General features: G+C 33.4%; 4 protein-coding genes across 10 annotated transcripts; 2 read left to right on the top strand and 2 right to left on the bottom strand.

Annotated features, from left to right (window-relative positions):
- Positions 1–2,042: 2,042 nt before the first annotated feature.
- Positions 2,043–12,318, bottom strand: Nop10 (Nop10 ribonucleoprotein). 2 transcript variants are annotated; one of them, XM_085816392.1, is made up of 4 exons: positions 12,141–12,318; positions 9,784–9,857; positions 2,617–2,659; positions 2,218–2,285 (listed from the first exon to the last, which is right to left on the bottom strand). In XM_085816392.1, exons 1-4 carry the CDS (start codon positions 12,192–12,194, stop codon positions 2,241–2,243), a joined length of 216 nt encoding a protein of 71 aa, XP_085672518.1. In that variant the 5' UTR covers positions 12,195–12,318; the 3' UTR covers positions 2,218–2,240. The 2 variants fall into 2 exon arrangements, with proteins under 2 accessions (XP_085672520.1, XP_085672518.1); XM_085816394.1 differs by lacking the exon at positions 9,784–9,857 and having other exon boundaries at positions 2,043–2,285; positions 12,141–12,298.
- A 225-nt stretch (positions 12,319–12,543) lies between these two features.
- Positions 12,544–94,137, top strand: mRpL37 (mitochondrial ribosomal protein L37). Of its 3 annotated transcripts, none has more exons than XM_085816388.1 (8): positions 12,544–12,653; positions 22,077–22,262; positions 23,034–23,143; positions 27,082–27,316; positions 34,956–35,071; positions 49,683–49,868; positions 51,061–51,203; positions 93,819–94,137. In XM_085816388.1, the coding sequence occupies exons 2-8, from the start codon at positions 22,096–22,098 to the stop codon at positions 94,077–94,079; spliced, it is 1,218 nt and encodes a 405-aa protein (XP_085672514.1). In that variant the 5' UTR covers positions 12,544–12,653; positions 22,077–22,095; the 3' UTR covers positions 94,080–94,137. The 3 variants fall into 3 exon arrangements, with proteins under 3 accessions (XP_085672514.1, XP_085672508.1, XP_085672510.1); XM_085816382.1 differs by having other exon boundaries at positions 12,563–12,709; XM_085816384.1 differs by having other exon boundaries at positions 12,581–12,721.
- Positions 94,138–124,003: 29,866 nt separating this feature from the next.
- LOC118194771 (uncharacterized) lies at positions 124,004–472,091 on the top strand. Of its 4 annotated transcripts, none has more exons than XM_085816399.1 (8): positions 124,004–124,160; positions 264,301–264,512; positions 279,192–279,327; positions 325,241–325,363; positions 368,695–368,828; positions 457,037–457,268; positions 464,393–464,443; positions 469,803–472,091. In XM_085816399.1, exons 1-8 carry the CDS (start codon positions 124,118–124,120, stop codon positions 469,889–469,891), a joined length of 1,020 nt encoding a protein of 339 aa, XP_085672525.1. In that variant the 5' UTR covers positions 124,004–124,117; the 3' UTR covers positions 469,892–472,091. The 4 variants fall into 4 exon arrangements, with proteins under 4 accessions (XP_085672525.1, XP_035221865.1, XP_035221864.1 ...); XM_035365973.2 differs by lacking the exon at positions 124,004–124,160 and adding an exon at positions 244,248–244,602; XM_035365974.2 differs by lacking the exons at positions 124,004–124,160; positions 464,393–464,443 and adding an exon at positions 244,239–244,602.
- Positions 472,092–538,873: 66,782 nt separating this feature from the next.
- Positions 538,874–572,607, bottom strand: ND-PDSW (NADH dehydrogenase (ubiquinone) PDSW subunit). The gene is made up of 5 exons (XM_035361679.2): positions 572,416–572,607; positions 571,865–571,951; positions 563,312–563,447; positions 551,578–551,717; positions 538,874–539,098 (listed from the first exon to the last, which is right to left on the bottom strand). Exons 2-5 carry the CDS (start codon positions 571,947–571,949, stop codon positions 538,986–538,988), a joined length of 474 nt encoding a protein of 157 aa, XP_035217570.1. The 5' UTR covers positions 571,950–571,951; positions 572,416–572,607; the 3' UTR covers positions 538,874–538,985.
- Positions 572,608–576,716: the final 4,109 nt, after the last annotated feature.

Genomic DNA, 576,716 nt, shown 5'->3' on the forward strand with positions numbered 1-576,716 from the left:
TATTCTGTGAAGTAGCAGAAATTATGCTTACGTCAGCTCCGCTATCAATAAGAAAGTGCAAATTTGATCTTTGGTCACGAACGAATAAACGAAATTTGCGACAATCGTTCATATTTTCTGCAGACGCGTTTGCCGCTGAACCTACTGAAGATTCGAGTTTTCCTGGATTTTGGAATTGTTTACCCAAGCATACGGAGGCCGGCATTTCTCTGGAATACATTTTGCTCCAAATCGAAAGTGATAGAAACAAAATTTGCCAGTAGGGTCATATTGTTTAAGTGATCGGCTTGGAGATCGTGAACGTGAATTACGTAAATCCGAGTCCCTGCGTCTTGAGCGAATGGTTATTTTATCAATTTTTTGTCCAAGAGAGGTAATTCTTTGCAACAAACCCTTTACAGGAATGGAAGGAGCATTAGCACTAAATACTTCTGGTTTCCGATTCATATCACTAATTTTATCTGCCATAGACGCTAACTTGGTTACACCTTCATCACTAACTAATAATATATTTTTTATTCAGGTAGCTTCTCCTGCAATAAAGTTTTGATTAGATTTTCAGACACATCTGTAGTAGCAACAGATCTCAACTTCTGCAAAAATTAGCTTGGTTTCATGTCTCCAAGCTCGATACCAGTAATCAAACGTTTAATCCGTACATTTTCACTATCTTTGAATAAATGTAATAACCTAATTTTAGCATCCGAATATTTTGTAGCACTGTCGTTCGTTACAATGTCCCAAATATTTTTGACGAACTTAGGTTTGAGCTGTGAAAATTTTGAAACCAAAACCCAGCAATCATGAATCAGAACTATTTGCCATTCAGCATAAAAGAAATATAAATATGAATATTAACAAAATATTAGTTAATATATAAGTTAATTTTATAAAATAATTAAACACATGAACAAACATATGAAATAAAAAATAATTATTTCTAATAACTAGGCCACTACAGTATCACAAGTACAAGAAATAAAGGGACAGAAATTACCAGAACTATTCCTTGCTCATAAAAATCATATATGCTGCAGTAGATGATACCATTTCAAAATGTTCCAAAAGACATTAGTTTCCACCTTTACAGCAACAGACCATGAACTGACTGGAACAGTAAAAAACACATGGGTTTGCTTAGATATCTGAAATAGCACAGATGATTCTCACAACCAGATCAATTTTTTAGACACGACAGATATTTCATTTACAACAGTTTTAAGTGCTCCCCAAAGAAAATAATCAAAGTTGCTCAAATTTGGAGAGCGTGGAGGATAGGCAACCTGTCCAACCAATTGTTGACAAATGACACACTCAAATGTCTCTGAATACAACTTCCCCATGATATTGCATTTCACATTTTATGACACTGGAAGAACCTTTTCCAAAAAGATAAGATAATTTGCTGATGACATAGGTAATAGTAACAGGTTAGGTCTGATTTAGCAGTGCCTGACCGAGATGAATAAGGAAATGAATAATGAAAGAAATAAGGAAAAATGATAAACATAAGTGATATACAATTTCTATTACCAAAGATTAATTCATTTCATATTTACTGTTTCACTTTTGCATGTTAGAAAGTAAATTCCTTTATCTAATTATAATCCAACCAAAATTTAAGTAATAATATACCCCTTTACTGAAAAATAATTCCACCATTCTTAATTTAAGTAACATAATCTTTGATTTTCTTACGTCATCTGATGTCCAGTTAACGTGTTGCTCACAATCTTTTCCTGCCAACTATTAAAATCTTTTAGATAATTGAAATGCATATTTGAAACTTATACAGCAAATGCAACTATGCAAATTTACTATATACACATATTACATATCAGAAATTTGAATTATCAATGTAGCACAAAATGCTGTGATATCAAATTGAAGACACATACACACAAAATTAAATCAAAATTCTGACTGTAATTTGAAGTAATCCTTAACATTCCATTTTAATTTGGCTACATGTGTGTATAAGTGTAAATATTAGTCAAGATGTAATACGATGCAGTAGATTTTCCAGTGAAAAGAGTCATGGATTTTTAATTTTTTAAGTATTTTTAATATACATAAAAAGCACACACATATAAAACTGCAAGTGTACAGTATCTTAAAAAAACAAAAATTGCATTTTTAAAAAATTTTTTACATTACATAACATATTGTATTACTGACAAGTTTTCTTTAACATGCAGGCTTCAACTGCTGTGTTGGCAACAATTTAAATCTCTTTTTTATTATAATTCTGTATTTACTATATCCATCTGCTGGAGAAAAACGAGCTGAAAAGAAATAATTAGATACATAAAAAAGTGAGAAGACTTCTTGAAAATTTATCAAATGAAATATTTTCTCCCCCTAGGGGGTGAGCTATACAGACAACTAAATATTTCACAAGGGGGAGTGGGCTTGGCATAATTATGCCATAGAAGTAGGGGGAAAAATCACAGATAATTTGAAGATATTTGCAAACTTTCAATGTATACATACTTACACATATGGATTACTTAACAGTTATTTATTTCCAAATAATAGAACTTAAAGCAAAGGAAAAACTTAAATTATTTGTATTTCCAGTAGACAATACTAATAGATTGTACAAATAAAAATTACCAGGATGCGCAGAAAATGTAGGTTTTCCATTTGGATCAAATTTCTGAAAAGAAAAAAATGTTCTCATAAATTAGAATTAATAAAAGTTACAAAAATCTTAATATTAACCAAACATATAAATGAATTAAATTATATAGAAGATTTACATTGCAAGTATACTTGAATGATTAGACTTTAGAATAAAAGCCTGAACTATTTGGCAATTAACTAAATGAAATATTTTGTAAATTCCCCCCTCCCCCCACAAACGAGTAAGCAAATAAGGGCCTTGTAAAGCCATTACAAAGCACATATAGAACACAATCAACAAGCAGTTGATTTAAAGTCCGAGATCCGCAATGATCTAAAATCCGGACCTCAAAGCCACCCAACAATTTTTCTTTAGGAAGTATTTCTTTATGCTTTACGCATGCACATTTGATTCCCTCCCCATAATAAAACATGCGGAGAATCCCGATTTTTAATTTCACTTCAGCACTAAATAAAGTACCTTGTTATTGAAGAAACAATCATTTTAGCATATATTTGTATGATCAATAATTTGACACCGTAGCTGCGTGTCTGCTTGCCGTACGTTTCAAACCAAAACATTCTACATAGAAACATTGTTGATTTTACATCAACTAATATTTTATATCCTTGATGCCAACCTGGTGAATCATTATTTATTATATTTGGCTTTCATCACAGCATGTTTATCAGCTAATGACAACTTGTGTAATGGCTCATTCAATAATACCTAAACATTTTTTTTTTTTTTAATATTAGTAACTGGTAATTGAATAACAAAGAGCATGGTAAACTTTTCTGTTGACATTACATTTGGCTGTGATTATAGATTTAAGTTAAATACGCTAAGATATGCTGATGAGGAAAAGTTTAACAAAACTTTCTTTGGACAGGCTAAAAATAAATTTTGTTAATGATATTCACAGGCCAAAAGAGATTACATTTAGTGCTATTTGAATTAAGAATTACTAATTTGTTATTCACATAAACACAGAATGGTGCCAGAGCTTGAATGGCCGCAACAGGCAGTAGAAATTAACGGATGACAAACGAGCTAAAGTGCAAATATAAAATAGCATTTTTAAAGTCCATGTTAATTTTTAATTGTAATGGCAAGACTATTCAAAAATTTTTGAAACATTTTACCATAAAATCTGCTGCAAAGAGCATCGGAAGATCGTGGGGGGATGTGTCTCGAGATACTTTAAAAAATGCTTGGCATAATTTAAGGCCAGCTACCATATTCCATGGTGAGGATGATGAAGATGATAGCCGTGAATTTGGAGGCTTTCGGACATACGAAACCAGAGGTAAAATTTTCCAATTAATGGATTTTGTAAAGAAATGTGGAGAAGCGGTAATAAACAATGATATAACATAATTTTTTCATTTCGATGACAATGCTCTAATAAATAATCAATTAATGGACAAACTGTGCTCCAATCTTATCATTCGTTTATCCTCCTTCTTCTGACTTGCTGCTGAGAACCACTTGTTGTGGCTGTAGAAAATGTACTCTAGAAAAAATCCAAAATCAGTATTGTTTCTGGAGCCATGAAGACCACCCTGATTGACGACATGCTTATGTTAACTGGTGATAAATCTTTAAGAACCATAATTCAAGACATGGGCTTAATTCTCTGAGAAAATATCATTAGAGTTCCTGGATGTCTTTCACTCTGGAATGAAGTCAATCAAAATCTGACTAGAAATCTGAAGACTCAGATGGGCTTTCTACAGAGAGTTTTTCAGTTAAAAAATTCACTTGGTTTAATGAACGAAAAAGAATTACTTTTTCCACTAAAAAATTCAATAAATTTGAAATCTTTCTAGATAAATCTTAACTGAGTCAAAAAGTAACGAAATGTAATACGGATCCGTCTATTTTGAGAGCCCTCGCTTTCAAAGTATTAAATATTTTTTACCCTGAGCCAGAGTGGCTTCGGATCTTCACTGATGAATCCCTCCTGTCCGATGGCCCTAATGCAGGTGCTGGAGTTTTCTCCGAAATTTTCTCTTTCTACATGCCTGTGGGCCAAGGTTCTGTGTTTGACGGTGAAATTGCTGTGATTCGGACAGCTCTGTACCAGCTATCATGCCACTTGAAAAATTCTCAAGAGCTGTTATATCAGTGATTCATGAGCTGCTCTGTTGGTTATCGTTTCAGATAAAAATCCCATATCACAGGACATATTGGATTGTCGACATTATCTACAAAACCTGGATTCACTTGAGAAAACTATAGTCCTCCAGTGGGTTCCTGCCCACTGTGGGATTCCAGGTAACGAGAAAGCCAACTTCTTGGCAAAAAAGGGTGCTTTAATCAAGCAGAATATTTCTTGTCCTTTGCCTTTCCATACTATTAGGGTATGCCCACCAGCGGCCGAGCGGTAAAGTTGCTGAACACTGGTAGTTCGGTCCGAGGTTCGAATCCCGCGAACGGGCTGGCTGCATGGGTGTTTTCGTGGTTTTCCCCATGTGTAACGTGCATACGAGCCAGTTTCCCTTAGAAAGTCCTCCCTCTCCTTAGGCAGATAGCCCTCGTGTGCTTTGCCATAATTAAATACACCACACACCATACTGTTAGGGATCTTATTGAAAGATCTTTCAAAGTACGTGCTCAGGAAGATCTCTATCATCACATTTCTCATAAGTCCTGGAAGAATGCTATCTCGAATTAGTGTAATTGCTCAAGGCGTAGAGCAGTCGTTCAATTCTGCCTTGCCACCAAACATGATTGCCTACAATATCCAATATCATCTTCATAGATTCAAAATTGTTCCTTCTCCAAAAATTCGATATGCACTCTGTGCAGCTCTGGAGAGGTGATGGATGCCGCACATCTAACCTACTGTTTTGCTCTGAGCAAAACTTTTCTCGCCGAGCGTTACTGGGAGGCAAGAGATATGTTAGATTAATGGAATCTGTTACCGCTGGTTTTTTTCCATTAAATTGCTGTATTCTATGTTCTTGTTTTCTTTGGCTGTAATTGTTTATAATCTGCCATTGGAAATAAAAAAAAAAATAATAATCAATCAACGGATGGTGAAATCTGTGGTATGGTTCTAGATACAGAAAATACCTCTATCAATAGTGAGGAAAGAAAAAACAAAGAGGTTATTGAAAATTAAAAAATTTCAATTGACAAATTAGTCAGAATTCTTGACACAGTAACTACAAGATTTGAACAATGGAACTTTGTAACTGGACAAGAAATTATACTTGTTTATAGAATTAAAGAGAAAGTACAAAGTCTGTAATCCAGACGTCCATTATCCGGAATGATCTATAATCCGGACCTCAAAGCCACAAACTGTTTTTTTTTTTTTTTTTTTTTGTATGCTTTATGCATGCATGTTTAATATTACACATGTGCGTTTAGCCCAAAAAACAAAGCAACTTAAACAACTTACATTGAAAGAAATGTTTAATAAAGTAAACAAATAAATATTAAGCTTTTTTGTAAATACTGATACTGTTTAGATCATAAATGACAATTTTATATTTTTAATTTTATAATTTCTACATGCCATCTTAGCAGATTAAAAATGATGATCTAATATCCAGAATAATTCCAAATTGCAAAAGTCCCGATCTTGGACATTGTACTGTAATAGATAAGTAGTGATGTCACAGCACAATTACAACCTTTGTTTTATGGAAACCTGATTAATTCATAAGACGTTTGAATTTTTTTTAAAGAAGGATGTAACTTAATTGCCCTTTATTTGTTTTTTCCTTGCATTTTGCATGCAGAAGAGTATTCTCAAAGTTGCAGGATTCTGGTATTAAGAAAACTGTGTGCTAATGGGCAAGAAATCTGACTTTATTTTAAAAACAGATAAATAATGGTGTTGCAAGATGAAAAATTAAGCAATTTAATTGTTTTATATAATATCATATTTACCACCTTTCCCTACTAATTTTACCGCTTCAAATTTAGGAGGAGACAAATATGTTGCAATCCTATTTCTAAAATAGACTGTTTAAAATACAGCACAATAAAAACTCACTAATATTATTATATTATGTATTTCAAAGATCTTGTATATTTTACATTGTTATCATACATGAAAAGTTTCTAAATATGCTGAGATGAAAAAAAAATCTAGGACAAAAAATATAATCTAGTTTACGAGGTTTTCATTAAACCGCATATTTTTTATAGGATTTAGTTTAAAAAGTGAGCAATTTTGTGAAATGCATGGCGACATCATTTACTAAATTACAAAAATGAAAGAACACCTAGATAATTTTTCTTTCATATATTATACTCCCATTAATGATGGGCACTACCTGAAAAGAAAGTAGGATGAACCATACGTGACATGAAATTAGTCTGCGGAAAGACAATAGTTATATACATATTAATATTACCTGATCAATAAATAAGTGACATTACTACAGGATCACATAGCACATTGTTTATTATAAACCAACATCAACTGGAGATTACTTCACTTCAGTTCAACCAGCAACTAGTGTTGCCACATATATGTAACATCTCCCCTCTTTGGTACAGTCATAGGAATCACGGCATTACATAATTATCATATTCGATATACATTATGACCACTTATTTTTTTATATATACAATCACAATTAATATTATTGCTATTATCTTGAAGGTGTCATTTACAGTTGGTTTCAATTCTGTTTGTGTAATTGGTAACCGTGTTCTTAAATTCTTACTTTATAGCATTTGACTTGTTGATAAATTTATACCTGAAACTGGAGTATTTCTATATTCCAGTAAAGCTTCATTTAATTTCTCCAATCCTGCTTTTCTAAATAAACTATACCTGCCAACTTTTCTGCAAATATTTAGGATATCAAAGACTGCTAGTGATTATTTCAAATCCTCAATCCCTTGTGAAACTCTTCATTTTCCAACTATTAAATGGCACATCATAACAAATTAAAGTTTGAGGTATTCCATTTCTTGCAAATATTGATTTCAATTTACTAGTAACTTCCACTGCACTTTTATTTTTTAGAGGAATTATGTCTACCCATTTAGTTAAGTAACAGCCTATTACTACAGTACAAAGTCCGAAATCCGGACTCGCTTCGGCAATTCCGGATTTGGAATTTTTCTGGATAATAGATCATCAATTTAAATCTGACATGATGGCATGCAGAAGTTATACAATTAAAAATATGAAATCGTAATTTATGAAATACTGAACATTAATGATCTAAAAAGTATCAAAATTTACCCCAAAATGCTTAATATTTATTTGTTTGCTTTAGTAAACATTTCTTTCAATGTAAGTTATTTAAGTTGCTTCCATAAAAAATTCTAAAAGTTCCTTTTTCTTATGTCATATACAGTTGGCTTTCCAATGCCATACTTCTCGCATAATTTTGAGACGGATAGGCTTTTATCCATTTTTTGCAGCAATTCCACTTTTTGTTTCATGGACATCGAAACATACTTTCACTTTGTAGATCCTTTCGGAGCTCGAGCATCGGAAAGTCTGTTTGACATAATCGAAAGTTCAAGCTTACTTTTATAAAATTGCTCATTTCTAATCTGCAAAAAATAATAAGCAGGATCCAATTCAAAGATTAAAGAACAACACAATCTGCAACATTAACTGAAATAGATAATTAGATAATATTAGCTTATACCGTCCGTAATACATTAAATGTGCATGCGTAAATGTATTATGCGCATGCGCACACGCGCAGCCATAAAGGTCTTACGCGCATGCGTCAACGCGTCGCATGTGCAGAAAGTTTGTAGCTTTGAGGTCTGGATTAACGACTTTTGACTGTACTTGTTGAGCCATAGTTTTTGATTTTTCAACCCCACAGTGAGCTTAATGCAATAATGTTAACATACACTTCCTTAATGCAACAGGTACTACAATTCAATTATTGATAAAGACTAATTCTTGTTCAACACTCAACTCATTTTTAAATTTAAAATTAGATCTTGCTTCTTTAAAAACTTTATCAACACTCAAAGGCAATCCCTTTTGCCAATATTCTTTCACTAACATTAACCCTTCATCTTCTAATGTAGCTTTCTGAAATTCCCTTTCCTTACTCTCAGACATTTAAAGTTGTTTTGTTAGTGTATGAACAATCTCTGCCATATCCATGTATGGCCAAATATTGCGAAGGGGCACCCATAAATATATTTTTACCCACTTTATATTTTAGGTACTATTCTGTTAAAGTGGCATTAGTTAAAAATGCGGCACTTTTTTTTGCTACCAGTTGTTGCCAAGTGTAAAATTATGCAATAATAATAATAGAATTCAAAAGACTAAAAAAATCAGTTCCATAAAAAGTAAACTTTTTAAAATTTCTCAATAATTAAAGAAAGTAAATTTTTCGGCTAATCTTTGGAATATGGTAACAGCTAGTTTGGCGAAATTTTGGTAAGGCGATAAAGGTTACTAGCTAGGACTTTAGCAGTGTACATGGATAAAGTCAAGAGTGTGCACAATGCCATTTTTGTGCAATTCTGGGATGTTTTTTTAAGTGAAAATAGGTCGGCGTGTACATGGATACCGTGTATCATGTGTTACATGCAATTCGTAGATTTTTTTTAAAGTTTAAACAGGATGCTGTGTACATGGTATTCTTTGAAATTTATTGTTGTTATGTTAATTTATTAAAGCGAGGTGTACGTAGTTCGTAGATTCGTTCGTTGCCTAAACTGTGTAATTCGTAGATTTTTTTTTTTTTTAAAGTTAAAACATGTCGCTGTGTACATGGATTCTTGTCAAATATTTTTGGTTAGAAACTTTACGTTTTTGCTATCTAAATTTTTTGTTTTTGTTTCAGATTTTTAGCTTAAATCGTGTGTTCAAAACCGCGTTTTTGGAAACATTTTAGGCTTAAAGTTCGAAATATAGACAAAAAATTTAGATAGTAATATGGCAGCGTGAAGTTTCTCGCCAAAGAAATTTGGCGACTTGAGGGCTCATATCAGAGTAGTTCCCAATTTTTCTTTTAAATTTTGTAATCTACAATATTCTACACGTAAATAAAAAATAATAATACAAAATGAAATTCAGTCTAAACAGGTGGCATAAAATTATAAATATTCAATATTGCAGAAAAAATTTAAGTTTTTGAATATAACTGACGTCACATAAATTCTATCAAATATTACTTTAAATGGTTGTGAATAGTGCTCACCTGACATTTATTTCTCTATTTAGCACTGCCTTCACATTCACTCCATAGTTTGGGTATGACATCTGTTTCGGGGCCTGCAAAATTATAACTGCAATTTACAGTAAAATGCTCATACCCAGCATTTCTTAATTATTTTTTCTTATATCCTTTCTAGAAGTCAGAAACTATAATTCTGCTATCTGTAATGTTTTCCTAAATAGCAGTCATCAATGTTGTAGCACGATTGAAAACAGCGACCAGAAAAAAATTGTTTGCTTTCCTGGTATAAACTCCCGAATACTCACTGTCCCTTAACATGTCCACAGTTGTTTTATTCTTTATGTGAAAAAGAAAAACACCTTAAAGTAGCTATTTTAATCTACTGTTGAATTATGGCCGATTTCTAACTGAAGTTAGAAAATTCAATCAACATCAATTCAATTCTTTTTTTTTTTTTCACAGCAAGAACACATGTGAAAACGCCATATAGGAACTTTGTTTCAGTTAACTTTATCGGAGGATTGTGAGAACAAAACCTATTGCTATGAATTATTCCTTTGCCCTGAAAAAATTTCATGAGAACCTTTTTGTCATTATGTAATTGCCAAATTGTGTAATCCATCATACTAAAATAAATTGCGAAATATGGCAAAAACATAACGAGTGATGATATTTAAAGGTTAAATTCTCGAGCCATATTTGGCATGTGGTTGTAACGGTTTTCTTCATTTTAAACTGATGTTGCTCTAACAGAATAGTACCACATTTAAAATTACAGTGCCTAAAATTTTACCAACAGAACTGTTTTAAATTAAAAAAATTCTATATTCTCTGTGTCTAATCAGTAGAATAAAATTCTGGTGTTTAAGCATGTGTCGGATTAATTTTCTTTTGTGAATGTAACTACAGGCAAAATTATAACAATGATTTTTTTATTTATTTATTATAAATCACCATTTTAAAGAGAGAGGAGAAATAAAAAGTGACATTTATTAACAAATATGTGGCAAGCATTTTGTTTATTTTTAGTCTCTTTTCTGAATGTTTACAGTTACGCTAACTGCCATACTGAATGTCTACAGTTACGCTAATTGCCATACTGAATGTTTACAGTTACGCTAATTGCCATAAACAAGTTCATCTGATTTTGGTTTGTAAACCTTAAAAACTGTGTTCTTTCTAAAGTTTTGGGTAACAATTCATTGCATTAGGCCAGTTTTTAATAAAATCTTCAAGAGAACATAGCACTCCTATTAAATTTTAAGGAAAGCGATTAAAATTTACTCCGCTAGAATTATAACGATGTATATTATAATGCGATTATAGTTCAATTTTATTATTAATTTGAATATCTACAATTTTTCAAAACTATTAATTTGAATATCTCAAATTGGTACAGCTTGAGTATAGGACCCCATTGGCAACTTTTGGCTTGGTGCACTTTTTGGACTGTTGTTTTTCTGGTAACCCAGCAAATTCTAGAATACTCCACTTCAGCAACCCTGTCGCATTCCCGCGTGTTTTAGACTGGAAAGTGACTTTTTCTTCAAAGGAGCAAAATATTGTTGTATTGAACAAATTTCTCGAAATTGTAAGGGACATAAACTGGGCAGAGTATAGGATTTCTTTGTAAATTTACCATGATTTTGTAAACTTTACTAACTTTCCAGCATTTCTTTTATTTTTAATTTAAACATGTATTCTGAACTCCTGTTTTCAGTTTTATAACTTAAAACTTGCATTTTCAATATTGCTGCTTAAAATATGCCTCCATGTACTTGTGTATTTTCAAACTTTTCTTTACTTTTAATTTAAACATGCACTCTTAACTCCTATTTTTAATTTCATATTTTTAATTTAAACATGTATTCTGAGCTCCTATTTTCAATTTTACAGCTTGTAATTTGTATTTTCAGTATGACTGCTAAAAATTTGCCGTTATTTATTTATTTTCAGTTTCACTGTTTAAATATATATTCTAAATTTGTATTTAAAATTTTTCTTGTTAAAATGTACATTCTAACACCTATTTTCAATATTACTACTTAAAATGTGCCCCTACTTACTTATGTACCTTCAAATTTGCTGTTTAAACATATATTCTAAAATTTTTTCTGGTTAAAACGTGCTTTCTAACTTGTGTTTTCAATTTTAACGGCTTTTCCATGGCTTGGCGACCAAGCCAAAAAATGGCCAATGGGGTCCTATACTCAGGCTGTTCCCTAAAATTTCTCACATACGTTAAAAAAAGTAAAACATATCGTTTTTATTTATTTATTTTTTAAACATGTGGCAAATTTTAAAGCAATTTTTCACATTAGTTATCTATACCTACCCTCCAAAAAATAAATAAATAAGCGATCTATATTAATACTTACATTTAGTGTATATACACGTTCACCCTTTTCGTTTAAATAATACATTAACAACATCTTTTTTTTTTACAGAATTTACAGAATAGCCAGAATGAAACTTGAAAACAGTATAAACACACGTGAAATGCAAAGGTATTTTGTTTTGCATCTGCTAAATCCTTTCGCCCGATTTGCCGGTTTAAGTAATGGCAATATAAAATCAATATAAAATATCAAGTTATGTAAAATATTTGTAAGTTATTTTATTAGCGAACTTGATGAAAGATAACTTACTGAAACAAGATATTATTATTAAGATGATTAATATATCATTTGAAGACTACGTGTAAGATAACATTCAGACATATCACATCTAATAACAAACTTCTCAATGCGTAAAAATTCAAAGGCTCAGTTAAGGAGGTAGGCTCCTTGGGGCAGAAAGACTTAGCGGGTGCAAAACAAGACATCTGTCTATTCTGTCAGTCTGTCTAATATGATTTAATGTTTACTGCAATTAAAAATTTGTTATTTTGCGTATGTGATTTCTTGTATTGTTTTTATTCTATTGATTTGGAGGGATATTTCCTTTTGTACGTTTAGTGGTAACTCCAAGATTGTTTTCCCTTAATCAGTTTATATAACTTTTGTAATTTTTTACATTTTTATCGCAAATATTTCTTCATTTAATCTGATCAGTTTTATATATGTAAATTTTATATAATTTATGCGAACATTTTACCAGTTTATTTATAAGTCAAATTTATGTACGTATAAAGGCTTTAGTGTGGAATTGGGTGCCCCTTCGATTGGCGACATTTTTTAAAAAATTTGGCGATGAAACCTCACTTCTGGTTACCACGATAGTTTTAACTTTGTTTTAGCTTCCCGATTTTATTTAAATGAAAATAGATTGATGTGTACATGGACGTATTTAAGGCAGTGCGCAATGCCTAGTTTGTGCAATTCTAGGATGTTTTTTTAAGTAAAAATAGATCGATGTGTACATGGACACAGTTCTTATGCAATTCTTCGACTTCTTATTTTGGTTTTGTGTAGCGGTCATCTTGAAATTGTGTCTTCCTGGCGCCGATCTTAGCGTCAAAAAAGAATCGCCAATAAACAAGGGGCACCCAATTGTAAACTTTTACACAAATGCATTTGCGATAGGACACTATTAATTAATTTGATTGACTGAGCGTAGGGTAGATTTGGTTAATTGAATCTCTTAAAGTACCAATGTTTCAAGAAAAGCTTTTTTTTCTTGAAAACTGTAGTACTTACTTGAGCATTAAAAGAATTGATTCTGAAGAATTTATTATTTTATTTCAACAGAACTCTACTAAAGAAGTCCTTTTAGCGAAATTTTATAGATTATAAAGGAACATACATACATATTGTTGAAAATGTGAATTATTAAAATTTATGTAGATTTAATAGCTCTAGTGTAGAATTGGGTGCCTGTTCGATTAGCGATAATTTTTTGTAAAATTTTGGAGATGAAATCTCTTTTCTGGTTGCCATGATAGTTTAACTCCTGATTTTTTTAAAATAAAAATAGATTGATGTGTACATGGACAGGTTTAAAGCAATGCACAATGCCTAGTTGTGCAGTTCTGGGATGTTTTTTTAAGTGAAAACAGATCGATGTGTACATGGACACAGAGTTTATGCAATTCTTTGAATTCTTATTTTGGTTTTGTGTAGCGACCATCGTGAAATTGTGTCTTCCTGACATCGATCTTGGCGTCAAAAAAAGAATTGCCAAAAAACAAGGGGCACCCAATTGTAAACTTTTACTGATTTAATTTTTAAATTTTCTCCGTAAATTTCCCCTGTATTTTATATACTTTTTTCATACTCTGACGTTATCTTCATCTTGACATGGCAGTACATCAGTATGCAAATATGCAGTGTTTGTAAATTTGAACTGAATTTGTTAATTCATATAATTTAATAGCCTCTTTAAGAATTTTGATTTACCATGGATAATTTAAAAGTGTACAATTGGGTGCCCCTTGTTTTCTTTTGCGGTGCTTTTTTGATGCCAAGATCGGCTCCAGAAAGGCACAATTTCAAGATGCGTGCTACACAAAACCAAAATAAGAAGCAAAGAATTGCACAAACTTGGGGTCCATGTACACATCAATCTATTTTCACTTAAGAAACACCAGAGAATTGCACAAATTAGGCATAGCGCACTGCCTTTATCCATTTACACATAAATTTATTTTCACTTAAAAAAAATTAGGAAGCTAAAACAAAGTTAAAACTATTGTGGTAACCAGAAATGGGGTTTCATCGCCAAAATTGAACAAAATTTGTCATTAATTGAAGGGGGCAGCCAATTCTACACTAGAGCCTTTGTCTCATGTATTTTTGTTCTTCTACTGGCACCTTTTCAATCATTACATCTAAAATAATATAATCTGATAAAATCCTAACATTCTTTTTATAGCCACTTTTTAATGTTTTGTAAAATTTCAGTAAGTTATCTTTCACTGGGAAGTATTTTAGCAATGCTTGATTCTGTTAGCTCTTTATCAACAAAATCTTACTTTTAAATGATATTAGGAAATAAGGATTGCTAACTTCAGTACAAGTATTAGCAATAAATATTCACTGCATAAAAAAAAAAAAAAAAAAAAAAAAAAAAAAAAAAAAATGACTTAGACTCTTGAAGTTGTAGAAGAATATTTAACATTTTTTGGTTGATGCATTGATAATATATTCCAAATTAATTTGGGTTTTTCTGTATATTAACTATTCATTAATGATGTTATTCAGAAAAACTTTATGACTTGTATAATCTTTTTAGAATTCTTACATTTTAACATGACTTTTTCTATACAGTTGATGCATATTGCCTAAAGTTAAAAAAGATCTAAAATCTTTAATTTGATATCTTATCAGTCTCTGGAGTAGTAGTAATGTAAAGTATTGGCACATAAGTTGCCTTTGCATATATAGTGGGGAAAATTAAGGATATTTCATTTAATGTTAATTTATGAACAGTAAATAATGTTTTAACATATCATGTCATTTGTGCTTTATTTAGAGTTTAAATTTTTAAAATTTGTCAAATATTTGAAAGACTAGCTTAGAAGTCCAAATCTATATTTGTATATGAACAATATTCATATTTATGTGCTCTGAAAACATGTATGAGCTTCAGTTACTTATATTTCGGAAACAAAAAATTCTTGATAAATCACACTGAAATTTCTACACAAATAAAGTTTTTATTATTCTTCCCCAAAACAGATTCCTTTAACTTGATTCTTTATTTTATTTACTTTTATTATTGTGATGTTAACATAACTTTCTTCACATTTCTTTCTTTGTATAAGAGGAAGTTGGATATATCTTCAAAGTATAAAGTGTAGATCCTAAATCCCATTTATAAAATTCTTAAGTACAAAGTAATTTGCATTTATGTAGCATCCTGGGCTATTTAAAGATTTTTTGCAATCATCTGTAAATCTCATTTATAAAGTTCTTAAGTCCAAAGTAATTTGCATTTATGTAGCATCCTGGGCTATTTAAAGATTTTTTACAATCATCTGTTCACTTGTTGTTGTGAATGTATATGTAATCTAATATTTTAATTTGAATAAAGTAAAATTGAATTATTTCACATTTTGTATTTTTGCCCTCTCTTTTAAAATATTTAATGTGTTTTCTTCAAAGAATCAAATACGATGACTTAAATATGATATAAAATATTTTCGCATTCCTTTTTTTGGATTAATGTTTTTCATTGATATATTTTTTGTTTTGGAAAAGTGAAAAAAAAAAAAAAAAAAAAAACACGTTTAGGTAAATACAGTCAAAAGTCGTTAATCCGGACTCGTCGGGACTTCGGCGATTCTGGATTATCGATTTTTCCGGATTATAGATCATCAGTTTAAATCTGGTAAGATGGCATGCAGAAATTATAAAATCAAAAATATGAAACCGTAATTTATGAAATAAAGAACAATTATGATCTAAAGGATATCAAAATTAAAAAAAAAAGCGTAATATTTATTTGTTTACTTTATTAAACATTTCTTTCAATGCAAGTTGTTTAAGTTGCTTTGTTTTTTTATGTGATAATACTTTCTCTTTAATTCTATAAACAGAAATAATTTCTTTTTCAGTTTCGCTGTTCAAGTCCTATAATTGCTGCGTCGAGAATACCGACTAATTTGTCAATCGAAATTTTTTCGTTTTCAATAACCTCTGTGTCACTTTCTTCACTATCGGAAATGAATTATAGTGACGAGGAATTTGATTTAAATCATATCAAAGACGGAGTACATCAAGATGAAATACTACATTTAGTAAGGAATTATAAGCCAAATAAAGTAAAAATATCTGCCCTGAAGATAAAGATAGTGCTGACAGATCAACTTCCAATTCATTGCGTGCCACGGCATCCCCCCTCCCCTTGCAGAGCAGCGTGAAATTGATAAACAGATTTCGGAATGGTTAGATAAACAAAGGATATGCCTTTATTCATTTTTTGCAGCAATTCCACTTTTTGTTTAATGGACTTCGAAACATACTTTCGCTTTGTAGATCCTTTACATATTAGTAAATATATATCGGAAATTCTATTTGACATACCGTATATACCTGTGTATAAGTCAAGATATTTTGGACAAAAAATAGACTTCAAAGTGGGGGGGGGGTCGACTTAAACGCGGGGCCATAAAAAATTAAAAGAATCGGAAGTTCAAAAATTTCTTTATATAATGCAGTTGTTTTCTTTATATAATGCAATCCGGCACTCAAATTGGACAACTTATCAAATAAGTCACTTACTCGAAGTAATTTCATGACTTAAATTATGTGACGAACTAATCACAGAGTTTCATATTTTAACTAGAGTAAGTTTCGATTAAACTAAAGAATTTTCGGATAGATAGTTTTTACGTACGTATAAGTTTGTATAATATTTATTGTTCATTCGTGAAATACTTTTGTTAATAGGGAATATGGATGAAATCCCCATGTGTTTCGATCTACCAGAAAATAAAACAATTGACTGCAAGGGGGAAAAAGCATTAAATTAATTGCTCAGTGGGTTAAAGATGCTTGGAACGAAATACCCTCTGAAATGATTATAAAATGTTGTATTAAAAAAATGTTGTATTAGCAACGAACTAGACGGTACGGAAGATGATGCTGTTTTTGAAAGTGAAAATGATGACGAAGGCTCTAGTAGTGATTGTAACAATACAGAGTCCGAGACTGAAAATATGTACGATGACGACAGAAGATTTCTATGAAGTGTTTGGCGAATCTGACCATGAATCGGACGTTGAATGATTTTGATTTTGTTTATTTACCAAGGTATTTTTTTATCGTATATTTACTTTTTTTCTCAGATGATTTTGAATAAATGTAGTATTTAAAAAAAAAATTTCGAAGTTTCTCGATCGATTTCGGAAGTGGGGGGTCGACTTATACGCGGGTTTCTTATTTTCTACGAATTTTTTATGTCGAAGGGGGGGCGGGGTGGACTTATACGCGGGTATATACGGTAATTGAAAGTTCAAGCTTACTTTTATAAAATTGCTATAAGTCTGCAAAAAATAATAAGCCGAATCCAATTTGAAGACTAAGGAACAATGCAATCTGCAACATTAACTGAATTAGATAATTTTAACTTAGCTTATACCGTCCGTTATACATTAAAGGCGCATGTGTAAAAGTATGATGCGCATGCACACACGGATATTTGCAGACGTAAAGGTCTTACGCGCATGCGTCAAAGTGACGCATGCGCAGAAAGTTGGTAGCTTTGAGGTCCGGATTATAGATCATTCCGGATTATGGGTGTGTAAATTAACGACTTTTGACTGTATATATTTAAGTTGCCTCTTGGCAAAAATTCGCGATTTTTGGCGATTGGGCAGCAAGGCACAATTTTAAGATGGCCACTACACAAAACCAAAATAACAATTCAAAGAATTGCACAAACTTGGTGTCCATGTACACATCGATCTATGTATCGATTAGAGAATTCCACCGACTCGGGACTGTGCACTCCTTTGACTTTGCCTATGCACACATTGATCTGTTTTCACTTAAAATCAGGAAAATGATGATGTCATATAATGTTAAAAAAAATTACTTGTGACCAGAATTGTACAAAATTTATAGCCAATTGCAGCTCAAAAAACTGCATTTTAAATCACGCAATAAACTAGCATAAAAGAGGAAAAACAAATTATAGCATATACGCACTACAAAAAGGAAATATCGACTTACCATATTTAGAAATTTCTGTGGCACTTAAAATTCCTTTTCTAAAAATATCTGAATTAGAATATGCATACTGCTGTCACCACATAAATTAAAAAAAAAAATAAGAGCAAAAAATATCCTCCCTAACAATGCTATTTTAAGCTCATTTTGGGTTGTGGGCGCAGAAGGTCTACGGGCCCCTTTGCCACTGGTGGATTCAAGGAGGAGCTCTTGAGTCCGCTAACAAATGATACAAAATTTTAATTGTTATTGTATAAATATATATAAGAATAAAAAACAAAACAGTATTCTTATAAAAATATTAAAAATAAAAACAACATTCTAAAATATAACAAAAAAATAAAAATAACATTTTAAGATATAACATATAACATAAAAAAATTATAACATTTTTTCGTGACTTAATATTGGCAAACTGATGTATGATAGTATCACTATTAAGTTTCTCCTGTGTGTTATATTCAATATATAATAGTAACAATGCATCAAGGTTTTCTTGATTCAAATTAGACCTAAGTATGTTTTTATTCTTTTTAGGGTTGAAAGGGACCATTTGCTCAGTGCATTAGAAATGTTTATCATTAAATAAATTTGCAGTAGAGTTAGAATATTCGGAAAAGTTGCTTTCGCCATGTGGACAACCTCAAATTTTTCATAAATTATGTTTTTGTTTAAATTTTTCCACAATTCTTGTATTCAATAATTTTTCTTCTGTATTATTGCATAATTAAAAAATATGTAATTAAAAATATTTTTATTGCCTTGTGGTTTTTATACAAAGTGTTTACTGCTTCAAATCGGGCAGATCATCTAGTTTCAACCAATCATTTTACAGAACATTTACAGTTTTGCAGTAAGTTCCATCTTTGAGGGAAAACTAAAAAGAATGCATAAATACTTTGAACAGTTATAAAAGCGAAACGACATTACCATTCTGTCTTAAGAGAAGACAGTTCCCAATTATACCAGCATTTGCCATAGCCATACATAAAGCACAAGGGCAATCATATGAAAGTGTAGATATATACTTACCTTGAACCTTTGTTCACGCATAGTCAGCTATATGTTGCATTAAGTAGAGTAAGGAGTAGAGATAATGTAAAAAAATTGTATTGCCCATGGATTCAAAAGGATATATTACAAATGTAGTTTGTAAGGAGTTACTGTAACCAGATTAAAGGAAGCAATACTTCTATTAAATATATATAATTAAAAAAAAGATAGAAAAAGCTTTTTAAGACGAATACTATAAAATTCCGTTCTCAGAACAGGTAGCTCTGCTAGTACTACTAATACAGTCAAAAGTCATTAATTCGGACACCCATAATCTGGACCTCAAAGCTACAAACTTTCTGTGCATGCGTCGCGTTGACGGCTGTAAGACCTTTACGGCTGCGAATATGTGTGTGCGCAAAATACGTTTACGAATGCGTGTTTAATGTATAACGAACGGTATAAGCTAAGCTCAAATTATCTAATTCAGTTAATGTTGCAGATTGCGTTGTTCCTTAATCTTCAAATTGGATTCGGCTTATTATTTTTTGCAGACTGTTAGAGCAATTTTATAAAAGTAAGCTTGAACTTTCGATTATGTCAAATAGAATTTCTGATATATATTTACGAATATGTGAAGGATCTACAAAGCGAAAGTATGTTTCGAAGTCCATTAAACAAAAAGTGGAATTGCTGCAAAAAATAGATAAGGGCATATCCTTTGTTTATCTTTAACGCCATGGCGCGCAATGAATTGGAAGTTGATCTGTCAGCACTATCCTTATCTTCAGGGTAGATGTTTTTATTTTATTTGGCTTATAATTCCTTACTAAATGTAGTATTTCATCTCGATGTACTCCATCTTTGATATGATTTAAATCAAATTCCTCGTCATTATAATTCGCTTCCAATAGCAAAGAAAGTGACAGAGGTTATTGAAAATGAAAAAATTTCGATTGGCAAATTAGTCGGTATTCTGGACACAGCAATTGACTTGAACAGCGGAACTTTGTAACTGAACAAGAAATTATGTCTGTTTTTAGAATTAAAGAGAATGTATTATCACATAAAAAAACAAAGCAACTTAAACAACTTGCATTGAAAGAAATGTTTAATAAAGTAAACAAATAAATATTACGCTTTTTTTTTTAATTTTGATACCCTTTAGATCATAATTGTTCTTTATTTCATAAATTACGGTTTCATATTTTTGATTTTATAATTTCTGCATGCCATCTTACCAGATTTAAACTGATGATCTATAATCCAGTATCACCGAAGTCCCGACGAGTCCGGATTAACGACTTTTGACTGTAATAATTTACCTTATTCCCTGCTATCTACTATCCTGCAACCAGTACAATAAATCTATCATTTTATTTGTCCAGCAGTCCACACTCCATTATTTATATATAACGTTTGCGTCATGTTACAGATTTGGTAAGGTACTGTCTGTAGTCTAATTTATCTGCCTGATTCTTGATGTAATATATATCGATATAGTTTTCAATCCCACTTTTACCACCCGACGCCATACCAGCCTTAGATATCAACGAACAGTACAGACATGGATGTGCAGATGAGAAGTGTGGATTATTTTTGCAAAATCATTTTTTATTTTTCTAAAAAGTTTTTATCATCAGCTGTCGAAATTTATAAACCAGAAATTCTGATTGGGTCCAGGTTATTGGCCCTAGGGCCCCTGGGTGCCCAATGTATAAACCTGCACTTCTCCGTAGTGCCGGTCAATAGCATTTCTTGTGACAAACCCATTCAAAGCCATCCGAACGATCTTTATGTTCAACTATGCATATTTCCTCCATACAGACAAGATACTTATAATGACTACTAAGTAAGTCTTCATTTACATACCAGTCAATTAATGCTTTTTTCCCCTTTCATTCCAAACTTCAGACTAATCTCATCGCATACAGACATTTTATGGTGTACAGCACAAAATAAGCAACATACTTCCTAACTGACATCTAACACAGAAATAAGCCCTTACAAATATTTTCCCATCAGTCCAATTTGCCGCAACCACTCACGTCATAATAAGGTTTCCATAACATTTAACTAATTAGGTTACAATAAATGAAACAACAACTTGGTGATAATCCAAGGGGCACCCTAAAATATAGAGGAACCAATGATTATTAAATGCAAAGAAAGTGTCTATCACTTAGGTGAACATATGCATAATTTACCATCAAGACAGATAATTTCATTATTACAAGTAAAATATATAATAAATTTGAAAACAAGCATATAAAGGATATAATTTATGTAATGTAAATGCACTATTAAAAAGTTTGATTTCTTGATTTAAATTTTTCTTCTGTATCAAAATATATTTAAAGTGTATGTATCTACCTAAAATTCTAGCTATTTTGCTCACAATTCTCTAAAATGGTCACTGACTAGAAATTTCAGTTATTTAAAAAAATTTTTTTGCTGTGTTCAATTGAATTTTTTTTTTTTTTTTTTTTTTTTTTTTTTTGGTTTGTTCAGTTTTGATTTACCAATTGATTGCATATAAACTGTTTTAGAATTTTTTTTCAATTTATTTTTAATCAAATTCTGATTATTATAATTTTTAAGCTGTTTATATTGGTGATTGATGATTTTACAATTATCTAACCAATTATGGAACATTGTATGTTTTTGTGTATAGCATTGCATTATAAAAAATTACTTCCTTTTTTAAAGTTTCCAGAAAGACTAGAAAATGCGACTCACAAATATTTTATATCAAGTAAATTATCATAGACATTTTCAAAGAATATGGAAAAGGCAAGGGAAATTGCAAGTTCTGGATGTGGTTATTCCCCCTGAACTTGAAAAAATGGGAGTGGAAATAAAGGATGCCAAGGATTTCTTCTTGGAAACACAAAGGTTTTCTTTCTTTCTTTCTTTTCTTTTTTTTTTTCTTTTTTGCTGCCTTTATTTATTTAGTTTCATATACATGGGTATATATCCATTTAATGGGAGAAATAACTATTATGCTTTTGTTAAAGAAATGAGCAAACATTTTCTTAGAAATGGCAAATTGTAATTCTTTAAAATAAGATTGTTTTACTTTAAATATTAACCCAATTAATTTAAATACAACTGAATTTATTTGAGAAATTTTGTGTTAATTAATTTTCTAATTTTTTAAATATCTATAATCATTTTTAAATGTTATTCAATATGCGGGCAAAGTTAAATACAGTACAAAGTCCGTAATCTGGACTCGTTGGGACTTCAGCGATTCTGGATTACCGGTTTTTTCAAATTATAGATCATTTATTTAAATCTGGTAAGATGGCATGTAAAAATTATACAGTTAAAAATATGAAACCATAATTTATAAAATAAAGAGCAATTATGATCTAAAGGGTATCAAAATTTACAAAAAAAAAAAAAAAAAAAAAAAAAAAACTTAATATTTATTTGTTTACTTTATTAAAACATTTCTTTCAACACGCATGCGTAAAGCATAATGTATGCACATGCATAAAGTTTGTGGTTTTCAGGTCCAGATTACGGACTTTGCACTGTATTAGCATTTTAGGAACATTCTTTAGAGAGATAGATATTTTGTATCTAATTTCATAACTTTTTTGATCAAAAGGCCATTTTTTCCTAATGTGCAAGAAATAATTTTTTATACACATTTTTCAGGTATATAGCTCCAAAAGAAAAGAAACTGGGGCCTAAATTTACACCACCAAGTGTTCTATCTCAAAATAAATATTTGTACTTAATGCATGAAAAAACAAAAGTGTCAGAAAGTGAGTAAAATTTGTATAGCTATTTATTGTATTAAGTTTTGCTAGTTGAAAGTTACTTTATTACCTGCAATACTTTGCTTGTAAAATTATACAGTAGTGCTTTCATATTAATATATGATAATTCCATGTTAAAGCAGATCCTACATATAAGTTGTTTTTGATTTTCCTATTTTTAAAATTAAATAATAAGAAAATTGAACTTATGCTAGTGCTGTTTCTGATTGAGCTGAATTCTCTTGTTTTAGAGCTTAATGCATCCAATTAGAATCTTCTTTAAAAGGTAAAGGACATGCAGATGCATTGTTGTAAATTTTACTGTTAATGGTAGCACTTACATTTTCAAGTTAAGCAGATTTGAATAGTAGTTGATGCTCCATGTCTTCTGTACTGGGTGTAATGTATTTTTACTTTTACTGATATTCAGAGACTGTCTGTAATAAAATATACCTGAATATTTAAAATTAGAGCAAATTTGAACAGAAAGGGCTGCTGAAAACAGTCACAGCATAAAGCAAAATGAAATTTTGTTTTTGCTGTAGATGTTCATGAAAATGCAATTCACAAATTAAAACATGCATCAAGTGAAATACTGTCTGGCAGTGGACGAGAGTGTAGGTGAAATTGTATGTTCACATATTATGGGGGGGGACCTGCAAATGTAGCTTTCATGAATGCCAGGAATGCAGTAATGGACTATACTAATTTACTTTGAGCTTTATCCTATTCACGAAATTTATCCTAGCTAAAAAAATTATTTATAATATGTAGTTAAAGATCTACAATTTAAAATTTTGTTTTGCATAAAATTTCACCAATTCATCTGCAACAAAGTGCATAATAAAATTTGTCATTTAAGTTAGTAAATACTCTCAACTGATTATGAATGCAGTAATGAGTTTAAAAGTAATTAAGGTATTAATTTCCTAAAATTATTTGATTTGATTTTTGATGGTTTGTAAATCAATTCTAGCACTGAAATTCTGCTGCCTTCCAAGATAAAATTTCTTGTGGGAACCTCTATTCATAATATCACATTGGTTAAACCTCTCATTTGATGACAGAGGATTAAATGTAGTTTAATGTTTAATTTTTTAAAAAATGTCATGATCTTTTGTTGGTATGTATGAAAAGTAGCAGGATTTATGTCCTTTTTTTGTCATTGTCACAGTATTGATATTTGATGGTGAGATGGAGTGAGATGATGATAAAGACATTTGAAGGTGATTGATCTTTTGATAAAATGAGTAGTCATTATGTGTGAAAATTCTTGAGAGCAGCATAAAAACATGAAGTTGTTTCTTTTAATTTTGCGAAAAATATGACTTCAGCTGCTTCACTGCAAATTATCATCATTTGATGTAATTTTTAAGATTTCTTAATTATACATTTTTATTAATATCCAATATTTATGTTCTGAACTAAGGTATCAGGATTTAACAAAAATTTCTTGCCACTGCAAATATTATCTGCACAAACAGTTCATTTTGGTGTGTTTAATCATATTTTGTCAAATGATTTTTGACATTTGATAGAAAGAGATTTGCTTTAGAACACCGTGTTGTGAAATTTGTAAAAAAAGCATCATTATCATTAAGTACAAGGTGCCTGAAATGGAAAATCACGCTACCAGATTAGAACCATTATTTACTTCCAATTCTGTTGCAAAAAGTCAGCTACAGAATGTCACCAAATCCTGTGTACAGATTTATGTACTAATGTTGTATTATATCTCAAAAGTTCAAAACAAGGACTATGTCATTCAAGAAGCAGCACACTCTGGCTGGCTTACTGATGTTGATGAGGCCTGCCTGCAGGAACTTGTGGAAGAAGATCAGTATGCAACCTTTCGAGAGCTTGCTAGGGAGTTAGATGTTAGTGCCATTTCCATTAGTTGAGCTATGCATCACATAAACTTGAAGTTCATGTGATGCATTTCAGTCACTGGTTGCTGCATGAGCTGAATCAAGATAAGGACAGGTGTCTTCAGACCTGCACTGATCTGCTCGAAATCAATGCAAGGACAAAGTTCGGGACTGGATTGTCACTTGTAATGAAAAGTGAATTTACTTCAACAACACAGGCTGAAAAGAGGGTTGGTATGCACTCGGCGAGTCCGTTGGTGGCATCACAAAACACAATTTGAGTAACAAAAAGATCATGCTTTGTATCTGGTGGGACTGCCATGTTATTATTCACAAAGAGTCTGGAAAAAGGTGAAACCCTTGACAGTAAGTTGTACAGTGAAGTGTTAGTCCATGTTGATGCTGCTATCAAGGAAAAACCTCAAACTGAGTCCCGCATCAAGATAATGCAAGACAACATGTGTCTGCATTCATTGGCTTGGCTTTGTACAGACTGAAATGGGATCTTTTGCCACACCCACCATATAGCTCCGAAATCGCTCCTTCGGACTTTTACCTTTTTTCACACTTGCAGCTACATCTTCCTTGTGCTATCTTTCATTCTGCACGGGATGTCTGAAAAGAGTTGATCTGTTTTTTGGACTCGCGACCACCAAGTTTCTGGGCCAAAGGCTTTGGAAAACTACCAAAAAATGTTGGCGGAAAATCATAGATTTGGGTGGTGATTACTACCCACACTAAAGGTACTGCTTTCGTGTTTTTTTTATAACTTTATTAAGAACATTTTTTAGTGTTAAACTTTCATTACAACCAGATATTTGAAAACTAAGAAATTGATTAATTTAAAATTGATCTTCCCTTTACATCTGGTTTTTATTTTAAGAAATCTGTTAAGATTAAAATAGATAATCTTAAAAAATTTGAGATAAGATTTTTTTTTTTCCAAATTTAGTTATTAATATGAAAAATTTCAGCCTCTTATTTTTTAATAAGTTATTGTATATCTTGCCTTACTATATTTAAGATCTTGCTTATGTTATGGTAATTTGACTAGCATGCAATTTATCTGAGAGAAATTTTTTTGAATTAAATGCATAAAGTGTGAATATTTTAATATATCATGCATGATAGTGATAATTACAATTAGTGAAATTTTATAAACAAAGGTCCTCATTTTCTCTATTGTTGTAAATTTTGGGTTTATGGAAATCTTTTCAAATGATCCAGAAGAAATTGACAAATTATTGACAAAGTGACAGTATATAGCAAAAGTAACAACTGTAAATTACTCAAAGATAGTGCAGAAATAAGGCAAACCCTCCTAAAGACACAAGAAATATTGCAGATTACCAATATAACTCACAAAGTAAACCCTAAAACACAAGTCATTTACCTCTTTAAATAGCACATTGACTAACTCAGAACTAAACTAATCTTATAGCTCAAACATGGCTGCATATGTAGGTTTGTCCTACCCTCTGGAAACTTCAAGAAAAATCATCAAGCATTCAAAATTTCTAGAAAGTTACCAAGTTGGTGAGAAATTTCTAAATGTTGCCAGCTCCAGCTTGGCAATGAAAAATTGTTGTCAGCACCTTCAAGAGAGTTTTTCCCTCTATCTGGGACTATTGAGCTATTTTTGCAATTTAAATGTAATTGTATCAACAGTCACAAGCTATACAATTCCATACAAGAAATAAGTACTTTTGTACCTAACCATAAATTTTAATTAAGCAAAAGTACTGCCTAAAATATAGCATAAATAAATAAAATATACATATTTTAATAATACACACATACAACAATAACTAAAAAGAAAGAAAGGAAATACACTAAAATGAATTCAAATAGTTTCATCAATTTAATAATAGTATGCTTAATTTTATATTTAACAGGAATTTTATGCATAATTTGTTGCTAATTATTTTTCATATATTTTAGAAATTTGTTGCTAATTATTTTTCATATATTTTAGAAATTTGTTGCTAATTATTTTTAATGTATTTTTAGAAAGTAACTGAACTTAAGGCTGACTTTTTACATTATTGAAAATTCTTGTTGTCTACTTTTACACAGATGAAAATCAAACTTTAGCACTTACAAAAACTGTACCATATCAAGGTTTGCCAAAAGAACTTACTTCTTTGATTGGAATTGATGTTTTACCTAATCAAGATGAATTAGTAAAAACTAGTTTGCTACAGGCTCAAGTGTGGGATGCCATACAACACAAATTACCTAAAAAGCTTGACATTTCAAGACCACAGTTCATATTTAGAAGAGAATTTGGAATTCGTTATAAAAGGAAAGTGTAAGTAAGAATATAATATTACTACTGTCGATTTTTTTGAGACATACAAGTAAATGTGTAATGAGTTAGTAATGTTTTTTGAAACATACAAGTAATATAAATGAATAATTTCAACTTTCAAATTTAATATGTTTAAAGATTTTCTTTTCAATTGAGAATGATATAAAATGCCAGATAAATTGCTTTCTTGGCATTAAAAGCATTGATTTATGTGTAATGATCTTAAGTTCACATCAACTCTATTCTTAATAAAGATTATTCCCAAAACCAATGAGACAGGTTCTTTAAAACCTTAATTAAAGAAATCTTAGCTTTTAATGTATAAATGGAAAAAAATTTAGAAATTTATACTTTCTAGTGGCATTCTCTTTTCATATTGCTGCTATTCATTAATGCAATATAAATTTCAAATTTAATAATATGTAATTTTAAACTTGCATTAGTAAATAACTTTCTTATAGTCTTCATACAAAGGTGTCACCTGGCAAAATTTCACCAATTGTTGATCCTAAACAAGTATTTTCAGCTGTAAAATTTCTCAAAATAACTTCTAGAGTAATAGCGTTTTAAACTGAGTGTCATATAATTTAATTCAGTTTGAGTCTAAAAATAACCATGAGGTGACAGAAAATTCCTATAAAGCTAATCAAATTCATGAGGGCTTTTTTAGCACAAATATTTTTCTATTCATTGTAGAGAATTTTATGAAATTAATTTCAATACTCTGAATTTGAGGGATTTGTTGATACAAAACCCATAATTATAATATTGTTTTTGCAGATTGGTAAATTTGTACAGTGAATTGCTCATTATGGTTTCATGAATTAAGTTTAATGCACTGAAAAATTTAATTCAAAACATTTTGTCAAAATCAAAATTAGTGAAGATATCTGACAAGGAACTGAATAACTTAGCTTGCTTTCAGTATTTATTTTTAATCAATTTTGACAGATTTTTCACACATTTAAGTAGAAACTCAAAATATTTATATTAATTTATTAAATTAAACTTTTCATATATGATGTATTAAGATATAATAAAATATTTTTTGTGTGAGGTTTTTGCTTTGTGGAGATCATATAAAAATTAGATTATGTATTTACAGACCTAGTGTTCCCATAAAGCTCTTTATCATATTTTCAGAAATTATACGCTTGAAAAAAGTATATATTTTGGACCAAAATTTAAGAAAATAGTGTCTTCAGTTACTGTAGTACTAATGCATTAATAATTAATACATTAATGCATAAAAATAATTATGCAATATTAAGTATCTGGAGCTTTCTAAATGGTATCCAGGTAAGATAACTATGTAGCAAAACATCTGTCATAGGAAGAATCAGAATCACTATTCACCCAGATTAGATATAAGGCTACCCTTTTCCTCCTTAAAATGTCCTTTTGAAAAACTGTTTTGTACATAGCCTGATATACCTATAATATATTGCATATTCATGTACTTTTACAGTAAAGAAAACATATTTGCAATAATTCCTTGTCTCTGAAAGTAATGCATTTCTAGATCTGCCATGTTGGCTTTTTTTCTAAAGCTCATAATCATTGTATAATGATGATATGAACAAGTGATATCAAACATCATTTATAATGTAGTCATGATAAGTACATAAATATATTAGAGTTTTATTAGTAAAGTATTAACTGTAATTAATGCATTACCAATGTTATATGCTGCATGTTACATTTCCAGTTTATTTCTCTCTTTCATTCTGTCTTTGTATAAAAGGGGATTCTGATGTTCCAATGCTGCATGTTACATTTCCAGTTTATTTCTCTCTTTCATTCTGTCTTTGTATAAAAGGGGATTCTGATGTTCCAGTATAATTCTCAAGCAATGATAAAGCAGTGAAAAATAATGTTCCTGTGCTGTATCATATGCACACTGAAAGACATTAGAAGACAAAGATCGTAGCAATGGATTATCTGTCTGAACTGTGCATGTGTACTTTTGCTGATGGTTGGTTTTATCACTGATAAATTGCATTGGAAAAATTCATATTAATGCATGTACTTTGTAAAGACCCATTCTAGTTTAGAATGCATTTAGTAGTCTATAAACCAATCATTTTTTTTTAATTAAAAAAGGATCCACTATAAATTACTGGTAGCTGATGTCATGTATATTGAATCAATGATACAATTTACAATTTTATTTCAAGTTCACATATTTCAACAATTTAATTATTTTCTTATAAAACACTTTGGTATTTAAGTATTAGTGTAACCACTTTGGTACAGTTTAATGATTTGTTTTACTGGAGGAAAGGAAAGATTATTGATAAATGAAAAAATAAAATAAACTAAAATGTGCTACATGCATATGTTACTGTAAAAGCCTGGTACTGTACTGTCTGGTAAATGTTAGGTTTTACCAGTTAAACCAAGCTTTTACCAAAGTGGCTTGATAAAAGACCAAAGTATGCTTTAATATGATTCCATTTTGGGCATTTACCAAGCCTTTGGGGTAAATCCCAGAAGTTACCAGCAACTCCTGGTAAAGGCCCAAAATGAAGGATTACTTATGGTAGGATTTTCCATTGGTAGGTGTAGTAGTGTATTGCGTATTGCATACCTTCCATTGGTAGTGAATCCCTAAAAGGTTAAAACACACTTTAATTTTTTAATGAATAATATAAATTGTAAAATTGATCAAAATAAGGTATGATTTAAAATTATGTCGATGGAACTGTCTTACAATTATTTTTCAAAGAGTTACAAGAAATAAAAATAATAATAATAAAAATACAATATTTGTGCCATTTCACATGTAAGATCCCATGTGAAAAAGTTGAACTAATGCCCAATTCTTTCAATAAATTATTGAAGAGATTTCAGTAGTTTTAAAAAATAATTTTGGCAATAGTTAAAAAAATTAAATTGATAGATCAGAAAAAAAAAAAAAAAAAACATGAAATTTAAAAAATAAGAAAATGTAGTGCATTTTTCTTTGATACTTTTTACTACCTGTTACAGCAAGGTTGACTGTTATGCCATTTTGAATTACAAAGTAGATCAGCTGATTTACACAAACACATCTTCGTAGTACACTTCCTTAAACAGCTGCATTTTCTGATCCCTTGTCCCCCAACTAACGAAAGTCTTTTTACTACTTCGTGTACACTTATTTCTTCTGTACCAACTTCTTTGATGTTTAAAAAATGTTCTTTGTAAAAGGTAAACTGGTTTCTTGTGTGCAGCAATTTTAATTTACCAAACTTAGTACCAAGAACATGAAACTTATCATATTTAATGTCTATAATAACGGCTATTACTGATTTTGGATCCATTTTCAATCTTCAATATCAGGTACTTTTATTTTAACATTTTGTCTGAGAGTGGTGTTTGGTGTATTTAATTATGGCAAAGCACACTAGGGCTATCTGTCTAAGGGAAGGGATGTCTTTGTGGGGGACTTTCTAAGGGGAACTGGCTCGTATACACGTTACACATGGGGAAAACCACGAAAATGCCCATGCAGCCAGCCCGTTTGCGGGATTCGAACCTCGGACCGAACTACCAGTGTTCAGCGGCTTTACCACTCGGCCGCTGGTGGGCCTTGTCTGAGAGTGGGTTTGGGAAAGTTTTTAGTAGACACAGTCTTGATCTTCTTTTCGTGCTTCTCAAGTTCTTCCTTATCTGTCTCTCGAAAGACTTTCATGCTTTGAACTTTGTTGATAATCGCACCCGTTGTGCCAAAGCATATATCTGGTTCTTTTATTTTTTCTGTTTGAACTTCTATTTACTTCCATCGTCATGCATGATTCTTTTTCACATGTGTTATTATTATCTTGCAATTTTGAATCAACTGTTAATTCGAGATTAGCACCTTCATCTTCTGTATCAACCATGCATTCATTATTAATATATATAATATTTTCAGAGTCCTCTTCAGTGGCCATGTTACTAATCAAATTACATGGCAAAATCGAGGTAGCAAGTCCTAGCTTCATAAGACAACCAAACATAGCTTCATTAGGTGAACATTTGACTTTCTCGTGATATGCTTTGTTTTTCATTGTGTGAAGGAATTTTAATCTTTCTCACTACTTTTCTGTTTTATTTGTTTTCATCCATGTTGCTAACGTGTTTTGAACGTCCTGGTTCACCTGTTGGACAGAACTTTGTGATTGATTGTGTCTTGGTTTGCCATGAACTATTTTTATATCACTCCACATTTCACATAAACTGTTTATGATTTGGTTGCAAAGTTCCCTACCATTGTCGGAATGGAGAATGTTCGGAGCTCCAAAAGTTGTGAAAATATCCTTAAGGTGATATGCTACTTCATCAGCTCTTTTATTATGTAAACTTCAGAGTAGGATGAATTATGTAAGATGATCTTAATGCACTAAAATGAATTGCATATCATGATCAGGATTGGACTGTATATCTGTTAGGTTAACTTGGCATCAAGAATTTATTTCGCTATGCACAACTGGTTTGATTGCAATCCTCTTTTTCACAGTTTTCTGTTTTTTTCTGCCATGGTTCACATAGTCTCAAATACGTGATGATCAATTCTACTGTTACATTCTTGTAGTAGCGATTCAGTTCCTTAATCATACAAGTTCTTCCACCATGATCAACTCCAATATGAGTGTCATGTATGACATTGAAGACATCATCAATTGTAGCATGATACAGGATTTCTGCTTTTTCTGCAGACAGTGGTGCTATAAGTTTGTCCTCTCCTCCAATATTTAGAATATCATAGCATTTCAACCTTCTGTAATGAACTGTTTGTTTTTCCTTCATAGATTTTGCTTCCTTCACTTCATTTATCAATGAAATATATTTCTCATTTTATTAAATAAAAGCTGTTATTCCTGCTTATTTATTACAGATTCAGAAAAAATGTCGTAAACCTTTTTTCGCATAACATCACTCATTTCCTCTCAGCAAAATTAAAAATGTGAACTATGTTAAAATGGAAACAAACTGCTTTTATTGTAGACAGTTGCTTATACTTGTTTGAATTTGCTCAAAGCTAGACTGCAAAAGGCTTGAATAAGGAAGGGCAGGAACAGAAAAATGTTGCCATGGAAATTGCGTGCACAGGCTTATTTAAGGTCGATTTAAATCCCTCGTTTTGGGTTTGTACCAGAAGGCATTGGTAATGCCTAGGATTTACTGCAAAAGCTTGGTATAAGCCCAAAATGGAGTCATATTAAAGCCTATGTTGACTTTTACCAAGTCACTTTGGTAAAAGCTAGGTTTTACCAGACTTCAGGCTTTTACAGTAACATATACATTTGTCTTGAAATATGTTCAAGAAACTAAGACAGTTTGATATTATAATAAAGAAAAAGCCTCATTCTAATTGCAGTTTTGGGACATTCTGGGTATCCCCCCTGGTAGAACTTTTGTGGCAATCTCTTTAAGAATATATTCAAAGCAATTGTTCCCTTAGCGATTTTATGGAAAAATAGTGTATTTCTGCAAAAGTTTTACTACAGTTTCTTCTACAGTAGGGACATCTCACAAGCACATGCTTTAAAATTGAATTTAAATTTTAAAAAATCACAATTTGCAAGTGATAAACTGTTGGTATTTGGAATACAGAAGAAAGAACATGCATGAAAATGTTAATGTTGCTTATTAAAACTGATCACTTATTATGCGCAAGCTTGCCAGAATTTAGCACATCTTGAAAATTTGGTGTCTTTTACTATGAGACTATCTGATATTCAGGCTAATACAGTGTGTATGATATATATATGTTATGGTGAAATGCCGAAATCTGGAGGATGTTGACTTTCACCGTTGGTGTATGTCCAAAATATTTTCCAAATACTCTTATTTTTGACTTACACTGGTAAATGTCGACATTCACCATGTACTATTACCATGTACATTCACCATGAATGTTGAACATATAACAATATTATATTTTCTTCTCCGTAATTCAGTCCCGAAAAAATTCACTTGAGACTTAAAATAAGAACTTAAAACACACAGTACATTTAAAATGAGGAAGGAAAATGATAGAAGTTAAAAACTTACTTAATTATACAGTATGTTCTAAATGTGAAAATAAAATAATAAAAAACTTACTAAATTATGTGATTCAAATCTTATTTATTGCAACAACTTAAACTATTATGACACTTTGAATTGCACAAGAGGCCCTTGCTTTTACAACTGCATTATTTGTGGAACACTTTCTTTTGCAATGACAGCGTGTATAGCCTTGCCCACCGCTTCTCGGATTAGCTGCAGCTGCTTCTCTCAGCAACATTTCTTGAAAATAAATCTCATCTGTGGAAAGTAACTTTTCTTTACAAATTATAAACTGATTACATGCGTAAAGCTGCTTGAGGGTGCCATTTTCATTTGCAAGTTTATAGAAGCCGGAATCTTCTGTTCCAACAACAACCGCTAACACATTTTGTTTATCTGTACAACCACGGTCAACATCAGGGACTTGTATTTGTACAGTATCACCAATTTGAATTGTTTTTGTGAGGTTCGTAACATTTTTGTTGCTTGCAGTTGAAGATTCTTTTTCACAGCCACTCTTTTTATAGGAATTAACTCATGTTTTTCAGTCAGAACTTGATGTGAAGACATGGTAGATTGCAAGTCCTCTTCAATATTTTTCTTTGGAATATTGTTTTTGGTATGACTACCGCTCAGATTCTTTTCAGAAGTATTACTAGTTTGTTCAAGCTGTTTTTTGGTTTCGAAAGTATTGGCAATTTCTTCGAGTTGTTTTTCCGTTTGATATTTGCTAGGCAAAAGAGACGATGCTATGCCTCTTTTTGCTTTAATGCCAAACATGGCTTCATAAAGACTTTGGCATATTCCTTCGTGGTATGTAGTGTTCTTGGCAAATTGAATAAAGGGTAAACCTTCTGTCCATTTATTTGTATTGTTATCATTCATCCATGCAGTTAGCATATTTTGTATATCCTGGTTGTGTTTGAGCCTTGTGTTTGACTGTGACGAGGCTTTCCATGAACTATCTTAACATCTTTCCACATAGCACATATTTCGAATATGACTTGATTACTGAATTCTCTACTATTATCTGATTGAAATATTGCTGAAGCATCAAATGTTAAAAATATTGCAAGAACATGATATGCAGATTCTTCAGCTCGCTTAGTTTTCAAAGGTCATAGCTGTACAAACTTAGTTAAATGATCTTGATACAGCATTATGAACTTATATTCGCCATCTCTGTTTGACTGCAGATCTATCAGATCAACTGACATCTGAGTTTAACTCAGAACTGATCATTGGTTTCACAACAATACCTTTCTTAGATGCACTTGGTTTCAGAAGGAGAAATTCGGAAATTTCGGAAGGAGAATTAAGGAAACGTTGCTTGCACCATCAAACCTTGCATAAGACTGACTCCCACCAGAACAAAGGATTTGGCGGGAAACAGCCAATCGCCTCTTTGTCTACTCCTCTCTTTACGACCTACACCAGAGCATATCTATGATTGTCGACATACACCGGTGAGGGTCCGAATGTACAAGAATGTAATGCAATATTCGATCTTTCACCGACGAATTTGGTGAATGTTGACATTCTCTAATTTCAGTCTTTCCCGGTAACATATATATACATATAATTATTTTAAATATTATTTCCAATTTTATTTTGTTTTTAGGTCAAGTCTGCTTGAAAAACTGACATACTTGTGTGATTGTGCAACTGGGAAATATGCTGCTTCATTACAACGGACTAAAATATTAGATACTCTTGGTGAGATAGCTGTAGAAAGAGGTTTGTCTGAATTTTGAATATTAAAATTGTACATCTATAGTGCAGCATTTTAAAAATATTGTAGGAATAATTTAGCATTGCAATTTAAATTTAAAAAAGCTATTTGTATTGTCATCTTTATCATGTTCACTTTTATTTCAATAATTTTTTTTTGGAATACAAGCTAAAGGGTTGGAAAGAGGCTTTTATGCTTGCAAGACTGGTTCAATAATTAACATAACTGGAAATTACAGATAAAATCACTTATTTATAGTTGCTACTGCATCTGTAGTATTTTAACAAAAGCTGCTATTGAATCAGATATTTAGAACATTCCTCTCTTAAAGGTTAATTGTTATAAATGTTGAACTACCTTATTTCACAATGTATGATTTTAAATGTGAAAATATTATCATCATTTATCATTGATATACTCCCTTTTGAAATATGAATTTATTTTGACATTAGATTGTTGCTGGTTTAATAAAAAAAAATTGTGCATTTTGAGGACAATGAGGAAAAGGTCTTACTTTCTGAGAAGAATGCTGAAGATGATGAAAAATTACAGATGCATATATTTTTATTTTGAAAATGGTAGTCACCACTGGTTCATTAGTTTTTGTCTTTCCAATATGCAGTTGAAAAAATTAGTGTAGAATATTTATTCAAATAATCAGTTGTCATTTATTCTGTAGAAGAGCATAAAATACAAGCAGGGCTGTTAATCAGTTCAAATCAATGAAAAATAAGCCTGTAATCTGCCAAAAGGCTGAATTTGTCAACAGCAGCATATATTGGGAAACTCAGGATCACAGGATTCATACTAAGAATTTTCCTAGTCTTTCTGCTGCACATTTTCAGTTACTTCATTTAAGTTAAATTCATTAAGAGCTTCAGAGCATTGAAGCTAATGCTGTTATTAAACTTCCACATGTCCATGACTTGTTCATGGCAAGAAAGTCTGTCTTTTCTTTACCATTGATTCCTTAATATGAGGGAACATATTGAAAAGTGTCCCATATTTCCTTTAAATCCCGTAATGCATAGACATTTGACCTTGTTTTTCACAATGTGTGGAAAGCAGAGTTTTAATCCAAAAATTTTTCTTTCTTTAGAAAAGCAGCATAATACAGAGTAAGTTGGAGTTTCATAAATGTAAAGTTGACCACAGTATTGAATGGTGAAATTTCCAACGGAAAAGTAAAACATTTCATAAGAAATAACACCATCAATTCTCTGTAATAATGATACAATAAGAAACATGGGGGAAAGTGATGATATATCTGGTAACAGATTTTTCACGTTGACCCGTATTATCAAGCCTACATTCACAGGAAGTCCAAGTAATCAAGAGAATACATACACTGGTGAAATAAATTAAGAGAATTTGCATATTTTATCTAATTTTATGAAAAGAACTGAACTGAAGGAAAACCACCGCTTCTAGATAAAAATTCAAATCTTGTACGGCAAATACGTAAGCGTACACATGTGTGTAGACGGAGCCAGCAGAAAAACAGGCTTTATAAGCTTGTGGAGGGTAAGATGAATTGCGTTAGCTATCACACATCATCGAATTTCTTGGTGTTATCTTGCAGCAATCGGTTAAATTCACATCGAAACAGTAAAAATGAGTAACCACCAACGTTTAGATGATGGAACGAGGTGGCGAATTGTGGGGAGGATAGAAGCAGGCCAATCGCAAGTCCAAATATGCAGAGAGTTTAATTTAACGCCCAGGCCCACCAGCGGCCGAGTGGTAAAGTCGCTAAACACTGGTAGTTCGGTCCGAGGTTCGAATCCCGCGAACGGGCTGGCTGCATGGGCGTTTTCGTGGTTTTTCCCATGTGTAACGTGTATACGAGCCAGTTTCCCTTAGAAAGTTCTCCACGAAGGCATTCCTCCCCTTAGGCAGATAGCCCTCGAGGCTTTGCCGTATTGTGTGTAATGTATGGAAACAGTTCCAGGATACTGGATTCATCGAGAGAAGCCTAGGCAAGGTCGACGGCCAGAGAAAATCGCTATTTGTCCATTTTAGCGAGGTGTAATAGAGAGACTACAGCTTCTAAGCTCTCTCAGAACCTGTATGTAGCCACAGGAACCCGTGTAACAAGGGTGACTATTTCCAAAAGACTGAATGAGAGAGGGTTGTTTGCCAGAAGACTGGCTGTTTGTGTCCCGTTCACGTCTACAGACAGGAGAGTCTGATTAGCATGGTACAGGCAGCATAGTGATTGGACTATGGAGCAATGGGCGACCGTTCTGTTTATCGACGAGTCCCATTTTGCTTTCATATGGAGAGAGTCAGCAACCCGCTATCTACCCTCCATTGTCCTCGAAATCAACAATTATGGCGATGGCAATATAATGGTCTGGGCAGACATCATATTGGATGGCCGCACACCTCTGCACATTTTTGACAGAGGCTCTGTGACTGGTGTGAGGTATAAAGGATGAGTTCTTGGAGCCTTATGTTCGCTTTTCCGAGATGCAGTGTGCCCCGAGTTCATCGTACAGGACGATAACGCGAGGCCACATAGAGCACTTTTGATCAACGAATTTCTCGAGAGTGAGGATTTTTGCCGGATGGATTGGTCAGTCAGGTCTCCAGACCTCAACCCTATAGAGCATATCTGGGATGCTCTGGGGAGGGCAATTGCAACTCGCAACCCCCTCCTAGAACCACCCAGGAACTGAAAACAGCATTGCTGAATGAGTGGGGCCAATTGCCGCAGGAACTGATAAACTGCCTTATTTCTACTATGACATCACGCTGCGAGGTCTGTATGGCTGTAAGAGGGGACCATACCCCCTATTAACCCGTTTCTTATGTGTCTTCTGTAACCGCTGTTTCAGACCTTTCGACTCCCATGAGTGTTACACACGAACATGTGTGTCTATTATAACTGTTGAATGTTTATTTTGTTTGTATTATATCAGCCTATGGTCACACCAAATTTTATTAGAAAATCTGTCCAGTAGTTCTGGAGATCGTAGATCAAATATGAAAATTCTCTTAATTTCTTACACTTGTGTATATTAATATCCTATTTCTACATCCTTTTTAAATGTCACATATATTTGGCAATGCATTTGTTTTGTACATATAAAGTACATTTTATATAAATTTAGATTAAAAATCAGTTTGTGCTTATTTCATTTGCACACCACGTTACTTTCAATAAGCACAAGATGGCAAAGCTTTCCTCCATCTTCAAATTTGTCACTGAGCAAATCTGATTCTTTGAAGTGATATGGCTTTCAATATTGTATATTTAAAAGTGCCCAGTTAGCATTTTTGTTTACTTTAGTTTGTTGACTTAATGGAAGTAGATACCTTTTGGATATTTTACTGCTTAATTCTTTGTTTGAAAGCTTGGAATTTTCTTCTTGCTCTACAGCTCGCAACTCTTCACATAATTTTGAATTGCATCCTTTGTCAGAAAATTTCCAGGAAAATTTTGTTTATTTCATAGTTTGCAGTACTAAAAAGGAACAAATGTTATTTTTATGTTACCTGGTATGTATTCTTACTTGGCATAATCTTGACGATGTTTCTGCACAAGCTTACTAGGCTTTTCTGCGCAAACTTACTTAGGTGGCAAGGCTGTGCTTACCAACACACTGTTTGGATTGTTGTTGCATTCGTTAAAGTGACACAATGAATGCAGATTGTGAGCAAAGGGTGAACACTAAGTTCTGCGTTAAACTCGCTATTGCCCGTAGTGAAGCATGAAACATAATTAATTAAGCATACACAGGCAAGGCACTTTCAAGAAGTCGTGTTTCTGAGTGGCACAAAAGGTTTCATGAAAGCAGAGATTCAGTGCAATATGATCCCAGAGCTGATACTGATGCAAAGGTGGAGTGTGTAAGGCAGTTATTGCAAGAAGACCATTGTGTAACTGTGTGTATGATATCACAAGAACTGAATTTCAATTGTGATGTGTGTCATAAGATTTTATGCGACGATTTAGGGAAACAGAAACTTAATGCAAGAATAATCCCTCACTCACTAAGAAATGAACAGAAAAGGAAAGATGAAAGTTTCTCCTGAACTATTGGATAGGTAAAGGTAAAGGTAAAAGTATGGGGGACACCAGCGATGTACCATAGGTCAACTGGTAATGCCTTCCCATACTAACTCTTTGAGAAAAAAAAAAGGGGGGGGCAATTGCAAGTTTTATAAGAATTTGCATAGACTGAAGCTTTTTAAAAGGTCTAAAGTTTGCCTATTATGGTACGTCGTGCAATTCCACAGTATGCCCCGCATCCAGTATTTATTAAAAATAATGGTGTAGGGCATAAGTAGATTACAAAATAGTAGGAATACAATTTGAGATTCACAAGATAAATTGAACATCTGATTTGGTGCAACAAAAATAGGAGATAAACATAATTAATAAACAAATAAACGTAATGAGATAATTATAATTAGTACTGGCAACACGATGTTGAATGAATTGTTATAATAATGCTAAAGAGGTACAGTGGATGGACAAAAATACGGAAACACCTTGTGAAATGCATGTTTGAAAAGAAAGATTGATTTTAATGAAATATGTAGGTGGCGCTGGCGTTTTTGACTACTGACGCCACCTATACAACTTTGTAAATGTGCTAAACAGTTCAGTTGTTGTCGGAGTACTGTTATGTGAGGTTGTCATTGCATTATGTCAGAGTTAACAGACTTCGAACGTGGGCAAATTGTTGGAGCACGTATGGTAGGTGCTTCCGTAAGCAAGGTAGCCGAGGTGTTTAGTGTTTCAAGAGGTACTGTATCGAAGATTTATTCCGCATATTTGAAAAGCGGAAAAACATCATCTGCTAAATCACAGCGCGGACGAAAGTGTGTCCTGAGTGATCGTGACAGACGATCATTAAGGGCAATTGTGATGAAGACCACAGCTGCAAAAGTTACTGCTGAAATGAACGTTGTGTTACCAAACCCTGTGAGTACCAAAACAATTAGAAGGGAGCTTCATAAACAGGGAATTGCTGGCCGTGCTGCAATTGAGAAGCCACTCATCAGTGATGCTAATGCCCGTAACAGGAAAAGGTGGTGTTTAAGTCATAAAGCCTGGACTATAGAGCAGTGGAAGCGAGTAATATGGTCTGACGAGTCTTCTTTCACATTGTTTCCCACTTCTGGCTGAGTTTACGTCTGGAGAACGCCATCTCAAGCCTATAATACAGACTGCTTGTTGCCAAGAGTGAAACATGGCAGGGGTTCTGTTATGGTTTGGGCAGCCATATTGTGGTTCTCTGCTAGCCCCATGATAACTGTGTCAGGGCACATGACTGCCAAGACTTATGTGAACATTTTGGCCGATCAAGTTCATCCCATGGTACAAACTTTGTTCCCCGATGGTGATGGTGTCTTCCAAGATGACAAAGCCCCTGTTCACACAGCTCACATTGTCCAGGACTGGTTTTCTGAGCACGAGGATAAGTTGTCCCATCTACCCTGGCCACCTCAGTCACCAGACCTGAATATTATCGAACCTTTGTGGTCTACATTGGAACGGAAAGTGCGTTCTCGTTATCCACCGCCAACATCGTTATCTGAACTTGCCACCGTTTTGCAGGAAGAATGGTATAATAATCCCTTGGAAAACATACAGGAACTGTATTTATCCATTCCGAGAAGACTGCAAGCTGTTTTGAATGCCAACGGGTTTCCTACACCATATTAAGCAAAGAAACAAGTTTTTTTTAAAGGTGTTTCCATATTTTTGTCCAACCCCTGTAGGTGTCCATGGGTTATTTCAGATCTATTGGTTTATTGCAGTTTATAAAGTTCAGTTCACGAGCGGATCCATTTTGTCCATAATTACAGCATGTAAAAGTTCACTAAGTTTAAACTGTATGTGGACTTACACTTGACAGAGATCTAGGCCGTAGGAAGAGAGTCGTTGCATAATTTTCTGAAACTTTGGATATTGATGTTTATCTTTAATTAAAAATCTTTGGAATGCCAGGAGGTCAGTTCTCGGGAATTTTATGTGAATATCCTCAGTTAAGGGGCATGAGAAAACGTAGTGATCAGGAGTTCCCTGTTCCCCACATATGCAGACGTCAGAATTTGCCAAATTTCTTGCGTAGAAATATGTGGGGAAGGGTCCATGTCCTGTTATAAAGTAATTTAGGGAAGGATTCGAGTTCAGAGATGCTAAACTTACATTGGGCATCAAATTATATGTGCATCTTCCCTGTGGAGCATTGTTCCACAAATTTTGCCAAGATTTTGAAGCAAGTTGTTTTAGTTGGTACTTGAAATTCGAGCGAGGCCACGGAATGATGATTTCAGTACCATCTTGATTAATAGCTGCTTCTTTGGCTAGTTCATCTGCCTGATCATTACCAAAATGGCCACTATGTCCTTTGATCCGTGAAATTTGAATTTTGTAGTTTGGGATTTTTCCAAGAAGAGAATTTATGTCGGATATCAATGGAGAGGAAGGTAAGAGATTTTTAATAGCTAGAATAGCTGCTTGGGAGTCAGATTTTATGCTAAATTCGTTGAGATTTTTGAGAATGGCTATTTCAATCGCTGCTTTTATAGCTGACGATTCCGCTTGGAAAACACTATTATTATTATGGAGATGGCTTTTCCATTTGATGATATTTGAGGGGGTAATTTGAAAAAAGACTGCGGAACCAACTTTTCCTTCAATTTTTGATCCATCAGTATAAGCAATTGGAGATGAACTTGAATTTTCTTCAGATGTGGGGAATATTATTTTGCTGAAGCGAAGTGCTAGATGGATAAGATTGGGGTTAATTTTCTTCTCATAGTTGGATGGCCAAAAGGTTTGGTTGTTGAATTCTGCGGCTTGGTTAAGTTGGAGAACTTTCGTATAGGTGCATTCCATTTCTGCACTGATTGATAACGGAAGAGTACCAGCTAGAGTATCAAGTGCTATATTGGAAGTTGTGCGATACGCCTGAGTAATGCAAAGAGTAAAAGGCCTTTGAATTGAATTTAAACATTTCATTTTTCTTACTGTCATTGGTTGTGCCCAAATTCCGGCTCCATAATTTACCATTTTTGAGATGACTGTTTTTAGAAGAATATGTGTTATATGAGGATTTAAGCCCCAGTTATATCCATGCATACGTCCATGCATGCAGTTAGCTATTGATGTTGTACGAAGTTTAATGTTTTGTAGATGAGGAATCCAGGAGAATTTCTTGTCGATTGTTAAACCGAGGTACTTGATTGTGTTCACAGATTTGATCTTTTGATTGTCAATTTTTAGAGCTAAAGCTTTAGTTATATTTGTCCTGGTTTATGGATCACTAAGACTTGGGACTTACTATGTGAAATTTGTAGTTTTTGAATTTTACAAAGTTGGTTAAATAACTGGAGCGTTTCGTTGCAATTATTCTGTAAAATGTCTCTGGTACAGCCACTTGTAATAAAAGCTACATCATCTGCAAAAGCTACAATTTTTGAGTTGATCTGGCCATGGATAGGCAATGATGTTGTTGAAGCTGATATTCCAGAGATCTGCACTCATGCAAGACCCCTGAGGACATCCTCGGACTTGATTACACACAATTTCAGTGTTGTTGTAAAGAATCATACTTTTTCTGTTTCTGAAGTAATCTTGAATAATTAGAAATAAATTTTGAGGGCACTTAAAGGAACACAGCGCTTGTAAAACTGCTTGTAAAACTGCTTATTTCAGAATGAAGTTGGTTGATTTTATTGTTTCTGACTTGTTCAAGAGCTGCATTAATTGCATGACTTGTTGAAAGTAGGCTTCGAAATCCAAACTGGTTATTGCTTATTAAGTTTTTGTTGTAAACATGAAATTTTAGATGACCAATAAGACATCTTTCCAAAACTTTTCCTAGGGCTGGGAGAAGTTTTATCGGATGATAAGATTTAGGTTCATCGGAGCTTTTATTCTTCTTATTGAAGAGTATTATATTACCAATTTTCAGGCAATCAGGAAAGGTAGAGAGTTCTATACATCGATTGCAAAAACTACAGATTATGTCAGGATGGGCTTGATTGATTAATTTTATAATGTGGTTATCGATGCCATCTGGGCCTTGTGCCTTTTTTAAAGTTAGGTTTTTAATTATTTGCTTTATTTCTTGTTTTGAGAACGGAATATCATTGTCTGTTTGTGGAATGTCATCGCAGTTACGGATTCTGGTTTGAGTAGGCGAATCTTCAGCTGGATCATCTTTTAGAAAGACAGAGTCAAGAATCTCATTTAGGGTTGAGAGAGTGGCATCCTGAATTTCAGCAGAACTTGAAAGCAAATTTGAGGGAAGTTGGATTTGTGATGGTTTAAATATTTTACTACTGGCGATCTTGTATAAGGTGCCATAAATTTCTTTATTGTTTGAACAATATTTGTGCCAGGTCTTTAATTTAGATTCGAGAATCATCTTTTTGTAATTTGCATTTTCTTTTTTGAATTTGAGCCAGGCTTGGTGTCTTAATTCATCGTCAGTAATCGATTTCATTTTCCATTTCATTGCTCTCGCCTTATGCTTTTGAGCGCGTAACTCTTTAGTCCACCAATTTATATGAAAGTAAGGTTTTGCAGATCGAACTATTGGATAGAACCAGATGTGATCCCACATTTGTGTAAAAGATTATTGTCATTTTTTCTTGTTTCCGTAAGTGAAAAAGGTGACTGAAAGGAAAGCTTCATCAAGATTATTGCAAACATCCACAGGCTGTGACAAATGAGCTTACAAGCATCACAGTTGAAGATTTCCCTGCTTGCTTCTAAGACTTCCAGAAACGTTGGGGGTTGTGTATAGACAGCTAAGGGCATGTTGTGTATAGACTCTGATAGCAGTCAGGATCGTTACTTGATAAATGCAATTTTCTATTTTTTACAATTTTTGTCCTGTGAACTTTTCTACAAAGGATGTATATTTTGAGAGTGAGAAATCGTTTATGTAAATTGCCTTTTGTGTTATTCTCATACTGAATTTCATTCTTTTAAAAAAACTTTCCTAATTGGTGTAAAAATCAAAATATTATGAAATAAAATGAGGTAATAATCAAAGAAAATTGGCAAACATTTAGTCCATCTTGTACTTTATAAACTTAATAGTTCTTAAGTTTTAAAACAAATTCACTCAGTAAATTCACTCAGTATATACATATTTTTATATGGTCTGGATCACAAATTTTATATGTGAAGTTATTAGATCTTGGATATGAAAACTTGCTTAATAAAGGAATTTTTCAACTATGCTGTTTTTTACAACCTTTGTCCTGGAACTTTTCTAACAAAGGATGTAAATCCTGAGAGTGAGAAATCATTTCTGTAAATTGCCTTTTGTATCATTCTCATACTGAATTACTCGCATTTCATTCTTTTAAAAGGCTTTCCTAATTGGTGTAAAATTCAAAATGTTATGAAATAAAATGAGGTAATAATAGAAAACAAAATTGGCAAACATTTAGTCCATCTTGTACTTTATAAACGTTATATGAGGGCTATCCAGAAAGTAGATTAAGTTTTGGAATAAAAAAATAAACAAAGTATAGGAAACAAATTTTATTATATACAGATGAAAGCCACACTCAAATACTACTTTTCTACATAGTCACCATACAAATTAAGGCATTTATCGTAGCGATGTATGAGCTTGGAAATTCCTTCGTCGAAAAATTCGGCCGCCTGCGCCTTCAACCACTTCGTTACCTCTTCTTGCAGCTGTGCGTCGTCATCAAAACGCTGCATAGCCAGCCACTTCTTCATTGCTGGGAATAGGTGGAAGTCGCTCGGTGCCAGGTCGGGACTGTACGGCGGATGAGGAAACAACTCCCACTTAAAAGATTCAAGAACTTTACGAGTGACATTTGCCGTGTGGGGCCGGGCGTTGTCGTGAATCAACAAGATCTTAGAGCTCAACATTCCTCTGCACTTGTTTTGAATTGCTCTTCTGAGTTTTTGGAGAGTTTGGCAATACCTTTGAGAGTTTATTGTAGTGCCTCTTTCCAGGAAGTCCACCAAAATTACACCTTTTCTGTCCCAAAAAACAGTCGCCATCATCTTCCTTGCCGACATTGTTTGCATGCATTTCTTGGGTTTTTGGGGAGAACTTGTGTGCCCCCACTGCATTGATTGCAATTTCGTTTCACAGTTCACATGTTTCAGCCATGTTTCGTCACCAGTAACGATGCGATCGAGTAAAGAGTCACCATCCTTATGGTAAGCGTCCAAAAAGTTCAACGCTGCAGCCATTCGCTGATTTTTGTGGTCCTCTGTCAAGATTTTTGGAATCCATCTTGCACAAAACTTGTGGTAACCAAGCTTTTCGCTGATGATTTCGTGCAACAAACTTCGCGAAATTTGTGGAAAACTCAAAGAAAGTTCCGTTATTGTGAAATTTCGATTTTCACGGACTTTAGCATCGACTTTTTCGAGAAGTTCGGCGGTCACTATGCTGGGTCTCCCACTTCGATCTTCGTCGTGAACATTGGTTCGGCCATTTTGAAATCTTATGACCCACTGACGCACTCCACCTTCAGTGATAATGTTGTCCCCATACACTTCACGAAGCTGCCGATAGATTTCTATCGGTTTACAGTTTTTTGCAGTCAGAAACCTTATTACTGAGCGCACCTCGCAGCTCACGGGATTTTCAATTAACGCAGACATTTCAAACCATCACAGTATCTGAACGGAGCACAGCACGAACCTCTCACTAGCACGGCTAGATGCAGACTGAGCTGCGCAACGCTCTGACCCCAAGATGGCCGCGCTAGCCCCGCCCCTAGCGGACACAGACGGAAACGTAATCTACTTCCTGGATGGCCCTCGTAGTTCTTAAGTTTAAAAAAAAAATTCACTCAGTATATATATATTTTTATATGGTCTGGATCATAAATTTTATATGTAAAGTTATTGGATCTTGAATATGAAAGCTTGCGTGGTAAAGGAATTTTTTAAAATGTGTAAATATTGAATTAGATGAAAAAATTGTGAGCCTCTTTATATATATAAGCGGCTTAAGTGTGTGTCGCCAATAGTTTATTGTGGCCACTTGGAAAAATGAGTGCGGAAATGAAGGTTTCTGCAGTTTCTAATTAATATCTCGGCCAATTAAAGTCGTATGAAGATGAGAACGGTATCGATAGATTCGGAGAATTTTTTGGAATCCGAGGATACACGTCTCGAATTTCAACTCAACTCGGCGTCGTTCCGTAGAAATTCGAGAAAAAAGAATTTGGCATGTAGCCAAATCCCTCTAATAGGGAAAACCCAAGAAAGAAAGTGAAATGTAGGGAAAACATATAATAAAATTAGTTTTTAATTATTATCTCGGCTAATTAAAGTCCCATAAAGACGCGAATAGTCAAAATGATGTGCCACGGACCTGTAGAATACAACGGTGTGCTTCGCTAAGCCTGGGAGCCAGCCGGAGGAGATGATGTTACTTCATCTCACACACATATATATATGCGGCTTAAGTGTCTGTTTGTCGGCGATAGTTTATTGGTTACTTGCGTAACTGTACTACCCAATGGGGTGAAGTTGCAACGGCACAGGGTTGCTGTTTCAATTGAGACGTAGACAATTTCCTGTAAAACTTGCCTTTGCTGACCATCCATAAGTCTCAGGGCCAAACACTTATGCGTTTTGGCATTTTTTTACCTGAACCTGCATTTGGACATGGTCAACTTTATGTTGCCTGTTCAAGATTTCATGAAAGAATGGACGTAAAATTAAAAATAATTGATGGTCCTTTGCAAGGCAATCTTAAAAATGAGATCTACACAAGAAATGTTACGTACAAAGAGATCTTTGACATGTGAATTAACATTTTATTATTTAAGTCACTTTATTTATTGAGTTAGTGGTGGTTCTTAAGAAATGTACTGCCAGTGGTTTCCTTCATTGCACTCTACTTTAAGCAATTAATCAAGTAGAACTGGGAAGCCCCGTGGGGCAGTAAGCAAATTGGCATCCTCGCCAATAATAACATTAAACTTTCCAACAGTTTCCATTTGATTGCCAGACAGAGTCTGGAGGGTAATGCAGGACGGAATCCAGATGAGTTTATTCTTCAATTGTTGAGCTAAATATTTCTGGACGATGGTAACATTGGCTCCAGTATCAATGATTATGTTGTAAAGAACTCCATTGATATGTCTCATAATGCAAAGTTCATTACTGCCGCCACTGACTGCAGAATTCTGAAGTGCTTTAGAATGGGGCTTCTCATTAGCTGGCAACCTTCGCTCCGTGAAATGGCCATTAAGTTGTTTCCTGCGTCTTTGCTGGGGAGTGGTCTTATTTTCTGTGCCTCAGTATGTTCTGCAATTCTTTCGTATGCAATCTACACCACTGCAGTTTCAGCACTTTAGGGTCGGTTTTTTGCCACTCCTGTTCCATCTCAAGGCATTGATTTGTCTGGTTAAATTGTCTGTCTAATTTTCCATGTCCAGGAATGTTCTGCAGTTTCTTTGTACATGGCCTTCGTCTGTCTAATTTTCCATGTCCTGGAATGTTCTGCAGTTTCTTTGTACATGGCCTTCAACACCACAGTTCCAACATCTCAGAGTCAATTTTTTTGCTCAAGGAACAGGACTGGCAACAAATGGACTGTAAGGTTGCATTGACTTACTTGTTTAAACCGTCTAGACGAGCAGTCAGCTGATCCACTGGCTCCTGGACTTTAGCAGCTCTAAGTAAGTATCTGTCTCTGCGAGTTGCTTGCTAAACTGCTATGAATTTCATGGTGCACACTAGAGCGCACATTTAAACCATTGACATGCACCATTTGCAGAGCTTTCTGTATTTCAGTATCCTGTATGCCATCGATGAAGTACTGCAGGGACAATATTTCTGTTGTTTCTGATGGACAATTTGAAAAGATGAGATGAGACAGCCTCTCAACATGTGTGGCAAGCTCTTGGAGTATTTCCATGGGCTTCGATTGGCAAGATTTTATCTGAAGCCTGGTATAATCTTTTAAACACTTCTCTAAAGTGCAGCTCCAGTTTTGCAGATAGAGCTTCAAAGTCTAACCTCTGGTTTTGGGGCAGAGTTTGAAGGATATCCACGGTGTCTGCTCTCAGAGAAGTGACGAGATGGTAGGTCTTAGCTTGGGATTCTCATTTATTCACGTCCACAACTATAGAAAATTTTGTCTTTAATGCTTCAAAGTTGCTCTTAACTAATAGCTCACAACAATAACAACTGAAGGCAGATGCTGTCTCCAGCCTTATATAGTTTTCACATGGCCGCTGATATATTTCTTGTACTTTCTGCTTCTCAAAATTACTGGAAGGGCCTAATACAGTTACACATGAAATTAATTATAGTTATTCAATCACAATACTTATTACAGTGATACAGGGATCAGACCAAAATGTCCCCAAGTGATCACCAAGTTTGATCATGTTCAACTTTTGGCAAGATAGCCATTTACTCAATGTTAAATAGATTTGCCCCTGTGTTCGTATTTTTCAGGCAGAGCTTTCTCCCTCTATATTATGTTACATTATACAGAAAAATACTATAATTTTACTAAAATTATCTGTATATGTACAAAATTCGTAACAATATAAACTCACAACAAAGATGAGATTATTTTTTTAATGATATATTCATGATTACATTTGTTACATTTGTTTTTAATGAATTACATTTACATTAATGAATTAGAAATTACATTTGTTTTTAATGAATAATTTTGGACTTGTTGATGTAAACTCACTATCAGTTTATGAATAAACTTAAATGAGGCATTTGATAACTGTCAAATTTATAAATAAATAAAAACAAACTGCCAAATTAAAATTTGGACAATTAATATTTCATATTTAATTAATAATTATTTTTAGTAAGTTTCAAGTATGAAGCACATATCACACACACATATGTGTAAGTATCAAAATATAAAGAAAAATTTATTACCAAATTAAACTTAATTAGAATGGTCCTTTAAATTCTTAAAAAATACAGACATATATATGTAACATATCAAAATATGAAGAAAAATTTATTCCTTTCAGTAACCACAGTGTGAAGTATTTTGCCCAGTCAATGCTGAGGATTAAGACTTTCCGAACTTAACAAATATTGCTGCAGTCAATATGCATCACTCTTTTGCTGCTTGCTCTACCAAGAAAAATCAGGTCTCTTCACTAAGCTTCTTTTTATGTTATCTAAAATATAAACTGCACATATAGAAATTGTGGGGTGTATTAAGCAGTTCTAGTGTTGTACCAGTTCGAGCAAAAATGTGTTTCTGAATAATGGTTCCTGTTCAAAATAAAAGTGATGTTATATCAGGCCAGTTGTGATTTTCGTTCTAGTCAGTACACAGCAATTTTTCTCAGCCATGGCTAAAAACTGAATTGGTTTTATCTTCTGCAAAAGCTACATCACGCGCACACACACATATATAGTTTTAATATATACTTTCAAGATTATATTTTTATCAGTTTTTTTGAACCATGCTTTTGTAATTAATAAAAAACAATAATTTTGTAACAGGCAGATTAAATGTTTTAAAAAGCATTTTCTAATCCAATTAAATGTTTAAAAATTTAAAAAGCAGTCTTTAATGCAGTAATGGGTAGATGATGCTGTTATTTACTGTAACTTATAATTTGACAAACAGCTTTTTTCCTTAGGAGGAGATGAAATAATATACCGGATGCCCTGTGATATTTTACTAACTTCTGAAGAACCTCTGAAACCATTTGCATCTGCTGAACAAGTAGCTGCAACAGAAAAGGAAGTAGTTCCAAATATCTATCCTATCAAACCTACTTTAGATCTTGACAAATATACAGAAAGTCCATTCACACTGCAACCTAGTAAGTTTTGTGGGTGAGATGATAAAATCTGAACTGTTTTGTAATTACTCTTCCTTGTTCATCTTACACATTTCAATTAATTCATTTTTATTTTTATTATTTTGTATTTTCATTTTATGTATGTTGCCATATTTTTCAATTAAATCATTCTTTTCATTGATAATAATTTGTTGAAAATGAATATATGTAAATGGAAATTGGAAAGAAAAAAAAAAATATCAGTGAGTGAGCTTATTTTAATAACAGTAGCATTTGTAGGGATTTATAATGCAGTACAATGTTATTGTTAATGATAATTTTTTTAAAAAATCTGCATTGATATATATGATTAAAAATTTATAATTTATGTGTTAGTTGTGAACAAAATTAATTTCTAAATGTTTAGGTAATCATAACTTCCTTATCTTTTTTGGAGGCTGCAGTTTTTAAACACTTTTGGTATATAGAACTGTATAGGAAGAGTGTTTTCCGGATTCCAATCTCCTTACCTATGAATTTGATTTTCCTCTGTGTAAAACATCACTATTAAAATTTTCAATTGATTTTTGTCTTTATGTTAGAGTTTAGAAATTTTCCTTAAATATTCTAGATGTTCTGCAAAATGTTGAGAAAAAAATGAGTGGTTAAAGTAATTTAAAATAAATTGATTTAATGTTTTTATAGAATTTTCCTAAGCACAATTAGGAAACAGAATTGCCATTGTTACTTTTGTATTTTTATAAGATTTGAGAGTCCCTCTCTCCCAGTTTGAAAAATTCTGTATCTTAGCAAAATAGAAAATATTTCCACTCCAAGAAAACATTCATTTCATACCTTTTACAGATTTTAGCATTGTGTAGCGTTATTCAAAATAATAAAACAGAAGTATTTAATTTTTGAAAGCTTTTAAAGTTATTGATAACTTTTGTATTCAACATGAGTATTTTGCCTTCCTTTTTGTTAACATTATATTCACAGGTACCAGTGAAATTTTTTTTTTCCGGTTTTGAAAGTGAATAATTAAAAAAAATAATAAGTGTGCTACAAGTTCCATAATGAAGTACTTTTCTCCTAAAATATAATATTTACTTTTTAATTAGTTTTATTTTGAACAGTATTGGTGCACAAGCAGATGCTGAGCAGAATATTAAAAATTAAGTTTCTTAATTTTACGGGTAATATATAAATGATTCAAAATATTTTGCTTTCACAGCTGTTAGTTTGGGAAATGAAAATGTCCATACACTGTTCATTGCTCAAAAGTCAATTGGATTTTGGTTTCCAAAGCAGTTGTTGGCCAGAGCTATAGCAACATGCTTTGCATTTACTGCCTCAGAAGCACAAAGAAAATATGGTGTAAGTAATATTTTGTTCTTAAAAATCATTACACACAATTAATATATCTTTTCTTATATGTGGTTATTTGTAGATTTACAAGAGGTACTGATCTGATAATATATATGCATTGATCATTTTTTTAAAGGTAATTATGTTAGCTGCTATTACCACTTTTATCTATAACAAGTTTTTTGGTTCTATTCTGTTATTGAGACTGGGTTCAGCAATGTATGTATGTATGCATGTATATATGGATTATGTGTTAATGTATGCACGTATATGTGTATATATCAGGGCTGTGGAGTCTGTAGGGAAAATGACCAGCTCCGACTCTGACTCCTGGAATTTTAAAGACTTCGACTCCCTGATATGTATGTGAACATAACACATGAGTTACAGCTTATTTTTTTTAATTGATGCTACAGAAAAAAAAAATGATGGCATAACAAATAATTTATGGTAATTAGCATTTATTATGAAATGGAAAATCTGGCATTAGTAATTTCAAAGGAACAGTATAGCTTTGGCAAGATCGTCTTTGTTAGAGGACCATAGATCCGATTTGATAAACTTCAGAGCTGAGAAGAGGCTTTTCACACTGACTTGAGTAAGAGGAAGAGCTGTCACTGTTAGGGCTACTTCTTTTAACTTTTCAGGATAGATTTTTGTAAGTTCTAAAGGAGTTGTCTTGCAAGTGCAATAATATTTCTATATTTCTTCAAAGACCGTGTAGTAAACTTGTTTGTAATTTTAAATTTTTATAATATAAAGGCTCTTGGGTCCTCATTTTCATCTGCTTTGCCTTTTCAATATTATTCAAATATTTCTCAAAATCTTATTCATCACTGGAAGAGGATGGTAGAGGGTCAGTTGCAATGTCAGCAGTTTGACTGTCCTGATTTGAATACTCCAAATGTTCTGAGAATAATTTCATTCTTAATAAATTCACAGATGGCTTTCTTTGCCTTTTTAATTTGTTTAGTTAACTAGTTTCTCATTCAGAAAGAAACATCACATTCTTCCATTTTCACCTCCCGTTAATTCTTCAGATTGTAACTTTTTTGTGGCTATATATGGTGTAGAAAGAAGATTTTGCAATTCTGCAATATCTTTCTACAGTCTTTCTATTAGTGAAACAATAGGGTTATCTACATCTTCTAAAAAAGTTCTTAATTCTAACAACCTCTATATCATCTTCTGAATTAGTATTTGTTCGGTGTGTTATTGTGTCTTAATTATGTACACTGCTAAAAAAAAAAAAATGGGACAGTCCTATATCTCCCGATCTACTGGGCCGATTGACAAAATTCAAATTGCATTCTTCATGTCTCGAAAGCGCGACTTAGGATATATATTAGAGTTATATATAGCACTATTCTAACATAGGTATTTTGACACAAAATCGGACCTTTTCTGAAATAACATACCAATTTTTTTACATATTTCGATTCTACGACCCAAATTACGCCTAAATATGAAATTTTGTAAAATTTGGAGCGAAATTTACGGAGAAATTCACAAATTTATGTTGGCACTTTTTTGTCAGTTTGCGCCAAGAATACTTTACTTGGCGAACTTCTTAATATATGGCAACCTAGTTTCCTTTCCTGTGAGAGGAAAAAAAGTCACCATCGTTCCTTTTTTCCAAATAATATTCTTTATATTATATTTTTAATTATAACTTATTATTTTAAGTAATTTTTTCTTTTTCGAATTTCATTTTAATTGTTTAAGTTGCACTTTTTTTTTTTTTTTTTTTCTTTCGAATAACTGTTTTAAAAATTTCTATTTACCTATTGGAACTGCGTAAATAAAGTTGCAGCGTTTATTTTTTTTTTTTTTCAAATAGTTTTCTTTATATATATTTTTCGTCATAGTTATTATTTTAGGTCATTTTAAAATTTTTATACTTTTATTTTAATTGTTTGTGTTGCATTGTCTCTTCAGATAATTGTTTTAAAATTTTCTATTTATTCCTTCGAACTGAGCATTTTAAATACATTTATTAATATCAATTTTCCAGAATTTGATTTTATTTATTTGAACTGTGTTTCTTTCGGAAGAATACTTCGTAACCCAGACTACGATGTGTTTGAAAACTGCATACTATATTAAAAGCGAAAATACAGTAAAGCACAGTTTTACACGCCTTTCAATGTTCCGTTCAGAAAAAATATATATAAATAAGAGAGATGTATAACCGATATTTTAACTTAGGATGACTTGCATACACTGCTTTAAACAGTTTTATCATTGTGCCCATTGCTTTACACAATTTTTAAATAATATAATTAAAATGATTTCAAATTTGGTTTCTTAAAATGTTATTCATATTTTAGTCAAACATTTTATTTTTGAAATCGCAAGAATAAAATATCATAAGATTGAAAAGTTTTAAATTAAAAAAATTACGAATACTAAATTTTACGAAAAAATTTATTTTTCTTCTCTTTTTCTTTAAGCATTCTGAAAGTATATTGAAAAGTTTCCAACTTTTCGAAACATTTTGGTATTTCTGACACTCATTTTAAATAAAGTTATCGCCTTCCATTTCATAAAGGCCCACAAACGGCCGAGCGGTAAAGTCGCTGAACACTGGTAGTTCACTCCGGGGTTCTAACCCCGGTTAACGGGCTGGTTGCATGAGCGTTTTCATGGATTTTCTCATGTGTACCGCGTATGACAGCTGGTTTCCCTTAGAAAGTTCTTCACAAAGTATTTCGTCAGAGCCTTTATCAGTCTTTAGAGGCTAAACATTTTGAAGGTATGAGATGAAAGGAAAGACTGGTTTCATCAAAAGGTTTTGGTTTATTTTATTATGACAAAGCACACTACGGCTATCTGCCTAAGGGGAGGGATGCCTTCCTGGAGGACTTTCTAAGGGAAACTGGCTCGCATACACGTTACACATGGAGAAAACCACGAAAACGCCCATGCAGCCAGCCCGTTCGCGGGATTCGAACCTCGAACCGAACTACCAGTGTTCAGCGACTTTACCGCTCGGCCGCTGTTTCATCAGGAAGGGAAAAAAACATCTTTAAGTAACATCCACATACATCACTGGATAAACTCCTGAATCTTCAAATAATTCGACTGAGGAAATCATGGGATTCACCATTTATGATACGATATGATGTTCTATAACGTAATTTACACAACCATATAGTTTAAAACCAGTCGCTCTTCACTTTAATCTGTTAAATTTAATTATTAATCTGTTAAACTTAAATTTAATTTTGTCTTTTCTGTTAGCACAAGCTCAATTGATGGTATTTGCTGGTGTACACGTTCAAGTGTTTTCTCTTTGAACACCTAAATTCTTTGAAGTATCCTGAAAGTATATTCGAAAGCGTCCAACTTTTTGAACATCTTGGTACGTCTGACAGCCAAATTTCCCTGCAAATTTTTGCTTCTTTTCTCCCTAATTTTCTTCTTTCCTTCTACAGTTATTTTCAGTGCTCACACAAGAAAATTAAGATTTTTCAACTGCTAGACTTCCATACATTTTGCATTCTTGTCAATTTTTTAAAATATCAATTACATGAATTGCGTTTCAGCTAAAGACAGCTTTTCATTTTCTAGTCATTTTAGCTATAAATAAAGTTTAAAGCAAAGTCCAAAGGATAAATATTTTAATTAAAAGATTTTTGCTAAATGACAAAGAAATAAAACAGTCCAGCAGGGTTTATTCTGTACCACAGAGTAACCCGATTCTTATATCGGCTGAAACAATCTAAATCATATTAAAGATCATGTTTTTTTATACAATCTATAACACGAGAGAAAAATTAGCTTCTTAAAACATGCTTTCTAAGAGAATTAATATAAAAATTTATATTTATATATATATTTTTTAAAGTTGGGACTTGAACCAAACTATCAGACTTTTAAAGCTTATTTTACATGGTGGTTATTATTAAAGTTCCACTTTGAAATGGTCATAAAAGGAAAACTACCGGACCAAATGTTATCAAACTTGGGAATCGTGTAAAGGAGGTTATGGGAATTTATTTTCGGCGGAAAAAAAAAAGAGTTCAAAAACTCACCATCAGGGGAAAAATGGCGCTGTATACAATATTGTTAAATGAAATAAGACACGAAAACATCTGTTTAAAATGTGTTTAATATTTTCCGAAACATGTTACAAAGCATGTTCAATGTAGCGTCTAGCATTTTCCGAAAGCAAGTTAAATCATGTTACTGCATTCTCAATAGCAGCTCTTAGCATATCAGGTTTGGTTTTGGTTTGGTTTATTAGATTACGGCAAAGCACTCGAGGGCTATCTGCCTTAAGGGAGGGATGCCTTCGTGGAGGACTTTTTAAGGGAAACTGGCTCGTATACACGTTACACATAGCATATCAGGAGGAATGTTATCAGTGTATCACATTTTTCATTTCTGCCAAATTGTTTAGATTATCACCATAAACAGTGCTTTTGAGATAACCTCATAGACAAAAGTCACAGAGGTTGAGGTCTGGTGGGAAGAGGGGAAGTGTTGGCTTATAAGACGTTCATTCGTGAAATGTTGCCTAAGTAACTATGCGACACTCTTGAGGTGGTGCCCAGCCCTGCATAAAAATTGTAGTATCTAAAATGCCACGTTACTGCAGTTCATGTATCACGAAACATTTTAATATTGGCTCTAAGTGAGTTGCAATCGCAGTGGTCCAGCTGTCGACTGCTCTTCAGAAAAAAATGGTTCAGTTATAAAACTAGCTGTCATTCAACAGTAAACGGTGTGAAATGACTGGTATGCAATCGAATGCAGTAGGAAAATGCAATGGAACTAGATAGATAACATGAAAGATTTCTTTGGCCTAAATTGATTAAAAGCGTTTTGAATCAGTATCTTCATGTTTTAGTGCCGAATTCAGGCTTAAAAAATTACAAATTAGCGATCTGTAAGAAAACGATTTCCAGATTCTATGCACTTATGAGAGTGATTTGCGATCTCACATTTTCTAATCGCTAATTCGTGGTTTCCACGGACGAAATTCTCACTTATAGGGATGGCGCACTCGACATTCATCGAATTTAACGTCTTTAAATGGTAATTTGCTTACTTCAAAGTTTCTCAAGGGTATACAACATATTAAACCCGTTTAACAAAAGGTTAAGTTAGATTCCGACCCATATTTCGTTTAACAATATTGCATACAGTGCCATTTCCCCCCCTGGTGGTGAGGTTTCGAACTTTCTTTTTTTCGTGGAAAATAAATTCCCATGACCTCCTTTACACGATTTCCAAGTTTGATAACATTTGATCCAGTAGTTTTCCTTTTATGACCGTTTCAATGTGGAACTTCACTTATAACCACTCTGTAAATTATTAAATTTTAATTTGAAGCTATGCGTTATATGTATACCATGCGTAAAATTTTCGCTTTTATGGAAAAATAAAAAATCGAAGCAAATATACTTAGTATAATGGACCAAAACTGAAAACATTTCCCCTCCCTCCGAAAAAAAAATATTGAAATTTCGAACTTGAATTTATTGGGTTATCGAAATATTTAATTTGACTTATCTTCTAAGTCCTAGTTCCGACAACAATTCCGTCAAAAATTCCGAATTACTTAAGCTAAAGTAAAAGATTTAGTATATATTCACTGTATGTTAATAAAGTAATCAGAGTGTAATAAAAATAGATTATAGAATTTATGCTGATGTAACTTTTTGTCTGACTGCACAACATGTAATGGAAGAGAAGGTTTGTAGAGATCTGTTTTTGACATGCCTCTAAAAGTAGATGTCATATTAATTTTGTCTCTTCAATGTCAAAAAACTTTCCTTTGAGAGGCAACTTTAGTTTTTGAGAAAGAAAAAAAATCACAAGAAGACAAATTTGAAGAACATGCAGGACGATTGAGTACACATACTTATTTTCGGAACACAAGCGGTTCTCCGACTGGCTATTGAATAATGAAAAGATGCATTGTCATGCAATACAAAACATTTCTGGCTGAATAACGTAAGATTAAAAGTCATCTGCTTAATTCATATCCATTTACAAGTCAACTACTCGGGCAATTGCAGAATCGTTTTGATCCTGAGCTTGTAAGACAAACCTAATATCACTGGATTTAAACACTTCTTTAATCTTCCGAGAACGTTCCTTCTTTAGCTCATATTCCAAGAATATTAAGTGAATACAATTATTGCCAAAGAAATTGAATATTCATTTGCACTACGGCTTGGTAGTTTACTAACGAGTTAACAAAACTTAAATTCTGCTTTTTGTGTCTAAGAATACAACAATATTTTAAATATTTAAAAATAAAATATTAAATTGGAGATTTAATTGGAGCTTCATCAGTTGCCTAGCATTTGAAAAAGAAAAGATTGTTAAATACTAATTGTTTGCTGCTCAGTCTAACCCAGGCTGCATGCTTGGTTTTCGTAGTTTTTTAGGTTCTCTTTACAAAGATTCTCTATGAAAGCATCTTAATCAAATAGCTCCCATGTTCTTTCTATGTTCAAATAACCAACAAACCTAGTTTAAGCGCGATTTCCAAGTGAAGTTACTAGTAAAATCCGAATACTCATTAAAAATCATGTAACTAGCCAATCGGGAGTAACATGAAAGATATGGCGCCAATAATTGAAATGTTGTTACGGTACACTGTTTCTTAACTTAGATGGTCATTCCTTAATTAAATAGCCCACCAACGGCCGAGCGGTAAAGACGCTGAACACTGGTAGTTCAGTCCGAGGTTCGAATCCCGCGAACGGGCTGGTCGCTTGGGCGGTTTCGTGGTTTTCCCCATGTGTAACGTGTATACGAGCCAGTTTCCCTTAGAAAGTCCTCCACGAAGGCATCCCTCCCTTTAGGCAGATAGCCCTCGTGCGCTTTGCCATAATTAAATAATCCAATCCAATCCTTAATTAAATATAATTGATTTGTAAATTCTAATAGAACTGATGGTAAGAATTGAAGTGGAAATAAGTAATATGGTGTGCAATCTTGATTAATATAAAATTAAAAATATTTGCATAGAAAAATGTTTGCATTCAGACAGAAAGTTTTTTGAAATAGTTGCAATTACTTTATAAGAAGGATTTATTAATAACCGTAATAATTACTTATTATATTACTGATGATCAGGATTCAGTTCTTGACAATTACATTCTAAATTAGAATTTTAAGGATATAATGAAAATACGCTATGCTCAAAAATACATTTTAGGAAAAAATGAGTTGATTTTTTATGTTTTAAAACTTCTTAAATTCATTTAGTAAACATCGTATCCTCGTTGTTTATTGAATCCAGAATGTTGGTGTCGTTTATATAATTATTCTTACTTGTCCACAGAATCTGCTGACTTATCCAGCCATTAAGTAGCTGCAGATCATTTCTACATAACCATTGAACTTCCATTAATTCAGTCTCTAGAGAGTTGTATGTTTATATCATAATTTGACTTTTATTAAAAATGATTATTCTAAATATTATGTTTCTATAAAAATATATTGTGCTTTAAATATATGGATAATAGTATCAGCCGCTCTTTCAGTCACTTCAAAAGCAACAGTTTGTTTAGAAATAAATTATGCAGTTAATGTCATAAAATTCAAATAAATATCAAACGAAAATTCTCAGTTTTAGACAATTCGATTTAAACGAAGTAAAGTAGCAGACGATAAAACGTTGAAGGTAAAAATTTTTTCTTACAAAAACTTACTCTTAAATTTTTTTAAAAAAGAAAAGATACGAGAGAAATTAAAAACAAAATAGTTAAAAATTTGAATAATATCTATAATTTAAAAAATAGCCTTTCATATAGTATTAATAAATATTTATTACGCATCATTGAGGGAAAAAATGTCATATAATTAATTCTCCATAAAATTTTACTTGAAGTTTAAGGTTAAAAATAGCTGTGGCAATTCAGTGTAACAAAAATCCATAGACCACATTTGGCGTTATTATCGCTCAAAAAAAGGTGCCAAATTTCAAAACGCGAAATTATGTAAATTCGTGTATATCTTAGAAAATTTTGAATAAAAAAGTCTAATTTTTTGCAGATATGCTTAAAAATACACCTACTTTAAGATGATGGTAAAAATTTTATAGGTTATAATTCAAAATTTTTTTCGAAAAATCTATAGAAATTATTTAAAAATAGAAATTTAAAAAATAAAATGCAAAAAATGGGTAAATTTTATTTGGAATGAACCAAAATTTCGAAATGTGAGAGAAAAAATCAAAAAAGTTTAATAAAAAAAGAGATATTAATAAATATTTGCCAAATTCAATTAACATTGAGGAGCTAAAATTTTGAGAGCTAATATTTTAAAAACTATTCGTACGAATTTTACGAAACTTGGTATTCTGGCATAATTTGAGTCATAGAATCGAAATATGTAAAAAAATTAGTATGTTATTTCAGAAAAAGTCCGATTTTGTGTCAAAATACCTATGTTAGAATAGTGCTATATATAAATCTAATATATATCCTAAGTCGCGCTTTCGAGACATGAAAAACGTGGTTTGAATTTTGTCAATCGGCCCAGTAGAACGGGAGATATAGCACTGTCCCATTTTTTTTTTTTTTTTTTTTTTTTTGAGCAGTGTACTTCCTCATCACATTGCTTGATCAATAATTGCTCCTGTTCCTGATCGCTTCCTAAGAATGGCATCAATTTTGGGAGTTCTTGCTGCTATTACTACTTACCTAAATTTACCAATCAGATTTGTAACTAAATGAATCAGTTTAATCAATAATGGCCAATATCACATCCATCCTCCTCCTTTATATTTATTTATTAATATGTCAATGGAATAGAAAATAACTATTTGTTAATGTATATAGTCCGTAAATAAAAATAATAACTCAGTTTATCATTAATTTTTTTTTCCAATTCACTTTAATTCCATTTCAAATTCAAACTGTCCAACAAAAATTGAAGTAAGAGTCGATGTGTTTTTAGCGACTCCAGCTCTGACTCCTTTTAGCCAAAAATCTGCCTAACTCTGATTCCGATTCCGCAGCCTTGGTATGTACATATGTATCTGTGTGTGTACACATACATACATAAACATGTGCATATATAGGTACACTTCTGAACCTGGTCCTGATAACTGGAGAATATTTAAGTTATTTAATATGTATTGAGAATAGAATGTGTTCTGTTAGACATAAAAAGCAAAATGTTCTGAGATGAGGAAAATGTATTAAATTAATAATAATTCAAACATATTGTATGTGAGTAATAATATGCTATATATGTGCCACATGCTTTAAGAGTTTTTAAAAGAATACTACTGGGGTATCCAGTTCAGGGTTTAGTATGGAATTTGACTTCCTTTGCAGAAGATGCAGGCTGTCATTTTGTGTAGTTCTGAAACACACAGGGCACAAGTAGTTTCATTCTTTTCTGCTAAGGGATCAGAAACGTTTTGGGTAAATTGCTGGTATTGGAGCAATTAACATCCCATCCTGTCCCACATGACAATTCTAGCAATTTCGCCAGTATATACTATCTTTAATTTTCTAGAGTATGTCACGTCACTGCTAAGGTGTTAGAACTTGTGGTGTTGAAAATGTGACAATGTGGTGTTGAAAATGTGTTTTGGATGGAAAAACACTTATCACTAAATCGTGCACTTTTAAGAAAATGGAACATATCTTCTCATCCAACTCAGGGAAAAATAAAATAGCAGAGAGATGTGAGTGATGCTCTATCATACGAGGATGAGATGTGTGAGGCTGAAAGGCCCCACACACTCGGTTGAAATGTCGTCAGCAGAAAAAAAAAACCGAAAAACCAGTCTGTCTAGTTTTTATGCATGCGGCGCACGTGGCAGTCCAGCGATTACAATTACAGTAGCGATGAAGATAAGCTGAACAGCGTGAGAATTTTATGTTCTCACAGAACTGTATTGTCATGCTATAAAATCGCATTCAACTGCCTATCCTGTAATGTAGACTAACAACAAATTTTGAATGTTTCTTTGCTTATGTTAAACTGAAATTTTGAGAAATGTTTTAGGATTTGATATTTTACAAGTTTGAAAATGAATTAAGTGGGTGTGCAAGTAAAAATGTATCGTAGTTCAGCTGTTGTTCACAAAAACGTAAAAAAAAAGGAGGGGAAGAGGGGGGAAATGTATTCAAAAAATACTATAGTTTTTTTTGAAAATTTTATGTTGGAAAGATTCTCAGTGGTATGAATGGATGTGTAGAAGTATTTTGGTGGCATTGGTTCAGAAGGCTACAGATGCAAACCTATTTGAATCCGAAATTCTTTTATGAGTTTGTGCTCTTAACAATTATAAATTAGTGAACTTTTAAGTCTTTTTCAGATAAATGCATTTTATTTTATATTCTACAACTTTTAAATTATATCAGTAATAGTGTAGTACTTGCTTTACAGTTGATGAAAAACTTAATCAATGGAAACACAACAATGACTTTATTGAATATATAAATTTACAACATAAAAGATACACCCAAAACAAGAAAATGGTGACATGGGCTGCTACAGTCTGTTATCTCCCATCACAGTCTCTCTTCCAACTGTCTGTTAATGACTTTAACCCCTTTCTGGTCTCTTTAAGGCTCTTAAAGCTGACCCTCCTCTGGTTGACTTTGACCAGCAAGAAAGAAATTTTGAAAGTCTGTGCGAGGTTGTTAGGAACACCTCAATAGGAAAACAAAGTATCCGAGATGTTTTAACTATGTGCTGTTACGACCTCTACCCCCAATGGAGATACTTTTTCCAAAGAGAAAAATTCTGTAAAATTCGAAAGTTCATGGACTGAAATTTTTCTTTTACTCTAGGAGAAGGCAAATTCTGTCACTAGTTTCCAAACTCCAGGCAAAAATTTTAAACATGTATTTTTACACCACATTTAAATACGAGGATAATGGATAATGTTCAAATTACATCACTTCAGCATACATTAAATGATAAAACGGAATATGATATAAACTTAAGCTAAGAGACACTGCATTACTTAATTTGCTTAGAAAATCTGATTTTTTGTGCAAGGATCCCTTGCAATGAATGACTTTAAAATTATATAATTATAAGTGAGTGCCCAGCACATCAATCTAGAATTACTTTTGACATTAGATTTTAGCCACACCAAAGGTTCACCAGCCAAAGATCAGGTTGAATCAAAAACTTTTGCTGACCATCAAGATAAAAATGGAACTTTTTTATAGCATAGGTGATGGCCTCATTCTTCTTCTCTGTAGTACGATAATTCTTTTCAAATTTAATGCATTTATATATATATATATTGCTTATATACAAGCTAGGATGCTGATTTTGATCATCTTCTAATTGGGATAATATTATGCCTATGCTATTGTTGGAGGCATTGGTTTGTATAATAAATTTTTCATTAAAGTTGGGAGCATAAAGTTTTTTTTTTTTTTTTTTTTTTTTTTTGCATAGAAACTTTTTTTTAAAAATCTTGATCACATTTTTCAGACCATTGTATATTTCCTTTTTTTGTAACCTCTATCAGAGTGTTAATAAGGGGTGAAGCAATTTCAGAAAATCTCAGTACGTATTGCCGATAATACCCTACTGTTCCTAAATAAGCACATACTAATGTATAGGGTAATCCTTTACAGCCAAGATTTTTACTTCATCTGGAGTTTGTCGTCCGTTTCCCACAATATGGCCTAGGTATCTCTTTTGATGTGGTGCAAATTTACATTTTGATGGTTATAATTGTAAATTTGCTCTTTTTATTCTGTCTAGAGCAGAAGTTAAGTTTTTAAGGTGTCTTCCCAGTTTTCTGAGAAAATAGCAGTGTCATCCAAATATGGGACAGCGAATCTGTCACATCAAGCTAGAACTTTAGTCATAACTATGCTAAAGAAATATGAGGCATTCTTAAATATGAAGGGTAATCATAGAGGTCTGAAGCTTCCAAAGCTAGTTACAAATGTTGTGTATCTTTGGACTCTTTCAGTTAATGGAATTTGCCAGTAGCCTCTAGATAAGTCTAATAGCATTATATATTTCACTTTTGTCACTGTTTCGATGCATTTTTCCATATTAGGCAAAAGGTAGTATTCAGTTCTAGTAACAGTATTTAGTTTGTGATAGTTGATACAAAGTCAAAGATCCTCTGATGAAGTTTCTTATCAGAATCATGGGAGATGTATAGTTCCATTCCCCTGGCTCTATAATTTTTAGATCTAGCATTTTCTGAATCTCTTTTTCAGAATTTCAGTTCACAGTTTGTATGGCTTTATTTGTATTGGTTCATTTTTTAATAGTGGCTGACTAAATTGCTAGTCCTGGATTATATGAAAAACAACCATAATCTTTCCATAAAATCTTTCGTAAATCTTATATTTGCTCGGCTAGCAATCTTTTCTTCAGCTCATTCTCCTCTGTGATATCCAAGAAATGTAATATACTTGGATTGGAAGGCAAATGAGGTATGCCCATTTTTAAGTCTCCTTCCACTTCGTTTATCATATCAAGTCATTTCTGGTCTTTTGTAATATGGTTTAAGCATGTTACTGTGATATACTTTATTTGGCTGATTTTGTCCCTCGAAACTTACAACATAATTGGTTTCTGAAACCTGCTCTATTTTCCCAGGACTCTTCTATTGCACCTGTGGTTTATTTTGATGATTTGTAATTAAAATTAGATTTTAATCTTCTCTAGCAAATTTTCTTTTCACTACGTTCCAATCGTACCATGTTTTTCTTCGCTGTTGAGTTTCTTTGATGCTTTCCATGGCCAGGTCTTGGCATTTTTTATTCAGTTATAAGTTTGAAAGTGTAATTGACAACATTATTTCTTTTATCGGTCAGTTCTAGCTAAAGTAAAGTGATTGGCATTCACAGGTTTTTGCTATGAGCCAGTTCTGCTGGTGTGAAACCAGTATTTTTGTGACCATGCTGAAAGCAAAAAGAGAAGCTGGTAGATATTTCTCCCACTTAGAAGTCGCTCTTATACACACAACTCTTAATATCCTTTTTAGCTTTCTGTGGACTTGTTTAATGGGGTTACTCTGTGGATAATACCCAGAGCTTCTTACATATTTAATGCTGAATTGCTCCAAAAATTCCACTGTCAAAGTGCTGACAAAAGAGGTCCTCTTATCTGTTTGGATGACTTTTATAAAACCCATGTGAGTGAAGATCTGTAAGAGTGCATTAATCACAAATGGCGAAGATACATCTGCCACTGTAACAGCTTCTGGATGTTACTGTTGGATGGAAGACATACATAGAAGTGTAATAATAATTTTTTTGCCAGTCTTTGAAGAAGGCAGCAGACCAATAGCATCAACATTTGTTTTAGTAAACATCTCAGAAATGACTACTACTGATGTCATTGGAGTTTTTTTTTTTTTTTTTTTTTTTTTTTTTTTTTTTCCATTTCCCTTCTCAGTCACTGACAAGCATCACAGGTTTTTACTAAAGCTTCACTTTTTTTTTTTTTTTTTGTTTTGTTTTTGTAACACCTCATGTAATAAAAATATCTGGACACCCTGTCTTTAGTCTTTTCTGACCCCCAAATAAACAGAAGTTCTTTCATCGCACATTTTTATAATTGACGACTTGACTTTTTTAGGCATAATTAAAAACTGTCACATAGCTTGTTTTATCTGTCATTTTTTAACTAAAAGGCTTTTTTCTGTCAGGCTGTAATTCTCATTTTTGTATGTATCTTTCTGAACTTTTTGGATGATTTTAGACAGTTTCTTATTAGTATTTTGAAGTCATGAAAATTCTTTTGAATCAGTACTTGTGGATTTTGTGAGTGCTTCATCTTTCTTATTTAATCTTGGTAATTTAACTTCACCTTCAGGGGCATTTCCTAATGCTTCATTTTCTTATTTCATTCATTTCAAACTCTTCTTTTCTTCACATTTAGCTATTTCTCATTTCTTTTGAGCTCTAGTAGTGACAGCATTAATCTGATCAGGATGACTATCCTTATTCATTCTATAGCACAACAGTTTGGTTACCTAATGAATACCTCCCTTACTCAAGCTGCTTTCTAATAATGTCAGCCTTGGTGGTTCTTACTCAATGGAGACTGCAGTTTTGTTTGATCTCAGCCAATGGTAAACAGGTTGGATTCAAATCTAATGGTTGTTGCGCTCACACATTTTCATCTGTCAGCATTTCTGGAGTGATGCATATGTGGCAAACTGTATCAATACTAGCACTTGAATTCCATAATGTAGAATTTTATAACCTTTATAAGGTAATAGAAATTCATCCTATGGTTTTGATCTAATTCTGTTTAGATTAGCAGGAGATTCAGAACTATTTTTACGTTCTGCACTTTGAGGTCTTAAATGCTGATAGGATCCACATTGATAACATTGTGGCATCCTTTGTTTTTCATATTTATTATCTGAACATGGACTTCTAGGCTGATGGAACCTGCTTTGTAAATTAAACCCTGGTGACCATTTTTATTATCTGAATTCCATTTACTGTGAGTTATCACATTGTATTTTTCTTTCTGCTAAACAGCTACAGACTTTTTTTTAAAGTTTCCACAGGCTTTTCGTAAGCATCAAGTTTTTTAGCTAATCTCTTGGATGAAATCATCTCTACCCACTGATCAAGAAAATGACTTTTAATTTCAGAAGGGACTCCATGCTTGTTGGTCAATCACCATCAAATCTATCAACTGTTCAAAAGTCTGAGCTCCTAAGCTAGTCGCCCATTCTTTGCAATAATTTTCTGATTCATAGCTGAAATCCATCCATGTGGATTCAGTATTCCTTCACTGTTTTATGGACTCCTGCCTAAACTTTCCAAGGGCTTAGCTTAACCGCTTTAACAATAAATTCTTCACAAGTTAATAGTCTTTAGCTTTATCGAAGGGTTCTCTAGCTGTTTCCTGTGTGATTTCATAAGAAAGTAGTCCTAATAAGTGAGATAAAATTCATCTTTATCAATTTTATCCCATTCTGCTTGCCTTTCAAGCAGTAACAAACATAGATTGATATATCCTTCCTTGTCATCAAATTTCTGCGTAAGGTGACACAGCTGTATTTTTGGCTGGACCTATCTGGTAGCATGAGACCTTGTTTGTGCTTAATCTCTCTAAATCATATTATTCTTTCTTCCTGTGCTCTTTCCTCCTTCCTAAATTCTTCCCCCCTTTCCATTCCTCTGTTATCATGTCTAAGACCCCTTTGATGGATACTTGGTTGTAATCTCTGGTGTCAATAATTTTCTGTTTCAAATCAACTACAGGGTGTTTATAAAGTCCCAGACTCATTTTGATGTTTAATAACTCATAAAATAATAAAGATAGATTAAAATTAATAACATAAATGGTTAGATAGACTCATAAAGTTTCATAACCCTTGTCAATGAATTTCCGCATGTGTCCCCTTCGTCGCACGGAGAATATCAAGTCGATATTCAATTTCACCCCAGGTACCGGCAAGCATGTAAGCATCCACAGAGGCTATTGCGGTTGTAATTCTGGCTTTTAGGTCATCAATGTTCGACACTCTCCTCCTGTAAACTTTGTCCTTTACAAATCCGCAAAGGAGAAGGTCCATAACATTGCAATAGTTGCCAAAAACAAAAGAGAGAAAAATGCAATTATTAAGCAGACGATATTTAGAAAAGTACAGATATTTAGACTGGAAAATGAAATTATCTGAAATTAACCACACGCGCAGACGATATTTACAAAAGTAAAGATATTCAAACCTGAAAAGGAAAATATATAAGTTATTCCATCAATAAATGCCATAAGTTTGTTTATATCTTCATTATTTTATGAGTTATTAAACATCAAAATGGGTCCGGGACTTTATAAAGACACTGTATTTTCAAATCTGCAGTCACATGAACTCCCACTTACTTGCAAAATTTTGCAAATCCTCCACGAGCTTTTCCTAAATAAGACATTTTTTCTATTTTTAAAATTTATGAAACCCCGTTCTTTCTGCTTTATCAAAATAACTCAATTTAATTGCTTTAACTAATTAACCCTCTGAGCGGCTAGGGTTTTCTCTAAGAAAGTACAAATTTCCCAAAACTACTATGAGAGCAAATAATTTTTTTGATTTTAATGTAAAAACTCTCCTGTTATTTCATACCTGGATTTGTTTTCTTTTGATATTATTGCCTTAATTTCTTTGACATATTTTAATATGCACATATATATACGTTCTTACGGATATCACAAAAAATATCCCTCTAAGCCTCTAAGCGGCAAGGCCGTATATATACGGCCTTGCCGCTTAGAGGGTTAATGCATTCAATAATGGAAGTGAATGCACTCTTTCAAATATGCAAACCTCAAACATGAGATACCTAATTTATATGAAATTTATACACTATACCATCTTAAATGTGACTAAAATAAAAATAACAACATAGAGCAATGGATGTACTGTACATACATCTAACTATTGGATAACTAAAATTTTAAACATAATATCCGATATGCTAATGTATTAAGATGGTACACCTTCACACGATGTAATAATCTGATATCACTAATAATACATTCATTGAAGAACTATTAAAAAAAACATTGAATAATAGTGCTAACAGTCTAATGCCATTCGCAATAAATCATGAATTGATAACAATGGATATCGCTATAGTTATATTCAATGAAGGACTACTGAAATAAATATTGAATAATAGTACCAACAGTCTAATACTGTACTCAATAAATTTTAAGCAAATAGCAGTATATATTGGTATGTTTACATTCATTGATGAATTATTAAAATATGTACTGACATATTGTATGCTATAATCCGTAAGGCCATAAAACATAATCATGGAATGACCAGTCTCCTCAATGATGAACAAATAATGCAATAATATAAAAATATGATATTCTTTCAAAGATCAAGCAAGTAACTCAATGTTGTCCATTGACATATAATTTACAGCATTTAATATCCACTGCTGGATTAAGCTAAGAGTTAAAGATTCGACCCTAATATAAAATTTTTCAATGATGAAACTCAGTTATATTCCATATAATAATGCAATAGTCATAAGTTTAATTCATACTACTTAGTGATGGATGAAAACACTGCAAACATAATACAGTACAAAGTCTTTAATCCGGACTCATCGGGACTTCAGCAATTCCAGATTAGGGTTTTTTACAGATTATAGATCATCAATTTTAAATCTGGTAAGATGGCATGCAGAAATTATAAAATTAAAAATATGAAACCACAACTTATGAAATAAAGAGCAATTATGATCTAAAGGATATCAAAATTTACAAAAAAAAAAAAAGCTTAATATTTATTTGTTTACTTTATTAAACATTTCTTTCAACGAACGCATGCGTAAAGCATACATTACACATAGTCGAAATTAGAAAATTGCAACTAGAAAACTATTTGATGTGTATTCGTGATATTTATAATGACGAGGAATTTGATTTAAATCATATCAAAGATGGAGTACATCGAGATGAAATACTACATTTAGTAAGGAATTATAAGCTGAATAAAATAAAAATATCTGCCCTGAAGATGAGGATAGTGCTGACAGATCAACTTCCAGTTCATTGCATGCCGCGACGTTCCCCCCCCCCCTGCAGAGCAGCTGGAAATTTATAAACAGATTTCGGAATGGTTAGAGAAGCAAAGGATATGCCTTTATCCATTTTTTGCAGCAATTCCACTTTTTGTTTGATGGACATCGAAACATACTTTCGCTTTGTAGATCCTTTGGCAGCTCCAGAATGGGAAACTCTTTCTGACGTAATCGAAATTTCAAGCTTACTTTTTATAAAATTGCTCTAACAGTCTGCAAAAAATAATATTCCAATTAGAAGATTAAGGAACAATGCAATCTGCAACATTAACTGAAATAGATAATTAGATAATTTTAGCCTAGCTTATACTGTCCGTTATACATTAAACGCGCATGCGTAAACGTATTATGCGCATGCGCAGAAAGTTTTTAGCTTTGAGGTCCAGATTAAAGACTTTGTACTGTATTCTACTACTTTCAGGCATTTATTTACATTTAAAGAGCAAATATTTTATACAAAATTAGAGATTTGGGAAAGTGTATTTTCCTTAAAAATTTTATAACATACTCATTCTAGAATAATATAATTTTTCTCTTATCCCACAAATAAATATATATGGAAAAATATGCACACAATCGCAGATTTTATTTGACACAACACATAATTAAAATTAAAAAATATTAAAACTGTCTCATAAAAATTAAACGTGCAGACAACAAAAAGGAAGCAATATTAAAAAAAAAAAAAAAAAAAAAAGACAGTGTATGATATTCTTTGAAACATGGGAATATGCAAAGTCCAACATAGCATATATCACAGGAATAGAATATCTGCTGCTAGTTTACTCAGCAAATTTGACTCAATTACCATTTGTGTATGTTCTGCTACGTTTAGATAGTGCTTTCGTTTTGCCATTAAAAAAAAAAAAAAAAATTCACTAAGCGCTACAAAATATTCGTCTCAATGCCTGCCGGAAAACTGAAAGAATAATAAAAAAGTATTTAATGATAGAACGTCTACTCCACTATAACAGGATAAAAAATAAAATAAAAATAAGAAAAGTTAATAAATTAAATTCAAAAGTATTCCAAAGCATTGAGAACATGTTCATTTGTTTATATCAAATGACACAGTTAAAGAGACATTATGTTGCTCAACACCCACCCACGAATCTCGCTCTCATTCTGAAATAAAATACCATTGCGTAGGAATGAAGGTAAACATACTTAAAACTTTCAATATATTTTACCATAACAGACATACAGCTACATCTAGCGGCAATAAAAAATATTAATGTTCTATCTAAAAAGTCAAATGTGGTATGCCCAGCCGTAGAGTGAATTAAATGGCGAGTCAAATATGACACACCCAGCCGTGAGATAATGTTTGCTGCTGATGCATATATGACACGCCCGTACTGAACGAGTTAAGGAAATTACAGAGCAAGAGTCTGATACAACCTATCAGGTTCATCACTTGGCTTTTACTGAAATATTTCTCTGACTACTCACCAGGGGGCACCCTCGTCGATGTCCCCTGGTGCACTGGCTCCGTCGATGTCCTGGCATGGAGACAGAACTGCAAGATTTGGGAACTCTTGTAATATTGTCTCTAGTCTCAGGTTTTTTAGTTTCCTGGGCAAGGGGACCTCTCTTTGAAGCACTGTCCGGAATCACAAGTTGTTGATTAGTTCGGGAATGCAAAGTAACTTTTGGTGGTCGACCTCTCTTCCTGAGCGGAAGAATTGGAGAGGTGCATATGTCTTTGGTGAGTGCAGTTAGTGCAGATGTATGGTATGTCCCTAAGGGTTCTGATGGTTTATGAAGGTTTGAAATGAAGTAGGTTTTAGGTGATTTCTATGTCATTACCAAGTTATTTTTATGAACGAAACATAGCTCCTTCTGAGCAATGTATATGTGGGGAAAGGGGCGACCCCCAACCATTACATCTTCAAATGTCCATTAACAAAAAACTATCACTTGATACTTTCTGAGACTAACATATATCAGTGCTTGCAAATAGCTTTAAAAATCAAACAACAAAGAAGAAAAAGAGAACTCTCAGTTATATACCTCACTAGTAGAGGAGAAGAATTGTGCAATACAAGATAAGCAAAAAAGAACGCACTGGAACTTAAAAAAAATTTAAATTAGAATTGACAAAACTACCTACTTAACAAAACATTGAAGGACAAAATTGACAAAAGTACAGACTAAAATTAGCAAAAAGACTAAAGTATCATACAGCACCTCTTTGCATCCAATAAAAAAGAAAAGTCTAAAATATTCTGAAAAAAAATTCATATACAAAATAATTTCTGCCTGACTTAGTATATACTCTTTTACATATACAGGAAAAAAGTGCTCTTTGCATTTATGTATATAATCATGCTATTATATGTTCATAAATGTATTGTTCATAAATATATGTATGTCATTATGTACCAATATGTTATATATTTACCTTTATGTTCTGTATTTATCATTATGTTTATGAAAGGCACCATATGTCACAGCTATATTGTAATCATATGTAAAAAATGTAAATATGTCAAAATTCTTCAAAAAAATTATAATGTTCAAATAAAGAGATAGTGTAGTTTGACAATACCCACATTACCAATGGTTAAACAATGGTTGTCTGCTGCACTACAACCTGAACCTGTCATTACCAAGTATGGACTGTCACGCTTTGGTATGAACTTTGAAGTTTTTTTTTTTTTTTTTTTTTTTTTCCAGTACTAATGGGATGTAAATTGACCCACACTTTATCCCCTTATGAATAAAACACTTGTCTTCCTTTATCATATTGCTTTTTACGTTGATCTTGCTTCATTTTGATACATTCTTGTATGTCCTTTGCAACAGTTGCGAATCATTTCAGATAAGGGGTGATTTTGGGAACAAAGTTATCATTTTCGACCACAGCTTTGAAATCATGGACAACATCGTTGACAGTCGTCAGCTCTTTTCCAAACATTAGAAATGCTGGTGTATGGCCTGTAGTGTCACAGATGGCCGTATTCATAGCAAAGCGAATAACTGATAGTTTTGAATGCCAGTTGTCATGCCAGGGTTGCCACGCTACCTGGAAAACCGTAAAAAGTCAGGGAATTCGGAAATTGACCAAAAACTTCAGGGAAAAGTCAGGGAATTTAAGTGTTTTAGTCAAAATCTGGAAAAGTCAGGGAATTTAATACAACGATCCTGCCAAAAAAGGCGAGTTTTGCGCCGACGTCGGAAAAGATCACTTTTTTGGTGAATTGTGTATCACGTGAGTGTCATTCAGGCAGCTGGCATTGAGCCAATTTTCGCAGCTCCAATTTGATTGTCTTTTAGAAAGGCAAATCAAGTTTCCCGCAACTTTTGGTTTCCAGTAACCTCGAGAATAGCATGTGCAGTGCATGAACTAAAGAAAGTACCTGTTCTCGTATAAAACAAAATGGGTTTAATCCTAGTATACGGTATCATGAAGGTTAGAATCAAAAAGTATGTATTGTAAAGAAAGAAAACCTCTCTGCAACAGACGTAGCTCCGTTCCATCATAGAGGGAAACAGCTGTGCATGTGCGATATATCTGTCGCCAAAACTCGAAACCAGTGGCGAAGTTCGAAGGTCACGTTATCAAGAGTTCATAAAATGAATATCGTTTAAAATTTCTTTAAACTCTAAAGGAAAAAAAAATATTTTTGGCGCAAGAAAATTAATTCATGGATTAGTTATTTTGAGGGGGGAAAAAACTACAAAAATCTGTTTTTAAAATTATTCCGAAAAATCCAAGAAAAAACGTTCTTTGATAAAACGTTTCTTTTTGGATTTTTCGCAATAATTTAAAAAAGGATTTTCGTAGTTTTCTTTTTTGTCAAAGAACGTTTCTTCTTACCACGTGTTTTTCAATTTCCTGTACATATCGCAGAGAAGGAAATTCCGGCCGCCAGGTTCCGTCGGCAAATTTTACCTCCGCTTTCTAGCCGCGTAATAGCATTTACGTGTATGGAACCTTTTCTTCTTTACATAGATGTTCTTTGGTTAGAATAATCTCCATGTATGGTACAGCGGTATTTGGCAACATGATGATGAGCAGTAAACGAGTCATTTTGTTCTTGGCGACAATTTTCAAAATCCTGCGAAGGCCGTATCGTATACTAGGATTTTACCGCAAAATCTTTTTTTTTTTTTCTTTTCTTTTTAATAAATACCTTGTCATTTTGCATTAAAATAAAAAAAATAGTAATCAGTCATCTATGCTAACCGTGTAATATAACTATATTCGCTAAAATATCGTTGATTATTTTAATTAAATTTTTAAGTAATTATCTTTATTTTTATGTTATTCATATCATTTAATGTTGCTTCTTCCCTCTAAATTTATTTATCATTAGTAAATAATCTTTCCAAATTTCAGGAAATTTTCTCTGGCATAATCCTGAAATTAATTCTAGCAGTATGATGACATCACGAAATTTAATGCACATATTTTTTCCTTATGTATGCTGCGAAATAAATATAAAATACCTCAATTTAGTAAAAAAATATCATTAAATAGATTTCTTTCTTTCATTTAGCTGCAGAATGTCTGCAAAAAAAGCCGTATTTTATTCCAGATTGGGGAGATTCTAATCTCAATCTTCAGTGGAGAAAACAACTCCTATTATAATTATATTTGTGTTTTCAAGTGTTAAGGTGCCTTTTAAGAAGACACCTCACACAAATTAAATTTACCGAAAATCTAACCTAACTTTTAGCATTGCGTTGTGATTTATAAGAACCGGATTAGCCTCATGTTGAACTGGTGATGATCATGAGTAATAATTAAATAAAACGTACAATTGTGATCCAATGTATATATCTTAAATTTTATTAAGTTTCTTAAGTGGAAAAGTAAACAAAATTATCAAACAAAGTGTACCAAGAATAATTAAGAATAAATGTCCTCTGGGATTTATTGAATAATTGAGTGAATTTGCTACACAGTACAAGTAATACCATAATTAATTTACCTCTTAGCACAGCCAACGTACATTACGCGGATAGACTGGAATTTTCTCGAAACATACCTGGAAAACCTGGAAAAGTCAGGGAATTTCATTCTCCTGTTTGAGTGGCAACCCTGCATGTGCATCTCCTCAAGGTTTAAAGTCTTTATTTTTCATTCCGCATGATTTGATCGAGGAAAGTAAACTGGTATTAAGTTTTGATTGACATTTAACAACTTGCAAGTGCCGTCATGCAACAAGTTTGCTACTTGTTGCATGACGACACTGATAAACTGGGTTCGATTATCGTTGATGATTTTTCGTGGTATACCATGCTGCATGAATACTTCTTTGATGAAGGTTATGTCACAATTGCATGCTGTAGCTTGAGCAAGAGGAAATAATTCAACCCATCATGTAACACAGTTTTCGACAATGAAGATCCGTTGTTTTCCAGTGTCAGTTTCTGGCAGTGGTCCAAACAAATCAATAGAGATAATCTCAAAATGTTAGGAATAGACAGGGGTTCTTAGCAGTCCAACTGGCTTTTGTTTGGTAGCCTTGTAGTGGTTGCATTCAAGATAGCTTTTCACATAGTCGGATATGGACATTTTCATACCAGTCCAATAAAACGTCTGGCAATTCTTTGGAATATTCTTTCCTCCCTACAATGTCCAGCCATTGGGCCATATGGTGCTTTTGCATGATGGATTCATGCTCGTCATTTGGAAATACTAATTGGGCCTCTTTTGAATCAGAGTCAGGGACATATTGGTAGACAACACCTTGATTCATTAAGAATCCCATTCAATCCAGTTGGCACATTCTTCAGTTTTCTGAGTGGATTCGAAACTTTCTATAATCTTTTTTAAATTTTCATCTTTAAGTTGGAATTCACACCTGTCTTTTGGACTTCTTATGAGCATGTCCCCTACAGATATATTTAAAATCTCGCAAAGTGAAACTTCATGTTCGAATCTTGGATGGGACAACATGTCAGCGATGATGTTTGCCTTTCCAGGGATGTATTGTACTTTCAGGTTGAAAGACTGAATTTCAAGTGCTCGTCTAGCAAATCGTCCGGTTGGAGACTTGAGCTTCAATTGATCCTTCGACGTAACCATGGAATTTCTTCAGGGCCCAGACTACAGTGATGCTTATCATTCAGTCGTTGAATAGTTTCGCTCTGCCAGAGAAAGCAATTGGCTGGCATATTCTATAGGGTTCTCTTTTGACCATTCCCCTCAAAGTAAAACGACTCCAAGAGCATAATTGCTTGCATCAGTTCAAAAAGTATAACGTTGGGTTCCATTTGCTTGCTTCAATACAGGAAGTGCTATGAGGCAGTTTTTTTTTTTTTTTTTTAAAGTTTCAAATGCTTTTTGCCGGTTGAAACCCCAATCTCATTGGACTTTCTTCTTTGTTAAATCACTCAGGGGTTGTGATATTTTCACAAAGTTTTGTACATATCGTCTAAACCAAGAACGCGTTTGAAGGAAGGATCAGAGTTCCTTGAGGGTACTTGGAAGGTGGAATTCTCTGGATAGATAAAATTTTTTCTGGATCAACTTCGATCCCTTTTTGTGTGATCCCAAATATTTCGCACAAGAAGAAGCGAAGTGGCACTTCTCTCTGTTTGTGTACAGTTTGAAGAGCAAAAGCCTTTTGAAAATAGCTTTGAGAATGGAAAGGTGTTTCTCGAATGATTCTGAAAAAACGATTATGTTGTCCAGATAAGTGAGAGTTAGGATGTTCTCAAGTTCATTGTGAAAACGATCTATCAATCTCTGGAATGTTGCTGGGGCATTTCGAAGACCAAAGGGCATTCATAAGAAACGATATGTTCCAAAGGGACACACAAATGCTGGCTTGTCTTGATCATTGGTTTGAAAATTCACTTGGTGATAACCTGTATGAAGATCAAGGGTCGACATGAAAGGAGTAGGTTTTGCCTCATGTAACAGGTCATCCATTCTCGGAAGTGGGTAGGAATCTGGAACTATGATTGCGTTCAGTTTCTGGTAATCTATGCAGAGGCATATTGTTCCTTAAGGTTTCAGTATTAAAACAACTGAGGATGCATAAGGTGATTCACATTTTTCAATTATTAAGAGATAATCAATTTCTTGCTTTAAGATTTCCTTCATGACAGGATTAAACCTGTATGGTGGTACCACTACTGGGGAATGGTTTCCAGTTTTAATTTGGTGCTCTATGAAACGTGTTGCTTCTACCTTCTGGTTGAAAGATAGTTGAATATTGACTCAATAATTTATTTAATTGTGATCTTTGATGAGGCAACAGATGTTGTCCTTTATCTTCTCTTAACAGTACAATGTCAACTTCCGATGTACATTCGGTTCGCTCATTGGGTTTAAAATTATCATCAATAAACTTAAACTTCTGTTTCAGATTATTGTGGTAAAACCACTAGTGATTCTAAAACAATTCCAGTGCTTCTAAGAAAATCCAATCCTTAAAGTGTCCTGTTACCCTTTGCTGAGGGGAGCGTAAATGAAGTTATGCAGAGTGATCTTCCTTCAATGTGAATATCTACCTGAATCATGTGGACCTCTTTGTCCCTTTGAATACCATTGGAAAGAGTGACCTTCATAGTAGTTTTCTTAAATTCTCTTTGATGTTCTTTCAAGAGATAATATAATGTTTCTACTCCTATGGTGTGAGTTGTGCTAATGTCAGCACAGGCAGTTCCAGTAAATCCATTGATTTTCACTCTTAAAGGAGTCATGTGAGGTGTCTCTACAGACAGTGTATGTAAGTTTATAGCTTTGAAATTGGCTGATTCTTTACTTTAAAAAAAAGACAGCAGGTTGGACACTTAGCCTTAACAACGCCTGATTTTCCACAATCATAATAGTTGGTCAATCATCTGTCATGCCAGAATTCCTTGTCGCTGAGTTTTTAACAATTTGAGAGTTATTTTTATAATTTTTGGGACCACTATATTGAGCAACTTTTTGAGTATCCTTACTGACATTTCTACTTCTGATGTTTTTAGCTTCTTCGTATAAATCCAATTTATCAGCCAGTTGAAGAAGATCAGTCCACTCGCAACAATGATCCACAAAATATTTTCTATATTCAGAAGGGTCTTTTAATTTGGTCAGATATCATCAAATCCTGTAACTTGTCAAAAGTATTGAGTTTTAATTCACCAATGCAGCCATCAAAGAAATTTCTCAAATCAAAGTTAAAATCTCACCATGCACTATCAGGATTTTTGCGATATTGTGAAAATAACTGTAGGAATTTTTCAGCATTTAATTTAAAACACTTTAAGAGAATTTGTTTGATGTTGTCATAAGCTTGAGCATAACCAGCAGACTCCTTTGCAGTTAATTTTGCAATGTCATTGGGTAAAAAACCTAAGAGATACACTACCCATTTCCCTTGATGTACGTTCAATATTGTTAGTTGCCTTTCAAATAAAATGAGAAAAAGTCTGAGAGTCATCAGTTTCTGGATTAAAGTGAGGAATTAGAGTTTGTAGTTGTAACTGAAGGACATCCATGTAGGTGAGTTTCAAAGCAGGTACCGAATTATGACTAGTGTTCTGTTTCTGGACCGCATCTAAGTGTATACACTGATGCAGAAACAGATAAGTGATCCTGTAACTAACTAAGTATCAAACTGAGAACTAAACGCTTAAGAGTTAGCTAATTTCCACACTTTTTCGTGATCGTTGTGTATTAAGCATCCGGGACCGTGCCATGAGAGGATCGTATAAACAAGATGTAAAATCAATATACATATAAGAAAACACATAAAAGATATAAAGAAAACATAAGAAATAGGTTTCCAGATTAAAATACAAGTTTATTCAAATTCCTCAACAATTAAAATTAAATTTCACATCCTAGGTAATCGATACTCAATTTTCTTATTTTAGTTACACATGTGAATTCTTCAATTTATATCATTTACACATTTAAATCAAGGATTTGCAAATCTACTTTATGACTCATTTAATTTAACTTGAACTACTGCTGTAATTTCTAGGATTTTACAAGAAATACATTATCTGAAATTCAACATCTATTCTAAGGATGATTTCACAAAACAAACTATATTTTTATACCATAATTACTCTTTGTCATTTATGTCTCAGAAAAAGAAAGCAGGAGAAATTGAGACAATTTCCAGCCATTTAGAATTAATTTAAAGATTCAATGTTAGTTTTAAAATTCCAAGGAAGTTTTTGCAACTTTACTTAAAATTCATAGGAATACATCAAACACAGAAAAAGGACTTATCTTAGGTAGACATCTTGAAGTGGAGAACTCGTATCCTAATTCTAGGCTTTCGACGAACGGCACTGCCCCTCGGTTACAAGTTGAAGTTCAGAGGACATCGTCCTGTCCTGGCATAGTTCATTCTCACTTTTTGGTGAAACACGCGGCCGGATAACTGGTTTCCATAGACGAAAAATTTTCACTCTGGAAGGCAAGAGAACCGCTTGCCCCACACAGCTGTCTGCCTAGACTCTCAGCTCCACCAGGAAAATACCGTCCAAAAGTCTTTTAGATCTTTCAGGAAAACTCTCCCACTCTTCAATTTCGCCTTTTTGCCAAAACGCGGCCGGGGAGCATATTTACTGCTCCCCGCCGGAAACACATGTCACGACGAAATTACATCTCCTCCTTTCTATCGCTCAACCCAAGAGCAAGTTCGATGTTCCAAGTCTTAGTCAAAGCGTCAGTCCCAAAAGGGATTCAAACTCGGATTTTCTTCGTCTCCTTCACAAACACGGGTTCCCACAATGGCTTAATTTATCGCCCCCTTAATCTGGACAAAATTTGCGTTTCTTTCCCCGAATGACAGAATTAGGGTGATCACACATGTGCGCCCCTATTCACTTAGCCAACAACGGGACCCCCGATTGCCAAGACCAGAATGACTTACATCGAAAGTTAAGTGGCAACCTCTGACTCTTCTGTCACGTACTTCCTGTCCTAAAGGTCAATTGCACAAAAGAAATTTTTTCTAGAACATTCTAAAGTTCTAAAGGACAAAACAACGCGCGGAATCATGACTTAACAAAATCGCCTCCCTACCCTCCTTCTTTTCACAATGAATCAAAGCTTGGACAAAAATTGCAAATAAAAGGAAAATAAATAATATTCTTTGAAACTAAATAATATTCTTAGAAGCATCTGTTTTTCCCCAAAATTAAAGCATTAAAATAAATAATTCAGAATCAAATAAAATTAAGATTTTCTTAAATCAGAAAAATCATTCACCTAGTTTTTATAACACAATCAGACAATTATCTACACAACACTAGCACCTAAACTAGCTGCTTGTATTTAAAATTTTTCAAGCTTGTGCTTGCATTCTTCTACTTTTTTCTTTTCATCATATTTGCATTCCTGACGCTCTTTTCTTTCCTTTAATTCGTGTTCCTGTATATCTTTTCATTCCACAATTATGCTAAAAAATAGATCATTTGTAAACTCTTCATTATACCCTTACTCATAAAATGGCATCCTTAATATCAACTATTGTCATTTGTTCAGTAACATTCACATCAAGTTCGCTTGCTAGAACACACATATCTTGTTTACATCCTTTAGCAAAAAACTACATGATGACCTTTTTCAGTTAAAATAAATTCATCCATAAAAAAAATTAAAAAAAATAAAAAAAAAAAAAAACTTTATTATGGCGCTAAATAGAAGGTTTTAGTGAGGTCACCTTACCCAGAAAAGATCTGCAGTCATTTTACCACAGACTGTCACTACACTATAGTTAGTTAATATGAAAAAATTAACTAACTATAACACAGGTGTCAAAGTAATATATGAAAAAAAAACACTGTCTGCCTTAAAAGAAACTAACATTTTGCCAGACAGAATCTTATGCTACTTTAAATCATCAAATACTATAATCAATTTTCCAGCTATGTAACGTAAATGCAAGAAAAAATATCAATGAATAAAGTGGCTATGGAGGCAAAGGGTAATAAACATGTCATTGAAATTTCTCAAGTGGTTTGATGCCAGTGAAATCAAAACTAAGTTTATAAAATTGATTAAGTTCAACATGTTATTATACCAATTTCTAATACAGAATTTTACTCCTAAAATGCCTCACTTTTAATATATTACACATATTTATTATTTCGAAACAAAAATGAATATTATGATTCTACAGTTCGCTCGCAGGCATTATATGTAAACAAAATCATATAATTTCTCAATCATTTCAAAATGACATAAATTCATGGTATATATATATACAGTACAAAGTCCGTAATCTGGACTCGTCGGGACTTCGGCGATTCCGGATTAGCGTTTTTTTCCGGATTATAGATCATAAATTTAAATCTGGTAAGATGGCATGCAGAAATTATACAATTAAAAATATGAAACCCGTAATTTATGAAATAAAGAGCAATTATGATCTAAAGGGTATCAAAATTTACAAAAAAAAAAAAAAAACTTAATATTTATTTTTTTACTTTAGTAAACATTTCTTTCAATGTACGTTGTTTAAGTTGTTCTCTTTAATTCTATAAACAGACGTAATTACTTGTTCAGTTACAAATTTCCACTGTTCAAGTCCTGTAATTGCTGTGTCGATAATACCGACTAACTTGTTAATCGAAATTCTCTCTTTTTCAATAACCTCTCTGTCACTTTTTTCACTATCAGAAGCGCACATGTGTAAACGCTTTACTAGCTTTACGCGCATGCGTAGCGGACGCACACATCAAACGTGCATGTGTAAACACATTACTTGCATCCGTAAGTTTGTGGCTTTGAGGTCCGGATTATAGATCATTCCAGATAATGGATGTCCGGATTACGCACTTTGTACTGTATAAAGTAAGAAATTTAGAACTAATATTTCACAAAGACCAGAAATTGAAATTCATAATTAATAAATTTCAAATAAACATATAAATGCAACAATGAATTTAAAAATGTTAAAACCAAAACATTTCAAACAAGCCAAACCCTTCTTCAAAAACCATGAAATTTAAAGAAAAATGAACAAAAACAGAAGAGGAATGCAATCAATCTCAATGTCACTTCATCAGGGGGTAGGAACTAATTGCAATCTCTCTTGTACAAAAATCCTTTCTTTTCTGTATCCAGAATTAGCCAATGAACCATTTCAATGTATTTCAATTATAATTATAATAGTTCACCTGAAAATTCTGGCACTTCTCCAAAGCAAGGAAAAAACAAAGTAAATCTAATTAGAAACATTTGAAAAATCCTCCCTCCCCCCCAAAAAAAACTGATGTATACACCACATGACTTCCTTATACAGAATATTTAATTACATGCATTTTTTCTTGCATATTATTTAAACTTATTAGATTGAATTAAACCTACTTCGCCGACAGCGAAGTTTAACAATAGAATAAATGCATTCTTTAAAATTCACTTTGTTTACCATAGCGACACTCTGGCGCTAGGTTTACTTAACAATATTATATTTCGTTCATATTATAACTCGGAATGCACAAAATTTATATCATTTAAAGAATTATCTAATCGTTGCCACATGTTCTATTCAAATACTATAACACAGCTAGAACGATGTATAAAAGAAATTAAGCAAACAAAACAAAAAAGAAACAGTTTTCCACAGACGATTGAGTATTTCTCATTCAATTAATTCAGTTTTCACTTTGCAACAAGGCAAAAATTCATAAAAACTCAAAATATCTGTATTAAAAATTACGAAGTAAATCTTAAACGCTATTTCCTCGAAAAAATTCCAGAAAGGATTAAGCATGATTTAAATAATAAATGAAGGCGTTATCTTTGTTGTTGCGAAGCTAAATTTCTCTAGATTGGCAACAAATCTGCTATCCTGCTGTTTCAAATGTAAACAAGAGCAATGGCCGCCATCAAAAACATTATTAGGCTAGCGACACTTAAACAATTTTAAAATTGTTGATAATTCTAAAAATATTGCATACAGATTTACTAAAGGCATAAAACAGGGTTCGTACGGTCCTTAAAAGTCCTTAATTTTGGCCGAAATGAATAAACGGTCCTTAATTTTGCTCATTTGACATTTCTTATCATTTCTAATGATTGCCATTCTAAGTGTGAATTATGATTTCTCATGAATATGGAATTAAAATTACACGGCTCTTACCAATCTGTTGGTGGATTTGCGTTGCAAACGATAAAAAAAAAAAAAAAAAAAAGAAAGAAAAAGAAAAGAAAAGAAACAATTAGCTACCCGAACGAAAGTATTGGTGTCTGATTGGCTATTCACCCAATCTTTCCAAACAGGTGTTATCCATAAATTTAGGCAGATTGTGACGAAAGCGTGAAGCCGGCATGGACCTTATAAGAAATAGACTAACCCAGTGGGCGTGGCGGGCGTCACCGACATGTCGGCAAGAAAGAGTAGGGATGATCTGGTTTACTTTAACACTGAAACCTATGGCGTTTGTATCATATAACTCTATTTAATTATTAAATGTGATACGTTGTATAGTGATAAGATTATGAAAGCCACAGTTTTTCCAAATAGGATTTAATGTATCTCATTAAAACACTTTTTACTGCATTTCGCCCATTTTTTTCATGCGTAATTCTTGTACAAACATGTTTACTTTGGTAAAACGGCAAAAATTCTAAGCAAAAAAATTTATGAGCTTAATTTTGTGTAAAAAGAAAAGTAAAATTAAATAGATTGATAGTACGCGATGCTTTGAAATAAATAAGATAAAATTAAACAAGATCTGATAATTTTTTAAAAATTTAATGAACAGTTTCAGGCAGTGATTTTCCAAACTATAATAACATTTCAAAACATTCATATTTATTTGATTATATGATCATTAAATTATTAACATCAAATTGGATTATTTATTTTAATAATTCATAAAATTCGGAGCATAAAATTTTCTGAGCGTAATGAAGGGGGGAAAGATAAAATAAAATCTAGAAGCACACAGATTTTATATTACGCCCAAAAGGAAACTTTTTTAAAGTTTTGTGTATAACCTATATTTATCGAATATCATGTTCTTCGTCCGTAAACCACATACATTTGAAAACAGCATATCTTTAGAATTTCTGCACCGGAGATAAAACTGTTATTTTCCGTACAGTGCTCGCCCTGAACTCGTTGAGTTTGTTAATCAAAAATTCGTTAAAGTTTTACAACATATGAAATAGATTAAAACAAATTCGAAATTCAACCGTTCGGGTGGAGGATTACATTATTCAAAATTTGATGGCTCTAGATGTTGTCGTTTTTGTCATAGTGCGAGAAACATACGTGTATTCATGCAGATTCTTCATTATTTAATTTCTTTTCATATAATACAGGTCGATAATATTTGGTAACAACAATTTGCAAGGAGAAAGGGACATTTATAGTAAAACAGCGCAAAATGCCGCTTTGAAACTAACAGCCTTTCTAGGCTACCCCCCTTTGGGCTAATAAATTAAATTAATAGCAAATAAAAAAAAATCTTATGCAGAACTAACAATAAATTTAAAAATAATCACTATAAAATACAAGCAAAATTAATTATTACGGTTAAATACAATTTTAATATTAGAATTAAATGTATACAAATTTTTAAGAAGTCAAAAGCAGAGCTTAAATTGCGACGGAGCTCACTGGGGCCCGGCTCCGGTACTTCATAGTTTTTGGGATACATTCTAATTCTAGCCGGAGCGCACCAGAGCCCTAAATAAGAAGGCTCCGGCACTTTTTTATGTAACGGAACACTTATTTTAGTAGAAATTTGATCTAGAAAATTTTATTTTTAAAAATAAAATTATATAATAAATCGCTTATTAAATTTTAATTTATCTCTTTACATCTTATTTAATTTTAATTATTTAATTACTTTAATCCCTAATTATTTTAATAAATAATAATAAATCGTGAATTAATTAAACAATAATTAAAAGTTAAATAATAATTAATAAATATTAATTATTAACATCAATTCAATAATTATTAATTAATTTGATACTCATTAACTAATTAATTAATGACTATTAAAACAAAATGACTATTAAAATCATTAATAATTAAAAAATTAATTAATGAGTATCAAATTTTTGTACTCAGTACTCTAGGCTACCCCCCCTTTGGGTACTCAGTACTCTAGGCTAACAGTACTCAAGTACTGTTTTTGAAAAAGAAAGTGAGCAAAAGCCAAGCAAAAATTCTTACAGATAAACATAAATGTTGGGTGTCAGTTATGAGGGGGGTCGTTTTGGATGGGGTCATAAAAGAGTCCTTTATAGTATAACAATAATTTATTAACAGGCTTAAGTTACACACAGACATTACATTTAACTTTAAGAAAATTAAAGAGCTAGAGTCTGATACAATCTATCAGGTTCATCACTTGGCTTTTACAGAGCTAGAGTCTGATACAACGTATCAGGTTCATCACTTGGCTTTTACAGAGCTAGAGTCTGATACAACCTATCAGGTTCATCACTTGGCTTTTACAGAGCTAGAGTCTGATATAACCTATCAGGTTCATCACTTGGCTTTTACTAAAGTATTTCTCTGGCTGCTCACCAGAGGGCACCCTTGTTACTACAGTTCGTCCAATAGTTTATATTAAAGGATTGGTTACACATGCTATTAACAATACTGTCTAAATTATATGAATGTTTGTCCTCTGAATTCAGTTCTGTTTCTGTTACATTGAAATTTAGGATTTAATCTTAATTTAGGATTTTATCTTTACTAGTTTTCTAAATTAGACTTCCCTTCCCCCTAAAAAAGTATTTACTGTCACCAAACAGAACCAGTGGCATAAATAAGGGTATGCAAGGAATGCCATCGCATAGGGGCTTGAAGGTTTAGGGTGCCCTTAAAATGTCCTGCTGAACTACATTTACATGTTTAAACTTAAAAGTATTTTTCCCTTTCGCTTTTTATTTTTATTTTTAGAGTTTGTACTACTATGAATTCTTATTTCAATATAATAGAAATCGTCTTAAGTTTTTAAGGGCCCTCTTCCTATATGGTGCAGTGACGCAGTTCCATATAAGACGCAGAAAAGGGGCCCTTGGAAGCACATGAAACAGTTAAATTAAGTGTTTGCAAAAGTTAATATTCCATCATTTGACTATGAAATAGTAACTTCGTGACCTACCTCAGTTCAGGCATAGGAGTCAGCAGAAAATAGGAAAAGTTCCTTTGTATTTCTTATTTTCTTACCTGAAAATTTTTAAAGGCGATATCCTGAAGGAAATGTTTTTCCCTTTGCAATCCCAATTCAATGGGGGGTGGAAATGGAAATTAATTGTAACTATTTATTATAATGTAATTATTTTGTATATTAATTTATTTCTATATCTTCGTTATTATGATCGAATAATTAATAGACACATTTTCTAAATATAAATAAAGAAGTAACTAAACAGGTTTCTGGTACTTAATTTCGAATGACCTTTGCAAGTTAAGAGGAAACGTGGTATATTATTTGCAATTCGAAATTTTCATAATATGTCATTCCGAAGCTTTTACTTTTGCTCATATATTGAATCTGTTACTAGCATTTCCATTAAACCCAAGTCCAAAAATCGGGACTGATATTAAGCTTGAAATTGAATTTATTAATGTGAACGATTTTTACAATTTAATATAACATGTATTGCGTTGGTTCACTATAAATGGCATATCACTTTTCAAATTGTTGCCACCAAATAATTTCACCCTGTACTATTTTTTAAAAAATTAAATAAGGAAGAATCTGCATAAATGTATGTATGTTTCTCGCACTATGACGAAACAACGTTATCTAGAATGTTTGAATGTATGGTTCTCACAATGTAAGAAACGACGGTGCAGTCGCCCCAGAAGGCAGGGTATAGGGACGGGAAAATTTTGGTTTTAGAAGTATGAAACATTCCAAAATGGCAAAGTTAAAGGCGGATCGATTTTTTTCTCTTTTTTAGACTAATAATCTGGAGGAGGAAATCATTCGTAAGTACCAAATGTTAACTCCAGAATGTATGCTTTCCTTTCTTAAGGACACAAAATCATTGACGTAAGTTGAGCAGTTGTGGCATGAAAGGACTTTGCCCCACCCACATGTCGAAATGATGTCCTTGTCCAGGAAATGCAAAGAATTTATGACACCACATTTAGCAAAGAGAGATTTCCTGTTTCTTATTAGGGATCTTTGAATGAATTCAAGGTCAAAGAAAAAGGGGGCATGTTTTATGAGACAAGCTAACACAAAGTTTCATTCTGTTTGCTTAAAAACATTAAGCGGCAAATATTCCAGTTAATTTTTTCCCTTAAATTTATCAAAATTCATAACTTCTTCTTCACTTATGGCGTGAGGAAATGGAATGGATGAATATTTTTACTTGAAATAATGAGTAAATCAATATTTGTCCTATTTTTCATATCAAAATTTACAAAATATTCTCACATTGCAGATAAAATGCAGTTTAAGAATTCTTTAAAATTCCTAAACGAGCATTAAATCTGAAGGCACAGAACTCATAAATTGATTTGCTTTAGGAAAGAGAATAGCTGTGGTGTTTCTTAGCCTATAAATTACTCATCTACCAAAAATTCACACTAATCTGTAAAAGATAATTCTGAAGATATTAAATTTGTTTTGAAAGAAATATTTTAATTTCCGTTCGTTTGAAAAAATATAATAAATTACAATTCATTTTAACAACGTGAAACATTTAAGCCTAGAATTCAGTAATGTGCAATAATTTTTACGTTATTTAAACGGAACTGAATTGAATTATTATATAATAATAAAACACTCGAGGAATATTTGCCCAATTGGAAGAACGCCTTCGTGGAGTACTTTCTAATCGTTATTTGAAATGAAAAAGTGTGTGTGTGTGATTGTAGCAAAGCCTCAAGGGCTATCTGCCTAAGGGGAGGAATGCCTTCGTGGAGGACTTTCTAAGGGAAACTGGCTCGTATACACATTACACATGGGAAAAACCACGAAAACGCCCATGCAACCAGCCCGTTCACGGGATTCGAACCTCGGACCGAACTACCAGTGTTCAGCGACTTTACGGCTCGGCCGCTAGTGGGCCGTTATTTGAAATGAAACTTTAAAATTTACACTTTTGCTTTTAATTTATTTTAATTTTTATTCTACTTTTACTTTGCACAGCATTCAGTACGTGAAATCATCAATAATAATATAATAATGATAATAAAAATGACATCATACAACTAAAAGTATATACTACTTCGTAAATTCCGATAAATTCATTACTGAAAATATTAAGCATATCAATGGCAGTGTTGGACCTAATAGTTTTAAGTTGCATTTCAACATCTGAAAGAACACGAATTACAATACAATTTTCACTACACAGATGAATGGAAAAGAATTCTCCCACTTTCATTGCAATATTTCAATTATTTTCGCAATTAAAAAAATTTAGTTAAAACGTTTTAGTAGAAAATGATGCGGTTTTCACTCATAAAATCTTCTTTAGCATTATTCTCTTTCATTTTGGCACCACTGCGTAGCTTTTCTAAGACATAAATAGGTTCCGTTAATATATGTTCACCTATATTATATGTATTTTTCATATTTTTGTCATTAATAAATTAATGTTTAAGATAAAAATGATACGGGTTAATTTATAAGCAATGTAAAAATTGGAAATCTGAGGTAATTAATTTCTGAGACAGAAATAGTTGTTTTAAGACGTAAATAAAAAAGATAACAATAATCAAAAATATTAATGCTGCTAAAATATATCGTGATTTTTGCTTTTTGATCCACCTGGGGTTAAAAAAAAATCTATTTTCATTAAATGATGTTTCTCGCATTTCTCTAAGAAGTGCGCAAAACTTGTTTCATACAACTTTAGTTTTAGTAATTATGAAGAAACTTTATACTTGTTTCCCAAACAAGTATTTATTTATGCTAATTTTAGAATCTATGCGACAGAGTACTCATCTTCAAATATACGTCAGTGTCAATAAGTTTAACTACAAATTATTAAACATTTCTGGGAACTTGAAACTTGGAAGGTTTAATTTTAAAATTTCCATTTCACATATTACACAGTCATCTTCAAAGCTCTTTGGATACAGGTCAATAAAATTTGTTTATTATTTCATCCTAAACATGTGGAAGAATTTCCTAAAATTATTCGAATATCCATAATTTTTACGGTTAAATATTTAATAATTATACATTGACTGAAATACATTTATAGTACAGAGGAAATGCTAAAAGATATTGCAGGTCATATATTATGTGTCATTGGAATATGGCAATAATAATAGTAGAATTTGACTGGAAAAAAAAAAAAAAAAAAAAAAAAACAGATGTTTCAGCTTTTTAGAATGGAAAGTGGACATCTTTACAGTAAAATCTTAGAGGAAAGTTTTACTGTGACTCAACTTAGGAAGAGACTGGAAATTTATGGTGGAGGCGGGGTCCCTTTCTTTGCTAAACAGCTGCATTGAAGTGTGAAATGCTATCTTCAGTATACTTGTAATTGGCTGATGACTCAGAACAGTAAACTGAACTTGCGTTTATTCTAATGACATTTCTCTAGTCTACATCGAGAGCGCAAAGAAGTTTTTCTTTAAAATTAAATTTGAAAGGGATCTCAAATATAATTCTTCATTATAAAGGTAAGTTAAAGATTTGTAATATTACATAAACTAAATTCTTATAATTTCAAACTTACTAAAAACTCAATTTAACTAAACTTTTAATCCATTTATCTAAAAATCCAAACTTATCACCATTAACAATGCAAATGTCTTCTAATATTAATAATGTATTGTTATATTAACATGAAATATTTTTATGATAAATATATGTTTCCATACATTAAGAAACATAATGACAGGCCGAAAATAAAAAACAAATTTTTTTTAACTTGTCCTGCGCTATAGCTGCAGGATTGAAGTAAAATAAACTTAAAGCATCTAAAGTTAAAATTAAATTGGAATCAAAAGGAAGGCAATTCCTTGATGCTATAAATAACTGCAACTGTGTATAAGAGGTTTAACACAATATCTAAACAAATTTAAAAAAGAATTCATAGTAGCACAAACTCGAAAAATAAAAATGCGAAAGGGAAAACATACAAAATTATAAAAATTATTCTCCTTTTACTGGAATTCCAATTCAAAACTCATCAGAAGAAAATGAATTAAAGCTTCATAATAGTCGATTAATACGTTTCGAAAACATATTTTGTTGTCCTGGTTCATTTGAGATCTAAAACCGTAAAAAGAATCAGTTAAATTTTCATTTAAGACATTAAAATTCATATAAACCGAAAAATGGAATCTGAAATGTACGAGAATTTTCTCTACACGTTTTCGAAACACTTGGAAAAAAGAATAAAACATAACATTGTGCCAAATTAACTACTCAAAAAAATCATAAAACTTTTCATTATGCAAATTGACCTTTCAAACAAATTCAAAAAAACAAATTGGTTTAAAGCCATTATATGCAAATCCAAAATTCAAAAGCAATTACAAATAAAGAGCAAAGCAAATGTACTTTAAACCAAATTGTCATTTAAACAACACTCAAAAATTGGGTGATCCCCGATTATGCTAAACTAAACTTCTAATACCAAGAAAACGAAAAACTTTTCATAGAGATTTCTATTTTATTTTTCAGATTTTTCTCATTAATAAATTAATTATGAAGATAAAAAGAAAATTAATAGGGCTTAATTTATAATCAAGGTTAAAACAGGAAATCTGAGGTCTTTCATGATAATTCATAGAAACTAAATAGTGTTAAAGTAACTCTTGGCTTGAATAAAGGTATTCTGATAAGGATATGTATGAATTCGAAACAGAAGTTTCACTTTTAAATCACTGAGTTTGTTAATCAAAAATTCGTTAAAGTTTTACACAGTATGAAATAGATAATAAAACAAATTCCAAATTTGGGCTTCCAGATGCCCATATTCGGGTGGAAACGTACGTTATTCAAAATTGAATGGCTCTAGGTACCGTTGTTTTATACTAATGCAAGAAATATAGATACGTTTAGGCAGATTCTTCCTTATTTAATATCATTAAATATAACACAGGGCGGTAATATTGGGTGGCAACAACTTGAAAAGTGAATCGGACATTTATAGTGAACCAACGCAAAATGCCGAAACGAAAATAATAGTCCGACAGAGCAAATTGCACCTTTTTGTGGACTAAAAAATTAATTTATTTTGCTCAATTTTTATTCGTTAAATATTTATACTGGTTGCAATAATCTTTTTCACAAGCATATTACTCTCTCCTGATAGTATAAACAATAAATTGTAAAAATTTTAAATTTGATCAATCTTAGCTACATTTGTGCTAGATTTTTCACTCTAAAAGTTCTAAATTTTTAGCCCAAAAAGGCTATTAATTTCGTTTTGGCATTTTGCGTTGGTTCACTATAAGTATCGTTCCACTTTTCAAATTTTTGCCACTAAATATTACAGCCCTGTGTTATATTTAAAGAAATTAAATAATGAAAAATCTGCATAAACGTATATATATATTTCACATTGGGGTAAAACAACGGTATCTAGAGCCATCCAATTTTGAATCATGTAATCTTGCACCAAATATGAGCATCTGGAAGCCCGGATTTGGAATTTGAAATTTGTTTTATTATCGATTTCATATTTTATAACTCTTTAACGTGTTTTTGATTAAAAAACTCAACGATTTCAAAGCGTGCAATGGAAATTTTGTACGGAAAAAAAAAAAAAAAATTATCGCTAGTGCTAGAGATTGTGTATCGGAAATTCTAAAGATATGCTCATGCGATATTGCTGTTACATTCAATTTAATGGTTTAAGCGGGAAGAACATGATATTTAATAAATAAAAGTAGCACACGAAACTTTAAAAAAATGCCCCATTGGGCGTAACATAAAACCTGAAAGCTTTCAGATTTTTTTTTTAATTTCGTATGAACTAATTTTTCACCTCTAGCCGTTTACTTGCAGTAAGTTTTTCACTGGCTTTACCTTTGTCTCGTTTCTGGCTTGATTATTCATTTTCTTTTCAATATTTATTTATTTCATGGATAACTTATATGGCGCTCCCTCCCCCGAATCAAAACACAGAAGCAGAATATTTTGTCTGTTTGGTTAATTAAGTGGAAATTTTTTAAGTTAATTGCTCTTATTTTTTATTTTCATCTTATTCAGTGTTTTAATGCCAATAAAATAACGTTACAGAAAGAGCTATTTTTTTACAAATTCTGCAAAATTTTTTTAAGGTTTAAACAAAAAGTAAATAAAAATTAACACAAATCATTGTTTACATTTTAATTTTTTTTTTATTTGTGGAGGAAATTTATTCTGTACTATTACAGCTTGCTAAAAATATTTATTCTAGTTTCTTATGGCATTCGGCGTCATCCTTGGCAGACAAAATTTAAAATTTCTCATCTCAGTTGCTATTTGGCATGATTTACTCATTCATGTAAACCACGAGAGTAAATTCTGCAAAGTATAAAGACGAATCTGCAGTCAGCTGTCGGAACTCTGCAGAATGAGAAAACATATTTAGAAAGTTGTAGAAGTGATAATAATAATTTAATAATTTAAATAATAATTGAATAGGTTTCATCTCCGAAGAAAATTAAATGGCAGAAACGTTAGAAATCTACCCTTCCTTTAGCCAGTCCATCATACCCTAAGGCAACGTAGATTGTTTGGGTACGAGGCTTCATATGAAAACATACTAAGTGTTGGAAGAGGAATTTAAAGTAGAACTGTATTTCTACACGTTAGACATTGCTATTCGTTCTGTAGAAGAAAGATTTGAACTTACTCGGGAATACAGAGCATACTACAGTACAGTTTCCTGTACGACATAGGAACCCTCAAACATCTTTCAGAGAACTTTTGAATAGACGCAAAGACTAGAAATTGAAACTCACAAATAAACATTCGAGTAATCTGAATGCTTCGGAACTTTGTGATGAACTGGAAGATCTGTCAAAATACATACATCGTTCCTGGAGCGGAGCCCCTTGTCATTTTAGAATATGTATAAAATCTTGAATGTTTTCCAAATATACTGGAGTGGAACTTCGAATTTTGCTGTCCTTTCCTATAACTGTTGCAAGTGGAGAGAGATATTTTTCAAAATTAAAATACATACAAACTTGTTTAAGATCTTCTATGATGGAGACTAGGCTGACAAATCTTGCTAATTTCTATAGAGCAAGATACACCTAAAGAAATTGATCTTTCTGACTATGTTCGAGAGTTTTCGGAAATGAAGGCAAGGAGCATTTATAAAATTATAGCTAATATTATAAAATAAAAGTTGTTACCCTGGTAAAAAAAATCATTCAAGAATAAATATTTACACATATTTTGGTGCAATTGAAAAATATGACTATTCTTCAGTCTTGTAGATTTCTTTACTTCTGACGAAGAGGGACCTAAACCTGCTTTCCCTAGAAATTGTTTGAGATCTTAATGTATGTAAAACCTCTTGGATTTGATATAAAAATCGTAAAACTAAGCTTTCATACTTTTCTTAATGCTATACTTTACGTGACATGTTCCTTTTTTTTATATAGACTTATTCATTTATTATCAGTATGTATCTCAGTGAAAGGAGAGAAAAGTCTGTCTCTCGCACGCACACAAAAAGTCTTAAATAACTGATTAAAATCATCTGATATCAAATAACCAGACTAAAGCAAATTTCACAGTTGATCAAGGGAAAATATTTTCTTTTTTATTCTTTCTTCATGTTACGTACCTTTCAACTGATTCCCTAAGGATGTGCTTTTATTTTTTAACAAATAATCCAGATGTAATAAAATTCATCATAAAAACACTGGTTCGTGAAATCCTTGATTTTTTTAAACTTTTTAAAAATTTTAATTTTAATTTTTATTTTTAAGCACATTAAATTTATTGAGGGGGGCCCAGGAAATATTTTTGCATAGGGGTCCAAGAGTTCTAGTTACGCCACTGAACAGAACTAAATGTATGAAACTCTTTCATTCTTATTCTCAGTGATATTTTAATGTTACTTAATGTATTTGAGTCTTTGTTGAAGAGCTTGGTAATTTTTATATTAATCCCAACTCCATAGAAAACATATAGCATATTATGTTCAATGAAAAAAAGATGCAAATTCTAGAAATATTTCTGCACTAGTAATTGGTTGATTTAGTTAAAACATAGCACGTGAAAGTTATATGCTAAGAATTTTTTAAAGGAAGTTAGCTCTCATAATATTACATGTAGGAAAAGCCGTCCTTTTCACCACATTGAAATACCACATTTACTTACAGTTTAAAAGTCTGCATTTCTGTATACTACTTTTTACTGATTATTTCTTTAAATGTTATGTAGCTTGTTAATTTTGACCCCCCCAAAAAAACCCTTTTAATTAACAAAATTGTTAATGTGCCTGTCAGAGGTAATATTTCACTATGTGCTTGTGTAAGTTAAATTTTTAAAAAGTCATTTAATGTTACATTTTATTTATAATAATTTTATAAAGTGTTTCTTCCCATTTTAATGTTTATTGTGTATTGCTGCTATTAATCATCACACTAAGAAACACTATTAATTAAAAGCTTAATAGTACAATTTAAAAGTAGTGGCATATATAATATGTTTCCCTTGTACTTGTGAAACTATAATCCATCTATGTTTTTAAGGATTTTGGACTCAAGTTTTATACCAGGAGAAGAGAAATAAATGTTGATTGCTATTAATTGTATCATCTGTTTTTCAATTTTTCTAAAAATGAAAGGAGAAATAAATGTTGCTATTCACCATTACTCACAGTAATGGTGAATGTATCTGTGCACAGTCATCAAAATCTATCAGTTTTAACTAAGGATTTTAACTTTTTGTATATGTTTTATCTCATTATTATCATGCATTTTTTACCCTCCTTATGGATTTTCTCAATAGACAGTGTCACTTCTTCTTCTTCTTCTTCTTCTTTTTTTTTTTTTTTTTTTTTTTTTTTTTTTTTTGTGTGTGTGTGTGTGTGTGTGTATTAAGACATTGCACTTGTGGGTGAAGCATAGAGTACTTGCTCCATGAAAAAGAAAGTAATGTATTAGTTTTTGTTAGAAAGTACAGAGTTGTTTTAAAAATCATTGATCATCAATAAATGAATTTTACATAGTTTTAGATGTTTTTATTGTGTTCTAAATTTATTGTCCTCTTTCTTTTTTAGCATGATGTTGGAAAGCTTCCTGAACCCATTAGTGTGCAGTGTATGTATATGGATGTTAAGTCATTTAATTTTATTGCATATCAGTTGAATACTTTAGAACTGAGTGATAGTGAAGGTGTCAAGAACCAAGTTTGGATTGATGAGTTATCTACATTGTATGATGAAGTATCAGAGAAAGATCTTATTACCAATTATAATCCTGATGTTTTCCCCAAAATGCTTGCTTTTTATGGTAATGGTATTCATCCAATAAGATCATAAATACTGCATTTTTCATATAAGGTAGAAACATGTGTGGAAATAAAGCTATATTGCTCTATCCTGTGTTTGTTCTTTTTACTTTGTCAGGACTTAGTAAATGGAAAATCTAATCCTAACTTAAAATTAATATGCATATGAAGTTATCAATATACATATACAGTTGACTTATAATTTTTGAATTTAACCCTCTGAGAGCCATCACCGGTTTTATTTGGTCATGAGATTTTGTTGTCACTTTGTATATATTAGCTTATAATTTACAATATTTTGCTTTCTTACGTTCTTTAATAATATGAATGTCATCTTAATAAATGTAAGTTTATGAAAATAAAGTCTAAAATAAGTAAATATACAAATTTTATTAATAAAGGATCTTTGAATACATAACTTCATGACAGATCCAAAAACCCGAGCCGCTCAGAGTGTTAGTATCATGGTTTCACATATATATATGCAAATTTTAACATTTTCATTTTAAGATTTATGGTGCAAAATCTATTATTTAAAAAACTTGCATTTGTGGAAATTTAAAAACACATACACCTGCATGGTGTCATTAACAATTAGACAAAGGTGATAATAAGTAAACAAAAAAAAATGAATTAGAATAAGATAAACATATAGTTAAATTGTTCTTGCATAAAATTAATGCAACATTTAATGTCCTTTTGTAATAATTAGAGATGGAAATTTTTTTGAATTTGAAACTTGAAATTTTTTCAAATCCTTTGTGTAAGGACAATAAGAAAAAGTATTCAATTAGAACAAAATCTGCATTAAATGAAAAACAAATTTAGGAATGCAGTTTTTTAGAAATACATCTACATTTATCAAGAAGCTTCAATTTATCATTAAATGAAATATATCTTAGAGGTTCATTTTTTATTTATCCCTCAATAAATTGTTTGAGTAACATTATTTTTTTTTTTTTTTTTACATTTTTCCCATATTTTTAAAATCAAAGCAAATAGGGAGATTATTTCAAAATGTAGCATAAATACTCAAAAAACAGGAAATGCTGAAATGTCTGCTGAAAATTAAGTTTGTAACACATTCATAACACGATTTGGTGATCCAGGCAAAATAAAATTGCAGCAGTTTATTTTTTTAATTTATTTATTTTGTAAGATGAATTCTTCAACTAAATAAAACTAATGTGTTCAGAACTATAAGTAAAAACATTTAATGTTTTTCAGGTTAGGATTTGAAACATTTCAATTATTAAAATAAAAAGACGCATATTTTTAAACTTTGAATATCTTTTGAGAATTAAAGATTAAGATAATCTAATCTGTAATAATAATTTAGTAGCCAACTTCTGCTGTCAGTACTGGATTGAGCTTAGCTAGTGCCTGCCTGAAATACAGTACGACATGTTTGTCTAAAAATCATGACAATCGCTTAAACTGAGCATTGAAGTTAAATGTTATATCCTTTCAATTATTAGTTCGGTGGTTAATATTATTTTCTGTAAGTGGATATTGTAGCTTATGAAACTTAAAATACCGAATACTGCCTTTGAGAAAAATGTTTATTGCAGGCCTTATCTGTGCAAATGATCTAGATAAATAAATGTACAACTGTATCTTAAATAATTAAGTCTTTTTATTTAGTTTCCACATAGCATTAATTATAATGAAATTCAATATCAAATGAAATTTGTTCTGTTATTTGGGTTGCTGTTTTAGTTCATTTTAAGCATAAGATATGATATTCTCTATCTTTAATTTTGAGGAAGTAATTTTTAACTAATAGACAATGTTACAACTGCTTAGGTTAAAATTGTTTCAGCTGTTAAAATGCAGCTACACATCGAGAATGAATAGTAATTTTTCTTTAAATCTTACAGTATTTATGTGTAAATTTAAAAACTTCTTCAAAATTTAATGGTTAAATTTCTTTGACATTGAAGGCTGTCATTTAAAGATTTCAAATTTTTTAAAAGCATCTTTTTTTTTTTTTTTTTTTTTTTTTTGGTTATGTGCTTTTTCTGTTGGGTTATGAGTTGTGCTAAAAACATTAAACACTATAAGGTCCATTTGAAATGCCTCTGTTTATAATGAAATTGTTTCAAAGATTATTGTTTCAAACACACACACACACACACACACACCCAAAAAAAAAAAAAAAAAAAACGCAAAGAACAAATTAAATTGCCTGATTTTTATTTTTGGCTTTTTAACATAAAGTTTTTTAATTAAAAAATTTCTATTTATTGCTTTTGGTATAAACATGAATGCAGTACTTGTATGCCATAAAAATATTGACAGTGGTAATTTAATGTGTAACCTAGGCTAATACAATATAGTCACATCAGTTCCAATTACTTTGTGATAGAATAAACATATTATCATTGCTTTGTTGTCAAGACATAAATTTTTATACCTGCATATAAAAATTACCTCTTCGTTTTTAATTTATAGGGTTAGTAATTTATGCAAAATCTATTGATTTTTATATCCTAGAAAAGAGTATTAAAGTACGTAGATACTGATAGATAATAATTCATCTTATAACAGAAGACCTAAACTCATTTACGGTTACAGCCGAAAACATTGTTGACGAAAGCATTGTGGAGAAAACAACGCAAGGTGAAAACGTTATGGTACCAAACATTGTGGGAGAAAATAAAGCAAAAAGAAAACATCATGGTATATCTAAAATATTGTCATCCAAAATAGAGTGGTTCAAAAACTTCACAGTTTAACTCTTTGAGGGGCAGGAAAAGGCAATTAACTTTTTCGGCAAAACTCTTGTTTACTATATCGGGTGTTACAATGAAATTATTTGTGACAATTACACATATTTTGTCCCAGACACGTGAAAAAAATGACCACTTCTGGTGGTTAGTGTCATTACAATGAAATTATTTGCGACAATTACACACATTTTGTCTAAGACGCACGGAAAAACCACTTCTGATGGTTAGTGTCAGTAACCACAGCCCACAGAACACATCCCTACAAATCAGTCTCTATGGTACTCATGGAAACAGTTTTTCTTTTTCAAGCAGAGTGCAACTTTGCATGTGCTGCATTCCCACACTGTTCTTACAAGCTTTTTCTTGGTGCTGCAGAGTTCATCAAATACATAATTTTGTTATTTCAGATATACGAGATTAGTTTTTTGATACCTGGTGTTTATATTAAGATAAATTATTTTATAGATGAATAAAGAGCTAGAGGAGGCACTTCTTCAGAGTAGGAGTTTGTAAAGGACTGTTTAAACATATGTACTCTGTCCATGTTGAAAAAAGAAAAGAAAAAATGCCAACTTAGAAAGTAAGAAATCAACGCACCAAACTGATTGCAAAAAAAGTAGGTGTTTTTAGAAAAATGCAACTCTAATTATCAAACTCAAATCCTGTCCATTTTACAGCTTAGTGCTCGATGAAAACGTAACAATATGAGCAGTACAGCTAATGTGGCAATTTGTATGTAGAAATATGTAATAATAATAATGATACATAATAGCAGTTGCTATTGGTTTTCTTTTAGGATTTATAATACATATAATTCGATATTTTTTCCTATTACAAATTATTATTCATTTATCACTCATATCATTCAATATTTATTTTTATTACACCATATTTAATGTTAAACAGAAGTCCTTCCTAATTATTTTTATTAATACAGTACAAAGTCTGTAATCCGGATGTCCATAATCCGGAATGATCTATAATCCGAACTTTAAAGCTACAAACTTTATGAGCATGCGTAAACGCATAATGCTTGCTTTTACGCATGCGCGTTTAATGTATAATGGACGGTATAAGCTAGGCTAAAATTATCTAAGGCATTTCAGTTAATGTTGCAGATTCTACTGTTCCTTAATCTTCTAATTGGATCCGGCTTATTATTTTTTGCAGACTGTTAGAACAATTTTGTAAAAATTAAGCTTGAAATTTCGGTTATGTCAAAAAGAGCTTCCAACTCTGGAGCTGCCGAAGGATCTACAAAGCGAAAGCATGTTTCGATGTCCATAAAACAAAAAGTGGAATTACTGCAAAAAATGGATAAAGGCCTATCCATCTCAAAATTATGCGAGAAGTATGGCATTAGAAAGTCCATTATATATGACACAAGAAAAAGGAACTTTTTGAACTTCTTGTGGAAGCATCTTAAACAACTTACATTGAAAGAAATGTTTAATAAAGTAAAAAAATAAATAATAAGCTTTTTTTTTTTTTTGTAAATTTTGATACCCTTTAGATCATAATTGTTCTTTAGTTCATAAATTACGATTTCATATTTTTAATTGTATAATTTCTGCATGCCATCTTACCAGATTTAATTGATGATCTGTAATCCGGAAAAACCCCTAATCCGGAATCGCCGAAATACCGGCGAGTCCAGATTATGGACTTTGTACTGTATTAATCACTTTATCTAATTTCATTGCTTCACACATTTTAGCCTTAGTAACAGTATTTTGCTACTCAGCAGGTCAAATATACTTTTTAATTCAAAATTTTTGTTAGTGTAATGTTACAGATTTTAAAAACTTGTAAAGTATTCATTTATTTTATCTAAACAGCCATTTTATGTTTAGCAACTTTACTGTTATTTTCCCTTTCCATTTTGCTGCCAGAATGCTAATTTTAGTTTGCGCGTATTCATATGAGGTAGAAAAACATAGTATTTAAAAGGAACTTTCAGATTATATAATCAGAGCATGTTCTGCCTGCTGACATGTTGCTTGTTGCAATTCTAAGATGTCTGTCTGCGGCTTTGTTTTATTCTTGCCAATAGTGCTTGTCATGCTGGTATGGGTTTGATCCAACTTGCACGTTAATCAGTTCCGCTTAGCCTTTGGCTAACAACTTAAATTGAATTTCATATTACTTCTTTACTTTTGAGTTACGTCATAAATGCTGGCTAGTTTTGTAAGCACAAGAAGTGCCTTATGTTAAATTAGTGTTGTCACAGTGTATACTTCCAAGAAGATCAAACTCAACAAACTTACCCCTCTTTTTATTTTACCTTTTTTATTTTATACTTTTATTTTATTATATATTTTACAAATCTAATTTTCATTTACTATTTTTTTATACGTTGGATTGTTACTGTTTTACATGTTTTTTTGGACTCGGTCTTAAATTGAAAATCATTATTACTAGATTTTTAAGCTTTTTTTTTTCTTGTTTATGGTTCTGATAGTATAATTTAAATAAAAAATGTAATCCCGCCTGTATTGGTTCCAAAATTTTCATCTGTTTTTATTTTTTCATGCATTGGATTGATATATTTATATGTTTTGTTGTTTGATTTCGATCCATCCAAAATAATATATTTATGCTTTTTTAAAATTATGTTTTTTGATGCTATAATTTTAGAATTTTCACACTATTTATGTCGGCCTGGAGGGGTTGGACTAATAAAGGCATAGATTAACTGGATTGATTTTCTGAGATTGTTTTGTTCTTATCTTTAATTGTCTTTGTTAGTTCAGAAACAGGCTGATTTATTTAGCTCTTTCGTTGCGCCAACTCTTTAAGAAGATGTGGCGAAAGGTGTAAATTTCTTCTTTTTCTTTTTTTTCCATTTTTGGTTTTGGCATGTTTTGGCCCTTTATTTGCAGTTTGCCACTGTGCTTCTGGTTTTTGCATTTTTTTCCCCGCAAATTGAATGTGGGATGAAATTTCAGCACATTATTTTTTTAATTTATTTCGCATTATTCCCACTACTTCTTACTGCTTTCAGTGCACAGTTGGATTACGGTTTGAACTCCTTTTTACTTTGTATTTATTCATTTACATATATGTAATTAAATTGGAATAATATATATATATATATAATTGGAAAATTTTGTAAAAAGTTGATTTTTTTGCCTGCTTAATTCTAATTTATAACTTAATCAATATATATATGTAAGATAAAATTATGCAAATTAAAATTATAATTTAAACTAGCAATAGTCTCCTAATTCCCTCTCTCTATTAAAAAAAATAGCAATGCTTTTTTCGAGATTGCGTCATGTCTAAATTAATCCATTTCGTATGACTTGCGTAACGCTAATGACGTAGTTAATTCGGAATTTGAACTCAAAATTTCGAGAACTGAATCTTTCTCTTAATAAGCAACTTAAACCAAAATCTTCTCTTGATGAGCTTCCATAATGGATAATTGTGCACTTTTTGCTTCAGCTATCTGCCTTTTAAGACGCTATTTCACGTTTAGCCTCTTCTAGCCATTGTCCATCGTTCTAAAAATATAATCTGTATAAAATTGTAAGGTACATAGCGCACCGACAAAAGTGATGTGAAATGTAAAAGAATATGTGTCCTCGGGAATTCATCTAGGAATAAAATTATGTGTAGAATTTACGGCTATGCCTATCTTCGAGTGTCTTATTTCTGACTACGCAGTAAAGCCTATCCAAGTTGTATCACAGAGAAACATCGCCAATTCCAAGTCATCCTATTACGTATATATATATGTAAGATAAAAAAATGAGTTAATATGTAATCCAGCTCACACTTAATTGAAGATGTCATTATTACCTGAAGATTTTGAGCTGTTAAGCAATGACAACTGGGATCGATGGAAAGTCAATATGAAAATGCTGTTACTAGATAGAAATTGTTGGAGCTTTATAGAGAACAAAGAAGAAGAATTAGATAAAAGTGCAACAAGGCGTGAAAAGCAGGAATTCACATTGAGAGAGAATAGAGAGCCTTCACTACATTGCATTATAGAATTAAAACTGAGTTCAGGCCGCTGATACAAGAATGCTCCCCATATCAATTAAAGCACACTTTTACAGTTCAAATTCCATTTCATACTTTCGTTTTCGTTCCTCATATTCTTCTTTTCACCTATGTTCTTCAATTTCTTCTTGACGTTTTCGTTCTTCAATTTCTTCTTTTCTTTTCTATCATTTATTATAATGTTCAACCATTCTTTGGCGCATTCTTCATCGTACTCTTTGCTAGCCAAAATGATCTTTTTCAAATCCCTCATTTTATGACTCTCATTTACATCTTCTGCCAATTCTTCAGCTAATATTCTTAAATCGCATTTCTTTGCCTTATCGAAAATAGACATTTTCTTACTTAATAAAGTGCAAATATATATATGCTATTATTATTAACTTCCTATTAGATAATTTAGTAGAACACAGTTATTGGTATTTTGTAAGTTTGACGTTCTGAATATATTTCAAAATTTAAATAAATAAAAAGAAAATTAAACTCTTTTTCCAAAATAATCGAAAAATAAAATCAAATTTTGTAATAAATATATTACATCAATCAATGCACATACCTTGAAATTCAAATTTTCACATCTTATTTACGTGTAGCAAATTCTAGTAGCTTTGACTTATGACTTACTTTTTTCTGGTCATTAACTACTAAAGAGTTTTCGCCAGTAGATCGCATTAAATTGCACTAGGCAAAGATATTTTCAAATAAATGGTACTAGGGAAGTACCAACACCCGTGGGCGAAGAAAATTCAGCTGCGTGACCAGGCATATCTTAATATTTACGAAAGTAGGCGTTCATCATAAAAATTGTGCAGTGGTAAGCAATGGCATTAAATTGAAGCATGTAGGCAGGTTCAGTGAGTTGTAGGGCAAATGCAGGTGGTGAGTGCAATATAGCTAGTAAGAGTGCAGGATAAGCAATATTGAGACATCATGAAAATGGCGCGAAGACAGTTTGAAGCTGTGAATGGCATAAGAGTTCAAAGTTCTTCAGAAGTATGCGGTAGCTAGATGGCCGTAAAAAGTTCAAAAGTTCGTAGAATCATACGATAAAGTAAAAATTCATACAAAATAATTTAAAAAATGAAATAGTAACATAAAAATATTGAATAAAAATTTTCTTGATTAACATAAGTAAAAGATGCAACACAAATAATAGGATAGAGTCCAATTTCAGTGTTCAAGTAAATTTTAAAATTAAAATTAAAATTTACAAGTTACCACCATGACGAATTGTGATGAATTGTCCTTGGGCGTTTGACAGTGTATTCAATGGTTGGATCATAATCTAACATTTGTTTAATTGCGTTATACTGACTATGCTTCATCTTCTCGAAGAAGTTGTGAGCTGTCATGAGTATAAAGTTATGCACAGATGGAATATCCAGGTCGTTATGAATTATAGAGTTTCTCACGTACCAAGGTGCATTCACAATGCTACGTAGAATTTTATTTTGAAGTATATCCAATTTTTTGCGCTCAGTTTTATTGGCGATTGCCCAGGCCGGCACTGCTTATAGCATGATCGGTCGAATTAGAGATATGTAAAGCATTTTCTTTATTTTTAGACTGAGCTTCGATTTTTTTGCCGATAATAGGATAAATTGCCATGTAGGCTGCATTTGCTTTGTTTAAGATATAAGAAATATGATCTTTGAAGTTGAGAGACTTATCTATGTAAACACCTAAATATTTATAGGAATTAGCTACAGGGATTAGAGTTCTATCTAAGTAGATATCAGTATTGACTCTTAATCTTGTTTTGTATCTCCGATAGAGCACAATACAACATTTAGAGGCGTTGAGCTTAATTTTCCAAGTCTTGCACCAGTAATTGATCATATTGAGATGCATTTGTAAATTACTTAGAGCGAGCTGGGGACTTCTGGATTCAGTCAGTACTACAGTTTCGTCAGCGTATTTGAGTATTTTCGTGTTGAATGGGTGCGGGAAATCATTGATATAAACATTATAGAGCCGGGGGGGGGAAAGAACGGATCCTTGCGGGACCCCGCTATGAATTCTTTTTCTGACAGATAAGACGTCACCGCAGCGAACTTGAAAAGTCCTGTTTTTCAGATAGGAACTAATGAGTTTTACGAAACAGTTTGGAAGCATAAAATTATTCAATTTATGCAGGAGGCCTGCATGCCACACTCTATCAAAGGCCTTTTCGAAGTCGAGATAGCATGCAGTCACCCCGTTTTTCTTAGTAAAGGCTTGCGAAACAAATTCCACCAAATTGAGAATTTGATGAGTCGTGTAGTGTCCACTGCGGAAGCCGAATTGCAGATCATCTATTAAATTTAGTCTTTCGAGATGGTTAGTGAGCCTTGAGCAGAGGATTTTCTCAAATACTTTTCCTAATGAAGGTAAAAGACTGATAGGTCTGTAGGTTTGATTTGGTCTGCTATTTCTTAGAGATTTAGCAATTTTCCATACTGCTTGATCTTGAGGATCCAGGTTTGATAGGAGAAAGTCCCATTTTTTGTTTCTGAATTCCATAATTTCATGCTTGATTTTCCTGTTTAAAAAGTTGATGTGCCTTTTGGCACGAGGGTCTCCGGACCGCTGCCATTCCTTATGTTTTCTATTCTTCTCTGCAATAATATCTTTTATATATTTAGGAAGGGAGAGAAAATTAGTGCTTTTGCAGGAATAAGTCGCATTATTGATTGCATCTTTCATTTTAGTGGTGAATTTATAAATTTCATCTTCGATATCACTGCAATGATTATAATTATTTCTGCAATTATAGTCTTTCATAGTATCAGAGAATTGGGTCCAATTTATCTTAGTTCTGTGTTTCTTTAACGGGGGATAAAAGCCATAAAAGTCGAAGTTCACTGGAAGATGATCAGAATTTAAGTCCGTTATTACTTCTAAGAAATGGGTATGAGGAATATTTTTAAGAAGTACAATGTCCAAAACTTCGCCGTTTTCGTTAGCACCAAATCTTGTTGGAGAAGTGGGAGCAGCAAAATTGAGGTCGTTGCTAATTAAATACTTATGTAAAATGTTTCCATTGCTGTTAGATCCTCTAGAATTCCAGGCATTATGCTTTGCGTTCAAGTCCCCTGCGATGATAGTCGGGAAGTTGGTGGAGGTTAAGATATCCAGGTCATTATTAGTCATCAGATTATTAGGAGGATTTTTTTTTTTTTTTTTTTTTGATTGTAAATAGAAATAAATAGGTAGGCTTCATTTTCAGTATGCTTTAAGTGATTTTTAATGATAATTGCAGTACCACCCCATCTACTTCGGGTTCTGTCTCTCCTTATAATATTGTAGCCGTTAATTTTAAATTTATCTCAAGCTTTAAGGTGAGTTTCACCTATCATCATGACATCAATTTCTTGATATTGTTTTATGACACCATTCGCATTGAAATAGGAAATTTTTAAGAAGCTATTGGTAGCTGAAATCATCGCGTTTATATTGCTATGAGGTCTAAAAGTCATAGTCTAAAGAAGTGAAATATTCAATTGCGGCCATTCCGACCTCGAGTTTACCCATGATGTTTTTTTCCTTTTTTAAATTCTGTAAAGAATTCTTTCGCTTTTAGAAGTTGGGTTTTTATCCACTCAAAAAAGGAAACTTCTTTAGTTTCGCTTTCTTTTTTATTTTTGTTTTCCTTTTAAGTTGTCCAGCTTGGTTGATTTTTAGTATTTTCGTTTTCCGTAGCTCCAGAGATAGTAGGAAAATCTTCTTTATTTAATTGAAATTGTTCCTGTTCATGCTTTCTCTCGTTTTGATTGCTCTTATTGAAGACTCTTTTGGGTAGGTTATCCGGATGGTATTTACATTCCTTCGAGTTGCTCGGGTGGCAATCGCCGCACAGAATGCAGAGCGCTGGTAGTTCGTCCTTGTTCTTGGTGTAAGTTTCGTGCGGTTCGGCGCAGTTAAGACACCTAGGTTTGTAATGACATAGATCTCGAGTGTGTTCGTATCTCTGGCACCTGTTGCATTGCACAGGGCCAGGTCTGGATTTGTAAGCACGGACTATGACGTCTAATCCACGAAGTTGCTTTATTTGGTAGATTTGTTTACCCTTTTCGTTTCTTTTGACCTCGACTAAGAATATAGGTAGTTTAACAATTTTTCCTTCTCGGAATCTTTCGAGCTGACGTATCTTTTCTACAGGAATTCCGTGTTCAGTCAGCTCTTTGTGAATTATTTCCACGTTTGAGTTTCTAGGCAGCTTCTTAATTACTACTTTGGTTTTTCGGAATTAATTTTGTATGTGTGGAATTGCACACCTCGTTCGGCTAGAAACTTCGTGATTGCGCGATAGTCATCTTTATCCCAGACTTTGATGTTGAGTGTATCTCCTGTGAGATTGCCTTTGACTTTTTTTACTCCTAAATTTTCGATTTCCTCCTTTAACGCATCCCAGTTGGCTGTAAAATCTGAGAGAACAATTAGGGAAATATGTCCAGTGTTTCTTTTGGCGAGAGTAAATCCTGCGGACTCTGAGTTCGATTTCTGCTCCATGCGGTCATCGTCCTGTAGGTCATTGAACTTATTTTTCTGTACGGGTAGTTCAGCTTCCGATGAATTTGAATGCGTTCGTTTATGCGTGATACGAGGGGTTTTAAACCCATCGCTGTCAGTAGTAATTTTCTTTTTCTTATTCTTATAGTCGGACGCTCTATATTTTTTGCATCGCTTTTTTGTGTTTTATTAGATGTTTTTGCCTTTAACATAGCATCGCTTTCGTTATTATTTTCCATAATGGAATTGTTTGATTTTTATGCATGACGGCCAGATTTAAGAATGCGTCGTAATCCTGAATGATGCGTTCAAGTTCCGCTATACGTTTCAGATCATCGCTAGTTTTGTTTTCAACTGAGTTGAATTTAAGGAGATCAGCAATAGCTTGCTTTTTTAGGGTTGTGTAAGAGTTAACATTGGGTGGGAGATTAGCTCTCTCTAAGTGTATATTAATTCTACCGAAGGCTTGTTCGGCGGCTGAGATTTCATTATCTAAATTTGAGGATGACTGACACTCACTCATATTTCACCGAGGTAAAGCATAGCGAGGGAATCAAGAAAAGCAAATAATATCCAAATGGATGCGCAGACGATGCGTTGAAAAACCCGATCTGGATGCGATTAAAAAGGCAACCAGCTCAAAGCAAATTCCAACTCAGAATGTCTAGTAGCTTTAGGCTTCGGTTTCAGATTTATCCCTCTTCTGATTTCTATTCGCGTCATCTTGTACTTAAATTAATAACTCATAAGACGTTACCCGTTCTACTGGGCCGATTGACGAAATTCAAATTGCGTTCTTCATATCTCGAAAGCGCGACTTAGGATATATATTAAAGTTATATATAGCTCTATTCTACCCTAGGTATTTTGACACAAAATTGGACTTTTTCTAAAATAACATACCAATTTTTTACATACGACTCAAATTATGCCTAAATATGAAATTTTGTAAAATTTGGTGCGAAATTTACGGAGAAATTCGCAAATTTATGTTGGCGCTTTTTTTCAGTTTGCGCCAAGAAGAGTTCACTTGGCGAACTTCTTAATGTATGGTAATTTATTTTCCTTTCCCTTTTTACATCGTGCGTAAGAGGAAAAAAAAGTAACAATCGTTCCTTTTTTCAAATAATGTTCTTTATATTATATTTTTAATTATAATTGTTATTATTTTAAGTATTTTTTTTCTTTTTCGAATTTTATTATAATTGTTTAAGTTACATGGTTTCTTTCGAAAATCTGTTTTAAAAATTTCTATTTACCCATTCAAATTGCGTAGTTTAAATAAAAGGTGCATCGATTTTTTTTTCAAATAGTTTTCTTTATAATTTAGTTTTTTGTCATAGTTATTATAGGTAATTTTTTAATATTTAGACTTTTATTTTAATTGTTTGTGTTGCATTGTCTCTTCAGATAATTGTTTTAAAATTTTCTATTTATTCATTCGAGCTGAGCATTTTAAATATATTTATTAAAATAAATTTTTCAGAATTTGATTTTGTTTATTTGAATTGCGTTTCTTTCGGAAGAATACTTTATGACCCAGACTACGATGCATTTGAAAACTGCATATATTAAAAAAGAAAATACCGTAAAGCACATTTAACACGCCTTTCAATGTTCCGTTCAGAAAAGATATATAAATAAGAAAGATGTATAACCGTCATTTAACTTAGGATGACTTGCATATATTGCTTTAAACAGCTTTATAATTGTGCTCATTGCTTTACACAATTTTATCATCCTACATTTAGTGTCTTAAAATGTTACTCATATTTTAGTCAAATATTTTATTTTTCAAATTGCAAGAATCATAAGATTAATCAGTTTTAAATTAAAAAAAAATACAATATTGTATGCAAATTTTTTTTTTTCTTCTTAATGGCTTGCTCTGTTTCTTCAGGCATTCGTTGGATACTTTTTAATATACTTGAAATATATTAAAAAGCATCCGACTTTTCGAAACATCTTAGTATTTCTGACATTCATTCTAAATAAAGTTATCGCCTTCCATTTCATAAAGGCCCATAAACGGCCGAGCGGTAAAGTTGCTGAATACTGGTAGTTCGCTCCGAGTTTCGAATCCCAGCGAACGGGATGATTGCATGTGCGTTTTCTTGGTTTTTCTTATTGTCACGTATATGCCAGCTGGTTTCCCTTAAAAAATTGTTCACGAAAGCGTCCCTCCTTTTAGGCAGATAGCTCTGCTTTCCCGTAACTTAATAATCCAAATCAATACATTTCATCAGTATTTGGTCAGAGCCTTTATCAATGTTTAGAGGCTAAGCATTTTGAAGGCATGAGATGAATGGAAAGACTACTTTCATCAAGAGGGAAAACGTCTTTAGGTAACATTCACATACATCACTGGATAAATCCCTGAATCTTCAAATAATTCGACTAAGAAATCATCGGATTCTCCGTTTATAATTATATGATGTTCTATAACGTAATTTAAATTTATACAAATATATAGTCGAAAACCAGCCGCTCTTCTTTCGTCTTTTCCGTTAGCACAAGCTCAATTAATGGTATTGGCTAGTGTACACGTCCAAGTGTTTTCTCTTTGAACACCTAAATTCCTTGTAGTATTCTGAAAGTATATTCAGAAGCATCCAACTCTAACTTTTCGAAACACCTTGGTATTTCTGACAGCCAAATTATACTTCAACTTTTTACTTACTTTTCTCCCTAATTTTCTTCTTTCCTTCTGCATTTATTTTCTGTGCTCAGACAAGAAAATTAAGATTTTTCGATTGTTACACTTCCATAAATTTTGCATTCTTGTCAAATTTTTTAAAATATTAATTACATCATTTGAGTTTCAGCTGAAGACAGCTTTTCATTTTCTAGGCATTTTAACTATAAATAAAGTTTAAAGCAAAGTCCAAAGGATAAATATTTTAATTAATATTTTTTTGCTAAATGACAAAGAAATAAAACAGTTCAGCAGTGTTTATTCTATACCATCGAGAAACCCGATTATTATATTGGCTGAAAACAATCTAAATAATATTAAAGATCATGTTTTTATACAATCTCTATAACACGAGAGAAAATTAGCTACTTAAAATATTCTTTCTAAGAGAATTAATGTAAAAATTTATATTTATATATACATTTTTTAAAGCTGGGACATGATCTAAACTGTCAACGTTCTGTTTGCTTGAAAAAATTGTGAAAATAAACATCAAACGAACTTTCTCAGTTTTAGACAATTCAGTTTAAAAGCAGTTAAAGTAAAGTAGCAGACAATAACACGGCGAAGGTAAAAATTTACTCTTACAAATATTAAAAAAATCAGATGTGTACGCCACATGACTTCCTTCTACGGACTATTAAATTATACGCATTTTTTCTTGCATTTCATTTAAACTTATTGGATTTAATTAAATCTACTTCGTCGACAGCGCATAAACTACAATAGAATAAATGCACTCTTTAAAATTCACCATATTTGTTTACCATAGCGACATTCTGGCTAGGTTCAGTTAACAGTATTATGTTTCGTTCATATTATATAACTATGTCTATGTCATAACACAATTAAGATGCAATCGGCCTAGTGCGGCCTTTACCAATATATTATAAGTAGGGTGTCTTTAATGATGAGTTGAATCCAGGAACGTACTTTTTGCACCTAGTGCAGAGTCTCTAGAAGAGAAGTAAACGTGGCTCCGCGATGTGAGGATCTGCAGCTTGAGGATTTCTGCCGCTCGGCTATGCTTGTCTTGAGAGAAGCTGCGAATTAATCTTGATCTGCAAAGTTCAAAATCATCTCAATGGCTTGAAGAGCTAGGCAAAGTTTCTGCATATTTGATTTAGCTGATTTAATTCTCTGGACTATTGTGGTTATTGATTTCATGAGATAAAGGGTTTTCTGATCTTTGAAAATGTTAATGATTTCTGCTGAATTTTCCTGTGGGTTTTTCTGCTTAACTTTGTCACTGTAAAGGTTTTTAGGCATTTCTTGATTAGTTTGGCCTGAAGCTTGAATGAATTCGGGGAAGTCATCTTTAATGGGAATTTCTTGTGGTTTTTCTATCTTCTCTAAATGATTGAATCTTTTTCTGTATACCTTACAACCGCGATAAGATGAAACGTGATATTCTTGACGGTAAATGCAAGTTGGTTTTTCATCTGGTTTTAATTTACACGTATTGGATCTGTGATTTTGTCGGCATTTACAGCACCTGACCTTTTTAAAGCAGTTATTTTGGAAGTCCCCGAACTTCTGGCAACTGAAACATTGAATTGGGCGTTTTCTGGGCTGATATTTTTCTATTGTGATATTGAATCCGAACATATTGTTTAATTGGTGAATTTTCTCTCCTGCAGAATTTCTTTTTAGTTCAAGGGAAAATATAGGTAAACGGATAATTTGGTCTTCTGCTTTCTTCGTGAATTGCTTAATAATAATAAATAAATAATAATTAAAGTAAATTATAGGGAAGCTTCTGCGTTCTAAGTCTGCGTGAATGTCTGTGTAGGATCTTGCCTAGCTCCAAGTCTGTGTAGGATCTTGGGATATTCTTAAGTTAATTGAAGAGGCTGAGGGAATTTTGGTACGTATGAAAAATAATCTGTGCTTCCTGGAATTTATCAACTGTAGCTTTATAATCGGCTTCGGTGGTAGTGTAAAGGAAAATCTGTCTGGCTTTGAATGTAACTTCAAATTCGTTTTTACATATTTCTCTGAGCATTTTGTCTATTTCAGGCCAATCATCATCGTTTTCTGGAATGAATAATGGGGGAATTTTCGCTTTATTTTCTGCGTTATTCTGTGTTGCAGTCATCTGCGTTTCATCTGTAACTTCCATAGCTTCGTTATTTTCGTTAAGAGTTTCAAATCTGTTATTTTGCAGAATATCTGGTGGTGGGATAGACTGGCAATTTTTCACAGTTTTCTTTGGAGTTTTCCAATCCTTCTGATTTATTGTTTTATCATCTGTTTTAGAATTTGCGAGCTTCGGGGTGTTCTGATTGCTTGCTAAAATGAGCTGATTTTGTTGAATTTCTTCTTGTAATTAAAGAACGCATTTCTATCGCTGGTGGGGAGGTTAATGTCTTCATAGACTCAATACAGTTTAATTTATCGGCGATTTCGTTTTCTAATTTGAGTGAGAGATCTTTTGGGTATTCGGAAGTTGAGTATTAAGATATTTTTGTGAGATAGCTTCTGTTAAATTAGGAAAAACTTTTCTGCGTTTGTTAACTACTGCTTCAAAATTTGAAGGGGAGGGTTTGAATTTCTTTAGTATTATCGGCTATTTTCTTTGGACTTCCTGCGGTTTTCTTTTCTTTTCTCTGGGATTAATTTTCTTTGTAGAAATAAGAGTAGCAATTATACTTTGAAGCGCCGGGTCATCTGAAGCAATTACAGGCATCTGTTTGGATGTAGTCGATTTTCTTGAATAATTCGAATAAATAGAATCATTATCGCTATCATAATCGCTGAAAGTAGCATGCCAAGGAATTTTGCCTCTATCTGGTGGTTCGCTGTATTATATAACTCAGAATGCACAAAATTTATATCATTTAAAAAATTATCTAATCGTTGCCACATGTTCTATTCAAATGCTATAATAAAGCTAGAACGATGTATGAAAGAAATTAAGCAAACAAAACAAAAAAGAAACAGTTTTTCACAGACGATTGAGTATTTCTCAATCAATTAATTCAGTTCTCACTTCGCGGCAAGGCAAAAATACATAAAAACTCAAAATATCTGTATTAAAAATTACGAAGTAAATCTTAAACACTTATTTCCTCGAAAAAATTCCAGAAAGGATTAAGCATGATTTAATTCGCAATAATAAATGAAGGCGTTACCTTTGTTGTCCCGAAGCTAAGTTTCTCTAGATTGGCAACAAATCCACTATCCTGCTGTTTCAAATGTAAACAAGCAATGACCGCCATAAAAAGAAATATTAGGCTTAGCGGCATTTAAACAACTTTAAAAATATTGATAATTCTCAAAATATTGCATACAGATTTACTAAAGGCATAAAAACCTTAACCTGGAGATAAGAACAACATAATTCAATCATTTTAAAGCAAAAAATGTACAATTTACAAACATATAAGAGTAAAGAAACCGAGATCACTAAGCCGGGTAACAGAATGGATATATATATAAATATATTTATATATACGTTTGGTGCGGCCGATTGCAACCAAAATACGAGGTGCACATCTGCATGTTATACCAGTCCTATATACAAAATTCCAACTATCTGAGGCTACTCGTTTTTGAGTTATGCGAGATACGTACGTACGTAATTACGTTCGTACAGATTCCACGAAAAATTCACTTCAGAATTAATTTTAAAGCAGTTTTATAATCTTTTTGGAGGAAACGAGTCTTTTATTCTATCCTTACGTACAGATATCACGCAAAAACATTGTTAAATTGTATTCGATAGCGGTCAAAATGGATATTTTCGTTGAAATATACTGCCTGAAACTTTTCGCGATTACAATACTTCCTTTTTACTTCGTACAAGGAAGTAAAAAGAAAGAAATTAAAAAATAAAAGTTAAAAATTTGAATAATATCATCTATAATTAAAAAAAATAACTTTTCATATAGTATTAATAAATATTTGTTACGCATCATCGAGGGAAAAAATTAATATACTAATTATTTCTTCGTAAAAATTTATTTGAAATTTAAGGTTAAAAACAGCTGTGGCAGTTCACTGTAACAAAAATCCATAAACCACATTTGGCGTTATTATCTCTAAAAAAAAAAAAAAAAAAAAAAAAAAAAAAAAAACATACCAAATTTCAAAACGCGGAAATATGTAAATTTGTGTATATCTTAGAAAATTTTGAATAAAAAACTGTAATTTTTTGCAGGCATGCTTAGAACTATACCTACTTTAAGATGATGGTAAAAATTTTATAGGTTATGATTCAAAATGTTTTTCGAAAAATTAATAAAATTATTTTAAAATAGAAATTTTTAAAATAAACCACAAAAGTTGATGAATTTTATTTGGAATGAACCTAAATTTCAAAATCTGAAAGAAAAAATAAAAAAAGTTTAGTAAAAAAAGAGATATTAATAAATATATGCCAAATTGAATTAACATTGAGGAGCTAAAATTTTGAGAGCTAATGTTTTGAAAAGTACTTGTAGGATTTTTACAAAACTTAGCAGTATGGCATAATTTGAGTCGTAGAATCGAAATATGTAAAAAATTTGGTATGTTTTTTTAAAAAAAATCCGATTTTGTGTCAAAATATCTAAGTTAGAACACTGCTATATATAAATCTAATATATATCCTAAGTCGCGCTTTCGAGACATGAGAAACGCAATTTGAATTTTATCAATCGGCCCACTAGAACGAACGGGAGATATAGGAATTGTCTCTCTCTCTCTCTCTCTTTTTTTTTTTTTTTTTTTTTTTTTTTATCGCAGGGTACATATCATAACAGGCGTTCTTACTGCATCCTACCATTATACATTTCAATCATTCATCACCTGAATATTTAAAAATAAAAAATCTGATGTGTACACCACATGACTTCCTTGCACGGAATATTAAATTATACGCACTTTTTCTTGCATTTCATTTAAAGTTATTGGAATTATATCTAGTACTTCGTCGATAGCGCATAAACCACAATAGAATAAATGCACTCTTTAAAATTCACTGTATATTTGTTTACCATAGCGACACTCTGGCGCCAGTTTCACTTAACATTTGGTCCATATTATAACTATGTTTATGTCTTATCACTTAGTAAGAGACAATCGGCCATTAACGGCTTTTACCAATATATTATACTTGACTTTTAAACGCGTGAAGAATCGAATAAGGTGTATCCAATAATGTGGAAGTACTTGTGCACATGCTGTGCTAGCCATATTGCAACTCAGAATGCATATAAATTTATATCATTTGAAAATTATCTAATCGTTGCCACATGTTGTATTCAAATACTATAATAAATTTAAAACGATGTATAAAGGAAATTAAGCAAACAAAACAAAAAGGAAACAGGAGACGATTCAGCATTTTTCATTGAATTAATTCAATTCTCACTTCCCGACAAGGCAAAAATACATAAAAACTCAAAATATCTATATTAAAAATTACGAAGTAAATCTTAAACACTTATTTCCTCGAATAAATTCCAGAATGGATTAAACATGATAAACAATAATAAAAGAAGGCGTTTTATATCAAAAGCATTTGATATAAAGACATACAGATTAAGAATGAAAGAGTATTAAAAAAATTCACAAGGCGAACTGCTGTTCCAAATGTTAATATTTCTATTAAATATTCTTTTTTCAACTTAAAAAAACTATAATTTTTTTAAAGGAAATTGGAAGAAGAAAGAATTAGGGAACTTAAAATTAGAACTTTTCTTTATACTTTCTTTATATAAGTTTCTTTATAATTTCGTGAATATCTTTTCTGTAACACGTGTTTCTGAAGCTCCATGGTTCAAAATTAATCATGCTCCTCAAAACTAGAAGGTAATGTATAAAATCTTTGATAGATTACTTATAAAATTTGCATTTTATATGGAGAGAGGAAGAGACTCATAAAATTCAGGTGAGGTAATATCGATATTGTAGAGTTTAAATTTGCAAACTATTAGAAATAGTAAAATTTAGGTATCCTGCGAAAGTATATATGGTAGGTTAAAAGGTGTATTACCCCAGGAATTGTATGCATCTAATAATAGCCTTCATAATATTCTAAACTGTTATTATGAATATACCTACTTTTGCATAATATTAATCCCTGCGTTAAATAGTAATTTTAAAAATGGATCATGATAACTTTTAAAAGCTGAATGTTTCATATGTTAGTTCATTTTTTGGAGACGAGGGTTGAAAACTGTTCGTTGACGGGAGCGGCTGTTTATAAACAAATAAATATATTCGCAGTTCATTTGTCAAATTCAGACCACCAGCGGCCGAACGGTAACGTCGCTAAACACTGGTAGTTCGTCCCAGGTTCGAATCCCGCGAACGGGCTGGCTGCATGGGTGTTTTCCCCATGCGTAACGTGTATACGAGCCAGTTTCCCTTAAAAAGTCCTCTACGAAGGCATCCATCCCTTAAGGCAGATACCCCTCGTGTGCTTTGCCATAATATAATAAACCAAATCAAACCATTTGTCAAATTCGCTAAATTTAACGCATTTAGGCTACCTGAGTTTATACACTGAGGAGAACAAAGAATTGTAAAACAACATTTTATGCTTTGCTGTTCTGTTATTTATTTATCACGAAATGCAACTTTTTATAAATACGATAAAAAGATATTTAACACTAAAATTATAAAAGTCTTATTTGGGCGTTTAGAGGAAGAGTTAAAAACGGTCCTGCATCATAGATTTGTAGCGGGCATAGTATGAAAAGAAATATTAATTAAATGTTTATTAACAACCATAGAAAAAGTGATGTTCCCTATAAATTACCAAGAAAAACGTTTGCACGAACTCTTTATAAAAACGTACATACATTAGGAGTAGACATACCTACATGTATTAAAAAGGGATAACTGATTACTATAAATTGATTTATAAATATGAACGGAATCTACTTTGCTAAAAATTTACTTTAAGTGGAAAAATATTCACATGTACTGTAGAAGCATACAGCACGAAAACCCGAAAATTGCTTGGCAGCTAACAAATCGATTGCGATCAAATGATCAGCCGGCAATGAATAAAGTATCACATACTCTAAGCGTTCGCATATGGTTAATTGGACTAATGTCTATTTAATATGATGGATCATTCTATTCAAGGAATATCGTCATTTAATCAAATAATAGTCAGCCACACTGGAATCGATGCTTTGCATATGTAATTCCCAGTCGGAAGTTTTTTGAGAAATGCGCAATAGAATGAGAGATTGTCATGAAATTTTCTTCATTTACGGCTTTACCGAAAGAAGTTCCCTCCTCACTGAGAGTCATAACTTAAAGTATGCATTAATATGTAATTTTCTGTTGCTTAGTTCTGGCTGACTTCCTTTCCAATACAACTCACACTAGAAATATACAGCTTTAATTAATATGAAAGGAGTTCTAACAAGCGTAATAGTTAGCTAATAGTCCTATGGTTTGGTCTGTTTTCTTTGATTACAGCAAAGTACGCAAGGGCTATCTAGCATAAGGGCATGGACGTCTTCGTGGAGAGATTTTTAAAGCGAATTGGTAAGTTAGTGTTTACATACAGCTGGGAAAAACCGCAAAAACGCCCATGCAACCATCAGTCAGTTTGCCTAGAATTGAGCCCATGTGATATTTCTCTGAAGAAGACGTACTGCTGTTTTGTAGCATTTCGAACCTCCATAATTTTCTGCAAGCAGTTAAAAAGAAGATCAGATCTTTTATGAATACATTCGTTTTTTTAATTTCTAGCATGTGGCCATGATTAAAGTTGAAATCCTTTCAAATTAGAACATTCTAATTCATTGATGTTTCTATTGTGACTCCGATGCTTCTATGTAACTCCAAACTGAACCCTGAGTTTAACAAATGTGTATCAAGATAACAACTTGATACCTTGAAACACAATTGTTAAATTAAATTAGACTACCACTAAAAGTGCATGGTATAACTCTACGTAATCCTTTAAGAACCTGGAAGTAAGAATTCCATGAATTTGGATCCCCCAAAACAATTTGAGAGCCAGGATTTGAGGAGTGAAAAATAAGGAAATAACAATAAAAGCATAATTTACATTCATTGGTCGTTGCGGACATAAATAAATCAGCAGACAATAGATTAAACAAGGAGTTGGTATGAGAGTGAGGCCTTTGGTCAGGAACATAGTGTTGCTTTATTTTCTTCCTTCACGTTTGTTAGGGGTTCGTGGATTTGGAGTGAATAATGACGACATTTCTTGAAGTATTGAAACACACTTTATGTAGCCAGCTTCAAAATCACGTTTATGTAGCCAGCTTCAAAATCACGTTCAGGACAGCTTCAAAATCACGTTTTCAGTCGTGGAAGAACTACTATAAATACGCTGACACAATCAGCGACACAGCTTTCATACTATCAGGCTATAACGGTGGAGACAGCTTCACGGCAAAGCACCTGAGTACAGCTCCCGACTCTGCTCGGTCGTTCCCGGAATTCTGCTTACTCTCGAGACTCTCCATGCTACAACTCGCAATGCACTCGACTATACACTAGAGTACAGCTCTCGACTCCTCGGTTCCGTCGTTCGCGGAGCTCAACACACTCTTTCGATGATGCACTAACCGCGATACACTAAGAGACTCTTTCGGTGAGCTCGACGACAAACTCGACACTCACTGACTAACTATCAACTCAATGCACTCCGCACGGACTAACTCGCTAGACGAGATACTAACTAACTGACTCTCCGCGTACCAGCAGGATTTATATAGCTTTTGGCTTGTGTTCGAGAACATTCTGGGCTAAACCAGTAAGAATTCGTTCCAGAAGGTTCTGCATCCGTCTGTGGCATATCGCCAGTTTTGTCGCCAAATGTGGAAACCCTGCCTTTCCGTGCCGTTTTATGGCATCTCTAAAACTGCTTTGCGGGGAAGCCATCTTACCGCGCCTGGACATTTCTTAACAATAGCATACGGTTTGATAGAGAAGTCGTCCTAACAACAGTATCACTAATTATAGGTTTTCTGACTGTTCAATTGATCATACGATGTTTATTTTTCATGAGTTCGGTTTAAAGTTTCTACAAAGTGCGAAGTTTCTCGAGATACACAGTACTCCAGTACTAATCCTCAAAAACGTATTTTGAAGCTCTTGAAGTGGTTGCAGCTGCCTGTCAGAGGCCTTGAAACACAATTGTTAAATACCTTGAAACACAATTGTTAATGTTCAGAGTTAGGGAATAATTGAGCTACTGACAGCTGAGAAAATATGGCGTTTTCTCCCAAGATTCAATTGCGAGTTTTTGTCCAGAATTGGTTTCAAGCTTACTACAAATGCAATTTGTTTTTAGATGTCATGTTATGAATTTTAGTTACAAAACTGAGAACAAGTTACAAACTGAGAAACCAATAAATATTTTAGTTTTACTAATGCATAGTTTGTTATTAGAATCATTATAACTCGTCTTATGCAGTACCAGCCAGAGTAGTTGGACCTTGTCTACTTATGCAGAAAATCAATCAAATAATTCTGGACGAAAGAACTCTAGCACTAAGAAAGAAAGATTCAGATTTCATATAGAATAATAAAACGTAAGTCAAAAGAAAAAATCCTATCCGAAACATCCTATAAAGAGTGTATTGTAAAATTCTAGTGCTAGACAGTGCTTAAATTGCGCCGGAGCCCACTGGAGCCCGCCCGGTTCCGGTACTTCTCAATTTTTAAGATAAATTACAATTCTAACCGGAGCGCACCAGAGCCCTAAATAAGATGAGCTCCCGTACTTCTTTTTATAAAACTGAATCACAAATTTCAAAGAACAAAAAATTAGAATATCGACGACCAACTCGGCATTCACTGACTGATCGTTATGGTTTAACAATAAGCAAACCTTGCAATACTCTATTTCCCTAGAAATATGAACTCATGATAACATGAGAAAGTAAAGTCCCCTCACTCACATGCGAAAACCTTTCCCTTTAAGAAGGGCAATAAATTTAGAGGAGTTTGTTTAGGAACGCGTAAATTTCTCGCCATGCCATCGCATCTAGTGTATTGTTATCGATGTTTATAGTTATCTTCGCAGGAAGGAAAATTTGTGTTCTTAAATGCGCGTTAAGTGACAGCGAGTACAATAAGAGTGAAATACTGAGATAAACTGCTCAAGCACGTCCTATACATCGTCTTCCCACAGTATCCACTAATGGGGGGGAAGCATAACTAGCAACTTTACTTTCATCCTTGGGAGTCAGATTCAGGACTCATTTCACCCCGGACACACATCTGCTTGATGGCTATAAATAAATCAGCAGAGAGCCACGGTCAAACAGAACGTTCTCTCAAGATTCCCCTCATTTTATGTTTCCACCCATTCACACCCTCCCGCCCTCATTCTGTTTCGCCCTGTTTTTAGCATTATTTAAAGTTTCATCAGTTATACTTTAAGTATATTTAATTTTTGTAATGTAAAGAGAACTTTTTCATCCTACGATCAGAGCTAAAATTGGGCCAGAGCGTACCGGTAGCGGCTCCGGTGCTTCTTAGTTTTTGTAATAAATCACAATTCTAGCCGATGTGCACCGAAGCCCTAAATAAGAAGGCCACGGCACTTTTATGTAACTGAACTTTTATGTAACTTTTATGTAACAGATGAACAATTATATCAACTGAAATATACAACTCTATGATTCTTTATTTTCATTTTAATAAATATCGATTCTTTAATATTAGGATAAATGCATGAAAATTCACAAATTCATCATAAATTATTATATACATTTATCGGAAGTCATTTATATTAAGTCGAATAAATTTATTACTTATCACAAGAACTGGTTTTTCACTTGAGATAAATTTTATAAGGATTATATTTATTTAAAAAAAAGAAAATCTGAAAGTTTGCAGACTTTAAATTACGTCCAAAACGGCGGGTTTTTTATTTATTTATTTATTTATTTTTTAAACATTTTGTAAGTTACCTTTATTTATTAAATATCATGTTCTTCGCCCTTAAACCATAAAATTCAGTTCAAGAGCAGTATTGCAAAATAATTTTAAATTGAGCATATCTTTAGAATTTCCGACACACACTCACGCGCTGGAGATAAAAATGTTTTTTCTGTACAATGTTGCCATTGCTTCTTTGAAATCCTTGAGTTTTTAGTCAAAAATTCGTTAAAGTTTTACAAAATATGAAATCGATAATGAAACAAATTCCAAATTTCAAATTTGAGCTTCCAGATACTCATATTCTCAGTAGGATTACGTCATTCAAAATTGGATGGCTCTAGGTACCGTTGTTTTATCACAATACGACAAACATACACGCATTTATGCAGATTCTTCATTATTTAATTTATTCAAATATAATACAGGGCGGTAATATTTGGCGGCAACAGTTTGAAAAGTGAAACGGATATTCAGAGTGATTCGACGCAAAATCGCGAAACGAAAACAATAGTCCCTCAGGGACAAAGCCCCTTTGGACTACTAATTTTTATGCATCAGAAATTTTCAAAAATTTTTAAACGGGACATATAAATGAATTGTAGTATCCATTACTATTTTGCTCAATATTAAGCTATTAATTAATTAGGAAATAATATATTTAAATAAAAAACCCTAGATTAATACAGAATTAGTATTGTGGTTATTAACAGATTATGCAGAGTCAACATTACGTATTAACTTTTCAATATTATTTACAAAATGTGTTGAAAAATAGCATAGGATAATCTACATTTAATCTTGACGCGAACAGATTTGTGAAATGGGGAAAAAAAAGGGAGGGGGGAAGCTTTCAGCATTAAAATGCAGGTACTCTATACAACCTTCGAATATTTTCCCTTCGGGCTGTGAAAGTGAATGGTGCCTGTTTTCCAACTCCTTGTAACATTTTACATTTAGACATCGTAGTTATTTGCGACGGCTATAGCCTAGAGAAAAATATTCAGGAAATGGCAAGAGACGTTTTCTATTTGTTGAAGTTCTTCTAAGTTCTCAGTGGCTATTTGTTGGAACATTTTATATTCTGGATTGGAATTGACTGACTCATAGTATAACGATCGATCTTTACTGCTAAAAATTTACAAGTTATCATTCGCTAAGAGAAATCGGACATGGAAGTGAAATGCTATACAAGGTGTAAAAAATAGCAGAAGAACACTTACAAAAGTTTTAAACTAACGTAACTTTATAATAATATTTTTGGTTTACGTATCAGAAATCAAACGATTTCCTTTTCATGCTCTCTAAATGTCGCTGACTTTAAGTACAGATGCCGTTCATCAGGATATAGCAGTTAGTACTTTGCAGCTGCTGGTCAGCTTGAAGCTGTGTAAGAACAACTCTGGTTCCGTCTGTTCTGCATCAGACCCAACCTTTGTAATTGTTCTTGCAGGATAATTTGAATTAGGAGGGGCATGATAATTTGTCTTACTAATAGTACCTGCGAGTAAGAGAGAGTGTAATGTTGGAATCTGCACTGCTGAAGTCCAAACTGTGTGAAGCATTTTTTTCAGTATAATGGTGCAAACACCGGAGTATTCAGTCTTAGGTCAGCAACCTTCATCGAGAAACAAATACTTTCGATTATGTCTCCATGAAGTAATTCTTAATCATAAAGCAGTTCATGAAGGTAAGAGGAAAATCGTGCAAAATAGATAATGCCACCGAAGAACATTAAATATGTTGCTCAGCTTGCAAATGAACTAGTAGGAAAGAAAATTGCAGACAAAACACAACATACAAGAAAGTACGAATTTCTAGAAGGCAACATAACAAAAAGTTTTGTACTGTAAAAGTAATTATAGGCAAAACACGCAGAAGTATCGAAGCAATAAAAACATAGAACACCAATGGACGACATATTTAACAGATTTTAGAAGATTTTAATACAAGAGAATTTAATAATGTATTTACAAATCTCGGAAAATATTAATACTGCGGGATACTTACAATTTTTAGCCAACTTTTCAGTAATAATTTCTTCCAGAATGTTGACAACTTCAAATAGTTTGTCTATAGATGTTGAGGCATGACGAATTTCATCCATACGGTGTGCTATGGTTCTTATCATTTCAAATATCAAATATTCATTAAAAAAAGCTACATATTTTATTGGTAATTTTTAAGAAATCTCTAAAAGCAGTTGTGCTCCTAGGAGGCTATTTGTAGACCTAGATCTCATATCATTGTCTTTTGGAATTCTTGGGGCCTTGTCATTAGTATTGTTTTTTTGACAGGCTTTTTTTAATATAGTTACGTTATCCGAAACTTTATCATCATTAATTGAGTTTTTTCGTGGTTTAGCAGTCTTGTTAGGCTCTGTGGAATGTCTCTACTATGAAGTAAAGTTTCCTGGTTTCACCCCGGCTCACCTGGTGCGCAGCATTCGAACTTATACTGTTTGGACTATAATCATGATAAATATCGGGTACAATAGATTTTGAGATGTAGAGGCGGATTGACCATTAACTAAAATAAGCAGGTACTTAGGGCATCAGAGGCGGAACACCATAAAATGATCCTTTGAACTCATGGAAAGAAACATTACAAAGAATTCTCACTGCTGGTTTTACCATACAATGCATTGTGAAAATAAACCAAGACTGAGAGAGAAGAAATTGGGTAAAAATAGGTATGATGTTGTTGCTGTATTATGTGGGGGGGCACCAAAATCTTTTAAGTGCTTAGGACCTGTAAATATCTTAATCCGGCCCTGTTGAGATATTTGTTTTTAGTTGCTTTGTTGTTGAGAATAGGATAAGACTTATAAATAGATCTTTTGATTCTATATATGATCTGTAGTATTATTTAGTAAGTTTTGATCATTTAACGTACTGTAACGTACTGCGATCAGCTAGCTTAGTTAACATCTTTCCTACTAGCAGAAAAGACCAGATTCATGAAGGTAAGAAAATCCTTTTGTGCAAACTAAAAGAAAATTGATCAAATTAAATTTGCACAATAACAGCAGTAAAGAAGTAATACAATAGCGGGATTAAAATTACATAGCTAAAATATATGTAACACACTTTTTAACCGAAATTTATATTATTCATCTTTCACGTTTATCGTCCATTTTCTGTCAGTATCTTGAAAGACCTACAAACGGTGCTGTACTGCAATAACAATTATTATTTATAAATCATGCATTGGCGATCATTGCATTGGCGATCTACATGCGTGAGAGCTGAGTTCCAATGTGAAGATGTGTGAATTAAACAACAGGTATAGAAACTTATTCTCTCTGCCCCCCAAAACAAAGCTTTTAAAAATTCACGACTTATTTCATAGTATTAAATTAGTACCAAATTTTTCTTCATTCTCTGCTTTTGTACTTAATTTTGTTCATCAAGTTTCGTTTACTCATCAGAAGTTATATTATGCATATATGTATAAATTAAAAATAACATTAGTAATTAATGTAATTTTAATGTAGAAAAGTTATAATGTATTTCTCCCGCCTTCCTAGCGTGCCTTCGTGGTGTAGTGGTTCTGCACGCTGTGCTGATATTCTAGAGGTCCGTGGTTCGATTCCCGGCGAAGGCATTTGCTTATTTTTCATCTTGCCTGCTTCCAAAAAATATCTAATGTCTCTACAGTGGCGCCGGAACTAAAATAGGGTGTTGGATGATGATTCTCCACACCCAGGGTTTGGCGATTGGGTGCCCTAAAAACCCCAGTCTCCCTTTAAAAGGGTGAGTATATAAAGGTGTTTCTCCCGCCTTCCTAGCGTGTCTTCCTGGTGTAGTGGTTCTGCACTCTGGGCCGGTATTCCAGAGGTCCGTGGTTGGGTTCCCGGCGAAGGCAATTGCTTATTTTTCATCTTGCCTTCTTCCAAAAAATACCTAATGTCTCTACAAAGTTCTTTAACAGAATAAATTAAAAACGTAATTATTTTTCATATTTCTAAAAGAAAGATGAAAAATAATAAAAAATTCTAATGAAATGAATAATTCGCAATAACACTTTTCTAGCACTGTTATTTTTCTATTGATTCCTTTACGCGTATATCGATTCATTTATATTATATTGTTTATATCTAAAACTTAACTTACAATTGCTGAGTGCAGTAAACAAATGGAGGGGGGAGGAAGAGCTAAAACAGATTTTGAAAAACACCAGATAAGCAAAATTTCGAATAAATTATAAAAAAGTTCTCCTTTTATTTCATAACTGAAAAAAGATTAAAAACGTTTTTCTGGGAATATTAACTTTTGAAGATTCAATAAAGAATGAATATTAGTAAGCATTTACGCAAAATATTTAATAGCAGACTTGAATAGATTTTTCATTAACGTTGTAAGGAACTTGAAAAAAAAAATGTAAAAGTTGAGTAAATAAGTATTACCATAATTTATGTAGATAAAAATTCAATTCTGTAAAAAAAATAGTATATGATGCTTAATTTGTAATGCAATTTTTGGATTCAGTGTCCAAAATGACACTTAGAATGTTTAAAATCGAAAAAAAAAAAAAAAAAAAAAAAAAGTTGTTCATCGCAAACTTGTGTTATTAATTTTATATGTATATTTCCTCTAATTTTTATGATTAAAAATTCTTAAAGACAGAGGTGCCTTACAACATCAAAACTGCTCTGCAGTTATCAAATCAGCACAAGCTTAAAAAAATGGCGTAAAGTGTAAAAACTGCTGAATCTTCGAGCCCTTCCAGCGCTCAGTCGGCTCTCTAAATTAGCACTTGTTGCACAAATGAGGATGCACTCTAACTGCGTTTAACTGACGTACAATTCGTTAAGGTATTATCCATTCATAGCTCAGTAAATTTAATGGACAAACGAAGTCATGAAAGCATTTTACAATAATTTTATTGAAGGTTTATAAACTTTTTAACGCCTTTTCTGAAAAAAAAAAAAAAAAAAAAAAAAAAAAACAAAGGAAAGGTGTTAATTGATTATTTGTTTTATCACCGCGAAAGAAAACACAGCTGACGGGAAATGATTACAAATAGGGAGACATAAAAAATAATAAAAGAGATACACAAAAACTCGTTATACATAACTATGCGAGATTGTGCCGCATAGATGATCATACGCACTTCCTTATTGGCTCTGAACAACTCCAAGGACTTCCGATAGATGGCGCGCGCATCAACGTAACGGATGGAACAATCCCGTGCATCTCATGGAGGGAAGCGCAAACAAACGCGTGTAGTCGCATGTATGGGGAGAGTTAAGTTTGTTGTTACACAGGGATGGCCCAGAGGCTCCTAGTTATCGCTTCTTTTCTCATTGCCGGTAAGATTCTTTGATGCATTATCCGCCTTTTCCAAATATTTTTAAACAGAATTTCATTTTTCTGATAGCGATTTCCGAATGCTTTTCATTCTTACACTTCATACTTCATTTGGAAGGCATTTTATACACCTCTTTATTCTATTTGTCTCAAAGTAAATTTGTTCATTATTTAACAGCTTCACTTTCATGTGATGATTAGAATGAATTATGAAAGCTTATTATATTTGCTATAATGATATCCATATTCTTTTAGATTGTTTGTTTGTTTCTTTTCTTCATTCTTTTTCTTCTTTTTATCTATTTATTTTTTATTTTCATAGCCAAAAATAAGATATTCTATTTTTAATTGGAATGCTGAGTGGTAATTCAAAATAACAATAAACAAAGTGCAAAATATTTCTGATTATTTTTGCAAGACTGGGATTACCATATCGAGTATTAACTCCCATTACTTTTATCAGGCTGCTGATATTAAGTTGAAATTATATTACTTTAAGTTCTTTTATCAAATAACATTTGCAGCAACAGTTTACGAGTAGCAATTGCAGTAACAAATACTGCAATTGGATGGATATGGAAAGTGAGAAAAAATATATTTAGTATTATCAATTGCTAACAACTTTAGTATTATCAATTGCTAACAACTTTGGTATTATCAATTGCACATACAGAACTTCGGATTAATTTACGACAGCAATACTGAATCTGGTAGGTCAAAAATTTAGAAAATGTTAAAACTGATTCCTTTGGTAATTTGCCACAGCCAGTAAAAGAAGAACAATTCTTAAATTTTCATTTATTAAAAAACGTAGCCTAATTATGTGTGGTTTTATGTATTGCATACTGAAACATCAAATAATAAATAAAGCACAAAATTATAGTGCAATAATAGTAATAGTAATAAAAAAGCTATTAATTACAACAATAGTTCCGTACTTCGAGTTTTGAAATAGTTTCATGCAATGCATTAATTATATGTGAGAAAAATAAATTATGAAGAATCAAAAAGCAAGAAAAACTAATCGGTGATTTACTGCACACATTATATGTAGGTACAATAATAACTAGGATTTAAAATAATGTCGAAAAAATATCCAATTTTTAAAACGTAAATTTTAAATTCAACTGACAATAATAAAACAAGAACCCCACAGCAACTGGTAGTTTGGACTAGTGGAAAAGTACTTTATAAATTACATTATAACTTATACCACTTTAAATCATCATGCTGTTATATTAGTTGATATATAAATAGCTCAATTTATCACTTCGTATTTATGTTAAAATATATTATGCAATTATTGAGGAAAATGGGATCGAGATTAATAAAAATATAGCTACTCTGTTGACATGGTGGTAAGAAATGGCTGTCATAACTACAACGGATTCAAACCTCGCAGAAGACATGGATGTTTGTAAGTTTTTAGTGCCTTTGCAACATGGTAAACTTAAAAATATTGGGAGTTGAAAGTTCTGTAGAGAAGTTAGGGGTAGGGAAAGAGGGATAGACACCCTCAGATCCGTTCCCTGGGGAATTCTCCTTCAAAACTGGGATGGAACTTAGCATATTCGTATGCTATAAGTAGATCAAGACCTCATCAAACTAACAACAGGCGTACCTTTGCTTTTTGGAAAAGATACAATTCGTGGATCGCATCTGGCTGCAGGCTCAGATCAAGAGGATTAGAAACAACAAAAATACAGTAATAAGTCTCCTGCAAAGGAACATTTCCCATTTATTTGAATGAACAGTTTTTGCATTTAATATGTAATATTAAGTAGTATTTAACATCAAATGTTTATTTATAAAATATATCAACAAATGGAATAGATTTAAAGTAACTCAGTAAGAAGTGAGCTACATAAATAGGTAAAACAACGCATATGAAAATTACCTACTTTAGAATATGCCTTTGTAGATTAACTATCGTGGAAATTTCTTCATGTTTCCTTCTTTCCAGTTTCTGTTTACCCTATTGCCTGAAACATAAACTGAATCAGAATATGAAGAAACTAACTAAGCTATCTAAAACTAATTGAAGAAACTAAATTGGATATTTTTTCGACATTATTTTAAATCCTAATTATTATTGTACCTACATATAATGTGTGCAGTAAATCACCGATTAGGTTTTCTTGCTTTTTGATTCTTCATAATTTATTTTTCTCACATATAATTAATGCATTGCATGAAACTACGATTGCATGAAAAATTATTCTGAAATATATTTTAGCTTAAACTAGTACAATGCTATAAAAGCTACGTATTTCAAAACTCGAAGTACGGAACTATTGTTGTAATTAATAGCTTTTTTATTACTATTACTATTATTGCACTATAATTTTGTGCTTTATTTATTATTTGATGTTTCAGTATGCAATACATAAAACCACACATAATTAGGCTACGTTTTTTTAATAAATGAAAATTTAAGAATTGTTCTTCTTTTACTGGCTGTAAACTTTGTTTGTTAAGACATTGGTGGAAAATTTTTCGAGGGCAGTTAAAAGTGTCAAAGTTATTAGATGTTAAATTTAGATTGGTACGCTAAAGGAACAACCCGCCCACCTAGACAATGGCTTGAAGGGTTGTTATAAATTTACACTCGTACAGGAACGTTCTCACATCAGAACATTTCAAATCTGAAAAACTGAAAATGTGTTCACATATGCAACATTGTCAGACATGGTTTTACTGTTAGGCAAACCACGTTAGGGGCACTTGCTACTTATGCAACAACAAAGATAAAGAGATTTAATTAAATTCTTCCAATTTTTTTATCTTTAGCGATATATTATTAAATTTAATATTCATTAAATGTGTTTTTAATTATGTTATTTTATTTTATTTAAGGTTATAAATAAATCAATAAATACATATGTAATATACAATGTTATTAGCAAACATAGTTTAATTTAATTTTCCTAAAATTTAAAAAATCTAGCACGTAACATTCACATCTGTGTTGTCGTACATAAAACGTTGTTGAAGAGAAGAAATGAAGTGGTAGAAGAGGGAAAAAAAAGGAGAACGTGAACAAGACGAATAGGAACAATGACAGTAACAATTACATAGAGGAGTGAAGACAAGTAAGAGGGTAGAATATTTTCTGATGCCGTTTGAAGCAAAATTAAGTTCTTTATTTCAGAGTAACAATACAATTGTGATGCTTTTTAATTGGTTTCTAGATTCTGCGTTAGCTATGGAAGTCAATCCATTTCCTTGTTTTTACAAACTATATTCCTGCAGTACAAAGTGGGTACAGGTCGTAGCTTGAGATCTGTATAATTATTCGTATTGAAATATGACGATGACGTTTATAATATTATAACTTAATCATCATATTTCATATGAATAATTATATAAATCCATAACTGTTGGTTTAAGTTTCACTTGGAATTTGAATGAGGAGATTTTATTCTTTATTCGGATACCGTTTATTAATAATGCTTTTCTATAAGAATATGCTGCCTGATGTGGGACAGCTTATTGTTGTAGTCACTTATCTCACTTGTCTGATCTAATCAGAACAAGTCTACGAATTTTATCGTGGCAAAAAGCGCAAGTTTATGTCTGTCGTTGACATGGGTCTTGAGCGCCAAGTAGGTGACAGTTTCCCAGCTCCGTGCCAATTTTTGACGGAGTATCCCCGAGAAACGTTCCTAAGGTCTCCCACTCCTCTTTCACTATCACCAAACCACCCGAAAGCTCTTTCGGCTATCCGTGTATTTTCAGTGCCTCATGCCGCCCATACAGTATCCATTTACAAACGTCCATGCCTTCTCCGAGATTCAAATGCGAACCTAAAGAACGATACAGCAGCCACTATGCCAATCAAGACTGCACTTATGAAAAATGGTAAGTGGACTAGGAGAAGGTTTTTTGAGACCCACGTTTGAAAATGCGTATCAATATGTAGCAGTCAAACAGTATTTTACTTAGTCTTAAAAATAAAGAGGGGGGAACCTTGAAGAGGGGAGGAACCTTGGATCGTTTTTATTTTGAACAAGAAAAATTATTCTGAAATATATTTTAGCTTAAACTAGTACAATGCTATAAAAGCTAAACGCGCCCATCAATTTCTGTACACGCAGTTTACACGTTACATGATAGAAAAAAGAAGCTTAGCTAAGAGATGCGACTTTCCTTGGCACAGGAAGCAGCAAGAGTGACGCGAAATAACTACAGTAGTGTTTATAACAGCAGAAAGGTTTTGTTTTAATCGTGAGCAGCGACTGGGCAAACGATTTCACATTGCGGTTACTGCAGGAAAAGCGTGATGCCACGTGGTGCAATAGAATATATATATCTGTCTAAAAAATATTAATTTAAAATACTAATTAAAAAACTGAGTAAAAACTTTTTCTTTTATTAATTCTTCGATTTAGTTGAATTTCTGTTCCTTGGAGATGATACATAAAACGTTTTCTAATTGTAAATTATATATATATAATATATATATATATATATATATATGTATATAAACATATACATATATATATATATATAATATATATATATATATATATATATGTATATAAACGTGTTTGTGTATGCGTGTATATAGTTTCAGGCGACTATTGTTGGTTTTGCACTTTTATTTTACAGAAGCAGTTAGTAAAGAACATAATTTTATAAACTAAAATTATAATGATCCAGACGTTTGGTTCCATATAAAATTTTACAGTTACAGTTAATTACGTAATTGTTAATTGAATATGAATTTGCATGGACTGTTCTAGAAATAGTAAAGATTTTGAGCAACTCATTATATTACACTCAAAAACACATTTAATGGTGAAATAATGTAGCGCATGTGTTTGGCGGATTCAAAATCCATGGAAATTCTGGTTCTGATATTTATTAGTTGAGTTTTAAAAGTTTTCTGATTATTTATAAGGAACTCGGGCACTAAATTCTGTAGAAGTTAAAACTAAATTCTGTAGAAGGTATGGCGAGACGTCCAGTTAAAGAAACTACGAAATCAAAAGAAGGTTTAAATGAACTTTTATTAGAACTTAACTACTCAGCTGGTATATTACAAAATAAAGTCGCTACTGTTTGCGGGATGATAGTTAACACAAAACTAAGTAATTCAACGTATAAAATTCACAAGGCAAAGTCCTTTCGTAGACTTTGGCTCCAACATGCTAACGAAAAGCTAACACCAATACAAGTGATATAGTAGCTGGGCGTAAAGTAGTACTTGAGTGTATGGAGAAAGATCAGCGGCTGCTGCCAAAACCTCTCTCATAACTTCAAGAATTCTATTGTCATAGACGTTAATTAATTTGCATCCTGGGGGAAGCCGACGAAAATAGTGTCAAAAAAGATTTAAAAAAACAAGCAAAAACCTCAGATATGACTTAAGGAACGGCTGTTTTTATTTGCTGTTGTATTGAAGCATCTACAGCCATCAGCATATAGTTACGCTGATTCGCTTATAGAGCACCTGCCCATTTTTATCAGAGTTTGATTGTTATTGCCATTTTTTAGGGTTCCTTGATGATATGTTTTAGTTTCGTTAGTAACCACCTTATAATGTCACACACGTGATTACTGAGAATTTATACCGATGATTAGATACAGAAGGACTTGCATTTTAGGAATTTTAATCCTTTTATTTGAGTATGTTAGATATAATTTCATATGAGATCGGTGGTCATATGAGATTTACACATTTGCTGGTAATTTCCGACCCACCTAGTATAGAACTTTTAACTTACAGATCATAACATCACAATGATTTATCAGAGTAACAATGTGAGGGTTAAAAAATATACTTCTTAGTAATAATTTTACTGGAAATAAATTTGGAATATCAATCTTAATTACAAATAAAATTAAAGTGAAATTTTACTTTTCGCCAAGATGATTTATTTTTTAAATATTTAAGTTAATATAAGCAATAAGAAAAATAATTTATAGCATTACATATCTTAGTTATAAAATGTTTTTTTCTTTTCTGTTTGAGCCTCATTATTTCCATTTAAAAATAAATCGTCATAATAAAAATGATTTTATAGCAATATACGTGTTGTAACCTCATATAATAATATGTTCCTTCTCCCTCCTAAAATTTAATTAGATGCTAAAGAGTTTGATTTACTAGATGACTATAATGGGCAAATTTTTCTTTTAAAAACAGAAGCGATATATTTATATGATGTTTTGATGGTTTGTGTTTCAGTAAAGCTCGCTCTTAAAGTTCAGTATCTTCCCAATTCCTATTTAATTTATATCTTATGCCTATGTATGAATAAATACCATTATAAAAATTTCAATTTTGAGTTTTTGATGAGGTCATATATTTCAAACAGTAGAGATTTTCAACAGACTATTTCTCAAACTGGGATCTGATGGATCAGGTTGTTGTTCTTTTTTTATGATACTTCTAAAGTCACATATTGAAATTTAAAGGTGGTTGGAAGGATATATTATCTTTTTTTTTTTTTTTTTTTTTTTTTTTTTTTTTTTTGTCAAATACTAGTTTTATTGTAAATGTATTATTATAGTTTTTCACCCTTTCTTATCTTCAAAATGTTAAAGTTTCAATTTAGTTAGTAAGTAGAAGGTAATATTAAAAGTAAATAAACACAGTTAATAGCTAATTTTAGCTATCTGTTTGTTTCGAGAGCTTGATCTTAGCAAAAACACTAAACAATGTTAGGTAACTCTAACGTATAAACTACCGCTAAAGTATTTATTGTTTTCTATTAAGAGTGAGGTCACGAAACTGTTAGATAGTACAAAAATTATTAAATGAGTACAGCTAATGGAAAATTTTGGTTCGTGATCTTGAAAAGAGTTGTATATTTTGAGGGAAGGTTGTAGAGACATTAGGTTATTTTTTAAAGCAGGAGAGATTTAAAAAGAGCAATGACCTCGCCGGGATTCGAACCACGGACTTCTCGAATACGCGCCGAATGTGCTGGCCATTACACCACCAAGGCATGTTAAGCAAACGGGAGAAATACCTTATATACTTCCTCTTTTAAAGGACAATTAGGGATTAGACGACACAGTCGCCAAATCCTGGTGGTGGAGAATCATCATCCATCAGCTTTTTTTAATTCGGTCACCACTGTAGAGGTTTTTTTAAAGCAGGAGAGATGAAAAATGAGCAATGCCCTCGCCGGGAGTCGAACGACGGACCTTTCGAATACGCGCCGGTATACACAATGACCATTACGCCACGAAGTCATGCTAAGAAGGCGGGAGAAATACCTTATAAGGTAATATGTCTAAGCGCAGTAAAATATTTAAAAAGTATAAAATCATTAAAAGAACGGAAATACTAATTTTTAAAAACTTATAATATTAATATTTTTACTATGCGTTATCTGTTCACCCGGTAAGAGGCAAAGGCCAGCTATCTAGGTAGTTGTTTGTATAGATTTATCTCTTAAAACAAGAATATCCTTCCTGAAATAAAACTATCGCAGTAAAAATTCTTTAGTATTAAAATCAATGTGCCAGTTTTTAATTATTAAAGCAATTAACTTTCCCAATAATAATTTTTATTTGAAATACACTTAATCGTAGTGCTTTTATGTATTCTTATGCACTATCTAAATATATGCGTAAGAATATGTAGATTTAAGCGAATATACAATTATATTTATTAATTTTTTTAGTATATGCATACATTTATGCTAATACAGTACAATTTATGGACCTAATTTCTAACTTTTTGTGTGCATTCAAGTTACGTTTACATTTTTACAGTAAAAGCTATTAAAAAATGTAACATATCTCTCTATAAAGTAGAAATTTAAAAAGTCTAAGTGAAGGATTTGAGTCTTAAATAAAGAATTATTACAATTTAGTGTACACATGAGTTTCTGACTTCTGAAACAGAAAAATAACTGAGCGACTATTTTTAAAAGAGAAACGACGAATGTTAATTTTAAATGGAAAAGTAAATTTAAGTATAATGTTGAATTATATTGTATGCTTGAGATTACTTGAAATTCTCAAACCACCACGTGATTATCAATTTTATACCATTCAGCCTCTACAGGCTTGAAAAGGACAAGCCGTTTGACTTCCGTGTTGTCTATACAACGGTATTTAATAGTTATCGAAATAGCAACACTGACACTCTTGTAACTGCAAATCGTGCTGCTAGGCGAGCTTAATTTGGGATTTCCCATGGTGTTCTGTCAAGTGGGATCAATTTGTGTGAAGTACGTTGCTCCTGGTGCTGAGTTGTTTGTATTCCGACTAAGGGCTCTGTGATTTTTGTGATGAAATACTAAATAAAGAATGTGCGTGATTTTTTTTCGTTGTTGGAGAATAGCTAAAACCATTTGCTCTGCTTTCGGTAAGTCTTTGAAGATAATGCTTTGACATTCATAAGTAGTTTATTCAAAAATAGTGACATAAAACGGAAACTCTGTCATGACCTGATCGTCTACTGCCGAACAGAAATGAGGGAAACACTGAGAAAGTGCGGTAGGATATAAATGAAAATCGTCAAAAGAACGCTGATCTCAAAGTCAAAAGATCAAGTTTCTGAAAAATCTCTTTATCGTGAAATACCTACTAGAGAATTTTTTCACAAGATTAGTAATAAAATAAACTGTCGCCAAATTATGCCTTGCGTGATCGTAGAAGAGAAAACACTTCAATGCTTGCCATGATTTGAAGCAGAAATTAAATATGATACAAACTACTTTACAAAGATCACGACTAAGAGATGAGTCGTGGTACTATGAATATGACACGAAAACAAAACAAGCGTTAAACAGAAAGAAAATTCATATTCACTTCGATTCAAGAGAACGCGAAGAAATTAAACAAAAAACATGGAAATATTCTTGATCAGCTTCAGTGATACGAATGGGATTGCACACCAATGACCTTGTTCCTCTACAGCTAGACGGTGGACCAACATACCAGCTATCACCTATAATTCTTACTTACAAATGAGATTTGGAAATTCGACTTTGATGAAGTGAATCGAAGGACTTGAGTATTTCTAGGAATGCAAAGCGATCGAGTGCGCTCTTCACATTCCGTTTCATTGGTAATTAAATTCTTTAAGTCATTTATTGGGTTTTAAAATTTACTCCCTTTGATTTAAATTGACTCTTAAGGCCCTGTGTGGTTAAATGGATTTAATATTTTCTATTTGTTTTCCAGGATTTTGAATCTCTCAGGCTGATTTCGTATTTCTTCATATTTCGTAAAATTTCATTTGGCGTTTTCTTATTTCTGTTAGTTTACGGTATTTACTCGAAAATAAGACCTCCTTTACCTGCCATAATTTTTTCTAAGATTTCGTGCGGGTATTATAATAAATGAAACTGCAAAATGAGACGAAGGTGTTTAATTACCATAATATATAGAATAATTATACTGTTTAAATATTAGTAAATAAACTGTACAAGTAATTCTGTAAATGCAAACTGCATAACTACCATTAATTATAACAGCCACGTTTAACTAAGCTATTACTCTTTAGTTCTTTATCCGCTATACTGGTTACTGGAATGCTTTACAGACAAGCAAGTAATAATATATAATTAATTTCAGAATTTTCTTTCTATGTTGCAGTAACATATTGTATTATATTGGGTAACTTAGTTTTCATTATAATCAGAAACAAATGTACTTTAATTAAAACCATGCTTTCATCAATTATTTGCCTGCGTTTTTATTTTTTTAAATTCATCCTAAAATATTCGAGGAGGGTTTTTTTGAAGATATATGACATATTTTTATGATTTTTTTCCAATATAAAATGTAGAATTTGTTTTAAACATTTTCATTTTCCCTTTGTATATGCTAACCTCAAAGTTTTGAATGAATTTTTAAAAAACTCAAGAATCATTTTAAAATTCGTTTTTACGAGCTGCTGTCTACTTTGACATACAAGAAACTTAAAAAAACCACCAGCAGTGCTGATGTTGTATAAAATGAAAGTAGCGCAAATCACATACTACGCTACTGAGTTTTCGATTGACATATGGAGAAAGTGGAACGTTCTTTTTCAGTTCTCGTTCCCGGTAAAAAAAAAAAAAAAAAAAAAAGGAGTACATAGCAATCATAAACCATTTGGAATTGAAGATTGTGTCGGAAATGCACGTTTGGAATATTTCTGATTCCCCTTCCTTCCTTTCCTTAAGCATGATATCTGAAAATAGCAGAAAGAGACGGGACGAAAAAATTTTTCCATAAAAATTTATCTGCGTTGGAATGCAGTGAGCGTCTTTTGGAAACGTTTTAGTCTTTCGAAAAAATTTTCGACTCGCATCTGAAAATGCAGCGATGGACTTTTGTCTGAAGAGTTTGCAATAATTTGTCTATAGTACATGAGGCTCATTATGGTAAACCTAATGAAATCTGCTTCTTTGAAATGCTTTTGTGAAGACTTGTTGAGAGAAAATGGCTTGCATTTGCACTGCACAAGGAGAAAAATCTCCATATTACCATTTTTTGTTCTGCCAAGAATCGAATGCGGATTTCGCATCTATAGCGTAATTTCATATATATAGCTGTTAAAGAAATACTTGCGTGGTAAAATGCAGAAGTTCAGAAACTTAGCATATTGGGTTTTTTACTGGGAAGAATATAAAATACATATGAATAGTCATCTTCAAAATGATTACTTGGTAAGCAAATGCAGTTTTGTCAGTGCTCATATAACTTCTGGAAGCACTGCTGTAAGCCATCTTTTCGTAACTCCCTACAATGCCATCTTCGGTGCTGCTTTTACCTTATAAGTTGAACACCTTCAATGCTGCTTTTGCCTCATAGGTTGACACAATCGGCGTCTTTTCATATCTTATTTCGTTTATTAAAAAGAGATAAAATTTGTGGAAGGATAATTCTGCGAAATAGGTGAGATGTGAAGGTAGTTCAGAATGTTTCTCATGAGTAACGTTGGAATCATTCAAGATAGATTCACAAACGCATTATGGAGAAGGCACAATTGTCCGCTTTGCCACATAGAACATCCTTCACGAAGGCATCCCTCCCCATAGGATGATAGCCCTCTAATGCTTTGACATAATAAAATAAACCAAACCATATAAACCTTATATGAGATTCTCCGAAATGGACTATATAGCTAGCCCATTCGAACTACGCTCGTGTACAATTAGTTCGCGATTAATTGGCGTAACGAGTCCACAGTTGACTCAAAATTTATCTGAGAAAACCTAAAACAATCACAGGAAAAAGGAGTAACCCGTATTTTAATTAACAAGAAAATAATATTAAAATTACCAAATTTTTCAGAAATTACCAAATACCAATATATTTTGAAACAGTTTAATCTAAAGAGTAAGTTTATTTGGTTACGTAAATTAAATCAGTAATTCAAAACAAAGAGAACGCTTTGTCAACATAAGAATTTTATTAGAAATGAAGAAAATAGATTAGAAACGTCATTAAAAATAGTATTCAAAAGAGATTTTGAATAATTTCATTGAGCTGAAACTAGACCAAAATAAGTCGGTTAAAAATAATTTTTTTTTGCAGATATCATATGCTGATTGATTATTTTTTGCAGAAGGAAAGAGTGATTACATATGCATATTAGAATTTACCTTAACAAGAAATATGCCCTATAATTGCAAAAATTATTGCATATGTACATATTATTATATATTATTATTATGACAGTTATAAATTATCCCGAAAATCAATCAATAAATCTACTGTACAAGCGCTTTGCGCTTTTGTTTTTCCCTCCTCTCCTAGTAGAAATTTAATGACAATCCCTTTAAAATAGCCACACAGCAATTGGTTTTCTTTTGAGACATTTTGCTACTATATTCTTGCAGAAATTATGCCGCATATTTATCGAGGCCATTTAAATATCACAAACTATATTTTAAAATTAAGACAATATTTCTATAAAAATGTTCAAATACAACAAAAAGAAGGCATACGAAAATGGCGACATTGCTTGACAAAACTTACGAACTATTACGGTCATTGCTGCCTGAAGAAGTGCTATACACATGATTGCCAAAGTTTGGCATATTCTAAACATTTTGCGACTTCTACTAATGTGTGTGCTCTAATACGTAAGTACACTTTTCCCCCCTGAAAAATATAAAGATTAAATTCTGTTCTTGAATAATATAAAGATGTAATTTTTTAAACCTTATTTTGTCTTGTAGTGATTATTTTGTCTTGTAGGGATATTTGTCTCATATTGGTTTCACCTTATAAGAAGATGATATCAGCATTAAAACCCAAGTTCCATAATAATAGAACGCAGTTATTCGATCTTATCAAAAACGATAAATTTAAGAAATATTTGTCCCGCAACTTACAGGACTTCACACCAGAATTTACCTTATAAAAAACATGGCATATATTTCCGTAAAAGCAGAAAAAAAAAAAAACAGTGTTTGGCAACGCTAGTCTTAATTCAATTTAAGGCCATTGCCTGCTACCCGTCAATCACAACTCATGTTTGGACTTATCCGATTAGAACCCTCTTTATGTAAGGATGCAGCGAAATTTATCATTCCCACTGATAACGCGGATTTGGTTGTCTAGGTAACGAAGATTTATAACTGTTTGTTTTTTCTTATTCAAAAGTATTTTAGGGTAAAATATATTGATTTTTAAAATATTTTATTTTGACTATTTTATTATAGTGTAGCTGCAAATATCTAAGTCTCGAAAATCAAGCCTTTGCTTCTCGTTAGGAACCATCTATAATACAATCAAACTCCGCTATAACGAATTTCGAGGGCTTAAAAATTTTATTCGCTATAGCTGATAAGGAAAAATGTAGATTACTTCGTAAAAAAGGTGTTAAAGTACTGATTAGCATTGTCACGTTTACCAAGGGAAATAGTTTGGGTTTTGGTTTGATAGATTACGACAAAGTACACCAGGGCTATCTGCCCAAGGCAGAGAGCCTTCGAGGAGGACTTTCTAAGGCAAACTGGCTTGCATATACGGTTTATGTGGGGAAAACCATAAAAAGGCCTATGCAAGCCAGCCCATTCGCCTCGAATCGAACCCAGATCGGAATTGCTATTGTTCAGCGATTTTAGCGCTCAGTCGCTGGTAGGACCAACGGAAATGATAAATTACTCTAATTAAAAAGATCATATTAAGGGTTAATTATAGTTACTATTACGTGGGATTATTAAACTTCTTTTTACATTTCACCATGCATTAATGTTACACAAGAAAATTACTTAGTATAAGAGTTTTGGTTCAGGTACTTCTCTTGTTCGACCCTTCTCTCTAAAATACACATTTACAGCTATGCATAATAATGTTTTTTTAACGTACAGTAGATGTAGTTTAATATTATCATTTGGATATTGTTATCCAATTGTCACAGTCCGTTTGTATACGATAACATGGAAAATGCTATATATCTCTTATCATGATCAACAATTAGATGAATATGATCAAAATATTGTAGAATAAATTTTTAAACTGAAATGAAGTCGCGGTAAGGTCATAGTAGATAATCAAAATTGTTAAAAATTTCTAAGCGACAGGGAAATATCACCATGTTGAAAAATTAAGTCACCAAACAGCTTGAATTCAATTTCAGTCAACCAGTTAAAAATAGACAATAAATCAGCCTAACGTAAATTTTGAATAACTCTGCCGAATTTTAGGGCAATTAGACACAGGTCCCTCTTCTTCTGGAGGGGGGAAAACACCTGAAAACGTCTACGCCGAACAAAGTTTTTTTCGTTTGTTTGGTTTTTCTGTCTAATTTTAAATTTTGCATTTGTATGTTCTCTTCCATCGAGGGATACCCTTCGAGTATCAAGATTACTGCATCGGTAAGATAATTTATAAACACGTTTATGAATAGAATAGTTCATATAAATGAATATTTGCATTAAAGACACTATAGATAGTTCATAAACAAACTTTCGCACATTCCTAATTAAAAAGTGAAAAGTGGCTATTTATATGTTTCTAGTTATATTTGTATTAAATTAGTTAAATTCTATTGCTATTTTGAAGGATATTTTTTGTCATCGTTTGTTGTTATCATTCGGTTTATGTTATTAAAATGGCCGTGAGCAAACGTGATCACATCAAACGGCGCTTAGTGTAATATGACATCTTAAAACACCATTATCCTATATCTTGATTTCCTCAGAAATGAGTACCTGCCTGGAATTTCTTTAGGGAAGAAGAAAGGTGGAGAAGATAAGGGAACGGTAACGTAAAGGTGTTTTTAGCTACCTTAAATAGCCTAAATAAGGATGAATTTTAGTGGAGGGTAATTTGAGTCAAAAACTTGCTGACATACAAAAAAAAAAAAAAAAAAAAAAAAAAAATATGAAAATTATTTCGTAAAAAATATGAAAAATACAAAAATTATTTCAGTCAAAGATCTATATAGATCTATATCAAATTTTGATGCATCTAGAAGTTCGCTGTTGCGATATTAATTAACGTTTAATTTATAAGAAATGAGATAGTACTAGACATTTCATTTATTATATCAGAGAGATCGTTATAAACGAAATTCACTATAGTGGCGTTAGATTGTAATTATTTTTTTAAAGAGATTTTTATCGCGTTATTATTGTCATAGAACTTTCATTAGCAATACGTTAAAAATTGCTGTCGTTCTGTTTCGCATTATTAGTATCCACTAATAAATACTTTGATACACTAATAAATACTTTTTTAAAAATTGCGGAAATATATGTGAAATCGAATTTCAAAAACGAAAATTCGACTATCGAATATCTTACGTATATTTGTGCATTCTATAATGCAAGAAAATCAGTTTTATTCTTGAAGACAATTTGCGTCTAAAATAGTTTAAAAAGTGTAATTGGTTCTGAAATTCCAGCAGCTTATTCAAGTTGCACTGCATACGCGAATATGGTCCAGACTGCGCTTAGATAATTTCTTCCTCGAGTATTAAACGGGCATAGTCAAATTGTGCTAACGGAATTCCATCCCTCTTTCTTTTGATGTAATTCTGGAACTAAAATTTTATCTTTTGTAAATTGACTAATAATTCCTTTATGCTTAATTTTGTTTATTAAATAGTTTTATCATTTAGTAATTTACCATTTTTATTATCAATAATTTGCTCCTTATTTACCAATTTTAATTGATTTCAACTTTATTAATTATTAATTTTAGTTGATTTAATATCTATTTAGCATACTTGCAACAAATTATTATACAGTAAATTTTAGCGGACATTTCTCTTATAGGACTATCATACACAGCTAAAGTCATTGTACAGTCATATAAGAGTACTGTAATATGATATCTTAAGATACGATTATTGTGTGTCTTGGTTTCTTAAGAAATGAGTATCTGCTTGGAATATTCTTAAGGAAGAGAGAAAGGGTGAGTTTTGAAGATAAAAGAGCAATAACATAATGGTATTAGCATATAGTTCCCGATTGCACACATAAGCATATTGTCCCAATTATGGAAAAGCAGATTAACCAGACCCTATTTAAAAAAAAACAGAAAGGAAAGTAATATTCCTTTATTTTTAAATGATGGAGAAATTATTATTACAAATCATCAGCATAATGCAAAACTGTCTACTGAAAATAAAATAAAGGGGAAAAAAGGTAGTATATCCTAACAGAAATGATAGTAGATGATGTCATATTAGTAATTGGGAGTTGATTTCGTACATCACAAATATTACATAATTTATTAACAAAAAGTACGGATTATAGGAACATTTTGAAACTATCCTTTAAATGTAAATGATCAATCCTAAAACCAGTACTGTCATTCATCTTCTGTTCTACACTGACATGTCTAGTTCTACATGTCTAGCGAAATGTGAAAGCAATCTAAACAAATATAAACAGCATGGGTGTCCGCCGATAACATCGCGGCAAAAACATCGCGGACGAAAACGTCGCGGAGAAAACAACGCAAGGCGAAAACGTCGTGCTACAAAACATCGTGGGAGAAAATATCGAAAATGGAAAACGTCGCAGTCCTAAAACATCGTGATACAAAACATCGACGTCGAAAATAAAGCAGTTCAAAAACTTCGCAGTTTAAAAACATCGTCGTCGAAAATATCATGATAAAAAATAAAGTATCTACAAATTATCGCATGACGATAATATCGCAGACACGCTTTTTTCAAGTTTTAATAATTTTAAACGGATATTTCCATAATGATTTGTGAGCGCAAGATGTAAAGAAGGATAATTTTTAACTTTCAAATTTTTTTATTAACTAATAAATTTTTGCTGAAAAAGTAAGAAAGCAACTTAAGCATACATAGAAAATTAAATGCAACTTACAGATTATACTTTTCATGAAAAATTATCAGTAAAAACTTTATACAAAATGATTTATTAACGGCCTTTGTTAGTTAACTATGTCGGTTTAAAATTGTATTAAATGATATATAAGTTGCTTTAATTTTCTATGCTCAAGTTTCCTTCTTATTTTCTCAGCAAAAATTTATTAGCTAATAAAAAATATGAAAGTAAAAATTATCCTTCTTTCCATCTTGCGCTCACAAATCATTATGGGAATATCCATTTACAGTTATTAAAGCCTGAAAATATATGTCTGCGATGTTATTGTTATACGATGATTTGTAGATACTTTATTTTTTAACCACGATATTTTCGACGGCGATGTTTTTAAACTGCGAAGTTTTTGAACCGCTTTATTTTCGTCGACGATGTTTTGTACCACGATGTTTTACAACTGCGATGTTTTCACCCACGTTGTTTTGTAGCACGACGTTTTCGCCTTGCGTTGTTTTCTCCGCGACGTTTTCGTCCGCGATGTTTTTGCCACGATGTTTTCGGCTGTAACCACAGCATGCATACCGTTAAATGAAGAAGAAACGCCCATACTGACATAGCGAGAGAATTTTGAATACTGATTTAATTTACATAGCCAAATGAAATTATTGTTCACATTTAGTGCTTAAAAACAAAAGTAATCTTTAACAATAATTGTCTGTTAATTATAAGAGGGTCACTCCTGTTTCCTGTGTTTTTCTTAATTGCCTACTGTTTAATCATGATTTCGAGTCGAAAATGGACGATGGCTTTGGTGTTATTCTGATTACACATCTTGCCATCTAAAAGCGAAGTGCGACTTATATTGTTGACTTCCAGTTATAACTAAGTTATCATAACTAAAATATGGGAAAATTCAAGTCGCAGTTTAAAATTTTGAAGGATTTACACGACTTTTTTTATAATTAAACATGATAGTATTCTTTTCGGAGCGATGCATTACAATCAGCGTGCCTAAGCGGTCGCGTTTGCATACAATTTACAAATTAGCATACAATTTACAATTTACAAATTAGCATACAATTTACAATTTACAAATTAGCATACAATTTACAATTTACAAATTAGCAGTTTTATAAAAATGAAATTTAATACTTCCAGAACTGTTCGTCTATGGGAGATGGTCACCGTGACACTCTTCAGTGCATTTTATTTTGAAATGATAAGCAGTGGAGTACTGCTATTTAACAATAATCTTTTAATATCCGAATGAAACGCTGAAAATATTTAAAATAAAAAATACTAGTTTTGCTCAAAAATCGATTAACAAATCTTAACCTTTCTAACGATCTCATTTTATCTACAGTAAATTATCTAGAATGACAGAATGGCCGAGCTTTCCTCTTACTGTTCTGCTTTAGAATTGTTGCCTTCCCCCTTTTGTGATTGCTATGTACAACAGACTACTAAAAAACTCTTCTTATTTTTCTGGTTATTCATCATTTAATACGATTTGTTCTGTTTGATAATAATGTTTGACCGTAATCTCTCTATTTCTTGAAAGCCATTTACGAAATAAGAGCTTTGAAAAGATCTTTCTATGACGAACATTAAGTATTCTGCATAAGAAACGGGAAATTTAGAACTCATTTCTAGAAAAATTTCGTTTTTTCTAAATTTATTAAAGGACATCATATAATGGCCGATCGTAAAAAAACATTTTGGCGACTCTGGACCATTTGCATGAAGAATAGGGAGAATTGTTTGGTCATTCAAAAGGGAAAAAATGGATTTTCGTGCTTAGGCTTAAAACTCGCGAATTAAAGACTATGAAAATGAGTTCTAAAAATTCGTCAGCCTGGTAGTTTAATGAATTTTTCCTAATTTTATTTCCGCACAGGCAATAGATCTCATTATTTTATGCTGTAAAGAATAACGCTGGACTATACGTCTTAAATGATTTCCAGTATTTTTGTTCGCCATTGGTAACTTTAAACTACCTTGCAGGTAGCGAAGAGAAAAAATATCGAAAATTTGTACTGTGATGAAAGAGTATTGGTGATGATTCATTTAAAATATGCACATGTAAAAAATTGCTTGAATTTTTTTTAGAACTTGGTACAACTTTTCTCGACATCTGGTAATACTCTATTTCATTTCCTTTTATTGTTTACAAAATAAAGTCTTTGAGAACAATATTTTATCAAAAACAAAAGTTTATGAGTGGTATAATGTGTATAAAGAAAGCAGCGAACTCGTCGAAGAGGAACTATGACCTGATACACCATCCGCTTCAGCAATGAGCAGCATGTTGATCGCTTGCTACTTAGTGATCGTCGTTTAACAATTAGAGAGATTATTGAAGAAGTTTTACATAATTTGCATCTTGTCAAAAGTTTTGAATGATTATTTGGATTTATGGCGCGTAGTTTTTCTAACTGTTTTTGAAATATTGAGAATTTTTTTAAAGAATAACAAGTGGCCCAAGAGATGTTTTCTCTAGGTAAGTTTATCACAATACAATTCATTATTACTGCGATAAAAAGAAACACCTACACCTTTAGTAGAGAAACAGCTCAAAACTCAAGTGAAGGACGCTCGAAAGTTGAAGCAAGACCATATAGTGAAGAAATCGGCTCGTGATCATGGTAGTCTGAGTGTGTTTTTCTTCCTATTATCTTGATCACCTATCAGTTAATCATACTGCTAACAAAGAATATTATTTCAGTGTTTTGCCGAGTTTGAGTGAAGAAGTTCATAGAAAGTTAACTGAATTTGGTAAAATAACTCACAGAGTCTTCACCGCGAAAACACACCTACTCACAATGCTTATTGTTTATGAATGTTGAAGTAATAAAATATGGCTTATCAAGCTAGCTCCATACTCATCTGATATGATACCATGTCACTTTATCATCTTTCTGGGATCAGCATAGCCGTGAAATTAACACCGGTTTGGGTCTACTGATTCAATAACAGATACAGGTACAAGTAGGTGGAACACCAGAATTTCAGCTTTGGCTGGTTTGTCCCATAGCACTAATTGTACAGCACCGCCTGTCATCACCTGGGATGATCAGGATCCTGTTATACGGACAACGGGAATTTACACCACTATATCGAAATTATGCATATTTTCTCATTATTCGATATTCCGTATCTTGCTTCATATATTTAGGTAAATTGCGCCTAAGAAATATTGGTTTTTAGAAGTCAAACAACAAAAAATCAGCGTTATATTTTCAAATTTTCACAGGACTAGTTTCGATGGTTTTACCGAACCACCATCGTCAGCTGCAAAAGCGCAAATGAACGAGATAGGATATAATGATCAGATAAGATAAGAAAACCTGGACAGAAAATAAGCTAGTTGCGCCATTTATTGACGAAACCAGAACTAAAATATAATTTCTTTAAAGGTCGAAGGCAAAGATGGATTGGAATTAGGATCGTTAACTAGAACAGAAAGATTTTTTTGAATGTGAAATGCCTCTAGAAAATCCAGTTATCCAATGGAAGATGTTTTTTGAATAATTTTGGCAGCAGAAAAATTGAAAGTGTGATTTTCGGACCAATAATGTTGGGCAACAGAAGACTTCTGTGTTTCCTTTTTTCTAACATATGCCTCATGTTGTTGTTTGACTTCTGAATTAGTATTTGTTCGGCATGTTATTGTGTCTTAAATATTCGGCGCGTAAATGGCTGTAGGTCTTGTTGTCTATGCTCATACGAGATTAAGATAGATATTGTAAAGTTTAAATGTTATTCACGGACGCGGCATTCACCATTTCGTCGATGTCAAGATAATTTGTTAAGCTTTGTAAAATATACAATTTGATTTTGAAATCAGTTTTAAGGTTGTGCGCATGCGCAGAACGAGTTTCCTAGCTCTAACACATTTGCTGGTATAAAGCTCTTTTTTTATCTAATCTAGAGCGAGGAACTGATTTTGAGGTTCGAAATAGTCTTTTGGTACAACTATAAATATCTCACTTTAGGAGGAAAGGAGTAATGGTTAATTTAGTTAATCCCTGTACTTAAACGCGGTTTATTGTAAGGAATGAGAAAATTTAAACAAGAATTAGTAAATCTTACTTTAATATTGCAGCTTTTTTCAGAGGAATGTTGTTATGAATTATTCTAAGTCCATGCTTGCGATTTAGCTTAATATCATGTGACAGCGGCCATCGTGGTTTGGGGCACAATTGCATACGATTCCAGGTCACCTCGAATTCGTACTCAAGACACTATGAGGACCCAATGACACGTGGATGATGTACTGCGGCCGGCGACACTCCCTTATATTCAGAGGAGTGCCCTTTATCCCAGTGCCCTTTATCAGCAGGGCCCTTGACCAGCCTTATCCCAGTGCCCTTTATCAGCCTTATCCCAGTGCCCTTTATCAGCAGGATAACACCTGACCGCACACTGCTCGCATCAGCCAACGTGCTCTGCAAGATGTAAAGATGCTTCCCTGGCCACCATTCTCTCATGATCTCTCACCAATGGAACACATTTGGGATGTGAATGCACACCATTTGCAGACCCTGCCATTGCCGCGTTCAGAAAACGAAGTGTGGCAAATGGTTGACAAGTAATATAGAGTCATTCTTCAGGATACCATCCGTAGTCTCATTGACTATGTACCTAGATGTGTTGATTCGTGTATCGCCGTCCAAGGTCTTACTAGTTCTATAACCTACTGAGCTGACGCTGCTTTTGCTCTGTTGTGAATATCATGTCGAAATAAAGATCACTTATTGTTCATTGCTGTCTCTCTCCTATTTGTCGAGTTCATAACTTTCTGGCCATGACTTCTTGGTGTTGTATTTTCAGTGTCGGGTAGTGAAATTAGGTAGATGGGGTGCAAGAATTTAAGATTATAATGATAATGTTACAAGAGAATTTGTTATAAATATTTAAAAAAGCAGTGTTAGAAATAGAAAGAAGGTTACTGCAATTAATTTAGACATATTAACGTTTTAAAATCATACTAGAAATGTGGTATTTCATTACAATTAATGCAGATTCGCATAAAAATTTCTCTTCTTTTCCTGAGACTTAACGACATCATCATTTTAGATGTAATATATAAAATTTTACATATAATATATCGTTTAAGCACTTGAATACCGCAGGGTTCATAGCACAACTTTTCGACTTTATGTATCTTTTCAGAAAAAAAATATAGGGATATTAGGTCCTGAGATTTATGTGAAGGGTAGCGAACATCATTTGAAGAACATTCATGCTTACCGTTTCGCGTAATATCAACTCAAAGGATGGTTTCAGGAATATTGCTATATTGCATCGCATGATTTGAAACAGTCATCCAGGATTGTATTGATTCCATTGACCACATTTCAGCTTTTTAAGATGTGAATATATTTCAGTAAATTTCATTAAGCTCTCTTCCTGTTCTAACAATGCTCATATATACTTCTATTATTTCGCATGTGACTCTGTTATGAAAATTGTTAGATCCTTAAACATTATCATGTAAAGACTCAGAAACTGACTATTTCAGACTTTGAGCTCAGATTTAAAGAAATAGGCACTATCGAGTAAAATAACGCTGAAGTGATAGTGCCAAAACAACAACAAAATAATAACAAGCCCCCCCCCCGAAAAAAAAAATCTGAAAGGTTTCAGATTTTAAATTACGCCCAAAGGGGCGTCTTTTTTTAACGTTTTGTGTGTTACCTTTATTTATTAAATATCATGTTCTTTGCATTTAAACCATAAAATTCAGTTCAGTAGCAATGTCGCAAAATAATTTTAAAATCAGCATATCTTTAGAATTTCCGATGCACAGTTCCGCGCCCCCTGGAGATAAAAAGGTTTTTTTCCTCTCGTAGAATGTTGACATTGCTCGCTTTTAAATCGTTGAGTTTGTTACCCAAAACTTCGTTAAAGTTTTACAAAATATGAAATCGATAATAAAACAAATTCCAAATTTCAAATTTGGTCTTCCATATGCCCATATTCGTAGGAGGATTACGTCACTCAAAATTCGATGGCTCTATGTACTGTTGTTTTATCACAATGCGAGAAATAGACCTACATTTATGCAAATTTTTCATTATTTAATTTCTTAAAATATAATGCAAGACTCGTTTGGTGGCAATAGTTTGAACAAACATTTGGTGGCAATAGTTTGAAAAGAGAAACGGACATTTATATTGATTCAACGCAAAATCGCAAAACGGAAATAATAGTCGTTCAGGGACAAAGCCCCTTTGAACTAATAATGGCAATAATAATAAAAAGAAGAAGAAGAGATACCATTTACGAAACATTAAGCAGCACACAATGTTTCACATGAAGTTAATTTTAACGAAAAGGGAGTTTTAGTTGTTAATTTTCTTCTCCAAATATAGTTTTTCAATTCTTATTAATTTTAAAAATTGACGGATGTAATGTTTTTGTATATTTTTGATTTCTGCTTCCATTTAATAAGCAATTATCTTTAAAGTCTATTATTGTAAAATAAGTAAGCAAACTTTTGCGTTGCTTATAAAGCATAATTACCGGCTCTGTCAAGCCTCCGCTCACTTCGTGAAAAACGTTAAAAGCAAGCGGGAAAAAGTTGCAGAAGCTAAACAAAGCAATGACTCATTTCTGTGTCTTGTTCCGACGGCGGTGACCGAAAAACATGTACAGTAATTACTGTAATCAATGGCAGCAAGTTTCTGTATACACAAGGGCACGGTTTAAGACATAATGGCACAGGCCGCCCGGTATGTTTATTTCAACCGAAGGAATATGCTATGGAACAACAAATAAGAGTTATTTATACATATTTGTTCATATTTATTTCAAATTATTTTTATAAAAACAGTTTTACATATACAATCAAACAGAGTACATTCATCAGAAAGTCCAAATGCCATTTTGTATATATTTGTAGTAAAACATTCACGGCAGGTCCTCAAAATATTATTCAAATTAATAAGGGCAACGTAGATATTTATGAGAAGCTGCAATCGCACAAAAAACAATTCTTCATTTTATGCTTTCAGAAATAAGCATTGCACTTAACATCCGTGTATTATGCACTTGTGCACTGTACGTTATCAGAAAAATGCATGAAAATGTGTTCGTATTAGAAAAAGGTCCAAGGTCACTAATAATAATGATAACTTATTAATCGTACCATGGGCCACAGAAAAATAGATATCTGGCAACGTTTGTACCCTCAGGTTTTTATCTAATTACTACTACTTCTAATGCAATTCAGGAAGCGCCGTTTTGGTTATTTTAATTTTTGTTTTGATTATGTTGATTTACGCGAAGTGTATACATAAAGGTGTGTTGAAAAGACACTTTTTCTATATCACTGTATTCCGGAAAAGTTGCCTTTTCGCCTATTTAAGCAAAATGAAAAATACAATTCAAATAAAATTATACCTTTCGTCAAATTTTTGAAAAATGGTTACACCAATTTTTATGTTTTTCGTCAAATTTTTATAGTTACTAAATTTACTAATATCGAAACATTTTATCTGTAATTTCAGATTATTTATGGTTTTATGTAAAAAGCTCAAAAAACACAATTTTTTGGAAAAATAGCAGTATTTATTAATTTGATTACAAATCTTTTTAAACGGTAACTATAGTAATTTTCGTATAATATGTAACTATATAGTATAACTTCAAATATTATGTAACTATGTATGTAATAACTAATTCAGACAATTCTTACGTTGTTGACTAAAACAAAATAAGAAGAGGAATAATTCATAATGCCAGAAATAATTTGAGGGAAGAAAAGACGACACGATGTAATTGAAAAAATAATTCAAATTGATTCGAAGAACTGAAAAAGAGAACCATTATTCTCCCAGACAAGCACCAGAATCATAAAATTTCGGTCGTGTTTTCTCCTCTACAAAGCTTGCTAAACATATTAGCTTCTATCATAATTTACGCTTTGACCATACATGAGATTTCTCCTGAAGAACTTGTGATAATTAGCGATGGAACAATAATTAACACGGTTTTAAAAAAGGTTATTAGCTATTTGATAGAAATACACTTTGGGAGGCCAATGCAGTGGGCTATTTGGTCATCTCTTTCATCACTTAGATGGTATTACCACAGAGCCCAAAACCTGCAGTAGACTTACCTGGAAAAAACTCGTTGGCGGTGAAAATTCTGTTGGTTCGCTTTGATCTTGTGTAACTCCCCATTCCTCAAGTTGGAAGAAAGGTGTTGATCAAACATCAGTTTTACTTAATATTTCTGCTGCTATAAAATCAGGTACAATTTTATAAGATTAAGCGATTTATAAACCTGATCTGCTTTCACAATCAAAGGCGACAGCAAATCGAGTTCTTAAACTGTACGTGAGCTAAGTACATACTAATGAAATTAAGCAGTTGCTACAGTTATATTGAACAGTTACATGCTTATCTGCTTCAAAATTATCACCGGCAAATTTTCACAGTTGGTCCAAAGATAGATTTTGAAATCATTAGAACATCACAATATCAAACTCAAAACTTACTGCAAGTCATCAACTCCCCCCCCCCCCAAAAAAAAAGGTTTGTAAGCCAACTTACTAAGAAAATCGAACATTGATATGCTGAAATGAGAAAAGACTGAAAAAAATAGAAAACTGCATACCAACGCATAACACTGCATCGAGAATTCTAAATATATACTGCTATGCTGCTTTTAAAATTTTTGTAATTTTGCTGTTGGATTATGCATGGCGTAAGTACAAAGAAAATCATGCTTAATAATAAAGCTAAAAGACAACAGGAGTTAACTTGTTAGCAGAAGTGAATTTTAACAGCAGATAGTAGACTGCGAGCTCAGCGAGAGTGTAAAAAAAACCTTAATAAACCGTCTTGGGCGACAGTTAAAATCTTAATTTTTTTTAGATTTTTATTTTTTGAGTTTTTTTTCAAGCAATAAATAATTTGAAATTACAGGTTTTAAACTTTCTTTGTGTTCCCGATGCCCCTAAATGCACATTAGGAACTACTTCACTTTAATACTAGTAAGCTTAGTAAATACAAAAAATTAACGAAAAGCAGAAAAGTTCGCTGTTTTTCTAAACTTTGAGTGCGATGCGCGAACAGAAGATATATTTTTGTATTACAGTTTTTTTTTTTTTTTTCATTTTGCTTAGGAGGCGATATGCAACTTTTTTCCTGTGTAGTGATAGAAAATAAAGAAAAAAGCGTTTTTTCGACCCACCCTGGTACGCATAAAATGTTTGATATAGCTAGCTTTTATCTTTTCCCCATCATGTGATATATGGTATGTTTTGGTATTGTAAGATGTGAGAATTTTGCTGTGAAATTACATCTCTTTCTCTTTGACGCTTTCAGAAAAATGATACGAGACTTTTATTTTTAAGAAAACTGCAGTGAGATAAAAATAGGTTTTGGCAATCTAAGCAGCATAATTATATGGATACATAATAATAATAATGTCAGTTTTTTTAAACTAAGTGGTTAGAATTTTCTTTTCTTTGTATTTTCCGTTTCTCAATATTTAGGTGTCACTCAAATTCAAAAGAATCTAATTTAATAAAAAAATAAAAGAATATGTAGAACATTTAGTGTGCGATAGAGTATATATGGTAGCGGTAAACTTGCTTCTACGCTTGTTATGCTGCTGTTTAATGTTCTGAGATATGTTAGTTGCTGAAATTTAACATGAATAATTAACTAACTCTCTTTGTGGTAAGACTTTATTACGTTAGACCTTCATCCTTTCAAACCAAAATATTGTTAGATTGTATGTAGAAACTAATTCATTTTAAATCGTAAATACCTTTTGTCAAATTGTAAACAGAATTAACTATTTAAGTTGTCATTAGTTCTGGCTGTGCAATTATAAGTTATCTAGTTATAAAAAAATACCAGTTGTTTTTATTTATGTTGTAAAAATTATCTCCCACTCCGCGCCTTCTGTTATGGTTAAATAGGGGTCACATTCAGCTATCAATTAAAAGATCCGTTCTTGGAATCCCTGCAACAGCGCAGTTAATATTTCATATTTCTCTCTCTCGATTTTCTAATAATTTTTACAAATTTCATACTCATTTAAGGTGCACCCACCAGCAGCCTACCAGTGTTCAGTGATAAAGTCGCTGACTACTGGTAGTTTGGTCAGAGGTTCGAATCCGGTGAACGGATGGGAGTTTTCGTCCTGCATGGGAGTTTTCGTGGTTTTCCCCATGTGTAACGTTTATACGAGCTAGTTTCCCTTAGAAAATCCTCAACTAAGGCATCCCTTCCTTTAGGCAGATAGCCCTAAAGGCTTTGCCGTAATCACACAAAACCATTAAAAGGTGCACAACAGATTAACCGTAAAGACTATGATTTCTCTAGTTAACACTAAAGCTAGTGAGTAATTTGTGCAGGCTAAGCGTTCTGGCTTAGAACAGTAATACCATCTCAACTGGGTCTGATAAGAAGACTACTACTGTATTGTTTTTAGAAAGAAAAGTAGTGCTCAACGAATTTTACTATATAATCCTTTGCTTACACCAAAAAACACTGAAGTTTTCTCAGTTTCATATGATAAAAGTTATATAAAATAAATTAGTATTTATAAATATAGTAATATTTATAATTAAATTAAAATTAATTTAATATAAATAAAATTATTTTAATAAATTTTCATAAATAATTTTATTTTTATAAAATTATTTTAATAGTTTCAAGTGAACGTTTACATTATAAAGAATTACTGAATTCCTCCCTTTGTTTGCTGTCATGGAATAAGTGGTAATTTGCGTAGCAGTTGGAATATCTATGGTTGAAATCCCGACGAAAGTAGAACTGAATTTTTGTTTCCTGCTCAGAAAAATCCAGTATTTCTATAACGAAATAATATTTGCTACCGCAGTCTTTGCTTTGGAAAATAATACTTTTATAATATACTTTAGGTCTGAGATATATTTCATATCGTGACGGTGAAAATAAATTTAACAAAACAACAATCCAAACAGTATAATATTCTTAACTCACATTTAAAACTCTTCCCCCCCAAAAAAAGATAATAAAATTCAGTTTAACATCATAATCGATAATTTATGATTTATTCCAATAAAAATAATGAAGTCACGTGAAACTGCTCCTCCTTTCGTGGTTAGAACAAGTAATTGCATTCGTGGAAAGTTTAGAAGATATGAAAATTGTAAGATGTAGAGATTGAAACCGTAATTGAATAAAATGCCATACTATACGTCGGAAAAGGAAAAGGAAACAGTGTTTTTTCTTTATATGCAATGGAAATTATGCATTAAATATTTAATGTGAAACCGCGCGTTCTGCCACACGCTTGTCATCTTTGATGGAGTAATATAGAATTATGTAACATGATATTAACCATCACGCGAGAAGTGACGTATGAGAGAAAATATTGTATAAACTGGGAAAGATAATACCTTTTTTTGCGCATTACACTTTAACTTGTTTCTGTTGATTTTGTTTTCACTGAAGAAACTTTATCCAAATTGGTGCAGCATTCTATTTGAATTCTATTTGAATTAAAACTGCATTGTACGTATTCGAAAAATTTAGAAAAATTCAATTCTATCTTCGAGTGTTTTAAAATTCTTTGAAATGGAATAAATCTAATTCTATAAAAGATAAAACGAAGGTTCCATCGCAGCCAAGAGCTAAAGATAAATCAACGGATTCTAATGTGGTTAAATTGTAAGTGATGTAAATATACATTAGTGATGTAAATATATAATCTCGGGGCGCATTTCAGAGGTCCAGGTTCGAGTCCCGGCGAGGGCACTGCACATTTTTCACCTCTTCTGCTTCCAAAAAAATCCTAATGACTCTACAGTAGATATTTTATTGTTTTACGTTTGAAATCATTTCTGTTTTTAACTATAAGTTAGTTGAAAACCCAAAGCATGCGAAGACTATGTGCAATAGAAAATATACCCCAGCTTAAGTTTTTAAGGTCAACTGACTAATTTTTCAATGCATTTTGGGAAAATAATGTATAAGGTATTTCTCCCACTTCCCTAGCGTGTCTTCGTTGTGTAACGGTAGCACGTTGGGCCGGTATTCCAGAGGTCCGTGGTTCGATTCCCGGCGAAGGCGGTTGTTAATTTTTCATCTCTCCAGCTTCCAAAAATGCTAATGTCTCTACAGTGGCGTCCGAACTAAAAGGGTTGTGGATGATGATTCTCCGCACTCAGGATTTGGCGACTAGGTGCCCTAAAACCCTAGTCGCCCTTTAAAGGGGGCTATATAAGGTATTTCTCCCACTTCCCTAGCGTGCCTTGGTGGTGTTACGGCAGCACGCTGGGCCGGTATTCCAGAGGTCCGTGGTTCGATTCTCGGCGAAGGCGGTTGCTAAATTTTTCATCTCTTTGGCTTCCAAAAAAATACCTAATGACTCTACAAGTGGCGCCCAAACTAAAAAAGTGGTGTGGATGATGATTCTTCGCACCCAGGATTTGGCGACTAGGTTCCCTAAAACCCTAGTCGCCCTTAAAAAGGGGAGTATATAAGGTATTTCTTCCACTTCCATAGCGAGCCTTCGTGGTGTAGTGGTTCTGCACACTGAGCCGGTATTTCAGAGGTCCGTGGTTCGATTCCCGGCGAAAGCGGTTGCGTATTTTTCATCTTTTCTGCTTCCAAATAACCCAATGACTCTACAAATGGAAATATAACGCAGCTAGTCACATGCATAGAATTGAACCTGCAAAAAATCTTCTGTTTAGCCGCTTTAGCGATTTAAGGTGGTACCCATTTTTAGTTGGATTTAATAGGATTATGTGATTATAGAAAGGATACTAGGATACTTGTCTTTAGGGGGGCAATGACTTTGCGGAGGATTCTCTAACAGAATTGGCTATATCTATTTATTTGTAATAAAATTGCCTATTGTTTATTTTTTTACAGCCTATTCTAATAGTAAATATTCAAAGGTCTTGATTTACATTTGTAATTAGTATATAAAATGTAGTGTAATATATATTAATGATAAAATTACGACTCTTATAACATTTTAAAAACGCAGTATCCAACCGCAGTCTGGAGAGCTTTACTTCAGTGAAAATGCTTAATACATTTTAAAGATAAATTAAAGCGATCATTCTTTAGCGAGAGAAAGTCATTCTGCAGAGACACTTTACTTCACTCATAATAAATTTAAAAAAATATAGTACTTAGCTATTGAAAAAAACAACAGGAAGGAAAAGGAGCTTTAAAAGCAGTGAGCAGAATTAGTAAAATGAACACAGGTTACCAGTTTTTTTCTGCCTGATTAACCAGGTCACTTGTGTTATTGTTTTCGGCAAGCGTATTAGTAAAAAAATAAATCATTCTTTACCTCCAAAACTAATTTGAATATTTCACTTGCAAGGCTCGGAATGCCCAGGAATATCCCATTTTCATTTTGTATCCTCTTTCAACAGACTCAGAATCTGGAGTATTCCAAGCATATCTCTATGGAACATTTCATGAGTTTCGAGGAATGTTCCTAAACTGTTCCAAGCGTATTCCAGTTTAGAGTATTATTCTAATCTGCTGGATAGAATATACCTAACATATTTCAAGTAGATTTCATGGCAATATTATTTTACACTACAGAAACAATTCTTTTGCGTATTTTTGAAAAGCCTACCTTGAAATGAAGGGAGTTGTGATAGTTGTGATTGCATAGAAATATTCAAGGGAATTTTGATATTAACAAGCTAATATATTTGTTTCTTGTTTATAGCCTAAATCTCTGGAAAGTTCTGAGAATATGTACAGAAAATTTTTTATGTATTTCTGGGAATATTCTTGACGTATGAAAATAAGTGGACATTAGGATGTTTTACATTATATATATGATTTGAAGATTTTGGAGTTTTCTTTGCGTATTCTCATAGTCTCCATGGAATATTTCGGGGACTTTCGTATACTTTGTATTAAAAAAAAATCGTGTATTTTTTTTGAAAGCCTACCAAGCCTTAGAAAAAAGTGAGTTGTGATAGTTTTTTGCACAGAAGTATTCAAAGAACTTTAGATATTAACAAGGTAATATATTTGTTTCCTGTTTATAGCCTAAAATTATGGAGCATTCTCAGAACATGTACAGAATATTCCTTGGATAATTCTGAGAATATTCCTGACGTATAAAAATGAGCTGCTATTGGATGATCTACATATATATATGAATTATTGTGGAATTTTCTTGGCATATTCTCATAGTCTCCGTGTAATATTTAAAGGATATTCGTATGTTGTGTGGGATATTCTCCTATTTAAACTTGAAATTAATGTAACATGTGTAACTAAAAATTACTGTACATGTGTGCAAGAAGTACCTTTCACAGATACAGAAGAACACACTAAGTACATGTCTAGCCCGATATTTGACAACAAGAAATTCCATCCAAATTTCTGTCGGCGAGGAAAGATCGTAATATTGGTCGGAAAAGAGCGACAAAATGATCGTAATACCATTACCATAAGAACGCCTCGAGAAGTACCAGAAGCAATCAGATTATTAGCCATGTATAAGAATATCAACATTCTCCCAGTATAAGGATAGGTAGACACAAGGAGAAATATGTTTTCAGCCAGAGCAAAATTGGGAAAGAAAACAGTATTTTACGACTGAAAGTCAGGAACGAAGAATAAGTCGCATTTGCTCTTCCATCTCACAAATTTTCTTATAAGAAAGAACAATAGAGTTAAACCAGCGTCTTAAAACATTGTATCTAGAAAGTGAAAGACTTCACAAAATCGAGACTGTCCCGGAAAATCAGGACGCCTGGCAAACCTATGTGTAAACATGTTCGGGAAGTACGTATTAAATTTAGTATCCTTAATTTAAATTGACAAGTTGTAGAGTTATTATGTTTTTGTTTGAGCAGGAAATAGGAAACATGAGCAATGAACTCGCCGTAATTCACACCTCTAACCTTCCGACAGCCAGTCATATGTGCTTTCCAGGTATATCATGAAGGCATGTGGTAAGGAGAGAAAAAATACCTTACATTATCTTCCACTTAATAGGTGGTTGGGGAGGAAGGGACTCAGTTGCTAAATCCAGGTAGTGACGACTTATTGTCCGTCATATTTGATTCTGGACGTCACTGTAGAACAGAGGTCTTTAATCTTTCCCGATTTACGAAACCCTTAAAATTATAAGGTTTTCTTCATGGGCATCTCACTTTCAGAAAAATATGTCTGAAAATAATATTTAAAGTAGATCAATATGTTATAGTTACTTAACATCAAGACAATTAAAGAAAAGTATTGCATTTTTTATTAAAAAATTTTAACATAAATTTAATGTAATTTACTCTTCAATGCCAAGCATTAACTCGTGCTCCAGGTGTGACCTACCATAGCTTTATAGTATTTATTGAAAGAGTTGGGCTTGCCTTTTATTACAAATTGTTGAAGTGTAGCTCTATTGTTACTTGCAGTCGCGTTTTATATTCTGCATTAAATTTGTTTTTATATTTTGTTTCTGTTGTCACATATGTCGAGGAAAATTTCACTTAAATACGTTGTTCCGAATGGCATTGAAGTAACTCTGAAGTGAAATTTATAGCATTTTATTGGCATTTATAGTCGTGTCAAAAACGATAAGGTATTTTGCATAAATCTACAACCAAAACGTTAAGAGCTGCTCTTGCTTAAATTTATATTTTAACCTCGAGTCTGTTGATATATCGATATTTTATTTAGGCATGCTTAGTTTTTTCGTCTAGGAAATATTCTGTTGGAGTTTTCTTCAACTGAAAAAAGTATTCCATTGTATAATTTTAACCACTGTTGTTGAAATTCTCCACTCTATTAGAAAACTGTTTAGTTTCATAAAGAATTGCACGTCATTCTTTTTGACATATGATGACTACATATTAAGCTTTAAAACTAATCTGTAACTAAATACATCTTTATATCTTTTAGTTAATAAAACTTGTCAAATAATGCGAGTGCTTTACAATTTTCGTTCCAAATTTTTATTCTGATTCGCGGAACACAGTTTGAACAGAACTGGACTTCTGTCGAAGGAGAAGACATGAAAAATATGCAATGTTTTCAACGGGATTCTAACTTCGGACCTCCCTTTGTTAATCGGAAGTGATTTCAATTACACCACAGACAGAATGGGGGAAGAAACAGTATGGGAGAAAATACCTTACAAGATTTTAATAACCATCAAGGAAATCATATTTATTTGGTGTCATTTTCGTAATTAACAAAAATAAGAGAATGATTGAGAAATCAAATATAGTATTATATCCAATTTTTGTTACAATTTCTTGTTGTAATGGCCTAAAAATTGTGTTCATCAGTGTTTAACTTCAGAAATACACTCTTAGGAAAAAAAAAAAAAAAAGAGTCGCATCAAGAAGGAGTTATCCGAATGGGACGTGATGATCATGTACAGACAAACAAATGATTACAGTTTGAGAAAAATTAGATGGTTTATTGAAGGGATAGAGCTTCACAAAGTGAAAAAGTTAGTAACGCGTTTGTCCACCTCTGGCCATTAGGCAACCAGTTATTCGGCATGGCATCGATTGATAGAGGTTGCGGATGTCCTCCTGAGGGATATCGTGCCAAATTCTGTTCGACTGGCGCGTTAGATTGTCAACATCCCGAACTGGTTGGAGGGCTCTGCCCATAATGCCCCAAACGTGCTCAATAGGAGAGAGATCCGGCGATCTAGCTGGCCAAGGTAATGTTCAGCAAGCACTAAAGCAAGCAGCAGAAACATGTGTACCGTGGGGGTGGTGGGCATTATCTTGCTGAAATGTAAGCCCAAGGTGGCGTGACATGAGGGGCAACACAACGGGCCTTAGAACTTCGTCGACGTACCGCTGTGCTGTAAGGTTGCAACGGATAACAACCAAAGGGGTCCTACTATGAAATGAAATGTCACCCCAGACCATTACTCCTGGTTGTCGGCCTGTTTGCCGGAAGACAGTCAGGTTGGTATCACACCGCTGTCCGGGCCGTGTTCAGACTCTCCTTCTCTGGTCATCCGGGGGCTCAGTTCAAAACGGGACTCATCACTGAAGACTATTCTACTCCATTCAGTGACATTGCAGTGCGAATGATCCCGACACCACTGCAAACGGGCTTGACGTTGTACAGAGGTCAACAGTAGTCGGCGCAAGGGGCGCCGTGACCTGAGCCCCCTTTCTGTGAGCCGTCTATGAATGGTTCTTGCGGTCACTGAAGCACTAGTTCCATGTACAATCGATGATAATAATGCATCTGGGGCTGTGAGTGCCGCTCTGACGATTGCTCGGTCTTCACGTTTTGTCGTTTCTCTAGGCCTATCGCTTCCTTCTTGACGCTGTGTGCGGCCATGGTTCACCCATTCTTGCCAACATCGTCTAATAGTGGCATCGCTCCTGCTCAAATGTCGAGCTATTCGCCGATAAGACCAACCGGCTTCTTTAAGCCCAACTACTCGACCTCTCTCAAATTCTGACATCTGCGCATATCGTTCGCGCACCTGTATGCGAGGTATAGTTACTGTCTACCAAAGTACACGGAATGAAATTCGTGAAGCATTCATGACCCGGAATCGTAATTTCTCCTCTTAAATATCTTGTTAGTTGCGCAAATCAGATGCGCTGTGGTGTCAACCGTTCATTCATTGGCAGCCAAAATGTAAAATTTTGCATTTTCCGTCGAAACCTGTATGCATATCAATTTTCAATTTGTGTCCAATTTGCTTTATATCTTCTCGGTGCGTCGTGGTGCGTCTTTTTTTTTTTTTTTTTGGTTGTTGTTGTTGTTGTGTGTGTGTGTTTAAGAGTGTATTTAAACTTACACCGACTCTATATTAAACCACACTTATAAAGAAGATTGTAAAATCTACAAACGTTCAAACATGTTATAAAGTTATAGAAACTGAGCTAAGAATTTTATTAATCGAAAAGAAAATAACTTCAAAGTTAGATTTACAAATAAAATCGAGTAAGTTTGCAACAAAGTGGCAGAAAAAAAGGAATGATAATAAGGTTATTGTGATTTGGTTGTGCTAAAAGAACAGAAGCTATAAAATCGAGCAAGAATTTTTTAAATAACGTTGTGACAAGAAAAATTATTACTATTTTAAAATTATCAGAGCTCTTAAATAATTGCTTTTTCATTTAAAATAAACACCAAGTATTACTGAATTTTAGTTCTTTTGTTTTCTTCATTTCCTGATATGGTAGTGAGTTCTAAGTACACTTATTCTTTTGACTGGCATTTTCCCTACAGCATTTTTAATATGCATAATTGTTTATATTATTAAGTAAATTAACAGTGCAATATACAACAGATGATAAATGCGAAAAACAAAATATAAAATGCAGAATATTCAATAATTTTGCAAAGAGAGGAAGAAAATCTGTCAAGCTAAAGCTTTTTCTTTTGTTGGATCTTTCGTGGAAGCTTTAGTACAGTGACTCTCAACTTGTTTTGCCCCGATGCCCTTTTACCATTACTAGAAGATCGCTCCCCCCCCCATTTCTAAAACTTACAAAATACATACATATATTAATTGAGATTTAAATTCCAAAGGGGCTTTGTCCCTGAGGCACTATTGCTTTCGTTTTGCGATATTGCGTCGAATCACTCTGAACGTCAGTTTTACTTTTCAGACTGTTGCCACCAAATATTATCGCCCTTATAGAAGAAATTAAATAATGAATAATCTGCATAAATGTTTGTATTTTTTTCTCGCATTGTGATAAAACAACGGTACCTAGACCCATCAAAATTTGAATGACGAAATCCTACTGCGAATTTGAGCATCTGGAAGCCTAAATTTGAAATTTGTTTTATTATCGATTTCATATTTTGTAAAGCTTTAGTGAATTTTTGATTAATAGACGCAAGTATTTCAAAGCGAGCAATGGCAACGTTGCACACACACACACACATTATCTCCAGCCCGTGAGATTGTGTATCAGAAATTCTAAAGATATGCTCAATTTAAAATTATTTCGCGATATTGCTCTTGAACGGAATTTTATGGTTTAAGTGTGAAGAACATGATATTTAATAAATAAAGGTTACACAAATGTTAAAAAAACGCTCCTTTTGACGTAATTTTAAATCTGAAACCTTTCAAATTTTTATTTTAATGTTTTTTAAATTAAACACTAAAAGAGATACAATACGTTGACAAATATCAAACTTAAATAAAATAGGTTTTTTTTGTCATAAACTAAAACTAAAACATTTAACAATTAAATAATACATTGACTAAATTCTTCTCCCCCTCTGAAAGTATAAAATTCCCCGTCTAATCTTCCCGTCCCCCTGGTTGAGAACTCCTGTTTTAGTGTATGCTTTACTTCATTGATTGGCTTTTAGGTTGCAAAGGAAGCACAGAATCAACAATATGTTGTAAAAGACAATGTGCCAAATGCATTCATTTATATTTATAAAAACTTCCCTTCTTATTTTTAAATTATTCTACTGCAATTAAGTGTTTGCATATTCAACCATCCCATCTAACTCTCTAAAACAACAATAATTTAGAATATTTCCAACAACAAGGGTACTTTTGCATGAAAAATGAGGCTAGAAAACTAGAATAAAAATTTCAGTTGCTAAGAAAAATAAATAAATAAAAATATTAACACGGAGCATTTAGTTAAATTTGCATGTGATAGCACTAATCATGTGTGCAGTTCTTTCAGGCAAATATGGAAGCGTTACTACTGCCTACGCCTAAAGAGAGATATTAGAGATTTTCAGCCTCGTGACAAAAGAGAATAAATACTCCAGATTTAGCAATTGCTTCAGTCACTAAAAATACTTCAGTTCTCCCTCCCCGCCTTCGCTGCCTACGTTCGCTCAGAGGAGCGTTTTCTAAGTAAAATAGTTAATCTTCTGTAGTGGTTTTGAACATAATTCATTTTACTGCCGGAATTTCTTGAATATTTTTAAATATTTATGGCCTCAACTATGAGTCTTGAGGATACGTTAGGATACAAAATTGATTTTAATTTAAGATTGGTATGAAATAATGTAATTCATTTCTTTACGAGTAACTGAAAATTTATGTACTCCGACGAGAATGGAGAATTATATCTAGATTGATATGGAAACGTGTTCTCGTTATATTTCATTTATATTTCACTCTCTACAGTGCTCAATTAATGTACCATAAATCATCGTCATGTTTGGTAGGCACCGATCAAAAATTAGCTGAACGTAATTTCTCCTCCACCCCTTCCGTACTTTATTCTCATTACAGATTTGCAAATTTAAATGTAAGCTTTTGGTCACTTCCTGGTGCTTTTGAATACACGTTATCACGTTCGTCTACATGATATTTTAGTTTTTCACATTAATTCACAAGTAATATATAATCATTTTCGCCTATACTTTTGCTGGTAAAAATCCACCTCTACGCTAAAACAAACTGGTTTGCCATTTCTATTTCTCTGACTTTCAAAACAGCTTTGGTTTGCAATAACTGTCTCTTTAAGATGCGCACGTTTAAATCTCGCACTTGTTTTGAACTTCCACAAATGCTTTTACCTCCTGTGATAATCAGCTGCATGATATTAGCATAAAAATATTCGTGATGATTTAAATAATATTCGCAGAGCGAAGTCACATTTCTGAACTGCAGAGCTATGAGAAATATTAAGAGAACATTTGTGCCTGACCTGTAGAATAGCCGAGAATAATCTTAAATTGCAGATGAGTTCTCCAATAAATGTCTCTTCTTCCAACTGTATATTTAGCAATTTCAAAGTTCAATGACGTTCGTCAAAAGCATTTCTGTATAACCTTCATTATTCCATTGTATGCACATTTTCAGCAGCGTACATCCTTTTCGATTAAGTATATGGAAAAATAACTTCTCAACTTCATATGAATATGTATTAGATTAATATTATGCTCTGTATACTACAAGTACTAACTAAATTCCTTACGGATGTTTAGTGGGCAGAGACCTGCTTGTTTATCAGCGTTACAGTGCAGGGGCTTTCTTAAGCAACTGCTTACTTATTTTACTATGTAGTTCATTATTACAAGCAAATAGAATTGAGTTAATAAACTTATGTGCATATCATGGATGGAAAAACGCCAAGTTTAGTAGCGTTTTGTCGATTCTATTTTAATTATCTTTTAAAGGACGGTTTGGGAGAAGGTCAAGATTCGAGCGACATTTGGTTTTTTACTGGATGAACAGCGGAAGCGGTCCACAAAAGAAAAATAATTTCATTATTACTGTATAAATAAATGTGACGATACTGGCGATAAGGAAACACTAGTTAAAAGCGTTAAACAGCTGGATTCTGATGACAATGAACTGAAAGAAAGAAAAAATATCTTTCAACTTGCCAATGACTTTGGTTTTGTTAGAAATCATCCTCTGTTCTAGAATTTAGCGAACAATTTTCGCTAACAGCGTGATTGATGGAATTCAGAAACCGACAGAGTCAGTGAATGAATAGTACAGTTGATTCAATGTGATGATGTTCAAGACAAATAAGTATTTAATTTCGGTTTTGCTTCAAATAACCATATGGATCCGCAAACAAAAAAAAAACAAAACTTTTAAGAAACAGAAAATCTAAATGATAAACACCTACTTTCTGAAGGTGAAATACGTAACTAAAATCGTCGCGATGTGACGTTTACAGTCACTGAGGGAAAAACGTATTCTCGAAGAAAATCTCGTCATTAAATATTTTTCGTTAATATAATCGTTAAAAAAAACTGATAATATGAATGCTTTCAGATTTTATATTACACCTAAGAGGGCGTTTTTTTTAAACATTTTATGTGTTACCTTTATTTATTAAATATCATGTTCTTCCGACTTAAAACACATAAAATTCAATTCAACAGAGATATCTCAAAATATTTTAAAATAGCAAAACAGCATATCTTTAGAATTTCCGATACACAGTCTCGGGCGCTAAAGATAAAATTGCTTTTCTCCGTACAGTGTTGGCATTGCTCGCTCTGAAATTGTTGAGTTTGTTAATGAAAAATTCGTTAAAGTTTTACAAAATTTTAAACATATGATAAAACAATTTCGAAATTCAAAATTCGAGCTTCCTAGTGCCCATATTCGGTTGGAGGACTACGTGATTCAAAATTTGATGGCTCTAGGTACCGTTGTTTCTTCACAATGCGAGAAAAATATATGCATTACATGTACTTTTGAATCCCGATAAAGTCAAGTAGATTTTTCTGTTCAAAAACTCTACTCATATAATCTGTGTATTTTGTTCTCGAAGATATAAAAATAAGAGTATAAAAGTATAAAAATACTGAAAAAGAACATTATCATTTGAACAAACTTTAGACAAGAAATATGTAAAGTGGGTTGTAATCCGTATATTAGAAAATTTTAAGCATAAGCGTTACATTTTATTTTTAATGCAAAAAAAAGTGTATACAAAGTAAAATTAAAAATTTTGGTATCGACATATAATGGGATGTTAGAAACTTATTTTATTTATAAATATTTGTACTATAAAATAACAGTTGTTGAAAAATGGTGCTACGTTCGAATAAATTAATTTTCTTGGCATAGCGCTGTATTCGGCAGTAAACTTCTGTAATATCGAAGGTAAATGTAAGTTCTGATTCAATATCGAACAACGCTAATGCTTAGTTATGTCAGATGCCACTTTGATGAAACTGACAGCGGTAATTATTCCTCTTCAAAGTGTGAAAAATATTGTTTAAAGAGCGGTACTGGTAGTCTATGAAGAATTATCATTAAGGTAGTAGCGTTATCACAGCGTGAATTTTTACGATTATTTTCGCGATATGTGGGGAATTTATGATATTTCTCAGATATCAAATGAATCTAAAAATTTCAGATTTTTCCTCACCTATTTTTTGTTATTTCTGTTAACAGATTATGTTTCATACTCAAATAATTTTAATGCTGTTTTCAATGAGGTATACTCTAAAAACAGATCAATTTCAGAATTCCAAGTAATCCTGTTCCAGAAATCTAAACTTGAATCCTGAATTGTCATTCAAGATTCCATTTTGCATGCAGTCAGCTGAAGAATCTAAGTAAAGTTATCCGGTATAAAAATTAGAACAATTATATCTTTTTAATGCCTTTCAAATTGACTAAATAAATTTCACAAAGGGCAAACAACAGTCTAGTCAAAACATGCTTTTTAAGAAACCTGCCTGGTCAACCATTGTCTCTTCTAATTCTCTAAGAAAGAGCCTTCTGTAAACCGACAGGATTTGAAACCCTGTCCAATCTGAGATGTCCTACATTCTTCTGTTTCATTTGGTACCTTAATGTACAACTTCCACATATTTCGAACATTAATGTACAACTTCCAAAGGCTACTGAAATAAATAAATAAATTTGGGGAAAATTATCTGAGCTGTGAAAAGAAAATGTCGATGGATACTTCAAGAAGAAAATACTTATAACCAAAATTTTATATTGTACGAATGTATAATTGTAATTTTACTAGTAATAATAAGTAAATAGGGACAAATGTAAAACGTTGCATAAATATAAAAGGCGGGTAAAATTAAAAGTGTATAAATGGTTCTTCATTGTTTTCTTTATTTTCTTATTGCTATACTGGACGAGTTTATGATTTTCGATGGCAATTGATCAACTGTGTTAATAGTTAAATTAGCGGAAAAAACAGCTAAAAAACGAAAGAGCTTCTAGATTTTGTTCATTTACTTTGAAAGTAAGGCACAGTAGTAAAAAAAGTGCATCTAAAATATTCAAGCACTACAGCAAAAGAATATTTCACGTGAACGAGAAGTCTGCTATTCTCTTCTCAGTTACAGAACAAAAGTTATTGACGGTGAAGAGGCTAAAGGTTCAAAATATTGTTACGAATTTGGTATTTAAAAAGTTAATATTAGTTCAATTATAAATTAATTGGTTTTATTTCTCGCGCAGTGCAGCGCGTGACGAATATTAAAAGAAAGCTAAGCCGGAAAATTGAAAATACAAGAGCGCGTGCATTAAATAAATAAATATCTCTTTTTGATTTCGAGAAAGTACTGGAAAATTCTAGCGCGTGATTTTAAAATCTTATAAAAGGAGGAAAACATCTCAGTTTGTAGGAGTTGCTTAGTTTGTTGTTGTTTAGAAAACTACTGTTGTTGATTGTAGCGAATTCGCGGATTAGCGTTCTTTAGCTGTTTTGAATTACGTTCTATTGGATATTTGAGTAGTTAAAAGATAACTATTGTGAGGTATTGTAATACTGCATGATAATTTGAGAAAATTTAAGCATTTTTGTTGTAATAATAATAAATTTTTGTTCATTTTTCATCGGACTTGTGCATTCATTTCATAACGAACCCGTACGCACGCAACAATTTTTGGTGTCAGAAGTGGGGTTTGAATGCCAATAACAAGAGCGATGGAAGAGCAATTAAGGCAGTTAATATCAGCCTTTGCCTCATTTAAAGAAGAAATTAAAGAGGAAGTGAAATTGGGCCAGGAATCCGTTAAGGAAGAAATGAAATTGGGCCAGGAATCCGTTAAGGAAGAAATGAAATTGGGCCAGGAATCCGTTAAGGAAGAAATGAAATTGGGCCAGGAATCCGTTAAGGACGAAATGAAAGCCGTTCAAGCTGGTCAAGAAGAAATGAAAAGAGAAATTACTTGCATAATAGAAAATAAATTTGAAGCTATGGAAGGCAGAATTGACGCAGTTGAAAATAAAGTTGGACATATTGAAGAAAAAGTTTCTTCCGTAAAAGATCATATTGAAGAAAGAGTTTCTTCGGTGAAAGAAGAAATAGAAGAAAGAGTTTCTTCTGTAAAAGAACATATAGAAGGGAGAGTTTCTGCTGTGGAGGAACGAATTGAAGGAAGAGTTTGTGCCGTCCAACACCAAATCGAACAACAAATTGATGAGAGAGTTTCTGCAGTTGCCAAAGAAATGGATACTTTAAAGAAATTCGTAACGTCGGCAGGGAGCAGGAGTGATGATTTTAAATTCTTACCAATGCCTGCTCGTTTACCACTGAAGCTATCCACGTATGATGGGAAGACCTCCTGGCAGGTGTATAAGACACAATTTTCTATCGTGGCGGATGCGAATGGATGGGATTCCCAAGCTAAGGCCTGTCATCTCGCCGCTTCTCTAAGAGCCGACGAAGCGGATATCCTTCAGACTCTTCCCGAAAACAAAAGGTTAGATTTCGAAGCTCTGTCCGGCGCCTTGGAGTTGCGCTTTGGGGAGAAGTGTTTAAAAGACTACAGCAGGCTCCAATTAAAATCTCGTCAACAGAAGCCTACCGAAACACTTCAGGAGCTCGCCGCGGATGTTGAAAGGCTGTCCCATCTCGCCTTTTCGGAATGCCCGACAGAAACAAGGGAAATCCTGTCCTTGCAATACTTTATCGACGGCATCCGAGATACTGAAATACAGAAAGCTCTACGAATGGCGGATGTAAAAGATTTAAAAAGTGCTCTAGTGTACGCCATGAAATTTGAGGCAGCCCAGTAAGCCACTCGTCGAGACCGCCACCCAGTCAGAGCTGCTCAAGTCCAGGAGCCAGGGGATCAAGTCACCGCTCGACTTGACGATTTAACTAGACAACTGAACGCCTTGAGACGGAATATTGGTGAGAAGAAACCGACCGTTAAGTGCTGGAACTGCGGTGCTGAAGGACACATACGACGAAACTGCAAAACACCCCAGGGTACTGATGTTAAGACCGCTTTTAACAAGCAGCAGGGAAACTAATTAGTGGCCATCTCGCGGGGCGGAGGTTGCCAGATAATGAAAAGCCCCCGTTTAAAGCGCTTCAGATTTCTGCAGTGAGAGGCGGCAGTAATGGACTTTTCATAATAGGACATATTAATGGAGTTCCGTGCAATATGACTATAGATACAGGAGCCAACGTCACCATCATCCGAAAAGATTTGGCTCAACAACTAGGAAACAAACTTATCTGGACGCCGCCCTGCGTTACCCTCCAGACTGTGTCCGGTGAGAAGATCGACATCGACGGAAAAGTAAATGTTAACATCACGTTTGGAAGTGCCGCTTACCATCACACGGCATATGTAGCAGAGATCACTGATTCTTGCATACTCGGATTGGACTTTCTAAGGAAATACAATTTTTACTTGGATTTTAAAAATAACGAATTGCACTCTACATCTGAGGACATAGCGTTATTTCTCGTTAATGATGAAGAAGTTAAATCTGTCCATAAAATCATAGCACAAGACTATATCACAATACCGGCAAGAACAGAAATTTTACTTCCTGGATCCATAGCCGAAAATAGAAATTTCCGCTACGGCATCATAGAATATCCCAATAACTGTAATATCCCAAAAGGAGTACTAGTAGCCTCAACACTCGTCGACCTATCCAGAACGGTTATCCCGGTGAGAGTCGCCAATGTAACTGAAAAGTCGAGAGTTATTAAGAAAGGTGAAGTGGTTGCAACATGTACTCCAGTAACCAGCGTTGAAAGAAAGAGTAACATCCCAGAATCCGTGTCCTCAGAGAGCATTACATCGGAGTTATTGCAGAATGCACAATTAAACGATAAAGAGAAAAATGCTGCCGATCGCATCATTAAAGATCTTCAAGTTGTTTTCTCCCGCTCGTCTTCTGACGTGGGTCGAACTAGTTTGACACAACATAGAATAGATACTGGCGATCATCCCCCAATCAAGTAACATCCAAGACGTCTACCGTTTGCTAAACAGGAAGAGGTGCGAACACTGTTAAAAGATATGGAAGAAGGCGATGTCATCGAGCCTTCAGCGAGTCCATGGGCATCTCCCATCGTTCTCGTCAGAAAGAAAGACGGCTCAACAAGATTTTGCGTTGACTATCGCCGGTTGAATGAGGTTACGAAGAAAGACAGTTACCCTCTTCCTAGAATTGATGACATTCTAGACACTCTTTCTGGAAGCAAGTGGTTCTCAACACTTGATTTAAAGAGTGGGTATTGGCAGGTAGAAATCCATCCTGAAGACCGAGAAAAGACGGCATTTACTACGGGACAAGGACTTTGGCAGTTCAAAGTGATGCCGTTTGGACTGTGTAATGCGCCGGCAACATTCGAACGTCTTATGGAGACTGTTTTGAAAGGCCTTTCCTACGAAGCCTGTCTGATATACCTGGACGATATCATCATCGTCGGAAAGAGTTTTGAAGAGCATCTAGAAAATCTTAGAAAGGTGCTTCAGAAACTGAAAGAGGCCAATCTGAAGCTGACTCCCGCTAAATGCAAATTGTTTCGAAAGGAAGTGACTTACCTGGGACATGTCATCTCTGCAGAAGGTGTGCGCACGGATCCTGAAAAGGTATCAGCGGTTAAATCCTGGACGCGTCCCGAAAATGTCCATCAGCTGAGAAGCTTCCTAGGGCTTTGCACCTACTATAGGAGATTCGTGAAGAACTTTTCTTCCATCGCAAGACCACTTCACAAGCTGACAGAGAGCAAGCAAAGATTCTTGTGGACAAAGGAATGCGAGCATGCATTTAACAACTTAAAGGAAGCTTTAACATCTGCTCCAATCCTGACGTATCCTCAGCTCGACAGACCATTTATTCTCGACACCGACGCGAGCAATGAAAGTGTCGGTGCTGTTTTGTCCCAAGAAATAGACGGCCAAGAACGTGTAGTAGCTTACTGGAGCAAGTGCCTGTCTAAACCGGAGAGGAATTACTGTGTCACAAGGAAAGAGTTGCTCGCCATAGTCAAAGCTGTAGAACATTTCCATCATTATCTATACGGGAGAAAATTCCTCCTCCGCACGGACCATGCCTCATTGGCCTGGCTTTTAAATTTCAAAAATCCTGAGGGTCAAATAGCCAGGTGGATACAGAGACTCCAAGAATATGACATCACTATCCGTCATCGTAAGGGATCATCACACGGAAACGCCGACGCCCTGTCTAGAAGACCTTGCCAAGAAAGCTGCCGATATTGTTCCAGGGTGGAAGCGAAATACGAGCTGCTGACTCCGGTCGCAAGACAAATTACAACATCAACATCGGCTGATCGAGACCCGTGGAGTGATGATGAAGTCAGGAAAGACCAGCTGGAAGACCGCGACATTAAACCCATACTTGATTTAATAGAGTCATTAAACAGAAAACCTACATGGCAGGACATTTCTATCTGTAGTCCTACAACAAAACAATACTGGGCACTCTGGGATTCACTTCACATTCGAAACGGCGTCTTATACCGGAAATTCGAGTCGGATGATGGGAAGACGTTCCGATGGCAACTGATACTTCCAAGATCCCGGATTCCTGATGTCCTCAAAGAACTACATAACAGCCCTACAGGAGGTCACTTTGGAATTATGAAGACCTTACAGAGAGTTCGTGAGCGCTTTTACTGGAATAATGCAAAGAATGACGTGCAAAAGTGGTGCCGATCTTGCGATGCCTGTGCAGGTCGGAAAGGACCGAGGAAACGCAACCGAGGCAGACTGCAACGTTACAACGTATGTGCGCCTTTTGAACGTATCGCCTTTGACATCCTGGGACCTCTGCCACGAACTGCTGATGGCAACAAATACATACTCGTTGTCATTGATTACTTTACCAAGTGGCCTGAAGCTTATCCTATTCCTGATCAAGAGGCAGTCACAGTATCTGAGGTAATGATACAGCACTGGATTTCCAGGTTCGGAGTGCCTCTTCAGTTACATTCCGATCAGGGAAGTAATTTTGCCTCGGCAGTAATCAAAGAACTATGCAAACTACTTGGCATTGACAAAACTCAAACGACGCCATTGCATCCCCAGTCGGACGGCATGGTAGAGAGGTTCAATCGAACCATCCTTAATAACCTCTCATTAGTGGTTTCCAGAAACCAACAGGACTGGGACAAGAAATTACCACTCTTTTTACTGGCTTATCGCAGTGCTGTCCACGAGACTACCGGCTATTCTCCATCACAGATGCTCTTCGGTCGTGACCTTCGTCTGCCTTGTGATCTATTGTTTGGCCGCCCTCCGGATGCTCCTTCATCGTCTGAGGAATATATTCAAGATCTCCAGGCCCGGTTTGAAGTGATGCACAATTTTGCACGAGAGCGAGTCAACTTGGCGACGGAGAAGATGAAGACCCGATACGACACAAGAGCTACTGAACATCTATTCCACGAAGGAGACAAGGTGTGGTTGTGGAATCCGACTCGACGGAAAGGACTTTGTCCGAAATTACAGTCACCTTGGGATGGGCCGTACACAGTCCTAAACAGGCTGAATGACGTCGTGGTTCGGATTCGTAAGTCTTCGAACTCTAAACCTAAAGTCGTTCATTACGACAGGTTAGCTCATTACTATGGCCATAGTACATAATGTAAATAATTGTAAATAGTATAAGACCATGGTCCTTTTTGTTTATAAATGTGTATTTGATTTGATTTGTATTTAGTATTTGATTTGCATTTAGTATTTGATTTGTGTTTAGTATTTGATTTGTATTTAGTATTTGTTTTGTATTTAGTATTTGATAGCATTTGATTTGTTCAAGTTAGTTATTGCATTTATTGTTTATATTGTTTGATATTGTAATGTAATGTTTATGCCTCAGTTGCATTTATGCCACAGTTGTAAATTTAGCTTCCTGTCCAGGGATTGTACTGCCCGGGACGTGCAGTCCTTGGGAAGGGGGCAGTGTTACGAATTTGGTATTTAAAAAGCTAATATTAGTTCAATTATAAATTAATTGGTTTTATTTCTCGCGCAGTGCAGCGCGTGACGAATATTAAAAGAAAGCTAAGCCGGAAAATTGAAAATACAAGAGCGCGTGCATTAAATAAATAAATATCTCTTTTTGATTTCGAGAAAGTACTGGAAAATTCTAGCGCGTGATTTTAAAATCTTATAAAAGGAGGAAAACATCTCAGTTTGTAGGAGTTGCTTAGTTTGTTGTTGTTTAGAAAACTACTGTTGTTGATTGTAGCGAATTCGCGGATTAGCGTTCTTTAGCTGTTTTGAATTACGTTCTATTGGATATTTGAGTAGTTAAAAGATAACTACTGTGAGGTATTGTAATACTGCATGATAATTTGAGAAAATTTAAGCATTTTTGTTGTAATAATAATAAATTTTTGTTCATTTTTCATCGGACTTGTGCATTCATTTCATAACGAACCCGTACGCACGCAACAATATTATTGTTTAAAAGAGAAACCCTATTCCGTAAAAATATCAGGTACTTGCTGTCTTTCTGGGGTTTTTCTTCGTTTTCTCTTTCTCTTAACTTTGCACGTTTGTTCTTGAAAAGTTCTAAACCTTCGTCGCAATAAAAATTCCTCCACGGTAATTTGTTTCTGTTCGTGTTTTAAAATGCTCCTAAAGCAAGATATGGCGTTGTTCATTGCAAATATTTATGCTGCAGCTTACTATTGCTTTTTCAGGGTGATAATATTCTAAGAACCTTTGCAACTTACCACTTCCTGCACAATTTTTGCGAATCAGTTAACTAGGAACGTCTTCCTTTCTGTGTTTTTCTTCTGATATTTTCTTCAGTGCATTAACTGGAATTTGCAGTATCATTTTCTGTCGGCTTACTAATGTGTATCTCGAGATATCGTTACATAATTCATTACTTAAGATATTTTTCGTTTGAAAAATTTGTTCATAATCCAACTTGTTCGGATGCTTCCTTGGATCATGAACCGATTTGTTTGTGATCCAAGGCTTTCGGGACCCAAGGTTGCACAGTATAAAAGTGTAAGAAAATAACAAAATGAGATTAGCCAAAGCGCAGAAAAAAAAATATCAATATATTTTACTTCACCATCATATTGTAATTCTTTCAGTAACCTGGCTCACGTATTGTAAAGTCAGTTTGAAGTTCTTTTAAAATGAAACCTCTCAGAAATTACCTACTTTCGTGCGAGAAATTCTCGATTTTTCAAGATTAACAGCTATATATGTATATAAAACAATATTATATTTAGCCTTAATCATTTGTTTCACAGTTTTATATCTGGTAGATTTTTTTAGAAATGCAAATGTAAATCCTAGATGCAAAAGTTTCTTCCACTTGTTGGTAAAACTCCTAGGTTGTGAAATTTTGTGATGCTTCCGACTTATCCTGAAATTTTTTGTCCTCTAAATTTACAGCTCTAAAACTTGTTAACCAAACGGTATATATATATTTAAAGCATTATCTGTATTATTTATTGTGAAGAAAGTGACATAGTGTGTACCATAATAATATTTCCCAAACGCAAAATGTAAGTAGACTACTTGTTACTTGTTAAGTAGATGCTTTTTGAACCGCGACGTCTATAATTCCCTGTTACTTATAAATATGAATACGGAAAGAAATTAAATGAAAGTTAGCAGGATGTCAAACCAGAGAAGAAGGCTTCATCTTCTTAGTATAATATGAAAAGTTAATGAACACAAAATACACAGAAAAACTAAAGCAAGTCAAAGGAAATCTATCATAAATATATGTAAGCTATTTAATTTATAAAATGGCGCAGTTATGCATATTACATAATATATATCACTTCCCATATTATTTTTAGCTTTTCAATCTTGGGATGTAAACGGTTTATTGAAAAATTACAGATTTGCTTGTTTTGCAGTGATACGAAATTTATGATTTAAATATCGAAACTCTTTAACACTTTCTTATAGAAGAATCTGCTTTATGTGCTCAAAGTAAATGTTTTGAACGCATGCGTTATTGGCTGCTATTATTATTTTCTCTCGATTATATCATGAAATACCAAAGTGTCTTTAGTCCCTTTTTTCTGCAGCGCATTTATATTAAATGCTTAAGTTTAATTGACAAAGTATCTGCAGAATAATGAATCGATTATTCTGCAGATACTTTGTTATTTTAACGTGATATGCATGTCTGTGTGCTTTTCTGCTCACGTCTACACAAATGTGCATGTATGCAAAATCTGTGAGTTAGTTTGATTGTAGAAGCGTGATTGAAAACAAACAAATAAGAATAAGAACATTTTGCCCCTGCAGATTAAATTATGCTAGGTAACTAAAAACATTCTTACCGTTTTTTAAATCCCATTTCACGAAGCGCTCACAAAGAAGTAATTCGCGCTTCACCAGGCACTGGTTTCACGCGCCAGAAAAGAGATGGAGTGTTAGTGTGACCATTGACCTACATTAATACAGGCAAGTTTCACACAAGTCCAGCTCTTCTAGCATATGGAAGTGTCGGAGATAAATAGGGGGCATCGAAGCAGCTCGTTTTCTGTATAACTGTACGGTAAACCTGTCAACAGCTGATATCAAGTCATCGAATTTTCCAGGCATTTGGGCGAGGATACCGTGAACGAACGCATCGCCAGGCACTGATTCCAGAGTTCAGGTCAGGAGATCTGAGCCTTTGTGATGAACCCCGCAGTGAGCAACCACAGGTGTTGGATGAGGTTCCTGAAGGCAGCCATTGAGAAGGAAAGCAGTAAAACGTGTAGTAAATTTGCCGTGCGTTTCTTGGTTTACGAGAAAATAGGCAAACATCACCTCTACTGCATAGAGAAGGTGTACAAGTTCAGCAGGAGGGCACACCACACATTGTCAGTAGCCAACCAAGGAACAACGAGTGACAGTCTCTTTGCCTTTTCTTTCTCGGCACTGCAAAATACCCATATTTGGTCGAGTGCTCAGGAGTGACTAAAAGTGGATCTTTTATGACACTTCCAAGTGCACCCGAAATTGGTTTCAGGTGACCCGGAGTATTATACCTCATTACTACCTTTGTACCTAGACAAGATCATGCTCTGTGTCTGAAGAAGTAAATGGTGCATTACGTGCTTTAAATGCTTGCGAATGCGGACATTACGCAATTAATATATTCAGTGTACAGTAATATGATGTTGGCTAAAGGCTGTTGGCAGCTAAGGATGGTGGTTCGGTAAAACCATCGAAACTAGTCCCGTGAAATTTTGAAAATATAGCGCTGATTTTTGTTGTTTGACTTCTGAATTATTATTTGTTCGGCGCGTTATTGTGTCTTAATTAAAGCTAAATGTTGTTGTAATTAATAGAAAAAAATGATGTAAACATCGCATTTCCTTGTATGGCCTATTAGATTATACAAATTTTTTTTGATGGATTTCATTTAAACTTATTTCCTCTAATTTCATTAGAAATATATTTCTCATTCAATTAATTCAGTTCTCACTTCACTTAAGTTCTTCAAAAATACACAAAAACTCAAAACATCTTCATTAAAAATTGAAAAATATAGTAAAACATATGACACCGAATGCATTTAAAACAGTTAAAAAAATGTCTAAAATTAAAGTTACAGTTTCTTCGCAAAAAGAAACAATTCGGCCAGCGGATAAGAAGGCAGATTTTTCGGTGCACAAAAACCGAAAGTTTACTTTTGGTCATATTCGGCAAAAAGACACTGAAAGTACAGAAACTGACTTATTGCACTATTCTGTTAAGTTTCAAATGTAAATAATAGTTGCTTCGTTAGGATTAGTTGCACTTAAACAATTTTTAAATTGCTGATAATTCTACAACAATTTCATGCATATTAACTAAAGAAATAAAAAGCTTATTCGGAACATTAGAACAACATAATTCAATCACTCTTAAAGCCTAAATGCACAATTTACCAACATATAAGAATAAAAACCTGAGCTCAACGAGCCCAGTAAATAGTATATATATATATATGATTGTAGTTTGCGTGTGTATATATATTTATGCAGTTTTCGTGAGGCCGATTGCAACCAAAATTGGAGCTACACAACTACATGTTATAACAGTTGTATATACAAAATTTCGATATCCTGTGGCTATTCGTTTTTGAGTTATGCGTTTATTTACTAAATAATATTGATTATATTACCTCCTAAGATTAATTATTATATATAATTTACCTCGATCAAGTAAAGTAGAAAGAACAAACGATAAAAGACCTATGTGGTCAAAAATTTTGCGCATTGTGCTGCAAAATTAAGGAAATTAGAAGATAAATTTTAGTACGCACGCTAAAAAGTTGCTAAAAAACTGTGGCTCCGAGAAAACTTCAACATAAGCAAATTTAGTTGCAATGAATTTTGTTAAAAGAGAAATATACAACATTTGAATATTTACAAGTAAAAATTAACTAAAATAGTAAGCTATATGTTAAACTAATTAAGTATATTTAAAGCATAGTAAAAGTACTAATCAATTGATCGAGGTAAAAATAAAAATAAAATAAAAATTAAGAAGCGGTAAATGGTTGATTAGCCCAATTCGAAGTTCATTTTGTCACGTCAGGGGAAATTTTTTCAATGAATTTTGAACTAAGCTAATTCCATCACGCGTTTCGCCGAAACAGACAATTGAAACTGTACGCGATACATTTTCAATGAATTAAATAAGCTATGTCAAAAACTTTAGTCTCAATTCTCTGTTCCAATTTCCCGACGCGTCCGCTTACATTAACACATTATGGTGTAAAAATTACATTAAGGTGTAAAAATGATAATAAATAAATAATGGAAAGGAAATGCCGATGTACAGAAAAAAATAAATATTTAAAATTATTATTAAAAATAAATATTTATATATATTATTTATTAAAAATAAATATTTATATATATTATTTATTAAAAATAAATAAATATTTTGACTAATAGCGATATAATTAAGACACAATAACACAATAATAGCGATATGCTATTAGTCAAAATATAGAAGATCTTATGGGTAGACCTGCGAGCTTAAAGAGTTAATACTTTGTAAAAGTACCGTAAATTATATTTAAATAAAAACGGAAAAGATAAGACGTCATGAAAAAAAAAACTCTTCTGAATTCATTTTAAATCCATTTTTTAATCCGTTTGGGGAAAGAGAGATCTTTATTCTCTCCGTACGTACAGATATCATTCAGAAGGATTCAAGAGCGGTCAAAATGGATATTTTCTTTGAAATGTGATACTCGGAATTTTTCTTGATTACAGTACTTCTTTCACTTCGAACAAGCAAGTAAAAAAAGAACCAAAAACGAAACAACAGTTAGTTGAAAAAATTGTTATTACTATTTAATAAGTATGTGACATAATTATTTTTTTAAAGGTGGTTATTTTTGCTTGGAGCAATAACTGTCGAAACTCTTTAAAAGTTTCCCGGTAAGGAGAGCAGAGCTTTTAAATGCTTTTTATAAAGTGCCCTCTTCTTTCTTCATTGAGTTCAAGTTCCACTGCAAAATCAGACAGTTCCTGGGCTTTTCCAAACTATTCGTTTAACTTCTTGTAAGTTAAAGACGCTTTATCTACTCTTTCATTACCACTGTTTTATCTGCCAGCAAGAATTTAGTGTTGATGAATGAGTGTTAAACCGCGTATGAATGAAGTTCTATCGTTGGGTAAATTACGTAGGTAAGTTGAAAAATGAGTTTCCCCTGTCGACTGTGGTCAGAGTTGTGTATGAAAGTCAAAAAATAGAATGAGACATTAAAGATATGACGTACCTTTATTTTTCCACATAGATACCAAGTACATTGAGACATTTATCATATCGCTTGATAAGCTTCAAAAAGCCCTCCAGGAAAAAATCAGGGCTTTGCATATGGAAGAAGCGTTGAACGGCTATGGGCGAAAGGCGACACAGCAGGAAAACGCGCAAGTCACCGATACACCATTGGGTAGAGGTCGCTGCAAATCAAGCAGATGGCGTTGTTGCAGTGCCTGCGCAAAGCGGAGACCAGCCTCTCATTTGAGCCCCGGTAGGTATGGAGAGAAGGTGCGTTTTGAATTCGTGGTCAAAGGAGGAAGTGAGAGCGGTTATCCGCTATGAATGGGCACGTGGAGTATCAGGAACAGAAATTCATAACCGCCTCGTGGAAGTCTATGGGCCAGATGTCGAAGCAAATGGTGCGGAGATGGTGTCGGACATTCAGTGATGGGCGTCAGCAAGTGGAGGACATACCGAGAGCTGGACGGACGCGCACGGCCACTACAGATGCAAATGTCAGGAAGGTGGATGACATGATTAGAGCGAACTGGCGTAAGGAACTACGCATGGGGGTCAGCCTGGAACATCTCGTGCGTTACCATGAAGATGGCAATGACTTTCTGTTTCGGATTGTGACGGGGGATGAAACGTGGGTCCACCATTTCACGCCAGAATCGAAGGCCGCATCTATGGAGTGGAAACATCCGTCATCACCTGTCCGAAAGAAGTTCAAGACAACTCCCTCTGCAGGTAAAGTGCTCCTCACAGTTTTCTGGGACGCCCAAGGAGTTTTGTTGCTGAACTTTTTGGAGGTTGGAACCATCAATGCTACGCGGTACTGTTTACACCCTGTCGAAATTGAAAGAGGCGATTCGGAAAAAGTGGCTTGGCCTTCTCACATCTGGCGTTCTGCTGTTGGATGACAATGCCAGACCACATTCGGCGACGGCAACGCAAAACCATATTGCAACTCTTGTTTGGGAGCGCCTACACCATCCGTCATACAGTCCTGATCTCGCACCAAGCGACTTCCATCTGTTTCCGGCTTTGAAGAAAAATCTCGGGGGAAGGCGCTTTGAAAGCAATACTGAAGGGAAACAAGCCGTTCAACGCTTTTTCCATATACAAAGCCCTGATTTTTTCCTGGAGGGCTTTTTGAAGCTTATCAAACGATATGACAAATGTCTCAATGTACTTGGTACCTATGTGGAAAAATAAAGGTATGTCATATCTTTAATGTCTCATTCTATTTTTTGACTTTCATACACAACTCTGACCACAGTCGACAGGGGAAACTTATTTTTCATCTTACCCTCGTAAATAGAAACAATTAAGATAACGTGTATATACGAAATCATTTTCCGCAAATCCACGCTCAGCAAAATTTTACTGTGTCATTAGGCCACACTATCAGTGAGAACCTGCACTTTCAACTCAAATAAATTTGCTAATTAACGTTTAGAAGGTATTATGTTATTATTATTATTATTATTATTGTCATTCAGCGAATCATTTCACGAGCACGGTCCCGGAAAGGAAAAAACACAAAGCGATGTCTGAGTAAAAATTTTAGTAGAGTAGAACTTAGCTTTAAGGTTAACTTAGACTTTGATTTAGCTGAGTTCTTGATTATTTATGTATATTAGAGAAAAACCCTAGGAGATTGAAAATAGTATTTTCTTACTGGTCGGTTTTAACAGTTAGTATTGTGGCGTAAAAAAGCACAATCCAACAATATTTCACGCCTATAATTTCAAAACGATCAGTTTAAAAAGCGTCTTGACGTAATTCTAAGAAATCTTGATTGCATCTCACTCTTATGGTTTTGAAAAATGTCAAGATCCATACTAAAATTCTGTCTTTCGCTCTTTAATTTAATTTACGTAATTTGAATAAATTAACATATATACCTGATGTTAGTCATTGAATTTAGGTTTCCTTCATTGTCTTAACCGAAACTTTCGATAACTGTGCTCTGCTATCTGAATTTTCTAAGACTGCCCTTTCTGCCGTTCCTCTTGTTTTAAATGTAAATGAAAGAAACGGAATCTATAACCGCAGAAGAGTTTTGAAAAACATAATATCTATAATGCCTGATGTAATTTTAAACAATGTAGTGTATTTGTTATTTCGAAATATCTATTCAGCATTATAAACAACCGAAAAATGTCAGTCTGTTCTAAGAAAAATATTCTAGACTCTAAGGAAATACAGAAGGCAGACGATATTGATTTTCAACTTTATTGGAGGAAAGGGGGAATATTCCTGTTTGCCCTTTCGTCATTTATAACGGCTGAAACAAATTCTTTCTTATTGTCCCTGTGAGGCGCCACTAGGTCTGCCACTTGCTGCTGAATCACCTTTTTTGTTTGTTCTCTTATTCCTAGCGGGACTTCATTGCGTTTATCTTGTTAATGTTTTATTTCATCTTTTCAATTTTCTTTCGTCTCATTGCTTGTTGTGTTTTATCACAATTTTCGGAAAGATGTTGTTTTGATTAAGACTAATGAATTGCAGTACCGAACGAAAAATTTTATGATCAGTTTTTCTCAAAGCAGATAAACTTTGATTAGTTTGTTGAGAACCTTTTCCCATTTACAACGATTTATAGCTTGAGTAATTCATGGTGATGGATTCCCTATTTAATTTTAATGATGTATGAAATAACGTGTTATAAAATAAAGTATTTAAAATAAATAAAAAAATATTTGAAAGGTTTCAATGTCTTTTATATCTACGGAAGTATAGACACGATGGTAAATGAGTTTGGGGGAACTCTCTCATATAGAAATAGCAGACACATTAGAAACATCTTTTACGGTGTTAGAAAAATATAATACATGACGCTATTATAATGTTATGATTCTTTAGAAATATGTTTTATTAATTATATTAACTGCATGAATCTTTAAAGAACTCCTATTCTTTATATAAAGTAATTTCTTTTAAAGTTTCTATGGTTTAAATTAGATAATTCAAATCTTTTTAGCTCAGTTACTAAGAAGGCATATATTATTCAGTAACCAATGACATCCCATTAGCCATGTCTTTGATCTTTTATTCGTATAAAGGCGACTCGCAATTTTTTTAATACATTGTTTATAGATATTATGCTGAAAGTCTGAAAAGAATTGATTTGGATATTCGACTATAGCAAAGAGCACTAGGAATATCTACTTAAAGGAGATAAATGCCTTCATAGATGGCTTTCTAAGGAAAGCTGCTTCATATTCGTGTTGCACACAAGGAAAACCATGCAAACTCCCATTCAGTCAGCATTTTTGCCAGCTAAGACCCAATCGAATTATTCGCTTTCAGCTATTTTATTGACTGGTGAACGAACGATTAAAAGGGATTAAATTAAGACTAATTCATATGGATTATTTTCCCCTTCATTATTTAGGTACAGGAATAGAAGTCTAAAAATTGTAAAAATCGTAGAATATTTCGAAATGAATTTCTTGAAGTTTGTTGTTCACCTTGAAGAAAATTTTTCTCATTTGACAGAAATCTATCTAAAGATGAACACATTTCTATATGTAATGAAATAATAATAATAGAAATAAAATGTTTTATGATTATATGGAAAAAAAAACGAACATAGATTTATCTCAAAAGTCATATTAAGTTGAGTGGGTTGTAGTATATTAAGCAAGCACATTTCTAGTTATTTCATATTTTAGTTCTACAGAAATTTTCAACTATTTATTGTAATAAAATTTCAGTAATATACAATTACTTTTTTTCAAGTGATATATGATCGTCTTAGCGATGGGTTAATAACAAAATAACATTATTTGTGACTGGTTGTTATACATGATTCACTAATCTATATACTATATATTTGTTTCTATAAAATACTCTTTTATATCCTAAAAGTCTTCCTATAAGTTTTGCCCTCTAGCTATTTATTTCCTAGATGTTTCAGCATTTTATTTTTCAGCATTCAGCAAGATTATATTACTTTATTATATTCCCATGCATGGGTAAAGCGATAATACCTTACCTTCTTCCTCAGTTCAAAGACGACCGGGACCTAGTGAATTATGAAAGCAGGAATGAACTGTGCCCTCGCTTGGATTCGAACCATGATCTTCCAGTTGGCTTTTTAGATTAGGGTGTGCTCCCACTTGCACCACGAAAGTACGATCGAGAAATACAATAATCTCTTAAACTTAATTCTAATCTGCAAATTAATTAGAACAAAGCGAAGACGAATAAAGACCACACCAAACCTAAAAGTTACAGACTAATAAGTCTCTTACCAAGATTTCGGAAAATTTTCGAGAAAGTCATACTTCGAAGAATGAAATCTTATCTACAATTGCTTCTACCGAAACAGTTTGGATTTCGGCAGCTCTTGACGACCTAGCAACTTTTCAGAATATCTGAGTTTGTAGGGGCTGCCGTGTCTTATGCGTTAAAAGTTCACTTCTCGTGCTACATGTGGCGAAAGCTTCCCACCTCGTCTGCCATGAGGGGTTTATTTACAAAGTGATTGACCTTAACTTCGACAGAGAAATTATCTACTTCTCTCCTTCTTGTCTTGTCGGAGGTTTCAGTTATCGGCCGGTAACTAACTCTCTCATGAAACCACCACTTGCGCGAGCCTTCCCCAAGGATCGATAACTGGACCGATTTTATATCTGTTTTATACATCAGATTTCCAAAATCGAACCCCAGTTTCATGCTAACATGCTGTGCAGATACTGCCTTGGTGGTATCATCTACAAATGTTAATCATGTTATTCGTAAGCTGCAGGACAACATTTCACTTATCGAAGAATGCAGGCAATGTAAAGTCTACATAAATGTACAACAATCTCAGCTGCTGATTGTCAGAAGAATATGAATATGAAATAAATATGGAAATAAGAGTTCCATATTTATTAAATGGAATATGAAAATAAAAGTTCTTGAATAATCAAGAAAATCCTGATTCTATTCGATAAACCAGTGCAGATTGTGAAACATGCAAAATACCTTGAAATTTACTTAAATGACCGCCTCACTTGGACCCAATCACATAAAATATGTGATAAATAAAGCCTTGCTTCTCATTACAGGGGTAGGCTTGATCTTGCCAAACAGTGCTTTATTTACTTCTCAACAATCACATCTATTCTCACTTATGCCTTCCCGGCGTAGGCGGCTGCATCTAAGAATGGTATATATAAATTGCAGACTGCACAGACAAAATTTCTACGGACCATGACAAACGCCCATTTACGTGCACAATGACTTATTGCATGAAGATCTCAAGATTGAGCCTGTTGATAAATACCTGAAAAAGGCAAATGAAAAACTTCTTCAGAAAGGCCAGAGAATGTTCCATCCGTTCCCACTTCAGGATATTTCATTACGAGGCCTTCAATGAAGACAGATATTTCAGCCACTTGCAGCATTTATAATTGAAGATAACTTTCCCACCTGATAAATCGCTGGACTTGCAATTATGTGTCATTTGTACTTATTGTGTATTGGATTTGTATTTCATCATTCAGTTTTCCTTATTGGACTATTTAATGTTCTGTTATGTCCTGCAGAACGAAATTATGAGACGTTGGACTGTACATACTCCAGTACTTAACTATTTTGCCATGCTCACCAATTTATTACTTTATTTTAAGTGTGTGTGTGTGTGTTTTGTGTGATATGTACTTCATTTTAGGACTTTACGAGCCAATCAGATGGCTGGTAGACGTTCACGTGACAAAATTCACTCTTCTTTCCTCCCTTCATCTCATTACCCATTACGGAACTGCAGTTACAGAGTTTATATTGTTATGATAATCGCGGCTGACAAAGGAACACGCAAACATTTTTTCCCTCAGCTGGAAATGATAGAAAAGTTTGTCAGTGATCACTTCTCTGTTAACGTAACGAATATTTCTAGGGACTGTACACACTAGCTCCAGAATTTCGAAAAATGGCAAACTGGGAAAATTTGCAAAGTAAGCTGAACTCATAAAAAGAGTACCTCAGTACTATTTCAGATACATAGAGTTTAGCCATTAAAAAACTCATATTTTCAAAATGCCTTAGAAGCTTTAAGCAAAGTTATCTTAAAAAACAACTGTAATAAATTACCAAGGAGAAATAGAAATAAAATTAAACTTATAGGGTATTTCTCCCTAGAGTGCCTTCGTGGTGTAGGGGTTTTGCACGCTGGGCCGATATTCCAGAGGTCCGTGGTTCGATTCCTGGCGAAGGCGGTTGCTAATTTTTCAATCTCTCTTGCTTCCAAAAAATCCTAATGTCTTTACAGTGGCGCCTGGATTAAAAGGGTTGTGGATGATGACTCTCTACACCCAGGATTTGGCGATTGGGCCCCTAAAAACCCCAGTCGTCCTTCAAAAGGGGGAGTATATAAAGCATTTTCCCCGCTTCCTAATGTGCCTTCGTGGTGTAGCGGTTCTGCACGGGGGGCGGTATTTCAAATGTCCGTGGTTCGATTCCCGGCGAAGGCGTTTGCTAATTTTTCAATCTCTCTTGCTTCCATAAAATTCCAATGTCTCTACAAACTGAAAAACCATACAAGGAAGTAGAGGAAGCACTCACGTTATCCAATGCTGAAAAAAAAAGAGTCAATAATCTAGTAATCTAGTAAGAGAAATCACCGAAGAAATTGCAGACTACTGTTCCTAAAAATAGAACTCCATGCTAAGTAACACGTCTATAGAACGGGATACCTTCTGAAAAATTGCTCGATCATTAAGAAATGAAAGTACAACAAACCAGATTAAGTCCCTAATACGCAAATGGCATCAGATAGCGCAAAAACCAGCAGCAAAAATAGCGTCAGAAGAAATTGCTGAAGTTTTAGAAATGTTTTTTGTAAAGACTTTTCACTCCGAACGCAACTAAATGGTCATAGCGTGATGATGAGATTAAAAATGACATTGCTTTATTCTCAAATCAAGAATCCATATAGCAACAATATCGCACATTACGCCAAACGAAGTCTCCAATATCATCAACCAATTAGACGTCAAGAAAGCCAGAGGCTTTGAAGATATTTCAAATCTATGCTTCCGCCCCGTACAATGATGAACACTGCCGGGAGACAATTTAAAATTCTGTGCCTATATTGAAGAAACAATTGATTAGCCATCCGCTCAGCATATACAGCCATAAAGCTGACAGAATTAACATTGATTAACCGCGCTCCACTGGAAATTTGGTTAACCTTGTCAACGGGACCATTGGTCCTTTGTTAAACGTATAAAGTAATAAAATAATAGAGTAAGCAAGGAAAACGTATACATCATATACATATGGAAAGAAGACTTGATATAATTTTCTCATGATCTTTACAAATGTCCACACGGCATGTTATAATCTTTACTTGTTTTTAAATACAAACTAACTCGCTTAAGTAATACGATTAATTATTTATAATCTCCGTGCCTACGTTTTCAGGAATATATTTCATAATTTGTTGAAGTACAGACACACACTTTGTATTTTGAAGTGTAAATTTCCTTTCCGCATGCTTTCGCAGCTTAATTGGAAGCATACTCGACGCGTATTCGAGAGGTCCAGGGTTCGATTCCCGGCGAGGATACTGCATATTTTTCATGTCTCCTGTTATAAAAAAACCCTAATGACTCTAAAGTGCCCCCCTAACTAAAAGGTGGCGTGGATATTCGAGCAGATTAGTGCAGGTTCGAATACGTCTGTCCTTATCTGCTTGAGTCAGCTCATGCAGCACCCAGCGATTGAACTTGTACATCAAGTATATGTGATGCATAGCACGACTAATGGGCATGACACTAACGTCCAACTCCTTTGCAAGCTCTCGAGTGGTTGTATACTGATCTTCTGCGACAAGTCTCGCAGGTAGGCCTCATCAACATCAGTAGGCTGGAAAGAACTCTCTGCTTCTTGAATGTTATTGTCAATGTTTTAGAACTTTTGGTGCCAGACCTTCACAGTGTCATACGATACAACATGAGCACCGAAAGCTGTACACATGATTTGGTGACATTCTGTAGCTGATTTTTTGCAACAGAACTGGAAGTAAATAATGGTTCTAATCTGATGGCGTGATAGTTCTATTTCAGACACCTTGTACTTAACGATAACGATATTTGTTTTACAGATTTCACAAACAGTGTTCTAAAGCAAATCTTTTTCTTCCAAATGCCAGAAAGTGTTTGCCAAACTATTATTAAACACGACAATGGGAACTGTTTGCGCAGATGATATTTGTGGTGGCGGGAAACATTCGTTAAAACCCGATATATTAATATTTTTAATGTTATTTTAGCAACTTAACAGTTCGGGCTGTAAGAAGCGCAGCATTATAGTTGAAATCGTACTGCACGATGGGAAAATTAATAAGGGCATTATAGAGAAAGTGAAGTGTTCATAATTGTCAGTAAATAGACAGTTTTTAGTCTAAATTATTATTCTAAAATTAACTTAATAGGATTTTAATTGCATAGTATTAATGCAAAGTGCTTTAAATCTTATTCGACTGACAAGAGAATCATCGCTGTCTGAAATATTTAGGCAAAGGTCTTAAAAATGTTTTAAATAACCATTTGTTTTAATTAAATCTTGAAATGAGCGGAAAGCACAACTTGTGTATACAAATTAACTTCAACATTTGCAGATATTTAAAGCAACAAATTTGAAATCTCAAATTTGTTGTAGCTTGCTATCGTAGCCGGAGACTGCACAAATTGGTCTACTTAAGCTAGCTTAAAATTGATGGCGGGTATTGCTTAATATAGCTTAAAAGGTATTGCTTAATACTTAGTATAGCTTAAAATTGATGGCGGCAGCAAAATGGCTAAAGCCGGAAAGTTTCACTGGCGTAGTTGGGTGAGAGGTAAACTTCGAAAATACTCTGTATCTAAAACGTTCTAAACCCTTAACTACATTTCTATATAATTTGCATCCCATTGACTGCTAGGGAAAGGAGAAATTCTAGTAAAGGTTTAATATAAAAATAATAAACAGATAAAATATCTTACAACTGTACATAATAAATGCAAGATTTTCAGTATCTTGCAATTTTAATTTTGCATAAAATATTTTTATAAGTTTTACAAAGTTTCCTTGAATTTTGCCTTTTTAAAGTTTTCGTCAAACTTTGAGTTTCTAAATAATCAGTAATAACTATTTAGTACTTGTTAGGTGATAGTAGAATTTAATCTTGCTTATTTTGTGTCTAATAGCCCAGATAGTGCAGACACGTGAATCTTTGAGTTTCGAAATTATCATGAATAACTATTTATTATTAGTAAGATGATATTTGGTAGAATTTAATTTTGTATTACATGCCTAGGCCCAGATAGTATAGCTATAATTAAGAATAATAAACTTTGTGTTCTGATCAATAATGATTTACTCGTATTATCAGTATAGGGATGTTAAAAAACAATGACTTTAGTTACTAGATGCCTCTGTAATGTATCTGAAGTTTCTATATTGATTAAATAAAAAATATTTTTCATTAAACGTGTCAACGAAAGATGTACCAATAATAACTTGACCGTGTCTGAAATGGAAATAACAGAGTAAAACATTTGCTGTCTGGAAACTTTATTTTATAACTTAAGACCTCCGAGATAAATTACATTAAGAATAATATATATATATATATATATATATATATATATATCTTTTTGATACATTTTACTAAATTTATATTAGAAGATAATATAATCAATATTTCTTTTGGTAATAGAAAATAATAATAAATAGTAAAATAATAATAAATTATTATTATTTTACTTTGCAGCTATTGCGCAAGTATTAGAAAAACTTGTTTTCGAATTCAATGAATTTTAGATTATATATGTCATAATAAAAGCAAGGAAAAGACAGAGCAGTGTTGATGAGTAGTTATGCTATATTTAAGACTAAGTATTCTGATTGCGTCGTAAGTTAATGTGTTGACTTCGTAAATAAAACTTGGCAGTCGAGGCGATTTTAATTCCATTTTTATTTCCAATTCACATTATGTGGCCATAGATCGCTTGGCGTGTTCAAGAACATTTACATTATTGATATGATTGCAATAGGAAGCAGCGTAGCGAAATTGCGTCCAAGCACAGCACAGACAGAAGCTGAAGTGCGTAGTTATGAAAGATGGAAGCACGCGAAGAGAAAAGTTTTGGTTTACAATGGTAGTTTCAGTTCCCAATTATTACGTCATCAGAGTTGCGAAGGCCATAGAATGATTTAGAAATGACGCAATCCAGAGAAGTTATTGCGATTTTAAAATAGAGAGGGAGAATTAATGTTTTACCGTTAGTTTAAATTATAATTTTGATTCCCATATTTTTTATGTTACATATTCCCTCCCTTCAAAGAGAGATAGATTAAATTATAATTTTGATTCACATATTTTTTATGTTACATATTCCCCCCCCCCTTCAAAGAGAGATAAAAGATATGTGAATCAAAATTATAATTTAAACTAACGGTAAAACATTAATTATCCCTCTCTATTTTAAAATCGCAATAACTTCTCTGGATTGCGTCATTTCTATATCACTCTATGGCCTGCGCAGCTCTGATGACGTAATAATTGGGAACTGAAACTACCATAGTAAACCAAAACTTTTCTCTTCGCGTGCTTCCATCTTTCATAACTACGCATTTCAGCTTCTGTCTGTGCTTTGTTTGGACGCAACTTCGCTACGCTGCTTCCTATTGCAATAATATCAATAATGTAAATGTTCTTGAACATGCACGATTAGGGTGCCAAGTGATCTGTGGCCACATAATGTCAATTGGAAATAAAAATTGGAATTAAAATCCCCTCGACTGCCAAGTTTTATTTACGAAGTCAACACATTAGCTTACGACGCAATAATACTTCTTCTTCAGTATAGCATAACTACGCATCAATACTGCTGCGGCTTTTCCTTTTCTTGTGCTTTTATTATGTCATATATATATATATATATATATAACATGTGTGTGTGTGATGAAAAAAGTAGAAAAAGACGTAGGGAATATTGATGGCGTAGATCGTACATAACGCATTGAAGAGGAAGAATTCTGATCGCATAGAATGCTAAAATGTTGAATCCGTAAAGACTAGGAAATTTGGCAGCCGATTAGTATTAGATCTTCATTTTTATTTCAATTGACATTTGTGGCCTAAGTTTACTTGACACTCTAATTGTGCCTATTCAAGTGCATTTACATTTTTTAATACTATTGCTATAGGAAGAAAAGCAGTACGCCGGTGTATGAGCAGCAAGGGAGCTAGAAGCAAAGTACGCAATTATCCAATATGGATGCTCACCAAGAGGAAGGTTTTGGTATAGGTTAAAATGGCTTTAGTTCTCAAAATTTTGAGTTTAGGTTCCGAATTAGTCAAGTTATCAGTGTTACGCAAGCCATGTGACATAGATTAATTTACAAATGGCGCAGTCAGAAAAGTTATTACTACTTTTTTAATACAGAAAGAAAATATCCAAATTAAAAAATGAAGAATTAAGAAGCTATATATAATTTCAAAGATATAGAGAATAATACAATTGTTTCCTTTCTCTTTCTAAATAAAAATATCTACTGTTGGTTATTCATAAAGTTAAATCCTTGCTATAGAGTAAAATTTAAATTAGAAAACGACTTTCTGAGAATTGTAAGTTCCTGCGTTCGATTTTGCATTTCATTTTTTGAACATAAAATGGATAAAATGGATAATACCAAATTGTTAAAAGGTGTATTACTGTTTTAACAAAATATACTATGTAAAGAGACCTATAATCTGGAAAGGATTAGAAAATTTCATTATAGTTAGTAGATTTCATTTTTGATGCAAACGGAGGTATACAGAAGTGGAATTGGAAAAATGTGATATCCCATGTCACGTCAGTCTTGTAATCGAGAAAAAAAAAAAAAAAAAAAAAAAAGTGCCCCTTCAGGCCTTTTTCTTTTCTTTTTCAGCTGTTCGAGATATGAATATAAAAAGCTGAACCATTTCAGCGTTTATATCACATTAAAAAAGAATTCCTTATTTTTTTAACAAATAATTACTCCTCCTTCCCCCAAACAAGAGGCAAAATTTGCTTAAAATTGTATTTAATGTGTACCAGGCTGATTTCCATGATTGTAAATTCAATTTATCCTGCTTATTTAGCATCGGATATTTATAAGCAAGAAAACCCTATTACTATTTATTTTAAAAGCAGAAATAGGAATAGAAGTAAAATTTACATATAATTCTGAAACAAATTATACATGAAAGGAGGAAATTGTAAAAAGTAGGTGAAAGGAAAATGTTTGTTTTTTATTTTAGCATAATAATAATAATAATAATAATAATAATAATAATAATAATAATAATAATAATAATAATAATAATAGTAACAACAACAACAACAATAATAATAATAATAATAATAGTAACAACAACAATAATAATAGTAACAACAACAATAATAATAATAGTAATAATAATAACGGAAACGATAATAATAAATAAAAAGGAGGACACACACCCTCTATTTTATTACCAATACTTTATTTCACAAATGGGTGTAAAAATGCATTTTTCTATATATAACTTAATATTCTGCACGATGAGACACATATATTTAAGGAATTAATAACCAAAATTGATCTATTTATTGAAAGCTTTGAAAGCAGTGTTTCTTCTAATTTTCGTAACAGGTCTATTATATTTTTAAATCATATTTACAAAGTTTTGTTTTTGTTGAAGGTGTAGAATTCTTAGAATAATTTAGTTGCGAATATTCTTGAGAAAGCGCTGTGCTAATATCTCAAGATAATAACAACACTGAACCACGATCAAAAGAATTTTTTCCTACTTTCTGTATTAGATATCACCTACACTGACTACCAATAAGTATTTGGACACCTATGCAAATGGCAATATCTGCGGTCCTAAGGTATGTAACGGACTCCGCCGGTATATATCGTGTAGGAAGCAGCATCGGCTTTAGTCGCATGCAAGATGCCTCGCATTTCGGAGCTCTCTGATTTCGAGAAAGGTATAGTTATTGGGTATCACAAATGTGGCCGATCCTTAAGGGATATATCTGGCGATCTGAAGTACCCAAAATCGACAGTGGCCTATTTGATTAAGAAGTGGAAGGTGAGCGGCGATTGTTGGAATGTGCCCCGAGTCGGCAGACCAACGAAACTGGGAGATAGAGACCGACGAGTGCTGTCCAGAGAAATTCGGAAGAACCGCACCCAACCCTCATCCACGAGGAGTTTCAACAGGCATCCGGGAGTATTGTTTCGATGAATACCATCCGTAAGGAAGCACATCTGTTTGGTTTTCATGGTCGTGCTGCTGCCCATAAGCATTTGATCACAAAGTCCAACCGCGCTGCTCAGTTAATGTGGTGCAAAGCACATCGAAATTGGACCGTGGATCAGTGGAAACGGGTTCTTTGGAGTGACGAATCAAGGTTAACTCTTTACCGTTCGGATGGCAGGGTCTGGGTCTGGCGTCTACCTGGAGAACGTCTCCTGCCAGAATGCATTGTGCCAACAGTCAAGTTCGGCGGAGGTGGAATTATGGTCTGGGGGTGTTTCTCCTGGTATGGGCTGGGACCCTTGGTCCCCATTCATGGTAAGCTCAACTCCGATGCCTACTGCACTATTTTGGATGACAATGTGCTTCTTACGTTGTGGCAGTTTTTCGGGTTTAACCCCTGTTACTTTCAGGGCGACAATGCCAGTTGTCATGTTTCGACGTTAACCAAGGCTTGGTATGGTGCCAATGGAGTTCATCGAATGGACTGGCCTGCCCAGAGTTCAGACCTGAACCCTATCGAGAACCTCTGGGACGAGTTGCATCGCCGAATTCAGGGGTGCACTACCCGTGAAAAATCGGTGAAGGAACTTCTATGTCTTCTCCAAGCCGAGTAAAAGAAAATACCACTAGCTGTCATACAAAGACTTGTGGAAAGTATGCCTCGGAGAGTCCACGCTGTAATTACCTCTCGTGGAGGCTCTACCAACTATTGATTTTGAATAAAGTTAGTTTTTTTTTTCTATCACAGGTGTCCAAATAGTTATTGGTAGTCAGTGTATTACTTGACACTGAACGTGTATACATAATGCCTGAGCACGAAGTGTGAAAGGTGCAGCATCTATGTGATATTATTTAATGCATATTTCATAGTTAGGTGACCTCAGATCAAATTTTTTCAGCGCTAACATTGGATGGAAAGGCTGATATAGAATCTTTTACCTACACCATCGGAAAAGCCTGAAATGGGTCGAGTGTTAAAGTCCGTTTCAGGGAAATCTTGAAATGGGACATGACCGTTAGAAATGTTTCATTTTTGACACTAATATAAAGTAAAAGCTGCTTAAAATTGTTGTTTAAAAGTCCATATAAAAAGAGTTCTTAAAAGACTATCTTAAATTTTCTATATTAAACATGTAAAGCAAGTAGCTAAGTGAAAATTCTTTGATTGGCAACAACGTCTCTGTTAGACGCAATTTCATCGAAAATGGGAACAACAATAACCCTTCGAAGCTTTAAGAAGCTAAACTGCTTTTTTTCATATCAGGAGAAGATGCATACGTGATATTCATAAGAGGAATGCATACGTTATTTTTCTGTATTTGTTTCCTCGCCATTAGTTTACATATAAATTGCTAATTCGCTTATTACTAAATTTTGTAAATACCGTGATTTTCAGATACTTCAGATTCTAAAGATCATTTTTACGCAGAAAAATCATCTAAAATTAAACGCACTTCTGGTCTAAAGGTATGCTGATTGTTTGAATCATGTTTGTAAATATTTTCATATAGTAATTTCCCTCCCTTCCCTTAAATATTGTTTCATGAATTTGGGATATGTTTTGCGCCCTATTCATACTCACTGATTTTCAGCAAAATGTGATTATTTATTCTGCACATTTTTTACTCACATAATATGTATGAATGTGCATTCTTTATTTAAGCAATACGCATTCTGGGTAATTATTTTAATTCAGCATCTGCCATCACTAAAAGTGCAAATTCCATTGTCGAGAAAAAGTAAGCGAAACATTCGCCGAGCTCAAAGAAGTTAATAACACCATCTTTCAAATATTCGTGGCAGCAGACAGGTCATTAGTCAAAAATTTGCAAAAGTGATACACCCTGGAGATGAGTTTGTTGCTATTTTTGAAGCTTTTCGTCAAATCTTTTTATAAATATTCAAACAGTCTCTGTAAAAATTCACGATCATGCTGCTTTAAGGTCGATGAAGTGTGAAGAGAGTAAATTTATTGATCGACTTTTTTCTTGATAAATTGTTAGAATGCGTTGACAAAATAACGTGAAAGAGACCTATATTTTCTGCTTACTTTATTCAACGGCCAGCATGTCGGATGAATAACAAAGAATCCTTAGCATTTTCATTTGTTGATTACTCGAAGAGGGATACAATATTGGTTTTATTATATATTCTTCGAAAAAGAATATAATATTGTTATCTTTTCGAGGAATGCAATTTATGTTAGAGATAAATTGTTCTCCGTTGCACATAAAGATCAGATACGCAAGAGCATGTTGTTACAGTCGACGATTCATAGGACTTTCTATTTATCTTTGGTATTAAAAGTCTGTTGGTCATAGCGTAAAACAAAGGGAAAAATTTTTAATAAGTTTTTTTGCAAGTATTAGTTTTATACCGTAAATGAGCTGATAAAACTGAGTTTCTAATAATATAATATACGCCCTACATTTGGCCTACATTTTTTAAACGTTTTAGTTTATTAAAACTGATAATTTTTGTTTTGATTTACCAAAATTGTAAACTGTTAAAAACTTGTAAAACCATTAAGTTATTTTGAAGCAGGAAACGTGAAAAATGTGCAATGTCTTCGCAGGGACTCGAACCTAGACCTCTCGAATACTCGCCGAGTGTGCCACGGTTACACCATGAGGATGGAGGGAGAAAATACCTTATATACTCCTCCTTTTAAGGGGCGATTAGGATTAACGGAGCCAGTCGCCAAATCCTGGTGGTGATGAATTGTCCTCCACTGCCTTTTAGTCCAGGCTTTGTAGAATCATCAGGTTTTTGACACTGGGAATGTGAAAAATGTGCAATGCCCTCTCCGGGACTCGAACTTGGACCTCCCGAATACGTGCCGAGTGTGCTACCTTTACACCACGAAGACATGCTGGAAGGAAGGAGAAAATAACTTATATACTTCCCCTTTTAAAGGTCGACTGGGGATTAGAAGAGCCAGTCGTCAAACCCTGATGGTGACGAATTATGGTCCATCACCTTTTATTAATACGGTGCAGAGTCTCGTCTTCTTAGGTAACATAAATTGACGAGCTCTTAATGACTGTATGAGGAATTATCCTCAGGTCTTATTGGCGACATTGCCCTCAGGGGGCTCACTTTTGTGAGTATGGGTGTGGCAATCCCGAGGTACCCTAGCCCTTCAGGGGATCATCTTCTTGGTGAGACGGGTGTCACGATCCTGGAGCCCCAGTGATCTATCCTCTTTTCCGTCTCCTCTCCTCTTGGCTGGTACTTTTTCCCGTCCCTTCTCCCTTGTGGTTTCTCTCTACGGAGTTTGGGGCTCGTCACGAGAGGCTGGAACAGACCTTGTTTCTAGTTTTCGAGTGGCGAGAAAACTGCCCACGTGTTTGCCGTGCGTGGAGACCCGTGTCGCTGGAAAGGAGGTTCCTGGTAGTTGAGGGGCGAGGTACTGTCCCCAACACACTGCTTTGGCCTCTGCTTCAGCTAAACGGGAGGCACCTTAGTCGTCCTCACGGGTGTCAATCGGCTGGTCACTAGTCCTTGTGTCAGTGGCTTGGGGTCAAGCTCTCGGGAGTACCTGCTTTCGGGAAAGCCGACTGTGGGGCTTCAGTTTGCGTATAGGTCCGGCTAGCCCTAACACAGGAATCTGTGTTCCCTTGTAGGGCTCCGTGATGGGCGGGGCCGTCGGACCCGAATCTTTTCTTTCCTCATGATGGCTAACCCTCAAATTTTTCTTATAAAGGATTTTGAAGTCACTCCAGTCACTCAACCGAATTCTGAAAAGCTTACTGCTAAAACAGTCACTCAACCTAGTCCTGAAAAGTCTACTGCTAAACCAGTCACTGAACCTACTTCTGAAAAGTCTACTGCAAAAAAATTACGCACAGATACAAATGAAAAAAATCATAACAATAGTCCCCGTTTCCTAGTCAATTTAGTCCTTCTGGCGAGCTGCAGAAGATGTCTCCTTTCATAATAAATAAATATATTCATTCTTGTATTGGTGAGCCGAGAAATATAAAGCGTCTCCGCTCCGGAGACTTGCTTATTGATACAATCTCAGCCACCCAGTCTGCTTCTTTACTTCAAATAACTAAACTTGGGCAAGCGGATGTCACTGTAACAGCACATAAGACGCTGAATTATTGTCGTGGCGTAATATCGGAATTCGACCTTCTGTATGTTCCTGAAGAAGAGATCGCTTCCGAGCTATCCGACCAAAATGTCTGCGGTGCTAGGCGGATCAAGATGCGTAAGGAAGGTAAGTTGATCGATACGAAACACGTGATCCTTACCTTCAACACGCCTGATCTGCCTAAGAATATTAAGGCCGGATATTTAAATTGTCCCGTAAGACCTTATATTCCCAACCCTATGCGATGCTTCCAATGCCAGCGTTTCGGCCATTCTAAGACGTCTTGTCGTGGCAGCCTCACATGCGCCTGATGCCCACAGATTGGCCATGATTCTGAAAATTGTACCGCTGCGCCTCTTTGTATAAATTGCAAGGGTGAGCACCCAGCATTTTCACGCCTCTGCCCAAAATGGAAATTGGAAAAAGAAGTGCAGACTGCAAAGGTTACGAGGAACATCTCATATGCCGAAGCCAGAAGATTAGTCCAAAGCACACAGCTACGACCAAATACATCTTACGCCAATGCTCTTAAAAGATCTCGCACAGTTGCCACCCAAACGTCAGTTAGTATGCAGACTCCACCAAACAAAACTCAACAGACTACAAACAAGAAGAAAGAAAACCCAACCCATACAGTACAAAATAAAGAAATAGTAATTCAAAGCAAACCCAAAACTACCACACGAAAAGAAACAAATAAAAATAGAAGTTCCAGCAATAGCTCTCTTGATGGAATGGTTTCTGAATCTGCGGATTCAGACGGTATGGAAGTAGAAGAGGGTCTGGAAGTTCCCAAGCATCTACTTCCACGAAAAACCAAACAAGAGCACAGAAAGAACAAAAACTATTCATAATGGCCACCCTCGTATCATGGAACTGTCGCGGATTCCACCGAAATCTGCTCGACATGAAAGCTATAATCAATGTTCATCAACCTATATGCTTCGCAATACAGGAAACAAATCTAAAACCGGAACAACAAGCAAAACTTCGGAGGTTTTCTTTCGTCAGGAAGGATAACCTTGCAGGTGAGCGTGCCAGTGGAGGTACAGGTCTCCTCACCTCACTGGACTACCCCTCAAGTTCATTTCCGTTGACGACCCCCCCCCAAGTTGTCGCTACTCAAACAAATCTTGATATTGTTGTAACAGTCATTTCCCTGTATTTGCCTCCAAATGAGCATATTGATCAGCAAGATTTAAATAATCTAATAGAGCAGCTGCCTGAGCCTTTTATCATAATAGGAGATTTTAACGGCCATAATCCACTCTGGGGTAGTAGAGACACAAATTGCCGAGGAAGACAAATTGAGCAGATGATCGAAGATCATAGCCTTTGTCTCCTGAATAATGGGCAGAATACTTACTTCCATGAGCCTTCAAGGTCATTCCACGCTCTCGACCTTGCCATCTGTTCACCATCTCTGTTGCCATTTTGCACTTTTAGTGTCGGAAATGACCTGTACAACAGCGATCATTATCCCATTTTTGTATCTCTTGCACGAAGAGGAGCAAACCCCATGTCGAGACTCCCTCGGTTTATACTGGACAGGGCAGACTGGGAACTCTTCTCTTCCTCCGCAGAGCTCACAGAGGAAATGGTAGAAGATGTGCATATCGATGACGCTGTGGAAGATGTTACTAATATTATTATTCAGGCAGCTATGCTTTCGATTCCTAGAACATCAGGAAAAATGCTTAAATATACGAAACCATGGTGGAATCGCGACTGTCATGAAGCACTGAAAAAACAGAAAAAAGCATGGGGTATTTTTCGTAGATATCCTAGTCTGCGAAATCTCATAGCCTTTAAAAGAGCCAAAGCAAATGCACGAAAAGTAAGAAGGCAGAGCCAGGGGGATTCCTGGATTTCATATGTGTCCTCAATAACATCCTCTACGCCTAGTAAGCGGGTTTGGGAAAGAGTTCGAAAAGCATGCGGAATGTATAAAGACCACTCACTTTCCTTTCTGGAAAAAGATGGCCGAGTGATTAGCTCCATAGAAGAAATTGCAAATACTATTGGTGAGACATTTGCTGCCGTTTCTTCAAGCAGAAACTATTCACCTGCATTTCTCTCTATCAAGCAACACTCTGAAATAAATCCCATCGCATTCAACTCTTCCAAATCTGAGCTTTACAATAGAGACTTTACTATGGTTGAATTAAGGAGAGCTTTGTTGCAGACACATAGGTCTTGTCCTGGTCTAGATGGCGTGTATTATGAAATGCTAAAGCATCTGTCCTATAAGTCACTGAGTGCCCTTCTCACACTTTACAATAGAGTGTGGAAGGAGCGTACATTTCCCAGTGCATGGAGGAGAGCTGTTGTCATTCCTATTTCGAAGCCAGGGAAAGACCCGAGGAATCCCTCGAACTATCGGCCAATTGCCCTTACCAGTTGTGTTTGCAAACTGTTTGAAAAGATGGTAAACAGCCGCCTAGTCTACTTCTTGGAAAAGAATAATATTATATCGCCTTATCAGAGCGGTTTTCGAAAGGGAAGAACAACTGTAGATAACATGCTCCTCTTAGAGACATCTATTCGAAAAGCATTTGTAAAAAGAAGCCACCTTGTCTCGATATTCTTCGACATTGAAAAAGCTTATGATAAGGCATGGAGATACGGTATACTCCGGGATCTTCACGAGAGTGGCTTGCGCGGCAACCTACCAATTTTCATTCAGAATTTCTTGAACAGTAGAACTTTTCAAGTAAGGATTGGCTCTGTTTTTTCGGATGTTTTCCAACAGGAAGAGGGTGTGCCTCAAGGCTGTGTGCTTAGCGTAACGCTGTTCAGTTTAAAAATAAATTCTGTATTAAAAGAACTTCCTCCTACCTTCTTGGGATCACTATATGTAGATGATTTACAGATTAGCTGCCGAGGAGCAGACATGAGATACATAGAGAGGCAATTGCAGATGGCTCTGGATAAGATCCAAGAATGGTCAGACAAACAGGGATTTACATTTTCGAAAGAGAAAACTGTGTGCGTACACTTTTGTAGGAAGCGAGGTCTCCATCCTGAACCTGAGTTATATCTAAATGGTACAATTATTCCAGTTGCGCCCGAAGTGAAATTTTTAGGAGTGACGTTCGACCAGAAATTGACTTTCCTTTCTCATGTTTTAAACCTGAGAAAGAAGTGTCTAAAAACACTAAATATTTTAAAAGTGTTGGCGAACACCTCCTGGGGTGCAGAGCGTTGCTCCATGCTTCGCATTTACAGAGCGCTTATCCGCTCTAGACTGGACTATGGCTCAGTGGTTTATGGATCCGCTCGCTCATCTGTTTTGTTAAAACTGGATCCTGTTCACCATCAAGGTTTGCGGATTTGTTCAGGAGCTTTCAGGACTTCTCCTGTACAGAGCCTATACGTTGACTCTAACGAACCATCACTTTATCTGAGGCGTGAGCAATTGTCCCTTTTATAATATTTTAATATCTTATCCCAACCTGAACATCCCAATAAGCTGTGCTTACTGGATAATGAGTGTAACACTTTATTTAAAACCCGTCCATCCTGTGTTCCTACCTTTCCTTTAAGACTTCGCCCTATCATTGAGGAACATTCCCTCTCTGATATGCGCCCCCAAGCAGTACAGAACTTTGAAATCCCACCTTGGGAAAATTCACGGATTCAGCTTCTTGATGTTTTCAAACATCACGTGAAGGCAAGCACTAACGAGATCGTTTACAGACAACTCTTTGCTGAGCACAGGCAGAAATATAGCAATTATTATCCGATTTACACAGATGGATCAAAGTCAAATGATCATGTCGGGATGGCTTTTGTATTTGAAAATTACATAGAGGACAGATGCCTGCACCATGCTTTCTCAGTCCTAACATCTGAACTAACTGCAATATATTATGGTCTTTTGTACATCTCAAAGCTCTGCCACAAAAAGTTCATAGTTTACACAGACTCGTATAGTGCTCTTAAATCCTTGGAAGCTTTTGCCAACACTCAAAATCCTGTGGTAGTGGATGTTCTCAAAATTCATATAAATTTAACGATTCGAGGTTATGAAGTCCTGTACTGCTGGGTTCCTGGACATGCTGGAATAAAGGGAAATGAGCTTGCAGATATCGCAGCCAAATCTGCTGTTGAACTGTCCAGTCGCCTTATCCCTTTTAGAGATATCTGCAATGTCGTCAAGGGAAAGGTCCGAAAAAAATGGCAGCAATTTTGGGATGTTCAGCATCACAACAAGTTGAAAAACGTCAAGCCTAGAATTGAGCATTGGGATTTTGTTGGAAATCGTAAGGAGGACGTTCTTTTGACTCGCCTCAGAATTGGTCACACTAGAGTCACACATAACTATCTTCTCAAAGCTGAAAATGAGCCTGTCTGTTTTAATTGTAATGTTTGTTTATCTGTTCGTCATATTTTAATTGAGTGTCCATGTTTTAATAGTCTTAGACAGAAATATTTTAATAGCTGTGACTTACCTCTCGACCGTTTAATCGGAAGAGAGGTCAATTCTAATTTATTTTATTATTTAAAAGAGATTGGCTTTTATTACCAAATGTAATTTGTTTTGAAGACTGTGTCTTGAATTTTAATATGTGCTTTTAACTTGTGTTTATATGACTTCATCCTCTGGATTTGGTACATTTATCTACTTGTTTTTATTTATTGAATTTTAATGTCATCAATTGTAATCATCTCATCTTTTGTTTGGCGCTTCATAATCATCTCTGGTTTTTGCGCCATAATCACTCACTCACTCACTCACTTATTGGCGACAAAAATTCAGAAGAAGGATGTAAAGAATCCTTTATTCACTCAAAATAATTTCACAGATGGCCCCATTTGAGAGTACACAAGCTAGCATTTGTGGTTTAATTCAAAACAGGTAACAATGAACTTAAAATAAAATGTAGTAAGTTTAGTTTAAAGGCTCATAGGATAATTTAACGCGCAGAAGTCGGCGAAAACAAGCCAAATGGCCCAGAAGCACTCAACGCCACAGAAATCTAATCGCTAATAATTCAATATAGAAACGTGGCTTTCAAGCAGTAATATCACGCTCTAAAATCACTTTCTCAAGCTTCCCTTAAACAGCACTTCTTTCTACCTCATTTGAATACACGCGAGTCAACTTATTAGGATTTTGGCAAGAAGCGTGGGTGAAAACGAGAATGAAAGTTGCTTTAAAATAAAAATTAATTGTTAGTTAAGTTAATCAAATCTCCAAAAATTAAAATAATTTTTTATAACATATTGGTGTTTTTCTGTTTTTACCATTTTGTGTTTTAAAGAGAAATGCAGAAACAAAGTCTGAAGATTTAATAATTGATGTTCGTTTAACTTTATTCAACAATAAAGTTTTAAGAGTTTGCAACCGTATATATTGTGTTCATGTAGGAAAATAAACTAAATATTTTAATTTTTTTATATTTTAAAATTTTTTTATTACTTTACTAACTTTAAAACTCCAATGATAAGCTCTTCTTTGAAGTATGGGACTGTAATCTGACGTTTTATGTTAGTTAGCTTTATTTAAATTTTGTTTTAAGTTTCCTTTTCTCAACGATACTTAACGGTCTTGAGACTATATTTTGAAGTTCATTCTGTATTATTATATATTTAGAAAATCGTTCTCTATTATGAAATTATCCTTCCTAGAACAAGAACCAAGTTGTGAACAACCAAGTTGTGAGAGGTTTTTCTCTATACAATGGATTTTAAAAAGAGTGCCAAGAAGCTGAATAGTTCCATTATCAGATTTTCAAGTGAATGAGCCAGCAAGTATCCTGTGAAGTTAGGAATTATTATAACCAAACGAAATCAACTAAGACGAATCGGTGTATGCTGTGGATTGCTTTACCCAGCAGAATGGCCTTTTAAGCGCGAATTAGAGTTGCAGTTACTTTCAGAAATGAGCAACAATACGGTCCAGATTCACACATATTTGGGACAGGACTGTAGGACTAAGGACATAGAGGACTAAGCTCATATGTGTAATTAGAAAGATTATCTTTGTCACCTCACAGCAGTTAAGATGGCTTGCAGCAGTATCGTTGGGATACTCACTGTTGATGTTGGCATGACGGGAATCGAAAAGAATTTGACGAGAATGTATATGGTTAAAAGTTTTCTTATTTGGGATGCTATAAACTATGATTCGCAATTAAACTTGGTATTTGATACAGGTACAAGATTACTGTGAACGTGAATAGCAACAGTCAGCCTTTTTCTGCATCAAATAAAGTGCTTAAAGAAGTACAGGAGAAAGAATTACCCATCCTCTCTCTTTTTTTTTTTTCCTTTTTCTTTCTTTCTTTTTTTTTTTTTTTTTTCCCTGCTTTTGTGGCGTAATTGAAAGTACGCACAGCTAGAAGTCGAGAGGTCCGAATTTTGAATCTCAGCGAAGATGTAGCTTATTTATCCTATTGCCTGCTCCCAAATGAATCTAATGATTCCACACGTTTTAAAGACAGTGTATCACAGAAAGAAGAGAAAATCACCCAAATCTATGCCACTAATTTCGTTTTCACACTCGAATAAAAGACTGTAGAGGAATATGTATGCATCACCGTTTTAATTTAAGCATCAACGTCTATCACATCACTTTCGGTTTACTTTTTGTTTTAAAAATTGTATATTATTTTTGCCTTAAACTTTATTTCGGTAAAATTCTATATTTCATCTGGCTTTGAGAAAAAGTTGCATACAGATTGTCAGCCAAAGTACATATTTATTTTTTCGTTTATTTTTTAAAATCTTGTTCAAACGGTAATGTACTTTTTTATTCTGTTTATACCATTTTATATTTAAAAAAATCAATATTTGTATATAGAATGAGATAGAGGGAGAAATAAACGCTTTTATTAAAAAAAATTCAAATTGCGTTTAATTTTATTCAACAGTAAAGATTTAAATCTAAATTGACAATATTCATACTAGACATTTATACATTAGGTTTTAATTGAGAAAAAATTGTCGAACCGTTAGCTCAAGTTTCTACACTTTTTAGATCTTTTTACTTCCTTGTACGAAGTAAAAAGAAAGTACTGTAATCGCGAAAAGTTTCAGGCAGCATATTTTAACGAAAATATCCATTTTGACCGCTATCGAATGCAATTTAACGATGTTTTTGCGTGATATCTGTACGTAAGGACAGAATAAAAGACTCTTTTCCTCCAAAAAAAAACTAAAAAACTGCTTTAAAATGAATTCTGAAGAGAATTTTTCGTGGAATCTGTACGAACGTATGTACGTACGTACGTATCTCGCATAACTCAAAAACGAGTAGCCTCAGAACGTTGAAATTTTGTATATAAGACTACTATAACATGTAGATGTGCACCTCGTATTTTGGTTTCAAGCGGCCGCGCCGAACATATATATTTATAAATATATCCACTCTGTTACCCGGCTCAGTGATCTCAGTTTCTTTACACTTATATGTTTGTAAATTGTACATTTTTTGCTTTAAAAATGATTGACTTATGCTGTTCTTATCTTCCGGTTAAGGTTTTTATGTCTTAGTAAATCTCTATGCAATATTTTTAAAATTATCAACAATTTTAAAGTTGTTTAAATGCCGCTGAGCCTAATAATTTTTTTTATGGCGGCCATTGCTCTTGTTTACATTTGAAACAGCAGGATAGCGGATTTGTTGCCAATCTAAGGAAACTTAGCTTCGCAACAAGAAAGATAACGCCTTCATTTATTATTTAAATCATGCTTAATCCTTTCTGGAATTTTTCGACGAAATAAGCGTTTAAGATTTACTTCGTAATTTTTAGCACAGATATTTTGAGTTTTTATGTATTTTTGCCTTGTCGTGAAGTGAGAACTGAATTAATTGAATGAGAAATACTCAATCGTCTGTGAAAAACTGTTTCTTTTTTATTTTGTTTGCTTAATTTCTTTTATACATCATTTTAGCTTTATTATAGTATTTGAATAGAACATTTGGCAACGATTAGGTAATTCTATTCTTTAAATGATATAAATTTTGTGCATTATGAGTTATAATATGGACGAAATATAATAAGTGAATCTAGCGCCAGAGTGTCGCTATGGTAAACAAATACTAGAGTGAATTTTAAATAATGCATTTATTCTATTGTGGTTTATGCACTGTCGGCGAAGTAGGTTTAATTCAATCTAAGTTTAAATGAAATGCAAGAAAAAATGCGTATAATTTAATATTCCGTACAAGGAAGTCATGTGGTGTACACATCAGATTTTTTTATTTTCAAAATGTGTAATAGCAAACGTTTTTGAGATGTTAGAATGTGATGTAATAATCGCGTTGCTTTTATTTTTCATTGGACAATCTAATAATTGACCCAATAACGGCGAGCAGTAAAGTCGCTGAATACTGGTAGTTCGGTCCGTGGCTCGAATTCCAGCGAACGGGCTGGCTTCATGGACGTTTTCATGGTTTCCCCCCATGTGTAACATATATAAAAGACAGTAATCCTTATAAAGTTCCCCACAAAGGCATCACTTTCGTTAGGCAGATAGCCCTCGAATGCTTTGCCTGAATCAAATAAACCTAAACCAAACCTAATAATTGACATTTTCTCATCATATTTAAGTGAGTTATGCAATCTAATATTATATGAAAAATATTTAGCATTACTACAAAAATCATACGTAATAAAACATTATACAAATATGAATAGTAGCATATTTCAATATTGTAAAAGAATCATTGTTATTATTATAAAAAAGGCATATCATAAAAAAAAAAAAAAAAAAACTTCCGTGGTATATGAGTTAAATTTCAGATATTGTTATTTGAGGGCATGCCCTGGAGATCGTGACGATTTAAATCAATACAGCTCTCACAGTTACGGTGAAAGTGAAAAAAAAAGTCTAAATTTTCAAATGGCAATACCCGCAGTTTTCCTGGGCAAACTGATCAGTGCTTTGAAAAACCATAAATGGCGCTGGAATGATACATTTATGATAAAAATTAGAGTAAAATTTAATCTCTCTCTCTCCCTTTACATGTTATGCTTACTTTTAAGCTAAAATATTTTTTTCTTCATATTATTGGTTAACACAGAGAAAAAAGTTTAACAGGATTGCGTTTAACTTTCCCCTTTACGCGCAATTTCGTCTAACGCTATTTCTACAACAGAAATTCAAAAAATATTTACACTTTTACGAGGCAGAAGAAAAGGAAATGTATTTTCGTTTGCTTTTGCTTTTTGCAATGGTTGAAAGGGTAGGTTTTTCGGATATGGCAAAGCTCGCAAGGCTGTCTGCCTAAGGGAAGGGATCGGAAGACTTGTACGGAACTCGTATTCACGGTACACATGGGGAAACCACGAACACCAATCATGCAGTCAGTCCGTTTGCCTGGAATCGAACCCAAATTGAACTTCCAGCATTTAGCGGTTTTAATCACTCGGTCACTGATGGAGCGCAATTGCTGAAGAAAAGTATATTTATGAAAAGGTTGATAGGTTTAGGGTAACTTTGCAGTATTTTTTGATTTCCTACAGAGAAATATACGATAAAAAATGAATAAGTCTTAGCTGTCAAATATAAGTCTCATTTAAAGCTTTTCACACAGCCAGAGAAGACGGCAAACAGAGGAATAAATAATAGCTGTGATGATATTTTTAGATATAAAGGCTGATTCATTCTTAGTCTTCTTCATCTCTCGATACCATATTTCCAAGAATTTAACTTAACTCATCCTAGTAATTGACGTTATACTCTAAGTGCGTGTTCACACTAAGATTTAAATATCGCTAATGGCATAGGTATGTCTTCTAAGCATCACATGAGATGTTCACACTAGCAGAATTTTGGGGTTTGCAGTATTAGCTGAACCATTCGCGGAAGAGTACCAAGAGCAGCTTTTAACTGCTCATATACCTGCCAAATTATAAATCCCAAAGAATGTACAGAACTACAGTGTTCTAAATTTTCATTTTTCGACTCACTATCTATTTGGAGGGCAGAAATACTCTGCTACTATTAGAAAAGTTATATAGTTTTTTTATTTTATAAACGGTTGCTATTTCTTAAACTTCTGTTTGTTGGCCAGTGTCCGAGGTTTTTTTCCTAACTGCATCTGCCGTGTTCCTCCAGGATAACTTGTAAAGTTGTTATATTATTTATTCTCTATGTCAAAGCTTATCACTGAGGGTGCCAAACAATCAGTAAACCAAAGGAATCGTCAGAAAATATAAAATATGAGGAATGTCACTTAATGCTACTAGAATACTTAGATTCTACTATAATTCAAACATTGCAGTTTATCAGCTTCAGAGTAATAATAATATGAAAGACTGAAGAATGCTACCATATCATTAGGACAGACAGTGGTGGAGTGTTGTTGGAATCTTATTTAAAGAATGAGCGTTAATTATTATAACATCTTGGTGAAATGGGAGTAATCAAAATCGCTTGTCCAAGTCTTATTGATAGGTTGGTGATTAAAAAAGAGAGATATCAAACCTTTAATTCCATTTTCTGAGTTTTTTTGCCCAAACCTGGGATGGAATTAAGCAAACACACATTATCCCTGGTGTTCAAAGTGTGATGACACAGTGCAGACACCAAATATTGCCCATAAGGTCTGACCATGTTATTTGTGTGAACAGCAACAGCAACGAAAGAGAATTAAAAATATTAAGATTTTTAAACTCTCTGATTTCTTTAATTTTTCATTTAATATATTTGAAGTTATCTGATGCTATATAAGTTTCCAGTTCTAGAGACAGCAAGAAAAATAATTAAAATCACATCATATACTTTGAAATACTATTCTATTTGTTTTACATTCAGAAATATTATTGGCTTTATTTAACTTGTCTATATTTATTAGCTTGTATGGGATATTAAATTCATTGCGTTCTCAGCTTTCATTTCAAATTGTTTGATGCTATTTGGAATTTCATTGCAATAAAACCCAAGCGTGAATTCTTCCATGATTGTGCTATTTTCATTAGATAAAAAGAGCTCGAGGCAGGTGCATTTCTTTCTCTTTTCGTTTCGTCTCGGAAACGCAACAGACAGAAAAGAAATACTTATGTTTCTTAAAACTGGCTATCACCAAATTTGTTCTTTTACGAATGAACGACATTACATGTTTCATTCTAAAACGAGTTGTTTTTTGGCGCAGCTCGTTCAACCAATACGAAATCTCGCTCGTAATACGTCACCTGGGCAGGTGTTCTTTTTGGTCTTTTTTCCCTTTACGTCTCGTTTCTGTTTGCCGAACTGGTAACAATGGATCCTGGAAAGAGGATACCCAACGGCATACAGATTGCCATATTATTTACAGCGCTGTCGGCTACATTCGCCTTTCTGCATATATATTATTGCATAGAAACGCAACACACATAGATCCGTCGACTTATTTACACACAGTTGTCGAAGTATCACTCAAAATGGAAGCAATTTCGATTTCCCGCCTTTCACTGCTATCACTCGCGGTTACGGAGAAAACGAAAAATCCTCCCCCACCAGTTCACCCACCTTTTTCTTTCCCATATTTCGTTGCCAGGTGTCGTCGCAAAGGAATGCATCCGGACTGACTGCGAGTATTTATTTGTTCTTGTTATTTGCTCTTCACCAATGAAATAGGTTTATTCAGTTACTGTAAAAGCTATATAGCCGATGCCTCTTTTGACAGTACTCTGCTACTTTGCACCAGACGATTGGAAGTTTAAATCGCGAACTGAATCAATTCGAAATAGATTTTTGAAGTGTTTTTCATGCCTCTCTTGATGGAATGTTTTCATCTGGAGAATGCATCGCGGGCGTTAACATTCGATGCAACGGGAGAGGGCAAATAAATTCAATTTCGCACTCGATTAATGCAGAGTGGATAAATTTGAGGAATAAAAATAAAGGTATACAGTTCCCATACATTTGCTGTTTAAAGACTATTTTATAAATTCAGTTTGGTTGAAAAGACAACTCTTGCTGAAATAAACTTTTTAGTTGTTTTGGCATCAGTAAAGGAATGCATAGCAATGTGCAAGTTTTTATCTTAAATGATACTTAAGAAATGCATCTTCTAATTAAACTTAATGTTGTTTATAATCTGATTTTAATTAATTTCACTTCTTTTGCTGATACAGAATACATAAATTAAATATAAAATGCGATGCTAAATTACGTCTGTATTAAATGTTTTCATTAAAATATAATATTAAAATCGTAACGGTAGTAATCACGTGTCATAAAGTCTCAATGAAAATCAATATCTTAATTTGGTCTAAAATCGTCATGGCTTAGTCTGCGGATGTATACTTTAATGATTTACTTTAACTATTAACCTTGAAATGCATTTGCAGCTTAGTAAAAGTCAGGAGGAGGGAATGACTCTTTTTCCAAGTTGACGAAGTTATATTTATCGAATTTCAAAATAAAAATCATTTTGTATATCCAAGCAAAATAATCTTTTATAATGCTTTATTTCTAAGAAAATTAAACTATTAAATAGTGTTTCTTGCATGCGGTTTCATAATGGATTGAATTCACACAGAACCGATAGAATTTATTTTACCAAAAGAAACACTTTACAATTTTGGAACTTTTACAAAAGTACTCGTACAGCCCTTCTCAGTGTAACAGAGCACAATTAGTAGTTACATTTCAAACCACTATGACCGTTAAACACAATGCAATGAAAAGCGCATGTAAAGAGAGAAGCTCATTTAACTCTGAACTAAAAGCTGCTGTTCTCTCCAATTTTGCATAGTTTTCACCCGGCGGCCGAGAATCCATTTCTCGAAATTACCGGAACGCATATACGGTTAAAGTTACATCTAAGGGTCGGATGCAGTTACAGTTACATATAGGGATTGATTACAGTTACATAGAGATCGGACCAAAATGTTCTCAAATGGTCGCCAATGTTGGCGACTTCTAAGATTTCTCGCCAAATATGGTGACAAAAATTAGTTGCCAAAACCATCGCAAGCTTGGCGATATCTCGCGAATTTAGCGAGATAGACTCCTCAGATTGAGATTTAACCTCAATGTTAAATAGACTTGCTCCTGAACCTTAGTTTTCTGGCAGAGCTTCGCTTTTTCTAGCATTTCATGTTACGTTATACAAAATATACTACAATTTCATATATAATTTCACTAAAATTATTTACATAAAAGCAAAATCGTAACAATATGTGCAAAAGTAATTCTTGTATTCAGCCTGATTTTGGGTGAGAAATGAGATGGTTAAAATGCTATCCGTAAAACGTTTTTATCAGCTACAAATTCAAAGCGAATAATATCAATTCTGGGGAAACTGTTTAGGTGTTTTCTTTCAGAAGATTTAGAAGATTTTACTTCAATTTATTATCAGAAAGTTTTGCATGAAGAACATTTGTTCATAGTTGTCGTAGAGTTCTGCGGCTAAACTTATTTGTACTTGAAATAAAGTTCCCAGGCTAATTAGTCTCTTCGATAGCAGCCTTTAATTATGAGATCGCAAACATCGTAATTAGGAACAGACTCTGTAACAGACTAATGGGTAGAAGTTTAGAAGTTTATAATAATGTCAGTAATGAGCCTACAGGTCAGTCGTGCGTTTTTTTTTTTTTTTTTTTTTTTTTTGTATTGCAGAGTAGTTGTTAAGAATATGTTAGCAATCACGCGGACACATTACCAAATTACTTGCCAAAAGGTTTGGCAGTTTGACTTATATACTAAATTATTAATATTATATTACTTATAGCAGGGACATATTAAAGATAGCCACTTGTATGTTTCAAATGTTATCGATGCGAGATCTAAAGATAAGAATATTTGAAACTTCATCCCTTGAGACGTAACTCAGAAGTAATTTAATTCCTTTTTATAATGTATGAATGAATTTATCATTATTAATGTAGATCAGTGCTCTTTCCATTTTGCCTTGTCAAGGAACTCATTGTTTAATGGACTCAGAAAGCTCGTAATATTGCAGTTCAATTTTGCGAAACTTTCTATCTTCAGAAAAATATATATTAAAAAACAATCACAGTATATCAACATTATGAACATTTTGCATAAAAAAACTTAAAGACCTTAAAAAAGTTTCGAGTTCCCCACGGTATTGTCCATTCAGATTTTAATTTTGATTTTCTTAACCATTAGAGCAGTTACACGGAAGCCCAAGGTTCCGCAGAATACAGTTGGAAGACCATTCAAAAGTAGATCATTGTTATCAAACTATAATACTAGAATAAGACGAAACTATTGAAAGCTGTCAAAAAAGATTCTGCACATTAAATATCAAAAGAAGTCCTCAATAAAAGCATTTTTCTCTAGGCTGAAACTTTTAATCTGTTATGTTATCAGGTTCAATGTTCCTTCTTACCTTCTTCGGGAACATGCAAGGACCTGACTCGGAACAGAGAGCTTACTAAAGCTATGTTCACTAATTGTGGGAAGTAGACAGGATACACAAGAAGGGTATATAAAACCCTTTATTTTCTCTATTTACAATAACTTCCGTACTTCGGAATACACCGACCCGCTACTTGGGGTCTAACGTAAAAATATAAAAATAGAACTAAACTCTAATTTAACTTTAAAATAATAAACGTGGAAGATTGGCCTTATATTAACAGGAAGCGTATGTAGCACAGAGAACTGTGAACACTACAATACTTAAATACTTTAAATTTATCAAGAGGATTAAAACCTCCGGCCTGGAAGGCAACCAGCAACTGCGTAACTTCTAAGGTAAGCGGCCTGCTTCGACTCACTGCTTCCTCTCTCTCGCTTGGCAAAAAGCCACAACTTAAATACTTGGCGTTCGCCAGACAAACTTTGCATAAAAACCTTAACGCTTATAATTCTGGCCGGAAGTAGAAAATAAGAAGTGATAGTAAAGATTTAAAATAAAATAAACGTTAGTAAAACTTAAGATCATTACATACTTCCCGCCAGAGTTAATTAGTTTGAAACTGAGGTCTAAAACGACCTCGTTGAAAACTTTTAGCTCTAGAATCTAACGCGAGGCCAATCTTTTACAAATATTTTTCGCTAGAAACTAGAAATTTAAAAGAAAGAAATTTGTTTTTACAATAGCAGCTCCCAGGACACAATTTTTTCATCTGTACTGCATCTAAACAGGAGCTCTTATTCAAATCTGGTTCCTTCCAGAGATCTGGAAGGAAAACTACTTTAATGAAATGTTGCACAATGAAATGGCAAGTAACATGTATAATTATATTTCTCTTAACATTCTTATTTCATTCATGACTATTTTAATTATCTCTCCCCGTGCTCTCTGACATGTGTTGTAAAAGAACACCAAACACGAATGTGTTTCTGTCTACGTGTTCCACACTTCCTCCTACAATCAAAACACTAACGTGTTAAAATTCAACATAACAAAACCTCGTAACACACCCTAATTTCAACTCTAAACCCTGAGGTACTATTCTAAAAGTGGCTAACTCTAAAGTGTAGCGTCAGAGAGCCTAACTACATCATTCAACTTTTAACACATATTCGCCATGCTTTAGTCTTTTTACAGTCACACGAATAAAAAAAATTTTAACATTCACTTTTACCATATCACGGTATTTCTTAACATTTAAAATAACAGTTCACATTGTATATAAGAACATATCAACATGCCGTTAATTTTACACATTTGAAAACATACATTAGTAGTACATTGTTAACTTCTATTCTTTTCAAAGCAAATGCCAATTCTTTCTACATTGAAATACTACGTTTCAAAAAGTCTTTCAGACTAAAACTTCTCTCTTGCTAGAATGTTTTAAATAAAATTTATACACTAACTTTTTTTCAATATTTAAGTCTTTACACAACGCTATTATACATCAACTTTAGTTTTACGCGCGAGTAATTTAAAAACATAATACGAAAATCGGTAACAACTCATTTCTCGCCCTTTTGGCGATAAAGGTAGACCTCGCATGAGGTAAAACTTCTTGAAATCTGCCACATGCAGTAAGAATGAAAGATTAACTTAAGTTTGCAAAGTAACATAAAATTTTACTTATCTTTCTGATATTCGGACATCCTTTTCTGGGCCCAGTCCTTAAAGGTATTGCAGATAGTTGTTTGATTTATCCTCCTTCTTGTACGGGCTCGCCCTTCAGTGTCTTCCTCTGGAAGCTTCCTTTTTTCACCAGTTCGATCACCCTTGAATACCTTCTTTTTCTCCTCTGCTTGTGGTCTTGGCCGTTTGATGGCAGCTGGTCTTGGCGGAACCGGGAAACTTCTGTCGTGTTTCTGCTTGGACCTCGTTGCTGGCCGTTCAAATTTTCCTTGTAACTTTTCCTCCGCCGCTGATGGCCCTTCCGCAGTTCGGCGACATTTGCTGCGGAGAGTCCTGTCGGATGAGTAGATCTTCCGTTTTAGAACCGGGTTATAGTTGCCGTCATTTCTCCTGGTTCTCTTCACATACGTCGTCCTTCTCCCTTCTTCATTCTGTGGGTGTTCGTGAACTCTCTTTTCTGGACGGTGGAACGGCTTCTTTTTCTTGCTACCTTCAATTTTTCCGCCGGGAAATTTTCTTTTCACTTGCTCCTGCCTCTTAATGGCTTGCCCTTGTACTTGTCGTTTTTCCACCTATGGAGCTTGTGCCTGCGGTGTCTGCCGTGCCGGATCCTGCAAAAGATCTGAAAATATTTGCATTTTATTACGATCGAAGTAGGGTTTGATTTGATCAATGTTTGCGGAGCAGGTTTCACCATTTCTGGCTTTTAACACTACTACAGCGTGAGTTATTTTTTCTATAACATATGGTCCTTCAAATCGTGGAAAAAATTTGGCAGTCTTATCTTCTGGTGCTGAAGAAAGTGAATGCTTAATTTTTAAAACTTCATCCCCTACTTTATAAGTTACTCCCCGTCATTTCAAATCATAATAGAGCTTCTGTTTTCTTTGTGCTACTTCCGTATTCTTTTTTGCTTCTTTTATTAGTTTTTCTATATCACCCATTTTAAATTCTGGGGCTCTTTGTTGCACATAAAATAATTTATCTAACGGCGTTATAATCTTTATGCCTAAAAATAACTCAGCAGGAGTTTTGCCCGTTGTATCATGTTTTGCGGTCCTGAGGGCGAAAGCAAATTCATTGACATAGTTATCCCAGCTTTTATGAAAATTTTTAACATAACTACGGATAATTTTCACTATATTTCAATAGACCCGTTCCGCTATATTTGATTGCGGCCGATACGGGACCATTTTTAAATGACGTATGCCCAGTTTTTGGCACAAGTCTTCAAATATATTACTTACAAATTGAGGACCATTATCCGATATAACTTTTAGGGGCGCCCCGTATTTTAAAATATATTTATTTAAAATAGAATCAGTAACTAATTTCGCGGAGGCTCGTTTTAAGGGAACAATTTCGGTCCATTTACTAAAATGATCAACCATAACAAGGAGATAGCGACTTTTATTTAACTGACTTTTTGGGAAAGGGCCTAATAAATCGATGCCAATTATTTCATTTGGAAATTCGGATTTAATACTATTTAGAAACCCGGCCGGGCGGAAATTAATATAATTAACTGCTTGACATGTTGGGCAGGACTGGACATATGCCCTTGTTAACTTTTGCAGTTCAGGAAAGTAGACTGCCTCGCGTATGCATTGGATAGTTTTTCGAATACCAGCATGAGAAGCTAAAGGGCTGTCATGGAGCTCCTGCAGGATATTTAATCTAAGACTAGCTGGGATAACAGGTCGAAATTCGTTGTTGGAATTCGTAGTTTTTGTATAGAATAATAGACCATCTATTAGTTCGTAATGGGCCGCCCTATTTCTTATCGCCACAATATCTTGGTGGCCAAAATTTTCAGGATCCTTTAAATACTCATAAATGCTTCCAAACTAAGGATCCTTACCCAGTTCGGTTATTACAGTTTCTCGAGAATTTATTGTACATGCTGTAAGCATTTCCACCTTTACGGTATTACCTTGTTCATCTATTTTTAATTTTTGATAGGGCATCTGCTACGATATTTTCCTTTCCGGGGGTATGCTTGATTACCAGATTATATTCTTGCAGCTTGAGTGCCCATCTTATTAACCTTGGGGATAAATTTTTCCCTGAGTACAATCTAGTTACCGCCGCATGATCAGAGTACACTGTTATTGGTGCCTTTTCAAAATAGACTCGGAACTTTTGCACTGCTAACAGAACTGCAAGTGCCTCTCTCTCGGTCGCGGAATAGTTTCTTTGTGTTTGATTTAAAGTTCGGCTAAAAAATGCCACGGGCTGCTGATTTTGCGAAAGTACCGCTCCTACCGCATAATCCGAAGCATCCGCTGAAATTTCTAAATTCTCATCCTTTTCAGGAAATTTCAAACAGGGGCTTGCGTTAATGCTTGTTTTAATTTTTCGAAAGCACTATTGGCTTCGGCCGTCCACGAGAATCTTGCCTTTTTCCTTTTTAATTTTAACAATGGCTCAGCGATAGCTGCAAAATCTTTTATAAAGGACCTATAATATGAACAAAGTCCTAGAAAAGAAGAGAGCTTCTTTGCCGTGTTTGGAGTCGGATACTTTTGTACAGCGATTATTTTTGATTCATCTGTCTCGATCCCTTTTTGAGATATTTTGTAACCTAAATATTTTAATTCAGGGGCTGCAAATTTGCACTTTTCGACATTAACTTTTAGACCGGCCTCATTTAATAAAGAAAACACCTGTCTTAAATCCTGTATATGTTGGTCGAGATTATCACTAGTAATAATGATATCGTCTAAATTAATAAATGTGGACTTTCCAAGAACAGGTCTTAACACAATGTCCATGCATCGCTGAAATGTTGCCGGGGCCCCTGAAAGGCCAAACGGCATACGGAAAAATGCATAAGTGCCATGGTTATAAAAGCAGTCTTAGGCACGTCCTCAGGCCTAACCCCTATTTGAAAATAACCAGTCGTTAAGTCTAAAGTCGTCATAAATTTGGTTGATTTTATGTTCTTTAGAATTTCTTCAATGATCGGTAACGGATATACCGGATATTTAGTTATGGAATTTAATTTACGGTAATCAATAGCGAATCTCCACCTTTTTGGATGCGTCAAAGGATAGTCATTATTTTTCTTACATAAAACCACCGGGCTAGCATAACTACTTGAGATGGGCTTTATGATCGTTTTACGTAGCATATCGGTAATATGCCATTCTATAATTTTTTCCTTATTCTTATCATACCGGTATGGTTTTTTGACGAACTGGCATTGAATCTCCAGTGTCAATACTATGGTTAGTAACCTGAGTAAATCCTGGAATATCACTAAATAACGAAGCAAATTCACTTACCACTTGTCGGATTCTTCCTTGCTCGTCATTAGGCAGGTGGTCAAGTTTTAACATTGGCGGTTGAGTCTTTTCTGCACGAACTGGTTTCATTGTCAGCTTAAGGGACGCTTCATTAAAATCCAGTGTTGCTTGTGCGTCTGAAAGAAAATCTATTCCTAAGATTATATGTGCTTGCAGGTTCTTTACTATAAAAAACATCACCTTTATTTGTTCGTCCTTGATACGGATATACAGAGGTACTTTACCTATGCACTTACATCTTTCTCCTTGCGCAGCTAACACTGTCGTATTAACCGAATTATATATGCGATATTTACGAAAATACTTCCTAAAAAAATCTTCTGCCACACAGGAACACTGCGCGCCTGTATCCAGGAGTGCGGTGGCTGGAATATTATTCACCAACACTTCAATCTTCGGAAGAGTCAGATTTTTCACCATTACTGTATTTAACTTGTAGGAAGAGGGGTTTTCGTGGCCTTCGGATTTCCGCACCCTCCCGTCAGCAGAAATCCGTTTTAGTTTAAATCCTTTTTTGTTTCCATGCTTTCCTTCTTTTTCCACTGGCCTTGAGACTTTTTTCCTGGGTTGCTATTGAACTGTGGACGTTCGCCGGCTGTTTTTGAATGCTCGGGTTTCCTTGCCCACTGATTCGCTTTGCCTCCGTAGCCGTGTGCTTGAGTTTGCTGTAGTCTTGGCGCACCAAATTGGTTTCGCTGTTGATATTGGCGTCTTCTTTCGACGTCCGCCGTTCTTCTACTTTCAAACTGGATTGCTAGCTCAAATAACTTTTCCAGTGTAGTCGGATTTTTTAATTCAATAAAGTCTTGCACTTGGGGTAGTAACCTCGGCAAAATCACTTGAATTATTTCAGGATCCGGACGGTTTCCATACAAGAGTTTGAAGACGTGAATTTTTCTTAAAATAAAGCTTGAGAGATTTTCGATTCTTTGCTGATATATACTGAAAAGTGCCGTTTCTAATTTCGCACGATCCCTTACAACAGGGATGGCTTTTAGTAGGGCAGTCTTGAAATTCTCGTAAGTATAGGTGGGACTTCATGCTTGACCCAAGAGACTTCTGCCTATACATTTGAACCAGTTAAGCGCTTGGCCCCTCAAAGCGCTGGTAGCTAAGGTAACTTTTTGAAACTCGTGCACGGGGTAGAGCATGACGTGGTCATCCAATTTTTCCAAAAAACTGGTTACCGGTGAGTTTCCATTAAATGTTGCTTCTGGTTTCATCGAAGCGTGCATGGTCTGGACGATGTAACCAAATCCTTCCAGGGCGGCAGCTGGCATTTCTGGATTCTGAGCCGTTTCTGCAGGCAGCACAGGTTCTTCTTGAAACTCGGCCATGGTTATTCTTCTTCGTTGGGCGCCACTATCAGGTTCAATGTTCCTTCTTACCTTCTTCGGGAACATGCAAGGACCTGACTCGGAACAGAGAGCTTACTAAAGCTATGTTCACTAATTGTGGGAAGTAGACAGGATACACAAGAAGGGTATATAAAACCCTTGATTTTCTCTATTTACAATAACTTCCGTACTTCGGAATACACCGACCCACTACTTGGGGTCTAACGTAAAAATATAAAAATAGAACTAATTCTAATTTAACTTTAAAATAATAAACGTGGAAGATTGGCCTTATATTAACAGGAAGCGTATGTAGTTGAACTGTGAACACTACAATACGTTTAAATTATCAAGAGGATTAAAACCTCCGGCCTGGAAGGCAACCAGCAACTGCGTAACTTCTAAGGTAAGCGGCCTGCTTCGACTCACTGCTTCCTCTCTCTCGCTTGGCAAAAAGCCACAACTTAAATACTTGGCGTTCGCCAGACAAACTTTGCATAAAAACCTTAACGCTTATAATTCTGGCCGGAAGTAGAAAATAAGAAGTGATAGTAAAGATTTAAAATAAAATAAACGTTAGTAAAACTTAAGATCCTTACAATGTTATTTATTTAAACAGTTATCTTATTATTTTGGCTTTTCTATACTTCACCTTTCGTCAACATCCACCAGAATGCACATTAGTTGAAAATGTAAACAGGCCATGTTTAAAAGTTTATCAAACAGTAATCAGTAGTTTCTGTCGGCTTTGAATTTCTGATATTCGCTTTAGCTTGCCGCCAAAAATTGGCTTGATGTGATTCTTTGCGAGGAATTTGTTAAGGAGTGAACAAATTTCAGTTAGACCTTTGCTAATGCTTTGAAGTATTTTCTCTTGAACTTGAATTTGCACTGAAAATTTGATATTCTATCCACAAACTAACAGAAATTTGTTTCTATTAACTTCAATTTATATAACCATCAAGTATATAGATGTTGTTAATAAATACTTTTATTTCTGGCTTTGATAGTGATACATCTAGCTAGAAAGTCAGATGGAACAAAAAGGCCGTCCGACAGTCTCTTACGGCTACTGTGGTGTGCTGGAAGCTTGCAGCACTGAATTATTTAACACGAGAAGATCTTTTTTCGCTCAGAGCAATCGAGGGTTAAGTGACACAAATCTACTTCTCACTTAAAATCCTATTAATATACTTTTTTAAAATTATTAGCTTACTTTTTAAAAAGGAATACGATTTAGCTTCAGGGAATCTAATGAATTTCATACAGCCAGTCAAAGTAAATAATAGCCAGTATAATTCGTAAAATTTTATATAAAAGCAGCCTTACAAGGTATTTACAATGCCTACTCGTTTTACAATCCGTTGAAGTAAGACAACCCGTTAAATGGATATGATCTGCTGCATTTCGTTCACCGAATTAAAGAAATAAAATTCTGATGTTTTTCATATCTTCATATTTTGAAGTAATACGCATTTGTAAAAAGTTACCTAATAAGGATATTTTATTCATATTTATTTTACTCTAAGAACAGTAGAGTTTTCACTGTACGAGTTAAGAAATAATACATCTTACCTACTCTCTTACTTCTCTCAGCAGAAACAAAAGTCAGCCATTCTGCATAATTATCGATCCATATGTCTGTTAATTGGTTACTTTGAAACACTATAGGGATTCTGTCGAATTAGGAGCTGTTTTCAATTACCGTTTTTCGAAAGCAAAATATTCTTTGGTCACTTATACATATTTATTATCATAGGACATGCTTCCGCTGATGTTAATGATATTAGATTGATGACTCTGATGCTATCACAAAATCTTGAAACAGAGTTCAAAATATCCTTATTGATGCATATAGTTTTTACATATTTATGAGTTGCTTAATTCCCGAGGAACCATAAAGAATCAGTAAGAATTCTGATAGACTTATTCTGGAGAATTTACTGTTGATTTCTTATGAATTTTGGCAACAGCTGTCCATACGAAACAACATAAAACAAAATCCTTTTATTCAGACTCAACCTGCGTGTTCTTAGTTAAAAACACTTGTAATGCTTAATGATTCCTTTAATGTGAATGGTATGCCTTTTGCATGTCAAATTTTTTTATCTAGAATATTTCTTAAATAATTAATACAAAAACAGCAAAGATCTGGTCTTCCATTTACCAAAAATAACAGTTAGCACATCATTTATTTTATATCTATGAAATTTACCGGAATACCTTTTACGCATAATACTTTTACGCTAAAACTTTCAGTATAAATATTTCTAGCAAGAATACTAATAACAATAAGTATTAATGATTTTTGGAGTCGCATATTTTAAATTTATTAGATGTTTAAAATGACAGGCAATACGCAGTAATATGTTCCCTCCAACGCTTACGGAACAGGTTGACAAAATGCGGATGAGATTTTTAACAGGAGCGGAAGCACAAATAGTCGTAAATCGTATGTCTGATATATTATACCCCTGGCTTTGTAACACCTTATGATGCGACGTGTCACAGTTTCCTCACACCTTCATCCCACGCTGCTGTTTTGTTGCTACATCATTTTCATTTAGATCACATCAGTTCTTTTCCCTTAAAGCTTGTCACTTAATCTATTAACTCTTATGCATAACTTTGGCGGATCATCAAATTCTATCTTCCATCGTCTTTGCATTTTGTACACGTCTTGACTTTTCTGAGAACACTTTAAAACTCGCTTATGCTGCTTGAAAGGAAACACGTCTTCACCTCTTCTATTTAGCAGACTCTGATACCTGCCTTCTAGCAAACTGTGTTAAAATTGGAAAAGCAAAATGTCTGCATGCGCTTAAACAGATTCAACACAGAACATTACAGCTTAAAATATAAAACATCCAATCAGGTTATCTTCAGTAATTTATTTATCTATTCTTAATCTATAAATAATGTAAATATCACACTGAGATCTTTAGATAATGATGAGATTTTACGCATTTTTTGCAAGTAATTCAAATAATTATTTTCCTATTGGTACTTAAATGGAACTTGAAATATTATATGCAGGACAAGGACTCACTCGCAATAATGGGATCAAGTATTTCTCTTTGAAATGAAGAAATGTCAGTTTTAAAAATTTAAGTTCGTAGAAATGTTCTTGTTGAGCAGGAGATGAGCTAATTTAATGTAATGTTTGCATTATATCCACAAAATAAGTACATATATACTTAAAAATATAAGAAAGTCATAACTCAGATATGTCCATGTATATTACAGCTAATACAATCAAAATTGTTTTACTATGAAATTATTATCTGACATTATACCTTTTTGTACAAAGTAAGAAAAAATTTGTTAATGAAACCTGAAATTAAGTTCTTTGGTCATAAATGAATTAGTAAGGAATTTACAACACTATGTATTTTAATAAATAGAGCAAGCTAAAGAGTTTTGCAGTTTCACATTTTGAAACTTAAGCAAAAGCAAATTTGTAAAGTGTCCAATATCAATCATTCTTGGGGTCTCTACTATAATTTGAAAAATTCTGTTGCTAAAATTTATCTATGAACTTTTTCAAATTTAGGAATTAATTTTCTTTGAAGTCTTTCTCATTCAAGAGAAAAACCCATTTTTAATTAATGGTTTTATGTAAGTCATCATTATTATCTGAGATTGTTTTCGTGTTTTATCTTCTAACTTTACTTTTGACTTTACTTTTATTTTCTTCTCATATTATGCTCATTAAATAGAGCGGAGCATTTATTATAAGTCTGGCTGAACGGGTGTGCATGCGGAGGATAGTTAGCTCCTGAACAAGGCTAATTGCATGTTTATCTCTTGAAATGCACTGAGACTTTTCTGATGACATCAACGCTCATGAATTTTTTAAATTATTATTTAAAATTTGGGGTGAAGATATTGTATCTACTAAGCAACAGTTTTTGAAGACATTTAAAAACGCATTTTAATCCAAAATCATCATGACAGAATTTAAAAAAGATAATACATGCTGTATATATATTCCTTTAATTTATCTGTGATTTTCAGACGAAACTATGCAAAGTTTCTGCTTTATCAAAGAAAGATTAAAAATGCAAGACTAATTAAATGTTATCATTAAATGTAATAAAGTTAATTAATTAGTTAATGTAATTAATTTAATGTTTTATCTGATTTTTTTTTAAATAAGAATTCTTCATTTTCGTATAATCCACCAAAAAATATCACTGATAAAAAATATGCGAAAAATCGATGTAATGCCTCAAGTTTAGCCCCCCCTCGCTTCCTTATCATCCCTTTCCTTTTCCTTGAGCACGGGTTTTAAGAACAAACTGCGTCTTTTATGTCATAACTTAATATGTATGAGAGACATCTTATTGAAGTCACAAACGTTTACAGAGCTGGCTAAAGTAGACATAGATCACAAGTTACCTGCGATGTGTGATGATGCGGTTATGAAGGACAGGGGATCTAAAAGTGGCAGAATATTATGATCAGCAAATATTTGACTGAAATGGCGCTGTTGATGAACTGAGGGTAATTCTGCAAAGATGAACGCCAATTAAATTAGGGAGCATTTACTTGTCTCTTAGCAGTGTTAGGAAATAATGCAATTTCTTTAACAATTCTTTAGTTATTTACGTTTTTTACTTCCACATTTTCCTTGCATCTTATCAAGTAATGAAATTATTGCTGTTATTTACGGTATCTCGGATACGTTTTGCGATATTCAGTTTCCTATAGTATTTTAGCTTCCTTTACTATAAATGTAATTTAATTGTTCAAAGTGAACATTGAATATATTTTTTCCGAGACAGATTAATGTTAAATGAGTACTCAAGGATGCTAAACTTATTAATTTTATGCTGTTGTCCTCTATTGCAGTTCTAGTATTATTAGAAGTGTCTTTAGCAAAATCTACTAACTATTGCTCTAAATACGTCGTATTATGTTAATGATTCTTGCGGTGTTCCACCGACTGAAATATAAAAATTATTTGCTAATTTAGGTAGCGAGCACATCTTGAGATTTCTCCGCAGTTTAAGTAGGGCTTTAAGGCTTTAACACTGAAAGAAAGTATTCACGTGTTCATATTATAATTTCCGTAAACAATTCGATAATTCAAAAACTAGCGCTCTTCATTATTTTCGGTACTATTCCGTTAGAGCAGCGTCACTTAAAAATGAAGTAAAAGTGAAAAGAATACAACGCTACAACAACATGTCGAATATCATAGCTCAAAGAATTTAACGTTTGAAATATCGTGGGTAGGGATTTATAGTTTTGTTTGAAATATTGACAGTCCTTATTCTGAGTATGTTTTATTTATGTTTGAAATATCGTGGCTCCAGATTTCTAGTTCTCGTTTGAAATATCATCACTTGTTATTTTTTCGCCATATTTCGCTATTTGTTTAATACTTTGGATTACACAATTTCCTAATTACCTAATGACGAAGAGGCTGCCATAATATTCTTTCAGTACAAAAGAATAATTCATAGCAATAGTCTTTGTTCTCAAAATCATCCGATGAAGTTAATTTTTAACTCACACTGCAGTTTCAATGTGCATTGCAGTTATAATTTTATAGAACTGGAACTGTATACCATACTAAGCTGTGCAGCGATTGTGGGGCAGTGATAAATGGAGAAATTAACATCAGCGAAGCACTACTCACACCATTTAGAGTCATATTTGATAGAAATTATCTGGCGTCGGTTATATTTAAAAAGTGAAATTTTTTTTGCAATATTGAATAATATTTGTAACTTTATGCCATCTGTTTAGATTAAATTTCGTTTTTTTTTTGGTTATTTTATATTGTATGAATATTGTTCGTTTTTATGAATACTGTAGATTAAAAAATTAGAAAGAAAAATTCACTTTGTTTAAGAATTAAGAAATTATAAAAAATTTACTAAAGGAAATTTAGTTTTAGATTTTTGAATATTATTATTTCATAATTTTATACTTGACAACAAATGGTGCCCCCCCAAAAAAAGCGGCGCAATCTTAACCACCCTGCTCTAAAGCAATATTACCTTATTTATTTTCAAATTAAAGAATTTTCTGTATTTCATTATTTATAGCAATGCTATGCTAATCTTTTTTAAACTTTACATTCCTAAAAAAATCTAGGAACAGTATGGCCAACGAATTCAAATTTGCTCGCGCCCTGGCAGCTAGTTGAATGGAAACTTGTTACTGGTTACTTAAACTAGCGGTTTCAATGTCTATCTTTGGAGTATTCTTTAACAAGATTCTGTAACTACAGAATATTCCTAAACCCTCTCTTTTAACGTCTATACGCCTCTCATACCCCTTCGGTATTTTCGCAATGTATTTTATTACTGTAATACTTTAATACAATAAAATTGATAAACTGGAATGAAAGCGATCTGAAAAAATAATTTAAAAAGATTGAGTATCTATTTCAAGCAAACATACCGATAATATACATATATTTTAAACAAAAATATAATATTTCTAATACACTGTAAGTATTTAGAAAATCATTTTTTGTAAAACGAAAATGAGAAAATTAGTGAATTGATGAATGTATTAGGTACTGAAGAAGTTCATGCTTATACTAAAAATCCTATGCATTCCTGAAATAGTACTGTGCCATGGTAAAATACTGCACCTGTAATAAGTTTGAAATGAATTAATATATAATTTCGTTCATACCAAAGCAGAAATTAAGATTATATCTACAAGAAAAAGCTAATACAGACACTTAACCCCAAAACGTATAATACAACATCGTATTCTACATCTAAAATTAATAAAACACATTAGTGAGTGAGTGAGTGAGATTTTTGGCGCAAAACGAAAGAAGATTGTAATGCGCCAAACACGAGGTAGGATCATCTAATTTAATGAAATAAAAACAAATTCTCAGTAAATAAAAAAAAGGTGGACAAATGTACCAAATCCAGAGGAAGAAGTCATAAAAGAGCACATTAAAATACCATACACAATGTTTCAAAACACATTATATTAAGTAATAAAAGCCAATCTCTTTTAAATAATAAAATAAATTACAATTGAACTCTCTTCCGCTTGAATGGTCGAGAGGTAAGTCACAGCTATTAAAATATTTCTGACGAAGACTGTTAAAACATAGACACTCAATTAAAATACGACAGACTGATAGACAAACATAACAAATTGAACAAACAGGCTTATTTTCAGCTTTCAAAAGGTAAATAAAACACATTAAACAACAAGCTTAGTAAGGTAGTCTTGAACTGTTAGTAAAGCCCAATTATTAAGTGATCCTTGTGTCTGCTTCATTGAGCTCAGTCTTTTAAAATCAAGATCAAATTTAGAGAGGCTAAGTCTTAAATCAGGAGCAGCATCCAGTTTGTTGCGGCAACAGTTCTTGATATGAGGAGAATTATTGCTCTTTCTTCAAGTTTTTTTCTTTCTAAATGGCAATAAACATTTGAAAGCTTTTTTTACTTGCTTCTTCATGTTTTTAATGAGGGTGCTTGGTTTTCAAGTGGCGCAACAGCAATGAAGGTTTCTTAGTTATGTTTGATAAAACTTCCCCAGACATTAAACACTAAACAGAGAGGATTTTGGTTGTCCTCTTCTCCTGTGAATGATGAAAATTATTTTTTAAACACTTTCAGGATATTATTCACTTTCACGGGAAGAATCACTACTTGGAATTTAATTAGCATTAATTGATCTATCTCTTAATACAGCAATAACATCAATGCCCTCAAATGGTACCTCAAATAGATCTGCCGATTTCTAGGGAGTATATGTCTCAAAATCCAAATTAGAGAAATTACCTTTTATATTTTATATCTTGTACTAATAATACAAGAAACATTTTACATTTAACAGTTCTAAAAGAAAATTAATTAAATTCATAAAAAAACTCCATGCTCAAATTGGTTTGAATGTCATAAAGGAAGAGAATCTTTGATGCTTCAAATAATACTGAAAAATAATTACCAGTCAATCTTTTCAAAACCATACTAAGTGAAAGATCAGAGGGAGGTACTGTGCATAAGGAATCGAGCAAAGTGACTGATACTGGCGGCTTAGTTATGACTAATTACACTGTTTTTGCACCCATTTCAGTCAGCAGCAGTCGCATAGAAAATCCTTGCATCTACTTTCGTTTTTATTCAATAAATATAAACTTCAAAATCGCAAAAACAACCTTGTATTTAGCGTAAGTATATTGAAACACTCAATCGATTTCGAGGCATTTCGAGGCTGATGAAGGTCCCTCCTCATCAGGAGAAATAAATACCTAGAAAGAAGAAAACTGTCATTCATGCAAACTTCATTACTATTAACTTGATTATGAGATTTTTTCAGCTTTATTCTTTAGGCATTTGGAAAGACATTTTTATGATGGAAATGAAAATTTCCTTTATAGAAACAACAAGTAATAAAAATTTCAATAACTGATGTAATCATTAAAATTTAAAAATTTAATTTTTGTAATATCTAAAGCGTATTATTTCTTTTTTATGTTTAAAGCGAAAATAAAATGACTCAAATGAAAATTTAAAACTTTATTTTAAGCATAATGTATTCTAAAAGCAACAGCATTATTAAAAACTATGCGATCAAAACTAAACTTTTTTGCTAGAAAATGAAATATTCCTGATATTAAAAAATAATGTTCTTTTTAAGAGTTTTCAGGCAATGTTGATGGAGTTTTTAAGTAGCTAAATTGAGTTTGAAAGAATATGTTTTTATTCAATCCTAGAAAATCTCTTTTTTTTTCCCCTGTCGTTGTAGGCATGTGTATGCCCTTTTTACTTCCTTGTACGAAGTAAAAAGGAAGTATTGTAATCGCGAAAAGTTTCAGGCAGCATATTTCATCGAAAATATCCATTTTGACCGCTATCGAATGCAATTTAACGATGTTTTTGCGTGATATCTGTAGGTAAGGACAGAATAAAATACTTTTTTCCTTCAAAAAAATTATAAAACTGCTTTAAAATTAATTCTGAAGAGAATTTTTCGTGGCGTCTGTACGTACGTGCGTATCTCGCATAACTCAAAAACGAGTAGCTTAAGAATGTTGAAATTTTGTATATAGGTCTGCTATAACATGTAGATGTGCACCTCATATTTTGGTTGCAATCGGCCGCATCAAACGTATATAAATATATTTATATATATATCCACTCTGTTACCCGGCTCAGTGATCTCAGTTTCTTTACTCTTATATGTTTGTAAATTGTACATTGTTTGCTTTAAAAAGGATTGTATTATGTTGTTTTTATCTTCCGGTTAAGGTTTTTATGCCTTTAGTAAGTCTGTATGCAATATTTTGAGAATTATCAACTATTTTAAAGTTGTCTAAGTGCCGCTAAGCCTTTTTTATATGGCGGCCATTGATGTTTACATTTGAAACAGAGACTAGTGGATTTGTTGCCAATCTAGAGAAACAGCTTCGCAACAACAAAGATAACGCATTCATTTATTATTGCCAATTAAATCATGCTTAATTCTTTCTGGAATTTTTTCGAGGAAATAAGTGTTTAAGATTTACTTCGTAATTTTTAATATAGATATTTTGAGTTTTTATGCTTTTTTGCCTTCTCGCGAAGTGAGAACTGAATTAATTCAATGAGAAATACTCAATCGTGTGTGAAAAACTGTTTCTTTTTTTTTTTTTGTTTGTTTAATTTCTTTTATACATCATTCTAGCTTTATTATAGTATTTGAATAGAACATGTGGCAACGATTAGATAATTCTATTCTTTAAATGATATAAATTTTGTGCATTATGAGTTATAATATGAACGAAATACATAAGTTAACTGTTATATAATTATTGGATTATATAACAGTTCACTTAGTTTCCGTTATATAATTATTATATAAGTTAACTGTCATATAATTATTAATACTATTAAGTGAATCTAGCGCCAGAGTGTCGCTATGGTAAACAAATACTAGAGTGAATTTTAAAGAATGCATTTATTCTAATGTGGTTTATGCCCTGTCGGCGAAGTAGATTTAATTCAATCCAATAAGTTTAAATGAAATGCAAGAAAAAATGCGTATAATTTAATATTCCGTACAAGGAAGTCATGTGGTGTACACATCAGATTTTTTAAAATTAGTTTTGATGGAAATAACTGATTTCTGATTTCAATGATTTAATTTAATTTCACTGCAGTTTGTATAGCTAAAAGTCTGCTAAATATCTAAATGGCATGCAAAATATTCCAAAATATTCATAGGTTTGTTAAGATTAGATTATTTGGATACGGTAAGTTATCTGTCTGAGGACAAGGATACGTTTAGGGAGAACTTTCTTATTGAAAACTGGCTCATATTCATGTTGCACTTCGGAAATAGAGAAAACAATGAAAAAAATCTTATTTTTTATTTGATGTGAACTTTGGTCGAACTATCAGTACTCAGCTCCCTCAGCCACTCGTCCGTTGGGGGGATATTGTTTTTTTAGAAGAGTTAAAAAATGTTATACGGATAGCAAATAAAGGCTTCAGAGCAAAATGAATATTTAAAGAAAAATCTAAAATGCACATTTAAAGCCGAAAACCAAATGCGCCTGAGTTAAGTGATTCGTTACTTGCACCAATGCTTCTCTTGATTTGAGAAAAAATGTTCAGTTTGTGCTAACTCATATACTAATATTTAAAAATGTGTTTACTTTGTGACAACACTTGTAATATTATTAAATTTTGGATCTCTTCATGGATATGAAACGGGAAGACTAAATCTGCATAAGTTGTGGTAAATGTTTTTAGAATTAACCTTAGTTTTAGATAAACTATTAGAAAATATCTTTCTGAAGAAACATTTTGCTTTAAAAATTAATCTGTCGCGCCTTTGATTGTTATTTAAGACAATTCGTGGGTTAATAAAAGGGGTTGTTGGCTATTGTCACTCGATTAAATCGAATTTCGTGCGTATATACTCTAAAACGTTTTCGAACCATTATTCAGAACTTAATTAGCTTTCTGAATTCTTTCAAGAGTTTCCTGTTAGATGATGTTAGACGACAAAATATATTCTGATATAATCCATGGAAATAAGTTTCAGTTCCAACAGTTTTAATGAAATAAATAAATTATTAATTGAAACGAATTCCTGTTCGGAAACACGAATAAGAGATGTTATCATATTATAGAGCAGTAATTTTTCGGCTTATTTTTAATTAATATTCAAAATACAATTATAGCTGAACCAATAACTGCGTAATTAAATTGTTTACTTGTTGGATTTATGTAAGATTTTTCATATGTGAAAGCAAAATATTTTCTGATAATATACTTAGGAAATGCGAATGTTTACTTCCTTGTGCGAAGTAAAGGAAGTATTGTAATCGCGAACAATTTCGAGTATCATTTCAACGAAAATGTCAATTTTGACCGCTCTGGAATCCATCTGAACGCTGCATTTGCGTGATATCTGTATGTACAGCCATGATAAAGGTCTCTTTTTCCCAAAATGAATTTCAAACGGATTCAAAGGAGATTTTTTTCGTGACATCCCCTTTTTCAATTGCCTTGACTGTATTTAGTGTTTTACGTTTTTCTATATTTTTCAATTTTAAATAAAGATGTTTTGAGTGTTTACGTAGTTTTGCCATGCCGCGAAGTGTAAACTGAATCAATCGAATCAGAAATATATCTCTAATGAAATTCGAGGAGATATATTTAAATGAAATGCAGGAAAATGCGTATAATTTAATATTCCATACAAGGAAGTCATATGGTGTCAACATCAGACTTTTTATAAGTGGGAATGAATGCATAAGACTATAGAAATTAAAAATTTTAAAATGATATCAAAGAGTGCGAGAGCTGAGCAGGAAGAGCTTTCTATTCATAGCACAATTGATTTTAATGGATTTAGCCAGCAATTAGTCACGGTTGTTGATGAAATTGTGCCATTGGATGTGAATTAAACTTTAATGAAGCAAGCTCGGAAATGAAGACATATGATGGAGAGTTAAGCGACAGCAATCTTGGCAACATCTAGCAGATGAAATGACCTTGAATTTAATGCGAACATGCAACAGTTTCAGAAAGTAAATTCCTGTCGTTGAAGGACTGAATTCAAAACTTAAAAATGCAACAAAATTTCAGTCGGACATTTTGAAATGTAAAATACTGATTAATTTTGTAAAAACTTTAGCATATCTTATAAAATTAAAACCTATTTTTAACTAGACAGGCTGAGAAATATCTTCAAGAATCGTTAACTGCATACTAAAATCAAGCTTTGTCGTAGATGATGTATAATGCTAGATGTATAATGATGATGTATAATGAATGGCATTCAGTGCTTGCAGAGCATCATTTTAATTATTTGAATTGTGGATACTCGATCAGTTTGATAGTCAGCGAAGTATTGAAATCTTGGTTAAAGCATAGAAATTTAGACACCGTAGCTGTGCAAGTATAATATCAGTTCACAACTTAAGGTAGATTTTCTCTAGCTAGATAGTACACCGTATTATATAGGTTCGGCCATTCTTTGGCACATGTTTAATTAGCATTTCCTGGTCATTGGGTGAAAATGATACACGTTATTTAAAGAAGCATTTATAAAATATAAAATAGAGAACGCGAAGGGAAAAATCGTTTTATGATTAATTTTCTGACTAGCATTCGATCTTTCGCCACTTTTATTTGGCAGTTTTCAATTTAGCCTTCAAAACTTGTCTTTATTATATCTTAATGATTTCTCTGAGAAAAATCTCTTAAATATTGTTAAGTCACGTGAAATTATGGTAAATGGAAACGTGCAGCAGTTTTCTCGAATAGTAATTTAATATTAAATGTCGTTACGTGTTGGAAACATAAAATAATATGTCACAGATTTTTATTGGAATGAAAGCAGAATAATTTTGCAATAGTTCGCGACAAACTAAGGGAGCCATGGTAATAGGGCCTTTTTTTTTCAAGACCACGGCAAAGCATTATGGTAAATATCCCATATAGTTGCTTTTTTACTTACACCTATTGGATCATTGACCAAGCAGACCCGAATTCATCCGATCTCGGCCGAGTATCATCATATCTTTGAATTCTGAATTGGGACACATAGATCTACCGCTGAATCATCTGAAACCTTTATTAATGTCGACTGAAGTTCAATATTAAGGTTACTACAATGAAATATAACACAGAGGTCATAGATTTAAGCATTTTACTTTCACCACCAACTTCTAGTTCTTTTACATTATTTAACACATTTACCAAAACAAAGTCGAACAAGGCCAGCAAAACTTTGAAAATTTAGCTTCTAGTCTTTATCTTCACGAAAATAGTTTTCTTTTGCCTCTATGCACGGGTCGCAATGAATGGAATGCTCCCTGAAAGTTTTTAAATTGTAGTATACCTAGTACTTTTTAAATATCCTTTACGCGATGTCTCACTTTGTAACAGGAAATTTGATGTACGGCCTAGACACTCTAATAGAAAGCAAAGAACTTGAAAATAAAGGACGTCTAGTTTCCAAGACTTAAAAACTAAAAGAGACGTTTCTTATTTTTCTCTTTCATTTCATAACGTCGAAGGCATCCCTTCCCTTAGACAGGTAGCCCTAGCGTGCTTTGAAATAATTAAATACACCACACCAACACCATTTCATAACGAGGCAGCCTTCCATTAGGTTTGGTTAGCATTCTGGAGAATAGGAATTATCGGAACGAATGGTGAAAAGGAATTATCCATTATCGGAACTGTCTTGCAACTGTATGCTTGAGCCATATTCGCTGGACCGGTCCTTGGAATGCAAACCAAATGTTTGTATCTAAAGATAGAAATCTGTCAGCCAGTATATGGTTAATTATGCACCTTCCTTTTCTAGTGCAAGTTCATTTTACAGAGCGCCTTAGGATGTTACTTTGGAGCAGGAGATGTGAAAAGTGAGCAAATCCCTCGCCGGGATTTGAACTCTGGACATTTTGATTGCTAGTCGAATGTACTTTCCAGTTATGTTACAAAGCCAAGCTTTAATGAGGTTGAAAACATCTTACATTTTCCCTTCTTAAAGAGCGACTTTGAGGCTGGGACACAGCCGTCAAATCCTGATGAGTGACGAATTATCATCTTACATCTACTACAGTTCAGCTCCACTACAGAGACTTCTAGGCACTTTATTCTGGGGGAGGAGACATGAAAAATGAGCAATATCCTCGCTGGAACCCGAACTTTAGACCATCCGATTGCTAGCTTTTGGTGCTTTTTAAATTAAACCACGATAGCATGTGGTACAGAAGGAGAGATAACTTACAGTTTATTAAAACTACTATTTATAAGGTCCCATAAAATTTTACTATTAAGATGTCACAAAACGGAGTCTTATTTTTGAGTAAATATAATATTATCGAAAAATTTTTCAGTGTTACTCTGTTTGGAAGAACTGTCCTGAATGTTATTAACTGTATGATCTTAATGAATATGGACTATAATATTTAAACTTAAAGCATATGAGATAAGTGGTAAAAAGCTGTAAATTACTAGCATTTGCCTGCTTAAGAATAATTACAGCATAGTTTCTTATTTTGAAACCTCAACAAAAAAATTAAGAGTGATTCAGAAATTTAATTGCTTCTTTAATATTTTGGTTATTTTGGCGGGCTTTTATGATTACATAATAATTAAACAAGCATCACCTGAGAGCTTCATTGGATTTTGCTCTTAAATAATGTAATATGTATATGTAAATATTGCAGTGATATTAAAGTCTACACAACAATGATTTCAATTTATTTTCTTCTTCTAGAAAACAAAACAAAGGTTATGCAACTTATCTATGGTTTTTCCTTGTGCGAAGTTTAGCTCTAAGAGATTTTTTTTTTATGCTTGTACTCTTTTTTTTTTACTATTTCAGAATATCGCCAACTATTCGAAATTGCAAAAAACATCTGATCGATCTACCAAAGAAAATAAGAAACTAGTTTTTGACATGCCTTCCATTACTGTCGTAGGGTACATGTTCAAAATGATCTACAAGTTTGTAATTTTTTATGTAGTTCAGAAAACCGGTTTCCAATGGAATTCAATAATATGAGGTCAATGGAAGCTTTTATTTAATGTTTCTTATTTTCTAACGCTGGATTATACAAAAAAATCTCAAACGTATGTTTTGAAATATATTTGTAATTATGCACAGACTATGTCCTGAAATTATGAATATCAGTAAAGAATTGAAATGAAATTAATTTGAAGTATGTGCTAAATGTTGAAGTTGAAGTCTTAAATTTTATGGCTTCGGTAAAGAAGACCAACAGTTATGTAAATGTAATATACATTTATTTAATTTAAATCTAAAATACAAAAACATAAAACTGGGAAGAATCAATTCGAGAGCTATAGAAACACATATCTATTCATAAAGTAATGAATCATGTCAAAGAAGAGCTGAAGATACATTGATAAAGAATTGATAAAAATTATTCGAAAAATATGTTCAGTTGTTGATATAACTGTATCTGTAGACATATTTAAATCGAAATTTGTGAAAATTTCATGATTCTAATTCGAGTTTGGCTAGTTTACAATTCTAACTATGGTTTTGACAGTTTGTGAGTCTCGTTCTACTTTTGCCATTCTGAAAACATTCAAAAAACCATACACACGTTTTTTTTTAATTTTTGCTTTTATATTTTTCTAATAGAAGACCTAGTAATAGCTTCTTTGTTTTTATTTTATTTAACGATTAAATTTCGACAAAATGGCATGAAGTTCTTTAGCTCTAAAACAAGTCTGAATTTTTCAGATTTTATATTACGTTCAAAGGGGCATTTTTTTCATTTACACACGCACACACACGTTTCGAGAGCATTTGAGCCAACGCCCCTTTGGGTTAAAAATATTTAGAAACAGCTCATCTTTAGAATTTCTGATAGCCAGTCTTGCGCGCTAGGGATAAAAATGTTTCATTTCTGTGTTATAATACAGGGCGATAATAATTGGTGGCAACAGTTTGAAAAGTGATTCAAGGCTGACTAATAAGCCCTTCTGGGTTTATGACCTTTTGGGCTAATCAAAAAGGAAACTGTTATGAAACGTCTCGACACGCATGTAGCATTTAATACCAATCCAGAATTGAACTTTGGTTAATTTCAAAACTGATGTGAAATTTACTGATATTATTCTTGTGGTATATTTATTATGAAATTTGAACTTTTTCCCCTTCTCATGTTTTCCTTTAAGAACCCGTTTTGACATCTATTTAGAAGAGGCTGCTATGGTATATTTTGTATAAAATGACTTACTGAAAATGGTGTTTAATAGGGGGAAAGAACCGAACGAACTAATCATCTACCATCCCATCGTTGAGAACTTTGCCTGGGTTGCATCATTAAATGCGAAGGTGGGAAAGGGGCTTCTGTAGGAAAAGGGGGAGACACTAACGAAGTGTTTCTTATTGGGGAATTCAAGTCTGAGTTCATCAGTATGATAGTACACACTTGATCTTAGCCATAGAGGTCGAACCCTTCTTCACTAATTCCAATACTAGATGAGGCCCGCCAGCAAGCCGAGCAGTAATGTTGTTAGTAAGCCACAGTCCAGTGTAAAACTGGTAATTCGACCAGTAACATTGGTGTAGTTTGTTTTGGGCTCGAAACCAGGCGAACGAGTTGGCGAAAGGGACAAAGCACTTTTTGTGGTTTTTTCCATGTGTAACGTGGATAAGAGCCAGTTTTCTTTAAAAAGATCCTTCACGAAGGCATCCATCCCCATAGGCAGATAGCCGTGTAGTTGTTGAACAGAAATTTAACTCAATGCCCTTTAGACCTTAGAAGACCGACAATCGAGTTACCGCTGCAGTCTGAATTAAGATCAGAGAAACCCTATGATTATTCTTTTTTATGAACTCTTTAAATTTAACAGATGTCTAAAATCTACCACTCTTGGGCCACATAAACTCTACTAGAGCCTATTAAAGAACCTGGCGACTTCTCTCATAGGCGTGAAATAATACTAGCACAGAAGAAGAGTTAAAATAACCCTTTATTGTTCTCAACTAAGAAGAGAAGGGCACGTACTTCGTGCTTTTTAATAATACCGACAACTTGCGGGGGAACTTAAGAAATCGTAACACAATAAATTCAAGTCTAAAGAGTAATGCTGGACTAGTATTTTAAGTTAAGGCTAACTGGGTTGACTCGACAACCTACCCGGCGTGATATTTATTTAAATGGTCAAAGAGGCGTATCAGCAACTTCGCGTAACAGCAAGGACAGATGGGTAACTTGCGCTCGCTAGCGAAAATACTCGCTGAATAATTTCAAAGATTCATCGGTTTAAATGTTCACTTCATTTAACTTTAAATTAACATCCTGGCGAGGAAATTTGAGGAGTTCAGGAAAGATAACAAAAATTTGAATAATCGGTTAATTGAACTAAGGGAAATCCTACGCCACTCATGCTACAAAATAAAACTCCGCCATTCATGAGTTAGTTAAAATAACATTAGTAAAAGTTTAAATTCAAGTAACGCAATCTAAGACAACTAACATAGTCTACTTAAGCTGGTTCAAGTACTAATTAACGATGCGCTTTTAACGGCGGCTAACAAAATGGCTGAAAGCCAGAATAAACTTTGACAGAGCTGGGGATAGGACGTAAACAGACAGCGAAGTTGCCAAAAGCGATAACTAAAATAATCAAACCCCCGATTTAAATACTTTATAACTAATTTGCATTTTACTGAAGACTATGGAAAGAAGAAGTTACAGTAAATTTTCACATCATAATAATCGGTTAATTAACATAAAATCCTACAACCTAACCCATATTGGACTAGAGCCTGCTGTCTGAAACATAATGATAGTAAAAATCCAAAAATATAGAATTTACGTGAATTAAATTGGATTTAATCACAGCAAAACACATAAGGATTATCTCTTAGTGGAAAGATGTTGTTTCTTGGTAGGAAACTAGTACTTACGGATGTTATACATAGGAAAAAACACAAAAACTCATGTAATCTTCTCTTTCAACATCAGTAATAGAATCTATTGTTATGACTTATCTCACTTGTCTGACAGCATCAGAACAAACCCAGTTCCGCCTCCAGTTTTGATTGAGAGCACCCCAGGGGGACGGGTCCGAGGGTCCCCACCCCTCTTCCCCTCAAGAGGACTTCCGACTGACTGTGTATTTAGAGTTCCCCCATATAGTAACACACTATACGTTTGTAAATATCCATGCCTTCTTCGGGATTCGAACTCGAGCTGTTCGGTATGGCAATCAGAGTAACTAACCACTTTCCCGGTTGGGCGGCAGAAATAGAATCTAAAATTAAAAAGTAGTGATTCTTGATTTGAAAAGCTTTGGTAGAGTTACATTATGTATCAGGTTTTGAACCGTGGAGTTTTCTCTTCGAAGTCCCCTATTTTATCCCAAAGCCGCCGAATGTTTTAAAAACAAGTGAATGAACGAGCTTGTTACCAGTAGTCTTATTATGGATATTGCTTGCATTCGCACAAAGAGAAAACCAATGTTTGGTGAATAATGTTAAAAAGAATATTATGAAAGGATTACATAAAAGAAGAACATGATGAGTAAAATTATTTGTTGTTAAATAATTGTAACTTTTCATTTGCGAATAATGGGGCAAGAGAAACTGATGTTACATTAAGGGTTCAGAGAAAACTTACTCGCCTACTTACGCTATGCAAGATTATTGATCGCTCCTTGAGGTCAGTGGTAATTTTTTGTGAAATTTCAAACATCTGTTTTTTCGATTTTTATTCTAGTTGAAATAACAGCCTTGATACTTCCTCTTGCAACAAAAAAATTCTTCTTGAACAGTCCTTAACACTGCACTATGCAATCCTTTCACATTTTTCATCCATTTGAAGAAAAGTGCCTTCAAAAAAGCAGTCTTTCTCACTGTTTTAAGAATCAGCAACCTATTTTTCCTACATAATTCTTTTCTTTTTTCGAGAAATCTTGTCGGAAGAGAAATCTTCCAAATAATATAAAACATCTCTTGCCTAAACTTTTTTTTATCCAATCATTTATTCTGAAACAAAGAGGAAAGTGTTTTTAGAACCGCAAATCTTCTTATTACATACTTATTCTTCCATTTGCATTTCCTATCTCACTTGAAATTTCAAGAAGGCCTTAAACATTTCTGTATATCAAATCAATTTTGTTCTTGTGATAAAATAATTTAGCTTATTATTACAGTTATTACATTTTTTAATTTAATTTACTGCTAAATGAAAACAACGGTATGTTTCTGGTGCATTTTGTTTTTGCCAAAAGTCTTTTTTTTTTCCCGAAAAAAAAAAAAAAAATGTATTGAAACAAATTCTTTGAGGGAAACGGCCTAAGAGAGATGTTTTTGTAGTTGGCTTTCCAAGAAAAACTAGCTTGATTAGCTCCGAATTTAGCGTTGTAAACTGCAAGCCGTATGAGGAGATTTATGATTTATTTTTTCAACTATACATGGAAACTTCTGTCTCCCTTAAGTAATGGAAACTTGTTTTTTGCGATCTTTCTTGTTACATAGGATAAACACACACATAAAGAAATGTTCCTGTAACCTCTAACAAAGGATATGTAATTTTTTTGTTTCTAAAGCTTTACGTAAATTGAAATGGCAACGGTAAAAAGTATAATATGTTTTTGAATAACGATGTTGTTTTAGAAGATCGATGTCTTAAAAGTAATAAATAATTTTCGTTAAAATATAGTACTGAAAATTTATTCTTAAACATGTAAACACCATTTTTTGTGATGTAGCAACCGCTGCATTCCCTTTTATTATTATTTTAACGATAACTTATTGATATTTAATTATATTACTTAGATAAAAACTGAAAATATAAGACTGGAAGATATTTACATTAAGAATAGTCACATTAATTTCAATTATTTCATTTTAATAATTTTATTTATTATTTGGGTTTTAGAATCAAAATATATTGCATATTAAAATCATTCTTCTTAATCAGTCTGTGCTGTCTTTGGTTCTAACGTTTTATGTCATCACTAGCAGCTTCGCTGCCAGCCTTCGTCTGGCTTTTAAATGTACCAGAAAAATGGCTGAAGGGAACACCAAACGTTAAATTTAAAAACTGCGTAGAATTTTACTTTGCAGAACAACTTCATAAAAGAAAGTTATTACGTATAACATAATTAAAATGAAATAAGAAATATCACTTAATACAAATATTAATTATCCTAATAAATAAATTAACCAACTTCCCTTTGCAAAATCTTAAGAACTCAAATGGTATAAAGGAGGTTAAGAACTTTGTTTCCTAAAAAAATCACTCAAAACGTTTCAATATCTTAAAGACAGTGAAATGAGCAATAAATAGCATAAAAGAATACAAAAAACAAAAAAATTCTTAAAAGCAAAGTATAATTAATGATATTTTATCTTATATTTTCAAGAGAAAAAAAATTAAAATGAAATAAGCTATATTCCTTTATACAAATATTAATTATCCTAATAAAAAAAAAAAAAAAAAAACTTTTCGTTGAAGAAAAAAAATCATGCAAAACTTTTCAATATCTTACAAATAGTGAAATAAGCAAAAAATAAAATGAAAGAAACTCAAAAACAAAACATTCCGCGCAGAAGTTTACTCTGCAGAACAACTTTATCAAATAAATAAATAAATAAATAAATAAAATAAAAATAAAAAACAATAAAAATGTATTATATATATAAAAAATGACAATGAAATATGCCAATCTCTTAAAAACAGTGACATAAGAAATACGATGAAAAATTGTTGCCAAACCCATATTTCTAAAAGAATGAAACTATTCAAAATGATGCGATTTCATCAAAAATCTATCAACAACAATAAGAAAGTAAAATTGTTGCCAAAATCACATTTTTAAAGATGTGAGGATGTCTTGTGTCGCAAGGATGTCGCAAGTTTAACGTGTCCAATAATCAAAGAAAAATAAACATTTTTAAAAATAAACTTTTTTTAGAAAAAATCCCGTTGAAAAGGTGTTAAGCTCACTTTGTTAAATTCGTATTTAATTTATTTATTGAAACACGAAATTTATTTTAAGTTCGTAAAATAGCTAAGTGCCTACGTTTCATGACGTTGTGAAAAGAGTGTGTAGAGTAAAATCTCGCTTTCCTATAGTCTCAAAATGTCTCAAAATGAAGCGATTTCGTCACAAAACATAAAATAAAAAAAATTCTAATTCGAATTTCGAAAAATTCGCTTCGAGGTGCACTGGCTCTTGTCTAGATGCACCTATGTACCAAATTTCGTAGCCGTGGATCTATTAGCTTACGAGCAGCGCAAACGAAAGACACACACACACAGACTCTTTCTTTTATTATATGTAGAGATAATGAAAATAGTTTTTTTTACATCATTTCAGCTCATTAATATCTTTTCGCTTAAAATCAGTATAATGAACGTAAAAACATTCAGAAGCTGCCCAAAGTATTGCTATCTGTATGTACAAGCTAAACGAGGCGGAAGGATAGTTTAGCGAGTACTTGAAACGCTTGATGAAATTGAAAAAGTAATCGAATTATAATGCTGCAGTTAATAGATGCGTCCGGCTGTTGTTTGAAGGTTAATGGAATTGAGAAGTTATCGAATCTAAAAAGCATAGCTAATGTCTGCGTCCGCTGACATTGAATGTTGCAGTTAGCCAATGGTTTCTGAAACTAAACGAAATACGTCAAGCGAGATTTTTATCATTACATTAAATAATCACGAGGTCATTGATACACTCTGAATAGAACATAACGGTAATCCGAAGCATTGAAAACCATATAAAGTTGAAAATTATTTTATGCAGAATAATGGGATGCATTAGCAACGAAATCGAAAAATTACCCTATATAACTGGTGAACATGCTCTATTTGTTAAGGTGATATTAATAAATATAATCTCTTTTTACTTATTGTATGAATAAAGGAAGTATTGTAATCAGGAAGAATTCCAGGTATCATATTTCAACTAAAATATCCATTTTGATTGCTATCGAACGGAATCTAACGATGTTTTTGCGTGACATCTGTACGTAAGGACAGAATAAATGACTCTTTCCCCAAATGAATTATAAAACTGATTTAAAATGGATTCAAAAGAGATGTTTTTCGTGGCGTCTGTACGTACTTACGTATGTATGTATCTCGTATAACTCAAAAATGAGCAGCCACAGAACGTTAAAATTTTATATATATGACTTTCCGCGGTTGTGCACCTCCCTTTTTGGTTGCAATTGGCCGCATCAAAAGTACTAAAAATAAATGTCAATAATATACCCACTCTGTTACTCGGCTCAGTGAGCTTACTTTTTTTTTTATTCTTATATGTTAGTAAACTGCATATTTTTTGCTTTAAAATGATTGAATTATATTGTTCTTATCTTCCTGTTAAGCTTTTTTTTTTTTTTTTTTTTTTTTTTTTTTTTTGCCTTTAGTTAATCTGCATGCAATAGGCGTAAAATTATTAACAACTTAAAAGTTATTTAAGTGTGGCTAAGCCGAATTTTTGTTCCCCATAGCAGCCATATTTGTTTACATCTGAAACTTAACAGCATAGTGAATTCAGTTTCTGCATCTTCAGTGTCTTTTTACCGAGTGGGACCAAAATTAAACTTCCATTTTTGTGCACCGAAATCTCTGCCTTGTTGCTGCCGACCGAATTGCTTGTTTTTGCGTAGAAACTCTAATCTTGATTGTAATTTTTTTTTTTAATTTTTTTATTTGTATTTGGTGTTTTATATTTTTCTATATTTTTCAATTTTTGATAAAGGTATTTTGAGGTTTTACTTATTTTTTCCTTGCCGCGAAGGGAGAACTGAATTAATTGAATGAGAAAGATATCTCTAATGAAATTCGAGGAAATATGTTTTAATGAAATGCAGGAAAAAATACGTATAATTTAATATTCCTTACAAGAAAAACATGTGGTGTACACATCAGATTTTTTTAAAGTTCAAACAGGAGTACTTGAAATATTTTATCAATTCAGGACTTCAAAAGCCCAGGGGTTTGGTTTTGGTTTTCTTTGATTATGGCAAAGTACGCTAAGATTATCTGCCAAGGGGAACGGAGGCTTTTTTGGAGAACTTCTAAGCGACATTGGCTTGTATCCATGTTACGCATAGGGAAATCCACGAATACGTCCATGCAGCTCGCCCGTTCACCTGGAATTGAACCCAGGCCAAACTTGCTACTTAACTGCTCGGCCGCTGATGGACGAAAGGAAAAAGGTTTGGTTTGACTTATGTGATTACTGCAAAGCCTCGAGGGCTATTTGCCTACTGGAAGGGATGCCTTCGTGGAAGACGTTCTAAGGAAAACTGGCTCGCATACATGTTACACATGGGGAAAAACCAGGAAAACGCTCATGCAGCCAGCCCACTTGCGTGATTCGAACCTCAGACCGAACTACCAGTGTTCATTGACTTTACTGCTCGGCCGCTGGTGGGACGACAGAGGAAAGCATACTTAATGAAGAATCTAGATCAAATATTTTTCATGTTCAGTAATTAGTTATAAGTCAGATGTCAACTATATTTTTAAAATCTTTAGATCTTGTGTTTCGTGATAAAATTCATGTTTCTTAGATGCTTAAAAATCGGATTTGTAACATTTTCAGGAGTTTTAAATTTTACCATTTAAGTGCATAATATTTAATTCATATAGGGCTGCACCTTATTTTCACGTTTTTTCGAAGCTGTAAAAATAATTAACGAGCGTCTACGTTACATTTTGAACTAAAAGGTAACTTTTACTTAGCTTAATGAGATTTTGAGCATTAAAAGAAATACATTTGAAAAATCTTACCATAGATTTTATGCTTTGATGTTTCAGTTTATTTGGAAATTATTAATGATGTTCCCATTTACATATAAAATATCAATTAAAGTAGTTGCTGTAAAATTAAAGACTTTTTCTTTTGGGGGATGTGTTGATGCAAATCTATGTTTCAAATGTTCAAAAATATTTGTTTACACATTCATAAATCATTTAATTTAAAAATTTAAATACGCTTAAATACTAGATACATTCCACTTGGTTTTAGTCGAAGAAAAATTATTGCTTCGGATGGTGAAAGAAATTGGAGAAATAACAATGGTTGATATTGCTTGTATTGAGTCATTGTTTACAGTTTAAGTGCCTATCCGCTAGCATGCATGGTGGACAAGTTTTCACAGAAGCCATATTACCACTCACAGAAACATAGGAAAAAATTCTACTTAAATATTTATTCATTCAACTAAATTCTATTCTATTCTAATTTCTATTCAAACTAAATTAAACTGAATTCTATTTATTATTTCTATAAATATATTGAGTCGAAATCATTAAGCTTCTATTAAGCCTCTTCTAAAAAGAGGATCAAGTGATCTAATTTGCTAAACTTCTCTAATTCCCTTTGATGACGAGAAACGCTACGGTCCTAAGTCAAGGAAGAGTCACTACGACGCTGAAGTGCTTATTTTAAAATAACGGTTCATAGTTTACTGTCTACGATGATATGTCAGAAATAATTCATCTTCAGTACCTAAATATAGATACGTAATATAGGATGTGGATATGTAAAAATAATTCATCTTTAGTATGTAAACAATCTCTTAATCTCATTTTTAATTTCGTTTTTTCCCCTTTATGTTCTAAAAATAGTAAAATGCTTATAACAAATCTTTCTGAAGTGCATCAATTCAAAATTAATTCATATCGTATGAATTTTACATAACACATATGCTGTGAAATGTTAAACTAGAAAGCCCGGCGGTCATACGAAATGACCACTGTTCTAGATATTATAAATTGTAATTAAAATGATTTGTGTAAATGTGTGTGCTAATTTAAACTGAATTACCCAGGGCAGACAGCGAGGACGAACCTTTGCTTACTGCCCCACGGGGTTTCCCTCTTCTACTTGCTTAACTGATTAAAGTAGACTGCAATGAAGGAAATCACTGGCGGTACATTTCTTAGGAGCCCATCGCTAGCTCAATGAGTAAAGGTTATTTAAATAATGAAATGTTAATTCACATGTTAAAGATCTCTTTGCACACAACATTTCTTGTGTAGATCTTTCCATTATTTTTAAGCTTGCCTTGCAGAGGGCCATCCAATATTTTTAATTTTACGTCCGTTCTTTCACGAACTCTTGAACTGGCAACATAAAGTTGACCGTGTCCAAATGCAGGCTCAGGTAAAAAAATGCCAACACGCTTAAGCGTTTGGCCCTGAGACTTATGGATGGTCATAGCAAAGGCAAGTTTTACAGGAAATTGTCTACGTCTCAATTGGAACAGCAATTCTGTGTCGAGGCAACTTCACTCCATTGTCTAGTACAGTTACGCAAGCAAACAATAAACTATCAGCTACAAACAGACACTTAAGCCGCATATATATATATATGGGGTGAAGTAACATCGTATCCTCCGAAACGGCTGGCTCCCGGGCTTAGCGAAGCACACCGTTGGATTCTGCAGGTCCGTGGCACGCCAGTTTGACCATTCGCGTCTTCTTGGGACTTTAATTAGCCGAGAAAAAACTAATTTTCCCTTATACGTTTTTCCCTACATTTCCCACTTTCTTTCTTGGGTTTTCCCTATTAGAGGGGCCCACCAGCGGCCGAGCGGTAAAGTCGCTGAACACTGGTAGTTCGGTCCGAGGTTCGAATCCAGCGAACGGGCTGGCTGCATGGGTGTTTTCGTGGTTTTCCCCATGTGTAACGTGTATACGAGCCAGTTTTCCTTAGAAAGTCCCCCACGAAGGCATCCCTCCCCTTAGGCAGATAGCCCTAGTGTGCTTTGCCATGATTAAATACACCACCACCACACCTTGTTAGAGGGATTTGGCTACATGCCAAATTCTTTTTCTCGAATATCTACGGAACGAAGCCGAGTTGAAATTCGAGACGCGTATCCTCGGATTCCAAAACATTCTCCGAATCCATCGAAACCGTTCTCATTTTCGTACGACTTTAATCGGTTGAGATGTTAAAACGTTAATTTCCACGCTCATTTTTCCGAATGGCAACAATAAACTATCGACGACACACACTTTAGACGCTTATATATGTAAAGAAAAGAAGTACGTCTTTAATTATTGGATAAAGAGCTCGCATATAAGGTCAGTTCTTTTACATTTGTTTATTTCAAAAATACTGTATTAAAAATAATAAAAAAAAAAAAAAAAAAAAAAAAAACAGAATGTAACGATGTGACTGGAAAAACCACTTTTATGCACCACTTCCAACACTGCCATTTTCTCTTCTACATCACTACACTAAGTTTATATTATATATATATATATATATATATACTCATCTTCCCTGATCCAAATCATTTCTTGTAATAGACAGCGACGTTTGCATAGATTTTTCCCCTATTTAATCCAATTTCCTTATAATAATATTATCCGTTTTATTTCAGTTGGAAGAATAAATATGAAAAACTGAATGGACTATTTAAGCAATAAAAAGATCATCTGATAAAAATTTTATTATATATTTTATCACATTACATATTATAAAATTTTGTCTTAGTAATCATGATGTCGTTGTCAACTTTCAAACTTTATAAAGAGTCATGCATAAAATCTATTTGTGGTTTGGAATTTTAAAATTACTACAATACCTTTGAATTTTATTTTTGCGCATTAAAAATTAATTTATTTTATTTTTATTTATTGAAAATTAGCAATCTCTTTCAACTTGTTTCAGTTACGTATTCTGCATGTGTATTGCATGGAATGAAACATTTAATATTTATAGCACCGAAATTTACTTATTCCAATGTAAATTTGAACATTTAGATTTTCTTGACCTAATAATGCATATTATTACTATAACGACAAAATAAGACTCAACTGATTATACTTATGTAGTAATATTACCAAATATTGATCAAATAATAATCATGTATTCTTTCGATCAAAATACGTCCGATATTCCGACACGCCAATCCTGGTATTCTTCTATCAGATTGATATAAGAGACATATAGCACGAAACAACTTCATTCACTGAGAAAAGAAGTCAACCTAATCTTATAACTTGAATATTTGGAAAAAAAAAAAATCTTTTCACTTTATTGTGGCACTTCAATTTTTCATCAGAGACATAAGCTTTGGAGGAAAACTGCAAAAATCCTTTGGGGGCTTATGTCTGTGATATCTGTGAAGATAACGACGATGACCATTGTTTTTTAGCGAGTGTTAGCAACTGGCGGAGTGTAGCTGCGGGGACAGTTCCCGCATGAGCCTTCCTCTTGCATCACATCCTTCCTCTGTCATTTGTCAAAACGAATTAAGCGCTAAGTGATAGTCCGCTGTCCTTGAACTGCTATCAGCCACCCGGCCAGCCAGTAGAGGCCGATTGTATCCTAAAAGAGGATTTTTCCAGAACGATGCGTGTGGGGCATGGATGCGTGTGTTCGGATGAGTTGTTCGGTCATCTTCTTGGAGGGACCACATCTTTCGTCTCCTTTATCAATAGACAAATAATGATAGACCTCTATTTCTTCCCGTTTTTTTTTTACCGTGAAGGATGCAAGTAGTAGATATGCGGGTCTTAGCTACGACTGTATATTTAAAGACAATAGTTTCAATGAAAGAATAGCTTCCGAACTCTATATTATTCATAAAGTTTTGAAACTGAGAAGGATAAAAAAGTGCAAAGCGTGGGAGTATAAATCAAAATAACATAATAATTTTTTTCTATAGAAATTTTTTCTTCATTTTTCAGAACTGTTTTTCAAATATTTTTCAGAATATTGTTTCGCGTCAGTAGCTATTTACACATAGCTTATAAAATGTCTTAAGCTTTAAATGATATATACTTGCATTATTTTTAAACAGGTTAATTAATGTGCCCCAGCGAATGTTTTAAATGAAATGCATTTGCAAATCATCTAGTGAATATAATTTTTTAACTAATATTTTTAAACCCATTCGGATATTGTGTAATGTAAGTTAGTGATAATGGTATTAGTGAGTGGTATTAGTGATAATGGTATTAGTAATGAGTGAATTTGATAATAAAGATATTGTCGAAGGTGAAGATGAGGACATTAATAATGACAGCTAAGATCAATAAATGTTTGATATAATAAATAGCAATAACTACATAACCAACTGATATAATTAACTTTGTATATAATAAAGAACTAACTACAGTTACTATATGAATGAAATTCATATTTAAAATCATTCTTTTGAACAAAACATTAAATATATGTTTTTTTGTTACCTGATAGATAATTTTTTTAATTTCTTGATATTGAAACCTCACAAGTTAAAAATAATTCAGTAAAATCTTAGAATAATTACTGGTAATTACTTAATGACAATCCAGAAATTATATTTATGAATGAATTACAGATGAATTTGTGTATTACAAAGGGATTTGAGTTTCGCGTTTCCAAAAGGGATGTATTTCCAAAGTAGCTGGTGCCAGAAAAATTAGTAAGTGGAATTATTTTTATTTCAGTATAACTATATTTTCTTCTAACTAACGGATCATTTTAAAATAGTAAATCTTAACCATGGGTATATTCAGCTTAACTGTAACTGTGTTTAACTTTATTCAGGTGACAAAATTCAAAATTCGTCTAAAATGGAATAGAAGATTCAAATTATGAATATAACTTGATAGTGTTTTAACTAGTTTAATACTAGTAGTTAATAATGACATGTCTTCGGTTTTCGAATTAGGTTATCAAACAGAATCAAAAGTTAATAATTTAAAAATTTGGATACTTGAAGTTATTGGTGAAGAAAACGTAAACTTTAATCAAAATTTTCTCTTTCTTTTTAAATTTCAGTTGATTACATACTTAATAAGAACTATTTCATGGTATTGGACTGCATTTCGGAAAAAAATTTATTATGGAGCTGAAAATCCTTGAACCTTTTAGTAATTGTTTAGATACTTGATTAGTTTGATATAGCATTTGTAGACTCATTTGATTTTTTGGAGCGAGAAACGTGAGAATAAACAACTGTGCCTCGCCGGGATTCGAACTACGGATTTTGCGACAGCTACTGAGCGGGTTGTTCCACATCTCGTGGATCACGAGAGCATGCAGGGTAAATGCAGTAACTGCTTATTCATTTACACTTAAAGAGCAAGCGGACAAAAAGACGAGACCCACTCGACCAAACTCAGGTGTAATTATCATACACCGTATTTAAGTTAGCGCGCCACTACAGTAACTATTGGATCATTTAGAAGGAGATATGGTCAGTTGTACTCTCACCCGGATATGAGCTATAGATCTTTCAGCTGCTGTTTGAATATGCTAACTAAACACTTGCCCCACCAGCGCACGCATTGAGAATGGGATAATTCTTATATATTTATGCCTTTCTATATTTATATCTTTATTTATAACCGCTGAAGAAACACTGTTGCAGCTTTCTGTTTAGAGACTTTACAAGATGAAATTCACTGATTTTTTTTCTGTTTTTCTTCTTCTTTTTTGCTTTTGTTTTTATTGAAAAAAAAGATAATTCTACCACAGAAAAACAAAAGGTTTCTAAATTGTTTTCTTCCTCCTTTCTGCATGCCTTCGTTGTGTAACGGTAGCATAATCGGCGCGTATTCCAAGGGTCCAAGTTCGAGTCCCGGGGATGGCACTGCTTATTTTTCATGCACTTCTGCATCAAAATAACCAAATGATTCTACAGTGGCACCCGAACTAAGATAGATGGTGGATGATGGTTCCTCACCTCCAGGATTTGGCGGTTGGGTCCCCTAATCCCCAATCGCCCTTTAAAAGGGAAAGTATATAAGGTGTTTTCTCTCACATTTCTGCATGCCTTCGTGGTGTACTCAGCGCGTATTCGAGAGATCCGAGCGGGCGAGGGCATCCCACATTTTTCGTCTCCAGCATCAAAATATCCTAATGACGCTACAGGTTTAAACCAATTATTTTATGCTAGTTTAAGGGTTAATGTTATCGTTTAGTTTCTCTTGTGTATACATGCCACTTAATGCAAAGTTTCTTCGTTTCTAATGATGTTTATTCTTTCATTATTTACAATGTGTTTTTATTGTTTTGAATGATTTAATTTTCATAAGAAAATGTATTTAATTCTCCAGATTAATTTGCTTAAACTTCTGGTAAATTGTTAACTGTATATTTTCTGTTAAATATAATATCACTTTCCTATGCTTTAATACTGGCCCTCGGATTAACCATGATTTTGAGTTAACCGGGTAAATCATCTTTGTTATTACTCTACTAACCAAAAAATGATGTAATTAAAAATTTTGTAAATTTTGTAAAAGCAAAGATAATTAATAACTTTAAGTTTTCTTTATATTCATAATTGTTTCAGTTAAAAAAATCTAAAGCAAACAGAATGCTAACGTCCATCATGAAAGCTTTGTTTTTGTTGTTATACATGAACAAAAATACGCAAAAACCTTTTTCTCTGAACAAAATTTTATATTCGTGATAATGGACCATTCATATGATGATTGTTGAAAATGTCTTCATTGCAAACAATTTCTGACAGACCTTACTATTCACAGCAGCAAGAACATGAAATTGCTTTTTGAAGAACATGAAATTGCTTTTAAAGAAATTCACTGAACTTTCAAAGTGGGAAACAAAAAATCCTCTGTGTTCATGCAAAGATTCATACCATGGATAATCCACTTGCTGACTGAATGTACTAATTATATATACCCTAAGAGCGTGCAAAAGGGAATGCAATAATTCCTTGCATTCTCTTCTTCTACTTAAAAGCTAATGGGAGAAGGCACGAGACGCAGTCTACCCAAGGAGGTTAGAATAGAAGGAGGGAAGGTTCAACTCAAACGGTGAAGCTTGGCGGCCATCTTCCTGTTATCACCGTGACTTGTGCAAGGAAGTCTGTCATTGCAACATTTTTTTTCTTTTCTTTTTGAAGCATGTCAGCTTGTACTGCATATGGATGCACATTTAGATTGTCGAAAAAAATTCCGGGCATTATTTTTCACACGTAAGTATTAATTTTCTTTTTTTATGTAATATGACAACTATGTCAAAAAATATCACAATGTCATGTGGTTTTCTTTCCAGATGTGAAAAAAAGGACTTTAAATAAATAATATAAATAATTTAATATAACTATAATCAAAATATATTAAATACATTTTAATGTTTCTGTTTATAGCTGGTATCTTCGTTCCTTAAGATACAATGCTATATGGTAGAATTTAAATTTTATAATTTGAACGTTTTAGTTAATTCGTTTTATAACTTTCATGAAAAGTAAGAAATCAATTGTTACTATTTTTATTAATTATAAAGGTGTTAAATAAAGCAATGCTTTTCTTTATATATTAATTATTATTCATTTTTTTAAGTTAAGATAAACTGTTCTGTTGTTAAAATTTTTTTGCATAAACTTACAAATTTCTGGGCAGTATAGTGATAAAATTAAGTAAAATATTTACACAATTGTTCATGTGGAAAGATGTATCCAAAAACTTATATAGGTGTATTTCTGTAATTCAACTTAATTAAAGGCAGTTTCTTTCAGATTAATAAATATGAAATGCGCATAAACTGAAATCAATGAATTCACATAAATCTGTTTTATTTTATTAAGATTTATTTTCTAACCTAAGCAAATTCGTGAAATATGCAGAAACATCATTTTTCAAAGGCTTTAATGTTATGCGCATGCATTTAGATTTCGAACTATTTCTTAATAATTTGCTGTACATAGTAAATTATGGATATCATCTTTATTACTTTAAAACAAAAATTCAACAATTGCGAGGGATTTCATTATAAATTTAACATATTTTTACTGGAAAATAAATGCACGAAACAGGTTAGAAACACGTACATGTCACTGCCGTAATGCAATGTTTTGAAGTCACAAACATGGACGCCGCTTGTTCGGCGAAGTTTCATTCCCCGATAGTGGAGGAAACCGCGAACCCTCCCTCCTTCTATTCTAACCTCCTTGAGTCTACCAAATCTAAGTGGTGCTGAGTTATATCGTATACTGCTACTATAGAAATCATTAGGATTTTTCTGATGCAGGAAATGTGAGAAATCAACTGTGACTTCTCCGGATTCGAAACACTAATCATCCATTTGCTAGGCGGACGTATTGACTACTTACACCTCGACAGAACGGATGGGAAAAAAATAAACAGAAATAAATATATATGCTTTAATCATCAGTAAAATAATAAAAAAAAAATATGAAATTCTTCAAGTTTGTTCAAATCCTGAACTACAATATAGCGATAAAGAAACGGATCGACACAATAAGGTTTTTATCATCAATATTGAACCGTATAACAATTTGTATTAAAAAGTGAGTTCAATAACTCTAGCGTATTCTTGCCACGAGGTATTTCGTGGGCTGACTACGTCAGACAAGTGAGCATAAGCAACAACAACACTTACAGGCAATGGAAATGCATTTTTATGCTCAGTTTATTTGCCAGTTTTCCAATCCGAGTTAAAAAAAGTTATTGAAACTATAATTCTTCTTAGTAACTGCAATTTTTATCAATAAAAAATATTTTAAATTGAATAAATACCGATTGTGTGAAACTCTGCATTCAAAGAAATACTGAAAACGTTTAATTAAAAAAGTATTTAAAGAAATTTATAGTAATAAATAGAGAATCCAAACATTGAAATTAAATAACTTAAGAACTTCAGAAACTCAGAGGAGTTTTTCTAATAGTCTACGGGTATTGTGCAGATTGCATAGAATCAGACATAAATGTAAAATACGTAATTTTGTCAAATGACTGTAAAATATGTATATCACATGCAAAAAGCTTTTCATAGAATGCAGTATTTTATTTAACAATGATAAAATGCATACCATCTTTTTCCAAAAATATGTTAATTCAAAATGTAGTTTTAGGTCAAATGAACTCTTACACGAAACAGTTAACTGTTTGAGGAAAATAATTACTAAATATTTCATCAAAGGAAATATTTAGTAACTTACTATTGTCAGTAATCGAACTTTGTTTTAATTCACAATTAGCAAGAATATTAGATCTGTAGTATTTTTATTATTTACTTTAAAATATAAAATCTGTATGTATTTTAAATATAATAAACTCATTTACTCAGTAGCCTTATCTGCATTCAATACCAACTTATGCGCATTCTTCAAAGTAAAACTTTAATAAATTACTGCCGCTTCGTACGCTTGAGAAAACACCCTTCGCAATAATTTTGAAATAGATGTGTGATTAAAGCTTTCGTTAGAAAAACTTTGAGAAATCCTTTCTGACAGCATCAAGACACACCCCAATCCTCTAATTGCAATGGTAGCTAACGTCCGCCAAGCCCAAGAACAATTACATGCGCTTATGCATATGCTTGTCTTAATTCATCAAGATTTGTTAAAGATCTTCCTATTTTTTAAAAAAAAATTTGCTTTATTGAACCATTATTTCTCATTTAATGTTTGAATTTCATTTATTAACTATATTTAAGTGCAAATACCTTACATATAGTAACCAAACATACTAGATTTTGTATGGCAGTCCTGAGGTTTAATGCAATATCCCGTGCAAGGTATTTCAAGAAATGTGTAAAAATTTCGAATTCTATAAATAATACTTATATTTTAAGGTGTTGAGTTAATTCTGCTGCTGCCGATCTATATAAGATGGACATATATTTTGAAGGAAAAAATATAATTATATTCCATAAATCGAATAATTATGCATTCTAGATGTATCTGTTTGCTGAATTCGCGGGGTCCACGAGAAAAAATGATTTGGGAAAGACTTTTGGGGTTCCTAATTCAAATTTTGTTTCATATTTGTAAACATATATGGATATCGACATTAAGTCAGCTGCAATATTTTAAATGGATCATACTGGAGAATATGGCTGAGAAATCAAAATTACTTGGAGAAAAGTTTAATAAAAGTTTTAAAATACTTTTATTAGTTTTCTAATAAAAGTATTTTGACGAAGAAAAAATACCTGATAACAAACTAATCAAGGCAAGAAAAGGGATTTAAAAATTTTGCAACATGAAAAAATTAAACGGTGGTCTATGGATTACTTTATATGTATAGATTTAAAAACTAAATTGTGATTTTTCTTACCGTTATGAACTGCAGCGAAACAGCAGGTATTTTTCAGAAAGTAATATTCAATTAACTGGAATTTTAATTGAAAAATTATTACTCTTAACCATTATATTTAATGATGCTAAACTGCATTAGTTGTTATCTAGCTGTGTCAAAGCATAAGAGGATTATTTACTTAAGCTTTATCCCACTTTTGATCGAAAGAATTCTGGAGAACAGCCCGAATATTTTCGAAATCGTTGCTTTATTTAATAAATGTCAAGTAACTGCAGTAGCTTTATACTTTTTACATTAAAAACATTGCCTTTATTTTCACAATCGTTGTCATATACCCAATATACCCTCAAATTACAGAATTATTTTAAATGAAGAAAATATTAATGTTTTGGCAATGTAAATTTAAAAAAATAGTTTCAGACAAATAACGAAATCTAACTATTAAAGCTATCTCCCGGTTTCTATACTCATATTTGGGAAACTTTTATACTTGTTACGCAAAAATAAGATTATAAGAAATTTGACTCCCGTACGATAATAATTGAATGGGACATTTAATTTCAAAATTTGCACTTTTTGATGTCATTTCAACTTTCCTTGAGGAATCGGTTTATGCCTTGAGGAATCGTTTCAAGTTAGAATAATTCAAGGAAGTAAGTTTAAATGAAGTACAGCAAGAAATGTGTATAATTTAATGGGCCGTACAAGGAAGTCATGTACTGTCCGCATTAGATTTTTTTGTGTTATTCGTAGGAACACTTTGAAGATCTGTGTGATTGATCTTTGAAATATACTTTAGTCGTTTTCAATAGAAATTTGTTTCACAGTTTTTCAAGCATTTTTAATATTATGTATGTTTTTTACATGTTTCCAAGCAGCAGTGACAGCAAAAATTTTATATTTTGTATTAAATTTAGTTTATCAAACATTACTGAATGTTCCTCCATTGCACTTATAGAAAAATATTCTTCTTTCTGCTGAAAGAAACTGCTGTGAAAATTTTTATTCATTTTATAATTGAAATGAATTAATTATTATGATCCAATAAACATGTCTAATCGAAATAATTTCTTTTAAGAATGTTCCCATTTGAGGACATTAGCAAGTAAGCGATTATAATTAAAATAACAAAAGTGATGTTGTATTGTACTTTTTGATAGAATAATTAATTAGTCATTAAATAATAAATATGTCTTTTCCTTTTAAAAACTAAGCTTCATATAACTCAAATAATGATGAGTCCATTTATTTTAAAACTAATTACGTGCTTACGAAATTAAGTCACTTAACGTTTTCGTATAATTAGAATAATCATGGTAATTGATGATAATTATGGTACTTCTAAATGATTAGACTGATTTTCGGATAATCTTCAGTTTTTTATCTGGGGTAAGGAAGCACTTACTTAGGTAAATAAATATCAAACGTTATACTAAGAAATAAATTTCCAGTTTAATAAATACAGCGTGTTTGCATATTATATCAATTATAGAGTATTGTAAGAGTCTTTAACGAAATTTAAAAATTCAGGTTTTGAATTTCAAAATGTACCTGTGATAAGATACTAACATTAATCTTTCATACTTAATTGTTCTCCAAACAGTGTTCTTTTTGAAGCTAAGCATGCTAAATAAGAAAGTTTGTTTCATGTTATACTGATTTGTAATTATATCTTTTCGTGAATAAATTTCATCATAGTTATAGATACTTTTTACATGAAGAAATATGTTAAGTAAGTTAAAATTTTGGGGCTCTCCATTCTCGATGCTTGCGGAAGTTAAATGCGAGAGGATGTAAAGGGCATGCGATTCAAAACGACGTCTAAAGTTACGTCATATTAAAGTCATTAAGCAATTGGTATTTGTCTGGCTTCCAGCTGATCATGCTTTCTGTATTCAGGTAGTATTCATAATGCCCTTGCACTGAACTTCGTGTTGTACTAGTTAGATGCTTACAAACAGTAAGCACGGTTATTAAAATACAGAGGGAAAGAAATACACACAGAGAGAAATAACACTTCGCGCTTATATCATCTTGAATTTATGCAAAATAATTTTCAATATACATGGATGCTTAAGCCAGAGATGTCTAGAACGGTTTAAGTACTTAATATAAAGGAACTTAATTGTCATAGTTTTTTAAGATTTCGCCTTTAATTTAAGCACAATTAAAAGAAAATTATTTCAATTTGCAATATTTTTCTAAATAAAAAGGTATGGTTATCACTCATGTATACCGCACGGCTATTTTTGCATTTTCTTATTCAGTCTACAAATGAGATATTGAGAACATTAAATTTATATGTCAGTTTAAAATCGTAAAACTCGCTTTCCTGTCTGTCAGCAAACTTCAGATAAAGGCAGAGTATTTGTTATCGGAAGCTCCGTTAAGAAAAATTAATCATTTCACAAAACAAGAGATTTTTTCACAAAATAATCTTTAATTGCTTTTCCTTCTAATTAAAATAATCTTTAATTGCTTTTCCTTCTAATTAAAATAATCTTTAATTGCTTTTCCTTCTAATTAAAATAATCTTTAATTGCTTTTCCTTCTAATTAAAACAATCTTTAATTGCTTTTAATTGCTTTTCCTTCTGTATGTTAAATGTATTAATTTTTTTCTGAAGATTAGTTTCATGAATAAAAGAAATGCATAGATTCTTTTTAATATTTTTATACATAGAAAATTAAAATTTACCAATTGAAACCAAGATGATTAAAAAATGCAATTTTAATTTGGTAGAAGAGTGAACAAAAAAGAGGTTCAGTAAACTTTAAGTGCTAAGCATGGGAAAGATATTTATATCCACCTTTCAATTATTATTATTATTATTTTTATTTTAAACTAGCGGAAGTACCCGATGCCAATTTAGATTGAGAGTAATGTATCTAACAACAGAGAGAACCATACCGCTGTAACCCTTCTCTCTAATTACGATGCAAAAAATACGATTCATAGTCATACATTTTTCAATCTGATGCGATATGGAACCCACATAAAAAATTTCGATAGAAAAGTAAACTAATTTTCTCTAATTATATCAGCAACAATGGCACGTAATTTTTAATGAGTTTCGTTTTTGTAATCAATTTGTCGCAAAAGCTCAAGCTCCATCCAATATTTCACCTATATTAAATTTTAGTTGATTTAATGTGGCAAAAAATTTATCATAATTGATCAGAAATGAATAACGCGAAAAAACAAACAATTCTTCTTTATGAAGAGATTTTGTAAAACCTACATTTTTACTTCCTTGTACGAAGTAAAAAGGAAGTATTGTAATCGCGAAAAGTTTCAGGCAGCATATTTCAACGAAAATATCCATTTTGACCGCTATCGAATGCAATTTAACGATGTTTTTGCATGATATCTGTACGTAAGGACAGAATAAAAGACTCGTTTCCTCCAAAAAATTATAAAACTGCTTTAAAATAAATTCTGAAGAGAATTTTTCGTGGCGCCTGTACGAACGTATGTACGTACGTACGAACGTATCTCGCATAACTCAAAAACGAGTAGACTCAGAACGTTGAAATTTTGTATGTAGGACTGCTATAACATGTAGATGTGCACCTCGTATTTTGGTTGCAATCGGCTGCACCAAACGTATATAAATATATTTATATATATATCCACTCTGTTACCCGGCAAAGTGATCTCAGTTTCTTTACTCGTATATGTTTGTAAATTGTACATTTTTTGCTTTAAAAATGATTGAATTATGTGGTTTTTATCTTCCGGTTAAGGTTTTTATGCCTTTAGTAAATCTGTATGCAATATTTTTAGAATTATCAACAATTTTAAAGTTGTTTAAGTGCCGCTAAGCCTTTTTTTTATGGCGGCCATTGATTGTTTACATTTGAAACAGCAGACTAGTGGATTTGTTGCCAATCTAGAGAAACTTAGCTTCGCAACAACAAAGATAACGCCTTCATTTATTATTGCCATTCTTTTAATGATATAAATTTTGTGCATTATGAGTTATAATATGAACGAAATATAATACCCTTAAGTGAATCTAGCGCCAGAGTGTCGCTATGGTAAACAAATACTAGAGTAAATTTTAAAGAATGCATTTATTCTATTGTGGTTTATGCGATGTCGGCGAAGTAGATTTAATTCAATCCAATAAGTTTAAATGAAATGCAAGAAAAAATGCGTATAATTTAATATTCCGTACAAGGAAGTCATATGGTGTGTACACATCAGATTTTTTTAAATAATAAACTCTACGATTTGAAGCGAGCAGTAACAATACTTTTCAAAATAAAGCATTTTTTCTCCAACGAGAGAAAACTTAGAAATTTATTATTTACAAACTCTATGATTTGAAAGCCAGCGGTGGCAAGAATTCTCGAAATAAAGCAGATTTTTATCTCCAGCGTGCGAGGCTGTTGCCACTGAGCGCAAAATGAGGGCGAAAATTAGCGTTTAAAGCTTTTTTTTAATTAATATCTCTGATTTTTAGCCTTTTTTTTTTTTTCGTTTTTGAAAAAAGTGTACGTCGACCTTTTCCAGGATCCAGAAAAGAATTGTAGAAAGTTTGGTGACGATAGCTTCTGAGTTAGACCCACTTCGCTTTCTAAAATAATTATTATCACCAAATTGAAGGATTAGCCATAAGCATTCAGTCTCTTCATGTCAGCATTTGCTGACATTTTCACGCACTATTTTAAGCTCAAATTATTTGAAAAATTATCTTTCCTTCTCTGGATTCTTTACATTCATCCTTTTGATGGTAATAAAGAAGATTTAATCAAAATTTTATCTTCTAATGAATCGATTAATCCAGCTACCCATTAGATTTGAAACTGAATTCGATTGATTATTTACCTTTCCTTGATATTGTAATTATCCTCGATGAATTTGATTTCAGTCCTGCTGTTTGCCCTGAACCTTTTTCTGTTTCTCTGAATCCCCAAGCTAAATCATTTCAACTTGCTACACAAAAAATGGCTTCTTTTGGCACTTATGTATATCGAGCTCTCAAAATTTGTTCTTCAGAATGTTTGCTTTCTCATGAACTCAGTTATTTGAAATTGGTTGGTCGGGAGAGAATTTTCTTCCATGGCCATTGATAAAGGTTCTTCCTCTTACCATCAAAGAAATTATATCGCTTTTAGAAATAACATCAATAAGATTATTATTATTTGTTTTTATCCTTATATCAATTGCAATATAAAGTCTGGTATTCTTAGGAAGCATACACTACCGACTTTAAAAAGACCCTTTTATTTGAACGCAAAGAAGTAACAAAGACCCAACTTGGGTTTACAGAAGCCAACACTTCTGGCTCAACTTAAATACGTACTGTTGAATTAAAATTAAACATAGTAATATTAGCCTAACGGCTCGCAGGGTAAAGTAACGCGTAGGAAAGGCTCTAATTTGTAGAAAACCGACGAGGCAAGCCTAATGGTTTGAAGCACTCAACGTCACAGAATCAAATCGCTATTAAACCACCGTGATAACGTGGCCTTAAGTATTCAGAACACGCTCTAAAATCAACTTGTTTAAATAGCAGTTCTTTCCCCCAATAGTTTGAATAAACCCTCGCTATCTCATTTACATTCTGGCATGGAAAGTGTGGGTGGAAAGAGAGTGACAGGAAAATACTTAAAATTAACTATTAGTTCCCTCCCCCCCAAAAAAAGATAAATCCTCACAACAGAATTGCTTATATTCTCTAAAACTTCAGCTTATATATCCTTTTTAAAGTATGTAATCAGTAAATTTGTTTGAATTCTGTTCGAATTCCATCCCAAACTTTAATTATTTAAGAATTCATAGCATATCTTATCAGTGTGGTTTTAAGATACAACGGCGAGAGTAAAAGAGCTCAAGATATAAGGTATTTTCTCTCTCCTTTCTGCATGTCTTCGTGGTGTAACAGCGGTAGTACATTCGGCGCGTATTTGAATGGTCTAGGTTCGAGTTCTTCGAGGACGTTACACATTTTTCACATCTCCTGCTTCGAGAAAAACCTAACGTGTCTACAAAGGAACACGAATCGTTCAAAAAAGAGATATAAACGAATATTCAATAGCTAATCATAACTGGACACTTAATAACACTTTTGACTATTAAATTTCTTTGAAGCTCTTCACATTTACAAAAATTTATCTTCTAAAGTTAACAATATTATTTCTAATTCCATTCTTCCGAATTCTAATAGCTTAACTTTTCATGTTTGGTTAGTATTTCTCGTGATAGATGGCGCTACGTTCGTGTTCGTTTTGTTTCGTCCATTGCTTTCTATCTAAAACTATTGCGCATCTCTCATTCTTTCCTAATATTTTTTTTTTTTTTTTTTTTTCTGCTGAAGAAGACGGACCTGTGCCTGATCGCTTTCGAAACCGATAAAATGTTATTGGAAATCTATGCCGAACTAGGTTACGTTATTTTCTAAAACTAAACAATTCATTACGTTGATGTGTTGTCAGTAAATTTTTAAAAGATGTACACTTTTCTGTTCTTCTACTTTATTTATTCAATTTAAAAATTTCACGCAAATCTCTGTAAGAGAGTAAGGTATATTGCGCAAATCGCAGTAACCACAGTAAGTTTATATATTACTTTTTCTCTACTGCAACTTGAGCAGGATCTTAGTAAAATTAATTTTTGTTCGTTGCTATTTTGAAAGTTGCTTTAACTGCCGGCAGACCGGGAATTTTAGATTCTTTTGTGTGTAAATAAGTAAGGTTGAAAACAAATATTAACTGGGTTTTAGCAATTCAAATATTATATTTAGTGCAGTACATAAGTAGTTGAAAATTAGCTTTTTTACTGCATACATTTAGTACAAGAAAGACATTAACTTTCTTCGACTATAATACTCAGTTCCAGCTAATGTGGTTTCTAGCCCTGAGTGCTAATAAGTATAAAATTCACTCTCCAGATATTATAGGCGGGCTTCTTGAATTAAGCATATTACTGGTTGTGGGTGCCATAAGTCTCTCCTAAACTAAAAATTTCGGTCTCTATTTTAACTCAACCTAATTTGCATTCTAATGACGGTTAAAATGCAAGGTTAGAATTGGGTTAACATACAAAATATTTTGCAAGCTATAATAAACTTTACAAATGAAAGCTAAAGTTAGCGAATCAGAATACATTCAGGTTTAGTTCATTTAGCAGCTGGAATTGTGAATTTGTTAACGGTTTTGGGTCATGTTATTTGCAAATGAGATATATTCAGGTTTTGTGTTGCACATTATTGTAAAGTCAGAACACTTGTAGTTCAAAGGAACTTTTAATTACTATTGTTTAGTTGTAAGTTCTTTATTCTTGCGCTAGTTACGCTCCGTCTTAAGACCGTGTAGCCTAAACTAAACTATAAGGTTCGACAAATAATGGAATTCGTGTTGAAAAGTACAAAGCTAACTTCTGATTCTGCACAACCTTACATCCGTAAAATGAACAGTAATGACTTGCTTGGAGCAGTATACCTGAATGATAAAATATCCTAGTCTAATAACAATCGAAAAATTGCACTTTATTTATAAGAACTGATGAATTTATATTACAAACACAAAATAATAAAATTCAGGCTATTATTATTAGCCCAGAAGGGCTATTAATCTCGAAACGGCATTTTGTGTTGAATCCCTTAAACGCGATACATCACTTTTAAAATTGTTGCCATCAAATATTATCGCCCTGTATTATATTTAAAGAAATTAAATAATGAAGAATCGGCATGAATTTATGAATGTTTCTAGCATTATGAAAAACAACAGTAAAAAGAGTCATCAAATTTTGAAAAACATAGTCCTCCACCTGAAGCTCGAACTCGGAATTTCAAATTTGTTTTATTGTCTACTTCATATTTTGTAAAACTTTAACGAATTTTTGATTAAAAAACTCAACAATTTCAAAGCAAGCAGTGGAAACGCTGTAGGGAATAAACTATTTTTATCTCCAGCACACGAAACTGTCTATCGGAAATTCTAAAGATATGTTGTTTTTTAATATTTTAGTCCAAAGTGACATTAGACTAAATGCTCTCGAAACGTGTATGTGTCTGAAAATGGGGGAAAAAAAAGAAAAAAAAAAAAAACCGTTTGGGAGTAATATAAAATCTGAACGCTTTCAGATTTGATTTTTTGAAGGCTGCAGAATTATTATAACGAGTTAATCGCTAAATAAGTGATTGAAAGTGAAATAATTTCTTTGGTAGATTCGTTTGGGACATCAAAATACGAGAATATTTAATAGAGAATGTAAGAGGCAAATGATTGCTAAGATGCATAATATGTGGTCTTCGAAACGTCCTTTATTAATTCAACAAATATTGTGAATGTTTATATAAATTTTCAATTAGATACATTAAATAATGTTACAAACATTATTTAAATACATTTCATTACTCACACGTATATAAATTACTAAGAAGTCTAACGTTTTTATATATCTCCCTTTTAATAATAACAAACATTGTACTAAAGAACAAATTAAAGATATATTACATCTTGGAAAGGGCAATAACTCTCAGATGTGAGAAGACACTAATATGTCGTAGTAGCGTGAAATAGTATAACACGAAAGTTCGAAAGGCTATATCATAAATATTTCTATTATCAAAACATTACACTGTAGACATATCAAACATTTAAATGAACCAAAACTAGCACGATATGAGAAGTACCACCCTTTAAATGATAAATTATTAAATAAAAATGTAATTACTGAGTTCGGGGGAAATTCTTGTTAATGGTTCAATTTACTTTAAATAAAAATGACGTCGCAAGAAATAGTTGTTATTTAAAAAAAATTGACAACTTTGAAATGATCAGAATGTGAATGAAATGCTCTTGATGTTTAACAAGCTATTTTACTATTCTTTGCATTCTCTTCTGTCAAAAAATCACGTTTTTCCTAGAAATTTATACGTGGATTTCGAATAAATAATTTTCCAAAGCGGGATTTAACCAAAAAATGAAAAAATAACGTCTTTGTTAAAAAGACCCTGTGTGAGGATTTACTGAATTTGCTATTCAACATTTCTGCTCGTTTATTTAGGTAACCAGAAGAATTATTTAAAAAAGTAATAAAGTACTGTAAATTATTTGAATAATGCTAGGAGTAAATATTGTATTATTGTATCATTGATACTACAAGTTTCTAACAATTTTAACTTTAAAGAAATTTTATACAGTTATTCTAATACCATATGATAACTTCATGAAATAGAAGAAGTGTTTTCTTATGAGGTAACTGAAATAATTACAAGAACTGATTCACTCCAAATCAAACACAAATAATTTGCAAGAAGAAATATGCAACTGATGATACTTTCAACATGAAAGAACTAAGTTTCAACAGAACAAAAGAGAACACTTTGATACATGCTAGGAAATATATATACAAAATTATTACACTAGTTTTCAAAACTCTATTAAAATTTGAACTTAATTTAAATCATAAGAAAATTCTAAAATAATCGTTAATCTTTATTATTCTAAAATATTAAAAATAAAGAATTAGAAGGTAATTATAAGTGTTTCCTTGTTCTTTATAAGTTCAATCCAGCTGAAGTTGAATGGGGCCAGCTCGTATTTATCGTTGGTTAATAGGTATCGTCTCACATCCATCAATAACTAGAATTTATTATTAAAATACATAGCATTTTTTATATTTTCCATTTCCAATACTTAATTTTAACACATTAACTTTGAAACATATACGCGTGTATGAAAAGAAATACTAAACTAAAATTAACAGAATATAGTAAAATGTTTAATGTTATATGGATACTTATCATGCTACAAATGGCGTCCACATTTAAAAATTTTTTAAGTTAATGATAAAAAGATTCATAGTTTCCTTTTATAATATCACCCCATACGGTAGAAATTTTTGTGATAAATATTAGATGAGATGTAATTTCATTAGTTTTTATTCAGATAACTTGCCCTGACGTATCTTTTATTCAGATACCCTTTTCGTCTACTGAAGGTGTCCACAATGAAAATAAAACCAATAACACTAGCGTGCAAAAAGGAATAAACTTTTCTGATTTTGCTCATAACTGCGTAAAAGACCAACTGGAAGACATGAAGTTCATACTACACAGACATAATGTACTACTTAAGGGATGAAGAAAGTAGAGTAGTTAAAAAATGAATAGGACGCATGCAGCATGGAGGGAATAGACTTTAGTGTAAGAAATAAGAGCTGTTACAAAAACCTCTTGAGTTTTGCTTGCCCTGACGTACCCTCTGACATCATGGTACAGATATTACATCGGCATATCTTTCTGCCGAGTTGCCTTTTCATTGTATTGATCGCAAAAAGTCCTTTTCAAGAATGTCATGATTATATGTCGAAAAATTAATTTTGTTGCTTACGTTTTGCACGCTAATGTGTGTTCGAATTTAGGTAATAACCTATAAAACATACGAGCCAAAACCTATGCCATCTGATGAAGAAATCCAGAAAAACTAATTGAATTACTTTGAAATAGGAAATTTTAATGTGTATGAAAAACTTAAAGCAAAATTCATCGAACCGATCTAGTATTTTTAGTGATTCCCAAAGCAGTCTTTGAAATACTAACGATATACGATTATTGAAGATGCTAAAGCACAAGAATTAGTGGAACTTTTCATAAATTTGCAGTAATTCTTGTTGCCTTATCGTCTCCAATAGTAGCTATTCGGCATGTTATTTTTACTTTAATTATGTATGACCGAAAATTTATAAATTAAAAATCATAAGTCAAAAATTAAAAAATAATAAATCTTATAATTTAAATGATTTCTGATCACTTAATAATTATTTTAATTCCGTGCAATTATGCAAGAATTTTTCCAGTTGGTGGATTAGATCTCTTGAACCTTTCACATTACTCAAAATATATCCACTTAAACTATTATTAAATTACAGTTAAATTTCTTCTCAAGTTTTTTACCCGTATTTCTTCTAAAACTTACAAGATTTTAATTTTTCCATTTTTATCCCCCCCCCCAACAGTCTGTGCTACTGCACTTATTTCTTTATTTTTTATTTCATATATATAAGCAATGTATTACTAAAAAAATGTCATAGAATAATTTTATTTCTCTATAAAGAGAGGCCTATTTCGTTATCCTTTGAAATGCATAAAAATTTCTGATAAAAACCAAGTTCGATCTAAAAATTGAGATTTCACCTATGTTCTGTTTTTAATGTGGAATGCTTTTCGTCTGTATATGTATTAGAATGAGTTGGCTTTCCCACATTTTATTTCCCATAAAATAGGGAATTTTTAGATTATAAAATGTAAGAAAGCTCTCCGCTCATAGCGAGAAATTTACTTGTATCCTGACAACATAGATGAAAAGTTATTAATAGCTATAGTGTTTCCATTTTCGTTTCTGTCGTTACTTAAAAATTTACTAAGAAGATTTACACGCTTGCTTTCCTTTGTTGTTGCTCACTTTCTTAAAAGAAAATGACTTCATGTTGAATTCGGAAAAGAAATACGCGATCGTTGACAATTTATCACGTTCCCCTTTCATTCTGACAAGTACTTTTGGAAGCGACTGAACAGTATAACTCAGGATGCCTATAATTCATCAGTATTCTCAGCTGAAGAAGTGAGAGTAAAGTCATTGACATTTCATCAAACTCCATCTTGAAACCTGAAATCTGAGTTTGTGCCGTCTTCTGTAATACAATTTTGAACACTGTTGAAATGGGATTATTCTGAGATAGCTACCCAGTCTTTAAAAGCTTTGATTCCCTTTGCGACCCTTGCGTCTGATGTGGATTTTCAACAATAATTATCATCACACCAAATATATTCCCCTAGTGGATGTTCACAAATACATCAGAATTGTAGTCGAATAGATCGAATTCGAGCGCTGTTCAAAGATCTAATGAATTAATAATTAACGCAACCCGTCGAATGTCCGATTCAGTACAAAATGTCACAGAATTGCATGTTGATAAAACTAATTTTTTCTTTCTTGTCATTTGCATGTACGAAGTAATGGAACTATTCTAGTCACGAAAAATTTCGGGTATCATATTTCAACGAAAACATCCATTTTGACCGCTCTTGAATCCATTTGAGCGACGTGTTTGTGTGACATTTGGACGTATGGACATAATAAAGCACTATTTTTTCCAAAACAGATTGTAAAATGGATTTAAAATGGATTCAGAAGAGATTTTTTTGTAGCCTCAGAACGTTGGCATCGACATGAGGGTTGAACATGGGACTTCTATAATATGCAGTTGTGCACCTGCCTTTTAGGTTGCAATCTGTCTCACCAAAAGTATATATATATATATATATACTCACCCTGTTACTTGGCTCGGTTAACTCAATTTTTTTCAATCTTATATGTTGGTAAATTGTTTATTTTTTACTTTAAAAGTAATTGAATTATGTTGTTCTAATGTTCCGGTTAAGGTTTTTATTCCTTTAGATAATCTGCATGCAATAGTTGTAGAATTATCAACAATTAAAAGTCGTACGTAACGTACCTGCCATTTGTTTACGAAACTCTTTTGTAGAATAATGAATTAAGTCAGTTTCTGAAACTTCAGTGTCTTTTAGCCGAGTGGGACCAAAAGTAAACTTTCAGTTTTGTGCACCGAAAAATCTGCCTTCTTGCCCGCTGGCCGAATTGCTTGTTTTTGCGTAGAAACTGTAATTTCAATTGTAAATTTTTTTAAACTGTTTTCACTGTATTTGTTGTTTTATGTTTTTCTGTACTTTACAATTTTTAATGAAGATGTTTTGAGTTCTTATGTATTTTTGCCTTGCCGCGAAGTGAGAACTGAATTAATTGAATGAGAAATAAACCTCGAATGCAAGTCCGATAGCTGCTTATTGTAAGGAAATCTTTGTCCGCTTGCTGGGATTTGATCCCGACTCAAATAACCGATATTCGGCCGTGATATTTACTCGACCACTTTGTGAGCAAAATGCCTTAGAAAATGAATTTTTGTGAAAAGAAGTATTTTTACATTGAGTTTATATATATATCTACACATCCCTTTTTCATTTGTTTTATTTAAGCCGCAATAATAAAATTTTGAGACTTTATAAAACGGTTTATAATTTTAAAAAGACTTTAAAACGCGTTTTGGATAAGTTTCTTTGCCAAAGTATCTGATAACGGAGCTACATTTTTAGATTAGGAATTTTCAGTTTGATTTTAAAATTTCAACCACTTCACAAAACCCATTAGGAATAATCAGTGTGACAGTTAAAGTAGGAATTTTTTCCTTGATTTCGTGACATTAAATTTTTGCTACGTCATATTAACTTCGTTAGTTACGTAAAAAAATATTCGATAGTATTTCAAAACTATCACGACAGTCACTGAAGACTTCACTGAATGTTAGACTTGATTAGGGCAATTAAAATACTCTAATGAAAAAAACCTTTCATAAGCATGTTTCTACTTGCGAACCAATCCAAAACGAAGCGAGAGACTATATGACAAACGACAGTTTATCAATTATTAGTTCGTTTCCACTTGAGGGTGAAAAATGTGTATTTAGAGTATTGTGTATAAAATTAAAAAAAAAAAAAGAATAAAAAGTAAAAAATCCATGCAGTGTAAAGTGTTTTTAACACCTTAAGCTTTGTTCTAACTGTGAATTTCGTGTTCTGGTAAAAGGAAAATTGTTGTTATTTCATTTAAATGCGTGCATAATTTTTAAACCTTGCGTGCAGGAAATGAAATGAAAAAACTGTATATTTAAATATTGAAGAGTTAAGTCTTTACTAAACATATGCAGTATTCTTCATGTAGCATTAATTTATGATGGAATAATAATATCGTATTGTGTTTTTCCTTGCTATTAGGATTCATACATTTCAAACGAGTTTAGAAGAACTTGTTTGAAATATATGAGTGTTATTACGCATCCTCATTTCCGAAGGATTAATTCTGAAACAAGTATCAGGTAGCAACTGCTTAAAACTGTTTAAGGTGTTAAACTGGAACTGAAATATGGAGATCAAATTAAAAATTCACATTTTTGTAATATGTTTTAAAGCGTTAAACTAATATACAATTTTCAAAACACGTTCTTGTTTTTTTCCCGGAAAGCAAGAGCACATAAACCTGCTGTGTCGACAATATCAATCAATCTCAAACGCCGTGTCGAGGAAAATTTCTGTCACTGAACTTCGTCTCGTGTTACCATTAAGGTGTTTAAAACTCAAGTCATACAACCGGACATGGCCTGAAAATTGGAAAAAAATCTATTGTTTACTGGTCACCACAACCACGCCCAAACCGTTCTTTAACCGTAGCATATTTAAATCTCTTGAATTAATAGCTGAGAAAACGCACTCAAAAGTGTCGCGTGAGATCGGAAATGGGTTTCCAAAAAATGTGTCTTTTGTCGCTGCGTGTCATTTCTTTCGCGGCGGAAATAATTAATTGGTTTTATGATAACCGGCTTTGCTTTCCTAAACCCTAAAATTCGCTTAGAATAGCCGTCGGAAACTTTCAACCGTGCACGTGATTTGACATTAATTATTTAGTAAAGTGAACTGTGAGTAATTATTTATTAATTAGGATTTTGCTATGAATTACAAATACAGTATAACCCCAAATAATCATGGTTTCTCATTTTCTGGAGCAAAACTGTAAGTTTATGGAGAAGTTTCGACTATTCCATTACATTATCAATTGCGCATTTTCATTTATGCGACTTGGCAAATATTGCCATTGAGGATAATTTATCTTTCATCTAGATATAAAAAGCATTCGATAAAAATGAGCTGAAAATTTGCTAAGAGAAATTGGTTTAGTATCTCAAAAATATTTACTGTCGTTATTAGATTTACTGTCGTTATTAAAAATCTGACTACTAGCTGATTTTTATCGTAATTTGACAAACCCAATTCTGTTGCATTGCATTGTTGTCCACTTCTGTTGCCGAAGTGCAGCATACGCATTTGTGATTATCATTTTATGCTTACGAAGGGGATGTACTATTTTGCAAACTGGAGAAATTGCTTATTTTCGGGGATAGCAACGGTCCAATTTCCCTAGGATAACTGACCTTCTACTGCTTAAATAAGATATCTTCAAACGTCGATAAATAGTACAATATTAAAAGCCTCAAAATGATTCGTATAGTTGAGACGGTGATGCAATATTAAGTATCTGACACTTTTCTTCAAAGATAAATATTAATGTATCATTCTGTAATTGCAGTACTTCTAGGGTATATGATTCAAAACTAATTTAACTGAAATCAACATACTTTTATAGCGGAATTATTGCGGTTAAAATTGCAACGAGCATTTTTCATATATCAGATTTAAAAAAGAATGAACTTTTTATTCCCAAAACTAGATTAACATATGCCACTTTTTATTATTCCCTTATTCTTATTGCATCGAACAGAAATATGAACAAGTTCCAGAGAAACATGTTATCCGAATACCATTGTGTTTTCATTTTTACCGTTTTAACTCTTCGAGCGACAGAATACTCTGTTGCCAGCAGTGATCATAAATACTGAGTATCATTAAAAATGCTTGAAACTAAGCAGAGAGAGACTGGAGTATATCTGAAGGGTTTGTCGTAAAATAGTGCTAATTAAATTGCTTATTTTGCCATTTTTTAGGATGAAAAAATATGCTGATAGCTGGCAGTATTTAAATAAAAGTTATTTAGAGAGGCGATAACCAAAATTTATTACATTTTCCTGGAATGTTTGCTTTGAGTACGTATCTATTTTCCACATTCACTTTTAATAATTTTTGGGAGCTAAAGCAGTTATTTTTGAAATCGCATTCATTACGCTGTGTTAATGTTTTCACCTTTATACATCATTCACTATTATTACTCTAAAGCTGTAGTTTTATCTTATTTTAATCCACTTTAATTAAACTAAAATTTCATCTTTGAAATAAAAACTTCAAAACTTTTAAATGAATAATATTATTAAATAAATATAGAATAATTTAAATTTTTATGACAGCATAATGATTGTAAGAATTTTTTGCTGCTGTCTTAAGCATTCACAGGAAAACGAAAATGAAATATTTTTCTAATTATTGAAAAGAAAAGAATTGAAATTAATTGAAATTATATTTTATTTTAATTATATTATAAAGTCTAATTAAATTATATTTATCTAATTATATTTATATATTTATCTAAGTATATTTATGTATTATTATATTTACATGTTTATCTAATTAAATTATATTTTAATGTCCGAAGAGATGTTATTGCGTGAGGATTATAACATTCTGAACTTAATCAAATGAATTAACTGTCAGTATTACTTTAGAAAGACATTTAGCAAATTTTTAGCCCAGAAGGAGTATTAATATCGAAGTGGTATTTTGCGTCGAATCGCTTTTCAAATTGTTGCCACCAAATATTATAAACATAATTATATTTAGGGAAATTAAATAATGAAGAATCTGCATGGATTTATGTATGTTTCTCGCATTGTGAAAAAATAAGGGTACCTAAAACCTAAAACAAATAATTTAATATCATAGACATTTCTGTTTTTATTCTTACAGAAAAATATCACGAACTGTTGAGTTTAATTCAACTTACAGAAGTTAATTTATTTTTGATTAAAAAACTTATGAGAATCCATATTCTTAAAGAAATAATCTTTTCTTTTAGTTGAGATGTGCGAGTGCTTACGTATAGCGATGCTGGACGTTCCTGAAACTGCCAACCAGGGTGATTCCGTCGAATTATCTTGCATCTATGATTTGGATAACGTTACTCTGTACTCCATAAAGTGGTATAAGAATGACATTGAATTTTACAGATACGTACCCAATGACTGGCCACCAGGACAGTTCCTACCTCTACCAGGTGTATCGGTCGATGTAAGTACTTACAACAAAGCTTTTAATTTAGTGTAGAATTCAATATTTATATCTCATATACTATAGGAAACTGACTATCTTGATTACGCGGTACACTCAATAAGTAGGAGAACCAGACTCGCTGCAAACCCCGAATTTATTAAACTATTGGGAATTAAGTCAACCGTAGCTGGTAACAGTGTAAATTTAACAAGAAATATCTTTCAGTCCTGAATAAATAGCAGTCTCAGAATTACGATAATACTTAAGCAACTCGTTTTGATTTTCCTTCATCTGGGAAGAGGTATCGACTTCTGAGATAGTTCATTTGTTTCACATAAATAAAGTTTTCTTTTCTCAGTGCCTGATTAATCTTCAAGAGGATAAAATGCCAATTGGGGTACCACTTGTATAAGTGATTTGCTGAAAATCGTAAACAGAATCACTTAAAATTTTTGTTCATAACAAGGAACACTAATACAAATAAAATTGATTAATGAAAGAGTTTCTGGTATAGCGAAAACAATCTTTCTCTCTCTATCTTTATAATTATATATATGTGTGTGTATGCAAGATAAAAAATATGTAAATCAGCTTCATAATTCAATTTAGTAATAAATAGCGTCTTAATTACTTTTTTAATCTGGGTATTTTCTCTGTATTCTAAAAAAATAATAACATTTCTGAACTGCGTCATTTCTAGATAAATCTATACCGGAGCTTGCGTAACGTTTAATGACTTAGTGGATTCGGAACCTAAACTCTGAAAACGGAAACATTTCTAACATAACATAAACGCAAACATTTCTAACCTATATATGCACACTTCCCCTGTATCTTTGTTTCTGCTTGGACGCAATTATGCCGTGCTCCCTTCCTATCGCAATAGTATTAAAAAATGTAAATATTCTGGAAATAAGCACGATTAGAGCGCCATGTAAATCTTGGCCACAAATGGGAATTTAAATAAAAATGGAATTTAATCTGTCTCGAGTGCCAAGTTTCGTATTAGTTATGGATTAGCATTCTACGCAATCAGAGTTCTTCCTCTTCAATATGGATCTACGATATGTCCTCTCTACGTTCAACACCCAACAACAATAATGTATATCTACGTTTCAGCATTTCTACATCAGTATTTCTAAATTTTGCTTTTATTGCATGTATAATCATTAATCAACCTTTAGAACCTTTAAAATTTCATTTTTGGATCTTAATTTAAAATTCATCAATAATATCTTCGCAGTCTAGTGGTATGGGGAAATCTTTTTATGTAGTTAATCATTGTTAAAGACGTTAGCCTTTTCTGTCTCACTGAATTTCATATTTGTAGTTTGCTTCAGACCAGAGAAAATTCTTTCTCCTGTTGCATTACTTACAGGCCTAATAATTATGTAAATTCTGAACAATATTTAGATATTAGGAAAACGGAGATGCAAAACTGTTATTTTCAATAAATAACGGCAACGTGAGCGGGTTAGTTTGCGCTAATTTGACCATTCATTGGTTGAAAGTGGCTGCATGAGTGTTTGATCGACGCTACTCTGACGCAGATGGCGTTCGCGTGACCCACCCACGCTTGCAAATTGGAAAGAGATGAATTACTTAAAATTGTCATCTAAATGCTAGTTCCTTACGATGATAAACTGTTTCACTTCCATGACATATACTCATGTTCTGACCTCAAGGGCGAACATGATACGTAAGGCCATGCACTTCCATTCAAGCCCATAGCTATCGCAACGAGCTAGCCCTAGCTTAGCATCAAAAACACAAGCAATAGCATCAAAAACGCAAGCAAGCGACCATAAATCAACAACCTCTCCGTCGACAGCGGCACATTCTTTCATTCTTAAATACTTGAAATAATTTGTTAATTTCTTTGTATTTTTTGCGTTTCCTTTCAATTTAATTACAAATTTTGTTACAAATAATATATAACATATTTAATTTAAACTCTGCTTACCCAGTTAAAATTGGTAATTTCACATGATTAGTTTTCATTGAAAATTCGTTTCCGTTTTCTTTCTTGTGTATTAGCGTGAAATTTAATGCCCTAATACCTTATTTTCAATGTTATTATATTTATCTCTTAAATTTCTTAAATATCTTAGTTTGTCACAATACATAAAAACCTTTTATGTATTGTGACAAACTTTGCTGCAAACTTATATAGATCATTAAATTATTATTGGAATATTATATGGATTTAAAGATGGCATTCTTTCTTTTCAGTGTTTTGCTTTAAATATATTAGTCATTATCATAATCATGTATTAGTCATTAGAAGAAACCACAATTTTCATATTTTTTTCCCTCAATATGTTTTGTTTCGGCTTGGAGTCCGATGTTTTTGATTCACTTTGAGAGCAGTGAAGCAGGACACTTCGTATTTCCTTATATTTATTTCAGATTGTTTTTATTGTATTTGATTGGCATGACCATCTAGTGCTACAACCTTGACAGTCCTATGTGGTGTGCCTAAACAGCCTTTTTTGGTTACTGAGACGGACATGTCGCGCTTAACGCGATATTCGTGACAAGACTTGATTCTATTAAATGATGAGTATCAGAATCTTTTATCTCATTTTCAATTAATTTATATTCCAAAGCGTTTCAACGACTAGGCAGCACAGAAAAAAAAACGTGCAAATGCTTTCTACTATATATATATATATATATAATGTCGCTTGCAGACAGCACTGAAAGATATTTCTAACTAAATTATGAGTAAGTGAGAAAGTTCTACAAAACACTCCATAATGTTTCGTTTTATTGTTTAATATAGCCAGACTGCAGACCTCTATATTAACCAGACATGCTTGCTGCATTATTGCAACTCCAACCTCTGCAGCTTTTAATTTATATCTAAACTATTTAGCTGGTTAGATAAGAGCCACTCTACAAGTGTATAGATAAGAATCTAAAGAAATAATCCAGCATTAACAATTACATAACATATAGCGCAATATAAAAGTTGATCAACATACACCGATCGTATCAAATGGCGAATCAACAAGTATGGCACAGCTAAATAAGACGTTCATTCCTCAAATTCAGTTTAAGAAATATTCATATCTTTAAATTATCAAAATCAGCTAATCAGCTGTAAAGTATTTTCCACTAATTCACACTTGATCATCCGAATAATTTATTCATGTTATGTTTTCTTTGTACTCGGTTTTTAATTGGTGTATCTTTTCTTTTACACCCGACCTTAATTTATCATTTTTGTGAATTTTATTCCTAGGTGAGGGACCCTGAAAATTTTTACTAGCATGTTAACTTAGAATTATACGTTTTTGAATCTTAGTTAATAATAATTAAAAAAACTACCAAGATTTAACTTTCTGAAGGTACAAATGCTGATTAGGTTTCAAATTCTCGTAACTGGATACATAAATATTAATTTCTTGTACTTAATAATGCTGAAATATACCCATTATCAACTTAAGACACTTGCTCAATAATACACGTATTGTATTTGTAGAATTCTTCTAAAGACTTTTGGACAGTCTTTTAGAGATACTTCATTTTAATCAATTTTTATTTTTCAGTTTACTTGCAGGATAGGAAAACCAATGGCTCTTACGTCATAATTTCCAAGAAACGTTTTATTTCTCGTAAATTTTCTCGTAGTACTTAATATGCCTCGTATTTGTGTAAAATTATTGAGGAATAGATTCTGTAAGTTGGGAAAAAAGAAACCATATTTTTAACTTACTAACATGATGTCCAGAAATATGGGTGAAGTAGTGAAAGAATATGGCTTCAGTTGACTAGCTTCAATATTTAATAAAAGGAAAATATATCATTATTCTGATTTGTCTCACAAACTCATACCATTAAAAATAAAGAAGCTGTCTGAATTAACTAAGAAGGTACTGACAAAACTTTTCAAGTAAGAAAAAGTTTTATTTATCGCCTGCAGACTGAAAGCAATAAATGAAGAGATGATAAGCAGTTGTACAAACTTTGAGTCTGACGACGATTTCAGACAGATTAGAAAAAATGATTTACTTTAAAACAAAATCTTGGCAATTTTTTCCTCCAGGCCAGAAATAAATTTTTCAGATTGTTTAAATTAAAAAATCTGATGTGTACACCACATGATTTTCTTGTACGGAATATTAAATTATACGCAATTTTACTGCATTTCATTTAAACATATGGAATTAAAAATTAACGAATTTTAAATTAAATCTACTTCGTGGATAGCGCATAAACCACAGCAGATTAAATGTGGTCTTTAAAGATCACTATATTTATTTACCATAGCGATACTTCGACTCTAGGTTCACTTAACAGCATTACATCTCATTCATTTTATAACTCCGAGTGCACAAAAATTATATCATCTGAAGAATTACCACATGTTCTATTCAAATACTATAATAAATCTGAAATGATATGTAAAAGAAATTAAACTAATAAAAAAGAAACAATTTTTCGCAGACGATTCAGCGCCGCTTACCTAATGCTCATGCGTTACTAATTAAAACAATTCTTACAATTAAAATTACAGTTTCTACGCAAAACAAGCTAATAGCTTAAATCACAATTCCAGAATGAATTAAGCATAATTTAATTCGCAATAAAAAAGAAGACGTTACTTTGTTTTTGCGAAGCTTAATTTCTCTAGATTGGCAACAAATCCACTATTCTGCTAAGTTTCAAATGTAAACAACAAACATGGCTGCTATGGTAGTCAAAAATTAGGCTTAGCCACAATTAAAAAACTTTTAAATTGTTGATAATTCCACAATATTGCATGCAGGGTAACTAAATGCATAAAATCTTAACCAGAGTAACACAATTCAATCATTTTTAAAGGAAAAAACGCACAATTTACAAACATATAAGAATGAAGAAACTGAGCTCACTAAGACGAGTAACAGAGTGGATATATATATATATACTTTTCGGGCGGCCGATTGCAACCAAAGTACGACATGCACATCTATATGTTATAGCAGTGTACGTACGCACAGACGCCACAAAAAAATCCTCTTCAGAATTTATTTTAAACCAGTTTTATAATATTTTTTAGGGGAAAAAATCCTTTATTCTGTCCTTACGTACAGATGTCACGCAAAAACATTGTTAAATTGCATTCGATAGCGGTCAAAATGGATATTTTAGTTGAAATGTGATATCTGAAATTTTTCGCGATTACAATACTTCCTTTTAACTTCGTACAAGGCAGTAAAAAAGGGTAAAGCATTAAAAAATGCTTTTAATTTATCAAAGGGAGCGGGAAGGGTTGGAAATAGAATTTCCGTTTACACGTTACACATGCGGAGAACCAGAAAACCGCCCATGCAGCCAGCCCGTTCGCGGGATTCGAACCTCGGACCGCATTACCAGTGTTCAGCGACATTACCCCGCTGGTGGCCCTCTGCAGTGTTATGATAGGTTCGGGTAATCTGTAAATCCTGAAACTGTCAAAAATGTTTCAAGAAAACATTAATTTGAATTTAAAGGTTTTAAACTTTTACTCGTGTCCTAAAATTCACATTAAGAACAATTGCCTTTTGATCGCAAAGAGTTTTAGTAATTATAAAAAATCCACGTAAAACAGTAAAATTTCGCTATTTTTCAAAGGAAGATATATTTTTATGTGAGAACGTCTTTTTTTTATTTTGCATAGCTAAGCGATAGGCAACTTTTCCGGAGTATAGCAACAAACAAATTAAAAAAAATTTTATTTCTTCTCATGCGTAGTATACACGTACATATAAATGAAATACGTATAAATATATACATATGTAAATAAAATATATTTCTATAGCTTCCTAGAAAATGATGCATCTTGGAAACGTATCAGGGCCCAGATGGCTCGAAGGTGAAAAACCGGTAATATTAAAAGAGAAAAAAACACAGGAAGGAATAAGAGAGAAAAGTTTTGGTGCGGAATTTATCTGTGAATTGCTATGCTCGAAACAAAGGCTCCAAATTTTCCCATAAGATTATACGATCTTTGTGAAGGATTTGACGTTTCAATGGTTTTCGCCCCAATAATCTTCAAGGGAAAAAAATCATACTCTTAGAAAAGAAGAATAGATTTTATTTTTTGTTAATTTTACATTGATTCTATAAATATAAATTCTTTAGCATCATTTATTTCCTTGAGTACAGATTTTTCTCGAAGTGCATGGAATTTAGGAATTTTGAAACCGATTTGCATTCGTGTTAAGGAAGGTACTTTTGAGAGACAGATTTTTGTAGACCAGGTTTTGCATTTAGAAGTTTCCTGGAATTCTTTTTCTTCTGTTCATAACTGCGTGAGTTTCTCCCTGAATTCTCTGCTCTTTGTCGATTAGATTCCTGCTGCTGTCTGTGAGCTTCACTGTTTGTATTAATGCAACGGGAGGAATTCTCTTGTTGATTGGATGCATGTGCATTGTGAAGCCACTTGTAAGATTCTCTGCTTGTAGTGGTGTAACGGCAAGAATCATCTGAAGTTTGCTTCATATCCAGTCGCGAGCCATAAAGTACGAAAGCCATATCTTCACCCGAAGTTGCTGCACTTCCTATAATTTTTCCCGCTTCACTTGGGACTCGATCTTTAGGATAAGTTTCTGGATTAGGAGATGGATCCTCTTGCATCCATTGTTTATCAGTATTTTGGGTATTCCGTCTATTTCTGGTTTCAGTATTGTCATGGATTTGTGGCTTGTTTCTATTACTTGTACTTTCATACGCAATTTCTCTAATAATCTTTGCAGGAGATTTGGTGTTACAATTTTGTAAACTGTTTGAAGTCGAATAAAATTTTTCTTCAGTAATTCTGGCACTTGGAAAACTGCTTTCTGGAAAATGTCCATTATACATAGAAGCATAAAGAGTGTTCATCATGGGTGCCATAGGTCTCACATACGCTGGATGAACAAAAAAGGTAATAGGAGGATTGCAAATATTTTGCATGGGATTAAACATAAGATTACTGCTCATGAAGGCTTGAGGCTTCATGTTAAATGTGTAAGGAATGTCATGATAATTATAAATATTCTTGCTGAGTTCTTCAGTATTTTCAATAACCTCATTCCTTCTGTTCTGAACATCACTTGCCCAAATTGATTCAGTTTCATCCTCTTTTGTTTCTTCAATTATAGTCTGAATGCTCTGAGTTTGGTGAACTGGTGATCCGTATAAAGTGCCTTTCATACTATCGCCTAAATTGAATTCTTGTAGCTTTTCTTTGGTATTACTTTTAGGATAGTATATCTCTTTTTGGCTGTCAACATTACATTTGTTTTGAAATGGAATTTGCGGAGAGCTGCTTGTACCATTTCTCCCATTCTTGGTAGAGTTTGGAGAGTTTTTTGCTTTGTTGATTATGTCGGGTACTCCGTATAAAGCGTACGTCATGGCATTCCCCAAGTTGAATTTTTTTAACTTTTCTTTTGTGATAGCTTTCCCAGATTCACACATTTCTTGTTTATCAACATTTTTATTTCTTTTATGTGTAGCATTCGAACTGGGAGAGTTTGTTACATTCTCCGAAATTTCGACCGAGGCTTGCTTTTTGTCGGTAATATCCGATACACCATACAAAGCGTAAATCATAGCATTTCCTAAGTTGAATTCTTTGAGCTTTTCTTTTGTGTATGCTTTAATGGAATCGCACATTTGTTGTTGATTATCAACATTTCTGTTCTCTTGATTTGTGGTTTTCAAGAGCGCAGAATTTGCACTATCCTGCTGGTAGTCAGAAACGTTTTTATCATCCTGTGTTTTGTGGGCAATGTCTGATACACCATACAAAGCGTGTGCCATAGCATTGCCTAAATTGAAGTAGGCTAACTTTTCCTTTGTATTGATTTTTGAATTTTTAGTTCTTAGATCAATTTCATGCACAAGTGGTTTTTGCTCGTTCTTTTCTTCTTTTTCAGATTTGTTATTTTCTCTATTTGACTCCTCAAAATCTGATGAATCCACACTGTCAGTAGAATATTTCAGGTCTTTCATTTTGGGAAATGTATCTTTTTTACTGCATGATGGCAAAGTATTACATTCCGTGCGTTTGCCAGTTAAATCAGCGTTTGGGGAGCTGCATTTAGCAGAGCTAATATGTTCCAGGGAAGAATCAGCTGATTTATGGTCATTGTCCTCATCTTTACTCAATACTTTTTGTGTTAGATCCGATGTTCCGTATAAAGCATATGCAGCAGAGCTTCCCAAATTGAAACTTGCCAGGATTTGTTTCGTATCAATCTTTGAATCATAAGCGCCTTTATCTACTTCATGCACAAGGGGCTTTAGATCTTTTTTTACATTTTTAGACTTAATTTCTGGAGAGGTACCATACAGCACTTGATTTTTGTGAAAAGCATTGAAGTTGTCTTTGGGATTTGTATTTACACTTGTCGAAATTACATTAGCCATTGGAATTTTTAAATTATTCTTGCAGGAATTTTTATCTTTTTTATCGGTTGGTAGAAATAAAATTTCTTCTTTCCGAATGAATGTTTGGTCCAAAATCTCATCTTTTTCTTTTTGATGATTCTCATCCTCTTCAACAGTAGTTTTATCTGCTAGGTCTGGTATACTGTACATAGAATATGCCATAACATTTCCCTGATTAAACACAGAAAAGTTTTTCTTTGTATCAGTTTTTGAATCGTTATTACTTAGGACGATTTCATGGCCATGTGGGTTTTGCTGTTTCTCGCCATTAAGGTTTTCGTTTTCATTACAACTGACATCTGATTTCTGATGAGTTGTTGTTTTAAGGTTATAAAAGGGCACTTGATTTTTTCCTTTGCTGCTTATTTCTAATTTTGGAATGTATGATAAATACATATTGCCTACTTGTGGCGATAGATCTTCCTCAGGAAAATATTCTTTCTCGTCATTTCTTAATCTATCGAGTAATTTATTTTCTATTATCCTTTCAATCATATTTTGCAATGTACAAAAGTCTTTTGCATTACATGTATTGATCTTGAAACTTCTTCTTTCTGCTTCTGGTTCAGTTTGCTCTAAACTGTTGTTCTCTGCCACGTTGTATTCATCACTCGAATTGCTTTTTAAGTTTTGTAAAATGAGCATTCTTAAATCGAGGTCACTAGGAAGCTTGATTTCGGAATTGGTTAATATTTGTTTAGGAACTACACTGTATTTTCTATCTGATTTTATTCTTTCTGAATTATCGTTACTCCGCAATGTGGTAAAGACACTATCTTTCTCATCAGGGACACCATTACATGTGCTTTCTGTAATTTCTGTATTTGAATTGCAGTGCTCTGTTGATAAGTTTTCTGTCTGAACAGCTATTTCCCTTTTTTGATTTTTTGGACTTTCTCTAGTGCAGAATTTTTGTTTTTCCTGTGATAAAAGGATTTGTATCGGTATTTCAGAAGTGCATGTTTTGTCTTCATCTACAAATAAAAAGTCTTCAGAATGCATATCTAATTTTCGCTTGTTAAAGTCTGAATATCTATTGTGATTTCTGCAGTAATTTCTCATTCCCTTTGTGTCAGCATTACAATTACATTCTTTGTCAAAATTTAAAAAACTGTTAGAATTCTTATTTCTTAAACCTATGGGAGTTTCCGTCCTGTCCTGTGATGGTCTTTGCAATCCCTGCTTTTCGGTATCGAGGAACAAATATTGCGCTCTGCCTTTCTTTTCTGCTTGTGTAATTGGGTAATTCTCAGCATGGTTTGCCGATTCGACAGTGGTTTTCGATTGAACAGGGAAAAAAGTAGACAATCTCATTTCTTCCCTGAGAAGTATAGTTTCAATGTCTGTATTGTTTTGCCTATTTACTTTCCCTATCATTTTCGTTACTTGTTGAGATCTTTCAGCTTTCTTATCACAACTAGAAGTAGATGCATCATTGGATTCATGAATAACAAATTCTTCTGAATCGCGATTTCGACGAGAACCGTTTGTCTGATGTTTAGCAGATTTCATGGAATTGTTATCTATATATTTTCCAGACATTTTGTTATTATGGGAAAAACTTTCATCGTTTCCATTTACTTGAAGTTTATCTTCTTGAAGATTTTTTTGTTGTCCGTCATCTCCTGCAGCCGGTGACTTTTCCCACCATGCCTTGTAGTTGGTGATTGTAGGCTGAATTGGAATAGTGTCCGTGTCGATCCAAGATTTACTTTTCTTGAATTTCTGTGCTCTCTTTTCATGGTTACATTTCATCTCAACTGAAGAGGTAACAACATTTATATGATCCTTTCCTTGGTATTCGCAATCAGTAGCGCTATTTCTAGTTGCTTCGTAATCCGGTATACCATCCATTCTTTTAGGTTTTGAAAAACGTTTACCTTTGTTTGGAAGTATGAAATCCATTCATGAATTCAAGAACTGAATTTATTAAAGGGAAATATTAATTGCATTTATTTCAATAAGTTACACCTTAAATTAATACTGTTTTGCAAGTAAAATTTTAAAGCTTTCAACTATAGAATGAATTACATTGTTAATAATTATTGCTTAGTTATTCCGTGTGAAACATTGTTTTAACAATGCTGAACAAGGCGTTGTTTGAACAATGGTAACCTGAAGATGTAGAGAGTCCTAATATGCATTCTTTAACGCTTTTAGAAAACTGAGTAGGCATGTACATTTTTATACAATAATAAAGGCCATTCCGAACGGAACAGTATCTGGTTTCTCAGCAATTTTTGGCTCCCTTTTCATTTTGTTAAAAATAACCTCTTTGTACTCTTTTTTTTAATAAAAGCTACAAATATGATTTCACTAAACAGTCATAAACATTTGTTCATAACCTGTACTTGCATAGTAATATCGTGGATAGCAGAATAAGTATATGGAATTATATTTTCTGATTAATATTGCTATCTGAATTATTTCAAAAAAAATTAAGACTTAATAGCTAGTTGATTTCGGATAATAAAGAGAACAAGCATACCAATTTACGTCTGATAGTATATCTTCCGATGCGTTTACGAATGTTCCATAATGTTTACGGAAACTGCTGTAGTTTTATAATCAAGTAAAATTGAGTTTTTTTTTTTTAACAAATTCAGTTTTTTTTAAATACGACAAACATTAAGCCAATTTATAGATTTCACCATATCTGTATTTAAAGTGCGTACTCCTGGCAGAAATTCGGATTACCATTTAATTCTTTCTCTTTATTACATTAAAAAAGCTTTTCTCTTTATGGAATTTTCTGTTGCATTCACTGTGTTTAATTACTTATCAACATCTGGAGACTTAAGGATCAATTTTATCTGAATATATTCCATGCTTCACACTTTCATCAGGATTTTTTAACATATGTTATTACAGTAGTATTAAAATTATATTTTTAGAAACACAGCATTAAAATGAAGCATTTTTATTTCCCTCTGTCATATTTTAATGACAAAGTAATTATTTACTTTTCCTTTTGGCGATATCTAAACTGATATATGAACGAGATAATAAATATTATAAATCACAATTTATGAACTGCATTTTGCCCAACCAAAGAAAGCTATTGTAAACATATTAAAATTAATTTTATTTTCAGATTCTTCCAATTTTAATAAGTGCTTTTTCTCCCTTAATTGTTTCAAAATATTTGTATACCTGTCGTTTTCTTTTTTTTTTTCTTTCAAAATTCATTCTACACTTTTTTCTGGAATTTTCACGAATTCTTTTGTATTTTATTCTCTCAAAAGTGGCAGGTGTAGAACTATTGAACTCCATAACTAATGAAACCTTCTATACTATTTGATTCTTTTGAACAAAGCATATTTCTTCGCAACACATCTGCTTTAATATTTCCGAAAATGGTTTTGAGCATATGATGAAATGTTTGCATAACAAAAGCAACTTTTTACGGTTAGCAAAACCACAAAACACTCGTTTGAAACCCATAGATGTATCGAAAACTGCCAGGAAGCAATTGGTCGAATACAATTTTTAATATAAAGGAAATTAGGCACTAATTATATACCTGAGAAATCATAAGTCGATATGCTACACATATTTTTCATAATGTGCTAAAACTTGCATTTATTGCTTAGATTCTAGCTGCATTTCTTTATCCTTTGAGAATTTTAAATAATTTCACAAGATAAATTTGTAAAACTATATTCATTCGTTTATTGTAAGACCATTTTAATAAAGATTTGTGAATTATTATAGAAAAACAAAGAAAATAATTGGTTTTAGACTAAAATTAAAACTTTTTGGACAATAATAAGATATTTTTCGAACAATAAAGCTTTCGATGGTGAATCTGTAAGAAATCCTTTACTATGATTTCTTACAGATTCACCTTCTCTGTAATATCTGCAAGAAATCGTATTCTACGATTTCTTACAGGTTCACCTTCTAAAGCTTTGAATTATTGTTTTCAAAATAGCTTATTATTTTCCAAAACTTTAAGTTTAAAAACAATTATTTCCTTTATTTTCATGTACATAATATTTTACAAATTTTTATTAAAGCGGTCTTAAAATAAGCAAACGAATATAGTTTTACAAATTTATCTTGAGAAGCTATATTAAAGTTCAGAATCCCAGCAATAGATTCAACTTTTAGCACATTTTGAAAAATTAATTCTCTAATTTATTCGCTTATTGAATGAAGAAAAAATGCTGGTACAATGAATAATATATCAGATATTTAAAAGTGAATTTACATCTTCATTGAGGGAAGCATGTCTGTTAGAATTTTGACTCACTGTTTTAATTTGACTTCATAAAATAAGAAAAGATGCTGGTACAATAAATAATTTATCAGCTAATGAATTTATCTGTTCATCGGGGTATGTAATTATTTTATAATTTTGACTCAGTGTTTTAATTTGACTGAATGAAACTTTCAGAAAAAGCCATCAGAATTTTCAATATTGCTTTAAGATCGCACAGGAGTTTTAGAAAGATTTTGTAAAAATTCACATGATCACAAAAAGTAATAACAAAAGATAAACGGGTTTTATTATTGAGCAAATATAGTGTAAAATATTAGATTTAGCATAGAGAAATTAATTTTAATGGGATTGCCTACAGTAACCATGTAAATTTAACGTCAGAAATCAGTGCCTTACCATAGTGAGAAGAACATGACAAAAAAAAAAAAAAAAAAAAAAAAAAAAAAAAAAAAAAAAAAAAAACGATTTTTAGCGCTCAGTTATGCAAAACTGCGGAAATATACGGAATGGGAGCAGCAGTTTTAAAGTAATTTTGAGGCACATTTTAGATCTTTCTGAAAATCTCTCAAAATGTAATCTAAGAGCCTTAAACTACATCCTCGAAAAGCCTTGTGTCAAACAGTGAGATACTTCTCCGTCTTATAAAATATGTTATACATTTCACCATGTTATTGCACTCATTTAACTTTGAAAAGTGCCCTGCTGCTCGGTATGATGGTAATGATACAGGCTACCATATAATTTAATTCGGCTTTGAATCCCGATGAAGGCACTAATGTTTCAAATGCATAGTATCTAAACAGACGAGGGAGCTTAAAAAAAGAAAGTTTGTCCTATCCCCGAGAGGCTGGAGACAGTAGAAGAGAGGTAAGTGATCCTTTGTCGTGTCTTCTGTAACAAAACTGGAGCGAAACTGGAATAATTTATATAGCCATTCATAAGACAAACAAGACTTTAAATAATAACACATGCTATTTTTGCTCTTGGTCATCGTGAACTTCATTGACTTGATTATACGAGATTCATCAAAATTCGTCATGACCAAGAGGGCAGACATTATGCTTAGGCAAAGAGAATTAGCAGCATTTCTTAGTAACTAGTGATTTTTTATGATATGGAATAATAAACAGAATTTTATTTGGCTGATACACAGTACGTTCACGTTTACACAGCTTTAGAACCGAATTTATAAATTTCGAGATTTGCAGAAAGCAGCCTTATTACTATTAAACTTCTACATGCTGCATGTAATGCTGTATATCTCTTGACAGATTCTAATAATGCCTAATAATGAGTTAATAAAATGCCTTCTTAGAAGTCAATTATCGAAACCTTCTATCTGTCTTTCATATTTTATAAATTTCTTAAATGTTTTTAGATAGGAACTGACTTCAGAGAAGAGAAAAATGTTACTTTTGCCAAACGTGGTGCACAAAGGGATGATTAAAATAGCTCCACTTCTGGTTTTAAGTAAACATATTGTTGAAAATTGCACTGTGCGAAAACAACTTTATTGTTTTTAGTTGCTCAGCCTTCGGGTTCAGCAGATATCGGCTGCATAAAACCAAACAAGAAATTGCATTAAAACATTTCGCAAAAAGATGATATTTTGGTAAAAGGGTTTGTTAAAAGGAAGTTGAGATTCTAATAATCATTGCCATTACAGTTTCAGCTGTTTGAAAAAATGCAGTCCTAATATTTTGCAGAAATACTCTGTGTTGCCATGTCTAGAATTTCGAATTTATTTTCTGTTCCTTAGGATATATAGGAAACTTATCCAATGTAAATATTTCTCCTTTACCGTTGGCAGGAATGTGCGCTTATCTCAATAAATCGAATAGGAAGAGCTATTTTCTGGCAGCAAATTCCAGTGAATTCAAGCTGAAAGGGCACTGAGCAAAAGAATCTAGCATTTTGACAAAGTGTATCTTACTCTGAAAGAGGTAATGGTTATGCAGCATGGGTAGAGAAATGGAGCTGTAATGGTTATGCAGCATGAGTAGAGAAATGAAGCTTTTCTGAACCCTGTCATTCATGAAATTCATAAAATGCATCTCTCCTTTCAGCTGTCCAAATCCGGGAAGCAGTCGGTCTATTTACGCAACGTGGACTTGAACAGCACGGGGACGTACCGGTGCGAAGTGTCAGCGGAGGCGCCTTCATTCCAGTCTGTGGAAGCGGAGAGAGACATGAACGTGATGGGTGAGTGCTCCCGATTACACTTAACTCTTCCTTGATCTACGATATGCTATTTGCTTCTGCGATGGAATGTTTGCGTATTTAGCTGTTTATGCCAAGGTTTCTGCTAATTCAGCGCAAGACAGGTTTTTAATTTAATAGCACTAGAATCCAGTCTAAAAGCAAACAAATGCTGCCTGTTAAACATAACAATATTTTAATGAAAATATATGTTCTTTTAAGCATAACGTATTAAAATAAAATAAAGAAGACAGCAATAAAAGTAATGATAATATACTCAGAATAAATTATTCTCATGTGGTTTGAAACTTTAGAATAAGTTACTCATTGTCCTGTAGTTACTAATCATATAAGTACTGTTGGTTATAATATTTTGAAATTAAGTATAAGAATTTTATATAAATGTTTTAGGCACTGTGAGTGAGAGGTTTCTGTAAACATAAAATCTGAATTATTACACAGGTCTCGTAGCGTAAAAATCCCAGTTATTAAAGCATTCATTACAGTTTAATAAAATCGGAATACCTTAGATGTAAATTCTTGGCATTTGGCTGAATAAACGTTTTCCCTAGAGTATAGGATCTGCCACAAAGTTAGCGATGAAAGCTCTTTTGCCGAACAACTAATTGATCTATAAAGATACAAGCTTTTATATTATATACTTTTAAGATTTACTTTAAATGATTTGTTATTTCTTGCTGAATCTTTCCTACATTTCTCCTTCCTCATCTACTTCAGAGAAACATCTATTTCACTCTAATACTCAAAGTAAAATTTGAAGAATGTAAGTTTAGAATCCAGAGTTGCCAATCTCAGACTCCCGTGGTGAAAATTCTCTGGTATTATCACTGTTGCTATGAGCAGATGAGTGCGTTTAATTGAAATTCAATTAATAATCATCAAATGGTGGAGCCTAGTTGTTAGGCTTTAAATTTGAACTTTGTCCCTTGTAAGTAATTTTAATCATGCTGTGCATATATCATTCTATGTATGTTTGTCCGCAAGTCGAAGTTAATTTTTTAATCGTTTCAGTTTTAATCAAATAAATCCTTTAGTTGTTTTACATTTCAGTGCTTAGTATTATGTATGAAAGATAAAGACGGGATAATAATCTGTTCTGCAGTCTACGAAAGTTGGGTTAGTTTTTAGAATAATCCAAATCATGATTTTAGAATAATCCAAAAACCTTATAAACTAATTAAAAGTTTATGCTACAGAAATTACACAAACATTTCTTACATGACCCTCTTCACCCAGAGTCGATATTGTTTGCGTAAAATTCTGCGTCGTGTTTTATGAAACTTTGTAATTGGAAGTATATACCTAGGTTAAGATTTAAAGAAATAAAAGTTCTAAGTGTTAACCTAGGCAAATTACATTATTGAAAGCCTTGTGTGAATAGTAAACGTTAATCGGAAAAGTAAAAAAAAGTAATATGTAAAGTAACGAACAACAAAAGCAAAATGAGTAGGTTATTCTCTTTTTTTTATCATTATTTACATACAAACTCATACGGCTATTAATAACATCAAGGTTATTCTTTTTCTTTTTATTTCTTTAAAGTTTCCTTCATAATCAGTCACTTCAAAGAAAAAACCCTATTTCTCTTGCTTTTCACTATCTTTTAATTAAATTAGTTTTAATCAAAATTAATTTTAATTAGATATTTTAAAATTCGAATTAAAGATGTTTAGTTCGTATCTCGTATTCTTTTTTGCAAATTTTAATCCATCTCACTCTCATAGAAATGAATATGTTACAGCTGAATGTATCTCCAGAGCCGGTGCAACAAGTGCGATCACAAGGATCGGAAGAACTTTTTTCATGTTTCTGAAAGCACTGTGAGGCAGAATTAAGGAACCGCCAAAGATTGCAGTAAGCGGCAAGAAGCATAGCGCCGACTCTGTCTGAATCATACTATCATTAAAATACCTTGCATTTCTCAGTAAAGAGTTAAACGAACTTCAGACTATTTAAGAACAAGACTAGTTAAAACTTTTACGAAATTTTTCAAAGGATTTCAAACGAAAGGGCTATAATCATAACTAGGATATTAAGGATACTGATCCTTAAATTTGATGAGGCCAGATCTTTGGGTGTCAAAAGCTAATTGAAAAAAAAAAAAAAACCACGATGAAGTGTTTACGCCAAGCGCTGAAAGAAGGTAGAGCTGATGAAGCGGATATTAGCAGTGCATCATTTGGCAAAATCTTTGAGTACTTTTGATGACATCTTTTATCGAATTCCCCATTGCCATTATTATTACTTGCTATATGAGAAAAAGTAGTTTATTTCTGATTCGTGAAGTATTCATAGTTCCTTGTTAAAGTGAACTGCAGAAAGGTTTTACAAATTTTATGTTTTTATAAAAGTCTACTTTTACTAAGTTTTTTTTTATAAAAGTCTACTTTTTGCGTGTTGAAATCAAGATCTAAATTTGTAAATTTGGAGAACAGAGAATTTGTAAATCTAAATTTGTAAATTTGGAGAACTCTATCGATGTACCGTTTCATTCTCTGAAACTCGATGCAATTTTTATTTCAGTATTCATTATCTGAACCCTACCTTTTTTAAGAAAAGTCGCAACTCTGACGTAATTAAATATTCCAATAATAGTCAAATTTTAATTCACAAGCAATTAATCAGCTGCACTCTGTTAGTAAATAATATGTATTTTAGACACTGCCTTGACTATATATTTTTATTCTCTATATGTAGCAACATCTATAAAATAATTTTTAAGAGCATTCTGTGCGATATTCGGATCTGAGAATATTTAGATATTTCTCTCGTGAGAATAAAGGAAATCTATTGATCCTGCAGTCATATATTTGCTATGTCTCTAAAGCATTATGCTGTAAGGTACCAGAAATATATTTTGATAACAAGCGAAACATACTGAAATGAAGATGTAAATACAACGTGTAAATTTAATATGGGGATTTTGTTTTGCATAATCGAGGGAAAAATTTCTTAAATCTTTTAATTTATTATCTATATTTTTATGGTATTTGGTTTAATAACTTTCTTTAATTTATCTTCTTCCGCATCTGGTTCAGGGAACAATCCTTTTGCATTAAGCGGCACAAGTTAGAACTGTATATATGTTTATAGGTTATAAAATCAACCCTATCTGAATGTATTTATGAAACCTTTACGCATTTCGATAAACAATTGATACCTTCGAAATACTTAAAACGAAAACTTTAAAACTGACTGAGGCGTATAAAAATTAGGAATGCGAGATACTTTTATCTGTTTCAGTACAGGCACCATTCAACCGACTGAAAAGACTAATGAATGATAGTATTTCATTATGAGTTCGGTCTTTGGAAAAATGAAAGAGGTGCTTATTGATGGGGCTTGGTAAAATTAAAGGATTCGTATTCGTATGTAATGTAAAGTGAATACGAATCTCTTAGAAAGCAGTTCTGCCGATACAAAGAACCCACGAGTGTTTTACGTTTGGTTTTTATTTGATTATGGCAAAGCACTCAAAGGCTATCTGCTTAAGAAGAGAGATGCCTTCGTGGAGGACGTTCTAAGGGAAACTGGTTCGTATATACGTTTCTCATGAGGATTAACACGAAAACGCCCTTGCAGCCAGCCCGTTCGCCGGTATTCGAGCTCGGATCGAACTACCTTCATTGATCTTAGCGCTCGGTCGCTGGTGGTCATACTTGTGTTTTTCTATCTATTTATTTTTTCACAATAATGAAAAATAAAATGAAATTTAAAAAGGTTTTTATGCAATAAGCTTTTATTTAAAATGGGTATGATATTTAATGTACTAAAAGGAGAAAAATAATTACTTAGCATATAATTTAATGAGACTTAGATTAAATAATTATATTTACAGAATTTCTCTACAATTTTTTATGGCGAATAACAAAAACGTGCTGCGCCCATGCTCAATTAAAAAAGGTAATGGCTCATATATTTGAAAATCCAATAGATTTGTTATTTAGACGAATTATTTAATTTGGTATTCCCATTACCAGAATAAAGGTACCCATATAATAAAACATTTTCCTCCTTTTAGTACATGAATTATCATATCCATTTTGAATAAAAGCTTATTGTATTAAAAGCTTTTTTTTATTTTTTATTATATTTTCTGTTTTTAGTCTCAGTTACACGTTATCAATGATGAACGTTTTAGTCATTAATAACACAAATAATAAATTGTAAGAGAAATATGAAATAAAGAAAAGTAACTGAACGTCATTCAGAGAATGAAGAAATTGCTTTGAATATTCAGTTTCGAAAATTGTGCGTAATAACAGTGTTCTAACCAGTGTTCTTGACCCTCTTGAGCTAAGTGGATAAAAAATATTGTAGAAAATAGCTCAGTTTATATTTTTTTGTTGTCATTCTTGTTTTAAACGAGGGCCAAACTTTTTATTCGCTATTTTTAAATGACCGGGCGCTTTATTTAATAGTCATTAGCCTTGCGCCACTACAAGGGCCGGAAGTGGATGCCATTTTATTATGGAACCACCTAAGGCGGCCACCGTTGTCAAAAAACGGACACTTATAACCGTGCCTTCTCCGGAATCCGAGCCCGGGACCATCGCTACGGTAGTTAGGGTAACTAACCACTATACAGCCTGTAAATGCTTGAAAACTTTATATCCGATGTATTTTCAGATGCTGAGATATTAAACCATAAATGAGAAACAGTCTAAGAAATCAAGCTCTTTTCAAAAATTCGCCAACAAATTCAGAAATTAAATTACAATAAATTTCATACATATTTCACTGAAAAGATTTTTTTTTCCGCTCAATTCGATGAGCGCATGGACGTTTATAACGCTCAAAAACACTATATTGTCGAATATGTGCTTTTCGGACAATAACTTACATCGCTTATAACGTTTTTTGCAATATATATATGATATAATATATACATGAACAATTAACATATATATATATATATATATATATATAAGACTCGCATGCGAGGTTTTTCAAACCACCGGGTGCGAGAGTTTAAAACCTGAATCTTTTCAGACTTTTTTTTTTTTTTTTTAATATTATGTGCGAATTTTAGATTTAAAAGATTAGGAAATCAACGCATTTGTTATTTCTGTCGCAGCTGTTATAATGAAGTGACCGTCCTTTACGACCTCGAGGACGAGAGACTAAAATTTGCAAGTCCCATAGAATAAAAGTTTGGAGTTAAAAAAAATGTTTTAAGAGACAATTGTGTAGTTTTTTAACTCGTCAGATCCAACTTTTCATTATAAATAGTTTTTATTCATTGTTATAATTTAGTAACGTTAGTTTAGATTCGTTATTTTATTTTTCAGTGAATAAAAGCTTCTTATTATTCAAAAATTAATTACGGAGAAGGAAATACCACCCAGCTTATTTCTTTCTTCGTATCTTCTCAACTGTACTTATATTGGGTTTGGTATGGTATTCTATTTTTTAGTATATATTGGCAGTACTGATGTCAGCTCAAATATCGAGTGTTTCCTTTTCTTTCCTCTTTTCTTGTTGAAGAATTCGATGGCAAGAAGTTACAATAGTCGCTCTCTGGCAGCCATCTTACATATTATTTCTGTAGTACAATTCCTTTTTTCAAGTGGCCTTGTTTTTTTTTATTATTTATTTAAACGAATACAGCAAAACTCACGAATGATATCTCTCTAAGGAAAGAGAATGTGTCTAAGAGGATTTCATAAGAGGAACTGGTTCTTATTTTTGTTATGCACAGATCTGGCATGATAGTTTGTTTTATCGCAAGCGCAAGAGTCAGGGGAGGGATGCTTCCGTGGATTACTTTCTAGAAAACTGGTTCGTACTCACGTTCGTGAGCGTTCATGTAAGGAAAAACCACAAAGATACCTGTATACTCATATAATTAGCACGGTTATAAGATATTTCTCCCGCCTTCTAAGCGAGCCTTCGTGGTGTAGTGGTCAGCACACACAGCGCGTAATTGAGAGGTCCGCGGTTCGATTCCCGGCGAAAGCGTTACAAATTTTTCAATCTTTCCTGATTCCAAAATACCTAATGTCTCTACAGTGGCGCCCGAACTAAAAAGGTGTTGGATGATGAATCTCCTCACCCAGGATTTGGCAATTGGGTCTCCTAAAAACCCCAGTCGCCCTTTAAAAGGGAGAGTATATAAGGTATTTCTCCCTCCTACTTAGCGAGCCTTCGTGGTGTCGTGATCACGCTCAGAGTGTAATTGAGAGGCCCGCGGTTCGATTCCCGGCGAAGGCGTAGCAAATTTTTCAATCTCTCCTGCTCCAAAATACCTAGTGTCTGTACACGGTCATTCACCTGCTCTTAGCTTAGCAATGCACTTTCTTAATTTATAGAAAAATCGCGTAAGAAAGTATCATTATCAAGATTTCTGGATTGAATTTCTACCATAGGACGATTTTTTATTTTAAGTCATTTCTTTTTAAATAGTTTACTAATTGCATCCGATTTAGTTACTAATCATATGAAAAATGTAAGCTTGAGTGATAACCATTAAACATAAATATGAAGCTGTGGCGATAGTTGGATAACATCTTCCGTATACGTGTTGCGCAGAAAATTTCTCATAGCTACGATTAGAAGTGATATCACTATTTTAATGTATAATTTTTTTATTTATTAATAATAAAAAATTCAGATACAAGAAATACGCGAGTTTTTACAAAAATTGGACTATCAATATTTACTTTTATAACGTATAATGTTTAATAGAGAAGTCGGTGATTTTATAAAAAAATATTTAATGACTATGGGAATTTTTTCTCAAGCGAAGCATACATGTTAGTCATTTTTGATAAGTGTGAGTATTTTTAATATGAAAGGAATACTGAATTTATGGTTAGTTGTGTTACAACAATCGAACAGCTCTTATTAAACTCTCCTATGTGATCTTTTAATTCAAAATATTAACAAATCCATAGTATTCATGTTTGAAAGTATTGGTTTCCCTGCTTCAAAGAAAATTCTCTGTAGTCTACTATATCTCATAAATATTTAAATATATAAATATTATATCCTTTACTTCCAAATATGCCTCAAATTCTGTTACAGAATATGTCTGCTGAGTATATCTTCTTCTATGCCCAAATTATATTATAGAAATTGCAAGCAAGTTGCCCTTAGAAAGATTTCCACGGAAGCATTTCTCTCCTTAGGCATGTAGCCTTAGTGCGTTTTGATAATCTATTAATCTATCATTTTGCTTTTCATTTTTGGTGTTTGATGTGACCAATACGTATGTAGATACAGGTACGTTCATGTATCATATAATACACATGTAGATTCAGGTATACTATGTCGCCAATGTAAATGTAGATACAGATAAATTAATAGACGAAAAGGACTGTTTTCAGTTGTTCGCAAAACCATTCCTCTTGCAAACAGTTGACGTATATTCAAATGTTAATAAACACATGATATTACTGTAAGTATACACGTCTCGCCTTTGTGATTTCAACATTCAACATTTTAACATGCAATTTTTGTATCCTACTTTATCAAAACTGTGCTTAATATGTATTATAAGGTATTTCTCCCGCCGTCTTAGCGTACCTTCGCTAAGAAGGCGCCGCGTATTCGAGAGGTCCGTGGTTCCATTCCCGGCGAGTGCATTGCTGATTTTTCAAATCTCTTGCTTAAAAAAAAAAAAAAAAAAAAAAAAAAAAAAAAAAAAAAAAAAACCTAACGTCTCTACAGTGGCGCTCGAACTAAAAAAGGTGGTGAATGATGATTCTCCACACCCAGGATTTTGCGAATGGGTCCTCTAAAAACCAAATTCGCCCTTTAAAATGTGGGGTATATAAGGTATTTCTCCTGCCTTCTTAGCGTGCCTTCGTGGTGTAGTGGTCTGCACGCTCGGCGCGTATTCGAGAGGTCCGCGGTTCGATTCCCGGCGAAGACATTGCTCATTTTTCAAGTCTCCTACTTCCAAAAAAATTCTGAATGTCTCTACAGCATAATGTACGAAAAATGTTGTTAATTTGTCGTTTATGCTTTTGATAAAAAAATATTATGGACACCGTAGTAATTAGTTTCCTAGAGAGACAGTAAATATTATACGTTAGTTTTTGAAAGCATTGCTATTCGGTGCTTATTACTCTCCATGTACTGCAAAGGTCAACTATAAATTTGCAAATCAGGTCTAAGTGTGCATATTTCTACCTTGGCGTTCTAAAATTATTCACATTTAGAATCCAAAATAACACGTTTTACGAAGTGAACCATCCTCTTTAATTCGGTTAGGCAGTGTCCTGCTGTCATTAATGTAGGCGCTAGTTAAACTGCAGGTACTAAAACATCGAGTATATTGAACAGTCTGTGAACTTCACATGGGAAATTCACAAGTTGTAAACTCAGACACAATAATGCGCACACAACACTCGGATTTCTGCAGCTCACGGTCAGTGTAATGAACGTGCAGGGCACGAAGGAAGACAGAGGGAGACTTATCAGATTCTCACGTTGGAATTAGAGAGGAAATGGGGAAGATGAAGATTAGTGCTTTCAGTACTGGCATAGGAATTCGGCGCAAATACTCTGATCGCTTACCATCGATCCGAATAACTAGAGATCCAGTTAATCTGCTTCCAGATAATTAGAATTCTGCCATATTTCATTTTAGCAAATAACTGGCGCTTCGTCCGATTCACTTTTTTCAGTCTTCTACGTAGGACGCAATGGTAATAGTGTGGACGCAATCGTAATAGTACATTTATTTTTAAAATACTTCTATTGAAATAAACCCTGGGCGAGTCTTCAAAATATTCTGGAATGATTTCAGTCATAACTAAAAAATATCGGTCTTTGAGAGTTAAGTGCAAAATAAAAGACATGTTAACATGAAAGACGGTGAAAATGTTATTTTTTTTAATGTAAAAAATGTAATCAAGATCACACGAACGGTGAAGAGGCATGTACAAGGCGTTTTGAAACTAATGGAACACACTTTATGGGATGATGAAACTCAGCGAAACAATTATTTTTCACAAAAGAATGCATAGGCTCACGCTAAATGATAACGCTAAAGTACGATTCCCGTTTGCCTACAAAGGCCATCTTTAAAGTGGAAAGGCAGTAAATGAAGTTCGCCTTCTCATTCATATAGCGATTCATTTTAAGTCATTGATGAAGGTGTATAAGTTTGAATTCGTCGATTTAACCACGAATACGAATAGATATGACCGATAGTGAAATTATACTAAGATTTGAATACTAAGATCACTGAACAATACTAAGATACTAAGCTTATTGAACATGTATTTTATTGACTTAATTAAGACTAGCGCTGAGAGTCCTTCTGAGGAGATGGTGGAGCACGGGAGTAGAGAAGTGAAACTATTCATTCGTCAAAGAGTATTTAGATGGTTTGAGAGCACTTTCAAACACTGTGAAGTAGAAACATCACATTTAAAAATCATCAACCGAGAAGCAATGCCGCGCAGTAACCGAGGAGCACATACAAATAAAATGCATGAAAATTGCAAAATGCAAATACAAAAGTAAAATTAATTCAAAACTAAAAGACAGCGCATGAGAAAACCACCGCTTTTATATGGCACTTAAGTATACGCTTATGTCTTTGCGTCAGGAAACAACCCGTACCCGGAGAAATTAAAAACGCTCACCAGCGATTAACTGCTAACTTATTTTATGATGAATATTTGTTTCATTGTGCTGTACTGTACGTCAGTTCTGAAACAGCCTGTATATTTTAAATGCACTAGTTTAGAACGCTGTTTCGAAATTATCCTTCGCGTTATAACATGATTTGAAATCTTTGGCTGTGGATTAAATCTAATGCCCGCATTGAAAAAAACTACAGTTTTTATTACTTCATTATGGATCCTTAATGTTTTGCGTAAAAAGAGTAATGCTACTATGAGCTCTTTTAATTATGCATAAAAATAGTGCAGTACATTCTATAGATTGTAGTATAGGTATAACCAAAAACAATGAAAGCTCCGAATAAAATGATATTAATGCCATTTGCACTCCAATGCTATGGACGGCTTCATGAATAACACTCTGTTTATGAGTTATCTAATCGCTGCGCATCACAGTGACATTGAGCATGTGGAATATTTGCATCATACCCAAAATGCAGAATCTCTTACTTTTGCCCAAAACACAATTCTTTTAAGCATCTGTCGGAGAATCAAAGGTCGCCTACATTGCATTCAGTGCTGTGGCAGCTCAAAAGTGCAATAGTTCGTGTGGTTTAACCAAAAGAAAATGTCAAAATCTGGCACAAAACGTATGTTCACCTCAGTTATTAATCAGTCCTCCGTTCTATAGTTGTCTCGTAGAATGTAATATAGATACTACTTGTAGCCTGCCGTTGGCGCTGAGATTGTGGCAGTAAGCACTGACGGCTCTAAAATGGAGCATGGAACCAGATGCAGACAGTGCATTGTAAAAGGTGAAGATGTTGTCAGAATCTAGATAAGAAAATTAAATCCTTAAAGCCCAGTCTTTCAGACTAAATCGGTTGCTTTAAAGGCAGCAGCTTGCTACATCTCTGGGAATGGCCAATTTAAAATTACATATACAAACTCTATTTCCAGCTTGCAGACCATTAAAGGCGACAGATGCTACATTCAGGGACACACAGAAACTTCTGACTGCTATGCCAACAAATATCAGGCTGCAACAGTAGTGGGTGCTTGCTCACACTAAACTGACAAGTAATGAGATGATGCCACTAATAAAAGTGAAGGTACTAACCATACATACAACAGCTGTGCTGGTGTCAAGCTCGCATTTAAAAACTGAGCTATAAAATACTAGTTCTTCGAAAGATAGCACTAATATTAAGACTCTGATATGATTGGAAGTAAAGTGCGCAAATTCTTTCCAGATGTAGTCCAGTTCTTAAACAGTGGCCTTGCATATTCTACTCAATGCCTAACTGGGTTAGACACCTGTATTAGTTATTTACATCGCCACTTACGATAAAATGATCAGTGAACACGTGGGCTAGTTGGTGATTCCAGAAATTACTTCTTTGACCGCCTAGAAACAGCAGACCACCATTTTTATATGCTTCCAATAACTCATATGCATGGTCAGAAAACTTCTGAAGACATCAGTAAGCTTAAGCGCATAAGAGAGAGCACAAATATAGAAATGAAAAAATTTCTAACTCTAAATTCTTATTCATTAGTCTAGAGTAATTCCTTCTATGCTGCAACTTTTACCATACTGCCAACATTGCATTTGTATATACATTCTGTATCTATCAATATCAGATGAAAATTCCCTTTATTTTCATCTGAATGTTGTAAATAATTTGAATTGTCATTTATAGTCGAATTGTACGTGATTTGGAAACATATAAATCAACGTAAATGGCTGATAAACTATTATCTCAGTGGATTAGCTGCTCTTCCTAGAGGTGGTTAGCGAAAGTCTCACACTGCTTAACCTTACCTTATCATCTCGAGAGAATTTGGGATTGAAGCTTTTCAAGTACTCTCATTCCACTAAAGTACTGCAGTTACAACATATATATATATAACATTCCTTATTCGATATATGAACCAGTCTCATCAGCAGGAAAATGACCACTCTGAGACTCTTGTTAACCACTTCGAGGCTGAAAAGATAATATAGGTAATGCGAAAGTATGGCGCATGAGCAACAGTAAATCATAATATCTGTAGGACATTGAACATCACAGTCGGTCATAACATCCATAGAATAATGAACAGTCACAGTCGGTCCTAAAATAGGTACGAAACGTTACATATAAATTAAATCCTCATATTGACATAATTTCAACACTTCATTTTTATCTTGCTACATACTATTTAAAAATAAAATTAGGCTTATGCAGAGGTTCCTGCCTGATCTAATAGGACTGTCTTAAGAAATACTGACATTTTGAGATTCTGTTGCGCTATGTATGCTTATTTTTATTTATTTTTCATTTTACCAATATTGAAATTTCTGAATCCGAATTTGAATGTTGCACCATATTATTGATGTCTGTCTCGCAATATCGTGCCAATGAAACTGAATAGGTATGAGGCTTACAAGTTGTTTCTTACGTTATTAAGTTCATTTGTTAAGATTATTTTTTTACTATTTTTTACTTTATAGTTAATTTATAAATTTACTAATAAAAAGCTATTGATAAACCATTACACTACTCTTCATCTTCAGTATTTTTCTTTAATAGACTCCATCAGTTTTGAACAAAGTAAATTAGAATGTTATACAAACTGTCAATCGCCATCACTAATAGTCTTCTTCTGTCACATGATCTACAACAGAAAATAATTTTAGTCACACAGAAGACCAAAACTGTCTGGAACTGTGAACGGTGTGGAACACCTTAGAAATGGTTTCATTGTATGTTACATGAAGCTGTCTTAATTTCGATTGGTAAAACAGCTCCAAACTTCATCGTCTGTGAACGATCGAGCCACTGTTTTGGTTTATAGAAATCTAAGACCAGTGTCTTTTATTATTCATTTAAATTTCTACGAGGCGAGTGCTTCCACACTATCGTAATTTAAAGATTATTATTAACTAGTTTCTTTTAGTGTTTCTGAGCATAATCCAAACCACAGGGATCTAAAATGATGCACTCAGAAAACAAGAACCCTTTATGAAAAATGCTATCATGTTTAAAAAAGTCTTTTAAAATTTGCTTAAGTGTTCTTTATTTATAGCAGTTATAAGAATAATACTTGCTTAGAATTTAAGTTCATTTTGAGTTTTCTTAAGTGTGTTTCTATTCTCTTACTTTTGATTCAATTACGTGCACTCTAATTCCAGACAATAAAACTAAATTAATACGTCTAGAGGAAAACAAACGTTGTTGGCAGTGTAAAAGAAAGGGTTAGCTACAATTAGATACGATTGATGAAGTCTGAGAGTAAGTGCAGCTAAATGAGTGTGCATCTCCTTATTCCTGCTTGCTGAATGTTTAACCAGACACTATAAGAGCTCTTAAATATGTTTATTCGCTTTTTTCTGTTTCGTAAGGCGCAGCTAAAGAGAGAATTAACTTAGGTGGTGTTTCTAAGCGATTACAGATACTCTATAGAAGGTGCTTACACATTTTTAGAGTGATTTAGGGGTCGTTTAATTAATGTTTAAAATGCTAAGAATAATTTTTTAAATGTTCGATCTAACAGCTTTTTTTCTGGACTATACGTCTGCATCGTGAATTTCATGTTGGGCCTTTTTTAAAAAATTTCTATGGGTATTAATTTTTTCCCTCTTCCGCTATTTTCCAGAGTCCATCACTCGTGGTGGACTTACGTTTCGAATGATTTCTGATCAAAAAAGTAAAGGCACAATAGTTCGTAGATGAAACGTTAGGGAAGTTTACAAAAATATGTTCAAAAGGTATATGCAATACCTGTATCACTCATCTTCTTTTAAAGAAATGCAGTTGAACATTTCGAAGTATGAGTTATTGCTTTGTCTTGATGAAGTTTCACTCTTTTAAAGTCATTGAGATATAGAAAGGAATTTTTTCTGTAAATATCGGCCATAAAACTTTCCCTTGAAAGTACATTGAGTTCATTCTAATATATTTTTCTACTCTTCTTCTTTTTAATGTCCCATTGTAAGAGTATTCTTTGGCAGTCATAAACCTCTTTCTGAGACTTTACTGACAGTCAGTGCAAAGAATTTGCATTGACGGAACCAGCTTTATATATTTTTTGCTGTCCGCTTTTGATGATAAATAAATCCTTTTTTGCAGTCATTTAGCTAAACTCATGCTTCATTTTCATACAGGGTTTTAGAAATTGTTCTGCGCTGAACCAAATGCTTCGACAAAAGCTAGTAAACGTTATGCTTTTTAGCTTTTTTTAAGCTGTAAATCTTGGCTTATTGTTTTACGTATGGCACTAACAAATTAATTTAGAGATTTTTACAATTGATTTTTGCATCGGTGGATTTTCTATTGCCACTAAAGATTTAGCTTTAGAAACATTACAAAGAGTAAGTACTTTTTTCAGATATTGATTTGGAGTCTTCTTTCGAGGCAGAAGTAACAATTAACAGTTTTTCCCTTTCTGATTAATAATGTTGATTATTTTTCACTTAAATTTCAAACCATACATCTCACAATTGTTTTGAATTATGAAGTAGGAATATTTCTCTTTGTCAAGCGCAAAAACATATACTTTAATTCACAGTTTGTTTGCATGCGACATGTTGAGAGAAGAATAAATTAAAAATTAGCAGACGATATTTCTCATTTCAAATAATAAGCTGTTGCCAGAAATTTTTATTCCAAAATATTTGCTTTTTTCATTTTATTGAAATCATTCCAAAAATGGCAAAACACCCTCTGTAACACACCCGCGTCTGTGTTATTCCCGATGATGTATTCTGATACACGTTTTTATTTCACTACCGAAGCAATTTTTTATATATAATTTTAGATTATAAACTGCAGTTCTTAGTTTGCAAAATAACTAATTAAATTTGTTACTCCCTTGTACGAAGTTCAGGAAGTATTATAATCTCGAAAAAATTCGTGTAGCACATTTCAACGAAAATATCCATTCGGATAGCTCTCGAATCACTTTAAACAATGTTCTTGCGTGACATCTGTAGATACGGACAGAATGAAGGACTGTTTTTTCCAAAATGGGTTATAAAATGGATTCAGCAGAAATTATTTAGTGACGTTAGATTTTTTAGTGACTTTTAGTCTTTTAAATGAAGAAATTTTTTAGTGACGCTAGAAGAGATTTTTTAGTTGAATTTAGATGGTTGAGCGCTCAACTCAGAAAAGAGTAGCCGTAGAACGTGGAGATTTTGTACATGGGACTGCTATAGCATGTAGTTGTGTACCTTTCTTTCTGGTTGCAATCGGCAGCACCAAACATTTATAAATATTCCGACTCTGTTACCCAGATCGATGGGCTAAGTATTTTTATTCTTATATGTTGGTAAAATGCGCATTTTTTGCTTTAAAACTGGTTGAATTATTATCTGCTTATGTTATCTGCTCTTAAGATTTTCTGCCCGAGTTAATCAGCATGCCATAAGTATAGGATTATCAACAATTTCAAAGTTTTTAAGTTGCTTTAGGCCTAACGAGGCCGCCATTTGTTTACATTTGAAACTGTTCGTAGAATAGTAGTTTAAGTTAGTTGATGAATCAACTTCAGTGCCTTTCTGCACAATGGGACCAAAAGGTAAACTTTCAATTTTGAGCACGAAAATATTGGTCTTCCTGCCCTTTGGCGGATTAACTTGTTTTGGCGTAGAAATTCCAATTGTAATTGTAAAAATTATTTTTTAATTTTTTGCATTTGCTGTTTTAGGTTTTTCTGTATTTTACAATTTTTAATGAAGATGTTTTGAGTTTTTATGCCTTGCCACGAAATGAGAACTAAGTTGATAAAATGAGAAATATATCTCTAATGAAATTCGAGGAAATACTTTTAAATGAAGTGTAGAAAAAACTGTGCATAATTTAATAGGCCGTACAAGAACGTCATGTTGTGTCCATATCAGATATTTTAAATATGGAATAACTTTGCTTTTTAAATTAATTATTTAAGAAACTAATAGACCGTAACTTGCCAAAATCTGTTTAGCTTATTAGGTTATTGAAAAATACTGAAATATAGATTAGTCTGAATGGAATTCAGATGTTTGACGAAAATTAATTTTTTCTTACAGTATTATATTTTTGTTGAAGTTTTAGAAGAAACAGAAAAGTATTTAGATACCAAAAAATTCTATATACATTTATTATTTCATATTTTAAACTTTTACAAAAATTGGCAATGTAGAACTAAAACTAATTTTTTTATAAGTCGTTAGTAAAATTGTATTAAACGTTGACCCTTTTAAAATACAATCCCTCTGTTATAATTAATTAAACATGTGTATTAATTTAGATATAACCTGATAACCTATAACCTAGATATAACCTATAACCTAGATATAACCTATAACCCAAAATCACTACCATAGAAAGAAAAAAAATCACCCGGAAAATTCCAGCACCTGTAAATGACCACCACTTAATTTCACCACCTGGAAAAGAAAAAGATCTTAGTGTCTTAAAGAAGATATGTTGAATATCCAAATTGGATTCTGAAAACAGCCGCTTTATCTACATTTATCCGCGCGCAAGGCAGGTTGAATGATCTCATGTTTAAATATGTTGAGCTGCTTGCCTGATATATAATACCGAGTAATTAAAAGGGAATCTTTTACTTTCCAATTCTTTTCCTATTCTATTAGGTTCTTATGTGCCTGAAACGCTTATTGTATCGTCAGATTAGTAGTTTTGCAACTAAAGAATGCAAAATGATGGCTATAATTGTCAGCCATAAAAGCAGCGATTGAAATAGCCATTCTCAAAAATCTCAACAAATTTAGCATAAACTACGACTCCCAAACAGCTATTCTAGCGATTAAAAATCCTTTACCTTCTTTTCCATTGATGTCCGACATAAATTCTCTTCTGGCGAAATTCCATACCACAAAATTCAAATTTCATGGATCAAAGAACATAGTGGTAATTTTGGTAATGACCAGGCAGATGAATTAGCCAAAGCAGCAGCTATTAATCAAGATGGTACTGAAATCATCATTCCGTGGCCTCGCTCAAATTTCAATCACCAACTAAAACAACTTGCTTAAAAATCTTGGTAAGATTTGTGCAACAATGCTGCACAGGGAAGACGCACATATAACTTGATCCCCAATGTAAGCTTCGCATCTCTATACTCTAATCCTTCATTAAATTACTTTATAACAGGGCACAGACCCTTCCCCACATATTTCTGACTCAAGAAATCTTTCGAACTCCGATATCTGCATATGTGGGGAACAGGGAACTTCTGATCATTACACTTTCTCATGTCCCTTAACTGAGGGTGTTCACATAAAATCCCCACGAACTGACCTCCTGGCATTCCAAAGGTTTTTAATTAAAGATAAACATCAGTATCCAAAGTTTCAGAAAATTATGCAACGACTCTTTTCCTACGGCCTAGATCTCTGTCAAGTTCACATGCTGCATAAATTTAGTGAACTTTTACATGCTGTGATTATGGACAAAATGACTCCACTTGTGAGCTTCCTGAACTGCAATAAACTTTTATATCTGAAATAACCCATGGACACCCACCTATTTAGCATTATAATTGTAATTCATTATAACATTGTTATGCCAGTACTAATTATAATTACCTCATTATGTTTATCTATAATTATGTTTATTTCCTATTTTTGTTGCACCAAATTAGATGTTCAATTTATTTTGTGAATCTCAAATTGTATTCAGACTATTTTGCAATTTACTTATGTCCTACATCATTATTTTTAATGATAATGGTGGGATTGAAAGATGTACCATAATAGGCAAGCTCTAGACCTTTTGGAAAGCTTTAGTCTACATAAATTCTTATAAAATTTCCTATTCCCCCCCTTGTTTTAAGAGTTAGTATGGGAAGGCATTACCAGTTGACCTATGGTACATCGCTGGTGTCTCCCATACTTTTACCTTTACATGTACATGTACCCTGTATATAAATTAGATATACTGAAAAATACATTGATTACGTATTAAAAATGCAAATAAAAAATATATTACATTATTAAGAATTGTGCTTATCCTTTTAAATTGTTTAGGTTTTTAAACAGTGCAATTTTAATTTCATTCGTAAAATAAAGATGTTTTGCTTCGTGGAATGCTAAAAGCTTTTAGAGTTGATAATTTACTAAATTGCGGGAACAGTAAATGAAAGATTTTACAATATGCAGAATGGCAACAATCTGTCATGCAGTGCGAATAATTTGTACGCAAGAGAGGATCATAATGCAACACAAAAAGGAAGATTCAGCTTCTAACGTCAAAATATGCAAGGCCGTTGGATAACTGGCTCTCACTTTACTTAATTTCTATACATGATTTCAAAATTAAATGAACTTACTCTAAGCAACTTTCACACTCCTCCAACCTCTCTTTTAAATTCAGATGGTTTGGATTAGATTATTAGATTTCGGCAAAGCATATGAAAACTATCCGCCTATGTTCTATCTCAATATTGTTTGAGAAATTCTCGACCAGATAATTTTATTCCAAAGCCAGATAATTTTAAAAGGCTCTCAGCAGATCACTGGACTAGGAATTCTAAAAGGCAATCAATAAAGGGATAACATAACTCTTTTCCAATCAAATTATACTTGTGCTGTCTTTCTGAACCATTTTCAGTCATTTGCCTTTAGCATATTAACGCCTGCGTTCCCAGTTAACAGTAGGACAGTGAAATCTACCTTAGTGAAGCACTCTTTTAAAAATTTGAATGCCATCTAGGCAATTGAAATTATATAATTGGATGGTGAAAATATTCATAAATTCAAAAGCAACAATAATTTCAATTTACCTTTAGCAACAATAATTTTTTTGGTGCAATGAAGTATTTGAAGGTAAGTTAATGCGGCCGTTAATGGGTTAATCTATACACATACATTTCTCTTAAAGCAAGTTTACGCAACAAGAATTTAATCAAAGCCACACTGATGGCATCCAGCTTCCCAATAAAGTAATTCGAATATTTACCTAGTGCAATGCAACCCCAAATATCCACATTAGCTGCTCACCAAATGTGCAGAAAATTCACATAGTAATTTTATTAGTCGGAACATAATGTAATTCAAAGCAATGGATTTTGTTTTTTAGTTTATAGCATTTTAGTATGACAAGGAATTGTGGAACTTAAAAAGTAAAATATTTTAGCTTTTTGGAAACAGTATATAAAATATACCTTTTTTGAACAAAATTAAATCAAGAATAAATTGATTAGGGAAAAATATTATATTTTCGTAGCATGCAACTCAGTTTTATTTGAGTTAAAATAAGACAAAGAATTAAATTTTAGTTTCTTGTATAGTAATGGAAGTATTACAATCGCAAAAAATTTCGAGTATCATATTTCAACGGATATACTGATTTAGACCTTTCCCGAATCCATTTGGATTATATTTTTTCGTAAATTCTGTAGGTACAGACAGAATAAAGGACTCTTTTTACTTCCTTGAAGTAAAGGAAGTATTGTAATCGCGATAAATTTCGGGTATCATATTTTAACACAAATATCTCTTTTCACCGCTCTCGAATCCATTTAATCAACGTTTTTGCGTTGCATCTGTACTTACGGACAAAATAAAGGGAACATTTTACTTCCTCTTGCGAAGTAAAGGAAGCATTGTAATCACGAAACATTTCGGCAATGATATTTCAACGAAAATATCCATTTTGACCGCTGTCCAATCCATTTGAAAAATATTTTAGCATGACATCGGCACACACGGACAGAATAAAAGACTCTTTTTCTCAAAACGGATTGCAAAATGGATTCAGAAGAAATTTAAGTTGTATATGGGACTTGTGTAACATATAGTTTAGCGCCTCCCTGTTTGATTGCAACCGGTCTCACCAAACCGCACATACGTATATACCCACTCTGTTATCCGCCTTGGTAAGCTCAATTTTTTATTCTTATATGTTAGTAAATTGCGCATTTGCGCATTTTTTGCTTTAAATGTGATCGAATTATGTTGTTCTAATGTTTCGGTTGAAGTTTTTATGCTTTTAATTAATCCGCGAGCAAGTGTTGTAGAATATCATCATTTTAAAGGGTACTAAGGAATCCGCCATTTGTTTAAATTTGAAACTCTTAGTTTAAATGTGAATTAAGTCAGATTTTGTACCAATTTCAGTCTCTTTTTGTCCAGTGGGATCAAAAGTTAACTTTAAATTCTGTGCATCGAAAATTGCGTCATACTGACCATTGGCCGAGTTGCTTTTTTTTTGCATAGAAAATCCAATTCTAACTGGATAATTTTTTTAAAATTATTTTTAACTGTGGTTGAGGTTTTAGGTTTTTTTTAAATAAAGATGTTTTGTGTTTCTATGTATTTTTGCCTTGACGTGAAGTGAGAACTGAATTGACTGAATGACAAATATATCACTAATGAAATTCAAGGATATGAGTTAAAATAAAATGAAGCACATTTTTATAAATAATTTTTATGAAGATAAAAATAAAAATTTCATAAAAATTATTTTATGCTTTATTTTTATGCGCACATTTTTATGTGCATAATTTAATAGGCCGTACAAGGAAGTCGTGGAGCCCATATCAGATGTTTTCGAAAGCGTATTATAAAATGGGTTTAAAATGATTCGAATGAGATTTTTCTCGTGACGTATGTATGTTTCTCGCATAACTTAAAAACGATTAACCGTAGAGAGAAGGAATTTTGTATATGAGACTGTTGTAACATCTAGTTGTGCACTTCTTTTTTGTTGATCCCGGAAAAGGCATGGATGTAAATTATCTGGTTTTTCATAGGAGGCGGCGGTGGTCCACCTATTAGGTACCTCTATAAGTAAAGTGACAACCGCTACCGGCGATAATAATCACCAATGCCTATAAATGGTTGCAGCCGGCCATCGGGAAAAAATTAATAAATTGTAAGATGTTTGACTCCAGCATCACAAAAACTGACCAGGATATTTAATTTTTTTAATTTTGCAATTTTTGGTGTCATTTGAGAAAATAAGTTTAAATGATGTGCAGCAGTGCGTGTACTTTTAATAAGCCGCTCAAGGGAGTGATTTGGTGTCCACATCAGATGCTTTATTTAAATATAGGACATAAAACTAAAACTCATAATCTGTTGTTACGCTTAATGTGCTGCAATTAAAGAAAAACATTTTTTTTTTACTTAAAAATCTTTTTTATTGAATTACAGCTAAACTATTACATTATATTTTGTTGATGTAAAATGATAAACCAATAAATTATAAACTTTATTAAAATAATAATATAATTTCATTTAAAACACTTCTTAGAAATATTATAAAGCTCAATGTGTGCTTTCTAATGAGTGCTTTAATGTGTTGTGATATTTATATAACCAAAATAAAATTTTGTATAATGAATGTTTTATAGCCGAAATAAATTTAAAAACAAGTAGATACATAAACAGCAAGCGGAAATTTACATCGCTTACGAGGTATAAGCTTGTAAAATAATATTTTATATTCAATAATAAAATAAAATTCAAAAACTGATTATGTCTATTATAAGTAAATTAGGTTTTTTTAGAACCGGAAACATGGAGAATCAACGACGTCGACACCGCGATTCGAACTCCGAGGCCAGACGACTTTCGAATTGCACGAGAAAAGCACACATTAAAGAAAGAAAAAATTATTTATATAGTTAACAAATAATGCACACAAAAAGCAGCAAAAAGGATTGAATTCAAAATGCAAAACATGTTATGCAAAATATGGAAGAGAATAACACGTAGGCTTTAATGAATTTAACTGTGTAAATAATGTTGCTTAATAAGTAGGTAGCACACGTATTATAAATGGTATTATAAAATTTGCATATAAAGCATTTCCCGAAATTTTCTTTTCTTTTTAGTTTTTGCATTTTGTAATATTAAAATTATGATTATGGATATCTGCACTGGTAAAATGAAACCCGCATGTTGATTTTCAAGGCATTATATGAAAAGAAGCCCGCAGAAAATATTCCAGTGTGAGACTGGATAATAATTTTTATATAATTATTTTAATTTGTCCAATAACGTTTTATATAATTATTTGATGGAGTTTATAACTGGATTATAAAATGCAGTATTGCACCAATAGAAAAACATATTTTTATTTGATCCATGGGAAGGTAAGCTCAATTTCCTTCTCCTTGAAGATGTCCATGATGCATCTACAGATTTCATTGTTTGTCGAATACTTACACAAAATGAAGGAATTATATGTACTCATTAATCTAATTTTAAGTTTCAATAACTGAATTTCAGTCAAAAAACGGAGTAAAAATTTCGAAGATACCAAAAGGATAGTAAGCAAAAAGTAAAAACATAGATTGTATCTATAACTAGAAATTATTTGAATAATTATAAATTATTTGAAATTTTTTGTTCTTCCAATTTACGAAATTTTCAACTCATGCTTTCTTTCTAGTAAAATTAAGCAATCGTTGATTTCTTGATCATACATAATTTGTAGGTACGATAACGCTATTTGCTATTTCACTGTTCACGCTGGAAATATTTTTTGATAAATATTCTCTTCTATCTGCGATATAAAAATCGTGAGTTTACTGTATCTTTTTCTTTGATTTAATTCATAAGGAAGGTGTTTTCACTGTGTCTAAATTTTATTGCTCATTGCGCAACCATGACTGTTTGCAGATTGATCACTGTTTTGCAGAGCAAAGATGTTAACGTCAGAGAAAGAAAATCTAGTTTTAAATAGGAATCTTCTTCACAATGCGTTTACGAAAGCAGTTCTGTATTAACACACGCCCTGGGGGAGAAATACTACCAGGATTCCAATCACGTTTTGCTGCCGTTGCTGTCAGCATCTTCTGTGCCAACCTACAAGGGTGTTTCCTTACGGAAATTAATGTTTCTTCGGCAGTTGGAACCCGAAACTGAGGTGTTTTTTGAAAGGTTTTCTTTCTTGCTTCCGACTAAGAAGACAGAACGATCTCACGTTTAGTTCACTTAACATTTGTCTTGAAATTCAAGATATTATTACAGGATGTCACGTAACTACGTTCGTTTCAAATGAGAATGTTTTCGAATTTTCTCTCCCTTCACCGAGGAGTTAACTGATTACAAATGACAGTAGTGCCTTAATTACAAATACTACGAGTGAATAATATCAGTGCAAGGACTACTTAAATATATTTCTCATTGTTAGATAAAATTTGGTAATTTTATATACTAAGATCTATGATTCTTCCCAAATTCTTGCCATGACGATCTGTTTATTATTGTTTGAACCCGTCAAAAACGTATTTTCGTATAATTTTTTTCTTAGATCAACAACAAAAACCTAGACAAATTTTTCGTAGAGGCAACATTAAACATACCAACAACAAAATATTTATATTTTTAACCGTGCTTAAAAAATTTTTAAATATGAGTGGAATTAAAATTTAGGATGATTGTTTACGACAAAACGATTATTGGCAGCCATTTATGGGTTGGGTTTGTAACATAATTATAAAATTAGATGATCTCGTTGCGTTGAGAAAGTCTTTGGAGATTGTATAAAATCCCTCACTGAAGTCTGGACCGGTTGATCCCCTTCTCTCTCCTCCATTACCAAGAGACCTTTTTTGTTTCTTTTTTTTTTTTCAAATCCGCTTTCGCAATGTATGCATGCAAGAACTACCGAAATGAACCCACGGAGAGTGAAGATGAAAAAGACATGATTATCGATGCTCGCTAATTCTTCATATAATCCACGTAATTTCTGCGAGTTTCAGATACAACGTGCATTTGTGAGCGGTTTAGTGTTGAAATGGAAACATGAAAACCCCAGCATTCTGTATTATATTTCATTGTTCAAAATACTTATATTTGTAACGTATATGTTTTGTGTTTTATTAATTCATTACGAATGTAATGCCTTCAAAGAGCATACAAATTCTGCCGATAATACTTCGGCTTGGTTTTGATATTTATATAACGAAAAATATATGCTGGCAAGATGCAAAACATATTAAAGGTTTTTGATGTCTTTGTAGGAAGTACAAGCGGACTACATTCACATTTAAAAACACAACATAACATTAATGTTTTGAAAAGAAGAGAACCCGAGATAAATTCTAACTCACTTAAAAATCATGTTACTAAACCGAAAACATCACAAATGACTTTTATATAAAAAAATTACTGTTTCAATGAAGTTTATTTAGAATGAGAGTATTAAAAGTTTTGCCGTTCAGAGTCACTTCAACTGAATTGAAAAAGGAAACCATTTGCAAGAGGTTTCCAAAATCTATTTATTCTATACGAATAACTGCTATAAATTATAGCAGTATTATAAGAATATTTAAGAGAAATGCTGTTATAAATATTAGCATTTCTCTTAAAAATAATTAACAGAATTAAAATTAAATAGCACAAAATTTTGTCTCGCATTTTATTATTGGACAAATGAAGAAATAGACATTATTTAAATAAAGACATTCATTCAGAAAACAAGATTTGGAATATAGGACTCAAAGATATCTCAGGCAGTATGCCAGCTACAAAATATATAGACGTAGTTAACTGAAATTGGAGGAACATAGATTATCTCTAAAAACGATATTGTCTGTGTAAATACTGATCGAGTAGCGGTGATAAAAAGACGTTGGGAAGATAATTGATGCAAATTAGAAATTATGCTATGCTCATGAAATTTAACTTGGAATAAGTGCACTATATCAACAAATTCAAGCGCAGAAGAAGAAAAATTCTCAGGATTTGCAAACTTCTTATTCTGACTTCGAAGAAAGGGACAGTGAAGAAAATAATAATAAATAATAACAATAAAAATTCTGAAATCTTTCAGATTATAAAATCTGAACACCCAAAGGGGCGTTTTTTAACGTTTTGTGTGTTACCTTTATTTATTAAATATCATGGCCTCCGCCCTTAAACCATAAAATTCAATTCAACTACAATATCACAAAATATTTAAAAGAGCATATCTTTAAAATTTGCGATACACAGTCTCGCGCGCTGGAGATAATTTTTTTATCCCATACAGTGTTGCTATTGCTCGCTTTGAAATCGATGAGTTTCTTAATCAGAAAGTCATAAATGCTTTACAAAATAATAAATAGATAATAAAACAAATTCCAAATTTTTGCTTCCAGATGCCCATATTCGGATGGAGACGTACGTTATTCAGAATTTGATGGCTCTAGGTACCGTTGCTTTATCACAATGCGAGAAAATTTCACACATTTTTGCAGATTCTTCTTTAGTTAATTTCTTTAAATATAATAAATACAGGGCTCTAATAATTGGTGGCAAGAATTTAAAAAGTGATTCTCTGTTTATAGTGACTCAACGCAAAATGCCATAACAAAATTAATGGCCCTTTGGGCTAATTGTTAAAAGTACCTTATTTGTATATGAAGAACGAGGAGAAAATATTAACTTACCATAAACTGCTGCCTATAATTAAGAAAATTCGAAAAGCTGTTAAGATATTTAAAATTTCCCACTGTTAAGAAATTCACTTTATTCTGGTTATAAAACTCGAGTTTTATAACCAGAATAAAGTATGTATTTTTGCAGAAAAATACATACTTCCTGAAATGAAAAGGAATTTGTGCCAACGTTTAGATTTCAGAACTCTCTGGAAAAGTTTGCTCTTAATGGCGGAACTATTTTTGAAGCTAAAAAATTCAATTCAGAGATTAATTGACTTAACTTTAAAAATTATCCTTTCCGATAGTGAATTCGATTTAATATCTGAAACTGTATCAGCTCTGTTTCCAATAAAGCTGATTGTGTAGAGGTATCAGATCGGAAGGATTCCAGCTTATTAACAGTGAGTTCAGCAATACATTTTGTGTTGGAGTCACTGAAAGATTAGTTCATGCCATTATCTGAGGAATTGTGAAATCCATTGAAAATCTGCACATCAGAAAGGAATAGTGAACTAAAAAATAGTTTAAGGTATTTACATAATTATAACAACTTTATAAAACAAGGCCAATTTTAATTGCGTTCGTCGTAAATTTCCACTCAAAACCTGTCCAGAGAAATTCGTTGAAGGTGATGTTAATATCGAAAAAGAATTGTCTTTGGAAAAGAAATTATAATTAGCTATAAATAGAAAAACAATAACAAACAAGTAAACCAAAAGCATCAGACGAGACGACCGAGTAGTTAGAAGATGGAGGACTGCGAAGCAAATATTTAGAGGAAGTATAACGCTCATTAATTAATCGTACCACCAACCAGCGTAAATGCAAAAACAGAACTTTAAACTGCAGGTAATTTGTGTTCAATAGATGCATTATGTTTTCTGGGATCATATTAAAAAAATCCGCCATTAATAAATTAGTTCTTTTTTATATTAATAGATAACATATAAAGTACACAGTAAGATTTTTATGTGATATTTATGCTTCTTAATAATAATACTATATGTTTTGTTCCTTTATTGCAGTGTAATTCTATTAATGGTTTATTTATGATATAATATTTTTTGTTTCTTATGTTATAAATTATTATTTTTCTGCTCTTATTAATAATATTTATTCCTTTATTTTATGTTTTGTACATAGCGAAATTGTATATAGTTTATGTATTTTTTGTATGAAAATAATAAATTTGGAAAAGAAACGTGCTATTTCACTTTTTTTGAAAAACTCTTAATACTGGCATTCTAGTACATTGTTTAAAAAATGCCGAATACGGGTTATGTATTATTGTCCGGTATTGTAGTCAGTAGATCCAACTCTTAAATTAGTTATCTAAGCAAGAAAATGGCTGAGCTCCAGTTTTATAACCAGAATAAAATGAAGCCTTAATTTTCAAGTCCTCCGTGGAATATATTTTTACGAAGATTTATTGCGAGCAATAAATCGACTGCCTGTGTCTAGTTAGGGGATAAAATAACCTCCCTCCTGTTTCAGTTTATGACGGCCTCTCACTTCACCAAGACAACGTAAAAAAATATATATATATGAAGGAAAATAAAGATTCGATACTCTAACAAGGGCTTTCTTCAAAAAATAAGATAATAGTAATTCAGGATGCAATAAATCAATCTAGAGGAAGAAAAGAGTAGCGTATTGAAGTTGATACTGAAAAGAGCTTCAGATCAAACCGCCCGTAACAGTCAATGAGTGACAATTGGGTATTTTCTCATTTCTTCACCGATATGTGGGAAAGACGCCCATCTTGTTGTTAGAATTGTTGGCTTTCTGAAACGAGATGGGATGGGAGGCCTAAATCGACTCAAAAAAATTAATGCTTTGTGAGATCTAAGAGATTACTATGAAAGGTTTACATTGCAAAACAAAATGTAACTGATGTACTATATGTTCTTACGATTATTTTGACAATGACGGGCCTCAACCAAGAAACCAAGATCGTAAGAATCTATGTTTTTAGAGGACTCGAGAGTAATATTTATTGCCTGAAATAATGTATTACGAATTCGATTTGATATTGCATTTATCTGCGAACTCTTCGTAAAGTTTTGAATAAGCCATATTTCTTCGTGCTTCAAAAATCATTTATACATCTGCACGTATAGCTGTTTCTTAAAAAAGAAATTATCGAAGTATTCGATCATTCTGTGTAACATATTTCTTAGCAGCGGAAACGCTAATTAATATTTACCCTTTCAGAACTATTTACTACTTTTTTGGGTTAAAAAACTAGCTAATTTAATTCAGACATTACTTCAACCAGGAAATTAAAAAAATAGTTATTCTTTGACTTTCTGCCAGTTTTTTATAAGACTACATTCCATCTCATCTAAAGTATTTCTAGCTCAAAAAAAGATTATTACTCCTATGTTTAATAAATATTGTTGCGTTGTACGGGTTTGTGGATTTGGAGTAATTGATGGTAACACTTTATGGAGAATCAAAACACAATTTATTTGCCAGTATTACACAGGACAGTTCCAAAGACACGTTTACAGTCGTCCAAATCTACAATAAACACGCTGAGACAATCAGCAACACAGCCTTCAGTCTAAAACGGTGAAGACAGCTTACGGCAAAGCACTAAAGTACAGCTCCCGGCTCGGTTCTCTCGCTCGCAAGCTAATCTCTGAACTCAAAACACTATTACTGAACTAAACATATTTGGCCTACCATCGGCCGATCGGTAAAGTCCCTGAACACTCGTAGTTCGGTCCGAGGTTCGAATCTAGCGAACGAGCTGGCTGCATGAGCGTTTTCCTTGTTTTCCATCTGTAACGTGTTAATAAGAGCCAGTGTCAGTTAGAAAGTCCTCTATGAAGGCATCTCTCTCTTACATGTAGTGCCTTAGGGCAGAGAACACGTAAATAATAATAATAATTATAATTGGGGAAGTAGTAAAAGTAAACAGTGTAAAAACTAGAAGAAAAAATATCTGGACCCCAACATAAAACTACTCCGCGTACAGGAAGGATATACATAGCTATAACCTACCTTCTAGAATATTCCCGAGGAAAACAGCTAAAAATGCGTTCTAAAATGCTCTCGCTCCGTCTATATGGCAAATCGCGACTTCTGTTGCCAAATATCGCCAAATAGGCTATTTCCCATAAATCCTGACAACCCTGCCTTCTCCTGCCACTTCATGGCAACCCTATATCCGCTTTGCGCGGAAGCTATCTCACCGCAACTGATCTTTTCGTAGCAATATGTTCTTTGAAATAAATGCTTACAGTTGAATGCTTCTCTTCAAAATATATTCACTCTATGTTAAAGACAATTCGCTAGTTCACTTTGAGTTAAGTTCAATTCATTTTCTCATGCGATGTAGTTCGATGTTAGTCGCAGTCTCTGGTGTCCACTTATTACAAAGCGCTGACTAATTTGACCATGTTTAAACGCTGCAAAATATTCCAACTATATTCTAAACAATTTGGATATCAAACTGCAAAAACGTTTATAAAATCCTTTATTACACTGAACATTTTTAATATTATAACATTACATTAAATTTCATAAATAATTATAAACAACAGCATTAAAAAAAGGTGGAAAAGAGAAAGTCAGAAAGTATTTTTAATACTATTCTGATGCAATCCAAAATCTCTGTAAAAAAAAAAAAACCTTTTTAAATCCATTTTATAAACCGTTTTGGGAAACAGAGTCTTTTTCTGTCCGTAAGCAAATATGTGGTGGGAAAAAAAAATTAGCAGGGATTTGAGAACCGTCAAAATGGATATTTCCCTTGATACCCGAAGGTTTTCGCTATTACAATACATTCTTTACTTCGTACAAGGAAATAAAAGTATGTAAAAAAGTACCATAATAAATGCTGTAAAAATTTGCTTTCGAGGAAAACGTACTAATGAAAAACAGTATTGATGAAATATTTATTAGGGTATTTTTTGTTTTATCTGTAGGCATGAAAGTATCATTAAAGCACATTTATATGAGTTTGTTTGGCGTGCTGAATATTCATGCACGATGTTTTATTAGGGTTTCATATCCCATAGCGGGTGTAGGAGCATTGCACTTAAAAGGCTAAACAAAATATTTATTTAAGTAATTGAAAATAATAATAATAATTGTATTAGTGTGTAGAGACATTAGGTTATTTGGAAGCAGGCAAAATGAAAAATGAGCAATCGTCTTCGCCGGGAATCGAATCACGGACCTCTGAAATATCGGCTCAGTATGCTGATCACTACACCACGAAGACACGCTAGGAACGCGGGAGAAATACCTTATATATTCCCCCTTTTAAAGGGCGACTGGGGTTTTTAGGGAACCGAATCGCCAAATCCTGGCTGGGGAGAACTCATCCCCCTTTTAGTTCGGGCGCCACTGTAGAGACATTAGGAGTTTTAGAAGATGAAAAATGAGCAAGCGCCTTCGCCAGGAATCGAACCACGAACCTCTGAAATTCCGGCTTAGTGTGCTAACCACTACACCACGAAGGCAGGTTAGGAAGGCGGGCGAAATGTGTTATAAGTGTTTAATTTCTTCTGGATTTTTGTAAATTTTTTTGCTATGCGATATGCAGACAATATTCAATTAACCGGTATAATACCACGAACAACTTCCATAATTAACTCGAAATCACGGTTAATCCTGATGACAGCATGGGATAGAGGAATTGCATTACAGCAGGGATAATTAATTAAAAGTCGTTAATCACTGTTTAATTGTTATCTTCGAACAGTTGAATTAGGAGGACAAATTCATTCAGTTACATAAATTTAAATTAGTGTTCAAATTTCCTCTCTTTTAAAGTATCCCTGTTTTGCATTCTTCTTTACAGTGTAAATACTTGTTAATTGTTTTTAAACTTGCTCTCAAAAATCAGTAAGAAACAGATTAGTGGCTGTATACTTGATTTAGTTTTAAGACAGCAATTTATTTTGAATGGATGATTTAACACTTTATACAGTATAACCCCCATTGCCCAAGATTTAATTAATCAAAGTTCTTATCATCCGAGCCCAATGCAATGAAAAAAAAGTCGTTAAAATAGCTTCGCCCGAAAGGTAAACTGACTTGGGTTTTAATAATAATTCAAACCGAAACCTAAAACCTAAAATCTAAAACAAAAACCTAAAACGAAAATAGCAACGCAGATTCTTGTAACATTTATTACAGAAGATCAAGAAAAAAACAAAACAGCTGTTAAAATTCTAAAACAGGTTAATCTAAAACACGTCATTTCCTGGCTGGGAGAGTCATGGAACGATGTCAAACTATCTACCCCTTTTGAAAGGCTGAAAAAACATTTCTTCGAATGATGATAACACAAATTCAAGAAGCAGATGATGAAGAAATGATGACTATGTTTAAACCAGCTACAGGTTGCAGAGGTAATAACGAATGAAGATCTGTATGAAAAATACTGAAAGATTTGAACTCTATGACGAGGCCATTGTAAATTTAGTTACTTACAATGAATGTTCTAATGACGAAGACATGAAAATTGTTCAAAGATCAGTCACACAAACGGCTTGAACGAGATAAACAAGGCATTGCTCTATGCTAAACAGCAAGACCACACGTCACCAGCCGACATTATGATGTTGCGAAGTCTGTACAATACGGCGGGAAGAAAATGAGGCAGCATAATAAAACAGAAGGCTTTTACTGATTTTTTTATATGTATAATGTTGCTACTAATTTTGTATTTAATTAGATATTTTTGGTGCTACTTTGGTAGACGGTTGCACGGATTTTGGCGAGTAATACGACTTATAGTAAACCCATTGCTGGATAAGTTATTTATGGTAACCGATACTTTGTTGTCATTTTATTTAAAAAATAATGCGTTTTATTATGCATAAATTCCGTGTTTTAAATATTATTTATGGCTTCTAAATATTAAAAATAAATTAAATTTTGCATTTTTATTTGAAATAAAAATTTTGTTGTTTATAATATTTTATATAATTTTATGTTGTGGATGATGTAATCAATGACGTCACTTACTTAAAAAGTAATTGGTTTTACTAATATCTATAAATTTAATCTAATGTTTTAAACATTATTTATGGTTGTTAAATATTAAAATACAATTTAATTTTGTATTTTTTTAAAAATGATTTTTATTATGAATGATTATTTAAAAAATTTTAATTCTATGCCTGATGTAATCAGCTCCCTGATTGGTTACTGAATATTTGTGCATTACCGCGCCATTTTAAAATTTTATTATTCATCTCTTCGATTTCCTCAGATTTCAAATTTAATGGATATGTCCGTTTCGAAGATGAATGTTGTTATTGGTAATTACCAAGAATTATTGGTATCGGAATAAAAAAATTGCCGTTTGAGACCTTATTTTGGCCAACCTGTCTTTCCTAATCAAAGATTTATTTATAAATTGTTAATAGCGTCAGAGGAAATTTATTTTAAATTTTTGGAGAAATCTTCGCTAATTGCTTCTTCAATTAAGTGCGAGAGATAAGGATCACAGATGAAGATCGTTAAAAGACCTTTTTTTTTTTGAGGTACTTATCAATATACGGCAAATAAAATACTTAAAAAAAATGTAAGTACATAATTTTCTTTTACTTTATAATTGTATACTTATGTTTTTATTAAAAAATTACTACAATGTTTTCAAAAATTCCTGAGATATTTATTGCCACATATGTTTTAATGTTAAATAATTAAATCCTATAAAACTTATTTTAAAGTATTTAAGTAATATTTTAATTCTTTTAAACGTTGGTATGATGTTTTTAATTCGATATTCAATTTAAGTAATATTTTAATCCAATTAAATGTTAGCGCAATGTTTTTATAGCGGTGTTTTTATTTTATTATATGAAAGTAATAATTTAACATTACTTTAGTATTTTATATTCTTAGTAAATGTATTTATTTGCATTTGCCAGCCATCTTAAAAAATAACGTTTTCAACTAAAAATTAATCCATTATTTTTAACGATATTTATTTTTTTAAAATTTTTTCGAATACTTTACTATATGCGTAAAATACGTAAAAACAGCATTTTTCAAGATGGTTGACGACTGTAAAAACCGCGCCAACAATTGCACCAATGTAAATCGCCAAAAATCCGTGCAGCCGTCTACCAAACTAGCACCATATTTTTAGTAGATTTATAATTAAAATTGTTGTGTTTTCCCGTGCAATGCAGTGCAAGACATATTTTAAGAAAAAGCTATGTCGGAAAAATAAAAATACAGGAGCACGTGCATCTAACATTGAATAAATGAATATATCGGTAATTTGAATTGAAATTGAATAAATGTAATTGACCACTATGTTAACTGTAACCGTAGTTCCATACTCTTTCTGCTTTCCAGAAATCTCGAAAAGCGGAATTTGCTAGAATTGTATTTCACGGCTGGTTGAAAATTATTTAAAGCCCGGAGAGAGACAGCTCAGTAGTTGTGTAGTTAGTTGCTTAGGTATTGTTAGTGCAAGTTGTAGTTCCGCGCTGTACTGAGATAAATAGCAGTTAGCTTTCTCTTTAGATAACGCTTTGCACTGCATTGTGTTTTAACGTTTTTAGTAGTTTAAAGTATAACTACTAATTATATTGCGTGATATTTGGAACACTTGTACGAATATCTCTGAGGAAAATTCCACCATTCTGTTATATTTCTTTTGAAAATAATAAATTTTATTAACCTTTTTACCGGACTTGTGCATTCAATCTATTGCGAACCCGTATGCACGCAACAATATGTTATGTATACTTCATAGCATCTCATTAGAGTTTTATGAATGTGTGTTCAAGTTATAGTACGTATCATGGGAGCTCAAATCCTGCGAGCGGACTGGTTGCATGGGCATTTTCGTGGTTTTCTCCATGTGTGACGTGTATTCGAGCCAGTTTACTTTAGGAAGTCCTCCACGAAGGCAGCCTTTCCCTTAGGCAGATAGCCCTCGAATGCTTTACCATAATCGAATAAACCAAACCGAAGTACGTATCATATTTAGTACTACATGTATATTTGTACATTTGAACATATAAATGTTTTATTTCACTAGTACAAACATGAATCATGTATATTAGTATATACAATAAGACTACAATATTAAATTTTCTTTGCATCAATCCCTGTTGTCAGAGTTTTTGCTTTTTCGAGTTAGCCTCAGTTCGCATTAGCTCGGTAAATCGGGGTTCTACTATATGTATTTCCTATTAATAGAATTAAATTACCTACTGTTATATGTAAAAGAAAACTCCCGAATATTACGACATCATCTATTATCGCTACCATTGATCCACCTACTTTCTTTTTATATTTTCCGTTGAAAATTTTCTTTTTTCTTTATAGTCTGAGATCAGAATTTTCTCTTGTTCACACAATAAGTAACGTTTTTCAGATAGGTCTAGTTAATGCGGTTAATACACCCCCACCCCAATACAGTATAAATCATTATAATCGAAAACCGTTTTATTGGAATGGGAGAAACTCAGAGCACGAATCTCAGTTCTTTTGACCTTCAGAACAAAATCTATCTTTATTCATTTCAGCCATTGTTTTTATTTATACTCCCAATTTAATGTCGACCTCGTGAAATTATTGATTCACTTCTTTTTCAGAAACTTTTGTATCACTTTTAAATAAGATCTTTTGTGGAAGGCTCTTAGCGAGAGAATAGACAATTAAAACTAATGTTGATCGTCTCTCCCAATGGCATACAATAAAGCTTCTATCTAATGGACTAAGGGAGGTGAAGGATTATCCTGTAATGGTGGCTGTCCACTAAGTCACGAGAGAAGACCGGACGATAACAGGACACGCGAGCATGAGGTAATAACATAATATAGAGTAAACAACTGAAGTTCAATATTCTGCATTGTTAGGAAATTAAACATGAAAGCGTTTCATGGCCTCTGTGGTCGAATTTTTCTGTATACAAACGTAAAAATCTTCTAAAATATCATGAATTTAAATGCTGTCAAAAATAAATGCTTCATATGAGCATTTAGTTTTGACATTTTTTTAATTTTCGTCCTAAATTTAAGTGAGCACAATTGGAAAGTTCTTAAATTCCATACTAAGTTATTCTAGTGATTATAATAACATCTTACTTAACAATAAAATAATAAAATACAGACGTATCTAAGAACAGAATAACGCAAATGAGAGGAATAATAATATAGAAAGAGCTAACTGTTATCTCAATGTAAACTAAAAAAATAATCTCACAAGTAGAATCTAAATACAGTGACATACTGTATCTCAACTTACACTGGTATAATAGTAATGCATATTCATCCAGCCAAAAAATATATATAATAAACATGATAATCTAAGTTAAAACATTTTCTTTCATCCATAATAAAATAAAGCCCCTCCCCCCCCTGTTTACCTCTGTCACCTCGAATGTATTTTTTTTCTTCCTTTCTGCCTTTCTTCTCGAAATATCTAACACATGTCCACTCTAAATTTACTCTAGAGCTAGTTTCACCTTCAGGCGAACCTCGACGATCGTCAGTGATGCCAAAATAATAAGGAGCTTAACTTACTCGTAAACAAATAAAAGATAGTTCATTAAATGTTTCCCTTTTTACTTCCTTGTACGAAGTAAAGGAAGTAAAGTATTAAAATCACGAACAATTCCGGGTACCATATTTCAACGAAAATATCCATTTTGACTGCTATCAAATGCAATTTAACGATGTTTTCGCTTGATATCTGTACGTACGGACAAAATAAAGGACTCTTTATTCCCAAACGAATTATAAAACTGATTTAAAATGGATTTAGAAGACATTTTTTCTTGGCGTCTGTACGTACGTATGTAGATATGTATATATCTCGCATAATTCAAAAACGAATAGCCTCAGAACATTGAGATTTTGTATGCGGGGCTACTATAACATGTAAATAAGCACCTCCCGTTTTGGTTTCAATCGACCGCACCAAAAGTATATATATCCAAGCTTTTCGAAGACTTCTTGTAACGGGAGAGCTATGTATAAATTCTCGAAAAAGTCGTAACAGAAAATATTTTTAATCTTTAAAGTGCGAAGCGCTTCTAGTGTCGGTTCGTTATTACTTATTATGGAGTTGAAATTGTGGTCTTGTATTTGAGCATCTTTAATAAAGTAGAAAACTTTTACTTAAATGATAGTCTATTTCTTTCATGCAATTTCTGGTCTCGTCAGCAATAAATCGAAATTTGACTGGCGTTTTGTGAAATATAGGCCATGCTAATGGTTAGCAAATCTTTTGTAAAATATATTCGTAGTTATTTTAAATCTTGAATGAATTGCAGGATATTCGCCGTAGTTTTAATTTTATGATAGGTAACTGAGCTATGGAGTTCTTTTTTAATTAGATTATAGTAGAAAGCCTTTCGTATATACCCACTCTGTTACTCGGCTGCATGAGCTAAATTTTTATATTCTCATATGTTGGTAAATGGTGCATTTTTTGCTTTAAAAATGATTGAATTATGTCGTTCTGATCTCTCGGTTAAGGTTTTTATGCCTTTAGTTAACGTGCATGTTATAGTTGTAGAATTATCAATAATTTAAGAGTTCTTTAAGTGGGGCTAAGCCTATTCTTTTTTACTATAGCAGCCATATTTGTTTACATTCGAAACTTTGCAGAATAGTGGATTTGTTGCCAATCTAGAGAAACTAAGCTTCGCAACAACAAAGATAAAGTCTAATTTTATCATTTCGAATTAAATCCCATTCCATTCTGGAATTATCATTTAAGTTATTGAATTATCCCATATATTAACTCAGCATAGCTTCCACAAATTATTCAATCAGTTTCTGCGCCTTCAGTGTCTTTTTGCCGAGTGGGACAAAATAAAAATTTTATTTTTGTGCACCCAAAACTCTGTCTTTTTTGTCTGCTGGCCGAATTGCTTGTTTTTGCTAAAAAAAAAATTGTTTTCTAATTGTTTTAACTGCATTTGGTGTTTTATGTTTTTCTGTGTTTTTTCATTTGTAATGAAGATATTTTGAGTTTTTACGTATTTTGGCCTTGCCGCTAAATAAGAACTGAATTAATTGAATGAGAAATATATCTCTAAAGAAATTCGAGGAAATAAGTGTTTCGTATTAACAGCAAATATTGTCGCCAGTCTGACTCGGACAGGAGAATGTTTACGAGTAGCGCATGCGGCATTAGGTAAGCGGCGATGAATCGCCTGTGAGAAACTGTTTATTTTTTATTTGTTTAATTTATTTTATACATCGTTTTAGATTTATTATAGTATTTGAATAGAACATGTGATAATTACGATTAGATAATTTTTCAGGTGATATGATTTTTGTGCATTCTGTGTTATAAAATGAATGAAATGTAACGCAGTTAAGTGAATCTAGCGCCAGAGTGTCGCTATCGTAAATAAATATAGTGAATTTTAAAGAGTGCATTTATTCTGTTGTGGTTTATGCCTTATCGACGAAGTAAAATTTAATAAGTTTAAATTAAATGAAGGAAAAATTGCGTATAATTTAATTATGCGTACAAGGAGGTCATGTGGTGTACACATCAGATTTTTTTACCATAGCAGTCACATTTGCTTACATTTGAAAATTAGCAGAATAGTGATTTAAGTCAGTTTCTGCACCTTTAGCGACTTTTTCCCGAGTGGGACCAAAAGTAACTTTCAGTTTTGTGCATCGAAAAATCTGCCTTCTTGCCTTCGGAAGAATTGGTTGCTTTTTGCTTAGAAATTCTAATTTTAATTGTAAAAAAAATTTTTAATTGTTTTAACTTCATTTGGTGTTTTATATTTTTCAATTTTAATGAAGATAATTTGAGGTTTTATGTATTTTTGCCTTGCCGCAAAGTGAGAACGGAATTAATTGAATGAGAAATATATTTCTAATGAATTTCGAGGAAATAAGTTTAAATGAAATGCAGCAAAAAATGCGTATAATTTAATATTCCATACAAGGAAGTCATGTGGTGTCTGCATCAGAGTTTTTACTTTGGTTAAGGTGAACTTCCTAAATATGCAGCAACTAGAACGTCTAGCCTTCATCTACAAATGAAGAACGCTGGATCACCAAATTTTTTAATCAAATAATAATTAAAAGGGATGGAAATATTAAAGTTATCAAGTTTTTCAGGTATCAGATTTTTTAGTTCTAGCAACCTGTTGTTTAACTTACACATTTATTATATTATTTCAATATTTGAAATAAATGTATTTAATAATTTAAGTTATGTCTGTACAAATTAGCAGGCAGCATTCCCATTTCTGTAACACTTTACAGAAGAGGGCTAATAGCGATAGGTTGCAGAAGGTGAAGGTAGAGGAAAGAAGGATGATTTTAGGTAACTGAAAAAGAGGAAAGAAGATACTGACAGCAGTATGTAACAGAAAAGGTGATAATTGTATAAAGTAGTGTACAGTGCTGAAATTAGAATATTATTCTAAGAGCAACGTATCCCTTTCAATATACTTGCTTTAAACTTGTTAAATAAATTTTCTTCCAGTGCTAGCTTAGATGACACAACATTTTAAATCACAGCACAATTTATCTACCATTTCTCTTGAGTTCTTGAGACCATCTTGCGCTATGATTTGCGATGGTGAATTTTTGATCTTGATTGACTTAGCGACGGAACTCCAGGTGAGTGTGTCCAGATTCTTTGTGTGAGTTGCTGCATGTTAAAGCCATCCAACCACCACAGCCATATTGAATGCATTTGAAATTAAATTCCACTATTATTTCTTATTGCGGAGTTAGGAAAGGTAGCTGTTTAATATTATATCTAATAGGTTATCTCCACCCTTTGCAGAATTATATTTGTGAATCAAATTTATTTGCTGTATATCTCCTATTTTCGATGTTGAAGAAATTTGAAGAAACAGTCACCAGAAAATTATCATTCCCGTTACACATGAATACCAATTCTTCACATTGATAATCGTATGTACCGCTTTTATCCATTTTTTAAATCTCTTTAGAAGGCATCAGTGTATAGTTTTCGATTCAATGTTCTCGGACATATAGCTTTTAGAGTTTTATTTGCAAGTTCTTTCATTTCTACTTGAAGATGGTTAGTAATAATTGATGGAATGTTTTTGGCAATACTTGTATCTAAAGGTTCTGTACCAAGTACCAAGTGTACCAGGTGCCTAGTACCGAGAGATTCCACTTTTCGTATAACTAGTAAATTCCTTTTCCTGAAATGTAGAGTGGTTTTTTTTCTTTCCAAGGAAATCTAGGGAAAATGCTTTTTATTATTATTTTCAGTGGAAACTTACAATAAGTGGAATTCTGTCTTTCACAGAATAGGGGCTACTGGTCAGTGTTCCCAATCGGGAACTCATATGTCTACTGAATTGCAAAAACTGCATTCTTGTTAATATTATAGCTTATGCCTCTGTAGTAAAAGGAAACTTTTTAACTATTATTGCATATTTTTAGAAATAATTGGATCGTTTTTAAATTTTATATGAATTTTTAAATTGCTATCATCATCTATCAGTTTTACATGAATTTCTTCATATTATTTCATATTTTATGGTTTTTCTTCATTGTTTTTTGACGTCAGTATGAATGAAATTTAATATTTAAATGAATTTTCAATTTTATGTTCCAAACTGGGAACAGTGGCCTGTAAAAGGTCAAAAGTTGTGTTCTTAACAGCCATTTATTTTCAGATCTCTGATGAAGACATGGCGTCCGAATGCCAAATTGTTATTACATTCAAGTATAATTAAATATCCAGAGGATAAATTTAAGAAAATTATTATTATTAAAAGACAAAATTATTATGTTTTAAATGGAACAAAAATATCCTTTATCTGCTCCTTTTCAAGATGACTTATGGTTACCAGAGCTGTTTTGAGATCTAGAATATCTAGATCTTAAGTCTGATCAAGGACAAATTATCAATATATTTGCTTTATGTGATAAAATTCAAGATTATATTAAACAGATCAATATTTAGAAGAATAAAATGGGAAATCATTCACTCACTACAAAGCAAGCACTGCAAAGAATAGCGAGCAATACTACAAGCGAGGCACTACAAAGAATAATATCCTTCTAACTTACTCTGGTGCGACAACTATTAAACATCAATTTAAATATTTTACAATCCCCTCTGAAGTGAAGATGTCTTTAAAATAGGTAAGATTTTTGAACTCAAAATTTAGATTTGCTAGCCGGAATTACCAAGATGCATAGTGACTTAACAGGACACAGCTGCAGCACCTTGAAGAATTCATGGGATACCAAAAGCATTCCGTTGAGCGTTTAATAAAATGAGCGAACTTTTTCAACAGAAAATATTTTTGTTTTACATTCCATTGAATTTAGTAGTTGAGAGTCATTCCATCGAATCTAGTCATGAGAGTCACTCTAGAGTCGTTAGGTTTTTTGAAGCAGAGACGTGAAAAATGTGCAATGCGCTCGCCTGGACTCGAACCCTGGACCTCTCGAATACGCATCGAGTGTCCTTCCAGTTACACCACGAAAGCATGCGGAAAGGAGAGAAAAAATATCTTATATACTCCCCTTTTAAAAGGCGACTGGGGATGAGGGGACCGAATCGCCAAATCCTGGTGGTGACGAATTATCGTCCACCACCTTTGAGATCGGTCGCCACTGTAGAATCATTAGTTATTTTGAATCAGAAACTGGAAAAATGTGCACTGCACTCGCCGGGATTTGAACTGTGGACCTCTCGAATACGCGTCGAGTGTGTTTCTAGTTACACCACGAAGGAAGGAAAGGAGGGAGAAAATACCTTATAGTTTATGTTTTGCTTTTTTTTAAATGTGTCAAATTATAGTGAGTACATTATTTTGTTTTTTAAATTTCAATATTTTCTAACGCAGCATTTTTGAATATCAATAAAAAACTGTTGCTGGTATGGCTAAAACATTTAGTGAGTAAAAAAGAGTTGATTTGCGATTTTTCATACACTCACATAAAGTTTAGCAAAACGCAAGCTCTCAGGAAAATTAAATTATATATAAATCATACATATTTTAGAAAAATAAATGCTTAGTCAACACCTTATTAAACCGAAGGCGACGGATTAACTGGGCTTTTTCTAGAATGCGTGCTATTATTACGGAACGATGAAAATACTGCTCTCGCAAAACATAAATAAGTAATAAATGTAAAACAAAATTTTTGAAATACAGCAACCGGAAAAAGTGCGTGAAATAACTGCAGTGATAGCACATGATGTCCTAACATTTAGGAATTGTTTTTATTCAAAATAGTTCGGAACTTAATTACATATAATTTAAAATATACGAGTATTATTAAATCATCTGTTAATAATAACTTCCTAAATTGTAAAAATAAATTAAGTGCACAGCTATTGATCACCTGTTTCCCATTGACCCTTGAATCCAGTCCAATAGAGCACGTGTGGGACATGCTTGACCGAAGAGTTGCAGCCCGTCAACCTCTTCCTACATGTCTACCGGAACTTCGCAGATCAATAATTTGATACTCAGCATGCCTAAACGTTGTACGGACTTTATTGCATCATCTGGGAGACATACAATGTATTAACAATCAAACCAACCATGTAATATTTTTTTTTTTAAATAGTTTTTTTTTTTTTTTTTTTTTTTTTTTTTTTTTTTTTTTTTTTGTAATTTGCTCCAGGGAGAAAAAATCGCTCAATTTTTTTAATATCAAACATATAGCATCTTTTTTTGCTCTTTACCTTTTGTTTAATAAATAAGTCAAATTTGTTTTGCTTCTAACAATAGAAATACCAGAGTAATACAAGCAAAACATTGTTCTTTCTGTTTTAAAGTGTGCAATTCTGATTATAAGTCTCGTATTTTTTGGCAACATAAACTAACGAGCTCTAGAAAGACTGTGGAGGAGTTATCCTCAGGTCTTGCCAGCTGACAAACTCAGAAGAAGGGTGTAAATTACACTTTATTCAATCACAAAGAGTTTCACAGACGGCTCTACTTGGACTTACGTAAGTCAAAACTTCTGGCTTATCTTAAGCAAGTAATGCTGATTGAAAATAAAATGCAATTAAACTAGCCTAACGGCTTATAATTTAATCGCTCTGACTCGTACAAGCCGGCGGAACAAGCTTAATAGCTAGAAGCACTGATCTCCACAATATGAAATCGCTATGAAGTCAAAGTCGCAGGTTTTCAAGCAGGCATAACACGCTCTAAAATCAGCTTCCGAAACCTTCGCTTAAAAATAATCACTTCTTTTTCCTTAATTTGAACAACCGCGCGCTAACTGATTAAGAAGCATTGTGGCAGGAAAGCGTGGACGAAAAAGAGAGTGAAAAGGAAAGTTGCTTTAACTAAAGATTAACTATTAGTCAAAATAAAATAAATAAATCCTCGCATTCTTATTTAATCAACAGAATCAAATAAACTTATTCTCCAAATTAAACTGTTTAAAATCTAATTAACTGGCAATTATTAACAATTACAGATAAATTGTTAATAGTATTTTACTGTTAGTCGAGAGTCAACCAATTCAGATTTAACATGTTTAGAAAATAGAGCTTTCTGCTACTTTCTTGCACACAGCTGCTTTTTAAAAAATTGTTTGTAGAAAGCAGTTGTAACCAGTGCAGAATACCCTTGTTTGGTTTTTTTTTGCAATTTTAACTGGAATAGTTTCAAAATACAAAAAGATGAGAATATGAAAAGCTGCCGGCATTTAGATTCCTTTCTTTATAAACAGATTTATTTCTTTTATTTTTGCTGTCAAAACCAATATAAATAATTAAAAAGATTATATCATCAAAAATATCTGGCATTTAGATAGATTTTCTGCTATTAAATAGGCCTTTTTTTTTTTAAGGAATTTTAGTTTTTTTTTTTTTTTTTTTTTTTTTTTATTATTATTTTGATCAACAAGAAATAAATTAAACATAATGAGTATTTTAAATCCAATTTCAGCTAAAAATATTTTTTAAATGACTGAATTTTGTTTGTGAAGTACATTATGGCAGAAGTGGAAAGTCTAGAAAAGTGTACTTTGGACGTTTAACCTTTCTTTCGGGATTAAACAAGAATAATGTTGAGACGGGTACTTAGGCAACAAGAGCAAAGACATAAATCAAATGACCACGCCTTCAGAACAACTTTTCCATTTAACCTCCTTCTCTCCAATGTGCAAGAGCACATCTTGGGTCAGAGCAGCAGGTGATTAGGCCTTTGCTTGACATTCTGTACTTTTTTTTTCCTGCTGTCCTCATGAGAATTAGGTATTTTATTCCGATAATTCTTTTTATAATGTATAATTTATTTATAAAAACATAGACAGACGAAAAGCGGATTTTCAAGAATTCTTAGTGATCCAAACAATGCAAATATTATTCTGAAAAATAAAACAAAAGTTTTCATTCTTATGATAAAATCTATTTATCATTCAAATTTGACAAGGTTTACTTTGTTGTTAGAATTATTACAAAATTTCTAAATTCAAGATGTTTAATAATCTGTGGGAATATTTGAAGGATTGGTAGCATTGATTTGTGCCAGTGTGCCAGTGTGCCTATAATAAATTATATTATAGATCTTATGCTCAATGCATACACTATGTTAGATTTCAACATTAGATTTTTATTTCGCTTTATTTCTTGAAAATAGATATAATATTAGAAACTAGTCTTTATTTTATGCGACACTTTAATCTATCAGATCTAATCGGTTACAATTACCAATTCAAGTCACATAAGATCATGAATGTATTTTCAAATAACCTTATACTGCAAATCTATGTAACAAACTTATCAATTTAGAACTAGTATGCGTAAATTTGCATCAACATTTCTAACGTTTATATCATTAGTAAAATTCATAAAGAGTGTTTTAACACAATATTTTAAAAACTTGCGCAAAAGAATTGTATGTATTTTATTGTGTAATGCATTACAAAATGTCTGTATCCGCTCCAAGTATCTATAATTAAATTATATTAAATCGAAATTTGTGAAACTACACATTCTTAAGGTAGAAGGTGCAAGGAATGGCAAAAATGGTAATGCATTTTTGCAGATGTTATGCATTTCAGATTTATTGAGTCGCTTAGTAGCTGTTCAATAAATGCCAAATTTGCTGTGTTACGTGACATTGGCAGATTTCTTGCGTTTCGGATGTTTTTCTAAAAGACAGATTTGATGTATGTAGCAGATTAGTCTACAAATTGCATTATCGGCGTGTGTACAGTAAATACGTACACTGTTGCTGCTGTTCAAGTGACAAAATGTAAGTTTTTAGGTGCGTTATACAAGCAATGGTGAAGTCCAATATATTTCAACGTGTGTTATTAAGTCCACGCGTTATGTAGTCTCACAGTGAGGGAAATATTCAGTGTGTTGTATCATCATCATAGTACCTTGAGCAGTAAAGTTATATGAAGAATAAACTCCCGCGTAAGGTAATGGTTATGTAAATTGCTACTGAATGCAAGCTACTCCAATGCTCATCTAGCTTGCAGCTGAAGTCATGCGAACTAAAGTCACGCGTATTCTACTGCCTGTTAACAGTGATGAATTCCGTTTCCGTGTAGACACTGGCAACCAACAGATGTTTCTGGCCGTTGTCTGATAGTAAACTGCATCTCAATATCGTTTGTGATGGGCGCTGGCTGCGTATCGCAACATTAGCTCCTCATACGAGCATGCTTGTCCAAATGATACTGCATTAGTGAAACAGTGATAGCTGGACGATACATAAACAAGGTTCTACAATTCAGCTTCTTCCGTTTCTGAATTTCAAACAGCCCCTATAAATCGAAACTCTTTTACTGAGCTAACGCTGAAAATGGAGTTACTAAAAGACTTGATTCTGAACTCTTTTTGCTAAACTTGGAGCAAAAATGGCCCTTGTTAGCGTCACCAATAAAAGTCCTAAAAGGTTTGGTTTATTAAATTATGGCAAATCACACGAGGGCAATCTGCCTAATGGAAGAATTGACTTCCATTTCTAACGGAAACTGTCTCGTTATACACCTTACATATGAGGAAAACCACGAAAACGCCCATGCAGCCATCCCGTTCTCCTGGAATCGAACCAAGGTCGGAATTACCAGTGTCCAGTGACTTTACCGCTCGAACGCTGGTGCTTAGTAGGAGGGAAAGGGGTTACTGAAATTTTCAGCAAAAATCCATTATCGTCTTTTAACAGCCATTCTTTTGAAATACTTCTAAATGTCGCCAAGTTTTCGATAATCATCTCAACTACAGAATTAATTCCGAAAATTGGGAGTAAAGTCGATATCTCTAATATTCTGCTGCAGTTATTAATAAAATCCTATCCCTTATATATAGAATTTAATGCATGGATACGTAGTAAGTTAATTAAGCATCTGAATATACAATTATTGTAAACAAATTAAAAATAAAGAAAACTACAAAAAGCGCAAAAGATTGCAATAATATATTTTATAACAACAAATAAATAAACAAAATCAGGCGCTAATAATGCAAAATAGGAAAGGTACTCACTAAAATACGAATAAGTGAAAAAAGGATAATTTAAAATATAAAAAATATTTATTTAAATTTACAACAATATTTATTTATTTTCAAATTTAATCCTTCGTAAGATTCTTCGTTTCCCCAAATTAGTACTTTCGTAAGATTTTGCTCATTATGAATGGAAGCTTCAATAGTTTTGTTTCTGTTCGAAGAGATTTGCACTTTCGAATGTGCTTTAAATGAGTCGAAGAATAGCTTTTAAAGGAATGCTTCCAATATTTTTTTCCTTCGCACTGTAAGAGGAAAAGGTTATGTAATCCGTTTTAAAAGATGTTGTAAAACGCATTAGTTAGTCTTTCGAAATAATTTCGCCATTTATCAAGCTACTTTGCCTGGAGGTTTGAAAGAACAAATTTAGCACGTAGTTACTAACCTATTGATTAGTTGAATGGACCTAAAAGCATTAAGTCTTTGCTTTAAAGCAATTCTATTCGCAGAGGTCTTTCGTCATTTCTATCCATTATTATGTACTTTTCTTTTGATATTTATCAGCAGAAGAAAGCTGTAATCAAATTTAGGAAGGAAAAAAGCAAAGTTTACGTTTCCATGTTTTGTCTGACTCGAAGTAAAACATGGTTAAATTAATATTTTGTAATGTGAGGATAATAGTAATAAGGTCGGATTTTACCTCTGATATTTCGTCATATCATTGTTATAGAGATTATGATATTGTGATCATAATGCTAGTTTCATTTTTAATTGCCACTGACACCAAATTAAGATTGTTGCAGAGTTTGCTTACCAAAATAGGAAATAAATGCATTACAATAGAGTTCCAGTTATCCGAATTAACTTGGGCCATAGCCCATTCGGATGTTGAGAAAATTGGAATAATAGCGTTGCCTTTTAAAATCAAACACATATTTTCTGTAATACAAGTGAGAGAATTTTGGCGTTAATACCTTTCCTTTTCATCACAGTTATGTAAACCTTACTTAGCCAGGGCGTTTGTCATCCACGCCGCAAGTGTTGCTGTTCTGGTAGTCATCATCGACGTTACGCTGCCAAATCACCATTTCAGAAAAGTACTGGAATTCGATGTGACATGAAATCGCTCATTTATCTTTGAAATAAAAAAAAATAGATTTATACTTAACTAATTGAGCAATATAAAAGCAATGTACGTATTATCTTAATAATTTATATTTTTGATTGCATAAATAAATGACGTTAGGATGTTTGATTGCATAAATGTATGAAAAGCGTACAAGTGTAAAGCAGTTTTGTAGCATGTTCTCACAGCCTTGCGTATACGTCTTAAGGCAGAAAAAGTATACATATCAGTCAAGTAGCAGTCTTGTAGCACATTAGCAGTCAAGTAGTTATCAGTTTCCTTATAGCTTTAATATCACCCATAGAGCACTATAATCCTTATTGTCAACATTGTGTTAGGTAGGGACAGAAATTGTAGACGTAGTATCCTGATTACTGCAAATGACGATGAGATATTAATAGATGGTTTTTGTCCTCTTTCTCCTACTCCATAGGCCCTGAATCTCCCACTACGGAATCTCCAACGACTCAGCGCACCACCACCGTTACTACCACCACTGTTACTACTACCACCTTTAAGTCTTCCAGTGTGCTCACTATCTTTACAATTTCGGAAGGTGAAACTACACTCTGCATCTATTATTTATATTTGCATGAATTGTGCACTTATCATATCTTTATTTTTCTTAATGTTATTTTAAGTTTTTTTTTAATAAGTTCGTTCGTGGGACTATATTAGTATTTTTTTAAAGATTTATAATCGTTTGCTCGTCAACTAACGATGCGTTTTAATATATCACATTAGAGGAGCGACTTCAGTCTTTAATCAATAAATAATGGTAAATCGTGTGGCGACTAAGAGGTAACATTAAATGTCATTTTTATTATTTTTTCCGCTAAACTTTAATCGCTTGCGGCTCACGGAATGTTGCCCTTTTCCTACTTATTAATTTTTAGGAATTTTTTTAATTCGATATTGAGCGTGAGTTACAAAAAATTTCCAATGATCTCACTACAAATTTCCAAGTTGCATTAGAAGAATTTTATATATCCATGTTACTAAGAAACAGGAATTTAATGACATCATCATAATATGAAAGACAAACTAGATGAACTGCGTACGGAGAGTGAAGGATTTATTTGCAAATTATATACACGGCCCTCCGTGTGCGACAAAAATACTTTACAAATTTTAAATCTTTCCAATTGCCGGAAGCACAAACAAGAATTGTAAATGTTACAAAAAAAAAAAAAAAAAAAAAAAAAAAAAGGAAAGAAAGAAAGAAAAAAACAAAGAATGATACTACTTAAACAAAATTTTAACGAATGGAAGAAACAAACATATAGGCTGAAAACACAAATTAAAACTTAAGCTAATAAGCTAATCTTGGGATGGAAAGCTATTGCCATAAATCCTTTCGTTTTGAATCCGATGGCTGAAATCAGCACAACTAATTAGGTCCTAACATAGGAAATCCAATACAACGTGTCTGAAAGTTATAATATTTCTAAAAATTTAATTATAATTGAATAAATGACACTAGTAATTGCATAACTCAACCCCCGACGTTGTGTCATAGTTCAAAAACCATACATAAAGGTTAATGCTGCAAATGCGCTGAATTATATATCTTTGGAATGAATAACTTAATTAGCTACTAAATTCATTTAAGTTTCTTTGTATTAAATTACATATATATAATTTATTATTAGAAAAGGTATTTATATAACATCTCCAAGGAAAAGAAATTTAATTAAAGCTATGAATTATTAGAAAAAGTAAGTAGCTCTCCAAGTCAGTATCCAAAGTTATCTAGATCTATTGCGGCAAAAATTATTTAAAATCTGTAAGGAAAAATTCTTTGACAGTAAAAATTCCAACTATTAAATTTTAAATTTAAAGTATTGAAATAGTGGCTGTTGCTGTTGATCGCAGATTAATTGACTTGTCAAGAGGAACAAACCAATCTACTATCAATTAACCATAACCAAATTAAGTGAGAGTGTTTCGTCTTTTTGAAATAAGGATCAAATTAGTTATTTTTTCTCAGTTAGTTGATACGTTAAGAACAATACTCACAGCCGAGGCATATTGAATCTTCATCCATTTTTCAGTAAACACATTACGGCCACAACTAACTTCACTTTAATTCGTGCCTGTTTCTTACATTTTATGTAAGAATACATCTTACATGATAGGTAAGAAAGATAAAAAATATGTAAATTATAATATAAATTAGAAATAACCCCTTAATGCTTATTTTTTTTATTCCCCTTCTCTGCTTTAAAATCATTCTCCTCTGTGTCATTTCGAGACTAATTCCTGTCATATGCCTCTTACATAACGCTGATAATGTAAATGGAACTAAAATGCAAACAGGCAATAATAATTTTACAGCAGTATTAATTGTCTAATCAAATGCATTAAGAACTGAAACTAACTCATTCTGAATTAAGATTATATCATAATCAGAAGTCACTTGCTTTCTATACTTCGGCCTAGCTGGACTGCTGCTCTATATAGCCATAGAAGCTCTCTGTAGGAAATGGGCATGAATTAAAGTGTCAAAGTGTTTGTGGCTGCAACATGTTTACTGAAATAAGAATGAATATAAGGGAACTAAGGAATCGCTGCGCACTTTCGGTGAAATTTTGTAAAGTAAACTTGAGTGCAAACATCGTTACCTCCCCACTTCCCGTAATTAGGAATACATCCGTATTAAATTTAGCATGTGGTTAAGTAAAGGGTTGTATAGTGGCATAAGTAGCGGGGTACTGGGACCTAAGCCATAAAACATTTCGAAATTAAAGTCCGTCATTATTCCGTCAGAAGCTTTAAGAAAAACTGTTTAAAAAAGGCACTTTAAAACGGGATAAATTTTCTGATATTTGTGACTTTCAAGCGTCTGACAATAACATTATATCTCCATGGATTTAAATATGGCCATAAACCCAAGGGTTGCGCATGTCGTTGCTTAGGCCTTGGAAGCTGTATAGGCGACAGTATGAATTTGTCCACCTTCGTCCCAGTTCTTGAAGAAAATACGCCGGGCAACGAATCAAAGGTTTGCTATCCTTCTTTCCTTTCCACAAACCTCTCGAGAGGAATTTCACTTTGGTGGTATTATAAGTGCCTACATGTCATAAAAACACTATACACTTGCAGACATTCATATCTTCTCCGCGATTCTAGTCCAGGCTTAAGGCTAAGGCAGATAGCTCCCTTAATACCGCATTAACAGGGCGGCTGGATAAAGTTATAACAATAGCTGTTATGGTCTGATGCTTAACATAAACAAGTTTTTGCACAGCGCATTCACAAGATGCGATATGTTTTTGCAGTATGTGGAAAAGACATTTTGTGATAATTTCATTTTGAAGCGAGTTTAAAACTGGCAACAATGAGAAAAAAATTCAAAGGATATATCAATGATTAGCAGCTACAAGGGTGCAAGAACTGGAAATAGTTAGGAAGCCACTATGGATATTTTGTGTATGTTTTTAGCCATCTAAAAAGTACACTTTTACTATTAGAGTTATATAGTAATTCGTAATTATAATCTCAATAAATTATGTCCGTCAACTTTAATTTAATATCTAAGAGAATGAAAAGTAGAACAAAAATGTTTTCTTAACCCCTCTGTCGCTTTTAACAGTAAAATCTGATAATTAAAAATGATACGTGATTTTCTTTTTACTTATTTTAATTTTGAGTTATACAATTGAAAATGTGGGATTTTCCTTTTAATCTTGTAATATTTATCATGTCACAGTTTAATGAAAAGGGTATCAGCCAGTGAAAATTTAGCAAAACCCAAGGTAAACCAAGGTAGCTTGAAATAACATAGCAGTTCCTTCTGCTGTATAGCCTAAAATTTATGAAGTATTTCCCGCTTTTAAGCATGAAACATTAAAATATAATATTGTTACAGTAAAGCTTTTAAAGGGCGCTATTTTACAACTGTTTTGCATCTTCATGATCGTATCTGTAGGGTATGATTGTAAGTTTAGATTTCGATTAAGCGAGGTTTTAAATTACTATAGTTTTAACTTCCTTTAGTAGCTCAGTTTAATTAATCCGAGGAAAAGAATAAACTAAACCTAGTAAGCAAAAAATATACGTTACATTCAGAATTTAAAAAATTTTAACATAAACGTTTTCGCAAGGCCTGCCGGAAAAAATATATCATACGATTGCAAACGCATAGATCACATGATCATTTTATTTTCAACATAACGTGCAATGTTTGACTTGAAAATAAAAGTCCTTTAAATAAATTTTCTGATTCTTCTACACTTTAAACTACAAAAGTTGGTATCTTACTCGAAAACAATAATATCTCAATCACTTAACATATCAAAAGAGTACCAATCTCTAACCAATGAAAAGCTACATGTGAACAGAGTTTACTTTTCTTATTAATCAATCATAGAAGTTAATGCAGTAGGATGTTCTAAATTATTTCAAGAACTTGGAAGGAATTTTAATTGTATTCTTCTTATTCAATTAAGCATTTTCAAAAATAGAAGAAATATTTGAAATCTTTAGGTAATTTTAATATTAAATTTTTGTAACAAAAATATGAATACCATTACGAAACTATTTTATTCGTTCGTATGTTTAGAAAAATGTTACATTTTATATATATGTATTCCCTAATTGCAATCTTATTTCTTTTCTGTAACTCCATAATAAGTATTGATCGCAGATTGAGCCTGTTTTGGTTAAATTCTTGACATTTTTTTCATGAAATACTTTATTTTCTTGTTTGAAATTCTGTTAGCTTTATTTATATTAGCTGTGATCGCAGCGTTTTATTCCGAATGAATCCTTTAATGGTATTTTTATGCAAATTCTGTTTTATTTCTGCTTAATCTTAGAAGATAACTTGTCACCGTGAACCAGAAAATAACATTCGTTTGCTTTATTCTTAGCTGTTAATGCCAAGAAATTGTTATAATAAAAGAGATTCTTAAATGTTTGTTTAAATTATTATTATGCTGATTTAAGTTTAGTTTTTCTTAACACGTGAACAAGAGAAAAATAATCCTCAACGTTTCAACGAATCACGTTTCTTTGTACACATTAGGAATATATAATTAGTTAAAGCTTTGCGAGTCTTCATATAAATAATGACGCTTATAACTATCATAAATATGAATAACAAAAACTGCCCATTAATAACATAAAGCTGGACAAGAAAAAAGAAATAAAGATAACATTGCATTGCCATTTTATTTTTCTTCTCCAACTTCATAAAGAATTTTGTCGGTTTTGTTTCGAGGAAGAATATTGCAGTAGAAAAATTAAATAAACTTATTTATTAGCATTAGAATATTCAGATTGAATCAATTTTTTCAGGTTATTAAGCTTAATTTTTATTTCTGCAAATTCAAGATAGTTGAAAACAAAACAGTTTATTATTAGAGATATCATTTTTATTAATTTGTGACACAATTAACAGGTTTAAGAATAAGAAATCGTTAATTAAAAAAAAATAGATGCGGAAAACGGAAACAAAAATTAAACAGTTTTGTCATCACACCTGGCACCGGAATTTGAAGTAACATTAGTAAGGAACTGTTCTACTTAAGTTAAGTTAATGTTATTAAAATTATAAGGTATTCCTCCCGCTTCCCTAGAGTGCCTTCGTGGTGTAGTGGTCAGTACACTGAGCCGGTATTTCAGAGGTCCGTGGTTCCCGGCGAAGGCGTTGCTAATTTTTCATCTCTCCGGCCTCCAAAAAAATCCTCTTGTCTCTACAGTGGCGCCCGAAATAAAAGGGTGTTGGATGAGGATTCTCCACACCCAGGATTTGGCGATTGGGCCCCCTAAAAAACTCCAGTCACCCTTTAAAAAGGGAAGTATGTAAGGTATTTCTCCCGGTTCCCTAGAGTGCCTTCGTGGTGTAGTGGTTCTGCACGCTAGGCCGGTATTCCAGAGGTCCGCGGTGTGATTCCCGGCGAAGGCGTTGTTAATTTTTTGCCTGCTTCCAAAAAATACCTAATGTCTCTACAAAATTAGAGCTATTTAATTAAAAGGAAATATATTTTTTGTGTCTTTATGCAGAACGTTTGAAAGCAATTTTACAAATTTGATTTATCTACAGAATTCAATGATAATTATCTAGATTTTCAGAATGGGAAAGATTTTATTGTAAAGCAAATGACGTATGAGTTTTACAACAGGGTATAGAAAATTTATTTTTCATTTAATCACATGTATTATGATATGTGAGCAACATTATCTACATATAGAAATGTTTAATTTAAACGAGGACTTGTTAATGAGGAAATATGTAAATATGTATTCTGCATTTAAGTTGATTACTTTATTTATGAACAAATAGTAAATCTTTATCACTGACATAGGCATTTTTTATTGTTTAGAACTTTTTTATGTTGATAATGTTGTCACCAAAACGCTGCAAAAATATATGCCTATAGGTTTAAAGCATATTTCATTCGTATTCAGATATTCATTGATTCAATATTCTCGCTTTCATATATCCATATTTTATCCTTGCTCCTAAAAGTATTTGATAAAAATAAGCAGATTTTAAGATTCAGAAATCAAAAAAATCATAAACATTTATTTCTACTCAATATTTAGTGCATCATATATTCTCCAAAAGAATTTAACCGATTATTTTCTGATCTTAGTTCCAAATTCTTCTAATTCTAATGCTCATTCGAATCACTAGATTTATGGACGATAGGAGATAACAGGGTCATAACATGGTAAAATACAATTAGGAAATCTTATCCATTTTCATAAGGCGGGCCGTATAAAGTAAATGTAATGTTGCCTAAGACTTAGTTGAATAACAGGAAAACATTTTCAATTAAATAAGCATATTTATTTCTATTTCTTAATTAACATCTGATAGGCTTAAGATCCGCCGCTTCAGTAAATTGTACATGAGTCTAGAACTTTTTTGTTGTAATTATGCTCTGAAAAACTTCTAAATGCATACTAAATAATCCCATTTGCTATATCTAAGATTTTGAAAATCAGCTAAAAATAAATATACAATTAGAATTATAAGAGTTTAAAAATGCTGAACTTCAATTCACTCGTAGAAATGAAAGAGATATTCTTTACAATATTTTCAGTACAATATTTTTAGCACGTGGATGTAAATGAATTTAATTTAGAACATAAAATATAATAAATAATCTAAAATTTTCGAAACACTAAGCTAAGTGACTTGTCACTTTCCTCACGTTTCAATCGACTAAGAGCGTAAATATACTAAAATTCCAATTATACTCCAGCAGTTTATCGGTGTTTCATCTTCCAGAAACAGAATATTTCTCAGACTAATAAAAATGAAAAACAATCTATGATCTTTTCAAAAACTAAACAAGTTTGGATCGGAATCGCACTGTTAAGGTGAGCAGTAAAATTGAACGAATTAACCAATGGGGTGGGAATTGGTATTTTAAACTTGGAAGAGTCTACCGGTAAAGAGAGTATAGAAAACAGCATCGTTGAAATTATTCCTGGCGTTCGATAATTAAAACATTAAAGTCAAGAAATAGAATTTCTTCCTATACAGACATTTTTGATGAAATGAATTAGAAAAATCAATAAAAAAGCGCTGAAAGGAAAATGGAGAATAAAAGTAAAATAAAAATAGATACAAGTAACTGCAGCGAGATACCAGAGTTTCATCATTGCAAATAAATAGGTACAGTTCTGCACACTAAATGTGCAGCTCCACCGGATGTTTAACAGAGAACCAGGAATACCCTGAGGGACGGTCGGAGAGTCTATCACCCTCTTTTCCCTACCAGTAAAACAATCGGAATAACTTTCGGCCGATTATATTTTAAGTGCTGCCATACTTAACTTACAAACTATATACTTATAAACATGCCTGTCTTTTCTGGAATTCGAACCAGAACCCATTGGTATTGCAAGCAGCATCTCTAACCACTATACCAATCACGGAACCAAAAGAAGTAAAATAGAGGACTGGGCAAGATGGGGCATTAAGAATGCATAAATATACTCGGCATCGTTGTTTTGCTCAGTATTTGTCATATTGTCTGAAAGAATGTCGACAAACTTCCGGTAAAGATTAAATTTGTATGTATCATTATAAACTATGGTAATTATGTATTTTTATTATCGTAATCAGTGATTAAAAACCTCATTTTTACGATATGTGTACTAATTACTATTTAACAGAGCATTTTATTATTTAACAGAGATATTATTCATGTTCTACGGATATCTATACATATCCATACATTAATTTACACAAAATTCGACGTATGCTTCACGACTCTGAGCAATTTTTTTATTGCCTATAATACAGTTCTTTTAAGTAAATCATGCTTTTTATTGTCGTTTAATTCCTTAAAGCTTTGTAACTCCTTAAGGCTACTAAACACAAAAAAGTCACAGTACTGTTTTATTCTTCCTAACCTTTTCTTCAGTATTTGACTAAAGTGAATTTAATTTTTATTCTTAGAAAAAATTGGTTGTAAATGTGAAATGAAGCGTACACGGTTCTTTATATAATGTTTGTGGTATCAGCCTTAAGGATGTTTTATGTAATTTTTTATTTACTCCATTTCATGGTGCGTAAATTATGAACTTCATCATATCTACGTATGTTACTCAAAGACCACCTTATAGTTACTCTTCGGTTATTCCTGTGGTTTTATGTAGCCGTCTTAGTTCTTGATCTTTGTTATCTGAAGGTACGGACGCACTGATGTACAATATGGTTTACTTATTTATATATTGCCTTAAACATGTGATAGGCCGAATATTAAATTAGCCTAATGCATTTTTCTCTTACATATTTGCTAACGTATACTGTCAAAAGAATTCTTAAACTGAAATAAATACTATTCTGTTCTGTTTTCTTATAACAGGTTATATAAAGTAAATTTATTCCTGCCCTAGACCCAGTTGAAATTTTAGATGAATCATAAAATGATACTTTCAATTAAATAATCATATTTATCGTTGCTTCGTAATTCGAGTCGAACAGGTTCACGAACGCCCATCTCATTAATTTACATACATATTTCCGTATACTTTCACGCACTGTAATTTACTATTCTTAAGCATAAAATGAAAGATTTACGTAAAGAAAATTCAAGCACCTTATATAGATTTTTTCCATCTCTCTCACACTCTTATCAGCGGTACAAATTTTCTTTTAAAACTAATTGTATAAGACTACAAGAATTGATGAACTTTAAAAAGCGCTGATCGATTTAAAATTGACTCTTTTAAATTACAACAAAGCTGCTTTCAACATTGCACTCCTTTCTTATCACCCTTTTTGAGCGAGTCATTTTTAACTTTGGTAGTTAGCCAGGACAAGAGTATTTTTATAAAAATAATATTCAAGTTAGCATAGTTTTGTGCAGGTAGAAGCGGAAGCAAAATAGACAGGACAAATAAGAACAAAACTAAAACATTACTGATTAAAGCAACTTTAAATATTGTACTCTCACCGAACAGATTCCGTCTAATCTAAAAATACTATGAAATGAAATAAGCTTTGGCTTTAAAAACTGTGTGACAAAAAAAGATGCAAAGTATAACAGAAGAATATTTATGTCACACATGACGCCACACATTCAGGACGATAGTTATGTGATGTAGCGTAGCGTCCGGCGTTTATATTAGAACAGGTTAGTTTGTTTCCGGGATAAAGATTCGTTTTCTCTTATAATGGCTAATATTGCAATTGCGTTATACTAATTTTTTTCTATCAAAATTTATTTTGTAATTATATCAGTGTAATTGTCTGATTGCAAGGATTTTTCGTTTATTAACGTTTATTTTATTTTAAAACTTTGCTATCCTCTCTTATTTTCCATTCCCGGTCAGAATAAGTGCGAATAGAATTGTTTATGCTAATGAGGTTGCAAACTGTATAGGTATTTAGGAAGTGGCTTTTAGCCAAGTGTGAGATAGCCTTCTTGTTGCTCTGCCACGCGTATGCTTTTTAGTCAGTTTATGTCTGCCTTTTAAGGCCAGAACTTAGTTCGTGCTGATATTACTAAGACGTATTGTGGTATTTGCATTTCGCTCACTACATACATAGTGTCAAAAGGCCAATCTTCGCGTTACTAGTTTCTTTAAAGTTTAGTTCTTATTTAGTTAGTTTATTACTTATTTTCTACGTTTTAGACCAAACGTGCTGGGCTCTGTATCCCAAAGTGCGGAAGCGGCTGTGCGCTGTGAGAAATAAATGGTAAAGTTAACCCTCCTTATTGGTGTTGTTTGTCCTACACACGAGCCTAGCTTGAGTAAGCTCCCTACTCCCATTCAGGATTACTACATGTTCCCAAAGGCAATTAGAAGGAAAAGCAGTCTTGACATGATTACATAAAAATTTTTATGTAACATTTATAGGAATAATAAATTTATATTGCATTATTGTTAATAACATCATTCCACAACTAATAAAATTACAAAAATACTGGAAAAAAATCGACTTTTGCCTTGAATATAAAGAATTCTGAAGCAAAAGGACGCTTGATAAGGTTGTGAGTATATGGTTAATGTGTCACCTACAAACAGGAAACGTTTCTTTCAAATGAGGTATTTAAAAAAAGAGGGCGTTTTCTGTAGAATTAAAATCGAAAAGAAATTAATTTGTTTATTAAGAGCTTATAAATAAATAATTTTAAAAGCCAATGAATTTTTAATGAAAAATATGGTGTACAATCAAATCCGGCTGCAATTATCTTGAAATCAAACCAAAATTTTTATTCGACAAAATTTTTAAAGGCATACATGTAGCCGAACTTGTTTAAAATAATATCAGGAACGTGACAACGTTTCCTATTACTGATATTCTTGATGAATCTATGTTGGAATAAACGAAAATTGAAGTTACTATAACAAACTAGCCAGAAAATTCCTATGCTGGTATCGCATGTTAGATACTGTATAAGATATTTCTCCCGCCTTCCTAGCGTACCTTCGTGGTATAATGGTCAGCACACTGAGCCGGTATTTCAGAGGTCCGTGGTTCGATTCCTGGCGGAGGCGTTGCTAATTTTTCATCTTGCCTGCTTCCAAATAACCTAATGACTCTACAACTGTAAAGCACTTTTGTCAGATTTCTATAAATTTACGCGTATTTTAGCACATACTTTCAGAGCCTCACGGCAGTTACTCTTAGACATAATACATTTACAATAATGGCATAGCTTATGTATCTATTGCTGACTGAATGAAATCACTTTCTATATACTACGAGGGCTGTTTAAGTAATGTCTATTTTGCAATATAAACGAAACAAGTAAACATGTACTAAATGTCTGATGCTTACGAATGACCGACCAGAGCTTGAATGGTCATCGGTATTTTCCTGACCTTCCTTGACAATCTCACCGATTTTACGCATTTGACTATCACTCAGTGCATTCGTCAGAAAACACTTCACATACTTGGCGATGAATATCTTCAGCTTACATGTTTATGGCTGTTAAGAATTGAATGACTTACCGTATATCATAATCGGTGGGATGCTTAATTTTCTTAAAACTTTTAACCTCACATTCCGAAGTTACAGATTGACGCTGTGAAAGCAAGTGAAGTCTTGATTCTACATAGGGAATGCTGGGAGCCTGTATACGCATTCAGTGTCTCGCACATGTAAAATTTCAAAGATACTTAGAAACGCACTTTATTTAAATAATAACCTACGTATTTATATAATAAGTGTATCAGGCAATATAGACCACCTCACAATGTTATAGTAATCACTGTAACCATTCTAAATTCCTTTCACCATAAATTTATATTACATGTACATTTATTAATTTCATAGCTCATCTCACGACACAATTCGTTTTACAGGCAAATATTTTACCATCCGCGAGAGGATACGATAATTATGAATCGGATGATTTGGGGGCGGATGATATATTGGTTATAACGCATTCTGTCCGTGTTATAATCGAAATCATCTATATGTTTTCAAAATCAGCCGAAATTTTCTAATTATATTGTATTTTCTATTCATTACTGTCTACAGCGATAGTAAGAAGCTCTTTGTTAAAAAGAAAGAAATCTGATGTGTACCACCACATGACTTCCTTGTATGGAATACTAAATTATGCGCATTTTTCCTTGCATTTCATTTAAACTTATTGGATTTAATTAATTCTACTTCGTCGATAGCGCATAAACCACAATAGAATAAATGCACTCTTTAAAATTCATTATATTTGTTTACCATAGCGACAATCTGTCGCTAGCTTCACTTAACAGCGTTATATTTCGTTCATATTATAACTCAAAATGCACAAAATTTATATCATTTGAAGAATTATCTAATCGTTGTCACATGTTCCATTCAAATACTATAATAAATCTAGAACGATATATAAAAGAAATTAAGCATACAAAAAAAAAAAAAAAAAAAAAAGTCTTTCACATACGATTTAGTATTTCTCATTCAATTAGTTCAGTTCTCACTTCGTAACAAGAGAAAAATACCTAAAAACTCGAATATCTATATTAAACATTACGAAGTAAATCTTAGACACTTATTTCCTCGAAAAAAATTCCAGAAAGGATTAAGCATGATATAATTCGCAATAAAAAATGAAGGCGTTATCTTTGCTGTTGCGAAGCTTAGTCGCTATAGATTGGCAACAAATCTACTATTCTGCTGTTTCAAATGTAAAAAAAAAAAAAACATCCGCCATCTTATTTCAAAATTAGGCTTAAGCGCATAAAAACTTTAACCGGAAGATAAAAACATCATAATTCAATCATTTTTAAAGAAAAAAATGTACAATTTACAAACATATAAGGGTAAAGAAACTGAGCTCACTGATTCGGGTAACAGACTGGATATATATATAAATATATTTATATACGTTTGGTGCTGCCGATTGCAACCAAAATACGGGGTGCACATCTACATGTTATAGCAGTCCTATATACAAAATTTCAACGTTCTGAGGCTACTCTTTTTTGAGTTATGCCAGATACGTACGTATATACGTACGTACAGACACCACGAAAAATTCTCTTCAGAATTCATTTTAAAGCAGTTTTATAATTTTTTTGGAGGAAAGGAGTCTTTTATTCTATCCTTACGTATAGATGTCACGTAAAACCATCGTTATATTGCATTCCATAGCGGTCAAAATGGATATTTTCGTTGAAATATGCTGCCTGAAACTTTTCGCGATTACAATACTTCCTTTCTCCTTCGTACAAGGAAGTAAAAAAGCTAATCTAAAATCGTTATTGGCTTCGCTGCTGTGCTGGCCATACACTATGTTTTGTTTAGCCACTATTTAGAAATGCTTTTTGAACGAAATTTATTTCGCACGTATTAATAAGGTGCACACTATCTATCGGCATGAAATAGCTATACTTACTGTACTATGTTTTTCTACGTATATCTCTATTCTTTGTACGTATTTAAAACTGTTAGGATTGTTTAGCTGCGAAAGAAAGGAAAACTACTAGGATCTGAACTTGACATCCACTATACGTGCCTTCTTTACACATTTTTAACTAAGTTATAATGGTTCACAACAGGACACACCAGTGTGTTCATTTATAACATTTTGATATTTTTCAATGACAATGAGATCTTTAATGTTTACCATTTTTTTAAGTTTCTATTTGGTTTATAAATATCTATATGTATTCACGTTTTTCACATAACCTTCGCATGAAAGTAAGGAAAAGAAATAATATTGGACAGTTCTCAAAGAAAAATTTGAGGGAGAGATTTGCTTGCTTAAAAATTGTTATTTCTTTTTCTGCCTTACATTATCTAATGGAGGAAATACAGAACTTTGCTTGTCATACATTCTATGTATGCATCTGTCATAAGTCGATGTACATCAGAGCGATAATCAATTTCATACCACGTATGTTATAGCTTAAAAAAATACATAATTATAATAATTAGCTTGAAAATGTCTCACGATGTGATGAGTAGAGTAGAATTAAATTTTATTAATTTTGTGGAGGGTCACAGAAAATAATTTTGCGAGCCTCCAGTAAATAACCGCTAATCTAAAAGAACAGCAAACATTCACGTCAGCATCTTTTATAATACCTAGCAATAAATGCCATGTATTGCAATGTACATGCAATACTGTGAATGGGAGAGTATTTGTGTGCCATTTGTAGGGCAATTAACTGAAGAGGAAATCCTTAATGACTGCTTCCATCATCAATTTTATGCTTCCCATGGAACTCTAGTCTGACATTATTGACTAATGTGTTCAGTTTGATAAATCTTATTTTTTTATTCTTGTAAACGTACAACTGCACTGCTAAGCTTTCAGTATCTTACACACAATGCACTTTTTTCCATAACAATTCCAGAAAGAAAAGGCATTAGTGTTTATAAAAATTATTCAAAAATTAAATGAATATATAGCAAATAATATCTTTCCAACGTGGCTTTTGCTAAATTTTTAAAAATAGTCTATTGTAAAATTATTTAAGTACCTTGAAAATTTTAATATGAAGAACATTTTTAAGGTTTGAAAATTTCTGTAAATGAACTATAATAAGATAACATTTTTTGTATCCCATTATGATTTTATGATGTAAACATACATAGTTTCTAAACAATTAATGTGTGATTTAAAGTAAGAATATTTGTTATTCTCTGCTGTGGGTAACTGTGTGTACAGTCTAGTGTAATGAGTATAAGTCTAGTGTGAAAATGCATCTTGTGTTTTTGCATTAGTAGTCATGTCTGTATACTAATCAATGATGCATATGTTATCATCTCAAACCTTGTTGCGCTTTAGGGTTGGCAACTAATAGGTTTTTATGAGTAGAGGTTATTTTCTCACTCGATGAAAGATTCCTTTCTGTTTCTTCGATTGATTACTTCTGGGTTTCCTTGTTTTCAGGAAAGGTCTGCCTCAGAATTTCTAATTATAATGTCGTTCTAATTATAAAGTTCTAATTATAAAGTTCTAATTATAAAATTACAATGTTCTAATTATAAAGAAAATTAGAGGATAAAAAAGGTCCACTCAGTATTGCCTGTTGCTGGGTAAAGAAAAATACTCTAGTAAGGTTGCCATGCACTCTAGAGAATCCGTTGTCATTCACCCTAGGCACGGATCGTATGACACCAAGGTAACATAAGGAGGCTCGCGGCTTCTTATTTATTATTCGAAGCTATCCTGTCAGATAATACAGGACATCCAACTATCCACCATCTTCCGACGCACCTCCGGCCCCAGGCTTGGTACGTTAGTGTGATCAAACTGATTCTGATGACTTCATATGTTTACATTTCTTTCAAAACCTTATTCAGTAGAGAGTTGTTCAGTGAATCATACGTTTTGCTGTGATTTTGTAGGAAGCGTAATGTTTGAAAGAAAATGTCTTTGGAAAAGGAGATTTTGAGGCCTATTTTGCTTTACGAGTACAAATTAGGAAACGAAACTGTACAGGCCGCTAGAAGAATATGCTTCACGTTTGGAGAAACGTCAGTGAGTGAAGGACTACTGAAAAGTGGCTCAGTCTATTTCCTTTTGGAGACGAGAGCTTTGAATACAAGCCTCGTATTTGTCGTCCATCCACCCTCCACACAACAGAAGGAAATCAAGCAGAATTCTCATAAAACTTGCCAGAAGTTTGCACACAAACTTGGAATACTTGACGAAACCATTCGATCACATTTTCATAACCTTGGAATAACATGAAAACTAAACCAGTGGGTTGCTGTTATCTACGAGAAAAACAAGCTCGAGCTATTATAAATTTGCTTGTCGTAGCTGTTGCACTATACTAAAACCTCGTTCCTGGACCTAATCTTGACATTTCTTGACTTTTGGTTCTGTCTTATTGGCCTAAACCGAACATGTACTAAACTAATGCTGTGTATTTGGTGTACAGTGCTGGCATAGTCCACTGTGAATATCTCGAAAGCGAAAACACATAACAGCCGATGTCTACTCACCACAGCTGCAAAGAGTTTCAGCTGTATTGCACAGAAGCAGTTAGCATTGGTCAACAGAAGAGGAGTTTTCCTCCTCCATGATAATGTCCGACCTCATACGGCAAAAGCGGCCAAAGATGTTGTAGAGTCATTAGGTTATTTTGAAGTAACAGGTATGAAAAATAAGCAATAGCCTCTATGGGACTCGAACCTGGACCTTTCGAATACGTGCTGAGTGTCTTACCTTTATACCACGAAGGCATGCTGGAAGGAAGGAAAAAGTTCCTTATATACCCACCTTTTAAAGGTCGACTGGAAATTAGGGAACTGAATCGCCAGCTCTGGTGGTGACGAATCGTTGGATACGACCTTTTAGTTCGGGCACCACTGTAGAGTCATTAGGCTATTTTGAAGCAGGAGACATAAAAAATGTGCAATGCCCTCACCGTGACCAGAACCTAGATCTCACGTATACGAGTGTGCTATCGTTACACCAAGAAGGCCTGCTGGAAGGAAGGAGAAAATACGTATAAGGTAATAACACTGGGCTGAGAAATTCTGCCTCAGCCACCCTATTTCCCGGAATCGCCCCATCGAATTATTATCTGTTTTCGACCATGGATAACCACGTGCGGGAACAGCAGTTCTGAAAACGGCGACAACGTCATAAAGGCTGTATCACAATTTTTGGACTCCAGAATAAAGAACAAAGAACTTTTCCAAAAAGAGCATCTATAAGCTTGTACCTCGTTGGGGACAAGTAATTGAAAACATGATGATTATTTCGAAGAATAAAATGGGTGTTTTAAGATTTTTGTGGGCCGTTTATGATGAGTGACGAAAACTAAACGAACTTTTACCTGGTACTTCGTCATAAGTGATGGTTGATTTTTAAGCCAGACATGTGCATTTTAGTTTCAATTTCTGATTTAATAAAAAGGTTGTTTTAAACCTGTTCAAGACTCTGATGTTTCTCCAGACCAAGCGATAATTCCCTCCCCAAGTCTGTTAGAAGTTTGATACTAGTTATGCAACCAAAGAGAGTCAAACTCCATAACTTTTATTCTTTTGTTGGCTTTGTTAAAACTTCTATGAGGATAGTAGCATACAAATTCGTCTTAGAAGCATGAAGGTTAGATCCGGTACCCCATTTTCAGTTTAATTTTATATAATAGCGGTTGTAAAAAATGAACTTCGTAAAATCCGGCAAACCCTAATTTTCAGGTAAGCGGTTAATATTTGATCATGCAATTAAAAATTCTGAAAATGATTGTCGCTGTTGTATTATAATATGGGGGGGGGAGCTTTAAAAGTTCTCCCCATATTATGCTTAATACTATTACTATACCTATTACTTCGCTTACTATTGCATTATTGTAATTCGACAATATGACGTGCTTTGTGCTGTATTTTATTTAAAATTTTACAGGATTTTACAAGCGGGTATTTTGATAAATGATATATGGTATATAGAAGAGAATAAGGAGTTTAATTAACATAAGATATAGAATAATTACCCTTTTTAAATAATGAATAAACCACATACACAGTAACTGTATATATGGAACTGTATAATTACTTTTAACTATATAATAGCGTGTTTACCTGAGTGATTTCTATTTAGGCCTGCATCCTCTGTAATGGTCACTAATATGCCTAAAAAAGGCAAAAATCTATCAATATTTTTCCTAATTATCTTTTCTGTATTATTGAAAACTTTCTATACCATGGTAGGAAGTCTTATATTCGAGGGAGTCTTATTTTTGAATAAACAAGGCATGTTTAAATTTGTCAAATATTGTATTATTATACATTATTGTTATATTACTATGTATCATTTTGCACTATTATGCTTATTATACTCGTTCCTCTGGGTTACAGAATAATTTAATAAATATCATTATTATTATTACCAATATTTAAAAGACGTCAAAAGGAAATCGCGCAAGAATTTCTGCAACAGAAAGAACCCGCAAAGATATAAATTTTAAGGGAAAGTTATAGAAAACTAATTGATTTAATTTTGTTTGCAATATTGTTTGAAATTGTTTACAGTACGGTTGAAACTATTGCATTCAACTGTGTAAAATGGAAGTCTATTATAAATTATAACTATTATTTTAACTTCGCTGAAAATTTGGCCGCAGTGTGAAGAACCCTGAATTACATAATGGCGGCAGAGCTTCTTTCTGATTCTTAAGATTCTAAGCGGGCAAAGATTTGTTCTGTAATAAAAAAAAATACATGGATGTAAAAAAGGCGCCTCAATTCAGCCCAGGTTCTTGTGCTCTTATTTAATCATTAGGAAAGCTAAAGAAAAAAAAAAAAAAACGTGTCCACGTTCGATTCTCCTCTTTGGACTGCGAAGTAATGACCACTGTTCGACCCGCTCCAAGAGCCGGGAATTTCCGAAGCTCTATCTTGGGTTTTGATTTCTCCAGAGACAAAGCTTAAATATTACTGTAGATTAAAGTCCGAAGTTGATTAATTATAGACTGACATGCTGATATTTGACCTGATGGTACATACGTTCAATATACCCAGTACCTGATTGCTCTGCTTGCATATTTTATTATATAAGTCAATACGCCCAATAATTTATTAACGGTCGATAGTTTCCTGAAAAAGGGTTGGTAAAAATTAAAGCTACCAATGAGGAAATAGAAGATTGGTTCTAGATATGAAAACCTAATGCAAATAATTAATTTTCAAATGAATCTTTGATTAACTCTTTATTTCGTTTATATTCATGCGTTTCTGTTTTATTTTATAGCTTGCATAAAATATATTGTTCTTTATGAGATCGCATCAATCCAAAGGAATATTTAATAAAAAAATACGATTTATTTACAGATTAATAAAAAAATATTTTATTCGCTCTTACTTTTTGCTCTTTATCGAGGGTGGTTTTGTTTAATATTTCTTTAAATAAATTACATTGCCAATTGCATCAATTTTATTACATTCTCATTCATTGTTAAATTTGTTTCTTAAATGCACTTAACCTAAAGGACCAAAATAAGCTTTCGATAACGAAAGGAAAGAATTTTTACCGATTTTGTAGAACGAAATGCAAAAACTTGTTATGTAATTTTTATTTAAGAAATTTTCAGATTATAAAATATACATTTTAAATTTCAAACTGCTTTGGAAAAATGGAAACATCTGCAATAAATGACAGTTCTGTGAATTTTTTCTTGAATGAGAATATTTTTTTCAAAATCGAATTCAGAGGAAGATTTTTGAGAAATCGTCATTTGAACCGTGTTATGAAATAAATCCTGTAAAAATGTAAATCAAATAAATTGACTCAAAAGCAGTAGCTTAAGAAATTAAGTATTGTTTTTTTCATCCCTTAATTAAATCCCTTGAACTTAGGATGAAGAAAATTTAATTAATTCAACTGTTAGGACTGTTAAACTGTTACTGTTAGGACACTGTTAAAACTGTTTTAGAACTGTTTAGCTGCGAAAGAAAGGAAAATTAAAATACTAGCATCTGAACTTGTCATCCACTATACGTACCTACTTTACACATCTTGAACTAAAGTTATAATGGTTAACAACAGGACACACCAGTGTGTTTATTTATAACATTTTGATATTTTTCAATGACAATGAGATCTTTCACGTTTCCCATTTTTTTAAGTTTATATTTGGTTTATAAATACCTATATGTATTTACGTTTTTCACATAACTTTCTCGTGAAAGTAAAGGAATGAAAAGAAATAATATTGGGCATTTCACAAAGACAACTGCACTTGCTATCACTAAAAATGGTGACTTCTTATAAAAAAAATTTTTTGCCATACATTATCTAATAGGAGAAAGACGGAACTCTGCTTCTCATGCATTCTATGTATGCATCTGTCATAAGTCGATGTGCATCAGAGCGATAATCAGTTTCATGCCATATATGTTATAGCTTTAAAAGAATACATATTTGTAATAATTAGCTTGCAAATATCTCGCAATGTGGTGAGTGCCGTAACGAGTTGTCTCCAAGTAACGATACGGATTTATGATATGCGTTTATCGTATGACAGTTCAATGCAATTGCTATTCGAATTTATAATACGAATAAGACGCAGCTTGAGTGAACTGGAACGCCTCGGCCAGCGAATAAATGTTCGTCCCACGCTGGCACAATGCATGTATATTTTTTGGTTGGTAATTTCGAAATTTTTCATTAGTTCGTTGTAAGTTTTGAAACATTTGTGTGCAAACTGTTGGTTTACATTATATGTTTCAGTTGAAATAATACTTTTCAGTCTTGATATTTGTAACATGGTAAGTAATTTTGTCAACGTAAAGCGTTATTTCGTGTTTTGGTTTTTTTTATATTAAAATTTATAATGGATATTATGTCTGTAAATTGAAAATTTAGATGATTATGGATTTTTTCACGGTCATACCACGGTGAGATTTTTTTGATTGCAAATGTTTACAGACTCCATTTAGGTATTGTTAATATAATTGTTACATAGGTTGATACAGGTTTCCTTTTTTCTATTGCTTACATTTAAACGTTTATAGTACGAGAAGTTTTGTCTTATTTTATCTTCATTCATTTAACGTTTTTACTTCCTTGTACGAAGTAAAAAAGAAGTATTGTAATTGCGAAAAGTTTCGGGTATCATATTAAATGAAAATATCCATTTTGAGCGTTCCTGAATCCATATAAAAGATTTTTTTGCGTGTCGTCTGTATGTATGGACAGATTAAAGGGCTTTATTATCCAAAATGGATTGTAAAATGGATTTAAAATGGAATTTTTCGTGACATCTGTACGTATATATCTTGGATAACTCAAGATTAGCTGCAGCACGTTGAAATTTAGTATATGGGGCTGTTGTAACATCTAGTTGTGCACCTCCACAATTTATTGCAATCGGCAGTACCAGACTTATCTATGTATATATATACTCACCCCATTACCCGTTTTAAAAGTCCTTACCGGGCCTTTATTTTCGCAATCCTTGGTCGTAATCATGCACTTCTAATTACAGAAGTGTTTTAAATGACTAAAATATTCATGTTTTAGAAATGTCAGATTTTAAAATATTTATTTTTGACTAATAACGAAACCCAGTGTTCAAAGCCGTCTCCTGTTCCTATACTTACTTATATTTGGGAAAGTTTTATATTCGTTACGAAAACGCAAAATTGCGGGAACTACGTTACGACAAAACTTGACCTGCGCAGTTAGTTAATTTTAAAATTTTCAACATTTGATGTCATTTTCAACTTTTCCTCAATAATTACTCCACACATTTTTGATAATAAAATACCAAATTTTTAATCTTATTTCTTAATGAACATCTGATAATAATGTGACAATGCAACCGCACTTACATATACTCTGGTTCGATTTACATTATAATAATTTGTTTTAATTTCCTTACTTTACTCTAATGGACAGAAACATATTATAAAAATTCGCATATTTTTAGCTGCACAAATCCTTTGTTTTACATTAGAATTTCATTAACATATAAAAATTACAATCAACGTACACATAAACACTTATCCCTAAATTTAAAATAAATTCCTGACTATACATTTCTAATTTAACACATAGTTTTTATAATCATCCGTTCATGCCTGACAGAGGGGGGGAGTACTTAAAGTTTTTACTGCTTCGGAGTAAATTTCTATAGTCCAATTTTGTTCGTAAGAGCACTGGTTTTGAAACAGATTGATAGTTTTCGTAAGAGCACTGACTTTCACACAGTTCGATAGAGTGCATAGGGACACTGGCTTTCGGACAGTTCCATCTAATTCAGAAGAACAGTGACTTCAGTTATTTCAGTTCCTTCATGTAGTTAGATATAATTCATTAAGAGGAACCGTTTTCGGTGTCTGTATCCTCTTCTTCTCTGTAGGACAAGAACAGTTTTTCTGTCGGTCTTCACTTGAAGGTCTCTACCCCGATCACCTAATCTCACAGCTGCAAACAGGAACGTTTTCATCAAACCACAGCAGGAATCTTTCTCGCTTCGTCTTTCCAAGACATCTTTGCTAAAAAAGTTCTTTCTCGATTATACCCCGTGCACACCAGTGATCCGGCTATATTTAACTTATAGGAATCATTTCTTAAAATTTGGGAACTGAAACATTTCACCTTCGTCTAAAACCTGAAGTCGCTTCTAAGAAGGGCAACAAACCAGAAAAATAAATGAAGACTCTTCTATCCCTTTTATTTTTATTTTCTTCTACATATCTCGATCAAGAAAAGAAACGAAACTGCAACAAAAAGAAAGTCTCCCCGAAACCTGTTCTCCTCCTCACTTTCATAAAAATATTTTATTTCTCAACTTCAAATCTAATTATGAATTAACCTTTCTTCCGGTGCAGTCACGCCTGATTGAATATATTTGGTCAGTTCCCGTCTGCCTCAGAATTTTCTAAGCCAGTTATTCCCCAAAATATTTAAATTGAGGCGTCGCATATATTTTCCTTACATGCTCCAAGAAAGGCGGTGTAGGTATTTCCTCTATCGTTGGCTGAGAGAAATTTTCCGAGATACAACACATCTCGACATTGTTTCCACGAAACAATACGTTAGAATCTCTTTGCATCATATTTCAAGGGAAAATAAATGGCATCAATTCTCATTTAAGTCTTTATTTTTTTAATGATTTTTTTTTACAAAGTCGCCTCTCCGTAACCTCCCGCAACAGATATAAGTTTTAACTTTCTTTTCCCAGGCCTTCAACACATCCGTAAGAAAGACTTTTCAAACGTCCATTCGCTTGCGGGTCCCCGAGACTTGCTTCTCATTAAGGGGCGAAAAAGCTAACAGACACAAGAGAAAAAGGGATCCTTTATCGTAATCGCAATCAGTTTTATTGGCACCTACCGCTCATTACCTGTCACTAATTTTCGACAATTAGGAATACAACTAGGAAAAAGTCAAAATCTCTACATAATATGCTTAAATTTGTGAAAATAAATGATATACAGAAAATCTCACATCTTCCAAAATCAGTTCTCTTCTTAATTCAGTTTTGTATCACATCTTGCGATTCTTCATCTCACCAACTGAGTAAGTGAATAAAATGGATAAATGCCAAGAGTTGGAGTCAAATCCCAAACCACGCGCTGGTTTTGTGTGGTGTAACTTATACATAACATAAGATATGTAACATTGTATTCACGCATGCATGATGTGAATATGTGGTCCTTTCGTAGCATGAATATGAGCTAATTCGAAATTTTTAAGCCCTTCGCGGAGAATTTTATTCTTTCACAAAAACATCCGTCCCTTTAGACCCGAAACCTGTAGTGAACTTTTCTGTAATCCAGTAAATATGTCTTTCTGCTTCGAAGACCCATAAGACAAACCTTTCTAACTGTTTCTTGAAAAATATCCCCCCAAAGTGCCGCAGGGGGCAGACCACCGTCTCTGACCTCCTCTAGCTATGCCACTATGGCCGGTGAACCACATTTGGTCAAAATTGTTTTTTGTATAATTTCTTTAGTCTTTATTTTAAAACAAGCATTATTTTATACATCGGCACACTTCAGACATCTGCTTAAGAGGTAGAAGGATATTTAATATAACTGTATGTCTGATCATGTAAACATATATATATACTTATATCAAAATACGATTAGTTTATTATAATGTGATTTAAGGGAAAATGTGTCTGAATTGATGTCTCTAGTGACTTACTACATTTATTTTTCTACATAGCTATTTAGTTTCCAAGAACGTTTAACGTTTAAGGAAAAATAAGAAGTAAAATATTACAGTTTACTTTTTTTACTCTTTGTTACTTCTGGAAAAGTAAATGAAATATGTACCCCATTAAGATTTTTGAAATATCGAGTCTGAGTTGGGTCTAATGTTTGAGTCGTTATGGAGTTGTATTTCATTTGATATAAAATTAATTCTGTTTAAAAGATACATCAAAGAACTAGAGAACTATTTTATATATTTTCCAGCAAAATTTGATTGTACTAAAAATAATGTCATATTTACTGCACTATTATGAATTTCTGCTATTGATTTGCTGTTCTCATACTCTTATTAAAAATGTTTCAATGTTTTAAAAAACATACTGCCCTTTCTTCTGTATTCTAATATGCATGCGTTCGAAAAAATAAGTTGATTGCTTTTGGTGATTTTAATTAGCATCTGTTTAATTTTAATGAGAATGATCATTTACTTCTGTAATTAATAGAATTTCCGATTTTCAGAACAAAACAAAGCACTTTCTATTACAAAAAATAATTTTAAAGTCAGTTAAAATGTTTACTTAAAGTTAATGAATTCATATTTAAAATTTTGAAAAACTGTTCATTCATTTTTCTCATAAATTAATGTAAATGTATTGCACAATTGTAAACATATTTTAGGAAATCGTGAGCAAAGAGAATTTTTTAAAAGCCTCTAATTGCATTTATTTATTTACTTTTACCACTAAATGTGCTTGTCGAAGTTTGAGTCATAACCGAATACCATTTCAAAAACATTCGAGTTCTTTCCAAAAAACAAAACAAAAAAAAAAAAAAAAACCTCCGTTGAAAAAACTCGGTTAACAAAGTTCATTTATCATTCTTTGAAGGGACCAACAAATCAATACTTGGTGGTAAGATTCTTTATTCGTATATATATATAAGCATTTTTCGCTGAAAAATGTTTTTTTGCGTTTATCCTTAATGTGGAAGTGAGGAGTTGTACGTGATTGGACACATTGATCGAGAGTTGTGAGTGTCATAGAAACACTTTTACAATTGGCTTCTTAGTTTGCGAAGTGTGTTGCCGTTTTCCTAGTCTAAAACTGTTGTTAATTAAAATTTGGAAATGAGTCTTGTAGAAAGATGGTGCTTCAATCTTTAGATGAATGAAAGAGTAATTAAACGTAAGAGAGCTGGTTTTTATTCCTGTTAGGAATTTTTATTACTGAGCTGTAGGGAAAATATGAAACACTCTTTTATTAATTTTATAACCTTGCATCTTCAACTACATCTATGCTTGTGGATATTCTTTAAAAAGTCTGAGGAAACAAATATAAGATTATTCTTGAAGTACAAATAAGAAGTACTTCGTTTCAAAAGATGTTATATCTTTCATATGAAACACCTGGAAGGGTAAAATTTTCATCCTGTTTTCGAAAGTAATAGGCTAACTATAAAACTGCTCATAAATCAAACTGTCGTTAAACACTACTCATAAGCAAAACTTCCATTAAACAAAGTTTGAATTGCCATATAAATTATATAAGGAAAGCATTTTGAAAATATCTAGACTGATAATATTACCTACCAAATAAAAAATAACACTTATAATAATAGTGCAAAATGGAAAGGACGGAATTAATAAACATCCTATAGAAAGTATAAATAATAGCTGTATCTTCCAAAATCGGGGAAAAATTAGTGCGTACTGTGACGTCATGATTTCTTTCGTCTGTGACGTCGTGGATGCTTCAATGGGAACGGAATCAACACTGGTATTGGTGATGCATCACTTTAATTACAGCACATACCACAGATACAACATTTAATTAATACATTTAGAAAACTTGAGTACATATCCGAGTTGGTGACGCGATCAGAGACGTTAACGAAGATAGCACTCGTCATCACTGGACAAATTTAGTCTCCACACCTCAGCTCGCTGGCGGAGCTTCCCAGCACTCTCTCTCACTGGCAGGCGTCCGAACAGAAGTCTCTTCTCTTTACGCATGCGTATTACTCAGTTAAGTCGTTGCCATTCACAGTTCTTTAAAATAGGTATTAAAATGAATTACAGTCCTCGTAGTGTGAGGAAATCGCTAACGAAGTTCTCTCTTGTCGAGAGCATCATAGGTCTTTCTAGAGAGTTCAGGAGCGTTCTTTACAGTACTTCCGGTTCAGAAAGCGGTTTTATTAATCGAATGTTAGGATGACTGGTGGGAAGTGAAGACTATTGGAGTGCAGGGAAAAAAGTTCAAGTATTAACATCTCATTGTTATTTCAATCCATCAAGTGGAAGAGGCAGACTATCAAGACATCCATCATCCATAAAGACGAAGAGGCATAGATAAGGTGTACGTTTTGCATGCCTCGATATCGTAAGTCTAGTTTCCGTAGCGCATGGTTGATGTTAAAAGTGACAGTTTCTTTGTCTAAGTCTCAAGCATTTTTCTATCACAGAATCGTTAAAAACGTTGCAGAGTCTAAACACCGAAAGTTCTTTGCCTTTGAAAAAAACAGCAAGTTTTTCTAATTAACAAAAATGCATATGAATCTTTTGAAAAAGTATATTAACATAAAGCAAGATTTCGCAGAAAAGGGATACTTGAATCATATATGTTAAATATATGAATTAATTTCCGGTACATATCCATGAATTTGTTTACTATTTTCAAAAAATTAATTATAATAATCTAAATAATAATAATAATAATCCTGGCTGATATCTACATGCATTATTATGAATCAAAATTGTTTGAAACTTTAAACTTCCCGATATGGTTCCGCTACGTAGACGATACTTTTACCCTGTTTGAAGGTATGTAATAAAGATGATTTAAATAAACTTTCAACAATGAATTCTATTGATCTTGCTATTCAGTTCACTTTTGAACTTGAGACTTGAAATTTTCTTCCGTTTCTCGACATTCTGGTCACACGTAACACATCCAACTTCAATACTACGGTTTACCATAAACCTTCATCGGTTTGCCTTCCGCCACACTTTAAATCATGTCATCCGACTAAACAAAAGTTAGCTTCATTTTCTTCCTATGTTTTCCGTGCTCTTCAAGTTTGCTCCTCCAAACTATCCCTTGATGAAGAACTAAATTATTTTAAAGCAATAGCTATTGACGGGGACTTTTCACCCAACATTATTAATCAAGCAGTTAAAAAATTCTCAACACACTAAAAGGCACACTCTTGTTTTAGGAGATTATAAAAATTCTGTTGTCATTCCCTTCTTTCCATCAATTAGCTATAAAGTTTCACATATTTGGAGAAATTTAACTTTCGGGTCGTTTATTCTCTCATCAATAAAATTCCGAGTTCCATACTCAAGGACCCCATTCCGGATACGAATTCCTGGTGTAGTTACAGGATACCTTGCCAGTGTGGTTTAATTTACATTGGCCAAACTAAAAGAGCCTTAAAATTTTGCGTCAAGGAACATGAAGCATATGTTAGAAAAAAGGAAACAAAGAAGTCTTCTGTTGCCCAACATTGTTGGTCCGAAAATCACACTTTCAATTTTTCTGCTGCCAAAATTATTCAAAGAACATCTTCCATTGGTGAACGGGATTTTCTAGAGGCATTTCACATTAAAAAAATCTTTCTGTTCTAGTTAACGACCCTAATTCCAATCCATCTTTGCCTTCGACCTTTAAAGAAATTATGTTTTAGTTTTGGTTTCATCAACAGATGGCGCCAGTAGCTTATCTCCTGTCCAGGCTTTCTTATCTGATCTAATCCTTATATCCTATCTCGTTCATTTGCGCTTTTGCAACTGAGGATGATGGTTCGGTAAAACTATGGAAACTAGTCCTGTGAAAATTTGAAAATATAACGCTGATTTTTATCGTTTAAATTCTGAATTAGTATAGTAATCTAGTTCTTGAAACCAGTCTCCATCTTACAATTACTCTCTCTATTGGGTAGTTGTTGAATTCCCTCTTTTGAAAATTATGTCTGTTTTTGAATAGATCTGGTAATGCGTTTTTTAATCTCTTTAGTGGTTTCGGAATGTGTACCAACCAGCAGATGTTAAAATGAACGAAAGAGGTAGTAATCGAAAGAGATTATATCTGGCAGGAGTGGGTCTGAGAGAAAATCTCATATCCCAATATACATGTATGTGAGTGTCTTAGAATATATGGTTTCTCTGATTTATTTCGCAGGATAACGCCATGTGTTAACGAGCAGCTGTATACAGTTTGGCAAATTTCACTTACGATATACTTAGATCTTTTCATACAGTATGTTCTCCTGAAATAGACAAATAATTTCCATAGATTTAGGTACAGATAATCCAAACTTTTCCAACTTTTACATCACATGCCTTAATGAAGATATACTAAGGACCGCATAATATGAAAAATATGTCTAGGCCTGCATGCAGAATAACTCTGATTATTTATTAACGACCACTATATACTATATATCACTATTGCGTCTAAAAATACATTTAAGTTTTAAACCAGAAAAAGGTTATAAGAAAATAAAATATGAACATTGAATCATTTTTTGAATATCTTTGCATCTGTATTTAATATGATGTTCAAGATATCGATTGCCAAGTGTATATTTTAGATGGCAGCTTGAATTTATGTTGTTACTTTACTTTTTATATTCTTTATTCTGGAGAAAATGTTGCTCGCAAATATACGTGCTTTCCAGCAAAAACATCATAAATTGGAATATTTATGAAGCGCAGGAAATTTTCTAAGTAAAGTACAATTTATAAATGTTGCTTAAATAAATTTTCTTTACATTGCAGATTTCGGTGAAAGTCAGTATATTCTGTTTGTATATACACTGGTAAATTTCATGTCAAATCAGAAAGAAATACCCAATACAGTGAAATGTAGTTGATATTTTCCAAAATATATAAATTTTTCAAAATATTCTTCTAAAACAGAAATCCGTGTCATATATTTTTCTCTGTTTATACATCTTCGCCGAGGTAGATTTTCATAAGGAATTAGAAACTATACCTCCCGGTTTGAATTATTAAGAAATATTTTAAAAGAGATATGAAATTTAATTCAAATTTCCACCGAGTTTATAGAACTATATGCTACTGAACAAAAAAAATTACTGCTGCGCAGGTTTTAATGCACAGATTATGACACAAAGTGGCGAATATGAGTAAATCATAAAAGGAAGAGTGCTCGAGTCGCGCGCACATCTTCTTTCAATTTAAAGTCTGGATAATTTACAGCTAATCATGTCTAAAAGATAAAAGGTATTTTAGATGAAGGTCAGAGATGGCGAATGGTCGGTGACTCGAGGCTGCTCCAACTTACTTAAACATTGAGTCGAGATGGTAAACTTCGAGTATTCTTCACTTAAAAAACGAAGTTCAATTTAAATAGTGATTTTGGAAAACTTGAAATAGACGTCTTTATTCAGAATGTGGGCGAGGTACCCCAGTCTTTCTAAGTGAATTGCTTGAAGTTAAAACATGGTAATTTAGTGCACTGATTTGCATAACTACAGAACCTAACCAATTAAAGATGCATGAATGAGGCCCCACACTATCAAATAAGCGTGTTTAGGAAGTGTTTTAGGATCAGCTGTAGAATTATCCTAATGGAACTCCGAATTTATTATCCTCTCCGAAGAATGAACAATTTAAAAATTAAGACATTGTTCAACGAAATTGGCCGGCATACATTGTTTAAATAAATTCTATTGAAGATACTTGATATAAATTCAGGCTGCAGCATATAATCTCATTCTCTAGAACCTTTAGAAGCTCAAACTGGACCTCTTAGAAGCGTGACTATAAATATCCCAGGGTTTAATATTTAGACCAATTTACTCTATGCGTAGACACTGCGACACTTGCATGTCAGTTCATGGTGTCATGCACCTTATTATTTCTGTCTAGTGTATCAGAAGTTTTAAAATTTGTTCTTTTGTAAATATTTCCTATATAAATTTTAATGTGCAACTCACCTGCATGTAAATTATTTGTCCAACTCTGGACCTTATCAATATTTATTTAAAAATGTAGAATGTTCTTTCATTCTAACCTGAAATGATATAAGTTATCTTTTAATTTTGAATACTAGTAAGTTGTTTTTACTCTTAATGAAAGTTTAACGGAAATTTCAGACGCTATCATTCTTGAAACATAATTTATTGGCCGCTTTCGGCCTTTAAATACAAGCAGTCAGGTCCAATAAAAATCATTTCATTAATTTATTTTCCAAATTCGAGATTGCATATTATTACCTTTTTTCTTTTTTCTTTTACATTGTTATTATACGATGCAAAGCTGATCAGCGGACTCTGAGGACTACTGGTTGTACTCTACCGCCTAAGTATCAGAAGCAACTATAATTTATATTTGAAATAAAAAAAAAACCGCACAGCAACCGATATGCCACTTTCCCGAGGTTATGCAATAAAGGCTGTCCGTTTTTGCGAAATTCTGCATTTTATAGTTTGGTATTCGAAAATCCTAAAATGGAGAAATAAATAACTCAATTTAAAATCAAGCTACAGTTCTTTAGTTATGTGTGGAACACACATGTTTTGTATACTTAATACTTTGTTGTGCAGATGTTTCTGATTCACTATCCAAGAGAATATAGTATTTCACCAAATAGGGAATTAAATTTTCTTATGCTAATTATTTTTCGATATCCGATTTTTTGTGAAGCATGTATTAACAGAAAATAAATTATCGATTGTACTACCATTTAAAAATAATTAAGGAAGGAAGCTGGTATTGGTTGTGGCCCTAATTTATAGCATCATAATTTAATTTTAAAACTTTGAGTTGCATCATCTTCATTTTTACATTTTCTTTTAAATGTAAAACCATTAAGGCATACCGCAACTGAAACTTGTTACTTTTTGCTTTTACACTCCGTTTTGTCGCTCTATTAACTACTTACTCTAGTAGCGGCAAATTTTATTGTGAAGTTTTTCATTAGAGAGCCTAAATGGGCACATTTATCCAGATGTAAAAAATTAAAGTCACGTTTAGTTTTTAAAAGAAATAAATTTGCCTTTCTATAATAATACAAGCATATTTACGAATTTTAATATCACTTTCTCTTAAAACATTGAAGCGTATTTTCTCTTATGCATTACTTAGACAATTTAAAACATTTTCTTTACAAAATTTATCTTGTGCTCCGTATTTGAAACATTTTATATTTTTATATATTTTGTGCGTTCGTAATTCATTAATTTGATAAAAATACGTTTTTCTCGAATATCTGAATTTTTTAATAATTTTATAGTAAAATATTTGCCATTCGTTTCTCTAAGTTTATTATATAAATGTACACATTGATTATTTAACTTTTTTTCTATGCGAATATTTTATATATGCCCCAGTGCAGGCCTCTTCAGGGCTCGAGTGGCTAAGACCGATGAATACGTTTAGCTTGACATGACTTGAGTTCAAACCCAAGCAAATGGGATGGTTGTATGATTGGTTTTCGTGGTTTTCTCCATGTGTAACGTAAATACGAGCCAGGCGCTTTCAGAATGTTTTTCCCGAAGGCATCAATCGTTTTAGGTAGATAACCCTCACGGCTTTGCCATATTCAGATATGTATAAGAACCATATATAAGAACCATGCCATGTATAAGAACAAAAATCTGTAACGATTTTAGAATAAATTTCCTTATAAAAGTTTAAAATTTTATCGTTTCTCGTAGACATCAATAATTTCATTAATGAAGCACTTCATATATATCAGAAAACGTCTTTCTGCATATCCGGTGACTTGAGGCATCATATTCTCCCATATTTTAAGCATTATTCATCCCTGTATTTTTACTTGCTTTAATATCAGCAAGAAAGTATGACCATTTTTTTCTGTAAAAATAAAATTCTAAGCATATCATTTGAAAGTTTCTATTTATCGAAAGAATAATAATATTCTTCTAAACGTAGCATACTAAACTTCGATTTCTGCTTCGCTTCTTTTTTATGTTCAGTGTACTTCTAAAATAGATGGGTGATTACCGAACACTGCTAACTTCCAATGCCATTGGTTCTTAAAGACAAAACGCAAAATAAGCGTAAATAAAAATTTATGAGCTATGCGAATCTTCTCGTCATGTAACCGCGATTTAACAGAGGAAGAATTCCTTCTTTGGTGAAGTATAAAATTCCACGACGTAACATATCTAGCGACAAAGCAAAAAGGGAATCACAGCTCGCATGATAAAAAAGCCGCAGCAGAAAAAAGATCCAAAATTGTTCCGATAATTGCGCTGCTCTTGCTCTTCGAGTTTGAAGAGCCATAAGAAACAAACGAATATTGCTGAAAGAAATTAATATGCAGAAGCATTTTTCTAGTTTTACTTATCGACGCAAAATGAGGAAAGTAATTTTTTGTTCGATATTTGTCAGGGGAGGGACTTAACTCGCCCATGGGGATTTGAATGGAACACGAGGAATTAATAGTCATTGTCTAAGGAGAACAAAAATTAAGCCAAGTTAATGATTTTATTTTTTTTTTAAAGCGTGCTGATTCATTGGAAAGAAAATCAGTTTCATCCTTTAAGGCTTTTCTACAAGTTTCCTTTTCATTTATTTTTCCTCTATCATCATAGATAGAAGTGGACTAATTACCAGAAGCTTTCCATATTTTACTTGTAATCTGCATTTTGGTTCTTTCTAAACCTGGTTTGAATGATTTTACTTTGCCATACCATTTTCTTTAACGGTAAGACTTAAAAATACTTTCTTATTGGTGCAAAAAAATATTATCACGATTTCGCAGACTGGATTTAAAATCTACCGTTTCCAAAGCAATTATAAAAAATAAGGTATTATATTGCATTTCTTCAAATGTTAGCTATTTGGAATCTAGGATAAAATTCTAAATTAGTGGACTCTGAATTTATAAGAAGTAATAAAATGATCGTGAAAATGCTTAAACTTGTGATTGAGAAAGTTTATAGAATCCAGTTTGGTAGTTCATAAATCCGTCCTTTTTAAGCATCACAGATAATCAAACATAAAACTTCCAGTGCTGTATTTAAAAGTTGCATTTGTTTGTACTGCATTTCTAACTAAATCAAATAATTCTGCAGATAAAATATAATAATTTTTCATTTATTTTATAACTGGCACATAGTTTTGATTTGCTGCGTGATTAAACCCCTGAATACTGGAATTCGATGCGAATTCAAACCCATACATATAGATATGCAATGAAACTCGCTTAAGAGAATTATCTGCATATAATTTTGTCATTTATGGTTGTCTTTACAGAGAGGTAATGTTTTAATTGTTTGTGTTCTGAGAAACATTGATCATTTTCAAAGATATTGTGGAAGAAAATAGGATATTTTTTGACTATCCTCCCCCCTCACGAAAAGTCTCTAACCTTTGGTAACTAATTTTTCTCTAAGATACGAAAGACAATAGTAATTTTCAAAAATGGTACCGCGATAAGAATTGCATAAAATAGCAACTAATTAATAAAATTAAAAACTCAAGAAACGTCCATAATAAAATACTTATCTTTTTTGCGGTATTCTGTGCACAGCGGTCGATTTTTAACTTATCATTACGATTATTACGATTTTTAACTTCATATCATAACGATTTTTAACTATCATCTTTAATTATCAGAAAATTGCAGAAACTCGGAATCGCCAGAAATTTGACACTACGCACACTTTCATTCTTCCTATGTACATATCAATCTGTTTCACTTGAAAAACATATGAGAATGGCTCAAATTTCGCATTGCGCACGCTATTTCTTTCCATGTATACAGGGATCTGTTTTAGCTTAAAGATGTCACAGCATTGCACAAATTTCGTTACTGGAGCACAAATTTTTATGCTTAACTTTCGATCGTTTAGGGGGTATAACTAAAATGAAAAATGAATTTTTTTATTCTGATAGGCGAAACGCTATATTTCCGAAAAAATGCAACGCTTTCTCTTTCACCAGCAGGCAAACTTCACAATCCTGTTACGATTTTTTATTAAATAAAAACACTCAGTATAATAAAAGAAATACTAAGGATCGTCGAATTTGAAGTTGAAATCAGCAATCACCCCCTGCGCGAGTACGCATACCTGCGAGCGGCCGCATAAATGGATTTTGATGACATGCCGCGTTGCCTCGTAAATACGTTTCATTGGGGTGCAGGTAGACAGAAGGTATCAAAAATAGTTAATTATTCAGACTTCTAATTCTAAAAATTAAAGCTTTTACTTATCTAATTATTTTCTCAGATTCTTTTTAATTGAAATAATTTAGTTACAATTCACCAATTCATTTTAAAGAAGCTGAAACCGAGATACTTTACAGTGCTATTTATTAAAAAATATCCGTGCCCTTATAATTAGAATTGCAGTACATTTACCAGCTATATGTTATTTGTTTGGTTAACTATTATACTGACAGGGCAGAAAAATGTGTTTTCATGCGTGGGAACTACCATTTCTGCATATTTTCCGATGTAAATTCTTTTGTTTGAAGGCGGCCAGTTTTATATTAATTTTCCCCCTGGCGGTACAGTAGCTAGCAGTATTAGCTGCTGTACTGATTAGCTTAGGTTCAAATCCTGGGGAAAGCTTTGATGTCTGTAAATGTGTAATATAATTGCATGAGGGCACATAAAATTCACGGCGAGCCGAAAATCTTCTTGAATGGTTTGTGGTAGGGGATGAGGGGTGGAAGAACCTTACATCCGTTCACCCGGGGATTCTTCATTGTTAAAGTATTTAAAGAGTATTAGGTTTAACTTTGTATATTCACTAATTTAGTATTGAATTATCTCTCTTGTGTGGATCAAAGAATATGTGTATAATGTACTGTTAAAATTGCTCTTTTATTTATTTTAAGAATCAAGCATTATATTGAAATGACTCATTTGTTAGATTAATAAACAATCCATTGTTACAGCAATGGAATTAAATGTAAGATTTTATAGGATCAGAATAGGTAGCATTTTTCTGTTTTATCATAAGTTCGTTCTTGAAATACTCTTGGAGTTACGGACACCAGCATTCCGAATAGTTGCAAAATTCGCACATTCATTTTGCTTTTCCAAAAAAGTATCGTTAATTGCTCTTGCTGATCGTTAAGTTACCGATAGCCCAAATATTAGACTTCAGTAGGTGATGCTTCGTATAATCGCGGCTAATGTTATCATTCGGATCTTATTATCGAATCACCTAAGACCAGCTTATTTGTATACGGAAACGTGAGAATTACATCGCTTATTGCGATCAAATGGTTAGTTTTATCAGGATATTACGCAATAAATTTTTAAGCGGAAACAATGCCTTCATCAAACATGAATATCACTGTAAGTTTTCATTATTTTGAAATAAAAACAACAAAGCGTTCTCTTTGATTGCAAATTGGTGTCAAAATGCTCATGAAACGCCGAAATTCAATAACTGACTCAGAGACAACTGTAGCAAACTCACCGTTCCTATGCAAGAAGCCCCTCCTACGGTTGCGATAATGATGTGTAGTTAGAGAATTTTTAATAGGAAGTCTACTGTACCTCCATTGCTTCTAGTTACGTTCAGTTACATCCATTGAAATTTTCTCTAAAGTCTTCCCCTTGTGACTACATAATTGAAAGCTGAGACACTTTAGGATCGAAGGCAATGGTAAGGCAATGGTTAAGGCAATGGTTTTAAGATTTCAATGAATCATAAAAAAGTTTTAAGTACGTTTATGCCATTTTGCGAACAATGTTGCTTTATGCTATTTTACGATAGCGGAATGAAAGAATCCAAATGCTCATACTTATCTCATACTGTCACCAAAATTTAACTTAAAAAAATTTAAATAACATTTTCTTTATGTAGTCTGTAAAAAAAAAGAAACAATAAGTTAGAAAGTTTATACAATTGCAGTTTATTTTACTATAAACATCATTATATTCAAAAACAGTATTATTTTCCTAAAACATCTAATAACCTAAAACAGTTTCACAGCGTGGGCTCTTAGAAGATCTAAGAGGCGTTTCCGGTCCGAAGAGCATCGAGAAGCAGGTGTGCAATAAGATCACAGTCGGAAAATTTTACTGATTAAGAATTTGTTTAATTAATTTAAACTTTCATCTGATAATGCAAATATTACAAAATCATATCAGTCGACCCTTCATACATTTTAGTCCAATTTCTATATAGTTATATTTTTTAATTAAAAAAAATGGAAGTTACAAGCTATCAGCTTAAATTCTACTTTACCACACATGCATGTTCTTTCAGCAACATCTAGTATGCGCAGGAGCATAGTGCGCAGGTAGCATAGTATAGATTTCTGAATTGATGGACTAACTATGGTAGTGCCAGATCATGTGGAAGAAATATGTTAATTTTTTAGTAACCTACGTTGAAATTTATCTTTTAATTACTTATAGGAAGACATCAATAACTAAAAAATACGAACTATTCATTAAGAATATACTTCCTTTCCCCGTTTAAGTGCTAAAACAGTAAAGTTTCCAAACTAATACAACATGAAAAAAATGCATTAGCCTGAAAAGCATCCATCCCTCTTTAAAATTCAGCTGTCGTATTTTGTCAGATATCCTTTTTCAATGTTTTATCAATTCTGGTATGTTTCAGAGGAAGAAAACACTAGAATAACAGTTTAGATCTATGCACAAATAATTCAGCTTCTTGTCTTCGTCATCTCCGAAGAGTGTTCAAATTAAAACAAAAGCAACAAAAAGGACTCGTACCATTCTTTATTCATTGTGGGTGAAAACTTATCTCTTAAAAAGTATAACTATCCCACGCACTAGAGTTTTATCTCCCGAATATTAAGCAGCTCTGTGCACTTAAAATACCTCTGCATAAACAAAGTTCCCGAGAAGAGAGATAAGGGAAGAGGTGCAGGTGGTGGTGCAACTCCCGTTTTGCAAAGTCTTCCCCTTGTGGCTGCATAATTCAAAGCTGAGACACTTTAGGATCGACTTCGGTTAAGGCAATGGTATCCTTGATGAAATCCAGACGAGAAATTCCCGATTTTCTTCTTTGAGCATAGTGCGAAAATGAATATGTACCTAGTAAGAGATTAAAGGTAAAGAAAATGAAAGCCATTAAAAAAACTTTTAAAAAGTGCTGGCGTCTTCGTAAAAAAAGAACAGATATTCCATAAGGATTTCCTTACGTTTAGCTATAAGGAAATAAATTCTTTAGGAGTTTTCTACTCCTAAATAGAATTTCTAAATCTCAGATGATGATTATGGTTCCATGATATATGAAACATGCAAGGTATTCGAAAAACACTGCTACCATCATTATTTTCCTGAGTACTGATACTTGGCACACAGTTCCAAGATGAGTACTGATACTTGGCACACAGTTCCAAGATAAGTTCCGTACAATAACATAAAAAATTTTATGAAAAATAATCTCAGTCTTGAAGATGTAACAGATTCTGTAATATAAAATCTAAATACCCCGTAGATCAGGAAATCCAACTTGTTAAATTTTAATTCAGAAGTCAAACAACAAAAATCAGCGTTATATTTTCAAAATTTCTTAAATTTTATTAAGTTTTAATAAATTAAACGCAGGAAGTTCCTCAACAAGTTTCTAAAATTCATCTCAACGTCTTTCTATTTATTAAAATTATTTCCCTTCACCGCTGCCTGGCGTTTTTTCCAATCTCGATATACACCATTACATTACAAAATACAAATTAAGTAAGGAGAAAAAAATCAAGAAACCTGAAGCCAGAATACGTTAGTTTTATATTTAAATCCCAAATGCATGCTATAATAATAATAAACATTTTATCCTAATGAGTTTATTATTAAGTAATTTATAAAAGATCTAAAAACCTCCAGCATTAGTCACTCAAGAGTTTAGTTAAATAAAAGAGTGGAACTACAGTTTGTTAAAATAAGCATTCGAAAAGAATCACATTTATTGATTTCACCGACGGATTTTATTTACTTTTTTGTCTACATTTATTTCCGTTATTCAAGAAGTTTCTAGTCTGAACAATTAATGGCTAAAATCTCATTTTGAAACCTTAATGAGCTTTCCTTTTCAAATGGACTGCATCATTTTAAACTTAAAAGTTGCTCCCTTAATGAAACACAGTAATCATAATTTTTTTTTTTTTTTTTTTTTTTTTTTTTTTTTTTTGAACTTCTAAGCTTCTCGTTAATTTTGTAGATCACGCGATTTCAAATAGAAAGCATTGTTTGGAAACAATGCTTTTAGAAAGAGAACTGTAAGGAAATATTTGAATACTTTTCTTTATTCTTTGATTGTAGAACAAATGGTAACATTTATAATTCACGTGTTCCAATTAACTCCTAAATCCTGATATGTCTTTTGAAAGATAATTTTCTTTAAAACTGTATATGTTGCATTTGCTATCTTTGATACAAGCAAAAATATTTTACGAATGTCTCTGTATTAATATTTTTTATGGTTAATTGTACGAAAGTACTCCAATTGCGTGGTTGCTGCTGCGATTTACACTGAACAGTTACTAATTAAAGAATTAACCGTCCATATGTTCCTGAGTCAGCTAAAGAAGCTATCCAAGGGTGCTTTATGAGTTTATTAGTAAATTGTGCCGCGACGAATCCCACATCATATGGGAAAAGAGTGAAGGAAACAAAGTATTGGATTACGCAAGAGCACTCTGGATAAAAATGAGATGGATAATGTTGGGAATTTTTAAAGCTAAAACTAATATTCATAAAAGAGAAAAAGAATATCTGAAAGCTTTCAAATTTTATATTACGCTTTTTTTAACGTTTGTGTTACCTTTATTTATTAAATACCATGTTCTTCGCGCTTAAAACACATAAAAAATCAATTCACAGGAATGTTTAGGCTCCACTTTTATCACCAAATATTTAAAAACAGCAAAACAACATATCTTTAGAATTTCCGATACACAATCTCGCTCGCTGGAGATAATTTTTTTTTCACCCAGTACAGTGTTGCCATTGCTCGCTTTGAAATCTTTGGGTTTATTAATCAAAAATTCTTAAAAGTTTTATAAAATTTGAAATAGATAATAAAAGAAATTCAAAATTCAAAATTATGGCTTCCAAGTGCATATGTTCGGTTGGAAGACAACGTTGTTAAAAATTTGACGGCTCTAGGTTCCGATGTTTTTTCGCAATGCGAGAAACATTCATGCATTCATGCTGATTCTTCATTATTTAGTTTCTTTAAATATAATACATGGCGCTAATGTTTGGTGGCAAAAGTTTGAAAAGTGAATTTCAAAACGCAAAATGCCGTTTTGAAATTAATAGCCCTTCTGGGCTAAAATTAAAGTTTGCATAAGAATTGTATTTAAATAGCATAAGAATAGTATTTAAATAGCATTGTATTTAAATAGCATTAAAATAATTATATGTCTGGCCTGTCTTACTAAGATTTGTTCTGGATGTCCTCATGGTATGTTATTTTTGTGTCTTTATTTGCCGAGGGTGCAACCCAGCCAGTACAGTGGTTAGTAGCTCTGACTGCCGTAACGGTGGGCCCGGGCTCGAATCCCGAAGAATGCATGGCTGTAACTGTCCATGCCTTCATAGAAGACAATGGTGTCCGCCCGTTAGGTGCTTCCATAATGAAATGACAACCACTTCTGGCTCTTGTAGTGGCGCGAGGCTAATGGTTATTAAATTAAGCGCCCGGCCATTATAAAAAATAGCCGAGGGTAAATTCTCTGGAACTAAATGAAATATTTAGGCTCCACTTTTATCTTTGGTGTATTTACTTTCAATAATTCCTCTCTCCGAAATTTTTAAACCTCTGCCTTGGAGTTCAGTGATATTTCAGTGTTTCTGCAATATTTAATCATAGATGTTCTGCTTCTTTAGACATATCAATTATAAAAGCATATTTTGACGTTCTTAATATCTTTTATTCAGTGGTAAGCCATTTCACAAACGCTTTTAGTATTTAACTCAAATTCCTATTTTCTTTTAAGGAAATTGATAGTTGTTACGGCAGCAAATTGAAAAAATTTCATTCGTATCTTTATTTTCTCATACCTAATCTATATAATTGTCTCATTCTTATCCGCAAAGCACTTTACAGCAATATCTTAAGTTACGCCGTTGAGGTCGAATTACTGTTATCACGTGTAATTGATCTGAAGATGCGATTGGCATGTAAGAGCAATAAAGACTAATATCAAATTTAATATTTATTAAATTTCATTAAAATTTCTAATTTAGATTAAATTAAGATTAAAATTAGACGAATTAAGATTAAATTTCGTTCATTCCGTATTTTTGAAAAAGAGCTTTGAGATAATCTACTCCCAAAACTGGTAATGTCTCTTTTACTAGTCTGTATATTCACATGAAATGTTTTAGTTCTGAAACATTAAAATTTTTTAATTAATTTATGATCTAATACTTTCTTTTAGAAATAGCGTGATTTAATATTTACACACAGGTTGATTTTATAAACATAATTTTTATAAAATGAAATTTACGTTTGTTTCTTAGTTTTCTTGAGTTTCATGTTGCTGCATACGTCATTAGCCATACGAATATATTGGAAACTAATACATTTGTCTAGTGAATTTATTTGCATTTAAAATTGTACTCATGTGTAAACTACAGAATTTAAACAGATGATCGGAAGTAGGAAATCTTAATTATTTCGCATTTTTTTAAATTGAACATTCAAAATGAAACGTTAAAAATGTAATAGATATGTAATAAAAAATTCATAATGTTAGTTTACTAAATGGAATTAATTTTTAATTAATAAGAAAATTAATAAGAGCCTTCAAATAAGAATATTTCTTTAATGCAAATGTAAGGGATTTTTCTCCTTCCTTACCACGTGTTTTCGTAGTGTAATTTTAAGTGTTATTGAAATTTCGTAGTTTCGTAGTATTTCGTAGTAGGAATTTCGTAGTATTCTAGCACTCGAAAGCATTGAAGCCCGAATTACAGTGAGAGTATCATCTTTGTTTTATATTGTCTGTTCCAAAGACAAACCTAATCTTTCCTGTGACGGCCGAACTAAAAATGTGTCATGGATGATAATTCATCACTACCTGGATTCCCCGTCTCTCCATTCGCCCGTTAAGTGAATGAGAATGTAAAGGAACTCTTTCTTTCCTTACGGTATGCCTTCATCGTGTAATTGGAAGCACGTCTAACTAGCACTCGGGAGGCCGGAGGTTCGAATCTGGGCAAGGGGCATTGCAAGTTTTTTATGTTTTTCGCCCTGAAAATTCCTAATGACTTTACACAGTGTATAACGTTAATTAAAGCAAATAATAATGTTATTAAATATTTGTATATATTACGTTATTTTTAATTAGTACTATGTTATTCGAATGCATATTTGTTTTATAAATGTGAGAATAAAACAATACTTTGATTTAAAGGTAGAAAATATGGTCATTTTAATTATATGCTAGTCCATATTGCAGTCTGCGTTTTAGGAATGTTTGTCCTAATGTTTTATGTTTAATGTGAACTACACGTTTAAATTTGTAGATGCTTTTTTGTTTTTCAGGGTGAGAATAATGTTTCAGTTAATCATAAAAAATAACGGAAATAATTTCTCTTGATTTTATATGTCTGTAATTAAATTTCTTATGATTAAATGGTTAAAAATGATTTAATATTATGTCCCTATAAATTCAATCTATTTGGAAATTTGAAATTAAAATTTGAGTTATATAATTTCTGTGAAAGAAGATTGAAAGTAACTTCTATTTTCAATACTGAAAAAATTTCTTCTGCATTCTGCATTCTGTGATAACCGCTAAAACACTAGTCATAGTCAGATAATGTAGCCCATTATATGAACAGAGAAAGAGAAGTTAACTGCGTTTATTATCACCTCGAACCAAAAACAAAACAGGTTTCAGCAATGCTAGTAAATCCAATGTGAAAGCAGTCACCTAAATTTCTTTATGAATGCACTTTTAGTGTCTATTATATGAATAGGAAGGGCGTAGTATTCGTACTATATTGTAGTAAATACAAAGGCATATACATATAACTTTTATTCAGTGCATTCAGACAGAAAAACAAAACGAAAAAGCTTTCACAACCTAAATAGAAACACTTAAATTACAATATGTGATACAAAAAATGAATCTAAAAATCAAAATATATACTATTCTATACAAATGCCATACTGTAGTAAACAGTTGCATAATAATTGAAACAAAGGCGACCACAAACGTCAATTTCTGTCTGGTTTTTGAGAGGAGATATTTAATACCAAATCTTCTTTCATAAGAAAGAATTACTGAAGCCTGGATGTTAATACTCAATGAGATTTTACATAGATAAAGTTAATTCTGAGTATCGTTTAATTAAAACAATGTTTATATATAATACTAAAAATGTGCATATCGGTATCTTCCCACTGTTATCTGTAAAAGTAATTATGCAGATTACCATACCTTATTTATAATTATTTTTCTTTTAAATACTACTGCCCACCAGCGGCCGAGCGGTAAAGTCGCTGAACACTGGTAGTTCGGTTCGAGGTTCGAATTCCGCGAACGGGCTAGCTGCATGGGTGTTTTCGTGGTTTTCCCCATGTGTAACGTGTATACGAACTAGTTTTCCCTAGAACGTCCTCCACGAAGGCATCCCTCCCCTTAGGCAGATAGTCCTATTGTGCTTTGCCATAATTAAATACACACCACGAAGGCATCCCTCCCCTTAGGCATCTAGCCCTCTAGGCTTTACCGTAATTAAATAACCTAACCTAGCCTAGCCTAACCTTTAAATACTACATATAGCTTCAAACGTGACTTTTGAAGATGTAGACCCTTCTTAATATCGAATTACATAAATAAAATTACACTTGCAAATATATTTTACAATAAGAAACATTTAGTTTCTAAACACTTCTATTTCACATAATTTCTTCATTTTTCATAACCTATTAAAATATTAATCATTTCAGTTTCGGTTTAAATACACCTATAAAAGCGTAGTTAACGAATATATATTTGTAAATGAAGGGGTAAACTAATTAAACTTATATTAACAGTGCTTGCAGTTCCTGTCACTAGAAGTGATAATTTCCTTAAATGTCTCTAAGTAAGCATTAATGAAGTTTTATACCTGATAATATAAATTGCGCTCTTGGATTTGTATACGGTGTGTTGAATGGAATGCTCAAAAGCAGAGGTTACAGGCGTTACTTTTTAACTAATATCTTGTGGAGTCATTAGCTTATTTTGAAGCAGCACACGTGAAAAATTTGCTATGCCTCCTCCGAGACTCCAACATGGAACTCTCGAACACTCACCGAGTGTGCTACCGTTACACCGCGAAAGCATGCTGAAAAGAATTCCCCCTTTAAAGGGCGACTCGAAATTAGGGGACCTAGTTGCCGAATCCTGGTGATGATGAATTACTGTCCACCATCTTTTTTAACTGCGATGCCACTGTAGAGTCATTACGTTTTTTTGAAGACGGAGACATGAAATATGTGCAATGCTCTCGCCGGAATTCGAACCTGGACCTCTCGAATACACGTCGAGTGCACAACCGTTACGCCACGAAAGCATACTAGAAGGAAAGAGAAAATACCTTATAACCTTATACGTTTCGTTTCTTAAACCTCTGTATTAAGTTTGTTGTTAGGTTTTGGGGAAGCAGGAGACGTGAAAAATGTGCATTGCCCTCTCCGGGACTCGAACCTTGAAACTCTCGAATACGCCTCGAGTATGCTACCAATTACACCATGAAGGCACGCAGAAAGAAGGAAGAAAATACTTTATGTAACCTCCCTTTTAAATGTATGGCTGGGGATTAGAGAATCCAGTCACTAAAATCTGGTGTGGACGAATTATCATCAGCCTTAGTTCGGGCGCCACTTATAGAATCATTAGCGTTTTTCGAAACAAGACACTCGAAAGTGCTTCGTGTATGCTTCAATTACACTGGGCAGACACGGGAAAAGAAAGGAGAAATTACTTTATAAGCTTCTCAAGATAAAGTATAGAAACTTATGAAAACAATTTCGATACATTTTAGAGTTTCGAAACTTATAAAAATGAAGATTTTTTTTGCATAGAAATACAGTTAGAAGCAATTATAGATTACGAGTATAGTATTTAAGAAATTGCAGAGAAAATTTACTTATGCCAAAGTAATAACAAGATGGCGATTTTTTATTGTACATACTCTCAGCTAGCTGCGGCGACCTATATATGAAATTTCTGTTTGAGAATTTTACCCGATTCTAAACTTTCAGCTTTCAAAAACTTTTTTACGACTGTAAATCTTAATATCTATATTGATCTCGAGATAAACGCCCAGAAGATAAAGAGCCATGTAACTGTTATGATCTTGATCCTTACAATTCATTCTCACAAAAATAAATTTGTCTTTCAGTTCTACCGACGGAGGGGCCCAAGATTACTGGAGGGCAAAACAGATATAACGTCGGGGACGTTGTTGCCATAAACTGCACATCGGCCAAATCAAAACCAGCTGCGACTCTTCGTTGGTACATAAATGACCATCTTGTAAGTATCGATAAAACATTATTTTTTAGAGGACTCAACTCGAAATTTCAAGAAAAATTAGATGGAATGACTGACGTCACTAAACGTCATCCGTTGAAATACATATTTAGGAATATTTATAAACACGTAAGAATTTCTGATTAAAGGTATTATAATACTTTAATTTAAATTTTGAATTCAAATACTTGTACTATGAAAATATAAGGGCAAAATTTGTAGTTCTTAATGTTCACTCAAACATTGCTTATAATATTATTGAATTATTGCTTCTGCATAAATATAGAGTGTTTAAAATCTAATAGAAGAAATTTTAACAGGTGATATAAAACACAAAAGCTAATCATTTTTATCGTAAAAATGCATGGTCACACCTTAAGTGCATCGCTGAAGAGCACTTTTCCTTTCCCTATACGTAACTTTCTTGCAAAGTAAAGAAAACGCTTTAAGCGGACAAATAACAAATGTAATTTTCTTGCGCACCGTCATTATTCGTCGCATCGTTTGGTATTAACCAAACGATGCTATTTTGGTATTTATGTTTTGTGTACTTTAATGTACTATATATATGTTCCTTTTTTATGGCGCGACTTTTCTTTTGATTTTATATTAGATGTTTTTAATTCGCGATGGCTCGAGACTTCTCTCAAACGCTTTAAGTAATTTTTTTGGCTAAGATGCAGTGGTCTCACTTCTTTATCTTTCTTCTCCGTCTTTCTCTGACAGAGACCCTCAATTCTAGAGTTAATTATGTCATGTGTTTACAATGATATCGCACATCACAAACTAAATCAGATACGTCATCTTTCACACGATATTTTCGAATAAATCGTCAGTTTCGAGGCTTATGCACCGTGATTTGTGAGTTTAAATGGATCGGTATATGCATTATCATCTGTCCCTTGTGTTGCAAAAGACATTGTATACGAGTAAACGGAAACAGCATTCCAAAGCCTATCAGGGTCAATGTTCCTTCTTACCTTCTTCGGGAACATGCAAGGACCTGACTCGGAACAGAGAGCTTACTAAAGCTATGTTCACTAATTGTGGTAAGTAGACAGGATACAGACGAAGGGTATACAAAACCCTTTATTTTTCTCTATATACAATAACTTCCGTACTTCGGAATACACTGACCCGCTACTTGGGGTCTAACGTAAAAGTATAAAAATAAAACTAAACTCTAATTTAACTTTAGAATAATAACCGCGGAAGATTGGCCTTATAATAACAGGAAGCGTATGTAGCACAGAGACTGTGAACACTACAATACGTTTAAATTTATCAAGAGGATTAAAACCTCTGGCCTGGAAGGCAAACAGCAACCGCGTAATTTCTAATGTAAACGGCCTGCTTTGACTCACTGCTTCCTCTCTCTCGCTTAGCAAAAGGCCACAACTTAAATACTTGGCGTTCGCCAGACAAACTTTGCATAAATACCTTCACGCTTATAATTCTGGCCGGAAGTAGAAAATAAGAAGTGATAGTAAAGATTTAAAATAAAAATAAACGTTAGTAAAACTTAAGATCCTTACATACTTCCCGCCAGAGTTAATTAGTTTGAAACTGAGGTCTAAAACGACCTTGTTGAAAACTTTTAGCTCTAGAATCTAACGCGAGGCCAATCTTTTACAAACATACTTCGCTAGAAACTAGAAATTTAAAAGAAAGAAATTTGTTACAATAGCAGCTCCCAGGATATACAACAATCTTTTTTCATCTGTACTGCATCTAAACAGGAGCTTTTATTCAATTCTGGTTCCTTCCAGAGATCTGGAAGGAAAACTACTTTAATGAAATGTTACACAATGAAATGGCAAGTAACATATACAATTATACTTCTCTTAACGTTCTTATTTCATTCATGACTATTTTAATTATCTCTCCCCGTGCTCTCTGACATGTGTTGTAAAAGAACACCAAACATGAATGTGTTTCTGTCTACGTGTTCCACACTTCCTCCTACAATCAAAACACTAACGTGTTAAAAATTCAACATAACAAGACCTCTTAACACACCCTAATTTCAACTCTAAACCCTGAGGTACTATTCTGAAAGTGTCTAACTCTAAAGTGTAGCGTCAGAGAGCCTAACTACATCATTCAACCTTTAACACATATTCGCCATGCTTTAGTCTTTTTACAGTCACACGAATAAAAATTTTAACATTCACTTTTACCATATCACGGTATTTCTTAACATTTAAAATAACAATTCACATTGTATATAAGAACATATCAACATGCTGTTAATTTTACACATTTGAAAACATACATTAGTAGTACCTTATTAACTTCTATTCTTTTCAAAGCAAGTGCCAATTCTTTCTACATTGAAATACTACATTTCAAAAAGTCTTTCAGACTAAAACTTCTCTCTTGCTAGAATGCTTTAAATAAAATTTATACAATAACTTTTTACAATATTTAAGTCTTTACACAACGCTATTATACATCAACTTTAGTTTTACGCGCGAGTAATTGAAAAACATAATACCAAAATCGGTCACAACTCATTTCTCGCCCTTTTGGCGATAAAGGTAGACCTCGCATGAGGTAAAACTTCTTGAAATCTGCCACTTGCAGTAAGAATGAAAGATTAACTTAAGTTTGCAAAGTAACATAAAATTTTACTTATCTTTGTAATATTCGGACATCCTTTTCTGGGCCCAGTCTTTAAAGGTATTGCAGATAGTAGTGTGATTTAACCTCCTTCTTGTACGGGCTCGCCCTTCAGTGCTTTCCACTGGAAGCTTCCCTTTTTTCACCAGTTCGGCCACCCTTGAATACCTTCTTTTTCTCCTCTGCTTGTGGTCTTGGCCGTTTGATGGCAGCTGGTCTTGGCGGAACCGGGAACCTTCTTTCGTGTTCCTGCTTGGACCTCGTTGTTGGCCATTCAAATTTTCCTTGTACTTTTTCCTCCGCCGCTGATGGCCCTTCCGCAGTTCGGCGACTTTTGCTGCGGAGAGTCCTGTCGGATGAGTAGATCTTCCGTTTTAGAGCCGGGTTATAGTTGCCGTCATTTCTCCTGGTTCTCTTCACATACGTCGTCCTTCTCCCTTCTTCATTCTGGGGGTGTTCGTGAACTCTCTTTTCTGGACGGTGGAACGGCTTCTTTTTCTTGCTACCTTCAATTTTTCCGCGGGGCAATTTTCTTTTCACTTGCTCCTGTCTCTTATTGGCTTGCCCTTGTACTTGTCGTTTTTCCACCTCTGGAGCTTGTGCCTGCGGTGTCTGCCGTGCCAGATCCTGCAAAAGATCTGAAAATATTTGTATTTTATTACGATCGAAGTAGGGCTTGATTTGATCAATGTTTGCGGAACAGGTTTCACCATTTCTGGCTTTTAACACTACTACAGCGTGAGTAATTTTTTTTTATAACATATGGTCCTTCAAATCGTAGAAAAAATTTGGCAGTATTATCTTCTGGTGCTGAAGAAAGTGAATGCTTAATTTTTAAAACTTCATCCCCTACTTTATAAGTTACTCCCCGTCGTTTCAAATCATAATAGAGCTTCTGTTTTCTTTGTCCTACTTCCGTATTCTTTTTTGCTTCTTTTATTAGTTTTTCTATATCACCCATTTTAAATTCTGGGGCTCTTTGTTGCACATAAAATAATTTATCTAACGGCGTTATAATCTTTCTGCCTAGAAATAACTCAGCAGGAGTTTTGCCCGTTGTATCATGTTTTGCGGTCCTAAGGGCGAAAGCAAATTCATTGACATAGTTATCCCAGCTTTTATGAATTACATAACTACGGATTTTTAACATAACTACGGATAATTTTCACTATATTTCTATTGACCCGTTCCGCTATATTTGATTGCGGCCGATACTGGACCATTTTTAAATGACGTATGCCCAGTTTTTGGCACATGTCTTCAAATATATTACTTACAAATTGAGGACCATTATCCGATATAACTTTTAGGGGCGCCCCGTATTTTAAAATATATTTATTTAAAATAGAATCAGTAACTAATTTCGCGGAGGCTCGTTTTAAGGAAACAATTTCGGTCCATTTACTAAAATGATCAACCATAACAAGGAGATAGCGACTTTCATTTAACTGACTTTTTGGGAAAGGGCCCAATAAATCGATGCCAATTATTTCATTTGGAAATTCGGATTTAATACTATTTATAAACCCGGCCGGGCGGAAATTAATATAATTAACTGCTTGACATGTTGGGCAGGACTGGACATACGCCCTTGTTAACTTTTGCAGTTCAGGAAAGTAGACTGCCTCGCGTACGCGTTGGATAGTTTTTCGAATACCAGCATGAGAAGCTAAAGGGCTGTCATGGAGCTCCTGCAGGATATTTAATCTAAGACTAGCTGGGATAACAGGTCGAAATTCGTTGTTGGAATTCGTAGTTTTTGTATAGAATAATAGACCATCTATTAGTTCGTAATGGGCCGCCGTATTTCTTATCGCCACAATATCTTGGTGGCTACAATTTTCAGGATCCTTCAAATACTCATAAATGTTTCCAAACTCAGGATCCTTACCCAGTTCGGTTATTACAGTTTCTCGGGAATTTATTGTACATGCAGTAAGCATTGCCCTCTTTAGGGTATTACCTTGTTCGTCTATTTTAATTCTTGATAGGGCATCTGCTACGATATTTTCCTTTCCGGGGGTATGCTTGATTACCAGATTATATTCTTGCAGCTTGAGTGCCCATCTAATTAACCTGGGGGATAAATTTTTCCCTGAGTACAATCTAGTTACCGCCGCATGATCAGAGTACACTGTTATCGGCGCCTTTCCAAAATAGACTCGGAACGTTTGCACTGCTAACAGAACTGCAAGTGCCTCTCTCACGGTCGCGGAATAGTTTCTTTGTGTTTGATTTAAAGTTCGGCTAAAAAATGCCACGGGCTGCTGATTTTGCAAAAGTACCGCTCCTACCGCATAATCCGAAGCATCCGCTGAAATTTCTAAATTTTCATCCTTTTCAGGAAATTTTAACACAGGGGCTTGCGTTAATGCTTGTTTTAATTTTTCGAAAGCACTATTGGCTTCGGCCGTCCACGAGAATCCTGCCTTTTCCCTTTTTAATTTTAACAATGGCTCAGCGATAGCCTCAAAATCTTTTATAAAGGACCTATAATATGAACAAAGTCCTAGAAAAGAAGAGAGCTTCTTTACCGTGTTTGGAGTCGGATACTTTTGTACAGCGATTATTTTTGATTCATCTGTCTCGATCCCTTTTTGAGATATTTTGTAACCTAAATATTTTAATTCAGGGGCTGCAAATTTGCACTTTTCGACATTAACTTTTAGACCGGCCTCATTTAATAAAGAAAACACCTGTCTTAAATCCTGTATATGTTGGTCGAGATTATCACTAGTAATAATGATATCGTCTAAATAGATAAATGTGGACTTTCCAAGAACAGGTCTTAACACAATGTCCATGCATCGCTGAAATGTTGCTGGGGCCCCTGAAAGGCCAAACGGCATACGCAAAAATGCATAAGTGCCAGACTTGGTTATAAAAGCAGTCTTAGGCACGTCCTCAGGCCTCAGCCCTATTTGAAAATAACCAGTCGTTAAGTCTAAAGTCGTCATAAATTTGGCTGATTTTATGTTCCTTAAAATTTCTTCTATGATCGGTAACGGATATACCGGATATTTAGTTATGGAGTTTAATTTACGGTAATCAATAGAAAATCTCCACCTTTTTGGATGCTCCAAAGGATAATCATTATTTTTCTTACCTAACACCACCGGGCTAGCATAACTACTTGAGATGGGCGTTATGATGTTTTTACGTAGCAAATCGGTAATATGCCATTCGATAATTTTTTCCTTATTCTTATCATACCGGTATGGTTTTTGACGAACTGGCATTGCATCTCCGGTGTCAATACTATGGTTAGTAACTTGAGTAAATCCTGGAATATCACTAAATAACGAAGCAAATTCACTTACCACTTGTCGGATTTTTCCTTGCTCGTCATTAGGGAGGTGGTCAAGTTTTAACATCGGCGGTTCAGCCTTTTCAGTACGAACTGGTTTCATTGTCAGCTTAAGGGACGCTTCATTAAAATCCAGTGTTGCTTGTGCGTCTGAAAGGAAATCTATTCCTAAGATTAAATGTGCTTGCAGATTCTTTACTATAAAAAACATCACCTTCACTTCTTCGTCCTTGATACGGATATACAAAGGTACTTTACCTACGCACTTACATTTTTCTCCTTGCGCCGCTAACACTGTCGTATTATCCGAATTATATATGCGGTATTTGCGAAAATACTTTCTAAAAAAAATCTTCTGACACACAGGAACACTGCGCGCCGGTATCCAGGAGTGCGGTGGCTGGGATATTATTCACCAAGACTTCAATCTTCGGAAGAGTCAAATTTTTCACCGTTACTGTATTTAACTTGTAGGAAGAGGGATTTTCTTGGCCTTCGGATTTCCGCACCCTCCCGTCAGCAGAAATCCGTTTTAGTTTAAATTATTTTTCCTTTCCGTGCTTTCCTTCTTTTTCCACTGTCCTTGAGACTTTTTCCTGGGTTGCTATTGAACTGTCGACGTTCGCCGGCTGTTTTTGAATGCTCGGGTTTCCTTGCCCACTGATTCGCTTTGCCTCCGTAGCCGTGTGCTTGAGTTTGCTGTAGTCTTGGCGTACCAAATTGGTTTCGCTGTTCATATTGGCGTCTTCTTTCGACGTCCGCCGTTCTTCTACTTTCAAACTGGATTGCTAGCTCAAATAACTTTTCCAGTGTAGTCGGATTTCTTAATTCAATAAAGTCTTGCACTTGGGGCAGTAACCTCGGCAAAATCACTTGAATTATTTCAGGATCCGGACGGTTTCCATACAAGAGTTTGAAAACGTGAATATTTCTTAAAATAAAGCTCGAGAGGTTTTCGATTCTTTGTTGATATATACTGAAAAGTTCCGTTTCTAATTTCGCACGATCCCTTACAACAGGGAAGGCTCTTAGTAGCGCAGTCTTGAAATTTTCGTAAGTATAGGTGGGACTTCCTGCTTGACCCAAGAGACTTCTGCCTATACATTTGAACCAGTTAAGCGCTTGGCCCCTCAAAGCGCTGGTAGCTAAGGTAACTTTTTGAAACTCGTGCACGGGGTAGAGCATGAAGTGGTCATCCAATTTTTCCAAAAAACTGGTTACCGGTGAGTTTCCCTTAAATGTTGCTTCTGGTTTCATCGAAGCGCGCATGGTCTGGACGATGTAACCAAATATTTCCAGGGCGGCAGCTGGCATTTCTGGATTCTGAGCCGTTTCTGCAGGCAGCACAGGTTCTTCTTGAAACTCGTCCATGGTTATTCTTCTTCGTTGGGCGCCACTATCAGGGTCAATGTTCCTTCTTACCTTCTTCGGGAACATACAAGGACCTGACTCGGAACAGAGAGCTTACTAAAGCTATGTTCACTAATTGTGGTAAGTAGACAGGATACAGACGAAGGGTATACAAAACCCTTTATTTTTCTCTATATACAAGAACTTCCGTACTTCGGAATACACTGACCCACTACGTGGGGTCTAACGTAAAAGTATAAAAATAAAACTAAACTCTAATTTAACTTTAGAATAATAACCGGGGAAGATTGGCCTCATAATAACAGGAAGCGTATGTAGCACAGAGACTGTGAACACTACAATACGTTTAAATTTATCAAGAGGATTAAAACCTCTGGCCTGGAAGGCAAACAGCAACTGCGTAACTTCTAAGGTAAGCGGCCTGCTTTGACTCACTGCTTCCTCTCTCTCGCTTGGCAAAAGGCCACAACTTAAATACTTGGCGTTCGCCAGACAAACTTTGCATAAAAACCTTCACGCTTATAATTCTGGCCGGAAGTAGAAAATAAGAAGTGATAGTAAAGATTTAAAATAAAATAAACGTTAGTAAAACTTAAGATCCTTACAAGCCTTATTGCTTAACTTTCGACTATGCATTTTGAGAGGAAAAATGATTGTTTCGGTGTGTCCTACCATCACTTAGAATTTGGTCCATTAGTTATGAAACGCCCTATATATACCATTATTTATTGGTGTAAAAGATGGCTTATGATATGATCTGCCTTTTTGAACGTGTCTCAGGAATAAATAACCTGATTTTATTTACAATACATGATCTTATTACGTTGAAGGATTTTTACAATAATGAAATAGTTTGTATATCGTACCATGAGATAAAAGTAACTATGTTTCTTTTCGTGTAAAAAAGAATTAAGGCGTAAATGAAAAATTATTTTAACATCAGAGGACATATTAAATAACATATTAAAGGACATCAGAGTGTTAATTTCTCTTTCTAAAATATGTTTTATGGCTTTCGATAATAATTAAGTAAATTTTAATGTTTGGTTCTTATCTAAAATAACAACTTAAACGTTTCTTTTTTCATTTGGTTTGTTAAAAGATGCGACGCTGAGAGTGTCAATGTTTCATATTATGATTTTAACGTCAATTAGTATGCAGTGGACATCTTGATATTAAGATGCCAAAGCGTAATATTTTGAGAAACGAATATGTAGATTAATACTAGATGTTATAAATTAGATAAAAAATTTATGATTCATATTTTACATAGCAACGTATTTTAATATTTTCTTAGAAAATGTTTATGTTCACACTGATTATAGTACCTCGGAGCAAGTACATATAAATCATTTATTAGTACAGTAAATCGCTTCCATGCTTTACCCAGCAAATATAATGTTCCAGCATATTTTCACTGATAGCAATGTTCAAATATTAGCATGTCCTGGAAGCATTCATCTCTCTCTTAATTAATAAGATGGATATCACTTTTACCAAATATCATTTTGCATTAATTTTTAATTAGTGTTTCTAAATTTTCATGCGGTTTTTGTCTTATGGTTACCTGAAAACATTAACAGGGGAATCAAATTTGCCCCAAGCCTCTTTTTGATCATAATGAATCTCATGGGAAATAATTTTCCCTTCACTAACTGTACCTGAAGTGCGACATTTATGCTATGATCGTTTTGCAGACAATTTGGAGAAAAAATTCTGGAGGTGTTTGGAAGCAACTGACTATTTATATAGAACTTGAATAAAATTCTTCATTCAGGCCATCTTGATATGCATTGGTGGCATCCAGCACTTTGATAAGGGATCTGCTTGGTATTATAAAACTCTACAATGAACTCGGTTCGTTATGGATTACCCTCTATTAAAAGTATTCCTTTGTACTCTCGTTGGTCGAAGATAAAGGAAATTTAATTAAACTAATCTTAACCCTTCAAGGATTCTACGACATTCTACGCTGCGCCCTTTTGTGTCTTATTAGAACTTGGCGGTATTTGATTATTTCCTTTCATCTAGTATTACTTTGTTTTTATCTTACTAAGTTTGTTGTAGTATCAAATGTGCCTTTATAGTCATTGCAACAGATTATCTTAGTGTAGCAAGGATTTAGCACCTAGAGAATACGACCACAGTTATGCACATCAAAAATGGCTTAACTGGAACTGGTGAGCTCTACTGTATGTATGAACTCTGACTCAATCCATGAACTTTTCATGAACTGTCTATGCTATGATCGTTTTGCAGACAATTTGGAGACAAAATTCTGGAGGTGTTTGGAAGCAACTGACTATTTATATACAACTTGAATAAAATTCTTCATTCAGGCCATCTTGATATGCATTGGTGGCATCCAGCACTTTGATAAGGGATCTGCTTGGTATTATAAAACTCTACAATGAACTCGGTTCGTTATGGATTACCCTCTATTAAAAGTATTCCTTTGTACTCTCGTTGGTCGAAGATAAAGGAAATTTAATTAAACTAATCTTAACCCTTCAAGGATTCTACGACATTCTACGCTGCGCCCTTTTGTGTCTTATTAGAACTTGGCGGTATTTGATTATTTGCTTTCATCTAGTATTACTTTGTTTTTATATTACTAAGTGTGTTGTAGTATCAAATGTGCCTTTATAGTCATTGCAACAGATTATCTTAGTGTAGCAAGGATTTAGCACCTAGAGAATACGACCACAGTTATGCTCATCAAAAATGGCTTAACTGGAACTGTTGAGCTCTACTGTATGTATGAACTCTGACTCAATCCATGAACTTTTCATGAACTGTGTATGCTATGATCGTTTTGCAGACAATTTGGAGAAAAAATTCTGGAGGTGTTTGGAAGCAACTGACTATTTATATACAACTTGAATAAAATTCTTCATTCAGGCCATCTTGATATGCATTGGTGGCATCCAGCACTTTGATAAGGGATCTTCTTGGTATTATAAAACTCTACAATGAACTCGGTTCGTTATGGATTACCCTCTATTAAAAGTATTCCTTTGTACTCTCGTTGGTCGAAGATAAAGGAAATTTAATTAAACTAATCTTAACCCTTCAAGGATTCTACGACATTCTACGCTGCGCCCTTTTGTGTCTTATTAGAACTTGGCGGTATTTGATTATTTGCTTTCATCTAGTATTACTTTGTTTTTATCTTACTAAGTTTGTTGTAGTATCAAATGTGCCTTTATAGTCATTGCAACAGATTATCTTAGTGTAGCAAGGATTTAGCACCTAGAGAATACGACCACAGTTATGCACATCAAAAATGGCTTAACTGGAACTGTTGAGCTCTACTGTATGTATGAACTCTGTCTCAATCCATGAACTTTTCATGAACTGTCTATGCTATGATCGTTTTGCAGACAATTTGGAGAAAAAATTCTGGAGGTGTTTGGAAGCAACTGACTATTTATATACAACTTGAATAAAATTCTTCATTCAGGCCATCTTGATATGCATTGGTGGCATCCAGCACTTTGATAAGGGATCTGCTTGGTATTATAAAACTCTACAATGAACTCGGTTCGTTATGGATTACCCTCTATTAAAAGTATTCCTTTGTACTCTCGTTGGTCGAAAATAAAGGAAATTTAATTAAACTAATCTTAACCCTTCAAGGATTCTACGACATTCTACGCTGCGCCCTTTTGTGTCTTATTAGAACTTGGCGGTATTTGATTATTTGCTTTCATCTAGTATTACTTTGTTTTTATCTTACTAAGTTTGTTGTAGTATCAAATGTGCCTTTATAGTCATTGCAACAGATTATCTTAGTGTAGCAAGGATTTAGCACCTAGAGAATACGACCACAGTTATGCACATCAAAAATGGCTTAACTGGAACTGGTGAGCTCTACTGTATGTATGAACTCTGACTCAATCCATGAACTTTTCATGAACTGTCTATGCTATGATCGTTTTGCAGACAATTTGGAGACAAAATTCTGGAGGTGTTTGGAAGCAACTGACTATTTATATACAACTTGAATAAAATTCTTCATTCAGGCCATCTTGATATGCATTGGTGGCATCCAGCACTTTGATAAGGGATATGCTTGGTATTATAAAACTCTACAATGAACTCGGTTCGTTATGGATTACCCTCTATTAAAAGTATTCCTTTGTACTCTCGTTGGTCGAAGATAAAGGAAATTTAATTAAACTAATCTTAACCCTTCAAGGATTCTACGACATTCTACGCTGCGCCCTTTTGTGTCTTATTAGAACTTGGCGGTATTTGATTATTTGCTTTCATCTAGTATTACTTTGTTTTTATATTACTAAGTGTGTTGTAGTATCAAATGTGCCTTTATATTCATTGCAACAGATTATCTTAGTGTAGCAAGGATTTAGCACCTAGAGAATACGACCACAGTTATGCACATCAAAAATGGCTTAACTGGAACTGGTGAGCTCTACTGTATGTATGAACTCTGACTCAATCCATGAACTTTTCATGAACTGTCTATGCTATGATCGTTTTGCAGACAATTTGGAGACAAAATTCTGGAGGTGTTTGGAAGCAACTGACTATTTATATACAACTTGAATAAAATTCTTCATTCAGGCCATCTTGATATGCATTGGTGGCATCCAGCACTTTGATAAGGGATCTGCTTGGTATTATAAAACTCTACAATGAACTCGGTTCGTTATGGATTACCCTCTATTAAAAGTATTCCTTTGTACTCTCGTTGGTCGAAAATAAAGGAAATTTAATTAAACTAATCTTAACCCTTCAAGGATTCTACGACATTCTACGCTGCGCCCTTTTGTGTCTTATTAGAACTTGGCGGTATTTGATTATTTGCTTTCATCTAGTATTACTTTGTTTTTATCTTACTAAGTTTGTTGTAGTATCAAATGTGCCTTTATAGTCATTGCAACAGATTATCTTAGTGTAGCAAGGATTTAGCACCTAGAGAATACGACCACAGTTATGCACATCAAAAATGGCTTAACTGGAACTGGTGAGCTCTACTGTATGTATGAACTCTGACTCAATCCATGAACTTTTCATGAACTGTCTATGCTATGATCGTTTTGCAGACAATTTGGAGACAAAATTCTGGAGGTGTTTGGAAGCAACTGACTATTTATATACAACTTGAATAAAATTCTTCATTCAGGCCATCTTGATATGCATTGGTGGCATCCAGCACTTTGATAAGGGATCTGCTTGGTATTATAAAACTCTACAATGAACTCGGTTCGTTATGGATTACCCTCTATTAAAAGTATTCCTTTGTACTCTCGTTGGTCGAAGATAAAGGAAATTTAATTAAACTAATCTTAACCCTTCAAGGATTCTACGACATTCTACGCTGCGCCCTTTTGTGTCTTATTAGAACTTGGCGGTATTTGATTATTTGCTTTCATCTAGTATTACTTTGTTTTTATATTACTAAGTGTGTTGTAGTATCAAATGTGCCTTTATATTCATTGCAACAGATTATCTTAGTGTAGCAAGGATTTAGCACCTAGAGAATACGACCACAGTTATGCTCATCAAAAATGGCTTAACTGGAACTGTTGAGCCCTACTGTATGTATGAACTCTGACTCAATCCATGAACTTTTCATGAACTGTGTATGCTATGATCGTTTTGCAGACAATTTGGAGAAAAAATTCTGGAGGTGTTTGGAAGCAACTGACTATTTATATACAACTTGAATAAAATTCTTCATTCAGGCCATCTTGATATGCATTGGTGGCATCCAGCACTTTGATAAGGGATCTTCTTGGTATTATAAAACTCTACAATGAACTCGGTTCGTTATGGATTACCCTCTATTAAAAGTATTCCTTTGTACTCTCGTTGGTCGAAGATAAAGGAAATTTAATTAAACTAATCTTAACCCTTCAAGGATTCTACGACATTCTACGCTGCGCCCTTTTGTGTCTTATTAGAACTTGGCGGTATTTGATTATTTGCTTTCATCTAGTATTACTTTGTTTTTATCTTACTAAGTTTGTTGTAGTATCAAATGTGCCTTTATATTCATTGCAACAGATTATCTTAGTGTAGCAAGGATTTAGCACCTAGAGAATACGACCACAGTTATGCACATCAAAAATGGCTTAACTGGAACTGGTGAGCTCTACTGTATGTATGAACTCTGACTCAATCCATGAACTTTTCATGAACTGTGTATGCTATGATCGTTTTGCAGACAATTTGGAGAAAAAATTCTGGAGGTGTTTGGAAGTAACTGACTATTTATATACAACTTGAATAAAATTCTTCATTCAGGCCATCTTGATATGCATTGGTGGCATCCAGCACTTTGATAAGGGATCTTCTTGGTATTATAAAACTCTACAATGAACTCGGTTCGTTATGGATTACCCTCTATTAAAAGTATTCCTTTGTACTCTCGTTGGTCGAAGATAAAGGAAATTTAATTAAACTAATCTTAACCCTTCAAGGATTCTACGACATTCTACGCTGCGCCCTTTTGTGTCTTATTAGAACTTGGCGGTATTTGATTATTTGCTTTCATCTAGTATTACTTTGTTTTTATCTTACTAAGTTTGTTGTAGTATCAAATGTGCCTTTATATTCATTGCAACAGATTATCTTAGTGTAGCAAGGATTTAGCACCTAGAGAATACGACCACAGTTATGCACATCAAAAATGGCTTAACTGGAACTGGTGAGCTCTACTGTATGTATGAACTCTGACTCAATCCATGAACTTTTCATGAACTGTCTATGCTATGATCGTTTTGCAGACAATTTGGAGACAAAATTCTGGAGGTGTTTGGAAGCAACTGACTATTTATATACAACTTGAATAAAATTCTTCATTCAGGCCATCTTGATATGCATTGGTGGCATCCAGCACTTTGATAAGAGATCTGCTTGGTATTATAAAACTCTACAATGAACTCGGTTCGTTATGGATTACCCTCTATTAAAAGTATTCCTTTGTACTCTCGTTGGTCGAAGATAAAGGAAATTTAATTAAACTAATCTTAACCCTTCAAGGATTCTACGACATTCTACGCTGCGCCCTTTTGTGTCTTATTAGAACTTGGCGGTATTTGATTATTTGCTTTCATCTAGTATTACTTTGTTTTTATATTACTAAGTTTGCTGTAGTATCAAATGTGCCTTTATAGTCATTGCAACAGATTATCTTAGTGTAGCAAGGATTTAGCACCTAGAGAATACGACCACAGTTATGCACATCAAAAATGGCTTAACTGGAACTGTTGAGCTCTACTGTATGTATGAACTCTGACTCAATCCATGAACTTTTCATGAACTGTCTATGCTATGATCGTTTTGCAGACAATTTGGAGACAAAATTCTGGAGGTGTTTGGAAGCAACTGACTATTTATATACAACTTGAATAAAATTCTTCATTCAGGCCATCTTGATATGCATTGGTGGCATCCAGCACTTTGATAAGGGATCTGCTTGGTATTATAAAACTCTACAATGAACTCGGTTCGTTATGGATTACCCTCTATTAAAAGTATTCCTTTGTACTCTCGTTGGTCGAAGATAAAGGAAATTTAATTAAACTAATCTTAACCCTTCAAGGATTCTACGACATTCTACGCTGCGCCCTTTTGTGTCTTATTAGAACTTGGCGGTATTTGATTATTTGCTTTCATCTAGTATTACTTTGTTTTTATCTTACTAAGTTTGTTGTAGTATCAAATGTGCCTTTAATGTCATTGCAACAGATTATCTTAGTGTAGCAAGGATTTAGTACCTAGAGAATACGACCACAGTTATGCACATCAAAAATGGCTTAACTGGAACTGGTGAGCTCTACTGTATGTATGAACTCTGACTCAATCCATGAACTTTTCATGAACTGTCTATGCTATGATCGTTTTGCAGACAATTTGGAGACAAAATTCTGGAGGTGTTTGGAAGCAACTGACTATTTATATACAACTTGAATAAAATTCTTCATTCAGGCCATCTTGATATGCATTGGTGGCATCCAGCACTTTGATAAGGGATCTGCTTGGTATTATAAAACTCTACAATGAACTCGGTTCGTTATGGATTACCCTCTATTAAAAGTATTCCTTTGTACTCTCGTTCGTCGAAGATAAAGGAAATTTAATTAAACTAATCTTAACCCTTCAAGGATTCTACGACATTCTACGCTGCGCCCTTTTGTGTCTTATAAGAACTTGGCGGTATTTGATTATTTGCTTTCATCTAGTATTACTTTGTTTTTATATTACTAAGTGTGTTGTAGTATCAAATGTGCCTTTATAGTCATTGCAACAGATTATCTTAGTGTAGCAAGGATTTAGCACCTAGAGAATACGACCACAGTTATGCTCATCAAAAATGGCTTAACTGGAACTGTTGAGCTCTACTGTATGTATGAACTCTGACTCAATCCATGAACTTTTCATGAACTGTGTATGCTATGATCGTTTTGCAGACAATTTGGAGAAAAAATTCTGGAGGTGTTTGGAAGCAACTGACTATTTATATAAACTTGAATAAAATTCTTCATTCAGGCCATCTTGATATGCATTGGTGGCATCCAGCACTTTGATAAGGGATCTTCTTGGTATTATAAAACTCTACAATGAACTCGGTTCGTTATGGATTACCCTCTATTAAAAGTATTCCTTTGTACTCTCGTTGGTCGAAGATAAAGGAAATTTAATTAAACTAATCTTAACCCTTCAAGGATTCTACGACATTCTACGCTGCGCCCTTTTGTGTCTTATTAGAACTTGGCGGTATTTGATTATTTGCTTTCATCTAGTATTACTTTGTTTTTATCTTACTAAGTTTGTTGTAGTATCAAATGTGCCTTTATAGTCATTGCAACAGATTATCTTAGTGTAGCAAGGATTTAGCACCTAGAGAATACGACCACAGTTATGCACATCAAAAATGGCTTAACTGGAACTGTTGAGCTCTACTGTATGTATGAACTCTGTCTCAATCCATGAACTTTTCATGAACTGTCTATGCTATGATCGTTTTGCAGACAATTTGGAGAAAAAATTCTGGAGGTGTTTGGAAGCAACTGACTATTTATATACAACTTGAATAAAATTCTTCATTCAGGCCATCTTGATATGCATTGGTGGCATCCAGCACTTTGATAAGGGATCTGCTTGGTATTATAAAACTCTACAATGAACTCGGTTCGTTATGGATTACCCTCTATTAAAAGTATTCCTTTGTACTCTCGTTGGTCGAAAATAAAGGAAATTTAATTAAACTAATCTTAACCCTTCAAGGATTCTACGACATTCTACGCTGCGCCCTTTTGTGTCTTATTAGAACTTGGCGGTATTTGATTATTTGCTTTCATCTAGTATTACTTTGTTTTTATCTTACTAAGTTTGTTGTAGTATCAAATGTGCCTTTATAGTCATTGCAACAGATTATCTTAGTGTAGCAAGGATTTAGCACCTAGAGAATACGACCACAGTTATGCACATCAAAAATGGCTTAACTGGAACTGGTGAGCTCTACTGTATGTATGAACTCTGACTCAATCCATGAACTTTTCATGAACTGTCTATGCTATGATCGTTTTGCAGACAATTTGGAGACAAAATTCTGGAGGTGTTTGGAAGCAACTGACTATTTATATACAACTTGAATAAAATTCTTCATTCAGGCCATCTTGATATGCATTGGTGGCATCCAGCACTTTGATAAGGGATCTGCTTGGTATTATAAAACTCTACAATGAACTCGGTTCGTTATGGATTACCCTCTATTAAAAGTATTCCTTTGTACTCTCGTTGGTCGAAGATAAAGGAAATTTAATTAAACTAATCTTAACCCTTCAAGGATTCTACGACATTCTACGCTGCGCCCTTTTGTGTCTTATTAGAACTTGGCGGTATTTGATTATTTGCTTTCATCTAGTATTACTTTGTTTTTATATTACTAAGTGTGTTGTAGTATCAAATGTGCCTTTATATTCATTGCAACAGATTATCTTAGTGTAGCAAGGATTTAGCACCTAGAGAATACGACCACAGTTATGCACATCAAAAATGGCTTAACTGGAACTGGTGAGCTCTACTGTATGTATGAACTCTGACTCAATCCATGAACTTTTCATGAACTGTCTATGCTATGATCGTTTTGCAGACAATTTGGAGACAAAATTCTGGAGGTGTTTGGAAGCAACTGACTATTTATATACAACTTGAATAAAATTCTTCATTCAGGCCATCTTGATATGCATTGGTGGCATCCAGCACTTTGATAAGGGATCTGCTTGGTATTATAAAACTCTACAATGAACTCGGTTCGTTATGGATTACCCTCTATTAAAAGTATTCCTTTGTACTCTCGTTGGTCGAAAATAAAGGAAATTTAATTAAACTAATCTTAACCCTTCAAGGATTCTACGACATTCTACGCTGCGCCCTTTTGTGTCTTATTAGAACTTGGCGGTATTTGATTATTTGCTTTCATCTAGTATTACTTTGTTTTTATCTTACTAAGTTTGTTGTAGTATCAAATGTGCCTTTATAGTCATTGCAACAGATTATCTTAGTGTAGCAAGGATTTAGCACCTAGAGAATACGACCACAGTTATGCACATCAAAAATGGCTTAACTGGAACTGGTGAGCTCTACTGTATGTATGAACTCTGACTCAATCCATGAACTTTTCATGAACTGTCTATGCTATGATCGTTTTGCAGACAATTTGGAGACAAAATTCTGGAGGTGTTTGGAAGCAACTGACTATTTATATACAACTTGAATAAAATTCTTCATTCAGGCCATCTTGATATGCATTGGTGGCATCCAGCACTTTGATAAGGGATCTGCTTGGTATTATAAAACTCTACAATGAACTCGGTTCGTTATGGATTACCCTCTATTAAAAGTATTCCTTTGTACTCTCGTTGGTCGAAGATAAAGGAAATTTAATTAAACTAATCTTAACCCTTCAAGGATTCTACGACATTCTACGCTGCGCCCTTTTGTGTCTTATTAGAACTTGGCGGTATTTGATTATTTGCTTTCATCTAGTATTACTTTGTTTTTATATTACTAAGTGTGTTGTAGTATCAAATGTGCCTTTATATTCATTGCAACAGATTATCTTAGTGTAGCAAGGATTTAGCACCTAGAGAATACGACCACAGTTATGCTCATCAAAAATGGCTTAACTGGAACTGTTGAGCCCTACTGTATGTATGAACTCTGACTCAATCCATGAACTTTTCATGAACTGTGTATGCTATGATCGTTTTGCAGACAATTTGGAGAAAAAATTCTGGAGGTGTTTGGAAGCAACTGACTATTTATATACAACTTGAATAAAATTCTTCATTCAGGCCATCTTGATATGCATTGGTGGCATCCAGCACTTTGATAAGGGATCTTCTTGGTATTATAAAACTCTACAATGAACTCGGTTCGTTATGGATTACCCTCTATTAAAAGTATTCCTTTGTACTCTCGTTGGTCGAAGATAAAGGAAATTTAATTAAACTAATCTTAACCCTTCAAGGATTCTACGACATTCTACGCTGCGCCCTTTTGTGTCTTATTAGAACTTGGCGGTATTTGATTATTTGCTTTCATCTAGTATTACTTTGTTTTTATCTTACTAAGTTTGTTGTAGTATCAAATGTGCCTTTATATTCATTGCAACAGATTATCTTAGTGTAGCAAGGATTTAGCACCTAGAGAATACGACCACAGTTATGCACATCAAAAATGGCTTAACTGGAACTGGTGAGCTCTACTGTATGTATGAACTCTGACTCAATCCATGAACTTTTCATGAACTGTCTATGCTATGATCGTTTTGCAGACAATTTGGAGACAAAATTCTGGAGGTGTTTGGAAGCAACTGACTATTTATATACAACTTGAATAAAATTCTTCATTCAGGCCATCTTGATATGCATTGGTGGCATCCAGCACTTTGATAAGAGATCTGCTTGGTATTATAAAACTCTACAATGAACTCGGTTCGTTATGGATTACCCTCTATTAAAAGTATTCCTTTGTACTCTCGTTGGTCGAAGATAAAGGAAATTTAATTAAACTAATCTTAACCCTTCAAGGATTCTACGACATTCTACGCTGCGCCCTTTTGTGTCTTATTAGAACTTGGCGGTATTTGATTATTTGCTTTCATCTAGTATTACTTTGTTTTTATATTACTAAGTTTGCTGTAGTATCAAATGTGCCTTTATAGTCATTGCAACAGATTATCTTAGTGTAGCAAGGATTTAGCACCTAGAGAATACGACCACAGTTATGCACATCAAAAATGGCTTAACTGGAACTGTTGAGCTCTACTGTATGTATGAACTCTGACTCAATCCATGAACTTTTCATGAACTGTCTATGCTATGATCGTTTTGCAGACAATTTGGAGACAAAATTCTGGAGGTGTTTGGAAGCAACTGACTATTTATATACAACTTGAATAAAATTCTTCATTCAGGCCATCTTGATATGCATTGGTGGCATCCAGCACTTTGATAAGGGATCTGCTTGGTATTATAAAACTCTACAATGAACTCGGTTCGTTATGGATTACCCTCTATTAAAAGTATTCCTTTGTACTCTCGTTGGTCGAAGATAAAGGAAATTTAATTAAACTAATCTTAACCCTTCAAGGATTCTACGACATTCTACGCTGCGCCCTTTTGTGTCTTATTAGAACTTGGCGGTATTTGATTATTTGCTTTCATCTAGTATTACTTTGTTTTTATCTTACTAAGTTTGTTGTAGTATCAAATGTGCCTTTAATGTCATTGCAACAGATTATCTTAGTGTAGCAAGGATTTAGTACCTAGAGAATACGACCACAGTTATGCACATCAAAAATGGCTTAACTGGAACTGGTGAGCTCTACTGTATGTATGAACTCTGACTCAATCCATGAACTTTTCATGAACTGTCTATGCTATGATCGTTTTGCAGACAATTTGGAGACAAAATTCTGGAGGTGTTTGGAAGCAACTGACTATTTATATACAACTTGAATAAAATTCTTCATTCAGGCCATCTTGATATGCATTGGTGGCATCCAGCACTTTGATAAGGGATCTGCTTGGTATTATAAAACTCTACAATGAACTCGGTTCGTTATGGATTACCCTCTATTAAAAGTATTCCTTTGTACTCTCGTTCGTCGAAGATAAAGGAAATTTAATTAAACTAATCTTAACCCTTCAAGGATTCTACGACATTCTACGCTGCGCCCTTTTGTGTCTTATAAGAACTTGGCGGTATTTGATTATTTGCTTTCATCTAGTATTACTTTGTTTTTATATTACTAAGTTTGCTGTAGTATCAAATGTGCCTTTATAGTCATTGCAACAGATTATCTTAGTGTAGCAAGGATTTAGCACCTAGAGAATACGACCACAGTTATGCACATCAAAAATGGCTTAACTGGAACTGTTGAGCTCTACTGTATGTATGAACTCTGACTCAATCCATGAACTTTTCATGAACTGTCTATGCTATGATCGTTTTGCAGACAATTTGGAGAAAAAATTCTGGAGGTGTTTGGAAGCAACTGACTATTTATATACAACTTGAATAAAATTCTTCATTCAGGCCATCTTGATATGCATTGGTGGCATCCAGCACTTTGATAAGGGATCTGCTTGGTATTATAAAACTCTACAATGAACTCGGTTCGTTATGGATTACCCTCTATTAAAAGTATTCCTTTGTACTCTCGTTGGTCGAAGATAAAGGAAATTTAATTAAACTAATCTTAACCCTTCAAGGATTCTACGACATTCTACGCTGCGCCCTTTTGTGTCTTATTAGAACTTGGCGGTATTTGATTATTTCCTTTCATCTAGTATTACTTTGTTTTTATCTTACTAAGTTTGTTGTAGTATCAAATGTGCCTTTATAGTCATTGCAACAGATTATCTTAGTGTAGCAAGGATTTAGCACCTAGAGAATACGACCACAGTTATGCACATCAAAAATGGCTTAACTGGAACTGGTGAGCTCTACTGTATGTATGAACTCTGACTCAATCCATGAACTTTTCATGAACTGTCTATGCTATGATCGTTTTGCAGACAATTTGGAGAAAAATTCTGGAGGTGTTTGGAAGCAACTGACTATTTATATACAACTTGAATAAAATTCTTCATTCAGGCCATCTTGATATGCATTGGTGGCATCCAGCACTTTGATAAGGGATCTGCTTGGTATTATAAAACTCTACAATGAACTCGGTTCGTTATGGATTACCCTCTATTAAAAGTATTCCTTTGTACTCTCTTTGGTCGAAGATAAAGGAAATTTAATTAAACTAATCTTAACCCTTCAAGGATTCTACGACATTCTACGCTGCGCCCTTTTGTGTCTTATTAGAACTTGGCGGTATTTGATTATTTGCTTTCATCTAGTATTACTTTGTTTTTATCTTACTAAGTTTGTTGTAGTATCAAATGTGCCTTTATAGTCATTGCAACAGATTATCTTAGTGTAGCAAGGATTTAGCACCTAGAGAATACGACCACAGTTATGCACATCAAAAATGGCTTAACTGGAACTGGTGAGCTCTACTGTATGTATGAACTCTGACTCAATCCATGAACTTTTCATGAACTGTCTATGCTATGATCGTTTTGCAGACAATTTGGAGAAAAAATTCTGGAGGTGTTTGGAAGCAACTGACTATTTATATACAACTTGAATAAAATTCTTCATTCAGGCCATCTTGATATGCATTGGTGGCATCCAGCACTTTGATAAGGGATCTGCTTGGTATTATAAAACTCTACAATGAACTCGGTTCGTTATGGATTACCCTCTATTAAAAGTATTCCTTTGTACTCTCGTTGGTCGAAGATAAAGGAAATTTAATTAAACTAATCTTAACCCTTCAAGGATTCTACGACATTCTACGCTGCGCCCTTTTGTGTCTTATTAGAACTTGGCGGTATTTGATTATTTGCTTTCATCTAGTATTACTTTGTTTTTATATTACTAAGTTTGCTGTAGTATCAAATGTGCCTTTATAGTCATTGCAACAGATTGTCTTAGTGTAGCAAGGATTTAGCACCTAGAGAATACGACCACAGTTATGCACATCAAAAATGGCTTAACTGGAACTGTTGAGCTCTACTGTATGTATGACCTCTGACTCAATCCATGAACTTTTCATGAACTGTCTATGCTATGATCGTTTTGCAGACAATTTGGAGAAAAAATTCTGGAGGTGTTTGGAAGCAACTGACTATTTATATACAACTTGAATAAAATTCTTCATTCAGGCCATCTTGATATGCATTGGTGGCATCCAGCACTTTGATAAGGGATCTGCTTGGTATTATAAAACTCTACAATGAACTCGGTTCGTTATGGATTACCCTCTATTAAAAGTATTCCTTTGTACTCTCGTTGGTCGAAGATAAAGGAAATTTAATTAAACTAATCTTAACCCTTCAAGGATTCTACGACATTCTACGCTGCGCCCTTTTGTCTCTTATTAGAACTTGGCGGTATTTGATTATTTGCTTTCATCTAGTATTACTTTGTTTTTATCTTACTAAGTTTGTTGTAGTATCAAATGTGCCTTTATACTCATTGCAACAGATTATCTTAGTGTAGCAAGGATTTAGCACCTAGAGAATACGACCACAGTTATGCACATCAAAAATGGCTTAACTGGAACTGTTGAGCTCTACTGTATGTATGAACTCTGACTCAATCCATGAACTTTTCATGAACTGTCTATGCTATGATCGTTTTGCAGACAATTTGGAGAAAAAATTCTGGAGGTGTTTGGAAGCAACTGACTATTTATATACAACTTGAATAAAATTCTTCATTCAGGCCATCTTGATATGCATTGGTGACATCCAGCACTTTGATAAGGGATCTGCTTGGTATTATAAAACTCTACAATGAACTCGGTTCGTTATGGATTACCCTCTATTAAAAGTATTCCTTTGTACTCTCGTTGGTCGAAGATAAAGGAAATTTAATTAAACTAATCTTAACCCTTCAAGGATTCTACGACATTCTACGCTGCGCCCTTTTGTGTCTTATTAGAACTTGGCGGTATTTGATTATTTCCTTTCATCTAGTATTACTTTGTTTTTATCTTACTAAGTTTGTTGTAGTATCAAATGTGCCTTTATAGTCATTGCAACAGATTATCTTAGTGTAGCAAGGATTTAGCACCTAGAGAATACGACGACAGTTATGCACATCAAAAATGGCTTAACTGGAACTGGTGAGCTCTACTGTATGTATGAACTCTGACTCAATCCATGAACTTTTCATGAACTGTCTATGCTATGATCGTTTTGCAGACAATTTGGAGAAAAATTCTGGAGGTGTTTGGAAGCAACTGACTATTTATATACAACTTGAATAAAATTCTTCATTCAGGCCATCTTGATATGCATTGGTGGCATCCAGCACTTTGATAAGGGATCTGCTTGGTATTATAAAACTCTACAATGAACTCGGTTCGTTATGGATTACCCTCTATTAAAAGTATTCCTTTGTACTCTCTTTGGTCGAAGATAAAGGAAATTTAATTAAACTAATCTTAACCCTTCAAGGATTCTACGACATTCTACGCTGCGCCCTTTTGTGTCTTATTAGAACTTGGCGGTATTTGATTATTTGCTTTCATCTAGTATTACTTTGTTTTTATCTTACTAAGTTTGTTGTAGTATCAAATGTGCCTTTATAGTCATTGCAACAGATTATCTTAGTGTAGCAAGGATTTAGCACCTAGAGAATACGACCACAGTTATGCACATCAAAAATGGCTTAACTGGAACTGGTGAGCTCTACTGTATGTATGAACTCTGACTCAATCCATGAACTTTTCATGAACTGTCTATGCTATGATCGTTTTGCAGACAATTTGGAGACAAAATTCTGGAGGTGTTTGGAAGCAACTGACTATTTATATACAACTTGAATAAAATTCTTCATTCAGGCCATCTTGATATGCATTGGTGGCATCCAGCACTTTGATAAGGGATCTGCTTGGTATTATAAAACTCTACAATGAACTCGGTTCGTTATGGATTACCCTCTATTAAAAGTATTCCTTTGTACTCTCGTTGGTCGAAGATAAAGGAAATTTAATTAAACTAATCTTAACCCTTCAAGGATTCTACGACATTCTACGCTGCGCCCTTTTGTGTCTTATTAGAACTTGGCGGTATTTGATTATTTGCTTTCATCTAGTATTACTTTGTTTTTATATTACTAAGTTTGTTGTAGTATCAAATGTGCCTTTATAGTCATTGCAACAGATTATCTTAGTGTAGCAAGGATTTAGCACCTAGAGAATACGACCACAGTTATGCACATCAAAAATGGCTTAACTGGAACTGTTGAGCTCTACTGTATGTATGAACTCTGACTCAATCCATGAACTTTTCATGAACTCTCTATGCTATGATCGTTTTGCAGACAATTTGGAGACAAAATTCTGGAGGTGTTTGGAAGGAACTGACTATTTATATACAACTTGAATAAAATTCTTCATTCAGGCCATCTTGATATGCATTGGTGGCATCCAGCACTTTGATAAGGGATCTGCTTGGTATTATAAAACTCTACAATGAACTCGGTTCGTTATGGATTACCCTCTATTAAAAGTATTCTTTTGTACTCTCGTTGGTCGAAGATAAAGGAAATTTAATTAAACTAATCTTAACCCTTCAAGGATTCTACGACATTCTACGCTGCGCCCTTTTGTGTCTTATTAGAACTTGGCGGTATTTGATTATTTCCTTTCATCTAGTATTACTTTGTTTTTATCTTACTAAGTTTGTTGTAGTATCAAATGTGCCTTTATAGCCATTGCAACAGATTATCTTAGTGTAGCAAGGATTTAGCACCTAGAGAATACGACCACAGTTATGCACATCAAAAATGGCTTAACTGGAACTGGTGAGCTCTACTGTATGTATGAACTCTGACTCAATCCATGAACTTTTCATGAACTGTCTATGCTATGATCGTTTTGCAGACAATTTGGAGACAAAATTCTGGAGGTGTTTGGAAGCAACTGACTATTTATATACAACTTGAATAAAATTCTTCATTCAGGCCATCTTGATATGCATTGGTGGCATCCAGCACTTTGATAAGGGATCTGCTTGGTATTATAAAACTCTACAATGAACTCGGTTCGTTATGGATTACCCTCTATTAAAAGTATTCCTTTGTACTCTCGTTGGTCGAAGATAAAGGAAATTTAATTAAACTAATCTTAACCCTTCAAGGATTCTACGACATTCTACGCTGCGCCCTTTTGTGTCTTATTAGAACTTGGCGGTATTTGATTATTTGCTTTCATCTAGTATTACTTTGTTTTTATATTACTAAGTTTGTTGTAGTATCAAATGTGCCTTTATAGTCATTGCAACAGATTATCTTAGTGTAGCAAGGATTTAGCACCTAGAGAATACGACCACAGTTATGCACATCAAAAATGGCTTAACTGGAACTGTTGAGCTCTACTGTATGTATGAACTCTGACTCAATCCATGAACTTTTCATGAACTCTCTATGCTATGATCGTTTTGCAGACAATTTGGAGACAAAATTCTGGAGGTGTTTGGAAGGAACTGACTATTTATATACAACTTGAATAAAATTCTTCATTCAGGCCATCTTGATATGCATTGGTGGCATCCAGCACTTTGATAAGGGATCTGCTTGGCATTATAAAACTCTACAATGAACTCGGTTCGTTATGGATTACCCTCCAATAAAAGTATTCCTTTGTACTCTGGTTGGTCGAAGATAAAGGAAATTTAATTAAACTAATCTTAACCCTTCAAGGATTCTACGACATTCTACGCTGCGCCCTTTTGTGTCTTATTAGAACTTGGCGGTATTTGATTATTTCCTTTCATCTAGTATTACTTTGTTTTTATCTTACTAAGTTTGTTGTAGTATCAAATGTGCCTTTATAGTCATTGCAACAGATTATCTTAGTGTAGCAAGGATTTAGCACCTAGAGAATACGACCACAGTTATGCACATCAAAAATGGCTTAACTGGAACTGGTGAGCTCTACTGTATGTATGAACTCTGACTCAATCCATGAACTTTTCATGAACTGTCTATGCTATGATCGTTTTGCAGACAATTTGGAGACAAAATTCTGGAGGTGTTTGGAAGCAACTGACTATTTATATACAACTTGAATAAAATTCTTCATTCAGGCCATCTTGATATGCATTGGTGGCATCCAGCACTTTGATAAGGGATCTGCTTGGTATTATAAAACTCTACAATGAACTCGGTTCGTTATGGATTACCCTCTATTAAAAGTATTCTTTTGTACTCTCGTTGGTCGAAGATAAAGGAAATTTAATTAAACTAATCTTAACCCTTCAAGGATTCTACGACATTCTAGGCTGCGCCCTTTTGTGTCTTATTAGAACTTGGCGGTATTTGATTATTTGTTTCATCTAGTATTACTTTGTTTTTATCTTACTAAGTTTGTTGTAGTATCAAATGTGCCTTTATAGTCATTGCAACAGATTATCTTAGTGTAGCAAGGATTTAGCACCTAGAGAATACGACCACAGTTATGCACATCAAAAATGGCTTAACTGGAACTGTTGAGCTCTACTGTATGTATGAACTCTGACTCAATCCATGAACTTTTCATGAACTGTCTATGCTATGATCGTTTTGCAGACAATTTGGAGACAAAATTCTGGAGGTGTTTGGAAGCAACTGACTATTTATATACAACTTGAATAAAATTCTTCATTCAGGCCATCTTGATATGCATTGGTGGCATCCAGCACTTTGATAAGGGATCTGCTTGGTATTATAAAACTCTACAATGAACTCGGTTCGTTATGGATTACCCTCTATTAAAAGTATTCTTTTGTACTCTCGTTGGTCGAAGATAAAGGAAATTTAATTAAACTAATCTTAACCCTTCAAGGATTCTACGACATTCTAGGCTGCGCCCTTTTGTGTCTTATTAGAACTTGGCGGTATTTGATTATTTGTTTCATCTAGTATTACTTTGTTTTTATCTTACTAAGTTTGTTGTAGTATCAAATGTGCCTTAATAGTCATTGCAACAGATTATCTTAGTGTAGCAAGGATTTAGCACCTAGAGAATACGACCACATATGCACATCAAAAATGGCTTAACTGGAACTGTTGAGCTCTACTGTATGTATGAACTCTGACTCAATCCATGAACTTTTCATGAACTGTCTATGCTATGATCGTTTTGCAGACAATTTGGAGACAAAATTCTGGAGGTGTTTGGAAGCAACTGACTATTTATATACAACTTGAATAAAATTCTTCATTCAGGCCATCTTGATATGCATTGGTGGCATCCAGCACTTTGATAAGGGATCTGCTTGGTATTATAAAACTCTACAATGAACTCGGTTCGTTATGGATTACCCTCTATTAAAAGTATTCCTTTGTACTCTCGTTGGTCGAAGATAAAGGAAATTTAATTAAACTAATCTTAACCCTTCAAGGATTCTACGACATTCTACGCTGCGCCCTTTTGTGTCTTATTAGAACTTGGCGGTATTTGATTATTTGCTTTCATCTAGTATTACTTTGTTTTTATATTACTAAGTTTGTTGTAGTATCAAATGTGCCTTTATAGTCATTGCAACAGATTATCTTAGTGTAGCAAGGATTTAGCACCTAGAGAATACGACCACAGTTATGCACATCAAAAATGGCTTAACTGGAACTGGTGAGCTCTACTGTATGTATGAACTCTGACTCAATCCATGAACTTTTCATGAACTGTCTATGCTATGATCGTTTTGCAGACAATTTGGAGAAAACTTCTGGAGGTGTTTGGAAGCAACTGACTATTTATATACAACTTGAATAAAATTCTTCATTCAGGCCATCTTGATATGCATTGGTGGCATCCAGCACTTTGATAAGGGATCTGCTTGGTATTATAAAACTCTACAATGAACTCGGTTCGTTATGGATTACCCTCTATTAAAAGTATTCTTTTGTACTCTCGTTGGTCGAAGATAAAGGAAATTTAATTAAACTAATCTTAACCCTTCAAGGATTCTACGACATTCTACGCTGCGCCCTCTTGTGTCTTATTAGAACTTGGCGGTATTTGATTATTTGCTTTCATCTAGTATTACTTTGTTTTTATCTTACTAAGTTTGTTGTAGTATCAAATGTGCCTTTATAGTCATTGCAACAGATTATCATAGTGTAGCAAGGATTTAGCACCTAGAGAATACGACCACAGTTATGCACATCAAAAATGGCTTAACTGGAACTGTTGAGCTCTACTGTATGTATGAACTCTGACTCAATCCATGAACTTTTCATGAACTGTCTATGCTATGATCGTTTTGCAGACAATTTGGAGAAAAAATTCTGGAGGTGTTTGGAAGCAACTGACTATTTATATACAACTTGAATAAAATTCTTCATTCAGGCCATCTTGATATGCATTGGTGGCATCCAGTACTTTGATAAGGGATCTGCTTGGTATTATAAAACTCTACAATGAACTCGGTTCGTTATGGATTACCCTCTATTAAAAGTATTCCTTTGTACTCTGGTTGGTCGAAGATAAAGGAAATTTAATTAAACTAATCTTAACCCTTCAAGGATTCTACGACATTCTACGCTGCGCCCTTTTGTGTCTTATTAGAACTTGGCGGTATTTGATTATTTCCTTTCATCTAGTATTACTTTGTTTTTATCTTACTAAGTTTGTTGTAGTATCAAATGTGCCTTTATAGTCATTGCAACAGATTATCTTAGTGTAGCAAGGATTTAGCACCTAGAGAATACGACCACAGTTATGCACATCAAAAATGGCTTAACTGGAACTGGTGAGCTCTACTGTATGTATGAACTCTGACTCAATCCATGAACTTTTCATGAACTGTCTATGCTATGATCGTTTTGCAGACAATTTGGAGAAAAATTCTGGAGGTGTTTGGAAGAAACTGACTATTTATATACAACTTGAATAAAATTCTTCATTCAGGCCATCTTGATATGCATTGGTGGCATCCAGCACTTTGATAAGGGATCTGCTTGGTATTATAAAACTCTACAATGAACTCGGTTCGTTATGGATTACCCTCTATTAAAAGTATTCCTTTGTACTCTCTTTGGTCGAAGATAAAGGAAATTTAATTAAACTAATCTTAACCCTTCAAGGATTCTACGACATTCTACGCTGCGCCCTTTTGTGTCTTATTAGAACTTGGCGGTATTTGATTATTTGCTTTCATCTAGTATTACTTTGTTTTTATCTTACTAAGTTTGTTGTAGTATCAAATGTGCCTTTATAGTCATTGCAACAGATTATCTTAGTGTAGCAAGGATTTAGCACCTAGAGAATACGACCACAGTTATGCACATCAAAAATGGCTTAACTGGAACTGGTGAGCTCTACTGTATGTATGAACTCTGACTCAATCCATGAACTTTTCATGAACTGTCTATGCTATGATCGTTTTGCAGACAATTTGGAGACAAAATTCTGGAGGTGTTTGGAAGCAACTGACTATTTATATACAACTTGAATAAAATTCTTCATTCAGGCCATCTTGATATGCATTGCTGGCATCCAGCACTTTGATAAGGGATCTGCTTGGTATTATAAAACTCTACAATGAACTCGGTTCGTTATGGATTACCCTCTATTAAAAGTATTCCTTTGTACTCTCGTTGGTCGAAGATAAAGGAAATTTAATTAAACTAATCTTAACCCTTCAAGGATTCTACGACATTCTACGCTGCGCCCTTTTGTGTCTTATTAGAACTTGGCGGTATTTGATTATTTGCTTTCATCTAGTATTACTTTGTTTTTATATTACTAAGTTTGTTGTAGTATCAAATGTGCCTTTATAGTCATTGCAACAGATTATCTTAGTGTAGCAAGGATTTAGCACCTAGAGAATACGACCACAGTTATGCACATCAAAAAGGGCTTAACTGGAACTGTTGAGCTCTACTGTATGTATGAACTCTGACTCAATCCATGAACTTTTCATGAACTCTCTATGCTATGATCGTTTTGCAGACAATTTGGAGACAAAATTCTGGAGGTGTTTGGAAGCAACTGACTATTTATATACAACTTGAATAAAATTCTTCATTCAGGCCATCTTGATATGCATTGGTGGCATCCAGCACTTTGATAAGGGATCTGCTTGGTATTATAAAACTCTACAATGAACTCGGTTCGTTATGGATTACCCTCTATTAAAAGTATTCTTTTGTACTCTCGTTGGTCGAAGATAAAGGAAATTTAATTAAACTAATCTTAACCCTTCAAGGATTCTACGACATTCTACGCTGCGCCCTTTTGTGTCTTATTAGAACTTGGCAGTATTTGATTATTTGTTTCATCTAGTATTACTTTGTTTTTATCTTACTAAGTTTGTTGTAGTATCAAATGTGCCTTTATAGCCATTGCAACAGATTATCTTAGTGTAGCAAGGATTTAGCACCTAGAGAATACGACCACAGTTATGCACATCAAAAATGGCTTAACTGGAACTGGTGAGCTCTACTGTATGTATGAACTCTGACTCAATCCATGAACTTTTCATGAACTGTCTATGCTATGATCGTTTTGCAGACAATTTGGAGACAAAATTCTGGAGGTGTTTGGAAGCAACTGACTATTTATATACAACTTGAATAAAATTCTTCATTCAGGCCATCTTGATATGCATTGGTGGCATCCAGCACTTTGATAAGGGATCTGCTTGGTATTATAAAACTCTACAATGAACTCGGTTCGTTATGGATTACCCTCTATTAAAAGTATTCCTTTGTACTCTCGTTGGTCGAAGATAAAGGAAATTTAATTAAACTAATCTTAACCCTTCAAGGATTCTACGACATTCTACGCTGCGCCCTTTTGTGTCTTATAAGAACTTGGCGGTATTTGATTATTTGCTTTCATCTAGTATTACTTTGTTTTTATCTTACTAAGTTTGTGTAGTATCAAATGTGCCTTTATAGTCATTGCAACAGATTATCTTAGTGTAGCAAGGATTTAGCACCTAGAGAATACGACCACAGTTATGCACATCAAAAATGGCTTAACTGGAACTGTTGAGCTCTACTTTATGTATGAACTCTGACTCAATCCATGAACTTTTCATGAACTGTCTATGCTATGATCGTTTTGCAGACAATTTGGAGACAAAATTCTGGAGGTGTTTGGAAGCAACTGACTATTTATATACAACTTGAATAAAATTCTTCATTCAGGCCATCTTGATATGCATTGGTGGCATCCAGCACTTTGATAAGGGATCTGCTTGGTATTATAAAACTCTACAATGAACTCGGTTCGTTATGGATTACCCTCTATTAAAAGTATTCCTTTGTACTCTCGTTGGTCGAAGATAAAGGAAATTTAATTAAACTAATCTTAACTCTTCAAGGATTCTACGACATTCTACGCTGCGCCCTTTTGTGTCTTATTAGAACTTGGCGGTATTTGATTATTTGCTTTCATCTAGTATTACTTTGTTTTTATATTACTAAGTTTGTTGTAGTATCAAATGTGCCTTTATAGTCATTGCAACAGATTATCTTAGTGTAGCAAGGATTTAGCACCTAGAGAATACGACCACAGTTATGCACATCAAAAATGGCTTAACTGGAACTGGTGAGCTCTACTGTATGTATGAACTCTGACTCAATCCATGAACTTTTCATGAACTGTCTATGCTATGATCGTTTTGCAGACAATTTGGAGAAAACTTCTGGAGGTGTTTGGAAGCAACTGACTATTTATATACAACTTGAATAAAATTCTTCATTCAGGGCATCTTGATATGCATTGGTGGCATCCAGCACTTTGATAAGGGATCTGCTTGGTATTATAAAACTCTACAATGAACTCGGTTCGTTATGGATTACCCTCTATTAAAAGTATTCTTTTGTACTCTCGTTGGTCGAAGATAAAGGAAATTTAATTAAACTAATCTTAACCCTTCAAGGATTCTACGACATTCTACGCTGCGCCCTTTTGTGTCTTATTAGAACTTGGCGGTATTTGATTATTTGCTTTCATCTAGTATTACTTTGTTTTTATCTTACTAAGTTTGTTGTAGTATCAAATGTGCCTTTATAGTCATTGCAACAGATTATCTTAGTGTAGCAAGGATTTAGCACCTAGAGAATACGACCACAGTTATGCACATCAAAAATGGCTTAACTGGAACTGTTGAGCTCTACTGTATGTATGACTTCTGACTCAATCCATGAACTTTTCATGAACTGTCTATGCTATGATCGTTTTGCAGACAATTTGGAGACAAAATTCTGGAGGTGTTTGGAAGCAACTGACTATTTATATACAACTTGAATAAAATTCTTCATTCAGGCCATCTTGATATGCATTGGTGGCATCCAGCACTTTGATAAGGGATCTGCTTGGTATTATAAAACTCTACAATGAACTCGGTTCGTTATGGATTACCCTCTATTAAAAGTATTCCTTTGTACTCTCGTTGGTCGAAGATAAAGGAAATTTAATTAAACTAATCTTAACCCTTCAAGGATTCTACGACATTCTACGCTGCGCCCTTTTGTGTCTTATTAGAACTTGGCGGTATTTGATTATTTGCTTTCATCTAGTATTACTTTGTTTTTATATTACTAAGTTTGTTGTAGTATCAAATGTGCCTTTATAGTCATTGCAACAGATTATCTTAGTGTAGCAAGGATTTAGCACCTAGAGAATACGACCACAGTTATGCACATCAAAAATGGCTTAACTGGAACTGGTGAGCTCTACTGTATGTATGAACTCTGACTCAATCCATGAACTTTTCATGAACTGTCTATGCTATGATCGTTTTGCAGACAATTTGGAGAAAACTTCTGGAGGTGTTTGGAAGCAACTGACTATTTATATACAACTTGAATAAAATTCTTCATTCAGGCCATCTTGATATGCATTGGTGGCATCCAGCACTTTGATAAGGGATCTGCTTGGTATTATAAAACTCTACAATGAACTCGGTTCTTTATGGATTACCCTCTATTAAAAGTATTCTTTTGTACTCTCGTTGGTCGAAGATAAAGGAAATTTAATTAAACTAATCTTAACCCTTCAAGGATTCTACGACATTCTACGCTGCGCCCTTTTGTGTCTTATTAGAACTTGGCGGTATTTGATTATTTGCTTTCATCTAGTATTACTTTGTTTTTATCTTACTAAGTTTGTTGTAGTATCAAATGTGCCTTTATAGTCATTGCAACAGATTATCTTAGTGTAGCAAGGATTTAGCACCTAGAGAATACGACCACAGTTATGCACATCAAAAATGGCTTAACTGGAACTGTTGAGCTCTACTGTATGTATGAACTCTGACTCAATCCATGAACTTTTCATGAACTGTCTATGCTATGATCGTTTTGCAGACAATTTGGAGACAAAATTCTGGAGGTGTTTGGAAGCAACTGACTATTTATATACAACTTGAATAAAATTCTTCATTCAGGCCATCTTGATATGCATTGGTGGCATCCAGCACTTTGATAAGGGATCTGCTTGGTATTATAAAACTCTACAATGAACTCGGTTCGTTATGGATTACCCTCTATTAAAAGTATTCCTTTGTACTCTCGTTGGTCGAAGATAAAGGAAATTTAATTAAACTAATCTTAACCCTTCAAGGATTCTACGACATTCTACGCTGCGCCCTTTTGTGTCTTATTAGAACTTGGCGGTATTTGATTATTTGCTTTCATCTAGTATTACTTTGTTTTTATATTACTAAGTTTGTTGTAGTATCAAATGTGCCTTTATAGTCATTGCAACAGATTATCTTAGTGTAGCAAGGATTTAGCACCTAGAGAATACGACCACAGTTATGCACATCAAAAATGGCTTAACTGGAACTGGTGAGCTCTACTGTATGTATGAACTCTGACTCAATCCATGAACTTTTCATGAACTGTCTATGCTATGATCGTTTTGCAGACAATTTGGAGACAAAATTCTGGAGGTGTTTGGAAGCAACTGACTATTTATATACAACTTGAATAAAATTCTTCATTCAGGCCATCTTGATATGCATTGGTGGCATCCAGCACTTTGATAAGGGATCTGCTTGGTATTATAAAACTCTACAATGAACTCGGTTCGTTATGGATTACCCTCTATTAAAAGTATTCCTTTGTACTCTCGTTGGTCGAAGATAAAGGAAATTTAATTAAACTAATCTTAACCCTTCAAGGATTCTACGACATTCTACGCTGCGCCCTTTTGTGTCTTATTAGAACTTGGCGGTATTTGATTATTTGCTTTCATCTAGTATTACTTTGTTTTTATATTACTAAGTTTGTTGTAGTATCAAATGTGCCTTTATAGTCATTGCAACAGATTATCTTAGTGTAGCAAGGATTTAGCACCTAGAGAATACGACCACAGTTATGCACATCAAAAATGGCTTAACTGGAACTGGTGAGCTCTACTGTATGTATGAACTCTGACTCAATCCATGAACTTTTCATGAACTGTCTATGCTATGATCGTTTTGCAGACAATTTGGAGAAAACTTCTGGAGGTGTTTGGAAGCAACTGACTATTTATATACAACTTGAATAAAATTCTTCATTCAGGGCATCTTGATATGCATTGGTGGCATCCAGCACTTTGATAAGGGATCTGCTTGGTATTATAAAACTCTACAATGAACTCGGTTCGTTATGGATTACCCTCTATTAAAAGTATTCTTTTGTACTCTCGTTGGTCGAAGATAAAGGAAATTTAATTAAACTAATCTTAACCCTTCAAGGATTCTACGACATTCTACGCTGCGCCCTTTTGTGTCTTATTAGAACTTGGCGGTATTTGATTATTTGCTTTCATCTAGTATTACTTTGTTTTTATCTTACTAAGTTTGTTGTAGTATCAAATGTGCCTTTATAGTCATTGCAACAGATTATCTTAGTGTAGCAAGGATTTAGCACCTAGAGAATACGACCACAGTTATGCACATCAAAAATGGCTTAACTGGAACTGTTGAGCTCTACTGTATGTATGAACTCTGACTCAATCCATGAACTTTTCATGAACTGTCTATGCTATGATCGTTTTGCAGACAATTTGGAGACAAAATTCTGGAGGTGTTTGGAAGCAACTGACTATTTATATACAACTTGAATAAAATTCTTCATTCAGGCCATCTTGATATGCATTGGTGGCATCCAGCACTTTGATAAGGGATCTGCTTGGTATTATAAAACTCTACAATGAACTCGGTTCGTTATGGATTACCCTCTATTAAAAGTATTCCTTTGTACTCTCGTTGGTCGAAGATAAAGGAAATTTAATTAAACTAATCTTAACCCTTCAAGGATTCTACGACATTCTACGCTGCGCCCTTTTGTGTCTTATTAGAACTTGGCGGTATTTGATTATTTGCTTTCATCTAGTATTACTTTGTTTTTATATTACTAAGTTTGTTGTAGTATCAAATGTGCCTTTATAGTCATTGCAACAGATTATCTTAGTGTAGCAAGGATTTAGCACCTAGAGAATACGACCACAGTTATGCACATCAAAAATGGCTTAACTGGAACTGGTGAGCTCTACTGTATGTATGAACTCTGACTCAATCCATGAACTTTTCATGAACTGTCTATGCTATGATCGTTTTGCAGACAATTTGGAGACAAAATTCTGGAGGTGTTTGGAAGCAACTGACTATTTATATACAACTTGAATAAAATTCTTCATTCAGGCCATCTTGATATGCATTGGTGGCATCCAGCACTTTGATAAGGGATCTGCTTGGTATTATAAAACTCTACAATGAACTCGGTTCGTTATGGATTACCCTCTATTAAAAGTATTCCTTTGTACTCTCGTTGGTCGAAGATAAAGGAAATTTAATTAAACTAATCTTAACCCTTCAAGGATTCTACGACATTCTACGCTGCGCCCTTTTGTGTCTTATTAGAACTTGGCGGTATTTGATTATTTGCTTTCATCTAGTATTACTTTGTTTTTATCTTACTAAGTTTGTTGTAGTATCAAATGTGCCTTTATAGTCATTGCAACAGATTATCTTAGTGTAGCAAGGATTTAGCACCTAGAGAATACGACCACAGTTATGCACATCAAAAATGGCTTAACTGGAACTGTTGAGCTCTACTGTATGTATGAACTCTGACTCAATCCATGAACTTTTCATGAACTGTCTATGCTATGATCGTTTTGCAGACAATTTGGAGAAAAAATTCTGGAGGTGTTTGGAAGCAACTGACTATTTATATACAACTTGAATAAAATTCTTCATTCAGGCCATCTTGATATGCATTGGTGGCATCCAGCCCTTTGATAAGGGATCTGCTTGGTATTATAAAACTCTACAATGAACTCGGTTCGTTATGGATTACCCTCTAATAAAAGTATTCCTTTGTACTCTGGTTGGTCGAAGATAAAGGAAATTTAATTAAACTAATCTTAACCCTTCAAGGATTCTACGACATTCTACGCTGCGCCCTTTTGTGTCTTATTAGAACTTGGCGGTATTTGATTATTTCCTTTCATCTAGTATTACTTTGTTTTTATCTTACTAAGTTTGTTGTAGTATCAAATGTGCCTTTATAGTCATTGCAACAGATTATCTTAGTGTAGCAAGGATTTAGCACCTAGAGAATACGACCACAGTTATGCACATCAAAAATGGCTTAACTGGAACTGGTGAGCTCTACTGTATGTATGAACTCTGACTCAATCCATGAACTTTTCATGAACTGTCTATGCTATGATCGTTTTGCAGACAATTTGGAGAAAAATTCTGGAGGTGTTTGGAAGCAACTGACTATTTATATACAACTTGAATAAAATTCTTCATTCAGGCCATCTTGATATGCATTGGTGGCATCCAGCACTTTGATAAGGGATCTGCTTGGTATTATAAAACTCTACAATGAACTCGGTTCGTTATGGATTACCCTCTATTAAAAGAATTCCTTTGTACTCTCGTTGGTCGAAGATAAAGGAAATTTAATTAAACTAATCTTAACCCTTCAAGGATTCTACGACATTCTACGCTGCGCCCTTTTGTGTCTTATTAGAACTTGGCGGTATTTGATTATTTGCTTTCATCTAGTATTACTTTGTTTTTATATTACTAAGTTTGTTGTAGTATCAAATGTGCCTTTATAGTCATTGCAACAGATTATCTTAGTGTAGCAACGATTTAGCACCTAGAGAATACGACCACAGTTATGCACATCAAAAATGGCTTAACTGGAACTGGTGAGCTCTACTGTATGTATGAACTCTGACTCAATCCATGAACTTTTCATGAACTGTCTATGCTATGATCGTTTTGCAGACAATTTGGAGACAAAATTCTGGAGGTGTTTGGAAGCAACTGACTATTTATATACAACTTGAATAAAATTCTTCATTCAGGCCATCTTGATATGCATTGCTGGCATCCAGCACATTGATAAGGGATCTGCTTGGTATTATAAAACTCTACAATGAACTCGGTTCGTTATGGATTACCCTCTATTAAAAGTATTCCTTTGTACTCTCGTTGGTCGAAGATAAAGGAAATTTAATTAAACTAATCTTAACCCTTCAAGGATTCTACGACATTCTACGCTGCGCCCTTTTGTGTCTTATTAGAACTTGGCGGTATTTGATTATTTGCTTTCATCTAGTATTACTTTGTTTTTATATTACTAAGTTTGTTGTAGTATCAAATGTGCCTTTATAGTCATTGCAACAGATTATCTTAGTGTAGCAAAGATTTAGCACCTAGAGAATACGACCACAGTTATGCACATCAAAAAGGGCTTAACTGGAACTGTTGAGCTCTACTGTATGTATGAACTCTGACTCAATCCATGAACTTTTCATGAACTCTCTATGCTATGATCGTTTTGCAGACAATTTGGAGACAAAATTCTGGAGGTGTTTGGAAGCAACTGACTATTTATATACAACTTGAATAAAATTCTTCATTCAGGCCATCTTGATATGCATTGGTGGCATCCAGCACTTTGATAAGGGATCTGCTTGGTATTATAAAACTCTACAATGAACTCGGTTCGTTATGGATTACCCTCTATTAAAAGTATTCCTTTGTACTCTCGTTGGTCGAAGATAAAGGAAATTTAATTAAACTAATCTTAACCCTTCAAGGATTCTACGACATTCTACGCTGCGCCCTTTTGTGTCTTATTAGAACTTGGCGGTATTTGATTATTTGCTTTCATCTAGTATTACTTTGTTTTTATATTACTAAGTTTGTTGTAGTATCAAATGTGCCTTTATAGTCATTGCAACAGATTATCTTAGTGTAGCAAGGATTTAGCACCTAGAGAATACGACCACAGTTATGCACATCAAAAATGGCTTAACTGGAACTGGTGAGCTCTACTGTATGTATGAACTCTGACTCAATCCATGAACTTTTCATGAACTCTCTATGCTATGATCGTTTTGCAGACAATTTGGAGAAAAAATTCTGGAGGTGTTTGGAAGCAACTGACTATTTATATACAACTTGAATAAAATTCTTCATTCAGGCCATCTTGATATGCATTGGTGGCATCCAGCACTTTGATAAGGGATCTGCTTGGTATTATAAAACTCTACAATGAACTCGGTTCGTTATGGATTACCCTCTATTAAAAGTATTCCTTTGTACTCTCGTTGGTCGAAGATAAAGGAAATTTAATTAAACTAATCTTAACCCTTCAAGGATTCTACGACATTCTACGCTGCGCCCTTTTGTGTCTTATTAGAACTTGGCGGTATTTGATTATTTGCTTTCATCTAGTATTACTTTGTTTTTATATTACTAAGTTTGTTGTAGTATCAAATGTGCCTTTATAGTCATTGCAACAGATTATCTTAGTGTAGCAAGGATTTAGCACCTAGAGAATACGACCACAGTTATGCACATCAAAAATGGCTTAACTGGAACTGTTGAGCTCTACTGTATGTATGAACTCTGACTCAATCCATGAACTTTTCATGAACTGTCTATGCTATGATCGTTTTGCAGACAATTTGGAGAAAAAATTCTGGAGGTGTTTGGAAGCAACTGACTATTTATATACAACTTGAATAAAATTCTTCATTCAGGCCATCTTGATATGCATTGGTGGCATCCAGCACTTTGATAAGGGATCTGCTTGGTATTATAAAACTCTACAATGAACTCGGTTCGTTATGGATTTACCCTCTATTAAAAGTATTCCTTTGTACTCTCGTTGGTCGAAGATAAAGGAAATTTAATTAAACTAATCTGAACCCTTCAAGGATTCTACGACATTCTACGCTGCGCCCTTTTGTGTCTTATTAGAACTTGCCGGTATTTGATTATTTCCTTTCATCTAGTATTACTTTGTTTTTATCTTACTAAGTTTGTTGTAGTATCAAATGTGCCTTTATAGTCATTGCAACAGATTATCTTAGTGTAGCAAGGATTTAGCACCTAGAAAATACGACCACAGTTATGCACATCAAAAATGGCTTAACTGGAACTGGTGAGCTCTACTGTATGTATGAACTCTGACTCAATCCATGAACTTTTCATGAACTGTCTATGCTATGATCGTTTTGCAGACAATTTGGAGAAAAATTCTGGAGGTGTTTGGAAGCAACTGACTATTTATATACAACTTGAATAAAATTCTTCATTCAGGCCATCTTGATATGCATTGGTGGCATCCAGCACTTTGATAAGGGATCTGCTTGGTATTATAAAACTCTACAATGAACTCGGTTCGTTATGGATTACCCTCTATTAAAAGTATTCCTTTGTACTCTCGTTGGTCGAAGATAAAGGAAATTTAATTAAACTAATCTTAACCCTTCAAGGATTCTACGACATTCTACGCTGCGCCCTTTTGTGTCTTATTAGAACTTGGCGGTATTTGATTATTTGCTTTCATCTAGTATTACTTTGTTTTTATCTTACTAAGTTTGTTGTAGTATCAAATGTGCCTTTATAGTCATTGCAACAGATTATCTTAGTGTAGCAAGGATTTAGCACCTAGAGAATACGACCACAGTTATGCACATCAAAAATGGCTTAACTGGAACTGGTGAGCTCTACTGTATGTATGAACTTTGACTCAATCCATGAACTTTTCATGAACTGTCTATGCTATGATCGTTTTGCAGACAATTTGGAGAAAAAATTCTGGAGGTGTTTGGAAGCAACTGACTATTTGTATACAACTTGAATAAAATTCTTCATTCAGGCCATCTTGATATGCATTGGTGGCATCCAGCACTTTGATAAGGGATCTGCTTGGTATTATAAAACTCTACAGTGAACTCGGTTCGTTATGGATTACCCTCTATTAAAAGTATTCCTTTGTACTCTCGTTGGTCGAAGATAAAGGAAATTTAATTAAACTAATCTTAACCCTTCAAGGATTCTACGACATTCTACGCTGCGCCCTTTTGTGTCTTATTAGAACTTGGCGGTATTTGATTATTTCCTTTCATCTAGTATTACTTTGTTTTTATCTTACTAAGTTTGTTGTAGTATCAAATGTGCCTTTATAGTCATTGCAACAGATTATCTTAGTGTAGCAAGGATTTAGCACCTAGAAAATACGACCACAGTTATGCACATCAAAAATGGCTTAACTGGAACTGGTGAGCTCTACTGTATGTATGAACTCTGACTCAATCCATGAACTTTTCATGAACTGTCTATGCTATGATCGTTTTGCAGACAATTTGGAGAAAAATTCTGGAGGTGTTTGGAAGCAACTGACTATTTATATACAACTTGAATAAAATTCTTCATTCAGGCCATCTTGATATGCATTGGTGGCATCCAGCACTTTGATAAGGGATCTGCTTGGTATTATAAAACTCTACAATGAACTCGGTTCGTTATGGATTACCCTCTATTAAAAGTATTCCTTTGTACTCTCGTTGGTCGAAGATAAAGGAAATTTAATTAAACTAATCTTAACCCTTCAAGGATTCTACGACATTCTACGCTGCGCCCTTTTGTGTCTTATTAGAACTTGGCGGTATTTGATTATTTGCTTTCATCTAGTATTACTTTGTTTTTATATTACTAAGTTTGTTGTAGTATCAAATGTGCCTTTATAGTCATTGCAACAGATTATCTTAGTGTAGCAAGGATTTAGCACCTAGAGAATACGACCACAGTTATGCACATCAAAAATGGCTTAACTGGAACTGTTGAGCTCTACTGTATGTATGAACTCTGACTCAATCCATGAACTTTTCATGAACTCTCTATGCTATGATCGTTTTGCAGACAATTTGGAGACAAAATTCTGGAGGTGTTTGGAAGCAACTGACTATTTATATACAACTTGAATAAAATTCTTCATTCAGGCCATCTTGATATGCATTGGTGGCATCCAGCACTTTGATAAGGGATCTGCTTGGTATTATAAAACTCTACAATGAACTCGGTTCGTTATGGATTACCCTCTATTAAAAGTATTCTTTTGTACTCTCGTTGGTCGAAGACAAAGGAAATTTAATTAAACTAATCTTAACCCTTCAAGGATTCTACGACATTCTATGCTGCGCCCTTTTGTGTCTTATTAGAACTTGGCGGTATTTGATTATTTGTTTCATCTAGTATTACTTTGTTTTTATCTTACTAAGTTTGTTGTAGTATCAAATGTGCCTTTATAGCCATTGCAACAGATTATCTTAGTGTAGCAAGGATTTAGCACCTAGAGAATACGACCACAGTTATGCACATCAAAAATGGCTTAATTGGAAATGGTGAGCTCTACTGTATGTATGAACTCTGACTCAATCCATGAACTTTTCATGAACTGTCTATGCTATGATCGTTTTGCAGACAATTTGGAGACAAAATTCTGGAGGTGTTTGGAAGCAACTGACTATTTATATACAACTTGAATAAAATTCTTCATTCAGGCCATCTTGATATGCATTGGTGGCATCCAGCACTTTGATAAGGGATCTGCTTGGTATTATAAAACTCTACAATGAACTCGGTTCGTTATGGATTACCCTCTATTAAAAGTATTCCTTTGTACTCTCGTTGGTCGAAGATAAAGGAAATTTAATTAAACTAATCTTAACCCTTCAAGGATTCTACGACATTCTACGCTGCGCCCTTTTGTGTCTTATAAGAACTTGGCGGTATTTGATTATTTGCTTTCATCTAGTATTACTTTGTTTTTATCTTACTAAGTTTGTTGTAGTATCAAATGTGCCTTTATAGTCATTGCAACAGATTATCTTAGTGTAGCAAGGATTTAGCACCTAGAGAATACGACCACAGTTATGCACATCAAAAATGGCTTAACTGGAACTGGTGAGCTCTACTGTATGTATGAACTCTGACTCAATCCATGAACTTTTCATGAACTGTCTATGCTATGATCGTTTTGCAGACAATTTGGAGAAAAAATTCTGGAGGTGTTTGGAAGCAACTGACTATTTATATACAACTTGAATAAAATTCTTCATTCAGGCCATCTTGATATGCATTGGTGACTTTGATAAGGGATCTGCTTGGTATTATAAAACTCTACAATGAACTCGGTTCGTTATGGATTACCCTCTATTAAAAGTATTCCTTTGTACTCTCGTTGGTCGAAGATAAAGGAAATTTAATTAAACTAATCTTAACCCTTCAAGGATTCTACGACATTCTACGCTGCGCCCTTTTGTGTCTTATTAGAACTTGGCGGTATTTGATTATTTGCTTTCATCTAGTATTACTTTGTTTTTATATTACTAAGTTTGTTGTAGTATCAAATGTGCCTTTATAGTCATTGCAACAGATTATCTTAGTGTAGCAAGGATTTAGCACCTAGAAAATATGACCACAGTTATGCACATCAAAAATGGCTTAACTGGAACTGGTGAGCTCTACTGTATGTATGAACTCTGACTCAATCCATGAACTTTTCATGAACTGTCTATGCTATGATCGTTTTGCAGACAATTTGGAGAAAAATTCTGGAGGTGTTTGGAAGCAACTGACTATTTATATACAACTTGAATAAAATTCTTCATTCAGGCCATCTTGATATGCATTGGTGGCATCCAGCACTTTGATAAGGGATCTGCTTGGTATTATAAAACTCTACAATGAACTCGGTTCGTTATGGATTACCCTCTATTAAAAGTATTCCTTTGTACTCTCGTTGGTCGAAGATAAAGGAAATTTAATTAAACTAATCTTAACCCTTCAAGGATTCTACGACATTCTACGCTGCGCCCTTTTGTGTCTTATTAGAACTTGGCGGTATTTGATTATTTGCTTTCATCTAGTATTACTTTGTTTTTATCTTACTAAGTTTGTTGTAGTATCAAATGTGCCTTTATAGTCATTGCAACAGATTATCTTAGTGTAGCAAGGATTTAGAACCTAGAAAATACGACCACAGTTATGCACATCAAAAATGGCTTAACTGGAACTGGTGAGCTCTACTGTATGTATGAACTCTGACTCAATCCATGAACTTTTCATGAACTGTCTATGCTATGATCGTTTTGCAGACAATTTGGAGAAAAATTCTGGAGGTGTTTGGAAGCAACTGACTATTTATATACAACTTGAATAAAATTCTTCATTCAGGCCATCTTGATATGCATTGGTGGAATCCAGCACTTTGATAAGGGATGTGCTTGGTATTATAAAACTCTACAATGAACTCGGTTCGTTATGGATTACCCTCTATTAAAAGTATTCCTTTGTACTCTCGTTGGTCGAAGATAAAGGAAATTTAATTAAACTAATCTTAACCCTTCAAGGATTCTACGACATTCTACGCTGCGCCCTTTTGTGTCTTATTAGATCTTGGCGGTATTTGATTATTTGCTTTCATCTAGTATTACTTTGTTTTTATCTTACTAAGTTTGTTGTAGTATCAAATGTGCCTTTATAGTCATTGCAACAGATTATCTTAGTGTAGCAAGGATTTAGCACCTAGAGAATACGACCACAGTTATGCACATCAAAAATGGCTTAACTGGAACTGGTGAGCTCTACTGTATGTATGAACTCTGACTCAATCCATGAACTTTTCATGAACTGTCTATGCTATGATCGTTTTGCAGACAATTTGGAGACAAAATTCTGGAGGTGTTTGGAAGCAACTGACTATTTATATACAACTTGAATAAAATTCTTCATTCAGGCCATCTTGATATGCATTGGTGGCATCCAGCACTTTGATAAGGGATCTGCTTGGTATTATAAAACTCTACAATGAACTCGGTTCGTTATGGATTACCCTCTATTAAAAGTATTCCTTTGTACTCTCGTTGGTCGAAGATAAAGGAAATTTAATTAAACTAATCTTAACCCTTCAAGGATTCTACGACATTCTACGCTGCGCCCTTTTGTGTCTTATTAGAACTTGGCGGTATTTGATTATTTGCTTTCATCTAGTATTACTTTGTTTTTATCTTACTAAGTTTGTTGTAGTATCAAATGTGCCTTTATAGTCATTGCAACAGATTATCTTAGTGTAGCAAGGATTTAGCACCTAGAGAATACGACCACAGTTATGCACATCAAAAATGGCTTAACTGGAACTGGTGAGCTCTACTGTATGTATGAACTCTGACTCAATCCATGAACTTTTCATGAACTGTCTATGCTATGATCGTTTTGCAGACAATTTGGAGACAAAATTCTGGAGGTGTTTGGAAGCAACTGACTATTTATATACAACTTGAATAAAATTCTTCATTCAGGCCATCTTGATATGCATTGGTGGCATCCAGCACTTTGATAAGGGATCTGCTTGGTATTATAAAACTCTACAATGAACTCGGTTCGTTATGGATTACCCTCTATTAAAAGTATTCCTTTGTACTCTCGTTGGTCGAAGATAAAGGAAATTTAATTAAACTAATCTTAACCCTTCAAGGATTCTACGACATTCTACGCTGCGCCCTTTTGTGTCTTATTAGAACTTGGCGGTATTTGATTATTTGCTTTCATCTAGTATTACTTTGTTTTTATCTTACTAAGTTTGTTGTAGTATCAAATGTGCCTTTATAGTCATTGCAACAGATTATCTTAGTGTAGCAAGGATTTAGCACCTAGAGAATACGACCACAGTTATGCACATCAAAAATGGCTTAACTGGAACTGGTGAGCTCTACTGTATGTATGAACTTTGACTCAATCCATGAACTTTTCATGAACTGTCTATGCTATGATCGTTTTGCAGACAATTTGGAGACAAAATTCTGGAGGTGTTTGGAAGCAACTGACTATTTGTATACAACTTGAATAAAATTCTTCATTCAGGCCATCTTGATATGCATTGGTGGCATCCAGCACTTTGATAAGGGATCTGCTTGGTATTATAAAACTCTACAATGAACTCGGTTCGTTATGGATTACCCTCTATTAAAAGTATTCCTTTGTACTCTCGTTGGTCGAAGATAAAGGAAATTTAATTAAACTAATCTTAACCCTTCAAGGATTCTACGACATTCTACGCTGCGCCCTTTTGTGTCTTATTAGAACTTGGCGGTATTTGATTATTTCCTTTCATCTAGTATTACTTTGTTTTTATCTTACTAAGTTTGTTGTAGTATCAAATGTGCCTTTATAGTCATTGCAACAGATTATCTTAGTGTAGCAAGGATTTAGCACCTAGAAAATATGACCACAGTTATGCACATCAAAAATGGCTTAACTGGAACTGGTGAGCTCTACTGTATGTATGAACTCTGACTCAATCCATGAACTTTTCATGAACTGTCTATGCTATGATCGTTTTGCAGACAATTTGGAGACAAAATTCTGGAGGTGTTTGGAAGCAACTGACTATTTATATACAACTTGAATAAAATTCTTCATTCAGGCCATCTTGATATGCATTGGTGGCATCCAGCACTTTGATAAGGGATCTGCTTGGTATTATAAAACTCTACAATGAACTCGGTTCGTTATGGATTACCCTCTATTAAAAGTATTCCTTTGTACTCTCGTTGGTCGAAGATAAAGGAAATTTAATTAAACTAATCTTAACCCTTCAAGGATTCTACGACATTCTACGCTGCGCCCTTTTGTGTCTTATTAGAACTTGGCGGTATTTGATTATTTGCTTTCATCTAGTATTACTTTGTTTTTATCTTACTAAGTTTGTTGTAGTATCAAATGTGCCTTTATAGTCATTGCAACAGATTATCTTAGTGTAGCAAGGATTTAGCACCTAGAGAATACGACCACAGTTATGCACATCAAAAATGGCTTAACTGGAACTGGTGAGCTCTACTGTATGTATGAACTTTGACTCAATCCATGAACTTTTCATGAACTGTCTATGCTATGATCGTTTTGCAGACAATTTGGAGACAAAATTCTGGAGGTGTTTGGAAGCAACTGACTATTTGTATACAACTTGAATAAAATTCTTCATTCAGGCCATCTTGATATGCATTGGTGGCATCCAGCACTTTGATAAGGGATCTGCTTGGTATTATAAAACTCTACAATGAACTCGGTTCGTTATGGATTACCCTCTATTAAAAGTATTCCTTTGTACTCTCGTTGGTCGAAAATAAAGGAAATTTAATTAAACTAATCTTAACCCTTCAAGGATTCTACGACATTCTACGCTGCGCCCTTTTGTGTCTTATTAGAACTTGGCGGTATTTGATTATTTCCTTTCATCTAGTATTACTTTGTTTTTATCTTACTAAGTTTGTTGTAGTATCAAATGTGCCTTTATAGTCATTGCAACAGATTATCTTAGTGTAGCAAGGATTTAGCACCTAGAGAATACGACCACAGTTATGCACATCAAAAATGGCTTAACTGGAACTGGTGAGCTCTACTGTATGTATGAACTCTGACTCAATCCATGAACTTTTCATGAACTGTCTATGCTATGATCGTTTTGCAGACAATTTGGAGACAAAATTCTGGAGGTGTTTGGAAGCAACTGACTATTTATATACAACTTGAATAAAATTCTTCATTCAGGCCATCTTGATATGCATTGGTGGCATCCAGCACTTTGATAAGGGATCTGCTTGGTATTATAAAACTCTACAATGAACTCGGTTCGTTATGGATTACCCTCTATTAAAAGTATTCCTTTGTACTCTCGTTGGTCGAAGATAAAGGAAATTTAATTAAACTAATCTTAACCCTTCAAGGATTCTACGACATTCTACGCTGCGCCCTTTTGTGTCTTATTAGAACTTGGCGGTATTTGATTATTTCCTTTCATCTAGTATTACTTTGTTTTTATCTTACTAAGTTTGTTGTAGTATCAAATGTGCCTTTATAGTCATTGCAACAGATTATCTTAGTGTAGCAAGGATTTAGCACCTAGAGAATACGACCACAGTTATTCACATCAAAAATGGCTTAACTGGAACTGGTGAGCTCTACTGTATGTATGAACTCTGACTCAATCCATGAACTTTTCATGAACTGTCTATGCTATGATCGTTTTGCAGACAATTTGGAGACAAAATTCTGGAGGTGTTTGGAAGCAACTGACTATTTATATACAACTTGAATAAAATTCTTCATTCAGGCCATCTTGATATGCATTGGTGGCATCCAGCACTTTGATAAGGGATCTGCTTGGTATTATAAAACTCTACAATGAACTCGGTTCGTTATGGATTACCCTCTATTAAAAGTATTCCTTTGTACTCTCGTTGGTCGAAGATAAAGGAAATTTAATTAAACTAATCTTAACCCTTCAAGGATTCTACGACATTCTACGCTGCGCCCTTTTGTGTCTTATTAGAACTTGGCGGTATTTGATTATTTCCTTTCATCTAGTATTACTTTGTTTTTATCTTACTAAGTTTGTTGTAGTATCAAATGTGCCTTTATAGTCATTGCAACAGATTATCTTAGTGTAGCAAGGATTTAGCACCTAGAAAATACGACCACAGTTATGCACATCAAAAATGGCTTAACTGGAACTGGTGAGCTCTACTGTATGTATGAACTCTGACTCAATCCATGAACTTTTCATGAACTGTCTATGCTATGATCGTTTTGCAGACAATTTGGAGAAAAATTCTGGAGGTGTTTGGAAGCAACTGACTATTTATATACAACTTGAATAAAATTCTTCATTCAGGCCATCTTGATATGCATTGGTGGCATCCAGCACTTTGATAAGGGACCTGCTTGGTATTATAAAACTCTACAATGAACTCGGTTCGTTATGGATTACCCTCTATTAAAAGTATTCCTTTGTACTCTCGTTGGTCGAAGATAAAGGAAATTTAATTAAACTAATCTTAACCCTTCAAGGATTCTACGACATTCTACGCTGCGCCCTTTTGTGTCTTATTAGAACTTGGCGGTATTTGATTATTTGCTTTCATCTAGTATTACTTTGTTTTTATCTTACTAAGTTTGTTGTAGTATCAAATGTGCCTTTATAGTCATTGCAACAGATTATCTTAGTGTAGCAAGGATTTAGCACCTAGAGAATACGACCACAGTTATGTACATCAAAAATGGCTTAACTGGAACTGGTGAGCTCTACTGTATGTATGAACTCTGACTCAATCCATGAACTTTTCATGAACTGTCTATGCTATGATCGTTTTGCAGACAATTTGGAGACAAAATTCTGGAGGTGTTTGGAAGCAACTGACTATTTATATACAACTTGAATAAAATTCTTCATTCAGGCCATCTTGATATGCATTGGTGGCATCCAGCACTTTGATAAGGGATCTGCTTGGTATTATAAAACTCTACAATGAACTCGGTTCGTTATGGATTACCCTCTATTAAAAGTATTCCTTTGTACTCTCGTTGGTCGAAGATAAAGGAAATTTAATTAAACTAATCTTAACCCTTCAAGGATTCTACGACATTCTACGCTGCGCCCTTTTGTGTCTTATTAGAACTTGGCGGTATTTGATTATTTGCTTTCATCTAGTATTACTTTGTTTTTATATTACTAAGTTTGTTGTAGTATCAAATGTGCCTTTATAGTCATTGCAACAGATTATCTTAGTGTAGCAAGGATTTAGCACCTAGAGAATACGACCACAGTTATGCACATCAAAAATGGCTTAACTGGAACTGTTGAGCTCTACTGTATGTATGAACTCTGACTCAATCCATGAACTTTTCATGAACTGTCTATGCTATGATCGTTTTGCAGACAATTTGGAGAAAAAATTCTGGAGGTGTTTGGAAGCAACTGACTATTTATACACAACTTGAATAAAATTCTTCATTCAGGCCATCTTGATATGCATTGGTGGCATCCAGCACTTTGATAAGGGATCTGCTTGGTATTATAAAACTCTACAATGAACTCGGTTCGTTATGGATTTACCCTCTATTAAAAGTATTCCTTTGTACTCTCGTTGGTCGAAGATAAAGGAAATTTAATTAAACTAATCTTAACCCTTCAAGGATTCTACGACATTCTACGCTGCGCCCTTTTGTGTCTTATTAGAACTTGGCGGTATTTGATTATTTCCTTTCATCTAGTATTACTTTGTTTTTATCTTACTAAGTTTGTTGTAGTATCAAATGTGCCTTTATAGTCATTGCAACAGATTATCTTAGTGTAGCAAGGATTTAGCACCTAGAAAATACGACCACAGTTATGCACATCAAAAATGGCTTAACTGGAACTGGTGAGCTCTACTGTATGTATGAACTCTGACTCAATCCATGAACTTTTCATGAACTGTCTATGCTATGATCGTTTTGCAGACAATTTGGAGAAAAATTCTGGAGGTGTTTGGAAGCAACTGACTATTTATATACAACTTGAATAAAATTCTTCATTCAGGCCATCTTGATATGCATTGGTGGCATCCAGCACTTTGATAAGGGATCTGCTTGGTATTATAAAACTCTACAATGAACTCGGTTCGTTATGGATTACCCTCTATTAAAAGTATTCCTTTGTACTCTCGTTGGTCGAAGATAAAGGAAATTTAATTAAACTAATCTTAACCCTTCAAGGATTCTACGACATTCTACGCTGCGCCCTTTTGTGTCTTATTAGAACTTGGCGGTATTTGATTATTTGCTTTCATCTAGTATTACTTTGTTTTTATATTACTAAGTTTGTTGTAGTATCAAATGTGCCTTTATAGTCATTGCAACTGATTATCTTAGTGTAGCAAGGATTTAGCACCTAGAGAATACGACCACAGTTATGCACATCAAAAATGGCTTAACTGGAACTGTTGAGCTCTACTGTATGTATGAACTCTGACTCAATCCATGAACTTTTCATGAACTGTCTATGCTATGATCGTTTTGCAGACAATTTGGAGACAAAATTCTGGAGGTGTTTGGAAGCAACTGACTATTTATATACAACTTGAATAAAATTCTTCATTCAGGCCATCTTGATATGCATTGGTGGCATCCAGCACTTTGATAAGGGATCTGCTTGGTATTATAAAACTCTACAATGAACTCGGTTCGTTATGGATTACCTTCTATTAAAAGTATTCTTTTGTACTCTCGTTGGTCGAAGATAAAGGAAATTTAATTAAACTAATCTTAACCCTTCAAGGATTCTACGACATTCTACGCTGCGCCCTTTTGTGTCTTATTAGAACTTGGCGGTATTTGATTATTTGCTTTCATCTAGTATTACTTTGTTTTTATCTTACTAAGTTTGTTGTAGTATCAAATGTGCCTTTATAGCCATTGCAACAGATTATCTTAGTGTAGCAAGGATTTAGCACCTAGAGAATACGACCACAGTTATGCACATCAAAAATGGCTTAACTGGAACTGGTGAGCTCTACTGTATGTATGAACTCTGACTCAATCCATGAACTTTTCATGAACTGTCTATGCTATGATCGTTTTGCAGACAATTTGGAGACAAAATTCTGGAGGTGTTTGGAAGCAACTGACTATTTATATACAACTTGAATAAAATTCTTCATTCAGGCCATCTTGATATGCATTGGTGGCATCCAGCACTTTGATAAGGGATCTGCTTGGTATTATAAAACTCTACAATGAACTCGGTTCGTTATGGATTACCCTCTATTAAAAGTATTCTTTTGTACTCTCGTTGGTCGAAGATAAAGGAAATTTAATTAAACTAATCTTAACCCTTCAAGGATTCTACCACATTCTACGCTGCGCCCTTTTGTGTCTTATTAGAACTTGGCGGTATTTGATTATTTGCTTTCATCTAGTATTACTTTGTTTTTATCTTACTAAGTTTGTTGTAGTATCAAATGTGCCTTTATAGTCATTGCAACAGATTATCTTAGTGTAGCAAGGATTTAGCACCTAGAGAATACGACCACAGTTATGCACATCAAAAATGGCTTAACTGGAACTGGTGAGCTCTACTGTATGTATGAACTCTGACTCAATCCATGAACTTTTCATGAACTGTCTATGCTATGATCGTTTTGCAGACAATTTGGAGACAAAATTCTGGAAGTGTTTGGAAGCAACTGACTATTTATATACAACTTGAATAAAATTCTTCATTCAGGCCATCTTGATATGCATTGGTGGCATCCAGCACTTTGATAAGGGATCTGCTTGGTATTATAAAACTCTACAATGAAAGCGGTTCGTTATGGATTACCCTCTATTAAAAGTATTCCTTTGTACTCTCGTTGGTCGAAGATAAAGGAAATTTAATTAAACTAATCTTAACCCTTCAAGGATTCTACGACATTCTACGCTGCGCCCTTTTGTGTCTTATAAGAACTTGGCGGTATTTGATTATTTGCTTTCATCTAGTATTACTTTGTTTTTATCTTACTAAGTTTGTTGTAGTATCAAATGTGCCTTTATAGTCATTGCAACAGATTATCTTAGTGTAGCAAGGATTTAGCACCTAGAGAATACGACCACAGTTATGCACATCAAAAATGGCTTAACTGGAACTGTTGAGCTCTACTGTATGTATGAACTCTGACTCAATCCATGAACTTTTCATGAACTGTCTATGCTATGATCGTTTTGCAGACAATTTGGAGACAAAATTCTGGAGGTGTTTGGAAGCAACTGACTATTTATATACAACTTGAATAAAATTCTTCATTCAGGCCATCTTGATATGCATTGGTGGCATCCAGCACTTTGATAAGGGATCTGCTTGGTATTATAAAACTCTACAATGAACTCGGTTCGTTATGGATTACCCTCTATTAAAAGTATTCCTTTGTACTCTCTTTGGTCGAAGATAAAGGAAATTTAATTAAACTAATCTTAACCCTTCAAGGATTCTACGACATTCTACGCTGCGCCCTTTTGTGTCTTATTAGAACTTGGCGGTATTTGATTATTTGCTTTCATCTAGTATTACTTTGTTTTTATCTTACTAAGTTTGTTGTAGTATCAAATGTGCCTTTATAGTCATTGCAACAGATTATCTTAGTGTAGCAAGGATTTAGCACCTAGAGAATACGACCACAGTTATGCACATCAAAAATGGCTTAACTGGAACTGGTGAGCTCTACTGTATGTATGAACTCTGACTCAATCCATGAACTTTTCATGAACTGTCTATGCTATGATCGTTTTGCAGACAATTTGGAGACAAAATTCTGGAGGTGTTTGGAAGCAACTGACTATTTATATACAACTTGAATAAAATTCTTCATTCAGGCCATCTTGATATGCATTGGTGGCATCCAGCACTTTGATAAGGGATCTGCTTGGTATTATAAAACTCTACAATGAACTCGGTTCGTTATGGATTACCCTCTATTAAAAGTATTCCTTTGTACTCTCGTTGGTCGAAGATAAAGGAAATTTAATTAAACTAATCTTAACCCTTCAAGGATTCTACGACATTCTACGCTGCGCCCTTTTGTGTCTTATTAGAACTTGGCGGTATTTGATTATTTCCTTTCATCTAGTATTACTTTGTTTTTATCTTACTAAGTTTGTTGTAGTATCAAATGTGCCTTTATAGTCATTGCAACAGATTATCTTAGTGTAGCAAGGATTTAGCACCTAGAGAATACGACCACAGTTATGCACATCAAAAATGGCTTAACTGGAACTGTTGAGCTCTACTGTATGTATGAACTCTGACTCAATCCATGAACTTTTCATGAACTGTCTATGCTATGATCGTTTTGCAGACAATTTGGAGACAAAATTCTGGAGGTGTTTGGAAGCAACTGACTATTTATATACAACTTGAATAAAATTCTTCATTCAGGCCATCTTGATATGCATTGGTGGCATCCAGCACTTTGATAAGGGATCTGCTTGGTATTATAAAACTCTACAATGAACTCGGTTCGTTATGGATTACCCTCTATTAAAAGTATTCTTTTGTACTCTCGTTGGTCGAAGATAAAGGAAATTTAATTAAACTAATCTTAACCCTTCAAGGATTCTACGACATTCTACGCTGCGCCCTTTTGTGTCTTATTAGAACTTGGCGGTATTTGATTATTTGCTTTCATCTAGTATTACTTTGTTTTTATCTTACTAAGTTTGTTGTAGTATCAAATGTGCCTTTATAGCCATTGCAACAGATTATCTTAGTGTAGCAAGGATTTAGCACCTAGAGAATACGACCACAGTTATGCACATCAAAAATGGCTTAACTGGAACTGGTGAGCTCTACTGTATGTATGAACTCTGACTCAATCCATGAACTTTTCATGAACTGTCTATGCTATGATCGTTTTCCAGACAATTTGGAGACAAAATTCTGGAGGTGTTTGGAAGCAACTGACTATTTATATACAACTTGAATAAAATTCTTCATTCAGGCCATCTTGATATGCATTGGTGGCATCCAGCACTTTGATAAGGGATCTGCTTGGTATTATAAAACTCTACAATGAACTCGGTTCGTTATGGATTACCCTCTATTAAAAGTATTCCTTTGTACTCTCGTTGGTCGAAGATAAAGGAAATTTAATTAAACTAATCTTAACCCTTCAAGGATTCTACGACATTCTACGCTGCGCCCTTTTGTGTCTTATAAGAACTTGGCGGTATTTGATTATTTGCTTTCATCTAGTATTACTTTGTTTTTATCTTACTAAGTTTGTTGTAGTATCAAATGTGCCTTTATAGTCATTGCAACAGATTATCTTAGTGTAGCAAGGATTTAGCACCTAGAGAATACGACCACAGTTATGCACATCAAAAATGGCTTAACTGGAACTGTTGAGCTCTACTGTATGTATGAACTATGACTCAATCCATGAACTTTTCATGAACTGTCTATGCTATGATCGTTTTGCAGACAATTTGGAGACAAAATTCTGGAGGTGTTTGGAAGCAACTGACTATTTATATACAACTTGAATAAAATTCTTCATTCAGGCCATCTTGATATGCATTGGTGGCATCCAGCACTTTGATAAGGGATCTGCTTGGTATTATAAAACTCTACAATGAACTCGGTTCGTTATGGATTACCCTCTATTAAAAGTATTCCTTTGTACTCTCGTTGGTCGAAGATAAAGGAAATTTAATTAAACTAATCTTAACCCTTCAAGGATTCTACGACATTCTACGCTGCGCCCTTTTGTGTCTTATTAGAACTTGGCGGTATTTGATTATTTGCTTTCATCTAGTATTACTTTGTTTTTATCTTACTAAGTTTGTTGTAGTATCAAATGTGCCTTTATAGTCATTGCAACAGATTATCTTAGTGTAGCAAGGATTTAGCACCTAGAGAATACGACCACAGTTATGCACATCAAAAATGGCTTAACTGGAACTGGTGAGCTCTACTGTATGTATGAACTCTGACTCAATCCATGAACTTTTCATGAACTGTCTATGCTATGATCGTTTTGCAGACAATTTGGAGACAAAATTCTGGAGGTGTTTGGAAGCAACTGACTATTTATATAGAACTTGAATAAAATTCTTCATTCAGGCCATCTTGATATGCATTGGTGGCATCCAGCACTTTGATAAGGGATCTGCTTGGTATTATAAAACTCTACAATGAACTCGGTTCGTTATGGATTACCCTCTATTAAAAGTATTCCTTTGTACTCTCGTTGGTCTAAGATAAAGGAAATTTAATTAAACTAATCTTAACCCTTCAAGGATTCTACGACATTCTACGCTGCGCCCTTTTGTGTCTTATTAGAACTTGGCGGTATTTGATTATTTGCTTTCATCTAGTATTACTTTGTTTTTATCTTACTAAGTTTGTTGTAGTATCAAATGTGCCTTTATAGTCATTGCAACAGATTATCTTAGTGTAGCAAGGATTTAGCACCTAGAGAATACGACCACAGTTATGCACATCAAAAATGGCTTAACTGGAACTGGTGAGCTCTACTGTATGTATGAACTCTGACTCAATCCATGAACTTTTCATGAACTGTCTATGCTATGATCGTTTTGCAGACAATTTGGAGACAAAATTCTGGAGGTGTTTGGAAGCAACTGACTATTTATATACAACTTGAATAAAATTCTTCATTCAGGCCATCTTGATATGCATTGGTGGCATCCAGCACTTTGATAAGGGATCTGCTTGGTATTATAAAACTCTACAATGAACTCGGTTCGTTATGGATTACCCTCTATTAAAAGTATTCCTTTGTACTCTCGTTGGTCGAAGATAAAGGAGATTTAATTAAACTAATCTTAACCCTTCAAGGATTCTACGACATTCTACGCTGCGCCCTTTTGTGTCTTATTAGAACTTGGCGGTATTTGATTATTTGCTTTCATCTAGTATTACTTTGTTTTTATCTTACTAAGTTTGTTGTAGTATCAAATGTGCCTTTATAGTCATTGCAACAGATTATCTTAGTGTAGCAAGGATTTAGCACCTAGAGAATACGACCACAGTTATGCACATCAAAAATGGCTTAACTGGAACTGGTGAGCTCTACTGTATGTATGAACTCTGACTCAATCCATGAACTTTTCATGAACTGTCTATGCTATGATCGTTTTGCAGACAATTTGGAGAAAAAATTCTGGAGGTGTTTGGAAGCAACTGACTATTTATATACAACTTGAATAAAATTCTTCATTCAGGCCATCTTGATATGCATTGGTGCCATCCAGCACTTTGATAAGGGATCTGCTTGGTATTATAAAACTCTACAATGAACTCGGTTCGTTATGGATTACCCTCTATTAAAAGTATTCCTTTGTACTCTCGTTGGTCGAAGATAAAGGAAATTTAATTAAACTAATCTTAACCCTTCAAGGATTCTACGACATTCTACGCTGCGCCCTTTTGTGTCTTATTAGAACTTGGCAGTATTTGATTATTTGCTTTCATCTACTATTACTTTGTTTTTATCTTACTAAGTTTATTGTAGTATCAAATGTGCCTTTATAGTCATTGCAACAGATTATCTTAGTGTAGCAAGGATTTAGCACCTAGAGAATACGACCACAGTTATGCACATCAAAAATGGCTTAACTGGAACTGGTGAGCTCTACTGTATGTATGAACTCTGACTCAATCCATGAACTTTTCATGAACTGTCTATGCTATGATCGTTTTGCAGACAATTTGGAGAAAAAATTCTGGAGGTGTTTGGAAGCAACTGACTATTTATATACAACTTGAATAAAATTCTTCATTCAGGCCATCTTGATATGCATTGGTGGCATCCAGCACTTTGATAAGGGATCTGCTTGGTATTATAAAACTCTACAATGAACTCGGTTCGTTATGGATTACCCTCTATTAAAAGTATTCCTTTGTACTCTCGTTGGTCGAAGATAAAGGAAATTTAATTAAACTAATCTTAACCCTTCAAGGATTCTACGACATTCTACGCTGCGCCCTTTTGTGTCTTATTAGAACTTGGCGGTATTTGATTATTTGCTTTCATCTAGTATTACTTTGTTTTTATCTTACTAAGTTTGTTGTAGTATCAAATGTGCCTTTATAGTCATTGCAACAGATTATCTTAGTGTAGCAAGGATTTAGCACCTAGAGAATACGACCACAGTTATGCACATCAAAAATGGCTTAACTGGAACTGGTGAGCTCTACTGTATGTATGAACTCTGACTCAATCCATGAACTTTTCATGAACTGTCTATGCTATGATCGTTTTGCAGACAATTTGGAGAAAAAATTCTGGAGGTGTTTGGAAGCAACTGACTATTTATATACAACTTGAATAAAATTCTTCATTCAGGCCATCTTGATATGCATTGGTGGCATCCAGCACTTTGATAAGGGATCTGCTTGGTATTATAAAACTCTACAATGAACTCGGTTCGTTATGGATTACCCTCTATTAAAAGTATTCCTTTGTACTCTCGTTGGTCGAAGATAAAGGAAATTTAATTAAACTAATCTTAACCCTTCAAGGATTCTACGACATTCTACGCTGCGCCCTTTTGTGTCTTATTAGAACTTGGCGGTATTTGATTATTTCCTTTCATCTAGTATTACTTTGTTTTTATCTTACTAAGTTTGTTGTAGTATCAAATGTGCCTTTATAGTCATTGCAACAGATTATCTTAGTGTAGCAAGGATTTAGCACCTAGAGAATACGACGACAGTTATGCACATCAAAAATGGCTTAACTGGAACTGGTGAGCTCTACTGTATGTATGAACTCTGACTCAATCCATGAACTTTTCATGAACTGTCTATGCTATGATCGTTTTGCAGACAATTTGGAGACAAAATTCTGGAGGTGTTTGGAAGCAACTGACTATTTATATACAACTTGAATAAAATTCTTCATTCAGGCCATCTTGATATGCATTGGTGGCATCCAGCACTTTGATAAGGGATCTGCTTGGTATTATAAAACTCTACAATGAACTCGGTTCGTTATGGATTACCCTCTATTAAAAGTATTCCTTTGTACTCTCGTTGGTCGAAGATAAAGGAAATTTAATTAAACTAATCTTAACCCTTCAAGGATTCTACGACATTCTACGCTGCGCCCTTTTGTGTCTTATTAGAACTTGGCGGTATTTGATTATTTGCTTTCATCTAGTATTACTTTGTTTTTATCTTACTAAGTTTGTTGTAGTATCAAATGTGCCTTTATAGTCATTGCAACAGATTATCTTAGTGTAGCAAGGATTTAGCACCTAGAGAATACGACCACAGTTATGCACATCAAAAATGGCTTAACTGGAACTGGTGAGCTCTACTGTATGTATGAACTCTGACTCAATCCATGAACTTTTCATGAACTGTCTATGCTATGATCGTTTTGCAGACAATTTGGAGACAAAATTCTGGAGGTGTTTGGAAGCAACTGACTATTTATATACAACTTGAATAAAATTCTTCATTCAGGCCATCTTGATATGCATTGGTGGCATCCAGCACTTTGATAAGGGATCTGCTTGGTATTATAAAACTCTACAATGAACTCGGTTCGTTATGGATTACCCTCTATTAAAAGTATTCCTTTGTACTCTCGTTGGTCGAAGATAAAGGAAATTTAATTAAACTAATCTTAACCCTTCAAGGATTCTACGACATTCTACGCTGCGCCCTTTTGTGTCTTATTAGAACTTGGCGGTATTTGATTATTTGCTTTCATCTAGTATTACTTTGTTTTTATCTTACTAAGTTTGTTGTAGTATCAAATGTGCCTTTATAGTCATTGCAACAGATTATCTTAGTGTAGCAAGGATTTAGCACCTAGAGAATACGACCACAGTTATGCACATCAAAAATGGCTTAACTGGAACTGGTGAGCTCTACTGTATGTATGAACTCTGACTCAATCCATGAACTTTTCATGAACTGTCTATGCTATGATCGTTTTGCAGACAATTTGGAGAAAAAATTCTGGAGGTGTTTGGAAGCAACTGACTATTTATATACAACTTGAATAAAATTCTTCATTCAGGCCATCTTGATATGCATTGGTGGCATCCAGCACTTTGATAAGGGATCTGCTTGGTATTATAAAACTCTACAATGAACTCGGTTCGTTATGGATTGCCCTCTATTAAAAGTATTCCTTTGAACTCTCGTTGGTCGAAGATAAAGGAAATTTAATTAAACTAATCTTAACCCTTCAAGGATTCTACGACATTCTACGCTGCGCCCTTTTGTGTCTTATTAGAACTTGGCGGTATTTGATTATTTGCTTTCATCTAGTATTACTTTGTTTTTATCTTACTAAGTTTGTTGTAGTATCAAATGTGCCTTTATAGTCATTGCAACAGATTATCTTAGTGTAGCAAGGATTTAGCACCTAGAGAATACGACGACAGTTATGCACATCAAAAATGGCTTAACTGGAACTGGTGAGCTCTACTGTATGTATGAACTCTGACTCAATCCATGAACTTTTCATGAACTGTCTATGCTATGATCGTTTTGCAGACAATTTGGAGACAAAATTCTGGAGGTGTTTGGAAGCAACTGACTATTTATATACAACTTGAATAAAATTCTTCATTCAGGCCATCTTGATATGCATTGGTGGCATCCAGCACTTTGATAAGGGATCTGCTTGGTATTATAAAACTCTACAATGAACTCGGTTCGTTATGGATTACCCTCTATTAAAAGTATTCCTTTGTACTCTCGTTGGTCGAAGATAAAGGAAATTTAATTAAACTAATCTTAACCCTTCAAGGATTCTACGACATTCTACGCTGCGCCCTTTTGTGTCTTATTAGAACTTGGCGGTATTTGATTATTTGCTTTCATCTAGTATTACTTTGTTTTTATCTTACTAAGTTTGTTGTAGTATCAAATGTGCCTTTATAGTCATTGCAACAGATTATCTTAGTGTAGCAAGGATTTAGCACCTAGAGAATACGACCACAGTTATGCACATCAAAAATGGCTTAACTGGAACTGGTGAGCTCTACTGTATGTATGAACTCTGACTCAATCCATGAACTTTTCATGAACTGTCTATGCTATGATCGTTTTGCAGACAATTTGGAGACAAAATTCTGGAGGTGTTTGGAAGCAACTGACTATTTATATACAACTTGAATAAAATTCTTCATTCAGGCCATCTTGATATGCATTGGTGGCATCCAGCACTTTGATAAGGGATCTGCTTGGTATTATAAAACTCTACAATGAACTCGGTTCGTTATGGATTACCCTCTATTAAAAGTATTCCTTTGTACTCTCGTTGGTCGAAGATAAAGGAAATTTAATTAAACTAATCTTAACCCTTCAAGGATTCTACGACATTCTACGCTGCGCCCTTTTGTGTCTTATTAGAACTTGGCGGTATTTGATTATTTGCTTTCATCTAGTATTACTTTGTTTTTATCTTACTAAGTTTGTTGTAGTATCAAATGTGCCTTTATAGTCATTGCAACAGATTATCTTAGTGTAGCAAGGATTTAGCACCTAGAGAATACGACCACAGTTATGCACATCAAAAATGGCTTAACTGGAACTGGTGAGTTCTACTGTATGTATGAACTCTGACTCAATCCATGAACTTTTCATGAACTGTCTATGCTATGATCGTTTTGCAGACAATTTGGAGAAAAAATTCTGGAGGTGTTTGGAAGCAACTGACTATTTATATACAACTTGAATAAAATTCTTCATTCAGGCCATCTTGATATGCATTGGTGGCATCCAGCACTTTGATAAGGGATCTGCTTGGTATTATAAAACTCTACAATGAACTCGGTTCGTTATGGATTGCCCTCTATTAAAAGTATTCCTTTGAACTCTCGTTGGTCGAAGATAAAGGAAATTTAATTAAACTAATCTTAACCCTTCAAGGATTCTACGACATTCTACGCTGCGCCCTTTTGTGTCTTATTAGAACTTGGCGGTATTTGATTATTTGCTTTCATCTAGTATTACTTTGTTTTTATCTTACTAAGTTTGTTGTAGTATCAAATGTGCCTTTATAGTCATTGCAACAGATTATCTTAGTGTAGCAAGGATTTAGCACCTAGAGAATACGACCACAGTTATGCACATCAAAAATGGCTTAACTGGAACTGGTGAGCTCTACTGTATGTATGAACTCTGACTCAATCCATGAACTTTTCATGAACTGTCTATGCTATGATCGTTTTGCAGACAATTTGGAGACAAAATTCTGGAGGTGTTTGGAAGCAACTGACTATTTATATACAACTTGAATAAAATTCTTCATTCAGGCCATCTTGATATGCATTGGTGGCATCCAGCACTTTGATAAGGGATCTGCTTGGTATTATAAAACTCTACAATGAACTCGGTTCGTTATGGATTACCCTCTATTAAAAGTATTCCTTTGAACTCTCGTTGGTCGAAGATAAAGGAAATTTAATTAAACTAATCTTAACCCTTCAAGGATTCTACGACATTCTACGCTGCGCCCTTTTGTGTCTTATTAGAACTTGGCGGTATTTGATTATTTGCTTTCATCTAGTATTACTTTGTTTTTATCTTACTAAGTTTGTTGTAGTATCAAATGTGCCTTTATAGTCATTGCAACAGATTATCTTAGTGTAGCAAGGATTTAGCACCTAGAGAATACGACCACAGTTATGCACATCAAAAATGGCTTAACTGGAACTGGTGAGCTCTACTGTATGTATGAACTCTGACTCAATCCATGAACTTTTCATGAACTGTCTATGCTATGATCGTTTTGCAGACAATTTGGAGACAAAATTCTGGAGGTGTTTGGAAGCAACTGACTATTTATATACAACTTGAATAAAATTCTTCATTCAGGCCATCTTGATATGCATTGGTGGCATCCAGCACTTTGATAAGGGATCTGCTTGGTATTATAAAACTCTACAATGAACTCGGTTCGTTATGGATTACCCTCTATTAAAAGTATTCCTTTGTACTCTCGTTGGTCGAAGATAAAGGAAATTTAATTAAACTAATCTTAACCCTTCAAGGATTCTACGACATTCTACGCTGCGCCCTTTTGTGTCTTATAAGAACTTGGCGGTATTTGATTATTTGCTTTCATCTAGTATTACTTTGTTTTTATCTTACTAAGTTTGTTGTAGTATCAAATGTGCCTTTATAGTCATTGCAACAGATTATCTTAGTGTAGCAAGGATTTAGCACCTAGAGAATACGACCACAGTTATGCACATCAAAAATGGCTTAACTGGAACTGTTGAGCTCTACTGTATGTATGAACTATGACTCAATCCATGAACTTTTCATGAACTGTCTATGCTATGATCGTTTTGCAGACAATTTGGAGACAAAATTCTGGAGGTGTTTGGAAGCAACTGACTATTTATATACAACTTGAATAAAATTCTTCATTCAGGCCATCTTGATATGCATTGGTGGCATCCAGCACTTTGATAAGGGATCTGCTTGGTATTATAAAACTCTACAATGAACTCGGTTCGTTATGGATTACCCTCTATTAAAAGTATTCCTTTGTACTCTCGTTGGTCGAAGATAAAGGAAATTTAATTAAACTAATCTTAACCCTTCAAGGATTCTACGACATTCTACGCTGCGCCCTTTTGTGTCTTATTAGAACTTGGCGGTATTTGATTATTTCCTTTCATCTAGTATTACTTTGTTTTTATCTTACTAAGTTTGTTGTAGTATCAAATGTGCCTTTATAGTCATTGCAACAGATTATCTTAGTGTAGCAAGGATTTAGCACCTAGAGAATACGACGACAGTTATGCACATCAAAAATGGCTTAACTGGAACTGGTGAGCTCTACTGTATGTATGAACTCTGACTCAATCCATGAACTTTTCATGAACTGTCTATGCTATGATCGTTTTGCAGACAATTTGGAGACAAAATTCTGGAGGTGTTTGGAAGCAACTGACTATTTATATACAACTTGAATAAAATTCTTCATTCAGGCCATCTTGATATGCATTGGTGGCATCCAGCACTTTGATAAGGGATCTGCTTGGTATTATAAAACTCTACAATGAACTCGGTTCGTTATGGATTACCCTCTATTAAAAGTATTCCTTTGTACTCTCGTTGGTCGAAGATAAAGGAAATTTAATTAAACTAATCTTAACCCTTCAAGGATTCTACGACATTCTACGCTGCGCCCTTTTGTGTCTTATTAGAACTTGGCGGTATTTGATTATTTGCTTTCATCTAGTATTACTTTGTTTTTATCTTACTAAGTTTGTTGTAGTATCAAATGTGCCTTTATAGTCATTGCAACAGATTATCTTAGTGTAGCAAGGATTTAGCACCTAGAGAATACGACCACAGTTATGCACATCAAAAATGGCTTAACTGGAACTGGTGAGCTCTACTGTATGTATGAACTCTGACTCAATCCATGAACTTTTCATGAACTGTCTATGCTATGATCGTTTTGCAGACAATTTGGAGACAAAATTCTGGAGGTGTTTGGAAGCAACTGACTATTTATATACAACTTGAATAAAATTCTTCATTCAGGCCATCTTGATATGCATTGGTGGCATCCAGCACTTTGATAAGGGATCTGCTTGGTATTATAAAACTCTACAATGAACTCGGTTCGTTATGGATTACCCTCTATTAAAAGTATTCCTTTGTACTCTCGTTGGTCGAAGATAAAGGAAATTTAATTAAACTAATCTTAACCCTTCAAGGATTCTACGACATTCTACGCTGCGCCCTTTTGTGTCTTATTAGAACTTGGCGGTATTTGATTATTTGCTTTCATCTAGTATTACTTTGTTTTTATCTTACTAAGTTTGTTGTAGTATCAAATGTGCCTTTATAGTCATTGCAACAGATTATCTTAGTGTAGCAAGGATTTAGCACCTAGAGAATACGACCACAGTTATGCACATCAAAAATGGCTTAACTGGAACTGGTGAGCTCTACTGTATGTATGAACTCTGACTCAATCCATGAACTTTTCATGAACTGTCTATGCTATGATCGTTTTGCAGACAATTTGGAGAAAAAATTCTGGAGGTGTTTGGAAGCAACTGACTATTTATATACAACTTGAATAAAATTCTTCATTCAGGCCATCTTGATATGCATTGGTGGCATCCAGCACTTTGATAAGGGATCTGCTTGGTATTATAAAACTCTACAATGAACTCGGTTCGTTATGGATTGCCCTCTATTAAAAGTATTCCTTTGAACTCTCGTTGGTCGAAGATAAAGGAAATTTAATTAAACTAATCTTAACCCTTCAAGGATTCTACGACATTCTACGCTGCGCCCTTTTGTGTCTTATTAGAACTTGGCGGTATTTGATTATTTGCTTTCATCTAGTATTACTTTGTTTTTATCTTACTAAGTTTGTTGTAGTATCAAATGTGCCTTTATAGTCATTGCAACAGATTATCTTAGTGTAGCAAGGATTTAGCACCTAGAGAATACGACGACAGTTATGCACATCAAAAATGGCTTAACTGGAACTGGTGAGCTCTACTGTATGTATGAACTCTGACTCAATCCATGAACTTTTCATGAACTGTCTATGCTATGATCGTTTTGCAGACAATTTGGAGACAAAATTCTGGAGGTGTTTGGAAGCAACTGACTATTTATATACAACTTGAATAAAATTCTTCATTCAGGCCATCTTGATATGCATTGGTGGCATCCAGCACTTTGATAAGGGATCTGCTTGGTATTATAAAACTCTACAATGAACTCGGTTCGTTATGGATTACCCTCTATTAAAAGTATTCCTTTGTACTCTCGTTGGTCGAAGATAAAGGAAATTTAATTAAACTAATCTTAACCCTTCAAGGATTCTACGACATTCTACGCTGCGCCCTTTTGTGTCTTATTAGAACTTGGCGGTATTTGATTATTTGCTTTCATCTAGTATTACTTTGTTTTTATCTTACTAAGTTTGTTGTAGTATCAAATGTGCCTTTATAGTCATTGCAACAGATTATCTTAGTGTAGCAAGGATTTAGCACCTAGAGAATACGACCACAGTTATGCACATCAAAAATGGCTTAACTGGAACTGGTGAGCTCTACTGTATGTATGAACTCTGACTCAATCCATGAACTTTTCATGAACTGTCTATGCTATGATCGTTTTGCAGACAATTTGGAGACAAAATTCTGGAGGTGTTTGGAAGCAACTGACTATTTATATACAACTTGAATAAAATTCTTCATTCAGGCCATCTTGATATGCATTGGTGGCATCCAGCACTTTGATAAGGGATCTGCTTGGTATTATAAAACTCTACAATGAACTCGGTTCGTTATGGATTACCCTCTATTAAAAGTATTCCTTTGTACTCTCGTTGGTCGAAGATAAAGGAAATTTAATTAAACTAATCTTAACCCTTCAAGGATTCTACGACATTCTACGCTGCGCCCTTTTGTGTCTTATTAGAACTTGGCGGTATTTGATTATTTGCTTTCATCTAGTATTACTTTGTTTTTATCTTACTAAGTTTGTTGTAGTATCAAATGTGCCTTTATAGTCATTGCAACAGATTATCTTAGTGTAGCAAGGATTTAGCACCTAGAGAATACGACCACAGTTATGCACATCAAAAATGGCTTAACTGGAACTGGTGAGTTCTACTGTATGTATGAACTCTGACTCAATCCATGAACTTTTCATGAACTGTCTATGCTATGATCGTTTTGCAGACAATTTGGAGAAAAAATTCTGGAGGTGTTTGGAAGCAACTGACTATTTATATACAACTTGAATAAAATTCTTCATTCAGGCCATCTTGATATGCATTGGTGGCATCCAGCACTTTGATAAGGGATCTGCTTGGTATTATAAAACTCTACAATGAACTCGGTTCGTTATGGATTGCCCTCTATTAAAAGTATTCCTTTGAACTCTCGTTGGTCGAAGATAAAGGAAATTTAATTAAACTAATCTTAACCCTTCAAGGATTCTACGACATTCTACGCTGCGCCCTTTTGTGTCTTATTAGAACTTGGCGGTATTTGATTATTTGCTTTCATCTAGTATTACTTTGTTTTTATCTTACTAAGTTTGTTGTAGTATCAAATGTGCCTTTATAGTCATTGCAACAGATTATCTTAGTGTAGCAAGGATTTAGCACCTAGAGAATACGACCACAGTTATGCACATCAAAAATGGCTTAACTGGAACTGGTGAGCTCTACTGTAAGTATGAACTCTGACTCAATCCATGAACTTTTCATGAACTGTCTATGCTATGATCGTTTTGCAGACAATTTGGAGACAAAATTCTGGAGGTGTTTGGAAGCAACTGACTATTTATATACAACTTGAATAAAATTCTTCATTCAGGCCATCTTGATATGCATTGGTGGCATCCAGCACTTTGATAAGGGATCTGCTTGGTATTATAAAACTCTACAATGAACTCGGTTCGTTATGGATTACCCTCTATTAAAAGTATTCCTTTGTACTCTCGTTGGTCGAAGATAAAGGAAATTTAATTAAACTAATCTTAACCCTTCAAGGATTCTACGACATTCTACGCTGCGCCCTTTTGTGTCTTATTAGAACTTGGCGGTATTTGATTATTTGCTTTCATCTAGTATTACTTTGTTTTTATCTTACTAAGTTTGTTGTAGTATCAAATGTGCCTTTATAGTCATTGCAACAGATTATCTTAGTGTAGCAAGGATTTAGCACCTAGAGAATACGACCACAGTTATGCACATCAAAAATGGCTTAACTGGAACTGGTGAGCTCTACTGTATGTATGAACTCTGACTCAATCCATGAACTTTTCATGAACTGTCTATGCTATGATCGTTTTGCAGACAATTTGGAGAAAAAATTCTGGAGGTGTTTGGAAGCAACTGACTATTTATATACAACTTGAATAAAATTCTTCATTCAGGCCATCTTGATATGCATTGGTGGCATGCAACACTTTGATAAGGGATCTGCTTGGTATTATAAAACTCTACAATGAACTCGGTTCGTTATGGATTACCCTCTATTAAAAGTATTCCTTTGTACTCTCGTTGGTCGAAGATAAAGGAAATTTAATTAAACTAATCTTAACCCTTCAAGGATTCTACGACATTCTACGCTGCGCCCTTTTGTGTCTTATTAGAACTTGGCGGTATTTGATTATTTGCTTTCATCTAGTATTACTTTGTTTTTATCTTACTAAGTTTGTTGTATTATCAAATGTGCCTTTATAGTCATTGCAACAGATTATCTTAGTGTAGCAAGGATTTAGCACCTAGAGAATACGACCACAGTTATGCACATCAAAAATGGCTTAACTGGAACTGGTGAGCTCTACTGTATGTATGAACTCTGACTCAATCCATGAACTTTTCATGAACTGTCTATGCTATGATCGTTTTGCAGACAATTTGGAGAAAAAATTCTGGAGGTGTTTGGAAGCAACTGACTATTTATATACAACTTGAATAAAATTCTTCATTCAGGCCATCTTGATATGCATTGGTGGCATGCAGCACTTTGATAAGGGATCTGCTTGGTATTATAAAACTCTACAATGAACTCGGTTCGTTATGGATTACCCTCTATTAAAAGTATTCCTTTGTACTCTCGTTGGTCGAAGATAAAGGAAATTTAATTAAACTAATCTTAACCCTTCAAGGATTCTACGACATTCTAAGCTGCGCCCTTTTGTGTCTTATTAGAACTTGGCGGTATTTGATTATTTGCTTTCATCTAGTATTACTTTGTTTTTATCTTACTAAGTTTGTTGTAGTATCAAATGTGCCTTTATAGTCTTTGCAACAGATTATCTTAGTGTAGCAAGGATTTAGCACCTAGAGAATACGACCACAGCTATGCACATCAAAAATGGCTTAACTGGAACTGGTGAGGTCTACTGTATGTATGAACTCTGACTCAATCCATGAACTTTTCATGAACTGTCTATGCTATGATCGTTTTGCAGACAATTTGGAGAAAAATTCTGGAGGTGTTTGGAAGCAACTGACTATTTATATACAACTTGAATAAAATTCTTCATTCAGGCCATCTTGATATGCATTGGTGGCATCCAGCACTTTGATAAGGGATCTGCTTGGTATTATAAAACTCTACAATGAACTCGGTTCGTTATGGATTACCCTCTATTAAAAGTATTCCTTTCTACTCTCGTTGGTCGAAGATAAAGGAAGTTTAATTAAACTAATCTTAACCCTTCAAGGATTCTACGACATTCTACGCTGCGCCCTTTTGTGTCTTATTAGAACTTGGCGGTATTTGATTATTTGCTTTCATCTAGTATTACTTTGTTTTTATATTACTAAGTTTGTTGTAGTATCAAATGTGCCTTTATAGTCATTGCAACAGATTATCTTAGTGTAGCAAGGATTTAGCACCTAGAGAATACGACCACAGTTATGCACATCAAAAATGGCTTAACTGGAACTGGTGAGCTCTACTGTATGTATGAACTCTGACTCAATCCATGAACTTTTCATGAACTGTCTATGCTATGATCGTTTTGCAGACAATTTGGAGACAAAATTCTGGAGGTGTTTGGAAGCAACTGACTATTTATATACAACTTGAATAAAATTCTTCATTCAGGCCATCTTGATATGCATTGGTGGCATCCAGCACTTTGATAAGGGATCTCCTTGGTATTATAAAACTCTACAATGAACTCGGTTCGTTATGGATTACCCTCTATTAAAAGTATTCCTTTGTACTCTCGTTGGTCGAAGATAAAGGAAATTTAATTAAACTAATCTTAACCCTTCAAGGATTCTACGACATTCTACGCTGCGCCCTTTTGTGTCTTATTAGAACTTGGCGGTATTTGATTATTTGCTTTCATCTAGTATTACTTTGTTTTTATCTTACTAAGTTTGTTGTAGTATCAAATGTGCCTTTATAGTCATTGCAACAGATTATCTTAGTGTAGCAAGGATTTAGCACCTAGAGAATACGACCACAGTTATGCACATCAAAAATGGCTTAACTGGAACTGGTGAGCTCTACTGTATGTATGAACTCTGATTCAATCCATGAACTTTTCATGAACTGTCTATGCTATGATCGTTTTGCAGACAATTTGGAGAAAAAATTCTGGAGGTGTTTGGAAGCAACTGACTATTTATATACAACTTGAATAAAATTCTTCATTCAGGCCATCTTGATATGCATTGGTGGCATCCAGCACTTTGATAAGGGATCTGCTTGGTATTATAAAACTCTACAATGAACTCGGTTCGTTATGGATTGCCCTCTATTAAAAGTATTCCTTTGAACTCTCGTTGGTCGAAGATAAAGGAAATTTAATTAAACTAATCTTAACCCTTCAAGGATTCTACGACATTCTACGCTGCGCCCTTTTGTGTCTTATTAGAACTTGGCGGTATTTGATTATTTGCTTTCATCTAGTATTACTTTGTTTTTATCTTACTAAGTTTGTTGTAGTATCAAATGTGCCTTTATAGTCATTGCAACAGATTATCTTAGTGTAGCAAGGATTTAGCACCTAGAGAATACGACCACAGTTATGCACATCAAAAATGGCTTAACTGGAACTGGTGAGCTCTACTGTATGTATGAACTCTGACTCAATCCATGAACTTTTCATGAACTGTCTATGCTATGATCGTTTTGCAGACAATTTGGAGAAAAATTCTGGAGGTGTTTGGAAGCAACTGACTATTTATATACAACTTGAATAAAATTCTTCATTCAGGCCATCTTGATATGCATTGGTGGCATCCAGCACTTTGATAAGGGATCTGCTTGGTATTATAAAACTCTACAATGAACTCGGTTCGTTATGGATTACCCTCTATTAAAAGTATTCCTTTGTACTCTCGTTGGTCGAAGATAAAGGAAATTTAATTAAACTAATCTTAACCCTTCAAGGATTCTACGACATTCTACGCTGCGCCCTTTTGTGTCTTATTAGAACTTGGCGGTATTTGATTATTTCCTTTCATCTAGTATTACTTTGTTTTTATCTTACTAAGTTTGTTGTAGTATCAAATGTGCCTTTATAGTCATTGCAACAGATTATCTTAGTGTAGCAAGGATTTAGCACCTAGAGAATACGACCACAGTTATGCACATCAAAAATGGCTTAACTGGAACTGGTGAGCTCTACTGTATGTATGAACTCTGACTCAATCCATGAACTTTTCATGAACTGTCTATGCTATGATCGTTTTGCAGACAATTTGGAGAAAAATTCTGGAGGTGTTTGGAAGCAACTGACTATTTATATACAACTTGAATAAAATTCTTCATTCAGGCCATCTTGATATGCATTGGTGGCATCCAGCACTTTGATAAGGGATCTGCTTGGTATTATAAAACTCTACAATGAACTCGGTTCGTTATGGATTACCCTCTATTAAAAGTATTCCTTTGTACTCTCTTTGGTCGAAGATAAAGGAAATTTAATTAAACTAATCTTAACCCTTCAAGGATTCTACGACATTCTACGCTGCGCCCTTTTGTGTCTTATTAGAACTTGGCGGTATTTGATTATTTGCTTTCATCTAGTATTACTTTGTTTTTATCTTACTAAGTTTGTTGTAGTATCAAATGTGCCTTTATAGTCATTGCAACAGATTATCTTAGTGTAGCAAGGATTTAGCACCTAGAGAATACGACCACAGTTATGCACATCAAAAATGGCTTAACTGTAACTGGTGAGCTCTACTGTATGTATGAACTCTGACTCAATCCATGAACTTTTCATGAACTGTCAATGAACTGTGAACCATCTATGAACTGCTACACTGTCCCAAAAACATCACATTAATATCACAATAACTTAATCAAATTAATTACGTTTAATGTTTTTCCATTCAATTCTATTTGTTTATTTGTGTTTATTTGTGTACATATACTGATATTTATAGCTATATTTCACCATTAACTGTAATGTATGGCATTGTATTGTAATGTCATTGTCATCAGCAACTTTATCTCCCGGCCCACAAGTTCTGTATGCCCTAATGATAAAGTTTCAATTAACACCGATGCGTGGCATAAGTACGCCTTGTGGAGGTGTTCTTCTCAAGACTGTTAGTGTGAAGGAGCGACACCAGTTCTGCCAATGGCGATGTGTTGCTGCTTCCCACACTTAGTCCTGCCCTGCAGTGTCAAATGTGTCTTCCAAACGCTAAAACCTCGAGACTGAATTTTCTCATAAATACTCCCATCGCAGACTGTTGGTAATGACTAAATTAGTGGATGATCAAGTGATCAATATTCAGTAATTGTAACAAAAGTCACACTGTAATGACACGTAAATAAAATAAACTTTCTTTTAATTGAATAAGCAAAACGCGCCATAAATTAGTGAAATTTACACATTCAACGTTTTTAGTAATAATCACAAAGAGCATCTTATCTTCATAATAATACGAGCATAAGCATACTCGCCAATTCAGTAACTGAACTTCAAGAGCTATATATCGAACAAAAGAAACAGTAAGAAAGAACCTGAAGTATTTTAAGATTGAGTTAAATTTTCCTGTTTATAGTTATAGCATTCAAACATCTACGATTTCTTAATTCCATCATTTTAGTAAATTCCACCATTTGGTAAAAGGATTAACGAAATAAATATATCAGCCAGAAAATATTAAGTAAGAATCCAGAATATAGTGTCGACGAACTGAATTATTCATGGTGGAAATTGTTACTCTTATCACACTTTCGCTTTTAGAAGTTTTTCTTCTAATAAGTTTTTTTCTTTCTAGTGATATTCTCTGTAGAGACAAACTGGTATTAAAACAAGTTTTATATACAATTTCTCTCAAAGAAATTTTCTTCCTATATACTTTTCTTCAAAGTTTTCTCGTTAAAATAAAATAGTATCAAAAACGGTATAACCTGAAGATGTGAATTGGTATAAGTAATACGTATACAAATATAAATTTCTCATCCAGCCTCTTATATTAATACAATAGTAAATATATCAAATGATATTGAATAATACAGCTACTCAAGAAGTTTAGCTTATCTAAATAATTGATATTTTCTTTCTAAATTTTCTTCCTTAAAATAAGGCAGAAAACGCTTTTGTCTTCCGGCGAAATAATTCAGTTCTCTTATTATTTCTGTATTTTGTTTATATGAAACTAATATTCGAACTGTAATTAGTCTTAATAATTTAAGGTAATGTGCAACACAAATATTTTAAGAATTTCTATATAATGAACAAGTACATAAACGGCCTAAATTCTTTAATACTTCATAATTGCTAATAGCTGTTAGAAGATTAATCTAACTATCATAACGCCTGAGAAAGAATAAAAATACTCTCTTCACATTATCTTAATTAGTAATTATCTGAATTATTCTTGATGTCTATTTGTTCAGATTGGTAGATTGATTAAAATATATGCGTAGTAATATGTGCCATCAAATGTATATATATGTGGTTATTCTTAATTCGCTTCTTAATGAAATGGTTTCTGTATTTTAATCGCTTTAGAGACAGTGACTGAAATATTTAACGTACTTTAGAACTTTTAATTATAGCTAGGGGTGTGTGCATATATAGTATTTTATTCATCTGTAGGTATCCAAGTTCAAAGTGCTGTATCGGTACTGTTACTTTTTCGTTTCATTAGCCTTCACCAGGATGCAATAAGTTTATGTCTATTTAAGGCGAGGGTTTGCATGTTTTAGAGATACAGCTTTTCTCAGCCACACTCTCGACCATCTCTGCCAGTTAGTATTCTGGCATTAGCAATTTTGCAAATGGAAGTTAAATCGCGCCTTTGCAGATTTTGAGCCAAAGCTTAATTAGGAAAATTTAAGTAGTCTTAGGCTACAAATCCGTTTAAACTTAATTTTATGTTATTTTAGCACGCATAAGTTGACGGCGTTTGATTGTACTCCCAAGTTGTGCATGAAGAAAGCATATAATAGACCTGAAATTTACAACATGCGTGGATCTCGATAGGGCATACCATTGATCAACTTTGCGGTGCAAAGGCAAATCAGATGTGCCAGCAGTGCTTTATTAGAAGCATTATAAAAAGAACGAACAATGGAATGGTTTGTGTTTTTCTTGCTGTTTCTTTGCATGGGAAGTTTTTGTATGCTTCATCAAAAAGCATTACAGTTATTCTAATTTTTGAGATTGGAAGAATTGTGGCTTCTACAGACTGTGCATTAAACTTCCGAGAAATCGATTCTCTTATTGTACGAAATCAAACCACAACGATCAGTATATGAAATCGATGTATGTAGAAAGGACAAACTGATAAACGGGGACGTGTCCACCAACCCCGTCACACAACGGAAAGAGAGATAGGTATGTTGTTTGCATTGCAATGATGAATTTCATAGCAACATCAGGAACTGCCCCTAATCCCTAAAGCATTAGGGACAGTTGCACAGCAACCAATGTCAGCACTTGCATTCTATAATGTCTCCAGACGAGGGGAATCTTTGGAAGGCGTCAATTGCTTCGATTATCGTTGATTCGCATTTGGCGGTTGCAGTGGTGCACTGAACTTCTGACATGGACAAACGAATGGCACGACATTATCTTTTCTAACGAATCTTGATTCTACCGACATTACGATTGTTGTATCTAAGTCTGCAGCGTCTCAGTGACGGACATTATGATTCTTCCATTATGTAGCTACATACCAGCTCGTCATCTGAAATTATGATTGAGGTATCGCTAGATTATACTCCTGCATCTGCCTAATAGGCACTGCCAATATACTCAATAGCTACTGCTATATCTCTTAAGTTTTGGGCCCACCAGCGGCCGAGTGGTAAAGTCGCTGAACACTGGTAGTTTGGTCCGAGGTTCGAATCCCGCGAACGGGCTGGCTGCATGGGCGTTTTCGTGGTTTTCCCCATGTGTAACGTGTATACGAGCCAGTTTCCCTTAGAAAATCCTCCACGAAGGCATCCCTCCTCTTAGGCAGATAGCCCTCGAGGCTTTGCCATAATCACACACACACACACACTTAAGTTTTGGAGTTTCTGTCCCTCCCGTAATTAAGGCTTGCCCTCATCCAAGTTTTAATAGCAGAATCTGTGATTGTACGTAGTACACATTTGACAATTTTTGATTGCCCACCAGGTCACCTTGCCTCGCTTATAGTCCGATATATCGCGCATCGAGCATGTCTAGTCAATTGCTGGCAAATGAATGACTCGCTATACATCAGTTAAACTTTGATAAAATGTGGAAACAACACGTATTGGCCTCACTTCGGGCACACAATTAAAGCATCTTCAGTACCAAGTTATCAGGTTCAATGTTTCTCCTTACTTGCTTGGGGAACATTCAATGACCTGACTCGGAACAGGGAGCTTACTAAAGCTATGGTCAATAAATGTGGGAAGTAGACAAGATACACAGGAAGGGTATACGAAACCCTTTATTTTTCTCTCTTTACAATGATTTCCGGACTTCGGAATACAGAGACCAACCACTTGTGGTCTGAACGTAAGAATATAAAAATATTAACTAAATTCTAACTAAACTAACTTTGGATTAATAAACAAGGGTCTACTTGAAGAGTGGCCGTATATTAACAGAAAGACCATATGTAGTACAGACAACTGTTAACACTACGATACGTTTAAAATTATCAAGAGGATTAAACCTCTGGCCTTGAAGGCAACCAGCAACCGAGTAAAACTGCAATGGCAAGCGGCCCGCTCCTAACCACTCCTTCCTCTCTCTTGCTTGGCAAAAAGCCACAACTTAAGTACTTGGCGTTCGCAAGTCAAATTTGCATAAATAAGTTAAAGCTTTTAATTCTGGCTGGAAGTAGAAAATAAGAAGTGATAGTAAAGATTTAAAATAAAATAAACGTTAGTAAAACTTAAGATCCTTACATACTTCCCGCCAGAGTTAATTAGTTTGAAACTGAGGTCTAAAACGACCTTGTTGAAAACTTTTAGCTCTAGAATCTAACGGGAAGCCAATCTTTTACAAACAGTTCTCACTAGAAACTAGAAATTAAAAAAAAAAATCGTTTTTTACATTATCACCTTCATGGACAATTACTTTTCATCTGTACTGCATCTAAACAGGAGCTTTTAGTTGAAATCTGGTTCCTTCCAGAGATCTGGAAAGAAAACTAGTTTAATGAAATGTTACACAATTAAATGGCAAGTAACATGAATATTTATATTTCTCTTAACATTCTTATTTCATTCATGACTTTATTTAATTATCTATCCCCGTGCTCTCTGACATGTGTTGTAAAAGAAAACACCAAACACGAATGTGTTTATGTACAAGTGTTCAACACTACCGCCTGCAATCAAAACACTAACGTGTTAAAATTCAACATAACAAGACCTCATAACACACCTTATATTCATCTCTAAACCCTGAGGTACTATTCTGAAAGTGGCTAACTCTGAAGTGTAGCGTCAGAGAGCCTAACTATATTCATTCAACCTTTAACACATATTCACAATAATTTTCTCTTTTTACAGTCACACGAATAAGTTAAAAATTTTTGGCATTACTTTCACTTTTAACATATCACAGTATTTCTTAACGCTTAAAATAACAGTTCACATTGTATATAAGGACATATTAACATGCCGTTAATTTTACGCATTTTAAAACATACATTAGTAGTACATTGTTAACTTCTATTCTTTTCCAAGCAAGTGCCAATTCTTCTACATTGAAATACTACATTTCAAAAGTCTTTCAGACTAAAACTTCTTTCTTGCCAGAATCTTTTAAATAGAATTTTATACAATAACTTTTACAATATTCAAGTATTTACACAATCCTATTACATATTAATTTTAGCGAGTAATTGAAAAACATAATACCAAAATAGGTAACAACTCATTTCTTGCCTTTTTGGAGATAAAGGTAGACCTCACATGAGGTAAAACGTCTTGAATTCTGCCACTTGCAGTAAGAATGAAAGATTAACTTAAGGTTGCAAAGTAACATAAAGTTTTACTTATCTTTGTGATATTCGGACATTCTTTCTTCTGCTCAGTCCTGGAAGGTAGCAAAGATTAGCGTTTGGTTTATCTTCCTTCTTGTGCGGGCTCGCCCTTCAGTTCCTTCCTCTATGAGCTTTCTTTTCCTTCCAGTTCGGTCACCCTTGAAGACCTTCTTTTTCGCCTCTGCCTGTGGTCTTGGCCGTTTGATGGCAGCAGGTCTTGGCGGAACCGGTACACTTCTCTCTCGTTCCTGCTTGGATCTCGTTGCTGGCCGTTTAAATTTTCTTTGTATCTTTGCCTTCGCCGCTGGTATTCCTTCAGCAACTCGTTGACATTTGCTGCGTAGACTCCTGTTTGATGGGTAGATCTTCCGTTTGGGAGCCGGGTTATAGTTGCCGTTATTTCTCCTGGCTCTCTTTGCATTCGTCGTACTTCTCCCTTCTTCATTCTGGGGGTGGTCGTGCGCTCTCTTTTCTGGTCGGTGGAACGGCCTCTTTTTCTGGTTTCCAATGGGGAAACTTTTTTTCAATTGCTCCTGCCTCCTAATGGCTTGGCCTTGTGCTTGTCGTTGTTCCACCTCTGGAGCTTATGCCTGCCGTGCCGGATCCTGCAAAAGATCTTTAAATATTTGCATTTTATTACGGTCATAGTATGGTTTTATCTGGTCAATGTTTGCGGAGCATGTTTCACCATTCCTGGCTTTTAACACCACTACAGCCTGAGTTATTTTTTCTATGACATATGGTCCTTCAAATCGTAGAAAAAATTTGGCGGTTTTATCTTCTGGTGCTGAAGAAAGTGAATGCTTAATTTTTAATACTTCATCTCCTACTTTATAAGTTATTCCCCGTCGTTTCAAATCGTAATAAAGTTTTTGTTTTCTCTGTGCTACTTCAGTGTTCTTTTTTGCTTCTTTAATTAATTTTTCTATATCACCCATTTTAAATTCTGGGGCTCTTTGTTGAACATAAAATAATTTATCTAACGGCGTTATAATCTTTCTGCCTAAAAATAACTCAGCAGGAGTTTTGCCCGTTGTATCATGTTTTGCGGTCCTAAGGGCGAAAGCTAATTCATTGACATAGTTATCCCAGCTTTTATGAAAATTTTTAACATAACTACGGATAATTTTCGCTATATTTCTATTGACCCGTTCTGCTATATTTGATTGCGGCCGATACGGGACCATTTTTAAATGACGTATGCCCAGTTTTTGGCACATGTCTTCAAATATATTACTTACAAATTGAGGACCATTATCCGATATAACTTTTAGGTGCGCCCCGTATTTTAAAATATATTTATTTAAAATAGAATCAGTAACTAATTTCGCGGAGGCTCGTTTTAAGGGAACAATTTCGTCCACTTACTAAAATGATCAACCATAACAAGGAGATACCGACTTTTATTTAACTGACTTTTTGGGAAAGGGCCCAATAAATCGATGCCAATTATTTCATTTGGAAATTCGGATTTAATACTATTTAGAAACCCGGCCGGGCGGGAACTAATATAATTAACTGCTTGACATGTTGGGCAGGACTGGACATACGCCCTTGTTAAATTTGCAGTTCAGGAAAATAGACTGCTTCGCGTACGCGTTGGATAGTTTTTCGAATACCAGCATGAGAAGCTAAAGGGCTGCCGTGTAACTCCTGCAGGATATTTAATCTAAGACTAGCTGGGATAACAGGTCGAAATTCGTTGTTGGAATTTGTAGTTTTTGTATAAAATAATAGACCATCTATTAGTTCGTAATGGGCCGCCCTATTCCTTATCGCCACAATATCTTGGTGGCTAAAATTTTCAGTATCCTTTAAATACTCATAAATGTTTCTAAACTCAAGATCCTTACCCAGTTCGGTTATTACAGTTTCTCGGGAATTTATTGTACATGCTGTGAGCATTGCCACCTTTACAGTATTACCTTCTTCATCTATTGTTATTCTGGATAGGGCATCTGCTACGATATTTTCCTTTCCGGGGGTGTGCTTGATTACCAGATTATACTCTTGTAACTTGAGTGCCCATCTTATTAACCTTGGGGATAAGTTTTTCCCTGAGTACAATCTAGTTACCGCCGCATGATCAGAATACACTGTTATTGGCGCCCTTCCAAAATAGACTCGGAACTTTTGCACTGCTAACAGAGCTGCAAGTGCCTCTCTCTCGGTCGCGGAATAATTTCTTTGTGTTTGATTTAAAGTTAGACTAAAAAATGCCAAGGGCTGCTGATTTTGCGAAAGTACCGCTCCTACCGCATAATCCGAAGCATCCGCTGAAATTTCTAAATTTTCATCCTTTTCAGGAAATTTCAAAACCGGGGCTTGCGTTAATGCTTGCTTTAATTTTTCGAAAGCACTATTGGCCTCGGCTGTCCACGAGAATCTTGCCTTTTTCCTTTTTAATTTTAACAATGGTTCAGCAATAGCTGCAAAATCTTTTATAAAGGACCTATAATATGAACAAAGTCCTAGAAAAGAAGAGAGCTTCTTCGACATATTTGGCGGCGGATACTTTTGCACAGTGATTATTTTTGATTCGTCTGTCTCGATTCCTTTCTGAGATATTTTGTAACCTAAGTTTTTTAATTCAGGGGCTGCAAATTTGCACCTTTCGACATTAACTTTTAGACCGGCCTCATTTAATAATGAAAACACCTGTCTTAAATCCTGTACATGTTGGTATAGATTATCACTAGTAATAATGATATCGTCTAAATTGATAAATGTGGACTTTCGAAGAACAGGCCTTAGCATAATGTCCATACAGCGCTGAAATGTTGCCGGTGCCCCTGAAAGGCCAAACGGCATACGCAGGAATGCATAAGTGCCAAACTTGGTTATAAAAGCAGTCTTAGGCACATCTTCCGGTCTAACCCCTATTTGAAAATAACTAGTTGTTAAGTCTAAAGTCGTCATGTATTTGGTAGAAGTTATGTTCCTTAGAATTTCTTCAATAATAGGTAACGGATATACCGGATATTTAGTCATGGAGTTTAATTTACGATAGTCAATCGCAAAACGCCACCTTTTTGGATGTGTTACTGGATAGTCATTGTTTTTCTTACATAAAACAACCGGGCTCGCATAACTAGTACTTGAGATGGGCGTTAGGATCTTTTTACGTAACATATCTCTAATGTGCCACTCTATAATTTTTTTTTTATTCTTATCATACCGGTATGGTTTGTGGCGAACTGGCAGTGAATCTCCGGTGTCGATACTATGGTTAGTAACTTGAGTAAATCCTGGAATATCACTAAATAACGAAGCAAATTCACTTACCACTTGTCGGATTTTTTGTTGCTCTTCCTTAGGCAGGTGGTCAAGGTTTAACATTGGTGGTTCTGTTTTCTCTTCTCGAACTGGTTTCATCGTCAGCTTAAGGGACGCTTCGTTAAAATCCAGTGTTGCTTCTGCCTCTGAAAGAAAATCTATTCCTAAGATGATATATGCTTGCAGATTCTTTACTATAAAAAACATAATCTTTACTTGTTCGTCCTTGATACGAACGTATAGCGGTAATTTACCTATACACTTGCATCTTTTTCCCTGCGCAGCTAACACTGTCGTATTATCCGAATTATATATGCGGTATTTCCGAAAATACTTCCTAAAAAAATCTTCTGCCACACAGGAACACTGTGCGCCTGTATCCAGGAGTGCGGTGGCTGGGATGTTATTCACCAACACTTCAATCTTTGGAAGAGTCAAATTTTTCACCATCACTGTATTTAACTTGAAGGAAGAGGGGTTTTCTTGGCCTTCGGATTTCCGCACCCTCCCGTCAACTGAAATCCGTTTTAGTTTAAATCTTGTTTTTTCCTTTCCATGCTTTCCTTCTTTTTCCACTGGCCTTCAGACATTTTTCCTGGATTGCTATTGAACTGTCGACGTTCGGCGACTGTTTTTGGATACTCGGGTTTCCTTGCCCACTGATTCGCTTTGCTTCCGTAGCCGTGTGCTTGACTTTGCTGTGGTCTTGGCGCACCAAATTGGTTTCGTTGCTCATATTGGCGTCTTCTTTCAATGTCCCCCGTTCTTCTACTTTCAAACTGGATTGCTAGCTCAAATAACTTTTCCAGTGTAGTCGGATTCCTTAATTCAATAAAGTCTTGTACTTGGGGAAGTAACCTCGGCAAAATCACTTGAATTATCTCAGGATCCGGACGGTTTCCATACAAGAGTTTGAAGACGTGAATTTTTCTTAAAATAAAGCTTGAGAGATTTTCAATTCGTTTCTGGTATATGCTGAAAAGTTCCGTTTCTAATTTTGCACAATCCCTTACGACAGGAAAGACTTTTACTAGGGCAGTCTTGAAATTTTCGTAAGTATAGGTGGGACTTCCCGCTTCACCCAAGAGACTTCTGCCTATACATTTGAACCAATTAAGCGCTTGGCTCCTCAAAGCGCTGATAGCTAAGGTGACTTTCTGAAACTCATGCACGGGATACATCATGAAGTGGTCCTCCAATTTTTCCAAAAACCTGGTTACCGGTGAGTTTCCATTAAATGTTGCTTCTGGTTTCATCGATGAGCGCATGGTCTGGACGATGTAACCAAATCCTTCCAGGGCGGCAGCTGGCATTTCTGGATTCTGAGCCGTTTCTGCAGGCAGCACAGGTTCTTCTTGAAACTCGGCCATGGTTATTCTTCTTCGTCGGGCGCCACTATCAGGTTCAATGTTTCTCCTTACTTGCTTGGGTAACATTCAATGACCTGACTCGGAACAGGGAGCTTACTAAAGCTATGTTCAATAAATGTGGGAAGTAGACAAGATACACAGGAAGGGTATACGAATTTATACCTTATTTTACCCTTACCTTTATTTTTCCCTCTTTACAATGATTTCCGGACTTCGGAATACAGAGACCAACCACTTGTGGTCTGAACGTAAGAATATAAAAATATTAACTAAATTCTAACTAAACTAACTTTGGATTAATAAACAAGGGTCTACTTGAAGATTGGCCATATATTAACAGAAAGACCGTATGTAGTACAGAGAACTGTTAACACTGCGATACGTTTAAAATTATCAAGAGGATTAAACCTCTGGCCTTGAAGGCAACCAGCAACCGAGTAAAACTGCAATGGCAAGCGGCCCGCTCCTAATCACTCCTTCCTCTCTCTTGCTTGGCAAAAAGCCGCAACTTAAGTACTTGGCGTTTGCAAGACAAATTTGCATAAATAAGTTAAAGCTTTTAATTCTGGCTGGAAGTAGAAAATAAGAAGTGATAGTAAAGATTTAAAATAAAATAAACGTTAGTAAAAGTTAAGATCCTTACAAAGTCATGCTGCAGCAATTACTGGCAGACATGGCGGTAGCACAAAATGCTGATTTATTCGTATTCTGTATGTCCAATGGGGCTGTAACTTTAATCAATTCTCTATTGTAACCCATATATGCATTGTTCAGTAAATATGGATATCTCATGATGTTCCATTCTGATTCAGTTTTTTTCTTCATAGTGTTGCATTTTAGATGGCCAGTAGATATGACATGATAGTTTTTCATTCGCATTTTCATTCTCGAAAATAAAAGAATGTAACCTTTTTATTATTCTAATTTTTAATATTCTCAAGATATGTAACTTTTAAGTATTACAAATATCAAAGCTCAACAAAAACAACTTGTTATATTTAACTTTAGTATGTTAGCGAAACTATAAATGGGTATGATGTACAAGATTCATTAGGAATGTATGTATTGTTTGCTAATATTAGAGTAAGTTTGGCTAGAAATTATCTCGAAGCTGCTGATTAAATCGAAGCTTCCCATGTTAAAACGTATTACACGTGAAAGTATTAAACGTGTTAAACAAATTACGTGTATTATTTAAAATTTACCCAATACCAATGTTTTTGCAATAAACTGATAGTTTGCTTTCGCTTAATGAGTTTTTAAGTTTTAAAACATTTCCTTTAACTAGTTCGCCTTTTCTCCATAGACCATGAGTCACATAGATACGCTTCTTTGTTATTTTTAACTTTTCAAAGTGACGAATATATTGCAAATCTCTCGATATTTATAGCACATCTTTTATACGCCAAGTATTCATTTAGTAAGCCTGTTCACAAAGAGGTTTTGTGAATAATCTTATTTAATTAGTACATGAAATATGCCATTTTGCAAAACATTCCTTTTTTTACATCTTTTTTGTATATTATAGCTAATTATTTTTTCGACAGCTAACGATGATGTGAATATGCACTTTTACACCATATAAATTCATCACATAAAGATCAGATTATTACGTTGAAATACATGCAAAAGTAATTAATTTTAGCTTGACTTTAAAAAATGTTTTTACATAACTATACATTATAGCCATAGTCACCTACACCGCAACAGATGACAGATTTAAGAATTTGAATCTAATACGCTTCTCTTTTCAGATACAAAAGGTCTCTGATAGACTTTAAAAAGTAAATATGGACAGAAATAAAACTTGTTTATATTGGAAACATATCATCGAGAATCAAATCATGAATCTTCCGATTGCTAACTGCGTATGGTAACAGGTACAACACAAATGCATGCAGGAAGGACTTCTGCAATTCATTATATTTCTCGTTCTCATTCTTTAATGGGGAATTAAGAAGTGCTGACGAGATCCAATTGGCCAAATATAGGTAATAAAGAATTGACGCCCACTAAATTTTATTTGGTCGCAGCTGTATAGAATAATGAATTTTCGGAGCGGAGATCCTGAAAAACTACCAATGCGGAGTCTTCCGTCTGCTAATTGGTTGTATTATCCGTTTTTATAAAAACAAAAGATACAGTAATTTGTTAGATTTCTTTTTCCATATTTAAAAGGCGACTGAGAAGAGCGGATGAGATCCAGTCGGTAGATTCAGTCGATGACATTTTATCAACCACAATATTTTAGTTTCAGCTTTACTCTATAAAGTATTATGTGTGGAGCCAAAAATGCAAAAAGCAAACTGTATCTTTATAAATACCATGAAGTTTTTGGAAACCAAAAACTATGTTAAATCAACTGTGCCTTTGCTGGGAAACATTGATCTACCAATGCTAGCTGAAAATATTAACCATTTATACTGTGGCAAGACGTTCAAGGAAATGCGATAATTCGCCTTCTCAGTAATAGACCAACGGATGTTCCATTTAGTAGAGGATACGCTAACCACTACATTACAGTGAAAGCATGAAGAAAATAAATTTATTCCTTGCAAAATAATAGTATTTTGACATATCGTAAAATTAATTAATGTTAAATTTTTTGTTAAAACTTGGGTATTTTTAAATACTGCTTTTCACTTCAGATAAGATGAACTTCCTATATATGCAGCAACTAGAACGTATAGCCATTATCTACGAAAGAAGAAAACTTGATCAGAAAATTTTTAAATCAATAATTATTATAAGGGGTGGGAACATTAATATTATTAGGTTTTTAATCCTGAGAATATTTACTTTAAATTAGTGCCCCTGAAAGAGTTGGGTGCTGTACACTGCAGACTATTCCTAACCAAATTGCATTTCCCTTAACAGGGAACTAGTAGAAAATGCCTTACATAAATACAAAGCCATAGCTTTGAGTAGAGTGGCCTCTACGAAGTATCGTTACTTTCGCATTAATTGGCTTTAGTACTGTGCAATAACTATAATCCGGAAGGCTTGTTCTTGGACTAATAGTGTTAAGGATTACTTTATGGTGTCACTTTGCTGTAAATGAAGATAAGCTTCATTTCACATTACAACGCCGCTGCTTTTAATCGTATGCTGAACAAATATCGATTGAAATTGTTAGGGAAGTAGCAGAATAAACAGTCTCGAAATACTGAAGAAATAGTTTTATTCAAGACAAAGTTTTTGAAAATGATATCACGTTTCAGGTAATGGATAGATAATTTAAATATTCTGCAACAATATTATTCATTATGCAGAGTGAATATTTTCAAATATTCTAACAATTCTGCAAAGTATGGGTCCCAAAACGTTTTTCAACATTTTACCGACACTTTCTATTTTAAGACTGCATAATTATTCTAGCTAATTCATACCCCAAAAAAACTAATGGTTTTAAATTATTACGTATTTTACAATGTTTATTTTATTTAGAGAAGTGTTGTTTACAAACGTTTTCGACAGTCGATATAACTTTTTCGACTTCAATAACTTTTCAACATTTTCTCAACTCTTTCTTCTTTACAACTAAATAATTATGCTATGAGCCCGCCCCCCCCTCGAAAAAAATCGAACGCTTTTTATTTTTAGATTATTTATGATTTTTTGTATTAGGAATATCAAATGTATATTTATGGCTAACGAAATCTAATAATTAATTTGGTAACAATTTTATTACGTCAAAAAAAAGGAATTAACAAGTTATATATTGGAAAGTTTAAAATGCAAACTTACATAAGAAAGAAATCATTAATTTCACTTCACTATTTTTACTAGTCACATATAAAACTCGTATATAAAAAACTCACTCCCATGTTAAAAAAAATCATTAAAAATGAAGATATTGTTGCAAATTATAACTCTGTATTAACTACTCCATCGGAGAAGTTTCAATATGATAGCACCGCTGCGGCTAATTTCATTTCTATTATTTATATCTTTATAAAAACATTAAATACAATTCATGAATCTCTCTTTTTTTTCACCGCAAAATATAATTGTACACGTTTGAGAGCTATCAGATATTTGCCGTAACGGGAAGAAAGAAAAACCATTCATGCTTTGGCCGAGATTTGAACTCCGGATTGCTTACAATTACACCACAAACGTACGCAGTGAGCAAGGAGAAAATTCTTTATATGCTTAATTAATATCAAATTATTTTTTATTAAATGCATTGTTATTTAGTTACTTATTATATTAGTGATTTTTAATTTAATTTTTATCTGGAATCCTAGAAATCTATATCGAACATTTTGGAGACTAAGTAAAACTGTAAAACGTAGAAGTAGAATGAAGCCAAGCGATTCTTTCCGGATAGTTTTTTAAAAGTTCACTAGTAGATAAAAATTAAGCATAACACTGGATTTCAGGAAAGTATTGTATGAAGCAATTTTGCAGGGCATTTGACTAATGTTCATGAATATTAAAATACAAAATCTTCCAGTGGTTTTTAAATTATGCCTATGTGACCAGCGTAAGAGGAATTTATTTTTTGCTGTATTAGGATTTCATGGGTTGCAAACCAGTTACAGAGAATAACCTTGGTTTGTTTTATTTAATTATGGCAAACAACTAGAGTGCTATCTGCCTATAGGAAGGGATGCTTTCTTGGAGTTCTTTCTAATAAAATCTGGCTCGTATGCACGTTACACGTGGGAAAAACGATGAAAACGTCCATGCAGTCAGCCTATTTGACAGGATTCAAAACCCAGAGCGAACTACCAGTATTCAGCGAGTTTACCGCTCGTCAGCTGGTTGTCTAAATACAGTGGGCTGTTTCTGAACAAAAATTATTACAGGCATGTGCATACAAATGGTTATTATATGGCATACAGTGGATGTATATTGGTTGTACGCCCTGAATTTTGCAATGGGTATCATTTCTATGACTGCTACTTATTAGTATCATTTCGTGCGGGTGCAAAGCCTAAATAATTTTTACAAAGACGTCCTGATATATCTACTACAAGTGATTTATACAGTGTTTTCACGTATAGTATATAGCCCACCGAACGTAGTTACAAAATGTGCTTAATATATTATGCAAATAATTCAACTTTATAGCTATAAAATAATTTTTTTCAAGTTATTTTATATAAAAGTATTTTTTGAGATATATATATGTATATATGTGTAATAACTTATTGGTATGATGAAAAAACTTAGTGGAGAAGACGCCAATTATTTTTCAATCTTGGCCAGAGTGGAGAAGGATATAAAGCTGCTGCGTAGTAAATGGCTGGAGGGAAAATTAGAACTAGCTTGATGATTAAAACACTTTTATTTTTTTAACAGGAATAATTCTCTAGAGACATGTCTGTTCGGAATTGGTACAACAGGTAATTTTTTAATTGGTGCAACTAAGGCTGCTAAACGCTTCACAATGTTATATACGCAGCTATATTTTAGAATAATGGAAGAATGTGGCTAAGCGCAGAGACGTCATTTAGCAGGCCAGTCTTTGCGACAAAATAGAGATGCGTAGATAGTTGCAGTAATATTTATAAGCTTGGCTTCGTTATTTTTAACCTGAATGATGATTATACAAAAGCCTTCGCAATGCGGAATACTGCAGGCTTCAATGTAGATGCGAAGAGGGTTATCTTTAGATTGAAGTTAGGAATTTAAAGATATATATGTTAATTAAGTTAGTAATTTTTAAATGACGTCTTTCATATTTTATATTTTACATAATTATATTGTGCTTTTCAGAATACTTTCCTTACGTTAGATACAAGCTAGGTCAGGGTAATTTGCATGGATTCCTTCAGCGAGACGATGTAACGCGTGAAGAAGAAAAGTCACATGCACTAGCTTGAAATAAAATCCCTTTACTGATTTTTCCTCTTTAACAATGTATAATGCATAAACGATTAAAAAGAGTAACATGCCATTTCCAATACGTATGCCATTAGACCATAAAATGGTTAGTTATTTTTAATAACTGATTGGAGTTCATTTTTCAAATTCTTCGACATTAAGTAAAAATATTTTGTCTGCTAAACATGAATCCCAGAGTACATATTGTTACATCACACGTTTGTCAACCATCCGCATCATTCATTTCATCAACTGAAATGAATGTTTTTTTCTCTTTTATAGTTTCAGTAATTTTTCCCATTTTTCTTTGAATTTTTGTCACAGTGAAGATCAGTCAGGTATCATTTGATCTACACATTTTTTCTAAAAACAGGCAAAATCTAACGTTATTATGTTTTTCTAGAGGAATGTTTGTGGACATGAAAATATCAAGTATTATAAAAATGTTTCTTTGATGATACTGCTAAAAAAATTGCACAAGCAAAAGCTAAGAGAGAGAGAGCGAAAAAGATAGACAAATAGATGTCTTCGTACATGTTTCTAGAAACTCAAAATGAATGCTCGAAGATTTCATGTAAAAAGTATTCATTTTTCCTTTATTATTTTAAAAATACATATATTAATTTAATATTTAATTAAAAAAACTTCACACTACAAAAATGAGTAACCCTTGTAATATGCATATAAGCCCTTGTAAGAGTTCTTATGAAAGCCTTGTTTTAAAAATAGGAAGCTCCTTTTTAAACTTTATGTGAAGGAATATTTTGTATCCTAGATCCTTGCGAAAATATTTAAACAAAACATATACAGCCAAGCTTCTAAATTTTTTAAAAATATACTGCTCGTTTCGGCGGTACTTTCGAAGCAAAAGGTACGGCCACAAATAGCTTTTGTATTCATGACATATCTAATCCGACAGTTCCTTTTTAAAAGTTGAAAGATCCAAGATGGCGAACCTACTGCGGACCGACTATGCCAACTGAGTACAATAAATAAATAAATGGGGGGGTTAAAAAAACATATTGCTCACAGCTGTGAGTATGTTATTCCAAAAATGTGTCTGTGGAATAGCATTTTTCCCTCTGCATGTATGCAACTAAACATACACAAATTGTCTTAAAGAGTTAAGAAATGTCGGTATGGAAAAATTCTCAGAAGTGTCCCTCGTACCTTGTTTAAAAAGCCTGTCGTGACAGAAAGGACTAACAGATTACATGAAAAGTTTTATGTGGGTAGGATATGCCTGCCTAGTAAAGATGACTTCATAAGAATTGAGATAGTGTTAATTTCAAAAGTAATTTTATTTTTCATTTTTATTACTAGAGTATGCTTCAAAATGCTCTGATATACCCCAAAAAACTCTAAAACTGTCCACAAATGTTTCAGAAACTTAAAAAATGCTTTCAAAGAGGAAAATATTCAAAATGCAAAATCTGGACGCCCTTAGTTGTTTTCTTTCAATCATACGTCATTTTTGTAGCGATACAGTAGCCTGTTCATATATTTTACAAAGATATCCGAACTTACGAATCATGTACATTTGTGACAAGTTGCATATTGGTATATGCTATTATTTTTAATCATAAATTTTCCAGTGTGTGAATTTCCACTATTTATGAAATTTACTTTGAATGTTCTTTAAGAAAATTCTTGACAAAAAGTTAGGAACGTTCAAAGTGTATTTAAATGTCCCTTCTATATTTTGATCATGATTCTCATTTAGATTGATGTGCTGCAGGGAAGTATAAAACTTTAATTTTTACAGGTAGGACCTGAATTTCAAACAGAGCACTCAACTACTTTACATGAGGATGGACTAGAAACATCAAGCTTGAGTTTGAAGTTCGTGGCCAAAGAGAAACATTTCATAAATCAAAACATGCGGCTGAAGTGTACGGCTTCCATAACTAAAGATTATGTTATGAGTAATGAAGAGATGTTTGTCGGAGGTAGACAGCAATCCTCTACTCTTCAGATAAACGAGAATGAAAGCAGAGGTATGTATATCAATTATAGCTCTGTTATATCTCGAATTTCGAAACACTTGTCCATTAGTAGTCCTATGATTAAAGGATTAAAGCTGAACAAATTAACGAAACTTTGTTAACTTGTAGCGTATCTCACAGTCTGAACTCATTATATTAGAATTTTCTTGATATAACAGAGATTACGTACAGGGTGATCCAAAAACACTTGTCAAAAATGTAAAGGAGGCTGGACGGGACTGAACAGATTTTATAACGGAATGTGCAGTGTGTTTATATACAAAGAGTGCAGTTTTAAAAATTGAAAATAAATCGATGTATTTCTTTACCCGTGTAAAACCTACAAAGTAATCATTGGCGACTATCCAAATTTCTCATGTGCTACCTGCTGTTTGCTTATGATGCTTACTGCGCAGCTGAAGCATCACTTTCGAAGACAGCGCCGCAACAGGAAAAGGCTTTCTGTGTTCTATGTTTTGAGATATCCAGCTCTGTGGTTTCAGTGTAGCGTGAGTTTCGTGCACGTTTTCTGTGCGGTGTCCCGAAAGAAAGTGCACGGCCTATTTTTCTTCGAACAAGAAATTGTGATCGGTAACCCATTTCTAGACATTTTGGAAACCTGGTAATTAATCCTAGCTGAACACCAATAATGATGATTACATTTTGCAACTGGACAGTGCACCTCCTCATTTTCACAGAAATAAGCGAGAGCTTCTTAATCGTGTTTTTCACCAGCGCTGGATTGGACGTGCTGCAAAAGTAGACAGCAACCTTCTCCTCTGTCCACCTCGTTCGCAGGATTTAACACCATGAGTTTTCATTCTTAAGGAGTTTGTTAAAGGCTAATTTATGTACCGCCAATGCCCGTGTTCCTTGAGGAATTTTGTGGTCCGATAAAGATGCACTGCAGACTGTCAGGGCGGACATGCTATACCGCATATGGGAAGAATTTGATTGCCGTGTAGCTGTGTGTCATGTGACCAAAGATGCACATACTGAATTATTGTGATTAATGCATCAAAAACTTGGACAGTTGCCGCTGCTTATGCTGTAAGGTTTGCCCGTATAATGTAATGCATCCATTTATTATTAATTTCTAAAGCCGCACCATTCATGTATAAATACCCTGTATATGCGAAAATGGTGTAAACAAAAGGCGCATGAGGGGGTATAGGGTACTATTAAATGGTAAATAAAAGATATTTGGTGGCGTAAATTAGCATTTCTTATGTGAATTTCGAGTGGAATGTATCAATACACGAACCGACCGAGTGTATCTAGAAGACCGTGGATGGAAATAGAACAGATTCTCAAAGGAGGTAGTCGAGAGTTGTTCCTTGAACCTCCTTTCATTAATCAAGACAATTACGCCGAATAAGTACTAATTCAGAAGTCAAACAACAAAAATCAGCATTAAATTTGCGGTTTTGCAGCTGAGGTTGCTGGTTCGGTAAAACCATCGAAACTAGTCTTGTGAAAATTTTGAAAATTAACGCTGATTTTTAATTCTGTTCTGAATTACTCCTTTCATTAGTTAACTGTTTTAACAGCAGCTCCACAGATAAAATGCATACAACTGACTTCGAATTTCAAGTAACGATGCACACCACTCGAAATTCGCATGGAATGACCATTTACAGCTGCATAGCCCTTTTATTTACAGCTCAACAGCGCCCTGTCCCACCTTAACGTGCCATTTCTGCACACATTCACAAATATGCGGTTTGTTGCTGCTTTTATTTATGTGCATTTCTGAATAATTTTTAAATGTTTTGTTCTATGCTGAAAAAGAGAAATGCAAATAGAAGGATTATTACTAAAGAGACATAGTTTGATTTTTTTCAGAACCAAACTCGCGTTAAACGTACAACTCGCTTTTCTTGAAACAGTGATTTGCAAATTTATCTATATCGTAAGGTGTCAACAATATATAACTGAGGAGGGTGTCCAATTTTATCTTCAATGTTACAAATTTAGAAAAACAAGAAAATTATTTAGTAATTATCTCTAAGTATATATCGTTGTTACATGAGTATATGTCGTCTTTATACAAAGGTTTTTGATGAGAATGTTTGCCAGTGATAATATAGTTGTAGAAAGCACCCCCGAGAGTATTGCTTTTCAAAACAGCAGTTTAATTTTGAATGACATATTTGTGTGCATTATTTTTTTCTCAGTTACAAATTGCAAAGAAAGTTTTCGCACCTCTTTTCCATATAAATACAAGATTACATAAATTCCAAAAATGGGGTAGCTATTTCTCCAAGTACAAAAACGCACTTTCTGATTGAAACACCAAAATTACTCACAAACTATTCTTTTTGTAGGGCACACGATTTGGATATGTAAATTCGAACTAGAATACAAGAATTTTCTATAGTATTATTATTATAAAGGCACAATTCCAATCTTCCTAGCCGTCACAAACCAGCCGGATGATCAAAAAATGGGTCTGACCAGAAAAAAACAAATATAAGAAAAAACATATAAAGTCCAAAATATAAGTCTCAGTGCCGAATTCCAATTCCATCTTTGTTCCTATTTATAATCTTCATTATTTTCTCTGCAAAATCTTTCAAATTTAAATAGTTTCTTTTAAAATCTTCCTTAAAATTCTTTCTATATTTCTCTCTTGCACTCCGTGTAAGCGTACATTCATCGACGAAGTGCCTGGCGTCCCCAAACTTATTACGAATTAAGCATTTATCATTATTCTGTGGATGGAACCGATTAAAATAAGCCGGAAAACGCCCATGATTAGTCAGTACCTGATTTATATCAACATTATTTATAATATTCATCTTCTTGTTTAAATTCATATTTTTCATTAACTCTTTTTTTTTATTATTATATGACTCCCAGCAAAAATTCCATTCTGTATAAATCCAATTTCCATTTCAGCAATGTTCTTTTTTTCTTGAATCTTGGATATCAAAATTATCGGCCTCAACCCCAAGTGCCACTATTTATAGTAAGGGTGTCCGCTCTTTCATTTCCGACAATTCCACTGTGTGGTTTCACCCAGTGTAATTTAACAATAGGTTCTTCAGCCTTTTTAAACAAGTCTTTTATTTCATTAATCAGTCGATTTTTATGATCTGGTTGGACGAGTGCCTGAAGCGCAGATAGGGCATCAATATAAATATTTATAAAACATCGAACTGTTAATTTTTTATTAATACAATTCAAAGGCTCTATCAATGCGTATAGTTCTGCTTGATAATACGAATTCATTGGTTTAAGTTTTATTCTCACATTGTCTATCTCCACTACATGAAAATAAATTACCACAGTGCTACCCACTCTCCCATCCATTCCAGAACCATCTGTAAAAAACATCTATTTCGCCACCAGAAGGAAACTCAAGATCATAAAATAATCCAAATCGTGTCATTGGGTGAATAATATCCTCATTCTCTTGTTGGAAGGCCTTATTTGTGAGTACTTTTTGTCCAATTTCAGTATCTATAATAATTTTATTAGCTAATCGAAACTTTTTGTAGTATAATTTGTATAAAATTGAGAGGGGCGGAACACCCGCAAAGACGCAAGCAACTTCAGTCGAACGGTTCTGAAGGCTCTTGCAAAACAAAAATATATTTCTATGGCACACAATTAATTTACAAGTGAACGAACGCACTAGGAAATGAGAAGTGGAATTTTAGAAAACCTAATGGTGAAATACGAAAGAAACGTTACTGTTCTGTCGAGTTCAGTGTGCATAAAATAAACATAACTTTTATATGAACTATAAGAAACCAAAAGCTTCATGATATTCATTTCATCGTGATATTCGTTTGGCCTAAAAACAAAGTTTCACTATCTCGAAATATGCCTGAGTTTTAAGCGGGAATATTTTTTAATGAAAGCATAGCATAACTTAAGCTAGCAAAAAATAATATATAAAAAAATTGATTATTAATGCGTTATGAAAATGCGAATTGTGATACAAAAAAGACAATTAAACGAAAAAACGCATTTACGGGTAGATTTATCACCTCGATCTCTAAAGAAAATAATATTAAGAATCAAAACAAAATTACAGCGTTAAACTGTATTCCTAAAAATCAATTTGCAGGCAATTTTGAAAAAATAAACTTAATATTACTTTCTTCCTTACTTTTTTCTTAATATTATTATTTCTATGAGCTAGTTTTAACTTGATTTCATGTTTTCCGCATTTAGCTTTTGAATACGAACTTATATAAAATTTACAGAATTAAATCCTTACAATTGGAAGAGGAATTGTTTCTTTGTTTATTTATAAAACAAAATTCTTTTAGCATCTGTATTTTTCTATTTTTGTAGATTAAAATAATAAAAAGTCAAGTGCATGAAAAACGCATTTCAGGGGAAAATTTTATTATTTCTGGTATTTTACTTTTGTACTATATAATAAAGAGCATGTTTCAAGCGCTAATCAAATATATGCGATACTGAAATTTTTATATGAGCTGATTAGGAAGAGAAAATCAATCAATAAGAAAAACGTTTTCTCTAGTTTAGAATAAAACAAAAACACATCCTCATGCTATCAATATTGCCCGAAAAATCCCAGTTAATTTTTGAGGAACTGCACCAAATCATTAAAGACAGATTTACATAAAAATTTAATATACATTTCTGCTAGCATGAATTTTATATCGGATAAACGTGAATATATATATATATACAAGTATATATATAATTACAAAACAATTTTTAAAAAAAATGGAAATATGCTTAGTACTTTTGCACTTTAAGCTGCTGAAAATTATCATTAAAGACATAAAGTAAGGAATTTAGAATTAATGTTTCACAAAGATGAAAATTTTGAAATTCATATATGCAGGAAATCTATAAAGGAAAATTAAAAATTTAAAAATTTAAATAAACTTTTTCAATTCCTGCTTATTTAATAATCTTGCTTTTATATATACAGGGTGATTCAAAAATAAGCATAAAAAGTGTAAAGGCAGACAGAAAGGAGAAAAATAAGCAAAATTTGTAATGGAATGTGTATGCGGAAATGGCACACATAAGTTCTTGTGAATGTATAAATAACTGAGTAAATAATACAGATAAATTCAAAAGAAACGAGTAGTACTTTTCAAACATAAACGTTAGCGCGAGAACAAACTAGATGGTGGCAAGAGATGTAAAGCTTTATAAAACAAGCTCTGTAAGGTCTCGGTTAGTTTATTAATCAGTTATTGTATGTTAAACTGCTTTCCCGTCCTCTTCGTTTCCTAATTTCCTGCCAGAATGTAAATTTTTAGCTTGCGTGATATTCAAATGAGGTAAAAAGGAGTTAATATTTAAAGGAAGATTTTAGAGGGTAGAATCAAGGCGTGTTTAGCCTGCTGAAGGACACGTTGCTCATTTAATTCTCTTCAGAGTAGTATTCTGCGGCGTTGCGTTATTCTCGCCATTAGACCTGTCACGCCTACCTTAGGTCAGAGCCAATTTGCCCATTACTCTATTTGTATAGCCGTTAGGCTAACTTACTATTACTTAGCTAAGTCAAATTCATTATCTTTGATTTAAGCCATAAATGCTGGTTTATGTAATCATGAGTGGTGCCTTCTGTTAATAAAAAAAATTTGTAAAATAAGTACAAAACTTTGTTAAATAAAGGAGTCCTTTACACACTTTTCAGTTTCTGTGGTGCTTGACAAGAAACAGTGATAATTCACTTCAAGTCTTAAGCCGTTTCGTACATTTTATGTTCCCAAAGAGTAAGGGACGTTGTAGCTCTATGAAAAGAATAACTATTTATTAAATTCAGAATAAATGCAAAGAAAATGAAAACAAATACTAAAGTACAAATTAGATTTTACCACATTTCTTTAAGATTACGCAAGAGGCTTAAAAATGCGATTTTATTTTGTGTGCGTGTCTTTTCATGCGACTGCCGCCCCATTAATTCCGTGCTGAAGGAATTTATATGGTGATAGACAATGTCGCGTTGTTGTTTATTTTGCCATTTTGCATGTGGCAGGCATCCGGTATCAAGATCAATAAAACTGTATTAACTGTGACTAATCTGCAGGTGTTCATATTTGGCTACTTCGATTTCATCCCCTTAAATAACTGATAATCTAGGACATTAAATTGCTGAACTAATGTTCATTTTTCAGTCTTTTTCGCAATGACGTCACTGCACAGCTATTTATGACGCGATATAAACAGACTAATATATGTGACACTTTGGATAATATTTTGCGACTATCGGCCCGTTAACAGAAACGTAACAAGCAAACATATTAATCATTAAACGTTTTACAAAGGCTCGAAACTGCGTTCACCAACAGTAATACAAAATTTGCTTTCGGGCAACTCCCAGTGAATGCGTTCAAAAATGTGGCGACTTGGGAACTGTCTACTCGGAAATCTTTCTCTGTAAACCTTTTGAGTATAAGCCCCATTTCCGTCAGCAACCCTAAAATTAAAATGCATGCTGAGAAGCTCTACTTTCCTGTAATAATAATCTCGGAATCCGTACTGCGAGTTATGATTTACGCCAGCAGATCGCTTTCACCAGCCAATCTCAACCGAACCTTTCCATTTCAGCTCTCCATTTGTGTATACACATTCTATTACAAAATCTGCTCATTTCTATCTTCTCTTCTTTTACCCTTTTGCCAGATATTTAAAAATTACCATATATTTAATACTTCAAACATACCCCATATATATAGAGAGAGATATATATAGATATAGATTTAGATATATACATATGCAGGTTTTAAATGTTCCCATTAGTACAAATAGTATAACATAATTCGGTTTTGGTGTGACTCTTTGGAATCGATGTCTATGCGGTTTCTTTCCGTCGGGTAAAAGTGGTTTTAATTGCATCATTTTAACAATTTTATTTGGAAAACATTTTATTACTTTATTTTCTAAAAGTACTGTCATAGGTTGAAAGAGCTTCACTGTCTGGAACTTCCTTCGCACAGGATTAGCGTTAAAATACAAATTTTTTACATTTCTGCTAAAAAAATATGTAAATACTGAAGCCTTATTTCTTGAACTGAAAACGTAGGGTTTGCAGTCAGTCGTTCAAGAGATATGCATGCCATGCAATTATTTTAAGATTACTTATATAAAATACGTTTCTGCATGCTTAAGTGCATTTTTTTTTCCTTATACAGAGAAACCTATTAAAGGTGCTGCTAGTCCGAAACGGAAAGGAGTAAAGCTATGTAAGTATTGTAGTTTTCAGAGTCAATCAATTACATTATAGGAGCATGAAAAAGTACATTTTTTTTATAAATTCTACGTGTAACATTAAATTATTTTAAATATTTCAAGAGAAATATATACTTGACTAAAAAAACAACAAATTGAGCTATCACCATTATTCTGATGAGAAATAGTATATAATCACAGTGAGCTTACATGCAAGCATCTAAAATTCATTTAGAAAGTTTTATAAAAGCAGCTGCAGCTCAACTGAAGAAGCTGGCTTTCGTGGCAATTTAAAACAACACTTATTGTAATGGAATATTGTTATGAAGTATTCGTGGCCTATTTAATCAAACTATACTATCTTTATTTTCAAGTTTTCCTTCCATCATTAGAGAGGATCATTGAAGATGCTATCTAATCTTCATCCGGAGGATCTCGGGGATTACAAATCTCAAAATTTCTTACATACGAACTATGACTTCGTCTACATATCAATGGATGTTGCAGTAAACATCCAGAAAGGTGTGTCATTTATCATGTTTTCTCTTAAAACAAGCAACGTTTCATCATGATAAGTTTCTTTATAGATATTTGATGAAACATTACATACTTCAAGACCTCTTTAGGTCAAAGTATGTTGAGAATCGATACTTAAACTAAACTTTTACACATCAATGAAGAAAATCGTCGCTCATCAGTCTGAGCATCCTGGCCAATCAGAAGGTATCATCATAACCACACTATGCTAGAAAATTTGGAAAGATGGATGCAACATATTGGTCACCTTGCAGAGCTATATTTACCTTGCTGTTTATTCTTGTGAAGTGATTGCTACGACGAAGTACGTGATTTACTATACTACTGGATAAAGCCTTTGTTTTTTGGTCGAATAATTAAATCTTTGCACATATCTAACGGTGACTGATCAGCTTCCAATCTACCAAGTGCTCGTTATCGCTGACGCTCGTCTAAATGATGTCCATCAAATACATTTAACAATATCTAAATACTGTGTAACTCGTAACTTATTTAAAGCTAGATTACAAACTCGAATCTTGAACCACACTCTTACCTCATTCGCTTATGTCTCATTGTATGCATTAATCAATTTGGGAAGTTTAGAATTATTACGTACGTACACTTTCTTTCATAGAATTTTTAATAGGTTATTGTCTATTAAATACCGCTTCCGCAGTTCCTTTAATTCTGCGCAGAAGTGAAAGAGTTCTTTACTTACATTATCATTTTTTCTCCTACTGAGCCTTTGCATTAGTCATATTTTTTAGGTTTCTTTGTAAAGTACTATTGATCATCGAATGTCACTTAAATCATTAATTAATTTCGAGTTCAGTTTCCTTTGCTATCATATAAAAGCAGAATTTCATTTATATTGATCCGATGCAATAACTACTTCTTAGAGTTTAAGCAGAAACACTCCAAGGGGAATAATAGCCTATTAACTTTCATAATCGACACTAGAGCATTCAAAGTTTAATTATCGCAGGTTTAACAGCAAAAGCCGACATTAGGCGTCATAAGTAATGAGAATAATTTTTTCAAAACATTGGAGATATTGAAATTTCTAAACTAGAAATGTTCATTGTCATTGAAAACTAAATGCTGGGATAACAAAAGCATAATGCGAAAAAGTGTTTTTAAATAAAGAGGTAATTTTATTCTTAAAAATGCTAAACATTTTCATTTTTCTCAAAAACGTTTAAACGTTTTGTTTCATTTTATTTCTTTGAAATTTGTTTTTCCAAAATAGTAATTATCTTCAGGTTGGAGTATTAAATAGGACAAATCTTCTCAATCCTATTCTAGCTGATAGTTATATGAATTTTAATGAATCAAAATTATTTAAAATATTAAATTTTCGAGTTTGATTATGTTATGAGGATGATGCATTTGCAATTGTTGAAAGTAACAAAAAAAGTTCAACTATTTCCTCAGCCGTGATGCAAATGGTCAGTTTATTTTGAGCTAAAGGCATCCAGTTTCCTGTCGTTTTTTATTACACAATGAATCTGACTTCAGTACAACTGTGTATCATAAATCTTAATGAACTGACCCATTCCCCGACACATGTTCAAATCTTATCATTCTGCTAAACAAAATTGCTCTTCCTTTTAGCCCAAAGAGGTAAATTGCCCAGAAGGGATATTAATTTCGTTTTGGCATTTTGCATTAGTTCACTATAAGCAGCGTTTCACTTTTTAGATTGTTGCCACTAAATATTAGAGCCTTGTTTTATATTTGAAGAAATTAAATAATGAGGAATCTGCATAAATGTATGTATGTTTCTCGCACTGTGAAAAAACAACGGTTCCTAGAGACGTAGTCCTTCCACTCGAATATGGGCATCTGGAAGGATTTTGAATTTGTTTTATTATCTATTTCGTATTTTGTAAACCTTTAATGAATTTTTGATTAACAAACTCAAAGATTTCAAAGAGAGCAATGGCAACACTGTATGAAAAAAAAATTAATCTCCAGACTGGTATAAATTTAGACTGTGTGTAAATTCTAGACAGTGTATCGGAAATTCTAAAGATATGCTCTTTTTAAATTTTTATGTGGTATTGCTGTTGAAGTTTATGGTTTAAGTGTGAAGAACGTGACATTTAATAAATTAATGTAACACACAAAACGTTAAAAAAGGCTCTTTGTAAAATAAAATCTGAAAGCTTTCAGATTTTTTTAGCCCAAAAAGCGTTAGCCTAGAAGGGCATTCAATTTCGTTTTGGCATTTTGCGTTGAGAACTTTAAAAGTCTTAATCACTTTTCAGATTGTTGCCACCAAATACACTGTCCTCCAAAAGTTAAGGAATATCATGTTTTTTGTGTCTAATTTGAAAATGAAACAACATAGAAGAAATTTACAGGACATGTCCACTAAACAGTTCTTTAATAAATGCGACAGAGAATGTTTCTTAAGTTCAACACAAATATGAATTACAACCAAAATATTGCACTCTTGGAAGAGAAATTCGGTCTTGGAGAAACAGTACAGTTTCTTGAAGAAAAATGGAGTCGTAACATTACAAAAATAGGCTCTAATAAGGAATGTGTCCACCCCTCGCCGCAATACATTGGCGGCAACAACGTTCCATGCAACGTTCCATGCTGTCAATTAAGTTATCTGTCAGTGAAATGGGAAGCAACGACTAGACACGGAGTAAACCTTGTTCAAGCTCATCTAACGACCTTCAGTATTAATCAGTATTAATATCAGTATCAGTATTATATCAGCCTTGAATCAGTTTTGCATCTGTCATATTTGCATCAGTAATGTACCAGTAATGTATCTAGAATATTAATCTGTAACTCTGTAACATGTTATTTTGTATGTCTTGTCGTGCACGTTGAATACCTTTCAGGTGGCATTATGTATTTTGAAGGGGTGCTATAGATAGTGGTGGACGTAGTGCTATACTGATTAACCGTTTGGTAAAGGGATAGTGCCCACATCCTCCGTTCTCTCTCTCTCTCTCATCTAACGACCTTGGAGGAGGACTTAAGGCAGCAACCCATTTCCCAAGGTAGACCCAAATATGCTCTATGTATGTCAGGTCTGGAGATTGAGTTGGTCATTCCATCCGCTCCATACCGTAACCTTCAAGATATTCTGCAGAAACTCGAGCTCGGTGCAGTCCCACATTGTCGTCCATCAGAAGAAATCCAGGACCAATAGCAGCGGTACATGGGAGGACATATTGATCAAGGATCTTGTCTCAATATCTCATACCGGTCAAAGATTCTCCATGGAACACATGCAGGTCAGTGTGACCACCAAGAGAGATCCCAGCCCAATCCATTATTCCATCACCTCTAACTGTGTCTTTCCACAATGTGGGATTGGTTGTATCTGGTGCGTTGTTCCTTCCAGATCAGTTCACGACCTGAATCACTCTCCAGTGTGAACCTGGACTCGTCTGTGAAGAGAAATATATATATATGTATGTGTGTGTGTGTGTAATATTTTTGCAGGCAGGTACAGGAATGACAAAGCTTGACGATATAACTACATCGTAGTCCGGGGGTTGTTATTGCTGAGTAGAAGGCTGCAAAATGACGACAAAGAAGAATTTAGCTTTCTAGATTCCACATCTTTATTCACTTTTCACAGCAGATCATTTTGCCTTTAGATGAAATTCTCCAAATTACATATTCAATAGTGATTTAAACTAAGTAAGATTAAATTTAGGCTTTCTACGTCATAACTTTTCAAACAAAGGGAAGAAAAAAGGGATGAGTAGCAGCAAGGTCTTGTAGCATCGATAGAAGAAAGCAGTCTGACGAAAAATGGCGCATATTTATACTTTCGGTTATATAACATGCCAGAATGTTCTCGAAAGTACTACTCTAGGTTAAAGATCCTGAAACTGCGGAAAGTTAATGATAGGTTGCCTGTTCGCGCAGAACAAAGCCATCGTATTTTTTATATTTTACATATATAAGTAATATAATTATTTAGATAAGTAATATAATTATCTAGAAATATAAGTAATGTAATTATTTACGTACAATTAAAATTTCCCTTTTCTAAAATTACCCAGCCATATGATATGCATATTACGAGGAATGAAAATTAAACCTATTTAATTGTTTTTCAAAAATATACTAAAAAACAAACCTGAATACAAACTTCTTTGGTCAGTTTCTAAAGAACAGGGTTCTTCGGATTTTCGAATTGGTCTATGGTAAATTACTAGCTAACTGATCTATGCTAATACAACTAATTTCTAGTTATATGCCCACTAACCAAGGCTTAATTTCTAAAATTAAAAGTGCCGGAGTCCTACGGAAGTTCACCAGGAAAGGCTAGCAAAAGTAAGTAAATAAAAACAAAATAAAATAATACCCAAAGGGACTTTTTTTCATTTACCAGACATACGTTTCGAGAGCATTTGGACTAACGCCACTTTACACAATAGAAAAATAACTTTAATTAAGAATTTTACATCTTTTCCCTTAGCCCTTAAACTTAAGATATAGATTAAATTATGATCCGATGTCAGATCATCAAACCAAATAATGTTTTCAATAAAAAAAGTGAAATAGCATGTTTATGTAACCCCAATCTCTATGAGTGTCTCCACTTGCAAAACAAATGGGTATGTGCCTGTAGAATCGAACTAATTTTTAACTGAGGTGTTTGCCTATAAGGATCACGATAAAACCAACAAAATTATAAATAATTAATAATAATTGGCAAATAATTAGCTGCTACGTGTACGCTCTAGTTGGATTCTTTATTGTTATTCTCAAAGCGTTTTAAGAATTGGTTCACTACTGAAATACGAGTAAAAATAAATATTAAACATTTCATGAAAGGTATAATCATTCATTAAAAATTACTTTCTTTTTCAGCCCAAAGTTCCAAGAGTGGATGCGCAGACTATTTTCTTCATTGGTTTCTCTTGTTCTCCGTAATGCTGCTCCATATCAGAATTACTTAAATGGAGGAAAATGGCTAGAATGATAAAACAATGAAGTCATCTGCCTTCCAGTTTTCTAATGCTAAACATGAAAACAATATAGATCGCCAGTGATAGCTCCATTGCTGTGTCTTTCTCCAACTCTGTGTCATTCCAAACAGGATGAAAAATACTTTCAATGAAAATTGTATATAAAATGTGGATGCATCTTCTATAGCGCTACTTCATGAGACATGCATTAATTGTTAATTGTATTCTTCATCATCATTCCTCTTGCCATTTTGTAGATGTGCCATGTGAAACAATAATTGTAAGAATTTGAATTTCAAAGTAATGCAAGTGTAAATTTAAAATACGAAACATACATTACGCATAAAAATGGAAAAAATAGATAAAGAAGTGTGAAACTAAGGTAAAATATAACGGATGCGATTTTATACCTTTTACCCCAATTTGCTTCACATAAAACTGGATGGATCGATAAAAAAACAAGGTAAGACAACACGTACAACTGGATAAAAATAGTGCGAAAAATTCTAAATAAGAGTTCAAATAAAGCAAGGAGTTTAATATACATTATAGAAAGATAAAAATAAACTACAGAAATTTAGATTTATTCTATATAAATCTAATAGAGTAGTGGAACCTCGATCTATTGTTTTCAGTGGAAGGGAAATTTAAAACAAAAAAAAAGAATACTGGAAAATGATGAACCTAGTAAATTATTATACATTCTAAGTTAGTAACGTATTTGTAAATAAATAAATTTATTACTGTTAATATAAATACGTTACATTAAAAACTTCTTAAGAAAAAATGCTGTTCATTTTCCTATGCATCTTGCATGAACGCTGCTTCAAATACGACTTTTCGAAACTTAAATTGTTTTTACGGCCCCATCACTTCTGACTTTGCATACAGAAAAATACTTAACACAGTCTTTGTAAACCTCTGCACAGTCTTTGTAAATCTCTGCACAATTTCTTCTTTATTTTTTATTAAATATGAATAATCCTTCTAGTATACATCGTTTTTTAAATAATCAAATAACAGTAATAAATAAAAAATATAGTTAAATAATTATATTATTATTATATTATATATCATTAAATTGTTATTATTAATACATTAATAAATAATAGTAATATAATTTAATAATTAAATTTGGATATCCTTATCTAAATAATCCTTTTATGTAACATTTTCATATAATCCTTATATATATATATATATATATATATATCCTTTAATACGAATAATCTTAAATATAATACTCAGAAATAGCGAGAAACATATAAGGAAAAATTATCTATCTGGGAAGTATGGATCGAAGGTCTTCTTTATTCACCAAAATGCAGCGATAGATTTCTCTCAGGGAGGTCATTTCAGTTCCAAAACTTACGTACATTTAAATTGCTGAGAAAATACTTCTATTTCCGGATTTGGCAAATGAAACTTTGACTATTCAAAAGGAAAAAATTTTAACTGTAATACCTTTGTAATTTTTAGTAGGTCTGGTTCTTTTAAAGAAAGAAGACAAGATGTCTCAAAAAGTGATAAGGTGTCTATCATTTTTGTGTGATATTAATATATTCCAGTCTTCATATTTTGAGCATCCTAGAATACTTTTGACACTAAGGCTTCACTTTTCGATTTGTTCTACAGCCTACCTTCATTTAACTCCTCTTTTTCCTATGTTATCAAATTCTAAATTTATCTCAATCAAAAATCAGTGTATTGCATTAGGAATAACAAGGAATTACACCGGGAAATGTTTTAAACTCCGAATGAAATTGTAGAAGAAACATTAACGTTTGATCATACATTTACATTTCAGTAATTTCAAAATAAAGATATGTGATTCTATACGAGTATTAAGTTTTATAATATGATTTAGCACATTTTATTTCAAAGATATAAAATAAAAAAAATGCTGTTACGATATTTATTACAAATGCAAATCGCAAATGCAATACACATCGCAAAATATTTTTGAAGCTGGAAAGTTTTAAATTTCCACCGTTTCATTTTCCTGAAAGTGTGTAGATATATGCTTTCAAATTTATATATTTTGGTTTGACAGAATTATTTAGATTATAATTATGTTACATACTAGAAAATCTTTGTAAATAGAATTTGTTTAATATTTTATTTTCTTGTAATCTTACGTGTGTGTAAGTGTATACACGAGATGAAAAATAAAGTATAACATGGTATTAGGTTTTGGTAATTTTAATAATAATTTTTAACTATTGAAGGAGGATTAAAATAATAATCTTCATCGATAACTATTTCAACATTAAACATCATTAAAATTGCTAGCTTTCTTATTCTAAGCAGTTGCTCCATGCAACGACCGATACAAAAAGTTCCCATCTGATAAGAATCTGTTAAATTCATTGTCTGTGTAGCGACTTCTCATCATAACATCTTTTTTCTTTACAACGTGAGGGGTCGTTAACACAAGATCTAACTGTAGAATTAGTTGGAAAACTGATAATCTACATGAAATAATTTCTTTAGTATTGAATAAGCGTTAGTTAAGAAATTTCTTTTAAAGTGTTGGTACGTATCCTTAAAAAATATATGAATTAATCCTTTTTATCAACAATATTTTATTGATATTGATTCCAAAGCAATTACTGATATTATAACAATTATTGATTTCAAAGGCATCATACATTTATAGCAATGCTGTTTAGATACTCTAAGCATTAGACATTTAACAATTCTTCGTTTAGTGTCAGTAAATAGTCTATTTAAGTAAATAGTTTTTCAAATTCAAAAAGAGGTTTGTTTAATATACATATTTAATGAAATATTTCAGTAAATGTATATTAAACATTTACTTGGAAATACAAAAATTTAAAAGCGAGATGGAGAATATCATGTAAAGAATTTCGGCTCTTTAGTTGCAATGGAGCAAATATGTAATATAAATTTCATACGATTCTTGTAGACCAAAATTTAAATTAGTAAAATATTAATTACCTTATAATTGATAAAGTAAATATTTGTTATTTTTTAACCAGTTAAGTACAAAATTTTCATGCCTTTAATAATAAATTTCACCAAGATAAATGAGTAAATATTTTTAAAAGGGCAGATATGAATTTAAAATTGAATACTATTTCAACTAAGATGAAATGCAAAGTTTATTTTGCCATTCCTTAAATGCTCCCAACATTTTTCTCAAAACTATTCGCTTGTGGTTAATAGGCAAAGCGAAATGCTTTATACCAGTAAATTACTTATTCAATAATGTTTCATATAAAGATATGCAATTTCTTGCTAAAGCTAAATACAGTATATTATCATACGAACTGAAAACTTTATTCTCTTGGGATCAAATAAAACAAATCTCTTGGGATCAAATAAAATATATATTTTTAATAAAACCTTTTTAAACCAAAATGTAGAGACTTTTTTCTGATAAAATCTTTTTTCTTATTTTTAGAATTTTCGTAATTTGAAGGATATGTAGTCGCCTCATTTTGTTATGATGACCATTTTTGACCATTATTTGGGAAAACATAAATAAACATTTTCATTAAATGTAACCTGTTTAAGACGTTCTAGACTAGTTCTGCAGAAAATCTAAATTACCAAAACCATCGGTGGTCATCTTAAATAATGTTCGCTGTATCTATAGTTCCGGTCAACATTTAAAGAAACAAAAGCCGCAGTTACTTATTTCGAACACTTTGTAAATGAGCTATAACCATGCTGAAGTTTCATGATTTAGTTTCAATTTTATGTAAATAAAATATACATAATACTATTTAGTATAGTACTTAAAATTCTGTTTAATCATTTTCACCACCATAAATAATAGTTACTTCCTCTTAAAATTTTAAAATGCATAAGCTATACAAGTTAGATTGGCATTAAATCCGTTGTACAGTATATGCGATTATTTATTCATTAATGCGAAAAGATGGTTGCTTCCGTTTAATCCAGCGTTAGCTTTATGTTAAAATTTTTAATTCTTGGGAGTATGACTTTCAGTAACACTGCTTCCTTAATAAACCTTTGTCTTTATAAAATATGAGCTATTTTTATCATCACCGCCAAATTTCTTTCTGGAATTTTCTTACAATTCGTGAATTGCCTTTTTATATGTTACTTGAAATAGTTGTGTTTCTTCTAGCATAATTTCGTTTTCATGAAATCCATTTTTTGGCTTCTCGGCGAGAGAATTTTATCTTTCTACATCATTGCGTTTTTTCTTGACATCCATTAAGAATTTAATTTTTTCTTCTTCATTCAAACTTCATCTCGAAGCTAGAATTTTTATTTATTGGTATCAGAGTAACGTAGAAGCTATAAAGTGGCGTCTCAATTATGTAGATGAGATTTTCTGAATTTGTTCAATAATTTATGTTTAATAGTCAGAATAATTCTTTTATTATATGAATACTTTTAGAAGGCAAAAGAAATCAAATTATGATTTTATTTCAGTTTTTAAGAATGATTTCGTAATTTTTACATTGCTCATATAGAAATATTTTGTTGTTGTATTCTACATTTAACAAATACTGCTTACTTATAATATCGTCATATTTTATGTGCACCACTTCTGTGTTTTGAAAAAAAAAAAAAAAAAATCTGATAATGTTATGAGCATCAAATGATTAATGATCTCAAGATGTAGTTTCCACATTTCTCTTTTTCATTATTTTCTTTATTGTATTGTGAAAAAAAGTAGAAGTAATCACTAAATTTCTCTTTCTGCGTATTTTTTCCATTATATCGTACAAGAGCGTTTACTCTACAAACTTTATTTTCTCAATTATTATTTTTAGTACACATTTTCAGTTACAAAGTTTCTTTAAATAAGGTAGATATATTTCATTTAAATTTCGAGAACATTCCAGCCGCACTACAAGTTTATCCACGTACTGCAACAGTATACAGGAGGTTATTCCTTTTAAGGATATTGTAAGGATCTTAAGTTTTACTAACGTTTATTTTATTTTAAATCTTTACTATCACTTCTTATTTTCTACTTCCGGCCAGAATTATAAGCGTTAAGGTTTTTATGCAAAGTTTGTCTGGCGAACGCCAAGTATTTAAGTTGTGGCCTTTTGCCAAGCGAGAGAGAGGAAGCAGTGAGTTCGAAGCAGGCCGCTTACCTTAGAAGTTACGCAGTTGCTTGTTGCCTTCCAGGCCAGAGGTTTTAATCCTCTTGATAACTTTTAAACGTATTGTAGTGTTCTCAGTTGTCTGTACTACATACGCCTTCCTGTTAATATAAGGCCAATCTTCCACGTTTATTATTCTAAAGTTAAATTAGAGTTTAGTTTTATTTTTTTATACTTTTACGTTAGACCCCAAGTGGCGGGTCAGTGTATTCCGAAGTACGGAAGTAATTGTATATAGAGAAAAATAAAGGATTTTGTATACCCTTCGTCTGTATCCTGTCTACTTACCACAATTAGTGAACATAGCTTTAGTAAGCTCTCTGTTCCGAGTCAGATCCTTGTATGTTCCCGAAGAAGGTAAGAAGGAACATTGACCCTGATAGTGGCGCCCAACGAAGAAGAATAACCATGGCCGAGTTTCAAGAAGAACCTGTGCTGCCTGCAGAAACGGCTCAGAATCCAGAAATGCCAGCTGCCGCCCTGGAAGGATTTGGTTACATCGTCCAGACCATGCGCGCTTCAATGAAACCAGATGCAACATTTAAGGGAAACTCACCGGTAACCAGTTTTTTGGAAAAATTGGATGACCACTTCATGCTCTACCCCGTGCACGAGTTTCAAAAAGTTACCTTAGCTACCAGCGCTTTGAGGGGCCAAGCGCTTAACTGGTTCAAATGTATAGGCAGAAGTCTCTTGGGTCAAGCAGGAAGTCCCACCTATACTTACGAAAATTTCAAGACTGCCCTACTAAGAGCCTTCCCTGTTGTAAGGGATCGTGCGAAATTAGAAACGGAACTTTTCAGTATATATCAACAAAGAATCGAAAACCTCTCGAGCTTTATTTTAAGAAATATTCACGTTTTCAAACTCTTGTATGGAAACCGTCCGGATCCTGAAATAATTCAAGTGATTTTGCCGAGGTTACTGCCCCAAGTGCAAGACTTTATTGAATTAAGAAATCCGACTACACTGGAAAAGTTATTTGAGCTAGCAATCCAGTTTGAAAGTAGAAGAACGGCGGACGTCGAAAGAAGACGCCAGTATCAACAGCGAAACCAATTTGGTACGCCAAGACTACAGCAAACTCAAGCACATGGCTACGGAGAAAAAGCGAATCAGTGGGCAAGGAAACCCGAGCATTCAAAAACAGCCGGCGAACGTCGACAGTTCAATAGCAACTCAGGAAAAAAGTCTCAAGGCCAGTGGAAAAAGAAGGAAAGCACGGAAAGGAAAAATAATTTAAACTAAAACGGATTTCTGCTGACGAGAGGGTGCGGAAATACGAAGGCCACGAAAACCCCTCTTCCTACAAGTTAAATACAGTAATGGTGAAAAATTTGACTCTTCCGAAGATTGAAGTCTTGGTGAATAATATCCCAGCCACCGAACTCCTGGATACCGGCGCGCAGTGTTCCTGTGTGGCAGAACATTTTTTTAGGAAGTATTTTCGCAAATACCGCATATATAATGCGGATAATACGACAGTGTTAGCGGCGCAAGGAGAAAAATGTAAGTGCGTAGGTAAAGTACCTTTGTATATCCGTATCAAGGACGAACAAGTAAAGGTGATGTTTTTTATAGTAAAGAATCTGCAAGCACATTTAATTTTAGGAATAGATTTTCTTTCAGAAGCACAGGCTACGCTGGATTTTAATGAAGCGTCCCTTAAGCTGACAGTGAAACCAGTTCGTACAGAAAACGCTGAACCGCCGATGTTAAAACTTGACCACCTCCCTAATGACGAGCAAGGAAGAATCTGACAAGTGGTAAGTGAATTTGCTTCGTTATTTAGTGATATTTCAGGATTTACTCAGGTTACTAACCATAGTATTGACACCGGAGATGCAATGCCAGTTCGTCAAAAACCATACCGGTATGATAAGAATAAGGAAAAAATTATAGAATGGCATATTACCGATATGCTACGTAAAAAGATCATAACGCCCATCTCAAGTAGTTATGCTAGCCCGGTGGTTTTATGTAAGAAAAATAATGACTATCCTTTGACGCATCCAAAAAGATGGAGATTCGCTATTGATTACCGTAAATTAAACTCCATAACTAAATATCCGGTATATCCGTTACCGATTATAGAAGAAATTCTAAGGAACATAAAATCAACCAAATTTATGACGACTTTAGACTTAACGACTGGTTATTTTCAAATAGGGGTGAGGCCTGAGGACGTGCCTAAGACTGCTTTTATAACCAAGTCTGGCACTTATGCATTTTTGCGTATGCCGTTTGGCCTTTCAGGGGCCCCGGCAACATTTCAGCGATACATGGACATTGTGTTAATACCTGTTCTTGGAAAGTCCACATTTATCTATTTAGAGGATATCATTATTACTAGTGATAATCTCGACCAACATGTACAGGATTTAAGACAGGTGTTTTCTTTATTAAATGAGGCCGGTCTAAAAGTTAATGTTGAAAAGTGCAAATTTGCAGCCCCTGAATTAAAATATTTAGGTTACAAAATATCTCAAAAAGGGATCGAGACAGATGAATCAAAAATAATCGCTGTACAAAAGTACCCGACTCCAAACACGGCAAAGAAGCTCTCTTCTTTTCTAGGACTTTGTTCATATTATAGGTCCTTTATAAAAGATTTTGCGGCTATCGCTGGGCCATTATTACAATTAAAAAGGAAAAAGGCAAGATTCTCGTGGACGGCCGAAGCCAATAGTGCTTTCGAAAAATTAAAACAAGCATTAACGCAAGCCCCTGTGTTGAAATTTCCTGAAAAGGATGAGAATTTAGAAATTTCAGCGGATGCTTCGGATTATGCGGTAGGAGCGGTACCTTCGTAAAATCAGCAGCCCGTGGCATTTTTTAGCCGAACTTTAAATCAAACACGAAGAAGCTACGAGTATTCCGCGACCGAGAGCGAGGCACTTGCAGTTCTGTTAGCAGTGCAAAAGTTCCGAGTCTATTTTGGAAGGGTGCCAATAACAGTGTATTCTGATCATGCGGCGGTAACTAGATTGTACTCAGGGGAAAATTTATCCCCAAGGTTAATAAGATGGGCACTCAAGCTGCAAGAATATAATCTGGTAATCAAGCATACCCCCGGTAAGGAAAATATCGTAGCAGATGCCCTATCAAGAATTAAAATAGACGAACAAGGAAATACCGTAAAGGTGGCAATGCTTACAGCATGTACAATAAATTCCCGAGAAACTGTAATAACCGAACTGGGTAAGGATCCTGAGTTTGGAAGCATTTACGAGTATTTGAAGGATCCTGAAAATTTTAGCCACCAAGATATTGTGGCGATAAGAAATAGGGCGGCCCATTACGAACTAATAGATGGTCTATTATTCTATACAAAAACTACGAATTCCAACAACGAATTTCGACCTGTTATCCCAGCTAGTCTTAGATTCAATATCCTGCAGGAGCTCCATGACAGCCCTTTAGCTTCTCATGCTGGTATTCGAAAAACTATCCAACGCGTACGCGAGGCAGTCTACTTTCCTGAACTGCAAAAGTTAACAAGGCCGTATGTCCAGTCCTGCCCAACATGTCAAGCAGTTAATTATATTAATTTCCGCCCGGCCGGGTTTCTAAATAGTATTAAATCCGAATTTCTAAATGAAATAATTGGCATCTATTTATTGGGCCCTTTCCCGAAAAGTCAGTTAAATAAAAGTCGCTACGTCCTTGTTATGGTTGATCATTTTAGTAGGTAGGTAGGTAGGTAACGGGGAGCACGGGCACTGTCCCTTTACCATAATGGTTAATCGGTATTGCACCGTGCCCACCACTGTCTAGAGCCAATGTGTAGGAGCCAAATTTGCGCCCAGCACCAAAAGCCGAGGCCCAACGCTCGGACCATCCAGAGGGCAGTCAAACTGACCAAAAGCGCCCTCCACACAACGCTCACCCAACCGTCCAGGCATTAGTACATATGATAGCAAATACTGAGATTCTCTGACGATTATAATACAATGTGCAATTGGTATATAATGAAATTGCAATTATAAATATACTGCATAATACAACTCCAATAGTACAATATCAATGTAAAAAGTAAGATATAATTACAAATGCAAATATTTCGTGAACCATAAGTGCAAAATAATAGTAAGTTAAAGGACTACTGCTTCAAATATTAGTACATATGATAACATACTGAAATTCTCTGACAATTATAATACAATGATCAATTGGTACATAATAAGATTGTAAATACAAATAGACTGTATAATACAATACAAGTCGAACAGTACAATATAATGCAAACACGAGTATGTAATTACAAATGTTAATATTTCATGAACCATCAGTGCAAAACAATACTAAGTTAAAGGACTATGTATATCAATGCAAAACGTAAAGTTAAAGAGTAGTAGTATACAATGTTAGATATAGATATACTATACAAAAGAAAGTCATATTCGTACAACAGAATGGTATTGCAATTTAAATACCAACAGTATTAAAATATAATTATAATAATAAACTAAAATAAAAATCCGAACATATGACCAATACAAAAGCAAAATGTTATTCTTAAAATATCTATGCAATGCATATTCAAATACAGTCAGTAGATATATACTGATATAATTATAAATGCATAACAAGTTAAAGACATATCGAGAAAACAACCCAATACAATCGATAAGATCTAAACAATACAAATTCAAATACTAAAATAATCCAGATATTAATAGAAAAGTAAATGCATATATCAAATGGTACTTCTAACAAAGATAAATAAAATATATATATATGTAAACATTCTTATTGAACAAAATTCAACGAAGATTCAATGAGACAAATACCAATCCAAGCATGTGATAAGTTGACATATGGCAATAGTAGATTAACACTAACATGTATGCGTACAATATAATAAAATTGTAAATTATGTTACCAAGCACAAGTCAGTACCATAGGAATGAAGTATTTCCATAATTTTGATCAGTTTTTTAACTAAGTATTTTTGTTTAATTAAAAACTTACAAAATGCACGAGTGTTAGTATTTGGTATGGGAATGTGATAATCTTGTGTAATAGGACACTGAGTCACATAATGTTCAGGATTTCCAAGTTCACCACATACACACATATCAGTATTTGAAATCCCATGTCGATAATAGTAAACTGGATAGGGTCCATGCCCTGTAATATAACGTACCAAATGATGATTGGTAACCTGTCTATGTATATCAACATATGAAATATGAAAATAAGTACGACGACCTGTGTCGGAGTCATCCCAGTTTGTTTGCCACGCAGAAATAGTCTTGAGTAAAATTTCCTTTTTAAAATACGAAATTGGCCGTTTTACCATTAGGTTTTCAATTTCACCAATATGATCAATACGTTTTTGGGCAGCTATTTTTGCAAAGAAGTCTGCTTGGATATTGCCAATGTTTTCTGCATGACCTTTTGTCCAGGCCATCAGTATTTTAGAATTTCCGGACATGAGCAATTCCTGCTGAATGGCAGAGATAATAGGCGAAGAATGCCTTGGATTTTTAATTGCAAAAAGAGATGAAAGGCTATCCGTTATTATTATACCTTCCATCTCGCCGGTTTGTTTAAGATATTGAACAGCTTTAAGAATAGCCATCGCTTCTGCTTGAAAAACGCTGTTTTCAGCAGTAAGATGTCCTAACCATTTAAATATTTGGTCTTCATTGTGATAAGCCACAAGGGCACAACCAGTTTGTTGCTCAATTTTCGAACCATCAGTGAATATCTGTAAGTGAGGTAGTTGTGGCAAATTGTCACATTTCAAAAAGACATTGAGTCCATATCCTTGTTGAGCAGGATGATTATCCAAATGCTGTGTTTGCTTTTCATAGTTGGTTGGAAGAAATATGTCATCATGAAAATTTACAGATTGCTGCAATTGGCGAACTGTTTGATAAGCTGCCTCCTGTAGAGTGCGTAGAGGCAATGGAATAATGCCTGCAAGCACAGTCAAGGCATTAGAAGAAGTTGTACAAAAAGCGCGGGTAATCTGTAATACAAAGGGTCGTTGTAAGCTTTGCAATAGTCTGGCCTTACGACCCTGCATAGGGTCGGCCCAGACTGCAGCTGCATATATAACCATCTTCTCGATTACAGTTTGATATAATATTTTTTGTATGTACGGACTAATACCCCAATTGTGTCCATACATACGGCGAAGATTAGTTGCAATGATAGTTGTTCTTTTCAATTCCTGCAGATGCAAAATCCAATTTAATTTCTCATCAAATACTATACCGAGAAATTTGAGCTGCCTTTTAATACCAATTCCTGGTACCATTTATTGTAATTCTCGGTCGTCGATTTAAAGATTTTCCTTTCTTTGGGACAAGGAGAATGGTTGACTTTGAAGAGGAAATTGTAAGTTTGATATTATTACATAACTCATAAAAAAGATTACAAGTTTCTGTGGAGTTAATTTGCAGTTCATCTCTTGTTCGCCCTGTGACAACAAAAGCTGTGTCATCAGCATAAGCATATAAACGGGTATGTGCTGGCCAAGTGGAGGATAGAACATAATTAAATGTTACATTCCACAAATCAGGGCCAGCACAGGAACCCTGGGGACAGCCACGATTTTGTATCTTGGTTATTACTTCCCGGTTAGTTAAATACATTAATTTTCGTTCAGATAGATAACTTCTAAATACCAAGAATATATTCTTAGGGCAATGAGCTTTTCTTAATGATTCCAGAATTGCTGGCCACCACAGCGTATCAAAAGCATTTTGAAGATCAATACTAATGAAAGCGCTGTGGTGACCACTGATTCTATTAGATTGCAAATCATTAACAATCTTTGACAATACCTGAACAGTGGATCTACCAGGTCGAAAACCAAACTGATTATCAGACAAAAGGTTTTGCACATGCAAATGATGTTTTAAGCGTAAAACAATTATTCTCTCATATACCTTACCCAATGCAGAGAGTAAGCATATGGGTCTGTATGATGCAGGATTATGTGGGTCTCGACCCTGTTTTAGGAATAAGACCACTCTGCCAATTTTAAAAGCCCTAGGAAAAAGTCCTAAATGGAAAAGTTTGTTGAAGAAGTCCTTGAAGAAATAAGGATGAGAATTAATAGTTGCTCGGATGATAACATAATCAATTCCATCTGGCCCTGGCGCCCGTTTTTTAGGAAGATTTCGTATTGTAGTTTTAATTTCGTCTAAAGTTATATCTTGATCGTCTGCAGTATCAGGAACTGTTAAGTTATTTCTAATTTCTGTCTGGAACTGAGAATCTGTGGAAGGATCATCAGATGGAAACACGGTGGTTAAAATTGATTCTATTGTGTCTTGTGTTGGGTGCTCAGTCGAAGTAGAAGATGCTATTAGATGAGTTTGCGAAGGTTGAAAAATTTTTGTCCTTGCAATTTTGTAAGGAAGTCCATATGGATCATGATTTTGAGTGCAATATTGCTTCCATGCTGTTAATTTAGATTGAATAATCATGCGTTTATAAATTGCTTTTTCTGTTTGATAATGTTGCAAAGTATTTGAGGTGATACCATTTCGACGGTCAGATTTTAATTTTCTTCTAAGCGCTCGACATTTCTGTTGTTGAGTTCTTAATTCACCGTTCCACCAATGGAGAGCTGAAAGTTTTTTATTTGTTTTCCTTGGAAGAAGATCTTGACAAATATCTTGGATTGTAGTTAAAACCAAGTCCGTAAATTGTTCCAAGGCAGCTGGAGTTGTTTGCAAAGATAGTTGTCTTCTCAGTTGGTTCAATTTTCCTCTAATTTTTCTCGTAAATTGACGATATTTACGACCTGGGAGATTATATCTAATGAGAATAGGAACTGAGCCATTGTTGGTTATTTCAAACGTAATGAATTTATGGTCCGATAAACTTATTTCATCATGAATAGTCCAGTTATGAACCAAATGTGCAGTATTTGCTTTAGTAAAAGTTAAGTCAGGCCATCCAATAGCATATGTTCTATCAAAGGTAGGCGCAGAGTCTGGTGAGTTAAAAAGCACATAATTTTTTGAAGATATAAAATCCTCCAATAGGCGACCTTTAGGATCAGTTGTTGTATAACCCCATGCTATTGAATGGGCATTAAAGTCCCCACTGATGATTTGGTGTTTATTACCAATAATGCGAAGATTCTCTTCTAAAAAGGCAATAACTGGGGTAATGTCATCCGTAGGAGGAGAATAAATTGAATAAATAACAACTATTAAATTTCGAATTTCTAAAACTACAGCAACTTGATCTCTATTAATTGATAAAATTGAGGGAGAGATTTGTGTATTACAGTTAATAACTGCTGCACGTGGAGGTGCTAAAGTGTCTGCCTTGGAGAAAGTTGTCCAAAGAAGAGGAAAACCTGCAACTTGACCGTCTCTAGTGTACGGCTCCTGGGCCAATATGAGATCAATGTGATTTCTTAATGCAAATTCTATTGTCTGTGCTGTAGCTGCCCGAGATCTCTGCATGTTTATTTGTAAGCATCTAAATGATTGCAAAGCACTCTGTGATACATGAATCGCACCTTTAGACATATGTGGTATTCTGGCGCATTCGTTCGACTTGTTTCTGATAGCAAAAGCATGCGTTGGAGTTGGCGGTATGATCAACTGGGACTGGGTTTCTGGAATTCTTGTTTGCGTCGAGACAATTGATGCAGGCTGCAAAATCCGAGGAACAGTCTCGGGAGTCATGTTCACCGGCACAGTACGTGCAGTAGAAGTTGCTGCGACATTCCCGCTGCAAATGTCCAAATCGCTGACATTTATAACATCTCTTGATGTTAAAATGTTCTGTGATTTTGTGAGACTGCCATCCAATATGGAGTTTGGGGTATCGCATAATTGTATTGAAAGCTGCGGGCTTACATTGGAAGATCCACTTAACATTTTTCTTTTCTTTTAATCGAAAAAGAGGTTTTATGTCCTCTGTGTCTAAACCAAATTCAGTAAGAAATGCTTCCCCTAAATCCTCTTGAGGAAGATCTGTAGGAATGTTATGAATGGCTAGTAAAGGATTTTTTAATGTTGGTTGCTTGATAGTAACTAGTGATGAAGCTCTCTCAGATGTTAAGGTATCTTTTAGTTTCTTCTTATCTGACTCTGTTGAACAGACAACAGCAAGACCACCCTTTTTAATTGAACGTATAGCAGTTACCTGAGCTCCAATTTTTGGAAGTGGGAACTCCTTAGCAAGTTTATCCTTCAATTTACGACTAGTTGTCGTATGTTTTGGATATATTAGCAACGTCGGTTGAGGAGCTGCTGGAAGGATGGAATGCTGCACTGCAGCAGCGTAAGAATAGCCTGCGAGTGGAGTTGGCAAATTTACTGTATCTTGCACAGGAAATGAGATATCTGAAGCCTGTTTATGATGGACAAGTTCACAACAAATAACAGTCGAGGTATTGCTACCAGTATCAGTTGTGGGAGGCTTAGGTACAAAATCTGGGCCTTCTTCAGCTAATTGTTTGAAGGCGTCTAAGGATTTACAAAGAGGTTCTCTTAAATTTGAGGGAAGGACAAATTTGCTTCCTTTATATGTTACTGCTATAGTATGGATAGTTTCATATAATACCTTTATTTTTTCATGATAAGAAATGTCTGAATATATCAATGTAAATGGATCCAAATCACTTATTGAAGGAGTTTGATTACTATCAACAGGTATTACAGAAGGGCGAGACATTTTACAAAAAGTAATGTAGCTTAAACACCATTAAACATATATATTAATCAGCTGTATAATGAGTAAAGATAAAATTGTACCACAGAATTATGCAATTCAACAAGAAGTATAAAGAGCAAAATAATATAATACAAGTAAATTTACCAATACTGCAAAATAACAACAATATTTAAACATAAAGTATATTAAAACATCAATTAAAATGATTTAAAACAGTTTAAACATTAATTACTGTTACAATAATACATATAGATAGTATTCAACACTTGTCGAAATCAGAGTGAAAGTGTCGTAATAACACTCGTCATCGAGTTCAAATAACGACGAAATATAGGGCAATTCAACAGAGTCAAAATTATTGCAATTTCAAAGCGTCTAAGCCAGAAGGACGAACCTTTTGGCACTATTAAATATTTAGCTTGAGAATATAGGTTTCATAGTAAAATGATTGCAGACCAATTAATAGAACAATAGAATTTTCAGTAAAAAGATCAAGTCCGAAGATACAATAGTTAGCAATAAAAGAACTGTACAGAATAATAGATCATGAAAAAAATACCTTTTTCCCGAAAACCAGGTAAGCCTAGGTGCAACTGGAGGTAAGATATGATTTTTTCAAAATTACACACCAATTTCGGGACTTAGAAATAATTGAGCACTTTTCTTAGCCCTACCAGGGCACCACGTGGTAAGCTGGCGGAAGGCGATCGTAGCAATGGCGGCATCACATATGAACAAAAGTCCGGCACTTTTGCAGCGGCCTAGAATCCTTTGTTTTCGGCACTAAAACACTAATAACTAGAGAAATACTTGGTGCACACGCAAAAATGACATATCCTCGGATGCAGCGTATATTCACACACAATTTAAAACAAACAATACACTTCCGGCGGCACTTTTTCCACCAAAAATCTCAAAAATACAGGAGCGAATCGAAACGACGTCTGTCCTCGATGACCGAAATTGTTTCCTTAAAACGAGCCTCCGCGAAATTAGTTACTGATTCTATTTTAAATAAATATATTTTAAAATACGGGCGCCCCTAAAAGTTATATCGGATAATGGTCCTCAATTTGTAAGTAATATATTTGAAGACATGTGCCAAAAACTGGGCATACGTCATTTAAAAATGGTCCCGTATCGGCCGCAATCAAATATAGCGGAACGGGTCAATAGAAATGTAGTGAAAATTATCCGTAGTTATGTTAAAAATTTTCATAAAAGCTGGGATAACTATGTCAATGAATTTGCTTTCGCCCTTAGGACCGCAAAACATGATACAACGGGCAAAACTCCTGCTGAGTTATTTCTAGGCAGAAAGATTATAACACCGTTAGATAAATTATTTTATGTGCAACAAAGAGCCCCAGAATTTAAAATCGGTGATATAGAAAAACTAATTAAGGAAGCAAAGAAGAATACCGAAGTAGCACAAAGAAAACAGAAGCTCTATTATGATTTGAAACGACGGGGAGTAACTTATAAAGTAGGGGATGAAGTTTTAAAAATTAAGCATTCACTTTCTTCAGCACCAGAAGATAAAACTGCCAAATTTTTTCCACTATTTGAAGGACCATATGTTATAGAAAAAATAACTCACGCTGTAGTAGTGTTAAAAGCCAGAAATGGTGAAACCTGTTCCGCAAACATTGATCAAATCAAGCCCTACTTCGATCGTGATAAAATGCAAATATTTTCAGATCTTTTGCAGGATCCGGCACGGCAGACACCGCAGGCACAAGCTCCAGAGGTGGAAAAACGACAAGTACAAGGGCAAGCCAATAAGAGGCAGGAGCAAGTGAAAAGAAAATTGCCCCGCGGAAAAATTGAAGGTAGCAAGAAAAAGAAGCCGTTCCACCGTCCAGAAAAGAGAGTTCACGAACACCCCCAGAATGAAGAAGGGAGAAGGACGACGTATGTGAAGAGAACCAGGAGAAATGACGGCAACTATAACCCGGCTCTAAAACGGAAAATCTACTCATCCGACAGGACTCTCCGCAGCAAAAATCGCCGAATTGCGGAGGCGCCATCAGCGGCATAGGAAAAAGTACAAGGAAAATTTGAATGGCCAGCAACGAGGTCCAAGCAAGAACACGAAGGAAGTTTCCCGGTTCCGCCAAGACCAGCTGCCATCAAACGGCCAAGACCACAAGCAGAGGAGAAAAAGAAGGTATTCAAGGGTGACCGAACTGGTGAAAAAAGGAAGCTTCCAGAGGAAGACACTGAAGGGCCAGCCCGTACAAGAAGGAGGATAAATGACACAGCTATCTGCAATACCTTTAAAGACTTGGCCCAGAAAAGGATGTCCGAATATCAGAAAGATAAGTAAAATTTTATGTTACTTTGCAAGCTTAAGTTAATCTTTCATTCTTACTGCAAGTGGCAGATTTCAAGAAGTTTTACCTCATGCGAGGTCTACCTTTATCGCCAAAAGGGCGAGAAATGAGTTGTGACCGATTTTGGTATTATGTTTTTCAATTACTCGCGCGTAAAACTAAAGTTGATGTATAATAGCGTTGTGTAAAGACTTAAATATTGTAAAAAGTTATTGTATAAATTTTATTTAAAACATTCTAGCAAGAGAGAAGTTTTAGTCTGAAAGACTTTTTGAAATGTAGTATTTCAATGTAGAAAGAATTGGCACTTGCTTTGAAAAGAATAGAAGTTAACAAGGTACTACTAATGTATGTTTTCAAATGTGTAAAATTAACAGCATGTTGATATGTTCTTATATACAATGTGAACTGTTATTTTAAATGTTAAGAAATACCGTGATATGGTAAAAGTGAATGTTAAAATTTTTATTCGTGTGACTGTAAAAAGACTAAAGCATGGCGAATATGTGTTAAAGGTTGAATGATGTAGTTAGGCTCTCTGACGCTACACTTTAGAGTTAGACACTTTCAGAATAGTACCGCAGGGTTTAGAGTTGAAATTAGGGTGTGTTACGAGGTCTTGTTATGTTGAATTTTAACACGTTAGTGTTTTGATTGTAGGAGGAAGTGTGGAACACGTAGACAGGAACACATTCGTGTTTGGTGTTCTTTTACAACACATGTCAGAGAGCACGGGGAGAGATAATTAAAATAGTCATGAATGAAATAAGAACGTTAAGAGAAGTATAATTGTATATGTTACTTGCCATTTCATTGTGTAACATTTCATTAAAGTAGTTTTCCTTCCAGATCTCTGGAAGGAACCAGAATTGAATAAAAGCTCCTGTTTAGATGCATTACAGATGAAAAAAGATTGTTGTATATCCTGGGAGCTGCTATTGTAACAAATTTCTTTCTTTTAAATTTCTAGTTTCTAGCGATGTATGTTTGTAAAAGATTGGCCTCGCGTTAGATTCTAGAGCTAAAAGTTTTCAACAAGGTCGTTTTAGACCTCAGTTTCAAACTAATTAACTCTGGCGGGAAGTATGTAAGGATCTTAAGTTTTACTAACGTTTATTTTTATTTTGAATCTTTACTATCACTTCTTATTTTCTACTTCCGGCCAGAATTATAAGCGTTAAGGTTTTTATGCAAAGTTGTCTGGCGAACGCCAAGTATTTAAGTTGTGGCTTTTTGCCAAGCGAGAGAGAGGAAGCAGTGAGTTCGAAGCAGGCCGCTTACCTTAGAAGTTACGCAGTTGCTTGTTGCCTTCCATCCCAGAGGGTTTAATCCTCTTGATAACTTTTAAACGTATTGTAGTGTTCTCAGTTATCTGTACTACATACGCCTTCCTGTTAATATAAGGCCAATCTTCCACGTTTATTATTCTAAAGTTAAATTAGAGTTTAGTTTTATTTTTTTATACTTTTACGTTAGACCCCAAGTGGCGGGTCAGTGTATTCCGAAGTACGGAAGTTATTGTATATAGAGAAAAATAAAGGGTTTTGTATACCCTTCGTCTGTATCCTGTCTACTTACCACAATTAGTGAACATAGCTTTAGTAAGCTCTCTGTTCCGAGTCAGGTCCTTGTATGTTCCCGAAGAATGTTAGAAGGAACATTGACCCTGATAATACGAGTATAACGACCAGAATTAATTATAATACGTTTATAATTTTAAGTGCCCTTATGTGGGACCAAAGTAGTAACAATGGAGACAATATGCATGATATAAAAGTGCTGGAAGATGTATCTAGCATAGGCAACGCAGTTGCGAAAATGTAACCAGCAGAAGTCGAAAACGTTATATATGGAAATGCTTATACCAGAAAGTAAGCTTTTGTGTATGTAACTGGAGAAGACTATTCTGGTTGGAACTTTTCTTGAAAGAGAAGCAAAACTTCTGTGCATATCCTCAGAGCTGATAAACTATTTTACGTTTGCCTATCCAGCTTATCATGATGCCAATACCAAAACCTGAATGATTATTATTTTATTTATAGCTTGCTTCCCAAATTATTTCAAACTGACAACCGAGGTTTGCTGCAAATAACAGAAAATTCGCTTTAAGCCATTTCATTGCTAATGCTGCATTTTTACCTATAGCTCTAAACGAATCTTTAGCTCTCTATGGGCAAATTTAATTGTCAAGTAACAGTCTTGCGTGTATATATATAGAGCTCTTTTACGTTTTTATAGAGAACAAGCTAAAGTAAATTGACAGAAGCGAAGAAGAAAAGCAAATGTGACATATTCCAATGACTGGAAAGTTACGGTTTGCAAATTTGGACTTTCATTCCCGAATTAGCTGCGTCATCACCGTTAGGTAAAGGATGAAAAGGCGAAATATCCAAACTACACTCATGTCCATAAATTAAGGATAATTCGGAGTCACGCGGAAATCGAACTCTAAAATAAATATATCACCTGTAAAATCACTACGCACATCTTCAAGAATCATATTCAAATTTCAGGAAGCAACCAGATGACACCGATGGTACGTCACAATGACGAGAATGTAAGAGAGTGATATATAAGGAATACAGGCAAAGAAGTAAAATTGTTCGCAGGCGCTTTATAAACATTTCAGTGCAATAACCGAATAGTTACGACACAAAGGACGCATTTGAATGATTTTTTACGTGGTAGAATTATCGGCCGTCTGGATTGTGGGCGTACCTAACTGGAAGTATCAGGCGAACTTGGAATTGCCCAGAGTGTCATCTCCAGGCTTTGGCAACGATTCCAAGATGACGGTAATGTGAGTAGACGTTACAGCACAGGTCGCCCCAGAGTTACAACGCCGAATGAGGACCGGTATTTCGCAGTTACTGCCAAAAGAAACAGGCGGAGCACAGCCTCAGACCTGTCTCGTCAGCTCTCTTCAGCCACTGGTACGACAATTTCAAGGCAGACCGTGTACAGACGCTTAGGGCAGATTGGTCTACATGCTCGTAGACCTGTCAGATACGTTCCGCTTACTGCAACTCACTGTCGCCTGCGGTTAGCCTCGAGTAAAGAGCACGCATTGTGGACACCGCAAGAGTGGGCTTGTGTGATGTTTTCCGAAGAGTCTAGGCTTAGCTTGCAGTCTGATTCTCGCCGGACTTTCATATAGAGAGCTCCAGGTACCCGTTACCACCAAGAAAACATCACTGAACGACACCGTTACGGTGGTGCAGGAATGCTCGTTTGGGGTGGAATTATTCTGGGTTCCAGAACTGACCTGCATGTTGAAATTGGAACCATGACAAGCCAAATCTATGGGGACGTCATTCTGGAACAAGATGTACGTTTGTTTCGGGGCGCCATGGGCACACAATTTGTGTTTATGGATGACAACGCCCGTCCTCACCGTGCAAACATCGTAAGCGAATGCCAGGGACAGGGACAGGGAAAAGTGGACGGAGCACCAGAACTTCGTCAGTGACTTTTACAGGTGTTGCTCCGCCGCACTACTGTACCCCGCTGGAATTTTAGTTGGCCCGCATCGGATGCTAGTCTACCAAGACATTTACATAGTAATTTTACATCAATACTAGACTTACGTATTGAATATACAATTACAAAGACACAGTATACAATTATTACAAAGAGATTGACCTATTAACAAAAGTTGGATTATGGCAAATTAATATAACATAATGCCGTAAGCGAATGCCTTCAATCGGAGGATATTCCCCGTATGGACTGGCCAGAACTCTCACCGGACTTGAATCCAGTAAAGCACTTGTGGGATATGCTTGGCCGACGAGTTTCAGCCCGTCAACCTCCTTTTACATGTCTATCGGAACTTCGGAGAGCATTGCTTTTTGAGTGGTGTAATATCCCCCAAGATCAGATCGATAATTTGATACTCAGCTTGCCAAGGCGTTGTACGGACTGTATTGCATCGTCTGGAAGACATACAATGTATTAACAATCATACCAACCATGTAATATTAGTTTTTTGTAAATAGGTTTGTTTTGTAATTTGCTCCAGGGAGAAAGAATCGCTAATATTTTCAATAATATCAAACATATAGCATTTGTTTTGCTCTTTACCTTTTGTTTAATGAATGAGCTTTATAAATAAGTCAAATTTGTTTTGCTTCTAACTCTTCCTTTGCCTGATTTTGCATTATCCTTAATTTATGGACATGAGTGTAAATTAGAGAGTTAAAGATTACTGCAAATTAAAATTAGAATTTTGCTTGACATATTATTTTATGTTACATATTCCCCCTTACAAGAAGAAAAAGTTTTAGATACAGAAAAGCCATTTTTAAACAAAGCAGTAAAGCTTTAAAGCCGATGAAGTAAACATTAAACTGTGGAAAATATAACTCAGGAAATTTTGAATTATAGTTCATAGTTAATAACATTGATAGTTTTTTAATTAATGTAGAACATAAATTTCTAGCACTACTTTTGAAAATGAGCACAATTTTTGAGTCATATTAATAGTTCAATATTTCAGTCCAATTTCAAAAAGTTCTCATTTTTGGAAAATCCGATTATGATTTCTCAAATAAGGTTTCTGTAACTTTTCTCACAGAACAGTATAAATATAAAAATTTTATGTACCCATTACTTATCTTGGTAATCATAGCAATATCAAAAATTTATAACACTAATTTTCACATTTATAAATTACATTTTAACATCATAGATATTGTAATATTCTTACTAAAATTAGAGTTTCATTGTTACATTTCATTTCTAATTCCTTATTTTAACCAAGCTGAGACATCCCGCAGTTCTTTAGAATAAACATTTCCATCAAAGTGGGCATATCTGCATTGTCTGACTTGTGTGTAACTGCACCACTAGCCAAGGCATGGGCGGCAAATACTTTTAAAGCCCTCCTTACACAACGTAACTGGCCTTTGAGAAATGCATTAATGACATCCATAATGATATTTAAAAAAAACGAAATGGTATATTAAAAAATATTGCAGTCAACCATAAAATCAGAACCTGCAACATCTTCTTGCATCAGAAGAGTAAAGGAATTATGAATCAATATTACGTCGATATACTGTATACCTTACATACATTCATTCATATTCGTTGATATGACATTTATTTATTGTAACATCCATGAGAGGGTAAAAGGAACAACTTATTTTCAGACGTTAAAACATTTTTTTTTTCCTATGAAATATAAAAAATATATACGTAAAGTAAAATTCCAATTTGAATTTGCAGCACATCTACTTTAACTTAGATATTTTCCTTTACATCCTTTACATAACAATAGTGACGCAGCTAATTCGGAACTTAAATTTAAGATTGCAAACCATAGACTTTCAATTAGGTTTCCAATCGGAATACATCGAATGTGCTTTTCCTCTTCGCTTCTGTCAACTTGCTGGAGCCTTTTGTTTTCAAACATGTAAAAATATTCTGGAACAGATACATTTATGATTAATAAAAATCAGTTGGCATAAAAATATTTGTCAACTGAAATAAAAAAAGGAATTGAATCAGCATGACTGTAACTTTCTTCTTCGATTATGCATCAACGGATATCTTCAATAATTTCCAAATTATTGCATATATTATTATTATTATTATATATTAAACTATAACTATATAAATTATTGCATATGTATATATATATATATATATATTTCCTCATTTCTTGTGTTTGAACTATTACGACTCACTGTGACTTTCAAGTTACTGGATGCGTCATTGATTAACGGGTATCAGAAACCCCTATACCGACAATATTAAATTGGCCATTTTCGATGTACCTTTTCTCAAAATCCTCTGCAGATACAAGCTGGAAATTTTTTGTGTAATTAAAGTATACCTATCTAATTATACTGAAATGAGCTTTTGTAACATCTTTTTAATTTTAGAGTAATTTACAGAATATTTTATTAGGCATAGTAAAATTTAGGACTTTTCTCACATAATTTTTTTACTTTATCACAAAAAGCTCATTTCAGTAAATATTAGCAAACCTAATAAATAAGCCATAAAGATTTTAGATACCTGTGAGCAGTAGTTCCTGAGAAAAGGTACATCGAGTATAGAAAAATCCCGTTCGGAAAAACACGCGTTTTTATGTAAAAATTCTCATTTATCAAAGCATTCAATGAGAAATTAAAACTATCTTTTTCACAGTTCTAATTTTTATACAGATTAAATAATGGTATTTTAAGAAAGGTAAAAGTGTAGAGAATTTGTAAATGCAAAAATCCGAAATCACCATTTTTCGGCATCCAACACCCCTTAACATTTTCATTCACCAGACGGGTGTGGTGTGTGAACAACGGTTAAATGTTTTTATCCACGAAAATATTTGATATTTAGAGATTAAAATAAATTCATGTTGCCCTAGCCACAACAAACACAACTTCATTGCCGCTGCCATCGCAACGTTACCACTGTTGCCGCTAATATCACTGAATGAAAGTTAGATTACAGTATTCGAATTCATTACCTAAAAAGAATTTTGCAGCTGCCTATATTGCATTTAACGATGACTAATATCTGTCATAGTAAATCAAAATAAATTAAGAATTTTGTCTAAAGGCTTTGCTTAGGGCAAATTACCAGCGAAAACATCGCGAAAAAGGCAAAATAAGTGGAAAATATCACCGTACAAAATATCATGGTTTTAAGAAAAAAAAAAAGCAAGGAGAAAACTTCGCATGGTAAAAACAAGGTGGTACAAAACATCGTTGTAAAAATAAATCATTGACAAAATCTCTCAATTTATTATACAAAGCATCTGGGTAAAATGTAAAGCAGCTACAAAACTTTCATAATTCTATGGAAGATTGTTTGTATTCAGTATTATTTTTCGTTTAAAGAACCCTGTCTAAAACGGGTTCAGATGGTTATATTCACGGTTTCAGAAGAATTTGCAGTAAGCCCTCCCGTAGCAAACATCTTTTAAGATTGACTGCCACCTCTGAAATGAGTTTGAGAACTGGTATATTTGAAAACTTAAACTGACATCTTTAGCAAACATTAACTCTATAAGACGACTTCCTCTAATAAATATTAAAATCATTTGAAGAGGATTTGCTTGTTGTTAGAACCGGGAAAATTTTTTCACAATATTGTGAAACGTCTTAAAAATGCAAAATACGTATCTGCGATTTTTTTTTTTTTTTTTTTTTTTCAGTTGCTTTATTTTTACCACAATTTTCTGCAAGACAATGTTTTCAAACTGTGAAATCTTTTCACCACTTTATTTCCTACATTGATGTTTTGTTTCACGATGTTATAGAATTGCGAAGTTTGCTTCTTGCTTTTCTTTTGTATCACGATGTTTCAAACGACAATATTTCCTCCTTACTTCGTTAGCTCCGCGACATGTTCTTCTTCGATAATTTTGTCTCATTGTTTTCGGAGGACCTTTGGACGGTATTAAAGGAATTAGAGATGCATGTGAAAAGAATTAACTTTGAAAAAAATAAGAAGAAATAACTAGATACATGGTTGTTTCAAAGGTTTTTGAAAATATTGTACAGAAAATGACTTATTTCAGTAGTAAAGAAATTAAAATGTGTTGTCCCGTCTGAAAGTACTAGAAAAGTGCTTGGGTGGCGTGATGCAGACTGATTTGTTAAAGGAAGCTGTGCTTAAAAATACAGCTGTATATAGAATGATAATAATTAAAAATTCAGAAAATGAAATCTCCAAAAGTGAGCATCTGACGGCATTTGAGGAAATGGTAATACAGTCTGTTATTTTTTTGGAAGTCAGGATACATGAAACATGAACTGTGTCTTGACCAGCATTCAAAGCACAGATCATTCCCTTCGAAACTGTACGTTTTAACCACTTCCAACCAAACAGTCCGCAAGAAAAAACGAAAGCATACTATTGATAGAACTTCGCTGTTTTTACATTTTAAGAATGCCTTTAATAGCCACAAATAATCACTTTTAATTTTTCGTTTTCTGTAAGATTCTGACCCCCTCATTAAAAGCGACTCGTACATTTCTTTCCAGCTTTTCTTTGTTGTATCACAATCATTCAAATATCGGTTATCACCCTGCTCTGTATTCTGCTAGCCATTTATAACTATTTAAGAATCAAAGTATTTAAATGAAAGCTTTTCTACCCCTAGAAACTTTGACTTGGACTAAACTTATTTTTTCAAAGTTTAATATAACGAATTCTTATTATTAAACACAAGAGACTCTGAAGAAACATTGTGAAATAGCTTATTTACGTATTCGTGATAAAGCAAAATTCTGTCTCAAATTTTGATTCTTTGAAGACATGTCATGAAACTGCTGTGAGATATCGTTAGTCAGCAGAGACATTTCTTTTCGAAATTTAAAACCAACTGATGGAAGAAAATAGGAATTTCTTTTTTAGAACAATAACTTCATTCGCGCTCTTTCGCAGATGAAACTGAAAGCTCTCCCATTTTCTGAAAATAGAAATAAAAAATAAGAAATAAATGCGGGGTGCACCTTTAAGGTTTCTTCCTCCCTCAAGCTGTTGAAGTAAACACTTAAAAAAAAAGAAAAGAAAAAGAAAAAGAAAAGAAAAAAGGAATAAAAAATGCAACCGTGGTTTCTTTCCTCTACCCCACCCGTCATTTTTTTTTAACTTTTTCAGTAGAATATCGAAGAGTATCTGGCGTCGAAAAAGATAAGAACCGAATAATATCTGAATAGGGAACTTAAAGAAGCCGGACTGTCCTAGCAACGAAAAGGTGGAGACAAGAAAGATTGAAAGCTTGACCTGTCAATGTCTGATCTTCAAGACACTGTTCAATCTTTTTCCTATATTTCATAGACGGCTTTTATTGCACTTAAAATTTTAGCCCCTTTCCCCAGAGTGTCTAATAAAAAAGCAATTTTTTTATAAAATTACATTTTTTCAGCCAGAGATGCTTTACAAATTTTTGGGAGGTAAACATAGTGTTTTCGATTGCATTTATAGTATATACCTGAAAAGTTCTTTCTTCTACAGTTAATTTCTTGGTTTTTGTTTCTAACACGAAATGTTCATCTTCACTGTTACTTACATGTCAACGATTTAAAACAGTGCAATCTTTAAACTTGAAGCTATAGCATCTCAAAAACGACATTTAATATTGAATTTTTGCATTTAAATATATAGCATTTCTAAAGTATAAAAACCATACTTTAAAACTATTTTAGACTATGATTTCGATGAATATCTTAAATAAACATAATAATATCTATGAGGCCAGTTTATGATTAACTTTATTATTACAGCTTATAATTAGCTCTAAGCCAACATATAACTAAACCTTTTTTTGTTGAATAAATTTCAAATTCATTTTTTAAGAAATTCAGTTTTTCAAGATCCAACATTTGTTTTTGCATTCCATTTTTGGCAATAAAATAGTATAATCAAGAAAATTATCAGACAAATTATATTAAGGAAAAGAAGTAAAAAGATTTGCAATCGTATGATATTCAAAGTTCATTATAATATAAGGATTAAATAATATAATATTTAAAAAAAAGATAAGGATATTTTTTGACACAGATGGTAGTGTACGCAAGAAGAGGAACTGGAAACTAGTGCAAAAAGCCTATTTTATTTAATTATATTCAAAATAATACATACTGCAAAATATTGTTTAGAAGTTTAGATGAAACGATTTTTTAAAGGATTGAATTAAAACAATATTGTCGCAGTACTTTTATAATGTGGAAGATGAACTAGTCTTATTCTTCATTGATTCCTAACGATGTTTAAATATGTCGAATGTTATTTTATCGAAACTGTAAACAATAATAGCCATTCTAGCTGTTGAAAAAGGTCCAATAAATTCTTATTTTCCTTGGTTTCTAGCTCACGTAGTAGTTTGATAAAATAATACTTCAACTTATTTTAAATATTTATAACATCAAAGCCATCATATTTTGGGCTACATTTACACTTTAGAAAAGTGTTATTATTTTCTTACTCCAGAACAATAATTTTCAATTAAGTTCTGTTCATTATTTCTTGGTTAGCCCAGTTTCTTAGAATAATCAGTAGCGAATCAGTGGTAATCAGTAGTTAAATTTTTATTTCACACAACTCAAAAGATGCACAGCTCAAGAGCTCATCGAGCACATGTTAAAACAAAAATGGCAATTGAATTCTGCAAAACGGAAAACTCGCCCTTTTTTACACAATACATTATTTCCCAAATCTACGATTCGTTACAGTCCACATGCATACAGTTTTAAATGCGAAAGCATCAATATACCGCCCAGCTTTGCAATGCCATTAGCATACGAACAATAGTTGTAAAAACAATTTAACATAAAAGACATCAAAACATTTCATTATTAAAAACTGTCTGTAAGAGAGGCACATAAATCGAAAATAATTCAGTGCTAATAATACAAGATGAAGCTAAATCCCATAATGCTATTATGTGTCTATCAGTTCAAGTTAATCAAAATACAATATCATTTTTGAGCATATACTATAAGGTATTTCTTCCGCCTTCTTAGCGAGACTTCGTGGTGTAGTGGTCTGCACGCTCAGCGTGTAATTGAGAGGTCCACGGTTCGATTCCCGACGAAATCTTTGCATATTTTTCATCTTTACTGCTTGAAATTGAAAAATCAAATGTTGCAACTTTTGCAACCAGGGCATGCTGAACATTTTAGAGATTGTTCAAATTCCCGTTCATTACGTGTAAAACATCCTCAGCAAAATCTAAGCCTAGCAATAAATTTCAAGATACAACAATCCACCATTTTTAATAAAGATGATTCAGATGCCATAACTTCCTCTATAATCCAAAGTGTATTCCCACGTGGTTCGAAATAAAACTTCCAAAAATAATTACAGAAGCAGTGTCTATAAGAATGATGATACTATAAGAAACTAAGGTCATGTTTTCCATGCAGTCTTGTGGATTAATGGCCAGTATATCAATCTGATTTTATTCCCGGAGACTGCGTTAAAGTTTCTAACCTCTTTTCTTTAACTTTCGGCTCAAGTGGTTTAGAAGCTGAATACTGGTAATTCGACCTGGTTTGCGTTCAAACCCAGGCGACCGGTTGGTTGCATGGTTGGTTTTCGTATTTTTTCCATGTGCAACGTGAATATGAGCTAGTTCCACAAAAAGGTCTCCGCGAAGGCATCACTTCTGTTGGGCAGACATCCTTCTCAACTTTGCCATATTTAAATAACTTAACTTATTAGCTTTAGGTTGTTTGGGATGTTAGGTCAGTATGTATATGAGAACATAATTTCAGGAGACGCACATTTATTCAGTGGCAATAAGAAGCTACTTAAGATGACATACCGAAAGAACATCACAAATCTGCTCAGTAGCTCTTTAATTTCATAATTATATCTCATTTACTCATGCCATACTTAAAAATATTTTTAATAATTCAGTGGTAAATTGTTATACGTCATTAATCCGTTCCAGATCTTTGGACGTATACCAAACGAACATTTTGGATAAGAAATAAGGGGAAATTAATTAATCCTTTCTTACAAAAATCCTATATTATTATTATAATACCGTTTAATTCAAAAATACAAATGAAATGAAGGAAATTTATACTGTACATTGTAAGGATTATGTTAATTTTATTAACAGTTAAATTTTAAGTTCCTTTCCAGGCAGATTCTTGACTTCAACTTACTACTTCCGGCCAGAACATAGTTTTGGAATTTTGCTGAATATTTAATAAGGAGGAGCGGTATTTAAACCACGAAGTTACTTACTGAGTCAGAGAGAATCAGAGTTTCTGATTTACGCGCGTCTGCCTTTTTGGCCACTCTCTCTCTCAAAGCTGTTATTACGCTCGGCCGTACTCAGGCCCTTGCTAAGCTTCGTAGTCAAATAAGTTAAGGGGCCAACTCGATTTGAACCTTGATAGCTTCGGCTATACTTCTTTAGTTAATCTTAGTTTTAGTTTAATTCTTAGTCTTTTAAGTTCACGTCCAAGTGCGGACTTTGCTTGTACACTCTCAGGCGGAGTTTTGTTAAATCTTATTGAAATAATAAAGGGTTAGTTACCCTTCTATCTTGTTGTTTCTTGCCACAGAACTCAAGCGATTATTCGCTTATCAGTTCTTAGCTACTTCACTTCCAACATTAACTTAGGATTCCAAAGTGAGGAACTCTACAACATAAATGAAGCACTGCACATGGTACTGTACATAAATGTTTTTCTGCTGTCTAGATCAAAATCAATTTCTCAGCATGTAGTAATATGTCTGATCTTTGCATGGCAATCAATTTCACCCATTTCGCAAGATTAGCTGATTTAATACCGTCCTTTTTTTTTAAACAAACGTAGACACCATCGTACTTGGCATGTGGTATGCAATAGCCAAGTCCCTCTTCTTACTTTTTAAGAACCTCTTTTTTTCACCTTCTTGGTGATCCTAACGACTTTCTTCCCTCTCATTAACTTTCCTAAAACTCCCTGTTAATGAATTACAAAATCTTTACACAAAAACAGAAAATCACTTGAAAATTCAGAGTAGCGAAACCTGTTTACTGAAGAGAAGCCACATTGGACGTATACTCTCATGCGGGCAGTCGTAGCATCCTCTCGAAAGAGGTAAACAAGTGCGTAACTCACCGAACTCGAATCCTATCTTAAACAAACGTAATATATCAAATAAAAATTTAGTGACCAAACAGGACGTGTACTACGTTGGACGTATTTCAGAGCAGACACATACCGCTGTGCCACTGTATGTATACCCGTATCAATACTGACAAAAGAAACTCACTCAGAAACCCAAAATCACTTTTTCTCTTCTTCGTTGCCAGGAGGTCACAAAATCAACTCAAAAAAATATAAAGCCAGACTTCATTAATAAATGTGAATGATTCCATGATTGTGTGATACGCAAAAGAATGAAAGGACGTTTTTCTGACGTAGTGGAAACAGGGTGCACAGCTCTTGAATTTTTCCTGAAAAATCAGCCTCCAAACTCATAGTGCTTCCTAGTGTAAGACTGGTTCATATACAAGACAGATTAAACAGATTTATCAAAAAAATTATCTAATAAAAATTAAATGCAACAATTCTTAAATGTAAATGAAATGAGTTTGTACCAGATACATAGTACACGACGTTAAAAATATATTTTATTAATTACAAAAATGCATTTCTGTTTACATCAATTAAATGTACTATTAAAAATAATTTAATAATCTTCCAAAACTCGGAAACAGAAGCAGCAGACAGAAGAATAATAGACGAAAATGCTAACAAACAATGCAAACCGTGCTGACAAAGAATTCTGAAGAAACAATGCCCAGTCAGACCTACCCTAAAGAAATATAGCGATATGCTCAGGAACGTTATATCAGAAGTAATACAAACTGATGAAAACATGCAACCAGTCATGAACTTCGCGATTATCATGAGGAAAATCATCTTCCTGCTAAAAGGACTAAGGAAAGTCATGTCATCAGAGGGTATTCTGAACTTATTTTTGAAAACAGCAAAAATACTCCTAAATTTTGCAGGAGAAGAATAAATTCTGATTACTATGTCATCAGCTCGACAGCAGCAAAAATAAGATCGGAAAAAATACCCTTTTTTGTACCGCTAGATGGTGCTTGCATGCACATTTAAAAACTAATTAATTTCTACCGCCTTAAGGCATTACTTCACAATATTGGTTAAAACTTAATTAGCTAAATGCCAAATTTTACCTCGAAATTGCAAGTTCTAAAGATTGCCAAAAGTGCTCAAGGAGCTTATACAAAAGAGAACAGAGCCAGATTGGGCCCAAACTGGAAGCATCAATATAATCAATTACAGAATAAAATTAAAATAGAACTGAAAACTTTCAAACAATAGAAACAGGAAGATTTCTTGAAATTGGTGATGATTGAAGATAATTCCTTGAATGAGCATAAGAGAAAAATTAAAAAAGATGCACGCCAATCCCCGGACTTTCTGACTGAGTAGAAAAAGTTTATTCTGATGCTGTGTGAACGGTCTTGAACGTTCACATGAAAATATGAACGGCCTTGTTGATAAACTGCTGTGAACTGATCTTGCTGATAAACACGGTGTGAATGTGAGCGGTCTTCGTGATAAACTTAACATCTTCCGGATAACACCCTGGCCATATTGTCGCGTAGATGAAGGGATCGTACAAATGAATAGGCCAATACCACCACTAAAGTCAATAGAAAAATTAACTATTTCAAGCAACAGCTCGGACCACGGTCTTTTCCTTATTGCCTCTCCATCACAAATTATCATCATCATCAAGAAATTCAAAATCAGAAAATCTACCAAACTTAATGGAATCAGTAATCAGGCTCTAAAGCATCTTCCTCCTAATACCATATCCAATATTACCAAAATTATAAATTCCTGTTTACAGCTCAGTTACTTCCTCACTTACTCAACAATTTAATTACCAATTACCAAAATTATAAATTCCTGTTTACAGCTCAGTTACTTTAAGTTGGAAAACTGCCATAATATTTACGTTTCCCAAACCCAAGCAAAATCATATGCTGCTGCAGAGTTGTAGGTCCATCAGCTTACTCAACGCCCACCCAAAAATTGCCAAACGAATCAGCTCGCATCTACCACTGCATCACTATAATGAAACCTTTCTCCTAAATAATTTTAATTTTGAGCAAGTCACTGTATCACACACCAACTCCTCCTCAGAGTTATAAACACAGCAACAGAGAAGTTCAATTGCAAATTAATCACTGGTTCTATCTTTTTAAAGATTGCTAATTCATTAGGCACAATGGCTCTCTCTGTAAGGTCATTCATCTCAAACTGCCTGCTTATATCATCAAGATCACCAATTCCTTCCTCAAAAACCGCAAGTTCTGTTTCCGAATAAACTCGCAACATCAATGCTGGAGTTCCTCGAGTCAGTATTCTGGGCCTCATTCTTTTCAGCATCAATTCTCATGACATCCCACATGATCCAAAACCCAATTTGTACTGTTTGCAGATGACACAGCCATCCTCACGCAAGCTGTCAGCATCAAAACTTGACAGTAATATCTTCAACGCTATCTGGACCTTCTTGAATATTGATACACAGAATCTTGGCAAACATGTACAAATCTTTTGACATCATCTTCCGAAAAGGAAATTCAAATAAACATATACCTGAACCAAGCCTATTTGACCTACCAATGCCTGGGAAAGCAAAACTACCTTGGAGTAACGTCAGATTCCAAACCCACAATTAACCATCATATAAAGAACATTAGAGAAAAATATATATGAGGATTGCAAGATCCGATCTCTCTTCAGATGCCCCAGTGAATTCTCCATCAGCAATAAAATAATCCTGTACTCTCAGTACTCAGACTTAATCTATTTTATGCCTTCTCTGTCTGGGGTCATGCGCAAAATGCAGTTCATTCAGTTCAAGATACTTCGACAAATTAAAAAGGCCGCCTAGTATATCAAGAACTCTGTCATAACAAAAATACGAAAATCGAGTACATAACTTATCAGGGTTAATGTTCCTTCTAAAATTCTTCGGGAACATACAAGGACCTGACTCGGAACAGAGAGCTTACTAAAGCTATGTTCACTAATTGTGGTAAGTAGACAGGATACACATGAAGGGTATACAAAACCCTTTATTTTTCTCTATATACAATAACTTCCGTACTTCCGAATACACTGACCCGCCACTTGGGGTCTAACGTAAAAGTATAAAAATAAAACTAAACTCTAATTTAACTTTAAACTAATAAACATGGAAGATTGGCCTTATAATAACAGGAAGCGTATGTAGCACAGAGACTGTGAACACTACAATACGTTTTCTTCTTTTAAAATTTATCAAGAGGATTAAAACCTCTGGCCTGGAAGGCAAACAGCAACTGCGTAACTTCTAAGGTAAGCGGCCTGCTTTGACTCAACTGCTTCCTCTCTCTCGCTTGGCAAAAAGCAACTTAAATACTTGACCCGCCACTTGGGGTCTAACGTAAAAGTATAAAAATAAAACTAAACTCTAATTTAACTTTAAACTAATAAACGTGGAAGATTGGCCTTATAATAACAGGAAGCGTATGTAGCACAGAGACTGTGAACACTACAATACGTTTTAAAATTTATCAAGAGGATTAAAACCTCTGGCCTGGAAGGCAAACAGCAACTGCGTAACTTCTAAGGTAAGCGGCTTGCTTTGACTCAACTGCTTCCTCTCTCTCGCTTGGCAAAAAGCCACAACTTAAATACTTGGCGTTCGCCAGACAACTTTGCATAAAAACCTTAACGCTTATAATTCTGGCCGGAAGTAGAAAATAAGAAGTGATAGTAAAGATTTAAAATAAAATAAACGTTAGTAAAACTTAAGATCCTTACAAACTGACTGCATCAGAACCAATGGAATCAAATTTTATTCTTCTGCCAAATATTATCAAAACTCATTGTTACTGAACACACCCTTTACCGTTGAGAAATATGCATACCCTGTTAACACCATTCTTTTGCTATAAAAAAAACTCCATCACTATCACACATTATGTTGCTCCAGCAATTCTCCTTTTTTCTATCACTTCAAATTGAGGGCACATCCTCACTGAGCCAAACAGTCTTATCTACATTCACTCCATTTCAGTTGCTATAAATTTTAATTCTTTCTTCTACACCTTCCAGGATTCTGTCACCAGTTCTTCAGCATTAATGCAAAGCATCCTCGTCTCTTTATAAAATTAAATGTATAAAATAAACTTTTATCTTAAACGGAGTGCGAAATGCTCCTACCTCTGTCTTTCCAGCAGTCCTATGACGCAGTCTAGTTTAGCCCAGTGGATAATACATGGATATTTGCTTAATATAACCGTAATCAATATTCTCAGTGATCGTTACTTTTATCTGTAACTTCTATTTATCCACAGATTCAACTATTTTTATCTACAGTTTACTAGGCAGCCTAAAAATGTACCTTTGGATGCAGGCACCATGTTTTTACGCCAGGATGACATAAAAACATAGGTTTCCTATCCGATTTGAGATATATCTCTGACGTTCCTCCACAATACAGCGTTTGAAAAATTCTGTTCTGAGATAAGAGTTAATAAATTTATATTTACAGTTTATTAAAGTAAATTAAAAACAAAATGCACTTCTAATATACTTTTATTTTCTTTAACAGTTAATATTTTAGTTTCTCAAGTAGCATACTAATGTATTAGAAAATTTTTTTAATTGGATACGTACGCTACGATATTTTGTTTTTAAATAAAATTTAAAGGTATTAAAATATGACTGAAAGAAAATAATAAATTTGTATTTAATCGAGAAAACTCATGTTTTATAGAAAAAAACACTAATTTTTTAGATAAATATGAGCTTGTATTTTTTATATCACTTACTTACTCTTTCGTGTTCACGATGGTAGAAGAAATTCTGCTAAGCGTATGAACATTTCTACTTAATTTAGAATTCTAAAAGATAAATAATTAACAAACGCACTGAAATCATTATTCGACTAGTTTCTGTTAAAATTCGCTACCATTAGCATAATTTTCCTTTAAAAAGACAGTCGCAATGTCTCAAAATTTGCAATATACGCCCAACGTTAACTTTTGAACCAATCTGTCTCTTTGAAATAATAGGGGGGTGGTTTCCTTTCCAAAAGATTTACTATTCCCTTTATAATTTTGGTTAACATTATCTTAGAGCAGAAAAAATTAAGAACAGAAAAAATTTAATAATAAACTTATCAAGGTCAATGTTCCTGCTTACCTTCTTCGGGAAAATACAAGGAACTGACTCGGAACAGAGAGCTTACTAAAGCTATGTTCACTAATTGCGATAAGTAGACAGGATACAGACGAAGGGTATACAAACCCTTTATTTTTCTCTATATACAATAACTTCCGTACTTCGGAATACACCGACCCGCTACTCGGGGTCTAACAAAAAAGTATAAAAATAAAACTAAACTCTAATTTAACTTTAGAATAATAAACGTGGAAGATTGGCCTTATATTAACAGGAAGGCGTATGTAGTACAGATAACTGAGAACACTACAATACGTTTAAAAGTTATCAAGAGGATTAAACCCTCTGGGATGGAAGGCAACAAGCAACTGCGTAACTTCTAAGGTAAGCGGCCTGCTTCGAACTCACTGCTTCCTCTCTCTCGCTTGGCAAAAAGCCACAACTTAAATACTTGGCGTTCGCCAGACAACTTTGCATAAAAACCTTAACGCTTATAATTCTGGCCGGAAGTAGAAAATAAGAAGTGATAGTAAAGATTCAAAATAAAAATAAACGTTAGTAAAACTTAAGATCCTTACATACTTCCCGCCAGAGTTAATTAGTTTGAAACTGAGGTCTAAAACGACCTTGTTGAAAACTTTTAGCTCTAGAATCTAACGCGAGGCCAATCTTTTACAAACATACATCGCTAGAAACTAGAAATTTAAAAGAAAGAATTTTTTTTTTTTTTTTTTTTTTTTTTTTTTAACAATAGCAGCTCCCAGGATATACAACAATTTTTTTCATCTGTACTGCATCTAAACAGGAGCTTTTATTCAATTCTGGTTCCTTCCAGAGATCTGGAAGGAAAACTAGTTTAATGAAATGTTACAGAATGAAATGGCAAGTAACATATACAATTATACTTCTCTTAACATTCTTATTTCATTCATGACTATTTTAATTATCTCTCCCCGTGCTCTCTGACATGTGTTGTAAGAGAACACCAAACACGAATGTGTTTCTGTCTACGTGTTCCACACTTCCTCCTACAATCAAAACACTAACGTGTTAAACTTCAACATAACCAGACCTCTTAACACACCCTAATTTCAATTCTAAACCCTGAGGTACTATTCTAAAATTGGCTAACTCTAAAGTGTAGCGTCAGAGAGCCTAACTACATCATTCAACTTTTAACACATATTCGCCATGCTTTAGTCTTTTTACAGTCACGCGAATAAAAAAAAATTTTAACATTCACTTTTACCATATCACGGTATTTCTTAACATTTAAAATAACAGTTCACATTGTATATAAGAACATATCAACATGCCGTTAATTTTACACATTTGAAAACATACATTAGTAGTACATTGTTAACTTCTATTCTTTTCAAAGCAAGTGCCAATTCTTTCTACATTGAAATACTATATTTAAAAAAGTCTTTCAGACTAAAACTTCTCTCTTGCTAGAATGTTTTAAATAAAATTTATGCAATAACTTTTTTCAATATTTAAGTCTTTACACAACGCTATTATACATCAACTTTAGTTTTACGCGCGAGTAATTGAAAAACATAATATCAAAATCGGTAACAACTGATTTCTCGCTCTTTTGGCGATAAAGGTAGACCTCGCATGAGGTAAAACTTCTTGAAATCTGCCACTTGCCGTAAGAATGAAAGATTAACTTAAGTTTGCAAAGTAACATAAAATTTTACTTATCTTTGTGATATTCGGACATCCTTTTCTTTAAAGGTATTCCAGATAGTTGTGTGATTTATCCTCCTTCTTGTACGGGCTCGCCCTTCAGTGCTTTCCTCTGGAAGCTTCCTTTTTTCACCAGTTCGGCCACCCTTGAATACCTTCTTTTTCTCCTCTGCTTGTGGTCTTGGCCGTTTGATGGCAGCTGGTCTTGGCGGAACCGGGAAACTTCTGTCGTGTTCCTGCTTGGACCTCGTTGTTGGCCGTTCAAATTTTCCTTTTAACTTTTCCTCCGCCGCTGATGGCCCTTCCGCAGTTCGGCTACATTTACTGCGGAGAGTCCTGTCGGATGAGTTGATCTTCCGTTTTAGACCCGCGTTATAGTTGCCGTCATTTCTCCTGGTTCTCTTCACATACGTCGTCCTTCTCCCTTCTTCATTCTGGGGGTGTTCGTGAACTCTCTTTTCTGGACGGTGGAACGGCTTCTTTTTCTTGCTACCTTCAATTTTTCCGCGGGGCAATTTTCTTTTCACTTGCTCCTGCCTCTTATTGGCTTGCCCTTGTACTTGTCGTTTTTCCACCTCTGGAGCTTGTGCCTGCGGTGTCTGCCGTGCCGGATCCTGCAAAAGATCTGAAAATATTTGCATTTTATCACGATCGAACTAGGGCTTGATTTGATCAATGTTTGCGGAACAGGTTTCACCATTTCTGGCTTTTAACACTACTACAGCGTGAGTTATTTTTTCTATAACATATGGTCCTTCAAATAGTGGAAAAAATTTGGCAGTTTTATCTTCTGGTGCTGAAGAAAGTGAATGCTTAATTTTTAAAACTTCATCCCCTACTTTATAAGTTACTCCCCGTCGTTTCAAATCATAATAGAGCTTCTGTTTTCTTTGTGCTACTTCCGTATTCTTCTTTGCTTCTTTAATTAGTTTTTCTATATCACCCATTTTAAATTCTGGGGCTCTTTGTTACACATAAAATAATTTATCTAACGGTGTTATAATCTTTCTGCCTAGAAATAACTCAGCAGGAGTTTTGCCCGTTGTATCATGTTTTGCGGTCCTAAGGGCGAAAGTAAATTCATTGACATAGTTATCCCAGCTTTTATGAAAATTTTTAACATAACTACGGATAATTTTCACTATATTTCTATTGACCCGTTCCGCTATATTTGATTGCGGCCGATACGGGACCATTTTTAAATGACGTATGCCCAGTTTTCGGCACATGTCTTCAAATATATTACTTACAAATTGAGGACCATTATCCGATATAACTTTTAGGGGCGCCCCGTATTTTAAAATATATTTATTTAAAATAGAATCAGTAACTAATTTCGCGGAGGCTCGTTTTAAGGGAACAATTTCGGTCCATTTACTAAAATGATCAACCATAACAAGGAGGTAGCGACTTTTATTTAACTGACTTTTTGGGAAAGGGCCCAATAAATCGATGCCAATTATTTCATTTGGAAATTCGGATTTAATACTATTTAGAAACCCGGCCGGGCGGAAATTAATATAATTAACTGCTTGACATGTTGGGCAGGACTGGACATACGCCCTTGTTAACTTTTGCAGTTCAGGAAAGTAGACTGCCTCGCGTACGCGTTGGATAGTTTTTCGAATACCAGCATGAGAAGCTAAAGGGCTGTCATGGAGCTCCTGCAGGATATTGAATCTAAGACTAGCTGGGATAACAGGTCGAAATTCGTTGTTGGAATTCGTAGTTTTTGTATAGAATAATAGACCATCTATTAGTTCGTAATGGGCCGCCCTATTTCTTATCGCCACAATATCTTGGTGGCTAAAATTTTCAGGATCCTTCAAATACTCATAAATGCTTCCAAACTCAGGATCCTTACCCAGTTCGGTTATTACAGTTTCTCGGGAATTTATTGTACATGCTGTAAGCGTTGCCACCTTTACGGTATTTCCTTGTTCGTCTATTTTAATTCTTGATAGGGCATCTGCTACGATATTTTCCTTACCGGGGGTATGCTTGATTACCAGATTATATTCTTGCAGCTTGAGTGCCCATCTTATTAACCTTGGGGATAAATTTTTCCCTGAGTACAATTTAGTTACCGCCGCATGATCAGAGTACACTGTTATCGGCGCCTTTCCAAAATAGACTCGGAACTTTTGCACTGCTAACAGAACTGCAAGTGCCTCTCTCTCGGTCGCGGAATAGTTTCTTTGTGTTTGATTTAAAGTTCGGCTAAAAAATGCCACGGGCTGCTGATTTTGCGAAAGTACCGCTCCTACCGCATAATCCGAAGCATCCGCTGAAATTTCTAAATTCTCATCCTTTTCAGGAAATTTCAACACAGGGGCTTGCGTTAATGCTTGTTTTAATTTTTCGAAAGCACTATTGGCTTCGGCCGTCCACGAGAATCTTGCCTTTTTCCTTTTTAATTTTAACAATGGCTCAGCGATAGCCGCAAAATTTTTTATAAAGGCCCTATAATATGAACAAAGTCCGAGAAAAGAAGAGAGCTTCTTTGCCGTGTTTGGAGTCGGATACTTTTGTACAGCGATTATTTTTGATTCATCTGTCTCGATCCCTTTTTGAGATATTTTGTAACCTAAATATTTTAATTCAGGGGCTGCAAATTTGCACTTTTCGACATTAACTTTTAGACCGGCCTCATTTAATAAAGAAAACACCTGTCTTAAATCCTGTACATGTTGGTCGAGATTATCACTAGTAATAATGATATCGTCTAAATAGATAAATGTGGACTTTCCAAGAATAGGTCTTAACACAATGTCCATGCATCGCTGAAATGTTGCCGGGGCCCCTGAAAGGCCAAACGGCATACGCAAAAATGCATAAGTGCCAGACTTGGTTATAAAAGCAGTCTTAAGCACGTCCTCAGGCCTAAGTCCTATTTGAAAATAACCAGTCGTTAAGTCTAAAGTCGTCATAAATTTGGTTGATTTTATGTTCCTTAGAATTTCTTCTATAATCGGTAACGGATATACCGGATACTTAGTTATGGAGTTTAATTTACGGTAATCAATAGCGAATCTCCATCTTTTTGGATGCGACAAAGGATAGTCATTATTTTTCTTACATAAAACCACCGGGCTAGCATAACTACTTGAGATGGGCGTTATGATCTTTTTACGTAGCATATCGGTAATATGCCATTCTATAATTTTTTCCTTATTCTTATCATACCGGTATGGTTTTTGACGAACTGGCATTGCATCTCCGGTGTCAATACTATGGTTAGTAACCTGAGTAAATCCTGGAATATCACTAAATAACGAAGCAAATTCACTTACCACTTTTCGGATTCTTCCTTGCTCGTCATTAGGGAGGTGGTCAAGTTTTAACATCGGCGGTTCAGCGTTTTCTGTACGAAATGGTTTCATTGTCAGCTTAAGGGACGCTTCATTAAAATCCAGCGTAGCTTGTGCTTCTGAAAGAAAATCTATTCCTAAAATTAAATGTGCTTGCAGATTCTTTACTATAAAAAACATCACCTTTACTTGTTCGTCCTTGATACGGATATACAAAGGTACTTTACCTACGCACTTACATTTTTCTCTTTGCGCCGCTAACACTGTCGTATTATCCGCATTATATATGCGATATATGCGAAAATACTTCCTAAAAAACTCTTCTGCCACACAGGAACACTGCGCGCCGGTATCCAGGAGTGCGGTGGCTGGGATATTATTCACCAAGACTTCAATCTTCGGAAGAGTCAAATTTTTCACCATTACTGTATTTAACTTGTAGGAAGAGGGGTTTTCGTGGCCTTCGGATTTCCGCACCCTCTCGTCAGCAGAAATCCGTTTTAGTTTAAATTATTTTTCATTTCCGTGCTTTCCTTCTCTTTCCCCTGGCCTTGAGACTTTTTTCCTGTATTGCTATTGAACTGTCGACGTACGCCGGCTGTTTTTGAATGCTCGGGTTTCTTTGCCCACTGATTCGCTTTGCCTCCGTAGCCATGTGCTTGAGTTTGCTGTAGACTTGGCGTACCAAATTGGTTTCGCTGTTGATACTGGCGTCTTCTTTCGACGTCCGCCGTTCTTCTACTTTCAAACTGGATTGCTAGCTCAAATAACTTTTCCAGTGTAGTCGGATTTCTTAATTCAATAAAGTCTTGCACTTGGGGTAGTAACCTCGGCAAAATCACTTGAATTATTTCAGGATCCGGACGGTTTCCATACAAGAGCTTGAAAAAGTGAATTTTTCTTAAAATAAAGCTCGAGAGGTTTTCGATTCTTTGTTGATATATACTGAAAAGTTCCGTTTCTAATTTCGCACGATCCCTTACAACAGGGAAGGCTCTTAGTAGGGCAGTCTTGAAATTTTCGTAAGTATAGGTGGGACTTCCTGCTTGACCCAAGAGACTTCTGCCTATACATTTGAACCAGTTAAGCGCTTGGCCCCTCAAAGCGCTGGTAGCTAAGGTAACTTTTTGAAACTCGTGCACGGGGTAGAGCATGAAGTGGTCATCCAATTTTTCCAAAAAACTCGTTACCGGTGAGTTTCCCTTAAATGTTGCTTCTGGTTTTATCGAAGCGCGCATGGTCTGGACGATGTAACCAAATCCTTCCAGGGCGGCAGCTGGCATTTCTGGATTCTGAGCCGTTTCTGCAGGCAGCACAGGTTCTTCTTGAAACTCGGCCATGGTTATTCTTCTTCGTTGGGCGCCACTATCAGGGTCAATGTTCCTTCTTACCTTCTTCGGGAACATACAAGGACCTGACTCGGAACAGAGAGCTTACTAAAGCTATGTTTACTAATTGTGGTAAGTAGACAAGATACAGACGAAGGGTATACAAACCCTTTATTTTTCTCTATATACAATAACTTCCGTACTTCGGAATACACCGACCCGCTACTCGGGGTCTAACGAAAAAGTATAAAAATAAAACTAAACTCTAATTTAACTTTAGAATAATAAACGTGGAAGATTGGCCTTATATTAACAGGAAGGCGTATGTAGTACAGATAACTGAGAACACTACAATACGTTTAAAAGTTATCAAGAGGATTAAACCCTCTGGCCTGGAAGGCAACAAGCAACTGCGTAACTTCTAAGGTAAGCGGCCTGCTTCGAACTCACTGCTTCCTCTCTCTCGCTTGGCAAAAAGCCACAACTTAAATACTTGGCGTTCGCCAGACAACTTTGCATAAAAACCTTAACGCTTATAATTCTGGCCGGAAGTAGAAAATAAGAAGTGATAGTAAAGATTCAAAATAAAAATAAACGTTAGTAAAACTTAAGATCCTTACAAACTACTATACTGCAAGTTAAACCATGAATATTCATAAATATAACCTCATCTAGTTAACTTTCTCTTAATGCTCAAGAGCTACATATTAATTCTTTGACATCAGAAGCAAGAAAGATGAATATATAGAAAACTGCTGCTGTGTAGTTCTGTGATTTCACTCCCCCCCCCCCAGATGCACATACTACCACGCAAGCTATGGCTATTGCTGCAAGCTATGGCTTCGTAAAAATTTCTTAATAACTGAGAGGTTGAATGGGAAGCAAATGCCAGTTTATGGAAATAAATAATAATTCGTATAAAATAATTAAAGAGAGGAGAACAAACTAAAAAAGATCTTTGTGGTCAAGAACTTTTGCGCATTGAGCTGCAAAATTTAGAAAACAAGTTAAAAGAATATTCTTAGTGCTTCCGCTAAAAAGTAGCTTAGATACTGCGGTTTCGGTGGAAAAAAATTTTTGACATAAGTAAAATAAAGTGCAATGAAAAGTGTAAACATTAAATAAACAATATTATCACTAGAATATTTACAAATAAAATGAAATCTAATTGTAAGTAATATGTTGATCAAGGTAAGGCAAATTTTAAACAAGAGAATAAAAGTGTGATATAAGACTTAGCAAAAATACAAAAACAAAAAACGTAAATGGTAAATTCGTATAAAATAAACAGTTATAAATAGTTCGAGATGAGAAACGGACTGCAGGGCAACAGAATCACTCACACAGTCTGTATCCTAGGTATAATTGCAAAATTCTGAACTGTATAAGGTATTTCTCCCGCCTTCTTAGCGTGCTTTCGTAGTGTAGTAGTCTTCACACTGGACGTGTATTCCAGATTTCCGTGGTTAGATTCCCGGCGAAGGCGAATGCTAATTTTTCAGTCTCTCTTGCTTGCAAAATGCCTAATGTCTCTACAAACTGAAAGACTGAAATTATTGATTGGTAGTTGCAAAAGTAGCCTTATTTGTAAAATTACCCGACTTTTTTTTAAAGCTTCGGGGAAAAACTCCTCTTTCAAAAACGCCTTTTTTTTTTAATAATTTAAAAAATGTATGATAAATGATAAAAATTGCTAAATGCTGCTAACTCGGTGACAGAGATGTTAGGAGAATTCTAAAATGTTTTTCAGGTTCTATTTCTGGTTCGACTGAAGCTTGAATTCTTCACAATTCAAGCCTCAATCGATTCAGAATTGCAAGATCTAAAATAGAGTACACGTAAAACACTTACAAGCACAATAGCTGGCCACAAATTAAACAAAAATTAATTAAACAAAAATAGACAGCAAAATTATTACAATTAAACAAAAATAGACAGCAAAATTATTACATAAAATGAGCTTCATTAGCAAATAAATGAATAAAAACAACATATAACACTATAAATATATACAAAAAGCCAAAATTCAATAAAATAAAACATACAGACTTGCATATAAATACTGTTGTACTGGAAAAGTGCGATTTTCAAGCTGTTGGGCAGAAACTTAAATATTTTTACTTTTGACTTTCTCAGTATGCATTTGTACTGATCACAGATTGCAGTTTGTTCAGAGTATGTAATTTCCCTCAGAAAAGTTTTTTATAACCGTATGATTTCAAAGATGCAAATGAATGCATTGCTTTATAAATCTGATGTGGACACCTCATGACTTCCTTGTACGACCTATTTATATACATTTTTGTAACGCACTCCATTTAAACTTAACTCCACGAATTATTCAAACGGAGCATTCGATCCCTGAAAGCAATTTGAAAATGACATAAAAAATGCAAATTTAAATATCCTATCTCTACTTTTGTTGTACAGTCTTTTTTTATTATTATTATTTTATCATAACGAGTAAAAAACCTTCTCAAATATAAGCACAGGAACCGGAGACCAGATTAAAAGTTAGATTTCGTTAGTTGTCCAAAATATTCATCTTTCGGCAATTTTTTTTTAAATTTTTAAATTGCCGAAATATGAATATTTCAGTCATTTCAAACACTTCTATAACTAACTGCAAATACATGCCTACGATCAATCATTGAGAAAATAAAGGTTGGATAAGGTGAAAATATCGCGGCAGGTGAAAACAGGTGAAAATATCGCAGCAGAAACATCGCGGACGAAAACGTCATGGAAAAAATAACGCAAGGGCGAAAATGTCGCTGGACAAATCAACGTAGGAGAAAAGAATGCATGGAGAAAAACACCGCAGTTTAAAAACATCGTCGTCTAAAACCAAACAATTAAAACAATTTCACAGTTTTAAAACGTCGTCGAAAATATCGGGGCAAATAATAAAGCACCTTCAAATCATCGCATTACGATAACATCCGCAAATATGCATATTTTAGGCTTAAAAAGCTGTAAATGTATATTTTCAAAATGATCTGTGAGCGCAAGAAGGAAAGAGGAATATTTTTTACTTTCTATTTCATATTTTTGAATTAACTAATAAATTTTTACTAAAAATGTAAGAAGGAAATTTAAACATTAAAGCACTGAAAATGAGTAGAAAATTTATGTGCTTGTAAAGCTTACTTAGTTAACTCATATAGGTCATTAAAAAGTTAAAATCTTTTACAAAGTTTTATTGGCATTTTTTCACGAAAAATATAATCTAAAAAAATTAAGGAAAGAAAAATTAATAACTGCATTAGGATACTTCTATTAAAATTGTTTAGTAAATTATCAAGTTATTATTATAATTATCAAATTGGATTACTTCGTTTCACCTTCATTAATCTGATATTCTTTGAGTGAAAATTAAATCTTGTTTTGTTTAAGTTTATTCGTCTTCTTAAAGTGTCATTAATTCATTCTTAAAGCACCATGTAACAGATAGCAGTTAATCGTTTGGATGAGGATTTGCGAATTATGACGAAACATATCAGCTACATAATATATTTATGGGATTTGGATAAAGGAAGGAATGCCTTTGTGGAAGACTTTCCCGGAAACTAGCTTGTATCGAAGTTATATATTAGAAAAAATACCAAAATCTCATTCAACCAGGTCATTGGCCGGATCGAGTTCAGCGATTTTACTGCTTAGTCACTGCCAAGTCACTCAGTCACTCAGTTGCTGGCCAGTTCAACAGAGTAAAATTTACAAAACGGAAACCTCTAGTTTACTTTTACATCAGTCATTTGGGAAGCCTCGATTTTGTCATTCCTTTTTGCGCTCACAAATCATTGTAGGAATATATATTTTCAGCTTTTGAAACCTGAAAAACGCATGCATGCGATGCTATGGTCATGCAATCATTTGTAGGTGCTTTAAGTTTTACCATGATATAATTGACAACGATATTTTTAAACTCAGAGATTTGGGGAACGCTTTATTTTTGACGACGCTGCTCTGCGCAACGATGTTTTAGAACTGCAATGTTTTCATTTAGCTTTCTCTGCTCCCACGATGTTTTGTCGACGATATTTTCGTCGGATACTAAGCCCCTTACCCTTCTTTACCCTATACATGTATATCTATCCTCTTACCCTGCTTAAAAGTTTTCATACATATTTCAACGATCTGCGGCTAATCATTTTTGAGCTATGCGATATACATACGTAGGTGCGTAGGCATAGACGTTACGAAAAAATGCATTTTAGAAATCGTTTTGGAATAAAGAGTCCTTAATTCTATCCATACGTACAGACATCAGGCAAGAAATTAGTCAAAAAGGTTTCAGAAAAGTAAAAATGGATACTTCTGTTTAAACCTGATAAACAGCATTTTTCGCTGTTACAGCACTTCCTTTAATTCATTCCCATTGATATAAAATTAAAAAGATCACTAATGAATAAAAGTCTTCTGAATAAAAAGTAATGCATGTGCATGTGCTTTAAAATAGATTAAAATTATGATTCACTTCCGGACCTGAATATAAGATTTTGTTTTTACAATATATATATATATATATATATTTAACATAAAGGAATTGGCAAAAAGCAATTGTCGGTCTGAATGCAGACTTGTAAACGAAATAGGCCATTTTGTTTAGTAAAAGCTATAAGGTATTTCTCCCACTTTCCTAACGTGCCTTCGTGGTGTAGTGGTTCTGCACGCTGGGCCGATATTCCAGAGGTTCGTGGTTCAATTCCCGGCGAAGGCGGTTAATATTTTTCATCTTTTCTGCTTCCAAAAAATATACCTAATGTCTCTACAGTGCCGTCCGAACTAAAAGAGTGTTGGACGAGGATTCTCCACACCCAGGATTTGGCGATTGGGTCCCCTAAAAACCCCAGTCGCCCCTTAAAAAGAGGAGTGTATAAGGTATTTCTCCCACTTTCCCTAGCGTGCCTTCGTGGTATAGTGGTTCTGTACGCTGGGCCGGTATTCCAAAGGTCCGTGGTTCGATTCCCGGCGAAGGCGGTTGCTATTTCTCATCTTTCCTGCTTCCAAAAAATATACCTAATGTCTCTATAAAGCAAAGCATGGAAGTGTGTGAAAGACATATAAAAGATACCCAATAGTAACTGTGGACTATTATTCTTTAAACTTCACTAGCACTTAGTTAAGTCTTCCTATTCTTCTTAGCTCGTCTGTTTATTAATTTGTTCACATGTTCGTCTACGGTTTGTGTTTATGCTTCATCTCACATGAAAGTTTAGTGATTGTTGCCTCTAAAATTTCAAGCGGAAATTTTCAGTGGAAATCCGATAGCTTTTTTTACAAGAAATCAAAAAAATATAAGTAATGGATAACACATGACACTTTAAGAAGATCATACCTCTAGATGACTAAAATCACTTGAACCATCGGTAATAACCGTTTTAGATAAGGTTCACGTTTAGAGAGGGTTATTCATAAAAACGAAAATTTCATCTTTTAAAAAAGGAATATTTGTATATGAGATTATAACATGGAAGATTGTCTTACATGCAGAGGATCTCGTTAACATGCTTTGAAAATTATGAGTCAAAATATCTGACGTGGCCAGCACATGATCTCTCGCCACTTCCACGTGATCTACCATCGAACTGGTGGGATCGAACATTTTTTAATATTCCGTTATCCCATAGAATGAACAGTGATAAATATACGTGCTCGTGTATAAATCCGTTCTCATGCTTTGATCTGATAATATCGCATCAATCGTAGTATATCCTAAGGTAAAAAAAAGTAATTCGGCACAAAAGTAAAACGAACATAAGATTGACTGCTGAGGTTAATACATTTAATTGTTTCATAACGAGAGCTCGTTCTCATAATGAGCTTACTCTCATTGCATTTAGCATAATTCCAAGAATACATTTAACACTTATAAATGTGAAATGTCATTCTCAATCATATACCTGTTTTAAATACCAAATTTCAGAAGTTCTGGATTATCCCTCAATATACATTATTTCTTTTCGAAAACCTGTTCAGAACTTTAAGTTAAGTATCACTCTCAATTTATTAATTTCAATCAAAATCTAATATGTCGTTCCCACTGATGTAAAAGTCTTAAATAATAAAACTGTAAAACTTTGTGTTATATTTTTAAATAGTTCTTCATTAAAAACTGTTATGGGCTCTAAGTAAAGTACCACTTCCTACTCACTGTTATCTATTAAATACTGTTATGGGCTTTTTTGTAAAAATACCACTTCCGATTGTCCAGTTTTAACCGAAATCTAATCGTATATGAACGTAGAAACTTAAATACGAAAATATACATACTTACGTATTACGTTTCTATTATTATTTCTAATACTCGTATTAAGTTATATACATACATTTAGACAGACAGATATCATTGCAAAAAATAGTAAAAACGTGTTTCAGAGAATAAGAGAGTAATTCGTACTCTCTTATTCTCTGAAAACTCACTACCGAATATTTGGACTGCAAATATTATTTGCGTTACCTATTCGTATAGGCTAGCGGAAGGGCAATAGAAATAGTTAATGCGCTTTTTTCTCTTAAAAGGTTATCCTCGTTTCTTGGGCTCTAAGTTGAATGCAAAAGGCTTAAAAACGGGAAATGAAACTTTCTGGAATTTTGATATAAGAGTTATTGTAGACGAAAAACTCGTCACATGCATACAGACACATGAACAAAGAAACATTGCGAAGAAAATAGTAAAAATGTGTTATGGGGACTCTTAATTCGAGCTTTGGACCGAAACCATTACATGTGTATATAGATTGATGGGAGGTAAAAGGAGAAAACTCAACTGGAATTTCACGGCTCGCTTTTTGGGTTAACATGATACTTTAAAGTATAAGCAAGAAAAGGAAACCAAATAATATAATATATTCCAGTTGAATATTTTCTGCATAATCCTGCGAAAAGCACAGAGGGGGGAATTTCTGTTAATCACGTCCTGAATGATGATTTCTTGGTATGTATAACGCAATTCATTGTGTAATGTTCTAAAAGATGGTTCTCAACGAGGTTATCGATTAAAACATCTTGCAACGCCAGCGAGTCTGCTTTCAAGGTGCTAAATGGACAACAGCTGGCCATGAGAAAATGCATTTTTGCTTCAACGCTGTTCTCAATTTCCATCGCAGATCAATTCTGCATAATAGAGAACTTAACATTCTTCTTCTGAATGCTGACACCCACATATGTCCAATCGATTCTTTTAATCTTTATAGCAGAGGCTCACTGTAGAAAAATAGATATGTATCGTAGTTAGATTATAGCTCGTTATAAAATAAAGCAAAAATAATCTGTTTAACCTTCATCACAAATGATTCCTTTTGAAAGCCGAAAATGGATTGAAAATAGTGGCAAAATGTTCTTGTGTGACAAATTCTAGTTAAATTTTAAGACTGAAATTCTTCAACTCCATATTTTAATTTTCCCGTGAAAACAGGAGGAAAACCAATAAGTCCAGTTATAAGGTATTTCTCCCATGCCTTCGTGGTGTGGTGGTCTGTACGCTGGGCGCGTATTCCATAGGTCCGCGGTTCGATTCCCGGCGAAGGAGTAGCTAATTTTTCAATCTCTCTTGCTTCCAAAAAAATAGCTAATGTCTCTACAGTGGGCATCTTCGTCGTGTAGTGATCTGCACGCTGGACGCGTATTCCAGAGGTCCATGGTTCGATTCCCGGCGAAGGCGTTGCATATTTTTCAACACTTGCCTGCTTCCAAAAAATACCTAATATCTCTACAGTGGCGCCCGAACTAAAAGGGTGGTGGATGATGACTCTCCACACCCAGGATTTGATGATTGGATCCCCTAGAAACCCTTGTCGCCCTTTAAAAGGGGGAGTATATAAGGTATTTCTCCCACCTTCTTGGCATGCCTTCGTGGTGTGGTGGTCTGCACGCTGCACGCGTATTTCACGGTTCGATTCCCGGCGAATGCGTTGCTAATTTTTCAATCTCTCTAGCTTCCAAAAAATACTTAATGTCTCTACACAGTAAACGTCGTTTACCTTAAATATTCTATAACTGAAAGCATTTTGTAATTATTCCCATGTAAAGTGTTCATTTCTTATTTCTCTTTTTTAGTTTATAAAGTATTTTTTCCCTCCTTTCCGCAGGTCTTCGTAGCGTAGTTGAAAGCATACTCGACGCACATTCGAGAGGTCGAGGGTTCGAGTACCGGAGAGGGCATTGCACATTTTTCACCTCTCTGCTTCAGAAAAACCCTAATGACTCTACAAATGGTGCCCAAACTAAAAAAGGTGGTGGACAAACTCCACCAGAATTTGGCGACTGGGTCTCCTAATCCCAGTCGCCCTTAAAAGGGGGAAGTATATATGGTATTTTCTCCCTTCTTTCCGCATGCATTCGTAGTGTAACTGGAAGCATACTCGAAGCGCATTTGAGAGGTCCAGGGTTCGAGACCCAGAAAGGGTATTGTATATTTTTCTTCTCCTTGCTTCAGAGAAAGCCTAATGACTCTGCAAGTTGACTAGTTTGAAATATAGTCAAAATTATTTGCATTATTAAAATAATAAGAGAATAATGGATTTTTATTAAACAAATGAATTTAGATTTTCCTAAGACATTGATATAATATATATATTTCCGATCCTAAAATTAGAATAAATCAGGAAAGCAAAGAGTTCAGTATCTTTAAACAAAAGCAGTGTTTCTTGAATTTTTCATTTATGACTAAGCATAAGAAGTTTCTAGGAGATTACTGAAACATTTAGGAAACTATAACTACTTTTGTAACTAACATTAATTTTGGAGAATAAGCTTTTCCGCCCACTGTAATTAAATTCGCATATTTTTATGACTAAGAAATTATCGCAGATTTTTAAAATGAAGTTCTTTTATCGTAAAAGCTGAACTAAAAAACTGAAAAAGACAGAGAGACTGCTGGGGCGAAATAACTAGATACGTTTACCTTAATAGTAGGCATGACCTGTTGAATTTATTTTTGTTTTAAAACAAGAGAATAAAATAATTAATGCACTTCTTTTCAGTAATAACAATACAGTGATATTCCCTGAGACATTTGCAGCTGTTGCTTTCTCAGATGTGGTAGTTAAACTGGAACGCTCAGTAAAAAATGAATGAAACTCGCTTGGGTGAGCACACATAAGGCTTGATGTCTGCTGTTGTGTGGTTAACTACTAAGACTAATTTTGCTCAAAAAAAAAAAAAAAAAAAAGTAGGCCTTTTAGTTTTACTGAACATTTTCCTTTTTTTTTTTTTTTTTTTTTTTTCCAAGATGTTTAATCTTAGTTTATTATTATTGTCTCTGTTATAGTAGAACGTGTGAATTAAAAACAGTAATTCAAAATTTTTATTCTCTAATGCATGACTGCAAGCAGATGCAACATTGTGCTTCTAACAGATTTTATACAAAATATAATCTCTCTAAGACATTATGACACTGTTCGGCATTCAAAAATAAGTTGCTTTTTTCTTCTTTTTCGTAATATTTTTGGATCTTTCTTAAAGGTTTCATTCTACTAAATCTGAATATGGCATTTATTTTTCGCTATAACGTACCCATTTTAAAGAAAGAACACAAGATTCAAACCCATTCTTATCAAAACGTTTATCTATAAGTACACATCCTTTTTGTCCGTAGGTTAACAGTGTCTAATCAGGCCATACGCATATGATAAATCATTAGATTTAAATTTATTTTGGAATAATTGATAAGTTTCTGATTTTATAAGTTATATAACAGCTCAAGTTTACCTCTCAAATCTTGACTGAAACCAGGATAATATTTTCACTCACAGTTTACTAAAATTTTGTTTTTTTGTCCAAAACGGACATTAATAGTCCCCAGTGGGATTTTAGTCTCGAAACGGAATTTTGCATTGAATTACTATAAACGGCGTATCACTTTTCACATTGCTGCCACCAAATATTATCGCTCTATGTCATAATTAAGGATAGTAAATGATGAAGAATCTGCATAAACGTATGCATGTTTCTCGCACTGTGAAGAAAAACAACGGTATTTAGAGCCATCAAATTTTGAAAAATGTTGTCCCCCACTCGAACATCACCTGGAAGCCCGAATTTTAAATTTCGAATTTTTTCATTATCTATTTCATATTTTGCAAAACTTCAATGAATTTCTTATTAACAAACTCAACGATTTCAAAACAAGCCGTGGCAATACTGTATGGAAAAAGAAAAAAAATATATTTATATCTCCAGCGCGCGAGTCTGGCTGTCGGAAATTTTAAAGATATGTTGTTTTTAAATATTTTGTGATTTTGCTGTTGAATCTAATTTTATGTAGCGCCAAGAACGTGATATTTTATAAATAAAGTAAACACACAAAACGTTAATAATAGCAAGGCAGAAAAAGTTTTGTAAAGCCTCTTAGTAAGAAAAATGAACATTGATGATCTGAGAAAAGACGGGGGAAAACAAAAACAGAAAATTATATTGGAACACTTAACGCTGAATCGGGAATTCTGAATTCTGCTATACTGCTTAAAAAAAATTTTGTAATTTGCTTGTTGAATTGAATATGGTGTAAATGCGAAGACAACAATGGTTCGTATTCCTCATGCACACCAAACTCGTGTAAAGAACTACTTCATTTCGATAGTAGTGAGTTTAGTGATTATAAAAAATTCACGAAAAACAGAAAAATTTCGCTATTTTTCAAAATTTTTGAGTGCGATGCGCGAATAGAAGGCATATTTTTATAGACAACTTCTCCTTCCTCCATTTTGCATAGTCAGACGATAAGCTACTTTTCCACGGTATAACGGTAGCAAAATAAAAATAAAAAGTATTTCTTCAGTCTACACTAATACATAGATAAGAGAGCTAATGTTTCCGATGCAAACAATCGACAAACAGTTTTCATTAAATAAGCACGAATTCAAATCCCCCAAACAGGCTTTTACTATTTTTCCAATGATATCTGTCTGCCTGTATATGTGTGATAACTTTTCATTCTCTATAACTCTTATATTAAATTTCCAAAAAATTTAATTTCTCGTATTTAAACTTTCTGCATTCATATAAAAAGTCGATTAGATTTCGGATAAAAATTGAACAACCGGAAGTGGTACTTCACACAAAGCCCATAACAGTATTTAATAGATAACAGGAAGTGGTACTTTACTTGAAGCCCATAACAGTTTTTAATGAATATTTTTAAACATAATCCAAACTTTACACTCTTAAAATTTAAGGCTTTTATGTCAACGGGAATAACATATTAGATGTCGACTAAAATTGGCAAATCGAAAGTGACACTTAAACGCTTTCGTGGGAAAGTACTATATTATAAGATAATTCTAAACTTCTCAAATTTGGTATTTAAAATAAGTATGTGATTGACAATAACATTTTCCATTTATAAACATTAAATATATTAAATATTTTCTTGGAATTATGCTAATGCAATGAGAATAAGCTCTTTATGAAAACAAGCTCTCGTTATGCGGCAATTAAATGTGTTAGATTCATTACCCAATGTTACGTTCGTTCCACATTTGCGTCGAATTATTTTTTAATTAAAGGATGCCGTTACCAAATGTTATCTTTATGTATTATTTATAAAGAAATAATATAGCAAATATAAATAACATAGCGAATATAAAAAGAATGTACACTCTTAGACAGGAAAAAAAAAAAAAAACATGCACATAGAAGAGAATGGGACGAAAATCGGTAGAGGTGATGTACATGTACAGAAAAACAAATGATTACAGTTTGAGAAAAAATTGGATGATTTATTGAAGTGATAGAGCTTTACAAAGTGAAAAAGTCAGTAACGCGTTTGTCCACCTCTGGCTCTTATGCAAGCAGTTATTCGGCTTGGCATCGATTGATAGAGGTTGCGGATGTCCTCCTGAGGGATATCGTGCCAAATTCTGTCCAACTGGCGCATTAGATCGTCAACATCCCGAGCCGGTTGGAGGGCCCTGCCCATAATGCTCCAACCGTGCTCAATAGGAGAGAGATCTGGCGATCTTGCTGGCCAAGGAAATGTTCGAAAAGCACTAAGGCAAGCAGTAGAAACATGTGCAGTATGGGGGCGGGCATTATCTTGCTGAAATGTAAGCCCTGGGTGGCTAGACATGAAGGACAACACAACGGGCCTTAGAACTTCGTCGACGTACAGCTGTGCTATAAGGTTGCGACGGATGGCAACCAAAGGGGTCCTACTATGAAGTGAAATGGCACCCCAGGCCATCACTCCTAGTTGTCGGCTTGTCTGCCGGAAGACAGTCAGGTTGGTATCACACCGCTGTCCGGGGCGTATCCAGACTCGCCTTCGCTGATCATCGGGGATCAGTTCAAAGCGGGACTCATCACTGAAGACTATTCTACTCCACTCAGTGACATTCGAGTGCGAATGAGCTCGACACCACTGCAAACGGGCTTAACGTTGTACAGAGGTCAATGGTAGTCGGCGCAAGGGGCGCCGTGACCTCAGCCCCCTTTCTGTGAGCCGTCTATGAATGGTCCTTGCGATCACTAAAGCACTAGTTGCACGTACAATCGATGATAATGATGCATCTTAGACTGTGAGTGCCGCTCTGACGATTGCTCGGTCTTCACGTTCTGTCGTTTCTCTAGGCCTACCGCTTGCTTCTTGACGTTGTGTGCGGCCGTGGTTCACCCATTCATGCCAACATCGTCTAATAGTGGCATCGCTCCTGCTCAAATGTCGAGCTATCGCCGATAACACCAACCGGCTTCTTTTAGCATAACTACACGACCTCTCTCAAATTCTGACATCTGCGCATATCGTTCGCGCACCTGTATGCGAGGCATAGTTACTGTCTACCAGAGTACACGGAATGAAATTTGTGAAGAATTTATAACCTAGAATAGTAATTTCTCCCGTTAAATATTCTGCTAGTTGCGCAGATCACATGCGCTGTAGCGACAAGCGTTCATTCATTGGCAGCCAAAATGTAAAATTTTGCATTTTCCGTTGAAACCTGTATGCATATCAATTTTTGTTCAATTTGCTTTATATCTTCTCGGTGCGTCTTTTTTTAATACATATATATAAGCTAGGTTGTAAGTACTATACCAAAAAGACCAATTTGGTCAAAAACTTTTGTGCAATATGCTGCAAAATTAAGGAAATGAGAAGAGAAATTGTAGCTAGCTCGCCAAAAAGTTACCAGGAGCTGTGGCTCCAAGAAAAAGTTCAACACAGTTTTATAAAAAAAAAAAAACAAAGACATTGAAAGGTGAAAAATTAGGCTACACGCGAGATAAAATGTAAATTATAAAACACAGTAAAATACTAATCGTTGGATACAAGTTAAAGGCAAAAAATACAGTAAAATACCAATCGATGTGACAAGTTAAAACATATAAAAAACCAATCAATGGAACAAGTTATAACAAATAAAAAAAATAAAAACATATAAAAATTATAAAGCGGAAAATGGTAAATTAGCTCAATTCGAGGTCCAACCTGGCTTACAAGGGAAATTTCTGGTTAAACGTCGAACCAAGCTAACTCCATTACGCGTTTCGCCGAAATAGACAATTGAAACTTTTGCATTACGAAATTTTTGATGAATTAGATAAATTGTCCTAAAAAAATTTTTAGTCTCAATTCTCTGTTCCAATTTCCCGACGTGTCCGCATAAAATGACACATTAAGGTGTAAAAAATGTAAATGCAACTCCGATGTGCAGCAATAATAAAAATAATAATAAATAGCGGTCTGCTATTAGTCAAAATATACAATAACGTACGGGTTGGACCTACAAGCTTAAAGAATTAAACCTGTATAAATATTAGAAATTTGAAATTAAATTTAAATTAAATCTAACAGGGTGGGTCTTGCTAAGACCAAGAAATTTTTTTGTAAAAGAAACATAAAAAACAGACCTGTGGCTAAGCAGGCTTCTCTATCGTGAAGCATAAATTGAAAGGGGTTGTAATTCCCTTCTGTGTTTTCAACGCTCTCCTACCCGTCGTGTAACGTCAGAAGGGGAAAACAAAGTCACTGGGCAACAGCCGATGTGATAAGACTGTCTGTTGGCGGGAACTCACCCCCAAAACTAAAGGGGGTCGACAGACTTGGAAAGACGTGGGAAAAGTTCAAAATGGGGTCAGTCAAATTGCTTTAAGAACTGTTTCAAAAAGTGAAAATGGCTAAATCTGCTAAAATTACTTAACATGCGCCACAAAAGTAAGAGTAAAATGGAAAGAACAGTTATTTGTTAATAAAAGTCGTAATTCTTCAAGCTAGAGGGCGATCAAACTTCAGTGAAAAACGAAAAGGCCCGTTTGTTAATAACAGGAGGAGAATTGGCCATCAAAGTAATTTAAAACTATTTAAACAATAGTATTAAAAGTATTGTGCCAAAATTTTTAGGAGGAAAGAAACCGTAGTGACAAGAATTAATTGTACATTTTTTACATTAGATTCTCAGAATCAGCCATCCACTTTATACCGTCCCATTGGGCTTTAAGTATAAAATATCATTATCTAACTCAAAAAATCTAAAAATTGGTAAGGCTAATGCCAGCTTTTTTTAAGGTATTTTTAATTATTTTTTGAGGAATTAGGTTATTTTTCGAAATTGTCACGATGTAAAGTATTTCTTCTTGAAGGTGTTTTGTTGTGTTGCAAATTCTTTTTATTCTAAGTAGCTGTGAATAGATAGTGTTTAGGATGACTCTTTTGGAAATATTTGAATTCCAGTTGGTTAATTTTAGTGTTGAAAAATTGAATTCTCTTCTTTTGTCGTAAACTTTTATTAAATTGTAATCAATAATATGTAAATCAAGGTAGAATACATTATGCTGCACCGTATTTGTATTATTTAGTTTTAAGCATGTAGGGTAGATATTAGCAACTTCTATTTTGTTGTAGTTGTTAAAGGCAATGACATCATCAATATATCGATAGATGTGTTGGTAAAATTAACAGACAGAACTTGAAAAATTACCTCCCATTGGAATTCCCTGTATTTGTTTAAAGATGTTATTTTTAAATTGAATAAAATTATTGCAAAGCACGCTTGAGAGAGAAAAATGTCATTTTTCGATATTTATTATTGTAGAAATTTGCGGAAATAAATCGCGAAGAGCAAGTAAACTTGTATATATTTTCTTCCAGTGGTAAAGTAGTATAGAGGTTTTCAAAGTCTTAGCATTGGATATGGTCTATTTTAAGTATATTTACAGTCTTTAGAACTCGTTCGTTACTTGAAATCATCCAGTTGCAATGCAGATCCTTAAAATTATAGTTATTAATTAGGTCACGTATTAGGCGAAGTTTTTGTGCAAAAAGATAATCTATTTCTTTAAGATAACTTTTGGTGCTATTGGCAATGAACCTAAATTTGATCGGAGACTTATGAAATTTTGGTAGTGCATAGAGATTGGCAAATTTGTTATTATATTTCCGGGGATGAATTTTAAGTCTTTTATGTAGTGCATTAAATTTATTGAGAAGAATCTTAGTGCTGGTAGTAATTTTTTGGTAAGTGCAAGTGTTATTTAATTCATTATGCAGAAGGCTGAAGTAAAACTTTTTTTCAAATAACACTAAAATTGTTGCTGGCTTTGTCAGCCTTCGTGATGATAAAGTTATCTTGCGGTTTTTGAATAAGATTCTCTATTTGCTTTTTACTGTGCAAAGAATTGAAATAAGGCGACTTGAAAAGTAAAAGTTGAAATTCTTTAATTAGTGCAGCTTTCCATTCAAGAAAAGTAGCAGTAGGTAAATTGGAACTATTACTAGCTAATATGATAAATTTATCAAGATCATTATTGAATTGTTTGGGGCAAAAGTGCTTATTAATACTGAAAGTAGGACGAAATTTGGCGTCAAGTTGCATAAGGGCTCGCGATTCTAAGTCTTCAATGATATTGAGATCTCGAGTAATAACATGTTGGTGGAAAGGATCGACATATTTATTGTACATAGGTAGCTGGCCATTACATATGCTATTTTCTTGTAAAACGTGGTGGTTGATAACTAGTTGACCTAAGGTCTTTTCAAATTTAAAACAGGGCTTAATTTGAAGTCGTTGGTCAGGAAGTTAATTTGAAGTGTTGATATTTTTTTTAAATCCTTGGAATTTTATCTGATCGTAAGAAGGGTGCTTGAACTGTATAGTACAAAAAAGTTTTTTGTGAAAAAAATTACTATTCTTTAGCTAAAAATTGCAAAAGTCAATAATCAGATCTTTATTTACTTGGAAACATTGAGATCGTTGATCAATTATTTTAACCAGATTCCATAAGGTAGTATTCTTTAAAGGTATGAAGAAGTTTTATGGCATTTTTAGCGAATTCTCTATGTTCAAGGTAGGAATTAAGATTTTTAACAATTAATTTCAGATCTTGTGTTGAAAAAAATTTTTTGTTTTTGGAATCACCTCCTCTCGATCCTCTGGTAGTAATATTGCTAAAAAATCTGAATTGTCCATACATAGAGACTTCTGACTGTCTATTGGTGGTATTACTTAGATAGGCATTTAGTCCGTAGGGATACAGTGACTTTTTTTGAAGTATGTAAATGGACTCCTTAAACAGTCTTAGTTTGGTGTTTGGTACAATATCTAGCACATTAATTTCTATGTTATCAAAATTATGTATATGAAAATGCTCACGAATTGTTTGTTTTCAACGCTCTCCTACTCGTCGTGTGACGTCAGAAGGGGGAAACAAAGTCACTGAGCAACACAGCCAATGTGATAAGACTGTCCGTTGGCGGGAACTCGCCCCCAAAATTAAAGGGGGGTCGACAGATATATATATATATCTAACAGTGTATGTCAACAGTTAACATTCTAAAGATGAGCAGCTTTTAAAATCTTTCTAATTGTTAAGTCGTTGATTTATGAATCCGAAACACTATGTGACAATAATGTAAACTAAGATCGATGCTATGTTAACAGATCAAAGCATGAGGATGTATGCGTACGTGAAAAAGTATAGTTATTGCTGTCCATTAGATGGGAGAATCGAACAGCGTTTATAATTAGCAATGAGCTATAATGTTTTTTAATTTTATTTACAAACATTCAACCGTACAGACACCTTCGGCAGAGATGACATGTCCGAGGTAAGTCACTTCTTGTCTAAATAGTTTACATTCGAAGGGGCTTAAATTTAGGTTGGCTTCTTTCAGTTTCTGAAGCACTTTTCCAAGATTTTCTAAATGCTCTTCAAAGTTTTTTCCAGAGGATGTCATCTAGGTATATCAGATAGGTTTCGTAAGAAAGACCTCTTAACACGGTCTCCATGACGCGTTCGAATGTTGCCGGCGCATTACATAATTCAAAGGCATCACCTTGAACGGCTAGAGTCCTTGTCCAGGAGTAAATGCCCGGTATTCTCGATCATCAGGGTGTATCTCTACCTGCCAATATCTATTCTTTAAATGAAGCATCGAAACTCTCTTGCTTCCAGAATGTCCAGAAAGTCGTCAATTCTAGGAAGAAGATAGCTGATTGTCTTCGTAACCTCGTTCAACAGGATACAGTCAACCCAAAATCTTGTTGAACCATCGTGCTTTAGGACGATTGGAGGAAATGCTGGAATCCCAAGGAAACGCTGAAAGCTCGATAACGTCGCTGTCTTGCATATGCTTTAAGAGTTTTCCTACTTCTTCCTGTTTAGCAATCGTTAGACGTCTTGGATACTGCTTTATTGGTGGATAATCCCCGATATCATTTCTATGCTACGTCTAACTGATTCGACCAACGTCAGAAGATAAGGGGGAGAAATATCTTGAATTTCTTGAATGACACATTTCGGCAGCTCTCCTCTCTTCATCGCTTAGTTGTGCATTCTGCAATAACTATCTGATACTGCGTTCTCCTAAGAAATAGAGATTGGTGGACTATTGGGTAGCAAGTAAAAACACAAGTAAAAAGACTCAGTTATCTATAGTGGCAAGCGCAAATGGATGGGATTCCCAAGCTAAGGTCTGACATCTCACCGATTCTCTGAGGACAGACGCAGCGTAAACTCTTCTAAAAAACCAGAGACTAAATTTCGAAGCTCTATCCGGAGCATTGCAGCTGCGGTTTGACCAGAAGTGTTTAAAGACTATAGCAGGCTTCGATTAAAATCTCGCCTGCAGAAGCCCACGGAAACCTATAAGGAGCTAGCTCACCACGGAAGTTGAAAGGCTGTCTTATCTCTGTTTTTCGGACTACCCACCAGAAATCCTGTTTCTACAGTCTTTCATCAATGGCATTCGGGATCTTGAGATACAGAAAGCCCTGTGAATGGCAGATGCCAAGGATTTAAAAAGCGCTTTTTACGCCTTCAAATTCAAGGCAGCTCAGCAAGCAACTCGCAGAGACCGACACCCAATCAAAGCTGCTCAAATCCAGGAGCTAATGGATCAACTCACTGCTCGTCTAAACAATTTAATAAAGTCAATGCTTTGAAGCAGATCAGGACTGGCAAGAAATCGCACTTAAAGTGCTAAAACTGCGGTGAAGGCCACATACGGAGGAACTGCAGAGCATCCCAAGGCAAAGAAAATACGGCCGCTCCCCAGCAAGAACGCAGAAACCATATTAATGGTCATCTCGCGAAGCGAGGCTTTGCCGGAAAAGAAAGTCTCCAAACTTGGTGACCGTTGGATAAAATTTTGGTTCGGTCTCTGTATAACTGTAATGGATATTGTAATTGAATAACAGTAATTGATCCTCTATGTAACTAACTACATCCGGCCCTCAGATGCCTTTTAGTAATTTAGAGAAGTAGAAGATAAAGAGATTTCTCGGCGACTGAGGAAAACTATATGAGACCAGGGAGAGCATCAGTTTCTGCGTAGTAATTTAGTTCAGCATGAGTTCAGAATATTGATATATCTCCGTGTTAGCTTCGCTCTTTAGATGCGCTTTGCATTGCATTGCGTTTAATGTTCTTGATAACTACCGATGGTACTCTGTGATACTAAGAAGAGTGGTACGAATATTTTTGTGGAAAGTTCCAAAACTGTAAAATATTTCTTTGTGTAAAATAAATTCTATCATGCTATGATCGGTTCTTTGTGCATTGTGATCCAAACACACGGTCGAATTTTAATATTTCGATACCTACGGCTTTATCAATCTCACTTAATACTCTGTGAATTTGGGGAAATTAATGATAAAGTGCATATAATTTATCAAGAAATATTTCAAACGATGCATTTCATTATTTTTTTCTTCAATTCTCTTAATGCTACTTATAAAGGATGAGCTATGCCATGCCAAATTATAATATGAAGGAAAAGTTGTAGAAGTTCAAATGCAGCTCCCGATTTTCTTTCTAACATTACACTAGTTTCACAGGAACAAAATACAATTAAATGATTTTTAATAATTTTATAGACATGCATACATTCGGCGGTAGCACTTTCTAGCTCTAAAGAACAAGGGGCTACAGATTTAAACATCTCGCACGAAGCTCCACAGCTTACCACTGATATGTGTATGCATGCATATAGATAATCCAGTTATTAATGATTTAATAGAGACTAACTCCCCTTGAAAAGTCAGAATCTTTTTATGAGATCAGCAATAATTATCTTATATTTTTCTTTTGTTTTTAACATCTCAGTTTTATTAATTAAATTTAATACATTTCCCTTATTTTGTTTTGCACAATTTAACAGTGTTTACTAATATTAAACTTTTAAAAAACCTCCATTACGTAAGTGTTTATTCTTCGTTTCTTCGGAGATAATATAAATTAAATTAATTTGAATACATACATATCCACACATAACATCAAATAAGTCAAAATTTTTTAATCGAATTCGATAAAGTTAAAATAATATTCAGAAAGCAGAAACTTGTTTAAAATATATCGAAGTGTAAATCTACAGACCAGAGTTTTATTACTTGTACAGACCTCCGAGACCAGTTTTAGCCAAAGGGTTTAAAAGTCCCTCCCCCTAACACCAACATATAAATCACCATAACACTATTTTCTCTCATATAAAAAACACGAAAAGTGAACAACACCAGGCGCAACTGCGAACTCTTGTATACACCAGGGGATTATTTCTTCTATATAGCGATTACGCCTTGGTATGACAGATAGCGCCAGTTGTCTTTCTTCTGAATCATTCATTTCTCCATCTTTTTTTTTTTTTTTTTTTTTTTTTTTTCTTTCGGGCCTAAAAATTAATTAAAAGTCGCAGACGCTATGGTTACAATGAGTTTTGCAATATAAATGTTCTTATTTCAAACGAGAAAATTTTCTGTTAAGAATACATCACTAACTGATGCTGCCATCTATATTCAAATTTCACAATACACGTCATAAGATTGATTTGGAAATTACCGTCGATGACCTGACAAATCTAGTCAGCTTTCTTCAAAATTTGGGAATACAGAATTAAGCTAAAGAGATACAACTAATTCAGGAATTAGCGATTCGCTCAGAACGCACTAAAGTGTTGTCCTCTTCGTTTCCGCATAAGGGGAAATTCGGATACTATCGAGCTGCTTCGGTAATACCGTTTCAGAGGTTTTCACGTCATTAAGCTTGTGGCATCTCTTGATGTAACCCGGATTTGACGAACCTTAGGCTAAAAGTATATTAGCTTATTCGCGGCTAAAAGTATTTTTCTATACGTTCTATAACATTTATTACTTCACTCCCAGCTCGAGGGAAAAGCACTCACTACATAAGTCACTTTAATATACAAACGATTGAGTTTGAGATTTCTAAAATTCAAAATTTAATGGCATCAGTATAATTAAGAGTATTATCTTTATCACAATTACCACGAAATTGCTACTAAATTGCCCATAAATTAATTATTTACTAATTTTAATCATAAAATACAACAGCAGCATCATAATTAAAGGAGAACCCAACTACCGAGACAAATGTTTGTTATCATGCAATGTAGTTACTTAATATCAGATTCGGATGCAGCTATTAAAAAAAAATGAAGAGTAAATTTCCATACAAGGGATTTTATCAGAAAGTAAAATCTCAGAAAATTCGAAAATGCATATTTTAGGTATTGCCAACTAATTTTTGCCGAGCAGAAGGAAATACTAATGCTAAAAATTGTTGAAATATAAACATTTTCTCCTAAAAGTAATTCTGATGATTTATATACATAATTACTGAATGAAAATGCACTTTTCCCCACATTCTGTTTTTAATTCCTAAGGATTATGTACTACAGTTTCAATAGTTGTTTTTTAATTAATATTAACTTATTTACATATTTTTCTCTCACTCTTTCTTTTTTAAGCAATAATAAAAGATGATACGGAACAGTAAATACTTTTTTTAGAAGGTATTAAACTAAGTCTGATAAATAGGCCTATAATGTAAAAAAATATACTACCTATTAACATTAGTAGAAAAGCATTCCACATACTGTATATAGTAGTCTACTCAATCTGTGAGCTATTGCTTAGACATTAAATTAATGATAAAAATCTGTATTACATAAAAATGAAGTAAAAAGAAAAGATATTTACAAAGATTATTTAACCCTTTCAGGCACGCTACTCTTTAAAGTTGGAATTTCACCAAACAAAATTTGTAGGCAGTCTATTTAGGCCTAGGAGTGTATGTAGGTATAATTTTACAAGGATTGCACAAACCGTTTCCATTTTGCGGGTGTGTCTGAAGCGAACACACTCAGCCGCATGAGCTGCAATAGGTGAGCATTGCTGTGAAGCACGTATTAGAGTAAAATACTTTGTCTATGATTTAAAAACAGTAGATTCTGATCTCTATAGCAGATTTAGCATAACCGAGGGTGCACCACGGAGAGGCCTGCTACTCTACATCCCCCCAAAAAAACCCGAGAAAAGAAAGGAAACTCTCATTGCTTCGGCAATGCTGAGGCCTTTCCGAGCCATTTACACAATTTTAAAATTTATAAGAAAAATAATTAAAATGCTATAATATTTACAATTAATTATTGACTAGAAAAAATAGTTATTAAATATATATACAAATAAAAATCTACAGAAATCGAAACTAAGCAAACTACGCACGATGAAAGCAAGAGAAACAAAGGGTCTGCTCTCGCTGAAAATAAAATAGCTAAGTGAAAACAAAGCACTGGGGTCTTCAAAACCAAAAACAGAAAAGAATAAAGACAAATACAAATAAATCTGCGTTCTCAGCATCCCCCGTGTTTGAAGCACCATACACTGAAGGCTTCATTATACCCAATATTTCAAAGATAAAAATTAAAAGTAATACAGAATAGGAAGATTAGCATACGAACAACAAAATTATATAAACATTTTTTTTTTCATTATTATCTTTATATTTAAAAAAAATCTGAAACATTTCTTTGAAAAATCAGTGTCTTTAAAAATAGAATATATCTCAACATTAATCATTTGCTTGTGTGGTGCTGCCATCTATTATTCATAAAAGAGATGAAAAGTAACCATTAGTGTAGTTTTCGTGATATTTATCGATTATTTTCAGTGTCTAAAGAAGGGAATATTTTTGCTGTGTTCACACCGATACTGCGTCGGAAAGGGTTAAGGTTTAGTTTCACAGCCTGTTAAAGAGAAAGCTGTATTGCTTTATTTTAGCTGAAAAAACTACTCGTAGTTTACATGTTTTAAGCAAATAAAAATACAATTTTATCAATGCCATTTTAGACAATGAAAATATTTTTATTTCTTTTCCACAAGAAAGTGCATGGCAATATATAGTGCACGACAATATATTGCCGTGCACTTTCTTGTGGGATACTGCACAGAAAACGTTCACTTTTGGAGAGTCACGCTGATGCTCCCTATATATGGTTTCTCACTTCCCCAGATATAGACATTGTGCTTGATAACCTTGTCACTTATATGGGAAAGTGGCATCATCATAGAAGATGAGTCTTTACACAATATCATCTTCTTCCACTTTTAAATGCATCTCTTTACAAAAGTGATGCCTTTTCAGTTCGCTGGTGTAAGATTCTGCATTAATACCACTTTGCATGATTTAAAACATAGCTGCTTACATAACACCTTCTACAGTGTATTCTTTGATGTGTCCAATTCCATGTTTGCTTTACTAAGTGACTTGCGAGGACTTTGCTGAAACACCATGCACACTCTTTCAACATTGGCATCATACATACAAGGTCAACCAGAACTCTTTTGCCTTTACAAAGGCAACAAATTTTCACAAACTGTCGGTATCACTTGTGAATTTTATTCTTGTATGGTGGGTCTTTCCTAAACCGTGCACGAAACTCAAGTTGCACTGTGACCACAGAAGTGGACAATTCAAAACGGAGTACACAGAAAGCCTTTTCCTGTTGCGATGTCATCTTGGAAACTTGTGCTGTGGTTGCGCAGTAAGCACGACAAGCAAACAGCAGGTAGCACATGACACATTTTTACAGTTGCGAATGCTTACAGTGTACATTTTACCATGGTTAAGGCAATACATTGATATGTTAATAATTTTTTAAACCACATTATTCATTTATAAACACCCTGTATATAATATCACATTATACAGCATGAAAATATTAAACAAGTCAGAAACACTATTATAACGTAATTCTGACATAAAATGTATTAATATATAATTAGATATTCTAATTTTTATGTTCTTTTACTATTTTCCTTTTATAATTTTGAGTAGCAAAGGAAAGATTTTATTTATCAAAATAATATGTAAATAAAATGTCATATTTTAACTATGATGAAAATTAATATACATACTACTGTGAAAATTAAGTTAGCGATGCACAACATATTGATGTAAAACAAACACAAATATTAACTGATTAAACACTGCTTAACAAATGCATACAGTAGTAGCTTAATTCACATCTAACAAAAGTTATTAAAAAGATTTATGCTGGAAATAACTAGGAGTGGGAGAATGGAATTTGCACAATTTAAGTTTCACTAATTCAATCAATTTCCTTTATTGACGGGAAACATTTTCCTTAGTAAAGAAAAAAAATTAAAAACAGGGAGATTCTGTGATTTAAGGGAAGACTAGAGTACCTGGTGAAAAACTGTGAGTTTAATATCTGATATTTTCTGCTGAACTCATAAAAGAAGATGATAAGATATAAATGCAAATGGCTGGCTACAGATCTAGCCAAAAGCAAGACAACAGATACATTTCCTAGATGATTCTATACATCCAATTTAATAAACTGATTTCTACTACTAAATAATACAGCCTCATTTGGGACAGTTGGCAGCCTTACTTTCAGAGCTGTGCATAATTGAAAAAAATCAGCAAACAAGTTTGTTTATCAAAAATGATTCAGCAATATTCTGCAAAGAAATATAATACTTTCCCAATAATTTAAGACTTAGTTATGATATCACCTGTTTGACTAGATGAATTGGAAAAGCATGACGCAGATTACAGTATGCTTTCCATTTACGAAAGTTCACATAACATAGAATTTATTAACTTATACCTAGGAAACAAATTTAATTTTGATCCAATGGTGTAAGTGTTATGCTTGAAAGCAAATCTAGAGTGATCTATTTTTCCAAAATTATTCCAAGAAAGAAACACTATTTCCAAAATTGAGCTGATACAAAAGACGAAATTAGCAAGTAAATCAATTTGAAATCTTCACTGATAATAGATAAAAATGTTCAGCCCAAGTTTAAATAATAATAATAATAATTTTTTGTATTTATGTTTTGTTAACTTTGAATTGAAATGATAAACATGTGCACTTATTTTGAGGCTTACCTGTAATTTAAGAACAATACTAACTGCATGGGAAGCTTATTCAGCTATACATAACATTTTTATCATACTAAATATAAAGAGTGCATTAGTTAGTCTTGAAAATAGTTTAAATTTTGCATCTTTTAAACATACTGTCAGGAAAAATTTCAGACATAATTACAACTAAAACAGTTCTCTAGTTCAGCTGTTGTATTGCTTACATTTTACAACTGAGGTAAGGCATAAAAAAATAAAAATTCCGAGCACAGTGTACTGAAATAGAAGCATGAAAAATGCATTTTAATTTGCAGGTGGGTTTTAACTTAAAAGGTATAAACATAATTAGTGTTAGTTATTTGCCTTTATATGAGATAATTTTTTTTTAACACTGAAAATATCAAGCTTGGCATAAGGCAATTTTTAATACAGTACAAAGTCAGTAATCCGGGCATCCATTATCGGGAATGATCCATAATCCGGACCTTAAAGCCACAAACTTTTTTTTTTGGTATGCTTTATGCATGCGTATTTATTGTATAACGGATAGTATAAAGTAGGCTAAAATTATCTTTACTGATTCTAAGGCATTTCAGTTAATGTTGCAGATTGTGCTGTTCCTTAATCTTCTAACTGGATCCAGCTTATTATTTTTTGCAGACTGTTAGAGCAATTTTATAAAAATTAAGCTTGAACTTTCGATTATGTCAAAAAAAGTTTCCAATTCTGGAGCTGCCAAAGGATCTACAAAGCTAAAGCATGTTTCGATGTCCATCAAACAAAAATTGGAATTGCTGCAAAAAATGGATAAAGGCATATCCGTCTCAAAATTACTCGAGGAGTATGACATTGGAATGTCAACTGTATATGACATAAGTTAAAAGAAAAAGGAACTTTTTGAATTTTTTGTGGATTCAGACACCCCACTTGCAATGAATAACAGAAAAAGGGTTCGTTATGATAAAAGTGACGATCATGACAAAGTGATGATTGAATGGGTCAGACAGCGTTGCACTGAGGGCGTGCCATTGACGGGTCCAATGCTAATGGCTCAAGCCAAAATATTTCATGAAGAAATTAACTTAAACACTGAGTGCACATACTCGACAGGTTGGTTAACCAAATTTAAAAATCGCCATGGTATATAAAATTTCAGGTGAAAAAGCTTCGGCTGATACTGAAGCTGCTGACCAATTTGGTGATGAATTTATTGAACTCATTACTAGTGAACAATTATCTCCAGAACAAATTTACAATGCTGATGAAACTGGTCTTTTCTGGCAATCTGTACTGCGAAATACCTTGGCAGCCTCTACAGAAAAGGCTCCAACTGGTGTCAAAGATTCCAAAGGGAGACTAACAATTTTAGTGTGTGAAAATGCTGCAGGAATGCACAAATCCAAACTTTTCATAATCAGAAAACATGCACGACCTCAAGCATTTAAAGGAGTAACGATTTTCCCCGTTATATATCACGCATATAAAAGAGCATGGATGACACAAGCGTTGATGAATGATTGGTTTGAAAATAATTTTATACCCGAGGCTCGGCGACATTTGAATTCGGTTGGTTTACCTGATTACTCAAAAATAGTTCTGATTGTTGACAACTGTTCGGTGCATACTTCACTTAAAGTTTTAGTAAAAGATCATGTATCCGTATTATTCTTCCCTCCAAATTGTACGTCTATCAATCAGCCTATGGACAAGGGAATAGTGCACATGCTGAAATGCAAATATAAAGTAGCACTTTTAATATCTATGTTAAATTTCTTGAACAACAGCAAGACTATTCAAGAATTTTTGAAATATTTTAGCATAAAATCTGCTGTGTGGAGCATCGCAAGATTGTGGGAGGATGCGTCTCCAGATACGTTAAAAAATGCTTGGCATAATTTATGGTCAGCTACCATATTTCATGGTGAGGACGGTGAAGATGATAGCCGCAAATTTGAAGGTTTTTGGACATCGCAAACTAAAGGTGAAATTTTCCAGTTATTGGATTTTGTAAAGAAATGTAGAGAAGTGGTAATAAATGAAGATGATATAACAGATCCATTGCGACGACATTGCCCCAATCATCCATTGCGATTTTCCATTGCGACGACAATGCCCCAATCATCAATCAATGAACGGACGGCAAATCTGTAGTATGGTTTTAGATCCAGAAAATACCGCTTCCAATAGTGAAGAAAGTGACAAGAAAGGTTATTGAAAATGAAAAAATTTCGATTGAGAAGTTAGTCGGTATTCTCGACACAGCAATTACAGGACTTGAACAGTGGAACTTTGTAACTGAACAAGAAATTATGTCTGTTTATATAGAATTAAAGAGAAAGTATTAGCGCAAAAAACGAAGCAACTTAAACAACTTACATTGAAAGAAATGTTTAATAAAGTAAACAAATAAATATTAAGCTTGCTTTTTTTTTTTTTTTTTTTTTTTTTTTTTTGTAAATTTTGATACCCTTTAGTTCACAATTGCTCTTGATTTCATAAATTACGTTTTCATATTTTTAATTATCTAATTTCTGCATGCCATCTTACCAAATTTAAATTGATGATCTATAATCCGGAAAAACCCCTAATCTGGAAACGCCGAAGTCCCGAAAAGTCCGGATTACGGACTTTGTACTGTATAGTAAATTTCCTACTAAATGGTATGCTTGAGAAGATACCAATTTACATTTCTCTGTATCATATCACATGATTATAAAATTCTGCACAAGCCTTCCACTGCAGTAAATTAGATGGTGTAATGTGTGTGATATCTAATATTGTTTTGTCTCTTCAGTTTTGTGCACTTACCTTGGGAATATAGCTGAAACCCAAGAAGTTTCATAATGTATATTTTAATCCAACCTACCAAACAAAAAATCTCAAATCAGTCTAACAACTGCTGTCTGCATGATTGAAAAATGAACTCATAGATGTTATTATTCATAGATGTTATATGTTACTTCAGATTAACAAATTTATTTAAAAACCCAATAAATCATTATCACTTCATTATGAAAAGAAATAAAGTATCAAAATAAATATAGCATACATAAATCCAGTATGTATTATATTGAAAGAGTATTTTTTAGCTTAATTTCTCTATTACTTTCTGTCCAGTTAAATTTATTTTATGCAAATTCTACAAATCAAAGGGATTCAAAATTAATTAAGATTTATAAAAACACATTCATACATAAAAGCTAATGAACATTAAACTACAATTAGAGAACAAAAGTTTAATGTACAATTTTATTCTAAAGCTCATAGCTGAAAGCAAAACAATGTTATTAATTTTCAGCAAAATTCATAGAATTCTACACTAAAAGGTACAATTTATTTGATTTCAGGATTCCATGTTCCAGCTGCTTTCCTACGTTCATACACCATTCTATGCTTCTGTTTCATGTAACAACTTTTCACATGAGCATAAGCTCCAAGATCACCATCTGTAAAAACATTAAAACATTATATCGTTGTTGCTTCCTTAATTATTATGAACATGAACCAAAAATTTACTGAAAGTACAACATGTAAATTTATATAAGTTAGAAAGGTACTTTATAAGAACTGTTCCAGAAAGATAATTCAGCCTCAAAGAGATTTACAAAAACATTTATAAAATAAATAAAGGAAATACAAAATGAAATATAAAATAGAAATCAAATTAACCTCACAACAATACAGGGGAGGGAAAAAATAATAATAATAATAAAAAAAAAAAAAACCCCTCAACATACATGAAATAAATAGCAACATTCAATGCCTACTAAAACAATTCTATTTTAAAATAATTTAAAGGATAAAATGTGCATTTAAAGCAATCCAACAGGAGAATGATAATGTATACAATTTCATTTTAATGCAGCAGATAAATTCTCAGGCAGGGAGACAGGATAACATAAAATATAGTGCATACGAAAAAGTGGAAGATTGGTTCCAGAAGCAAAAAACAAGAATAAAATTTAGGTTGTTTTTCAAATAAATGACATCAAACCATTGATCTAGCTTTCAAAAATGCCACAATTATAAGTGAATAATTTATCAAATTAACTGTTTGTTATTAATAATTTCCAGTAATGAACAATAAATGTAATGATTTTTAACCAGCTCAATTTGAGATCTACCGGAACACATGTATATTTTATGCTTCACTCAGTGCTTTGTGTCAGAGCTTCGCTATTGTGCAAACTTACGATAGCTGTTTTTTAAGCACACAAGTTTATTTTTGTCTTTTGGCAACAACTAGACAAAATCAAAAAGATAAGGCATTCACATTTTTTTTAATGCTCACAACTATTTTGCAACGGACAATTTTAATTCTTTTATGTGCTGCATCATGTCAACTTGATGTTACTTTCATTGTGATTTGGCTAGTGTGTGTATAGATGTGTTGAAATTTTTAACAGATTTTACTTATTTGCAAGCACAATGGATGATGACTTAGAAGTCATGAAGTCATGTTTTGACGATCCATGGACATGTTCAATCGAAAAAGAAAAAAATTATCAGTCGCAGGTATTCCATTTATAACACAGCTTCCTACAACACTAGTTGGTTTTTACATAAGAGAATAGCAGAAACTCTCATATAACATGAAACATGGTTTCATTCTAGAACATTAATGAATATACGAGAATATACGTACATAAATTCTCTTATAATATTTATGCATATACTTTGATAATATAATTCTTATTCTAAACCAGAGGTTGTCAACCCTTAGAAGTTCATGGACCACTACATATATAATTTTATATTTGGCGAACCTCTAATATGAATTAAAAAAAAACTTATATCAGAACTTAGAAACAACATATTAATATGCAAAAACAATATTCAATTTTCCAATACATGTAATTCTAATATTCATTTGTTAATATAATTTTCGAATCATTTGGTGTTCAGAAGCATGCCTTTATGGAAATTCAGGCTACGCCCCTGATTATGAGTAACAACTAAAACACTATTAACATTTCATTAACACACACATTTCATTCACATTGAAAAAATACATTAAAAGTACAAAAATCTTACCTTCTTGTACAAAAAGCTTCACATTTCCACATCACTATAAAGGAACTTCACGAAAAACAAGAATATACCAGCAAACACAAAGCATTATCAATAAACTGAAAGTGTTATGCTGCTAATTTTTAATTAATGTAAACATAATAAAGCTTACTCAGCAATGACCCCATGGATTGATAGTAAGACAAAACAAAAATGGAAACTTCCAGTGATACAATTATAAACAAGAATGTAGATGGTTCTCCTAAAAATCCATCAACTTGCCTATAGACATGGAGAAATACTGTACTATTAACAACTAAAATAACATATGTTTGTAATGGATGTCAACTCTCACTTTCAAATGTTACTAGATACACCTGCAAAAGTAGCTAAAAATCGCTAAATTCAGAAGGAATTTCGCTAAAAGTAGTAGCTAAAATTTAAACAAACCAAAAAAAAAAGTATAATCCATATTCCCTAATAGGTTTTGTTACTCGTCATTTTTTAAACTGAATCTTCATAAAAATATAAATAATGTCCTAATTTTTCTGTGGACCACCAAAAGGTTTTCATGGACCAAAAGTTGGCGAACGCTGTTCTAAACACTTCTAAAATTAAGTTACATGTTATGCTATCATATATACTATACAATGACAACCTATTTATCTATACACACAAGAATAAAATAAATTCCAGGAACATCTACTGTGTCCTTTATTTGTCTTGGGGTTATTTTCTATTACCTATTCACTTCTTCATATCTGATGCATCAGATTTAAATTTTCCAGATTTTTTTATAATTAAGCTGGCAACCCTAATGTTTGACATTTTCTATCTGCAGTCACTGAGGCTAATAAAACTGCATTCCGATATAAAAGAAAAACACACTAAAAATGAGACTGGCAAAGTTTTGACTGTAAATGCTGAACAATATCTTAACATGATATCAAACCTTCTATGGGGTTTTAAGATAATACTGTCACATACAGGTAGTGAAAACTATCAGTTTGTTAAAACAATGTTTTTCTGGTCATCTGATTTCAGATGTTAACTGCTTTTCAGACATTGACTTGACACTATGCGAGTTTTTTTATTTGGGTTTTTTTTATGTCCAAGATGCTAATAAACCATAAACAATTCCTGACCTGAAAACAGAAATCCAATGCTTTATTGCTGATATTTGAGCCAACCAACTTTAAAAAAAAGTCTTCGAAAATTTGATCAAAAGGGTTAGGCTTATTCCAGCATAGACAGCAGCCATATGGTGGATATCATATTTTATAATTAATCTCAACATATCTACTTTATAAATCAATACAAACTGCCCAGTTCAATTAAAAAGTTTGGCTTTTTTTGACAGCGAAAACTAGAACACTTAAACTCTTAACAGACTTGGACTGATTTATCACTGGTTTGTAATACCAACGAAGTCATGAAAAAGTTTAAAACAAACCTTTTTATTAAATATTTATAATTTTATGAAGATTAAACATAAAATGCACATCTCGTGCTTAGAAACCAACCACCACTTGTGGTGACATATCCTAAAGTAACAGTCTAATTCAAACTAAAACTAAATCTGGTACTCAAGGACTACACACAAAATGATTTAATGCAAAGTTAGCTCAAAAACTTCTCACCACAGCATAACACTTTAAACAACAGCTGCAATAATGCAAGGCCGAAGAATTACAATCTTATCAGAGCTGATACCATGTTTCATTTTTTAAATTACATTTGGCATATCTGTTGGACCAATAATGTGAGAAAAAATGACAATAAAAAAAAAAAAAAAAAAAGATTCTGCAGAGGAAATAAAGAACAAAATGCAGAGGAAAAATTAAGTTCTTATAGGAAATAAGTATAATGCAGAAACATATAAAAGAGGCAGCTCTTTACCAAAACTAAATATTTTATTATTAAACTTGAAATATTAAAACAAATTAATTTTCAGAAAAAATTATTTACATATATGCATATAAAAGGACAGAAAAAGAAAAAAAAACTTACTTTATACAAAAATTAGAAAAATAAAGAAAAAGAGAAAGAAAATTTCTCAACTTTTATAGTTTTTTTAAAATTTATTATCAATATTAATTCAGAAAAGCTAGTTCATTTAATTAAGGAAAACTTCAGAAAACTATTTCATAATTCTCTTTAACAAAACAAAAAATATGATTACGTACAACCGTTTCATTATTATGAATTTTTTGTTTATTTTTGCAGCCTGAATAGTTTTCCGAAACAGTACAACTGGCACAAATTGACCACATTTAGATAAATATTGAACACAAAACCTCATTATTTTATAAATTCCCTGTAATTTTTAAAATTATTATTATTCTTTTACTTCTTCTTCCTATACTATTATGTAAATAAAATAAATACAATATGAAATTATTTTCAAAAAAATGAAAATACCAGTATTCGCAATGCAAAATTATACACATATCAGCACAAAATAAGTATCCTGAAAATAAAACACTGTGCTGATTATGCTCATTTAAAGACCTGTAACTATGACTCATGCACATAGGAGACTGGTATTTATAATCGAGCCAGTTTCTTTGAAAGTGGTGCAAGTTCATTTTTGACAAAAAGTGTTAATTAATGATAACAATGAATGCAATCTGCTAGGAGCTTTTTATCTATAAACAGTTCTTCAAAAAAAGGTTTCAAAATTTTCCTCATTTTGTCAATATTAATTTACGCAGTTAATGAAATTACAAATATAATTAGTTTGAAAGTGGTGTAAGTCCAATAAAGACACAATATTTACTTCAAAACTTATACTATACAATTTCTCTACTTCATTTTTATATGTATGGCAACACTGCTAATGACATAAACATTTTTGTTCATTCACTGGAATTTTGGTACTTCGTTTATTGTACAGTATAAAATTTAGTTATGTGTTCTGTTTGTTCAATTATTTTGAAGTAAAGTACAATTACCTCTAAAATTACTAATTGTTAATTTTATAACAAGTGTGCATTTTATATTATGTAATATTTGATAATGGCACCTTAAAACTAGACAGTGATTTTGGCAGGTTTTTATAAAATAAACTCTTACTTTGATACATTTTGTTCTACATTTTAATTAATTTTAATATTAATGTTATTTTAAAGAAATCATTCCAATGAAAAGAAACAGAAAGAGAACTTTAGAATCAGATTCTGATGAAAAAAATGCATATTTAAATAAAAATTTTAAAAGAAAATCACATAACTGCTCAACAAATTTTCAAACTTTTGTTAATGAAGCTGAATGCAAAGCAAATTCTAACACATATTGGAACCTGGCAGATTTTAATAAATAGAATATATGTCTCTCCAGAGCTGTTCAAAGCTTTAATGTAAAAAAAAAATTATTCAGGATCACACACACACACACAAAAAAAAAAAAAAAAAAATGCAAATAAATACCATTTAACTGATCTAGCTGGGAAAGTTTGGGTTTGCCAAAACTTTTTTGTAAATACTTTTTAAATATCAATAGGGTGAACAGATTGTATTTTAAAATATAAAGATAATGATTTGGATATGTATGGGTGCACACCAGAATACTCTAAAAAACTTCAGAATCCGAAATAAAATTTATAGATACACATTCAAAGTTTTCAGTGTACGAGAGCCATTATATGCTACCCTTTTAGACCACCCTACCCAAAATTGTCAACATCCATTGCATATTATAAACATAATATGTATGTTTTAAATGAGGGATTTCACAATTTTCAAGACAGCAACATTAGTATGTATGCATGGGATGAAACTATTGCATGTAGGGTTATCCAAGAAATTGCTTTGTGTTGTTTGAAGCATTTGCAAAAGGTAACCAACCAACGCAACAACATGTAATAGCATACAGCGATATGTGCACTGGACTAAATAGGAATTTAAAATTGGCTTTGATGTGGAATTGTACAGACCTCCCAAAATACATAGAAATTATCAATCATAAATTTTTATACTCTGGACATTCTGATCTACCAAATGATGCCAAATTTGGAACTATCAAGATGTCCATAAGAAAAAAAAAAAAAAAAAAGAAAAAAAAGAAAAAAAAGAAAAAAAAGAAAAAAGAAAAAAACTTCTATTGCTACAGATTATTGTATCAGCATACAACAATGCCTAAAACATAAAAAGTTTATTTTACATGAAATGAAATAAGATGATTTTGTTTTGACAAAACCACTAGAAAATACAATTGTAAGAAAGATGAAAAAATACTAATGGTGAAGAGGTATGTTGCTGAAGATATGTTAGATAAGGGTTTTAAAAAACAAACCATATACAATGCTGCATAAAACTTCATTTGATGAAAATACAGAGTTTAAAACAGCAGATTTATCCCCAACACGAAGAAGACCATGAAAATTTGAAATATTTTACAAATGTATGATTTTCACATTGTGAAAGTGGTGCAAATCCATTTCAGACCAACAAAAGTATAAAATTCTTTTAACTAATGCTTTAAAAATGATCCCATTAAAAATTTTAATCAATTTAATATTTAAAAAACATAAAATGAACATATTAACTTATATTTTTCAAGCCATTTACAAATCCTTAAATATCTCCATATAATATAAAATGGACTTACACCACTTTCAAGGACATCAGCATGTTTAGAAGCTGTGACTTGAAACATTTAGCCCTTTAACTGTCAAGTTATTTTGATGATTTGGGTACACAAATTGTTAAATTTTTTAATTGGAAAAATCAAATGTTTAGTACAAAATAAAATATACTTAAGTAGTTAAAAATTGATATTTTGAAGTACATGGGTAAAATTTTTAAAGTTTTGTTCGAAAATGTCACGTCCGAGAATTCGATCACCAGTGCTGAGCCCGAGATAATCTCGGGCATGACAGTTAAAAGGTTAAAACCATTGATCTAAGTCAACGATTCTCAACCGGTGGTGCACAAAAGAAAAATAGGTGGCATGCAAAGACACAAAGTATTTTTAACTATTACATTCAAAAATTAAATATCCCAACATCCTGTTTAAGTTTTTTTCTCTAACACTCTTAAATTTATGCAATCTGAGCTTTATTCAAGGTCAGTAGCCGCTCATAGACTTTGCAAAGCAATCCAAAATGAAATAAAAATTAGCTCATGTCAAACGATAACAGTATTTCATTAATTCTCTTAAAGGTGATCCGATTTGTTAGCATGTCTACCCTTTATGTCGATGCCATTTCCGGGCTCATACTGCTCTATTTTCAATTAGAATAACTTTTTACATTGATTTGCTGTCTCTAACAGCAGGCATTTTGCCTTCTTGCTGAATTCATAATATACTGTACACTTAAATATTTGTAAAAAAATAATAAAACAAACCTAGATTATTAAAATGGAAAAATGGCTAGGATTGACTAAAAGGAAAAGTGATGACTCACAGGTGATGGGTCCAGGTCAATTTACTAGCACTAAGAATACTGAAAGTAAAAGAAAAATTGTTTATAGAAAATATAATGGAAATTATTCATCATTTGGCTCCACTTGGAATCGAGATGAAATAAACCCTCAACCTCAATGTGTTATTTGTGGTGAATTTATTATTCAATCAAAGTGTGAAACCATCTTTTCTTAAAAGCCTTCTTGAATCTAAGCATGCTAATTCAAAGTATAAATCTGAAGTATATTTTAAGAGAAAATTATCGGACTTCAAAAATAGTAAACAAGTAATGAAAAGTTTTGTTAAAGTGAAAAAGCTTTGGAAGCTAGTTACCTAATAAGCCTACGAATTGCCAGGACTGGGCAGGCTCACACTATTGGGGAAAATCTTATACTGCCTGCAGCTAAAGATAACATTTTAACTTTTACTCAACGGAAAAGTGGCTAATGAACTTAATAAAATTCCATTATCAAATGATACAATAAGTATACAAATTCATGAAATGATAAATTCCATAAAAGAGACACTTATTCAAAAAATAAAACACGAATATTTTGCACTACAATTGGATGAAAGTACAGAAAAACCCCGCTTAACACGGGGGGATACGTTCCATCAAAGCAGAGCGTAATGCGAAACAGCGCTAAACGAGGCTATCTTAACATGTAAATAATGGGGTTAGGGGAAGATGGATAGAAAATTGGTTAGGTATTAAATTTAATAATGTTTTTTTAATAAAAATAAAACCAAACATTTATTTCTTAGAAAAATAAAAACAATATAAACGAATATACTTATAAAAACAAAATTCTCAGTCAGTCAGATCATTCAGTCTATTCATTTCAAATTTTCTGCCTTTTTGTCAAGAAGGCATCTAATGTAGTTTGCGTTTTCCTTTTGCATTCTGTTAGAAGTTGTTGATAAGTGGATAAAGCATCTATAACACCTCGTATTGCTTTTGAACTCCTGTCAAAATTTGGATCATTTTCAACAAATGGGTCCATAATTTCAGTTATACTGGTCAAACTCCTTTTTACAAACGGCATCGAAAGTTCTTCTTGCTCTTCTTCGAAATCACTACTATCAATACTATTTTTGTTTTCTTCTTGCTCAGTTAATTCCTTGAGCTCGTGATTAGAAAGAGTAGCTGATGTTTCTTGAACTATTTCTTCAATGTCTTCCACATTTACCTCATCTAAACCGGTTTGTTTCACTAATTCCACTATTTCATCTATATCGACAGAATGTCCTATGTCTTCGCTCTTACATAAATCTGGCCAAATGTTCTTCCATACTCCTTTCAAAGATCTTTCTGTTATCTCATTCCAAGAAAGGTTTGTTTTCTGCAGCATTCATGATATTGTAGTTTTTCCAAAATTCTCTTATTGATTGCTTCTCTTCCCTGTCTGTTTTTTCAAACATCTGCTTAAATGTTCGCCGCAAGTAATAAGCCTTAAAATTGGATATAATGCCTTGGTCCATTGGTTGGATTAAGGCAATTGTGTTAGGCGGCAAGAAAACCACTTTGACTGGAATGCATGTTCTTAAGTCTGATAAATTTGTTGGGTGGCTTTTAGCATTATCAATTAATAGTAGTACTTCTTTGTTCAAGTTTTTTAATTTCGCAATATCGTTTAACAGACAGACAGAAATGTTCAGTGAACCAATCCTGGAAAATTTTCATAGTTATCCATGATTTTTTATTAGACTCCCAAAGTACAGGTAAAGTTGATTTAGATATGCCTTTCATCACTCTTGTGTTTTTGGAGTGGTAAACTAGTAGTGGTTTTAATTTGAAATCTCCGCTTGCGTTACCACCCAGTAGAAGTGTTAAGCGATCTTTTGCAGCTTTAAATCTTGATGCTCGCTTCTCTTCATGGGATAGAAATGTTCGTTTTGGCATTCTTTTCCAAAACAGGCCTGTTTCATCAACATTAAAAACCAATTCTGGAGATAGCTTCCTTGTTCAATTATTGTTTTTAATGTTGCTGGAAATTCAGCCGCCGCTTTCATATCACCACTTGCTGCTTCTCCTGTAATCTTTATGTTGTGAAAATTATTTTGATGTTTAAATCTATTAAACCATCCTCGAATAGCAAGGAAAGTTTCACTTATGTCACTTGCGTCAGCTTGAATGTAATTAAAAATTCTTCTAGCTTTTTCCATAGATTGGCTTAACGGCATATTGTGTTCAATTTCGTCATCAATCCATATAGACAGTCATTTTTCCATTTCCTCTATAATGTTATTTCTAGAACGGGTAATTCTAGTTGCAGAGCTTGACGCAGTTGCCGAAGACGTATTCTTTATTCTTAAGAATTGTCCTTATTGTTCAAGTTGCCAAATTCAATGCAGCACTAATTTGAGATTGACGTTCACCAGAATCTAATCTTCTAATCACTTGCATTTTAGTTTCCATTCCATTTCATTTTGATATGCTTTTTCTGGTTGCTTTCTTTTCTTGCTTTTTTATTATCACCCATGATAAAAACTAAAGATAATAATATTTGTCACTGTATTAATCATTATAGTATTATATAAATTTATACTTACAATAATGTCAACAAATGTTCCAAATGATAAAAATGCGTCCATACAGCACTGCACCAAACAACAAACACAACTACACTGTTTCAGATATGTTATTTGGAAACCTAACGCTGTGACAATTTCAGAAAATCCCCATAGTGATGCGAGCAATTTCGGGGAATACCCGGTTTGAAATAAAAGAGCGCTAACAAAACAGCGTTAAGCGGGTCTTACTGTACTGATATAATGAACTTTGTTTATTTATTAGTTTACATACATTTTGAAAAATAGAAATGAATTGCCTGACATTTTCAAAGTAACTGACAATTTTATGTCTGAGAATGATTGTTGTTGGAATAACTGTGTTGCCATATGCAGAGATGGAAGCTTTAACATTCCGGTGTTTTTTCTCAAATAAAGAACGTCACACCTGAAACTAAATTTACTCATTACTGCATTCATCGTGAAGCTTTAGTAGCCAAAACAATTCCCCAAAACCTGGAAATCGTTTTGAATCAAGCTGAGAACATTGTTAATTTTACTTAAAGCCGAGTTTTCAATTCAAGAATATTTGCAATTTTATGCCAAGAAATGGGCAGTTGGATATGAAATGCTTTTGTTATATTTCGAAGTAAGGTTCAGAGGCAAAATTTTAAGTTGTCTTTTTGAACTTCAATCACAAATTAAAATTTTCCTTTTAATTCAAAATTTGAATTGTAAAAATGTTTATTTAGTAAATTATGGTTGGCATGTTTAGAATATTTAGCTGATATTTTTGGAAAGTTAAAGGAATTAAATTTAGGATTACAAGGACAAAGTGTTAATTTGTTTACCATTAGAGATAAAATAAATGTAATGATAGAAAAATTCAAGCTAATAATAAAAGAATTGGATAATAATATTAGAAGCCTTTTACCACTTTTAAAAAGTTTCCTATCCGAAAATAATTTGAAACTAAAAGAAAAATTAGCATCCGATATTAAAAATAATTGTTTACCATTGATAAATAATTTCTACATGTATTTTCCCGAGGATTGTGAAAAAGAAAATTGGATTAGAAATTCATTAGTGTAACTGAAATTTTATCTCATGAAGAAAAAAAATAATTAATAGAAATTTTCTGTTATCGAACTCTAACTGAAGATTTCAAAAATAACAAATTTGTTAAATTTGGCTGAACTGAAAAAAAGAATTTACAGGTATTTCAAATAAAGCTATTAAATTTTTATTGCCCTTTTGCTCCTATTTGTTTGAACAAGGATTATCTTCCATGTTATATATGAAAAATAAATACAGAACAAAAATTAAAAGTGGATCTTAATTTATGGTTAAAACTAAATGAATTAAGATCATACATAAAGAAATTGATCTCTCTTAAACAAGCCCAATTTCACATTAAATTTCAGACTAAATTATTGTAACTTAAATTTTAATAATTAAAATGGCAACCAATTTTTAATCTAATATTTTTAGGTGTACATATTTAATATAAATAACCAATTGCTTGTGCAAATAACAAAATACTATTTTTAAAAGATTTCTATTGAGAAACTGAAAAATAATCATTGTAAAATGTAGTGGTGGTACTAAAGATTTCAATTTTTGTTTAGATAGTATGCATTAGTCAAAAAGTTGAGAACCGCCAATCTAAGTGATATTTACCTACAGAAAGTAGCAACCCATTTTATGAGATAACTGGTTGAAAGATTAGACATGTATGTTTCAAAAAGAAACAGCGTTTCGATTCTTACAGCAGACCTACACTGAAATGGTGAATAATTTTCTCTTCTCCATTACAGTTAGTTCTGTGGTTGGATTTTGAAATGACAACTGAACTGAATAACTGATACCACCTATCATAAGTAAAATTCCATAGTTTTTTTAAAGTTCATAAATATGATAAAATCTACTATGGAATATAAAGTAAGTTTTAAGCAATGAAAGAACATAATATTTTTCCTTCTTTTAACCCTTTCAGCAATGAATTTAATTTTAAAACTGTAATGGTCAGTATTAGACATATGAAATATGTTATATACTGACCATTACAGTTTTAAAATTAAATTCATTGCTGAAAAATAAAATATATAAAAAGTTGATCAGATTAAATTAAATATATAAAAAGTTGTAAATAATATTAATAAAAATAATATTAACTTAAATTAAATATATAAAAAGTTGATCAGATTTAAAGAATATAGGTAATCAAACAAGGTCATTCTTTGTTGTTATTCTAAAGTATAAAGTATAATTCTGCTAGATTATATATAAGTAAATATGCATAATGTAGCAGAACACATTATGGTTGTACAATATAGTAATTAAATATTATATAATGCAGCAAAAGGCAATTCAAGTTTAAGGTGAAAAACCATCCTAAATGAAATGCAAACAATGTAAATGGGTAGTCATTTTTTTGCTTATTGGCAATTAGAAGCTGGTTCTTGTTCACAGAGAGTTCAAGCAAGTGTGAACGTAAATTAGAGTTCCGTACATCAGTTAGTTCCACTGGATTTGGTGGGAAGCAAATATGAAGGAGCCATAATGGCAAATGCAGCTTATGAACTGTGAATTTAACCACGTGCTTTACAACATCATACAAATCTGCAAATAATTTTCTACATGAAAATCATTCTGCATCACTAATGCTAATGTTTCCTTATTTATCAAGACAAATAATTTTTTTTAAAATCATTTCATATCCAATACTTTTAAATTTTAACACTACCAAATCCATGGTTTATAAAATCTTCAATTTATCACAAATTATGAAAACCATTTCTTCACCTTATTCTTAGTGTAATGATTTAAAAAAAGTTAATTAGATGGCTTTTTTATAATTTTTGATACATCGAAACAGGTAGCTTTCAAAAATTAACCTCTTTTTCCCAGAGCAGAGAAAAGGCATATTACTAACCTACAAAATGTTTTAAATTCTACTCATTTTAAAAATCACCTATATTTCTAAAAATATACTTACATTTAATAAAATAGTTCAGCAAAGCTTCTTTATGGTCATCAACTATTTTTTTGCATCTCTCCTCAGCCTCATAACCTTCATATTTTATGCAATCAAGTTTTCTTCGCCCTAAAAGGGCTACTATTTGACCATCAACAGCCCTAATACAGAAATATGTACATTATAAAATTTGGAACAAATTTCAATACAGTCATAAAATTATATTTATTTGACGTACATGCTTATTTAATAGCAAGAAGAAAGCTAATAAAAATCTGAAAATTTATCTAAGTGAATTAAATCTACATTCGTTTTTAAACTATCCCATTTTACATTTATGTATTGATTACAATACTCATATCATGATTAGACTGTTCCTTGGAAATCTTTTAAGTGAAGTGTGTCAAGGCATGTCTGCAGTTTAGCTTAAATATTCCCCGTACATTCAAAATGTCAATTCTTTAGATTCTGCTATTGGGGTAAAATATCTTAAGAATGCCAAATCTGATAAAGCACATGGATGAAGAACCATGACAAATTTCTCTTTTACCCCAAATTATTACATTTTCAAAACAAAGTGACTTGGTATGTTGTCATGATGAAACAACAAGTTCACATTCTTGCACAAATAAGGTTATTTGCAATAATTATGTTTCCTTAAATAAAGGTCAAAACTCAAAAAATTGCAATTAAATTTTTCATTGTCAATCTCATTTGAAGACATGAATTCTTAGTACTTGATTTCCTTTCATAGAGAGAGATAAAGGAAATCAAATATATACAGTCAAAAGTCGTTAATTCGGACACCCATAATCCAGAATGATCTATAATCCGGACCTCAAAGCTAAAAACTTTCTGCGCATGCGCCGCATTGACACATGCGCATAGGCGTTTACGCATGCACGTAAGAGCTTTACGCGCACGCGCATATGCGTGTGCGCAAGTGCAGAATATGTTTTCGCGTGCGCGTTTAATGTATAACAGACGGTATAAGCTAAAATTATATAATTACCTATTTCAGTTAATGTTGATGATTGCGTTGTTCCTTAATCTTCGAATTGGATGCGGCTTATTATTTTTTGCAGACTGTAAGAGCAATTTTATAAAAGTAAACTTTAACTTTCGATTATGTCAATTTCCGATTCTGGAGCTCCCAAAGGATCTACAAAACGAAAGTATGTCTCAATGTCCATCAAACAAAAAGTGGAATTGCTGCAAAAAATGGATAAAGACATGAAGAAGGTGACAGAGAGGTTAGTGAAAGCGAAAAAATTTCGATTGACAAGTTAGTCGGTATTCTCGGCACAGCAATTACAGGAACAGCGGAACTTTGTAACTGAACAAGAAATTATGTCTGTTTATAGAATTAAAGAGAAAGTATTATCACATAAAACGAAACAACTTACATTGAAAGAAATGTTTAATAAAGTAAATAAATAAATATTAAGCTTCTTTTTTTGTTTGATACCCTTTAGATCATAATTGTTCTATATTTCATAAATTATGGTTTCCTATTTTTAATTTTAGATTTTGTGCATGCCATCTTACGAGATTTAAACTGATGATCTATAATCCGGAATCGCCGAAGTCCCGACGAGTTCGGATTAACGACTTTTGACTGTATTAGCTTATACATAAATATAAGTTTTTGAATAATTTTTTTTTTTTTTTTTTTTTTTTAATTTTAAGTATTTTTGCCATTTCTTTTGCTTTGAGGAGGACCAGAATTTTCGGGTGAACTATTAAATAAATTATATGAATTACATGAATAATTGATATGAAAAATACATTGAAATGGTTCATCAGCTAATTCTGGATACAGAAAAGCAAGGATTTTGTTTTGGAAGGGGAACTGTAATTAAATTCAACATAACTCCTGATGACGTTATGTCAAAGTTGATTGGATTCCTTTTTTTTCTAGTTCTTTTATATTCTTCCTCTTTTTTTTTTTTTTTTTTTTTTTTTTTTCCCGATAGTTCATTTTAATTTTTATATTTTAAAATATTCTTATTCTACATTTATAGGATTTTATGTTCATTTGAATTTCAATTTTTAATCTTTGTGAAAAATTGGTTTTATATATTTACTGATCAATTTTGCATGAAAATTCTCAGAAGGATTATAAATTTTCCATTTGAAAAATTATATATATATAAGAATAACACAAATATTAATCAATAAGATGAGGGATAGCAGCCAAACATGAAGAAAGTATCTATTATTGTATTGGTTTAAATTCAGCTTTTTATTTTTTTATTATTATTCAAATTGACTTCACAGCGATTTGCATATATATATATATATATATATATATATATCAACATTCCATTGATATCCTACTAGCTTACCTAGCCTCTTTGCAGACACTTTCTATGATCTTGAGTATTGATTCCATACATGATACAGTGGTAGAATTCCATAGGTTGCCAGACACACTTGAATTAATGAGTTCCAAAGAACATTGAAAGCATGATGCAAATTAAGACAGAAGGTTACTTTAAGCAGAATGGAGACTGGATTTCATTTTGATGAAGTTTTAAAATTTGGTCACTCTTTCCTTTTTTTTTTTTTTTTTTTTAAAGAATAAATTATAGTAAAAAAGATACTGTTCTGTCAATGGGATGCCAGTCACCAAATGTGCATCAATGCACCAAATGCCTATTTACATCATGTCCGCAATAGCACCACTGCGAACAAGTGAGAAGAATGACCATCAGTCCAATAATTTTCCATCCTAGATTTTGTGTTGAAGGGCAGATAATCATTCTTCACCAAATTTGTGCCGGATGCCCAATTTATGAAATTTTTTTATTTATTTATTTATTTATTTATTTATTTATTTATTTATTTTTTTTTTTTTTTTTAGTGAAAACAGATTGCTGAGTATATAGAATGACAGTTTGAATTGTCTCACATACACAGTAATTAGTTTTTGCTTAAAAAAAACACAGAATTGCACAGTTTGGCATTGTACATATTAAGCATTATACATATTATATTCATGATATAGAATGCAAAGTTTCAGATATGGAACCACTGAGACTTTGGCGATTCCAAGATTTCAGACCATTTACTTTAAATCTAGTAAGATGATATATTGGCATGGCTACATTTGGAACTTCACTTATTATTTTAGTACAGATAGAATAATAACCCCGCTCTCCATAGGGCCAGAACAGGTGCAATTTGTATGGCCACAACAGTGTGGCATAATTTAGGGATGGCAAAAATTTTAGAATTTAGAGGAGCACCGCACTACAAAACTTACACATGGCTGAATTTTTAGAATTTAGGAGAGGCACTGAGCAGCAGAATTTACAGCCCACAGAGATTTCTACAGATTGCATCTTGCAGCAAAATATATAGCTCCAGCAACTCCCACAACAACCATTTAAGGGTCTAAAGTACATTAGTAGCCAACATCAATACAATGTCAATCAACACACTGTTATTGGCAATAGTGTGACTCCTTTGCCAGCATGTGTTTAAAAGTAATACAGTACAAAGTCTTTACATTTTTTCTTTGTCTGTATTGTCTTATCTTTATCTTATTTTATTTATACATTACGTAAAAATATTTGGTAATTATAAAATTATTATAATAAGTTAAAGAAATATCAAAATTGCTAAATTTTTGGCGACCCCCTATTGCAAGTCCCACAAACCACAGTTTAAGAAACTCTGCTCTAAACTAAACTGCTTAAAAACGCAGGTAAATTGTTGATAATATTATTCTGCTAATTATAATATGGGTTATTCCTCTTTTATGTTTAAGTGCTGTCTGTTTAATCATGGACATAATGTATGGTATTACTCAGGCTAATCAAGAGTCTACTTTAAATGAAATGAAAATTTGAAAATAATATGGTCAAATTCCACTAGAATGAACTTTAAGAGACTGAAAGTTTCATTTACTACACCTGATCCAATATGAAAATGGATTATTTCAGAAAAAAATATATATAAACTGACTGATTAATGGCAAGACTAAACAGATAAGCATTGTCACATCTACAAAAAGAAGTGAATAATATTTTTTCAAGAAAAATCATATTAGGGGTTAATTACAATTAAGTGCAATTTTTAATCATATTTTTTATTCTTTCTTACTTTCATCATATGTTAATGGTGATACATTACAAAGTGGTTGGCAAAAAAGTCATGGTTCAGACTCTTTCTTCAAAATGCATCTCTTCCTCAAAAATATATATTTATAACTATGAACAAAAAGTTTTATGACACAATATGATCTCCTAAGACAGTGGCCTCAAACTCAGATTTCATATGTGCTGAATGCACAATCTGAAGCCAGCTAACAGGTGCCTCCCCTTTTTTTTTTATTTACAACATAAAAAGAATTAATAAATTTTAGATTTCACTTACTAAATTTTTATCAATACACATATACAGAAGAAGAACATCACAAGAGAAAATATTCAAATTTATATATATTTTCTATCTGAAAATCTGAAGTTAGTTTTCATACCTGCAAAACATTTTTGTTGGCTATACTTTGTAATTCAAACATATTGACACCAAGATATCAAATTATTAGACTGATATTTATTTCAAATAATTGTACTCACATATTACCCAATCTACCATGAAACTGTTGCCAAGCAGCATGATTTAATGCCAATTATGGATAAACAATTATGGACCAACATATTCACATAATCTGTACTTTTGTTAGAAACAAATCCTATCGATTCTTGATAAGGCACATTTTATTTTTATGAACAATTATTTGAATTAGCTTTTATTGTTGTATTTTTTCTCTGCACTAAAAATATATATGTAATGATTCTAAAATGTGTAGATGACCGACAGTGGAACTTTTAACACCTTTCAATAGTGAATAGAGAAGACCGTAGTGGCTGAAGGTAGGGCTGAGTGGAAAAGCATGATGACACAATTTAATGCAACGTATCTTGAAAAATCACAATCTTTATTTTTATTTTTTTACGTATATCAAATCATCCTTTTTTTAGATAAGATGCTTCCTAATTATATTTGAATGCAGAAGTTGCATTTTGAAGTACGACGTTATCTTCAGCAAGTAAGCAACAGCATACATAAAAAGCATTTTGCTGGCAGCAGAGCTTATGCGAAAAGAAATATCATAGAATTTCAGAGGTATAGGTAAAGTATCATAGAATTTCAGAGGAAGAAGGGTGGAAGTCAGAAAAGTTTCAGTTCAGAATTTTGATTTACAATTAATTTGATTTGACAAGAGGCATCTGCATTAAAACATTATGTATGATAGAAAAATCTGGAACCTGAGAGAAGAGATGAATTTAGGGGCAGATCACCAAATTTAGAATATTAATTTTGAGGTCGCCAAATATTTTTTTTAAAACAGCTATCATATTTTGTTATATCTTACATATCCCTCCCTTCAAAAGAAAGGTTGGGTGAGCAGGGTGGGGAAAAAAAACATTAGAGCAGCAAAATGTGAACGATATAATTGTGAAAATACAAAATATATTAACTTTTAAACAAAAAATTACAGTCATAAAACTTTGACCGATATTTTAACTCAATTTGACATTTCACTGAAAGTCATAAAATTTTGAATTCAATTATTAATTTTAGCACTGCATTCTTTTAAAAGAATAATATATTTTAAGAGTTCTGAGGCAAGAATGTACAATGAAATTTTGTAAAGTTCTTGATAGTTCCACACGGTAAAAGTTCAAATTTTTTCAAAAAGTAAATGTTCAAATAAGTCTTTCCAATTTTTGATGAAAATATTTTTATTATAATACAAATTAAGATGCCAACTTTCATGTTATTTGTTAGAATTATCATAATTACCGTAATTTCTGGAAGAAAGGCCACATCAGCGTAAATGCCGCACTCGAGAAAAATGGCGGGAAAAAAATTAAAATTACACAGAAACGCTGCATCAGCGTAAACGCCGCAATAGATTAAATTGCGCATGACATCATCGTGGGCCGTATAGATGCAAAAACTCAACCTAAGTCCTGATATATGACATACCAGTTAAGAAAAATGCATGAAATGAAACCATAACTCAAATATAAATTAAAGGTAAGAAATGTATAAATTCTGTGCCGTTTAGAAACATTTTCAAAAATTTTCCGCTCCCTTCTTACTTAAAAAACTATCCAACAAGTACTTGTACCCAAACTGATGGGATCTGTATTTGGCAGAATGCCAAGAAAAATCTATTCATGCTGAAGGGGAAATACGTCAGAGTTCGTTATTGCGAGGCAGGTGGAGTCTTATCCGCCTTTGAAAAAAATTGCAGAAAAGGCAGGGGTGGGGAGAGGATGGGTCCTGGAAGATTCATCGAATGGCAGAGGAGAGAGACTATTTAAACTGATGAGAATGTTGATTTGAAAGGGGGAAGAATGTTATTGTTCTGAGATCTCGTTTAGGGTGTATAAGGCATGTAGGTTCATTCAAGGGAAAGAATGTAAACAAAATAACGTTCGCAAAAAGCAACTGAGTGGTCTTTTGTGTGGGAACAGCACCAGTCTATGCACAATGACAAGGCCATCCAAACTATGTACAATGACCATCATAGGAAATATTTTATTTTTAGTGCACCTAAACGCCGCACCCGCTGAAAATTTAAGTTTTAAACATGTAAACGCCGCGGCGTTTCTTCCGGAAATTACGGTATATTTTTAGGGAAGGCATTTTAAAATATAAAAATTTTGTCCACATCATTCATAAACACAACAAATTTCAAACTTCTCACTATTATTAAGACATTTAAAATTTACTTATTCTTTACAAACCTTGAAGACTCCACAACTTTCTCTAAATACCAGCATTTCCATCATATTGGTTTATCAGTTGAGCAAACTGGAGTTATTCTTCAACAGTGGCCAAAAGCTTTGCCAAATTAGCAGTCGCTGTAGAAAAGGCCTACGTTCTTTGATAGAGGCAACTCGCCTTTTTCGAAATGCTGTCATTTCATTATAAAAATTAAAAACACACTCTATCTTATGAAAATAAAAAATACTTAGATTTTTTAAAAAAATATATTATTTCATAAGGTGAGAGCCTTCAACTTTTATCTTGAAAACATTAAAGAAATACCTACAACTCAAAAAAGCACTTTGGGTTTTTCTTTTTACGCAATGATCAGAAATGCATTACGAATATTCGAAGCGAGTGAGAACCAGTAACAATATTTCACTATGTTGCCGGCACTGACTTTGATTCGAAATACTTTTTGATTTTGAACTTACAAATACTCGATGATTTTCAAAGCACTTTTTGAACATGCCATTAAATCAAACACCGGAAACGAATTTGATGATTCACTGGAAGTTTGAGGCAGCAGAGTTCGAAAACCATTGGGGAAACTAGCATCAGGTTAATCCTGTCTTGACTTTTTATAAATATGTAATGATTCTAAAATGCATAGATGAAAACAGTGGAACTTTTAACATCTTTCGATATTGCATAGATGGCCGAGAAGACTGTAGTGGCTGAAGGTAGGGCTGAGTGGAAAAGCATGATGACGCAATTTAGCACAACGCATCTTGAAAAATCACAATCTTTATTTTTTTTTACGTATATCAAACCATTCTTTTTTCAGATAAGATGTTTCCTAATTATATTTGAATACAGAAGTTGCATTTTGAAGTACGATGTTATCTTCAGCAAGTAAGCAGCAGCGCACATAAAAAGTGTTTTGCCGGCAGCAGAGCTTATGTGAAAAGGGGCGAGTATCATACAACTTCAGAAGGAGAAGGGCAGAAGTCAGAAAAGTTTCAGTTCAGAGTTTTGGTTTACAATTAATTTGATTTGACAAGAGGCATCTGCATTAAAACATTATGTACGATAGAAAAATCTGGAACCTGTGAGAAGAGATGAATTTAGAGGCAGATCACCAAATTTAGAATGTTAATTTTGAGGTCGTCAATTATTTTTTTAAAACAGCTATCATATTTTATTATATATATATATATATGTATATTAAGGTTCGAGTCTCACTTTCTACAGAACAGCAACCAGTGGATTATCTTCAAGTTATTTGATCATACCATCAAAAGAAGTGTGCAGTATCGGACATTATACGGTTAACTGAATATGGCTGACAAAACAGTAATAGATTGGAGAGGGTCAAATATTGTTTGTTTATTAAATAAAGAAGCATCAGAATTCCACAGGAATGATTTGCCAAACTTTGGTCAAGATCTCTTCCAACTTTGATGGTTTGATGGCAACCAATATTCTTGGTCTATGGGATAATATGCAAGGTCTATTTAATAATTCCAACATGTTTAACTAATCGTTAAATAACTTTAAACTGAAAATAAACTAACTATGAAAACTTTTTTCAAAGAAAAGTTTCCAAGTAGGAAAGAATTTGAGAATAAATAATAAAAATTTAGTCTTTTTCCACCCTTATTCATTAATTTTTTTCAACATATAAATAAAATATGTATGTTTATATGCAAATAACTATAAACTTCTTTTTTTAATACAATATTACGCTTGATGGCATTTTGATTCTGATAAAGTTCGTAGCTTTAGAGAGAAACTACTAGAATTATTTTCATCAAAGATTGTTGACACTCATCAGTCAATAACATTCTGTTCCTATAAATTTTCAACTGTGAAAAAAAGCTGCTTATATATAAATGTATTCCCAAGCAAAGCAATTAATCTTAGTGGAAAAATCCGTAGCACAGTAGATTTATATTTTGGCAAGTGAAAATAAAATTTAAATCGAATCTGCATCTTTGAATCTCTGAATACGATTTAAATCACAGAGTAAATTAATTAGCTCCATTTATAGATCTTCTGGTGCATTATTCACATTCATTTTTAATGGTAATAATTAAAAAATAATGTAAACCTGGACTTCAAATAACTAAAATCTTTGCAACAGCATATTCAGAACAAAAACATAACTGAAATGAGATTGTGGCCTCAAACTCAGATTGCATGTGGACTGAATACACAATCTGAAACCAGCTAACAGGTACATCTCACACCAGCATAATCTGAAATCAACTACAGTCAAAAGTCTTTAATCCGGACTCGTCGGGACTTCGGCGTTTCCAGATTATCAGTTTTCCCGGATTATAGATCATCAGTTTAGGTTTGGTTTGGTTTATTTAATTACAGCAAAGCACACTAGGGCTATCTGCCTAAGGGGATGGATGCCTTCGTGGAGGACTTTCTAAGGGAAACTGGCTCGTATACACATTACACATGGGTAAAACCAAGAAAACGCCCATGCAGCCAGCCCGTTTGCGGGATTCGAACCTCAGACCAAACTATCAGCGTTCAGCGACTTTATTGCTCGGCCGCTAGTGGGCTAGATCATCAGTTTAAATCTTGTAAGAAGGCATGCAGAAATTACAAAATTAAAAATATGAAACCGGAATTTATGAAATAAAGAGCAATCATTATCTAAAGGTTATCAAAATTTACAAAAAAAAAAAAAAGCTTAATATTTATTTGTTTACTTTATTAAACATTTCTTTAAACGCGCGCATGCATAAAGCATACATTACACATGGTCGAAATTAGAAAATTGCAACCACAAAACTATTTGATGTGTATTCGTGATATTTATAATGACGAGGAATTTCATTTAAATCATATCAAAGATGGAGTACATCAAGATGAAATACTACATTTAGTAAGGAAATATAAGTGGAATAAAATAAAACATCTGCCCTGAAGATAAGGATAGTGCTGACAGATCAACTTTCAGTTCATTGCACGCCGCGACGTCCCCCCCCTCCCCCGCAGAGCAACGTGAAATTGATAAACAGATTTCGGAATGGTTAGAGAAAAAAAGGATATGCCTTTATCCATTTTTTGCAGCAATTCCACTTTTTGTTTGATGGATATCGAAACATGCTTTCGCTTTGTAGATCCTTTGGCAGCTCCAGAATCGGAAATTCTTTTTGACATCGAAAGACATCTTTTGACATTTCGAAAGTTCAAGCTTACTTTTATAAAATTGCTCCAACAGTCTGCAAAAAATAATAAGCCGGATCCAATTAGAAGATTAAGGAGCAACGCAATCTGCAACATTAACTGAAATAAATAATTAGACAATTTTAGCTTAGCTTATACTGTCCGTTATACATTAAACGAGCTTGCATAAATGTATTACGTGCAGAAAGTTTGTAGCTTTGAGGCCCGGATTATAGATTATTCCGGATTATGGACGTCTGGATTAAAGAAAAGTGTGTTCATGGGCCACACAAAACTGCTTGGAGGCCACATTGCTAAAGAGGCAATCGTGTGCCGGCATGCGACGCTGGTTCCAAAAAAGAAACACCTTATTGTTTATTCTTTAGTTTAATCTCCGTTATATTTTGAGTATGCATGCTGATATTTATGTGGAGTGAAGATTAGAAACTGGAAGTAAATGAATGCTTTTTCAAATTAAAGTTTCATTTTTAGCAAAGATTATACACAATTAACATTCTGAAATATATAGTTTGTAATAATTTCATTGTAGTTACTTTGTAATAAATTCATTTGTACTATATTTATTTGCTTGTGATATAGTTTCATACAAAAATAATACACAGTGTTACTTTTTTTTTTTTTTTTGTTTGTTTTAATTAATTTTTGCTTAGTCCACTGCAGAAATAATTTTACCTAAAAATCAGCATGATACACAAAATCATCTTTTATTACCTCTTCTAAATCATATTTTTTATAATAAGCCGCAATCTATGTCAGGGAAATAACTAACCACACAATTCGCATCACCAGCAACAAAAGCGCTAAGACATGCCTGTTATGTCTCCTCATTTTCTAAAGGTAGTGTTGTTATACCTGCTTTGAATAGTCTTTGTTAAGGATGTACAGAAACATATGAGTAAAGATAACATTGTAATTGATTGCTACTCCAATAGCTTAAACATGGATAACTAATTATTTTTCAGTTAAAACTTGCAGAAATACTTTTTTTTAATTATCCCCGAAGCTTACAATATCTGACTTCCATATATAGTACAAAGTCCGTAATCCGGAATCGCCGAAGTCCGGATTACGAACTTCGGCGATTCCGGATTATAGATCATCAATTTAAATTTGGTAAGATGGCATGCAGAATTATACAATTAAAAATATGAAACTGTAATTTATGAAATAAAGAGCAATTATGATCTAAAGGGTATAAAAATTTACAAAAGAAAATTAATATTTATTTGTTTACTTTAGTAAACATTTCTCTCAATGCAAGTTTTTTAAGTTGCTTCGTTTTTTGTGCTAATACTTTCTCTTTAATTCTGTAAACAGACACAATTTCTTGTTCAGTTACAAAGTTCTACTGTTCAAGTCCTGTAATTGCTGTGTCGAGAATACCGACTAACTTGTCAATCGAAATTTTTTCGTTTTCAATAACGTTCGTTCTCCGTTACTTTCTTCACTATCAGAAGCGCGCATGGGTAAACGCTTTACTGGCTTTACGCGCATCAAACGTGCATGCGTAAACGCATTACACGCATGCGTAAGTTTGTGGCTTTGAGGTCCGGATTATAGATCATTCCGGATAATGGACGTCTGGATTACGGACTTTGTACTGTATTTCGAGATTCATTAATGCTGCATATAAAATAACATTAAGACAGAATCAAAAATTTTTTTCATTGTATATGGGGGTTCTCTTTAAACCAGATTCACTATTTGACTGCATATACAAAGCAAAATATGCTCAAAAGTGATCAATAGTTATTAGAAATAGAAAAATCTCTTCAACTAAACTAAAATAAAAACACAACTATGAACTGCATACTTGTCACGTTTGAATTGTATTTGAGCTTCATACATGCAAAGGACATCTCCCTCATAGCATTCATCAATTGTAGGTACTCTTTGATACTTCCTATGGTAATACGGATATTGCTTCTGATTCGGCAAAACAATAGTTTCTGCAAAAGAAAGAAAAGGGTAAAAAAAAAAAAAATTCTTAAAGGTTTCAGATTTTAAATTACATCCAAAGGGGCATTTTTCTAACATTTTGTGTGCTACATTTATTTATTAAATATCACGTTCTTCGTAATTAAACAATAAAATTCAGTTAAAGAGCAATATCACAAAATAGCTTTAAATTGAGCATATCTTTAGAATTTCCGATACAGTGACTCACGCGAGGGAGACAAAAATGCTTTTTCTGTACAACGTTGCCATTGCTCGCTTTGAAATCCTTGAGTTCGTTAAAGATTTATAAAATATGAAATCGATAACATAAAACAAATTCCAAATTTGGGCTTCTAAATGCCCATATTCGCAGTAGGATTACATCATTCAAAATTTGATGGCTCTATGTACTGTTGTTTTATCACAATGTGAGAATATACATACATTTATGCAGGATTTTCATTATTTAATTTCTTCAAATACAGTGCAGGACATTGTATGCAATAAATACAATGAATTCGGCGGCAACAGTTTGAAAAGTGAAACGGACATTTATAGTCAACCAACCAGGGCTTAATTTCTAAAATCAGAAGTGCCGGAGTTAACCCGTTAGGAATAACATATAAAAACTGAATGAAAAATAATAAATAAAACACTAAATGATGAGAAATTAAAGTTAAATAAAATATAACGCACATTATTAAATTGCTATTAAATTAATTATAAGTAGATAAATAACCAATTAAATAAGTAACAAATACATTATAAAAATTAAATCAGTCGTGAAACAAATGTGATATGAGAAAATTAAAAATGCGGTAAGATACAAAGGATAAAAAATGATTAAATACTATAAATAATAAATTTCGCACTTCTCATTATTGCAATACAGTCAAAAGTCGTTAATCCGGACTCGTCACGACTTCGCCGATTCCGGATTATCAATTTTTCTGGATTATAGATCATCAGTTTAAATCTGGTAAGATGGCATGCAGAAATTATAAAATTAAAAATATGAAACCGTAATTTATGAAATAAAGAACAATTATAATCCAAAGGGTATCAAAATTTACAAAAAAAAAGCTTAATATTTATTTGTTTACTTTATTAAACATTTCTTTCAATGTAAGTTGTTTAAGTTGCTTCGTTTTTTATGTGATAATACTTTCTCATTACTTCTATAAACGGACATAATTTCTTCTTCAGTTACAAAGTTCCGCTGTTCAAGTCCTATAATTGCTGTGTCGAGAATACCGACTAATTTGTCAATCGAAATTTTTTCATTTTCAATAACCTCTGTGTCACTTTCTTCGTTATCGGAAGCAAATTATAATGACGAGGAACTTGATTTAAATCATATCAAAGATGGAGTACATCGAGATGAAATACTACATTTAGTAAGGAATTATAAGCCAAATAAAATAAAAACATCTGCCCTGAAGATAAGGATAGTGCTGACAGACAAACTTCCAATTCATTGCGGCCGCACCGCGGCGTTCCCCACAGCTCACCTCGCCGCAGAGCAGCGTGAAATTGATAAACAGATTTCGGAATGGTTAAATAAACAAAGGATATGCCTTTATCCATTTTTTGCAGCAATTCACTTTTTGTTTAATGGACTTCGAAACATACTTTCGTTTTGTAGATCCTTTACATATTAGTAAATATATATCGGAAATTCTATTTGACGTAATCGAAAGTTCAAGCTTACTTTTATAAAATTGCTCTAACAGTCTGCAAAAAATAATAAGCCGGATCCAATTCGAAGATTAAGGAACAACACAATCTGCAACATTAACTGAATTAGATAATTTTAGCTTAGCTTATACCATCCGTTATACATTAAACACGCTTGCGTAAACATATTTTGGGCATGCGCACAGGCATATTCGCAGCCGTAAAAGTCTTACGCACATGCGTCAACTCGACGCATGCGCAGAAAGTTTGTAGAATTGCACATACACGGTATGCATGTACACGTTGACCTATTTTCACTTAAAAAAACATCCCCGAATTGCACAAAAATGGCATTGCGCACACTCTTGACTTTATCCATGTACACTGCTAAAGTCCTAGCTAGTAACCTTTATTGCCTTACCAAAATGTCGCCACGTAACCTGTTATCATATTCCAAAGATTAGCCCAAAGTTTTAGCAGTTTAAAAGTTAACTACTGTGAGATATTGCGATATTGTACGAATATCTCCGAGAAAATTTCAGCATTTTTTTTTGTTGTTATTGTTGTGATAAGTATAAATGTTATTCACTTTTCATCGGACTTCTGTATTCAATTTATTACTAACCCGTACACAGGCAACAATATGTTTAAACTATCGCTGATGAGAATACAGATAATGGTAAAAAGAGGGTGTGAGACACTTTTTGAACGGAAATGAGCAGTTAAGAAATAAGGAAGAACTGCTGGGGGAGCATGGAGAGAGAGAGCGTACTCTTTGACCACGTCCCGCTACTGATATAATTATAGCCATCAAGTGGAATGTGTGTCAGCGGCAAAAATAGTTCTGAATCTGACTCCTAAGAACAAACATGAAGTTGCTGGTAACACTTTTCGACCCCCCATATTTGGTTACATTTGTGGATACTGTGAGAAAATGATAGTATAGGGAGTGCTTGAGCAGGTCATCTCTTTATTTCACTCTATTATGTTCGCTGTCACTTAACGCATATAAATTCCCCTTTCTGCGAGGATAATAAACTTTAACCATGGATAAAAAAACACTAGATACGATGGCATGATGAGACATTTACGCGTTCCTAAGCAAGCTCTCATAAATTTATTGCTCTTCGTAAACGGAAAGATTTCCACATGTGAGTGAAGGGATTTTCCTTCAATGCCTCATGAGTTTGTATCTTAGGGAAACAGAGTATTGAAAGGTCTTCCTTATTGTTAAAGTAAAACATTACGAATTCTATTTTTTTTTAAATTGTGGTTCAGTTTCATAAAAAGAAGTATCGGAGCTCATCTTATTTAGGGCACCTGTGCGCTCCGGCTAGAAATGTAATATATCTTAGAAACTGAAAAGTACCGGAGGCTGGCTCCAGTAGGCTCCGGCACAATTTAAGCCCTGAAACCAATGCAAAATCGAAAAACGAAAACAATAGTCCTTTAGGGTCAAAGCCCCTTTGAACTAAAAAAAAAAAAAAAAAGCTAATATTATGACTATTCTGCGAAAATTTTATAAAATTATCTAGCACCTTTTTTTAATAGTTCCCTAATTATGCACTAATTATGAGTAATACATCTCACAAAGCAAACATGCTGATACATAAACTATTTTCAGTACTTATGTACTATGACGACTACCTTGGCAACATTTGCCGATAGAAATCCGACATGCATCTCCCAATGCCAACTCCTTTCAAACCACATACCAGTTCGGACACCAAACTTATGTTGACAATTTTTGACATTGCATCTCCAAAAAATCCTGAATTATAAAACTTCATACCATGGCCCTTTTTACAAACGCGTTCTTTGGATAAAATTCCAGCCTCTTTGAAAGATTCTATCGCTTCTTCATTTGAAGGAAGTCCATTGGGAAAAAAAATAATCAAAAAAAGTTTCACGTATTTAACCTAAACGTAATAATCCACATAAATGTAGCAAAAAGAAAGTGTGGTAATAGCAAGTGTGGACTAGTGTGGGATAATACTCTTTATTTTACCACCCTCTATAACCTATGTTAGGGTTAACCTGTATAATCTATAAGGGTTGCCAATTTTGGAGAGATATCTAGGTAGTCATCATAGCACATAAGTACCTTATTTTCTTTCCACTTTTAACCTTTAACTACTATATATTTCCAAATATAAGTCAATCTGTGTTTATGTTCAGAGCGCACTTTTTCTTTAAAACTTTATCCACTATTCAAAACCAATGTTAGCTAAAATGAAAAGAAAAAAAAATCATGAAATGTTCAAACATGTTGCTAGGAGAATGAAAATCTCACCAAGCAAGCAAAATGGGTGGAATATTGGTAAAAATATATTTATGAATGCCCCTGGGCAAAAATTGGTGATTTTAGGCGGTACATGGATCTCGAGTTTGTGCAATTCTTTGACTTGTTATTTTGGCTTCGTGTAGGCAATTTTTGCAAAATCGCTGCGATGCAAAGCCAAAATAACAAGTCACAGAATTGCACAAACTCGGTATCCATGTACACATCGACCTATTTTCACTATGATGGTGGCTTGTCCTATGTTGTTCCTCCATTTTGCGGAACCCAACATCCTTTCAACGTGTTGAGTCCGAGTCTGCGTAGATGGGTCAACAAACTGTATCACCTTAAAATGTTCAAAACCGGCAGCAATGAGCTCCTCTGTTTGATATCCAGGCCATGAATCTGACATTATTGTTGAGCCTTCAGTAATATTATTTTACATTTTATGCATTAATGTTGTTGCCTTCTGGTCTGGAACTCTGATTAGAAGTGTTTCATTTGTCTCCCGGCAAATTCCACTAAAGACACACTGTTGTTTAACCTGAATGTAATAATCCGCGTAAATATAGCAAAAAAAGATGTGGTAACAGCAAGTGTGGAACTAGTGCAGGATAATACTTTTTATTTTAGTGGCCCCTATAACTTATCTTAGGGTTAACCTGTATAACCTAACCCTTTCACCAGTTTTGGCGAGATATCTAGGTAGTAACATTAAGTGTGCCTGACTTTGTCCATGTACATCTATTTTCACTTAAAAAGTCAAGGGAGTAAGTAACCAACAAAAAATATATAATCTCAATAAACTACATTTTAAATCAAACAATAAAATAACATAAAAAAGGAAATTCATCTGAGCATTACACAAAGGAAATATATACTTATCTTATTTAGAAATTTCCCAGTCTTCAGTCAAACAAAATTCCTTAAAAAACTCCTAAATACATCCGAACTAGATTCTGTATACTGGCATCGCCACATAAATTCACAAACATAAGAGTAAAAAATATCCTCCTTAACCCTCAGCTGGAGGAGCTGGTGTATGGTACAATTTGAGGGGGGCAGCGTATGAAGTATGCAAGGTCGTTTTTCAAGCCTCTGCTTTGTGTTTCAAACTATTTAATCTTATACATTACATTAATAAGGTGATTCGTCATAGTAAAAAGAATAACAGAAAACAAAAGCAGTGACGATGGAAATTACGAATTTTTGGTGAATCTCTATATTATGGAAATTTGGCGATTTTTTGGCGACCAACCCTGCTACAGCAACCTACTAGTTTTGTTTTGGACGTCATCTGCACTTTAGCAGCGAAACTGTTTCTAAGTGCTTATTAGCTAAAATCACGATCGGAATTTTCTGGAAAATGTCACATGACATCTCATGATCTCTCATTTCTCTGAGACAAAATAATCTGTAATTCGAACTGTGTACTTCTCAGATTATTGCTAAAGTCCTAGCTAGTAACCTTTATCGCCTTACCAAAATGTCGCCAAACTATCTGTTACCATATTCTAAAGATTAGCTGAATTTTTAATTAATTCAAAAAATGGAATGCACTGGAAAGGTAATTTAAAGTTATATAGTATTCTATGTCATTGTCTGTATGAAAATTATAATATCATAAATATCTTATTTAATCCTCTTCCGATTGTCCCTGTTCACTGCAATAGGCTTTGCAAACATGTACTGTCTTGCCCAGATGATTTTTGCAGGTAAACTTAGAACACTCAGAGCATTTTATGATAGTGTAATTATTCTTCATTCTACCACACTCAGCACAATGTCCTTTGATCTTTTTTGCAGGTGGTTCTTGTCCTTTTCGGCCGTCTTGTCCACTTCTGTTGTTACCAGCCTTCTAATAATAGCTTTGGAATGTGACAGGAGAAATGGCATTTTTAGACGATTCTGAAGATGTGGTTTCATCAAAGATGTAACTAGATTTTTTAAAAAATATCTTCTAAACTTGATGGTTGTATCAGGTTTGGCTAAGTTCAAGAGCACGTGTGAATTTATGCCCGCTACATTTAGCAGTGCAAAAAATATTGCCATTGTCCACCTCTTGGTTTTTCGGGCGACAGTGAAATTATTACAAAGGTGGTCTACGGTGTTAACTCCGCCTTTATATTTGTTATAATCCAGGATTATGTGGGGTTTATTCGTTTCCTTTTTAAGTGAAAATTTTGTCATCATTGTGTACAGTACTGAGCAATATTACACACTTATTTTTTTTTTTGTTGCATATGAAACAGTTGTCATATCCTTTTGAAAACCAAACAGTGAACTGCTGACTTCTCTTGTTTTTGATGGCTGGAATTAATTTGAAATTTCCTTTTTATTTTTTTTTTTTCAGCGTACCCACAAGTGTTACACCTTTGGTAAAAAGATATTGAGCTAGCAGATAGCCTGTATACCAATTATCGGTTGTCAGGTTACAGTTGAAACCTTCGTACACCCAATTCAAGTTTTGAAAATGTCAATATTTGAATTAGAAGCCTCGTAAGGTCCTGGGAGTTGATTGCCACAATAAATTTCAAGCTTCAATGTATAAAACGTTCGTGCATCAACAACGGCAAAAATTTTCAGAACATACTTTGCGGGCTTGTTGGGGATGAACTGAAAGAGCATCTCCCGCGAAAGGGTTCCAGCTTCTCGTTGATTGTGAGTTTGTAACCTGGTGTATAAAAGTTTTGACAGTTCTGGCTGAAAGATTAAAAAAATTCTCTTAATGCAGCAAGCTTATCAGTTTTTCTTCGCACATACCTTGTGCCTTTATCGTCAAATCTAATAGCAGCACACAGTTTCTGAATCGCTCAAGATCCATGACCCCTTGCAAAATTTCAATTCCAGTACAATCTTTTGCCCATGCTTCCTCCAAGTTGAGTTTTGACATTTTTTTGCACCCTAATAAGGAAAAAATTCGTAAAAAGGCCAATATTTCTGCTCTATTAGTATCATACATGCTTCTTTTTCAGATGTTTTGGAGATCATCTGCAGTCCTATTACATTTGAGATAAATACTTATATATTGTAGGATAGCATTAATCATATTTGTATTTATGATTTTCTGGAAAGCAGAAAGCTCATCATTTATATCGTCACAAGTTTTGGCACTTGGAAATATTTTTTTCATAAAATTTTTTTCGAGCCGTTCTAGCAAATTTGATCTTGACAGGATTTTTATTCTACTTATAAGTTTCCTTTTCTTCTTTCAGAAACTGTCCTCCAACTTTCTTCTTTTTGTAAATTATTTTTACAAGAAAGTCCTCATATTTTAAATCACGTATGTCATTTTCAACCTTATTAAAATCGCCATTTGTTGGGGAAACATCATTTCAGGAAGGAAAATGAGGATGTTTAGAAACATTGCCCTCAATTTCCGAGTCACTTTTATGATCAGAATGTTCAATGACTTCATTGACATTAGATGCATTATCCAAATTGTCGGAGTCTTCATCAACCGACACTTCTCCTAAAACGCGTCCTAAAATGTGCAAATAATCTTCAGGAGGGACAATATTCTTTCTGTACATACTTGTAGGAGCAGCGTACTGAGTTCGCCTATGCGACATGTTCACAATAACTGCTTTTGGAAGGAAGACGAAAATCCGACTGACCAGAAATACCAGATGCGTTGCACTCATGGAATGTTTCTGCGAGGGTAGAGGAAGGGAGGAAGCTCAGGAAGGGGTTGTCTAAAAATTACAGCCCAAAAGATGGCATTGGCGTACTCTGTACACCGGCTCCTCCATTGCAGAGTTAATGCCAGTATCCTCCGACATTCGACCACATGCATTTCCTTCCTACAAACAAGACACTTATAATGGCTACAAAGTAAACCTTCATTTACACACCAGTCAATTAATGCTCTTTCCCTCTTACATTCCAAATCGCAAAGAAACTTCAAATTAATCTTACCACATTCATTTTACTGTCTTTTTACAAGAGTAAGACGAATTGGATTTTTGTAAATTTTCTTTGTCTTTTTAAGTGAAAATAGGTCGATGTGTACATGGATAGTCGAGGGTGTACACAATGTCACTTTTGTGCAATTCTGGGATGTTTTTTCAAGTGAGAATAAGTCGATGTGTATATGGATACCGAGTATGTGCAATTCTTAAAAATGTGCCAAGCAGTGGGTGATTCTGCATTTTCCCCAATATTTGAATACTGAAATTAACTGAAGCAATTCCTAAATTTATACTGAATCATTCAAAACAGTTTTCAAAGTAGAAATTAAGCAAAGAAAGCAAATACATTTCATTATGTGTTTGAAGAAGAAAATTTTTGTGAGCCAAGTAAAAAGAAACCATGATTTTAATTACTATTCAACACTCTTTCTTACTTTTAACAGATTTTTATTTTTATGCTTTAGATAAGTATGTATTAATTTCACTTCTGCCAAGGAAAACGTAACTATTTTTATTTCAACAAAATAATAAATTTTGAACAGAATAAATAACTAATTACCTCTGAACCATGTACATGGACCATCAATCAGATTAAATACCTTGTGCATAAACCTCTCAAATGCATTCCTTGCATCACCATCCATACCTGCAATTAAATGTTATAATGTTCTACATTGAAAGACTTTTGAACATGATATTATTCAACATTAAAATTTTGAGAACTTTATTTCCTTCCTCATATAGTTTTAAGACTATAGTACTGTTTTCATGCATAATAAAACAAGAATTTTACTTTAATTATTTTTGTAATAATATAGGCTAATCAACAATGTTTTTCAGCTTCTTATAAATTATACAAATATTTCGTTCGTTTCGAAGTACTGATTTCGTTACTTTTGAAATTTTACGTTTAATTAAAGGGACGTAAATTACAAATATTTCAAACAAAATGCATAACTATTTAAACTTATAAAAACCTGGTGTAATATTTGTCAAAAATTTTTTATAAATAACTTAAAATTTAAAAAATACTAATTTAAACTTAATAGTCAACATTTACAATCGGATAAACAAGTTTTGTTTCTCAAATACAGATGACCTTGTGCTCACTTTGTAATAAAATATAACTATCGTATACCAGACTAGATTTTTCAAGACGATTTCGCTACATATAAAAATAAAATGCGTTTAATTATTATACAAACAACAGAAATTTTAGAAAACTTTTAACAATCTATACTATGTTCATGTGCTTTCTAAGGCACATATCAACACAATCTAAAATATTATCTTTCTCACAGCATCTATCATAAACAGACAATAGATGGCGCTAAAATCCTAAACTAATAATTTCGAAAAATCAATACTAGAAATGTACTTAACTGGACACTGTTAGTAATATCTTCAGATTATAAACCTAAATATCTACAAGACTCTTAACAAAATGTTTATTTTAATTTAATGTAAGGACTCCATCGGAGAGATACAGCAATAAAGAAGGTAAAGTGCAGAATCGTCCACTTATTTGTTTGGAGCTTTTCACAAAAGTAAGAAGAATTAGAATTTTGTCATTTTTCTTTGACATTTTAAGTAAAAATAGGTCGATGTGTACATGGATAAAGTTAAGAGAGTGCGCAATGCCATTTTTGTGCAATTTTAGGATGCTTTTTTAAGTGAAAATAGGTCGATGCGCACATGGATACCGAGTATGTGCAATTCTTAAAAACGAAGCAAGCAGTAGGTGATTCTGCACTTTCCCCACAGAAATAAATATTAAATACCCAGTAAGTAATTTACTCAAAAAAATTATGGAATTTCCTATATTAGACCCACTTATTAACACACGAAGAAAGATGGTCTTAACCTCTCAGCTAATTAACTTTCTGATGTCTCAAATGCTGTTATTTCGGATATCTTCAGTCGAATATGGCCAGCGTGTAAGGCCAACTGAGTAAGAGAGGAGCTGCCGTCGTCGAGAACGTTTTAGAAAAATTGGTTTGTATTCATATTACTCAGAAGGAAAAAAAAAAAAAAAAAAGACATCAGCTACTGGTTACAAGAATTTGAACCCAAAAAGAATAACAAAAGTCTGAGGGAGCTTTATAGGAATTCTACAAATCGGAACTGTGTTCTACGTCTTAACCAGATATGTACCTTTGATATCTCCTTTGGCAACAATGCTTGGCGGAGCATTTGGCGTTATTTTTTCCCGTAAATTTTTCCGCAAGCTCAAGAATTGGCGCCGATTTAGTTCACGTGTTAATTAGCGGGTGTGAGGTGTGTATTTTTTTTGCCCATTTTTCTAGCTTAATTTGAGCTATTTACTTCTTTTCTTTTATTAATAATTATTCGCATATTGTTATATTTATGATTAGTGTTGGATTTAATTTTCGTTTAATTTATAAGTCTGCGGTCAAAGATATTTTACTGATTTTACAAGAAGACCAATGAAATGCCCCCAGGAGATAGGCAAACACGTTTATTCTTTAAAAAATATTCGACTATAACACGTAGATTTTAACATACAAAATCCGCAACGGGTATTCAGTTAACAGACATAGTTTCAAATAATGTCATTTCTTGTCAAGATTAGCACCTGTTTCGTAATATTTCATACAGTGCAACCTCGAGATATGAGCACCTCTATATGCGAGAAATTCGAGAGCGAAAACTCCGTCTCTAAATACGATCGTTGACTCAAGTAACGAGCATATTCACAAAGCCTACAGACAATTTCGCTAAGGGCTGCTCTCATTGGAGGAAACATCTGCTTGGCGGTCATATTTGGAATGGCGAGTTATCGCCTTGTAGGCGTGGTAATTAACGCTAAACGAACGGAAACAGCGTTTATTTCATTCAACATTTTTTTTAGTTTATGAATGAAAGCTTAGAGGAATTGTGTGGAATATATCTTAAATAACCTACTGATCATATTAATAGTTTATTTGTATTTGAATTTAAAATTTAAAACCACGTAATTGTTTTACAAGAAAAGGTGTTTATATGGAGACAGCATATGCACTTTTTCGTTATTTCACTTAGAAAGAGTCTATTGTGTAAATTTTCATAGCGCATTAATTTATACAAATAAAGGAATATTAAAAAAATAACCAAATGAAAACATTCAGTAAACATTTAAGGGAGTCGGATACCTATTCTTTTTACGAGTAAATATAACTAAAATTATATTTTATTCCATTATGCGCTATTTCTATTGAAACGCTTTTCGGGATCTTGGTAATCTCGTAATCTTGCTTAATGATACCTACTACAAAGAGTACAAACCAGTAAATAAAAATAAGAAAAATTAACATTAACAAAAATAGAGAAAATAAAGGCGTTTAATTTTTAACACCGTACCCGAAGGCGAAAAGACAAATAATGACAAAGTCATTCAATAAAGTTAAAATAAAAATAAATCCTTATAGAGCAGAGTTTCTGAAAGCTACGAGCGCGGATAGAACCGGCGACCTAGAGGCCTGAGAATTATTCCCGCGCTCGTCACCACTGTGCTGCGGTTTCTCCGGTGGTTTATGCTCACTTTTTGGTACACGACGCTCAAATACAAATTGTATAGGCGATGAACCAAAAGTCGCCAAGCACTAGATTCTATAACCCTACCTCTTTTAATCAATCGGAGCAAACAGCAGAAGAAACGGTCTGTAGGCTTTGTGAATAAGCAAGTAACGAGCAGTTGAGCAGACCATTTGTCTAAGTTCCGCTCTCATTGGATGAAACATTTGCTTGACGGTCATATTTGGAATGGCGAGTTATCGCCCTGTAGGCGTGGTAATTAATGCCAAACAAAACGAAAACAGCGTTTATTTCATTCGATATTGTTTTAGTTTATGAATGAAAGCTTGCAGGAATTGTGTGGAATATATTTTATATAACTTTCTGATCTTATTAATAGTTTATTTGTATTTGAATTTAAACTTTTAAAAGTACGTAATTGTTTTACAAGAAAAAGGTGTTTACATGGAGATAGCATATGCACTTTTTCGTCCTTTCTGTTAGAAAGAGCCTGTTGTATAAATTTCCATAGCGCATTAATTTATACAAATAAAGGAATATTAAAAAATAAACCAAATGAAAACATTCAGTAAACATTTAAGGGCGTCGGATACCTATTCTTTTTTACTTAAATTATGAAAAGTAAGTATAACTAAAATTATATTTTATTCCATTATGCGCTATTTCTATCGAAACGCTTTTGGGGATCTTGGATCGTAATCTTGCTACTGGTACCTACTACAAAGAGTACAAACCAGTAAATAAAAATTAACAAAAATAGAGAAATAGAAAAAATAACAAAAATAGAGAAAATAAAGGCGTTTAATTTTTAACACCGCACCCAAACAAATAATGACGAAGTCATTCAATAAAGTTAAAATAAAAATAAATCCGTGTAGAGCAAAGTTTATGAAAGCTACGAGCGGGTCAAGAAGTCTGCGAACTTTTTCGTGTTCGTTACCGCTGAGCTGCGGTTTCTCCTGTGAGTTATTATGCACAATTTTTGGTACACCACGCTTAAATACAAATTCTAAAGGCGATGAACGAAAAGTCGCCAAGCACTAGGTTCTGTAACCCTACGTTTCCTGCTTTAACCAATCGGAGCAAACAGCAGAAAAACGGTCTGTAGGCTTTGTGAATAAACTTGAGCGAGGCTGTTGGTATGCGTGGTGCCATTTCTATATCCGGCTTGACTCGGGGAATCCCTTTGTCAGATCACTCAGTGTTCTTGCGTTTGTGCATTTGTGAGTTAATTGTTTTTTACATTTAACGGGAAAATAATTATTTCACGATGCCTCCTAAGAAGATTGTTGCCTCAGATCGCGCTGCAAGTAAAAAGCCGTGCCTGTTGAAATTAAGAAAGAAATCACATATAAAGAAAAGCGCGATGTAAAAGTGACGGAATTGGCAAAGACTTACGGCCGTTCGACATCAACGATCTGTACTATTCTGAAGAAGGAAAAAATTAAGAAACGTGATGTATCCAAAGAAGATATTGTTACTTCCAAGCACCTTCCAAAAACTCCTAGAAGATGTTGAGAAACTGTTGTCGATGTGGATTACCGAGAAGCAGTTAAATGACGATTCAGTGTCGGAAGCTATTATTTGCGCTAAGGCTAAAGGCCCGTTTCCACTCCAGCGTACGAACGCGTTGCGTCAATTGAAGACACGCCTACGGCATCCGTACAAGCGTTTCCACTGCCACGTATCCGTAGATTATTTTCATTTTTCGCCGCTAGGTATCACTTTAATATTTTGGCGCAAAACAAGCAGTTCGCGAGTTACGACGCTGAGCATCTGAATGTTTCCCGCTTAAGCGAGTATTGTTTGTTTTGGATTTTATATGGATCCTGACGTAGAACGCAGAAAAGTTTTGTTCACTAAATTCCACGTTATTG

The sequence above is a fragment of the Stegodyphus dumicola genome, chromosome 1 (genome assembly GCF_044657685.1).
Source record: "Stegodyphus dumicola isolate Sdum_Otavi_A_Nest chromosome 1, ASM4465768v1".
NCBI classification, from domain to species: Eukaryota; Metazoa; Arthropoda; class Arachnida; order Araneae; family Eresidae; genus Stegodyphus; species Stegodyphus dumicola.

Bases quoted from the DNA above. Each gene is read 5' to 3' on its own strand.
- LOC118194771 (XM_035365973.2), top strand. From the start codon at position 244,551: ATGGATGCACATTTAGATTGTCGAAAAAAATTCCGGGCATTATTTTTC. The intron at 368,829-457,036 runs GTAAGTATCGAT...TAATTTTTACAG, and splicing joins GGTACATAAATGACCATCTT to GTAGGACCTGAATTTCAAAC. The intron at 457,269-464,392 runs GTATGTATATCA...TTCCTTATACAG, and splicing joins AAACGAGAATGAAAGCAGAG to AGAAACCTATTAAAGGTGCT.
- mRpL37 (XM_085816388.1), top strand. From the start codon at position 22,096: ATGCGACTCACAAATATTTTATATCAAGTAAATTATCATAGACATTTT. The intron at 22,263-23,033 runs GTTTTCTTTCTT...CACATTTTTCAG, and splicing joins TTCTTCTTGGAAACACAAAG to GTATATAGCTCCAAAAGAAA. The intron at 23,144-27,081 runs GTGAGTAAAATT...ACTTTTACACAG, and splicing joins AAAAACAAAAGTGTCAGAAA to ATGAAAATCAAACTTTAGCA.
- Nop10 (XM_085816392.1), bottom strand. From the start codon at position 12,194: ATGTTGTTAATGTATTATTTAAACGAAAAGGGTGAACGTGTATATACA. The intron at 2,660-9,783 runs GTGAGCACTATT...TTTTCTTTTCAG, and splicing joins AATAGAGAAATAAATGTCAG to AAATTTGATCCAAATGGAAA. The intron at 2,286-2,616 runs GTAATTTTTATT...ATTTCTTTTCAG, and splicing joins TACATTTTCTGCGCATCCTG to CTCGTTTTTCTCCAGCAGAT.
- ND-PDSW (XM_035361679.2), bottom strand. From the start codon at position 571,949: ATGGATGGTGATGCAAGGAATGCATTTGAGAGGTTTATGCACAAGGTA. The intron at 551,718-563,311 runs GTATGCAGTTCA...TTTCTGTATTAG, and splicing joins ATACAATTCAAACGTGACAA to GGCTGTTGATGGTCAAATAG. The intron at 539,099-551,577 runs GTAAGTATATTT...ATGTTTTTACAG, and splicing joins GCTGAACTATTTTATTAAAT to ATGGTGATCTTGGAGCTTAT.